The sequence below is a fragment of the Xiphophorus hellerii genome, chromosome 7 (assembly GCF_003331165.1).
Source record: "Xiphophorus hellerii strain 12219 chromosome 7, Xiphophorus_hellerii-4.1, whole genome shotgun sequence".
Classification (NCBI taxonomy): Eukaryota; Metazoa; Chordata; class Actinopteri; order Cyprinodontiformes; family Poeciliidae; genus Xiphophorus; species Xiphophorus hellerii.
In genome coordinates this window covers 27,760,357-28,255,259 of record NC_045678.1, presented here as the reverse complement: position 1 = coordinate 28,255,259, position 494,903 = coordinate 27,760,357, and the positions used below count along the sequence as shown (strand labels likewise).

General features: G+C 39.3%; 15 protein-coding genes and 4 long non-coding RNA genes across 28 annotated transcripts in view; 13 read left to right on the top strand and 6 right to left on the bottom strand.

Annotated features, from left to right (window-relative positions):
* Positions 1-2,874, top strand: part of LOC116723326 (uncharacterized protein C21orf62 homolog) — a 10,892-nt gene extending 8,018 nt beyond the window's left edge. For both annotated transcript variants that reach the window (XM_032568137.1, XM_032568138.1), the window contains one exon: positions 1-2,874. In XM_032568137.1, coding sequence (XP_032424028.1) covers positions 1-152 — 152 coding nt within the window. In that variant the 3' untranslated portion in view covers positions 153-2,874.
* Positions 2,875-10,814: 7,940 nt separating this feature from the next.
* On the top strand, positions 10,815-28,225 carry LOC116723313 (interferon alpha/beta receptor 2-like). The gene is made up of 7 exons (XM_032568115.1): positions 10,815-11,301; positions 11,381-11,501; positions 21,180-21,349; positions 22,324-22,484; positions 24,865-25,018; positions 25,432-25,559; positions 26,314-28,225. The coding sequence occupies exons 1-7, from the start codon at positions 11,256-11,258 to the stop codon at positions 27,007-27,009; spliced, it is 1,476 nt and encodes a 491-aa protein (XP_032424006.1). The 5' UTR covers positions 10,815-11,255; the 3' UTR covers positions 27,010-28,225.
* Positions 28,226-30,825: 2,600 nt separating this feature from the next.
* Positions 30,826-43,931, top strand: LOC116723566 (interferon alpha/beta receptor 2-like). Its single transcript, XM_032568593.1, has 7 exons — positions 30,826-31,255; positions 34,055-34,178; positions 36,266-36,444; positions 37,373-37,521; positions 39,153-39,312; positions 40,374-40,489; positions 42,904-43,931. The coding sequence occupies exons 1-7, from the start codon at positions 31,207-31,209 to the stop codon at positions 43,516-43,518; spliced, it is 1,392 nt and encodes a 463-aa protein (XP_032424484.1). The 5' UTR covers positions 30,826-31,206; the 3' UTR covers positions 43,519-43,931.
* Positions 43,932-44,655: 724 nt separating this feature from the next.
* LOC116723567 (uncharacterized) lies at positions 44,656-44,884 on the top strand. Its single transcript, XR_004340008.1, has 2 exons — positions 44,656-44,747; positions 44,781-44,884. It is a non-coding gene; the product is annotated as an uncharacterized LOC116723567 (long non-coding RNA).
* A 3,300-nt stretch (positions 44,885-48,184) lies between these two features.
* On the top strand, positions 48,185-61,700 carry LOC116722555 (interferon alpha/beta receptor 2-like). 3 transcript variants are annotated; one of them, XM_032566711.1, is made up of 7 exons: positions 48,185-48,322; positions 49,815-49,944; positions 54,347-54,522; positions 55,811-55,968; positions 59,795-59,954; positions 60,071-60,150; positions 60,894-61,700. In XM_032566711.1, exons 1-7 carry the CDS (start codon positions 48,283-48,285, stop codon positions 60,987-60,989), a joined length of 840 nt encoding a protein of 279 aa, XP_032422602.1. In that variant the 5' UTR covers positions 48,185-48,282; the 3' UTR covers positions 60,990-61,700. The 3 variants fall into 3 exon arrangements, with proteins under 3 accessions (XP_032422602.1, XP_032422604.1, XP_032422601.1); XM_032566713.1 differs by having other exon boundaries at positions 48,193-48,322; positions 49,812-49,944; positions 60,071-60,185; XM_032566710.1 differs by having other exon boundaries at positions 48,194-48,322; positions 49,812-49,944.
* A 701-nt stretch (positions 61,701-62,401) lies between these two features.
* Positions 62,402-70,766, top strand: LOC116723516 (interleukin-10 receptor subunit beta-like). The gene is made up of 7 exons (XM_032568525.1): positions 62,402-62,678; positions 63,969-64,092; positions 66,010-66,182; positions 66,309-66,466; positions 67,047-67,200; positions 69,362-69,504; positions 69,583-70,766. Exons 1-7 carry the CDS (start codon positions 62,519-62,521, stop codon positions 69,754-69,756), a joined length of 1,086 nt encoding a protein of 361 aa, XP_032424416.1. The 5' UTR covers positions 62,402-62,518; the 3' UTR covers positions 69,757-70,766.
* An 8,962-nt stretch (positions 70,767-79,728) lies between these two features.
* Positions 79,729-91,454, top strand: LOC116723382 (interferon alpha/beta receptor 1b-like). 2 transcript variants are annotated; one of them, XM_032568229.1, is made up of 8 exons: positions 79,729-79,913; positions 85,530-85,659; positions 86,753-86,937; positions 87,319-87,479; positions 88,499-88,652; positions 89,480-89,637; positions 89,734-89,882; positions 90,843-91,454. In XM_032568229.1, the coding sequence occupies exons 1-8, from the start codon at positions 79,859-79,861 to the stop codon at positions 91,054-91,056; spliced, it is 1,206 nt and encodes a 401-aa protein (XP_032424120.1). In that variant the 5' UTR covers positions 79,729-79,858; the 3' UTR covers positions 91,057-91,454. The 2 variants fall into 2 exon arrangements, with proteins under 2 accessions (XP_032424120.1, XP_032424119.1); XM_032568228.1 differs by having other exon boundaries at positions 90,840-91,454.
* Positions 91,455-99,360: 7,906 nt separating this feature from the next.
* Positions 99,361-106,542, top strand: LOC116723389 (tissue factor-like). The gene is made up of 7 exons (XM_032568236.1): positions 99,361-99,546; positions 100,809-100,911; positions 101,672-101,829; positions 103,300-103,445; positions 103,540-103,681; positions 103,853-103,992; positions 104,783-106,542. Exons 1-7 carry the CDS (start codon positions 99,435-99,437, stop codon positions 104,894-104,896), a joined length of 915 nt encoding a protein of 304 aa, XP_032424127.1. The 5' UTR covers positions 99,361-99,434; the 3' UTR covers positions 104,897-106,542.
* A 619-nt stretch (positions 106,543-107,161) lies between these two features.
* On the top strand, positions 107,162-110,524 carry LOC116723719 (transmembrane protein 50B). The gene is made up of 7 exons (XM_032568815.1): positions 107,162-107,399; positions 107,781-107,968; positions 108,060-108,172; positions 108,527-108,594; positions 108,711-108,803; positions 109,101-109,158; positions 109,707-110,524. Exons 2-7 carry the CDS (start codon positions 107,867-107,869, stop codon positions 109,750-109,752), a joined length of 480 nt encoding a protein of 159 aa, XP_032424706.1. The 5' UTR covers positions 107,162-107,399; positions 107,781-107,866; the 3' UTR covers positions 109,753-110,524.
* A 982-nt stretch (positions 110,525-111,506) lies between these two features.
* Positions 111,507-156,207, top strand: LOC116723212 (protein mono-ADP-ribosyltransferase PARP4-like). The gene is made up of 72 exons (XM_032567957.1): positions 111,507-111,598; positions 112,127-112,253; positions 113,075-113,294; positions 113,537-113,588; positions 114,373-114,451; positions 114,523-114,627; positions 115,541-115,699; positions 116,515-116,652; positions 116,729-116,899; positions 117,645-117,796; positions 118,301-118,432; positions 118,706-118,804; positions 118,926-119,109; positions 119,208-119,349; positions 119,745-119,893; positions 119,976-120,107; positions 120,800-120,886; positions 120,955-121,119; positions 122,379-122,419; positions 122,564-122,645; positions 122,839-122,976; positions 123,083-123,272; positions 123,940-124,010; positions 124,972-125,159; positions 125,244-125,343; positions 125,647-125,814; positions 125,965-126,045; positions 126,126-126,206; positions 126,280-126,375; positions 126,445-126,555; positions 127,064-127,084; positions 127,267-127,290; positions 128,290-128,322; positions 128,572-128,589; positions 129,278-129,301; positions 129,994-130,026; positions 130,276-130,293; positions 131,538-131,561; positions 132,322-132,363; positions 134,494-134,514; positions 135,465-135,488; positions 135,805-135,822; positions 136,564-136,602; positions 137,169-137,192; positions 137,563-137,586; positions 137,898-137,921; positions 138,296-138,319; positions 139,052-139,090; positions 139,658-139,681; positions 140,714-140,737; positions 141,054-141,071; positions 141,813-141,851; positions 142,419-142,442; positions 143,475-143,498; positions 144,032-144,049; positions 144,999-145,022; positions 145,397-145,444; positions 146,149-146,172; positions 146,702-146,719; positions 147,225-147,242; positions 147,561-147,584; positions 147,968-148,015; positions 148,618-148,641; positions 149,017-149,040; positions 149,776-149,793; positions 150,061-150,078; positions 150,492-150,566; positions 151,763-151,920; positions 152,028-152,088; positions 153,187-153,289; positions 153,805-153,937; positions 155,167-156,207. The coding sequence occupies exons 2-72, from the start codon at positions 112,128-112,130 to the stop codon at positions 155,372-155,374; spliced, it is 5,310 nt and encodes a 1,769-aa protein (XP_032423848.1). The 5' UTR covers positions 111,507-111,598; position 112,127; the 3' UTR covers positions 155,375-156,207.
* A 4,946-nt stretch (positions 156,208-161,153) lies between these two features.
* On the top strand, positions 161,154-184,690 carry parp4 (poly (ADP-ribose) polymerase family, member 4). 3 transcript variants are annotated; one of them, XM_032567958.1, is made up of 38 exons: positions 161,154-161,254; positions 164,887-165,013; positions 165,837-166,056; positions 166,299-166,350; positions 167,152-167,230; positions 167,302-167,406; positions 168,219-168,377; positions 169,192-169,329; positions 169,406-169,576; positions 170,326-170,477; positions 170,968-171,099; positions 171,374-171,472; positions 171,594-171,777; positions 171,876-172,017; positions 172,414-172,562; positions 172,645-172,776; positions 173,470-173,556; positions 173,625-173,789; positions 174,718-174,758; positions 174,903-174,984; positions 175,178-175,315; positions 175,422-175,611; positions 176,279-176,349; positions 177,255-177,442; positions 177,527-177,626; positions 178,272-178,439; positions 178,590-178,670; positions 178,751-178,831; positions 178,905-179,000; positions 179,070-179,180; positions 179,687-179,707; positions 179,890-179,913; positions 180,914-180,946; positions 181,341-181,358; positions 181,925-181,945; positions 182,909-182,947; positions 183,509-183,532; positions 183,903-184,690. In XM_032567958.1, exons 2-38 carry the CDS (start codon positions 164,888-164,890, stop codon positions 183,951-183,953), a joined length of 3,870 nt encoding a protein of 1,289 aa, XP_032423849.1. In that variant the 5' UTR covers positions 161,154-161,254; position 164,887; the 3' UTR covers positions 183,954-184,690. The 3 variants fall into 3 exon arrangements, with proteins under 3 accessions (XP_032423849.1, XP_032423850.1, XP_032423851.1); XM_032567959.1 differs by lacking the exon at positions 181,341-181,358; XM_032567960.1 differs by lacking the exons at positions 181,341-181,358; positions 181,925-181,945; positions 182,909-182,947; positions 183,509-183,532; positions 183,903-184,690 and adding an exon at positions 181,138-181,167.
* On the top strand, positions 184,621-200,996 carry LOC116723214 (protein mono-ADP-ribosyltransferase PARP4-like). Of its 3 annotated transcripts, none has more exons than XM_032567963.1 (10): positions 184,669-184,694; positions 185,049-185,072; positions 185,643-185,660; positions 186,297-186,320; positions 186,695-186,718; positions 187,397-187,429; positions 190,880-190,940; positions 193,547-193,649; positions 199,406-199,538; positions 200,840-200,996. In XM_032567963.1, the coding sequence occupies exons 6-10, from the start codon at positions 187,404-187,406 to the stop codon at positions 200,979-200,981; spliced, it is 465 nt and encodes a 154-aa protein (XP_032423854.1). In that variant the 5' UTR covers positions 184,669-184,694; positions 185,049-185,072; positions 185,643-185,660; positions 186,297-186,320; positions 186,695-186,718; positions 187,397-187,403; the 3' UTR covers positions 200,982-200,996. The 3 variants fall into 3 exon arrangements, with proteins under 3 accessions (XP_032423852.1, XP_032423854.1, XP_032423853.1); XM_032567962.1 differs by lacking the exons at positions 199,406-199,538; positions 200,840-200,996 and adding exons at positions 194,164-194,296; positions 197,284-198,562; XM_032567961.1 differs by lacking the exons at positions 187,397-187,429; positions 190,880-190,940; positions 193,547-193,649; positions 199,406-199,538; positions 200,840-200,996 and adding exons at positions 188,249-188,266; positions 188,986-189,960 and having other exon boundaries at positions 184,621-184,694.
* LOC116723217 (uncharacterized) lies at positions 185,703-188,453 on the bottom strand. The gene is made up of 2 exons (XR_004339929.1): positions 188,410-188,453; positions 185,703-185,798 (listed from the first exon to the last, which is right to left on the bottom strand). It is a non-coding gene; the product is annotated as an uncharacterized LOC116723217 (long non-coding RNA).
* On the bottom strand, positions 190,412-190,690 carry LOC116723215 (uncharacterized). Its single transcript, XR_004339928.1, has 2 exons — positions 190,577-190,690; positions 190,412-190,540 (listed from the first exon to the last, which is right to left on the bottom strand). It is a non-coding gene; the product is annotated as an uncharacterized LOC116723215 (long non-coding RNA).
* A 1,975-nt stretch (positions 200,997-202,971) lies between the features above and the next one.
* ttn.2 (titin, tandem duplicate 2) lies at positions 202,972-422,561 on the bottom strand. Its single transcript, XM_032568351.1, has 250 exons — positions 422,321-422,561; positions 418,334-418,437; positions 417,463-417,666; positions 415,836-416,123; positions 415,676-415,758; positions 414,926-415,143; positions 414,774-414,849; positions 414,191-414,352; positions 412,231-412,467; positions 412,041-412,154; positions 409,846-410,082; positions 409,549-409,608; positions 408,868-409,126; positions 407,567-407,636; positions 407,299-407,490; positions 406,386-406,528; positions 405,860-406,008; positions 405,510-405,737; positions 404,458-404,699; positions 404,013-404,245; positions 403,763-403,927; positions 403,508-403,676; positions 401,731-403,427; positions 401,056-401,337; positions 400,706-400,972; positions 400,111-400,383; positions 399,257-399,520; positions 398,920-399,180; positions 397,323-397,583; positions 396,959-397,222; positions 395,607-395,867; positions 393,215-393,475; positions 392,102-392,362; positions 391,869-392,013; positions 391,179-391,347; positions 390,012-390,243; positions 389,277-389,561; positions 389,074-389,199; positions 388,649-388,837; positions 386,022-386,072; positions 370,495-370,773; positions 369,665-370,228; positions 369,201-369,482; positions 368,831-369,109; positions 368,472-368,753; positions 368,107-368,385; positions 366,418-366,705; positions 366,035-366,313; positions 365,655-365,936; positions 365,210-365,488; positions 364,811-365,089; positions 363,956-364,234; positions 363,569-363,856; positions 363,180-363,458; positions 362,406-362,687; positions 361,877-362,155; positions 361,516-361,794; positions 360,298-360,576; positions 359,923-360,210; positions 359,554-359,832; positions 359,041-359,322; positions 355,994-356,272; positions 355,612-355,893; positions 354,486-354,764; positions 353,234-353,521; positions 350,043-350,321; positions 348,604-348,885; positions 348,241-348,519; positions 347,392-347,679; positions 346,815-347,102; positions 346,420-346,710; positions 345,209-345,496; positions 344,425-344,529; positions 344,062-344,347; positions 343,803-343,986; positions 343,241-343,324; positions 342,855-343,122; positions 341,657-341,917; positions 340,554-340,763; positions 340,378-340,455; positions 340,243-340,269; positions 339,175-339,231; positions 339,044-339,088; positions 338,855-338,902; positions 338,282-338,338; positions 337,643-337,714; positions 337,125-337,178; positions 336,959-337,039; positions 336,757-336,819; positions 335,909-336,550; positions 335,305-335,457; positions 335,011-335,115; positions 334,733-334,831; positions 324,664-324,729; positions 324,391-324,474; positions 324,237-324,308; positions 323,908-323,952; positions 321,095-322,738; positions 320,576-320,626; positions 320,092-320,490; positions 319,503-319,781; positions 318,802-319,071; positions 318,568-318,707; positions 318,359-318,485; positions 317,310-317,576; positions 316,924-317,190; positions 316,443-316,706; positions 315,738-315,877; positions 315,445-315,571; positions 314,949-315,215; positions 313,374-313,640; positions 312,980-313,246; positions 312,459-312,598; positions 312,174-312,300; positions 310,567-310,709; positions 308,410-308,533; positions 307,407-307,673; positions 306,873-306,970; positions 306,611-306,779; positions 305,478-305,747; positions 302,106-302,372; positions 301,746-302,024; positions 300,610-301,018; positions 299,596-299,720; positions 298,919-299,185; positions 298,459-298,728; positions 298,001-298,300; positions 297,470-297,772; positions 297,190-297,377; positions 296,420-296,534; positions 296,010-296,297; positions 295,775-295,926; positions 295,518-295,665; positions 294,899-295,198; positions 293,938-294,225; positions 293,559-293,855; positions 292,536-292,722; positions 292,346-292,461; positions 291,958-292,257; positions 290,812-291,111; positions 290,502-290,607; positions 290,215-290,411; positions 289,551-289,856; positions 289,313-289,466; positions 288,273-288,397; positions 288,058-288,176; positions 287,786-287,966; positions 286,794-287,096; positions 286,124-286,681; positions 285,729-286,031; positions 285,489-285,645; positions 285,252-285,394; positions 285,057-285,175; positions 284,777-284,954; positions 284,409-284,693; positions 284,029-284,322; positions 283,642-283,941; positions 283,193-283,501; positions 282,874-283,100; positions 282,484-282,798; positions 282,264-282,378; positions 281,873-282,181; positions 281,603-281,784; positions 281,372-281,501; positions 281,092-281,243; positions 280,854-281,001; positions 280,538-280,758; positions 279,683-279,779; positions 279,263-279,559; positions 277,950-278,249; positions 277,549-277,863; positions 277,036-277,259; positions 276,645-276,795; positions 275,682-275,963; positions 275,290-275,592; positions 274,898-275,203; positions 274,081-274,362; positions 273,295-273,482; positions 272,202-272,313; positions 271,975-272,113; positions 271,623-271,786; positions 271,388-271,539; positions 270,593-270,749; positions 270,204-270,485; positions 269,819-270,118; positions 269,432-269,725; positions 267,286-269,290; positions 266,020-266,707; positions 264,808-265,072; positions 264,395-264,721; positions 263,225-263,509; positions 262,000-262,299; positions 261,615-261,917; positions 260,847-261,122; positions 260,456-260,755; positions 259,696-259,998; positions 258,617-258,916; positions 258,242-258,529; positions 257,556-257,858; positions 256,566-256,868; positions 256,176-256,481; positions 255,388-255,675; positions 254,315-254,605; positions 253,222-253,509; positions 251,858-252,445; positions 251,180-251,284; positions 250,898-251,095; positions 250,479-250,775; positions 249,792-250,379; positions 249,414-249,716; positions 232,176-249,269; positions 231,772-232,068; positions 231,028-231,615; positions 230,625-230,927; positions 230,237-230,533; positions 229,748-230,035; positions 229,358-229,657; positions 229,117-229,268; positions 228,846-228,996; positions 228,443-228,742; positions 226,529-228,295; positions 226,097-226,390; positions 225,716-226,003; positions 225,296-225,595; positions 224,849-225,183; positions 222,894-224,625; positions 222,509-222,811; positions 222,113-222,424; positions 220,602-220,892; positions 220,214-220,513; positions 219,310-219,451; positions 219,064-219,227; positions 218,673-218,975; positions 217,617-217,898; positions 216,912-217,505; positions 215,875-216,165; positions 215,449-215,748; positions 214,970-215,272; positions 214,583-214,885; positions 214,229-214,497; positions 213,827-214,142; positions 213,420-213,725; positions 212,994-213,293; positions 212,339-212,914; positions 211,862-212,167; positions 211,395-211,777; positions 211,088-211,298; positions 205,232-210,991; positions 204,843-205,130; positions 202,972-204,289 (listed from the first exon to the last, which is right to left on the bottom strand). The coding sequence occupies exons 2-250, from the start codon at positions 418,422-418,424 to the stop codon at positions 203,997-203,999; spliced, it is 89,898 nt and encodes a 29,965-aa protein (XP_032424242.1). The 5' UTR covers positions 418,425-418,437; positions 422,321-422,561; the 3' UTR covers positions 202,972-203,996.
* A 2,869-nt stretch (positions 422,562-425,430) lies between these two features.
* LOC116723484 (uncharacterized) lies at positions 425,431-430,709 on the top strand. The gene is made up of 5 exons (XR_004339991.1): positions 425,431-425,494; positions 425,602-428,139; positions 428,268-428,417; positions 428,568-428,713; positions 428,884-430,709. It is a non-coding gene; the product is annotated as an uncharacterized LOC116723484 (long non-coding RNA).
* Positions 430,710-431,379: 670 nt separating this feature from the next.
* Positions 431,380-453,622, bottom strand: ccdc141 (coiled-coil domain containing 141). Of its 2 annotated transcripts, none has more exons than XM_032568353.1 (23): positions 453,179-453,622; positions 451,646-452,001; positions 449,028-449,150; positions 447,930-448,145; positions 446,625-446,718; positions 446,294-446,427; positions 446,007-446,156; positions 444,136-445,449; positions 443,913-444,032; positions 443,714-443,836; positions 443,350-443,544; positions 442,660-442,833; positions 442,432-442,581; positions 438,697-438,837; positions 437,839-438,027; positions 437,571-437,754; positions 436,428-436,540; positions 436,175-436,336; positions 435,969-436,096; positions 435,351-435,600; positions 434,732-435,048; positions 433,269-434,639; positions 431,380-431,942 (listed from the first exon to the last, which is right to left on the bottom strand). In XM_032568353.1, exons 2-23 carry the CDS (start codon positions 451,787-451,789, stop codon positions 431,756-431,758), a joined length of 5,979 nt encoding a protein of 1,992 aa, XP_032424244.1. In that variant the 5' UTR covers positions 451,790-452,001; positions 453,179-453,622; the 3' UTR covers positions 431,380-431,755. The 2 variants fall into 2 exon arrangements, with proteins under 2 accessions (XP_032424244.1, XP_032424245.1); XM_032568354.1 differs by having other exon boundaries at positions 443,350-443,541.
* Positions 453,623-454,846: 1,224 nt separating this feature from the next.
* On the bottom strand, positions 454,847-473,552 carry LOC116723449 (trichohyalin). The gene is made up of 26 exons (XM_032568352.1): positions 473,479-473,552; positions 471,840-471,981; positions 471,633-471,761; positions 470,630-470,707; positions 470,492-470,562; positions 470,241-470,406; positions 470,028-470,134; positions 468,682-469,011; positions 468,462-468,588; positions 468,254-468,391; positions 467,969-468,117; positions 467,617-467,766; positions 466,203-466,281; positions 466,044-466,121; positions 465,792-465,938; positions 465,598-465,707; positions 465,387-465,528; positions 464,340-464,533; positions 464,133-464,260; positions 460,521-463,750; positions 457,427-457,558; positions 456,427-457,029; positions 456,178-456,321; positions 455,513-455,578; positions 455,375-455,428; positions 454,847-455,291 (listed from the first exon to the last, which is right to left on the bottom strand). Exons 2-26 carry the CDS (start codon positions 471,978-471,980, stop codon positions 455,064-455,066), a joined length of 6,921 nt encoding a protein of 2,306 aa, XP_032424243.1. The 5' UTR covers position 471,981; positions 473,479-473,552; the 3' UTR covers positions 454,847-455,063.
* Positions 473,553-473,992: 440 nt separating this feature from the next.
* Positions 473,993-493,426, bottom strand: LOC116723479 (thrombospondin-type laminin G domain and EAR repeat-containing protein-like). The gene is made up of 17 exons (XM_032568462.1): positions 493,297-493,426; positions 493,066-493,196; positions 490,849-491,036; positions 486,739-486,803; positions 486,508-486,669; positions 486,189-486,421; positions 486,012-486,102; positions 485,788-485,941; positions 482,632-482,763; positions 482,168-482,285; positions 481,960-482,074; positions 480,692-480,872; positions 478,733-478,791; positions 478,462-478,638; positions 476,283-476,461; positions 475,681-475,782; positions 473,993-475,573 (listed from the first exon to the last, which is right to left on the bottom strand). The coding sequence occupies exons 3-17, from the start codon at positions 490,928-490,930 to the stop codon at positions 475,420-475,422; spliced, it is 2,004 nt and encodes a 667-aa protein (XP_032424353.1). The 5' UTR covers positions 490,931-491,036; positions 493,066-493,196; positions 493,297-493,426; the 3' UTR covers positions 473,993-475,419.
* Between the last annotated feature and the right edge of the window lie 1,477 nt (positions 493,427-494,903).

The window sequence follows — 494,903 nt, the reverse complement described above, 5'->3', positions numbered from 1 at the left end:
TGAACGGACTGTCGGCTCTGAAGGCGTACAGCGTCATCGGACCGCCGCTTCACACCTTCTCCCAGTTTTTCCCACACCTGGTTTTCCCACTGGAGTCCAAGGAAAACTCCTCAGAACCGTCACAGCAGACGCTCGTCACGTTCGTGTACTGAAGGAGCAGAATAGTACCGAGAAAATGTTTCACATGTGGATACGAGCACAAACATTAGCATGCTCAGGTTGCATGTTTCTCATATTTCCCATTAGCATCACTGCCATTTTTCAAGATGGCCGTCGTTTTTGAGGGTTTTTTCTACGAAAGTATTAGGGCCACAACACCAAGACATGAAATCCATAATGTGAGAATAAAGTCATAATGTTTTGACTCTATTCTAGAAATTTCATCAGTTTATTCTCAAAATATTTCAGCTTTATTCTCATAATGTTACGTCCTTTTTTTCTTGAAATATTCTGACTCTTTTCTGGTACTATTGTAACTTTATTTTCTTTTAAGTTTATTCTTGTAATATTATGACTATCCTCTTAATATTTTTCTTAGTGTGGCCCTAATGCTACATCGTACCTTTAGACCAGTTATTGCCATAAAATGTTACCCACTTTCATTATTTGGATGAACTTTATGTCACTTCATGTTTTGGACTTTTTTCTTCCTGTTTATGCAACTTTAACGCAATAATATGTAGCAAAATCAGAACTTGCTGTTTGTAAATCTCAATCAACTAGAAAAAGATGTAGATTTGCAACACAGACTTATAGTCGTCTTAATGGTTAGCATTAGCCTCCGCTACTGTATGTGTTTCACAGCTTAGCGTTAGCTTCCCATGATTTGTTTTTAGCAGTTTAGTGTGTTAGCTTCTGGGATTTGTTTTTATGTTAGAGTTAGCTTCAGCTATTTATTTTATCTTTAGCAGTGTAGTGTTAGCTTCCAGTCATTTTTATGTTCAGCTTTAGCTTCTGAAAATGTTTAATGTCTTTAGCGGTTTAGCATTAGCATAGCTAAGCATCTTTTTAGCGAATTAGAGGCTTGTGAACCTAACTTTGTAGATAGCTGTGCCTGCTACTGGCAAAAACTACTGCCGATTTTAGTGCAAAGATTTTCTCCATTACAATCATGGCGGCCATTTTGAAAAATGTCCACCAGAAAAACAAAGCACAAGATCAAGAAAATACAAATGATTTCAAATGTTTAAATTTGACGCCAAATATATTTATTTAATTGGCAATTTTATTGCAACCATTAATTTTCCATGACAACCTTGGTAGCCATTTTGTAAAATAAAAAAAATATCAGGAAATGTGATTTCTATAGGTCCAATTATACATGATTTCACACCAAAATTATTTATCTGTGATAAATATCGGCAAATTAAGTGCAAAAGTACATTTTCATTGACGACAATGATGGCGGCCATTTTGAATTTTGTGCCCAGTTTGGTTCTTGTATCCACATGTGAACCAAAGTATTCAGTTATCTGCTACACTATAAAAAGTTCACTGAAAAAAAGGAAAGTTACCCTGCAGCTGCTGAAAGATGTAGATAAGTGGTTGGAAAATTTTATATTTTCTGTCAGCTAGTAGAAATCTCTCACCAATCATTGGACTTATTGTTTTATTGTCATTTTCTACATTAATTCATCATTTTTTTTAGATTTACTGAGAAACATAACTTCTGTTAATTCCAGCTTGACCATATATTCAATAGTTTTCAGCTTTTTATTTACCTTTCATAATGTATTAACCTTAAAGCTCAATTCAAATCCTTATCCGGTGCTTTGCATACATGATCTCTAAGGTACGACGTCAATATGAAGCTAATTTTACTGCAGAAAATGTTGCCAAACCTGCTCACTAACACTGTTTTTTATTGATCGCATGCATCCCATCCTGCACAAATCCACTCCGATGACGTCTGAAAGACAATTTAGCAGAAACATAAATCATGTTGTGACGTAGAGGAGCGCATTCATCGGGTTTAGCTGCTCTGCTTGTGAAGCTTTAGTAGATTTTTTGCTCTATATTTTGACATATTTGCACATGTTTTTTTTGCTGCTGTGGCTTGGTGTGATAACGTTACTAGAGGTGTGTAATATTTTATATTTTGGTTGAATACTAATTAAATACAGAAACAGCTTCAGGAATACTGATACCGCTACTTTAGGCATTTCTGTGGATTTCTTCTTTGAATTATTTAGTTCAAACTGTACAAAATACTCTAAGATATTAACATGACAAATAGAACAAATTTGTAAAAAAGTGCCATCATCGATAAATACCAAAATGATGGCCAATTTTCCATTAATTTATTTTAAAAGCAACTCTGTTAACAGTCTTAAGTTTTAACCTTGATTTGAAGGACCTCAGTGTTTTGGCTGTTTTGTTTGTTCCAGTGATTTATAATCTAACAAACCTGATACTTTACTAAAGATAAACACCTGGATGAGTTTCTCTAGAACTTATCCGTCCTTTAAATCTTGAAATGTTCTTCAGGTAATAGAAGGCCGACTTTGTAACCGTCTTTATGTGTCTCAGAAGGTTCAGGTTCATTCTAGCATAACTTTACCAGCTTTGTTTTTATTTGCTCCATTTTTAAATCTAATTCTGTGCTTATTCACAACTCACCCATTCACCGCTGCATCTGGTGGATGAATGGATAATTTATTAGTTCCCTGATTTCTCAGTTTGTTTGTTTTCCTGAAACTAACTCAGTCCAGTTAATCTGTTCAAGTCAAATCCGTTCCAGATGTTTCGTTTTTTGTTTATTTTTGTCACATTGTGTTTCGAGATTCTAATTTAGGATCTTTGTTTCTAAATTTTCCGTTTTTTCCAGCATCTTATCTTTTCCTTACAGTGTAATAAAGTCGGTTTGCTCATCTATTCGCCTTTGGATCCTTTCTGCTATAAAATGTCGCCAATTTTTCTCACCAGAGTTTCAGTGAATGCAGCATTATTTAAAATCAAAGTTGAAGATGAAGAATAAATATTTTCCAAAAAATATAAACGTAAAATTTTGATTTTGTTTTTTTTCTTAACAGTAAATACTGAAAGTATTTTATTTCGAGACTAAAAAGTAGTCCATACTATTTAGAAAAAAGTAAAATAAAAACAAATACCAAAATAAAACGAGTCATAAAAAGTTGTGCTAATTTCAAAGCAAAGGGAGAAAATAAAGTTTGGAGTTTTATTTTTCCATGTTTCAGTGAATGCAGCATTATTTAAAATCAAAGCTAAAGGACTATAAATTCTTTCATTTATTTTTATTTTCCAAAGACTGATAAGGTAAAATTTAGATTTGGTATTTTCTGAGTAGTAAATAAAAAAAAAGTCATGAAAAGTTTGTAATTTCTCAGCCTAATGATTATTTTTCTTTGGAAACATCAAAGCAAACTGAGAAAATTAAGTTTAAAGACTCATTTTTCAGTGTTTCAGTGAACGCAGCATTATTTCTGCTACTGTTTTTAACTCAAGATATTGTTTGTTTTTTTACAGTATATAAATAAAAAGTTGTGCTAATTTCAAACAGGCAGGACAATTTCCTAAAAAAAATGAACTGGAGAAATTGATTTTAAACTTAAACGTCTCACATAATTAACTTTTATTTTGTTTTGTACAGTTTTTAATGCTATGTAGTTTTTGTCTTCCATATCATTCGTCCATGCCAGTCGAAGGAAATGACCAAAAGTCTGGTGATGTCGTGCTAATGAAGAATTAAGGGTTGTTGTTACATAACGTTTCTGCGGCCTGCGCTGCACCTGCTGATAAAAACACGACGTGCAGCTGAATGCTGCTGGAAAACGTCCAGCCTGCTGCGAGCGCTTCGCTCTGTCTGGGGGGAAAAAATTTATTTATAAAGTGATTTACAGAGAACTCCTGCTGTGACATCCAGAGAAAGTCCTTCAGCAGAAAGATAAAGGAGGGATGGGACGGAGTGGAGTGACCCGGCTCAGTGGGATCACCGCTGCGTTTTTCCAGCTGGACGGACCGACTGCAGATGGCCTAATAAAACAAGTTGTTTTGAAACAGGTTGAACAAGAGTTGCAGTTTCAGGAGCCAGCAAATCCTCGTCTCTCTGGATCAAAACAAGAACTGGGCAAAGAGCCGGATTGGTTTGGATTAGTGCGACTGGAGTTCAGTGGTGGAGGAGTGGGAAGAGAAAGAAATGTGACTTTGTTTGTGGGTCTGAAAAGTGACTCTGGATCAGGTTTTCTCTGTCTGGCTCGCAGCTCGTTTCCTGTGAGAGGCTGCTGACAAACAGGAGCCGGAGCTGATGACCGGAGCTCTGAGTCAGCCTGGAGGAGCAGTGAACGACACAAACCTCTGCAGAAACTCAAAGCAGCTTTCTATGAAAGGCCTGTAGGCAGGAGCACAAACATCTGGCTTTATGCATGTAGTCGCCTCTTCTTAAAGGGCCAGTGCAGCTATTTTCATGTGAAAGTGTTGAGTTTCAGACGCACCGAAGGGCAGTAATGAGGATGTTCAAAGTCAGGAATCAGAGAAGGTTGGTTGGATGGAAAACACTTCGGACGAGTAATGAGGACGTTGTTCAAGGCTGCCACAGTCAAGGACAAAAAGTTGGTTGGTTGGTTGGTTGGTTGGTTGGTTGGTTGGTTGGTTGGTTGGTTGGTTGGTTGGTTGGTTGGTTGGTTGGTTGGTTGGTTGGTTGGTTAGTTGGTTAGTTAGTGTTTTTGGTTTGTTGAAAAGCAAAATAATGTTTGTTTAAGGCTGCCATAGTCAGGAAGGATAGAAGGTTGGTTGGTTGCTGTTTGGTCAGTTGATTAGTTGTTTATTTGGTTGGTCGGTTGCTTGGCTGCTTTGTTGTTTGGTTTATTTAATTAAATTTCCCTTTGAGAGCAACAAAGTGTTTTGGAATTGAATTAGGCCAGTTAGTTATTTGTTTGTTTGGTGGGTTGGTCAGTTGGTTGGTTTAATTTAATTTACCTTTTGGAGTAATAAAGTATTTTTGAACTGAATTTTGTTGGTTGTTTGGTCGGTCGGTCGGTCAGTTGCTAGGTTGGTTCAACCTTGGTTGGTACGCTTCCAAGCAAACCATGGTCTAAACCAGGGGTCTCAAACTCCAGTCCTCGAGGGCCGCAGTCCTGCAACTTTTAGATGTGCCTCTGCTGCACCACCTGAACAGAATAATTAGGTCATTAAGGCTCTGGAGAACTGATCTACACAAGCAGGAGGTAATGAAGCCATTTCATTCCAGTGTTTTGTACCTGTGGCACATCTAAAAACTGCAGGACTGCGGCCCTCGAGGTCTGGAGTTTGACACCCCTGGTCTAAACCGTCAGACCTGTTGTCTGTTCTGCTATGATTCCATGTCCTTTTCATTTGAAACACAGACGGTCTGATCATCCGCCAGACTGCCAGACGATCTTCCTTCTACTTGGTCCAAGGAGCCATTACCTCACCTCTTGTTCTCTGGTTTCCTTTTTTGGACCGCCTTTGGCAGGCCATGGCCGCCTGCAGACCGGGCCCATCACGGGATGCTTTGATTATGCCATGTTGATGTTTTAAACGTCCCACCCACTGACAGGAGACAATTTACCTGCTTGTAGTCAGAACTTTACTATCTAATAAAAGTTTATTTTGTCGGGAAGTGAATTATCTACACTGAAAAATGTTTATGTTGCAACATGCTGTTTAATGGCCGGTAACAATGGAGCTGCTGTGAGTTTTCCTTCAGCTTTCAGTCGTCTCTGTTTGTTGGACGTTAAAATTCCCTCATCGCTTCTTCTCCATCTGATTCACATGGCATTGTCTAAAAATAGATCCTCGCAGAGCTGCTGGACTTTCTTTATATAATCTCTGGATTTCTCAGCGCTGCGACTGTCTGCACTTTAACACACAAATGTTCAGTTTCACTTTGAGTCAACACAACATCTGTTCAGATCTTCACAAGATGCTTTTTTTCTACTTAAATGGAAACATGTTTGCTTGTGTAACAGAAAGTCCTACAAACTGATCTGGTGCAACTCATGTCGACTTTGTTTTGTTTGTGAAATGGGGCTGAAAGTTTGCAGAACAGGAACCAGATATATTAATGTGTGATTAAATTAATGACTCTTTTTCTTTCTCTACTACAAAACTCTGAAAGCAGATTTAAAATCAAACTCGGCTAAAAATGGCGGGAAATGGTTAAAATTAACATCACAGAGGCAAAATGTTCCAATGAAACTCCACACTGATGAAAAGTTGCTATAAATTCACGAAGAAAAGTAATAATAATTTGCATTTTAAGGACCTACAGTTTAACAGAGGAGGTAATGATTTGTGCTGTTTTGTAGCGCCACCCAGAGGCAGAAGTGTGAACTGGTGGCATTAAATGGAAAAACTGATTTTTACCAAATGTTAGTTTAGTTTATTCCTTGTTCTTCATTTAAATTATTAACTAAAATTAACTTTAATAAAAAAAAATCTTTGAATATTTTAATTTCTTTTGTTTTTGTAATTTAACTTTGTCTTACATTGTTATGTGTTTTAATTGTTTTGGTGTCTATTTTGTGATTCTTGTGTCATTTATGATGTTTTAATTTAAATGTTCTAATATAAAGAATTTTGTAACATTTGTTTAAAAATGCCAAAGGCAATTGTTCTTAAATGTGCTACGCAAGTAAATTTGATTTGAAAAAGTTTCTGTCAATAAATTATTATTATTATTATTATTATTATTATTATTATTATTATTATTGTTGTTGTTGTTGTTGTTGTTGTTGTTGTTTTTAATTTATTTATTTATAAAAAGAAACTATTTACTTTTTAGAAGGTTTTATTGTTTCCAAAACATGTTCATTACTTTTCTTCTTTTTTTAACAGAATCATTCTTAGATTATTAAATTTCAATCTGATAATTTTTTGCCTATTTGTTTTGAGGCCTCTTGTCACTTTGAATCCAAATTTACCTGCTGCCACTGGCCACGCCCCCAACTCAGCTCGCACCTGAAAATGGCTGCAAACAAGAATACATCAAGTAGCTTCTTGATGGTAAGTCAAAAACTAAACACTTCGCCTTTCCAGCAGCCATTTTGAGCGCATAAAGCGATGAAACCAGTTGACTAAATGGTTCGCTTTGGTTGCTAGGTGACGTTAGAACTCTTCCTGGGTTGCTAGGTAACGGCGCGGCGCTCCTTAATTTGAAACGCCTCATTTTCAGTCACCAAAAATCATTAAGTTATTGCCTTCCAAAAAACGGGTTGGTCGGTTTTTAGACGCAGGAACTTAAATTTAAGTACAAAAATGTGCAAGATGTGAATTTTGAATAGAAGGTCCCGTTTAAAACTTCCTGTTTTCTTCTGGGTTTTTACCTTCTCCCTTCAGAAAGATTTACTTCCCGTTTCACGTTAAACGAATCCATCTGCAGCTCACAGCTGTCATTATTCCCCTCCGTCTGCATAAAGGCTGTACGTCAGCCAACTTCCTGTCCGCCGCAGTGGAGGAAATCCAGAACACTTAACACAACAAGACGGAGATTTCTAGGTTGTTTTTAAACAAAGTCAAGTTTCTGAGCTGTTGTTAACGGAGTCAGTTTGGAACAAAGAGGTGGGTGGAAAAAAGCTACTATTTATTGGTCTCCATCATAAAAAAAAGGACGAGAACGTGGAGGAATTATCATAAATAAACTATAAATGGTCAGTTTTAACATGTTGGGTACATGTTTGATTTAGTGACGTTTACATAAAACAAACGGTAGAGCTTCGTTATAGTTAAAGTAAAAAGGAACAATGTCACTTTGCTGGTAAGAAATGTTTTATTTATTTATTTAGCAAATAAAACAGATTGTCTTCCTTTTATAACTGATTATTATGCCTGCACGTGTTGCCATGGAAACGGCGTAGGTCAAGGAAATGGAAAGACACTTATAAATTTCTGCCAAAAAACTAAAATATTCTGAGATTAATATAAGAAATTTTCTAGAAAAATTCAGGAAAGTTCTGAGCTCTAAAAGTCAAAAATTGGAAGGAAATAAGTCAGAAATTTTGATTTTTTTATTATTATTTTTTTTTTACTTATGAAATTCAGAAAATTTCCAAAATCTTTTACATTTTCTGAAATTAATCTCAACATTTCTGAATTTTTTCTCGCAAAGTTTTGATTTTTGGAGCTCAGAAACGTCTTTGTTTTTGTTTTGTTTGTTTTTTTGCAGATATTTACTCATCTTTTTTCTTCGTAACATGCTTTAGCTATGAATTAATCATACATTCTTCTTGTAAATGAAACATTTGCTAATCATGTCTTTATTTAAATGTCAACCTAAAATATTTTACTTTTTAGATTTGATCAAGTAAAACATGAATCTATTAAAAAAAGATTTAACTTCTAAATAAGTCAATTTATTTCTGTGTTAGTAAGTTGTGGCCTCTGTACAGAGGAGGCTTCATGATTCTCAACATCAGGAAGTTGCAAAATACTAAAAAACAAAAAACTCTGGAAAGCAGTACTGTTAATTAAAACCAAAATAAACTGAAAAGATGTTTTGATTCTAGATTTTTTAATAAAGTTCAAACATTACTCTTTTTCTAAGAATTAAAAAAACTTTCAATCTTGGGAAACAAACGCTTTACTCCCGTCATTGAACAGCAGGGGGCGCACCAGCATTAAAAAAAGGAAATCCTTATTATTCCAGGCTGCAGTGGACGGCTGGCGCCACCAGGGGGCAGCAAACAGGTTACAATGAAGAAACATAATCTTAATCTCTGGTTTCCTCAAAAGGAAAGAACAAAAATAAAATCGTTCAATCACATGTTAAAATAACAAAAAATAAATAAATATTCACTTTCATTTTGTGTTTGTTGTTTTCTGAACTTTTATTACATGTTACAAATATTTGCATGTATTTAATTTTTTTTTCTTATTTAAATAATTTCATAATATGAAAAATTATTACAGACAAATTAAAATCTCCTTTTAATAAAAAATGTTTTTTTTTGTAACCAATATTTTACATTTAAATATGTCCATAGAAAAAACACTAAAAACATCATCCCAGTAATTATATTTTTTTTAAATGAATTTAATTGACTTTTAATAAACAAAGCAAGTTTTTTCAACGAGAGTCACACATATGTTGTTATTGTTGATGAAAAATCATAACAATTTGCAATCAGTTTGCATTTCATTTCAAAAAGCAAACATGGAAAACCATTTCTAAGTTTTGGGTCTAAAATAATTTTCACATTTCTTTCCTGCAAAGCATCTGGCTACGTAAAGTTTTGCATTCTTAGTTTATTGTTGAACAGGTAAGTAAAATGTACAGAGCAAACTTTAATGATTACAGTTTATTTTTTAAAGTTATATGTTGACATTTTTGCCCACATGACAAAAGACTTTGGACGCTCACAAGGTGGATTAATATAAAACCTGCAGAAATAAAACTGAATTTAAACCAAAACAGATTCTTAAGGAGCAGTTATAACGATAAAATGATCATCACGGCATTTCTATTTTCCGTTTTAATTATTCCTGTTTTGTGTTTGGATTTTATGCTTTGCGTTTTCAGTTCATATCTTATGTAGGATTATTTGAATTATTCGCTGTGAATGATAAAGTTTATGGCGTTGGTTAATATTTAACACTTTATGTGACGAGTCATTAAACTTTATGAGCCAAAGAGTCAAACCTGTTATACCAAACCTGCTTATGGCCATAAATCTGCAAAACCTTTGGAATAAAGTATCTAAAAATTACCTGTGAGATAAAATACATTAATCATAAAGCTAAATTAAAGAATCAAAGTTGTATTTTAGTCATTATTTTCTGCTTTAGCTGAATCAAGATTATAGATAATACTGCAGATTGAATGCAGTGTTAAAAAAAACATTCAACCTTTTAATAACTAAATATTATTATTTATCTTGGAATTTAGCACTATCCAAATAAAAACAGATTTGATTTGACTGATAAAATAATATTTAAGCAAATAACCATCATCTTGAAGTTATATTTCTGTGGCCCTGAAATAGCTTTGGCGGACCGGATTTGGCCCGCGGGCCTTAAGTTTGTACACATATGATGTAGTGTGATAAAATTAGGGGAACAAAGTCATAAAATTACCAGCATAAGGTTGTATACTAACAGAAAGAAGAATTTTAATTTTTTTAAATTAAAATAGTAAAATGAGAAACGTTGAGCAGCTTGTAGAGTTATGCTTCATATTCGGTTTTTAAAGTAAAGAAATAATGAATATTTTTAACACGTCAGCATCAAATTATGGTCAACTGGAGGTAATAACGTTGAATCGTTTCAAACTTTTAAATGATTGTGAGCGACAGTGTCTATTTTGAAGACAAAATATCAGCTCTGGCTAATTTTATCAAAGCTAAACTTGTATTAAAAAAACTTTTTACTTGTAATTTTACGACTTTAACCTGCTGATATGACTTTGTCATGACTTTAGTCTCCTAATTTAAAAAAAATCTTTATTCGGCCCTTATATTGCCTTTAGAAGCAAAAACATCACATTTATATGACAGTGTATTAGGGCTGCTTTAGATATTTTCTTTCTTTTTTTTTGTAAAGTACATTTCCACAAAAAAACACAAATGTTTAGATTAATCTCAGAAATTTTCTAGAAAATTAAAGGAAATTTCTGAGTTTGAAAAGTCGAAGATTTGCTCGAAAAAAAATCTCAGAAATTTTGAGATCAGTCTCAGAATTTTCTAGTAAAATCTCTAAAACTTTAAAACTAATCTAAAAAAAATCCAGTAAAAACTTTGAAAGTTGCAAAAGTAAAACAAAATCAAGTTTTCAAACATAATTTTGTCAAAAGGTTGTGAGATAGATCAATATATTTTTGAATATTTTTGTATGTTTGTAAATTTTCAACTTCTCAAACTCAGAATAATCAGACTTTTATTCTGAAGGCTGATGTAACCTTTCACATCTGAAACAAGCTTTTATTTTGAAGGCGTGGCCGGAAGCAGGCGTGTAAATGGCATTGGACAGCTCATGTTGTCGTCAGTCAGGAGCGGCTCCTGTTGTTATTGAACCAAGATTTCGTTTTTCTTTCTGAGCTTTAATGACTCGACCCGTGGGAACACGTGACCTCCCGTGGGTAGTTCCCACTTTAAGCGGATATTTGGATCTTGGTTCTGTTTTTAACTGGGAAGTGGTTCTCCAATAAACATGAGGACGTGTTAAGGTCTCTGCGAACTTTCGGACCGTTTTAATCCTCAGGATGTGGTTGTGAATCAGCTGTCGGCTTCAGTTGCGAACTTTTTTCTGTTGACCGGATCTCGTCGGAGTCGGATCCCTGAAGAATGAACGCATTTCCTTTCATCTTCCTGATTCTTCTGCTCCATTCAGGTGAGGAAAGCGCGTCATCCAGGTGGAATTGCTGCTCTTGTTACCTTTACTCAGGTGCGTTTCCGCCGGTTCTCTGCAGCTGTTGCGTCCCTTCCGGAACCAGTCAACCTCAGGATGGAGTCTCTGAACTTCCAGCATATCCTGCACTGGGATCCGGGACCCGGCAGCCCTCCAGGGACGCAGTTCTGGATCTATCGGAGGTAATTCACCCCAATTTCCTCATCACCAGATTTTCCTGTAATTCCTGGAAGTGTCTTTTTGAAGTGTCATTTCCTCCCCAACATCTAAAACTGGTTTGCTCCCATTTACTTTAGCAGCAACAAATGTATCCAAAACATACCGGAGTACCGTTCCGTTTTGAAAACAAGAATGCAGAAAATATGGAAGACAATTCGAGCCGCTGACAAAAAGGAATTCAGATTTTTGATCTCAGAAGATTAAAGTCAAAATTCTGAGGAAAAAAGTCAGAATACTGAAAAAAAAAAAACAGAATTCTGAAAAAAAAGTCATAATTCTGTGAACAACAGTTCAAATTCTGCAAAAGAAGTCAGAATTTTATTTAAAACAAAGTCAAAATTATGAAGAACAAAAGTCAGAATTCTGTGGAAAAAAGTCAAATTCTATGAAAATTCAGAATATTGAGGAAAAAAGTCCGAATTTTGTGAAAAAAAAATCTGAAAAAGTTAGAAATCTACAAAAAAAAATTCAGAATTCTGAGGAACAAAAGTCAAAATTCTGCAATAAAAGGTCATATTCTACCAAACGTCAGAATACTGAGGGGGAAAAGGTTTGAATTCTGCAAAAAGTCAGAATTTTACTTAAAAAGTTACGATTCTGAGGGAAAAACGTCAGAATTCTTAGAATAAGGTAATAATTCAGTTTTTTTTTTCCAGTAGCCCGAATCCTCTCCGCAGGAGAAAGAAATTTCAGAATTAAAAAACAAAAATTCTGTTTTATGACTGAAACGATAAATCGGGATTAATCATATATTGAAATAATCGTCAACTAATTTAGTAATCGATTAATCATTAACTGAAATATTCCGATTAAAAACAAGATATTTACTGAAAAATCCCAACATGTTCAGAGTTTAATTAAGCAAAAACTGCACAAAGATACATACATTTTCCATTTAATATATAAAGAAAAGTCTTCCTGTATAAATATGTTTTAGCTTCACCCAGTTCAAATTTTTAAAAAGGAATGCTGTGTTACTGCATTTTAGGCAATAAAATGTTTATTTTCTTAATTGAAAAAGGAATTGAATTGTTTGTTTATTTTTAATGCATCTCTAATATTGTATGAAAACTTTTAAGAATTTGCCATTTCTTTATCCGATTAATCATCAGACTAATCGATTAATCAGTTACTAAAATACTCATTAGTTGCAACCCAGTTCTGTTTATGTAACTTGAACACGGTAGAGGTTCTGTCATGGTTTGTTGCTGCATCTGTTCTTAGATATTGATCCGTTCTTAGGGAAAACTTGGAGGTAATGTGAATAAATTGGATCCGTCTAACAGATGGTTAAAACTGTTGGTCTTTGAGGAAATAATAATAAGTGTTTTCCAGCTGGAAAACACTGGACTTTGTTTAAAAATAAGATTTAATAATAAGAGTCCACTTTTTAAATTACTATGAATTCAGAATATTATAAAATATTTTAAAATTCACACCGGCTGCATGTCGTAAAGTGATCTCACGTTGAAGGAAAGGAGAAAATGTGTCATTAAAATCCGTTTTTGCAAAGTTCAGACCAACGTTTTTCATTTTTATGGCTGTTAATTGAAATATTCCTCGGTCAGGTTTTGCAAAGTTGCATGGTCTGCCTTGGGGAGTTTATTTTGCTAAACTGCAGGAAATTACAGGATTTGTGTGTTTAATTATATTTTCCGTCTCGTTAAAATAAAACTGACCGCCACAGATGGAAGTTTGTTTCTTCCCCAGCATTTCTTCTCTGCTACAGGAAACGTCTCAGTGCTGACATATTTCCTCTCAGAGCATCAACTAAAAAGCTGAGTGACATTTCACCAACCTCGAAGTTAAACGCATCGTAGTTCCACAGAAACAGAACCGAGCGTCAAGTTAAAGCTTGTTTTTTTGCTGTTTTTCTTCATTGTTCTAAACTCCCCTGGTGTTTCTGAGGGAGTTTCCACTGCTGTCTGCTGCTTTTTCACAAAAGCAACAGATTTCCTCTTTCTGTGAGAAACCTCGCAGACGTCTGAGCTCCTGTGAAATGAAGAAGAACCAGCTCAGACACTTCGAGTCGCACCTTGTGCCAGAGTTGCCCACAAAATTAATCCCCTGCCTCTTCGGCTTTACTGACGCTGTTGTGGTTAAAATAAAAACAATAATAATAATGTTGCAGGTTATTCCTGTAAGGAAACATTGAGCACTTCATTTAAGGAAGTGGTTTGGGACTTTATATCCCTTCTTAACCGTAAAACCAACTTCGCATTCCTTCATTATTCCCAGCTGTGCCCAGCCCGTTGCCTAGCAACCCAAGAAGGAGCACCAACACGTTTGGTCAGCTGGTTTTACCTCCCATATTTGCACTAATTCAATCTGGTCGTAATCTTTTGTAAGAAATGCTGTACATTCAAATATTTTTACGAAAATAGAAAAATGTTATCCCATGAATTTTTAGATATTTATCTTAAAAACATCTGTACATTGAGAGAAAGTGGCACTGAAGTCAAATTCCTTGTTAGTTTGCACAAACGTGGCCAATAATGTTGATTCTGATACTTTATGCAGCAGCTCTTAAAGCTTAAAGTCCTTCATGATCCATTAACTGTTCTTTTAGCCGCAATATTAGCATCAAGCAGTTTGCTGCATGTGAAGGAAACCGTTGATTCTGGGAACATCTGCTTCTCTTTTAGAGATTTAAAGGGAATATATAATTCAACATTTATATTCTGCATACTTTCATACTTCCATTTATACTGTTTCTAAAAACAGCCCAAGCATTAAAAAAAAAAAAACACTAAGACTTTTTGTTGTCAATAAGTTCATGTTCTTTGGTGTCTGGAAAGTGAGCCGTTTCAAAACTCTCTGGAATGTAACATCACAAATCAGCAGGCACTGGCCGTTACCTAGTAACCACAGTGAAGCCTAGCCCGTTACCCAGCAACCACAGTGAAGCCTAGCCCGTTACCCAGCAACCACAGTGAAACCTAGCTCGTTACCTAGTAACCCAAGAGAAGCTCCAGCACGTTTGGTTAGCTGGTTTTATTACCGCTGTACAATGGCTTCTGGAAAAGAAAAGTGTTTTGTTGTTGACTCACCAACCAGAAACCACTTGCTGCATTCTTGTTGGCTGTGTGGGAGGCTCTACTTCTGCTTTTCAAAGATGCGTGGCAGTATAATTGTGGATCTGCTTGCAGATATTTTCTAGTCCAAATGTAAACGCTGACTTGGGGGTCGTGGCCAACAGCGGCTTATTTGGTTTTAAAGTGACAAGATTCCCTAAAACAGCTAAAATCTTATTATCTAAGAACGATTTTGTGCAAAAAATTGTAATCAACATGTTTTGTATAGACCATAGACCTATCCTAACCTTCTGAAAGGTTTTTAAAATGATAAAACTGTTAAATATGTGTAAGTTTATTCTTATTTTGATAAAGTTTTCCTAATATTTTCACATTTTTAATATATTTATAGCTATAAACGGCAGCACTTTGGGAGCTGTTTATGTGCTGTTGAAAGTTGCTGATTCGTGCTTTTTCTGCCTTCAGTCCTTCTATGGCACACTTTAAATAAAAAACAAAGATGTACATTCATCTCTCATTATTTACATGTTGTGTTTGCATGTCCTTCCGTCTCTGTTCATTGCATCCTTACCGGATTTCCTTAAAGAAGCTGAAGGCTCTCTGGGTTTGTGTCCTTTTATTTTGTCCTTCATGGTCTAAAAGTGCAGAAAATTTAGCCGAACAAACATTTTCATTTCTTTTTTCTTTTTTTTTAACCCTTCCAGGGGGTCTTTTTGTGGGCTCTAGTGTCCCTTTTTACAAAAGTAGGCTGACAGGAATGGGGAAGGAGAGGGGGGAAGACATGCTGCAAATGTCGCCGGGTCCGGGAGTCGAACCCGCGACGGCCGCGTCGAGGACTCAAGGCCTCCAAATATGGGTCGCGCTAACCGCTACGCCACCACGGCACGCCCAAACATTTTCATGTCTACACTGAACCCGGTATTGGTGGGGATTAAGGACGACAACCACAGAAAAACACAAACAGCTGAAATTTGTTGCCTATTTTAAAAGTTCAAATGAAGCTGAAGCTAAATATTAGGTGTTGATTAATCTGTCAATTTATTCTGACAACTAATCGGTTAAAAAATTGGCACAATCTGCAGATTTTTTTATTTTATTTTATTGCTAATCTACAGCTCATGCACCACAACCACTACAAATCCCAGAATGCTCTGCTGCATGTTTTCTCGTCCATTTGGACCCAGAAGCCCGTCTTCTACTGGCATTCAGTCGTGGTCCTCCTCTATGCTTGTTGCTTTGTGTGCAGCCTTTAAACACATGCAACAGCTGGGAATATGTTCCTATATTATTATGATTAGTGTAACATAACTTCAGCTGTCCCTTTAATTGGTTTACCTTTTAATTTCCTTTAAAAACTCTAATTTTCACTGGTACAAGCTGCAGTGAGTCAGTTTTCTGTCACTTGGCTGTTAGATCTGGTTTTAACCTCTGTTGCTTTATCTGATACGATCAGCACCACAAATCTGTTTACACCGCGTTTGAACACCGATCTTTATCAGGCAAAGTAACGTTGAGACATGCAGTTTCCACACGTTGTTTTAAATTAAACCTTCAGGACATTTTGTTCCTCTATTTTGAAGGGAATGAAGAAGTGAGACGTGAGCAGATGTTTTCTGCTTAATTTAAAGCTGCCGTATTTGAGATTGTGGTTAACAGTAAAATTCTCAGGTTTCCAGGATGACCACATCTGACACATTTCCCAATATTTGGGTCATTTGTTTTAGAGCATAAACAATATTCTGCAGTATTCTGCAGAATAAAATGGATGTTTTTGTGTGTATTTCTCTGTAGGAGTGCCGTGATAGGGGGCGCCATAACAATGGTAGAAAAATTAATTCCAGTAGTTGGCATTTTCTGTGTTTAACAGCTATTTGTTTGCACCAAGGTTATTATAGTTGCATAAAACTAACAAAATAACAGAAATTGAAATAAAAGCATCATCTGATAATTAAGGGGGGAAAAACTCTAAGTAACTGGTATTGTGCGTTTATGCGACTAAAATATACTGAAATTATAGATGTAATGTCTTTTGTTTATGTGTTATGAATTTATTTGTTAGTCTTTCAAACTGAGATTTGTTTTTTCCCACACAAGCAGTTTACGCCAGCTGTCGGTAAATTACGGTTCTGCATTCTCCACCTGCTAGCCTACAAAATGGCGGTGGCAAAAGTTGGGATAAACGCCAGTTTCAACAATAATTGAATACATTTTTTTGAAAATGGTATCTTCTTTTGAGTATTCATTACCCAATACATTATCACAATAAAATACTTCGACCTTTTTGAATTCCGTATCTAAAAATTAACCAAAGTACAGAGAAAACTGAAGCTATTACTTGTTGCAATGTGACGTCGCGCCCTCCAGCTAAGCTAATATTTTAAAGTTCAAGATATTAAATGTATGATATAAAAGAAAAAGGGACACACTGCTTTGCTACAACTTATCAACTGTAGAGAACGAGATATTTTTGTACTCGTTGCTCGTTGTTATCTCGTCTCCCCAGGTCTGTTAATGTCGTGCGTAAAAGTGAAACCACAAAAACACTGTTCAACTTCACAATCAACCAGAGTTTATTCAAACAATCAAATGGATAAAATCACACCAACAGCCCAACATGGTCATCAGACACCAAAGCCAGAAAGGAAACAACATCAATTACCTGAGAAAAAGATGTAATATAGATGCGTCTTCGGAAAGTGCTGCTGTGGACAGGAAAAACATTTCCACCCAGCGATCTGACCAGCTGTTTTAGCTCAATTACTTTTATATCAAGGTGTGTTTTTACTTTCTGAGGCTTTCTAATGTACCGTTTAGAGGTGGACTCAAACAGCCTGTAATGACGTGATGCTGTTGCACACCAGAGACCATGCAGGTGGTACCAAGGCCAAAGGATGAATCTGTCCACTGTCCAAGCTATCTTCATGCGTACTTTCCAAGGCTATGTACAATAGATGTGTTCATTTCATAGAGAAACATTTTGTTCAAAGATAGTAGGACCGAAGTTTATCAGCTATCCGTGTTTTTCATCCTTTCAAACTGCCTCAAACTGGTTCCTGAACCGCACAGAGCTCTCCTGACCTCTCTGACCCCAGGCATCAAACAGCAGATTTTGATTGCAAAAATTAGCACACGTTTCATATAACATCTTCAAACTCGTATAAAACAGACATGAGCAGCTTCATTACTAAAACGTCTGTTACACTCAATATTTTCTGATTAGTTTTCTACTTCTTTGGTTGTAATGAACTAAGAAATTTTTTCAAAGGAATATATGACTTATTCTTCTTAAGAATGTGATCTAATATAAAAAAAACTCTGCAGCATAGACTAATTTTAGTCAAACTGTGATCATTATATCTAAAACTGTTCGACTGATTAAATTTTATATTGATTAAATCATGAGTCTGAATCTAACCTAAATTGAAGCCTACTCAAAACAATCATGATCAATTTAATATTTTAACAATGCGCTAAATTTAAACATCATTAAAACTAGCATAATTAAACTAATATTTCCAATGCAATGCAACAGGATAATAAGGCCCAAAGGCAGCACATTTCATAGGTCAGAGAAAAGTTTTAATAAAAACAATAGTGAGGGACACTCAATACTTTAGCTAGGTGTCCCTAGCTAGCTAGCTGCTAGCATAACTGCTAGCTGACCTAGCATAACTAGGTCAGCTAGTTATGGAGAAAAATATTAATATGAGTGGTTTTAAGTTGTTCGTGAGAGATTTTCCCCCCATTGCTGTTGCACTAAATTAATAATACGAAATCTCCGGGTTTCATTTTAACGGAATTATTCTACCGCAGCAAACTGCGTCATTGTGCGCATGCGCGAAATTTCCGAACGTAAACAATAACATGCCACGTAGGCGTCTATAACTAATAAAAGCTAGAAAACACTCTCTTAAAACGTAGACAATCAAAACGTTACAACAAATTAAACTGAGCTATAATGACGTGACCACTTTCTGCCTTCACGTCAGAAAAGTAACCGATCGCGCCTGTTCCTGTGAGTTTTTCTGCCTCGGTGCCCTCCACGCCGGCCGCGACCTTTTAATCCGGTCACGTTTTCACTCAGAGCGCAGCGCGTCTGTAAACTCGCGGTTGACTGGAGCCTCTTTGATGGAACATGTGACACATGGCGGTTGGTTTCTGACTCCCTCCGAGGCGTCCCTCCCGCAGTGAGCGCTGTTTCCATCCCCTCTGCGCCTCTCCGGGCTGCTGCCACCGCAGAGAGCCCCGCTGCTCTGGATGGGGTTTCGGTTTCAGGTCGCCTCGCCCTCTCAGGCTTCGCGTCTAGCTGTACAAAGTGATTCATTTTTACATGGAAATCGTGATGAATGTGGCATTTTTAACGGTTTTTTTTTTTTGTTCTTCTTCATCTCTAACTGATCACTAAAACTATGAATTTCTGCATTATTTTACTGATTACAGATGTATTTAACACTGTCGTGCCCTGCAAGGAAATAAATGGAGCTGGGAGTTGGCCATATTTTAATTCAATATCTGTGTGGCCATGGCGCCAAAAATATGTGTGCTCTATATGCAACGGAAAGGGGCGCTGCGCTAGAGGGGGCGCCATAACAATGGCATTTTCTGTATTTAACAGTTTGTGTCATAGTTACCTAGAAATAACAAAAACTGAAATTGAGAAGGCATTTTTGTTAACTGAAATAAGTAAAAACTGTAATTATTATTATTGTGATAAGGATAAAAAGTGATAAGAATTATGTAATGTTTCCTTTTTTAGGTAACTTTATGGTTGCAGGTGTGTGTCATTAGCCTGTCACCATTTGCTAGGATAAATTACTAATAAAATAAATACGACATAAATACTAATATTGTCATTCTGAGACAATTATCAACTATAATAATAATAGTAGTAGTAAAGGGATATTAATGCAAGTACACACTCAAAGATGAAAAATCTTTAATTTCTAGAGAATATTTAAAACTGGAAAACAGTTTTAACATCCAAAACTGCACTTCAAAAATATTAATCACTCAGCTTAGGCAAGGAATTGGCAGCTAGTGCAAACTAACTACTTCATACATGGTGTCAAACATTTGCAGTGTTTTTCAAAATGTGAAGAAAAATCTTCACATATTGTTGTACAACTGGAAATTATGAAAATCATTTTAACTCATCATGCAGTTATTTGATTTATTGTTTAATCTAGTAGGCCTATGCTTCACAGCAATTATACCCTCACAAATACAAATACTGCTCTTAAAAACATTGATTTGTAATACACTTATTTCTGGCATCAGCCACATAAAGAACAGAGATTAAAACATAACAATCTGAACATTAGTGATAGTTTTGGGTTTTTCTTAACATTGGAAGTTATTGAAATAACAATAAATCATTATTTTTTTATCATAATAAAAAATGTATCTAGCTATAACTGGAATTTGAAATAAAAATCTAATATGATTTGATCTGGATGTTTTGCTGGTTTAGACTTTAGAGTAGAATCAGTTCCCTAAACTTCACCCTGTTTCCAAATCAAACTGTAAATCATCACATGAGGATCTTATTTTAAACATGTGACCCAAATTCTCTCCCTCAGATAAAAACATTTATTAAAGTGATCGAAAACAACACAGGAACCACAAAGATTCAAATATTGCATAAAACTACTGAAATCCATATTTTAAAATAAAGTCTAAACAAAATGCAAATTTATGATCACCATAAACTGTGATTATACAAAGCAAAGGTTTAAAAGTCTCAAAGAAGAAAAACTGGTTGGTGCTCTTACTGGAGTGTGGATGTTAATGTCACAGGGATGTAAAGCCTTAAAATCAGCAATAAAATGTTAAAGTCAATCCTAAACCAAGAGGAAGCCAGAACCAGGTTCTTTTAGTACCTTGGTTGGTGTGTAGGCGACGCAGAGATGATTTATCTAACCCAACATACGATGGATTACAGGAATCCAACCGAGAGTTAACGGCATGAATCAATTTCTCAAGATCTTTGGTTGGAAGATATGACGTCATCCTGCTAATTTCTCTTAACTGGAAAAAAACTGGATTTCACATCAGTCTGTATAATTTAAAATAAATCATATTCCTGACAGCAAAGGGTCAAGATTGTCATTTCCTTTTCTTCCTAGTTTTAATATAATTCAGACAGTTCAAGAGTGATTATCTTTCTCAATTGGCAAGTAGATCAGGATATTATCAGCAAAAAAGTGGATCAGAATATCCACTACTTTTAGTGCTACATACTAAAAGTAGTAAGGTTTATGAAGCAGTGGACCAAGAATAGAGCCTTGAGGGACGCCACAAGTGAGAAAAGCCATAGAAGAACCCAAAATAAAAAGCTGTTCCTTGGATACCTGGCCAAATCGGGACAGTAAAGTCCTGCGGTCCAAGGTACCACAGGTAGCTGAAACGCCTAAAAGCACTAAAACATGTGCAACCAAGTCCTGGTTTTAAATTAATTCACGTTGTTAAATAATCGCACCAGGCTGAAAGAAATGCAGGTCAAAAGCTAAACTCCCTCGACTGGTGTGAGAGAATCTGTTGAGCTGTTTCTTTTGCTGCGCAGACATGAAATTAACAGTTTCTGTTTTCTTTGTGATGAACCCCAAGGGTTGGAGTTCGTATCGTAGTGCTGAAGACGCTTTCTCAAAAACCAGTAAATTCAACATCCTTCAAGCTGAAACTGGAACCCCACAAAAGGCACGAACTGGTTGTCGAGGCGTCATACAACAACACAAAGTCTCCTCACTCTACAATCACCTTTCAGCCCATCAAGGAAAGTAAGTCAACATGAACTCTGAGCCTCATAAAGGTCCTAATGTTCCTCTATGCTAAAATATGTAAAAGATGTAAGGATTGCTCAGGTTGTTGGTCGCCCAAATTTGTTTCACTACTGATCAGTGACGGCTGAACGACAGGGAACGGTTTCCGTTTGACTTTTATGTTTTAATATATGAGAAAAGTCTTCGTACATAAATGTTTAATGAAGCAGAGCTGATGGAAAAAAGGAGTAAATCTCTGTCAATTTTAGTTGAAAGTTGAATTTGTTTTACCTTACAAGGTCAAAAGATTTCCAAATTCAAAAGCTGGGGATTTTTGAAACTCAGACATTTCCAAGTTTAAAAAAGAAGAAATCTGTCATTAATCTCTGAGTTTCATTTAGCCAATATTAAACTTTACAGTTTTTTTTCTAGAAAATGTGAGTTTTTTCCAGCAAAGTTTCAACTTTTCAATCTCATTAATTTCAGTTTTTTTCTGAAAAATCTTTGACGTTACAAACTCAGACATTTCAAAGTTTTTTCTAGAAAAGTTTGGCGAGTTTGGTTGGGGCAGAGCAGTTCTCAGAACATTTCTGAGATTAATCTCTGTTTCTGAGTTTTGTCTAGCCAATTTTCAACTTCACAAAACCAGAAGTTTCCAAGTTTTTACTCTAGAAAATTTGAGTTTTTTCCAGCAATGTCTCAATTTTTTAGACTCATAAACTTCAGTTTTAAATAATCTCAAAATTTCTGAATCTATTCTAGCAAATTTTCAACCTTAGAATCTCAGAAATTTCAGTGTTTTTTGTTTTCTAGAAATGTTTCGGCTTTTTAACTCAGAACTTTCTGAATTTCTTTTAAAGAAAATTCCCGAAATTAATCTAAAAATTTCAGATTTTTTTTTTTGGCGGAAATTTTCTCCTCCTGTTCTGTCTACAGTGGCCCTCATAGAGTGTTGTACAAAACTAACTTTTATTTCGTTCTTGTGTGAAAAGCTGTGATTGGTCCTCCGCTGCTCTCGGTGGCCAGATGTGGGACGTGCATCCAGGGGAACATTTCGATGCCTGACTTAGATCCATACACAAAGGATCACTCTATATACTATGATTTCAGCTACAAAGTGCGGTGGAGGAAAGGAAATGGTGGAGAAATCCAGGTAAAATACATATCTTATATCAAATTTCTCTTATACACAGCAAAGATTTCCTCTGATTTCCTCCTGTGAGCAATTTCTGTTCTACTTTCTCTTTTGCTCAGGATTTTCTGTTGTTCTGAAGCTTTACTTTACAGCTAAAACTCCATTCAAAGATTAGTTAAAATACTTTCCAACATTTTAAACTACATATTTTATCTTTGTAGGAAAGGAGGATGCTGTTCATATGTTGTTTACCTGATTCACCTAAAATCTGCATCAGAATCTAGTCTCTGTCATTCATAAACAGTAGCGATACCTAGAAAAAGAAACTCTATTTCAGTTTCTGATGGCTGTTGTCTCATCCTGTTGTTTTCCAAACTGAAACTGAAAGATGCTTCAGATGATCCAGAAAACATTTCTACTAGCTACAATATTATCATCTAGCAGTTTGCTGTATGTGAAGCCATTTTGATATAAAGTGGAGGAAGCCATTGCTAACACAGTGACCTTTAGAGATTTAATGGAGATGTATAATTCAAACGCATCACAATTTTTACAGTTTTTGAACTTCCATTTGGGTTTCTACTGCTTCTAAAAACAGCCCAAGTGCTTCATTAAAAAAAAAAAAAACACCCAACTGGCTTTTGGCAACAAGTTGATGTTTTTTGGTGACCCGTTTTAAAAATCTTTGGAATGTAACTAACAAATCAGCAGGCACTGCCCGTCACCTAGCAACCCCAGCAGAGATCCGCCCATCACCTAGCAACCCCAGCAGAGATCCGCCCATCACCTAGCAACCCCAGCAGAGATCCGCCCGTCACCTAGCAACCCCAGCAGAGTTCCGCCCGTCACCTAGCAACCCCAGCAGAGATCCGCCCGTCACCTAGCAACCCCAGCAGAGTTCCGCCCGTCACCTAGCAACCCCAGCAGAGATCCGCCCGTCACCTAGCAACCCCAGCAGAGTTCCGCCCGTCACCTAGCAACCCCAGCAGAGATCCGCCCGTCACCTAGCAACCCCAGCAGAGATCCGCCCGTCACCTAGCAACCCCAGCAGAGATCCGCCCGTCACCAAGCAACCCCAGCTGAGCTCCAGCACATTTGGTCAGCTGGTTTTACTGTGGTAATAGCTGTATGATGGCTGCTGGGATCATTAAATTACTGCTGGATTTGAATTGAAGTGAATCTGTTTGTTGCCATTTTTTCATGCGAGTGTAAACGTTGAGTTGGGGGGTGTGGCCAGCAGCAGCTTATTTAGATGTAAAGTGACAGGAAGCCCGAAAACAGCTCATTCTGACAGAAGCTCAAACTAGGCAGAACCAACCAGAATAAAATCTCACTTCATAGAAGAATTTTGTGTAAAAAAAAAACTAATGAAAATGTTTGGTGTTGTGCATAGCCCCATCCTAACCTGTTCAAGGAAGCATGCAGGTCATCTTTTAAATGGTTGATGTACTGTGCTGATGATTTGACTCCACAGAGATGAACACTATTCAGCTTGACCAAAGTACGGTGAAGATGTGGTTTGTAGTCCAGCAGACTTTTAAAGATCATGCAGTATTTTCTTTTTACCTAGTTCTCATATTACGTCACACTCCAATGAACTTTGCAGCTGACAGCCATCTTGGTAGGCAGTTGCTATGGAGTTGCTATGACAACAATAAACAAGCTACAAGCTTAAAACTAGCTCTCAACTTGTTTCTAAAAATATAAGTACATTGCAACTTTTTTACCACTCTACTCACCTCTGTGTAATACTACAATAAATATCAGTGACATTTACTGTACCAGCAAAGTTAGCTTAGCTAATGTAGCTTTTATCTGCTAGCTAAGACGGACATGTTGCTTATGGGTTTGTTGCCAGTCATCAGAACCTTATTATTCACCTAAAGAGTTTGTACGTCCTTTACAAATCCATTTAAACACTGATTATATGCATCCATGGATTTCAAGCCGTGAAGCTCCTCCATGTTGTACGCACTCTTTGTGATCATTAAATAGTGAACTATTTTATAGTGGGAGATCGGAGGCAGCTCGTTCACGTCGCCTCACATGTTTCAGTCTTTATCAGCTATTTTGCAGATATGTATTCCTCTCGACAGCATCCACATATTTTCTTCTTGGTGGCCATGAGTCCACTATCCTTTGCACCACACTTGCCTACCAAGTTGGCGCCGTTCAGATTTCTGGGAACTATGTATCAAATTAATTGGAATCCAATTGCTCTGTCTGGGCTAAAAATGAGGCTTGCAAAACAGGAAACATGAGTCACTCCCAAACCTTTCGGTGAAGTCTGGACGGATCTCTTCAGCTGCTCCGATTCATAATCATGTTTGAAGAAAACATGACTCGGCTGCGATGGACACAGAAAAAACATGTGGATTTATGTCTCAATTATTTTCAGAAGCTGGAAACTCAAAGTAGGAACTTTAACCTCAGCAACCTGGAGAAAGATGTGGAGTACTGCATACAGGTGCTTCCCAACTGCCGAACGAACAAAAACACGCGTCCGACCGGGTGGACATGCACCTTCACCAGCATTCCAGAACCAGATTATGGTGAGCTGGACCGCCACAACAGATTCTGTTCAATAAAGTACAATACACTGCAAAAACACTAAATCTTAACAAGTAATTTTGGTTTAGTTTCTTCTGCAAATATCTTAGTACACCTTCAATAAAATAAATCTGCCAAAGGAACTTGTAAATTTTCATCAATATAAAGCAATTATTGATTATCTTGCTGAAAATTTACGTATAATTTAGTTTTGTTTTATTTGAAGAATTTGAAGATATTTGAACTAGAAACTAGAAGAATGCGTGATAAGATTTAGTATTTTTGCTGTGTAAGTTCCAGCCCTCTGAGTTTAAAAGTAAACATTTAAACAAAGTAAATCCCAGTGTGATGTCAGAAGGTACATCCAGCATTTCCAGTCTGACTGAATTCCTCGTCATTCCATGATTGTTTTCAGGACTGTTGGTTTTAGTCGTTGTCACGGCCGTTTTGATTGTTTCCTTGACTGGCCTGATGACGGGAATCTTCTGCCTCTACTACACCGGATTCCTGTGCAAACTAAAGGAAATGCCGGCAGCCCTCATGGTGAGATAATGATTACTGTCAGTATTCTGGGTCACCCTTATTCCTACACTGCAAAAACACAAAACCATAACTTTTCTCATTACCTAGTTTCATACCTCCCTTGGGAGCTACTGCATGACATTTACATATTAGGGCCACTGTAGACAGAAAAAAGTTTCCACCCATAAACTCTTACATTACATTTCTGGGTCTCAGAAGTTGAACATTTTTTGACTTTTGAAAAAATGTTCTGGTTTTCAAATGTCACACATTGTCAACTTTTGAAACACAGAAATTAAAAAAAAAATTCAAGAAGACTTCTGAGATTAATGTGAATTTTTTTCTCTAGCAAATTTTCAACTTTTCACACTTGGAAATTTCCATGTTTTCTCTAATTGTTTTAGCAAATTTTTGACTTTTCAGACTCTGAAGTCTCTTTTGTTTCTATAATACTTGTGAGATTAATCTTAACATTTCTGGGATATTTCTAGCAAATTTTGCACTTTTCAAACTCAGAATTTTCCAAGTTTTCTATATAAATTTCTGAGCTTGTTCTCAAAATTTTAGCAATTTTGTTTTTTTACTTTTTAGCCTTTTTTTCTAGAAAAATTCTGAGTTTTCTCAAACTTTCCGAGTTTTTTGGTGGAATTTTTTTTCTTTTTCCATCTATTTTGGCCCTAATTTGCCACCATACTCCTGACCCCTGCAGCTCTCTAACCACAGTTTGTTTTCAGTTACAGTTCCTGTTTCTGCCTTCTCATTTCCTCTTTCTCAGGTCGTCTTGAGGCAAAGCTACGTCCTAACCCTGAGCACCACGGACATCAACCGGGTCGCCATCATCCCCCAAACGGTAAAAACCAGAAACCGCCCGGCGACGTCTCCGTCTCCGTCTGCCGCCGGGGACGCCAGCTCTGAGGACGAAGACAGCGATGAGGAGGCTGCAGTGAAGCTGTACATGGACAGAAACGCAGAACTTTCTACCGGCAGCGGTTCTGCTGACAGCAGTGGGAACAATGACGTGATGAAGGGAGACTTCATGAAGGTGGAGTCCAACCAGTATGAGGCCAAAGCAGAAACTATTTTTATACATGAAAAAGATCAATCTGGACAGGAGGACTCCACAACTCAGCTGGAGGAAATCAAAATAGAGACTCTGGAGTTCTCTGGAGACGTCAACCTGTTCTCCGTCACCCTCGCCTCGATGGATGCTTGTGAGGAAGACGAGGTAGAGGAGGATCAGGACTCTGGAAGCTCTTCCATGGACTTCCTGAGGACTTACACCCTGAAACCTCTGAGGCAGATGGACTCTGAAAGGGAACGGGACGACGGGATGCGTCCGTCAGAGTCGGGACAAGATGGCAGCAGCACAGAGTGCTGGATGGACGAGGAGAAGGAGGAGGAGGAGGAGGAGGAAGAAGAAGAGGAGGAGGAGGAGGAAGAAGAGTTCTCTGGATATCTGACAAATAAATGAAATGTTTTCTCAAACTGGAGGACTGTACGTTAAAACAACAGGTCCATTTCTGATTCTACAACTCGGTGTGAACCGGCAGATGGACTAATCACCCACACTGCAAAAACACAAAATATTAACAAGTATTTTTATTTAGTTTCTAATGCAAATATCTTAATACACTTAAAATAAGACAACATTCACTTAGAAGTAACTCTTCAGCAATAGGAGCTTGATTTAGGTCAATAATTCATTAATAATGATGAAAAAGTACTTGTTCCACTGGCGGAATATTTCACAATCAACCGGCGCTGCATTGTTACCTAGCAACCCCCGCCAAGTCCAGCTTGTCGCCTAGCAACCCAGTTCTATTTCTGCTGGCAGATTATTTCACTTATAACAAGATGTTTTATAACTTATAACAATGGAACTAGTACTTTTTATCAATATTAAGGAATCATTATTATAAAACATGCTCCTATATTTTGCTGAAAAGTTACAAAGTTAGTTTTGTCTTATTTTAAGTATACTAAGATGTTTCCACTATAAACTAAACATAAATACTTGGTAAGATTTTGTGTTTTTGCAGTGTGGATGATTATTCCATTTGTCAGTTCTCAAACAGAATTGTAGAATCAGAAACGGACCTGTTGTTCTTCTTCAGCAGATCCATGCGGGTTGCTTTGGAGTCACACAGAAGTCTGACTTTTGTCGCATTCGCATTTAATTAGTAGTTCGAATGGCAAAAAAAATTATTTTCATTAATTTGAGCATCAAAACCTGCTGTGTGAATGTAGTCTTAAAATTTCTCAATTTTTCTCCAAAACTACTTCAGTAAGAACACATTTACTACAGGGAACACACTGACTACTGTTAATTACTCCGCATAACCCTGTACCAATAATGTCGATGTGACATCGTCTCCAGTTTTTAAATTCAGACCTACTGTAATCACCTCTAATCGTAAAGCTCTCTTCACATTCACACTGTCTGCAGTCAGTTTGTCAGATTTGTTCAGTTATCTGATCCAACCCTAACGGTATCGGTGCTCATAGTTTTTACCGTCTATATTTTTGGTTTTCCTTCAGCAGCATTTCATTGTTCATATTTCATTTCCAGTTGGTTTATGCTGGGTCAAAATGAAACCAGACCAGTGCCACAGAACAAAGGCAAATGTTTACCTACTTCACCTGTTTTAAAGGTGAAAACAACAAAATAAAAATGTTAAAAGTTTTCACTGTGCCTCCTGTGTGATCTTTTTGTTTTCTGATATTTTTTGATTAAAAAAAGCAATCTTTCTCAATCTGGACGTAGGTTTTATGTTTCAGAATGAGGTAGACTTTCCCTCTTGGATGACAACAACACAGTGGACTGTTATCCATTCACCAGAAACTAAACCAAAAGGAAAAGTGTTCTGGGATTAGATCATTTTCTGACAAGTGTTACTAATGGCCTACCATGTAAAATCTAAACCTTTTAACTCTGCAAAAACAAAATATTACTTAGTATTTTTGGTGTAATTTCTAGAACTTTTGAAATGAGACAATTGATTTTTAAGTGACTTTTCCACAAGATATAGGAGCTTGTTTTAAATCAATAATCCCTTAATACTGATGACAAAGTATTAGTTCCACTGGGGGATAATTTCTTATAACATGGAAAAAATATCTTATTATATGAAGCCATCTGCCAGTGGAACTTGAACTTATTCATTAATATTAAGAATTGATTGACTTAAAAGCTCCTATATGTTGCTGAAAAGTTTTTTGTAAGTTAGTTTTGTCTAATTTTAAGTGTATTAAGATATTTGCAATAGAAACTACACCAACAATACATAGTAACATGGTGTTTTTGTAGTGAAACCACAAAACCATGTTAATTTGAGATTTGTTTTAATGCACATCTTTTTTACTGTATCATAAAAAGTTGACATTCCTCTTTCCTGCGATGTTTTCCAGCTCTTCTTGGGAGATAATATCTATCTATTCAGCTAGATAGCTACATATTGAGCTAGCGAGCTAGCTAGCTAGCTACGTAACTAGCTAGCAGAAAGCTAATAGCCACATATCGAGCTAGCTACGTTAGCTACACATCTGTCGAAAAAACATGGTATATTAATACGTTAGTTATAATTTTTTGCAACAAGGAAGCAGAACATGTCTTGTATCAACTCTTCTCCTTCCTGATTATTTCCAGATAAATTACTGTATCTTGAAGGGTTTTTGTATTATTCCAGATGACTCACATGACATATCAGCATTTATTTCAATTCAACAGAAATTAAACCAAAAGTGAGGTGGAGTCTCTAAGTGGGGGCAGTTCAGTGAAACATAATCACAAGTCAGATGTTCTGGTTTTTAAAAACAGTTGGTCTTTTTCATAACTATGACCTGAAATCACGTCATAAAATCTGCTGGGTGGAAAGTTTGAAAAGGATTTAATAATAAAAATAATAAAACTGATTGCAATATATGGATTACCCGACAGTGTATTAGGCCCACTGTAGATGGAAAAGAAGTTAAGAGGAGTAGAGTTCCTCCAAAAAACTCAGAAATGTTTAGATTAATCTTAGAAATTTTCAAGAAAAAGCTTGGACATTTCTGAGTATGAACATTTGCAAGAAAATATCAGAAATTTTTAGATTAATCTCAGGAATTTTTCTGAAAAAAAAAACAAAGACATTTCTGAGATTCAAAAGTCAAAAGTTTTCTTTTTTTTCTTTCTAGATAAATCTCAGAAATTTTCTGGAAAAAAATTGAAGTTTCTAAGCTTCAAAAGTTGAACATTTTGACAACTTTTGACTTTTCAACTTATTGACAATTTTCAAAAATGTTCAACTTTTCAAAAGTCGGTTCTATCAGATATGTTCTAGAAAAACCTGTAATTTTCTGAGTTCAAAAGTTGAACATTTTTTACTTTTGAAACTTAGAAATTTATTTTAAAATAAAATAACACCCAAATCTGATTTTATTTTATCTGACGTTTTCTTTCAGTTAATTTTGTACATTTTGACAGATTTATCTTATTTCATTATTTATTTATTTTTTGCTTGTGTTCTTATTTGTTATTGCTTAATTTTCTCTTGTATTTTATTATACATTTGATCTTATTTTCCTTTGATTACAGTGTTAAATATTTATTTCATTTTATTTTTGATATCATTTAGAGTTTTGCTTGATTTTTTTCACAGATTTATTCCATTTTTATTTATTCAATTTGTTATTTAATCATATTAGTAGTAGTTTTTATCTTAATAATACTTTTAAAAACCTCATAGAGCTATGTTAGTTTATTATAGCTATTTTGCTCTTACAGTATTTTGTATTTGCTTATTTAAAAAATAATTATTTTGTGAAATGAGGACTTGTATACTGATGAATAAAAAACAAGTCTGAAGTCATCATATTTTCCATGTTTGTATGTTGATCAAGAAAGAGTCTTTACGCTCAGTCAAAGTTAAAGTTTTTTGTTTACTGATAATTTTTTAAGCTTTTAGCCAGAGTTAAAGTTTGATAATACTGTAAATTAAACGATTTAAACTGTAAATTGCGAAGCTCTTCGCGTAAAAGGCTGGGTAGGTCACATGACTTCCTATCACCCATTTCGTATTATGTCGCATTTACTGTCAGTCGGACGTTTGATGTTAAATCTACATCCGGAAAAAGAAAGGCAATCGAAAATAAGTAAATGCTTGAATTACCATCAGTAGCATATGTAATTATAACTGTAGAATCATACCGATATAGTTTATCAAGTTTCTATTCATAAACTATCTAGGTATGATAGTTTATGAACGCTTCCTAAAGAGGTTTCAAAAGTAACCGCATGTCAGTGAACGTACCAGCAGCCGGAGTACATATTACCGTTCCCAGGATGGGTTGTCTTCTGTCCGTGGTGGGAATATTTCCCTGAAGTCCTAATGGTCGCCGCTGGGAAACCTCGTTTTTTCATTCCGAACCAGTTTCCGAGTAAAATCCCGTTCGGTTTCTGGAGTTTTACTGGTTCCGAGCGATGCTAGTCCGTGTTTAAGCTAGCGACACGTTTCCGGGGAGTGGACGTCTGTGTAGTGGGGTATCGTCCAAATATTTGGCGTTTAGTGGACTCGTTGGGGGAAATTGTGTTTATTTTGTTAACTTTTTAAGAGAAGCGTTAAGTAAAGAGTTCAGGAACATGAAAGCAGCTGAGTCCAGGAGAAAACGGTTCTGAGATGGTCCCGTTATGACTGAACTGCTGTGGATTTTCACCTGGCTGCCGCTGGCTCTGACAGGTGAGTTCAAAGTTTACCAACCAGAAACCCCAAAACCACCTGGATTATTATGATTCTCTGAGCTTTTTATGTTTTATTTATTTATTATGGGGTTCGGAGCTGATTGTGGACCCATGAACTGCAACACATGCTCAAATCGCAGAGACGCCACGAACAAATCCTGGCAGTGGCGGCTAGACTGGCACTTCCGGTGGCAGGTGCCACAGCTTAGTTTTGGCAGCTGACACAGCTTCTGTGGCATATTGAATATCAATACAAATACGTTTATTTAGAACAAATCGACTAAATAAATGAATACAAATACATAAGTACATACACACAAACAGTCACTAATTTGGTGGCATTTGTCACCGAATCTGTGGCAGCTGTATGGACATATTTAGGTGTATTCTTATTGTTTTTATTGATTTGTTTGAAGTAACCTTATTTATATCCATATTTAATATTCAATCTGCCGCTGAATCTGTGTCAGCTTCCAGCAGCAGTGGCAGCTGACACGATTTGAGCTCAAGTGCGTTTTACTTTTTCATGATTTCTTACATTTCAGCCACAAAGTTCAAGGTTTTTATTGGGTTTTTATGTGACAGATTACTATAAACAGAGCAGGGAAACTTGCAAATAATTAGAAACTGTGACATGTATTTGTTTTCAAGCTAACAGTGGATATTTATCGTATCATTTATCGTGATCAGTTTCTCATCATGATTATAATTTTGATTTATTGTCGTCATGATAAATTCCAGTTAATGAACTGATTAGTTTTACTCATCATAATCATCATCAGCTTTATTAAAGACACAAATAGGTCCATAGAAAGATAATTTAAGAAACTTAAAAAAAGAAACAATCACATAAATAGATAATAATCACATACACTGCCAGTGATTGCACATTCTGGACTTTAACCGGACTGAGCTTTGTGAAATATCTGTTAGTATCTGGATGATGATGTTTGTAGAAACATGTAACCGCCATATAAACCTGTACATAAGTTTTCGTAAGACAGCATGAAAAGTGGAGACACCAACAAATACCTGACTAGCACTCGTCCATCTCGGCATCCTCAAGCCGTCATTATATGCCACTTTCAGTTTCTGTAAACTGCTTTGTTTATACTGTCTTCATAAGTGAGCAGTATACGGAGGAGTGCAGAATGCTTTAAAGAGAGCTACGTTCACTGAGACAGAACACATCCCGAACTTGTGTAGCAGCATGTTAGCTTGTGCATACCTTAAACAACATTGTTTGTAAATGACAGTCAGTCAGATCCTGTGTTATATAATGTCCCAGGTATTTGACACCAACACACACTATAAGAACAACACCAGATAAGGAGAAGTCAGGAAGTACCAACTTCTGATGCTCCTTGGTTCTTAGAATCATAATGTTACTTTTCAATGCTTTGTACATAATGTCGTCCTCCTGACCATATTGTGAGCAGATCCTCAGTAATTGCTGAAGACCAGCAGTACAAGAACTAAAAATAACTAAATCATCAGCATACATGAGATGGTTAATTATGGTCCCACCAACAACACATCCTGCCCCACAGTGTTGCAGCCACTTTGATAAATCATCCATATAAACTAAAAAGAAGAGGAGACAAAATACTTCCCCGTCTAACCCCATTTCTTTATTTTAACACAGTTATCCCGTCTTATGTACATTAACTGATGCATGTACCAAACGGACAAAATTCTAACAATAGATCTGGGAACCTCTCTGTTGTGTAGCTTATAAAATAACTTTTTATGATTAACCGGATCAAAAAACCTTCGATGCATCAATAAAACACATAAAAATTGTAGAGTTGTTCCTATTATGCAAATCTAAAATCTCTTTCAACGCGAAGACGCATATCTGTGCCATGCTGTGATTTAAAACCAAACTGGCTATCCGAAGTAAGGAGAAAATGTTCTGTCTTACTTAATATAATTCTCTCCAGAACCTTGGATAGGACACTGGCTAAAGCTGTGAGCCGGTAATTATCCCTGTTGTTTGCTTTATCCTTTATATTAGTCATTAATATAACAGATAAAAATGAGTCAGGCAAAATGCCATGATTCATTAACACAGAGCAAAAGAAAGAGTTTTCTGCTTACTATTATTTTTCCACTGAGCAGCATTTGTTTATGTGGGGCTTTTAATGCTGTGACACGTAGTCATGTAGCCATGCAGTTTCCTAAAAAAAAAAAAAAAAAGCAATAAATAGTTCTTCTTGCATTATCACGATTACGGTTGCTACAAATGATTAATTTAGTTATTTTTGACAATTAATTGGATACAATTATTTCTATTTATATTATTTCTTTATTTAAAATTTTTATCTTTCTATTTTTATTATTTTTAATAATTTTTAAGTTTTATACTTATTTATTTTTAGTCATTTTTGGTTTTAGTTTTATTTTTTAAAATCATTTTAAATTTTTTGGTTCTGTGTATATAGGTTGAGTGAGAGATACTTTTCAAAACATAAAATTTTGTTTTAGTTTATCTTGTCTCTGCTATAAAGTAAAATACTAGAAACAAGACATTATTAGTAACAGTAATAAATTATATATTAGTGAATTGAAAGTCTTTTTTTAGTTATTTTTGGATTGTTTTTAGCTGGAAAAGTATGAAAGCTTGGAAAAGTTCTTGAAGTTTACTGTTTGAAAAGTGTACAAACCAAAACTGAACTATAGCAGATGACCTGTAAAGAATTCACCTTATTTTTCCCCCATAATTGAAATAAATTTGCCATTAAAACTTGCATCTTGTCCCCTTCTGCTCACCGTTCTGGTTGTTTTTCTGTTGCAGCTGTGAGTACGCTCCCAGAACCACTAAACGTCAAAGTGACCTTGGATCAGGCGGGTTACATGCTGAGATGGGAACCCGGAGCAGGAACCCCCAATGGGACGTCTTTCAGCGTTTATACCTTCAGGTGGGTCTCACCTGGTGGCGTGTTTGAATGGAAAACGCTGCAGGCTGTTGTGGTTTCAACGGGAGAAACGGTGCAGATGAGTCAGTGCTTGTGTTGAGAGACTCACACCCAGAGAGAAAACCGGAGATTCATGAGGAGTTTCACTTCAGGAAATGTTTCCTAAACAAACCTGCCGCTAGCAGACGCGACTCAGGAATCAGGACAACATCAGATGTCAATTAAAGCTACTGGGACCAGATCACTTTATCAGCTGTTTCATCTACAGTCACAGTTTATTTATGTAGTAATTAATCACCTACTTTACTGGACTTAAAGATATAATCAATACCAGTTTGTTGAAATCCTGGCTGAATGTTGAATTTAATTGAACTTTCCATTAACAATTGTTATGACAAATCTAAATGAGGAAATGTGTGTGTAGTTACTAAAATTTCACTTTATGGTTATATTTGGGGAAACAACACCACTACAAACTTATTAATACAGCTGAGTAAGCTTGTTGCAATAAATCAATTAATTGCATGATTAATTAAAATGAGCTGGATCATTTCCATTTGCATGGTTATATATTTCTCTATTTCTACCAAAACTGGATGACAAAAGTCTTCAGTCTGAACAAGCCCATTTTTTTAAAGGATCATTTTGTTTACAGAGACTACAGGTTCCATTTTATTTGTTGTTTTGTTTATTTATTTTATATATTTAAAAAGTCTTCCAGTTCCAGACTTAAATGTTTGTTATAAATTAAAATCTATCAATCTTTGAGAGGGTGAACTTACTTGTCTTATGCCATTATCGTTATATTACTTGAAAATTGTCTCAAAACATCAGTATTATTGTTTATCTCAATAACTTCTGGGACAATTTATCATCCAGCTAAATTTTATTATTGAGTTGGGCTAAAATCATTTTTGGATAATAAGATTTCAGTTTGCTAAGTTCTGTTTTCAGAATGAGCTGGTTCAGGGCGTCCTGTCACTTTAAATCCAAATAAAGTGACAGGACTTTATTTGACAAGACTCACTTTCGTGAGTGTGTGCCGGCCACACACTCACGAAAATGGCTACAATCAGATTCAATTAAAATTCAAAAATACTCTATTGATCCCAGAGGGTAACTAAATTAGATGTGCAATTATACAATTGTACATATTTGAAAAGCAGAAGTGGAACCTCCTGCACAACCAACAAGAATGCTGCAAGTGGTTTCTGGATGATAAGTTGACAACAAAACACTTGTCTTTTTCAGCAGCCATTGTACAGCAGTAAAATCTGCTGACCAAACATGCTGGAGCTCTGCTGGGGTTTCTAGGTAACCGATGGAACTCTGCTGGGGTTGCTAGGTAACCGATGAACTCTCCTGGGGTTGCTAGCTGACGGATGGAACTCTGCTGGGGTTGCTAGTTGATGGATGGAACTCTGCTGGGGTTGCTAGGTAACCGATGAACTCTCCTGGGGTTGCTAGTTGACGGATGGAACTCTGCTGGGGTTGCTAGTTGACGGATGGAACTCTGCTGGGGTTGCTAGTTGACGGATGGAACTCTGCTGGGGTTGCTAGTTGACGGATGGAACTCTGCTGGGGTTGCTAGTTGACGGATGGAACTCTGCTGGGGTTGCTAGTTGACGGATGGAACTCTGCTGGGGTTGCTAGTTGACGGATGGAACTCTGCTGGGGTTGCTAGTTGACGGATGGAACTCTGCTGGGGTTACTAGGTGACGGCGCAGTTCCAGTCAGTTCTGACTTTTTCAAACGGATTATTTTCCACACACCAAAAAATAGTAAATTATTTCCAAAAAAACACCTGGGTGATGTTTTTAAGGGTTTTGGTTGTTTTTAGAAGTAGTTGAGACCCAAATGGAAGTATGGTACAAAAAACATCCAAAATTTGAATTTTCCACTATAGGCTTTGCTTTAAAAAACTGCTCCTTTAGTTAAAGGGGAGCAGGGAAAGCTCAGGTGGGGAAAGCTCAGTTTATATACCCCTAGATTGGTTTTTGTTTGTTTGTTTTTGAATTTGAGACTCATGGTTAAATGTAGACATTAAAAATTATTTCAACCTCTGGTTTTCTGCTTGGTTTTCTCTCCAGAGGTAAACCAATATATGAGTGGTTCCCGGTATCCAGCTGCCAACGCGTTCAGAGTCCACTGACCTGCAACCTGACTGAAACATTTGGGGACCTAGTGGGTAGCTTTAACATCAAGGTGATGGCTAACCTGGGGAACCGCACATCCAACCCAGCCGAACTTGAAGAATATAAACCACTGGGTGAGTCATCTCCATGTTTGGACCAGGGCTAGCATAGCTTTGGTATTGAAGAGGCTTCTTTGTCTGAATCACTTTGTTTTTTATTATTTTTATTAAACTGGTTATTTCATGTTGTTTTATTTCAAAAGGGGAAATGTGCATTGCATAATATGACAGAGTTAGCCATAGGGGCTAGTTTTCATCTGTAGTCCCTTAAGGTACAATAATGTAAACAAGTTTCAGTAATACTTTATTTGAAGTGGTACTCTGTCATAAACTCGACATGGCACCTGTCATGAACATGAAGAAGTCTTCATGAATCTCTGACACTTTTAATGCAAAGTTACATTAAAAGAGCATTATTTAGCATTATTTGGTAAATAATTGCATTTTTATGCAAAGTTACATTAAAACCTACATTAAAACTCAAGTAAAAGAGTCAACTGTGCATTAAAAGTGTCATTATTTACCAAATGACACTTGATGACTACAGTCGTAAATGTTCATGAAGACTCCTTCATGGTGTCATGTCAGTCTTATGCTCAACCCTTCAAAAAAAGTCTTACCCAGCTTCTTCCAAAAATAAGTAATAATAATGATGAACAAAGCCCATTTTTTATCAAAATGAACATATTAAGTTACAAATTTAAGAAGAATAAGAAAAAACAGTACATAAAAACAGAATCACATGGAGTTTTTCCTTTAGATTTTGTTTCCTCATATTTGGTTGGTTAGTTTGCTTTTAAATTCTGATCTCAGGTTTGTTGTTTTGCATATCAAATGAAAAGAATCTGAGGAGCGATGCCACTCCTTTAAATGGTTCACGTTCACTTATTTTAACGATTGCCTCAGGGAAACGTTTATAATTTACGACATGTTTGCACTCGTCTGATGACTGAGCTTTGCGTTATGGTTCGTAAATCATGTGATTGTGTCTCTGCCCTGCCAGCCCACCTGCCGCTGCCCAGGCTGAACGTCACATCCTGCAACACCAAACTCTGCCTGCGCTTCCTGCCTCCATACTCGCGCTTCCAGGAGATCTACGACAGCATCGAATACCAGCTTCAGATCAAGAGCAGCAACACCGACGAACCCAAGGTACCGATTTATAAATGGAGCCGATTTCAGCAGCCTGGGTGCTTTGTGTTAGCTTCCTGTTAGCATCATCAGAACCTAAAGGAGTTAAACTTTTATACGACTTGCTGAGCAGGAATCACAAATATCTTCATGTGATGTGGTTTAAAAAGCCTGCAGCAGCAAGAGGTTACCACGGGATTTATTCAGGATGTCAGAAGATGAGATGTTTCTCTTCCTATAAATAATATAAATACAGGAATTGTTTTCAAGTTTAGAGATAAAATCATTCGAACCTCCACTGCAAATGAAGATTATTGGTAAGATATCGAAACCTCAACTTGTATTAAAAGTATTGAATTTTAACAATGACTTTAGTCTCATCATGCTATTATAACCTGCTGCAAAACGATTAATCGTGATTAATCGATGGTTGAAATAATCACCAACTAAATTAGTAATCGATTAATCGTTAACTGGAGCAAATGGATTCAAAAATATGCCATTTGCTAAAAGCAGAGCAGTAATTAAGCCAAAACTCTACAAAATGTAGATAAACTTTATATTTAAGATTAAAAAACTTTCTGTAAACATGTTCTACCTTGATGTAAGTATGTTGTGGTTTTATCTTCAGGAAGACCTTGGAGGTTAGCGTCTGTTGATGCCATGATGGTTTCCACGACAGTATGTGTAATAACTGTATTTGACGTTTGAAGCAGGGCTGAAGTGATTAATCGATTATTGGAATAATCGGTAACTAATTTAGTAATCAATTAATTGCTAACTGGAGTAAATTGATTGGAAAATAGGCAATTCACCTAAAACATCCTCAAAGGTGTAAATTAAGCCAAAACTGTACAAAAATGCAAAAAGTTTGCATTTAAGATTTAACTTTTTTTTTTCTGTAAATATGTTTTACCAAAAACTTTCAAGTGGCCTAGTTTTGTTTTGTTTTTTTGGTTACCTGGCTTAAATTAAATTATTTTTAAAAAGTGTGTTTGTGAATAGACATTTTGATGTGCCTTGGTTGTCAGCAACACCAAGACCACCATCTTGTTTTACAGCTTTTATTTATTTGGACTTTTATAAAAACTTTAAATGACGAATCTTGAGAATCTTGTGAAGTTATACTTTGGCATCAGTTTTACAAATTTCATCTTTCAACACATCAGCATCAAATGGTGATCAGTAGCGAGACTCTGGAACTATTAAGCACACCGCTGAGTTTTTTCAAAGAAAGAACCACCTGGTTGTCACGACACTATTAAAGCTTTTTTCTCATCAAAACTTCTTTATTTAGTAATTTAAGACATTCTTCTGATAAAACTGCATCTTTATTCTGCTAACATAATATTTCTTGTTAAACAAAAATTCTCGTACTTTGGCCCTGATAATTTACAAGTCACAGAAGAGATGATTGAAACAACAAAAAAAGCCACTTTCTGGGAAATACTTTTTGTAATTTTTTTTTTTTTAAAGAATTGCATTAAAATTGGAAATAGGATCTGTTATGAACAGAATCTGAGATTTCATGTTTACGCTGTAAACACAAAAAGGCATCGAAACTGATGTTTTTGTTGTCGTTTTTAACTAAAAAATCACAGTTTTGTCTGTTTGGCTGTGTAACATCCCCGTTCTTCTCCTCTTCATGTCAGATCCTGGGCATTCGTTCTCTGGCAAGCAGGGAAAATGTGACGGATCTGGTTCCGGGCAAATCATACTGCGTCTCGATCCGGTTCAGCTACGACCTGTATAAACTGTTGTCCAACTTCAGCCAGCCTGAATGCATTTCCGTCCCCGGACTCTTTTCTTCAGGTGGAAACATTTTTTTTCTGTTGTTTTCTAAATGCTTCAGTCTGTGTTTAGCCAGTTCACCTGTTTTTATTGGACAGACAAGTTATTTAATGTTTTTATTGAGCTGCTAAAATCCCTGAGGAACAAAATCAATATGAGGCTTGTGTGGAAAAACTAAATATTTTTTATCAATTTTATTGAATTTTTCTTAAATTTTTCTTCTGAAGTCCAAAGAAATTAAGTGTTGCTCTTTTTACTAATATTGAGATCCTAATCTACAGACCCCATTAGTGTTTAAACAAGAAAAAAAAGAGGAAAAAGTGTGAAATTTAAATAAAAATAGAAAAATTACACAAAATAAACCATTATTTACAGTTGAAACCAGAAGCTTAGATCTGTGTTCAGATGTATAAAAACACTTTTATTTTTCCTCACTGTGAAGTGAAATCAAAGTGTATCTTTTTTTTTTTTAGGTTAGTTAGAATTAGTAAAATTATTTGTATTTGCTAAATGCCAGAAAACTAAGCAGGAGCGTTTTTTTTTTAGAGATTTTACTGTCTTTGCATATTGTATTTTAAGTATTTAATTTGAGGCACAGAGGCTCATTTGTTGGATTGTTTCAACATTATGAATGTTCAACATTATGAAGGTAGTTTTATATGTTTTATATGTTTATATTTTTGTTAAATTAGTGGTGTATTTTCAGACCAGTCAGGTGGTTAGGTCATGTGTGAGACATTTCAAAACATAAAATCTTTCTTTCCTTGTCCCTGCTGTAGATTGTATAAGATATTATTAATAATAGTAATAAATTATACCATATAATGGTAAATCGACATTGCCTTTTTATTTTGGTGATGGATTGTTTTTAATGTCAAGTGTGGTTCTAGAAAAATTTAAAAAATGTTTGATTTTACTGTGAGAAAAGTGTACAAGCCCTGATGGAAAACTTAAAAAAAAAATAAAAAAGTGTATTGAGGAAATAAATCCTGTTTGAAAGTAAAAAAGGTCCAGTCAGTTTCTGCCATGATGAAGGTGTTTTCTCTGGATTAATCCGTTGAAATAATGTGTCCTCATTGCAGACGCAGTCATTTCTGCAGTGCTGATTATATTGGTGATGGTCGGCTTCGCTGTCCTTGCTCTGCTGTTCTGGACCGGTTTCATCTGTCTGAAACTGAGTCCGATGCCTTCGGTTCTGGTGAGTGAAACGCAGCCGGCCGGTAAAACGGAAAACGACTTTAGGACGTGGAAATATGGTGAACAAAATTAGAATATTGTGGATTTTCTGTCCCTTATTTCAGAAAGTAAAACTCTTATGTTCATGTACAAAAATCAATACTTTAAAATGTCTTCAATTCATGCATCTACAAAAATCAAAGTCTTAAAGAGTCTTAAATTCACGTATCTAAAATTAAAGCAATAAAATGTCATAGATTCGTAGAAGAAAAAGTTGGCCTTAAATACATCACAGGTCTTAAGTTTTGTTGTGGTAGGATTATTTAATCTGGTATATTCTGGGGTTGTTTTGTTTTTTTTGTGCAAACTTTTGACTTGCACGCAGACTCAAGGCGGCTCCTGCTGCGGCTACTGCTAACTAGCTCCTAATATACCTTTGCTAGCTAGTTAGCTTTTTTATGTCCATCATGCCTAAGTTTAAATTTATTGTCTGTTGACTGGATAACGTTCATCTTGGCCAGTTGCCAACACATATGATTAATTTGTGATTTTCCTGTGAACATTTCTGTCTTGATAAAAGTCTTAAATTCTGTTCATAATGGTCTTAAAAAATCTTAAATTTGAGTTGGTGAGGCTAAAAGTCAACTTTTCAGGTGAAGGAAAAGTTTGAATTTTATTTTAAAATAGAGGCCCCAGACTCTGGATAGTTTGGGTCAGCATGTCTGGTTCTGCTGGTTCCGGTCCACTGGGTTCCACAGCCAACAAACATACTTTTCAGAAAACCTAGCACTTATTTTTTTTGCGATCTAATGTAATATTCAGACTTTGCGATGAATGAATTTGTCCGTTGAAGATGAAGCCTCAGTTTGGATTAACGGCATGAGGCTGGTACATCGAGAAATTTCTGAGAAAACTGCTTCAAACGTTTCTGAGAAGAAATAAAAACAGCGGCGTGGTTTCTGACAGGAAGCTGACTTCGAGGAAGAACACTCAAAGCAAACCTCTCGCTTTGTCCTTACATGAAGGTAACAGAAATGGGTTTCAGGGCGCCTCACCTCTCCAATATGCCGAATGTTTTTAATGTTGCGCTTTACAGTTTAAACGCCACAGGTTGTTGTCTATAACCATTGCGGGCTCCTTTCTATCTCAACATCCAAACCCACATAAAAGTCTGCTGTGCAAAGATGTATAATTTAAAACCTGAGGATCAGATAATGCAGCCATTAAATTGTAAAGAGCAGTAACCAGTCAAACACTCCCTGCTACATTAGAAACTTTTCAATTTCAAACTGTTTGAAAGACTGAACATTTATGGTAACAGGAAGGAACCTCAGCTACCATGTCAGCACTCTCAGATTGGAGACTTGGCCTTGGTTGTTTGTTTTTTCTTTTTTGGTTTGTTTTTTTATCTGTGGTCTGCAACACCGAGACAGAAAAAAAACACCCATCTGCAGAGACCATATGGTTTCCGGTGAATGTTTCATGGTAGTTTTGCATGTGTTATTTCCCCCCTGCGAAACTTACATGCAACTGGCATAACTTTGCATAAATAATCTTATGGAAAAAAAATTTAAATTAGAAATAATGCTGTTATTCTAATCCCCTACATTTAACACAGAAAAGCAACATTTATTAATTTTCCTTCTAAAATAATAGAACATCCTGACATGGATAATTGTATTTGTGGCATTTTTGCAAACAGCCACTTCATACAGTATAAGTTTCCTATCTATCTGTATCTAATATTCTGTATCTTTTTCTATGTCTTTCTAAGTAATCTTCTGTTTCTTTGTCTCTCTAGCTCATCTTCTCTATCCTCAGCTGGATAAGTAATCAGTGTTATCTAGTGGCTAGCCTGCAGTCTGCTGCTTTACAGACATGCTGCTTGTGGCTAGCTATGCTAGCATTAACCAACACACTAACATGCTGTTGTGCATTTATTGGCTTAAGGAAGCTGAACAGTCTAACTTAATGAGCTGCAGACCAGGCTGAGCAGTTTTACTCTCAAGCTCAAAATTATTCATAGCCCTGACAGAAATCAGTGGAATATTTGCTGATGATTTTCGTCAGCAGAGAGATCCTTTCTCTTTCCCATATGGCTTGAAACCTGTGGCCTGCTTAATAATCGGGAACATCCTTCTTAAGTAGATTTCCTTTAATTGAGCTCACCAGACAAACTAATCAACCAGCTCTGAAATTAATTGTAGTGATTCAAAGAGCCCTGACACACAATAGCACAACAAAAATTTAATCTTTATGACACTTAAATCCAATTTGCATAATAATTTGGAACATGGTGTACAATGAAGGATTTCACTATCTTTACTACATTATATTCCTGATGCGTTCAGGAAAATATTTTAAAGTTTTCTGAAAAAGTGTTTTTAATCTCCAGATGTAGTAAATCTAAACCCACTTTTCCTGTCTCTCCACCAGACCTCCATTTCTCACTTAGAAGAAGTGAAAGTTTCGTCCTGTGGAGACGCCCAGTCGTCTCTGCTGAACGTCAGGTCGATGGCGCCCCCTGCAGGCAAGAGGACATCCAGCAGTTCAGAGGAATCAGACGAGGAGGGCTGCACAGAAAACTCCGGTATGAGCTCCTCTGGAGCAAATTACGCTCTGCATCGGGGCGCCAACCCGCTCTCCTCCACCTCATCATCTTCATCATCCTTATCTTCAGTTTGCAAACCGAACCCTCCACCCAACCGGACCCCAGACTCGCAGCACAAGGTTCTAGTTGTTATAGAACATCGGCCTGGAGGTGAACAGAAACCTAATAGTTTAGAAAAAAGGAGAACTGAGGAAAAGGAGCCGGCGGTGAACGTTGGGCAGGAAGTGAACCTCCTCACTTTGACGTTCGGCTGGCCGGAGAAGCAGGAGGAAGAGGAGGAGGAGGAGGAAGGCTGCCCAGATGTTCCAGATGAGTTGAGCGCTCTGGCAGCTCCTCTGGTTCATCCTCCTCAGCCTGCTGATGATGCCGCGGCGTCATGCTGTACTGATGAAGATGAAGCTTACGATGACTGCGACTACATGTGCAGACAGGCGACGTGACGCGTCTCCGATCCTGTCTGGATCAGCTGGACTGACCCGGTTCTGGTCAGGAATACCTTTCCACTCCGCCTTCTTTAAAACAAATCTACAGACAGATTTGTTATCAAATTGGATCTTCTTGTGTCAGTTGCTGCATGTTGGCACTTCAGATCATTTAGTGTAAGACCTTCAACCTCCTCAAATTTTTTATTTTTTTTAGATTAACGAAGCTAAACGAATAGAAACATAAACGCACCATGCGGTGGGCGCCTAACGAGCCACTCCTTGATGAACCCGAACGCAGCCGATGTTTTCCCTCAGGGCGACAAGTCGCTTGGAGCATGTACATGTGTGCTGCTCCGAGTCTCCATGGTAACGGTTCAAACCGCTTTCTAGCCCCGGTTAGCGGCTGGAGTCTGTTCAGCCCACAAACTTCAGAACCAGGGGTGGGCTTAAGATGCTATTTTCATAACGATAAAGTAATAAAGCAAGTAGACAATAAGGACTACTTGCTTCTTTTCTAGGTAACTGAATGGCTGAGTATCACGATACATTTTGCTGGACAATAAATTGTCCCTGAAATTATTACGTTAAACGATATTATCATTTTGACACCATTAACTAATAATAATAAAGGCAAATTTATGCAAGCATACCGACTCAAAGATTGAAAAAACTTTGATTCCTACAGAATATTTAACTGGAAAACAAAACAACAGTGATTAAAATGGATTATGAAGTCTCTATTACTAAAACAGGCAAAAGGGGCAGTGAGTGCAAACTCAAATGTTTATCAAAATAATGGCGGTTTTTCAATGATGTTACTGGGGAGGATCTCTGTAACGATTGTTGTCCAGATGGAAATGATCAAACCTGTTTTAACTTGTCATGCGATTAATTGATTTATTGCTTATTGTGATGGGCAATAATAGCCCCACAAACACAAGTACTACTCTTGGAAAACACTCGTTTTTGTAAAAGCTTCCTTAGGCCAGTTACATAAAAAAAATATCCATCCATCCATCCATCCATCCATCTTCTTCCGCTTATCCGGGGTCGGGTCGCGGGGTTAGCAGCTTCAGAAGGGAGGCCCAGACTTCCCTCTCCCCGGCCACTTCTTCTAGCTCTTCCAGGGGGGAATCCCGAGGCGTTCCCAGGCCAGCCGAGAGAAATAGAAAAAAAATATTATTTATATAATTAGGCTGCAAATCATAAATGCTTTTAATCATATTTTCACATTTATTGATTCTGTCGTTGAACAAATAGTGGGAAAATTAGTAAAGGTAGCAATCCTGATAGTTTTTAACATTAATTGGAATTTATCATGACAACAATATATCAAGATTCTTGACATAAGAAATTTATCATGATAAATGATAAACGATACGATAAACGCCGATGGATGTACTGGTTTCCATTCCAGTTGCGAACCGCTCCTGTAGAATTTGGAGATCACGGTCTCGCTGCTTCGCGGATTTGCATCGTGCTTTGTGTTCTGCATTCTGATTGGCTAAACAGTCTCTCCGCTTCTTCTCTACCTGTGTGTCAACAACGTTGCGGTTTAATATGTACACGTACGTAAAACAGCTTGCCATATTTAACATAATCGATGGTGGCATGTCGGTTTATAAGAATCTTTTTGCCCAGAAGAAAAAAGAGCGACAACAGCTACCGATAACTATGTTCTTCTCTGGAAAAAACACACCTGCACCGCGGGCTTTAGAAGAGAAAAAAAAACGCTACAGAGCGGAGTCAGGATGCAGCGGCTCAGTCAGAAGAGCAGTGAAATACACGGGAGTCACTATTTGTCCTACTGTACTTTGTTTTTTTCATAATCATTTTTTATTTTCTCCCGTTCTAATCCAATAACTCAGGTCGCGGTGGGGCGGCGCTGATCTACGCAATTCGGGCACGGGAATCCGCTTTCAGTTCATATTAAAATTATTATTTTACAGTACAGTAGTTATTAATATTATTATTAATTATTATTATTATTATTAATATTTTTGCACATTTTTATACTTGGATTTATTTTCTGCTGCTTCTAAAAACAGCCAAATAACTTAACAAAAAACATTCATAAGTGTTTTTGGCAATAAGTGATCCATTTCAAAAACCTCCCAAATGTTGTTACAAATCAGCAGGCACTGCCCGTTACCTAGCAACGCCAGCCCATTACCTAGCAACGCCAGCCCGTTGCCTAGCAACCCAAGTGGAACTCCAGAACGTTTGGTTAGTTTTCCGTTCATCCGGCGGCTCATTATCGCCTCATTTCTAACTTTAACCTCCCGGTTTCTCGTTCACACCTGGCAGGTGAATCTGTTTCAGATTCGATTCTGGCATTTCTTTTAACATTTACATGATGCAAAAGGACCAATTATTAGTTTTCTGGGTATTATTTTAAAGTTCAGCTGTGAAATGAAAACATTTTGTTATGTTTTGTTCCTGCACTGCAAAAACACAAAAGTATTTTTGGTCTAGTGTACTTGAAATAAGACAAAGCGTATAAGTAACCTTACAGCAAAATATAGGAGTTTAAGTGAATAATTCCTTAATATTGATGAAAAATTACTAGTTTCGCTGGTAAATTATTTCAATTACATAACATTTTTCCCAGGTTTACGTGGGAATGTTAATATTAAGGAATTATTTGCCTAAAACAAGTTCTTATATCTTGCTGAAACGTTACTTTTGTTAGTTTTCTTATTTTCAAGTGTGCTAAAATGTTTCCACTAAACTAGACCAAAAAGATTTTGTTTTTGCAGTGGTTACAGTATTTTATCGTTGCATCCGTTTGTCTTTTTTTCCAATTGGACTTTTAAAGGTGAATCATGAACCAACAGCTGTGCAGGTGCTGGTCACTGAGAGCAGTCAGCTGATTTAGATGAAGATGCACTGATCTTTTCTCTCATTTTGTTCTTTAAAGCCATTTTTGGTCTGTAAACGCCTCAGTTAGATTGACCTATTTTTAGTTCATTAACAGTAATTAGACACAGTTTAGGAAGGTTTTGATACTTAACTTGGGGAAAATTCTTGTAATTTGTACTGTATAATTTGATTTTATGTTTTAAGTTGGTTAAAAAAGCACAATCAGGAACTCCTAAGTCTTGTTTTTGCTCTGATATATTTGTTGATATTAACCCGGGTCGTTAACTCTTTCCAAATGTGTATCAGATTCCTGCAGATACTGCAGTCTGGATGTTTTGATGGAATGTTGCCATATTTCTTAGTTGTTTTGTTTAAATGTTCAATAATGTTTATGTTATTATCCTGACTGTTCGATCAAATTCTCCTCATCACCTCACCTTGTTCGGCCATAATCGATTTTCCTGTGAAATGGGACCGCTCCGTCTGGACCGCTCCGTATGGAACGCTCCGTCTGTTGCATCTTTTATATTTTTTGTATTTTGCACTGATGATGTAAAAATTGAAAATAAATTGTACAAAAAAACTGTTTTTTAAACTTAAGTCTTATTTTTCATTTTAAATTCAGCATGTTGTGTAATTTTGTCTATTTTTGGAGGTATTCGAGTATTTGAGGTATTTTCCAAAAAAACATGAAAAATCAGAGATGAAATTCAGAAAGTCTGATTTGGGGATTTAATGTGACAAATTTCAAAAGTTTAAAGGATTGTTAATCCTTTTGTTTTCCTGGATTTATTTATCCAAACGGTGCGTTTATATTGTGTTTTTGGGTGCTTACACTGCAAAAACACAAAATCTTACAAAGTATTTTTGGTTTAGTTTCTAGTGCAAATATCTTAATACACCTAATCTTAAGAACTTTCTATAATTCCTTAATATTGGTGAAAAAGTTCCACTTATAATCTGTCGCTGGAACTAGATGTGCTTCTAATGCGGCACAAGTAAAAATATCTTATTCCATTGGTGGATTATTTAAGGTATAGGGAAAATGTTTTGTTAAAGTGAAAAGAAACTATTTATCTGGTACTTTTAAAAAAATCTATATTCAAGAATTACTTTTAAAAAGCTCCTATAACTTTTGAAAAGTTAGTTTTCTCTTATTTCAACTGCACTAAGATAATTGCAATAGAAACTAAACCAAAAATCCTTAGGTTTTGTTTTTGCAGTGTCTGATAACAGATGTTCCTGCACTGCAAAAACACAAAATCTTACTGGCATTTCTGTCTAGTTTTTAGTGCAAACATCTTGGTGCACTTGAAATAAGACAACACTAACTTACAAGTAAGTTTTTAAAAAGATGTTTAAAAAGCTTGTTTTGTCAATTCCTTTATATTGATTTTCAGATTTTTTTCACCTATCAGACATTTTTTCCTTGTTAAAGGTGAAATAATTTACCAGTGTAACTTGTACTTTTTAAAAAAAACAATATTAGGCAATTGTTGACTTAAAAGAAGCTCCTACAAGACATTTTATTTCAAATGCACTAGGTAAAGTAGAGACTAGACAAAAACCGTGGTAGGATTTTGTGTTTTTGCAGTGCAGGGTCACCTGGATTACAGGAGTTGAACTAGAGATTAAAAAAATTATCTGATCAGTTTATCTCATGACTTTCTTTGTGCTGTTTGGATCCTCCGGCTGTAGAACGGTGTGCTCTCTCTCTCTCTGTGGGTTTCGCCGGCCGTTCAGGCTGCAGACACACAGGGAGGGACTTCTCAGGAAACAGAAACTTTGAGTGACGGATCTGGTTTCCCAGCCCCCACACCTCCGCCCCCCTCCATCACCTCTCTCTGCTCGTCTTCTACCTCTGACACAACAACACGCTTCCCAGGCTGCTGCCAGCTTCAACCCTATGGGGGGACGATGGGGCTGTGGACGCTGCTTCTCCTGCTCCTACTCCTGGGTAAACTCACCTGCCTTCACTTCAAAACATCTCTGAACCTCTGTTGGACTTACTCGTTAAATTAACTCTGATTTGTTGATGCTCTTTAGCGTTTCTTATTTCCAGTAAATAGTTACATTTACTCACTTGAGTAACTTTAGAAAGATTTAGAAAATTATCATTTATAAGCAAATTCTAATATGTTAAGAAGCAAAATGAAAAAAATCATGTAAAATACGATGCAAAGTAACGGGTTCAGTAAAAATACACTTTTCCAATCAAACTTATACTAATGCTACAGAATATTAGGGCAGATTACAGGTTATTAAAAAACAGATTTTGTTCAAAACTAATTTCTTTATTGTCTGAAAAGTTGCTAAATATAGTATTACATACTAGTACTTCCTGTAATATTGTATATTACAGGAAGAATGCACCATAAACACCATAGGGTGTTAGGGTGTTCACTTGATCTTCAAATGGCAAAATGGGCTCAGCACACAGAAAAAAAAAACTAAAAACAAAGTTTATGCAACAGCAATTAGTCTCACTGCAACATAAACATACACAGCAGAGTGGCAAAGAGATTTACTTTTAAGAGTATTTTTACTGCGCTGTACTTTGAGTAAGTATTTCTACTCTTACTTGAGTAAAATTTCTGGATTTTCTACCCACTGAATAAAAAATAAACATGTTTTAACCAGAACTCCACCAGACACAGACACACACCTGCAGTTTTTAATGAAGTTTCATCAGTTTTTTTGCTGAAAAAACTGATTTGGAGACATTTTCTTTTGCCTTTTTGTTATTTATATGAATTATTGTCATTTTCATCTTTAAAATACCAAAATTTCCACTTTACTTTATATTCTTGGCCATCTGATAATGTAATTTTTAAATATTAAATGATTAATTTGATCAGTTAGTCAGCACTTGAGTAGACTTTCTACCAAATATGTTTTTACTCTTACTTGAGTAATTTCATGGGTGGCCACCTTTTACTTTCATTTCAGTAAAAATATGTTGAAGTAGTTCTACCTTTACTTGAGTACTGAATGAAAACCATGTTTTAACCAAACATTCACCAGACACAGAAACTCAGCTGGTGTTTTTGTCAGAGTTTCATAAACTTTACATTGAAATAAAATGATTTGGGATTTTGTTATTTTGTAATTATGTTATTTATATAAATTATCTTCACTTTTGTTCATAAAATACTCCAAATTTACACAAAACTTTACATTTTGGTCCATCTGATTATGCATTTTTAGATATTAAATGATAGATTTTTTGGTCAGACTTTCCACCAAATACTTTTCCACTCTTGAGTAACTTTTTGGGTGGATACTCTTTACTTTTATTTGAGCAAAAATATGTTGAAGTAGTCTACTTTTACTATTACTACAGTTTTTGGCTACTCTACTACCTCTGCTTATTGTTTTTTGATCAGAAGAAGTCTGTATTTTTGTTTTTGCGTGTTTTTTAAATGTTTCTCTGCATGTTTCTGCAGCAGTCTGCGTTTCCCTCCCAGCGCCGGCCAACGTTTCCATCACCTCCTACAACATGGAGCACATCCTGAGGTTCTGGCCGGACCTGCGGACCCCCCCAGACGCCCGCTTCACGGTCCAGATCCACAGAACCAGGTACGGCCCACAAACAAATTCACTGACCTTCTTCAGAAGTACAGCACAGAGTGACTCATTCTAATTTTAAAAGTAGGTTTAACGCCTAATTAGTGGATGTGTGAAGGTGTGACCATATTTGGAGTTTAACTTTCCTCCTTTGTTGTTGTTGCACCAACGGTTGCCAGGTAAAATAACCAGAGAAGGTTTTTTCCTGAGCGAATTTTCTGTTTCTTTTGGTTGAATTTCCAACACTTGGAGTATTTATGTCTAGTTTGTACCTTAAATATATTTTAGTTCAATTGAAATAAAGCAAAACTAACTTACAAGTAACTTTTTAGCAATACATGAGTTTGTTTTAAGTCAATAATTGCTTAATATTGAATAAAAAGTGCTGGTTATAAGTAACAAAATCTGCCAGTGGAGCAAAATATTATAATTTCTATTATGGGAAAAATGTCTAGTTCCTCTGGAAGATTATTTCACTTACAACCAGTATTTTTTAAATCAATAGTAGGGAATCAATTACTTAAAACAAGCTCCCAACTCTTGTTGAAAAGTTACCTGTAAGTTGTTTTTTTTTTTATTTAAAGTATACTAAAGTATTTCCTCAGGAAACTAGACCAACATACTTTTGTTCACTGGATTCAGATACGTCATGAAAAACCTTTGTGACGTATTTTTCACCACAAATTACAGCAGGAAGTGTAAATGTCAGTGTCGTTTTTCTGCTCCTTCCTGAAGAGTTTGAAAAAAAAAGTATACTTTTGCTGCTGATGGTACAAAGAATTACTAAAGGAATTTTGTCGAAAAAGAGGGAAAGCCCGGTCTTACTTCACAGCAGAAACTACATTCAGAGTTTGCATTTTGAAGGTTAGTTAAGAGTCTCTTTAGCTGATTTTGTCTCCTAGAGACATATAAAAATACCATTTTGCCACCAGAAGGTTCAATAATTACTTTAATGTGTTTGTTTGGGGTTCACATTTTCATCTGTTTTTGTTTGCATGTCTGATAAAAAGAGTGATGCTGTGGGCTCTCCATTAAATGGAGCCACAACTAGAAAGAATGTAATATACTTTATTGAGCAGGGGAAATTACGCATTTGTTCACAAGCTATTCAATCCAAAGTGTTGGATATTAGTCAATACAACATAACCAGAAGCAATATAAAATTTATATAAAAACAATAACAAGAAGTCATTTAAATATGACCAAAATATAAAATAAATAATCAGTAACATGGAAATATGTTACTCTATAAATGAGTCCAGGGATTGTGAAACATGTTGGCCTAAATATGTTTTCTGTTTATCTAAAAGTTGGTGTTTGTGATAAGTAAACTCTAAATTACTTACGAAATTGCATATTTTTACTAGATTTTTCGCCTACAGAGGTCGCCATTTTTTCACCGGCGAAATCCCTGGCCGATCACTGTAACCATTAGCAGGAGCTAAAGTAACTAGCTAGAGCTAGCGCGAAATCAAAACAAATTGAAAGATAACAAATAGATGTCTAAAAGTAAAGTTTTATAGCAAACCTAATATATCTGAGAAAATGTTTTGATCCTGATGCCTACCGTAAACAGCTTGAATTTCCTTTCCGGTTAGCATTTTCAACCTAGCAGCAGCACAAACATGACGGACTTTCGGCTCTCCCTCCGTCTGGTCCTCCTCATCTTCAATTCCCTTCTTCACATTTCTACATTTTCATCTGTTTCAACTCGCTTCGGTTGAAATTAAATGAGCTGAACGGAGTAAAAATGACTTTTCATGCTGGGCGGAGCTAGCGGTTTAGCGCCTAGAAGGCGTTCAGGATGCAAGGAGTTTCCATAGGAACCAGTCACTGAGCAGTTTTGTCTGGTTGTTATATTAATTAATGATCAGATTCTTCTTTTTAATATTAATCTACCAGGAAGTTGGTGAATGTTTGCGCTGAGACTTCATATGAGCTGTTTATGAATACTTCAGGTGCCTCAGAGTTTGTCAGGACACAGATCAAGACTTGCCTGTTAGGTGTGATTCTTTCACACAAACCAGATGATATCTTTCTGGATTTTTAAAATAATTTCCTCTATGTTTGTTTCCCTAAAATGAAACCAGTAAGCGGTAAACAATCCTATAATGTTTTTGACAAGGTTTAACTGGTTCCTGTTCAGAAAATGAGCTGAAACAATGTTATGACATCATTATTTAGGTCAAAGGTGAACATTTGAGTTGGGAATTTTTCCGTTGTGGGAATATTAATGTAAAATATCCATTATTTGAAAAATTAAATCTTATCATCTGATTAATACTGTTCACTTTAAGGCATTTTCTAGAGGAAGAAATTGTTGTAATCTGTTGTTTTCCCCAAATGAAGCCTTTATTTTTATAAATCTTAGACATTTTTGTAGGAATTTCTCACATAATTTCCAGGGATTTTTTCTTTTTAAAGTCCCAAACTGGTGAAATTCTGCACATGAACAGTCAAAAATAAGCATTACAAAGTGGGAATGATTTGTCTACACTGATGTGGAAGACTGAAATACTCCAGAAATGTGTATAACTGGTGCTTCTTTTCCAGATTTCTTTTTCATTTGAAATAATTATAGAAATGAACCTTTACCTAAATTGAGACAGCGTTTTTTAGAAGCTGACACTGAAAACTACACATGTAAGCAGGTGTTATGTTTGAGGTTTCTGAGCTTTGGTTTGGTTTTCGTTTCAACCAATCACCTTTCAGCAACATTTCAGGTGGTTTCGTCTCTCTGAGCCACCCAGTTTATCTAGATGGCAGTTTAATGAAAACAAATAATTTCAAGGAAATTTAGAATGTTTTCATTACAATCTGGCCCTATTTATACTAAATATAATGTTTAGAATAAGAAATGTTCTCCTAAATTTAGCTGAAGTCCTCATTCGAATTAACTTCTAATCACTAAGTCTGTTTTCTTTTTTAGGGCAGTTCAGGTCAATCCAACGTCAAAATGCGGATATTCCACAGTTAAGGAAAAAATTTCAAGCTTTAATTGAATCAATACATTATTTAGATCAACTTTTTTTGTAATTCTACAGCTAAAAATGTGATTTAAATAAAAAACGTTTTTTGTTTTAGACAAAATAAGAACCAGATTTGGATTCACAAACAGTTCTGTTGACCTGAAAAGCAACATAAAAGCAATCTGGTGATATCATTTTTACAAATTAAATTGTGTTTTGATCAGTTACTCGGTGCTTAATTCACCTTTATACCAAATATGTTTTTACTCTTACAGGAGTGATTTCTTGGATGGCTACTTTTGACTTTTAATTGAGCAAGAATATGTTTGTAGGTTTGTGTTTCTGTCTGGTGTATTTTTGTTTAAAATTTGTCAATTTTACTCAAGTCAGTGTAGCTATACTTCCAAATATTTTTAATCAAGTAGAAGTAAAAGTACATTTTTGCCAAAAAGTTACTTGAGGGGATGTAAATGAGTAAATGTAACTAGTTACTACCCACTGCTGAGAAACATACAGTATGCTTTTGTGTCAAAATTTTATTATTTTTTTTGTCTAAATATTTTTGTACATTTGAAATACGACAAATCTGACTTAAAAATAACTTTTCAGCAACATATACGAGCTTGTTTTACGTCAATAATTCCTTATTATTGATGAAAAAGTACATGTTCACTTTGAGTTTATTATATTCAGCTGGCACTGTGTTGTTACCTAGCAACCCAGGCCAAGCCCAGCCCGTTGCCTAGCGACTCAATCCTAGTTTCACAGGCAGATTATTTCACTTACATGTAAAAAAAAATGTCTCATTATGACTGAAATAATCTGCCAGTAGAACTAGTACTTTTTCATTATTATTAACATAAAACTTTTATGTCTTGCTGAAAAGCCACTTGTAAGTTAGTTTTGTTTTAATTCAGGTGTACAAAGATATTTACAATAGAAACTAGACAAAAATAAAACTTTAAGATTTTGTGATTTTGCAGGGGCGTGATCCAGAGAACAAATATGTAAATATGTCTCTTCCCAGAAAATAAAACTATATGATGCAACAAGTAGCTAAAACACATTTTCTATTTGTGAATGTGTTGTGGGATAATTCATACTCTGCTGCAGCCAATAAAACAATATGAAACAGTGAATGTGGAAATGAGTGGAGACACTCCATGTGAATTGGTAAAAGCTCAAGAGGTTTTTAAACATCCGCAGAAACATCAACATCCCTCGTTGCACTTTGATGTTTCCATTATTTCTCCACAGAGCCGCTCTTAAGTTTCATTTCTGTTTCTTGGAGCTCCTCTGACCGAGCGCTTTTCTTTCTGAGTGATTGTGAAAGTTTCATAAAAGCTGTGAGTTTCCTGCCTCGGCATTTAGGAAACATTAATATCTGTAGTGAGACACAGCAGCCCTCGCTCCGTTCTAACTGCCTGGTTGCTTTCTCTGTGTAGGAAGCAGCAATGGAAAACGGTGGCTGAGTGCGCCGAGCTGACGGCCGGACAGACTTGCAATCTAACCAGCAAACTAAAGGACACGTTTGGCTACTACGTGGCCCGAGTCCAAGCCTTCAGGACCAACCAGACCTCCAGCTGGACCACATCGAATCTGTTCCACCCTCTGGCAGACAGTGAGAGAACCGAACATCATCATACAGACCTGACATGTTTCAACAAAACACGTGATTATAGAAAACATCTGATTTATTGTTAGGATCATTTGTTTACCAATCATTTCGTAACATGATGGTACGATTTATCTGTTATTCCAACATAAATGACCATAAATTAATGCGTGATAGCAATTGCGAATATTATATACTGCAAAAACACAAAATCTTACCAAATAATTTGGCTTAGTTTCCAGTGCAAATATCTTAATGCAACCAAAATAAGACAAAACTAACTTATAACTGACTTTTCAGCAAGATATACTAGCTTGTTTTAAGTCAGCAATTCTTGAATCTTAATGAAAAGTATTACTTCCACTGGCAGATTAATTCACTTATAAAATGTGAAAATGTCTCGTTATAATTGAAAGAATCTGCCAATAGAACTAGTACTTTTTCATCATTAAGGAATTATTAAAACAATCTCCTGTGTTTTGATGGAAAGTTACTCATAAGTTAGTTTTGTCTTGTTTCACGTGTACAAAGATATTTACACTAGAAACTTGTCAAAAAAAAATACTTTATAAGATTTTGTGATTTTGCAGTGTAAACAGTAGAGTAGTTGGAAGTATAGGACTGTTACACCTTCATGACTTTACAGACTATAAAGCTAAAATTATAAGAAAACATCAACAACAGAGATATATTATTGAAAATATATGTTGGAACACATTCAGTTTCACAGATAGCGCTAATTAAATCTAACTATGTTTACATATTTGTTTACATATTTGTTTACCATCTGCTTTTGGTGTTTTTCCCATTACACATTAACATTTGTCCTTACTTTTAGTTTTTATTATGATTTCATCCCCGGTTTCTTTAATTTCTTCATCTACACATTTTGTATTTTAATCATATTATTTTGCATAATTTTTTTGTATCAAACCATTTTTTCAAACTTAACTCCCTTTTTTTACTGTAATCTGAACCCGGTTCAACCTTTATCATAGTAATATAGTATGGTGTCATCTGCATATAAAGTGACATTTAGAATGTTTGTAGCATTATGTATGTGATTTAACCACAATTTAAAAAGTTTTGAGCCAAGCAAAGAGCCTTGTGGTTCCTCTGACCTTAACAGTTTATTCTAAAATAAGGTGATAAAAATCTGCCAGTAAACGATTTAACTGTCCCTAATTTGACAATGTCAGCAGTTACACTATTAGTATTTCTCACATTTAAAGTGTAACTTGAGCTTTTCCTGAGTTTAAAGCCTTAAAGCAGATTTATGTCTTCTTCTCCGCAGCCGTTCTGGGACCTCCTGAGTTTTCCGTATCCGGCTGTGGGAACTGTTTGGTCCTGCAGGTCCGAGACGCCCCTGGGTCTCTGCTCTACCGTGAGGAGCTGAAGGACCTGCACACGGAAATGGAGCTGAACGTGAGGAGAACCAGAGACGGCGCCGAGGTGAGAGTTCCTGACAGAAATCCAGTTTATTTCCTCACTTTGGATGTGAATTTTCTTCAGGCGTCCCTCATTTGTGTTTCATCATCTTTGCTTTGAAAACTAATTTTTCTGGACAATCAAGTTAGTGCAATAAGTGATCATTTTGTTGTTTTGAACCCATTTTCAAGTTAAAAATGCAGGTAAGTTCACCCTCTCAACGATAAATACACTTTGATTTCTAATGAATATTTGATATTGGAACTGGACGACATTTTAAATGTCCAATATAAAGAACAAAACAACATATAAAATGAATACTGAAGTTTGTTTTATAAATCAGTCTGAATCCACTGTTTTTGCCTTTTTTTACATTTTAATCTCTAAAATTAATGAAAAAGGTTCAGCTAAAATAAACTGATACACCATGACTTAAGACAGACATTGTAATCTGTTGTTTGGTACGGAGGTACAGATTGGTGAATTTAACCGATGCTTTGGTGCATCTTTAGTTCTCTTCCTCTTTATTGTGATTGATTCAGGAATTGATCATTTTGCAACTTTACCTTTAATATTTTGTGTTTTTTTTATAATTTCACACCTTTTTCCTACCATTGTATTCAGTGTATTTCTCTATCAAAATAAAACATTTTGCATCATCCAAATGTTAATTGGTATTTGCTTTGATTAGAAGTAATTTAGATTCTCTCTAACTTGTTATCTGTGTTTACAGTGACGTCATGATAATCCACCAACGTTTGGGTTTTTATTATTGTTTTTTCTGTCTTACCAGACTGAATTGTGTCAAGTTTCTTTTCTTTCTATACATTCTGGTTTGGACTCTTGTGTTTTCCTCCTTGGTTTAGTTACTTTAGATTTGTGGTTCGGTTCCCTGTGTTTAGTTTTCTCCTTCTCTTTGCTTCCTGCTTCCTCTGTTTGGTCTCACTTGGTGTTGATGTTGCTCTCCTCTCCTCTTCAGTATTTCAGCTGCTTGGTTTTATTGTTTCTTGCTGTTTTGACACCATCTGAATTTGAACCACTTTTTCTGACAATGAGTTTTCTGGGCCATGTCTCTACCAGCTGAGTTTTCCTGCTTCGTTTTCTCCAGGATTGCCAAGAATGTATCTCTATCATGACTACAAATGCATGTGACTTTTTTCCTATTTTTTTTTTTCTTCCATTTAACAAATCCTGAAGGAAACAGAATGAAACCGGGTCGGATCAAATTGGCAACGCATAGTTACTTCTTGTTGATCTGTCACGTCTAATCCAGCTGAATATTTTATAATTTGGTGTCAAAATGTGAAAAAATGTGAAAATACTCCAAAGGTAAGAATATTCTTGCAATGTAGGAGATGTGACTCGATTCATAATCTGTCATATTTCTTATCAACTGCCCCAAACAAAACCCAATCAGTGGAAACCAGGTGTAATGTAAAACCTTTATGTAAAGTGGATGATATTTGAAATTCAGCATTTTTAAGCTATTTTGATAGAGAAATACACTGAAAGCAATGGTAGGAAACAGTTTGTTCATAGTTTCACAAGGAAAGCTGATGGGATCAAAATGGCAAAGCGTAGCTACTTCATGTAGCTAACATCTAATCCAGTTGAATACTTTGTAAGTTGTGGTTGTAATGATACAAAATGTGAAAATATTCAATTGGTGTGAATATTTCTTACAATTTACTGGCTGCGACTACAATCAGAAGTCATATCTCGTCATATTTCTTATCACCGGCCGAAAACAAACCCCAACCAGGTACAATGTAGAGCTAATATGTAGTTAAAACACACATAAAATTCAGCATTTTAAGCTATTTTAAAAGAGGGATACGCTGAACGCAGTGGTTAAATTGGTAAAAAAAAAAAAAATACAAAAAGAGGCTTTGTTTGTGGTTTCAGAGCAGGTTGGGATGAAATGGCAAAGTGTGGGTGTGAATACTTTAAACTGACTTTAAAGTGGAACCAGAGCCATTAATTTCTGCGTCTTTGCGGTTCTCTGACCTGTTTGTGATGAGCTGGGTTTGGTTTCTGGTTGTTTTCGTCCTCTCAGGGTATTTTACAGCCTTCATGTCATCATTCTGACGTTTCCCCTGTGGTTGTTTTCTCTCTTTATCATGTGATGTTTTTCAACTCATCTTAAGACCAGCTGATGATGTGTTGCTTTTTTTATTTTAGCAGAGCTCAAAGTTTGGTGATTTCACCAGCTTAAGAAATGTAAATAATAATAAAAATAATTTAAAACGGGCATGTTGATGATTTTGTTTAAATATTTTTGAGCTGATCAAACTGTGCTCTCAAACCAAACTGCAGTTTCTTTACTGAATAAACTGAAACTGAACTTCCAGTTTCAGTCTAACACCTCAGCAGTTGACTCCAGGTTATGCTTGACATTTCTGTGCACCAGGAAGTGATGCACTCCACCATTTCACAGAAGTTACAGGGAAAAAACTGGTTGCAAAAGACAATTAATTAATTAATTTTGGCGATGTCACCATATTTGAGACTTGCTGTGTACGTTTGAAGACGTCTTAACGTTTTTATTAAGGAATATGCATAATAAATTAATTGTTTTTTACCAAAATATTTGTGAAAATAATGTGTCAAAATGTGATTTTAGAGAAAGGAGGGAAAGAATTGCTTGCAGAAAGTTGGATTTTACCAAACTGAATTGTCATTTTCATACTTTTATTTTTACAGTTTAAATTTTATGATTATTTTGCAACTTTACCGAAATCGTGTTCTGCTTAGAGCAAAGTATTCCTCCAATAGTAACATTCGGTTGTTGTTCATGTGATTGGTGTGATGAGAAAAAAGTTTCCATTACAATTTTGTGAAAGAAACCAATTTCAATATGGCCAAAACTTTTTATTGAAAAATGTGTTTTTATTTTTAATTGGCACATTTCCCTTAAGCTAATTTATTTTTGAAATGTTAAATTGTGCAATTACATTGTTAATGGAAACATTTAATATTCTGATAAGGTAAAAAAAAAAAAACATCAAACACAATTTTGAAATGTTTCCATTACATAAGAAACCCAATTAAAATCACATGTGAATAAATTTGTTCATGCAATAAGTCGTCAAAATCATGCTGCGCCATCGTCTTCCAACTACTTCCTGTTCTCATTTTCATTGTTTCTGCCAGTAGTAACATCCTGTTGTGGATCATGTGATGCAAAAAATGTGTTTCCACTGTATTTTTGTGAAATAAACCAATTTTGATAAACCCTCGTCTTACCGGCAAAACTTTTTATTGAAAAACAAGGTTTTTTTTTTCAAAATTGCTGTTTTTCCATTAAGCTAATTTATTTTTGAAATGTCAAATTGCGCAATTACATGGTGAATGGAAACCCATTTAATATTCACAATAACTACAATTTTGCAATTGTGATGTTTTTGTTAAATAAGAAACCCAATACAAAATACGTTTGTTCAAGCGGTAAGTCATTAAAATCATGCTGTGTCATCATCCTCCAACTACTTCCTGTCGTCTTCCTCTTTGTAGTTTGCGTTAGTAGCAACATCCGGTTGTTGGTCACATGACTTCTGTGATGTGAATAAATTGTTTCCATTTTAATATTACAAAATAAACCAATTTCAATAAAGCAGTCAAAGCACCAAAACCTCCTATTGAAAAATGAGTTTTTCTAAATTATTGTGTTTCCATTAAGCAAATTTATTTTGAAAATGTCAAGCTGCGCAACTAATACAACTTTTGATCCTATTTCACTCCTCCTTTATGTTCTTCATCACAGTTTAGTTTTCTTTTCCAACCAGTCTTCCACATGACCATCTTCATCCTCTCTTTGGTGACATTTTGTCGTTTCCGTTCTGTGTTTCAGTTCAAACTGAAATCCCACCAGCAGGAGATCGTGATCTCGTACCTGCAGCCAGGTGTGGAGTACTGCGTCTCCATCACCTTCATGTCCTTCATAAACCGGAACAGCGTCCCCAGCGAATACCGCTGCGCCTTCACCAGTCCTCCTCCACCCCAACACACATGTACGCCTCTTCAAATGACGTTATTCCTGCATCTGAGTGTGAAACGTCTGATTAATTTGGCTGTTTTGATGTGAATATTTTGGGGTTCTGACTTGTCTCGTCCTGCCGTCCCTCAGTGTTCCTGGTCCTTGGCCTGTTGGGGGGGGTTACTCTTTTGTTGGTCATCGTCGTGGGCCGGTTCATCTTCAGCAGAAAGGTGAGCTTGGAATTACTGAGACGACACCTTAACAGGTCAGTTCACACGAAGAACACCCTGTTGGAATCAAAATGGCCGCTTTGGTTACTAAAGTAAGAATAACTCAGGAGGAGCTCAGAGGATCAGTCTCTGTTCGGCTGATTAAGATATTAGATCGCTTTATTTTTGTTTTAGTTCAGTAATGTAATGCTCAGAAATGCAGAACACAACATTTAGCATCTATTAGAAGTTGATGGAAATGTTTACATCAAAATTTCATTTAGTTTGTCTTGATTCAGTTTGTTGACTATCTGTAAACAAACTGATGTAAATTTATGTTCATTTTACCTGAATAAATATAAAAAATAGATAAAAAGTTGTTTTTGAATGATTACTCTATTTATTAAGGAAAAATAGCTTTCCAAGCCAACCGACTACTGACTGAATTTAATCAGATAACCTACAGTATATTTAATTGTATTTTATTTTGGAGAATTTAATTGGAAAGTGTTTTAATTTTACTGCTTTCTGCTGTAGTAAAATCCTGGATCATTTTTGACGTTAGTGATTTTTTTTTAAGTTTAGCATTGATAGAGAAGTGCAGTTAAACATCAATTTAGCCTTTTTTGTGCACCAGTTGGGAAAAATATGACTTTTAATCTGATCTCTTTGAGTTTAATGACGGATGTTGTGGTTAAACTTCGTTAAGTCAGCAACACAAACATCATTAAATGTGATATTTTTCTGTTTTTGTTGTTCTTTAGGTTAAAAATCTGCATCTGCCCTACATGAAGTTCAGTTCTCAGTCTTACACCTGCCTGAAGTCTTCTCTGACAGAGGAGGACGGCGTTACGACCTAAAGCATCCTGAGGAAACAGGAGTTCAGTTGCTTTGAGTTCCTCTACTGGAGGAAACCTTTTTTTTAACATTTACTTTTACAAGCGAGTTTTACTCAGGACTTCTAACCTCCTCACCTGCCAGAGGAGATTTTTATACAGTCACTGTAAAATAATCACTGTTAATCAGCTCAGAGGGTTTAATTTATCTTTTCTCACTGAGGTTTATTTTAATTTTCTTTGGTTAAAATATGTTTTTTTCCTTCTTCTTGAAGAAATTTCTGCCAGTGTGTTTTAACCCTTCAGTAACAGAATGTATGTTTAATGTGTAAAAATCTATATCTTATTATTTTGTTGGAAAAAAGTAAATGATTTATGGTTTTGCAAAAGGTACCTACACTTTTTTAAACCTGTGTTTTGGATTTCTGATACTAATGATGCACACCTGTAAAAGAATCTGCACAGATACAAACTGCTTTTGGGGATTATTAACAGGAAATGAGGTAAGAAGTCAATCATTTGGATCAATAATCCAATGATATTTAGACTCTGGTGAAAAATCTGAGCAGATTCTGATGAAAATGTGATTTGAGAAGATCCAAACTTTATATTCAGAAATATATTTTATTTGTTTATTAAGGCAATTCTTCTCGATGTCTGTACAGGAACACATTTCTGAGCCTTTTAATTGATTGTAAATGAAATAAAAATGTAATAAATTGTGAATTTTCCAAGTCTTTGTTTCATATATTTGTTTTTAAAATCATAACTTACTGTAAATAATTGGGGACACTTTATAATGTTGCAATAATGTATTAATTCATGTTACAGAACCCAAATGTTATTAGTAAGAACTTAGATATCTACTGAAGGAAGTTTACCTTGTAGCTAAACATTTAGCTTCAGACTAAATATTTATCTTGTTAACTAAATATTGAAGCTCAATATTTAGCTTGATAAGTAAATAAATATTGAGCTTCAAAATAAAGACTTGGCTTTCTAAAAATATATTTAATTCATAGCTAAATATCTTTAGAGGGTTAAATATTTAGTTTGAAAGTAAATATTCAGCATTTAATATTTAAATGGCAGCTAAATATTTGGCTACAAACTAATTGTTTTAGCAAACTAAATGTTTAATTTCATAATAAATAATAAATATTTAGCTTGATAACTAACTTATTTTAAAACTGGCATTAATAAATTAATACATAAATACTTTTAAAAACAAACCCACTTTTTAATATTTTTACAGGCTAAATAATCCAAATTATTGCTGTTAATTTTTGACTTTGCGACTTTATAGACACCTCTGTGTTTGACCTGAAATAAATTACGGTAACTTTTTGACGATATTCTACTAGGAAGCTTTTATTTCGAAAGGTTACCGTAAGGGTCCGTATAAGCGCGCAGCAGAAAGGAATCCGAGCTGCGAGCTGCCGTAACGTCGTGTTTCCTTGAAGTGAAAAGTGGCTGAGTTGACGTGAAACGTGACGTGTCCACGCTGAAATTATTAAACATTTGTTTCCGCGTACTTCCCCTCGCCTTTGTTGATGAATGCAAACGGGAACTTAATGAAACGGCGAGTTTTAAACGACCAACCCTGGGACGCTGCGCTGAAATCGGGACGCGCAGCGGCCGAACCGAACCTTCGGATCAACATGTCAGCCGCTGTTTTTGTTTTCATCCTGACACTTTCAACACTAAACGGAGGTAAAGTTCGGTTGTTTCTGTGGGTCAGTGAACGTATTACCGTAACTATAGACGAACAGTCGGATAATGGAGGACTTACTGTATGTTCTTCTGATTAACCTGTATGTGTTATTTTAGGGTTTTAATCGGTTTATTATTGATAGTTTTAAGGTGGACTGAGATATTGCAGTTTAATTCAGGTTTTTGTCCAAACGGATATAACACGTTCGGCCCGGACGGCCAGAAAAGTTCTTTATACATTTTTCTACTTAAGTCTGTTCTGGCTGCTAAGTCAACAGATTTGTTTATTTATTTTAAAAAACTATGAAAAATTACATCTATGTCACAAAAATTACACTAAAACCTATATAGATGGTCCAAAGTCCAAAGTGCGGCCCGGGGCCATATGTGAGTCATGGACTGATTTTTGTGGCCACTAACTTCAGTTCAAGAATAATATAAATTTGCTTCCTCAGCACAATGAAGATGAATCATTTTTATTTCTTATTTGGGGAAAATTATTACCAACAATTTTAGATTTTGCAATGGAAAATATTAGGTACAACTAAAAGTTTTCATGATGATTTTATAACCAAACTTGTAGCAACAACATATACCCAGTAACCTTTACTAAAAAGTTGACTTTAGTGCACCCAAATATTAATTATTATTTCAAATTGTTGCCACATTCCTTCTCTTTCTTTCTTTCTTTTTTTTTTGCCAGGGCAAATGTTTATCACCAAAGAAATATTCCTTTTATTTATTTTTTCATTTATTTTAATTTTTCTGTAACATGTAAAATGTTAGACAAAAACATCCAGAGTAAATATAAAGCTCTGGTTTTAAAAATCATTACATTAAAAGAAAAAGAAAAAGTCAGCCAACTTAGGCCCAATATTGGTTGTTCCACTTTTGGCAACATCAAGTGTTTTGTTGTTGACTTACCACCCAGAAACCACTTGCTGCAGCATTCTAGTTGATTGTGCAGCAGGTTCCACTTCTGCTTTTCAAAGATGTGTTGTTTCACAGTAGCACATTCCTTTTGCAGCCATTTTCATGTGTGAGTGTAAACGTTGAGTTATTTGTATTTAAAGTGACAAGACTCCCTAAAACAGCTCAAATAGGCAGAACTCTGCAGACTAAGATCTCATTATCTAACAATGATTTAATGCATAAAATATAATGAACATGCTTTGTATCTCATAGAAGTGTCCTAGCCTGTTCAAGGAAGCATAATAGAAAGTGGTAAATAATCAGATGTGAGCAGGAGAATCTGATGCCGTTCCTAACTTTGTTCTCGGGTCTGTGCAGTTGTATCAGGGGTCCTTAGGAGTCCCACCAATGTCCAGGTGACCTCCAGGGACCTGAACCTGATCCTGAGCTGGGATCCACCTGCAGAAGCACCCAGCGGATTGATCTACACCACCGAGTTAATGTACGTTTAACTACTATTCTCCTCTGAACGGAGCTTCCTCTGCAGGTGGCTGTTCTGGCTCAGCTCTCCTTGAAGGTTTTTCCAACTTGGAAGACTTGGCTTGACTTGGCTTTTTATCAAAAGCAAGGTTTTTCTCGAAACTGGCGTGGTTCCATTCAGTTAATTTATTTTCAAAATGTCAAATTACGCAATTATGTGGTCAATGAAAATGCAGCTACTGACTTGAACAGTCATCAAATGTCTGAGATGTAAAGTGGCTGGAATATTATTTTAAAAATCACATTTACCGTCATGGTGGAACTAAACAGGAAGAAAACGAAGAAAGCCTCTGTGCATGCAGATGTTTGTGTTGTTCTGCTTCTCTGCAGTGCTGCATCCTCTATTCTGATGTGCTGGTGTCAGTTTCCAGAAAAACTGCCTGCAGGGAGTTTCTGAATGTTTCTCTGCATCTTCCTTAAACAGAAAATGTGACAACTGAAAGTTGGAGTCGACTAGAAAATAAGTTTTTTGTCATGAATCAGGATTTTCTTCTGGGAAAGGAAGACGGCAGTCTCGTGTTATCGAGCAAACATGTTTACGACAATCAGCCAGAATAATACTTCCTTGTTTACAGCTAACGGTTCGCACGAGTCGGTGCGGATCACTTTGTGCATTTCCATTGTGAAATACAACTAACATGTTTCACACCATTGATTGAGTTGTATGTCCATGGGACATTGGTACAGTTTGGGTTGAACCTTGCCTGCCCCGTGAAAGTCCAACCTGTGAGAGTCCTGAATACGCCAGACCATAAAATGTTTTACCGCTCAGTGGAGAACGAGGCATGAGACCAACTGATATCAGGAAATCCCCCTTACTTTTCTCCTAATGATCTTCTCTGGATCACTGAAGTTTTCTGTGGGATCTGACTCCGATATATCAGGAGCGGATCTTGTCCAGTCCTGTAAGTTGGGAGGCGGAGTCTCCATGGATCTGACGCTTCTATCTAGAACATCGATTCGACTGAGATCTGAAGAATTTGGAAGCCAAGAGAATACCTCAAACTGGCTGTTGTCTTCTTCAGACCATTCAGGAAGCCTTAGCCCTCCACTTCTGACTTTATCAATTTCTTTAATCATTGAGGAAAACTTTTACCTACTCATCTCTCCAGTATCACTTCACCTCATTGAAGTTTTCGCAGCTCTCTAGAGGTTCCACCACAGCGTTTCAATCAGGCTGAGGTCTTGATGTTCACCAGGTCATTGCAGAACCTTTATTTATTTCTTGTTCAGCCATTCTGTTGTAGATCTGCTGTTGTCTGATCTACTGAGGAGATCAGAGTTGACTTAGTGAATGCAGACTGCCCTGGTTGTAAAACAGACCTAAATCTTCTTCAAACATGGTGATGTGTATTGTAGCCAAACATCTACTTTGGTTCCAGCTGTCCCAATAACATTGTTCATTCAGGTGCAGCTTTGCACAGAGTCGTATGACCGTAACCCTTAAATACAAACCGTCTATTTAAGATTCATCATTCTACAAGAAAGGCAGTCTTTTCAAGACTATTATCTCAGACTCTACTGGTCTTAGTTAGCAGAGGAGCAGCACTAGTTGCTCCTCTGAAGTCATTGTTAATGTCTTCTCTTATTGCCGTTGAATTTGCAGAACAGCAAAGTTCACCTTCTGCAGAGGCGATCAGTTAATCATCTGATCGGCCGCACATGGTTGCTACCTCAAATCTTAAATCCACTGAGAGTTGTGAGGATGGATTTAGCTTCTCCCAGAACTGTATTGGCAGCCGCTGTTGTCAAATTGGTTATTAAACCGGCTCCTTAGCTTTGACTAGTTGTCCATTATAAATGCTTGTTTTATGATTTGTTTGCTTTTTTCCTGTCATTATCAAACTGTGTGTCCTTTTTATCCCTTGTTTTGTCTCAGGAGTTCTATTGGAAAACACAATCCAGGCTGCGTGAACATCACAACCTTTCAATGTGAGCTCAGCAATTTTGGCATCAGTCCGTATGGGACATACATTGGGAAAGTCCGGGCTCTGCTGGGAGAAGAGGCCTCAGCCTGGGCAGAGAGTAAAACCATCACTTTGGATATAGATAGTAAGTCTTTAACACACATACCCCAAAAGTTCACCTAAGCATCGGTTTTAGATCTGGCAACAAAAGCGATTGGTGGTGCATGTTTCCAAGCAATCCAGAAATGAATTCTGATCTTTTTCTCTGCAGCCCTGATCAGTCCTCCCAGCGTGTCGCTCTTACCCATCGGTCAAACTCTGGAGATCAGCATTAAGGAACCAGAGTTTTATACATCTTCTCTGAGGAGTGTGTACAGCAAAGTCAGCTACAACATCACCTACTGGAAGGACGACCAGGAGATGATGCAGGTTAAATCGGTTCATGGAAAACCCGAATGTTGATCAGGTTACTGAGTGCATGTGAATTCAACACCAACAGGCTGAAGGTGCAGCTGTTTGTCTGGCTGATTAGACTGATAGAAATGGCCCTCTGGTGCCACCTGCTGGATTTTTAGAGAAACAACAGCAGTTGATCATCAGCATGTCCATCAATCCGTCTCATCATTGATTGATTGATTGAGCGATCAATCTGCCTTCATTGATCCATCCATTCATCTGCCTGTCTATCATCCATCCATCTCATTATCATTTCATTCAATTGTATCTTTATTAATGCATTTGTTCTTTCATTGATTGATCAATCAATCTGCCTAACTACTCGTCCATCCACCAATCCATCTATTCATTCATTCATTCATTCATTCATTCATTCATTCATCCATCTATCCACCATCTATCCAATTATATCTCCATTCATCATTTGGTCTGTTCATCCATCCATCTCTTTATCCATCCACCCATGGAAGATTGGTTTTATTGATCATTACCTGGTCTCCTCTACCAGTCTGAGGATGCTTCAAACTGACTGCCTCTCTGTCACCCCCTGCAGGAGAAAACCCTCAGCAACATCCGCCAGGACCGGGTCATTTTAGATGAACTGGATCCCTTGACCAAGTACTGCGTACAGGTCCGCATCATCACCCTCAGAAACAAGAACCCCAGCGAGCCCAGCGGCGTCCTGTGTGAGAGGACCGGCGACACTGGTACCCTCTTTGTGTTTGACAGTAATCAGTGAGGAAGTCCATAAGGACAGAACAGGGACGCAAGTTATCAATTAATGAGTTGATCTACAGTTGATTGATCTTATCAATTGATTGACTAATTGATAAGCAGCTATTTTCTTAACAACATGAGTTTTTTCTTATAAGAGGTATTCAACCCTCCTTCATAAGGGCTTAATTTTTCACTATATGCTGCATTTAAAACTAGGTGAAAGTGAAACTTAAGAAGCTTGTCGAGTGTTTATATTTCAAAACAGAAACGCATAAAGTACATTTTGCATCCCACACCACAGCGTTTCTCTTTCCAGTGCCAGCACTTCTATCTTTGTATATCAACTTAGTGGCGCCCTCTTCTGGGTGGAGGCCAAGCTACAACATTGAAAGAAGGTCTAAGAAGCAGACCTTGTTATTGATAGATTATTTGGTCTGATCCCCCAACAGGAAACAGATGGACATATCCAGTCAGCTTGGCGTACCTCAAGCACCACGCCTGATTGGATGAAACTAACATCTGTCATTCGATGTTTTCTTTTTGAAAGTATTGTTAGCTTACTTCTCTGACATCGAACTTTCCTGTATTATTATTTTTATTTAGTTTCAACAGCTTGCTGTTGTAATCCAGAGTATTAGAAGACTTGGGGTTGGTTACACTTTAGAAAACTGAATGACTGTGACTGTGTGTCACACCAAATATAGCCAAACAAACACACATAATGCTGTTGAGAAACATTCCTATTTGTAATATGCTTATTTAGGACACCAATCACAAAGATTGTGTGTGTACCGTGTGTGACTTGTATCAATAAACTTCACACTAACTTTATTTTATGACTGGTATTTATTGATGTTTTCACTGAACAAACAGTGGAGCAAATAGTAAAATTATGAATCCTGACAGTTATGACTCTATGGGCTCTTTGCACCTCAACTTCCGCGTTCGGGGAAAAGCGGCTCAATCTTTTCCGATCTATTGAAAAAGGCTCTTTACACTGAGTGTTTGCAGGGCTTGTCCAAGGTAACAATTAATGATGTACATCGATCCGAAGCCCCTACAATAAGCTGGAGAAAGGTTTTAACATGTTCGCCTCGTTATACACAGATACGAAGGTGACTTTTACTTTCTTTAAACTTTGTGGCTAACATTAGCTTTAGCTTATGCTAGTAGCCAATATTCTAGGACATTTTTCTTGTAAAAATGTGCTATTTTTTCATCATTCTAATGGACAATGTTTTTACCTTGTTTTCAAGTATATTACCTGCGTTTATTGTCGTTAGTGTCAGAGACCAAGTAACGGGGATTTTACGGTTCAGGCTTTTTGCTTTTGAAGCTTGAGGAACAACGAGCCCATAGCTTAACAGTAGAGCAGCTCTGGTGTCGGAGTTCTAGTTCAGCTGATGGTTCAGGTTCAGAGTTGTTGCTTTTAGAAAAATATGGCCGTGTTCCTTAAGGTCTCTGTGTTATTTCACTTTATTAGTTTTGCATGTTTCTTGTGAAGCAGGACGGTGTTTACAGCAGTGTGTACAGGCGGATCAGTAGCTCGGCTGTCTGGCTCTGGTCTGCTCTCTCGTTCCCGTACACTCGCTCTTTCAGGCTGAATAGAGAAGTGATTCCATGGAAATAACACAGGAGGCTCCTTTACCTTCTTCTTTAGGCTGAAGAAGTTGATCCGGAGTGAAGTGACGGCTGTAAACTTTGCTGTGCGGCGTTAGCTTTAACTGGTAGCCACGAATATTCACAAGCCACCGTCTTCTTAATTCAGGGTCGTTTGGAAATCCATGAAAACTTAAAAGCCCATTATATTAGGAAGACAGCAATGTTCATAGTATTGTTTTATTTGCGTGTGAAATACGACTTTGTCTTTTGTAGCTGTCATGGTAACTCAAAGCGGAAAAAAGAGCCGCATTTGCGCATGCGGTTGTGACGTCAGCGCGGCAGGTGCAAAGAGCCCATTGGGGGGAGGTTAAACGTTAGAATGATTAATGACAACAAAAAATCTAAGCTTTCATCATAAGAAATTTATCACAATGCATGATAAACCATATGATGAATCCCTACCCCTAAACCTGAGTAAAGTGGAGTTTGTTCTAATTTCATGTTCAGAGGTGGAAAAGTTCTCCAGACCAATCACAGTCTCTGTTTCAGACAACTCTCCGATGGTTGCAGCTGTGATCGTATGTGTCGTCATCGCAGTGGCTGTGGTTATGACAGTGTTGGCCGTAGTGAAATGGAAAAGTATTTCCCATTTCTTATGGCCAAAGGTTTCTCTTCCACGGCACTTTGAAAAGGTGCGACTGCTTTCAGAATTTCTGCCTTGGATTTAAGATTGATGTAATCTAACATCGCGCTTCTTTCTGCTTCCCTAGTCTCTGCTGGACACACCAGAGTCCTCTGTTTATTTAATCACGCAGCCCACGGAGGAGATCGCCCTGGTGAGCGTCGTTACAGTCGAGGAAGGCAGCCCTGAAAGGACAAAAGAGAGCAGCTACAACAAACAACTAAATGGCACAGTAGGGGATAGCTGTCTACCCGGAGATTAGGTCTACATCAGCGGTTGATGTGACCGCAGACGACCACAAAGACTCCATAAAACGGAAGATTTTGATTTTCACAAAGACCCCTAAACAATGTGATTGTAGACGGATATATGCCGTCATCCTACAAACTGTTTGTTTACTGTACCTATATTATAACTAGCTGTGTTATGGTGACATAAAATGTCACATGCTGCATGGTGTTTTTGGAAGACGTGAAAGTAGTTTTCTGGGAAAATTATTTATAAACATGTAAAACTGAAGAAGTTTTCACAACCAAACATTACTAATTTAACTTTTGGTACTTTTACCAGCCCAGAGATGTTCAAAACCAAAGCTGAACTGGTTGGTTGATCTGGTTTTATGGTGTACTACTGAACTACAGAGTCTGTTTACTACGGTGGCCCTGAGGTACAAACCACTTAAACAAATTCAAAAACACAACAACATTAATGGAGCACAAATACAACTTACAAAAATACTACATTAACAAAACGGAACAGGTATGTCTCAGCGTGAGACCTGAGAAGTCGCTGATTGGACAATAGGCATGAATACGAGTCCTCCTTCCGTCGTCGCCATCTTGAAAGTGGCGGTGGAGTTTCAACCGTTTTACAGTACAAAGTGGACCCACTGCCTTTACCTTTCACGGGTAAGAATTAAAGATAATAATGTAAATTTACGAGCAGAATTTCCTGACTTTGTGGCCAGTACTGTGCATTTCCGTGGTGAAACAAACTTCTAAACAACAGAGAAATATTTCCTTTGTAACTAAATTGCCCCAGTTAACTACTCTGATTATTGTATTAGCTTAGCAAGCTTTTTTTTTTATACTGTGTTGTTTTTCTCTGAGAAAACCTGTAACTGGCGCTTTTGCCGTTTGTTTATTGTTGCCATGGTTACCTAGAAGCGCGCAAGACAAGTCGCTGTTTGTGGTCAAACATGGTTACTTTAAGGTAGTTGTCTGCAAGATGTTTGTTATAATTTATGTCGATTAAAATAATTTGTTTGATATACCCAGGGGCGCAACTACATATTTTTGAGGTGGATGCGAACATCATCATTGTAGGCTAGCTTAAGCTAACCTGAATATTTACAACTCTCTTGTTGATACACTGACATTTCTTACCTTCTGTCTTTCAACCACTTTGAAAAGCTTTTCTTCGTCTCTCCAACATCTTTATCCTTCCCCCTCTTCCGTTCACCTGCAAGTTGCCGGGAGGTTCGGCGTGCAAGCCAGCATGTGGAGGGGTTTAAATAAATTAGAAGATTGTCTAAAAGTTTTATTTGAATACTTGAGTTAGAAAAAGTAAACTCATTTATATATTTGATTTATGTAATACGTTATTTTTATTATCTTGACAAAATGTTGAAGGGTACGCCACAAAGCTCTATATGCAAGCGTGTTAATGGAAAGTTGAGTGGAAGAAAGAAAGTGTGGTAGGACAATGTGCACAACTGTCTAGGACAATTTTGTCAGGATTGTGAAACGAAGCCCAGTAAAGAATTTGGGAGAGATTCAGAAGGTGTTGACAACCACTGGAGTCTCAAGAGACATACAAAGTTAAATTCAATTTGAATTCAAGAATACATTATTGATCCTAAAATTAAGTAAAATATGGTTAAATATCATGTTATTCAAGGTTCTTCAAGTGGTTGTTAGGAAGGATCTCTTGTAGCAGTCTGCATTACAGCAAACTTGATGAAGCCTCTGACTGAAGACTCTTAGTCGTAAAGTAATCTGACAACATCATGAGCGTCACACTTGGGATATAAAGTTGCCCAGTTGTCTTTATAGATGAAAATACATTTTGACTTTAATTTGGGAATTAAGGTCCCAGAACCTAAAGGAAAAGTGTGGAGGCACAGAATCGACCGTGCTTGAAGTCCAGTGTGAAGTTTATTCCACAGTCAGAGAGGATTTGGACAGCAACGCCATCCGCTGTTCATGTCCACTTTGTTTTTATCAAATATAAAGTCAGAAAAGCCATCTACCAGGGAATTTACTGCACTGCTGTCAGCTTAGTCCACTTTATAATTCAACCAGGTCAAATTCATCCAAACCAGTTTTTGTCTGGTTTGGTCTAAATTCAGTTTAAATCAATTCAATTCATTTGAACAAAAAAATACTTAGATTAAGATCCAGTCACAATTTTAGTTCATCACTGTTATAAACTGATTAGTGGATATAAATGAAGCCCATCTGATTGTTGATTTACCAACAATTTCTACATCTAAAGCACGGGGCGACTGTGGTGGAGAACAACTCCCTTTCAACAGGAAGGAACAGCAGTATGAGCGTTGTGACTGTACTGTGATCGGCTGAGGGTTGAGAGGACAGAGCAGACAGAAGCACAGGTCCAGGATTACAGTCAGAGCCGTAGGCGTAGGAACCGGGGAGAACTGGAGGGGACATTATAGTACCCTAGACCGTTACTTGGTCTCTGACACTAACGACAATAAACGCAGGTAATATACTTGAAAACAAGGTAAAAACATTGTCCGTTAGAATGGATGAAAAATGTTTAGATACTTAAATAGCACATTTTTACAAGACAAATGTCTAGCATAAGCTAAAGCTAATGTTAGCCACAAAGTTTAAAGAAAGTAAAACTCACCTTCGTATCTGTGTATAACGAGGCGAACATCTTGAAACCTTTCTCCAGCTTATTGTTGGGGCTTCAGATCGATGTTCATCATTAATTGTTACCTTGGACAAGCCCTGCAGACGCCCAGTGTAAAGAGCCTTTTTCAATAGATCGGAAAAGATTGAGCCGCTTTGCCCCGAACGCGGAAGCTGAGGTGCAAAGAGCCCAACAGTTCAGAGTTTCTCATAAATCCTTTATTGTCACTATTTAAATATCATATTCATTGTTCCAGGTAGGGGAAGTCATGCTTTGCTGCATTTTACAATGAACTTAAGTTTTATATCCAGACTATCAAAGACAGAAAATAGCTATTAAAACAATTGAACTCTGTACTGCTTTGAATGAACAGTTGGGAACCGAAGCCCCGTAGCTTTTTCTTCATCTTGAATATATTTATCTGTATTTGTTTTTTTCTGGAGGCAGAACAAATGTTTCACTCTGTCGTTGTACAGTGTGTCTGTGAATAAAGTTTTAAAAAAAAACACCCCCCCCCCCGCCTCCCCCACACCCAACAGACTTCTTGTGGCTTTGATGTCACAGTGATGTCACTCATCCTGTCTATGACATCACTGGCGGCTGCCTTTGTATTGCCAGATTCCACAGAGAAATTCATTTGCAGTTTGAACCAGAGAGCAAAGATGGAAGAAGATAATTTTTTGTTGACAAAAATAAACAATTTACAGAAGAACCGCAGCAAGCTGCAGGAGGAGAACCAAGAGCTTCAGAAAACTGTGGAAAGTCTGAAGATTAAAATAGAGAGACTAAACAGAACGGACAAGACACACAACTGGCATGAGGAAAATAGCTTACTTCTAAAATCAAATGCATTTTACAAAAAACAAATCAGAAAAATTAATCTGGACCTGGAGGAAGAAAATGCAACTATATGCCAACTAAGATGTGATAATGAAGCCAAATTAAGAATAACACTTAAACTGGAAGAGGACCGGAAAAAACAGAGAAACACTGCAGCGGACAAATTAAGAGAAACAACAGAAAAACTCGAGTGGCTAGAGAGAGAAAATGAAGAGTTAAATAAAGAGATTGTATCTCTGAAGATCAAAAATGACAGGATCAAATCCAGGCTGGTGGAAAAAAGCAAAGATGTCCAGCAAAGGGAAGAACCAGTTAGGGTAAATATACAGGAAGAGGAACTATCAGTATGTCAAAAAGTAGGGAGAATTTTGATGCATATGTACGATTCAAGAACGTTGGCGTATTGGGTGCCACCTTGGGGGTTTTTTTAACAGTAAAGGATATTTTGGGTTGCTGGAAACAGGATGTTTGTGGGATAGTGATGCGTTTAAATTAATTACAAATATAAATACTCTTGTTTGCTTTTGGAATTTGTGCCTAGTGAGAGATGCTTGCAGGAAGACATCTAAACGGGTCAAACTGGAAGCTGACACCAGATGGTCTGCAGCAAGAGTGATGACTGACGGATAATTAAGGGTCGAAGTTTATGAACCAGAAACAGAGGAACTGTACATGAGACAGGGATGCACAAGACAACTCCTTGTTCTGTGGGTTCATCAGTTCCTGCATCGTTTCTACAGAAGGAAATAAACAAGAACTCTGAATTTTGCATTCTACATTACGGCAGCTTGCAGGTGCAACACACCTGTGACTCAAGAGAACAGAAGAAGCAGCTGCTATGTGATTAACTCAAGATAACCAAATCCAGGGGTCTCAAACTCCAGGCCTCGAGGGCCGCAGTCCTGCAGTTTTTAGATGTGCCACAGGTACAAAACACTGGATTGAAATGACTTAATGGCCTCCTCCTTGTGTAGATCAGTTTTCCAGAGCCTTAATGACCTAATTATTCTGTTCAGGTGTGGTGCAGCAGAGGCACATCTAAAAGTTGCAGGACTGCGGCCCTCGAGAACTGGAGTTTGAGACCCCTGAATAGGCTCTGTAACTAGGACCGCCCTAAGGAAATAAACAGAAAGTCTCTGGGAGGAGCTGTTTTAGAGCGGGTAGATTGTAACTAAAGCACGCTGCTGTCCGTTCTCCTTGCAAGTAAATCTAAAACTCACTTGTCTCTCTCTTCTTTTTCAGTTTGAGAATGCTTAGGTAGATGAACCTGACATTAATTTGGTCCTTCCAAGCCGGATCCCAAGATACTGAAGGAATCCAGCGGGTGAGACCGAATCCAGAAGGACCGTGCGCACGGCTAAACTCTTCAGAATGAGTTTAGATCCTTTTCCGGGACTGGTATTTGGTTTACCAGCTGGAATCTGACGCTTGACGGGACTCCGTGGAAGGGGAGAGACAACTGAGAGTAAATTCTCTTTTAAAAGAAAAGCGTGAATGAGTTGATGGCGTTCGCGTTAAAAGAAATCCTGTGTAAGAAACGCTGTGAATCCTGGGCTCTAACAGCGGAAACTAAACGGCTTTAACTTTATGCTGTTGTGGTGATAATTGGATGGCGGAGTCCAGCGAGCAGCCGCTTAAATCCGTCTTAAAAGTTTCATTCCGTAAAAAAACAGGGCGGCGGAGTCCTGCGTGAAGACGCTTCAGCTCCGGAACTGAAGTGTGATTGGAGGTATAAACACCTTTAGGTATTTTATCTCATTTAAAGTAGCGGGTTTGGAAGGAGCAAACCAATTGTGGATGCAGAAGCAAGAATCCTCCACTCGTAAGAGTCCAAGAAAGGATTACCACAATTGGTATTTTTAATTGTTACCCACTATAAAAAAAGAAACCAGTTTTTAGAACAGCCTAGGTGTTGACAAACTGGTCTAAATTGTTTAAAATGGGTAGAAATAGCAGGAAGTGGAGAGAAGTGTTTCAATATGTGTTCGTTTAATTTCTTTTATAAATGAATTCATTTAAATTGTCCGGAATGGTAGAAAAATAACTGCAGTACTGGAGAATACACAGCAGATGGCGGCATAGCAACCATTGAACGAATTACTGCTTTATATTTCAACAGTAAATGTAAATCAAAAGATTAACAGCAGTGAAAATATTGGGAGTGTGTTGAAGGGCAGGTCCCTGATAAAATAGAAAATATCTGAATAAATGGATAGTAAAGTACAAGTTAAAAGGTTAATTAAATACTAAAATAGAACTAGAACTATAGGATAAAATAAAAAACTAAAGAAAGAGCCAAGAAATTAAGGAAACAGAAGATTGTGATAACAGTGTGTTGGCAAATAAATAGATGACTAAATGAAACACTAACTAAATAAATAAATACAGGAATAAGTAGATGAATATAATTAATAAAAAAATATCTGAAAACTGGAACAAAAGTCATAAAGGAAAACAAGTAACAGACAGGAATGTGAAACACAAGAAAGGGGAATATGAAAGTTTTTTTAAGAAGGAAAAGGATGAGGAAACTTTAAACAGTTAAAGTTTCGTAGAAAGAAAAATAATGATGAAAACTACTAGCTCATGGTTTGCAGGAATTAACAAACTGAGTAGTTTGGTAAGTAGGCATATGTGGTAATTTAGAAATAAGGAGAAAGGCAAGGTGCAAGTGAGTCAAAGTAAGAGAATGGAAAGATGATTTAACAAATATCAAATTAAAATGATCGTTGTGTTCAAAGTTGCTCCCATAGCAGTTTGGAAGAACTTAATAACTGGAAATAGAAAATAGATCTTATAGAGAAACAGCTAAAATGCTTTGCATGGTCCAAAGGATGTTTATAAAAATCTGAGTAATAATTATGTAGAATTATAAGAATTAAAATATTAGATAAGAATGTTAATTATTCTTTGCGCAGATTAAAAAAAAACAAGCTGCAGCTGATTCTGGACATCTTAACATTCTTTTAATAATGAACAAAACTTTATTAAGATAGAGAAATATTAAATCTACAGGACTTACTTTTAATTGATTCAGTGAAACTAAAACTAACTTTCTTATTAAATAGTAATTGATCAAACAGAGGAACACATAGCCTTCATAGATTTCAAATGCACCATTAGCTCTGCTCCTAAAACCTTTATTTTTATTGCCAATATAAAACAAAAACAAATGTTTGCAGTCCAGTTTAAAGAATCCAAAACAGATTACAGTTTCTCTGGCTACAAGATCAATGTACCAATGGGCTCTTTGCACCTGCTGCGCTGACGTCACGTGCTCATTCATCCGACACATTATGAGAGTCAAACTGTGTTTGCTGCAGCCAGGGCCGCAACTACATATTTTTGAGGTGGATGCGAACATCATCATTGTAGGCTAGCTTAAGCTAACCTGAATATTTACAACTCTCTTGTTGATACACGGACATTTCTTACCTTCTGTCTTTCAACCACCTTGAAAAGCTTTTCTTCGTCTCTCCAACATCTTTATCCTTCCCCCTCTTCCGTTTTCTGTTTTGGGCCCCGGAGTTTTTTCTGCGCCCCATCTTTAGCTCCCTGTTGTTGAGGCATTACTACAAATTTAAAAGAAAACAAAACGCGCCTCAGCCGCTGCCCAAGCTGCCTGTATGGGAGGGGGGCGCCTAATCAGTGCTGTTCCTCTGTTATTGATCATTTCATACACAAACAGCTGTTAAGTACATAAAATGCTGACTATATAAAAAAAATTCCCCACATCGTTTTTGCGCCCCCTCTACTGCAGCGCCCCTATGCGTTGCATACACTGCATAGCCACCTTTTGCGCCACTGGATATACCAGCGAACCTGAAGTGGACTGAAAGTACATTAACCCAGAGAGCAGCGCGGAGACCCGGGGATTTCATCAGGACGGGTCCATAAAGATCAGAGCTGGAGATGTTTTTCTTCAGACTCCTGTTTCACAGCTCATCTCCACAATGTCTGTGTTTAGATGCTAAGTCAATGCCCCCATATGGTATATTGTATATTCCTTTATTTAATCAGGTAAACCCCGTTGAGATCTAGATCTCATTTTCAAGAGGGACCTGAGCAAAAATTTGCAATACATAGCAATCATGGTGATGATATATTTCTTTTTCCTGAATGTGAGTGAATCGGGGATGTATTTTCTATTACACTGTTACCTAATTTTTATCATTCGCTTTAATCTGTGGCTAGCCACAGGGCCGGCCCAAGGCATGAGCAAACTAAGCAGCCACTTAGGGCCACTAAGGGGCCCCCTCAGTGGAGCTGATTTATTTATTTTTTGTAATAATTTCTGTGTCATTATAATATCAAAAACACACAATTTACTATGAACTGATTTGTTTTTACAATAACATATATTTGATAATGTATGTAGAAATTGGTGGCCGCGGTAGGTACCGCACGCTTCGCCAGTAACATGAGCTGCCGCGCAATGTGCAGAGCACATGTCCAAAGCTCTGGTCAGAAATTAAGTAAGCAAAACAATGTCTCAAAAAGGACTTATCCTACAGGGAGGGAGAAAAGAAAGAGGAAGAATAGAAAATAGCCAAGATAAAGGTTTGTTTTCATGTGCCTTGGTAATGTAAAAGATTTGTAAAGCTGCTAGCTTGAAAGCGACCTGGGTAAATGTTATAATTTAGTTTGGTTAAGAATAATTATTACACTTTTAATAAATGACTTCTAATTGATGTTCTATATAGTTTCCAGAGAAACACAATAACCATTTTCATAACCATAAAATTTTTATAACCATAACCATTTTCATGAGCTCAGAAGTTCAACTTGATAAAAAAGGAGGGTGGATGGTATCTACTAAAATATTCTTTGCCATCTTCCAGCTCATGTGACTAAACCAGCTGAGGAGATGAAAAGTTAGAACACTCAACATTGTCTTGTACACAAGCTCTAGTTGGATAACCCCAAGATCGCAAGGTCTTTTAAAAGATAGAGTCTCTGAAAACATTTCTTAAAAATATAGTCAGTGCTTTCAGCAAAGTTGAGCTGACTGTCCAGGAATGACCCAAGGTATTTAATATTTGCCTCCGTTTCAACAGGTCTGAAACCATTTTCAGGTCTTCTTTATGTCATTTAATCATTTCTACTTCCTTAAGAAAATAAAAAATTAATAAATAATAAAGACTTTGTGCTATTCTGATGTAGTAATGTAATTATATTAGTTGTGCTACCACCCTCACGCCACTAGACGCAGTAGCAGGCCCGAAAAGATGCGACTAAGGAGCAGATTTAGAAGTACACAGAAAGCTACAGAATTTGTAAAAACTGTGAACTGCGCTGAAGTAAATAAAAGAGAGAAGTTCAAATACATGCCGAGAGTACAACTCCTCCCTAAAGGTGAAGATATATCACATATTTCAAAAGAAAATAAAAACTGGGAGATCGCGGATAATATAGGAAATGGCGCCCCCTTCACTTCCGGAGTGCAATGGTACCATTTCCAAATAAGGTATGAGACTGACAGTGGTCCGTCCCCGATCTTTCTGTTTGCTGCAACGAAGTCCTTTTCAACTTCTCCGTCACTCCTCTTCTTCTTTTTCCTTTTCTTCTTCTTTTATCAAAGTTAGCAAGTGGTGTTTTGGTGTACCTTACTGCCACTTACTGGAATGGAGTTTGAATCGGGATGCTAAAGTATTACACAGAATTGTAAACTACATAAAAATAAAAGAAAGAAAAGTAAAAGAAATGTAGATATGCTTCAAAACATCCGTCAGCTCCGGTGTGTGTCGGTTCCTACTTCTATAGCTTGAACAGGCAGCCATGTTGATTAATTTGAAAACTGCTGCCCCCTAGTGACTGGAGGCTTGATTATCAGTCAAGAATGAATAACTGAAGTTCAGCTTAACAACACAGTGTCTTCAGTAGGAGGCTTTTTTCAGAGCCACTGAATTGCAGATTGCTACAAGAGATCCTTTCTGCCCATTAGCATCTATAACAACTTATAATATGAGTTGCAACATCAATTTCCCTGTGGCATCAATAAAGCATTAATAATTGGAATTTTAATTTAAATAATTATCAAAAAATTTATGAAATACGTGTAGTTACAAATTTATTTCATCATTATATAAATAATTAATTAAAAACTGATTTATTTGTTTTTTGTAGTACTTTTCTCTAAGTGATATAGATCAATGCATTAGCCTTTTCTTGTGGCTGAGATGTGCTGTCTGGAAGGTTGTATCTACAATTTCATAAGAGGTAGCTGCAGCAATTTCAAGTTGCATCACATTAATATTTCAAAAACAACATTCTGTTTCAATCCCAATTGATGAACAAGGTGTCTATGAAAAATGTAATAATTATTGATAGTTTTTTACATCCCAAATGGGACTGGATCAGCTTTGTTCAATGTCTTTGCGTCGTGATTAGAGTTTTATTCTTTATAAAATTAAACAGGGTGAATGCTCTCTTGGTGGTAATGCAAGTAACAACCAGTAGGGGGCGAAAGATGCAACCAAACACCAGAGCATCTACTGCGAAACTTAAAACAGGAAACGCGGCTAGAGTCAGGAAGCTCGGCGTCACTTCGAGCAGGACTGATCAGAGTCGACAACATCCGAGCCAGCACAATGAAGACCTGATCGGAATTAAAAATAAAAGGTTTATATGGTCAAATATCAACCATGTTGGCCTTGGTTCGCCTCTGCCTTCTGTTTGTGTGCCTTAAGGGCAGCGCAGGTGAGTCTGTTTTTATGCTAACATTTGTCTGCTAACCTCATTCGGACCGATTGCAAGTTTCTTAATAACTATTTTTAATCATCTGTATATGTTTATCGTGATCATTTTAGCAAGCCGAATGATTGGTAGCTGCTTTATTTTGAATTTGCTTTATTAAATTCTGCTATTGTTTGCACGCAGGTGATTTGATTGTTTGCTAAAGGTTAAAATTGATCTGGTTAAAACGGAGTCTGGCATGTAAAGTTAAAGGAAAGAGAAAGTGTTTTTGTTCAATGACGCTGCTGAATTCCTTCAATGTAATTACATTAAATGGAGCTGTTTTGCTTTGTATGTTCATACTCTAACATCACACACATATCCAAGTATTATTAGCAAAAAACGAATTATTTGGGCTAAACCCAAATGCAAAAGCTCGATTGTAAATGCGCATTCCTTGCGTATTATATAATTCAAATTATGTTGTAAACTTACAGTGGATACACCCATAGTCAATAATGGTCAAATTTATGGCCTGGTAAATTTGAAGTAGAAAGGAAGTTTCTGAACTGATCTGAGAGTTTTTCTCGAACCATCTCAGGTCAGATAAGGTCATGGTTCTGATTCTTCTTTCTCTGAATTTCTTTCTCAAATGAAAACAACTGGAGTTTGAACCACATGGATATTTTTGTGGTTAATAATAAGAAAACAAAGCAGCTGATGGCTGATCTTTTTTAATATATACATCTCCCCTGCTTTTAAAGAAAACATTTTCTTCTTGTGGTGCAGATCTTGAAGGTGGCTCCACGTGGCTTCACCTTTAATGTCTCCATCCCCCCTCTGGCTTCTTGATTGACTGTACTGTCACATGCCACACATATACTGTCTGCACATTAACTGGAAATGTAACAACATGAAAGTTTAATATCATAACTGGCTGATGAATACATTGAAAGGAACATTATTTACACAATTTTGGTTAAATGAAGCATAGAAACAACATTTTTAGATGGAAATAAATATTAAACGTAATTATATGTGGAATTTGGGGTATTTTCTGTGTCTGTTTTGAGACCTGGTGTGTATGTATAAGAACTGCTTATTTTGGCAGAAATTGGCATATTATTTTACTATTTTGATAGTAATCAATCAATCAGCTTTATTGTCAATTCCTCTTACATGTCCAGACATACAAGGGAATCGAAATGACGTTTCTCACTATCCCACAGTGATACAAGACAGGGCATTACTAACATTGAGTAACAATAAAAGACACAGTCTAACTAAAATTATCCTAAACAATTAATAAATAGATGTACAATAACTAGACATATAGCGTAAAAAGTTTTACAACTGAGAATGTATATGTATATATATATAAGTATATGGAGATATACAGATGAAAAAAAGTGGCAGAAGTGCAGAGTTTAAATGCCGAATTTGCCCTCTATGTTAGGAGGAAGGGCAGTTCTGCAAGGTTCTGGGTTTTCTTCTTCTTCAGAACCTTGCACAACTGCCCTTCCTCCTAACATAGAGGGCAAATTCGGCATTTAAAATTCTAGTGAAATAAGTATAAGACTCTTATTTATGCAACGCATTTAAGCATAAAATTATGTTTCAACTGTTAAGATTTTAAGAAATAGTCTAAAAACTGTGTCGCAGCATTAATTTTGTTTTTAGGGTTTTTCCAAGCAGTGATAAACAAATCTGGCTTATAATAAAACATTGTTTGCAAACTGAGGGCACATTTTTCCCAACAGCCACGCCGTTGTTTTCTAGCAAAAGAGAGGATACTGTAAGCTCTGTTAACCAACTTTTAAATAGGTCATGTAAAGTTCAGAATGCTTCATATTTTCCTGGAGGATTTTATCTTCTTCCTCAGTTTATCTGATGCATTGAAGCGTTTAATAAAGTGGCTGCTTGTTAAAGTGGTTTCAACTCTTTACTGAAATAGAAACATGAAAATCTCATAACAACAACCTGTGGGAAAGTTTTAATTTTGAACAGTTTCAAAACATGCGAAACATCACAGTTGCTCCTGTGTCTCATAGAAAGTATCGGGCTGACTGGGGCTTTCATTTGGTTTTAGAGAGAACAGAGTCAGATACGATGGCACCCACCAACCTATCTGCTGCTACACACTGCCAATCATCTGGCTGAAAAAAGACTTCTGCATCTTTTTCATGTTTGTAGAAATTATCTGGTCAATAAAACTCCTAAAAATCAATGTATTAGAACTAAAGGAGCGCTCTTATTAAGTGAATGCTCATGTCAAACTACGGTTGTTTAGTTGTTTTTGAATAAAAGCAGTTACATTATGCGATACAATTTAGTTTTAAATCTGTGTGTGAATATCCTAAGAAACAAGAGCATTTGTTAAAAACAAACCTGTTCTTTCTGTAGAATACTACTATGGACAAAAAAGTCCTCAAATAGTTCAAAACATTGCATTGAATTTGTTTTGTTGTCTTAAGGCTGCAACGTTTGCTGAAAAATCAAAATTCAGCTCCAGAATACTTTATTTATCCGAAAATTAAATGTTGTTGGCACAGATTTTTATTTCTTTATTTTTTATGCATTCATGTTTTGCAGACATTGTTCTTTATGTAAGATTTTTATGGATATAAACAATACTCAAGTATTTGAAAATGATAGAGATATAGTAATTTCTTGTTTGCGGGACTGGGGAGGAAATATTTGCTTCCTTGTCAGGTCCTCTTGGGACTCCATGTTGCCATGGTTACGCTCTTTAATAACCAAAACTGAAAGAGTAAGAGCAGAAAAAGACAAATTTCATGGTGATTCCTGTTAGAGCGATGCTGGAGTAGGGGTTACGATCCTTTAACATCATGGTCAAAGGAACAGATGGTTTTAACTTCATCTCCTCCATGTTGCCATGGTTACACACCTTAATAACTGCCTGTCAATTAAAAAGCAGCAGAAAAAGACCCAATGATTATTGTGACTATGGTTAGGGAGATGCTAGAGTAAGGGGCCTGTGATTTTTGAAAATTGTGGTCAATGAAAGAAATGGTTTTAACTTTTCCTGCTAATTCTTTCCGAATCGTTTTGAAACACTGTTGCCATCGGTTACGCACTTTAACAAACAAACAAAAAAATTAAGAGCAGAAGAAGACCCAATTATCATGATTAGGGAGACGATGGAGACGGGGATAAGGTTCTTGAACATTTGGACCAATAGAGGAGATGGTTTGAACTTGTTCTTTTCAACTCCTCTTGGAACTCCTTGTTGCTATGGTTACGCACCGAAAGTAAAACGTTATGAGCAGAAAATGCCCCAATTATCACGGTGATTATTACAATCGCTCATCACTGTTATTATCATTCCTCATTGGTTATTAGCCTAAACTGTTTAGTTGGAAGATGGTTGCTCATAATTTTTGTATCGTCCTGATTCGTTGACTGCCTGATAAACGAGCCAAGATTTCGTTGGAATGACTCTGAATGTTCCTGCGACTGAGTTGCAGCTCATTGAACGCCCTGAAAATGGAATATTTTCCCAGAAACAATGACTAAAGGAAAACCCCCAGTCGCTTCAAATCCGAGAACAACAGCAGGTTTTCCTCACAATGGTTCTCCTGGACGAGGAACTCACACCACTGAGAAACTCCTACAAGCTTAGAGAGGCGGGAGCCACCAAACTCAAATTCAACAAAAAATATAATAGAAGCATGAAACTGAATAAAGGAAGTGAGGGTTTTTTTTTCTTGTCATCCATCTTCTCTCGAATCTTTGGATGTTATTGAAGAAAGAGGAACAAGTTCATCCACAGATTAGTTGCTCGGATGGTTTTACAGCTGGTAAGAAATAAAACCACTAGACTGGGAAAACTGGTGAGCTTAAGAAAAAATCAGAACCACATGTGGGTTTTGCAAATTAGGGAAACAGATGAAATAAAGTGCGACATGGTTGTGTCAGGTCCTCGGCGAGACAGAACAAAAACAGGAAGTGCTTTTATAGTACGAATCTCTGCTTGTTGTCGTGCCGACGGACTCCTTCGGGGTTTGGTTGGTACGTGAGATTGCACAATGTCTTTCAAAATGAGTCAATTCCTCACATGACTGCTGCTGAGGTTTCGGCTTGTAAATCATAGAAAGGCGTTCATCCTTTCAGGGATGTCAGACTTCTTTTATGACTAAAAAAAAAAAAACATCCCAGAATAATTTTACACAGAACAAGAGTCCAGAACGGTTTGTCATCAACATCTGGGTGAACGCACAACGTCTCGTGCTGCTCAGCTCTACCAGTAACAACACGGTGGGGAAGCAACATGATAGAACTGAGGTTTTAATGCATCCGGTCCCGTTTTGTGACCTTTAGATCAGATTATTTGCAGAACCCAGAGAGTCTGAATCACTTTAACAAACATTTAAACAATCTTCAAGTGTTCAGATGTTTAAGTCATGACACATAACTTTCCCTGCAGGGTAATAAGTGTTTGTGGCGAGCATGGTTATTGATTTCATGATGGAGGATAATTGTGCATAAACAACATAGGGGTGGGAGATAAGTAATAAAAATTTAATTTTTATTACATATCTTATTTTTCAGATTTTAATCTCTTTTTTTCTGGCTTTTTCTTTTTTTAAAAAGTAATTACAAATGAAAGAAAACAGTTTCAAATAGTGACTTTAATTTCAATCATCCCTTTTCTGTAACTGTACAACAAAGGATGTGATAATTCTTGTTTAGTTATGAGAATGTAGTCATAATAGTAGCAGAATCAAGACGCAATTTTAACAGAAGAACGCCTTTTAAAAATCACATTTTGGACGTTTTTGTACTTCCAGTTGGTTTTCTACTGCTTCTTAAAACAGCAGAAACACTTAAAAAAAACATACAGCCGTTTTCTGACAATAAATTAATGTTTTTAAAACCTTCCAAATGTAATGTCACAAATCAGCAGGCACTGCCCGTTACCTAGAAACCCCACCCGTTACCTAGAAACCTCACCCGTTACCTAGCAACCTCAGGCAAGCCCAGCTTATCACCTAGCAACCCAAGCAGAGCTTCAGTATGTTTGATCAACTGGTTCTACCGCTTAATTCATCAAGGTGTTTATTGCTTAGCGTGACATGCTTACTTTGCACTTAAGCATAGAAGTTTCTTATTTCCACTTTTCTGGGTTCAGACAATCAGCAGAAACGAAAGTAAATGCAGCTGCTTCATTGGCTGCTTTGCTAACGTCGGCCAATAGCGTGTAAAGTAGCAATGCATCTTATTTCAGCTTCCTAAGCTGCATTTTCCCCCAGTTATTTCAAATATACTATATGGGAAAAAAAGAAAATAATTTAGAGTAACGTTCCACAAAAAATTGACAAATACTGAAGAGTAAATAGTCGGGGTTTGTAGTATTTTAGTGTTTTTGGAGTTGCTTAAGTCCAGCAAATGTTCTCATTTAATTTAATTACTTTTTTTTTCATTCACAGAATATTTCATGTAACATCTAAAAGAAATCATGAATGGAAAGGAGCAAAAAGAAGCATAAACTTACATATTAACACTTATTCCCATTGAAAACAAAATGTAAAATTAAAATTCAACTTAGAAAATTGTTTCAAACATTTCAAATACACAATAACACATCAGCTTATTCAGATTAATATGTTTCTGTTGCAGCTGAAGCAGAGCTGACCCCTCCTGATGACCTCTTCATGTTGAGCTTAAACACCAACTACACTCTGGCCTGGGACTGGGACCAGAGCGCTGCCGGATCCGACTCCGCCACCTTCACTGTGCAATACGCCGGGTAAATCATTTACATCTCCACTGAAACTATAAACCTGATATATCTGATGAAGGGAAAAACGAAACGTTGTAAACACTTCACTCCTTTAGAAGATGCTTCACCTTTGATAAATTAACTTTTTTTCCAAGTATTAATGATTCATAGAGTTCAAATCTGCTCTAAAATCTAACTTTGTCTTTCTGAGGACTTCTGCTGCTAGCTAGTGCTTTAAAATGTTCAGCAATTTAATCCAAACCCACCTGACAAGTTAAATTAACTCATCGCATTTCTTCTTCCTCAAAGTTCTGCATAAGAGACAAACAGCAGAAATTATGGAAGATCGGTGCTGCCATAATTTAGAATAAATAAATGACTCATTAAAAAATTACAGGATCGAAAAGCAGATTATGATTTTATTTCTGTGCTTTTATGCATATTTTTTTAATTTAATCTGATAGTTTTCAGTCATCCTTTTTTTTTCTCTTTTGTTTATTACAAACTTTTTTTTCTTCCATTTTTATTACCACCCAAATACGACTTTTGATTTTTTTTTTTGGCTTTAGCCATTATTTTAGGAAGGCGATGATATATTTGAAATTTGTTTACAAATGATTTTACTGCTTTTATTTTATAAACTCTGATATATTTTCTACTGTTATATTTATGTATTTATTTATTTATTTTTAACCAAACAGATTTGTCTGAGCCTGTTTTTTTCAAATTATTTCAATCTTCCACCAGCCAAAATATGGGAAAAATCACAACTTAAAGTCTGGAAAATACTTTACTAAATAAATCTCTTCGTTTTATTATTTTATTGCGTTTAAAGACACTAATTTATTTAGTCAAGCTGCTATCTGGAAATATAATTTTTAATGAGTCATTTATTTATTTCTACATTTATTTTTTACTATGACAGGATTGGTCCTCCATAAGAGGCTTTTTCTTTTTTTGGTAAATAATTTTTAAGTAAAAAGCGTGTTTTCTGAGCTGTTCATTAACATAACCTTCTGTAGGGCAAAACAAACCTACCAATAATCAATAAGTGTTTATGGTGGAAATCAGCTTTAGGATGAAGGGAGTATTTTATGGGGGTTTTTTCTAATTTTTTCAGGAATCACCAGCTGAAGAAGAGGAACCCAAAGTGGACCACGGTGTGTGCAGAGACCTCTGGGAGGTCATGTGACCTCACGAGGTCAGGACTGAACTACCTGGGCGTTTATGTGGTCCGCGTTCAGACCAACCTGAACGGACGTCACTCAGTGTGGAAATCGCTACAGTTCTCTCCCGATAAAGACGGTAAGTAAAAAAGTTCAAATCATCACTCCTCCACCAGAACTTGAACCGGGTGAAGCTAAAGTTGCCACTTTAGGAGTTCTGGGTCAACATATTTGCAGACAATGAAGGGTTTTTTTGTCTTAAATGCAAAATATTTATATTCTTTGTTTAGTTTTGGCCTAAATACTGAATGTATTGTTCTTTCAGGACATGGCCTTTTGAGTCTGTATACTGCAGTTAATGGTTCATCAATTATGAAATTTGTGAAAGTTATTCTAATAGTCGATTAATCACGATTAATTGTTTCGGTCCTTGTATTCAGACACACTCGTCTCTGCTCCAGAAAGTCAGGATTTTGTTCTCTTTTAACTCTTCATCTTGTGTTTGTCTTTCCTCCTCCAGCTGTTCTTGGACCTCCGTCTAAAGTTCGGCTTAGTGTGTCTGGAAGAACTCTGGATATTTTCATCACCGACCCCCAGAACAGCTCCAACAGCTCCATGAAGGATCTCCTTAATAAGCTGTCCTATGATATTGTTTACTGGGAACAGCCTGAAGATGGGAAGGTAGGTTAACTTAATGTTTTTCTAAACCCCCCCCCCCCCCCCCACTTTTTCTCTCTGTTCTCTGAATTTATCAGAGAACAAACCAGAAACTTCAGCCGCCGTCTAAAAACAGTCACTCAAAACCCACACAACTGAGCTTTGTTTCTGCACAATGTTGGTTTTTTTCACTCGTGCTGCGGAAACTTTGCACAGGTGCTTCCTGCATCATATGAAAGACGACAGGCACCAAGTGGGGCAATCACTTCCTGTAGGCATGTAGGTTATTTACTGAAGCTGCAGGACGATTTGCATCGTTTCCTTGTATGCAAACTTGAAACGTCTGGGTGGCACAGCACGTCGAAAAACAAGTTCAGACCCGCATATAAGTAATATTACCTGATGATACTGGCCTTTACGAGCTCTCCTGCCGCACTGCAGAGGCTAGAAACGATTAGTCGGAATAATTGTGATTAATCGATTATTGAAATAATTTAATTTAGCTAATTCAGCTAATTTAGCAACTGATTAATAGTTAACTGTCGTATTCAGACTCTGAAAGGCAATTTGTTGAAAAGAAAATAACATATCCTGTGCAGTAATTTAGTCAAACCTGTACAAAAAATACAAACATGTTGCATTTAGGATGAAAACACCTTTATCTGTAAATATGTTTTAGCCAAAACTTGTCAGGTTGTGCAGTTTTGGCTTCACCTGGTTCAGATTTACTAAAGGAATATTTCTACAAATGATCAATGTTCATTTAAAAACAACAACAACTATTAATTCAATTATTTACTTGCATTTTTAATGTATTTCTAATATTACATGAAAACGGCTTAAGTAGTTAAGTTTCCTCTTTGTAGTTGAATTCCAAAAAAATAAGCTTTTGTTAATATTCTCATTTATTGAGATATTTCTTCTCTCCTTTATGTTCATCATTGTCTTCAGAAAAAAATGTCTCCAGATTCTGTTTTAAATGTGATTGTTTTACGTTTTGCCGCGTTTTGCCGTTATTAATTAATTCTCCGTGTGATTTTCAGGGTTCGATGCCGGAGACGACATCCATCGTGGGCAACTTGGTGACCCTGTCCAGCATCAAACCCTGGACCCGGTACTGCATGCAGATCCGATCCCGTGACGACTTCTACAACAAAACCAGCACATTCACGGCGCCTCTCTGTGCCCAGACCGAAGGTAACCGAATTAAACGTGCTATTTTCTCTTTAATCTTTTATTTAATCTTTTCTCGCTTTCTGTGAAGAAATTGGAAATTAGTGAAAATATTATCAAAAAGTGGCTTCGGTGAGTTGCACGACGGCTATAAAAAGATTTTAACTGCGACAATATAGTCATAATATTAGCAGAGTAAAAACGCAACAACTTTGCCACAGAAACATCTTAAAGTTACGAGGAGAAAAGGTTTTGTTTCAAATGTTACAAATGTTGTGTGTGATTTTTCCTTTATTTTTGTCAAAAAATGGTCTTAGAAGAAAGTTGAAATTGTCTCTGTAAGACAATTTTTAAAAAATCTGATTAATCGTCAAAATAATAAATGACTAAAATAACCATCATAGAAAGATAAATGAGGTCTGGATGAATCGTAGAAGGAAGTACACAGCAAAAACACGAAATCTTGCAAATATTTTTGGTCTAGTTTTTAGTGGAAATATTTTAGTACACTCAAAATAAAAAAAACTAACTTACAAGTAACTTTTCAACAAGATAAAGGAGCTTGTTTTAAGTCAATAATTCCTTAATATTGATGAAAAAGTAATAGTTCCACTGGCAGATTATTTCACTTCTAACAAGACATTTTACCGTGTTTGTAAGCGAAATAATCTGCCAGTGAAATTAGTGTTTTTTTTATTGAGGAATTATTAAAACAAGCTCATATATGTTGCTGAAAAGCTGCTTGTAAGTTAGTTTTGTCTTATTTGAAGTTTACTAAGATATTTGAGCTAACTAGACAGGTCAGAGCATAAAGAGCGATTGCTTTAAGTTGTTTGTGTTTGTTGCATCAGGAGTTGTTCCTTGGTGGAAGATCTTCATGTACTTCCTGCTGTCGCTGGTGAGCTGCTTCCTGATGGTGCTGCTCTTCCTCTACGGAGGCCATCACTGTTTCCAGATATGCAAAGCAACTTTCCTTCCTAATGAGAAGATGCCCTCCTACATTAAACAGGTACTGCCTTCGTTTCCCACAGCAGGACATGTTTTACTGTCTTCCTAAAACGGCAGATTTATGTATTTCTCCTCTTCCTGAATCTTCTTCCTCCAGCATGAGGGTGACTACCCATGCCTCATCGTCTCTGACTACGAGTCGGACCTGTGCGATCCTGTGATCGTCTGCCCAGAGTCAGCCATCCTGGTGATTAATCCAGCTGTGGACTCTGCAGCGCCCCCAGCTGGCCTGGACCAGGACAGAAGGTCATTTGGTGTTCATTTAGCTAATTTTCTCTTGAGTTCTTCAGGGGGAATTAAAAATATCCACATTAAAATCGGGGCTGAAACGATTAATCGTGATTAATTGATTATTTAAATAAATGTCAACTATTAAGTAGTTGATTAATCGTTAATTGGAGTTCACAGATTCAAAAAAGGCAACACATTCAGAGGAGCAATTAACCCAAAACTTTACAAAAATGTGAACATTTTGCATTTAAGATAAAAAAACAACTTTTCTTTGTTTGTAAATCTGTTCTACCTAGAACTCCTCAAGTGACATTTTGGCTTCTTCAGCCTTTAAGCAACTTTTGCTGTCCAGTTATTAATCTCAAATTTAATCAACATATTAGTAGACAGTATGTTTTTTTAGCTGCAGTTTCATTCTTTGCTACAAATGATCAAATGTTTAAGGGACTAAAGGATATTTGTTATCGCATTTCAGAAACTAACATTTTATTTTCTTATTTTAAAAAAACAATTAGAATTAGATGCTTATTTGCATCATTTAACATATTTCTAATATTGTGTAAAAAAAAACAAAAAAGGCTTAAGTGGCTAATTAAAAAATCTGCAGAACGTGATGATTTTTAAACGATTAATCTATTGAATAATTGATTACTAAAATAATTGTTAGATGCAATTAAAATATCGGGGATTTTTTGTGGTGTCACATAAATAATTTCACATTTTCCACCTGCAATGTGACCTTTGACTTACTCATGAGACATAATAAAATACCTTTATGTCTATTTTACCAAAAAATTATACCAAAAAAATAAAATACCTTTATTTTCTCCCTAAAAATGTAAAGTTTTTCATGACATTAGTGAACATTATGTCACTATAAAGTTTCAAAAAGCTCTTAAATCATTTTGTTTTTCTCTGTAACTGGTTGTGTGTCGACTTTTCTGTTTTAACTGAATATGTCTCTGTGCGCAGCAGCAGGCACAGCCGCCAGAACAGCAGCAGCAGCGGAGATTCTGGAGTTTATTCTGCAGGAGGAAACTCCGGTGGCCTGCAGCCCAAGGTCGCCTCGACCTTCACAGACGTGAATCCCGGTTTCGACTCCGAGAAGCTGAACATGCTGAGCATGAACTCAGAGTTTAAAGTTTTTCCCGCCGTCCCAGACGAGGGAGTCGTAGACATGGAGGTCTGAAGAACGAGAGGCTCGTTTTCCACCTGTAGGGGGAGCTGTTCGCTCAGAAACTGAAAAAACCTGATGGTGACACATGCTGGTTCTGGTTCTGGTTCCACAGGAAGGACTGTTGATGTTGCTGTTTTAATCGTCATCTGTTGTAAATCATGTTGAACTGAAGCGATCTGCCATCTTTTTTTTTTTTACTTTGTGTCATCTTGTTGTTGTTAACTGTCATTGTTGGCGTGCTGCAGCATTTATTAATAAGCATTAATTTTGAATATTGATTGATTAATGAAACAGGATATAATGAATTTAGTGCTTCAAACTGGCTTACGGCAAACATTTTATGAAGTTGTGTTAGATTGTCCATGTGTGAGCTGCTTCTGTACTTTCTAATAAACCTATTACGGTCCATGTGTTTGACTCGGCCACCCGTTGTATGGTGGCCTTTCAGGGTCATCATAGATAGGAAAAAAAATAAATAAAATTATGGCAAAAAACAAGGAAAGTTTTAGATTAATCTCATCAATTTCCAGGAAAAAAAGCATGAAAAGTAAAAAAAATAATTTTAGAAAAAAACTCAAATTCTGTGATTAATCCAAGACATTTTCTTTAAAAAAAAACTGAATATTTCTAAGTTTGAACAATCTTAAAATTTGCTTAAAAAAAACAAAACAGCAACTTAGAAATTTGAGTTTGAAAAGTCAAACATTTGTGACAAAAATTTCCAATTTCTTTTAGGAAAATTTCTAAGATGTCAAAATTAAGCAAATGTTTGACTTTTCAAACTGAGAAATTTCTTTTTCTGTAGAAAGTTTCTGAAATTAATCTCATAATCAGATTTTTTTTCTTGCAAATTTTTGACTTTTCAAGCTTTTTTATATATATAAAATCTAATGAATTTTGCCAGAATTTTAAAATGATCTACAATGGACGTATTACATCCTGGTACTGGTGGGTTTCATGGTTTAGTTTCCAGTTTTATTCAAAATAAAGACTTTATATTGTGACATAGCAGAGTGATTGGTTACATTAAAATATAAAATGCATCAGGAGGCCAAGAGGAAAACCAAACAGGAGAATTATTGAAGTTCTGAAAGAGGACAGGAAGCAAGAGGTTGCAGAGAATTGGACTAAATGGAGACGTGGTTCGCCATGGCGATACCTTGAGGAGAAGGAAAAAAAATCTGTTTTTAAATAAATTTAAAATTGTACAGGTGAAACATGGTATTTTATTAAATTTAAGATAATTTTAGAACACTCTAGTCCAGGTATTAGTTGTCCAAGCAGTGTTGTGGAAGAAATGGACCCAAACATCAATCAATTTTAGACATAAAACTTTGGGTCTTCATTGCAGAACGATTCAGTCCAGCTTTGATCTTTTAAATTTATTCATGTTTTAAACATAAATAAACGATCAAAGGAGGCTGTACTCAAGTAAGAGTAGCTCTACTTCAACATATTAATGCTAAAATAAAAGTAAAAAAATAGTAATAAAAAATATTTGGTATTGATCAAAACATCAATCATATAATATTTAAAAATTATATCATAACAGAGACTAAAATATAAAGTTATGTGAACATTTTTGTACTTTAGATTTATATAAATAACATAATTGCAAAATAAAAAAAAATAAGGCAAAATAAACTTTTGATTAAAACTAGCTTGTTCATTCTTGATAAAGTCAAAGTAAGAAGTACAGCGTCGTAAAAAGAAAATACTCCTAAAAGCTCCTAAAAGGAAATGTAACTTAATACTAGAAAATTTCTGAAGAAATTTAGCCAGGGCCTGCCAAGGCGTGCTCGTCGGTTTGGGCCCGGCGTTGTCATGCTACAAATTAGCATCGATGCTAAAGAACGCTGCAACGTAATCAATAGCATGTGGAGAATCACAAGAACGTTAAGTAAGGTGGACGTGCACCATTCAGTATGATTTAAAATTTTGTCAAGGCTTTTATTTTGGAAGTTTGGTTAAACTTCATTTCAAAGGGCCAAACTAATCCCATGCGTAATAGTCCTTGGGTTAAAATAGTTATATAATGCTCAAAACACAAGTAGTTGATGTAAAAATATTAAAGGCTTTCATTTTGAAATGTTTGTTAAGCTTCATTTTAAAGCGCCAAACTAATCCTATGTTTATCAGTGCTTTGGATAAAAAAATCACATAATGCCCAAAAGAGCAAATACCTGATGTAAAATTGTCAAGGCTTTTAATTTGAAATTTTCAGTATGCTTCATTTCAAAGGGCCAAACTAATTCCATGTGTAACAGTCATTGGGTTAAATCAGTTATATAATGCTGAAAACGCAAGTAGTTGATGTAAAAATATTAAAGGCTTTTATTTTGGAATTTTTGTTAAGCTTCATTTCAAAGGGCCAAACTAATACCATGTGTAACAGTGCTTTGGATGAAAAAGTCAAATAAAGCCAAAAAGAGCAATTACGTCATGTAAAAATATTCAAGGCTTTTATTTTGAAATTTTCAGTATGCTTCATTTTAAAGTTCCGAACTAATACCATGTGTAACAGTGCTTTGGATGAAAAAGTCAAAGAAAGCCAAAAAGAGCAATTACGTCATGTAAAAATATTCAAGGCTTTTATTTTGGAATTTTTGTTAAACTTCATTTCAAAGGTCCAAACTAATCCCATGTATAACAGTCATTGGGTTAAATCAGTTATATAATGCTCAACAGAGCAAATATCTGATTTAAAAATATTCAAGGCTTTTATTTTGAAATTATTATTATGCTTCATTTTAAAGTTCAAAACTAATCCCATGTGTAACAGTTACTGAGTTAAATCAGTTATATACAGCCCATAGCAGCAAGTAGTTCTAAAGGCCAGTTCAGTCCTGATCTGTTTCAACTGAGGGTTACACTATAGATAGAACTACAATGATGCGTATTTGTAGTCCAAATCAGCAGCCAATAGCCTCTTGAGTTCCGTTGCTATGGTAAATAAGTTTCTCACCAAGGTGTGAACTGTTAGTGACAGAGCCTGAGAGCCTCAGAAAATCCTGTCGCATGACTTTGCTCTGAAGCACCGTGACAGAAAACCGTACGGTCTAGATAAATTTCGAAAACATTTTACCGGAGCAGACATGCGTATCAATGTCAGGACCGATTTTGATACCAATCGTGCGATATTTGTGGGCGTGATGGCGATTTGAAAATTATCTTGGGCTCAAAAAATCTCTTCATTTCTCACTCTAGCAGAGGGGCACTCAGACAGAGAGACACTCTAATTTTAGGAAAAATGAGAAACTTTGGGTCGCTTAGAGACAAATTGTGGACAAACCGTAATTGGTATCGACGAGCCGTCTTCACTTTCGAAGAGATCACAGACGTATCTACAAAATGAAATTTGAATGGCATTTCTACGTGAATTTGTGACGACACAGAAAATCCTCAAAAATAGGGTGTTTGAAGGATTTTTCCCATTGACTTATAATGGGGTTTTTTCGTAGTTTTTTGCGAATTATGTCGCCATGTTAACCCCGAATCCCACCAAAAGTAATAGCTCCAATGGCGTGAATTTTCTGCACGTTTTGATACCTCATTTGTAGGTGTGCACGCAGCGGTATGAGCCGCATTAACGGTTACGGATGAAAAATAAAGAATTGGGAGAATAGCAATAGGTTCCTGCCATTGCTTTGCATGGCAGGCCCCAACTAGAAAATTTCGGAAGAAATTTAGCCGGGGCCTGCCAAGGCGTGCCCGTCGGTTTGGGCCCGGCGTTGTCATGCTAGAAATTAGCATCGATGCTAAAGAACAATGCAACGTAATCAATAGCATGTGGAGAATCACAAGAACGTTAAGTAAGGTGGACGTGCACCATTCAGTATGATTTAAAATTTTGTCAAGGCTTTTATTTTGGAAGTTTTGTTAAACTTCATTTCAAAGGGCCAAACTAATCCCATGCGTAATAGTCATTGGGTTAAAATAGTTATATAATGCTCAAAACACAAGTAGTTGATGTAAAAATATTAAAGGCTTTTATTTTGAAATGTTTGTTAAGCTTCATTTCAAAGCGCCAAACTAATCCTATGTTTATCAGTGCTTTGGATAAAAAAATCACATAATGCCCAAAAGAGCAAATACCTGATGTAAAATTGTCAAGGCTTTTAATTTGAAATTTTCAGTATGCTTCATTTCAAAGGGCCAAACTAATACCATGTGTAACAGTGCTTTGGATGAAAAAGTCAAATAAAGCCAAAAAGAGCAATTACATGATGTAAAAATATTCAAGGCTTTTATTTTGGAATTTTTGTTAAACTTCATTTCAAAGGGCCAACGTAATCCCATGAATAACAGTCATTGGATAAAATCAGTTATATAATGCTCAAAACAGAAGTAGTTGATGTAAAAATATTAAAGGCTTTTATTTAGGAATTTTTGTTAAACTTCATTTCAAAGGGCCAAACTAATCCCATGTGTAATAGTCATTGGGTTAAATCAGTTATATAATGCTGAAAACGCAAGTAGTTGATGTAAAAATATTAAAGGCTTTTATTTTGGAATTTTTGTTATATTCAAGGCTTTTATTTTGAAATTATTATTATGCTTAATTTTAAAGTTCCAAACTAATCCCATGTGTAACAGTTACTGAGTTAAATCAGTTATATACAGCCCATAGCAGCAAGTCGTTCTAAAGGCCAGTTCAGTCCTGATCTGTTTCAACTGAGGATAGATAGAACTACAGCGATGCGTATTTGTAGTCCTGACCACCAGCCAATAGCCTCTTGAGTTCCGTTGCTATGTTAAATAAGTTTCACACCAAGGTGTGAAGTGTTAGTGACAGAGCCTGAGACAGCCTAGAAAATCCTGTCGCATGACTTTGCTCTGAAGCACCGTGACAGAAAACCGTACGGTCTAGATAAATTTCGAAAACATTTTACCGGAGCAGACAGGCGTATCAATGTCAGGACCGATTTTGATACCAATCGTGCGATATTTGTGGGCGTGATGGCGATTTCAAAATTATTTTGGGGTGAAAAAGTTCTCTTGATTTCTCACTCTAATCAGTGAGAGACGCACTCTAATTTTAGGAAAAATGAGAAACTTTGGGTCGCTTAGAGACAAATTGTGGACAAACCGTAATTGGTATCGACGAGCCGTCTTCACTTTCGAAGAGATCACAGACGTATCTACAAAATGAAATTTGAATGGCATTTCGTGACGACACAGAAAATCCTCAAAAATAGGGTATTTCTAGGATTTTTCCCATTGACTTATAATGGGGTTTTTTTCGTAGTTTTTTGCGAATTATGTCGCCACGTTAACCCCAAATCCCACCAAAAGTAATAGCTCCAATGGCGTGAATTTTCTGCACGTTTTGATACCTCATTTGTAGGTGTGCACACAGCGGTACGAGCCGCATTAACGGTTACGGATGAAAAATAAAGAATTGGGAGAATAGCAATAGGTTCCTGCCATTGCTTTGCATGGCAGGCCCCAATTACCGAACTCTGGTCACGATTCTTTAGAAAAACTGTGAAATATAATATCGTAACGTTTTGGAAGCGGAAGTTACGCAAGTGAGAAGAGGTCTTCTTGATATTTTTTTTTCTTTATTGAAATACCTTAAGAAGGCGAAATTTATAGAAAGATATATAGATATATATTTTTTTTATTTTTTTTATTTTTGTTTGTTCGTTTTGGGTGTGTGTGGTACACTGTACATTTAGCATCCCGGTCCACACTGCGCTCCAGTAGATGGCGGTAATGCGCATCATTAAAAGAGGCAGAAGAAGAAACTCGCCGACGATTCTTATATTATGGTTAATAAGCTTAGCAATTCATCTAAGAAGGTTTTATTGGAATTCTATAATAAGATATGGGAAGTGGGTATTTTACCTCTGGCATGGAAAGAAGCAATCATAGTTCCAATCTTAAAGCCAGGGAAATATCAGTCAAATCCAGCAAGTTACAGACCCATTGCTTTAACTTCTCATATTTGTAAAATAATGGAGAGAATGGTAAATGAAAGATTGAGCTACTTTGTTGAAAAGAGGGGATATTTATCAAAATGTCAAAGTGGATTTAGAAAAGGGAGAAGCACTATGGATCCTTTATTATGTTTAGAATATGAAATCAGAAAAGGGCAAGTTAACGAGGAGAGTGTAGTGGCTGTTTTCTTTGATATAGAGAAAGCTTATGATATGATGTGGAAAGATGGATTTTTAATTAAATTGAAAAAAATGGGAATTAATGGATCAATGTTTTATTGGATAAAAGATTTTTTACAAGATAGATCTATACAAGTAAGAATAGGACAACAATTGTCAGAAAAGTTTTTTGTTGAGAATGGTACACCTCAGGGTAGTATAGTGAGTCCTTTGTTTTTTTCTATTATGATTAATGATATGTTTGACAATTTGGAAAGTGGAATGGGGTGTTCTTTATTTGCTGATGATGGAGCAATATGGAAGAGAGGGAAAAATTTAAAGTTTATTGTTAAAAAGATACAAGAAGCAATTAGTATTATAGAAGACTGGTCATTTAAATGGGGATTTAAGATTTCTATAGACAAAACAAAGACTTTATTTTTTACAAGGAAGAAAGCATCTGAAAATTTAAAACTGCAAATATATAATCGTGAATTAGAAAGGGTAAGGGAATTTAAGTTTTTGGGTTTATGGTTGGATGAAAAACTTACTTGGAAAAATCATATTCAAAAAGTAGTGAATAAATGTAAGAGAGTTTTAAATGTAATGAGGTGTTTGGTGGGAAGTGAATGGGGTGCTGAGAGGAAGGCATTGAAATCAATATATACTGGGTTAATAAGGTCTGTATTTGATTATGGAAGTATTGTATTTGGGTCAGCATCAGAAACACTATTAAAAAAATTAGATAGTATTCAGTATCAAGCCTTGAGGTTATGTACAGGAGCAGTTAGAACAACTCCAACATCAGCTTTGCTAATAGAAATGGGAGAGATGCCACTTAATCTCAGAAGATTACAGTTAAAGTCCAATTATTGGTGTAATTTAAAGGGCCATGATGGACATCATCCATGTCAAGACATTTTAAAATCTAGTTGGGAAAAAGAAAAGAAGAAATTAAATTCTTTTGGATGGGAGATAGAAAATGTTGTAAAAGATTTTGGTTTATCTGATATAAACATTAGTCAAACAGTTCCTCTTTCACCAGTTTATCCGTCTCTATTTCATAATAATGTTGTTGATTTAACTTTGTTGGAGAAAAGGAAAGGAGAAAACGTTTCAGATCCATATTTGGTTCAATCATATTTAGATAGTAAGTACTATGGATATGTCCAAGTTTTTACAGATGCGTCTAAAAACTCAAATAGCAGTAATGGGGTATCTTTCATTGTTCCAGAATTCAAAGTTAAAAAATGTAAAAGAATTACTGATGGAGTATCAGTTTATACTGGAGAGATGATGGGAATTATTTTAGCTTTAGGATGGATTGAGGAAGTCCGTCCATTAAGAAGCATAGTATGCTCTGATTCAAGTTCTTCATTATATTCATTAAAAAATAATCATGCTATTAGTAGACCGGATCTTTTATTAGAAATTCAGTTAATAACATATAGAATTCAAGCAATGGGGTTATTAGTTATATTTACATGGATACCTTCACATATAGGAATAAGAGGGAATGAGTTGGCTGATAAATATGCGAAACTAGCTTCAAAATATAGTGATATTGATATATTAGTTCCATTTAGTAGAGAAGAAATCAAATCTATTATTAAACAAAAGGTTAAGGAAAGATGGCAGAGACAGTGGGAGGAAGATAGAACTGGTAGATGGCTGTACAGTATTCAAAGAAAAGTTGGTGCAATGAGGAGAACGGGACGAAATAGAAAAGAGGAAACAGTTATATCTAGGTTGCGTTTTGGACATACAAGGTTAAATAGTAATTTATTTAAAATAGGAAAACATCAAACTGGAAGTTGTGATTTTTGTGGTCAAGAAGAGACAGTAAAACATGTTTTGTTGTTCTGTACCAAATATTCTGTTGAGAGAAGGAAATTAGTTTGCCGGTTACAAGAAAATAAATTACAGTTAAATTTACAAGATATTTTGGGAAAAATGTCTACTTCTAAAGATATAAGTTATTTAATTAATTATCTTAAGAAAACAAAATTGATAGAAAAGATTTAAGTGTTGTTATTTTATTATTATTATTATTATTATTATTATTATTATTTTTTGTTTTGTTTGTTTTTTTTTTGTTTTGAGGGGGGTGTATATAGTTAGCGTCCCGATCCACACTCCATTCCAGTAGATGGCGGTAATGCACATCTAAAAGTTGCTTGCCAACCGCCATAAAAAAGGAAAAGAAGAAGAAGAAGAAGAAACTCGCCGACGAGGTCATGTGACTGCATTTCCCGTATTGCCGTGTAAACCGTGGTGGAGAAATGTTTCATGGAAATGTTGGTAAATATGGACCATTGGAGACGGTTATGTCCTTCGACTGATCTTTTTCATCCGAACTTCTTTATCCTGGTTCTGTTCTGCGTAGTTCGGCCCGCAGCAGGTGAGTTTAACGGAAAGCCCCGAATGTTTCGTTTTCTCGGACCTCCTTCTATCCTGGGTCAACACTTTGGTTCGGCCTGATTCTGTCGGTTCGGGTTCAGTTAATTAACTCAGACTTGAAACATTTCCTCTACATGGTCCGGATATTCGTGTTGAGTCAGTAGAACTGTTCGGATTCGGGAGGGAAGTTTCTCAACGAGGCCGCTGAAAAAAAGGGAAGAGGCCTCCGAGTATTTCTACTGGTTTACCTTTTATTAAAGCTTTTCTGGGTCCGAACCTGCTGTCAGAACTTTAGCTGTGGTGTTGACTTTTATCTAAAACACGAAACAAACTCTACTTTTGTTGTTGATTCCGGAATAAATTGGAGAAGTGAAACAAAAGACGAAGTCCAGTTTTCATCTTAAAAAGGTTTTCCTTTCGGCGTATCAAACAGTTTGGAAGTGTTTTAAAGTAAAAGTAATAATAAAACCAAAGACGGCATAAAATCCAGAAAAAATATAAATTAAGAATAAATATCAGGAAAGAATAAAATATACGTTATTGGTGCCCAAAGGGAAATACCAGGATTAAGGTATAATCCAGGTAAATCCAGGATTAAATAACAACAAAAAGTCCACGTGAAGCAAAGATTAAGTCAGAATTACGTTCCAGGATACATTTAAAGTAAAAATCCAGATATAAGAAAAGATAAAATCATAAAAATTTCTGTAAAAGGCAGAATTAAAATCAAGATACTGTCAGAATAAAATAGAAATAAAATCCAGGTAAAATCATGATGTAATTAGAAAAAAAGACAAGATTAAAATCTGGATAACAGTCATGATATAAACAGGAGACATTTAAGAAATAATTCAGGTAAAGAAAGGATAAAAATCCTGAACCAAACCAGGAACAGAAGAATTAAATCAAAGTAAAAGCAGAACAAAACAGAGATAATTTCAGGATTAAGTCGTTGCCAGATCAAAGCTGGACAAAATCTGAATGAAGCTGCGATAATTTCTGAATATAATCAGGATGCATAAAAGATATATTCCAGGTAAAGCCAAGATGAAATGACAACAAATCCAGAATGAGGTAAGGCAATAAACAGCATTAAAATCCAGGTTAAATCAGGATAAAATCTTAATATGATAGAGTAAAATGAAGGATTAAGAAAAGCCAGAATAAGATCCATAAAAGTCAGGAGAAACATGGGCTAAAATCTGGATATTTTATTCATGGTTTTGATTCAAGTTTTGACAATTAGATGTTTATTTTCTTCAGATGCGTTCAAGACGCCATCGCCGATCGACGTTGTGATCGACCAATCAAGGCTGAACTGGAACTCAACAGCGAGTGACGTGACGTTTACTGCCGAGTTTCACGAGTGAGTTCTGCTAATGTCGGGTGACGCCAATTAAAATCAGGAACAAAGTCTGGATAAGAATCCAGAAAACATTTTCTGTAAAATCAGGACAAAATGGAGCTGAAATCTGGATAAAATCCAGATTTGTTTTTCCATTTTGACAATGGAAAGATTTATTTCAATTAAAGTTGTCAGTTTATGGAATAATTTTGACAGTGAGATTAAAAAAGGTAAATCTCTTTTTGTTTTTAAAAGAAAATTATTATGATGAAGCAAAATGGCATTGAATAAGCTGATGTTTTGATGTGTATTTTTTATTTCTTGTGTATTAGAAATAGGTTTTTAGCTGTCTTCTGAGTTGAATAACTAGTTTTATTTTATGTGAACATTATACATTTATACTTTCGGCTCCTTTTCATTCATGATTTCTTTTAGTTGTTACATGAACTGTTCATATTATTGAATGAATTAAATAAATTAATTAATTATTTAATTAATTCTATGAATTAAATAAAACTCAGAGAAACAGGAATAGATCAATTATGAAATCAATTGACTAATTGAGACAAAATCAGAGGGAAAATAAAGATTACCTTTCAGGAAAAATAAGGATAAAATAAAGTACAAGTTTTAAATCAATAGAGAACTAAAGGAAATGAGAAGTAGTTGTATATTTTAGAATCTCAATTATTAGATTTAGATTAAAAAAAAAGTATTTCATAGATGCATCCCAGGTGTATTTCATAACATTTTAGATAATTTGGTCTTTTTTTGTCCTCAGCTTTGAGTCTGATTGGACGCCCATAAAGACGTGCATAGAGACGCGCTTCACTTCCTGTGATTTGAGTTCGGAGGAAAGTGACAGATGCATTCGGCGTCGTGTTGCAGCTTGGAGAAACGGGGTTGAGTCTGAGCCTGTGGAGGCCTGCAGCAGAGACGGTAATAACCCAGATGTTTGCATCTGTTCGCTTAAACGTTGATCACCTGGAATTTTCCAGTCATTCTTTAAAACTATTCTTTCTGCATGGAGTAAATATGCAACATAAATCTACTGTAGTTTTTTCCTTCTTGTCATACTTAAATGTTTCAGATCATTAAACATAACCTAAGTAGATAAAAAATTGTTTTCAAGGGATGTTTTTATTTGACAGTGAAGAAATGTATCCACACCAACATGGCTGCGAGCATTTAGTATAACTGGTAATAGCATGAGTCTTTCTCATCACCGATGAGGAATTTTCTTTGCAGATTTGTTTTAATTCTGCCAAATCAGAGGGTTTTTCAAGCATAACCAGCATTTAAAAAAAATCAAATTTAAAGCTACAATATGTAACTTTTATTAAACTGTTTTTTTTTTACATATTTATTAAAATGACCGCAGAATATGAGACAGATAATCTGTGAAAAGATTGATCCAGTTCCCCTTTTAGCTACTACTGCCATCTGAATGATGCACCCTGACCAAAAACAACCAATCAGAGCCAAGAGGAGAGTCCTAACGCTGTCAATAAACCTCATGTGCTTGCTTCTAAATATGCTAATGGTGGAGAAACGACTTACCATTAAGGAAAAACCGTTTATCCACGTAATCGGTGGCTATGCTAACCAGCCATAGAGTTTACAACAAGCTCTCAGGAAGAAACTTTAGGGATGAGCAACACCACATGGCGGGTGATTGACAGCACTCAGACCCTCCTCCTGGCTCTGATTGGTTGTTTTTAGTTAGCCCTGGGAAAGTCAGATGAGCTCAATTCTTTTCACAGATTGTCTCTCATTCCACTGTCATGACATAGTGACCGTTTCAATATATATAAAAAATATTGTTTGTAAAAGTTACAATCTGCAGCTTTAAGCCACAACTTTAAGGAGTAGATGATGGATGGTAGATTTTGGCCTTATTTTATTAGGATCAAATGCACAAAATGGCAAAGAAAAAAAAGTCTGAAGACTCAACCCTGAGGTACACCACAACTCAGCCGAAGAAATAATGTGAAATAGTACATAAACACTGGTTGGAGAGATACGAGTAATAAACTCTTTTATTACTGTTCAGAACTGGAAGAAATTCAGAAGGATACCAAGAGGGTCAACGACCTGACGCACATCTAAAAAAAAGAAAAACTAGTTTCTCTGCTTTAAGCTGTGGTTAACCTCCCGACCAGCTTGGTTCGCACTTTGTGAGAGGTGTGAAAATCTTCAAAACACTCAAAGTGATGGATCTATTTCGTAACTGAGCTGTTATAACTGAGTTAAGGTTCAGTGTGGGGCCAAACCAGCTAGAAGATCCATGAGTCTAGAGAATGTCACGATAACTTTATAACTTCTGTTGAACATTTAATCTGAAGTTTAGCCCTGAAGATTGATTGACCTTAACGGACTGAATCCAACCATTATTCCCGTCTCTTCCAGGCCATGCGTGCTCTCCGAACTTCACTCTGACCGCAGCGCCCGAATCCCTCACAGTCAATCTGAAGAGAAACCACAATCTGCATGAGGAGCATGCAGACAACCTGAAATATTGGATCTACTTTTGGAAAAAAGGAGCGCAACTGGAGGTGAAGAGTGAAATGTTTATTTGTTTAATTTGCCAGATGTTCTCATTAACTCAACTATTAACTCTGCTTTTCTTTTCTTTCTTTTTTTTCCCAGAATCACAGAGTCACCTTGTCCTCAGAGTTAATCGATGGTTTGGAAGTGGGTGAGACGTACTGTGTGATGGTGCAGTTTGCTCTTCATTGGAAGGCATACGGTCCACCCAGCTGTATGCAGTGTGAAACCATCCCTAGCTCCAGTAAGCCTCCAGATGTTTTCTGCCCCATTTTAACTTCTCACTAAGTGAAATTAACTGGATAAAGTTATGTATTTCCTGTAGGATGCAACCCAGGGTAATTGAAGATGATTATGGAGGACCACAAGGGTCGGTGTTGTCCTATTTATTAAAAAGGGCCTGTTTTCTCCTCAGGTGGATCAAAACGGGCACAGATCATCGTCATCTGCTCCATCGTTTTGACGATCGTTTTTGTAGTTGTGTTCGCCTACGTCCGCCTCTTCAAATCCAAGAAAATCAAAGAGATCCTCCGACCTCCGTACACGATCCCAACGGTGAGAACCCGCTTCGTTTTTCCAACATTAAGTTAGACATCAGTTTGTTTTCTTCATATGATCCAGATTTGTGGTCTTTATATCTATTTTTCTTTTTCACTCGTAATAACAGGACAGAAACAGTAAATTAGAAGCATTTTAATGTCGGACTGAACTGCCGAGTCACTGGTTGCTATGGTGATTCCCTCCTTTTCTGAGGAGGTTAAGCCTCGAACAAACGGTCACTTTGTGAAAACTTTTGGTTTCCTTGGGTTCTTGAACCAGAAATGGTAGAACCCTCTCATGGCCTGACATGTGAATTTTTATGTGTCTGCACAGTGTGTGACGTTGTAGGTATGAGAGGTCGAAAAGACACTTTACCCAACAGGAAGTTGGGTAAAGTGTCTGTTGGGTAACTTCCTTTACCCAACAGGAAGTTGGGTAAAGTGTCTGTTGGGTAACTTCCTTTACCCAACAGGAAGTTGGGTAAAGTGTCTGTTGGGTAACTTCCTTTACCCAACAGGAAGTTGGGTAAAGTGTCGTTGTTTTTTACCTTTGTATGATCCAGATTTGTGGTCTCGCTTTTTTTTTCTTTTTCACTCATAAAAATGTATGTAATTTTTTGTCCCGCAGAAAACAGATCCATTGTCTTTTTGCAAAATTTCATATTTATCTTTATTTTACTATTTTAGAGTAGAAATAAAATGACAATTCTTTAAAAATGACGAAAAATGTTTTATTGTTGGTATTTATATAAAATTATAAGTTGTCTTTTTCCACTCTGACTGATCCATCATCTTCTGTCCTCCAGACTTTCAGAGAGCCGCTTCCGGGGCGCAACTGCCCGTTCGTGGCCGTGAGTCTCTCTGAGGAACATTACGACGTTGTTTCCGGTTTAACTCCAAATCAGCCCAGAGGAGTCTGACCTTCACTTCCTGCCGAGACTGAAAACTTTACAAATCTTCTTCTTTCATGGAGGAGCGCTCCTAACTAGGTCCTGGCAGGTGAAACTGTTCTGGTCCGGAAAATGGAGGAGGTTCTGTTAAAAACAGGCCTCAACCAGCAGCTGTTTTCACTTTTTAATGTTCATATTTCTGTTAAATACTGAAGATTAGCTGGACTGCAGCTTCCCCAGGTTCATCAGCAGATGGATCAAAGGTGGGTACAGGAGCCAGAAACTGTACCAAAGTAAGAGTAGCACTGCTTAAAAATATTTTTACTCAAGTAAAAGTAAAAAGTAGCCATCAAAGAAATGACTCAAGTAAGAGTAAATCAGTATTTAATAAAAAGGCTACTAAGTAACTGATCAGAATATCTGATTTAATATTTGGAAATGGAGGAATCAGTTAAAACGTATAAAAACTACATTCTAATTCTGAAATTTTAAGGACTTAGATAAAAAGATTAAGTAAAAAATAAATTTAAGCAGATGAAACATTTTACAAAATATATTTTTCTGTTTAAAACTACTTCTAAAAGTACATTTTTTCTAGTTACTACCCACCTGTGATCCCGACAGAAATCCTCACCAGTTAAAGTCCAGTCAACCCAGTAAGAATCTAATCAACTCCCTGATTTTTATATTTATAAAATTAAGTAGCTTTTTCCCTCTGAATGTGAGTCGGACCGGACCGTTAACGGTTCTTTGTTTTTACTCTGTGGTTTTAATGTTTTTGGATAATAGCTGTGCATGCTAACAGTTTTATTAGCCACAGAGAAATCACTGATCAAAAGGATCCACGAATCTCGCCACTTTCACCCATTTTCCTGCTCATTTTCCTGTTACGGAGTTAATAGCTGCATGCTTTTAGTTTGAAAGGCAGCGACCCGGAAGTAGGGCGCTCTCGGGACGTTTGACCTTCTTTTGTGTCTTTATTTTACCAGAACAGTTCCTACAATCAAAACAAAAAGGAAATAATCTTTGTCCCAGTAATATCTGTGGGGGGTCGCTTATTTTTTGTTTTTCGGAGTCCTGGCTGCCTGATGACTTCCTCTTCCAGTGGACTAAGATGGAGGTTACTGGGATGAGGAGGATTAGATCCTCACGTGCCATCAAATCCGCCAAAGTTGGATTCAACAATGGAAAACCTGGATTTATATTCAGCAGCCAGAATGGGTTGAACTGTCTTCTCCACTGGATCAATAACGTTTGTACAAATCTGTGTTTATCTTTGTGATTTTATTTTATTTTTTGCACAGGACTTTATTCTTCTGCTCATCGTGGTGCCTAACAAACTGAAAGGAGACAATTAATTCTGTATTCTTGTCTGCAACTGGACCCAGGATCATTATGGTTCACTTGCAGATTTCTTTTTGTTTATATTTTTCATTAAAAAAAAATGAAATGTGGTGAAAAAAATCAACAGTTTTCTGATGTTTTTGTTGTAGTTGGAAAGATAAGTCAAATGTTTTTTATTGAAAACAATCAAAATCTGAACTGGAAATATTCCAGTGTAAGAATTGATTTTTATTTACATTAAGTCCCATTTTATATACATCCACCAAACTATTCAGCAAAAGGGAGTTTTATCTAAACTGGATGAAAACATTAAAATTAATCCTGAAGTTTAATCTCCTTAAGTGGTTCTTTTTTATTTTGAACATATTCATGCCTATGCAAATTTGAGGGTTTCCATCCAGCTGCATTCCATTGTCAAAAGTTAGCAGACATGAATCCTAAAAAGCTCATTCACCAGATGAAACTTTCTAATTTTCAGTTTTAAAAATTACTTGGAGAAAAAGTTTAAATCCTAAAAGTTTACAGTTTAAAAAAATCGACAGAGATTAAGGAGCCGCTTCAGTCTGACAGCTCAAGTCGGCAGCAGTAAAGGACTGGTTGGGATTGATTTACAGTTTTTGCTTATTAATTTGTTTTGTAAGTATGTTTACATGTAATATTTTTTTATCAACAATATCCATATGATTTTCTTCTAACTTTTTATTAATTTATTTTTAAGATTGAAATGTCATTTATTTGAATTGTTTATCTTTTTAAATTCTTTCACTTCTATTTATTACAACTTTTTCATTTATTTTATATGTGTTTAGTTATTACATATTTAAGTTGCTTTTTCTTAGATTTGTATAATGTGTTTTAATTGCGGTATATTTTATTTTATCTTTTAGCAGTATATTTCTTAATAGTAGTACTTAGCTTTTTGTTTTAACGTAATTTATTAGATTTTATTTTTGTCTAGATTAAACGATAGTTATTTTTATTTCATAGGCAGGACAGTTTAGATCAATCTCATTTTCCTGTTTAAAGCCCTTGTAGTTACACTATCGACCAGCAGGGGGCGGAAGCGCCGCTTGCGGCTGTTTCACCAACCATAAACAAACCGAAAGGAAGATGACTCGGAGAAGCAGGAACACCCGTATTTGATTTGAAGTAATCAGAGTATATTTCAGGGTAATCGGGGTAAATAAAGGTGAGTAGTAGTTTATTAAGCTGCATGTTGACATTATGAAGCAGATTGTCTCTCCGACATACCAAACGTTTGATTTTAAAACCAATTAAAAAGCTCTAATAATGGATTTAAGTGTGTCAATATTCTTTTTTTTTTTAAATGAGTAGCGCTTTCTATTGCTGAAATGTAAAGAAGGATTTTTGTAAACTGAAACTAAACCCTGACTGAGAGCCGCTTCATTTAGGCTGAAATCTGATTTTAGTCATTTACTGTAAAATAATAAATTCATTATTTTATTATTACTTTTATTATTTATTGTAGCTCCTCTTCAATTTCAGAGACAGAATAATAGAAATTAAGAAGGTAAATTAAACCGCTCAGTGTCTTCATGCATATGTTCAGAGCCTCGGTTTCCTGGAGGAGCTGCAGGAAGAAAACTCGGACCGAGCCAAAGAGACGGATCGATCGGTGGGAGGAAAACCCTGCGGATGATGGCGGGCTTCCTGGATAACTTCCGCTGGCCGGAGTGTGACCGGTTTGACTGGGCAGAGCGGAGGAACGCTGTGGCCTCGGTGGTGGCTGGATTCCTGGTTAGTGGCACCCGGATGGGTTTTAAACTGGACAACAGTTTATTGGTTTCATGGCTTCCTGCTTCTGAGCGGAGTTTCTGTTTTTCTGCAGTTCTTCACCGGCTGGTGGATCATGATCGATGCTGCAGTCATGTACCCATCTCAGGAAATGATGAACCATTCATTCCACACATGTGGAGTCTTTTCCACCATCGCTTTCTTCATGTGAGGAACAAAATAACTGTTGGATGGATGGATGGATGGATGGATGAAACCATGAGTGGATGGATGGGTGGATGAGTGGATGGATGGATTCTTTTAAAAAACATTAATTAGTAATTACACAGAAATCTGTTTCTTTATTAGTTTTCTGTCTGAATAAGAAGAATAAAAACAAACAGACATGGTTTGTTCATCCATGATTGGATGAAACCATGATTGGATGGATGAGTGAATGGATGGATGGTTGGATGACCTCACTAGTAGCATAAACCCATTGCCACTGTTGTCCCAGTAAAACCAGTATCAGAGCGTTCTGTCGTGTTTAGTAATGGCCGCCGCTGTTCCTGTCTGTTCCAGGATCAACGCCGTTTCCAACGGCCAGGTGAGAGGAGACGCGTACGGTGAGGGCTGCTTTGGGCGGACAGGTGAGCTGTTTGAGCCTTAGTTCTGGTCGGTTCTGGTTCTGATCACTGGGCAAGGTAAAGCTGCCAACAGTTTTTGGTCGCGTCCCTCTAAACCTGATGTGTTTCTGGAACTCCAGGCGCTCGTCTCTGGCTCTTCATCGGCTTCATGATGATGTTTGGGTCGTTCATCGGCTCCATCTGGATCCTGTTCGGAGCGTACGTCATGCCAAGTAAGTTTCCTTCCATCTCTTCCATGTTTGTTTGTTTGTTGTTATTTTTCTTATTCAGACAGAAAACTAATAAAGAAACGGGTTTCTGTGTAAATTACCAATTAATGTTTAAAAAAAAAACGGTTCAAACCATGTTTAAGAGTTGAAGAGAAAAAAACATCACAACATAAATTTAACTCACTGTGTGAGAGCAGTTTTTTCTAAACCTTAACATTAGGGTATCCAGTATACAAGAATCTTTCAACAATAATATGTCTGAAAATAATAAAAAACTTTGTAACGTTCCCTTTTTCTCAGAGAAAGATGTTGCTCCGGGTCTGGCCGTGTTCTTTCAGAACACCTTCATCTTCTTCAGGTGAGTAAAACCTGGAACTAAAATGTAAAGTCAAGCGGCTCCTGGTTTTTGTTGCATCATTAAGCAGCTTAATGACCTGAAGCTAGAAATAGTTACTGTTTGAACTGTTGCGGATGAGAAAACACAGAGATAGAAATAAGGTGCAGGAAGTTGAGGTGGCCTAGAGAGGTCAACAAAATTAAAAGCTGCAACACAGCAAAAAGTTTAAACTACAGCAAAAGCCACAGCAGAAGTTAAGCATAACTTGCTATGTTATGCTAACAAGTTTGTAAGCTTTCCTTTTAGCATGACTTTAATTTAGAATAACTTCAGTTTAAGCAGAACTTTGGTTTTAACATAATTTCTGCTTTAGCATAGAATTCTGATTTAGCATAAATTCCATTTTAGGATAAACTCCATTTTAAAAAACTGGAATAATGTTTTAGCATTATTCCAGTTTTTGCATAACTTTTTGTTTTAGCATAAATTCAGTATTTTTGCCTATTGTTGACCCTTCTGGGCCACCGTACTGAGATGCCTGAATAACCAATAACAGTGTTTCTCTGCAGCTCTCTGATCTACAAGTTCGGCCGCACAGAAAACCTTTGGGGTTAACCGGCGAGCCGTCCGGCTGTCTTCACCTTTTACTTTTTTCATCTGACTTTGTCACCGCTGCGTCTTTATATATGTCCCCGCTCCTGAAATACAAGCATGTTTTTAATAGTTTTTTAAAATGAGAATTAGATTTTAATGCCTCACATGTTGACATTAGATATCAAAAGGGATAATTTTAGTGTTTTACAAAGTTTTAAGGAGCGACTTTCAGGCTGATTTTTCTATATTTTAAAGGGAAACAGAAGGAGAACAGAGGAGTTCAGAATTATTTCTGTGGTTCTCCTGAGGAAATCTGGAAGCTGCTCTTTATCGTCACTTTGGGGGTAATTTATTAACTTTGAAGCCACTGGAACATTTTAAATTGTAGCTGTAATTAAAGTATTACATTTATTTTTTCAGTTTCTGTTGTTTTATTTATGTTAATTTTATTTAACATGTAAATATTTAGATTTTTGTACTCATAAAGCATCTGCCTGCTGCTGTAGAGACTTTAGTTTTTATTTTTATTTAAATGAATGGGTTCAGTGAATGCTAAGGTAACAGCATTTATCTCTGTTCTCTTCCGATATTACAATAGAAATGTGTTTTTGTTGTTTTTAATGATCTTGTATCTTCCTGTATTGTTTTTTTAAGCTGGATATGCTTGTTTTTATTAATCCTGTTGCTTAAAGAAGCAGATGAGTCAGTGTTCATAAGAAGAGGTTGGTCATTAAAGGGTTATTCTGGAAAATTAACAGCTTGTTCTGTCTTTTTCAAATAAATATGGAACATTTTTTATTTATCTTTGTTTAAATGTTTTACCAAATACATCCCACTGATTTACAATCCAAAGATGCAGACGTGAACACAAAGTAAAAATAAAAACAGATTAATGTAAAAAAAGGTAAAAGGATGAAATAAAGACTAATTTCCATCTGATTGCCGTGATTAGAAAACATCAGCTGTGTGTTCTTGCGCTTCTCTTCCACTGGGGGCAGCATGGAGCTCCAGCTCCACGACAATAACTGGAAGTCCTGCACCAAAGCAGGAAATCAGCTGATTACCTGTAAAGCTACAGTAAGCGAAGGTGAGGTCACTTCCTGTCAGGAAAGTCAGGTTTTCATTTACACGTTTTTAATTTAACTACTTTTATTTTACGCAGTAAAAACCATATGAAAAACAAAGCAGCAAATGTTTGTTTCAACAACCAGCCAAGTGCTTTTTGTTGTGATTTTCTGATGACGATTTACTTGAAATAATAAAAAAATGTACATGTTGATAAATAAATCTAATACTTTTACCTTGAAATAAACAGTTTCTTTGCCTTTTTTAAAGAAAATGTTGGAAGCTAGACCATTACAGATAAAAACAATGTTTTGGAAGTAAATCTGAATTAATTTAAAGCTAATTCAATTATGTGGGTCCATTATGCAACTTTCTGACGGTTCTGAACAAAATTAGTAGCCGGGGTGTTTACAGTGCGTTGCAGGGGCCATTTACAGCCAATCAGAATACATTTATACAGCCCTCAACCATGATTCATGAGTGGCATAAAATATGAATTGTTCAGTTTAAAAACGAAAATAAGTTAAAGTAGTTTTTTCAATTTGAATAAAAATAATAAAAAATTTGTGTTTAAATGTAATTCTGATTTTTGATGGTACGGTTTGGCCCCAACGTTTGTTGTTTTTCAGTTGAACTGAGATTTCGGTTATTAAATCGTCCTTTTCTTCGGGGCTTTTATTTTGAAGTCTTTTCAACCGGATGTAGCCGTCTGTGTCGCTGCCTTTACCTTGTTGTCTTTCCGAACATCTGGAGCAGAAATTTCTCCGGAAATAAAATTGTCTGAACTCTTTCGTCAAGTCAGGTAAATAACTCAACCCAAAGACTCATTCTCTGAGCTTTAATGTTAGCTAAGATTAAATAAATGTGTTTTAATTGTTTATGTCGCAGTGGGAAACTTTAGATCGTCCTACTTTAAGATTAAAAACTATCTGGCATTTTATCAATAAGCTGCAGAAATAGCGAAGAAAATCGGTTTTTATTTCCGTGATTTCACCTCATTCTTGTTTTCAGATTCAGGTGTTTTGCAGGAGAGATTCCGTTCGGTGTTGCAGCTTCACTCCCGTGTTTGTTAACAACACGAGGAGTTGATAAATAATTAGTTTATTAAAGATTAGATTTTATCTGCTGTTTATTTATTATGACCCTTAAATGTTTAGTTTAACGCTAGTTAAGCTGTTTTGTTTCTCTAAAAGGTTGAACTGTCTTCTGGTGTTCATCATGCACCAATAAAAACACAATTATTTTTGAATCAATTGCTTTTCAAGAGTTTAGTGAAGGGGTGTCCAAAGTGAGTTTAACTATTGTTTGTTTTTTTCTTCTCTTTGGGCAGTATGGGTGTGTTTGACAACTGTTCAGTTCTTCTGGAGCTCAAAAACTTGCCTTTCAAGGAGAAGAAGAAGCTGAAATCAATAGTGACATTGAATGGAGGCAGCATTTCTTTCATAGTCAACAAACAGGTGGGAAAATCCATTTTTACCTGAGCGTTTTGGTAAACCTTTGTTGACAATCTTTAACAGTGTTAATAAACCAGATAATACAAGATTTATAGGTAATAAACCAGACTCTGAAAAGTGGTTAGCTTCAGTTGCTCAAATATCTAAAGCTTTAGTAACTGCTAGCTTATGTTATCTTGACTTTAAATTGCACACTCTGCTTAGCTATTAGCTTTAAATTTAGTAGCTAATAGGATAACAATGTCTGGATTGATGGCTGTTACTAGTAGCTATTATCTTTACATTTAGTAGCTTTTAGCTTTACTCTTGGTAAACCAACAATATCTGGTTATTTATTATAGCTGTCAGCTTTACATTTTGTGCTTAGCTTCACCTTTAACAGGTTTACACTTAATGGCTGTTAGCTTTATGCTTAGTATCTGTTAGCTTTGCTCTTAGTATTTGTGAGTTTTACTCTTAATGCATCTCTTAAACATCTAGTAGCTTTAAGGTTTACACTTACTAGCTGTTAGCTTCACATTTAGAAGCTGTAGCTGTACACTTGGTAGCGTTTGACTGTACACTTAGTAGCTGGTTTCTTGACCCGTTTCACAGCCTTTACTTTGGCTTAGTTGTGATTTGCAAAAATATGGAGTAAAATTAGAATATTAACTTATTTATTATTTAAAATTTACACTGCAGCTTGGCATGCTGAGATAAAAATGTTCTGTATTTATGATATCCATTTCAATACTTATTGAGAGCTTTGTACCAAAATGGATTTATTAACCAATTACTTTAAATTTAGAAATTCAGTGTCACATTTTTGCCTACATTTCCCACAGTGCTCTCTGGTGGTGACCTCCGACTTGTCCAACCTGAGCTCCAACAGGCTGCGCAGCATCCAGAAGAACCAGACGCCGGTGGTCGGCTTTGATTATCTGTATAAATGTGTGGAGAGAGGCGTTCTTCTGTCTTTGGACGAGTACAAGATGGACACTTCATCATCTCTAGATCCTCCTCCTCCCTGGAAGTCACCGCAGAGAGCTCCACTAACTTATAAAGGTCTCAAAACATGTACAAAGATATTGTAGAAGGGCTACAAGTAGTACAATCATTTGTGAAGGTTTAGAGACTGACAGGAATTTAATTTTCTGATATTTTTCCTTCCTCAGTCTAAGAGAAAGATGTTGTGTTTTGGACCTGACCATAGCATTTTTATTGAACAATCTTTGTCTAAAAACCTGCAGATTGTAGTTAAGACTTGGAATAATAATGTGTTTCTGTGTCTATTGTTGTTTCTGAAGGTCCGACCTCATCAGAGGGACCAGCTGTTGAAAAAAACAATCAGAAGTTCAGGTGGGATCATCATCATCATCCAAACTTCTGACTTAATCTGAATTTAAGTCTTTTTATCTGACTTTCACAGGGGAGATTTAGGTTGAAAGCTACAATAAAGGCTATAGACGTCCTGGGTTAAAGGAGATTTGGAGAGTGAAACTATGATAATTAAATAACTAATAAAATTATTATTTTAATGCATCGTTATTTTTTTAAACTGGAAATAAATGATTAAATATAGAATTAATTATATGTCCCTTAAATAAGTGTTTTAATAGTTGTTTTATTATTTAATAATTTTTTAATGTTTAAATTAAACTGTCAACCTGCGCCATCTTACTCACTTAGCGGAAGTGAAGCGATTTAAATAGAAACCCTGAAGTCTGATTGGCTGCTTGAAACAGCAAGAAAATAGAAATTATTCAGAGTTAGCTATGATTCTAAAGTCAACATTTTCGCCGGAAAGTGCAAAAAATAACTTCAATAGTATAATTAAATTGTTTCAGTTTATTTACCACAAACTCTAGGTGAGGAAAATGACTTCTATATCTCTAGTTTGGTCTGAAATATCTAATTTAACGAGCGTTAGCCGTCGTTAGCTAGTGGGCGGAGCTAACGTTGATCCTGTCTTCTGCGGTAGTTTCCTCCACACAGGGCGACGGTGAGCTCTCTTGTTAACTTATTAGATACTGCAGATCAAACTACCGATATTGAGGCTGGAACTGGTCACCCAGAGTTTCTAGTAAATAATTAGCAAGAAATTAAAACTGTCATTTAACCCTCAACTCATTATTTTACCTAGAATCTACAAAGAGTCGGATTCTGCTCTCCCAGCATTCCCCGATGATTTCCAGGTGGCGAAGTACTCCGTTTTCGGACAGGTGAAGGAGAAGTTTTATCCTCCATTTCTGTTTTGAAGCTGGGATTCGTACTGATGGAGGTTTGTCTGCAGGAGAACGGCAGCAGGTTTTGCGTGTTGGAGCTGCAGAGCGCCAAAGGTGAGCAGGGACGGCGCTATCGTGTGGCCAGATACCTGAAGGACGACGTGGTGTCGAAGGTATGAAACCATTAAGACATATTTAAAGATTATACATTATATTATGTTTATGTATGAAACCATTAAGACATATTTAAAGATTATACATTATATTATGTTTATGTATGAAACCATTAAGACATATTTAAAGATTATACATTATATTATGTTTATGTATGAAACCATTAAGACATATTTAAAGATTATACATTATATTATGTTTATGTATGAAACAATTAAGACATATTTAAAGATTATACATTATATTATGTTTATGTATGAAACCATTAAGTCGTCAGATGAGCTCTGCTCAGTCAGTACGACGGAGGATTTGGGCTGTGCTAAGAAAGTAAAGAATAAATAAAATAAAAGAATAAAGTCATAAAATTACCACCACACAGTGATAATACTATGACTTTATTCTTGGAATACTACAACTTTATTCTAAAAATATAACTTTATTCTGGTATTACTATGAATTATTCTTGAACTATTTTGACTTTCTTCTTGTATTACTCTATTTTCTTATTATTTTGACTTTATTCTTGTTATTCTATGGCTTTATTCTCAATATCGTATTGTTTTATTTGTTCTCATGATCCTAATTCTCCATCATACTGTCAGGGCTCATGTGTGCAAAATTAATATTTTCAATAGGATTTTAAAACAAAGAAATTTGACATTTGGATAAGGTAATGGCTGTTTTAATCCTGCATATGTAGTAAAATGATCAATTTTTCTCCTCATTTCAGTGTTCCAGTACAACAGATGCATAATGATCCAAATATTTGGTGTCTTTGAAACAGTTTTTTAGCAAAAGCTGAATCAGATCAGAAGTTCCTGACTTATTTCTTAAATGTTTCTGCTTTTTGTCTCCTGGATTTTCCTTAAAATCATTTTGGAACAAAACAGTCTTAAATGGTTTTTCCAACAGAAGACAGCTGTGATGGATCGGCTGGTGTTCCTGTCCACTTCAGAAGAAGCTCTGGACGTTTACAAGGTGCTGAGTGAAGAACTGGATCGCTCTGAGCTGCAGAGGATGAGCAGCTTACCTGCTGAGGCGCCACACCTGGGCTCTGCTCCCCTGCAGCAGGTCTGATACACGCTGCACCACATGTGGCATTGTGCAGGGGCAGTCCTAGCCTGTTAGGTGCCCTGGGTGAACAACATTCAGTTCCTCCTCTCCCTGCTTTTTCAAACAACCATGACACATAATTTAAATCAGTTACCAGCCATATCGGCAGTATTAGCCTAAATGTACAACATTGTGCAAATCACATTTTGCAAATTTTTGCTCTTGCACTTGGGTCTAAACTGCTTCTAAGTGTTACAAAAATCAGTTTTTTGGCAATGAGTTAATGTTTTTTGGTGTCTTGAAAATGAGGCATTTCAAAAAGCTTCTGACTATATAGTCACAAATCAGCAGGTGCTGCTCATTACCTAGCAACCCCATCAGAGTTCCTCCTGTCACCTAGCCACCCAAGAGAACCTCCAGCACATTTGGTCAGCTGGTTTCATTGCTGTGTGCTCTGTACAATGGCTGATGAAAAAGACAAGAATTTTGTTGTTGACCAAAAACTATTGCTGCATTCCTGTTGGTTGTGTAGGAGGCTCCACTTTTGCTTTTCAAAGATGTATGGTTGAATAATTGTGCATCTGTTTGCAGCCAATTTCCTGTTTGAGTGTAAATGTTGAGTTGGGGGATGTGGTCAGCAGCAGATTTTTTGGATTTAAAGTGACAGGAGGCCCTAAGACAACTAAAATCTCATTTTCACAGAACGATTTTGCGCATTAAAGTGTAATGCACATGTTTTGTATGATCCTAACCTGTTCCAGGAAGCATAATAGGTCACCTTTAATCACCTGCTGACCTTGATGTTTCTGATCTTCTCTCTGAATGACCTTCAGCTGCTGCTGGAGGAGAAACTGAACTCCGATGAGTTGTCCCCAGACGTGGCGGCGTTTGTGGAGCTGCTGTGGACTGAAGCTCTCGGTTGCCTTGGAAACATCCTCAGAGTCCCCATCTCCAGACTCAGCCTGAACGATGTGGGTTTGCACTGATCTGCAGGCAAATCAGGGTCAGATTCGAGGCTCCGTCCTGATGAAGCTGTTGCTATTTCAGGTGAGCAGAGCTGAAGGCCTTCTGCTTCAGGCGCAGAGGAAACTGAAGGAGGGAAACAAGGAAGAGGCGTCATCCCTCCTGGACGAGGTTTTCACCCTGCTGCCTCACCGGGAACCCAGACCTCAGTCACCTACAGCCAGGTTTCTGTCTCAGAAGCTGGATCTCTGTCAGGTACCGCTAACGCACAGCTTTATGGTGGGATTTTTACACCAGAGATTCCCAAACACTTTGATTAGCATTAGCTTCTGCCTGAATATGCTACAAAATACGTAAAGACACATCAACATTAGAAAGTATTTTTCTTTCTGTTTAATAACTTTTACATTTGTTTAATCTAAATGCTGCCTCATGTCCTTTGATTTCAGTTGGCCATGAGTTGTGTAGTGGACAGTTTTATTATCAGATAATATTCTATGACATTATTAATATGATGTCTGTGTCATACATTACCTGATAAAAAGCCATTTATAAAGCACTTTGCAAGGCACTCAAAGATGCTGAATCAGTGGCAAAGAGCAACTATGGTGGAGTAAAAAATAAAATTGTTTACCACAATCCCCTCTTTTTATTATAAGAAAATAATTAATATTTAATATCAAGCCTGTCATGATAACAAATCTTGTTGGACGATAAACTGTCCAACAGATTTTGCAGTGACTGGAGGCCCTAAGACAACTAAAATCTCATTTTTGTAACCCAGATTTTGGTTGAATGAGAGAAAAATAATAAATTATGCAAATATAAATTATTGGGCTTATTTTAATTTGTCAGTCAATTAATTTATTTATTTATTACTGTGACTTATTTAATATTTATCGTAGCAAATTGTTTTTCTCCTTTTCCCTCCATCTTTCTAGCTAGCGCCCCCTGCAGGCCCCCAATGCTTGGCTAACTTGATTGATTGATTTTCCTGCAGTTAATCCGGGATGTTCTGAATGTGAGCGAGATGACCTTGAACGACCCGAAGCCGTCCTCCGTGGGGAAGTACCGCGCTCTTCGCTGCCACATCGAAGCCATTCCCCGCAGCAGCTCAGTGTTTCAGAACGTCGCCGCCCTGCTGGCTGACGGGTAATTTATTTCAGACAAATATTCCACCAACAAAACACAATAATAATAATAAAAACTTTCATGTTTCTAAGTGTAAATACAATACCTTACTATCAAATTTACATACTCAAATACATGTAAATACTCCACTTATTCAGTGACTGAGTCTGAAAAGGAGTATGATAAAGTTTAACTTATGTAATGATACCCCTTTTCCATTCATTAATTCATAGCATACATAGTCTTCCTCTTTCCAGTGTCCTTTCAAAAAAACAACAATAATAATAATAGTTATAATAATATTTCCTGAACCAGATGAAAGTAATACATACACACACATATATACATACGCATCTACCTGCATATATACATAAATAATATATACCTATTTACACACCTACATATATTTACACACACATACATAAACCTGCAGCCAAGTTATCAAATTAATAATAAATAAAGGTACAGATCCTCAACATAAACCTTTTTGGAAACAAGACAACAAACATCTCTGTGTGTCTTCAGGTCGGTGCAGATCCAGCAGATCATGCGGGTCAACAGAGCGGTGGAGCTTCAAACGTTTCAGAGCGAGATCGGGAACGTTAAACCCCTCCTCCATTCATCCAGCCCCAGCAACTTTGTAGGAATCATGTCCAGGTGAGCAGTGGGCAGAGCTAAAAAAATATTAAACTATATTATTTTATTTATTTATTTAAAATAAATAAACATACGTTTATGTTTTGACATTAGTTTCCACCAAATATGAGATTGGTGTAGCGCTTTAACATTAGCTTCCACTAAATGCACTGTTGGTTTAGGGCTTTAACAGAACTTATGCTTAGTTAGTTAACGATGCTACAGTTAACTTTGGCATCGTTTGTTTCATGTATGTGTGAAAACACGAGTTTGACCCTCTATCTGGTTCCTCAGAGGTCTGCTGCTTCCCCATGTGGGAGTGGAGCATCATGGGATTACGAGAACGGACGTCGGGAACCTTGGCAGCGGGATTTACTTCGGTGATGCTTTGAGGTTGGTTTGTAAACAAACTTCATCCATCTTGCATGTTTATTGGTGTGAAAACAACGACGTTAGAACAGTTTCAGATGTTCTGGTTAGTCCTCTGTGCTCTAGGCTCTCTCTGTTTTCTCAGCACCAGTCTGAAGTACGCCAAACCCAGTGAAACAGACGGATCGCGCCTCCTGCTGGTCTGCGATGTGGCTCTGGGGGTTAGTAAGGATCTCTATAAGAGAGACCAGACTCTGACCGAGGCTCCTGAAGGCTACCACAGCGTTCACGGAGTCAGACGAACCAACAAAACTACATCTGATTTTGAGGTGGGAACAGAAGAGCTGCATATCCATCACATGTTCAGCATGTTAAAGTTCTGCTGCACCTTGAGGAAACTGATTGCTGTTTTCTGACTGCGCTGCAGGATGACGAGTATGTGGTTTACTCTATTGACCAAGTGAAGATAAAATATGTAGTTCAGTTCAGAAAGGAAGGAGACAAGCAGAAGACTTTCAGTCCGGACATCAACCTGACTGCAGAACCCATTGAGTCTGCCAAGAACCCAGGTGAGCTGCAGATACTGGCAATATGTCGCCATGATAGCATATTTTTGTTGCTACTCTACAAGAATTTTGATAGAGGAGCCACTCAAAACCATTCAGAGAGCCACAAAAGGCACCTGCGCCGCACTTTGGACACCCCTGATTTAAATGAATGTTGCAGTAACCATGTATCTATAAAGAATTTAGTAATTAAGACGCCTTAGTGTATTTCTGCTGTGGGTTAATAGCAAGCATTGACCTGAGATAATTAGTAATCCATCCAGCTTCTGGAAAAAAATGTAATTAAAAATTAAATCTAGTGATTTCATCAACTACGTTTTAATAAAAATAAAATTAAAAGCTTCTGTGTGGTTTCTGCTTTCAAACACATTCCCATCTGACAAGCCACTCTGTCTCAGGTCTCACTTCAGAACATGTAGAAGAAGATCTAGAAAATGTGAAGAACCCTCTGGAGGACGTTAAAGCTGGACTGTTGGACAGTTCAGGCCAGCAGCTCCCCCTGCAGGCCGTCCATGTAAAGTGCAAACTGATGGATCTGCTCTCCCAGGTCGGAAAGAGAAGCACCTGGATCAGCTTGGTGACGCGTTAATCCTGGTTCTGGATCTGATTCAGATTTTTTCCTCTGTCAGGTCATCATCTTCCAGAAATACACCAATCAGAGCTCAGTGCCCATTGAGGCGAAGTACGTCTTCCCGCTGGACGACTCAGCTGCCGTGTGCGGATTTGAAGCTTTCATCAATGGGAAGCACGTGGTGGGAGAGGTAATCTGAAGCGAAATATTTAGATAAATATTTCACAAAACAAAATGCAACCTAATTTAGAAAGCAACTGGACAGCGCTGACAATGGATCAATTTGGTCTTATGTTAATCAATTGATTCATTTCAGACTGAAAAACATTTTATTACAAGTTATTTCATAAGTTTTTTTGACATGCATAGCTAATCCATCTCATTTGCTTTTGCTGCTCCTCTTTAAATCTTTTTCTGGCCATATTGTTAAAAAGATGTTGGAGTAGGAGATATGATAACAAGATGCATTATTTGCTACAAATGATCAAATCTTCACTAAAATAATGCTGTTACTGCATTTTGGGACAGAAAGTAAAAGAATTTAATTATTTTGTATTTTTAATGTATTTCATATTTTGTACAATTTGTAGAATTTATGTAATGATCATCAGAATGCAAAAATATTTGTTAGTAGAAGTCCTAATTGAAACTCCTTCTCAAAAAAAGTTTTTTTTAAAGAAAATAATATTATGAAACCAATCACCAATGTCTGCCTACAAAAAATAATGTGCAACTTTTAGAGGATGTGAACTCAGCATTTGGTTCTTGCTCACTTTGGTTTGGCCTCTTTTGTATCACTTACTGCATCCATGTGGTGTAGAATGGAGGTCCAATGGCAGCCCATGTTGCTTTTTAATTTGACCGTTCTGCTGCTGTTTTCAGGTGAAGGAGAAGGAGACGGCTCGTAAGGAGTACAAACAGGCGATAGCCAAAGGCCACGGAGCGTACCTCATGGACCAGGACGCTCCTGTATGTCCAGGAACATGTGATGTTTTCAGGAACGTATCCCAGTCTTTCTGATTGGTTCTTCTCTGCAGGATGTGTTCACCATCAGCGTGGGCAACCTGCCGCCCGGTGCCACTGTCCTCATTAAGGTGACCTTTGTGTCAGAGCTGGTGGTCAGAGACGGGAGCATCCTGTTCTCCCTGCCGGGTAGCGTGGCTCCATGGCAGGAAAGCGCCGCGCTCAACCAGACCACACAAGTAAGGGGCGGAGCCTGTACTCAGAGGCGGGGCTAATATTTGATGGGCTTTTAGAAAAGTTTGAGGAAAATTCTTTCAAAATAGTTGCCATTGTGTGGCAGCAAAGCACAAAACTTAATAGAATGATGTGTTGTTGCACTTATCTAGAATACATCGTTCCCACAAGTCTGAACTGGAAGTGATCCTGCCCCTAAACCGCCATCTTGGTAGGCAAGAGTAGCGCGAAGCATAGCGAACCCGTGGCTTTGAGATCAACAAAAAGAAAATATATTGACACTCTTGACCAAAGTGCAAGAGAAACTTATATCTACAAAATGGCTGCTGTCATAGATCACTGAACACGATCAATGTTTAAACAGCTTTGTAAAGGACGTATAGGAACATTTTCTCTTCATGTGAATAACAAGGTTCTGGTGACTGGCAGAGTAAGTACATGTAGGAACATACATGTAGGCCACATGTTCGTCTTAGCTAGCAGATAAAAGCTACATTAGCTAAGTTAATTTTTCTAGTTCAGCAGTAAGTACTACAGTAAATACTGCTGAAATTTATCTTAGTATCACACAGAGGTGGGTAGAGTACTCACAAATAGAGTAATAGTTGCAATGTACTTATATTGTTTATAAGTTAGATAGGAACGAGTCAAGAGCTAATTCTTAGCTTGTGGCTTTTTTGTTGTTGTCATAGCAACTTTATAACAACCATCATGACAGTTAGTTACGGATACCTACCAAGATGGCTGCCAGTTACAAAGTTCCGGAAGTGTGACGTCACACGAGACCTATATCCGTCGAACGTGAAGTTGTCAATGATTAGTCAAGTCTCACTATGTAGTACGCTGTAAAACAGAAATCCCAGGGCAGCAACATGATTTATGCATCATTGTGTTACAAAAAGTCTAATCACCTCCTGTTTTCTTTTTTTGAGTAATTTCCAGTGGGGCGGTTTGAACTAACCTACATTGTTTTGACTAGATTTGATCTCTTCTCAGAAACTCAACTCTTTTTCCTTGAAGTTTTGAGAAACTTGAGGACATAAATTCAGTTACACAACAGTAAAGAATAAGCAAATGACATGAAAATGCCTTGTAATTTGTTTTTTATTCTCCTGGGTCGTAAAAATTTTAAGTGTAAATGTGATTTATTTATAAAAGGAATGGATATTACTATCATTTTATTTAGTCAATTTAGGAATAATTTTACATTAAAACCTTGATATTGTTAATCGGAGTTCGTTTTATGTGCTCTCTGACCCACCAGGTCTCTGTGGAAAAGGTTTGTGTGGCCAACGAATCAGCGAGGTGAGAATAATTGAATTTAGTTTTTTTTAAACTCATGATGTCGCTGATCTGTTTTCTTATTGGATTTGGATTATTTAACCTTCAACCTTTTTGTTTGGTTAAGTAAATGTGAAGAAATGGACTGTTGCTCTGTTTGGTCTTCAGAGAGTTTACGTTGGACATGTCGGTGGAGATGCCCTTTGAGATCTCTAGCCTGACCTGCATCACCCATCAAGTCAAAATTAAGGTGCCGTTTTTAATAAAAACAATCATATCATCTGCATATTGTTACATAATTTGCAAGTTAATCTGTTTTTATGGGTTCATGCTTAGTATTTTTATAGTTTAGGATCTAAAACTTGTTATTTGGAGGTGAATCTTTACTGTTTATCTGTTTCTTATTTTTAGGTAATTCATTTTGTTTGTATTTTGTTTTCCAGAGGACTGACTGTAAGGCAGTGATCAGTGTTCTGCCGGGTCAGGTCATGGGGTCAGATGGTTTCCAGATGTCTGTCACTCTCTCTGAGGTTCATCTTCCCAGAATGTGGGTGGAGAAACACCCAGACAAGGACAGCCAGGTCTGTTTGTCGTTCCCTCTTCCACACCAATCTGTTTTCAGAGAGTCCCGGTACTGAACCCTGTGACACTCCACACTAAGTGAATTAACCCTCTACTTTGCTGCAGGCCTGCATGCTGGTTTTCTACCCAAACTTTGAGTTTGACTCCAGCTCTGAAGGCAGTGAAGTTGTTCTCTTGCTGGACACGTCTGAGTCCATGAAGGGGGAATCGTTCCAGCTGGCCCAGAAAATTGCCCTGCAGGTTTTAAAGAACCTGAAGAACGACATCAAAATCAACATCGTTTTGTTTGGAACAGGTTGGTATAAGAGCAGAGAACTGATTAGAATACAATAACTCATTGTTTTATTTTGGATATTATTTAAAACAACCAAATCAAATCCTCAAACTGCTGTACGTTTCACAGATTTTTCCCAAACTTGCACTCTGATTTCCAGAAACACACCAGTTACTTTCCATCATACAAGTTACTTTTCTTGAACTTGCAGGGCACTTTCCAAGAAATTACATGTTACTCTCTTTCACCTGAGACTTCTTTCCTAAGACTTCTAGATTTCTATTCTCGAACTTGCAGGTTACTTTCCATGAACTTGGAGGTTACTTTCCGTGAAGTTAAGGGTCACTTTTTTCAAGAATTTCTGGGAGAATTTCATGTAAACTTTAACATACAAAGTGCACTTTCTAAAAGTCTCCTGTAAATAATTTAAAAGTTGCAAAAAGGACCCTGTTGGGTCCTTGAAATTGTCCTCTAAGCTGCTAAAATGACTCGGTAGGAAAGTACAGACTATATTTGATAATAGTACTGAAATATCTTAATTCCCTCCAGTTAATTTCTGCGTCTGACTTTTCACCTCCTGATTTAAAACTTGTGTTGCTTTATTTGGTTACTATATTCAGGAGCATCCACCATCTTCTCTCCGTCAGCCTGGCTTTGTTCTTTGATTTGTCTTGTTTTTGGTTTTCAGATCACACAGAAGCTTTCCTGACGACCCAGAAACTCAACGAGGTTCAAGCTGAAGCCAAGAAGTTCATCAAGGTGAGTTCAGACTCATTAGCAATGTTTTTATTTGGAGAAAATGCTAAAAATGTTACAAATTCATGCCTTATATTTAAAGGTGTTTTATTTTTAGCATCTTTATTTTTTTAAAAAAATGCACTGGTTTTATTTGCAATGATTAGCTATATTTCAAACTAACGTTGAAACCAGATATTTATATCAATTGCATAAAAATCAAAATTTTTATAGCCCGTCATTAAATCAGACACAAATATTTATATTTTAGGTTACTTTGTATTATTATTTTCAGATTGTTTGGATTGTAAATTATTTTAAAAATCTAAAACTTGAGCATTTAGATGATGATGTCATGGCTTTGCAAGGTTCTGACAGTTCAAAATATTTGAGTTAAATGGAGGGATATTCATAAATATTAATAATTTTGGTAAACCTAACTGAACTAAAACAAGAAATATTCAGTCTGAATATGGGAATGTGTTTTTATTTTATTATTTTTTTCCTTTTACTTATAATTTCTGGTTTTGGAATTGAAGCTGAACGACTAATTGTATTGATTGTGATTAATCGATTATTGAAATAATTGTTAACTAATTTCAGTCATTGTTTAATCATAAACTAGAGTACACAAACTGTAAAAAAGACAATTTGCTGAAAGAGAAACATATTAATGGTAGAAATTAAACAAAAATATATTCTTTGCTATAAATAACCAAGCGTACACTAAAGGAATGCTGTATTATCGCATTTTAGGCAATAAAATGTTTGTTTTTTTATTTAAAAAAAGAATTTAATTATTTCTTTATTTCCAACTTTTATTGTATTTCCAATATTGTATAAAGAAACTAAAGTGGTTAAATGAAATAAATGATTAATGTAAAAGAATAAAAAATGATTACTAAAATAATAATTAGTTGTAGTTCTACTTGGAATTAAAATATATTTCCAAACTTTACCAGTAATCTTTTCTGTCTGCTGTTAGAGCTGCTCCTCAGTAGGGGGCAGCACTGAGCTGTGGCTGCCTCTCCGGGCTCTTAGCCTGCTGCCGCCGTCCGACGGCGTGCGAAACCTGCTGCTGCTGTCGGACGGCCACATCCAGAACGCGGCGGCCACGCTGCAGCTGCTCAGAGATAACGTCCAGCACAGTCGCCTCTTCACCTGCGGCTTCAGGTGAGGAAGGTCTTCATCCCTCGCTTCTTTTTCATGTTTAGTTTCTGTTCAAACTAGATGAAGTGGCTGTGTTTGTCATTTCAGCTCCACAGCCAATCGCCACATGTTGAGAGCCCTGGCTCAGGCAGGGGGCGGAGCTTATGAGTTTTTTGACTCTAAAGCGAAGTACACTTGGGCTGAGAAGGTGAGACTTTCTAATTCACATGACAAACTCACATCCAACTTTTCTGTTGGGCAAAAGTTTGAGTCGTAATCACAGTGTGACTGTGGGCAGTTGAGGCCCCACTTAAGATACCGCCCTGGGTGGTTGCCCATGTTGCATTCAACATTCATGATCTTTATATGACCCAAAATAAAAGTGAGTTTAATTCATCCATAGAGTTCTCCACATGTTGCATTTTGCATGGAAAACATTCATCATGAAGATTAATTTGAGTGTTTATCAGTTGAACTGGAGACGTTCTGATACCTGAACATGTGGCTGCAGGTGGAGCGCCAGGTGAAGCGCATGTCGTCTCCCGGCTGCAGCTCCGTCTCTGTGAAATGGCAGCAGTTCAACCCCAGAGCTCCTCCGGTTCAAGCCCCGAAACAGCTGAACGCTCTGTTCAACGACTGCCACACGCTGGTTTACGGCTTTGTGCCCCACTGCACTCAGGTATTCAACCGGTTCTTCTTCTCTGCTTTACCTGCTGGGCCAGGTTGATCAATGATCAGAGAAATTACAAAGGAGAGTTGAGTTGATCATGAACTGACTGCAACGAACGATTAAAGAAAAAATGAATCAGATTTGTGATTTTTCATGCAGGCGACTCTTCTTGGAGATTTGCGTGGTCAGGAGCTTCAAACCATGGTGTCAACAACAGAGCTGCAGAAGACCAGAGGAACGGTAAGGCTCTGTTTATTATCTGTATAAACACATTGAAATATGAAAAACATTCAACCTCAGCTACTGATTTGTTGTTTTAGTTTCTTCATAAGCTCACAGCAAGAGCCCTGATCAGAGACTACGAGGATGGAAACCTTGATATCACCGAAGCTGAGCACGAGGTCAGCATGCGTGTCACCTTTGACCTCAAATCAGAGCTAAACTATATTGAAACTCCTGTTTTTGTGTTTTCAGGGTAAAAAAGCAGAGCTGAAGTCCTTCATCATCGATCTGAGCAAAGAGTTCTCCATACTGTCTCAGTTCACTAGCTTCGTGGCCATCGAAGAGAGGGTCTGTTTGTTTTCATGCCATGTTCAGAGTTGTTTATGAATCAAACCAAAGTAATTTTTCCTGTTTTAGGATTCTGAGAAGGCAGATGATGGCGTCACAGACATCCCAAAGCTGGTCGCAGAGGAGGATGTGGACTTCTTGCCATACATCAACTGGAGTCTTCCTGAGGACAAAGAAAAAGTGAAAATATTTCTGTTAAAATTATCAAAAATGTATGAGTACATTGCGCTGAGGTTTAATCTGTGTGCTTATTTTTAAAATACTTGTTTTACAGCTGCACCAGCCTCCATTTTAACTTAACTCAGTGTACATTTGATCTGCGGGTGGGAATAGAAAACAAAGGGTCCAAGAGTTGATCCGTGAGACGCCCCATGTTTTCAGTGCAGCTATAGCCAAACTGGAGAAATGTTTCTGGACACTTGGCAATTTATTGCTAAAGGAAACATGATCAGATTTAGGTCAGCTCTTTAAGATTTTTGATTGTCTTTGCTACAGTAAAATGCAAATTTAAAAGCTTTGAAATCTGAAGAGATTATTGGAAGGTTCAAGGATTTTAAAGTAATGGTTAATTCTTCTTTTCATAATACCCTAACCTCAGGTTTGTGGCAGGAACCGGATAATATTTGTGAGAAATAGTTAATTATTGTCCTTGTAACTGATTTTCTTCTATCTGCTCTCTTCTTTTCAGGTTGTGGTTTGTGATGCAGAGGTAATGATTATTTTTTAACTTAAATGTTAAGTAAGAGTTACAGCTGGAATAAATATATCTTACTGTTTGGTATTTTAGATGAAGAGTGATTTCTTCCAATAAATTTGAAGCAACTGAAGTGATCAGATGCAGATCATACCTTTCTAATGAACTTTCTGTTCCTGCTTCTGTTTCTTTTACAGTTATCTGAAGAAAGCGATCGCGACGTACGAACCTTTACACGTAAATCTAGTATTCTAGAGGGTAGCCTCCCTCCGCCTACGGGTGGGGGGACGGGTCCTGACTGTCGTTTGTGCTTACGGGCCGAACAACAGTTCAGATTACCCACCCTTCTTGGAGTCCTTAGAGGGGGTACTGGAGAGTGCTCCTCCTGGGGACTCCCTTGTTCTGCTGGGGGACTTCAACGCTCAAGTGGGCAATGACAGTGAGACGTGGAGGGGTGTTGTTGGGAGGAACGGCCCCCTGATCTGAACTTGAGCGGTGTTCTGTTGTTGGACTTCTGTGCTCATCACGGATTGTCCATAACGAACACCATGTTCATATGTCCATATGTGCACTTGGCACCAGGACACCCTAGGCCGCGGTTCGATGATCGACTTTGTCATCGTTTCATCGGATCTGCGGCCGCATGTCTTGGACACTCGGGTGAAGAGAGGTGCGGAGCTGTCCACTGACCACTACCTGGTGGCGAGTTGACTCCGGCTTTGGGGGAGGAAGCCGGTCAGACCTGGCAGGCCCAAACGTGTTGTGAGGGTCTGCTGGGAACGTCTGGCGGAATCCCCTGTGAGACGGAGCTTTAACTCTCATCTCCGGCAGAACTTCGATCAAAACTGTATTTAGAGGAGCTCCAATCCCAGAAATGAAAATTAATAAAATGATAACCAATAACCCCCGAACGTCATAGCAGTTACTCTTTGAAACCTATGTAGAGTCACTCCAAACCTTAGGAAGAGGCGTGACTTAAAATTCAGTTCACTGATGCAGATTTCTGTTTTTACTCACTGTTGAGATGAAAGGACTGGTTCTGATTTATTGGTTTATCACCAATAAAGTCCTATGATCCACTCATTCCAACATGGAGCTCTTAATCTTTTTGCAACATTATCAGCACCTTTGCCTTTTTCTGGTTTACCTCATATTTTATTTAATTCAATGAAATGATGGATAAAAATGACTGGAACTTGAATGTTATGTTTCTGTTACAGATGATGCCCGCAGAACTTTGCTCCACTGAAGAGGTAACAGAGTTTCCACCACCAATGTTTTTTTTAGCTACTCTTTTGCAATTTGTTACTTTAGGCCCTTATTTATGACACATTTTCCCAAAAAAATGTTAAGAGTTACAGCTAGAAGAAATGTATCTTAATGTTATTCATTTTACATAACAGTAATTTTAGCTAATAAACTTTAAAAGATAACATAAGTGATCAAGTGCAGATCATGCCATTCTAATTCACTTTTCTGCTTTCACTTTGTTTCTTTTACAGATATATGACGACCTCTATGTAAGACCCTTTACACACAAAAATAGTATTTGTATCATATGGCTAAGATGTTTTTAATTGATATGAGTTTCACTTTACAATTTGATCAATGTTTTAATACCTAACAAGAACCAGTAGTTATCGGGTACCTACAGCTCTGGAAAAAATGAGACCATTTCACTGAACCCCATTGAAAACCTCCCAGTTATTCCACCAAATATTGATTTCTGAACTTTTCCTGAGTTAAAACATCAGTATTGTTGTTTCTAAATGAATATGAACATGTTTTCTTTGCGTCTGATCATTTTGCAGTGATCTCTTAATGTTTTCCAGAGATGTATAAGAATCGCTAATTGGCAGGTTTTGCCCATGTGACCCTTACGGCTTTTTCTGGAATATTTCACTTCCAAAGAATACAAATCTATGAAAAATGTCAAAAAATGTAAACAAATACCCACCCCTGAACTTTATTTTATTTTTAAATCTAAATGAAAAATAAAATTCTCATTTCACCAAACTATTATGTAATTTGGTCTTTTGTGGAAATGACAGGTAATGACAGATTTACACCTGGCAGAAAGGGATTGTAATGTTTGGTATTTTACTTGAACAGTGATTTCAATTAATAAAACTTTAAGCAACATAAGTGATCAAGTGTAGATCATTCCTTTCTAATTCACTTTCCTGCTTTCTGCTTGTTTCTTTACAGGCACCTGATATGAGCTTGTGCGATGTAAGAACCTTCACACACAGATCTAGTATCTGACTCTGATGTTTTTTTATCGATGTTTTCACTACAGGATATTTATCAATCAATCAAATTTTATTTGTATAGCACATTTCAGCAGCAAGGCATTTCAAAGTGCTTTACATCATTACAAACACAGAAACACAATGCAACATAGAATCAATAATCAAAACAAAGCATTAAGTCAAGTTCCATCAATAAATTTGTAATTGATTACATTTCAAATACAATTCTAAACAGGTGGGTTTTTAGTTGAGATTTAAAAGAAGTCAGTGTTTCAGCTGTTTTACAGTTTTCTGGAAGTTTGTTCCAAATTTGTGGTGCATAGATGCTGAAAGCTGCTTCTCCTCGTTTGGTTCTGGTTCTGGGGATGCAGAACAGACCAGAACCGGAAGACCTGAGAGGTCTGGAAGTTTGATACAATAAAAGCAGATTTTTAATGTGTTGTGGTGCTAAGCCGTTCAGTGATTTATAAACTAACAACAGCATTTTAAAGTCTATTATTTGAGCTACAAGGAGCCAGTGGAGGGACTTTAAAACTGGTGTTATGGAGCTCTTAATCTCTTTGCAACATTATCAGCACCTTTGACTTTTTCTGGTTTACCTCATATTTTATTTAAATCAACGAAATGATGGATAAAAATGACTGGAACTTGATTGTTATGTTTCTGTTACAGATGCTGTCCGCAGAACTTTGCTCCACTGTTGAGGTAACAAAGAATTTCCACCACCAACGTTTTTTTAGCTACTCCTTTGCAATTTGTTACTTTAGGCCCTTATTTATGACACATTTTCCCAAAAAATGTTGAGAGTTACAGCTAGAAGAAATGTATCTTAATGTTTTTCATTTTACATTACAGTAATTTTAGCTAATAAACTTTAAAAAATAACATAAGTGATCAAGTGCAGATCATGCCATTCTAATTCACTTTTCTGCTTTCACTTTGTTTCTTTTACAGATATATGACGACCTCTATGTAAGACCCTTTACACACAAAAATAGTATTTGTATCATATGGCTAAGATGTTTTTAAATGATATGAGTTTCACTTTACAATTTGATCAATGTTTTAATACCTAACAAGAACCAGTAGTTATCGGGTACCTACAGCTCTGGAAAAAATGAGACCATTTCACTGAACCCCATTGAAAACCTCCTGGTTATTCCACCAAATATTGATTTCTGAACTTTTCCTGAGTAAAAACATCAGTATTGTTGTTTCTAAATGAATATGAACATGTTTTCTTTGCATTTTTTTCTTATTTTGACCATTTTCTGCAAATAAATACTAAACTTTTGCTTTGAATTTCGGAGACATGTTGTCAGTAGTTCATAGAATAAAAGAACAATGTTCATTTTACTTAAACATATACCTATAAAAAGTGAAATCAAGCTAACTGATCATTTTGCAGTGATCTCTTAATGTTTTCCAGAGATGCATAAGAATCGCTAAGTGGCAGATTTTGCCTATGTGACCCTTACGGTTTTTTCTGGAATATTTCACTTAACTTTTCTCGTTAGTTGACTGCATTTTCTCTGTGGGATCCAAAATCAGGTCTGTTAACATAAATAGGTTTGGTGCTTTAGAATTAGCGATCCAAGGAAAACAAAACTAAGAAAAATGTCAAAAAGTGTAAACAGTTACTCACGCCTAAACTTTGTTTTATTTATTTTTTTATTTTTTTACCCCTCCAGGGGGTCTTTTGTGGGCTCTAGTGTACCTTATATGACAGTGGGCTGACAGGAAACGGGGAAGGAGAGAGGGGAAGACATGCGGCAAATGTCGTCGGGTCCGGGAGTCGAACCCGCGTCGGCCGCGTCGAGGACTCAAGGCCTCCAAATACGGGTCGCGCTAACTGCTACGCCACCACGGCACGCCCCAACTTTGTTTTATTTTTAAATCTAAATGAAAAATGAGATTCACATTACACCAAACTATTGTTATGTAATTTGGTCCTTTATGGATATGACAGACAGGTAATTGTAGGCTGACTACAGGATATTTACAGATGATTCAGAGATTTTATGGAGAAGCACAAAAGGGCATTTTTTTAAAACAAATTTTAAGACAGATTTACACCTGGGAGAAATGGATTGTAATGTTTGGTATTTTACTTGAACAGTGATTTCAATTGATAAAACTTTAAGCAACATAAGTGAACAAGTATAAATCATTCCTTTCTAATTCACTTTCCTGCTTTCTGCTTGTTTCTCTTACAGGCACCTGATATGGGCTTGTGCGATGTAAGAACCTTCACACACAGATCTAGTTTCTGGCTCTGATGTTTCTATTTATATGACTTTCACTTTACATCTGGGTTTTATTTAATGGTGATACTTAACAAGAACCAGTACTCATGGAGTATCTATGACCCCTTACAATTTTTTCTGGGACTTTTACTTCACCTTTCCAACTAGTTGGTTGCATTTCCTCTGTGGGGTCCAAAACCAGGCCTGCTTAGATAACTGTAACATCGGCAATCCAGTTAATGCAGGTCTAAGGACAGTCAAACCAATGGAGCCTTGACATCAGATGGGATTGATGGATGTTAAATGAACTGTGACAATCATGGCTCCTTTCCTCTCTCCTCCACAGAGAAGGGAGCTCCAATCCCAGAAATGAAAATGAATAAAATTATAACTTATAACCTCCAAAAAAGATTTCATGGAGAAGCACAAAAGGGTACCAGTACAGTTATACTGGTACTATGACTCCCAAAAGTCACAGCAGTTACTCTCCAAAACTTACATTAACAATCTAATTTCAGCTGATTGGACTTTAATTATAAAGACGTTTGTCTATTTAATGTCAAAAACCAACCATGAAATCCAGGGAACCGTCTGCTGACCTCAGAGACAGGATTGTCTTGAGGCACAACTCTGGAAAAGATACAGAAACATTTCTGCCTGCAACATTTCTCAATATCTTTGGATCTTTCTGGTTTATCTGTTTTTCACATTGATGGAAAAAATACTGCAACTTGATTATGTTTCTCTTTTACAGAGGGTCTATGGTGAAGATTTGTGCAACAGATTACCTCCTAAGGTAACATGGAGTTTTCACCGCTTGTTTTTTTTAGCTGCGTCTTTACAGTTTGCTACTTTAGATCCGTATTTCTCAACCCCTTTCAGGGCACATGCAGCAAACCAACAGTTTGTTGTTTACACACTATCTGTGGTTCACTTGTGACGTACTCTCAGGGTACCGATGTGAAAATATTGGAAACTAGACAAGTACATACATATTACTTGCATCTAGAAGCACCTTTGTGTAAATGACAAGTAATTGTAGGCTGGCTGCTGGATATTTACAGATGATTCAAAGATTTTATGGAGAAGCACTAAAGGGTACCAGTACAGTAATACTGGTACCTATAACTGTCCTTACAGGGTTTTTATGGTGACATTATTATGTATTTTCTCTAAGTGGCAGCTAGGTATTGATTATTTATTTATTTTTGACATTTTATATATATATATTTTTTAGTTTTTCAGAATATAACATACATAAATTATACATGAGAGTATGAAGCATATATATATACATATACACATATTCATGGAGACTTACATACACACGCATGTATGCAATAAAATGCTGTATGAAAGCAATACACTCTTATCAGTCCAGTAATAAAAATAAAGACGTACAATAACCCCCCAAAAAAAGAAAGAAATAAAAATTTATAATAACAAGTCAGGAAAATTATCCAAAGAGTTGATTACACTGCATTGAGTACAATTTCTGCTTAAGGATGGTATTATCTGTCCGTAAGGGCATAGGTGGCATACTATGAAACTGAGCGAGTGTCAGGGTCGACCTTGGATCGAGAAAAATAGTCCAAAACCGGCTGCCAGATACTACAGAACTTATTAGAGAAACCCACAACATCATATCGTAGCTTCTCCAAATGGAGAATCTCAGTAAAGTCGCTCAACCACATTTTAAACTGAGGATCCTTTTCATTTTTCCAAAGTCTCAATATTACTTTTTTGGCTATTACCATTCCATATACCACCATCATTTGCATAGAAATGCTGCAGTTCCTCAAAGAAGGAGAGTGTCCAAACAATGCAATCTGGGGGTCAGGAACCAACGCGCATCCATAAGCCTTAGAAAACAAGTTGAAAATCTCACACCAATAATGAAAGAGCTTGGGGCATGTCCAGAACAAATGAGATAGGGAGCCATCCGCAGACTTACATTTATCACATTTTGAAGATGTCGAAGGAAATATTCTGTGCAGTTCAATTTTAGAATAGTGAAGTCTATGAAACACCTTGAACTGAATTAACTGGTGTCTTACATTGATAGAGCACGTCCGAATCCTCCCAAGACCCTCCTCCCAGACCTCACTCCCAATCCGCAAACCCAGCTCCTCCTCCCATGCAGCTCTCAAGGAGTCTGTGGTGAAGTTAATTTGCTCTGCAAAGACGTCAACAAAACTCATGATTAACTTTTTCGATCCTGGAGAGCCCAGCAGAATTTTGCATAGTTTATTTTCTTCCGGGAGAGATATGAAATTCGGAATATTAGTTCGAACATAGTTTCTAACTTGCAAATATCTGAAGAAATCCATATCCGGAAGAGAAAAATAGCTCTTCAGCATAGCAAATGAAGCAAACTTTTTGTCAATGTACAAGTTTTTCAAAGTATTAAGGCCTTTCAATCTCCAATTTTTAAAGGACGTATCCGATAGTGATGGGGGAAAAGCATGGTTACAGCAAACTGGGGCATGAACTGAGGTCTCCGGTAACTTATAGTGCAACTTAATTTGTTTCCATATTTTCAAAGAATTTAAAATGATCAAATTATTTACCCCACTAATTGCGGGAGATATCGGTGCTGCGAAGAGTAGAGCCGGAAGAGAGCTGTCAGTAACACCACTTCTTTCAATGGCCACCCATGTGGGGGGAATTTGCAGACAATTCTTGAGCATCACCTTCCTACCAGTATACCAGGGCTCTTGCATTCACTGCCCAATAATAATGCTGAAAACAGGGTAATCCCGATCCTCCCATCTCTGTATTTTTGACATTTTAGATAAATAAAGACTTCAACTAATAAAACCTGATCAGGTTTTATTAATCAATATAAGTGATCAGGTGCTGATCATACTATTTACTATTTTAACTCACTTTCTGTCCCTGCTTTTTTCTTGTGTTTCTTTTCTAGAAAAAGAAACTTCTGCTCCAGGTAGAAGTACAAACCTTCACACACATTTATATGATATGACATTTTATTTAATATGGCTTTCACTTTACAGCATGGTCAGAGTTTCATCTGGGTCATTTTTGGTGGTAATACTTGACAAGAACCAGTACCTATTGGGAAACATTAAGCTAGCCATAGGCAGGTTTCCAGTATGTGACCCTTGTAGTTTTTTCTGGTCAGCTGAGTCTAATTTACTTGGGTCTTGAAGTAACTCTAGGTGTTTTCCACTGGGAAGTCGTGCTCTAACCTGTTAATGTGCGGTTTGGCTCTGCTCCTCGTTATTGTGGACGAGTCGTGAGCGCAGCAGCTGTGATCAACTCTCCACTGATGTTCAACTCGAGGTTCTGGTTCTGATGGACTCACATAGTCCCAGATATTTCATTTGGTTTCATAGAAATTCCTTTCTGAAACAAACATAATGATAAACACTCAGATCAGCTGATTATTTTGGCATATATATGAATATAATTACATTGTGGCACTTTATTTTTTTTAATCTGCAACATTCTGGATTCAGATAATGGAGTCAAAAAATGTAAACAAATTCCCACACCTGAACTTTTTTATTTTTAAATCTAAATGAAAAATGTATTTCACATTACACCAAACTAATGTTATGTAATTTGGTCTTTCACTTTTGCACAAACTGCAGCTCGGACAGAAGCTGATCACAGCTTCACCGTTTCTCTCTTCTTTATTGCTGCCCGTTTTTCAGAGACAAGCTGCTAAATCAAGATCATACAGCAAATGTTACCGCATTTTTTTAAAACAAATTTTAAGACAGATTTACATCTGGCAGAAAGGGATTGTAATGTTTGGTATTTTACTTGAACAGTGATTTCAATTAATAAAACTTTAAGCAACATAAGTGATCAAGTGTAGATCATTCCTTTCTAATTCATTTTCTTGCTTTCTGCTTGTTTCTTTTAAAGGCACCTGAAGAGAGCGAGCGCGAAGTAAGAACCTTCACACACAGATCTAGTATCTGGTTCTGATGTTTTTATTGATGTTATCACTACAGGATATTTACAGATGATTCAAAGATTTTATGGAGAAGCACAAAAGGGTACCAGTACAGTTATACTGGTACCTATAACTGTCCTTACAGGGTTTTTATGGTGTCATTATTATGTATTTTCTCTAAGTGGCAGCTAGGTATTGATTATTTATTTATTTTTGGCATTTTAGATAAAGAATAACTTCAACTAATAAAACCTGATCAGCACTGATCAGGTGAAATTAACTCACTTTCTGCTTGTGTTTCTTTTACAGAGACGTGAGATCCCCCAGGTAGAAGTACAAACCTTCACACACATTTATTGATATGACTTTTTATTTAATATGGCTTTCACTTTACAGCATGGTCAGAGTTTCATCTGGGTCTTATTTAGTGATAATGCTCAACAAGAACCAGTACTCATGGAGTATCTATAAAGGCTTCAACTTTGACCCCTTGCAGTTTTTTCTGGGACTTTTACTTCAACTTTCCCATTAGTTGGATGCATTTCCTCTGTGGGATAACTAGGTTATCTAAACAGGTTTGATGCTTTATCTTCAACAATCCAGTTAATGCAGGTCTAAGGACAGTCAAACCAATGGAGCCTTGACATCAGATGGGATTGATGAATGTTAAATGAACTGTGGTAATCATGGCTCCTTTCCTCTCTCCTCCACAGAGAAGGGAGCTCCAATCCCAGAAATGAAAATGAATATATTATAACTCATAACTGCCAAACGTCACAGCAGTTACTCTCCAAAACTTACATAAACAATCTAATTTCAGCTGATTGGACTTTAATTATAAAGACGTTTGTCTATTTAATGTCAAAAACCAACCATGAAATCCAGGGAACCGTCTGCTGACCTCAGAGACAGGATTGTCTTGGGTCACAACTCTGGAAAAGATACAGAAACATTTCTGCTTGCAACATTTCTCAATATCTTTGGATCTTTCTGGTTTATCTGTTTTTCACATTGAAGGAATGATGGATAAAAATACTGCAACTTGATTGTTATGTTTCTCTGTTACAGAGGAACCTTCGTGTATGTTCCATTGCATCATATCTTGAGGTAACATGGAGTTTTCACCTCTTGTTTTTTTTAGCTGCGTCTTTACAGTTTGTTACTTTAGATCCGTATTTCTCAACTCCTTTCAGGGCACATGCAGCAAACCAACAGTTTGTTGTTTACACACTATCTGTGGTTCACTTGTGACGTACTCTCAGGGTACCGATGTGAAAATATTGGAAACTAGACAAGTACATACATATTACTTACATCTAGAAGCACCTTTGTGTAAATGACAAGTAATTGTAGGCTGGCTGCTGGATATTTACAGATGATTCAAAGATTTTATGGAGAGGCACAAAAGCATACCAGTACAGTTATACTGGTACCTATAACTGTCCTTACAGGGTTTTTATGGCGTCATTATTATGTATTTTCTCTAAGTAGCAGCTAGGTATTGATTATTTATTCTATTAAAGTTAAGGAAGAGTTACAGCCAGAAGGAATGAATCCTTAGTATTTTACTTGAACAGTGATTTCAATTAATAAAACTTTAAAAACATAAGTGATCAAGTGTAGATCCTTACTTTCTAATTCACTTTCTTGCTTTCTGCTTGTTTCTTTTAAAGGCACCTGAAGAGAGCGAGGACGAAGTAAGAACCTTCACACACAGATCTAGTATCTGGCTCTGATGTTTTTATTGATGTTTTCACTACAAGATATTTACAGATGATTCAAAGATTTTATGGAGAAGCACTAAAGCGTACCAGTACAGTTATACTGGTACCTATAACTGTCCTTACAGGGTTTTTATGGTGTCATTATTACGTATTTTCTCTAAATAGCAGTTAGGTATTGATTATTTATTTTTGACATTTTAGATAAACAATGACTTCAACTAATAATACCTGATCAGCATTGATCAGATTTTATCAATCAATATAAGTGATCAGGTGCTGATCATACCATTTATTATTCTAACTCACTTTCTGTCCCTGCTTTCTGTTTGTGTTTCTTTTACAGAGATCTAGGGAACTCCAGGAAGAAGTACAAACCTTCACACACATTTATGATATGACTTTTTATTTAATATGGCTTTCACTGTACAGCATGGTCAGAGTTTCATCTGGGTCTTATTTAGTTATAATGCTAAATCAAGATCATTCTGCAGCAAATGTTACCGCATTTTTTTAAAACAAATTTTAAGACAGATTTACACCTGGCAGAAAGGGATTGTAATGTTTGTTTTTTACTTGAACAGTGATTTCAATTAATACAACTTTAAGCAACATAAGTGATCAAGTATAGATCATTCCTTTCTAATTCACTTTCTTGCTTTCTGCTTGTTTCTTTTAAAGGCACCTGAAGAGAGCTTGCGCGAAGTAAGAACCTTCACACACAGATCTAGTATCTGGCTCTGATGTTTTTATTGATGTTTTCACTACAGGATATTTACAGATGATTCAAAGATTTTATGGAGAAGCACAAAAGGGTACCAGTACAGTTATACTGGTACCTATAACTGTCCTTACAGGGTTTTTATGGTGTCATTATTATGTATTTTCTCTAAGTAGCAGTTAGGTATTGATTATTTATTCATTTTTGGCATTTTAGATAAAGAATGACATCAACTAATAAAACCTGATCAGCACTGATCAGGTTTTATTAATCAATATAAGTGATCAGGTGCTGATCATACCATTTATTATTCTAACTCACTTTCTGTCCCTGCCTTCTGTTTGTGTTTCTTTTACAGAGATGTAGGAAACTCCGGGAAGAAGTACAAACCTTCACACACATTTATTGATATGACTTTTTATTGAATATGGCTTTCACTGTACAGCATGGTCAGAGTTTCATCTGGGTCTTATTTAGTGATAATGCTTAACAAGAACCAGTACTCATGGAGTATCTATAAAGGCTTCAACTTTGACCCCTTACAGTTTTTTCTGGGACTTTTACTTCACCTTTCCAACTAGTTGGTTGCATTTCCTCTGTGGGGTCCAAAACCAGGCCTGCTTAGATAACTGTAACATCGGCAATCCAGTTAACGCAGGTCTAAGGACAGTCAAACCAATGGAGCCTTGACATCAGATGGGATTGATGGATGTTAAATGAACTGTGGTAATCATGGCTCCTTTCCTCTCTCCTCCACAGAGAAGGGAGCTCCAATCCCAGAAATGAAAATGAATATATTATAACTCAAACCTGCCAATAGTCACAGCAGTTACTCTCCAAAACTTACATAAACAATCTAATTTCAGCTGATTGGACTTTAATTATAAAGACGTTTGTCTATTTAATGTCAAAAACCAACCATGAAATCCAGGGAACCGTCTGCTGACCTCAGAGACAGGATTGTCTTGAGACACAACTCTGGAAAAGATACAGAAACATTTCTGCCTGCAACATTTCTCAATATCTTTGGATCTTTCTGGTTTATCTGTTTTTGACATTGAAGGAATGATGGATAAAAATAGTGCAACTTGATTGTTATGTTTCTCTGTTACAGAGGAACCTTGGTTTATGTTCCATTGCATCATATCTTGAGGTAACAAGTAGTTTTCACCTCTTGTTTTTTTTAGCTGCGTCTTTACAGTTTGTTACTTTAGATCCGTATTTCTCAACCCCTTTCAGGGCACATGCAGCAAACCAACAGTTTGTTGTTTACACACTATCTGTGGTTCACTTGTGACGTACTCTCAGGGTACCGATGTGAAAATATTGGAAACTAGACAAGTACATACATATTACTTACATCTAGAATCACCTTTGTGTAAATGACAAGTAATTGTAGGCTGGCTGCTGGATATTTACAGATGATTCAAAGATTTTATGGAGAGGCACAAAAGCATACCAGTACAGTTATACTGGTACCTATAACTGTCCTTACAGGGTTTTTATGGTGTCATTATTATGTATTTTCTCTAAGTAGCAGCTAGGTATTGATTATTTATTCTATTAAAGTTAAGGAAGAGTTACAGCCAGAAGGAATGAATCCTTAGTATTTTACTTGAACAGTGATTTCAATTAATAAAACTTTAAACAACATAAGTGATCAAGTGTAGATCCTTACTTTCTAATTCACTTTCTTGCTTTCTGCTTGTTTCTTTTACAGAAATCTGAAGAGTTAAATGACGAAGTAAGAACCTTCACACACAGATCTAGTTTCTGGCTCTGATGTTTTTATTGATATGACTTTCACTTTACATCTGGGTCTTATTTAATTTTGATACTTAACAAAAACCAGTACTCATGGAGTATCTGTAAAGGCTTCAACTATGACCCCTTACAGTTTTTCTGGGACTTTTACTTCACCTTTCCCATTAGTTGGATGCATTTCCTCTGTGGGATAACTAGGTTATCTAAACAGGTTTGATGCTTTAGCTTCGGCGATCCAGTTAATGCAGGTCTAAGGACAGTCAAACCAATGGAGCCTTGACATCAGATGGGATTGATGGATGTTAAATGAACTGTTGCTATCATGACTCCTTTCCTCTCTCCTCCACAGAGAAGGGAGCTCCAATCCCAGAAATGAAAATGAATAAAATTATAACTTATAACCTTCAAAAAAGATTTCATGGAGAAGCACTAAAGCGTACCAGTACAGTTATACTGGTTCCTATAACTGTCCTTACAGGGTTTTTATGGTGTCATTATTATGTATTTTCTCTAAGTAGCAGCTAGGTATTACATACATATGAATATAATTACATTGTGGCACTTTATTTTTTTTAATCTGCAACATTCTGGATTCAGATAATGGAGTCAAAAAATGTAAACAAATTCCCACACCTGAACTTTTTTATTTTTAAATCTAAATGAAAAATGTATTTCACATTACACCAAACTAATGTTATGTAATTTGGTCTTTCACTTTTGCACAGACTGCAGCTCAGACAGAAGCTGATCACAGCTTCACCGTTTCTCTCTTCTTTATTGCTGCCCGTTTTTCAGAGACAAGCTGCTAAATCAAGATCATACAGCAAATGTTACCGCATTTTTTTAAAACAAATTTTAAGACAGATTTACATCTGGCAGAAAGGGATTGTAATGTTTGGTATTTTACATGAACAGTGATTTCAATTAATAAAACTTTAAACAACATAAGTGATCAAGTGTAGATCATTCCTTTCTAATTCATTTTCTTGCTTTCTGCTTGTTTCTTTTAAAGGCACCTGAAGAGAGCTTGCGCCGTGTAAGAACCTTCACACACAGATCTAGTTTCTGGTTCTGATGTTTTTATTGATGTTTTCTCTACAGGATATTTACAGATGATTCAAAGATTTTATGGAGAAGCACAGAAGGGCACCAGTACAGTTATACTGGTACCTATAACTGTCCTTACAGGGTTTTTATGGTGTCATTATTATGTATTTTCTCTAAGTGGCAGCTAGGTATTGATTATTTATTTATTTTTGGCATTTTAGATAAACAAACACTTCAACTAATAAAACCTGATCAGCACTGATCAGGTGAAATTAACTCACTTTCTGCTTGTGTTTCTTTTACAGAGACGTGAGATCCCCCAGGTAGAAGTACAAACCTTCACACACATTTATTGATATGACTTTTTATTTAATATGGCTTTCACTGTAGAGCATGATCAAAGTTTCATCTGGGTCTTATTTAGTGATAATGCTCAACAAAAACCAGTACTCGTGGAGTATCTATAAAGGCTTCAACTTTGACCCCTTGCAGTTTTTTCTGGGACTTTTACTTCACCTTTCCCATTAGTTGGATGCATTTCCTCTGTGGGATAACTAGGTTATCTAAACAGGTTTGATGCTTTAGCTTCAACAATCCAGTTAATGCAGGTCTAAGGACAGTCAAACCAATGGAGCCTTGACATCAGATGGGATTGATGGATGTTAAATGAACTGTTGCTATCATGACTCCTTTCCTCTCTCCTCCACAGAGAAGGGAGCTCCAATCCCAGAAAAGAAAATGAATATATTATATCTCATAACTGCCAAACGTCACAGCAGTTACTCTTCAAAAGTTACATTAACAATCTAATTTCAGCTGATTGGACTTTAATTATAAAGACGTTTGTCTATTTAATGTCAAAAACCAACCATGAAATCCAGGGAACCGTCTGCTGACCTCAGAGACAGGATTGTCTTGGGTCACAACTCTGGAAAAGATACAGAAACATTTCTGCCTGCAACATTTCTCAATGTCTTTGGATCTTTCTGGTTTATCTGTTTTTCACATTGAAGGAATGATGGATAAAAATACTGCAACTTGATTGTTATGTTTCTCTGTTACAGAGGAACCTTGGTGTATGTTACATTGAACCACATTGTGAGGTAACAAGTAGTTTTTACCGCTAGTTTTTTTTAGCTGCGTCTTTACAGTTTGTTACTTTAGATCCGTATTTCTCAACTCCTTTCAGGGCACATGCAGCAAACCAACAGTTTGTTGTTTACACACTATCTGTGGTTCACTTGTGACGTATTCTCAGGGTACCGATGTGAAAATATTGGAAACTAGACAAGTACATACATATTACTTGCATCTAGAAGCACCTTTGTGTAAATGACAAGTAATTGTAGGCTGGCTGCTGGATATTTACAGATGATTCAAAGATTTTATGGAGAAGCACAGAAGGATACCAGTACAGTTATACTGGTACCTATAACTGTCCTTACAGGGTTTTTATGGTGTCATTATTATGTATTTTCTCTAAGTGGCAGCTAGGTATTGATTATTTATTCTATTAAAGTTAAGGAAGAGTTACAGCCAGAAGGAATGAATCCTTAGTATTTTACTTGAACAGTGATTTCAATTAATAAAACTTTAAACAACATAAGTGATCAAGTGTAGATCATTCCTTTCTAATTCACTTTCCTGCTTTCTGCTTGTTTCTTTTACAGAAATCTGAAGAGTTAAATGACGAAGTAAGAACCTTCACACACAGATCTAGTTTCTGGCTCTAATGTTTTTATTGATATGACTTTCACTTTACATCTGGGTCTTATTTAATTTTGATACTTAACAAAAACCAGTACTCATGGAGTATCTGTAAAGGCTTCAACTATGACCCCTTACAGTTTTTCTGGGACTTTTACTTCACCTTTCCCATTAGTTGGATGCATTTCCTCTGTGGGATAACTAGGTTATCTAAACAGGTTTGATGCTTTAGCTTCGGCGATCCAGTTAATGCAGGTCTAAGGACAGTCAAACCAATGGAGCCTTGACATCAGATGGGATTGATGGATGTTAAATGAACTGTTGCTATCATGACTCCTTTCCTCTCTCCTCCACAGAGAAGGGAGCTCCAATCCCAGAAATGAAAATGAATAAAATTATAACTTATAACCTTCAAAAAAGATTTCATGGAGAAGCACTAAAGCGTACCAGTACAGTTATACTGGTTCCTATAACTGTCCTTACAGGGTTTTTATGGTGTCATTATTATGTATTTTCTCTAAGTAGCAGCTAGGTATTACATACATATGAATATAATTACATTGTGGCACTTTATTTTTTTTAATCTGCAACATTCTGGATTCAGATAATGGAGTCAAAAAATGTAAACAAATTCCCACACCTGAACTTTTTTATTTTTAAATCTAAATGAAAAATGTATTTCACATTACACCAAACTAATGTTATGTAATTTGGTCTTTCACTTTTGCACAGACTGCAGCTCAGACAGAAGCTGATCACAGCTTCACCGTTTCTCTCTTCTTTATTGCTGCCCGTTTTTCAGAGACAAGCTGCTAAATCAAGATCATACAGCAAATGTTACCGCATTTTTTTAAAACAAATTTTAAGACAGATTTACATCTGGCAGAAAGGGATTGTAATGTTTGGTATTTTACATGAACAGTGATTTCAATTAATAAAACTTTAAACAACATAAGTGATCAAGTGCAGATCATTCCTTTCTAATTCATTTTCTTGCTTTCTGCTTGTTTCTTTTAAAGGCACCTGAAGAGAGCTTGCGCCGTGTAAGAACCTTCACACACAGATCTAGTATCTGGTTCTGATGTTTTTATTGATATGACTTTCACTTTACATCTGGGTCTTATTTAGTGATAATGCTTAACAAGAACCAGTACTCATGGAGTATCTAAAAGGCTTCAATTATGACCCCTTACAGTTTTTTCTGGGACTTTTACTTCACCTTTCCAACTAGTTGGTTGCATTTCCTCTGTGGGGTCCAAAACCAGGCCTGCTTAGATAACTGTAACATCGGCGATCCAGTTAATGCAGGTCTAAGGACAGTCAAACCAATGGAGCCTTGACATCAGATGGGATTGATGGATGTTAAATGAACTGTTGCTATCATGACTCCTTTTCCTTTCTCTCCTGATTATTTATTTATTTTTGGCATTTTAGATAAACAATGACTTCAACTAATAAAATCTGATCAGCACTGATCAGGTTTTATTAATCAATATAAGTGATCAGGTGCTGATCATACTATTTACTCTTTTAACTCACTTTCTGTCCCTGCTTTCTGTTTGTGTTTCTTTTACAGAGATCTAGGGAACTCAAGGTAGAAGTACAAACCTTCACACACATTTATTGATATGACATTTTATTTAATATGGCTTTCACTTTACAGAATGGTCAGAGTTTCATCTGGGTCATTTTTGGTGGTAATGCTTGACAAGAACCAGTACCTATTGGGAAACGTTAAGCTAGCCATAGGCAGGTTTCCAGTATGTGACCCTTGTAGTTTTTTCTGGTCAGCTGAGTCTAATTTATTTGGGTCTTGAAGTAACTCTAGGTGTTTTCCACTGGGAAGTCGCGCTCTAACCTGTTAATGTGCGGTTTGGCTCTGCTCCTCGTTATTGTGGACGAGTCGTGAGCGCAGCAGCTGTGATCAACTCTCCACTGATGTTCACCTCGAGGTTCTGGTTCTGATGGGCTCAAATAGTCCCAGATATTTCATTTGGTTTCATAGAAATTACTTTCTGACCCAAACATAATGATAAACACTCAGATCAGCTGATTATTTTGGCATACATATGAATATAATTACATTGTGGCACTTTATTTTTTTTAATCTGCAACATTCTGGATTCAGATAATGGAGTCAAAAAATGTAAACAAATTCCCACACCTGAACTTTTTTATTTTTAAATCTAAATGAAAAATGTATTTCACATTACACCAAACTAATGTTATGTAATTTGGTCTTTCACTTTTGCACAGACTGCAGCTCAGACAGAAGCTGATCACAGCTTGACCGTTTCTCTCTTCTTTATTGCTGCCCGTTTTTCAGAGACAAGCTGCTAAATCAAGATCATGCAGCAAATGTTACCGCATTTTTTTAAAACAAATTTTAAGACAGATTTACATCTGGCAGAAAGGGATTGTAATGTTTGGTATTTTACATGAACAGTGATTTCAATTAATAAAACTTTAAACAACATAAGTGATCAAGTGTAGATCATTCCTTTCTAATTCATTTTCTTGCTTTCTGCTTGTTAATTTTACAGAAATCTGATTTTAGCTTGCGCCGTGTAAGAACCTTCACACACAGATCTAGTATCTGGTTCTGATGTTTTTATTGATGTTTTCACTACAGGATATTTACAGATGATTCAAAGATTTTATGGAGAAGCACAGAAGGGTACCAGTACAGTTATACTGGTACCTATAACTGTCCTTACAGGGTTTTTATGGTGTCATTATTATGTATTTTCTCTAAGTGGCAGCTAGGTATTGATTATTTATTTATTTTTGGCATTTTAGATAAACAAACACTTCAACTAATAAAACCTGATCAGCACTGATCAGGTTTTATTAATCAATATAAGTGATCAGGTGCTGATCATACCATTTACTCTTTTAACTCACTTTCTGTCCCTGCTTTCTGTTTGTGTTTCTTTTACAGAGATCTAGGAAACTCAAGGTCAAAGTACAAGGCATCACAAATTTTTTGGTATGACTTTTTATTTAATATGGCTTTCACTTTACAGCATGGTCAGAGTTTCATCTGGGTCTTATTTAGTGATAATGCTTAATAAACACCAGTACTCATGGCGTATCTATAAAGGCTTCAATTATGACCCCTTACAATTTTTTTCAGGGACTTTTACTTCATCTTTCCAGCTAGTTGGTTGCATTTCCTCTGTGGGGTCCAAAACCAGGCCTGCTTAGATAACTGTAACATCGGCAATCCAGTTAATGCTGGTCTAAGGACAGTCAAACCAATGGAGCCTTGACATCAGATGGGATTGATGGATGTTAAATGAACTGTTGCTATCATGACTCCTTTCCTCTCTCCTCCACAGAGAAGGGAGCTCCAATCCCAGAAATGAAAATTAATAAAATTATAACTTATAACCTTCAAAAAAGATTTCATGGAGAAGCACAAAAGCGTACCAGTACAGTTATACTGGTACCTATAACTGTCCTTACAGGGTTTTTATGGTGTCATTATTATGTATTTTCTCTAAGTGGCAGCTAGGTATTGATTATTTATTCTATTAAAGTTAAGGAAGAGTTACAGCCAGAAGGAATGAATCCTTAGTATTTTACTTGAACAGTGATTTCAATTAATAAAACTTTAAACAACATAAGTGATCAAGTGTAGATCATTCCTTTCTAATTCACTTTCCTGCTTTCTGCTTGTTTCTTTTACAGTCATCTGAAGAGATGGATGTTGATGTAAGAACTTTCAGACACAGATCTAGTTTCTGGCTCTGATGTTTTTATTGATATGACTTTCACTTTACATCTGGGTCTTATTTAGTGATAATGCTTAACAAGAACCAGCACTCATGGAGTATCTAAAAGGCTTCACTTATGACCCTTTACAGTTTTTCTGGGACTTTTACTTCACCTTTCCAACTAGTTGGTTGCATTTCCTCTGTGGGGTCCAAAACCAGGCCTGCTTAGATAACTGTAACATCGGCAATCCAGTTAATGCAGGTCTAAGGACAGTCAAACCAATGGAGCCTTGACATAAGATGGGATTGATGGATGTTAAATGAACTGTTGCTATCATGACTCCTTTCCTCTCTCCTGATTATATATTTATTTTTGGCATTGTAGATAAATAAAGACTTCAACTAATTTAACCTGATCAGCATTAATCAGGTTTTATTAATCAATATAAGTGATAAGGTGCTGATCATACTATTTGCTATTTTAACTCACTTTCTGTCCCTGCTTTCTGTTTGTGTTTCTTTTACAGAGATCTAGGAAACTCCAGGTAGAAGTACAAACCTTCACACACATTTATTGATATGACTTTTTATTTAATATGGCTTTCACTTTACAGCATGGTCAGAGTTTCATCTGGGTCTTATTTAGTGATAATGCTTAACAAAAACCAGTACTCATGGAGTATCTATAAAGGCTTCAACTTTGACCCCTTGCAGTTTTTTCTGGGACTTTTACTTCATCTTTCCCATTAGTTGGATGCATTTCCTCTGTGGGATAACTAGGTTATCTAAACAGGTTTGATGCTTTAGCTTCAGCGATTAAGTTAATGCAGGTCTAAGGACAGTCAAACCAATGGAGCCTTGACATCAGATGGGATTGATGGATGTTAAATGAACTGTTGCTATCATGACTCCTTTCCTCTCTCCTGATTATTTATTTATTTTTGGCATTTTCGATAAATAAAGACTTGAAGTAATTTAACCTGATCAGCACTGATCAGGTTAAATTATCTCACTTTCTGTCCCTGCTTTCTGCTTGTGTTTCTTTTACAGAGACGTGCGATCCCCCAGGTAGAAGTACAAACCTTCACACACATTTATTGATATGACTTTTTATTTAATATGGCTTTCACTGTACAGCATGGTCAGAGTTTCATCTGGGTCATTTTTGGTGGTAATGCTAAATCAAGATCATTCTGCAGCAAATGTTACCGCATTTTTTTAAAACAAATTTTAAGACAGATTTACATCTGGCAGAAAGGGATTGTAATGTTTGTTTTTTACTTGAACAGTGATTTCAATTAATACAACTTTAAACAACATAAGTGATCAAGTGTAGATCATTCCTTTCTAATTCACTTTCTTGCTTTCTGCTTGTTTCTTTTACAGAAATTTGAAGAGATAAATGACGAAGTAAGAACCTTCACACACAGATCTAGTTTCTGGCTCTGATGTTTTTATTGATGTTTTCACAACAGGATATTTACAGATGATTCAAAGATTTTATGGAGAAGCTCAAAAGGGCACCAGTACAGTTATACTGGTACCTATAACTGTCCTTACAGGGTTTTTATGGTGTCATTATTATGTATTTTCTCTAAGTGGCAGCTAGGTATTGATTATTTATTCATTTATTTATTTATTTGCTTTTTAGATAAACAATGACTTCAACTAATAAAACCTGATCAGCACTGATCAGGTTTTATTAATCAATATAAGTGATAAGGTGCTGATCATACCATTTAGTATTCTAACTCACTTTCTGTCCCTGCTTTCTGTTTGTGTTTCTTTTACAGAGATCTAGGGAACTCCTGGAAGAAGTACAAACCTTCACACATTTATCGGTATGACTTTTTATTGAATATGGCTTTCACTTTACAGCATGGTCAGAGTTTCATCTGGGTCTTATTTAGTGATAATGCTTAACAAGAACCAGTACTCATGGAGTATCTATAAAGGCTTCACTTATGACCCCTTACAGTTTTTTCTGGGACTTTTACTTCATCTTTCCCACTAGTTGGTTGCATTTCCTCTGTGGGATCCAAAACCAGGCCTGCTTAGATAACTGTAACATCGGCAATCCAGTTAACGCAGGTCTAAGGACAGTCAAACCAATGGAGCCTTGACATCAGATGGGATTGATGGATGTTAAATGAACTGTGGTAATCATGGCTCCTTTCCTCTCTCCTCCACAGAGAAGGGAGCTCCAATGCCAGAAATGAAAATTAATAAAATTATATAACCGCCAAAAAAGATTTTATGGAGAAGCACAAAAGTGTACCAGTACAGTTATACTGGTTCCTATAACTGTCCTTGCAGGGTTTTTATGGTGTCATTATTATGTATTTTGTCTAGATGACTTCAACTAAATAAGCCAGGTGCTGATCATACCATTTAGTATTTTAACTCACTTTCTGTCTCTGATTTCTGCTTGTTTTTTTTACAGACATCTGAAGAGAGCGAGGACGATGTAAGAACCTTCACACACAGATCTAGTATCTGGCTCTGATGTTTTTATTGATGTTTTCACTACAGGATATTTACAGATGATTCAAAGATTTTATGGAGAAGCACAGAAGGGTACCAGTACAGTTATACTGGTACCTATAACTGTCCTTACAGGGTTTTTATGGTGTCATTATTATGTATTTTCTCTAAGTGGCAGCTAGGTATTGATTATTTATTCTATTAAAGTTAAGGAAGAGTTACAGCCAGAAGGAATGAATCCTTAGTATTTTACTTGAACAGTGATTTCAATTAATAAAACTTTAAACAACATAAGTGATCAAGTGTAGATCATTCCTTTCTAATTCACTTTCCTGCTTTCTGCTTGTTTCTTTTACAGTCATCTGAAGAGATGGATGACGAAGTAAGAACTTTCAGACACAGATCTAGTTTCTGGCTCTGATGTTTTTATTGATATGACTTTCACTTTACATCTGGGTCTTATTTAGTGATAATGCTTAACAAGAACCAGTACTCATGGAGTATCTAAAAGGCTTCAATTATGACCCTTTACAGTTTTTCTGGGACTTTTACTTCATCTTTCCCACTAGTTGGTTGCATTTCCTCTGTGGGATCCAAAACCAGGCCTGCTTAGATAACTGTAACATCGGCAATCCAGTTAATGCAGGTCTAAGGACAGTCAAACCAATGGAGCCTTGACATCAGATGGGATTGATGGATGTTAAATGAACTGTTGCTATCATGGCTCCTTTCCTCTCTCCTCCACAGAGAAGGGAGCTCCAATCCCAGAAATAAAAATTAATAAAATTATAACTCATAACCGCCAAAAAAGATTTCATGGAGAAGCACAAAAGGTTACCAGTACAGTTATTCTGATACTATGACTCCCAAAAGTTACAGCAGTTACTCTTTAAAACTTACATAATCAACTTAAATTCAGTCAATTGGACTTGATTTGGAAAGACACATGAAATCAAGGAAACTGACATTAAGCAATTTTTTTATTGTTTTTTATTGTAGTCCTGAAATTAAAATTAATTTTAATTTCTGGCATTTTAATATGAAGTACAACTAATAAACTTTAAGCAATAAGTGATCAGGTGCAGATTATACCTTTCTGCTTGTGTTTCTTTTACAGAGATCTGAAGAGACTGAGGTAGAAGTACATAGTTATACTGGTACCTATAACTGTCCTTACAGGGATTTTATGGTGTCATTATTATGTATTTTCTCTAAGTGGCAGCTAGGTATTGATTATTTATTTATTTTTTGGCATTTTAGATAAACAAACACTTCAACTAATAAAACCTGATCAGCACTGATCAGGTTTTATTAATCAATTTAAGTGATCAGGTGCTGATCATACTATTTATTATTTTAACTCACTTTCTGTCCCCTCTGTCTGTTTATGTTTCGTTTACAGAGATCTTGGAAACTCCAGGTAGAAGTACAAACCTTCACACATTTATTGACATGACTTTTTATTTAATATGGCTTTCACTTTACAGCATGGTCAGAGTTTCATCTGGGTCTTATTTAGTGATAATGCTTAACAAAAAACAGTACTTATAGAGTACCTATATTGAAACTTTAAGCTGCTTATAGGCAGTGGTGTCAACTTGCAATTTTTTCTGGAGCATTTTAATTCACCTTTCTCATTAGTTGAATGTATTATTAACGTCAGAACCAAAACCAGGCCTGTTTACATAAATAGGTTCGGTGCTTTAGCATTAGCGATCCAGTGAACATAGATCTAAAGACAGTGAAAAGAATGGAGCCTTGATATGAGATGGGATTGATGGACATTAAATGAACTGTGGTAATAAGGACTCATTTCCTCTTTCTTGCACATAGGAGAAACCTCTAGAGTTAATAAAGAAAGCTTGTAAGTACCACAGGAGCACAGAGACACAGGCCCCGATCCCACTGGTGAGGCTGCAATCACAGGTTTCAGTCCCCATCTGTTGTCTTCTTCTTCTCTCACAACTTACTTTTATGTCATTCACTGTCAAATAAAGGCCAGGGGCTCTACTGGCAAAAAAAATGTAAAAAAAAAAAAAAATAACCCAAAGAGAAAATAAATAAAATGAAACCAGTATCCTCCAAAGTTACAGCAATTACTCTCCACCTATGCAGAGTCAGTTAAAACTTTAAGGAGAGGTGTGTCTTACAGTTATTTTCACTGATGTAGATATCTGTATTTACTGAGGTGAAAATCTCACTGACATTTGGATTTTCTGATTTATTACCAAATGAAGTCCAATGATGACCTTCTGTGCTATTGACTGGTTACTGTCAAGTACAGACCACATGCTTGCAGAGGATACAAAGTACACACACTGTTCTGAGAAGACATGTTGAATGTCAGGATACCAATGGAAACTAGACGAGTACTTACAGATTACAGAGTATTTGCTTTCATAACTACCTTTAGGGATTTGGTACAGACAAGATATTCTGATAGGGTGACCACATGTAACAGGTCACATAAAGCAGGAGTACTTACCGGATACGTGGATTGTACTTCCAGACTTCCTACATAGCGCCTATGGGACCAAAAAGTCCCAGAAGTTTCTAAAAGGGTAAATGTGAGATTTTACTGGGTACGTATCTAAAGGGGGTTTACAGGATACTGAATGGATAAGATTGCTATTAGTAGTAACATAAGGCATCAGTTTAGTCTTGTTTACCTCAGATTTCCTAATGTTTAGATCAGTCTGACTCGTGTAAAGGTAGATACTATTAAGAAAGAAAAAAAAGTCTATAGTTGTGTTATTATGAAGTGGGGATAATGACAGCTCATTCTGAAAGGAGCTCAGAACTGACCAGATTCATATCTCATTATCTAAGAATGATTTTGTGCAAAAAATGTAATGAAGATGATTTGTATCACCCATAGTCCTGTCTTAACCTGTTCAGGAGAGCATAAAAGGTCGCCTTTAAGCAAAATAAGCACCAAGTAATGAATAAAATTGTCCATCCAGGCAATGTCCTGCACAGATTTTTAGTTTCTGTTTATGGTCCACATAAATATTTAACTTAAACTGAAGAAATGGCATCCAGCAATCAGAGTTATTTAAGATATTTATGTTTAAGGTTCTTGTGTCTGAATTTCTCTGCTGCAGATGGGTATGTCTGTTGCTCCCGGGTCCTCCATACTTTGGCCTCCATCTGCAAGGGTCAGTGAAGCTCCACTACGTCGTCGTCGTGCATTACTTTCAAATCTAATGGATGGTCTGGTTTGTCAAGCATATGATATACAGCCACATCATCCATCCTTTGAGTGAGTTCTTGAACACACAAACCATTCTATCTTTATAAGCACTGAGCTGATATTTTCCATCTTATTACCTGGAATTGAGTCTTTTGTGTTGTGTGTTGTTGGTGCAGAGCTCCAGACCCAGAAGAGCAGAAGCTGAAGTGGATTAAGATCTTCCAACTGCAGCAGGCGGTAAGATGTTTTACTCTGTTGTTTAAATTGGTCCAACGCTCAGAGAAGAAACTTGTATCATGAATCATACATATAAAAAGATCTCCATTTATATTTTATTTTATTAAGTAATAAAAACTTCTGCTCAATTCCAGTATGTTTGTCTAGAAAGTCCTGTTTGTTTTTGTAAGTGTGAATAATCAAACTCTGATGCGAACCAAAAACCTGAACTCTGGTCCATCTACAAACTTCTGTCTCAGTTCGGTTGAAGTGACTTCTGGTGTGGTTTGAATGCGAACGCCACGCGAACCAGAGACCGCTCCAAAAGCAGGAAGCGGACGATAGTGCAGGGCATTCGGGGTAAATACGACTAAAACAAATGCGTGTCTGGAGCTAGTAGGAGAAATGACTCGTGGTCTTTTATCAACGACAGAAGAGAAATCCTACAACCGCTAAAATCTGACTCTACTCCATTTTTATTTACATTTTCTGAAGAAGGAAGATGCACTCAGCTTCTTTTTCAGAAGTTTTTGTGTCATTTCCTTCAGCGGTTCTTGGTGCAGCACCACCACAGACGAAGAGGGGAACAGGTTTTTCTATTAGTTTCGATCGTATGATAGTGCAGAGCGAAAGCAAACTGCACCGTAAGAAAATGTAACAAGCGTTACAATTTGCTACTGTTTGGACTAATATTTAGCTGTTGGACAGATGGACTCGTATCTAACTCTACATTACTGGAGTCAGGTAGTTGTTGCTATGAGGTCCAAACAATGTTATTATTATAGAGGTCTTTGTTATTTTAAAGAATATCAGTTTCTTCAAATGTTCCAGGCAAACGTAAAACATGCTGTAAGATCTGCAGTGAATTGATCTGAATTGATCAGTCTCAATATGCTTCAACATTACCTGTGGTGTCCCATAAGCCTCAATACTTTGTATAAGATTGTTTATTATGTATGTTAATGAGATATGTCCTGCTTTTGTCACAACTGCACTTTTCTCTCTAAATGTCATGGATGCAGAAACAAATGATTAAGTTTTTGTTGATTTTATTGAGCAAAAATATTTAGCTTCAACCTTTCTGAGTTGTAACTTGTGTTAATCTTCTGTGTGCTGCAGGACGGATACTGGGAGTTAACTGTTGAGCTGGGAAAACTGGTCAATGTCAACGTGGATGCGTTTGCTAACGTGTTCCTGAAGAACAAAGGCATTCATTCTCTGGGTGAGCGTTCATATTAAGCTCTGTGTGGAAGAGCTGTTAGCGTTAAGATGTTCATTGATCTAATTTTTTTTACTATTAATCTTCTAGAGCAGTGGTTCTCAAAGTGTGGGGCGCGCCCCCTAGGGGGGCACTGTGCCATTGCAGGGGGGGCGCGAGAAGCGGTATAGATGAATGAAAAGAAAAAACAGTTACGCAAAAGTGTTTCACTGTAAAGATGGTTTGTAGTTTGTTTTGTTGCAACCTGAAGTGTGAAATAAACTTCAGTGGAGTTTGAAAACAAAATATGCTTAGAGGTTTATGTCTGGTTGAACAATGTTTGTGTCCAGTTGATTCTTTTTTTTTCTTTTTGGGGGGGTGAGGGGACTTTATTGTAATCCATAAGGGGGCCCAGAAGAAAATCTTTGGGAACCACTGTTCTAGAGAAAGATTAAAATAAACTTGGTGGTTTTAAATCTCAGTCTACTTTTGTTTTACTCCAGTGTTGTAACTGAACCGTGTGGATGTTTATGTTAAAGGTGCGAAGGCCAATGCAGGCATCCGGAGGCTGGTGGCGACTCTGTTGGTTCTGCAGCTGATGAGGGAGGAGGAGCTGGAGGAAGGAAAACTCCTGCAGAGTTTGTTTAACCTGAAGGAGCCGACTGGGTCCAGGTCAGAACCGCAACAGAATACAAAGACACATGAGGAGAACCCGGTCACACAGACATGAACATGGAAATTTAATTCAGTTGGTCATAAAAGTGATTTTTAAAATGACTAATCTGAGTAGTGGAGTGCTCTTAGCTTAGCAGAACATTGAATGAAAACAGACCAAAACAGAACCAGACCTGGTCCAGGTGGAAAGTAAATAGCTTCTACAGACCCAGAGGTCCATCTGTAAGGAGCATCAGGAACATTGATCCAAACACTCAAGTTCTGGAACATGTTAGCTAAACTTCATATTTCTACCATCCAGGAAACGATTAATCAGATTAATCGTGACGAATCAATTATTGAAATAATCGTCAATCTGATAATCAATTAATCATAAAATGAAGTACACCGACTCTAAACTGTCCAACAACTATTTGTATTGAAATAATCAATACAAATAGTAAACTATTTGTATTGATTATTTCAGTAATTTATTATTTTAATAATTAATCAGATAAGAATTATGTACAAAATGACATGTTAATCAAAATAAATAATCACAAACTTAACATACAATACTAAAGCAAATATATATTAATTTTTTAGATGTACAATGGACCAGTACTTGACTAAATGTATAACGGAGGACATGACCCACCTGTGAAAATAGAAATCAGGTTTTAAGTAGTTTATCAGGTATATGTTGCAACATATATTGTTATTGGTTTACATATTATATTATATTATATTATATTATATTATATTATATTATATTATATTATATTATATTATATTATATTATATAATATTATATTATATTATATATTGTGGTCATTTTAACCTTTCCTCACAAAAATTAAAACAGAAAAAAAACATACAATACTGAAAAAAAAAAAGAGACAAAATAAGTACAGAAATAGATAAACAATATTTAAATTTCTATCAATGGCAGGAACATAAAGTGTAGACTGGAGAAAGTCCAGATAAAACCCTTTATTACACCTTCTCTTTGTTATATGTAAAGCTGAAATTTTCCTCTATATTTTCTAAAACATATCTCCAAGTAATTCCTGCTAAGTCTGTATACAAAATGATTTAAGAAAACATAATCAGCCCTTATGTACTAAACTTTGTTTAGTAAATTATGTATGTATATTTTTTGTACATTTTTGGCTTAATTACTTGCATGAGCAGAGATGTGAGTGTTTGCTTCCAGGTCAGTGTTTCTGAATGTTTTCCCCCTGCAGGTCTGAGCGCTGGCAGCAGGTGAAGAAGGCAGTGGACTGGGTGCGTTGGGCCGACCGGGAGTATCCGTGCGCCTGCAGCCGGCTGGAGTTCGGCTGGAGCTGGGAGTCTTCCACCCGCCAGCTGCTGGGCTTCGAACGCTTCCCCCCGTTCTCACCGCTCATCAGCCTGGAGCTGCAGAAGACCGCAGCGCCGCTGGCCATCCACTGAGGAAATGATGCAACATTTTCTGAAAGTCATATATCAATTTGTATTTTGTTTTGCTTTTTTATCTGCTTTGGTTTGTGTTTATGTGCAAAGAGGTAAAGATCTTCAAAAATTACATGACAAAATATTAAAATATTTTATAATTTTAAAACATGAGAGGAAGGAAGAGAAAGATTTATGTTTCATCCACTTAAATGATACAAATGGATAAATAGAATTAGAAACAAAACTGTTATTAATCACAAACTGGAGAACATAATTGATGCCACAATGTAAACATCTTCCTCCCTAATAAATTCAGAAATGGTGGATTGCTTTTATCTTAAAAACTAACAAGAATAGATTAAAATGTGTTTGATACTTTTGGAATTTAATTCTTGTTGTGTTTTAAAACTAATTTTTTGGGAGAAATTAGCAAATTTTTGAACTCACTTTCAGATTTTACTTTTATCTAAAGATGGCTTAGATCTCAAATATATATATATTTTCTTTATCTTTTGTTGTTTTTTAAGGCGGTTTAAGGCGCCTTTGGTTTTACAAACTGCTTTACATATAAAATCAGTATTCACATGGAAATGGTTGCATGCATTAGAAAAACAAACAGCAAAAATAATCTGAACCTATTTTCAGTATCAGTTAATCTAAAGCCACATTATTTTTCACTATCTATGACAGTAACCTGTTAAAATAAAATTTCAACGGCTCTTTAAGTACTTTATTCAGTTATTATGTCAACAAAATCATCCAAAGAATGCTAAGGTGGCTTGTTTTTATACCCGTGTTTATTGAATCTGTAATCATTTTTATTCGACAGATTAAAGTAATCTGAAAATGTTTTTTTAAATCTAATTCTTTTATGGCATTTGGGTAATGGTCAGAAAATTAAATGAACAAAGCCAAAGTTCTGACCATGAATTTGTTTCAATCATCTCATCTTGTGATTCTCTTATTGAAACTTTGACATTTCCGATGAATGAATTTATACAAATCAACTGTTTGAATGTATTTTTAATCAACATACTGTCTTTGTTGACCTATTCATAGCAAAATTCGAATAAATTACTAATGTAGCAATTGTAACTTTCAATTTATCTAGACCTAAAATATAATTAGTTTCTGGGCAGTAGTTGGTGCAATGTGTTTATGAATGAAGTGAGCCTCTGGGGATGTTGGTGCACGGATATGTTTCTAAATAAATTAAAGATGCCAACCTATGATTGTTTTGTATAGGCAATGTTTGCTTTTATATCTTGTTTTTGAGTTTTTGTCAAACCAGGTAAATTGCTAAACTCAGACTAATTCTCTCCGCTTTAGCATTTTCCAGATTTAAAGAAATGCTTCATAAAATAATTTTTTAAATCCCATGTTATTTCAAAAGAAATCTCGCGATATCTTTTCTGACCCCACCTCCACTCTCGAAGGTTCTATTTCGCGCTGTTGGACAGTTGAGGGGGGGAATGGACAGTTGAGAGCTTTCGACTTTTGGAAAAAGTTGAGTTTTTCCTGAAAAGGTATTAACATTTGGACTTGATTTGAATCTCGAGGTATACCGAAAATGTTTACACAGTTATATAATGGGGCAAAGCATCGTGTATTGATAGCGAAGTCCCAGTGGCCTTTTCCTTAGTATCGAAGTTATGCTAAGCTAGTAGAAATGTTGGACAGAAGGGTGTTTTTGTTTTTTTCCAAAACTTACTTAAGCAAATGTAACAGACGGAGGGCACAGATGCAGTGCGGTAGCCCCTGTTTTATCAAGTCGAGATAAGAATAAAAGAAAGTTGGCCACTCTGAGGTATAAAAAATAAACCAAAAAACATTCTGGGAAAATGCAACCAAAGCAAAGACGCAAGTCTGCACTACAGGGAGAAATGTCAAATGGTCTTTTACTAACGATAAAAGAGAAATCCTACCACCACTAAAATCTGACCCTACTCCATCTTCTTCAGAGTTTATTGTGTCGTTTCCTTCAGTAGTTCTTGGTGCAGCGCCACCACAGGAGAGGAGGTGAACAGGGTTTTCAACTAGTTTGGTTTTTTGACTCAGTGCAGTGCAAAAGTGAACCACACCAGCTGAAAGTGTAATAAATGAAATTTTGTTCATTTGGACTGTCAAATGAACCAAAACCTTTGAGCAACCTCTTATCCAACCTTTTCTCTGGCGTCAAATTTTAACGGTTGTATGATTTCTCTTTTGTCTCTGGTAAAAGACCACAAACCATTTCTCCCTGTTACCATTGTCCCTTGCTCATTTGTTCTGATTTTATTTACCCAGAATGCCCTGCACTATAGTTCAGTTCCTGCTTTGGGGTGGTCTCTGGTCCGCTTGGCATTCACATATGCATTCAAATAGTGCAAGAGTTCACTTCAACCGAATCAAGACCGAGAGTTTTTGGGCAGACCAGAGTTTGCTCTTTTGGTTTGCTTCAGAGTTTAATTATGCATTCACACCTCCCCAAACCAACTGGACTTTCTAGGCAAATGTGCTAGAGTTTGTTTAAAGTGGACTAAACAGGACTGGTGTGAATGCCTTTTTACAGTTTATTCCACTATTTGTAGTTTCTTTGATTTGTTTTGTTGCAGCCATTTACTTTACTAATGTGTTTTTATTTTTGGTTTGATTTCTAACCTGCTTGATAATTGCATGTTTTGTGGAATAACTGAAACGTTTGTCTTTACTTCACACATCCCTGAAGTTATATCCCTGAAGCCCAGTTTTAATTAGGATTTTCTGTTTAAGCTAAATTATTAACATGTATTTTTGCAAAACTCAGTCTGCTGTGCAAGAGCACTTTTGAACTTGGGCTCCTGCACTGCATCTGTGCCCTTTTGAACTTTTAAACTTTTGAGCTTGTTGGGTTATAACATCTCCCAACTGACACCATTGAGTTTGAACAAAGCTTATAAAATTTCTCCTCCTTCTGGCCATACAATTATAATTAATTCTGTATTTAGTACTTTATTTCTGTATTTATTTAGAGTTTTAAGAAATTAATAACACTTTCAAATATTTTGAGTTATTTGGATATAAAATATTCTGAAAGTAGCAAGAAATTAAAACTGTCATTTAACCCTCAACTCATTAATTTACCCAGAATCTACAAAGAATCGGATTTTGCTCTCCCAGCATTCCCCGACGATTTCCAGGTGGCGAAGTACTCCGTTTTCGGACAGATGAAGTTTTATCCTCCATTTCTGTCTTGATGCTATGAATCATTCTGACGCAAGTTTTCTGCAGGAGAACGGCAGCAAGTTTTGCGTGCTGGAGCTGCAGAGCGCCAAAGGCGAGCAGGGACGGCGCCATCGTGTGGCCAGATACTGGAAGGAGGACGTGGTGTCGAAGGTATGAAACCATTGAGACGTCAGACAGACAGGACAACATGAGCTTCTGCTCCGTCTGTACGACGGAGGATTAGGGCCGTAAAGAAATGTTGCAATAATAAAGTCCTAAATTACAACTAATCTTGTATTATTACAACTTTGTTGTATTATTACAAGAATAATATGTAATATAATGACTTAATTCTCGTAATGCTATGAATTTGTTCTTGTTTGACTTTATTCTTGTTCAAGTTTATTCTTGTAATTTAATTTTTTATTAGTATTGTCCTAATTGTCCATCATACTGTCAGGGTTTATGTCTGAAAATTGATACATAGACCTGTTATGATAACAAATTTTGCTGGGTGCTTAATTGTCCCAGAAATTATTGCGATAAACGATAATATTGTTTATCGCGACAATCCTATGGATACGGTAACATTTTCAGAAGGATTTAAAAACAGGTAAAGGAATTGGAGAAGATAATAGCTATTTTAATCCAGCATATATAATAAAACTGCATTTTTCTCCTCATTTCAACATTGTTATGTAACATGTAACATATGTACATGTTCCAGTACAACAGTTGCACAACAATCAAAATATTTGGTATCATTAAAAGTGTTTAACAAAAATTTAATCAGATCAGAAGTCCCTGACTTATTCCTTTAATCCATCCATCCATCCATTATCTTACACACTTACCCTAGTGAAGTCTCTGTCCAGTGGTCAACAGGTGAGAGGCGGGGTACAACCTGGACAGGTCGCCAGGCCTTATTCCTTTAATGTTTCTGCTTTTTGTCTCCCAAATTCTTCTTAAAATCATGTTGGAACAAAACAAATCTACAACAAAACAAATCTGTAGGTTTTTCCTACAGAAGACAGCTGTGATGGATCAGCTGGTGTTCCTGTCCACTTCAGAAGAAGCTCTGGACGTTTACAAGGCGCCGAGTGAAGAACTGGAGCGCTCTGAGCTGCAGAAGATGAGCAGCTTACCTGCTGAGGCCCCACACCTGGGCTCTGCCCCTCTGGAGCAGGTCTGATACACGCTGCACCACATGTGGCATTGTGTGACTGTTTGTGTGTGGAAAATTAATCATGCATCAGTCAAAGGTCTCGACATTTCTGGAGGATTAATTGTTTACGTTTAAGTAAACGTTTTAAGTATTCATACCCTTTGAAATCATTTCTTCTGGTGTTTTTATGACTGATTAATACAAAGTGGTGCACAGTTGTAAACAAGAAAGAATATAAAACGTGGTGTTAATTCTTTTTACAAATAAAAATATAAGAAAACGTAGACTGCATTTGTGTTTGACTGGAAACTATCTAAAATCTGGTTCTTTAATGTCATAAGTTTTCATATTGCATATTGGTACAAGTTTATGAGGCAATGTTTGTAATTGGTCAAATGAATTTTCCAGCAAATTGAGGGGAAATGGTAACGGCTAAATAAGTTCCTTACATGTAGAAGAGATTAACAGCTTGTTCTGTCTTTTTCAAATAAATATGGAACATTTTTAATTTATCTTTGTTTAAATGTTTTACCAAATACATCCCACTGATTTACAATCCAAAGATGCAGACGTGAACACAACAGATCAATGTTAAAAAAAGTAAAAGGATGAAATAAAGACTAATTTCCATCTGATTGCCGTGATTAGAAAACAGCTGTGTGTTCTTGCGCTTCTCTTCCACTGGGGGCAGCATGGAGCTCCAGCTCCACGCCAATAACTGGAAGTCCTGCACCAAAGCAGGAAATCAGCTGATTACCTGTAACGCTACAGTAAGCGAAGGTGAGGTCACTTCCTGTCAGGAAAGTCAGGTTTTCATTTACACGTTTTTAAGTTAACTACTTTTATTTTACGCAGTAAAAACAAAACCATATGAAAAACAAAGCAGCAAATGTTTGTTTCAACAACCAGCCAAGTGCTTTTTGTTGTGATTTTCTGATGACGATTTACTTGAAATAATAAAAAAATTTACATGTTGATAAATAAATCTAATACTTTTACCTTGAAATAAACAGTTTCTTTGCCTTTTTTAAAGAAAATGTTGGAAGCTAGACCATTACAGATAAAAACAATGTTTTGTAAGTAAATCTGAATTAATTTAAAGCTAATTCAATTATGTGGGTCCATTATGCAACTTTCTGACGGTTCTGAACAAAATTAGTAGCCGGGGTGTTTACAGTGCGTTGCAGGGGCCATTTACAGCCCTCAACCATGATTCATGAGTGGCATAAAATATGAATTGTTCAATTTAAAAACGAAAATAAGTTAAAGTAGTTTTTTTCAATTTGAATAAAAATAATAAAAATTTTGTGTTTAAATGTACTTCTGATTTTTGATGGTACGGTTTGGCCCCAACTTTTGTTTATTAATGTTTTTCAGTTGAACTGAGATTTCGGTTATTAAATCGTCCCTTTCTTCGGGGCTTTTATTTTGAAGTCTTTTCAACCGGATGTAGCCGTCTGTGTCGCTGCCTTTACCTTGTTGTCTTTCCGAACAACCGGAGCAGAAATTTCTCCGGAAATAAAATTGTCTGAACTCTTTCGTCAAGTCAGGTAAATAACTCAACCCAAAGACTCATTCTCTGAGCTTTAATGTTAGCTAAAATTAAATAAATGTGTTTTAATTGTTTATGTCGCAGTGGGAAACTTTAGATCGTCCTACTTTAAGATTAAAAACTATCTGGCATTTTATCAATAAGCTGCAGAAATAGCGAAGAAAATCGTTTTTTATTTCCGTGATTTCACCTGATTCTTGTTTTCAGATTCAGGTGTTTTGCAGGAGAGATTCCGTTCGGTGTTGCAGCTTCACTCCCGTGTTTGTTAACAACACGAGGAGTTAATAAAGAATTAGTTTATTAAAGATTAGATTTTATCTGCTGTTTATTTATTATGACCCTTAAATGTTTAGTTTAACGCTAGTTAAGTTGTTTTGTTTCTCTAAAAGGTTAAACTGTCTTCTGGTGTTCATCATGCACCAATAAAAACACAATTATTTTTGAATCAATTGCTTTTCAAGAGTTTAGTGAAGGGGTTTCCAAAGTGCGGCCCGCGGGTCATTGGTGGCTTTTGGACTGTTTTTTTGCGGCCCCCAACTGCAATTCAAAGACAATACAAATTTATCTCATACAGCACAGTTGCTTCATGCAGATATAGCATATAAATGGGCAATTTGGCATTTAAAAAATAGATTAACTTAATGAAAACTTGTCAATTTTGGACAAAAAAAAAGTTTTTTGATAGGTTTTGGCACGAGGATGAGGTCGTTTTTTAGCCTTATCAAAATTGGTTTATTTCTCATTCACACTTTTTTGCATCACATAAGTGACATTATCAACAATCAGATGTTGCTACTGGGAGAAATCACAAAGAAGACAATGACAGAAAGTGGTAGGAGGATTATGGAGCGCCATGTTTTTTAATTACTTTTAGCGTGAATAAATTTATTCAGATGGGATTTTAGTTGCGTTTATTTAATGGAGACACCGCAATTACAAAATTGCAAAATTGTGTTGTTGGTTTTTTTTTCAACATTAGCAGAACAGCAACAAAGTTTTGCGCACATTTGTAAAGAAAACGCAGGTACTCCAGAAATAAACGGAAACAAGGTGGAAATAAATTTTGGTTGTTCATATCAGCCCAGTTTTATTTATCTGACCGATACTGATATGTTAACAAGTTACTAATATCGGCAGTTACCAATGTTAGTGCTGATATGTCCCTAATTAATTTATTACAATTTGTAATAATTCTGTAGCATAAAATGTGGATAAAGTGAAGCGCTGTGAAAACTTTTCAGATGCATAGTTTGTTTCTAAAAGATGCTGTGGGATATTGATTATAGTTTTATTATTTTTCCTGTTTGGGATTTATTGTATCTTTTATCTTTATGAATTTCTTATCCTGACAAGAATTTTGGTCATGTTAACATCATTCTTGTTTTAATGATGTTTTATAAAAAAGCAGTCCACATTTTTGGGATTTAGTTTAATTAATTAATAGATCTTATTGTTACTTTTGTCGTTTTCACAATACCACAAAATATAATAAACTTTCAGTCCATATTGCCCACTCTTATTTTGATGTTCTTATTTCTATATCAAGTTTTCTATTGAGGATTTACAGGCCTTGTCTTCTAGTTTTACTATTTAGAAAGTTCTTTGTGATTTTTACTGGCGGGTGACATCTAACGTTAAGATGTATTATTGCCATCTACTATGCTGGAGTGTGGACCAGAGTATCTCCCTTTAATCTAAATTCTTATATATAATCCTGTTTTCTTCAAAAAATTAACAACTGCTTTATTTATTTTATGTTTAATTTATATCTTATTAAGTTTTAATGTCTCTATATCATATTTTCTAATTTCTTGTTTTATCTTCTCTCTACTTACTGTATATTTTTCACAATGAATTATTACATGTTCTACTGTTTCCATATCCATACCACACTCACAACTACCTGTTGGATGTTTACCTATTAAATGCAAAGTTTTATTTAATCCAGTATGTCGAAGCCGCAATCTTGTCATTACTACTTGTTCTTTTCGATTTTCTCCTATTATTTCCGTATTCCCTACTTTCTTTTGTATATGAAATAAATGACGACCTTTAGTTCCTTCCTCCCACAATTGTTGCCATTCGGATTTAATTTTGAGCTCAATAATTGATTTTATTTCAGATTTACAATAGGCTATTTCCATAATTCTACTTTGTTTTAAAGACACCTTAGCTAAATGATCTGCCATTTCATTCCCTTCTATATCTTTATGAGCTGGTATCCACATAAACCTAATCTTTATTTGAGTTTGTGTCATTCTAAATATAACTTCATAAATTTTGTATACCAACTCCATACCACTTTCAGATGAGACATTTAAAATAGACATTAGTGATGATAATGAATATGAACATATAAGAATTTTTCAATTTTATTTTGCTCTACCCACTGTAAGGCCATCAGTATCGCTAAATGGTCAAATGTTCTTTGTTTCATAAATATACCTAGTTCAGGAATAGCATAAGCAAATCCTGTTTTATTTGAAACTAAATCTTTTGAACCATCTGTATATATAATTATAAAAGATTTATACATATTCTTAATTCTGTCATTTACAAAACTTACCCAGTTACTATCTTTATTAACCTGCATTTCTTTATAAACTTCTAGATCAACATTTGCATATGGAAATAACCAGAAAGGTGTACTTGGATAAGGCACAGTAGCACCGTATCTCTTTCCCTGTATACCTTTTTCCCTAATACTTTTATCTGCTGCCCATGCAAAACAGTCTATTTTAGCTTTTCCGCTCTCCCAGCAAGGTCTCAGGTTTCTTACTGCTGGATTATTCTCCTCTTTATGTCCCTGCAAACTCACCCAATAATTCAGCATAATTTGCTTTTGTCTTAAATATAAAGGAATCTCCCGCATTTCAACTTGCACTGCCAAAGATGGAGATGTCTTCAAAGCTCCACAGCATAATCTCAAAGCTTGATTCTGAATTACTTCTAATTTACTAATCACTGTTTTTGCAGCCTGCCTATAAACTACACATCCGTAATCCAACACTGATGTGATCAAGGCAACATAAATCTTTTTTAATTTTATTTTATTTGCGCCCCAATCTAATCCTGTTAAACACCTCATTATATTTATAACTTTTTTACATTTCCCTTCAATATACTTTACATGATCACCCCATAAAAGCTTGGAGTCAAACATGATTCCTAAAAAACCAAGTTTACTCACTTTTTCTATTTTTTCTCCATACATTTTTAAATCAATTTCCTGAATTTTCTTCCTACTGAATACGACAGTCTTTGTTTTACCTACTGAGAATTTAACTCCCCAGTTATAAGCCCAATTTTCAACAGACTTAATAGCATTCTGTATTTTCTCATACACTAATCTTACATTTTTCACCTTTCTCCACAAAGCTCTGTCATCAGCAAATAACTGCATGACATCCTGATCTACTTTTGTAAAAACATCATTAATCATTATTGAAAATAATAAAGGACTAATAATACTTACCTGTAGAGTTCATTTGGAAAGTTGACACCTGATATAGTTTGTGAAGGGCAGGTGAGTCTGGATTCCTGACTGTATGATTAGAGGACTGGAAAAGTTGGAGATCTGTTTCTTGTTTGAGTTTAACTATTGTTTGTTTTTTTCTTCTCTTTGGGCAGTATGGGTGTGTTTGACAACTGTTCAGTTCTTCTGGAGCTCAAAAACTTGCCTTTCAAGGAGAAGAAGAAGCTGAAATCAATAGTGACATTGAATGGAGGCAGCATTTCTTTCATAGTCAACAAACAGGTGGGAAAATCCATTTTTACCTGAGCGTTTTGGTAAACCTTTGTTGACAATCTTTAACAGTGTTAATAAACCAGATAATACAAGATTTATAGGTAATAAACCAGACTCTGAAAAGTGGTTAGCTTCAGTTGTTCAAATATCTAAAGCTTTAGTAACTGCTAGCTTATGTTATCTTGACTTTAAATTGCACACTCTGCTTAGCTATTAGCTTTAAATTTAGTAGCTAATAGGATAACAATGTCTGGATTGATGGCTGTTACTAGTAGCTATTATCTTTACATTTAGTAGCTTTTAGCTTTACTCTTGGTAAACCTACAATATCTGGTTATTTATTATAGCTGTCAGCTTTACATTTTGTGCTTAGCTTCACCTTTAACGGGTTTACACTTAATGACTGTTAGCTTTATGCTTAGTAACTGTTAGCTTTGCTCTTAGTATTTGTGAGTCTTACTCTTAATGCATCTCTTAAACATCTAGTAGCTTTAAGGTTTACACTTACTAGCTGTTAGCTTCACATTTAGAAGCTGTAGCTGTACACTTGGTAGCGTTTGACTGTACGCTTAGTAGCTGGTTTCTTGACCCGTTTCACAGCCTTTAGTTTGGCTCTTAGTTGTGGTTTGCAAAAATATGAAGTAAAATTAGAATATTAACTTATTTATTATTTAAAATTTACACTGCAGCTTAGCATGCTGAGATAAAAATGTTCTGTATTTATGATATCCATTTCAATACTTATTGAGAGCTTTGTACCAAAATGGATTTATTAACCAATTACTTTAAATTTAGAAATTCAGTGTCACATTTTTGCCTACATTTCCCACAGTGCTCTCTGGTGGTGACCTCCGACTTGTCCAACCTGAGCTCCAACAGGCTGCGCAGCATCCAGAAGAACCAGACGCCGGTGGTCGGCTTTGATTATCTGTATAAATGTGTGGAGAGAGGCGTTCTTCTGTCTTTGGACGAGTACAAGATGGACACTTCATCATCTCTAGATCCTCCTCCTCCCTGGAAGTCACCGCAGAGAGCTCCACTAACTTATAAAGGTCTCAAAACATGTACAAAGATATTGTAGAAGGGCTACAAGTAGTACAATCATTTGTGAAGGTTTAGAGACGGACAGGAATTTAATTTTCTGATATTTTTCCTTCCTCAGTCTAAGAGAAAGATGTTGTGTTTTGGACCTGACCATAGCATTTTTATTGAACAATCTTTGTCTAAAAACCTGCAGATTGTAGTTAAGACTTGGAATAATAATGTGTTTCTGTGTCTATTGTTGTTTCTGAAGGTCCGACCTCATCAGAGGGACCAGCTGTTGAAAAAAACAATCAGAAGTTCAGGTGGGATCATCATCATCATCATCATCATCATCATCCAAACTTCTGACTTAATCTGAATTTAAGTCTTTTTATCTGACTTTCACAGGGGAGATTTAGGTTGAAAGCTACAATAAAGGCTATAGACGTCCTGGGTTAAAGGAGATTTGGAGAGTGAAATAATAATAATTAAATAACTAATAAAATTATTATTTTAATGCATCGTTATTTTTTTAAACTGGAAATAAATGATTAAATATAGAATTAATTATATGTCCCTTAAATAAGTGTTTTAATAGTTGTTTTATTATTTAATAATTTTTTAATGTTTAAATTAAACTGTCAACCTGCGCCATCTTACTCACTTAGCGGAAGTGAAGCGATTTAAATAGAAACCCTGAAGTCTGATTGGCTGCTTGAAACAGCAAGAAAATAGAAATTATTCAGAGTTAGCTATGATTCTAAAGTCAACATTTTCGCCGGAAAGTGCAAAAAATAACTTCAATAGTATAATTAAATTGTTTCAGTTTATTTACCACAAACTCTAGGTGAGGAAAATGACTTCTATATCTCTAGTTTGGTCTGAAATCTCTCTAATTTAACGAGCGTTAGCCGTCGTTAGCTAGTGGGCGGAGCTAACGTTGATCCTGTCTTCTGCGGTAGTTTCCTCCACACAGGGCGACGGTGAGCTCTCTTGTTAACTTATTAGACACTGCAGATCAAACTACCGATATTGAGGCTGGAATTGGTCACCCAGAGTTTCTAGTAAATAATTAGCAAGAAATGAAAACTGTCATTTAACCCTCAACTCATTATTTTACCCAGAATCTACAAAGAGTCGGATTCTGCTCTCCCAGCATTCCCCGATGATTTCCAGGTGGCGAAGTACTCCGTTTTCGGACAGGTGAGGGAGACGTTTTATCCTCCATTTCTGTTTTGAAGCTGGGATTCGTACTGATGGAGGTTTGTCTGCAGGAGAACGGCAGCAGGTTTTGCGTGTTGGAGCTGCAGAGCGCCAAAGGTGAGCAGGGACGGCGCTATCGTGTGGCCAGATACCTGAAGGACGACGTGGTGTCGAAGGTATGAAACCATTAAGACATATTTAAAGATTATACATTATATTATGTTTATGTATGAAACCATTAAGACATATTTAAAGATTATACATTATATTATGTTTATGTATGAAACCATTAAGACATATTTAAAGATTATACATTATATTATGTTTATATATGAAACCATTAAGTCGTCAGATGAGCTCTGCTCAGTCAGTACGACGGAGGATTTGGGCCGTGCTAAGAAAGTAAAGAATAAATAAAAATAAAAGAATAAAGTCATAAAATTACCACCACACAGTGATAATACTATGACTTTATTCTTGTAATACTACAACTTTATTCTAAAAATATGACTTTATTCTGGTATTACTATGAATTATTCTTGAACTATTTTGACTTTCTTCTTGTATTACTCTATTTTCTTATTATTTTGACTTTATTCTTGTTATTCTATGGCTTTATTCTCAATATCGTATTGTTTTATTTGTTCTCATGATCCTAATTCTCCATCATACTGTCAGGGCTCATGTGTGCAAAATTAATATTTGCAATAGGATTTTAAAACAAAGAAATTTGACATTTGGATAAGGTAATGGCTGTTTTAATCCTGCATATGTAATAAAATGATACATTTTTCTCCTCATTTCAGTGTTCCAGTACAACAGATGCATAATGATCCAAATATTTGGTGTCTTTGAAACAGTTTTTTAGTAAAAGCTGACTCAGATCAGAAGTTCCTGACTTATTTCTTAAATGTTTCTGCTTTTTGTCTCCTGGATTTTCCTTAAAATCATTTTGGAACAAAACAGTCTTAAATGGTTTTTCCAACAGAAGACAGCTGTGATGGATCGGCTGGTGTTCCTGTCCACTTCAGAAGAAGCTCTGGACGTTTACAAGGCGCTGAGTGAAGAACTGGATCGCTCTGAGCTGCAGAGGATGAGCAGCTTACCTGCTGAGGCGCCACACCTGGGCTCTGCTCCCCTGCAGCAGGTCTGATACACGCTGCATCACATGTGGCATTGTGCAGGGGGAGTCCTAGCCTGTTAGGTGCCCTGGGTGAACAACATTCAGTTCCTCCTCTCCCTGCTTTTTCAAACAACCATGACACATAATTTAAATCGGTTATCAGCCATATCGGCAGTATTAGCCTAAATGTACAACATTGTGCAAATCACATTTTGCACATTTTTGCTCTTGCACTTGGGTCTAAACTGCTTCTAAGTGTTACAAAAATCAGTTTTTTGGCAATGAGTTAATGTTTTTTGGTGTCTTGAAAATGAGGCATTTCAAAAAGCTTCTGACTATATAGTCACAAATCAGCAGGTGCTGCTCATTACCTAGCAACCCCATCAGAGTTCCTCCTGTCACCTAGCAACCCAAGAGAACCTCCAGCACATTTGGTCAGCTGGTTTCATTGCTGTGTGTTCTGTACAATGGCTGATGAAAAAGACAAGAATTTGCTGTTGACCAGAAACTATTGCCGCATTCCTGTTGGTTGTGTAGGAGGCTCCACTTCTGCTTTTCAAAGATGTATGGTTGAATAATTGTGCATCTGTTTGCAGCCAATTTCCTGTTTGAGTGTAAATGTTGAGTTGGGGGATGTGGTCAGCAGCAGATTCTTTGGATTTAAAGTGACAGGAGGCCCTAAGACAACTAAAATCTCATTTTCACAGAACGATTTTGCGCATTAAAGTGTAATGAACATGTTTTGTATGATCCTAACCTGTTCCAGGAAGCATAATAGGTCACCTTTAATCACCTGCTGACCTTGATGTTTCTGATCTTCTCTCTGAATGACCTTCAGCTGCTGCTGGAGGAGAAACTGAACTCCGATGAGTTGTCCCCAGACGTGGCGGCGTTTGTGGAGCTGCTGTGGACTGAAGCTCTCGGTTGCCTTGGAAACATCCTCAGAGTCCCCATCTCCAGACTCAGCCTGAACGATGTGGGTTTGCACTGATCTGCAGGCAAATCAGGGTCAGATTCGAGGCTCCGTCCTGATGAAGCTGTTGCTATTTCAGGTGAGCAGAGCTGAAGGCCTTCTGCTTCAGGCTCAGAGGAAACTGAAGGAGGGAAACGAGGAAGAGGCGTCGTCCCTCCTGGACGAGGTTTTCACCCTGCTGCCTCACCGGGAGCCCAGACCTCAGTCACCTACAGCCAGGTTTCTGTCTCAGAAGCTGGATCTCTGTCAGGTACCGCTAACGCACAGCTTTATGGGGGGATTTTTACACCAGAGATTCCCAAACACTTTGATTAGCATTAGCTTCTGGCTGAATATGCTACAAAATACGTAAAGACACATCAACATTAGAAAGTATTTTTCTTTCTATTTAATAACTTTTACATTTGTTTAATCTAAATGCTGCCTCATGTCCTTGGATTTTAGTTGGCCACGAGTTGTGTAGTGGACAGTTTTATTATCAGATAATATTCTATAACATTATTAATATGATGTCTGTGTCATACATTACCTGATAAAAAGCCATTTATAAAGCACTTTGCAAGGCATTCAAAGATGCTGAATCAGTGACAAAGGGCAACTATGGTGGAGTAAAAAATAAAATTGTTTACCACAATCCCCTCTTTTTATTATAAGAAAATAATTAATATTTAATATCAAGCCTGTCATGATAACAAATCTTGTTGGACGATAAACTGTCCAACAGATTTTGCAGTGACTGGAGGCCCTAAGACAACTAAAATCTCATTTTTGTCACCCAGATTTTGGTTGAATGAGAGAAAAATAATAATTTATGCAAATAGAAATTATTGGGCTTATTTCAATTTGTCAGTCAATTAATTAATTAATTTATTTATTACTGTGACTTATTTAATATTTATCGCAGCAAATTGTTTTTCTCCTCTTCCCTCCATCTTTCTAGCTAGCGCCCCCTGCAGGCCCCCAATGCTTGGCTAACTTGATTGATTGATTTTCCTGCAGTTAATCCGGGATGTTCTGAATGTGAGCGAGATGACCTTGAACGACCCGAAGCCGTCCTCCGTGGGGAAGTACCGCGCTCTTCGCTGCCACATCGAAGCCATTCCCCGCAGCAGCTCAGTGTTTCAGAACGTCGCCGCCCTGCTGGCTGACAGGTAATTTATTTCAGACAAATATTCCACCAAGAAAACATAATAATAATAATAAAAACTTTCATATTTCTAAGTGTAAATACAATACCTTACTATCAAATTTACATACTCAAGTACATGTAAATACTCCACTTATTCAGTGACTGAGTCTGAAAAGGAGTATGATAAAGTTTAACTTATCTAATGATACCCCTTTTCCATTCATTAATTCATAGCATACATAGTCTTCCTCTTTCCAGTGTCCTTTCCAAAAAAAAACCCAATAATAATAATAGTTGTAATAATATTTCCTGAACCAGATGAAAGTAATACATACACACACACACATATATACATACGCATCTACCTGCATATATACATAAATAATATATACCTATTTACACACATACACAAACCTGCAGCCAAGTTATCAAATTAATAATAAATAAAGGTACAGATCCTCAACATAAACCTTTTTGGAAACAAGACAACAAACATCTCTGTGTGTCTTCAGGTCGGTGCAGATCCAGCAGATCATGCGGGTCAACAGAGCGGTGGAGCTTCAAACGTTTCAGAGCGAGATCGGGAACGTTAAACCCCTCCTCCATTCATCCAGCCCCAGCAACTTTGTAGGAATCATGTCCAGGTGAGCAGTGGGCAGAGCTAAAAAAATATTAAACTATATCATTTTATTTATTTATTTATAAGGTTTTACGTTTATGTTTTGACATTAGTTTCCACCAAATATGAGATTGGTGTAGCGCTTTAACATTAGCTTCCACTAAATGCAGTGTTGGTTTAGAGCTTTAACAGAACTAACGCTTATGCTTAGTTAGTTAACGATGCTACAGTTAATTTTGGCATCGTTTGTTTCATGTATGTGTGAAAACACGAGTTTGACCCTCTATCTGGTTCCTCAGAGGTCTGCTGCTTCCCCATGTGGGAGTGGAGCATCATGGGATTACGAGAACGGACGTCGGGAACCTTGGCAGCGGGATTTACTTTGGTGATGCTTTGAGGTTGGTTTGTAAACAAACTTCATCCATCTTGCATGTTTATTGGTGTGAAAACAACGACGTTAGAACAGTTTCAGATGTTCTGGTTTGCCTGCTGTGCTCTAGGCTCTCTCTGTTTTCTCAGCACCAGTCTGAAGTACGCCAAACCCAGTGAAACAGACGGATCGCGCCTCCTGCTGGTCTGCGATGTGGCTCTGGGAGTTAGTAAGGATCTCTATAAGAGAGACCAGACTCTTACCAAGGCTCCTGAAGGCTACCACAGCGTTCATGGAGTCAGACGAACCAAGAAAACTACATCTGATTTTGAGGTGGGAACAGAAGAGCTGCATATCCATCGCATGTTCAGCATGTTAAAGTTCTGCTGCACCTTGAGGAAACTGATTGCTGTTTTCTGACTGCGCTGCAGGATGACGAGTATGTGGTTTACTCTATTGACCAAGTGAAGATAAAATATGTAGTTCAGTTCAGAAAGGAAGGAGACGAGCAGAAGACTTTCAGTCCGGACATCAACCTGACTGCAGAACCCATTGAGTCTGCCAAGAACCCAGGTGAGCTGCAGATACTGGCAATATGTCGCCATGATAGCATATTTTTGTTGCTACTCTACAAGAATTTTGATAGAGGAGCCACTCAAAACCATTCAGAGAGCCACAAAAGGCACCTGCGCCGCACTTTGGACACCCCTGATTTAAGTGAATGTTGCAGTAACCATGTATCTATAAAGAATTTAGTAATTAAGACGCCTTAGTGTATTTCTGCTGTGGGTTAATAGCAAGCATTGACCTGAGATAATTAGTAATCCATCCAGCTTCTGGAAAAATAATGTAATTAAAAATTAAATCTAGTGATTTCATAAACTAAGTTTTAATAAAAATAAAATAAAAAGCTTCTGTGTGGTTTCTGCTTTCAAACACATTCCCATCTGACAAGCCACTCTGTCTCAGGTCTCACTTCAGAACATGTAGAAGAAGATCTAGAAAATGTGAAGAACCCTCTGGAGGACGTTAAAGCTGGACTGTTGGACAGTTCAGGCCAGCAGCTCCCCCTGCAGGCCGTCCATGTAAAGTGCAAACTGATGGATCTGCTCTCCCAGGTCGGAAAGAGAAGCACCTGGATCAGCTTGGTGACGCGTTAATCCTGGTTCTGGATCTGATTCAGATTTTTTCCTCTGTCAGGTCATCATCTTCCAGAAATACACCAATCAGAGCTCAGTGCCCATTGAGGCGAAGTACGTCTTCCCGCTGGACGACTCAGCTGCCGTGTGCGGATTTGAAGCTTTCATCAATGGGAAGCACGTGGTGGGAGAGGTAATCTGAAGCGAAATATTTAGATAAATATTTCACAAAACAAAATGCAACCTAATTTAGAAAGCAACTGGACAGCACTGACAATGGATCAATTTGGTCTTATGTCAATCAATTGATTCATTTCAGACTGAAAAACATTTTATTACAAGTTATTTCATAAGTTTTTTTGACATGCATAGCTAATCCATCTCATTTGGTTTTGCTGCTCCTCTTTAAATCTTTTTCTGGCCATATTGTTAAAAAGATGTTGGTGTAGGAGATATGATAACAAGATGCATTATTTGCTACAAATGATCAAATCTTCACTAAAATAATGCTGTTACTGCATTTTGGGACAGAAAGTAAAATAATTTAATTATTTGTATTTTTAATGTATTTCAGATTTTGTACAATTTGCAGAATTTATGTAATGATCATCAGAATGCAAAAATATTTGTTAGTAGAAGTCCTAATTGAAACTCCTTCTCAAAAAAAGTTTTTTTTTAAAAGAAAATAATATTATGAAACCAATCACCAATGTCTGCCTACAAAAAATAATGTGCAACTTTTAGAGTATATGAACTCAGCATTTGGTTCTTGCTCACTTTGGTTTGGCCTCTTTTGTATCACTTACTGCATCCATGTGGTGTAGAATGGAGGTCCAATGGCAGCCCAGGTTGCTTTTTAATTTGACTGTTCTGCTACTGTTTTCAGGTGAAGGAGAAGGAGACGGCTCGTAAGGAGTACAAACAGGCGATAGCCAAAGGCCACGGAGCGTACCTCATGGACCAGGACGCTCCTGTATGTCCAAGAACATCTGATGTTTTCAGGAACGTATCCCAGTCTTTCTGATTGGTTCTTCTCTGCAGGATGTGTTCACCATCAGCGTGGGCAACCTGCCGCCTGGTGCCACTGTCCTCATTAAGGTGACCTTTGTGTCAGAGCTGGTGGTCAGAGACGGGAGCATCCTGTTCTCCCTGCCGGGTAGCGTGGCTCCATGGCAGGAAAGCGCTGCGCTCAACCAGACCACACAAGTAAGGGGCGGAGCCTGTACTCAGAGACGGGGCTAATATTTGATGGGCTTTTAGAAAAGTTTGAGGAAAATTCTTTCAAAATAGTTGCCATTGTGTGGCAGCAAAGCACAAAACTTAATAGAATGATGTGTTGTTGCACTTATCTAGAATACATCGTTCCCACAAGTCTGAACTGGAAGTGATCCTGCCCCTCAACCGCCATCTTGGTAGGCAAGCGTAGTGCGAAAAATAGAGTACATTGCAACTATTACTCAAAAATAGAGTAATAGTTGCAATGTACTTATATTGTTTATAAGTTAGATAGGAACGAGTCAAGAGCTAATTCTTAGCTTGTGGCTTTTTTGTTGTTGTCATAGCAACTTTATAACAACTATCATGACAGTTAGTTACGGATACCTACCAAGATGGCTGCCAGTTACAAAGTTCCGGAAGTGTGACGTCACACGAGACCTATATCCGTCGAACGTGAAGTTGTCAATGATTAGTCAAGTCTCACTATGTAGTACGCTGTAAAACAGAAATCCCAGGGCAGCAACATGATTTATGCATCATTGTGTTACAAAGAGTCTAATCACCTCCTGTTTTCTTTTTTGAGCAATTTCCAGTGGGGCGGTTTGAACTAACCTACATTGTTTTGACTAGATTTGATCTCTTCTCAGAAACTCAACTCTTTTTCCTTGAAGTTTTGAGAAACTTGAGGACATAAATTCAGTTACACAACAGTAAAGAATAAGCAAAGGACATGAAAATGCCTTGTAATTTGTTTTTTATTCTCCTGGGTCTTAAAAATTTTAAGTGTAAATGTGATTTATTTCTAAAAAGGAATGGATATTACTATCATTTTATTTAGTCAATTTAGGAATAATTTTACATTAAAACCTTGATATTGTTAATCGGAGATCGTTTTATGTGCTCTCTGACCCACCAGGTCTCTGTGGAGAAGGTTTGTGTGGCCAACGAATCAGCGAGGTGAGAATAATTGAATTTAGTTTTTTTTAAACTCATGATGTTGCTGATCTGTTTTCTTATTGGATTTGGATTATTTAACCTTCAACCTTTTTGTTTGGTTAAGTAAATGTGAAGAAATGGACTGTTGCTCTTTTTGGTCTTCAGAGAGTTTACGTTGGACATGTCGGTGGAGATGCCCTTTGAGATCTCTAGCCTGACCTGCATCACCCATCAAGTCAAAATTAAGGTGCCGTTTTTAATAAAAACAATCATATCGTCTGCATATTGTTACATAATTTGCAAGTTAATCTGTTTTTCTGGGTTCATGTTTAGTATTTTTATAGTTTAGGATCTAAAACTTGTTATTTGGAGGTGAAACTTTACTGTTTACCTGTTTCTTATTTTTAGGTAATTCATTTTGTTTGTATTTTGTTTTCCAGAGGACTGACTGTAAGGCAGTGATCAGTGTTCTGCCGGGTCAGGTCATGGGGTCAGATGGTTTCCAGATGTCTGTCACTCTCTCTGAGGTTCATCTTCCCAGAATGTGGGTGGAGAAACACCCAGACAAGAACAGCCAGGTCTGTTTGTCGTTCCCTCTTCCACACCAATCTGTTTTCAGAGAGTCCCGGTACTGAACCCTGTGGCACTCCACACTAAGTGAATTAACCCTCTACTTTGCTGCAGGCCTGCATGCTGGTTTTCTACCCAAACTTTGAGTTTGACTCCAGCTCTGAAGGCAGTGAAGTTGTTCTTTTGCTGGACACGTCTGAGTCCATGAAGGGGGAATCGTTCCAGCTGGCCCAGAAAATCGCCTTGCAGGTTTTAAAGAACCTGAAGAACGACGTCAAAATCAACATCGTTTTGTTTGGAACAGGTTGGTATAAGAGCAGAGAACTGATTAGAATACAATAACTCATTGTTTTATTTTGGATATTATTTAAAACAACCAAATCAAATCCTCAAACAGCTGTACGTTTCACAGATTTTTCCCAAACTTGCACTCTGATTTCCAGAAACACACCAGTTACTTTCCATCATACAAGTTACTTTTCTTGAACTTGCAGGGCACTTTCCAAGAAATTACATGTTACTCTCTTTCACCTGAGACTTCTTTCCTAAGACTTCTAGATTTCTATTCTCGAACTTGCAGGTTACTTTCCATGAACTTGGAGGTTACTTTCCGTGAAGTTAAGGGTCACTTTTTTCAAGAATCTCTGGGAGAATTTCATGTAAACTTTAACATACAAAGTGCACTTTCTAAAAGTCTCCTGTAAATAATTTAAAAGTTGCAAAAAGGACCCTGTTGGGTCCTTGAAATTGTCCTGTAAGCTGCTAAAATGACTCGGTAGGAAAGTACAGACTATATTTGATAATAGTACTGAAATATCTTAATTCCCTCCAGTTAATTTCTGCGTCTTACTTTTCACCTCTTGATTTAAAACTTGTGTTGCTTTATTTGGTTACTATATTCAGGAGCATCCACCATCTTCTCTCCATCAGCCTGGCTTTGTTCTTTGATTTGTCTTGTTTTTGGTTTTCAGATCACACAGAAGCTTTCCTGACGACCCAGAAACTCAACAAGGTTCAAGCTGAAGCCAAGAAGTTCATCAAGGTGAGTTCAGACTCATTAGCAATGTTTTTATTTGGAGAAAATGCTAAAAGTTTTACAAATTCATGCCTTATTTTTAAAGGTTTTTATTTTTAGCATCTTTATTTCTTTTTTAAAAAATGCACTGGTTTTATTTGCAATGATTAGCTATATTTCAAACTAACGTTGAAACCAAATATTTATATGAATTGCATAAAAATCAAAATTTTATAGCCCGTCATTAAATCAGACACAAATATTTATATTTTAGGTTACTTTGTATTATTATTTTCAGATTATTTGGTTTGTAAATTATTTTAAAAATCTAAAACTTGAGCATTTAGATGATGATGTCATGGCTTTGCAAGTTCAAAGTTCAAAATATTTGAGTTAAATGGAGGGATATTCATAAATATTAATAATTTTGGTAAACCTAACTGACCTAAAACAAGAAATATTCAGTCTGAATATGGGAATGTGTTTTTATTTTATTATTTTTTTCCTTTTACTTATAATTTCTGGTTTTGGAATTGAAGCTGAACGACTAATTGTATTGATCGTGATTAATCGATTATTGAAATAATTGTTAACTAATTTCAGTCATTGTTTAATCATAAACTAGAGTACACAAACTGTAAAAAAGACAATTTGCTGAAAGAGAAACATATTAATGGTAGTAATTAAACAAAAATATATTCTTTGCTATAAATAACCAAGCGTACACTAAAAAAAGAATTGAATTATTTCTTTATTTCCAACTTTTATTGTATTTCCAATATTGTATATCGAAACTAAAGTGGTTAAATGAAATAAATGATTAATGTAAAAGAATAAAAAATGATTACTAAAATAATAATTAGTTGTAGTTCTACTTGGAATTAAAATATATTTCCAAACTTTACCAGTAATTCTCTTCTGTCTGCTGTTAGAGCTGCTCCTCAGTAGGGGGCAGCACTGAGCTGTGGCGGCCTCTCCGGGCTCTCAGTCTGCTGCTGCCGTCCGACGGCGTGCGAAACTTGCTGCTGCTGTCGGACGGCCACATCCAGAACGCTGCGGCCACGCTGCAGCTGCTCAGAGATAACGTCCAGCACAGTCGCCTTTTCACCTGCGGCTTCAGGTGAGGAAGGTCTTCATCCCTCGCTTCTTTTTCATGTTTAGTTTCTGTTCAAACTAGATGAAGTGGCTGTGTTTGTCATTTCAGCTCCACAGCCAATCGCCACATGTTGAGAGCCCTGGCTCAGGCAGGGGGCGGAGCTTATGAGTTTTTTGACTCTAAAGCGAAGTACACCTGGGCTGAGAAGGTGAGACTTTCTAATTCACATGACAAACTCGCATCCAACTTTTCTGTTGGGCAAAAGTTTGAGTTGTAATCACAGTGTGACTGTGGGCAGTTGAGGCCCCCCTTAAGATACTGCCCTGGGTGGTTGCCCATGTTGCCACTGATTATAAGTTTATTAAAAATTCTCTGCAGGACTGGTGAAAAATGTTGGGTGATGTAAACTCTCACCTGCAGGTGGCAGTATTTCTTAATTTGACCACACTTCTGCCTCACTGAAATTATAGACCATGGTCAATACGGCGAGTCACAAAATGTCACTTTTAATGTCCTACATTATAAATCAACACAAAATCAATGATTTTGATTGCAAAAAATCACAGAAACAATCACGAGATTCTGGATGAACTGATCAATAAAATGAAGTACCTGTGGAATTTACAGACGGCTATTTATCAATATTTTAACAACTGAATGGGTTTTATCAATACACAACTGGCCCTTGACAACATTCATGATCTTTATATGACCCAAAATGAAAGTGAGTTTAATTCATCCGTAGAGTTCTCCACATGTTGCATTTTGCATGGAAAACATTCATCATGAAGATTAATTTGAGTGTTTATCAGTTGAACTGGAGACGTTCTGATACCTGAACATGTGGCTGCAGGTGGAGCGCCAGGTGAAGCGCATGTCGTCTCCCGGCTGCAGCTCCGTCTCTGTGAAGTGGCAGCAGTTCAACCCCAGAGCTCCTCCGGTTCAAGCCCCGAAGCAGCTGAACGCTCTGTTCAACGACTGCCACACGCTGGTTTACGGCTTTGTGCCCCACTGCACTCAGGTATTCAACCGGTTCTTCTTCTCTGCTTTACCTGCTGGGCCAGGCTGATCAATGATCAGAGAAATTACAAAGGAGAGTTGAGTTGATCATGAACTGATTGCAACTAACGATTAAAGAAAAAATTGATCAGATTTGTGATTTTTCATGCAGGCGACTCTTCTTGGAGATTTGCGTGGTCAGGAGCTTCAAACCATGGTGTCAACAACAGAGCTGCAGAAGACCAGAGGAACGGTAAGGCTCTGTTTATTATCTGTATAAACACATTGAAATATGAAAAACATTCAACCTCAGCTACTGATTTGTTGTTTTAGTTTCTTCATAAGCTCACAGCAAGAGCCCTGATCAGAGACTACGAGGATGGAAACCTTGATATCACCGAAGCTGAACACGAGGTCAGCATGCGTGTCACCTTTGACCTCAAATCAGAGCTAAACTATATTGAAACTCCTGTTTTTGTGTTTTCAGGGTAAAAAAGCAGAGCTGAAGTCCTTCATCATCGATCTGAGCAAAGAGTTCTCCATACTGTCTCAGTTCACTAGCTTCGTGGCCATCGAAGAGAGGGTCTGTTTGCTTTCATGCCATGTTCAGAGTTGTTTATGAATCAAACCAAAGTAATTTTTCCTGTTTTAGGATTCTGAGAAGGCAGATGATGGCGTCACAGACATCCCAAAGCTGGTCGCAGAGGAGGATGTGGACTTCTTGCCATACATCAACTGGAGTCTTCCTGAGGACAAAGAAAAAGTGAAAATATTTCTGTTAAAATTATCAAAACTATGAGTACATTGCGCTGAGGTTTAATCTGTGTGCTTATTTTTAAAATACTTGTTTTACAGCTGCAGCAGCCTCCATTTTAACTTAACTAAGTGTACATTTGTTCTGCCGGTGGGAATAGAAAACAAAGGGTCCAAGAGTTGATCCGTGAGACGCCCCATGTTTTCAGTGCAGCTATAGCCAAACTGGAGAAATGTTTCTGGACACTTGGCAATTTATTGCTAAAGGAAACATGATCAGATTTAGGTCAGCTCTTTAAGATTTTTGATTGTCTTTGCTACAGTAAAATACAAATTTAAAAGCTTTGAAATCTGAGGAGATTATTGGAAGGTTCAAGGACTTTAAAGTAATGGTTAATTCTTCTTTTCATAATACCCTAACCTCAGGTTTGTGGCAGGAACCGGATAATATTTGTGAGAAATAGTTAATTATTGTCCTTGTAACTGATTTTCTTCTATCTGCTCTCTTCTTTTCAGGTTGTGGTTTGTGATGCAGAGGTATTGATTATTTTTTAACTTAAATGTTAAGTAAGAGTTACAGCTGGAATAAATATATCTTACTGTTTGGTATTTTAGATGAAGAGTGATTTCTACCAATAAATTTGAAGCAACTGAAGTGATCAGATGCAGATCATACCTTTCTAATGAACTTTCTGTTCCTGCTTCTGTTTCTTTTACAGTTATCTGAAGAATTGGATCGCGACGTACGAACCTTTACACGTAAATCTAGTATTCTAGAGGGTAGCCTCCCTCCGCCTACGGGTGGGGGGACAGGTCCTGACTGTCGTTTGTGCTTACGGGCCGAACAACAGTTCAGATTACCCACCCTTCTTGGAGTCCTTAGAGGGGGTACTGGAGAGTGCTCCTCCTGGGGACTCCCTTGTTCTGCTGGGGGACTTCAACGCTCAAGTGGGCAATGACAGTGAGACGTGGAGGGGTGTGGTTGGGAGGAACGGCCCCTCCGATCTGAACTTGAGCGGTGTTCTGTTGTTGGACTTCTGTGCTCGTCACGGATTGTCCATAACGAACACCATGTTCATATGTCCATATGTGCACTTGGCACCAGGACACCCTAGGCCGCGGTTCGATGATCGACTTTGTCATCGTTTCATCGGATCTGCGGCCATATGTCTTGGACACTCGGGTGAAGAGAGGTGCGGAGCTGTCCACTGACCACTACCTGGTGGCGAGTTGACTCCGGCTTTGGGGGAGGAAGCCGGTCAGACCTGGCAGGCCCAAACGTGTTGTGAGGGTCTGCTGGGAACGTCTGGCGGAATCCCCTGTGAGACGGAGCTTTAACTCTCATCTCCGGCAGAACTTCGATCAAAACTGTATTTAGAGGAGCTCCAATCCCAGAAATGAAAATTAATAAAATGATAACCAATAACTCCCGAACGTCATAGCAGTTACTCTTCGAAACCTATGTAGAGTCACTCCAAACTTTAGGAAGAGGTGTGACTTAAAATTCATTTCACTGATGCAGATTTCTGTTTTTACTCACCGTTGAGATGAAAGGACTGGTTTCTGATTTATTAGTTTATCACCAATAAAGTCCTATGATCCACTCATTCCAACATGGAGCTCTTAATCTTTTTGCAACATTATCAGCACCTTTGACTTTTCTGGTTTACCTCATATTTTATTTAATTCAATGAAATGATGGATAAAAATGACTGGAACTTGAATGTTATGTTTCTGTTACAGATGATGCCCGCAGAACTTTGCTCCACTGAAGAGGTAACAGAGTTTCCACCACCAATGGGTCTGGGTCTTATTTAGTGATAATACTTAACAAAATCCAGTACTTATGGAGTACCTATATTGAAACTTCAAGCTGCTTATAGGCAGTGGTATCAACTTGCAATTTTTTCTGGAGCATTTTAATTCACCTTTCTCATTAGTTCAATGTATTGATGTTTTCACTACAGGATATTTACAGATGATTCAAAGATTTTATGGAGAAGCACAGAAAGGTACCAGTACAGTTATACTGGTTCCTATAACTGTCCTTACAGGGTTTTTATGGTGTCATTATTATGTATTTTCTCTAGATGACTTCAGCTAAATAAGCCAGGTGCTGATCATACCATTTATTATTCTAACTCACTTTCTGTTTGTGTTTCTTTTACAGAGATCTAGGGAACTCAAGGTAGAAGTACAAACCTTCACACATTTATTGATATGATTTTTTATTTAATATGGCTTTCACTGTACAGCATGGTCAGAGTTTCATCTGGGTCTTATTTAGTGATAATACTTAACAAAATCCAGTACTTATAGAGTACCTATATTGAAACTTCAAGCTGCTTATAGGCAGTGGTGTCAACTTGCAATTTTTTCTGGAGCATTTTAATTCACCTTTCTCATTAGTTGAATGTATTGATGTTTTCACTACAGGATATTTACAGATGATTCAAAGATTTTATGGAGAAGCACAAAAGTGTACCAGTACAGTTATACTGGTACCTATAACTTTCCTTACAGGGTTTTTATGGTGTCATTATTATGTATTTTCTCTAAGTGGCAGCTAGGTATTGATTATTTATTCATTTATTTATTTATTTGCTTTTTAGATAAACAATGACTTAAACTAATAAAACCTGATCAGCACTGATCAGGTTTTATAAATCAATATAAGTGAACAGGTGCTGATCATACCATTTATTATTTTAACTCACTTTCTGTCCCTGCTTTCTGTCTGTGTTTCTTTTACAGGCATCTGCAGATATCGACGATGTAAGAACCTTCACACACAGATCTAGTTTCTGGCTCTGATGTTTTTATTTATATGACTTTCACTTTACATCTGGGTCTTATTTAGTGATAATGCTTAACAAGAACCAGTACTCATGGAGCATCTATAAAGGCTTCAATTATGACCCTTTACAGTTTTTCTGGGACTTTTACTTCACCTTTCCAACTAGTTGGTTGCATTTCCTCTGTGGGATCCAAAACCAGGCTTTCTTAGATAACTGTAACATCGGCAATCCAGTTAATGCAGGTCTAAGGACAGTCAAACCAATGGAGCCTTGACATCAGATGGGATTGATGGATGTTATTTTATTTTATTTTATTGTTATTATTTTTTTTACCCCTCCCTGGGATCTTTTGTGGGCTCTAGTGTCCCTTATATGAAAGTAGGCTGACAGGAAAGGGGGATGGAGAGAGGGGAAGACATGCAGCAAATATCGTCGGGTCCGGGAGTCGAACCCACGACTGCTGCGTTAAGGACTCAAGGTCTCCAAAAATGGGCCACCCTATCCCCTACGCCACCCGGCTTCCCGGGATTGATGGATGTTAAATGAACTGTGGTAATCATGGCTCCTTTCCTCTCCCCTCCACAGAGAAGGGAGCTCCAATCCCAGAAATGAAAATGAATATATTATAACTCATAACTGCCAAACGTCACAGCAGTTACTCTCCAAAACTTACATAAACAATCTAATTTCAGCTGATTGGACTTTAATTATAAAGACGTTTGTCTATTTAATGTCAAAAACCAACCATGAAATCCAGGGAACCGTCTGCTGACCTCAGAGACAGGATTGTCTTGAGGCACAACTCTGGAAAAGATACAGAAACATTTCTGCCTGCAACATTTCTCAATATCTTTGGATCTTTCTGGTTTATCTGTTTTTCACATTGAAGGAATGATGGATAAAAATACTGCAACTTGATTGTTATGTTTCTCTGTTACAGATGACCTCTTTATCTCTTCAGAGGATATTATCTCTTGTGGTAACATGGAGTTTTCATGTTTTTTTAGCTGCGTCTTTACAGTTTGCTACTTTAGATCCGTATTTCTCAACTCCTTTCAGGGCACATGCAGCAAACCAACAGTTTGTTGTTTACACACTATCTGTGGTTCACTTGTGACGTACTCTCAGGGTACCGATGTGAAAATATTGGAAACTAGACAAGTACATACATATTACTTACATCTAGAATCACCTTTGTATAAATGACAAGTAATTGTAGGCTGGCTGCTGGATATTTACAGATGATTCAAAGATTTTATGGAGAAGCATAAAAGTGTACCAGTACAGTTATACTGGTACCTATAACTGTCCTTACAGGGTTTTTATGGTGACATTATTATGTATTTTCTCTAAGTAGCAGCTAGGTATTGATTATTTATTCTATTAAAGTTAAGGAAGAGTTACAGCCAGAAGGAATGAATCCTTAGTATTTTACTTGAACAGTGATTTCAATTAATAAAACTTTAAACAACATAAGTGATCAAGTGTAGATCCTTACTTTCTAATTCACTTTCCTGCTTTCTGCTTGTTTCTTTTACAGAAATCTACAGAGAGAGATGACGATGTAAGAACCTTCACACACAGATCTAGTTTCTTGCTCTGATGTTTTTACTGATGTTTTCACTACAGAATATTTACAGATGATTCAAAGATTTTATGGAGAAGCACTAAAGGGTACCAGTACAGTTATACTGGTACCTATAACTGTCCTTACAGGGTTTTTATGGTGACATTATTATGTATTTTCTCTAAGTGGCAGCTAGGTATTGATTATTTATTTTTGACATTTTAGATAAACAATGACTTCAACTAATAATACCTGATCAGCATTGAGCAGATTTTATCAATCAATATAAGTGATCAGGTGCTGATCATACCATTTATTATTCTAACTCACTTTCTGTCCCCTCTGTCTGTTTGTGTTTCTTTTACAGAGATTTAGGGAACTCCTGGAAGAAGTACAAACCTTCACACACATTTATTGATATGACTTTTTATTGAATATGGCTTTCACTTTACAGCATGGCCAGAGTTTCATCTGGGTCTTATTTAGTGATAATGCTCAACAAAAACCAGTACTCATGGAGTATCTATAAAGGCTTCAACTTTGACCCGTTGCAGTTTTTTCTGGGACTTTTACTTCACCTTTCCCATTAGTTGGATGCATTTCCTCTGTGGGATAACTAGGTTACCTAAACAGGTTTGATGCTTTAGCTTCAGCGATTAAGTTAATGCAGGTCTAAGGACAGTCAAACCAATGGAGCCTTGACATCAGATGGGATTGATGGATGTTAAATGAACTGTTGCTATCATGACTCCTTTCCTCTCTCCTCCACAGAGAAGGGAGCTTCAATCCCAGAAATAAAAATGAATATATTATAACTCCTAACTGCCAAAAGTCACAGCAGTTACTCTCCAAAACTTACATAAACAATCTAATTTCAGCTGATTGGACTTTAATTATAAAGACGTTTGTCTATTTAATGTCAAAAACCAACCATGAAATCCAGGGAACCGTCTGCTGACCTCAGAGACAGGATTGTCTTGAGGCACAACTCTGGAAAAGATACAGAAATATTTCTGCCTGCAACATTTCTCAATATCTTTGGATCTTTCTGGTTTATCTGTTTTTCACATTGAAGGAATGATGGATAAAAATACTGCAACTTGATTGTTATGTTTCTCTGTTACAGGGGTGCCGTCTAAGGCAGATATCATGTCATGAGGTAACATGGAGTTTTCACCACACGTTATATGGTGTCAACTACAGGATATTTACAGATGATTCAAAGATTTTATGGAGAAGCACAAAAGGGTACCAGTACAGTTATACTGGTACCTATAACTGTCCTTACAGGGTTTTTATGGTGTCATTATTATGTATTTTCTCTAAGTGGCAGCTAGGTATTGATTATTTGTTCTATTAAAGTTAAGGAAGAGTTACAGCCAGAAGGAATGAATCCTTAGTATTTTACTTGAACAGTGATTTCAATTAATAAAACTTTAAACAACATAAGTGATCAAGTGTAGATCATTCCTTTCTAATTCACTTTCCTGCTTTCTGCTTGTTTCTTTTACAGAAATCTGAAGAGTTAAATGACGAAGTAAGAACCTTCACACACAGATCTATTTTCTGGCTCTGATGTTTTTATTGATATGACTTTCACTTTACATCTGGATCTTATTTAGTGATAATGCTCAACAAAAACCAGTACTCATGGAGTATCTATAAAGTCTTCAACTATGACCCCTTACAGTTTTTCTGGGACTTTTACTTCACCTTTCCCATTAGTTGTATGCATTTCCTCTGTGGGATAACTAGGTTATCTAAACAGGTTTGATGCTTTAGCTTCAACGATCCAGTTAATGCTGGTCTAAGGACAGTCAAACCAATGGAGCCTTGACATCAGATGGGATTGATGGATGTTAAATGAACTGTGGCAATCATGACTCCTTTCCTCTCTCCTGATTATTTATTTATTTTTGGCATTTTAGATAAATAAAGACTTCAACTAATTTAACCTGATCAGCATTAATCAGGTTTTATTAGTCAATATAAGTGATCAGGTGCTGATCACTTATATTGACTAATAAAACCTGATTAATGCTGATCATACCATTTATTATTCTAACTCACTTTCTGTCCCTGCTTTCTGTTTGTGTTTCTTTTACAGAGATCTAGGGAACTCAAGGTAGAAATACAAACCTTCACACACATTTATTGATATGACTTCTTATTTAATATGGCTTTCACTTTACAGCATGGTCAGAGTTTCATCTGGGTCTTATTTAGTGATAATGCTTAACAAAAACCAGTACTCATGGAGTATCTATAAAGGCTTCAACTTTGACCCCTTACAGTTTTTCTGGGACTTTTACTTCATCTTTCCCATTTGTCGTATGCATTTTATCTGTAGGATAACTAGGTTATCTAAACAGGTTTGATGCTTTAGCTTCAACGATCCAGTTAATGCAGGTCTAAGGACAGTCAAACCAATGGAGCCTTGACATCAGATGGGATTGATGAATGTTAAATGAACTGTGGCAATCATGGCTCCTTTCCTCTCCCCTCCACAGAGAAGGGAGCTCCAATCCCAGAAATGAAAATTAATAAAATTATATAACCACCAAAAAAGATTTTATGGAGAAGCACAAAAGTGTACCAGTACAGTTATACTGGTTCCTATAACTGTCCTTGCAGGGTTTTTATGGTGTCATTATTATGTATTTTCTCTAGATGACTTCAACTAAATAAGCCAGGTGCTGATCATACCATTTAGTATTTTAACTCACTTTCTGTCTCTGATTTCTGCTTGTTTTTTTTACAGACATCTGAAGAGAGCGAGGACGAAGTAAGAACCTTCACACACAGATCTAGTATCTGGCTCTGATGTTTTTATTGATGTTTTCACTACAGGATATTTACAGATGATTCAAAGATTTTATGGAGAAGCACAGAAGGGCACCAGTACAGTTATACTGGTACCTATAACTGTCCTTACAGGGTTTTTATGGTGTCATTATTATGTATTTTCTCTAAGTGGCAGCTAGGTATTGATTATTTATTCTATTAAAGTTAAGGAAGAGTTACAGCCAGAAGGAATGAATCCTTAGTATTTTACTTGAACAGTGATTTCAATTAATAAAACTTTAAAAACATAAGTGATCAAGTGTAGATCATGCCTTTCTAATTCACTTTCCTGCTTTCTGCTTGTTTCTTTTACAGTCATCTGAAGAGATGGATGTTGAAGTAAGAACTTTCAGACACAGATCTAGTTTCTGGCTCTGATGTTTTTATTGATATGAGTTTCACTTTACATCTGGGTCTTATTTAGTGATAATGCTTAACAAAAACCAGTACTCATGGAGTATCTAAAAGGCTTCAATTATGACCCTTTACAGTTTTTCTGGGACTTTTACTTCACCTTTCCAACTAGTTGGTTGCATTTCCTCTGTGGGGTCCAAAACCAGGCCTGCTTAGATAACTGTAACATCGGCAATCCAGTTAATGCAGGTCTAAGGACAGTCAAACCAATGGAGCCTTGACATCAGATGGGATTGATGGATGTTAAATGATCTGTGGTAATCATGGCTCCTTTCCTCTTTCCTCCACAGAGAAGGGAGCTGCAATCCCAGAAATAAAAATTAATAAAATTATAACTCATAACCGCCAAAAAAGATTTCATGGAGAAGCACAAAAGGTTACCAGTACAGTTATTCTGATACTATGACTCCCAAAAGTTACAGCAGTTACTCTTTAAAACTTACACAATCAACTTAAATTCAGTCAATTGGACTTGATTTGGAAAGACACATGAAATCAAGGAAACTGACATTAAGGAATTTTTTTATTGTAATTCCAACCTGCGTAGTTTTATGGAAAATGGAAATGCAGCTCCTGACCCTGAATGTTATGTTTCTGTTACAGATGATGTATGATGCCCTGCCTGTTCATCATGAGGTAACAAGGAGCTTCCATCACCGTTGTTATTTTAGCTACTTCTTTACAGTTTGTTACTTTAGGCCGTTATTTCTCAGTCTCTTGAAGGGCACATAGAGCAAACCAACAGATGTTTACACTTTATCTGGAGTTCATTTGTGACATACTCTCAGAATACCTCTGTGAAAGATATTTAAACTAGAAGCATACACATGCCGTGCTTGCGTTCTTAACTACCTACAGACAGGGCACTTACAGGCTAACTATAGGTTAGCTTTCACTTTACAATATTGTCAATGTTACAGCTGGGTCTGAGTGGGAGGTTATACTGAAGAACCAGTACTTGTGGGGAAACTTTAAACTACCTCTAACCAGGTTTTTAAGCTCCTTAGAATATTTTTATGGGATCTTTTATTTCATCTTTCCCGTTAGTTAAATGCATCTTCACAATGAGGTTCAAAACCAGGCCTGTTTGCATAAACTAGGTGTGGTGCTTTAGCGATCCAGAGAAGCTAGCTTCTAGCTTCACTGTCCTTAGTGAATAATAGAGATAATAGAGATTGACGTCAGATGGGATTGGTGTTTGTTAAATACTGTAACCATTGTGAATCCTTATTCCCACTGTTGTATTTAGCTTCTTCTTGACAGTTTGTTGGCTGTTAAATGAACTTTGGCAATCATGACTCCTTTCCTCTCTCCTCCACAGAGAAGGGAGCTCCCTTCTCTGTGGAGGAGAGAGGGGAGGAGTCCTGGCATTTTAATATGAAGTACAACTAATAAACTTTAAGCAATAAGTGATCAGGTGCAGATTATACCTTTCTGCTTGTGTTTCTTTTACAGAGATCTGAAGAGACTGAGGTAGAATCACAAACCTTCACACACGAATCTAGTATTTGTATCAAATGGCTCAGATGTTTTTAACTGATATAACTTTCACTTTGGAGAACAATCAATGTTTCAGATGGGTCTTATTTAATGGTAATACTTAAAAATAACAGTACCTATATTGAAACTTCAAGCTGCTTATAGGCAGTGGTATCAACTTACTTGCCATTTTTTCTGGAGCATTTTAATTCACCTTTCTCATTAGTTGAATGTATTATTAATGTCAGAACCAAAACCAGGCCTGTTTACATAAATATTTCCTAATGTTTAGATCAGTCTGACTCGTGTAAAGGTAGATACTATTAGGATAAAAAAAAGTCTATAGTTGTGTTATTATGAAGTAGGGATAATGACAGCTCATTCTGAAAGGAGCTCAAAACGGACAGAACTGACCAGATTCATATCTCATTATCTAAGAATGATTTTGTGCAAAAAATGTAATGAAGATGATTTGTATCACCCATAGTCCTGTCTTAACCTGTTCAGGAGAGCATAAAAGGTCGCCTTTAAGCAAAATAAGCACCAAGTAATGAATAAAATTGTCCATCCAGGCAATGTCCTGCACAGATTTTTAGTTTCTGTTTATGGTCCACATAAATATTTAACTTAAACTGAAGAAATGGCATCCAACAATCAGAGTTATTTAAGATATTTATGTTTAAGGTTCTTGTGTCTGAATTTCTCTGCTGCAGATGGGTATGTCTGTTGCTCCCGGGTCCTCCAGGAGAGGATATGCCCTTTTTTCTGCCACACCACTACCGCAAGGACAGTTATTCGCTGGTTCTGCAACCACAACTGCTTTTTTTGGAGCCTCACCTGCTGGTTCTGCCCCCTCATCTACTGGTTTTGGACCCCCACTTGCTGGTACCGGAGGCTTATTTGGTTGTTCTGGAGCCCCACCTGCTGGTTCTGCACCCCGAACTGCTTTTTTTGGAACCTCAACTGCTTGTTTTGGAACCTCACCTGCTGGTTCTGCCCCCTCATCTACTGGTTTTGGACCCCCACTTGCTGGTACCGGAGGCTTATTTGGTTGTTCTGGAGCCTCACCTGCTGGTTCTGCACCCCCAACTGCTTTTTTTGGAGCCTCACCTGCTGGTTCTGCCCCCTCATCTACTGGTTTTGGACCCCCACTTGCTGGTACCGGAGGCTTATTTGGTTGTTCTGGAGCCCCACCTGCTGGTTCTGCACCCCGAACTGCTTTTTTTGGAACCTCAACTGCTTGTTTTGGAACCTCACCTGCTGGTTCTGCCCCCTCATCTACTGGTTTTGGACCCCCACTTGCTGGTACCGGAGGCTTATTTGGTTGTTCTGGAGCCTCACCTGCTGGTTCTGCACCCCCAACTGCTTTTTTTGGAGCCTCACCTGCTGGTTCTGCCCCCTCATCTACTGGTTTTGGACCCCCACTTGCTGGTACCGGAGGCTTATTTGGTTGTTCTGGAGCCCCACCTGCTGGTTCTGCACCCCCAACTGCTTTTTTTGGAACCTCACCTGCTTGTTTTGGAACCTCACCTGCTGGTTCTGCCCCCTCATCTACTGGTTTAGGAACCACATATGGTGGTTTTGGACTCCCACTTGCTGGTACTGGAGGCTCATCATTTGCGTTTGGCTCTACATCAACAGCTTCTTTGAAATCATCTTCGCTATTTTCATCATCAGTTCAGCCATTATCAGGGGATTGGTCCAAAACAAGCTCTCTTGCCAAAATAAGTCCAGGATTATTTGGGAAACCTCTCTCATTATCTGAATCTCCAAGTACAGGCTCCATTTTTTCCAGGGTGTCACTTACAGAACGTAGTGCTGTACAGCAGAAAGCCACACCTGATTCTGCAGGCGAAGCTCCTTTGACACGTTTAGAATCTGAATGTTTTGCAAACCAAGAAGAGGAACTCTCAGCATTCCAATGCAATGGAGGACGCACAATGTTGTATCAGGTTCCAGAATCTGATCCAAAACCTCCCCATCGTCTTAGTTTTCTTAGAGATTTAAGTCGAGTGCGCAATGGCGCTCCAACACCTCTCTCTGAAGTGGGCTCCATCCAACTGGACCGCAGAGTAGCTTCACCACTATCTCTTCAAGTATTTAGTGAAGCTTCACTACCTCCCCTTCAAGTAACTAGAGGAGGTCGTCCACCTCCACCTCCAATGCGCAAAGGGGCTCCTCTAGCTCCAGGACCCAGTGGAGCTCCTCCTCCTCCAGTTGCAGTGCAAAATGGAACTCCACCTCCACCTCCAGGACCCAGTGGAGCTCCTCCTCCTCCAGTTGCAGTGCAAAATGGAACTCCACCTCCACCTCCAGGACCCAGTGGAGCTCCTCCACCTCCAGGGCCCAGTGGAGCTCCTCCTCCACCTCCAGTGGCCAGTGAAGCTCCACTACCTCCCCCTAGTCTTCTTCACAGGCCCTTCTGTGCATTAAGTTCAAATCTAACGGATGGTCTGGTTTGTCAAGCATATGATGTACAGCCACATCATCCATCCTTTGAGTGAGTTCTTGAACACACAAACCATTCTATCTTTATAAGCACTGAGCTGATATTTTCCATCTTATTACCTGTAATTGAGTCTTTTGTGCTGTGTGTTGTTGGTGCAGAGCTCCAGACCCAGAAGAGCAGAAGCTGAAGTGGATTAAGATCTTCCAACTGCAGCAGGCGGTAGGGGTTGAACGACTACATATTTTTTAAGGTCGACTACATCATGATAATAGTCGAGTCGATGTCGACTAGTCGCGGTGACGTCGTAGTGACGTAAGCGCAAAAACCCTTCACAACTACTTGGAGGCTTTATTAGCTATTTTCACGGCAAATATTGACCCCCCCCCCCCCCACACACACACACACACACACACACACACACTCTCTCTCTCTCCCCTTCTCCTGCTTTTACTAAGTCTAGAGATTCTTCGTGAGCAGCGGGGAAAAGTTTGTTGCACAAAGTCGGGTCTGACTTTTTTTTTCTAAACACCGGCTGATGCTGATGATCTCTGGATAGTTACTATAGGAGTCAAATTATCACACTGACTACATGGTGCTTTTGGAACATCACAAGCCGAACTTGTTATGAACGGATCCCGTTTGGTTACAGCTGAATTCAACGAAACCACCTGCTTCTCCTCCGCCCGATGCGCGGCAGGAAGCTCTGCTGACTCAGCAGATTGAACGATTTAAGATATTTTCTAGTCAACGTCAACATGATAAAAGTTGAGTCGATGTCGAGTTGACTAGTCGTTGTGACGTCATAGCAACGCAAGACGCAAAGCTTTGGAGTAACGTACAGGCTTTATTACCCGTTTTCACGGAAAAATACGGCATTTACACAGAACAGCAACAAGTGAAACAACAAAACATCGGGATAGTTTATGATAAATAATAAGTTTCTGGGAAACCAACATTCAAAAGGAAACGCACATCTTTTAGATGGCATGTAAAAACAATAAAAAGAGGTGGCACGGGGGCAGGGGGGGACGGGGGGTAAATAAAGTTCACTCGCTGTCAGTATTCTCTTCGCTAAGAGTTCGCTAAGAGCACATTGTCATACAAGGACCCAGTAATTTCTACCTGTTTGACAAGATGTGGGCTTGTCCTCGATCTGTTTTGAAGACGCCATTTTGTAGCCAGTGTTCTGTCAGATCTGCTGTCAGAGTGTCATACACTTCTGACACTTCTAAGCACGAAGTGTCATTCTTAGCACGAACTCACGGCTATATATATGTCAAACAAGTATACACTGTCATTACCAACTACAGGCTTTTATTTAATCAGCAGCTGTCATTACCACAGATCTTTATTTAATCAGCAACATAACATCATAATGTATTAGTTAAATCGTTGCGACAAAGACACTCGCGAGCCGGCTAAGTGACATCCTTAGCGGGAAGGGGGCGAGTTTTAGACGGCTCGTGTTTTGTAGTGGACTGCAGCTGCAACTCCATCTCCTTTTAAAAACACTGTAAAACCACAAATATGCATCCATCTACATATCATTTAAACTAATGTATTAACTTATTTTTCTTGTGTCTTGTGACGTATACTGTGCTGTCAGATCAGCACAGGCTGTCACCACCGGCAATCACATGACTGCGACTAGTTGACATGAAATGTAAAAACTCGCGAGACGTCCTTGAGTCGACTAGTCGACTAATTGGTTCAACCCCTAGCAGGCGGTAAGATGTTTTACTCCGTTGTTTAAATTGGTCCAAAGCTCAGAGAAGAAACTTGTATCATGAATCAAACATAAAAAAAGATCTCCATCTATATTTTATTTTATTAAGTAATAAAAACTTCTGCTCAATTCCAGTATGTTTGTCTAGAAAGTCCTGTTTGTTTGTGTAAGTGTGAATAATCAAACTCTGATGTGAACCAAAAACCTGAACTCTGGTCCATCTACAAACTTCTGTCTCAGTTCGGTTGAAGTGACTTCTGGTGTGGTTTGAATGCGAACGCCACGCGAACCAGAGACCGCTCCAAAAGCAGGAAGCGGACGATAGTGCAGGGCATTCGGGGTAAATACAACTAAAACAAATGCGTGTCTGGAGGTAGTAGGAGAAATGACTCGTGGTCTTTTATCAACGACAGAAGAGAAATCCTACAACCGCTAAAATCTGATTCTACTCCATTTTTATTTACATTTTCTGAAGAAGGAAGATGCACTCAGCTTCTTTTTCAGAAGTTTTTGTGTCATTTCCTTCAGCGGTTCTTGGTGCAGCACCACCACAGACGAAGAGGGGAACAGGTTTTTCTATTAGTTTCGATCGTATGATGGTGCAGAGCGAAAGCAAACTGCACCGTAAGAAAATGTAACAAGCGTTACAATTTGCTACTGTTTGGACTAATATTTAGCTGTTGGACAGATGGACTCGTATCTAACTCTACATTACTGGAGTCAGGTAGTTGTTGCTATGAGGTCCAAACAATGTTATTATTATAGAGGTCTTTGTTATTTTAAAGAATATCAGTTTCTTCAAATGTTCCAAGCAAACGTAAAACATGCTGTAAGATCTGCAGTGAATTGATCTGAATTGATCAGTCTCAATATGCTTCAACATTACCTGTAGTGTCCCATAAGCCTCAATACTTTGTATAAGATTGTTTATTATGTATGTTAATGAGATATTTCCTGCTTTTGTCACAACTGCACTTTTCTCTCTAAATGTCATGGATGCAGAAACAAATGATTAAGTTTTTGTTGATTTTATTGAGCAAAAATATTTAGTTTCAACCTTTCTGAGTTGTAACTTGTGTTAATCTTCTGTGTGCTGCAGGACGGATACTGGGAGTTAACTGTTGAGCTGGGAAAACTGGTCAATGTCAACGTGGATGCGTTTGCTAACGTGTTCCTGAAGAACAAAGGCATTCATTCTCTGGGTGAGCGTTCACATTAAGCTCTGTGTGGAAGAGCTGTTAGCGTTAAGATGTTCATTGATCTAATTTTTTTTACTATTTATCTTCTAGAGCAGTGGTTCTCAAAGTGTGGGGCGCGCCCCCTAGGGGGGCACTGTGCCATTGCAGGGGGGGCGCGAGAAGCGGTATAGATGAATGAAAAGAAAAAACAGTTACGCAAAAGTGTTTCACTGTAAAGATGTTTGTAGTTTGTTTTGTTGCATCCTGAAGTGTGAAATAAACTTCAGTGGAGTTTGAAAACAAAATATGCTTAGAGGTTTATGTCTGGTTGAACGATGTGTGTGTCCAGTTGATTCTTTTTTTTTCTTTTTTGGGGGGTGAGGGGATTTTATTGTAATCCATAAGGGGGCCCAGAAGAAAATCTTTGGGAACCACTGTTCTAGAGAAAGATTAAAATAAACTTGGTGGTTTTAAATCTCAGTCTACTTTTGTTTTACTCCAGTGTTGTAACTGAACCGTGTGGATGTTTATGTTAAAGGTGCGAAGGCCAACACAGGCATCCGGAGGCTGGTGGCGACTCTGTTGGTTCTGCAGCTGATGAGGGAGGAGGAGCTGGAGGAAGGAAAACTGCTGCAGAGTTTGTTTAACCTGAAGGAGCCGACTGGGTCCAGGTCAGAACCGCAACAGAATACATAGACACATGAGGAGAACCCGGTCACACAGACATGAACTCTCACATGGAAATTTAATTGAGTTGGTCATAAAAGTGATTTTTAAAATGACTAATCTGAGTAGTGGATTGCTCTTAGCTTAGCAGAACATTGAATGAAAACGGACCAAAACAGAACCAGACCTGGTCCAGGTGGAAAGTAAATAGCTTCTACAGACCCAGAGGTCCATCTGTAAGGAGCATCAGGAACATTGATCCAAACACTCAAGTTCTGGAACATGTTAGCTAAACTTCATATTTCTACCATCCAGGAAACGATTAATCAGATTAATCGTGACGAATCAATTATTGAAATAATCGTTAACTAATCTGATAATCAATTAATCATAAAATGAGGTACACCGACTCAAAAAAGGAGCTTTGCTGAAGAAACAACACACTCAACAATAAGTAAGCCACAATTTAACCAAAACAATCCTTTGCTACAAATGATCAAGCGAACATTAAAGAAATGCTGTTATTACATTTTACACAATAAAATGTTTATTTTCTTATTTTAAAAAGGAATTACATTTTTGTTTATTTGCATCATTTAATGTATTTCTAATATTGTATAAAAACAGTCTTATTAGACAAAAATCAGCAGAATGTGCCAATTTTTCTTATCCAATTAATTAAAATCAAAATAATAATTGATGGAATAATAAATTACTGACATAATCGTTAGCTGCAGTCCTAATACCATCACAGCTGCGTACAGTTTTCAATGAGTTCTCAGGGCTTTCCACCTGCTGTAATAGGAGTAAACTATTTTTATTGATTATTTCAGTAATTTATTATTTTAATGATTAATCAGATAAGAATTATGTACAAAATGACACATTAATCAAAATAAATAATCACAAACTTAACATACAGTACTAAAGCAAATGTATATTAATTTTTTATATGTACAATGGACCAGTACTTGACTAAATGTATAATGTAAGATAAAGTGTAGCTGCCCGCTGGCCTGAAATAAGGGGAAAATAACCTTAAAACTGCACAACGTCTTCAGCCAACATGCTAACGGTTTCTAACAATTAGCCTAATGGCAGCCAGCATTTTATATTTACGCATTAATATCTCAAAATAGAATATCAACAAAATAATGTTTTAAACTTAGAAAAAAATCCCTAAAAATTACTTAAGGACATGACCCACCTGTGACAATAGAAATCAGGTTTTTAGTAGTTTATCAGGTATATATCGCAACATACATATTGTTATTGGTTTACATATTATATTATACAATGCCTGGCCAAAAAAAAGTCGCCTCCTGGATTTAACTAAGCAAATAGGTACAAGCCTCCTATTGGATAAGTACTGCATAGGCGATTATCTTTCAGCTGGCAACAAGTTATTTAACCCCAGCTGATGCAATGAGTAACTCCTCATTTCTTAAACAACCATGGCAAAAGATACATCCTGTGGTCGTGGAAAAGACGTTAGTCTGTTTAAGAAGGGTCAAATCATTGGCATGCATCAAGCAGAGAAAACATCTAAGGAGATTGCAGAAACTACTAGAATTGGGTTAAGAACTGTCCAACGCATCATTAAAAACTGGAAGGATGGTGGGGAACCATCGTCTTCCAGGAAGAAATGTGGTCGGAGAAAAATCCTGAATGATCGCGATCGGCGATTACTTAAACGTTTGGTCAAATCAAATCGAAGAAAAACAACAGCAGAACTCAGGAGTATGTTTAATTGTGAACGCAAAAGCATTTCCACACGCACAATGCGAAGGGAACTCAAGGGGTTGGGATTGAACAGCTGTGTAGCCGTAAGAAAACCTCTAATCAGTAAGGCTAACCAGAAAAAAAGGCTTCAGTTTGCTAGGGAGCATAAAGATTGGACTCTGGAGGAATGGAAGAGGGTCATGTGGTCTGATGAGTCCAGATTTACCCTGTTCCAGAGTGATGGGCGCATCAGGGTAAGAAGAGAGGCAAGTGAAGTGATGCACCCATCATGCCTAGTGCCTACTGTACAAGCCTGTGGGGGCAGTGCTATGATCTGGGGTTGCTGCAGTTGGTCAGGTCTAGGTTCAGCAACATTGTGTGTCCAAAGAATGAGGTCAGCTGACTACCTGAATATACTGAATGACCAGGTTATTCCATCAAGGGATTTTGTCTTCCCAAATGGAACGGGCATATTCCAAGATGACAATGCCAGGATTCATGGGGCTCACATTGTGAAAGAGTGGTTCAGGGAGCATGAGACATCTTTTTCACACATGGATTGGCCACCACAGAGTCCAGACCTTAACCCCATTGAGAATCTTTGGGATGTGCTGGAGAAGGCTTTGTGCAGTGGTCAGATTCTCCCATCATCAATACAAGATCTTGGTGAAAGATTAATGCAACACTGGATGGAAATAAATCTTGTGACACTGCAGAAGCTTATTGAAACAATGCCACAGCGAATGCGGGCTGTGATCAAAGCTAAAGGCAGTCCAACAAAATATTAGAGAGTGTGACCATTTTTTGGTGGCAACTTTTTTTTTGGCCAGGCAGTTTATTATATTATATATTGTGGTCATTTTAACCTTTCCTCACAAAAATTAAAACAGAAAAAAAGCATACAATACTAAAAAAAAACGAGACAAAATAAGTACAGAAATAGATAAACAATATTTAAATTTCTATCAATGGCAGGAGCATAAAGTGTAGACTGGAGAAAGTCCAGATAAAACCCTTTATTACACCTTCTCTTTGTTATATGTAAAGCTGAAATTTTCCTCTATATTTTCTAAAACATATCTCCAAGTAATTCCTGCTAAGTCTGTAGACAAAATGATTTAAGAAAACATAATCAGCCCTTATGTACTAAACTTTGTTTAGTAAATTATGTATGTATATTTTTTGTACATTTTTGGCTTAATTACTTGCATGAGCAGAGATGTGAGTGTTTGCTTCCAGGTCAGTGTTTCTGAATGTTTTCCCCCTGCAGGTCTGAGCGCTGGCAGCAGGTGAAGAAGGCAGTGGACTGGGTGCGTTGGGCCGACCGGGAGTATCCGTGCGCCTGCAGCCGGCTGGAGTTCGGCTGGAGCTGGGAGTCTTCCACCCGCCAGCTGCTGGGCTTCGAACGCTTCCCCCCGTTCTCACCGCTCATCAGCCTGGAGCTGCAGAAGACCGCAGCGCCGCTGGCCATCCACTGAGGAAATGATGCAACATTTTCTGAATGTCATATATCAATTTGTATTTTGTTTTGCTTTTTTATCTGCTTTGGTTTGTGTTTATGTGCAAAGAGGTGAAGATAATCAAAAATTACATGACAAAATATTTAAATATTTTATCATTTTAAAACATGAGAGGAAGGAAGAGAAAGATTTATGTTTCATCCACTTAAATGATACAAATGGATAAATAGAATTAGAAACAAAACCGTTATTAATCACAAACTGGAGAACATAATTGATGCCACAATGTGAACATCTTCCTCCCTAATAAATTCAGAAATGGTGGATTGCTTTTATCTTAAAAACTAACAAGAATAGATTAAAATGTGTTTGATACTTTTGGAGTTTAATTCTTGTTGTGTTTTAAAACTAATTTTTTGGGAGAAATTAGCTAATTTTTGAACTCACTTTCAGATTTTACTTTTATCTGAAGATGGCTTAGATCTCAAATATATATATATTTTCTTTATCTTTTGTTGTTTTTTAAGGCGGTTTAAGGCGCCTTTGGTTTTACAAACTGCTTTACATATAAAATCAGTATTCACATGGAAATGGTTGCATGCATTGGAAAAACAAACAGCAAAAATAATCTGAACCTATTTTCAGTATCAGTTAATCTAAAGCAACATTATTTTTCACTATCTATGACAGTAACCTGTTAAAATAAAATTTCAACGGCTCTTTAAGTACTTTATTCAGTTATTATGTCCACAAAATCATCCAAAGAATTCTACGGTGGCTTGTTTTTATACCCGTGTTTATTGAATCTGTAATCATTTTTATTTGACTGATTAAAGTAATCTGAAAATGTTTTTTTTATTTAATTCTTTTATGGCATTTGGGTAATGGTCAGAAAATTAAATGAACAAAGCCAAAGTTCTGACCATGAATTTGTTTCAATCATCTCATCTTGTGATTCTCTTATTGAAACTTTGACATTTTTGATGAATGAATTTATACAAATTAACTGTTTTGAATGTATTTTTAATCAACTTACTGTCTTTGTTGACCTATTCATAGCAAAATTCGAATAAATTACTAATATAGCAATTGTAACTTTCAAATTATTTCATTTCCTGGGTATCGGTGTCTGTTTTGTTCAATGTGAAATTTAGATCTAAAATACAATTATTTTCTGGGCAGTAGTTGGTGCAATGTAAATAAAAAATAAAGTTGCCTTGCCAATGTGTTCATGAGTGAAGTGAGCCTCTAGGGATGTTGGTGCACGGATATGTTGGTAAGTAAATTAAAGATGCCAACCATTGTTTTGTATAGGCAATGTTTGCTTTTATATCTTGTTTCTGAGTTTGACCCGCTTTTGCGTCAACCCAGGTAAATACCTCAACGACTAATTCTCTGAGCTTTAGCATTTTCCCGACTTAAAGAAATGCTTCATAAAATGAATATAAAATAATGGGGATAAAGCTGATTTAGAGATATCGCTAAATTTTTAATCCCATGTTATTTCAAAAGAAATCTCGCGATATCTTTTCTAATCTCTTCCCACTCTAGAAGGTTCGCGCTGTTGGACAGTTGACAGTTGAAGGGGGTAAAAAGACGGTTGAGAGCTTTCGATTTTTGGAGAAAGTTGACAGAGTTGTTCCTGAAAAGGTATTAACATTTGGACGTGATTTGAGTCTCCAGGTATACCGAAAATGTTTACACAGTTATATAATGGGGCAAAGCATCGTGTATTGATAGCGAAGCCCCAGAGGCCTTTTCCTTAGTATCGAAGTTATGCTAAGCTAGTAGAAATGTTGGGCAGAATGTTGGCCAATGTTACAGTTTGAAGGAATTATCTTGAGTACAAATAAACATGGTGGTTTTAAATCTCAGTCTACTTTTGTTTTACTCCAGTGTTGTAACTGAACCGTGTGGATGTTTATGTTAAAGGTGCGAAGGCCAACGCAGGCATCCGGAGGCTGGTGGCGACTCTGTTGGTTCTGCAGCTGATGAGGGAGGAGGAGCTGGAGGAAGGAAAACTGCTGCAGAGTTTGTTTGACCTGAAGGAGCCGACTGGGTCCAGGTCAGAACCGCAACAGAATACAAAGACACATGAGGAGAACCCGGTCACACAGACATGAACATGGAAATTTAATTCAGTTGGTCATAAAAGTGATTTTTAAAATGACTAATATAATCTGAACCGTCCCAGTAGTGGAGTGCTGTCAGCTTAGCAGAACATGAATCAAAATGGACCAAAACAGAACCAGACCTGGTCCAGGTGGAAAGTAAATCTTCTCTGCAGACCCAGAGGTCCATTTATTAGCAGCATCAGGAACATTGGTGTTATAAATGTTAATATTTTAACACAGACCACAGATATAGAAATTTAAGACTTGTTTATTCATAATGACAATGCTGTTAATTTGATTTAATGGTTTTAGGAAAGATAAATAAAAAAATTAAGATTTTAAGGAGATGGCAAGTTTAATTTGTAAAAGTTTAAAAAAAAATCTTCATAGTTAGATTGTTTTGTAATCATAGCAACAGTCTGATGCTATGAGATTAATTCTTTGAGTTGGAGCTCTGTTTGTTCATAAATATATTTCAGTAATTTATAGTTTTCATTGATTGCTTTTAAAGTTGGCCAATTAAACTACCCCCCCCCCCCCCCATTTTTTCCCCTAAATCTGTGTTGAAATGCTGTTAGTGGTGCTGATGTTCTTAGAAGGAAGAGGGCCCCATAAATCTAATTCTCCTTAAGGCCACATACAGTTTTGGACCGGCCCTGCATGATGAGCTTAATCCACTGCTCTGCACATCTCTGTTGGACACAGAGGAACAAAATGGAGATTTAATTTATGTGGCTGTAGTAGCTCTTCCATTTCATGTCTATCAAGTTTTTAATAAGGGCCACAGAGACTGTTTTGGTTTGCTGAGCTTTATGGGACCAGTATTTGATATAGCACAGTTTGAAGCATCATGTCGCCATAAAAATAAATAAAATCCGTATTTTTTTGTACTCTGTACTTTTCAAAATTTGTCCCTATGCCAATTTTTAGTGTGAAAGCCGTGTACTCTTTTATACCTGAGGTCCCTGGTGAATGAGTCAGTGCCACACAGCAAAACACAAGCAATTAAAGAAAGAAATTTTGAGGGGATGTTTTCTCATATTTAAATAGTTTTTGGTGGCACACCAACTGTTAGAGGTTGATCGCCTGCATATGGATAGAGCATATTTACAGACGGTATTATTTTAACTTAAATGCAAAATGGATATACTTTTGTACATTTTTGGCTTAATTACTAATTTGAGCAGAGATGAGAATGTTTCTTCCAGGTCAGTATTCCTGACTGATTAACCCGAATGTTTTCTCCTTAAAGGTCTGAGCGTTGGCATCAGGTGAAGAAGGCAGTGGACTGGGTGCGCTGGGCCGACCGGCGGTATCCGTACGCCTGCCGCCTGCTGGAGATCAGTCAAAGCTGGGAGCCTGCAATTTGCCAGCTGTTGTATTCAGCGCGCTGACCGCACCAATCTTCTGCACTGACCGGTTGATGCAACACTTTCTGAGAAAAGTATCTGTCATCATGTTTTTTGTTTTGCTCTTTATCTGCTTCGGTTTGTGTGCAAAAAGCTAAAGATCCTCCACTGAATATTTTTTTTAAATGACATGAAAACCATTAAAACAGGAGAGAAAGGAAGAGAAATCTTCACATTTCACCCACTTAAATGATACAAAATTAATAAAATTACAAACAAAACTTTTAACAACCAGATCCTTTATTTGCACTTTTTTGTTAAAAACTAACAAGAATAGATAAAAATTTGTTTGGGATACTTTTGGAGTTCAATTCTTGTGTTTTAAAGCTAATCAGTTTTTTGGGAGAAATTAGCTGATATTTGAACTCACTTTCAGGTTGTACATTCATTTTAAGATGGTTTAAAACTAAGATATTAGGTTTTTTTTAGCAGTTTAAGAGCTTTGGGTTAAACCCGCTTTAATACTTTGCTTTACATATAAAATCTGCTTTCACCTGATAATGGTAACAGGGATAAAAATATAAAATGGTAAAAATAGTCCTTATATATTTGCAGTAACATTTAATCTAAAGCAACATTTTTCACTATCTTTGGCAATAACCTTTATCCATATATTATGTCAAAAAAATCGTTCAAAGAATCTTACTAAGATGGTTTGTCTTTGTATCTGTGTTTCTCATGCTGGTGATGGGTTTTTCAGTTTTTCTTTTAAATTTGGGTGATGACGTCAATGACAATTGGAGAATTAAATGAACAAACCCAACGTTCTGATCCTGTATTTGTTTTAATCACCTCACCTTGTGAGTCTTTGTTGAAACTTGTCATTTTTGATAAACTTTTGCAAACTGTTTAGATTAAAGAAAACAGATATTAAAGCAACCAGTGCTGAAATAAAACAGACATCTTTAATTAACTTACCAACATATTTGCGCACCAACGTCCCTACAGGTTCACTTCATCTAAACAAGCTCAAATTTCCCAAGAAGTGAGCGGCTGGATCCAAATACTGCCCTGAAATTATTTTTATTTTAGATTTAGATCAATTTCAGTTTCAACAGAAACAGAAAACAGAAATGATAAAAATCTTGAGCATTGATGCTCAAGATTTGCTACTTCAGGCAATTATTCACAATTTGCCACTATTTATTCACTTTTTAAACGTTGAATCATGGTGAAAAAAGCAGAGGAAACAAAGCAGGAAGTTGATTAAAACTAAATTGAATTTTGTATGTTGTAAACAGCCTAAGTAAAAATATCAGGCAACATAGCTTATTATTCACAAATAGTCTTTTACCATAGTTCATTGTATAGTTTGTATTTTTACTAAGAAAAACTTGTAAAGTATCTGACTATTATTGGTGAACTTACATGTACCAAAAAACATGTAAGTGCATAAGCATGCTAAGGAACACGTTAATGATACTATGGCCTTGTTTTTACCTTCCAGCATTGTGAGACTGTAAACTGTCATGGTTAAAAAAGTCGTAATATTATGGTTCATGGTAGAAAGACAGAAAGTACAGTATGTCTTATGTTACATATTAAAAAACGGTCTATACTATGAATGGTGGTGAAAAATATCATACTATGCTATGTCATGGTAAAAAGAATCCAGCCTATCAGACTATACTAGGAATTATGGTGAAAAGGCATCATTCTACATTGAATCATGGTAAAAACAAAAAGTAAAAAAATCATACTACATACTATGGGTCATGGTAAATAAAGTTTATAATCTGTTCACTCTGCTGCCTTCGTGTCCCTAAAAAGTCCTGGAGGAAAACCAAACAAATGCTTTCAAATTATGTAGTTTTACTTGTTAGCTCTTATTTATCACATACGTCTAACATAGTAATTAATTAATTGTATTTTTATGTCTTTTATTTACTTTCCCCTCACATTTTATTGCCTTTTATGTTATTAATGCTGCAGCAGAGAACAATGCAGGACCAAAGAATCAGACAGAGACATCCTGTAGTGCTGATGATCATGCTTTATTAAATCAATAATTGCAGAAAAACTCAAGGAGGCTGCAAAAACACTGAAAGCTACAACTAACTTCAATCCAACAAAGTGCAGGATGACACCAAAGGACACGGCGTGCATTAGCTGTTGTTTGTGGCTGCTGGTCGTCTCATTGGCGCCACCCTGTGGACCGACGGGTGAACCTCTGCAAACTAACACACAAGCACACTGCAGACCTCCGAGAGGCAGCTCTGCTTCTGAAAACGAGCGCCGGCAGGACTCTGGCCAGGTTGATGGAACGACGGAAGAGTCTGAGTCGACAGTCGTTTTCCAGAAGCAGAGCACAAAACAAAACAAAAAAGAAACACTTTGGGCTCAAGCAGTGCAGGCCGCTCGCACTGTGAGCCTGTCATAGAAATGGCAGTATGACATAATCAGTCGGCGCACGAGGTCCAGTCATCCTGCTTGCATGAGGGTAGATGCAAACAGCACTCAGGATCTCGTGCTCCTGTTACAAACTAAAGCGCCACTCCCTTCGCAGCGGCGCGCTCAAAAGTTTTGTCTCCGGTTCATAACATCAACAGGGAGCCTCTCTACCTGTTGAGGCAAACTTAAAGACTTCAACTTATCGTTGAGGCACAGAGTTTAGTTTCCCAGTTTAGCAGGGTATTCGTTCCAACGGAAACTTTCTCCTGTTAAACTATATTTAGTTTCTTTAAGTTTCAGTTAATATTATTGTCATAAATAACAATGCATACATTTCCCATAACCGGTAAACTCGGCTATATACATTATGTACATGTCAAAGAAAAATGGATCAAACATCCTAAGTCATAGTTATCCAATATGGCACATTTTACAACTTTAGACTTTAGTCTAGTTTGGCATAAATTAACGTCAGGTTTGGTACAAAAATAGTTCCTATTTACAAGAATATTCCAGATCCTTATCAAGTAGACTACTGTTTCTCATAAATAAATAAAAAGTCATGAAAGAAGGGAAAAGGGGACATTTGAAATATCAGATTATTTGTTTTTACACCGATCGAATCCTGATGTGAACGGTTGCTGAGTCCGATCCGAGCTCATTGGACAGTCTGAGGGTGTAGGCACCGGCGTCCTCCTCCTTCACCCCTGTGATGATGAGGGTGGTCAGGTCCTCCGTGGTCTCGATGTGGAATCGTCCACCCGTGGACAAGTCGATCGTCTTGCCTGAGCGGGACCACTCTATGTGCTTGGTGTCGCCGGAGAACGCACAAGCGACCGTCAGGACTTTGCCAGGTTCGATGCTGATGTCCTCTGGCAAAGCTTCGATTCTCGGAGCAGAACCTGAAAGTAGCAGAGTAATTTAAACTTAATAAGAGAGTTACATGAAGGTGAAATAAATAATAATAAAAATAAAACATATTCAGATATTTGCATACTTTTAAATGAGACATATACTTTATTGAACAAGTTAGGAACAAGTTAAGATGTTCATTACATCTTTTGCATAAAAATCATTCTTAGATCATGAGATTTTTTAAGGCGACTTGTTATTGTAAATCCAAATAAACTGCAGCTGGTCACGACCCCCAAACTCAACGTTTACACTTGCATGTATGGCTGCAAACAGATGTTAAATTATTCAACCCTGCATCTTTGAAAAGCAGAAGGGGAGCCTCCTGCACAACCAACAAGAATCCAGCAAGTGGTTTCTGGATGGTAAGTCAACAACAAAAGTCTTCTCTTTTCCAGCAGCCATTGTACAGCACATTAGAACAGCCAAATAATATGCTGGAGCCCGGCAGAGATTGCTAGTTGTAACTGTTTGGGCTTGGCTGTGGCTGCTGATTACCTAGCAATGGTCAACAAAAATTCAACAAAGGTTGAAGTCTCATACCGATTGCTCTCATTGAGGTTCCCTCCATGTGGGATGTCATTTCTGTGAGACTGCTGGAGCTCATGGCGTACGTCTCAGATGTCATGGAGGACATGCTGGACATTGACATGGTCTCAAACTTCATCTCAGCTGCCATGCTGCTGAAGGAGCTGGACTCCATCATGGATGACATCATTGTCTGGTGGGCAGAGGAGGAAAAGGCCGAAGACTCCTCCATCGTGTGAATTTCTTTCTTTGTCATCATGGACGAGGCCTTTGATGACTCCTGGTGACTCACCATCATTGACCCTGTTGAAAATTAGTTGGAAAATGAAATATAGAAACTTCATCAATCATCTCTAAATTAACATTCTAAACAAAAAAAATCTTTCGCTGGAGGAAGATCTCACCTTTAAGCGCCACTTGCTGCTCTTGGTAAGCTGTGACTTTCTTGTATATGGACTGAAACACCTGACCACTGAAGGAGAAGGAGGATTTGGACACTCCTCCATCTGAAATCATCTCACAGGTGTACTCTCCCTGGTCACTCTCTGCCAGCTCATGAATCAGAAGATTGCAGGATCCTTCAGAGTAGTGCATCTCAAAGCGGCTGCTCTGTGAAAGCCTCCTGCCACTAACGTACCACACCACCTCCTTGACGCTGCTTTCACAGACGCAGGACATCTTGACTGAACCCTCGCAGGCCTCAGCTGTTAGCTGGCTGAGGACTTTGGGAGGTTTAGGGGTCGGGGATTTCACAGTGGGAGGAGACACGACCCTCTTGGGGGACATAATTGGAGGAGGTGATTTTACTCTTGGAGGTGATTTGATTCCCTCAGGCTCAGGTGACTTCAATCCCCTTGGTGATTTGATACCTGGAGGTTCTGGAGACTTGATGCCTCTTGGTGTTTTGATTCCTGCGGGTTCTGGTGACTTGAGACCTCTTGGTGTTTTGATACCTGCAGGTTCTGGTGATTTAACACCACGGGGAGATTTTGCCTCTTCAGGTTCTGGTGACTTCACACCTCCAGGAGTTTTGACTGGTGGTGGTGACTTTAGTCTGGGTTCTGGAGATTTTAGCCCACGTGGTGACTTGATTCCTTCCGGTTCAGGAGATTTTACACCAGGAGTTGGTGATTTTAAGCTGCGTGCTGGAGAGGGTGCTGATGGCTCCGGAGATTTGATGCTCTTAACAGATTTTGCTTCCTCTGGTTCAGGAGACTTTACACTTGGTGTGGGTGACTTAACTTCGGGTGCAGGAGATGCTACAGCTGGTGACTTTACACTTGGTTCTGGTGACTTTATACTAGGTGCTGAGGAAGGAGCAGGGGATGCAGCTGAGGGCTCAGGTGACTTAACACTGGGTGCTGGTGACTTCACAGGTGGCTCAGTAGTTTTGACAGCTTTGGTTTCCTCCTTTGGAGGTGGCCTGCGGATTGTCAGAGTGAAATGAGCCTCCTGTCTACCTGCTGAGTTCTCGACGACCACAGTGTAACTGCCCTCATCAGATATGGTCACAGATGAAATCTCTAGGCTGGACTTGTACTGAGTTGTGGTGACATGGATACGAAGAGATGATACAATTGTTTTGTTGTCGTGTATCCATGTCACAGTTGGTGCAGGTTCCCCATCGATGTCACAAGAGAACCGGGCTGTCTCTCCCTCTGCAACAGTCACAGACTGTGGCTTGGTGAGGATTTTGGCAGGAAGAGAAGATTTCTCCTTGGGCAATGAAAGTTGCTCAAGAGCAGAAGCAGTAGAGGATGTTTTCAGTTTATCTTCAGATGTTGCATGCTTTCCAGTTAAAGAAAACTTCTCTGAAGAATATGAGGAACTAGAAGAAAGATATTCAGTGGAGGCATACTTGATAGATGAGTCATACCTCTCAGCAGAAGAGAATCGCTCACCAGAAGAGAATCTCTCGGCCGAGGCACCAATTCTTTCCCGTGTGACAACCTCACGTGTTTCTGTTAGCTTTGACTTGCTCTCTTCCACCTCCAGGTAGGTTTGAGAGGTATAGCCAGATTTAAAGTGCGTAGTGTGATAGTGATCAATGCGTGTGACTTCAGGGACAAATGCTTTAGGAGCTTCCTCATCCTTGCGGCGGGAGGAGAATGTAGTGTATCCGCCTCCTGACACCTCCAGGGTGGCGTAGTCAGATGCCTCACCCTTTGAATTGGAGCACACACAGCGGTATGTTCCGCTGTCTTCTTCTTGGCAGTCCAGGATAGTGATGGTCAGAACGCCACTCATGTTTGTAAAGATGTATTTCTCACCATGTTCAGAGATTTCCGCTCCATTGTGGAACCATGCAACTTCAGCGTCTGGTTTTGCTTGGATGTTCAGGGTGAATTTTGTGTCCTGACCAGTTGGGATGCGATGAGAGCGCATCCTGACAGTTACACGAGGAGCATGATCAAGGCTGAAAGGTGCTTGACTCACAACCTGGTATTTCCTCTCAGACTTCAGAGCAGCTTTCCTGGCTTCATAACGGGACATGATGTCAAAGCGTGCCGACCGCTCAAACCTAGAGGAGGAGCGGGAAGACCTCTCCACTGACCTAATAGGACTGGGAGAACGAGGACGGGTCCTCTCTGGAGTAGGGGATCTCCTCCCCACAATCTCTCCCTCTGTTTCCACAGGTCTAGCATGTGGTGGTCGGATTAGCTCTGAGACTGGTCGCATCAGCTCAATGTAGGTAGGAGACAGTGACCTTCTCCTTCTTGTGTACTGAGAAATAGTACGTTTCTTCTTTGTCTCTACAACCTCAGCGGCCTCATGTCTGACTCCCTGCCTCCTTTCCTCATGTTCAACGACACGTCGTTGAACTCGAATGGGGCTACCAGGAGGAGAGGCAGAAAAACCGAGCTCAAGTTCATCTTCCAGCATCATTGTTTCCTCCTCAACTCTCTTCCTTGTCAGGTAGTCATCCACAGGCATCAGCAGCTCTTCATCACTGAGATCTCCCAGAGACCTCCTTCTGGATCTAAAGGAGACTTCAGACTCAGGAGATGGTGAACGTCGGGCAGGTCTAACAGTCTCCAAATCATCCATTGTCAATTTGGGAATGCGCCATCTTGGTCTGTATTGGTCAGTGATTCTGGGGAGAGGCATCACGTAGAACTGCTCCCACCTGGACAGACGAATACGTCTCTGCCTCTTTTGCACAATCCTTTCTGTTCTCTCTGATACCTCATACTGATCTCGTATCTTGCGATACCACTTCATGTCAGACAGAGGTACAAACTGCTTAATGGCTTTGTCTTCATCCAGAGCTTTAGGATCATGAACCACAGGCTCAGGAATTTCATAGGGCATGAAAATCCTTCTCTCTTCCTCTAGCTTCTTGGTCTCTGTCTTCTCCTCTGTGATGTCAAATTCACCTTCAATGTTCTTGGTGCTTACTGCGGGTTTGTAGACCTCTGCAGCAAATTTGAGGGCCTCCTGTGCTGTTGGGTTTAGAGGTACAAGTTCCTCTGTAGCTGCAATGTGCTGAGCCATTTTGTTGGTCTTCTCTATTTGTTTCTGTACATGTCTGAGTTTCTCCTCTTCGCTCTTGTACTCTCTTCTAGTGTAAGTGAGACGGTCCACTTTCAGAGTGGCCTGGCAGCTTGCAGAGCCAGCAGAGTTGGTTGCTGTGACTTTGTACACTCCATCATCCTCAAGCAGAGTCTCCCTGATGTGAAGGACATGATAATCAATGTCCTGCTCTATGACAACAACTTTGGGACCAAACTGTAGAGGAAGGCCATCTTTTTCCCATTTAAGAGAAGGAGTGGGAACTCCTGACACCCTGAGTTCAAAGCGGACACTGTCTCCCTCTGTGCACTCAACATTAGCCAGTAGACGTTTGAACATGGGCTTCATTGTATCCTCAAGCACAGGATGAGGTATCACAGTGAGACGAGCCTTGCAGCTGTCTTCTCCAAACCTGTTGTGGGCCATGACTGTGTATTCAGCATCATCACCAATGTCAAGGTTGTGAATCATGAGTTGATACAGGCCCTTGTCACTTGTGAAGGTGTACTTGCTGTCATCCTCTTTGATTTGTTCTCCATTTTTAAGCCAGGTTACATGAGGCTCTGGGTGCACAGTGATAGTGACACCAAAGCGCACATCCTCACCAATATATGCTGTGCGGTTGTAGAGTGGCAAAGTGAACTCAGGTGGTCTCTGGAGAAGTTTAGTTTTGTCAACCCTCCTCCTCAGCTTCCTGATGGTGCGGCTCATGTAGTGCTCTCTGATGCTCCTCACAGTTTCTACAAAGAGTTCTCCATAGGCACTGTCCTCTCCATCATCACTCACCACCTTGCATCTGTAGACACCATCATCAGATTCTTCAATGTCCTTCACGTAAATACTGGCAAAGCCATTACTGTAGGAAATCTCATACTTGGGGCTTGGATGTAACTGACGGTTACCTAAGTACCATGATACCTGAGTACTCTTGTCAAAGTTCACAATACTACAGGTAAATCTGACATGGCCACCTTCCTCAGCTGAGGCATGCATGACAGGCCCAGCACGCAACCCATGGTACTCAGTTCCAATCTTAACTTTACCAACTTCCAGACCTCGCTGGTTTCTGAAGGCACCTCCGAACGCCACACGAGCTGCTGAAACTATGGTATCAGTCTTCTTTACTAGTGACTGATAGTATCTTCTGTGTCTCAGTGTCCTGATGACCTTGTTGCTGACATGCTCAATCTTCATCTTGAGCCATGGATGTTCTAGAGCTTCATGAGAAGTCATACGGAGCTTCCTGTCCTTGACTAGAAGTCTATCTATAAAGTCCATTGCCTCTAAGCTGATGTCTTTGAATGCTTCCCTGTCAAAAACGTACTCACAGTTTGAGATGTTCTCAATCATCTTTGTCATAGACTCTGCGGCAAATGGATTAAGGCCGCTGAGTAGAACATATGCCAAAACACCAATAGACCACATATCAGTGGCTGTGGTGACCAGATCATGGCGGTGAACCTCTGGGGCATAATACTCTGGAGCTGAAAACAGCATTCTGATGTTTTCTCCAGGAACCAACAGTCGAGACTGTCCCATTTCAATCATTTTTATGTTGAGACTTCTCCTTGTGGCGTAAACAATGTTATCTGGGCGGATATCAAAATGGCCAAAGTTTTGGCTGTGTAAGAACTTGACAGCAGAGCAAACCTGTCTCAGGTAGCGGACAATCTCCTGTTCCGAGAGCTCAAAGTTGCTGGTACCAAGCCGCTCAAAGATATCAACTCCAGAGATGAATTCAAAGATCAGGATAATCTCCTCCATGCTTTCAAAGTATTCATGGAGGTAGATGATATTCTTATGTCTTGCAACATTAAGAGCCTCTATTTCCCTGAGGACTAACTCACGATCAGTTCCTTTCACTTTGATGAACTTGGCCATGAAAGTCTTCTTAGTGGCAATCTCCACACAGCGGTGGACCACTCCAAACTGGGAGCGAGCAAGCTCCTCTGAGATGATGTATTTGGAAGACAGTTCCTTCACCTTGTAGAACACAGCTTCCTCTTTGGTGATTTCTCTGTCTTCATCCACTTCCTCGTCATAGTTCCTGATCACAGATTTGTCTTCCTTGGTAGTAATGGGCTCAGTTGGAGGAGATGGAAGGCTGAGACCAAACTGGTTCTCTGCAATAACGCGGAACTGATATTTGGTCTTTCCAAATATGTTGATGATAGTGATACTGCAGTCTGTTGTATGGCCAGCACGAATCCACCTATCAGCAGTGGTTGGGCACTTCTCTACAATGTAATTAATAATCTCACTGCCACCATCACTGGCAGGGGGCTCCCAGGTCAGCGTGATAGAATCCCGTGCAATGTCACTGACCACAAGTCCCTTTGGAGCATCGGGGATGTCAGCCACATTCACCTCAATAGTTTGCTTGTCTGATCCGAATCTGTTCTTTGCAGTAATGGCATAATAGCCAGTATCCTTCCTCTGTACTCCCTTCAGGAACACCAGGGAGGTGAAGGATCTTGTAGTGATAACTTGATGATAAGCAGAGCTTGAGAGGACCTCCGGACCCTTCTGCCAAGTGACTGCTGGCTCAGGTTTTCCTGTGATGGGGATCTTGATGGTGACGTGATCACCACGCACAGCTTGTACAGCTCCCATTCCCTGGAGTTCTTTAGGCAGGTGTATTTTTGCAGGAACTGAAATTAAAGAATCAGAAAATTTAATTTCACTAGAATGTAAAAAAAATAAGACAACGTAGAATCTAACCTAATACAGATGTTTGGCATAAGTACCTTCCACCTCCAGGTTGGCTGTTGTAGAGATAGATCCTGACGGGTTAGTTGCTCTAACTTGGTACACTGAGGCATCGTTCTCATCAGCGGCAGTGATGACCAGCTGATAGTAGCCACCCTTGAACTCAAGGACTTTTATTTTTGTTCCATCTGCCAGGATCTCCTTGCCACTGCGATACCATTTGACAACAGGCTTTGGATGGCCCACAACCTTGTTATAGGAAAAGATAATCAGAGTAAATTAACCTGCTGAAGAAAAATCAAAGATAAGAAATGACATAAAAAAGTTTTTCTAATTTCTAAATACCTTGGTGACAAAGGTGGCATTGCTATGGTATTTGACCGTCATGTCTCTGATCTCCTCTCTGAATGCAGGAGCACGAGGAGCCTGTTCAGACTTGGGAATGACTGGCAGAGAGATCTCAGACCAGTCGCTCTCACCGCCAATGTTCTGGCATTTCACACGGAACTCGTACTCAAAGCTCTCAATCAAGCCCGTGACTTCATAGCTGGTCTCTGTAAATGTCTTTGTTGTTACAGACATCCATTTGTTCTGCTTCTTCTCGCGTTTCTCAAGGAAGTAGCTGGTGATTTTCGCTCCTCCATCGCTAGTTGGAGGCTTCCAGCAAACGACACAAGAGTCTTTGGTAGAACTGATAATGAATGGCTGCTGTGGGATTCCAGGTTTATCTGTGAGAAAAACAACAGAGGGCTGTTATTCTGTCTTTCTGCTAACTAGAACTCAAGGCAGAAAATTAAATGTAAGGCTGTTACCATATGGAGTCTTGATGATGACTACTGATGGAATCTCCAGAGGCTCACTGACACCATACTGGTTCTGTGCTGAGACTCTGAAGTAGTATCCAGAGCCCTCAGTCAGGTTGGGGACACGGCAGGTGGTGCCAGGGACAGAGGAAGACACCAGGTGCCACTGTTCACCCTCTTTGGCTTCATGTTTCTCTACAATGTAGTTGGTGATTACAGACCCTCCATCATCCTTAGGAACCTTCCAGCTGATCACAACTGAGTTCCTGAGCAGGGATTCAACAACAACGGGACCCTCAGGGATGCAAGGTTTGTCTGGGGAAAAAATAGTAAAGTGACATCAGGAACAGCGCATGGTATTAATGGATAAAAAGGCTGTCAGGGAATAATAAAAGCATGCAAATATTCCATGTTCATTTGAATTTTACTTTTAAAAATATTTCTAAGTTGTTTTAAAAAAGAACTTTCAGTGATGTACGCCAATACCTTGGATTTCAACACGCAGAGATGTGTCAACAGTTCCAAACACATTGCTGAGCTGAACCTTGTAGCGACCAGCGTTGGTTTTTCGCTGGGCATTCCTCACAACAAGGTGGGTATAGCTTTCTGTGTTTTCAATGATCACGTTCTCAGATGAATTTAGAGGTTTCTTGCCGTAGAACCACATTATCTGGGGGATTGGACGACCAATGTAGACGACATGGAGCCGGAGGCTGGTACCAGCCCCAGCATAGTACTTTTCTTTCAGAGGGAAGCCAGGGTGGAATTGGGGAGCTGCCTGCAAGCGTAGTTTGCCACTGGTCTCTATCTCTCCAGCCTCGTTGACAGCCCTGCAGGTGTACACGCCTTCGTCTTCTTGCTCCTCTGTCAGAATTGTGAGGGAGTGGTTACGACCATCTGAGCTCATCTTGTACTTGCGGCTCTGGATCAGTTCTTTGCCGTAGCGATACCACTTGATCTCAGGCAAAGGTCTGCCAATGATTCCACAAGTTAGAGTGCCAGACTCGCCAAGCTTGGTGGTTACATCTTGGGCCTCTTCCTTCAAAGCTGGAGCTTCACCAACTGCAGAAAAAATATGGTTATTTACTCCAACCTTAAACGTTACATCAAAATTTCATTAGGTCCAGTACAACCAGCTCACCGCTCAATTTGGTCTTGATGCCCATGGGTGTGCGACGAGGTCGGCTGAGTCCGGCCTCATTTTCAGCAAAGATTCTGAATTCATACTCTGTGGCCTCCATCAAGCCACCCATGGTGAACTGCCGATCCTTGGAACGCTCCTTGTTGCATTTCTTCCAAGCGCTCTCTCCAGCCTCCCTGAACTCAATCCAATAACCCAGGATCTCCTTTCCGCCATCATGTTCTGGCCTGAGCCAATGAATGGTGATACTGTCTTTAGTAATAGAGATGATGTCAATATCTCCTGGTTGGGTGGGCTTGTCTACAGGAAGAGACAACAAGAAGTTAACAATAATATAAAAAAAAATATCAATACAGTGTTTAAAAATTCTAACAAGATTTCATCACTTCAGTCATGGGAATGAAAGCATTAAATAATACAACACACCAAATGGATCTTTGCAGACCACCGATTCTGAAGCAGGACCAGGTTCACTCTGCCCAATGTCATTTTGAGCCACCACTCTAAACATGTACTCTGCGTTGGGTATAAGTCCGGTGACATTGAACATGGTGGTAGTGATGTGGGTCTTGTTGTGACGGACCCACTTCTCTGTGGAAACCTCCCTTCTTTCAACATAGTATCCTGTGACACGAGAGCCACCATCGTCCCGGGGCCGGGCCCAAGAAAGAGACACTGCGGTCTTGGTGACGTCCATGATCTCTGGTGGATTACTGGGAGGTTCAGGTGGACCTGCAGGTATAGGTATTGTCAGTAAAACGTGAACATATTTTGAATCACAACACAGCAGCTTAGATATGAAAGTTGAGGACAATTTCAAAAATAGTACTCACAAAGAGGTGTCTTTGGCAGAACAGTTCCATCTGACTTAAGGGATCTGCTAACACCAAACTGGTTCTCAGCAAACACCCTGAAGTGGTACTCTACATTCTCCTTCAAGCCCTTGACCACCAGGGAGGTCTCAGTTACCCGGGCATCCACTGTGTACCAGGCAGCCTTTGGTACTTCCCGCCTTTCTACTATGTAGCCCAGGATGTCAGATCCACCGTCATCTGAAGGTGGTCTCCAGCTGACGCGAACTGATCTAGCCTGGATGTCATCAAATTCTAGAGGACCTTCTGGGGCATCAGGTCGACCAATCACCTTCACCTGATGGTGAAAAGCATAAACATTATTAAATTTTTTTAGTTAATCTCTTTTTCTTCCTAATATTTCCTTGAACTGTTGTATCTCACCTTGATGTACACAGCTTTCCTACCACATTTGTTCTCCAGCACCAAATCATAGGTACCGGTGTCGTCTCTGTGTGCCTCTTTGATGACCAGCTCAGTGATGTCATCGTGGGTGGCAATCATGGCACGATGTGAGATGTCACGACCATCCTTTGTCCATTTAGCTGTGGGTATAGGTTTGCCTTTGATGGGTACAGACAAATGGACGACTCCACCTTGCCGCACCACGTATCCTTCCTCGTATACACGATCAAGCTCAAAGTCAGGATAATCTGAGAAAGACAAAAAAGCAGCTTTGCTTATCAAATTGATCATTCAACATATAAATGCATGTACTGTGTAAAATTCTTCTCTTACCAATCATTTCTTGGACTTTAACCACTCCAGAAATCTCTGCAGGCTCTCCGGCACCACCTGCATTGCAGGCAATGACTCTGAACCTGTACTCTGCACCCTGGGGCATGTGTGTTAGGGTGTACTCGCACATCTTGGTGGGTGTAGTATTACACAGAGTCCATTCAACCTGGTCCACCTTTTGCATCTCAATGAGATAGCCAGTAACAATAGAACCACCCTCTTCTTCAGGCGGCAGCCAGGCCAGAGAGACTGATGTCCGTGTGCTGTCTGTGACTCTGGGTTTAACTGGAGGACCTGGAGGTTCTATTTAGCAGCATAGAAAGATTTACTAAATAAACTGATCTCCTTTATTGTAAAACTAAATGAACTAAGTGTTGCATCACTTACCAATGGGATCCATGGCAACAGCTACTGCAGAACTTTCACTGGGTTTGCCAGTTCCTCTGGAGTTGATAGCAGTGATTCTGAACTCATATTCCAGGCCCTCAATCAGCCCGGAAGAACGATATCTGGTCATAGTGACCGGATTCTTATTGATTCTCAACCATCTGTCAGATCGGGCCTCTTTACGTTCTATTATGTAGCCAGCAATGGTGGAGCCACCGTTGTCCACAGGTGGTTGCCAGGTCACGGTCATGCCTTCATGGGTGACATCAATCACCTCTGGCCTGCTTGGAGGTCCGGGGATGGCTACACGGGGAGAAAAGGTGGAAATTTTACTGAACTGTGGGGCAAAAAATATCTTTTTGACCAAATAATCAAAGAAATTCATCTGGCCAAACATGATTGTAGATCTTGATGTCTTAAATTATCAAACTGGTAAGATAATAAGAACAGCAAATATGAAGATGACTCTGAGAACTCACTCTTGGCGCTCTTGCACTCCACCACTTCAGACTGCAGGAAGCCGCCAAAACCAAAGCGATTCATGGCAGCAACACGGAACACATATTCAGTTCCTTCGTTAAGCCTGGTGAACTTGAAGCAAGGTCTGGTCACAGATTCAGAGACGGTGGACCAGCCTGGGTGGTGGGCTTCACGCTGCTCCACCACGTAGCCACTGACATTGGCACCACCGTCTTTCTCTGGAGGTTCCCAGCTAACTGTTACCGAGACTCCATCAACCTCCTCGATTTTTATGGGACCAACTGGGATACCAGGTTTGTCTGCACAGAAATGACAAAATACAGTCAATTTATGTTCAAGAATTATTTCCAGAATCTCTGTTATAACTACAGTGTTACTTCAATGCTGACATCAATCAGACATTTATTTGTATGATGTGTTCTTACCCAGGATGATGACCTTGATAACCTCAGTTGCCATGCCAATAGCATTCTTCACCTCCAAAGTGTAATCTCCAGTGTCATCGATGGTGGAGTCACGGATGACGAGGTGTGTGTATTTCCCGTTGCTGTCGATCTTGATGCGGTCCAAGCTGTCCTTCAGCTTGGCACCACCGAAGTACCAGGAGCAAACCGGCAGTGGTTTGGCTTTAATCGGGATGTTCAGGTCAATGGATTTGCCACGGTGCACATGAACGATCTTCTGAGGGATGCTGGTCAAGTCAATCTTTGGCATCACTAAAAAAATAACAAAATAATATTTATTTGATTAAATTCTGACTTTCTGAAAGGAAGTATAATGTGTGTTAAATGTTCTAGGTCAGGGCTTCCAAAACAGCATTAGTTTCTGGCACGGCAGCCCCTTTGCAAACCAATAGACAATGCCACAAAATACGTAAAGGAACATTGAATTTTTTTATCTTTTAATAAGAAAATATGTAATATTTTTATTAATTCCATGAAACCCTATTTAACCTCCATAGTTTAGGTTTTTGCATCGGTGTCCTCTGGCTGCTGGACAGTTCCTTTGGTCTTTTTCTAGTCAGAAACCCAGGTTTTCCCCAGTGTATCATACTATTTATTACATCCCTACCAGGCTGTTTATTTATTTTAGGTCTATTTAAGTTTGCCTTTTTTAATACTTTAGGCATTGTTAATAATGTCTTACAATAGCACTAAGTTACCTAGTGATATTTTCCAATTTACTGTTAACTTTTTATAACTCAAAAACACGGCGGGTCACTGGATGACTGCCCTAGCCTCCCTACTACAGGCCTTAGCATGTTTTCTGTGGGAAACCCAGAGAAACTTTTCCATGTCTAGTTTAAAGATAAAAGTGACTGGGAAATTGTGACTGGCAGCCAATCAGAAAGATGAGTATGGCAAAAAATGTTTCTCATCTTTTTCTAATGCTCTCTGAAGCCCCCTAGTTCCTTCTGGGGTAAACAGATTTGTTCCAGGTTGTTGACGCTGTGAAGACTCACCCTTGATATCCTGGATTATGACTGGTGTCACAATGTCCATGGGTTCACTGACCCCCCTGCTGTTGGTGGCACGGATCCTGAACAGGTACTGGTCGTTCTCTGTAAGCGACTGGATTGTGTGCTGGGACTGAGAGGCCTTAACTGTCGCCACGGCACTCCACCTGTCTGACCCCACCTTGCAAGCCTCTATGATGTAACCTGTCAGCCTGCTGCCGCCATCATGATGTGGTCTTTCCCAATGGAGGGTCACAGTGGACTTGGTGACATCCACAATGCTGAGGTCCATGGGCACTGATGGTACTTCACACACCAGCACAGACTCAGCTGTCTCACAAGGCTCGCCAACACCATAAATGTTCTCAGGTAGGACTCTGAAGAAGTAGTGCATCCCTTCCTCCAAGCCTGTGATCCTGTACAGAGTCTTCCTGCACTCAGTGGTCACAGTCTTGTATGACTTCATGTTGGCTTCTCTCTTCTCTACGATGTAGTTGCTGACATGAGCTCCACCGTCCAGGCTTGGGACGTCCCAGGTGATCACAACCGACTCTTTGGTGTAGTCTTTCACCCTGACAGAACCAGGAGGACCAGGAGTGTCTGAAGAAAAGACACATCAAGAAAATTAAAATTTATGTCTCAGCAAATCTCTTTCAAGAAGTGTAAACACTGGAGAATTACTTGAGTAAAAACCAACTTGACAGAACTTACCGTAGACCTTGACCAGGATAATGCACGTCTTCTTTCCAGATGGATTCTCTGCCTCCACAACATATTTTCCAGAATCATAGCGAGTAACTTTCTCCACCAGGAGAGAGGTGTGACTGTCAGTGGTCTCAATGAAGCCTCGGCTCTGCAGCTCCACACCGGTCTTTCTCCAGGCAACAACAGGTGCCGGTCGGCCGGTGATGGACACGAACAGGCGGAGGGTACCGCCAGCACGCAGACAAACCGTCTTCTTCAAATCTTCGGCCAGTTCCAGGTCAGGCATTTCTGAAGATGGAAACAATAGGAGGTCATTAAAAAATCCTGCTCAGATGCATATATTTTTGATGACTGCACAGTATTTTATGTTGCAATTTTGCCTTTATTTTAAATGTATTTTTAATTTTTTTTTACAAATTTTAATACTTTTTGTTAACCTTCATGCCTGAATGTCTTTGCTGATGTTTCACCTCATGTTACTAAACAAAAACAGACATTTACTTGACATCCAAATAGTTTCACATTTTAAATGCAACTTTTACATTTGAAATGTTTGTTTTGACATTTTCATTAGTGCGCCAAAGTAATAAATAATTAAAATTTTCTTTAATTATTTTTTATGGTTATGTAGGTGTTATTTAAAAGAAAACATTTTTTTATCTTTCTGAGGACATTTTTCTTAGAAAAATATCTTAACTCAAGAGATGAACTAATATCTCTACTCAGAAAATAACCAATTTCCACGATTTCCTTGAAATTTCAGTTTCAAATCATGACCCAAGATATATTTTTAAATAAACAGTTTGTTAAATAGTTTTCCAGCAGCTTAATGTACTGTTTTAGACCAGCTTCTTATCTATATTTTATTCGAGAATAACAATCAGACAAATAATGAGTTTATATTTCAGGGGATGTCCAAAGAAAAACAATTTAAAAATCTCAAAAGAGCTAAAGAATTGCTAAGACTACTTTAGAGCTGCAGTATGAAACTTTTTAAAAACTTTGTTAAAAATGTCACAATGTCGTGACAGTATGGTATGAGGGTAATACTAATGAACTCACCAATTTTCTCCAGTGGCTCGATCTCTCCACTCGGGTCACTGAACTCCCCGGTGCCGTTGCCGTTAATGGCCGCCACCCTGAACCTGTACTTCTTATTGGCTGCCAGGCCACCGGCCACGTACTCATTGGTCTTTATAGGCTTAGCAGTGGCGCGGTACCACTGCTCCGAGTCCTCCTCTAAGATCTCTATGACGTAGCCTGTGACATCGGAGCCGCCGTCGTACATGGGCCTGGTCCAGGTCAAGCTAATGCTGTGCTTGGTTGTGTCCACTATGCGAGGTGTTGATGGAGCAGCCGGTGTGTCTGAAGGGGAAGAAAATAAATAGGTTATTAACGTACTTTCATGTTTTAATATCTGGAAACTCTGTAGTTAATAAGTAAAAAGACTCACATGTGGGATCTTTACAGATAATGTATGGCGAGGCATCGCTTGGCTGGCTCTCTCCAGCATTGTTGACAGCCGTGACTCTGAACTGGTACTCGCCTCCCTCTATCAGGCCAGTGATTTTCAGACGGATGTCATAAATTGTGTAAGTTCTGTTCACCCGAGTCCATCTGATTCAACAGAGCAAATAAATTGATGGATGTTTTTCTGAGACAGTTAAAGCAGATATCTGTTTACAGAACATGTTTTAACCTTGTGCTGCTTTTCTCTCGTTTTTCCACGATGTAGTTCTTGATCTCACTGCCTCCGTCGCTCTCAGGCTTCAGCCACTCGATGATGATGTGCTCCTTACCCACCGCTGTGGCCTCTGGGGCGCCCGGCGGGGATGGGACAGCTGGGAAAGAGGTGTCAGATTAGAGAATAATTCTGTCCTGCTCTTTCCCAGGAGGAAAACATACCACAGGCAGCACCAAATAACTTAGCCAATGTTATTAAAATGAACTGAAACTGAAATTGTTTTCATTCAGGAGAAAACTGTAACTAACTGTAACTATATTGCACATATATAAAAACAAAACATACTGAAATTATAGATATAATATCCTTCATTTCCATGTTTATGAAACTATTTATTAGCCTTTCGGTTTGATGTGAAATAGGTTTTTTCCTCAGCTATGAGCAAATTACAGCACTTCATATTTCTTCTAGCAGTTCTTAAGTTAGTCAGTGAAATTGTGACAGCAAAAGTTGGGAAAAAAACAGCAGAGTCAGTTGGTTGTTCAACAATAATTCAATACATATTTTGAAAATAGTATCTTCTGTATTCATTACCCCAAAAAATTAATGCGTAAATACAATACTTTGACCTTTTTAAATTCTGCACCTAAAAATTAACCAAAGTATGAAAAAACTAAAACTGTAACTATAACTAAAAAAACTAAACTAGAAATAATATTTGCATAATAATAATAATAAATAAAAGCAAACGCATCAATTAAATTAACAAAATTTGACTAAAAGTCACAAAAATAAAATTAAACTATAATGAAAAACTCAAAACTATTATAACCTCTGAAACCTAGATTGAGAAATATTTAATAAAATTAAACCTGAAGTCTGAATGTGAAATATTTGACAAAGAGAAGTGGTTTCGTACTGTAGGCGTTTCTGGCGATGACCGGCTCGGACTCCAGAGGAACTCCAGGTCCAAACTTGTTGACTCCTCTGACTCTGAAGACGTATTCATTGTTCTTGATCAACCTGGAGCTGACACATGACAGCGACTTGCACTCTGCCTCCATGATGACCCAGTTTAGCCGGCTGGTTTCACGTCGCTCTACAATGTAATGGGTGACGATGTCTCCGCCATCCTCCAGAGGAATCTTCCAGGAAACCGTACACTTCTCCTCAGTGACTCTGCTGATCACGATCTTGTCAGCAGGTTGTCCAGGAGTGTCTGAGAGGAAAACAAATCAAGAGTTAGACATTTTTGTGACATGTTCATGTTGTGGCCCAAGCCTAAATGTTGAAACATGGCTACTCACCCAGAACCTTCACACTGACTGAAGCGGTCTTAATACCATTGGCGTTTTTGACGGTGAGGATGTATCTACCCGTATCGTATCTGTCGCAGTTTTTGATGACAGCCATGGCTCTTGTTGATGTGTATGTCAGAGAGTATTTCTCTCCCAAATCCAAAATCTTGTCTCCCTTGGACCAGTACACTGTGGGTTCTGGTTTGCCTCCCACAGCACCATCCAGGACAAGGTCGGAGCCAGCCATAATGGTGATGACCTCACGCGTTAATTTGCTGTCAAGTTCAGCTCTAGGAGGAGCTGCAGTAAGTAAAACATAAAATTTTAAGTTGTGATAAATATTTGACTACAAAATGGATTTCAGTTAAATTGTTCTGTGTGGGTGTTGTAGCAATACACCCACCTAGAAATACAACATTTTAGCAATACTTCCAGGAAAATCATGACACAATTGTCTTGCTTTCACAAATAGAGTAAGAGTTTTACAAATTATAAACTGTTATTCATATTTTATCAAGCAGTATTGCTGTGGCATAGTCCTGTAAGACAGTGGAAATTGCAAAAAAGCGGTTTGTTTTGATGACTAACAAGCTTTTTTCAGCAGAAGAAAATGCATTTTACCTTAATTTCAACTTTTTGATAATTATGTATGTTCTGATATCACCATATAAATGGAAAAATCTTATCCTGGGCTCTTAGAAGTGTGCTTCTGATAGTTTCAAGTGGTTAACAACAGAGGAGTAATCAAGATGAATGCTAAACTGGAAAGAATTTTGGAAAAACGTTGCAGGTTTGATACTTCAGGTTTGTCAACAGAAACACCTAGAATAAATACTTCATTTATTCTAAATTTTAAATAATCTCTACTAATTTTATTATTATTCATCTGGGGTTAATGAGAGTGTTTTTGATTTGAAATTTATTCTATTCATTAAAGAACTGTGAAATTGCCCTTTCATTTAGTAGTAATAGAAAGCTGAGAAATCAGACACTAATTTGATAGCATTGTTAGCAAGTTGCTGTAATCTCACAGTTCTTACAAATCTCATCTTCTCTGATCAGCGTCTTTTTTTCTTTAAAGTTCTCAACATGCTGCGATTCAGACAATTTAAAAGAGTTGAGGGTTTCTTTAAAGTTTCTGTAATCAAATAATGTTGACCAACCTAACAACACTTTTATTAGCTGACTCATTCAGTTAACATTATTGGGCAACAACCAAAGAATTGCTTCGTTTTATACTTCAAAATGAGTCTCAAAAATCGATAAATATATAAAACACTCCGCTCCACATCTGACTCATAATAATAATAATAACTTGCATTTAATTTTCAACCATTATAAATAGTGATTCTAAACAGCAGCTTCAGTTTGATGAGAAATATCGCAAGATCTTCACTGCTGTGATAACATTTTTAAAGTTATTAAAGTACAGTAAATGTTATGGTAAACAGAAATTTAGAAATAAAAACTATCTAGAAATTTAAATATAAAGGAAAATAAGGAGAAACATCTGTACGTACAGTATTCATCCTTGCATGTGATTGGACCAGTGGTCACAGAAGGCATGCTGTGGACTCCAGCTGCATTCTTGGCGATGACACGATACTCAAAGGTTTCTCCCTCTCCCAAGTTTGTGACTGTGAAGTAGTTCTCTGTGATTGTGGTGTAGTTGCACTTGAGCCAGCGGTTGTCGTCCCACTCATCTGTGCTGTAGACCTTCCTCTCCACAATGTAGCCGACGATCTTATTGCCACCATCGTTGAAGGGTACAGTCCAGCACAGCGAAACAGAGGAGCGGCTGATGTCGGTAATCTCAGGTTTACCAGGTGGATCTACAACAAGCAAGTTAAGACTTTATAAAATACTGCAGCAGGATTTTATTCAATTACACATTGGAATTACCAGTGGTTCCTTACCAACAGGATTGAGGGCCACCACTGGTCTGGAGGCTTCACTGGCCTTGCTCAGTCCAGCGAGGTTCATGGCATACACTCTGAACTGATACTCCAGGCCCTCGATCAGGTTGGACACCTTGTAATGGCACTCAAGGCAGGGCAGCTTGTTTTCCCTCACCCACAAGATTGTGTTCCTCTCTTTCTTCTCAATCCAGTATCCTGTCACCTGGCTGCCACCATCAGAATATGGCACATCCCACTTAATGCCAATGGCATTTGCTGACACAAATACCACATCAGGGCGAGTTGGAGGACTTGGAGGAACTGCAAATGTAAAGAGGTGGAGATTATTAAGAACCAAAAAGTGCCAGGATGTGTAATATTGTCTTACTCAAGCAGAACTTACTGAATGGATGCTCGATCACGACAGCTGCAGACTCAATGGACTTGCTGACTCCAAACTTGTTCTCGGCACACACTCTGAATGTGTATTCCATGTATTTGGTAAGATGAGTCACTTTGATTGTCGTTCTCTGCACACTGGAGTTTACTACCTGCCATGAAGCATGGCCAGACTCGCGTTTCTCAACAATGTAGTTGGTTACTTCAGTGCCGCCATCATCAGCTGGCTCTGACCATGACAGTGTGCAAGACTCTGATGAGATTCCAGAAATCTTCACAGGGCCAGTTGGTGGGCTAGGTCTGCCGACGACGACCACAGTCACTGTGAAAGTCATCACACCGGCAGCATTCTCCAGGATCAGGTAATACTTGCCGCTGTCACTTCTCTTGCTGTCTCTCACTATTAGTGTGGTTCTCTCATTTGTGGTCCTGATTAAGACTCTGTCAGTCTCCTTCAGCTTCATTTCCTCCAGTTTCCATGTGACCTTGGGCGCAGGTCTGCCGCTTATTGGGATATCAATTGTGATAGTATTGGAAAGCTTACAGGTGATGAGCTGGTTAGTGATACTGCTGAGATCAGCAGTTGGCTCAATGAGAGGCTCCTTTATGATCACAGAGGTGAAAGTACCTTGAGGCTCACTGATTCCAGCATCATTTTTGGCCTTGACCCTAAAGTCATACTCAGTGTTTTCAATCAAACCTTCTACCAGCATCTTCGGCAATTTAGTCTCTCCATAAACAATCCAACGGTCACTACCCTTGGCTCTGAATTCAACAATGTACCCTCGGATGCGGCTGCCTCCATCATGGTCAGGTTTAAGCCACACTAGGGAGGCTGTGGAACTAGTGGTATCGACAACATCTAATCTTTTGGGTGGTGCAGGCTCTTCTGTGGCAACGACAGGCTCAGTCATTTCCTTTGGTTCACCTTGACCATACTGGTTAACAGCAGACACTCTGAATAAGTATGGCACACCAATGTCTAGACCAGTTATCCTTATCATTTGGCGTGAGCTCTTGCTGCTGACCTCCTGCCAAGCAAGGCGGCTTGCCTCACGTTTATCTACTATGTAGTGATGGATGCGGGCTCCACCATCATTGGATGGAGCATCCCACATCATTGTCAAAGCACCACGTGTAACATCTTTGAAGGAGATTGCTCCTGGAGGTCCTGGAGTGTCTAAAACTTTGATAGTGAATGTGATAGACTTTCGTCCACTGTTGTTTTCCAGGGACAGGGTGTATTTTCCTGCCTCATATCTTGTGCAGCCTTCTATAGTCAGAGTGGATGAGCTGTCTGTGGTGTTGACATCCGCCATGACAGGAACTTCACCATCTACTCTAGACCAGGTGGCCAGTGGAGTAGGCTTTCCTCTGAAAGCGACGCTGAGAGTGACTATTCCTCCGTTCTTGACAGTGTGAGTTTGTTTGAAGTTTGCATCAATGTCAAATTCTGGAGATGTAAGTCTATCCAGAGCCTGAACAGGGTGTGGCATAACTGAAGCTTCACCCTCTCCTGACCCATTCACAGCACTGACTCTGAACTTGTAAAGCTCTCCAGCTACCAGGCCCTTTGCAGTGTATCTATTGTGGATACAAATCTGACTATTGACTCTGTGCCACTCCTCTAGACTGGCCTTACACATGTCAATGTTATAGCCAATAATTTCCAAGCCACCATCAAATACTGGTTTTGTCCATTCCAGGGTGACAGTGGACTTAGTGGAGTCAATGACCTGTTAGAGAAAGAAAGTTTATTTATTCCTTTGCTCATTTTGCTTAGGTAACTTTTGTTTTACAAATCAGTTTCCTTAAAGTAAAATTAATTCACTCAAACTGCTTTATGATCCTTCACAGAATAGCTTTGTAATTTTTGTTAAAGATCAGCATTAAAACTGAAACTGTATACCATTACAAGTAGAAGGTTTGGATGATGATACAGTTCTCAAACAGTCCTACCTTGATTACACTTGGGGCACTAGGAGCACTTGTTGGCTCTCTGCATTTGAAGAGCCTGGAGGTACTGCTGGCTGGTCCAATACCAGCTCCATTTTCAGCCATGACGCGGAACTCGTACTCATTGCCCTCGGTCAGGTGGGTGATACGGTGCCGTAGTTCTGTTATGGGTCTCTTGGAAGACACCCTTACCCAACGAAGGCTCTTCTTCTCTCTTCTTTCCAGAATGTAATGCTTGATCTCATTACCTCCATCTGATCTCGGCCTGGTCCAGCACATAGTGATGCTATCTCCAGTTATGTGAGTTGCATCTGGCGTACCAGGAGCATCTGGCACAGCTAAGGGGAAAGCACAGCAAAACTGTAAGTTGAAAAAATGCTTCTTTGGATCAGGTGGGAAATTTGGGGTTTTAGTTCTGGAAGTAGAAATAATCTTTCAAGGTTTACTTACTGTATTGCATGCGTGCAATAACTGCATCAGAATCCAGTGGTTTGCCGACCCCAAATTTGTTGACTGCAGAGATTCTGAACTGGTACTCATTTCCCTTGATGAGGTTGGTGACATTATATGAGCAAGCTTCACATTTGGATGTAACCAAAGCCCAGGAAATTCTGGATGTTTCCCGTTTTTCCACTACATATTGGGTGATCGCAGCACAGCCATCATTTTCTGGTGGGTTCCACCATACAGTGCACTTTTCAGCAGTTATGCCGGTAAAGCGGATGGGACCCTCAACAGGTCCAGGAGTATCTGTGTGGACACAGGGGTTCAGAGGCCTTAGTGTGAAAAATTATGTAATTTATTTTTAATTAACTCATTGGCCACTTTTAGAGATATGATAGTGAAACAAAAATGTATTGGTTTACCAACCTTGCACTCTGACATTAACATCTGCTTTCCTAGAGCCAGAGCTATTTTTTGCTTCCACAGTATAAATTCCACGGTGGTTCCTGTCTGCATCACGGATAAACAGACTGCTGGTGCCAATGCCAGTGGTAATCTCAATGTCAATCATTGTTCGCTTATCAATTTCTTTGCCATCCTTGTACCACAAAACCTGAGGAACTGGGCGCCCAGTGATGGTACAATTGAGCTTAACATTTTCTCCAGCCTTCAGAGTGAGCACCTGGTCAGGGGACCACTCGATTTCAGGAGTAACTGATGACAAAAACATTAAAACCAAAATTAATGTCAGCTTATTTGTGATAAACAGGTAATTAAATGATCAATTTCTTAAGAAAAAACACATACTGCTCTCATCCTTGGTCATGATATATCCAGAAGAGTTAGATGGGGGGCTGACTGTACCGATAGCATTTCTTGCAATCACTCTGAACTCAAATCTGTCTCCAGGGGACAGACCAGTCACAGTGAACTGGGTATCACTTATATCAATAAAGTTGCATCGTAGCCATTTTCCTCTGCCTTGGCGCCTTTCTACATTGTAAGCCACAATTTTGCTTCCACCATCTCTCTTTGGAACTTCCCATTGCAGGGTGACTGAATCCCTTGTTGTATCAATGCAGACAGGAGTGCCAGGTGGGTCTGGGGAAAGTGAGAACAACCTCGTTAATGTGTAATATTTGGGTTTAATTTAATGGATATTGTTAATCCTTCTAAAAAACATTTTTCCAGTTAAATTGTCACATTCACAGTTTTTAAATGCAATTAGATTAAACTTACCAACAGGGGATATGGCAAGAGCATGTTTGCTCTGCTCGCTGACAGGGCTTAGTCCAGCATTGTTTTCAGCATAAACTCTGAAAGAGTACTCCAGACCTTCCATGAGACCAATGATCCTGTACTCTTTGTTGGAAATGATTGTGGAATTGACCTTCTGCCATAAGAGGCTGTTCCTGTCCTTCTTCTCAACATGATAACCCACGATAGGAGAACCTCCATCAAAGCCTGGAGCATCCCACTTAATGGTCATACCATCACTGGTGATGTTGAAGGCAACTGGCTTTCCTGGTGGACCTGGAGGTTTATACTGGTGCTGAGCAATAACATCTGAGGAGCAGAGTGGTTCGCTGACTCCATACTTGTTCTCGGCACGGACTCTGAATTGGTATTGAGCTCCCTTGACTAGGTTAGGGATCTTGAAGCTGGTCCTTACAACACTTGAGCAGACCATTTTCCAGTTGGCCTGGGAGGTTTCACGTTTCTCCACGCTGTAGCATGTAATCTCACCACCGCCATCCTCCTTTGGCACATCCCAGGAAATGATGATACTCTGAGCCTTTATCTCATCAAAGCGAATAGGACCAACAGGAGCCGTAGGTGGTCCAAGAGTGATCACATTGATGTCAAAGTAGTTTTTGACCACTCTGTTGTCCAGAACTAAAGTGTACTGGCCAGCATTCTCCTTCTTGGCTCCTCTAACTGTGACTGCAGTCTTGTTGTCAGTGGTCCTAAATCGAATCTTCTCGCTCTCCTTTAGTGGAAGGTTATCCTTTAGCCAGCTGATTGCAGGTCTTGGTTTTCCCTTAAATGGTAGCTCAATGTGGATGTTTTGCCCAATACGAACAGCCAGCTCTCCATTTGGATAATCACTGAGACTGGCTTCTGGAGGAATAATAAAATCTATCACTGGGATTGAACCAATCAGAGAGAAATCACTTCTTCCTTTCTCGTTCTTGGCAAACACTTTGAAATCCATGATGGCATTTTCCCTGAGTCCAGTCACCTCACATGTACAACGTTTGCATGTTGCACCTAAACTCCAGTTGACTTCATCCTGGCTTCTCTTTTCAACAATGTACTCTGTGATGTGGCTGCCTCCATCATGGTCTGGTCGGGTCCACTGCAGTGTAACAGAGGTCTTTGTAGAGTCCAACATCACCAGGTTTTTAACAGCTCCAGGAGTCTCTGTTGCTCTGACAGCTTCAGTGGACTCACAGAAGTCACCCACACCAAACTCATTTTCAGCTGACACACGAAAGAAGTAAGCAATATCCTCTTCCAGGTCGGTCACCTTGTAAGATGTGTTGGGACATTCTGCACTGATCACCTGGTAGGCCTTCATGGTTGAGGCTTTCTTCTCAACAATGTAATTTGTGACAGGCGAGCCACCATCAACAAGAGGAGCCTCCCAGCTTAGGGTCAGCTTCCCTCTTGTCACGTTCTTGATTATTAGCTTCTGGCAGGATGATGGACTATCTAGAACCCTGAGGGAAACGGTGATTATCTTGGGTTCACCTACACCATTCTCTATTTCCAGCATGTACTTTCCACAGTCATCACGAGTGACCTTTGGAATAAGGAGTGTGGTGGATCTCTCAGTGCTCTTGATGGTGAAGCGGTTATCACCAGCCATGTTACGATCACCACGTCGCCAGGTGACATTGGGAGCTGGTCGTCCCTTCAATGGGATAAACACTTCAACATCGCGGCCGGCTTTAGCTGTGTATTGAGTTGTCATAGGAACATCTAAGTCCAAATCAGCCTCCTCTGTTAAACAGACAAAAAAAAAAAATAGTACTAATAAATAAAAGAAATTATAAATCATCAGGAAAAAAAGATGTCCACATTTCATGATTTTTTAAAAGCCAAAATCATTTTCAATATTTTTTTCTCAATTATAAATAAAATCCAAACCTAATATGTCTTTGGCTTGCACAGGCTGGTACATCTTGATGTCCTCTCCTTTGCCCTTGCTGTTCACAGCAGATACTCTGAAAAAGTAGTAAGTGGCAGGTTTCAAGTGGGACACCACATACTCGCAACCCTTAACCTGTGGGTTGGTGATAACCCATTCTTTCTCTCCTGCATTCATCTGTTCCAGCAAATAGTGTGTGATTTCACTGCCACCATCATAGACAGGCTTCTCCCAGCCAAGAGTGATGGAAGTCTTTGTGGAGTCGACCACACGGAGCTTTGTGGGTTCACCAGGCAGATCTAGGGAGGCCAAATAAGGTGAATATTTTTAGTAGCTGCATATAAACCCACTTTAGGTTATAAAGGTCAACATTCAGAAACAACATAAAATCTTCTGACATACCAATGGGGTCATAGGCCCTGTAAAGATCAGAGGCTTCAGAGTAGTTTCCTGCTCCAGCCTTGTTTACAGCACAAACTCTGAACTGGTACTCATTGTTTTCAGTTAAGTTGCTGACTTTCTGTCTGGTGTCTCTGATTGTTCCTTTCACCACCTGGAAAAAACAGTGAATAGTGTTATGTATAATAATAAAAATATCCATTGTAATTAATAGTTTATCTTCTTAAAGCATGAAATTAGTAAATATTAATCTACTAATTAGATTAGTACCAACCTTGAACCACTGAAGACTCTTCTTCTCTCTTTTCTCAAGGTAATAACCATCAATATCACTGCCTCCATCCAGTGCAGGTCTTTCCCAGATCACAGTCATTGTGGACTTGGTGATCATAGTAACCTTAGGCTTAGATGGTTCACTGGGAGGAACTGTATAAAATGAAAAAGCACAGCTCACATAAGTCTGTTTAGACTATTGTATTGTTTTAAATGAGTAAAAATGTGCTGTGTTCTGTTACCAAACGGGTTCTTTGCAATAATGGGCTGAGACTCCAGGGGGTCTCCAATGCCATATTTGTTGACTCCACGGACTCTGAAGATGTACTCATTACCCTGGATGAGTCTGGGCACATTCACGATGCAGTCTACAAGTTTCTCAGACACAATAGACCACATGACTCTGCTGGTCTCTCTCTTCTCTACGATGTAATGAGTTACCATGGCACCGCCCTCATCGGCAGGTGGAGACCACATGATGGTAATGTTGTCAGCCATCACTTTCTTAAACTGAATTTCGCCAGCAGGAGGTCCTGGCTTGTCTGATAAAGGAACAAATATATACAAAAAAATTAGGTATACATTATGTCTTTCAATGCAAATATGTTGCAATAACATTATCATGTGAATACCTTGAATGAGCAGCCTGACAATGGCACATGAAGATCCCAGGGAGTTCTTCACTTTGACCTCATACGTCCCCGAGTTCAGACGAGTAGTGTCCCTCAGGAATATACCAGTGGACTCAAACGTGTGTTTGAAAGTGAGCTGAGCAGTAGGTTTGAGCTCTCGTCCATCCTTAAACCACTCAATTGTGGGGGTAGGTTTGGCTGTGATATTGAATTTAAGTTCCACGTCTGAGCCTGCGCTGTATTTGACCTCATTAAGGTACTCCTGGGGAATTTCAATTTCTGGGGCACCTGATAAAAACAAAGATGTTTTTGTTGAATTTCTGATGTAGCTAGGTATCATGCATAACAAGAGCACAGTGGCAATTTGTACAGATAATCATAAACTTTCTAGGGGAAAAAACACAAAAATACAGTAAAAATGGCCAATAGCTTATATTGTATTTAACTGAAACAACTATAAGTAAATTCAGGATCAAAAATAATTCCTACCATAGGTGTCCACACAAGTGGCTGGTCCAACTGTCATAGATGGGTTGCTTACTGAACCAACTGCATTCTTGGCCATGACCCTGAATTCATATGTTTCATTCTGGGTAAGTCCAGCCACAGTGAAATGTGTGTCCGTGATATTGGTGAGGTTAGCTTTGGACCACTTAGGACTAACACCTTTCCTCTTCTCAACAATGTAACCAGTAATAGGGGATCCACCATCATAGTTGGGTTTCTCCCAGGCAAGGCTGATAGAGTTTTTGGTGATGTCACTGATTCTTAGGTTGATGGGTGGCTCTGCAGATATGACCAGAAAAGATTAATTAACAGACTTTTTCACCATAATTTGATCATGTTTATCTTTAAAAATGTTTCACTTGGTACTCACCACAGGCATCTATAGCCAACACAGCATCTGAAGCCTTACTGAAAACACTGAGGCCAGCAGCATTCTCCGCTGCCACCTTAAATTCATAAATAAGTCCAGCATTAACGGTGGTGACCTTATAGTGTGTAGATCGGATCACCGTTTTGTTAACTAGCTGCCACATGATGCTGTTCCTATCTTTCATCTGGAGATGGTAGCCAAACACATGGCTGCCTCCATCTGACTTGGGCTCCTTCCAGGCTAATGTGATGCTCTCCCTGGTTACAGCAGTAACCTCTGGAGTTGATGGAGCATCTGGAATAGCTGGTAGATAAAAATCAAAGTTACAAGGTTTGTGCATGCTCATTATTAAACTTGAGTATTAAATGTTACATTTGGAATGAAAGCTAAATAAACCCCTTACTGTATGGAAGGCTGACTGTGACTGCTGGAGAGTCGATATGTTCACTAATTCCATATTTGTTCTCAGCCCTGATTCTGAACTGATACTCCAGCCCAGTGGTAAGTTTCATAACCTTTATGGTGCAACGAGCCACAGCAGATGAGACGTCAATCCAGTTTGCTGTAGTTGTTTCTCTCTTCTGGATGATATAGTTAGTGATGGGGCTGCCACCATCATATGCAGGTGGGAGCCACCTGAGACTTGCACTCTCTTCTGTGACATCAAACAGCTCTACAGGTCCAAGTGGAACACTTGGGCGATCCAGAACCACAATATTGACAAAGGACTTGGTGGTTCCACTGGAGTTGGAGGCAGTTATATCATACCGTCCCGAGTCTCCAGCAATGCTTTCACGCAAGATGATTTTGATGCTGTCAGGAGTGACTTCAGAATTGAACCTCATTGTTGACTTAAGTACTACATTATCCTTGGAAAGAGTGACTTTGGGCAGGGGTCTGCCAGTCAGAGGAATCTCACACTTCAGAGTTGAACCAGCTCTAACGTACACAGTGTTGTGGGGGAAGTCCTTCATGTTGATTTCGGGAGATTCTGGGGAAACATGAAGATCACAGGTTTCACAATGTCTTTTGATTTTTGACTAGATTGTATCAGAACAAGTACAAGTATAGAAAACAAATTAGACCCGAAATATTTTCTTCTGGGTTACAATAGTGAATTTGAATATGTATATATTTTGTAACTTACCCAGCTGGTCTTTGACCATAACAGGGGTGAACATTTCCTTAACATCACTATATCCAGCAAGGTTCTCAGCTTTGACCCTGAAGTAGTATTCAGCTTTCTCCCTTAGGCCAGACACAGTAAAGTGGATAAACTTGGTGACACCACATTTAACCCACTTCTCCTGACCCTTCTCCAGTGCTTCAACCAGATATCCAGTAATTCTGCTGCCTCCATCATGTTCAGGTTTAGCCCATGCCAATGACACACTCTCCCTGGTGACATCAGTTACTCCAAGCTTTGGTGGTGGGCTTGGTTTTTCTGGAAAAAAGATCACATAATTTGTTTCACTGAAAAAGCTCTTATATTTTCTTGTGTGTAAATTTATTTTGTGTAAACTACAGATAACATAACATGAATGTTTATACCTGTGATCTTGGTTCCCTCTTTGGTCTCAGCTGGAACACCAACACCGTAGTCATTCTCGCCTGTCACTCTGAAATAGTAAACTTCTCCTTCCTTTAGGTTTGACACCTTATAAGTCAGTCTGTGGCATGTATCAGTCAACCTAGTCCAACCTTTTTTGCTTGCCTCTCGGAAATCAACAAGATAATTCTTTACTGGTCCTCCTCCTTCATTCTCTGGAGTGTCCCAAGTTACAGTAGCAGATGCCTTAGTCACTTCCTTGACTTCCACATATGCAGGAGGTCCAGGTGAGTCAAGAACTCTAACATTGAGTGTCAGTGAGGAGGTTCCAGCAATGCTGGACAAAGTGACAGTGTATTTTCCAGAGTCATTGCGTGTTGCTTTCTCTAAGGTGATTGAGGTGAAGGTGTCTGTGGTGTCAATGACAGCACGTACTCTAAGATCAATATCAGGCTTTGTCCAACTAACAGTGGGAATAGGCTTGCCTCTGAAGGGTACTGTCATTGTAAATGAGCTGCCGTCTTTCACAATAAGAGTCTTCCTCATTTCATTGCTTATTTCAAAGACTGGCTCTTCTTCTTTTTCTTTAGCAGTCTGTTTGTCTGATTCAGAACTAGGCTCACTTGCTCCAATTTTATTAATGGATCTGACAACAAATACATATTCAGCTCCAGGAGTCAGTCCCACCACTGTAAACTCTGTATTCTTGGTGTTCTGGACTCCAACGAACCATTCATCATCTAATGACTTTCTGTATTCTACTCTGTAACCAGTTACAGGTGCTCCACCATCAAACAGTGGTTTATTCCATGCTAGTGTTACTGTGGTCTTTGTTGAGTCAATGATCCTGGGCTTAGCAGGAGGTGAGGGGAGGAACTGTGGGTCTTCAGCCTTGGTGAGTGGGCAAGGGGTGCTAGGTGCACTAAGTCCAGCAGCATTCTCTGCAAACACTCTGTACTCATATTCACTTCCCTCACGAAGATTGGAAGCTTTGACTCTGAGGTCATAGACAGGCTTCTTATTGACACGGCACCAGCGGAGGCCAGTCTTCTCTCGCTTTTCAATTACATAGCCATAGATACTGCTGCCACCATCAGAAACTGGTCTTTCCCAACAGACTGTCATGGCCTCACTAGTGACTGAGGTGACCTGAACATTAGTGGGGGCTGCAGCTACAGTGAACGGATCCAACGCTTTTGCTGCCTCACTCTCCAGAGCCTCACCATCTCCATATTTGTTAACGCCTCTGACCCTGAAGATGTACTCATTTCCTTTGAGCAGCTTAGTAACTTTGCAGGTAGTTGCCTTCATGTCACCATAAACAAGAGTCCAAGCAAGGCGGCTTGTCTCACGTTTCTCCACTATATAGTGCATGATTTCAGCTCCACCATTCTCTTGAGGTGGACCCCATGTTATAGTGCACTTCTCTGCAGTAAGACCAGACACTGCTAAAGGTCCTGAAGCTGGTCCAGGCCTGTCCAGAACCTTACAGTTGATAGCTACAGACCTGGTTCCAGCTACATTGTGCAAAGTCAAGACATACTGTCCAGAATCCCTCCTGATAGCATCTCTGACAATCAGAGTAGTGGTAAAGTTTGTGGAAGTGATTTCACACCTGGCCTTGGCCTCAATATCTTTTCCATCTTTAGACCATGAAACCACAGGGATTGGACGACCTGTAATTTCAGCATCAATTCTAATTATCTCTCCAGCCTTAATGACAACTAATTGCCTAAATTTATCCTCTAAGATGATGGTTGGAGGGTCTACATCATCTTTGATGGTGACAGGACCAGTGCATTCTGAAGGGGCACTCAACATCTCTGCAGAATTCTTTGCAATAACATGGAAGTCATATTGTGCATCTTCTGTAAGACCTGTGACATCAAAGTAAGTCTCCTGTAGATTGGCGAAGTTACACTTTAGCCAGCGACCATTAGGGAGCTCTTTGCACTCCACTATGTATCCAACAATTTTCACTCCACCATCATATTCAGGTGGATCCCAGAAAAGAGAAACGGAGTTTCTGGTGATATTTGTGACTTTAAGGTTATGTGGAGATTCACATGGGTCCCTGGCTGCAACTGGTTCACAAGATTTAGTGCATGGACCAATGCCAGCAATATTCTCAGCATAGACTCTAAACTGGTATGACAGGCCTTCTTCGATGCCTGTCATCTTAAATTGGTTTTCAGTCAGCAGACCTCTACTGACTTTGGTCCACAAAATGCTGCTTTGGTCTTTGGATTCAACATGATAACCAATGACAGGGCTTCCACCATCATTGGCAGGTCTGCCCCAGACTACAAGCATGCCTGTCTTGGTGGCATGGGCAACATGAAGATTGGTTGGAGGGCCAGGAGGCTCAAATGGATATTGTGCAACAACAGGAGCAGAATCAATTGCTGGACTCTTGCCATAACGGTTCTCAGCTGCAATGCGGAATTGGTACTCTGTGCCCTGAGTGAGACGGGAAACCTTTATGGATGTCCTGGCTACTGTAGCTGAGACAATTTGCCATGTGGTAGAGGTAGTGTCTCTCTTCTCCACAACATAGTTGTTAATCTGGCACCCACCATCATAGGTTGGAGCATCCCAGGACAGAGAGATAAAGTCGGCACTCACCTCGTCCACCCTAATGTTGCTGGGTGAACCTGGTTTATCCAGAATTATTACTGAAATTTCAGCTGTCTTTGTGCCAATTGAATTAGTCAAAGTGATCTCATATTTTCCAACATCATCTTTGGTGGTATCTTTGATTGTGATCTTTGATGAGGTCTTTGAATTCAGAACATTTACCCTAGTAGTTTGCTTTAGTGCACTGCCATCCTTCTTCCAGGATACCTCAGGTTGAGGTCTGCCTTTGAAAGGAACATCAATTTTCAAATCATCTCCTGCTTTTACACTGTATGTATGGAAAAGCAAGTTGATGGTAGGTTCCATTGTGATGTCTTTTACTAACACAGGCATAGCCAGAGGTTTGGTATCACTCCTACCCTTATCATTCACAGCAGTTACTCTGAAGGAGTATTCCTCACCAGTAATAAGTCCTTCAATAGTAGCTTCTAGTGCTTTAGCGTCACTGCACACTGTCCATTTTTCATCTCCCTTAGGCTGCATCTCCACTATGTAGCTTGTAATTTTGCTGCCACCATCATGATCTGGTTTTTCCCATGAAAGGGTGACAGTGTGACGAGTCACATCAACCACAGTTATTTTACCAGGGGGCAAAGGTGCCTCTGAAACTTTGACTTGATCTGTTGTAGCTGACAGACCAACTCCTAGCTCATTTACAGCCAACACACGGAAAAAGTATCTAACTCCCTCTTGCAGGTCAGAAATAATGTATGAGTTCCTTACACAATTGGTGCTAACACTGGTGAAAGCCATTCGCTTCTGCTCTCTCTTCTCCACAATATAGTGTGATATCTTTGCTCCACCATCAATCAGAGGAGGCTCCCAGGAAAGAGAGACAGAATGTCTCTTTACATCCTTAACTTGTAGGTTTGTTGGAGCACTGGGTGAATCCAAAACTCTAACATTGATAAAAGCTGATTTAGAGCCACTAAGGTTCTCAAGGGTTAGTACATATTTGCCGGTGTCAAATCTGTCAACATTTTCAATCACAAGCATTGTGTATGAGCTTGTGACTTCAATCTGAGCACGCTCATTTAGAGTGCCATCAGCCTTTGACCACTTGACTTCAGGCTCAGGTTTTCCTCTGATAGTCACAAAAAGACGTAGTGTTGCAGTGGCACGAACATTGACCATCTTTCTCAGGTCAGCATCTAGTTCAATTTCAGGAGCCTGCAACTTCTCTGCCGCAATCACAGACCCTGGGAGGTCCACATGATCCCCTACTCCCTCACAGTTCATGGCACATATGCGGAAATTGTATTCTGCATTCTCCTTTAACTTCTTTACAGTGTAGTGAGTGTCTTGGACACCAGTATGAGGTGTGCAAACAATCCATTCATCATCTAATGCCTCCTTCATTTCAACAACATATCCAGTAATATGTGCTCCACCATCATAGATAGGTCTTGACCAGGAAAGGGAAACTGTCGTGCTGGAATGGTCAGTGACTTTGGGGTTATTTGGAGGTCCTGGTGGATAAGTGGCATCACATGCTTTGATGTACTGTGTCGGTGTGCTAGGCTTTCCAACACCTGCGGCATTTTCAGCTGAGACCCGGAATTCATAGGAATGGCCCTCTGTGAGACCAGCACACCTAAATCTCAAGTCAGTCAGTCTCTTCTTGTTGCACTTGGTCCACCTGACGCCATCCTTATCACGTTTTTCAAGTACATATCCTTCAATCTCAGCTCCTCCATTATTCTCTGGCCTCTCCCAAGTAAGCACAATGGAATCCCTAGTAATAGCACTTTCTTCAGGAGTGGAGGGTGCACTGGGAGTGGTGAATGGATTACGGGCAACAACAGGCTCAGATTCTAAAGGTTCACCAACTCCATATTTATTCACAGCAGTAACTCTAAAGATGTATTCATTTCCAGGAAGCAGCTTTGTAATTTTGTAGCTGATTGCCTGGATATTTGGCTCAACCATGGTCCATGACAAACGACTGGTTTCCCTCTTTTCAATGATATAGTGAGAGATGCTAGCTCCACCATCATGTGAAGGATGGCTCCAGTGCAGATAACATTTTTCAGCTGTCACTCCTTTCACTTCTAATGGTCCATCTGGAGGACCAGGTCTGTCCAGAACCTTTACATTAACTGGGATCATTTTGACTCCACCCACATTAACAAGCTTGAGAACAAAGTGGCCACCATCAACTCGTATACAGTCTTTAACTGTCAGGATGGTGCGGGTAAGTGTGGTCTTGATTTCCATTCTTGCTGTAGCTTTGTCAATTTCCTTTCCATCCTTTAACCATGTGACCTCAGGCAGAGGCTTACCAGTGTAATCAGCATCAATGATAAATGTCTCATCAGCATGAACAACTGTGAGATCTTTGAACTTAGAATCCATGGTGGCATCTGGAGCCTCAATTTCATCTTTAGCTGTTATTTCTCCTGTGCTTTCAGATGGGCAACTAGAAATACCAGCAGCATTCCTAGCAATGATTCTAAACTCATAAACACGATCCTCAGTGAGTCCAGTGAGAGTGTATTGGGTATCAATGATGTTGGTGAAGCTTGCTTTCATCCAGCGTTTATCTGGGTGCTTCCTCCTCTCAATCAAATACCCAGTGATTGCACTGCCTCCATCGTACTGGGGTCTGGTCCATTGAAGTGTGATATGGTTTCTGGTGATTTCAATAGCCTCAGGAGTGCCTGGTGGGTCACATGGATCCCTGGCTACTGTGCTCTCTGAGACCTTGCTAGCTGGGCTGAGGCCAGCAATGTTCTCAGCATAAACTCTAAATTCATACTCTATGCCCTCTTCCAATTCTGTGGTTTTAAATCGTGCATCTGGAATAAGAAGCTTGTTTAGTTTGGCCCATAAAAGGCTGTTCTTCTCCTTTCTCTCCAGGTGATAGCCTAGAATTGGACTACCCCCATTGTTGGTGGGGGGTTTCCATTCAACAACCATGTTCTCTTTGGTTGCAGATGTAATAACTGGTATTCCAGGGGCAGCAGGCTCACTGAATGGATACTTGGCAACCACAGCAGAAGAGACAATAGCTGAACTCTTTCCATATCTATTCTCAGCTGAGACTCTAAATTGATATTCAGTGCCAGTCTTCAAATTGCTGACTTTTATGGTTGTCCTGGCTATTGTAGCAGAAACAATTTGCCACACAGTAGTAGTGGTGTCTCTCTTCTCTACAATGTAGTTGTTGATCTGACAACCTCCAGTATACTCTGGTGGTTCCCAGGAGAGGGTAACAAAATTAGAACTCACTTCATCAATCTTCACAGGACCTGTAGGAGGTCCAGGTTTGTCAAGAATGATAACAGTAATCTCCTCTGTAGCTGTTCCAATGCTGCTGGTTGCTGTAATAGTGTACTTGCCAGCATCTTCTTTACTGGCATCTTTGATTACCAACTTTGTAGATGATGGTGTGCTTGATACATTTATTCTAGTTGTCTCTTTAAGAAGTTGTCCTTCCTTTTTCCATTCAACCTTTGGAACAGGACGTCCAAGAACTGGAATCTCAATTTTCAGATCCTCGCCTTGTTGTAAGCTGTAGGTATTGAATCTCATCTTGAATCCAGGTTCAACAGTAACATCTTTAGCAGTAACTGCTGCAGCCAGAGGCCTTGGGTCACTCTTTCCTTTTTCATTGAAGGCTGATACTCTAAAAAGGTACTCATGTCCTGCACTTAGACCAGTAACAGTACCCTCACAGGTCTTAGTTGTGGCAGCCACAACCCATTCTTCTGACCCCACAGGCTGCATCTCAATGTAGTATCCAATGATCCTGCTGCCTCCATCATGGACTGGTTTCTCCCAGGAGAGTGAGGCTGTGGTTTTTGTGACTTCAGTCAAATTAACTTTACCCACAGATAAAGGTGGCTCAGATGTTTTAACAGATTCTTTTGTTTCAACTGATTGTCCAACACCAAATTCATTTTCTGCTAAGACTCTAAAGTAATAAATCGTTCCCTCAGTAAGACCTGTGATACGGTAACTTGTCTTTGTACATTTATTGTCTACATTAGAGTACACCTTCCTGGTTGACTCACGCTTCTCAACCAAGTAATTCTTTATTCTTGAGCCACCATCAATTACAGGGGGTTCCCAAGTCAAAGTGACACTCTCCCTTTTTATGTCTTTAACTTTAAGATTTAATGGAGCCCCTGGAGTGTCCAGAACTTTAACAGAGACAAAAGCTGATTTGCTACCAGCACTGTTTGCTACGTTGAGGATGTATTTTCCAGCATCATATTTATCACAAATGTCAATAGAGAGCTGTGTGAAATGTTCAGCAGTCTCAATCTGTGCTTTACTGGGCAGTTCACCATCCTCTTTAGCCCAGCTTACGTCAGGAGTGGGACGGCCCTTAAAAGGCACACAGATTCTCATTGAGCCTCCTGCACGAACAACTATTCCCTTCCTGAGCTCTGAATCCAAAATCATCTCTGGGGGGTCAATTTTATCCACAGGGATTACAACTCCCAGAATTTCGGTGGGCTCACCAACACCAATTTTATTCATAGCACAGACACGCACCTTGTATTCTTGATGTTCTATCAGGTTTTTGATGGTAAACTTGGTAAGATTCACTCCAGTGGGTGGTGTGCAAATAGTCCATTCCTCTTCTTCTGCCTTGGTTATTTCAACAGCATATCCTTGAATTTCACAACCCCCATCATATATAGGCCTGTGCCAAGCTAAGCTGATGGAATCTTTTGTTGTGTCAACTACGTGGGCATTAGTGGGAATACCTGGTTCAAAAGTAGGGTCACAGGCTTTGAGATAAGGTGTAGGTGGGCTTGGCTGGCCCAATCCAGCTGCATTTTCAGCAGATACCCTGAACTCATAATCATGGTCCTCAGTGAGACCTGTTACTCTAAAACGCAAATCAGTCACTCTACGTTTATTGCACTTGGTCCATCTCACTCCAGCTCTGTCTCTCTTTTCAATAATGTAACCAGCAATGTCACTTCCTCCTGTAGACTGTGGGCGGTTCCAGCAAACAGTCATTGAATCCCTAGTAATGTTAGTGATTTCTAGTTCACGAGGTGAACCAGGAGGAACAAATGGATTTCTCATGATAACTGGCTCAGATTCCAGAGGTTCCCCTACTCCATACTTGTTGACAGCCAAAACTCTGAAGATGTACTCATTGCCTTTCAATAGTTTGGTAACCTTGAACATTGTAGCTCCACAATCACTGGAGACCACAGTCCAAGCCAAGCGGCTAGTTTCTCTCTTTTGAATAATGTAGTGAGAAATGCTTGCTCCTCCGTCATGCCTGGGTGGCAGCCATGACAGTGAGCATTTCTCCTCAGCAACATTACTGACTGTGAGGGGTCCCTCGGATGGGCCTGGTCTATCAAGAACCTTCACAGTGAACGGGACCGTCTTAGTTCCTGCAACATTTGTCAGAACCAAAGTGTACTGTCCGCCATCCACTCTGATGGAGTCCTTTACTACAAGTAATGCTTTAAAATCAGTGTTTTTAATTTCAGCTCTTGCTGAGTTTTCAACTTCAACACTTCCTTTGAACCACTGGGCTGTTGGGATGGGCTTTCCTTCTACACTAGCCTCCAGACTGAAAGTCTCTCCAGCATTAAGGACAATTGTCTGATTGTATATAGGATCAGTTTCACACTTGGGTGGCTCAACTTCATCCTTAGCTGTTATGGATCCTGTGCTCTCAGAGGGCTTGCTGACAGCACCAGCGGCATTCCTTGCAATCACTCTGAAGTCATATTTACTGTCTTCTGTAAGGCCAGTAACTGTAAATTCATTTTCAATAATGTTTGTGAAACTAGCTTTCATCCATTTTCCCTCTGGAAGGTCACGTTTCTCCATTAAATAGCCAGTTACAATGCTTCCACCATCATATTGAGGGGGTGTCCATCTCAGCATCACCGAGTGTCTGGTTACAATTACAGCCTCTGGACGGCCAGGAGGATCACATGGGTCACGGGCTACATAAACTTCTGAGACTTTGCTGCATTTTCCAATGGCAACTATATTCTCAGCATATACTCTATACTCATACTCAATGCCTTCCTCAAGAGGAGTAGACTTGAATTTACAATCTTGAATGAGCATTTTGTTGATCTTTGTCCACAGGATACTATTTTTCTCTTTCCTCTCCAAATGATAACCCAAAATGGCACTGCCTCCATCAGATGGAGGTTTATGCCACTCGACCACCATGTAGTCTTTAGTGTATGAGGAAACAAATGGTGTTCCTGGTGGTCCAGGTTCTTGGAATGGATATTGTGCTACAACAGGCACTGAATCAATTGCGTAACTCTTTCCATATCTGTTTTCAGCAAAGATTCTAAACTGGTATTCACCACCAGTCTTGAGATTGGCAACCTTTAAAGTTGTTCTAGCCACAGTGGCAGACACAACAACCCAATTGGTTGTAGTTGTGTCTCTCTTTTCCACTACATAGTTGGAGATTGGACAGCCACCTGTGTATGAGGGAGGTTCCCAATTAAGAGTGACACTCTCAGCACTAACATCATCAATTTTGATTGGACCTGTTGGTGGTCCTGGTTTATCCAGGGTGATAACTTCAATAGTGGCATCCTTGGAACCCAAGGCATTAGCAATAGTGACAGTGTACATACCACCATCCTCTCTGGTGGCATCCTTTATGGTTAGAGTGGTGTGATGTGCTGAGTCACTGACATTTACTCTGGTGGTCTGCTTAAGTGCCACTCCATCCTTAGTCCAGCTTATGGTTGGTTTTGGATGACCAGCAACTGGAACCTCTATCTTGAGGTCATTTCCCACCTGAACACTGTAGGAACTTGATTTGGGTCTCACAGAAGGCTCAATGATTAGGTCCTTGGCTACAACTGATTGAGCCAGTTGTCTTGGGTCACTTTTACCTTTCTCATTTACAGCAACAACTCTGAACTGATATTCCTCTCCCTTGAGAAGGTTGCTCACTACTGTCTCAAGCCCTTTTACACTAGCACACACAGTCCATGCCTCACTGTCCTTAGGAGCCATTTCAATTTCATAATAACTGATCCTACTACCACCATCATGTTCAGATTTCTCCCACCTTAGAGTAACAGTACTGTGAGTGACGTCAAGAACACTAACCTTACCGGGTGGCTGAGGCTTCTCAGATATTTTAATTGGCTCCATAGTTTTAGCTTGGAGACCCACACCATATTCATTCTCAGCCAAGACCCTAAAGAAGAAGATTCCACCCTCTGGAAGAGGTTCAACTTTCCATGACATCTTGTTACATGTTGTAATGGTAGTATAAACCTTTCTTGTGCTTTCACGCTTCTCAACAATATAATGCTTAATCTTTGAACCACCATCCAGAAGTGGAGGTTCCCATGAAAGAGTGACAGAGTTCTTAGTAATCTCTTTAACTGTTAAGTTAGTTGGTGGACTAGGAGAATCCAGGACTCTGACACTGATGAACACTGATTTAACTCCACTGGCATTCTCTGCAGTCAGTGTGTACTTGCCACTGTCAAATCGGTCAACATTCTCAATGGTAAGTGAAGCATAGCTTCCTGTGTTGTCAATTTGGGCAGTCTCTTTAATCTCACCTTCAACCTTTCCCCATTTCAGCTCAGGAGCTGGCCGCCCTTTCACAGGTACAAACAACCTGAGTGTGCAAGCTGATCTGATGTTGATCATTTTTCTCATATCAGCATCTAATTCAAGGTCAGGAGCCTCAAGCTTCTCTTCAAGAAGTATTTTACCAGGCACATCAGCATGTTCACCAACACCAATTTTGTTGATTCCACAAACTCTAAACTGGTACTCATGCTTTTCCAGAAGCTTTTTCACTGTGAATTTAGTGTCTGTTATTCCAGTGGGTGGAGTGCACATAAACCACTCATCAGCTGCTACATCATTTGCTTCAACAATGTAAGCCTTGATCTCACTTCCACCATCATATATGGGCTTACCCCATGTAAGAGATACAGTAGACCTAGAGGTGTCTACTACCTTGGGGTTGTTGGGTGGGCCTGGTTTGAAAACAGGATCCAATGCTTTGTAGTACACTGTTGGTGTGCTAGGTGTACCAATTCCAGCAGCATTCTCAGCAGCTACTCTGAATTCATAGCTATGGTTTTCTATGAGTCCTGTCACTCTGAAACGCAACTCTGTCACACTGCGCTTGTTGCACCTTGTCCATCTCACACCATCCTTATCACGTTTCTCAATGACATACCCCTGAATGGAATTGCCACCATCATTATTTGGTCTCTCCCAGGTTACCACCATAGAGTCCTTAGTAATTGAAGAAACATCTACGTCAGTTGGTGGACTTGGTGCGACAAATGGATTTTTGGCAATCATCGACTCAGATTCCAAAGGCTCACCAATACCATATTTGTTGACAGGGATCACTCTGAAGATGTATTCATTACCAGGAAGAAGTTTGGTGATTTTTAGATTTAGGGTCTGAACCTTTTGCTCAACTACAGTCCATACCAGCCTGCTGGTTTCCCTTCTCTCAACAATATAATGGGAGATATCACTACCTCCATCTTGCAAGGGAGGTTTCCAGGAAATTGAACATTTCTCACTGGTGACACCATAAATAGAGATAGGGCCCTCAGGTGGACCTGGTCTGTCCAATACCTTGACATTAATGTTAATAACTTTTTCTCCACCAACATTCTTTACCAGCAATGTGTACTGTCCTCCATCAACACGAATAACTTCCTTAACAATTAGACAAGCTGAAAAATCGGTATTATGGATTTCTAAACGAGCTGCTTCTGTAATCTCAGTACCTTCTTTCAGCCAGTGTACAGTGGGCACTGGCTTACCATAAATAGCAGCCTCAAGTTTAAATGTCTCTCCGGCATTTACAACCACAACCTGGGAGTATTTAGTTTCCAGGTCAATTTTTGGTGGATCAATCTCATCCTTGGCAGTGATGGATCCAGAAGAATCAGATGGTTGGCTAAAGACACCGGCTGCATTTTTGGCAATGACACGGAAATCATAGATTTGATCCTCAGTAAGTCCTGTGACAACAAATTCAGTTTCAATAATGTTGGCAAAACTGGCCTTCATCCAACGCCCACTTGCCTCTTTTTTCTCAACAACATAACCAGTGATTTTGATGCCACCATCAAATTCAGGCTTGGTCCATCTCAGTGTCACTTGGCTTCTTGTTACAATGACAGCCTCTGGTTTTCCGGGTCTGTCACAAGGATCCCTGGCTACTTGGATTTCACTCACCTTGCTAGGTTTGCTGAGGCCAACGATATTCTCAGCATACACTCTAAACTCGTATTCAATGCCCTCTTCAAGTCCAACCACTTTAAATCTGGTTTCTGGGATTATCTGCTTGTTTTGTTTCACCCAGAGAATGCTGTTTCTCTCTTTAAGTTCTAAGTGGTAGCCCAGAATTTTGCTTCCACCGTCATTGCTGGGATTCTCCCACACAACAGTCATGGTCTCTTTGGTGGCTGACTTTACCACAACAGATCGTGGTGAACTGGGCACCTCAAATGGATACTGCGCAACAATACTATCAGAAATTAGAAAAGATGACTTGCCATATCTATTTTCTGCAGCAATTCGAAATTGATACTCTGAACCAGTCTTCAGACGAGCCGCTTTGATGGTTGTTCTAGCTACAGTAGCAGACACAATCTGCCAGTTTGTAGTTGAGGTATCTCTCTTCTCTACAATGTAATTGTTGATTGAGCAACCTCCATCATATTGTGGTGGATCCCAAGACAAGACAACACTGTCTGCTGTGACGTCATCCAGCTTGATTGGGCCAGTTGGAGGACCAGGTTTGTCCAAGACAACAACACTGATATCTGTTGTAGCCTCCCCAGCAGTATTGTTTAGTTTTATAGTATATTTGCCCACATCGTCTCTGCAAGCCTCCTTAATGATAAGAAGGAGGTTTTTGTCTGTGGCCTCAGCATTAACTCTTGTTGTTTCTTTGAGAATGACATCATCCTTCAGCCAAGTTGCAGTAGCCTTAGGACAGGCAACATATGGTACATCAATCTTAAGATCATCTCCTGCCAGTACACTGAATGTGCTGAAAATCAGTTTGAAAGCTGGTGGTATTACTAAATCTTTAGCCACCACAGGTACATTGAGAGGCCGGGCGTCACTAACACCCTTTTCATTGAATGCAGAGATTCGGAACGTATACTCCTCTCCATATGTGAGTCCAGTTACTTGGGCCTCGTTTGTCTTTACCACCATCACTTGTGTCCATTTTTCACTTCCTTTACATTGCATCTCAACATTATAGCCTGTAATTCTGCTTCCTCCATCATGGTCTGGTTTTTCCCAAGTTAGTGTGACACTTCTTCCGGTAACTTCAAGGAGAGATACTTTGCCAGGTGGCAGAGGCTTTTCTGATGCCTTAATTGGTTCAATGGTTTCAACTGGGAGACCAATACCGAATTCGTTTTCAGCGACTATTCTAAAAAAGTACAATTTTCCTTCTTCCAGGTCTCCCACTTTCCAACTAGACTTATGGCAGCTGGCACATACGGTTGAGTAGGCTTTCCTGGTTGACTCGCGCTTCTCCACAATGTAGCTGCGGACTCTGGAGCCCCCATCTATGAGAGGTGCATCCCAAACCAGGGAAACTGAATCTCTTGTGACCTCCTTAACAATGAGATTCTGAGGTGGTCCAGGAGTATCTAGTACTCTAACATTAACAAAAGCTGTTTTACTTCCTGAGGCATTCTCTACTGTCACCAAGTATTTACCTCCATCAAACCTGTCAACATTGTCTATCTGAAGAGTTGTGAATGATGGGGTAATGTCAATGTTAGCCTTGTCCAGGGATTCTCCATGCTCTCTTGACCATTTTACTTCTGGTGCTGGCCTTCCCTTGATGGGGACAAAAAGTCTGAGTGTGCTACAGGCTCTGATGGAAACAACTTTACGTAGCTCTGCTCCAAGTTCAATTTCAGGCGAAATTAATCTGTCTTCGGCCTTAGGGGTTCCAGGTACAGCAGCAGGTTCTCCCACCCCTTCAGAATTTGTTGCACAGATGTTGATTTTATACTCCTGGTTTTCTTTCAGACTAGTAATGGTAAAAGATGTGGCTGTCCATCCTTTCTTAGGAGTATGAATTGTCCACTCATCCTCCTCAGGCAGGCAAGTCTCCACAATGTAACCAGTGATTTCAGAACCACCATCATAAACAGGTTTATTCCAGGCGATAGTAATGGATGATTTAGAGGTGTCAAGCACTCTTGGGTTTCCTGGAGGTCCAGGCTGAAAGATTGTGTCAACAGCCTTGTAGAATGGACTAGAAGAGCTGGGCTTACTGAGACCAGCATTATTTTCAGCAAAAACTCTAAATTCATACTCGTGACCTTGTGTGAGACCAGAGACCTTGAATCGCAAATCTGTCACAGTCCTCTTGTTACATTTCACCCAACGTAGACCTGTCTTATCCCTTCTTTCAATTATGTATGTATTAATTCTACTGCCTCCATCATGTTCAGGACGCTCCCAGCAGACAACCATTGAGTCTTTGGTGATAGTTGTGACCTCAGGCTGTGTTGGTGGGTCACTGGGACCATATGGGTTGACACAAGTCACAGGCTCTGATTCAAGGGGTTCACCTATGCCATACTTATTGACAGCCATTACTCTGAAAATATACTCATTTCCTTTAAGAAGCTTTGTGACCTTAAACCTGTTTGCTTGAAGGTCTGTGGCTACATTTGTCCATGCCAACCTGCTGGTCTCACGCCTCTGTATGATGAAGTATTCAATTTTGGCACCACCATCATGTGTTGGATGCAGCCAGTTAAGCACACATTTTTCTGCAGCAACGTCCGTAACTGAAAGGGAATCTGGTGGTCCAGGTCTGTCGAGTACTTTAACATTAAAAGTGAACTTTGCAAATCCACCAGGATTGCTTGCAGTCAGGGTAAAAGCACCACCATCTCTCCTTAGAGAATCTTTGCTGATTAAGGTTGTGTGGAAGTCAGATGTCTTAATTTCTATTTTAGCTGTGTCCTCCAGCTCCTTTCCTTCCTTGGTCCATACTAGAGAAGGAATTGGCCTGCCGGTTACACTGGCTTCCAACTTGAATGGTTCTCCTGCCATTACTACAACATTACTGCTATATGATGCATCAATATCAAGCCTGGGTTCTTCAATGTCATCTCTGCATGTGATGGCTTCTGATGGCTGTGATGGAGCACTAACAGCACCAGCTGAGTTTCGAGCAAGCACACGGAACTCATAGGTTGCCTCTTCAGTCAGACCACTGACTGTGAACATGGTTTCTAGAATGTTGTTGAAATTTGCTTTAAGCCAGCGTCCATTAGGCATCTCCTTCCTCTCCACTGTGTATCCCGTAATAGAAAATCCTCCGTCACCTTCTGGTTTGGTCCATGACAATGTCACCTCATGTCTGGTGATATTCAATGCCACAGGCCTACCTGGTGAGTCAACTGGGTCCAAAGCATATGTAGCCTCACAGGGTTTGCTAGGTTTGCTGAGACCAGCCATGTTTTCAGCAATGACACGGTGTTCATATGCAATGCCATCAACAAGGCCTGATGATTTAAAGATGTTTCCAATAACAAGAGCTTTGCTGATCCTCTGCCACAGGATACTGTTTTTCTCTTTTCTGTCCACATGATACCCAAGAATAGGACTGCCTCCATCAGAAGATGGCTCATTCCAACTAAGAGTCATTGAATCTTTGTTGAAAGCTGTAACTACAGGAATGCCAGGCTGGCCTGGCACATCAAATGGATAGGCAGCAAACACTGATTCAGACAGAACACATGGTCCAACACCATATCTGTTCTGAGCCTTGATACGGAACTGATACTGGGTTCCAGTATTAAGTCGTGCTGCTTTGAATGTGGTGCGAATAACTGTAGCTGCCAACTCCACCCATGAAGTACCTGTAGTCTCACGCATCTCAACAATATAATTGTTTATAGGAACACCTCCATCATTCTCTGGTGGTTCCCAGGACATAATAACATAATCACAAGACACCTCATCCAGCTTGACAGGACCAGTAGGAGGACCTGGAATGTCATGGACCAGGACTGTGATGGTTTCTGTCAGTGTGCCCAGGATATTCTTTCCAGTTATGGAATACTGGCCTTCATCAGTTCTTTTGATCTCACTGATGTTTAGGATTGTTGATGTTGCTGTGGTTTCAGTGTTGATTCTTTGTGTTTCCTTAAGAGCCATGTCTCCTTTCTTCCATGACACAACAGGCCTGGGTTTTCCCAGCACTGGAATCTCCACCTTAACACGGTCCCCTGCTTTGGCAATTACAGTTTTCTGGTAGACTCCTCTCAGGTCAAAAGATGGAGCAGAAGTTTGCTCTTTAATCACAGCTGGCCGGCTCTCACGAGGATCACTCCTGCCTGATGCATTGACAGCCATTATACGGAAGATGTATTCAGCACCCTCAATCAGATCTGTCACAGTATAATCTAGAGCCTTAATGGTGGTTATGTGGACCCATTGATCAGTGTCTTTCTTTTGAGCCTCAATGACATATCCTGTAATCAAGCTACCGCCATCATGAAGAGGCTTGGTCCATGCAAGACTTGCGCTGTCATTGGTCAAATCAGTAACGTACAAGTTATCTGGTGCAGAGGGGGCCTGAGATACTCTTATGGGCTCAGGGGTTTCAGCAGGTTCACCTACACCAAGGTCATTTTCAGCAGAAACACGGAAGTAGTAGTAAGCTCCCTCCTCAAGGTCTTGAAATTTAAAAGAGCACTTTTGCCATGTGGTGCTAAGCACTGTATAAGCCTTCTTTGTAGCATCTCTCTTTTCAATGATGTAGTTATGAATCTTGGACCCTCCATCAATAATAGGGATTTCCCACTGGAGAGTTATGCTGTTTTTAGTGATCTCTCTTGGTTTAAGGTTGACTGGAGGTCCAGGTGTGTCCAGAACTTTCACGTTGACAAAGCCTGACTTCTTACCAGCAACATTCTCCAAAGAGAGATGGTATTTTCCTGCGTCGTACCTAGTGCAGTCAGGAATAACCAGTAGAGTGTAGGACTCTGTTGTATCAATGTGTGCACGTGCTTTCAGGTTGGTATTTTCTTTGCTCCAAGTGACTTCAGGAACAGGACGGCCCTTGATAGGAACAAATAGACGAATTGAAGCACGGCATCTGACAACCAGAGTTTTCCTGAGCTCTGCATCCAACTCAAAGTCTGGTATTGTTTCCTGGTAAACTAGTTCAGTCACTTTCTCAACCTCTGCAGGCTCACCGACTCCCTCAGAGTTTACAGCACTAACTCTGAAGTGGTATTTGCCTCCTTTTTGAAGTTTACCAATGACATATTCAGTAACTTTAACTGGATATTGTGTCTCTGTCTCCCAGTCATCATGACCCTCCTTTTTATACTCAACAATGTAACCTTCTACTTCAAGACCACCATCATAATGAGGACGGCCCCAAGCAAAGGCTGCTGTAGTTTTTGTGGTTTCTGTAATTCTAGGGTTGGATGGAGGACCAGGTGGATCTGAAAAAAAAAGTAAAAAAAGAGGTTAGTAAAATTAATGAAAGCATTTTCAGAAGGAAGTTATATAAATTCCTATATAAATTCTTTGGTAATGCTATATTTCTGCTTGCTTTAAAGGTTGGTTGCAAAGTCTTCTTTACTTACATACAATATCCTTGGTCATTACAGGGCGCGATGGCTCACTTGGCGGCCCAAATCCAGCTTTATTCTCAGCAGTGACTCTAAACTCATACTCTACTCCCTCACTCAGGCCTTGCACCTTGAAGCGAAGGTCAGGAACTGTCCTCTTGCAGGCTCTCACCCATCTCATTCCTCTCCTTTCTTTCCTTTCTACACAATATCCTCTAATGTCACTTCCTCCATCCTGTACAGGTCTCTTCCATGAAATGGTAACAGCATTCCGACTGACATTATCTACCTCTGGAGCTGAGGGTGGACCTGGTGGACCTAAGGAAAAAAAAATATTTCCAACATTTCAATGTCAGTATTTTTTAACTTTATTCTTCCACAAGGTAAACTTACCAAAGCTGTCAGCCATTTTGACGGGACCAGACAGGCTAGAGTCTCCTGTGCCATACTGGTTTATAGCACACGCTCTAAAGATGTACTCATTGCCCTTGATCAGTTTACTGGCTACATGTCTGCAGTCCACAATATTTTCTGCAACTTTGGTCCACTGCAAGCGGCTAGTCTCTCTCTTCTCAAGGATGTAGGACTTGATAGAGGAGCCTCCGTCCTCTTCAGGTGGAAGCCAGGTCAGGGTACACTTCTCAGCTGAAATGTTACTGACTTCAATAGGGCCTGGTGGTCCAGGAACATCTAGGACCTTTACTTTAATGTGTTCTTCCTTAATACCAAATGGGTTACTAGCATTAATTGTGTACTCTCCAGTATTCTTCCGGCTTGCATACTTGATAGAAAGGGTTGAAGAGGTTGGAGTGCTAGTTACAGTGACAATGTCAGAGTTCTTGAATTCACGACCTCCCTTGGACCAGAAAGCAGTTGGGGGAGGTTTGCCCACAATCTTTGCAGCTGAGATAACAATTGTGTCTCCTGCCTTGACAGACACAACCTCCTTCATCTCTTGGTCAAGAGTGATAGATGGAGGCTCTGTTAAGAAACAGGAAGTTGTTGAACAATAATTGTACATTTAAAACATTGATTTTTAAAACCTGAAGTTGCATAAGTCTTAAATTTTAAGCTACATACCATACTCATCCTTGCAGGTCAGTGATTCAGTGGTCTCTGAGGGAACACTGACAGCACCAGCAGCATTCTTGGCCCTGATTCTAAACTGATACTGAGCTCCTTCTGTCAGGTCTGTAACGGTGAAAGCACAGCTCTGGATGTTCACGTGATTGGCCTTCATCCATGCCTTTCCACCAGCCTCAAGTTTCTCCACCATATAGCCAGTCAGCTTATAGCCACCATCATATTTAGGAGTAGTCCAAATTAGAGTGACTGTGTTCCTGGTAACATTAATCACATCTGGTTTACCAGGTGGATCTGAAAAAAAAAAAAGACATGAAATAAAACAAAGCCACTGCAATTTAATTCAGGCATTTACAATAAAAACAGAAAGCTTCCTATGTGTAATTTATAACTTTAAGAAAATGGTTTGGACTCACCTATAGGATCAAGGGCGACAACAGCCTCAGTGACTTTGCTTGCCTTTCCAAGGCCGGCCACATTCATAGCCATCACCCTGAACTCATACTCTAGTCCTTCAACGAGACCCGTAACTCTACACTCCTTTACTCTCAAAGGAGTCTTACTAGCTCGCTTCCACATCAGGCTGTTTCTCTCCTTAAACTCAAGGTGATACCCTGAAAACCCCCCCAAAAAATATAATTAATGATGATTGATGACACTCGATTACCTACTTACAGAGATGAATAACAGTATTTTACCAGTGATTGGGGAGCCACCAGAGTCTTTTGGATCAGCCCAAGTCAGAATGGCTGACTCATGTCGAATGCTCAGAATCTCAGGAGGAGCTGGCGCCTCAGGTACATCTTGAGGAAAGATAAAAGATCAGTTAATTCACTCAAATTTTACACATAAAAACACAAGACCTGCTTACTGTAACAAAAACATTTAAGATTACTTCATAATACCAATTACTTTTACCATCAAAAAAATTTAAACACTAAATTTTCAGGCTGTACCTTTCAACATTAATCAAATTAATTAGTCTTTTATTCAAATGCTGCCTGTCAGACTACACTGATGTTTGAATATTGCCCTGAGGTCACTGATCCAAATGTAAGTGTACTGTATATCATATAACATGGAAAGAGCATTACCACAAGCTGAGGCTTATTGTAATTATTAATCTCATGGTTGGATCATGTCTGTATCTGCAGATATTTAAATAATTGAATTGGATTGGAACTCAATAATCCTCGGTCTAATCAGAATCAAACAATTCTGGATCAGAGAATATCCATTTTAACTATATGAAAGTCATTTGAATATCTTATTATCTGTCAAACCATTTACAAAAACTAGACTGACATTTGCAGTAATTAAAAAGAGAAATCAAAGGATTTTTCAAGTAAAGTTTTTAAGACCAGAGTTGTACTCACTGAAAGGATGCTGGGCAATGACTGGGTCAGACCTCAGGAACTCTCCGATGCCGTACTTATTCTCAGCACACACTCTGAAGATGTACTCTATTCCATCGTGGAGTCTGATCACCCTCATGGTGGTCTTCTGGATGGCTGAAGCCACCGTGGCCCATTTGTTGTCTGTTGTCCTCCTCTTCTCAACGATGTAATTGGACACCTCTGCACCTCCATCGTCTTTAGGCGGTGCCCACTCCAGGGTGATGCCATCAGCAGTTATCTCATCAAACTTGATGGGTCCAGTGCATAATCCGGGCTTTCCAACGACCTTCAACTGGAACTTGCAGTCCTTTGAGCCTGCGCTATTCCTGACATTGATGGTGTAGGTATCCGCATCTCCTCTCTGGCAGTCTCTGACCAGTAGAGTGGTAATGCCCTGGGAGGCCTCAACACATATACGGCCAGTGTCACCAAGTCCCATGTCGCCCTTCTTCCAGGTGGCGGTAGGGTGAGGCACTCCAATGACAGGGATGTTGATGCGCATGGTGGTGCCCTCCTTCACCACGCAGCAACCATCATGAAGACTGCTCAAGTTGCAGTCAGGCAGCACTGAAATGTTACCAATTGATGTTAAAAACTTTTCTATAAGAAATTATTTTTTGGCATAGAAAATCATGTAAGTGCATTTAAAGGGGCAGTATGATGTATTTTTCAGTCACTTAGTGCCACTTTATAGTACAATCAAGAATCCATGATTGTGCTATAAAAATGGTATATATATCACATGACCTTGAAGAAATTTGACTTTGTGATTCTATAAGGCGACGATAGGAGTTCGCTCTGCAATTGGTGGGTTGCCTGCTTGATTCAAACTCCGTCCGTCTGTGTCATGTCATATCAGGTCATTTCATTTAACGCCTTGAAATTGGGCTTCTGTCTCTTTAAGAAACTCCTTCTTTTTCTGACTCTGCCTTCAGGAATTCATCACAACATTGCTCCTCTATTAAACCTTTAACAATGTTTTTACCAGCATTTCACTGAGAAGCAGCTCCTACAATGAGCTCAATTAGGTGTTTGGTAATTGCTGCTGCTGCTAATCTGAAGGAGCTGAGTGGAGGAGCTCAGAAACTGCAACACCAAAGAGGAGCTGCATCTCAAAGGAGAGGCTATGTCCACCCAGGTGTTTTACACAGCCGATTGGTTACCACAGTGATTAAAGAATTTCTCAAACACGAATGAAAGAAGCAAGGCAACACTCCAGGTATGTTTTTGAAAAGGGAATAACATTATAACATGATGTAAAGCTTTAAAAAGTTGACTTTACATAATACTACCCCTTTAAAAAAATGTGTATGTCATGAAGGCTAACCAGATGGGTTCCTTACCAAACTGGTCCTTGGCAACAGCAGTGAGCTCAGTTGGTGGCCCTTCTCCAGACTCGTTGAGGGCCTTGACCCGGAATAAATACTCCTTGCCGTCTGCCAGCTCACTGACGGTGTGACTGGTGTTCTTGCCCTTCATAATCTCCTTCCATTTCTCCTCTCCTTCGCTCTGCTCCAGGATGTAAGAGGTAATGTAGCTTCCGCCATCACTAATGGGTTTCTTCCAGCTCAATGTAATAGAGTCTTTGGTGGTCTTTTGGGCTCTGAAGTCTGTCACTGGACCAGGTTGTTCTGCAAAAGTGGATTTAGAAAAGGTTAAAGCGTATTTTCTGATAAGAACAGAATTATATTAGTTCCAGTGCATAGCTCTTAAGAAACTTGAATACAAAGAAACCTCCAAATGTGAAGACATATGAATGTATTTTCTTTTAGATCTGAATGGAACATGAAACTCTTTGGGTGTTTTCTACCTGATAGACCGGTAGATGCCACTCGATTTGGGACCAAAATTGCAACATTTATTATTAAGCTGGTGTGGTTCGCTTTCACACTGCACTGTGTCAAACGAACCAAACTAATTGAAAAACCTGTTCACCCACTCGCCTGTGGTGGCGGTGCACCAAGAACTGCTAAAAGAAATCACACAGAAACCTCCGAAAAAGGTACAACCATACATACATTTTTGAAAAGCAGAAGTGGAACCTCCTGCACAGCCAACAAGAATGCAACAGGTGGTTTTTGAATGGTAAGTCAACAACAAAACACTCGTCTTGTACAGCACATACAGCGGTAAAACCAGCTGACCAATCATGATGGAGCTCAGCTTGGGTTACTAGGTGACAGACCTAGTAACCCCGCTGGGGTTGGTAGATAACGGGTTCAAAATGGAAGTGTAAAAATGTCAAAATGTGAATTTTGTATATGTCAAAATGTGAATTTTGTATAATACGTCCCCTCTTTAATGGCTTAATTGTCCTTTAAATTACTAAAGTTAATTCCACATCCAAATTTTTAATGTACGTTTCTGATTGAATGAATAATTTTGGATTCAGATGGTCGACTAAAATCGCTTATCTGAAGTATAATAAATCGTTACCGGAGGCCCGGACGCTGCCTGCCGTCTCGCAGCCCTCTCCGATGCCATAAGCGTTTTCAGCCAGAACTCTGAAGCAGTATGCTTGACCCGGCTCCAGATTGGTGATCCTGAAGGAAGTCTTGTGGCACTCAGCGGAGACGCAGGTCCACGCCTTCCTCTCAGCCAAACGTTTCTCCACAACGTAGCTTTTTACTGGACTTCCACCATCGATCAGCGGTGGCTCCCAGCTTATCCAGGCGTGGGTCCTGGAGGTCTCCTTCACAGTCAGGTTGGCAGGTGGTCCAGGTGAGTCTGAGTGGGGAGGAGCAGCAGAAAACTTTAGTCAGCTGATCAGGGTATCAAAGTAATAAAAATAGAAACCTAAATGGTAATTTTAATTTACATTAGGTTACATGCATTAAATGAGCACAACATTATGACCACTGACAGGCGATTTGATTTCATAGATTTGATTTCATGAAGGCTACACCTTATAACTTGCCGTAATTAAAGGATCTGTTGTGGACGTCTTGGTGTCAGATAAAAATAAACACACCTTCAGGGATCTAGTACAAAAGCACAAAATCTTTCCAAGTACTTTAGTTTCTAGTGGACTTGAAATAAAACAAAACTAACTTGCAAGTAACTTTTCAATTACTTATAGGAGGTTGTTTTTAGTCAATAATTCTTCAACATTGTTGAAAAAGAAAATTCTAGTTTCACTTGCAGATTATTTCACTTTTAACAAGGTATTTTGTTGATCTTGTGAAATAATCTGCCTGTAGAACTGGTACTTTCTTTTTAGCAATATAATATTCCTATACCTTGCTGAAAAGATATTTGTAAGTTAGTTTGTTTTATGCTAAGTATAGTGAGATATTTGCACTACAAACTAGACAAAAATACTTGGGAAGATTTTGTGTTTTTGTAGTGTAATCATATTTGTTGAAGCTTAACATAAATGTGTTTCTGTAACTGCTCTTTTTTTTAACAACAGTTCAAAACAAATCCAGGTTTACATTTATTCACTGTAGTGCAACGCCTCTGATTAAACCCTAACTGTTTGCAGTGTGTGTACTCAGACAAACCCTTACCGAGGACTTTAACAATGATGGTGTAGCTCTTAGATCCACTGCTATTCTCCAGAGACAGGACATATTTGCCTGCATCATATCTGTTAATGTCCTCAATCATTAGCAGGGTGTCCCAGTCGGACGTCTTGATCAGCAGGCCCTGCCTCTCCTTCAGGTTGGCGTCCACCTTTGTCCATGTCACCTTGGGCGCCGGGCGTCCCCTCAGTGGGACGTACAGCCTCATGGTGATGCCGGCTCGCAGAACCAAAGCCTTCCTCAGATCAGCATCCAGCTCACCTTCAGGGGCAACTGCAGAGAGACAGATTATTAAAATATGTTGGCTACCCCACCTTTAAGTCATTTTACAGACAATAAATTGTCCCAGAAATTATTGCAATAAACTATAATATTGTCATTTTGAGACTCTTTTCAACTAATATAATAATAATAATGGCTTGTAAATGCAAATATACTCACTCAAAGATTTAAAAAAAATTGTAATTTCTAAAGAATATTTAACACTGGGACTGGAAAACATTTTAAATATACAAAAGAAAAAACAAAACAAGAATCCAAATGGATTATAAAGTCTCAGTATCAAAACTGCATTTCAAATTCAGCTTAGGCAGGGAAAACAGGCAAAGTGACGGATAGTGCAAACTAACTACTTCATACTGGGTGTCAAATGCTTCCAGTGTTTTTCAAAATAGCGGCTTTTCAATGACAGAGCTCATTTTAATTTATCGTGATTAATTGACTTATTACTTATTGTGACAGGCCTACACACAACAAACATCTGATGAACGTACTCAGGATATCCTTGGCCATGTGGTTCCCAGGAACCTCGCTGGGGTCGCTGTAGCCAATCTTGTTGACGGCAATGACTCTGAACTGGTACTCTGTGTTTTCCATCAGGCTGGTCACCACAAATTTGGTGGCCTGGAGTTTCTTCGGGACGTTGCACTTGGTCCACTCCTCGGCGTCGGCTCGCTTGCACTCCACCAGATATCCAATAATCTCACAGCCACCATCGTAAGCTGGTTTGGTCCAGCTGAGGCTGATCGAATGCTTGGTAGAGTCCACCACCTTGGGGAACGCAGGTGGGCCAGGCGGATCTTAAGAATAACACACAAAGCTTATAAGTCTGACAAACATCAGGGATATTTTCAGTTACGGTTTTCTGCCAATCAGACACTCACAGACGGGGTCAACAGCCAGAGCGGCGTTGGACGGATCGCTGGGTTTGCCCAGGCCGGCCTTGTTCAAGGCGATGACTCTGAATTCGTACTCTGAGCCTTCAGTCAGCTGAACTGCCTTGATGGTTCTGTCGATAACGGGTCGGCGGTTAACCTTAGCCCAGGCCAACTCTGTGGCCTCACGCTTCTCCACCAGGTAACCCAGGATGGGAGCTTTGCCGTCATTGGCGGGGGCTTTCCAGCTGACTGTCATGGAGTCCTTGGTGATGTTGGTAATGACCGGTGGCTCACATGGCCCAGGAACATCTGATGGAAGAGAAAAAGGCATGAGAGTCTCTTCCATCAGATGTGGACATACTGATCCATACTGGTCATACTGAAGACCAGATTGACAAGCAACTCTGAACTGACACCTATTATGCTTCCTTGAACAGGAAAGGACAGTTTTGTAGGCAATACAAAACCTATAAAGTGTCTTGTCACTTTAAATACAAAAAAGCTGCTGCGGGTCACGTCCCTTCAATTCAACTAAAAATAAAAATACCTACAAACCCATTCAATTCAAATTCAATTAAAAAATACTAGGTTGATCCCAAAGGGAATTTAAATTAGATGTGCAATTATACAGTAATACATATTTGAAAAGCAGAAATGGAGCCTCCTGCACAACCAAAAAGAATGGAGCAAGTGGTTTCAAATTGTTCAAATGTCATATTTGAAATTTAAAAAGGTATTCACACTGTAAGAAAAAACAACATAGAGCTATTAAGAGAGCATTTCAAACTTAAAATAAAGTTTAAAAAGCATCAAAAGACAAGTATCAGTCAGGAGGAGGGTACAGAAAATTGCATTATATTTTATATATATTCCCCAATGATGGTCTTTCTGGGTTCAACTAAAACTTACATTAAGACATTCACATATTCTGTCTGCAAAGTTTTTCAGATAAACAGTTTTACTCATACAAACAAAAATAGAAAAATGTATTCTTACCGTATGGGTTCTTCACGGTTACGGCGTCAGTCATGGTGGCGTCTCCCACACCGTACTGGTTCTCAGCACTCACTCTGAACTGGTACTCATGACCCTCGATGAGCTTTTCCACTGAGCAGTCGGTGATGTGGCCGTGGATGTTAGCGGTTACCAGCGCCCAGTTGGCCCTGCTGGTTTCACGCTTCTCAATAATGTAGTTGGTGATTTCAGATCCTCCATCTGCGAGTGGAGGCTCCCAGCGAATCTTCACACGGTCAGCGAACACTTTGGCGATTTTTATTGAGGCTGGAGGGCCGGGTTTGTCTGCAGAGCAGGAAGAAGAAAGGTTGAATTTCAAATATGAATGCATTTAAGGCTTGTTGAGCTTTTCAGTAGGGCTGAAACTAAGGATTATTTTGGTTATTGATTATTCTGATGATTAATTGGATACAAAAATGGAACATTTTGCAAATATTTGTACTTGCTTCTTCTATAATCCTAAACATGGATTTTATTTAATTAACTTCAGGCAAAATGATACAAAGTTATTTTTAAAGCTAAGGGACCCCACAAACAGTTAGGGAGCCCACAATAAAATCTTTATGAAGAACAAATAATTGGAATTACACAACCCTAAGGGAGCAATCAATAATCGATTAATAACGATTAATCACGCCATTAACATCACTGTTTTTACTGCAGCTTACCCAGCACCTTGACCTTAATGGTGGCATACTTGCTACCACTCAGGTTTTCAGCGAGGACGGTGTAGTCTCCAGTCTCCTTCCTGGTGACTGAGTAGAGCTCCAGCAGATGAACGTGTTTCTTCTGCGTTGCCTTCATTCCCTCTGCGATCACCAGTGGCGCACCGTCTTTCTTCCAGCTCACCTTAGGCAGGGGTTTGCCATGAACCTCAGCGTCCAGGAAGACGTTGTCGCCTGCCTTTACCACAATGAGGCTCTTCATGTTGACGCCCAGTTCAACGCGGGGAGGAACTGTACAGCAGACAGAGGGAGGAAGTTCAAGACCCGCCATTGGATCTGATTTGTTCTTTACGGGTTTAATGTTGAGCAGAACCGTACCATTCTCAGCAATGACAGCAATGGGATCCGACACCTCAGACGGGAGGCTGACGTTGATGGCAGTCTTGGCAATGACTCTGAACTGGTACCTCTGACCCTCCTCCAGGCCCTGAACCACGTAGCTCTCAGTCCGGATGTTCATGCAGTTGGCGTTGCAGCAAGTCCATTTGTCCTCTGGCACCTTAGTGTATTCCACATGGTAGCCAATCAGCTTGCTGCCACCGTCATGTTTGGGACGGCTCCAGACCAATGAGACAGAGTTCTTGGTCACATCCATTGCTTCGGGTTTACCTGGTGGGTCTGGAAGGAAAATAGAAGGGTTTCACATGAGCAATGTTGTCTGGTTTTGATCCTCTTTAACATGAATTTTAAATGATGAATCTAAAGCGAAACCAGACTTGTTTGGGTTATCCTTGCCACAATCCTAGAGCACTTACTTCAACCCAGTTGGTAAAGTATGCAGGATTGTGCACATATTAACACTAGAAGGAGAATAAGGCCATAATATTAAGATTTCCTTTTCATACAACTTTATTTTATAATGTTGACTTTATTCTGGTAAGTTTATGACTTTATTCTCAGGATTTTAGTTTTCTATTTTCTTAGCGTGGCCCTAACACTCCGTCGTACAAGACAGCATTTGGTTATTGATTTTAAACAATATGATGATCAAGCTTTTCTATTTTAAAGAAATCTCTTTACTAAGGTTCCCATTTTACCTCATGAGCACCTGACCCCCAAAATGTCTGAGCACGCCACTGAAAATATCCCAACAGATCATACATCATCATCAGTTATGTTTACTAAAAATAAGCATAAAAGTAATCAACAATAATGAAGTAACTTAATGATTAATCTGGAAGAATAATTCATGTTACAATGCATTATGCTACCAAAGAAGACATTTAAGTTGTTATAGTGAGAAAATATTTGCACAAATTTATATTGTATGAACATGATAGTCATATTCTCTATATAGTTTTGTTTGATTTTGCGCTGACGTTCTATTGAAATAAAAAAAAAATTGCTGGCCTTTTCTTTTTCTAATTAGAAACTGAGGTAAGAACAGATTTATTTACCAATTGCAGTTCTGGCGGTGATGAAGTCGGTCTGTTTGCAGGGTTTTCCCTGTCCAGCCATGTTGTAGGCCGACACCCTGAAGGTGTACTCCAGGCCCTCGATGAGGCCGGTGCAGGTGTACTGCGTGGCTTTGACCACAGACTCGTTAGCCTTCACCCACAGCAGGCTGTTCCTCTCCTTCTTCTCTATGCAGAAACCAGTGATGGGGCTTCCACCGTCGCTGCTGGGACGCTCCCAAGACAGAATGACAAAGTCCTTGTTGATCTTGTTGATCTGCAGGTTTCTGGGTTCACTTGGAGGATCTAGGAGAAAAAAACCCCCAAAACGTTAAAACATAACATCACATCTGAAAAGGTAGGAAAGTTGAGTCACCCCTTATTGCTAGAAAACAATAAAAAAACATTTGATTATGTGACCAAACCTCCTGGGTAAAGTGTTTAGTAGATTTTTATTTCTTAAAAAAAATTTTTTTCACTCTTGAAAAGGATTTTAGTCTAGCATAAATTTCATAGTAACTGACTTTAGACCTTAGTAAATATTTTAAATTTGCTTTATATATAGAGCTACAATATGAGGTCATAAATCAAAGACATAAAGTCAAAATTGTAGCTTTGAGGTAAATTGAGCCATTTGGCCATAAACTTACTACGAAGGCTATAACTAACAATTACACAAGTAATTGATTTATCAAATATTCCAATGGTTGGATATAAAATGGTTCATCTTACCCCTATTCACCTTACAATGAAAGGAACTCACCAAACGGATGTCTGGCAATCATCTTCTCAGAGTAGAGGGGCTCAGAGATGCCGGACTTGTTCTCAGCCCGGACCCTGAACCAGTACTCCTTTCCAGTTGTAAGTTTGGTCATTCGGAAGCTGGTCTTGGTGCAGGAAACTGAAACGGTGATCCAGTCACCCTGGCTGATGTCACACTTCTCCACAATGTAGTTGGTGATGTTGCTGCCCCCATCTTCCTCCGGGGAGTTCCAGAGCAGCGTGCAAGCATCAATATCCAATTCTGAGATCTCCAGAGGGCCACCTGGAGGTCCAGGGATGTCTGAGAAATGGAGAGGATGTTGTTATTGATTAAATAATTTAAATATGTCAATGCTATGTTGTCAGAAGCAGTGACGGTGACAGAAGCTGACCCTGGACGATGCATCTGAGGATCTGGTTGACTTTGCCTGTGCTGTTCTCGGCAGACAGGCTGTAGTAGCCGCTGTCCTTTCTGTTCACGTTCTTGATGATGAGGGTACAGGTTGTCAGAGTCTTTACGACCGACAGGCGATCTGAGGTCAGTACGTCCTCGTTGCCCTGCTTCCACTTGCAGAAAGGAGCCGGTTTACCAGCCACAATGCCCTCAATCACCATTTTCGATCCGGCCCTCACCGTAACAATCTCGGGCATGATGATCTTTGGAGCCACTGAAAGCAAAGAAAATATTAAAGGTGACCTATTATGCTTCCTCTGACAGGTTTGGATAGGTCTACTTTTTACTTTTACTTTTGTTACTTTATTATGAAATATTGTTACTCTTATTTGAGTAAAGTTTCTGGAAATTTTACGCCAATAATCTGCTGCTTACCATGCCCCAACGTTTACACACATACATGAAAATGGCTGCAAACAGATGCAATGATGCATCAAAGAAAAACAGAAGTGGAGCCTCCTGCACAATCAACAAGATTGCAGTAAGTGGCTTCTGGATAGCAAGTCAACAACAAAACACTTGTGTTTTCCAGCAGCCATTGTATAGAACATACAGCAGTAAAACCAGCTGATCAAACGTGTTGGAGCTCAGTTTGGGTTGCTAGGTAATGGGTTGGGGTTCGCTGAGGTTGCTACATGAGGAGCAGCGACAACTAAACCAGTGTTCACAAGAATCTGTTATTTTGCAGATAAGCTGATCTACTTACTGAGCTGCTCCTTGACCTCAAACACTCCCTCCGCCTCGCGAGCCAAGCTTACTCCGACCGAGTTCCTTGCTGCCACTCTGAACTTGTACTTCGTTCCTTCTTTCAGACCAACCACCACAATGGTCAGATCTTTGACGACAGAGTAAGGTGTCCACTTGTCCTCGGGAGCTCCCTCTTCCTGATAATCAACGACATAACCGTTGATCTTAGCTCCTCCGTCTCTGAGGGGCTTCAGCCAGCCCAACGTGGCACTGTTCTTTGAGATCTCCAACACATCCATCTTCTTAGGTGGGTCCGGCTCACCTTGATTTAAATGTAGGCAATCATTAGACAAAAATTAAATAAATAAAATCAATCCACATCATTTTTTGTAGGCCATACTCACTTATAGGATCCACAGCCAGATAGGACCTGGGAGAATCCTGAGGAACTCCAATTCCGTATTTGTTGCACGCCATGACTCTGAAGTAATACTCGATGCCTGGCGTCATGCTGGTCACCTTGAAGCTGGTTTTCTTCAGGTCCTCTATGCATTTGGTCCAAGTCTTTCTATCCACTTCCCGTTTCTCCACAATGTAATTAATAATGGGGCTGCCACCATCATTTTCCGGAGGCAACCAGGAGAGTTGAGCGGTTGTCTTAGTTATGTTGGTAGCGTCCAAGCCGCCAACCGGACCAGGAGTGTCTAGATAGAGTTAGAAATCAATTTAGTTGATAAAGATCAGGTATATTTTATAGACAAGTTGCAATGTGTCATCCCGTGTCCAAGATCCTTCCGCCTGGCTACCTGCTAGAGGGCAAGAAGCTATTTGCTGACGATGACAATCATTGGTTTTAGCTGTCAGGTTGTCATCATACCATGTTAAAACTTAAACCTATGCATGACATATAAAAGAAAAAAGGACGCCATGGTTTCTGTGGATCAAACTGTCAATAATACAATTAGGAAAAAGTTTTAATTGAAAAAAGGGAAGTAGGTCAGTTATGCTAGCTTGACTTTGAAAACCTTAACATGTAGATGTTAAGGTTTGGTGAATTTGGTGAGTTTTGGTTCCATTAAAAACAAGAAAAAGAATCCGACCCACAGACTGAACTCTGTGACAGATCAACATGTTTAAATTAGCTAATCTAGCACAGCTGTGTTCAGACGATCACTTATTAATAATTACAAAATAAACATAAAGCTTAAAAACATAGAACTGTAACAGAATGAATGTTTTATTCTTTGTGTTGGAAATGTTTTTGTTTTTCGTATTGAATCTTGATACATTAGTGGAGTTGTTGTCATACTAACAGGTCTGTGTGCAGCGTAACCGACACAGAGAGCAAGAAAAAAGTGTCTTTGAGTTGTTCTTCAATGGTTTTCTGTGTTATTTTACCTTTGTTGTGATGCACTGAGCTGAATTATTAATACCTACATCTCCAGGTTTCATTTTGTTAACAAAATTGTTCTATCGCGACAACACGACCATGTAAGGAAAGTAAAAGAATCGTCTTTTTGCCCTTTTGTGTTATGAGCATGTGTGAAATTTCCAGATGTGAACAATAACATGCAACGAGTCTATAAGACAAGCAACAGTTTGAGCCTTTCAATGGTTTCCTGTTCTTACCAAGAACTTTGACTCGGACATACACTGCTTTCTCTCCAGCCGTGTTAGACAGAGTCAGTGCATATCTCCCAGAATCCTCTCTGGTGCTCTCAGGGATCACCAGGAAGCACATGGTGTCGACCTGGTCCACGTGACCTCGGCGTATGACGTTGTCCACACCCAGGCGCTTCCAGGTCACCTTGGGTGCCGGCCTTCCTCTGATCACAGCAAACAACCGGATGGGACACCCAGCCCTGACGGCGAGGCCTTTCCTCAAACTGGCATCCAGCTCGATTTCAGGGGCCTCTGTTGTCATGAAAGCACAAATAACTCTGTGACTTCATGCACCTTTTGGTGTACATATTTTACTACACTTACAAGTTAATAATTCCTTAATATTGACGAAAAAAAAACTTTTTCCACTGGGAGATTATTTCACTTATAGCAAGATATTTTTTCATGTTACAAATTAAATAATCTGTCAGTGTAACTAGTATGTTTTTTTTCAATATTGAGACACTACATCTTGCTGAAAATTACTTGTAAGAATTTTATTTTACCTCAAGTGTACTAAGATATTTGTACTAAAAAGTGCAACAAAAATACTTATGTTTTTGCACTGTATGTGCAAAACAATGAATCTTGTTTTTAACATAAAAGAAAATTTGCCCTTTAAAAATGCTTTAGAGTTGAACTCTGAAATATTTGTCAAATTAAAATAAAAGTTAAGAAGTAAAAAAATGTGCACAGTTCCATAATGACCTGGACATTTGTTGTTGTTCTTTTTTTGTCACAGGAGTCTCCATTGAAGTAATGATTGTTAAGTTTTTTTATTTTGAGCTGTTTGCGTTGCTTTACCAAAAATGAGCAGTTTGTTTCATTCTTTTCCAAAAGGAATATATGTTTGAATAATTACCTTCAACCGCCGCTTCCACTTATTTATTTAAATGTTAAAGATTTAGGAGACATGACTAACTGTAGCTAGCTAACTAGCTTCTTTATGAATAGTCATCTAATTCTTGCACTTCCACTGTTTGTGCTGACAAAAAGAAAAGTTTTCTGTCATTTTCATAAAACTTGCTATTATCCCCCAATTCTGTTTTTTTTTGTGGATTACATTTTGTTTGTTAAATTCCGCATTTTTGTCCGAGGTTTCCACAATTATACAGCCTTTTAAGTGCATAGACTCACCAAGGATCTCCTTGGGAGACACTGCCTCCTTCAGGTAGGCGTGGCGACCCCAGCCCACCTGGTTTTGGGCGGAGACTTTGAACTCATACTCCTGTTTCTCATCCAACTGGCCGATAGTGAACTCTGTGATCACCAGCGGGCCACGGGTATCGATTCTCTTCCAGCCCTCTGAGGGTTTCTCTGGGTCGGCGTCGCTCTTCAGCCTCAAGTCCAGGCTGTAGCCAATAATGGGGGCGCCGCCGTCGTACACGGGTTTAGACCAGGACAGGGTAATGGAGGTCTTTGTGCTGTCAGAAACCTTCAGGCCTCCTGGTGGTCCAGGTGGTTCTGAAGGTAGAGGAGAAAACATAAGACAGTGATGAATGGAAAAGCAAAGAGGAGACATTGCAGACTGTAGGGTGAGCTGAACGAACCAATAGGATCTTTGGCTGCAACAGGTCTGCAGGGTTTGCTTGGTTCTCCAAGGCCGACCTCGTTCTCTGCTTTCACTCTGAACTGGTATTCATGGTTTGGAATCAGGTTTGTCACTTTCATGCGTCTTTCAGAGATGGGGCTCTTCGTGCAAGCCACCCAGCGCACCGCCCGCTTCTCCTTCCTCTCCAGAATGTAGCCGGTGATGGACTTTCCTCCATCGTTCTCAGGTGGAGCCCAGACCACAGTCATCTCCTCCTTACTGACCTGCATCACAAAAACAGCAAATGGTTCAGCGACCAAGGAACTGGCTTCTAGTAGGGATGCAAACAATGAATCAACTTACTGTTTATTACATTACAATGAGTTCCAATTGATTAACTAACGTATCTGCTTAGACATTCTTTCAGTGTTGTAATTTGGGCTCCATCCAGCAGAGGGCATCACTGGTCATACTTAAGCGGAGCCAATTGTAAGAGAAACAAACATGGCGGAGGGATACAAAAATGGGAAAGCTAAGCGGTCCAAACAGAGTGCGGTGTGGGATGCAAAATGCACTTTATGTGGTTTCGTTTTGAAATATAAAAACTCGACAAGCCCCTCAAGTCATTGCCTTAAGATTTTCAGCCACGTTGCATGGCGGAGCAGTGTCAACATCTCGTTTAAAGATTATTGATGTACCACAAAAGCCAGGATGTGTTGTTAACAGAAAAGTGAAGGGGATAACGGAGAAAAATTATAACATGATGAAAAAAAACATGATGCCAATAAGCAAGGTTGATTTTGAGGGCTTTTTCTGAGTTAATGCATTTTATGGAGCAAAGTTTTAACATTCATTCAAGAGCAACAGACGGTTCTTCTGCATAAACATCTCTGTTCATAAGGAATTAAGTGTACATTATATTCATTTCATCTTCAATTTTTTTTATTCAGCAACTTAAAATTTTTCTGTTTTGTTATATCTTATAAATATACCTAAGTTTAATAATATACAAAAACCATAATTTTCTGTTTATTCGGTAAGTATTTAACATGGCTTTCACAAAATAATGTTAAAAGTCAATCAGCTCTTTTAAAATTCAGCATATTGTGAAAAATTTTGTCCTCTTGGTGCAGGAGAAAACTCAGAGTTTTTAAGATTAACCTATTAATCGATAACTTGCATCCCTAGTTTCTACAGCTACAACCTTTTCAAACAGAGACCTTTACTTTACCTTAGTAACTTCAGGGGTGTCGGGGGGTCCAGGTCTGTTGAACTGAGTCTTGACAGTTACAGGTCTGCTTTCCATGGCAGGGCCAGTTCCCATCTTGTTCTCTGCTCTCACTCTGAAGATGTACTCATTACCTTCCACCAGTCGGGTGACGTTACAGTAAGGAGTGACTACAGAGGCGGAGTATGTGGACCAGACCATTCTCCTGGTCTCACATTTCTCCAAAATGTAACTGTCCACTTCGCAGCCTCCGTCGTCCTCTGGACCGTCCCACACCACTCTGCATTTGTCAGCTCCGATGCCGGTGATCCTCAGGTTCCTCACTGGTCCAGGCACATCCAAGACGTTGACGTTTGCGTAAGCTGTGAAGGTGCCAGCTGTATTAGTCGCAGTGATGACGTACTTGCCGGTGTCTGAGCGTCTGGACTTGGTCAGAAGAAATTTGGAATAATCTGAACCAGTTTCATAGCTCATTCTGGGATTGTCTCCCACAGCTTTGTCTTTTGTCCATTTGACTTCAGGCTGCGGTTTTCCTCTCAGGGCAGCCTCCATCCTGACTGACTCTCCAGCCTTCACTGTCACAATTCCAGCTACCTTCAGGTCAATGACTGGCTTCTGGATCTCCTCCCTCACCACAATGTCAGGGATCTTCACCCATGCACTTTCTCCGCCTTCATTCACAGTCTGTACCCTGAATAAAAAATACAAAACTTTTATTTTCAAAAACACTTGTTAAAGTACTAGGGAAGAAATCACAAGAAAAAAAGTTACATCTCTCAGTAAAAGCTAGGGCTGGAGAATAAATTAATAATTTATATTGTGATCAAGACGCGATCTACACCAACAGAAAATACGTCTGATAAAATGTTCAATGATTTCACTGAACTCCAATCCAGAACCACACAGCATTCTGGGGAATGTAGGCAGAGGAAAACCTCTAACCATTGATTCTCTCACTAAGCAAGGCTGGTGGCATCAACTAACTCACTCGATGTTGGCTTACCTAGCAACAAGTTGTTGAGTAACTTGTGCAGCAATAGTTTCATGTTTTGCTATTGTGCCTTACAACTGCTTAAAATTAAAAAACAGCAGCGTAAAGTGTAAACTGTGGGTAAAACAGAAGGTCACGCCACTATTTTAGTTGTATCTTAGATAGCTAAAACAAAAACAAAATTATTGTGATATGTTTTTCAGTCATATCATCCAGTCCTAGTAAAAATGTACTAAACAAAGAATATTTCTTAGAAATATAATCAAGTTTTAATTTACCTGAATGTGTAGGTTTGGTTTTCAACCAACTTGGCAGCCAAGAAAAAGGTATCCGTTAGTGTGCTAGTGTTGAGTTTCTCCCACTGTTCAGCATCTTTGTGTTTGCACTCCAGATTGTACGAGAGGTTGGGGCTGCCACCGTCATAGTCGGGCTTCCTCCATCTCAGATAGACAAAGTTTTTACCAATGTCGGTGGCTCTAAAGTTCTCCGGCTCACCAGGCTTCTCAATGGGGTCGATGGCCAGCAGAGGGGTCTTGATCTCCACACTGGGGCCAGGTCCCAGCTTGTTGACGGCGCAGACGCGGAACAGGTACTCATGGCCCTCCATCAGTTTGGCTTTGATCTTGCGATTGGTGCAGTTGGAAGAGATCATGGACCACATGCTAATGCTGGGCTCACGGCACTCCACAATGTAATTGGTGATCTCAGACCCACCATTGTCAATGGGTGCCTCCCAGTTGACCATACATGAGTCCTTGGTGGCATAGGTTATGTGCAGATTCTGGCAGTGACTTGGTCTGTCCAGCACATTAACTGTGATGGTGCAGGAAGCCTCACCACCCTCATTTGAAGCCTTCAGTGTGTATTTTCCATGATCATTCCTCGTAGCTTCTTTTACCCTGAGGTGAACCACCGGGAGGTTCTGGATGATGGTCACTCGTTTGCTGTTCTCCATAACTGTCTCCTCCTTTGACCAAATGACCTCAGGATCAGGACGGGCCTTGATGTAGCCAATGATGTTGATGTTGTGGCCGACACGCACGGTTAATCTATCGCGACAGGTAGCCTCCATTTCAATCTCAGGAGGGATGAGGATATCCTGAGCAGTGATTGACTGTGGCATTTCTTTTGGCTCTCCGTCTCCAATCATGTTTGAAGCATAGACTCTGAAACTGTAGCTCACACCTTCTTCCAGACCCTTCACCCTGTAAGCACACAGCTTGATGAGGTCATCCAGGTTTACTGTCTTCCAGTCCTCGGTATCGGCTTTCTTCATTTCTACTGTGTAGCCAAGGATGGGGCTGCCTCCATCTCTGGAGGGTTTGGTCCAGACCAGGTCAGCAGTGTTCTTACTGTAATCCTTAACTTTGGGATTTATAGGAGAGCTTGGGACGGAGATGGGTCTGCAAGGCTTGCAAGGGTCAGAGGTAGGAGAAGGACCACTATAGCCAGCAATATTCTCTGCAAACACCCTGAATTCATATTCACTTCCTTCAAACAGACCCTGGACTCTGTATCGGAGGTCCTTGCATGGGGTCCTATTAACACGGATCCATTTTCCTCCCTTGTGTCTGCGCTCTATGAGGTAGCCAGTGATCTGGCTGCCACCATCAGCTAGAGGCATGGTCCATCCGATTGTAACAGCATCCTCAGACAGCTCATAATGCTGTGGTTTACCAGGTGGACTGGGTGGCATGAAAGTGTGTTCAGCCACTGTTGGCTTGCTCTCCAGTGGAGCACCCACTCCCATCTTGTTTGCGGCACGAATGCGAACCACATACTCTGTTCCTTTCTGCAGGCGAGTAATCCTGAGCTGAGTTTCAAGGCTGCCAGAGCTAACGCCTCCCCAAGTCTCCTTGTTGGACTCTCGTTTTTCCACAATGTAGTTGGTGACAGGGCTTCCGCCATCATCCTTGGGAGGGCGCCATTCGATCGTCATGGAGTCTGGAGTGACTTCCATGATGTTGACGGGTCCAATAGGTGCAGCTGGAACATCCAAAACAGTTACACTCAGGGCCACGGTTTTCGTCCCTGCCGCATTGGACACAGTGAGCAGGTAGGTGCCTGTGTGGTTCCTGGTACACTCGTTGATGTTGAGCACAGTTGAGAAATTGTCAGTATCGATTTTGATGTTGCCCTGGCTCGTGATTTCCTCCCCGTCAATGGACCACTTGGCAGAGGGAACAGGGATTCCTCTCATTATAGCTGGTAACCTGATGGTGGTGCCGGCCTTCACAATGATGCCTTCAATCAGCTTAACATCTACCTCGACAATTGGAGGGACTATGAGAACACAGAAAACCACAAATTACTCTACATTTTCACGTTAATTTGATGTATCACAAACAAAGACATATGGATAATAATAGAATAACTAAAGTTGTACACTGGGGTATCGATTGGTGTCTATTTTCTGCTGCCTACCTAGTTTCTCCTGGCAGAGGATGGGCAGTGTGGTGTCAGGTCTACTGAGGCCAATGGCATTTTCAGTCCTCACTCTAAAGCGGTAAGTCTTTCCTTCCTCCAAGCCGGTAACATGACTCTCTGGGATGCTCACAGTCTTCCATTCTTCCCACTCTTTGGCTCCTTCTTCCTGATACTCCACAAAGAAGCCAGTGATCTCACTTCCTCCATCGCGATCAGGCCAGTTCCAGGCCAACCAGACCTCTGTTTTGTCCACATCAGCATGATGCAGGTCTTTAGGAGGACCAGGAGGGACTGAAGCACAAAATGACAAGATTGTAAAGTAAGTAAGGTAAAGTAGTTATAAAAAGTATGTATTGAATAAGTATTTACTTTTCTGATACTTACAGAGAGGGTTCATTGCCTTTATAGCTTTTGGTGTCTCAACAAATTCGCTTCGGCCATAGTGGTTTTCAGCAGCAACTCTGAATGAGTAGGATGTGCCCTCCATCAGGTGCTTTAGCATCATGCTGCGCTTCTTGGAGGTGGAGCAGACAGGAACCCACTGAGTGGATGCAGTGTCTTTCTTCTCTACCACAAAGTTAGTGATGCGTGAGCCGCCATTGTCTTCCGGATCCTTCCATGACAGGTAGGCGGAGTCACTTCTGACGTCAGACACCCGGAGGTGCTGAATAGGACCAGGTTTATCTTAAGATAATAGAAAGAAAATGAGGAATGATTTATAGGTGACACTTCTATTATTGTTCCTTGTCTACCTTAATGCCATACTTACTAAGAACCAGCACAGTGCAGGTAGCAGTCTTGGAACCGGCCGAGTTTTCCACCGTCAGAGTGTAGTCTCCGCAGTCTCCACGGTTGCAGAATCTCATCTCCAGCTTTGTACCAGCCTGGTTTGTCTCAATGTCAGCTCTGGTAGGAACCTCTGCATCGTTCTTCTTCCAGGTGACTGTGGGGAATGGCACGCCTTTGATGGTGGCCATCAGGGTGATGTGAGTACCAGCCATGGCCTTCACCTCTCGGGTCATTCCAGCATCCAGAATCAACTCTGGAGGCTCTGCAATAAGAAATATCAAATTATGCCAATTTATTTCCAATATGATAAATATCACCTACAATTTAGTTTGTTGTGGAGTTAGATAGTTTTAGAAGCTGTTCACTCACCAAGTCTCTCCTGTACTCTGATTGGCTCCTTCAGGTTGGTTGGGTCAGACTCTCCAGCTGCATTCACAGCCATGACTCTAAAGCGGTACAGAGCACCATCTTCCAGGTCTATCACCTTAAACCTGGTCTCCTGGCAGGAATCTGGAGTCTGGTTCACCTGTTGGCCAAAGAAGGGTGAAGGCTGACCATCTTATTTTTCTCAAAGACCAAGGAGAAGCACATAAGGTCCTTCAGATAAAAAACAAATGGTGCATTTACACCAGCCTTGTTTAGGCCACTTCAATAAACATCTTATTTGTTTGGGTGGAAAGTCCGTTTCGTTTGGGGTGGTGTGAATGTAAATTCAAACTCTGATGTTTATTAAAAAAATTAAAAGCCTAAAAACCTGTCTTGGTTCAGCTAAAATGAACTCTTGGGCAGTTTGAATGCATGTGTGAATGCCAAGCAAACCTAAGATTGCTCCAAAAGCAGTAAGTGGACTACAGCACTGGGCATTCTGGGTAAATATAACCAAAAAAATGCCTGAGTCTAGCACTAGCAGAAGAAATGCCTTGTAGTCTTTTACCAACAACAAAAAAGAAATACTACAATCACTAAAATCTGATGCCACTTTTTTTGTTTCTAAGTTAAGCTTCCTTCAGAGGTTCTTGATGCAGCGCCCCCACAGGTGAAGAGGGGAACAATTTTTTTAAAGAGTTTAGTGCAGTTTAAAAGTGAACCGCAAATGCTGCACTTTTGTTCCCAGATCAAACCGAGTCTACCGGCCTATAAGGTGTAAAACACCCTTAATCTCACCTTGCTCCATTCCTCTTGCCCAGCCTTCTGGAACTCCAGCAGGTATCCGAAGATCTTGCCTCGTCCGGTGTCGGTGGGCGGCTCCCAGGACAGAGTCACTGACTCTTTGGTGAAGTCGATGGCGCAAAGGTTGACAGGTGGACTAGATTTCACTGAGGCAGAAGAGTTATTCAGTCATTATTACTGCTAACTGTATAAGGCTTATAAAATTGAAAGTTTTAAAACGTGAGCCTACCGATGGGATCCTTTGCAAAAACTGGTTTGGATGGTGGACTCGGGTCGCCAGCTCCCACTACGTTCTCAGCGCTGACTCTAAACTCGTATTCACAGCCTTGCAGCAGCTCCATCACACAGTACTCCACTTTGGGGTAGATTCTTTCTGTGTTGCAGCGAACCCATCTGCAAAAATAACCATTTCACCCATTTTTTTTAATAATCTGAAACATGGAAGTTTTACATGTGGAGGATAATGTGCCTGGAAAATGAAATCTTCCCATCTCCCTGGAAATGTTTTGGTCATCTAAGTAGCTGTACCTTGTATTTTCTCTGTTACAATTGTTGCTTATCAGCGCTGTGGGATAATGTACCTGCTGGCCTTGGTCTCCTTCCTTTCCACAATGTAACCTGTGATTGGTTTTCCTCCATCAGCAGGTGGCTCCCAGCTGATCAGGGCGCAGTCATGGTAAACTTCCTTCACTGTGGGTTGCTTTGGCGCATCAGGTACCTCTGCAATGCATACATACATAATGGTCAGACACCATTTTAACTTTTATCCTACCTGGAGAATGGATTTGTTCATTCAGCATCAGCTTACTGAAGACATCTCGAGCTTTGGTCTCCGCTGACAGGAGTGGGTCACTGATGCCGTACATGTTCTGAGCCATGATCCGGATGATGTACTCACGACCTTCGATCAGCTTTGGCACCTGTATTAGGACACAGCAACAAACAGGCATGTGGTCAATCTCTCCAATTGTCTACTGTCCAATTTTCAGCATTTAAGCTTCCAGAGTTTTCTGGTAACTTTTCTGAAAATGGGTTTTCTCTCTATTCTAGCTGAAACTATTAGAAGGACCTAGACACTAAGATCCACAGAAAGTATTCTGAGCTTGCAATCTATTTAGTGGACAGCAGGGGGTTCGGCTCCTATTGGAAGGACTTACTACTATTGCTCAGTTTCAGACACGTGACCCGGATGACAAGCAAAATTCAGATGAAGGCCAGGAAGGGGATTTCTCCAGTTCAAAACAAAGCAAAGTTGATCACAACGAGTATACTAACGCCCTAAATAGGCTGGAACACACAAGGCATCTTGAAAAAATAACGTTTATCGTTCTCTCTATTAGAACGGTTGGAACAACTGTACAGGACACAGACTTTAGGCATTTTGATGCTGGAGCAACAGAAATAAATGGGCTGCATTTACTTCCGGCCCTCCATCTGCATTGGGAGACATTGGTGCTACGTCATCTGAAACCCAGCAATTAACCTTTTCCAAACACTTTTATTTATTCAATAAAATGTGAAAATTTGTGATTGATTTGAAGTAAAACAGATTATGTTTGAAACTGCTTAGGGCTGGGCTAATTTGAGAAAACCAACTGTATAAAAAGTTTGTACTTATTTACGACTAAAACTAACCAATGCTGCCTTATACAGATGTTCTTCTTCTTTGGTAATGAGCACAAGGCTTCAATACTGAATCGGCTTAAAAAAAAGGTAACAAGTTATAAAAGGATATAGTCTTGATAAAATAATCTTGCATAACAGTAAATCATTTATCCACGCCGTTGTTTTTTCACATTCATCCAAACCAGAAAATACAGAAAAAACCCTATTGTATCTCTGGGTTGTGTATATTTATTTAAGTATTTTTTCTGCTCAAGAGTTTGGAGAATAAAACTGACCTTGCAGGAGGTTCTGGTGGAGGAAGAGGTGACGGGCATCCACAGGTCTCTGTTGGTGTCTCTCTTCTCGATGATGTAGTTGGAGATGGCGCAGCCGCCGTCATCTAGAGGAGGGTTCCAGGAGATGACCATGTAGTTTCTGTAGACTTCATTGAACACTACGGGGCCCTCTGGTGGCTGAGGACGGTCTGACAGGAGGAAAAAGTCGCACAAATTAAAGCTAAAGTTTATCTTCAGATCATACAAGTTTAAACTGTGGCAATAAATGATTGATTTTTAGGGTTGTCCAAGTTAGATAGTGTGAGAAAACCACAGTTTTGTGTTTATTCAGTCAATATGTAACAGCTGACAAAAAAATGTATAATGTGATTCTTTGCTAAAATTCAGCATTTGAAAAATTCAACCCTTTATATTATGGGAAGACATTTGGCCCTCTTGATACAAAATAAAACTTTTGAAGAAAATGACCACTTATCAATTAACCGTTAGTCGTTTGTTAAGAGCAATCAACTTCAGATTAACCCAATAATCAATAACTCCTACTTCTGCTCAATTTTCCAGGATGAAATGCATCCTGGGAAATTGAGTTCAATTGGAGAAATCCCTGAAGGGAGATTAGAATCTAGCAGAATTGCATAGGAAGGCAATAGCCAGACTAATTAAATTAGCACCTTTCAGGTTTTCAGTTTTTACACATCTTATTATTTTTTGGGCATTTGGATATCTGACGACTGAAGATTGTGATTCAAACCTGAAGATGGACACAAGTGTCTCGTTGTGACTCACCAACTACAGTGATGGTGCAGATTCCGGTGCGAGGCCCGGCGGCGTTCTCGACGCTGACGCAGTAGCGGCCACTGTGTTCTCTCTTGGCCTTGCTGATGTTCAGGCTGAGGTGGCGTGCGGTGCTGTGAAGGTTGATCTCTTCGTCTGATTTAAGCTCTTCGTCGTTCTTCGTCCAGGTGATTGTCGGGGCTGGCTTGCCGCTGTAACGTCCTGATAGCATGCATGGATCTCCCACCTTGACCATCATCGTGTCTCTGAAGTCCAGGTCCAAAGTAGGTGGCTCTGAATTGGGACAAAAGCAGTTTGAAATCTTTCAGAAATTACATGGTTTTATTAGAAGAATAACATTTGCCTCCATTAATGCAGATTAATAAATTGGTACAAATGAATCTATAAAACTATCTTTGGTCAAACCCCTCCATATCTTCCCTCACTTATCAACATTTCCAAAAATATTCATACTTTGTGTTCTAATAAATTCATCATTATGATCGTATTAACAGTTTGTACATTATTTTATTTATCTGCATCCAATGATTGGAACAACTTACAAAAAGCACAAAATCTCAGTACGCCAACTTCAATATTTAAGTAACTCAGTAAAAGCAACAGCACATGTTCAATGTATATGCTTTTAAAAACTGTTGACTTGTCATGTGTATTATAGTACTTTTAGTGGTTGTATTTTTTTTCCTCTTTTTTATGATATTCTTCTGTTTTCTGTTGTATTATCTTTAATGTTTTCTGAAAATGAGAATTTGTTATCAATCTCCTCACCTGGTTAAATAAATAAAAGATAAGTTTGTGTGTGACTCACCGAGCTCGTCCTTGCACTGCACAGGTTTGGTGGGGAAGGAGTGCTTGCCCTGCCCAACCTGGTTGACGGCTGAAACTCTGAACTCGTGACTCGAGCCTTCCTTCAGTCCAGTTAGCGTGAACTTCCTGTCCATCAGCTTGTCCTCGCCTCCGATCCGAGTGAAAGTGTCACGGCCCACCATTCGGGACTCAAGGACGTAGGAGGTCACCTCTGCACCACCGTCGTATTTGGGTGGTCTCCAGGCAACAGAGATGGAGTCCTTGGTAACACCTGTGACAATCAGGTCCTCCGGACGCTCCGGGACGGCTGCATGAGACAGAAATTAGTTTAAGAGCTGCAGTTTTTCTGTATTTATAACTCCGAAGAATAAAATTTCCCTGTTTTGGACTTACAGATTGGGTCTTTAATGAGGACCATCTTGTCGGTCTCGATGAAAGGTCCCATTCCGATGATGTTCTCAGCTGCGATCCTGAAGAAGTAGCCCTTGCCTTCGATCAGTCCCTGCACCACAGCGTTGTTCCTCGTCACCGTGTAGGACACCGAGGTCCAGCCCATTCGGTCGGACTCTCGTTTCTCAATGATGTAGTTGGTGATGGCCGAGCCGCCGTCGTCTTCAGGGAAGTACCAGGTCAGTTTGCAGGAGTCGGTGGTCAGATTCTCACCAGCGAAGGGAAGACCGACAGGTCCAGGAACATCTTAGGGAAAAAGAGGGACAAAATCCAACATTCAGGAACTGTCTTTAGAAAGATAAATAATACAATTTCTTCCAGAACTTTTCACTCACCAAGAACCTCAACGATGACGGCCTTCTTCCTCTCGCCTCCCTCGTTCTTGGCGCTGAGTGTGTACATGCCCTGATGTTGCCGTCTGCAGTTCTTGATGACCAGAGAGTTAGAGATGCCCGTCGTCTCCACCACGGCCTCTTTGGGCACCTCGGCGTCGTCACGGCACCAGGTGATCTGCGGGGCGGGTTTGCCTGACACATAGGCGATGATGCGGATGGTGGCTCCAGCGTGGACCACAATCTTCTCCTTCACTGAGGCATCAAGGTCCATCTCAGGAGGAACTGGGGATGGAGATAGTTTTTAATTAAAGGTGACCTATTATGCTTCCTTGAACAGGTTAGGATAGGGCTTTAGGTCATACAAAACATGTTTATTATACTTCATGGACAAGATATTTCTTAGATAATGACATTTTAGCTGTTTTAGGGCCTCATATCACTTTAAATCCAAATGAGCTGCTGCTGGAAACGCCTCCCTCACCTCAACATTTTCACTTGCTTGTGAAAATGGCTCCTAACAGACGGAACCATATGAACATCTTTGAAAAGCAGAAGTGGGGCCTCCTGCACAACCAACAAGTCAACAATAAAACCTTTGTCTTTTCCAGCAGCCATTGTACAGAGCATACAGCGGTGAAACCAGCTGACCAAATGTGCTGGAACTTAGCTTAGGTTGCTAGGTGACAGGCAGAACTCTGCTGGGGTTGCTAGGTAACGGTGCAGTGCCTGACGAATGAGACTTAAGTTTCGATAGGTTTTTGAAACAGCTCAGTTTCTAGACACCAAACAACATTAACTTGTCACCAAAAAATTTCTGTTTCTTTTAAAATTGCTTGCATAATTTTTAGGAGCAGTTGAGCCTCAAATGGAAATACAAAAATGTGAAAAATTTGAATTTTACATGATATTTCCTATTTAAAGTTTATATGTCCACACTTTAATGGTTGTTGATCGGATCCTTACTTGTTCTGTCTTTGGCTTCGATCAGCTCAGACACGAGACCTGGGTCTCCCACGCCAGCAGAGTTCACGGCCCGGACTCTGAACTGGTACAGCCCTCCTTCTTTCAGGTCGGTCACAACAAACTTAGTTCCTCTGATCTCTGTGTCCTTTGCCTGCAGAGACACACAAACACATCAGTACTGAGAAAACACAACACCTTACCAAGTATTTTTGGTGCAATTTTCTTATTACTTGAAAAAAGGCTAAACTAACTTACAGGTAACTTTTTACAGAGATACAGGCGCTTGTTTAGAGTCAATAATTCCTTAAAATTTATGAAAACTAGAAACTAAACCAAAAATACTTGGAAAGATTTGGTGTTTTTGCAGTTTGGGCTTCAGAAGAGAGTCTACCTTCTTCCAGCTCTCGTCGCTTTCAGGCTCCTTCTCTTCCTCAGCTTCGCTCAACAGCAGCCTCCTCTTGGCTTTCTTCTCCTCTTCCTCCTTGTTTATCTCCTTCAACTCAACAATATAACCTGTCACCTTGGACCCTCCGTCTGTAGAGGGAGGGAGCCACTCCAGCTCCACCGTTGATTTAGTCCAGTCCATCACCTTCGGGTAAGGTGGCCCTGGAGGCTCTACATAAAGAAAATGTAAAACTTCAGTTTGGATGCAACATTATAAGGATTAAAAACACTCAACTCATTGGCGGAAGTGAGAGCATTGAACAAACAAATAATCATCCGTCCACAACACACGGCGCTAAATAGTAAAACATCATTTAACCAAGTCTTGAAGCAGATAATTTGCCTTTTGGAATTTGAATAATGGAGGTACAGCCTAATTTATTTTAAAATAACCTAACAAAGTTTTTCTAAAGTGCAGGGAGACCAGGATTATGGAGATCAGAGCAATACAATGACTTACTGATGGGGTCTCTGCAGAGTACAGGGTCAGAGGGCAAGCTAGGCAGACCACAGCCGGCGGCGTTGATGGCGATCACCCTGAACTGGTACAGGGCGCCCTCCAGCAGGCCTGTAACGTCCCAGTTGTTGCCCAGTGGGAGCGCACGGATTGGTTCCCGGGTAACACGGGTCCAGCGTTTGGAAGTGGTCTCCTTCTTCTCGACGAAGTAGCCGGTGATGGGGGATCCGCCGTCATATTTGGGCTCATCCCAGTTGACGGTCATGGACTCCAGACAGACTTCAGTAACTGTTGGTTTCTCACACTGACCGGGAACGGCTACAGTAGGACAGGTTGGTCATCAGTTATCAAGAATATTCACAGGAGCATCAAATATATTATGTTTAAAACCTCTCTAAACTTACTGAAGAGGTTTCTGGCCTTCTCAGGCTCACTGATCACTGCCGGTCCGACTCCAAACTTGTTCTGGGCCATGACTCTGAACTCGTACTCGTGGTTCTCTGTAAGACGTGTCACCACATAGGCGCACTCTTTCGGGTCGTTGGAGACGTGGACCCATGTCTTTCTGTTGTCCTCACGCTTCTCAACCACATAGTTGGTGATCTTGGATCCACCATCATCTGTGGGAGGGTTCCAGGCCAGGCCGATCCTCTCCGCAAACACCTCTGTGAACTTGATCGGACCCACTGGTGGGCCAGGAGGTCCTGGAAGTCAGAAATAAAAAAATATAATTTTTCCATTCAGTTAAATCATCTTAGTTAATGTTTAGCTAAAATGATTCATGTTTCTCACCATTATGCCCAATGAAAAACATTAATAATAGTTAATAGTTTTGTCATAAAAATGTCATTAAGAGATTATTTTGTGAATATTTTGGTATCAGGAATTAGCCTTGTTTTGCTTTATGCACAGAAATGATGCTAAAGATCTAATTCGCATATAAAAAGATTTCTAAAATGACTGTTTAACATTAGTGTTCTGCCCAACACAAAAGATTAAAAACAGTTTATAATATTTTAGTGATAAAAATGTCAGTTTATCTTAAAAAGGTGGTAATTTAGTTAAAAATGTCTACACAGCCAGTGTTGATTTATCTGTATTTTATTTTGAAGGTGAATTCTGAGGTCGCAGTGCATTATGGGTAGCAGCAGCAGTTGGGAGAATCGTTTTGGGAGAAAACCTTCCTATCTATATTTAAACTTCACCTCCTATGCTTTAAGTATTTATTTACACATTCAGCAGCAATGGCTGCAAGTTTAATTTATGTTCTGTTTAATACTATATGTTTGATAAGAGCAGATTTACAGAGCGTTTTGCGAAAATGCTGATACCGGGAATTAGCCTTATCCGAACAACTTGTTTTGCGTTAGCATCGTTAGCAATGGCTAACGGTTTAATTAGCATATGACTTTTTATCATTAGTAACAGCTAAGGATAACGCTTATGCATGCTTTATGGCACTAGCGATTTTATTTGGTGGATTTATTTTACATGAAAAACAGCTGATGCATATTTTATTTTCTGTTTATATTTTAGTTTCACTTAACTCTTTTCATTGAGCTTTCCAAGCCATAATAGTAAAGAATTGAAAGCTGTCAAAAAGACCTTAATAAAGAAGTTTCAGTTTCCTGGCTTGTGAAAACTTGATTTTGGCTTGCTGTTTAATAGTGATAGCATACAGAGTGTATCCAACACCTAGTGATAACAGTAAACTCACCCAGCACTGCCAGCTTGATGTCCTTGGAGACAGTACCCAGGCTATTACTGGCCGTCAGGCTGTAGAGGGCGCTGTCGTTCCGGCTGGCCTGCTGGATCAACAGTGTGCACTTGTCTGGGGTCACCAGTTTGTTGATATGCTGGTCATACTGGACAGCAGCCTTTTCCTCGGGTTTGGCCAAGCTGGCCTTGTGCCAGGTCAGCGTTGGGAAGGGGCAGCCGCTGATCCTCGCCACGATGCTGACGTCGCAGCCCTCCTCGCCCTCCATGGCTTCACGCAGCTCAATGGTGGGAGGACCTGCAGAAAAACAACAAACATCAGAAATTAACTAATGGCTTAGAGTCAAATCTAAAATCCAGATAGTTTTAGACATGTTTCCAAGGGAAACATTAAGAAATGACTGAGGTAGTTGTCACTCACATGTCTGATCCTTGATGACCAGAGGTCCAACAGTGGCAGAAGGTCGGCTGGGTCCAGCTGCATTCACAGCTTTTGCTCTGAATTCATATTCTCCTCCCTGCAGGTCAAGTTTGATTTAATTTATTCGATTAGGACAATTCATGGCAGTGTAAGGAAAGTAAGCACAACAATATATTTCTATACAAATCACATAACAGAACATAGTACATATAGTTCTATTAAAAGAAGCAAAGACGAAGAAACAAAACAAACAGAAACATAAATATAAAAACAAAATACAAGACACTCAATATTAAGCAGTGGAAAACATCAAATAGTACATGACTTTTTTGCATTCAACCAATTTTTAGAAATTGCACTTTTCACACCGATATAAGCTTGTAGCCCATCCCATGAACATGCACCTCTGATAGACGCCACCTTCTGGCTAAACTGTGTTTTGCACCTCAGTATGTTTGTATCTCACTATCCCTTTCTTGAATAACATGACCTAATGGTGGTGGGGAAAGCCCTTTAAAAACCTTAAGAATAAGACAGATGAAATGATATATTTGATAAGAATCAAGGTTTGAAATATCATGGGATGGTTTCTTGTCAAAGAGAGACATGATGGGTTTTACTACACTTGAAATGTATGTGACCAGGTTGTATAACAGTACGTTATATGAGGGAAATAAATTACTGCATGCATATAAATTCTAGCTGACTGTGTGGTGAGAAAAAATTATATATAACAGAAGTTTGCTAAATTGAACTTTATGATATTTGAAGAAAATCAGTTTAAGGTCTCCACTGTATTTTGACAAAGTACCACTGCTGAGTGCTGTATCTAAAGGCAAGAGGTAGTAAACTGACCTCCTTCAGGTCCTCCACAATGAAGGTGAGCTCCTCCACGTCTCTCTTGTTGCACTGCTTCCAGGCCTCCTTCTCCTTGCTGCTGGTGTCCCAACTCAGACGCTCGATGATGTAATGTTTTACAGGTGAGCCGCCGTTGTTCTTTGGAGGCTCCCAGCTCAGAGTGACCGTGTTCTTTGTGACTAGGTTTACCTTCAGCTTGGTTGGGGGGTCAGGTGGGTCTGAGGAGGTGGCAAAAGAACAATAAACTTTATAGACACGATTATGGAAATATAGTGTTGTATGTGTGCAGCTGGAAAAGATGGATTGTCCTTACAGATGGGATCTCTGGCTCTGATGGGTTCGGTTGTCTCGGTAAAAGGACCAAATCCGAGTCTGTTTTCTGCTCGAACCCTGAACAGGTAATCCTGACCCTCAAGCAGGCCTGGAACCACAAAGGCCTGGCTAGCACAAGCGGCATTCACCTGGGAGTAAAGTAAATTGGGCAAATTTATCATTCAAGCACAGGAAACATGAAGATTGCAAGGCAGAAAATCAACACACTGCCTTTTTACCTTGGTCCAGGCCTTGTCAATCACAGACTTTTTCTCAATGAAGTAGCTCTTGATCCTCTCTCCTCCGTCAGTGTCAGGGAGCTTCCAGATCAGCCTCATGGTGGAACGGGTTACATCAGTGACCTTCAGGTCCTTTGGAGGTCCAGGAACATCTTCAAACAAAATCAAAAGCAAAGTCAGACATCCATAAATATAAAATGAACAATTTCTACAAGCCAACAATCCCAAACCATAAACTCAGGTTAGTTCAGACAACGTTTCTGCTGATTAAAGTCCATACCGACGACAATGACTCTGACGTTGACATGTTTCTGTCCAGACTTGTTCTTGGCTGTGATGGTGTAACGTCCAGAATGACTCCTCAAGCTCACAGGAATGTTCACGACTGAGGTGGTGTCTGTGGACTCAACCTGGAAACAGCCATAAGCCTTTTAATACGAACTCTTATAGGTCTGGATTTGATATGCTTACTTAATGAGCCTCACATACCAAAGAACAATCAACTCCTTACCTGAGCCTCAACAGGGATTGTGTGCAGTTTGTTCTTTTTCTCGCTCTTGGCTTTGCCTTCGTAGTCCCATGTAACCTTGGGAGCAGGCCGGCCCTTAATGGTTGCGGGAATCCTGATTGGATCTCCAGCACGAATGTTGACTAGTTCCTCAGCCATGACATCAATTGTAATGACAGGAGGAACTGTCATAAAGAGAATACATCAACAGAAGGTCAATGACAAGTAAATTGGTATCTGTTTGCTGTTTTGACAGTTCAAGGTTCGACATACGTTGGACATCCTCTATCAGAACTTCGCTGGTGCGTGGGCTGGGGTCGGACTCGCCGATGTCGTTGACAGCAATGATCCTGAAGCGGTAGCGTTTCAACTCACGGAGACTGGGCACAGTGAACTCTGTGGTGGGGTGCAGGCTATCAATGTCATTGATTTTGTGCCACTCTGATGAGCCTTCATCCTGAATCTGGATAATGTAGCCCTTAATGGGGCTTCCTCCGTCACTCTCCGGTGGCTTCCAGGACAGCGTGACGCTATGCTTCGTTTTATCAGCAACCTCAGGAGCAGCAGGCATGCTTGGAGGAGCTGGGAGGTGAGAAGAAGTTTGCATTTTTGTAAACCATGTATTTATTAGCTTCAGAAAATATTCCTGCTGTGATGAACTCACTGATCGGATCAACTGCAAAGGCAGAGTCAGACGGCCCACTGAATGGTCCAGTTCCAGCTGAATTGGAGGCAGCAACCCTGAATTCGTACTCAGTTCCTTCAAACAGTCGAGTCACCTGATTGAAATAGTGATGAATGTGTTTAGTGTTTTTGATGTTTCATCTATTAAAGTGACCACAATAAAATCCCTTTAAGCAACAAACCAATCTGAAGAAGCTCACCTGATACTCCCAACCTTTCGTGCCTCTTTTAGTGACTGGCGTCTTGTTAACTTTGGCCCAATAGTCTGTTCCTTTCTCTCTCTTCTCCAGCCAGTACCCAGTGATCATTGAGCCTCCAGTCTCTCTAGGAGGCTCCCATGTTAGTGTCATGGAGGTCTTGGAGTATTCTGCAATAGTTGGTTTCTGTGGTGGGCCAGGAAGACCAAATGGATCTGTGATAAGGACTTCCTCCGTTGTACACGGGTCAGATATGCCGTACTTGTTTTCGGCTCTGACTTGGAACAGATAGGTCTTGCTGGTGTCCAACTCCCACACCTATAAAAGGAAGAGCGTTAGCCCTCCACTTACAGTCACTACGCGCTTATCATTAATGCTTTTGTTGTGACATACCCCTAATTTCCTTTCAATTACGGCATTGTTGACCACTTCCCACTGCGGCTCTGGTGGAGCCTCTTCTCCCTCTTCTGGCTCAGGCTGGTCTTTACGCACTTCCTTCCTCTGAATAATGTAGTTGGTCAGCTCGCTTCCACCATTATCAACTGGTGGGTCCCAGTTTAAGTAGCAAGACTCGGCCCTGATGTTTGACACAGCCAGATTCCTGGGTGGGGTTGGTCGGTCTGAGGGGAAAACAAACAGAAAGTCAAAACACTAATCTTCATTAACTTTTTAATTTATTTAGCAGCATGTTCCCCGCATGTTGCCCACTCACCAAGCACCATGACATAGACGGTGTGTTTGGCTGAGCCCATGTTGTTGGATGCTGACACAGTGTAGCTGCCGCGGTCCCTCCTGTTGGCAGCTGGGATTGATAGTGTGGTCTTGGCATTCAACCTTCCAGTCACCTCTGTTTCCATCAGCAGTGTCTCTGTCGGCTTGTCAATTAGGACGTCGTCCTTGGACCACTCGATCTTTGGGATGGGGAGTCCAATGATATCAGCGGGAATTTCAATAGGCTCACCCTTCTTCACAGTAATGCAGTCAGCAGTAAAGTGCTTCAGCATGTGGACCTCAGGACCAACTGACAGATTGGGAGAGACACCAAAATTCAGGACATGAGGAAAGACATTACCAGCATACCTACTGGTTTGACTTTGCTTATATAAATGTTTCTCTGAATACAAATGATACATTGGAAGTTTTAACAAAATGTGGTCTCACCTTCATCATCTTGAATTACTACAGTCAGTGGAATGGATGGCTCACTCTCTCCAATAAGATTGGCACACTTGATTCTGAACTCATACATCCAAGCCTCCTCCAGGCCTTCAACAGTGAGAGTCATGTTGGGGCAGATCTCTGTATTGCAGGGTTCAAAGGCCTGTTGGTCTTGCCTCTTCTTCTCTACAAAGTACCCAATAACTGGGCTGCCACCATCACTGCGCGGTGGCTTCCATGCCAGAGTGATGGAGTTTTTGGTCCTCTCTGTGTAGTGGAACTTTTCAGGGTATGATGGTGGACCTGCAGTCATCAAACCCAGTTATGTTTCAGTTAAAAATCCAGCTCTGAATTATTTGAAACCTGGCGATAAAAAGGCTCTGAACTCACCCTGAGGATCCACAGCTTTGATGGGTCCCAGCTCAACGGGAACACCCAAACCGTACTTGTTCTTGGCGATGACACGGAAGAAGTACTCCTGTCCCTCCATGATTCCTACACACTCGCACTTGGACGAAGCGGTTTCAACAGGCTGCCTCCATGTGTGCATCTTGGCATCCCTTCGTTCCACAAGAAAGCCTGTCAGATCGCTGCCTCCGTCATCTTCTGGGTCATCCCAGTTCAGGAAAATCATCTTACGAGTAACAACGACTGGCTTCAAGTCCTTGACAGGACCAGGGACATCTAAAACATTAAATAAAACAAGGCATTAGCATAAAAGTACTGGTAATAACAATAGGTTTTTGCAGGTTTGCTGGACTTTTAATTACCCATCACTTCCACTCTGGTTGATGCAGACTTGGAGCCACTGGGGTTGCAGGCAGAGATCTGATACTTTCCACAATCCTGCCTCTGGACATTCTTGATTGAGACAACACTGTCATTGCCCTCACTGAGGAGCTCCACACGGTCTTTATCTGGTTTGCCATCATCCTTTGTCCAGGTGATGGATGGATAGGGTTTACCAGTGACTGTAGCAGGAACACGTAGCGTTTCTCCAGCTCTGATGATTATGCCATTCTTGATGGCAAGGTCCATGTCAATTACTGGAATCTCTGTGGAGTTCAACAAGGAAAGGTTAGAATACAGAAAATACAAATGGTCCAAAAGTAACTACAAGTTCTCATTTTAGGCAGACCTGCTGGGTTCCGGACAAAAACAGCGTCTGTGAAACCAGGTGTTCCTTCTCCTGCAGCATTGCAGGCGATGACTCTGACTGTGTACTTCGCTCCCTCACGAACTCCGTAGACGGTGAAGTTACGCTGCTTCCAGGGACGTTCTGTTGATCTAGACCAGTCCTTGGTACCAGCCATTGCCTGAGGAACAAACAACCAGTCTTGTCTCAGTTGGGGTTTTCAGATGATTTACAAGAAAACAAGGTATATTCCGCAGCAAAAACATAAACTAAATCCTCTGACCTTATCCACATGGTATCCCTGAATCTCTCCTCCACCATTGTCGGCAGGAGGATCCCACTCTACTTCGATGGAGTGGTCAGTGGTTACCACCACTCTGGCAATGGGAGGTCCAGGTGGCACTATAAGGTTAGAAGTTGATTAAAATATCATCTGACTAGCATCTTCTGCGGTGAAGATTTAAATTAGTTTACATACAGATAGGAGCCTGTGCTGTCTTAGGCTCAGAGGGAGGACTGAACTTTCCAGGGCCGGCCTGGTTTTCAGCCGCCACCCTGAAGATGTAAGTGAGTCCCTCCAGGAGACCTTCGACGTTCAGCTCCGTGTCTGGGACGATGTTCCTGGAGATCAGCACAGCAGGAAGGATTATTTTCATGAGTTTGAAGACATGCCTTTGTTTGAATGGGAAGAAATGAGAATCTTAGATTTCCTCACCTGTTGACACGTGCCCAGTGTGAGCTGTTGATCTCCCTGCGCTCCACCCAGTATCCCAGAATAGGGCTGCCATTGTCCTTTGGTATGTCCCAAGTGACCAGCATGCTGTTGGCTGTGATGTCGTCAATCTGTGGCTTATCTGGAGCCTCGGGAGGTTCTGAGGAAAATGAAAAATGTTTTATTTTTTTCTACTACTTGCACAGACAAAGCTACTGATAATATTCCCTTATATGTGCATACCGAAAGGATTCTTGGCGATGAGAGGTTTGGAAACGCATGGTGTACCAGGGCCAAACTTGTTTTCAGCTACGACCCTGAAGATATACTCTTTCTTCTCAATGAGTTTGGGCACCAGGTAGCGGCAGCCTCTCAGTGTGCTGGTAACACAACTCCAGCCGAACTCCAGCTTGGAGTTGTCCTTCTTCTCCAGGGTGTAGTTGAGGATCTCACTGCCACCGTCATCCAGAGGAGGATCCCACTTGCAAATGACTGAGTTCTTCCTCACTTCCTCAAACCTAAAGTTCACGGGAGGACCAGGAGTATCTGCAAACACAATAGATAAGCTCTTATAGTGCGACAACTCAACTGAAGTATTTAGACTGTCCAAATGTGCGATAACATCAGTGTTCCCTTACCGAGCACGTTGACCTCGCAGGTTGCTGAGGCAATGCCGTGGTCATTCTCCACCTTCACCATGTAGACCCCATGATCTGGGCGGACTGACTCATTAATGACGATGGAGGACACGCCCCTGTGGCTGTTATCGATGGTCAGACGTTCATTTATGGTGGGATAGTCAGGCTCCTCCACCTCTGGCTCAGCAGCTTCCTCCTCTGGCTTTTTCTCCTCCTCCTTCTTCTCCTCTCCTTCTTTCTTTTCCTCTCCCTCCTTCTTCTCCTCTTTAGTCTCCGCTTCTCCCTCTGGCTTTTTCTCCTCCTCTCCTTCTTTCTTCTCCTCTCCTTCCTTTTTCTCCTCTCCTTCTTTCTTCTCCTCCTCCTTCTTCTCTGGCTTCTTCTTCAGGGGTTTCTCAGGTCTCTTGCGGAGTGGTTCAGGTTGGATCACCTGGTTGTTCCAGTACCAGGTGATCTGAGGGTACGGTGAGCCAGAAATATTGGCATTCAGGCAGATCTCGCAGCCTCGCTTCACACTGAGACCGGACTGCAGGCTACCACTGAGGAAAACCTTTGGAGGATCTGAAACACAAAGTCCAATTAACTTAAACTTGACTCTAAAACCTAACAGTGGAACGACAGAAGACGAAAGTGGTACTTAGGAGAACATTGTTGAATTTTTTCTTCTCCTTACCAACAGCATCAGAGGCCTTAACGAACAATGTGTTGCGTGACGGATCACTGATGCCAGCAGCGTTTTCAGCTTTGACTCTGAACATGTAGTTCTTGCCCTCTGTTAGTCCTCTGACTGTGTAGGACAGGACAGGAACCAGGAAGTCATTGCACCTCTCCCACTTGTCCTCGCCCTTCTGCTGCCTCTCCAGAATGTAGCCCATGATTTTGGCGCCGCCATCGTACATAGGAGGCTTCCAGGTCAGGGTTATAGTGCTGGAAGTGGGGTTGTGGGTTTCCACGTCCACTGGCGCATCAGGAGCATCTGGGTCAACAAATGCACAATCCAATTATCTTAAATGGTACAGTCAAGTTAAATTATCAACAGGACATTATTCTGACGACTAAATGGGGAACAAAGTTGTAATATTACAAGAATAAAGTCATAGTTACAAAAATAAAGTGGTAGCACTATCAAAATAGTCAAAATAATAGAACAACAAAGTTCTAAAAATATGAGAACAATGTCGTACTGTAGTATTACCAGAACAAAATCGTAATAATACAAGAATAAAGTTCTAATATTAAGAGAACAAAGTCATAGAAATACAAGAATTAATTTCTAATATTACCAAAATGGAGCCATAGTGTAACAAGAATAAAGTCATAATATAACAAGAATAAAGTGGTAAAAATATGAGAATAGACATGAAATAAGATTAAAGCTGTAATATTAGAATAAAGTCACAAAATTAAGACAATGAAGCTGTAATTTTATTAGAACAGTCTACTTTTTCTTGTAATATGGCTTCTTTATTCTGCTAAAGTTTTAATTCTATTTTCATAAAACTATGACTTTATTAATTATTTTTTTCCTAGCTTGGCAGTAATTCTCCGTTGCTAGCATCAGCTAGCATTATTTCAATACACAAAAACTATGAGCAGATTGAGGCAAATAGCGTAAAACGAGTTAATTTTCATAAATATTTTCACAAAGTAAAATATTTTTCATACGTTTTTGGTCCTCTGCAATGATGGGGTTGCGCAGTTCGATGAACTCTCCTCCTCCAATCTTGTTGACGGCTTGGACTCTGAAGTAGTACTCTCCGTTGGGGATGAGGTCTTTCACCATCCAGCTCACCTTGTTCTCTCCAGACATCATGTTGACGTAGGTCCTCCTACCAGCCTCACGCCGCTGCACCCACATGTACCAACAGAGCACCATCAGTTTGTGGTATTCAAACTATCAGAGACTCTTATGGTTTAAAACTGAAAATGAAACCGACCTGAAGGACATAGTGAAGAATCGGGCTGCCACCGTCGTAGTCTGGAGGATCCCAGGAAACTTTACATGAGCTCTTTGTGATTTCTGATGCAACAATCTCTTTGCAGGGACCAGGAAGACCTGAAGACACAGAGATAAATACATGTTGAAGAACTGTTTGTAAGCATAAGAGATTAATGTGTTTTTATGGCGAATAAATGGAACGCATGTGATTACCGATGACTTTCACGTTAATGGTTGCACTGGCACTTCCCAGTTTGTTCTCCAGAGTCACTTTATAAACTCCAGCATCGGGGTGAAGGCTGCTGTCAATCTCCAGGTGACAGGAAGTGTACTCCTTCCTGCTCCGAACAAACAAATCAGCCAGAAACAATCAGAATGAGAAGTTATATACATTTTCTTTGTGTTTAATCTTTAAGCCAAGGGTCTCAAACTCCAGTCCTCGAGGACCGGTGTCCTGCAGTTTTTAGATGTGCCACAGGTACAAAACGCTGGAATGAAATGGCTTAATTACCTCCTCCTTGTGTAGATCAGTTCTCCAGAGCCTTAATGACCTAATTATTCTGTTCAGGTGTGGTGCAGCAGAGGCACATCTAAAAGTTGCAGGACAGCGCCCCTCGAGGACTGGAGTTTGAGACCCCTCCTTTAAGCTGTCAGTCAGGGGTCACACACTTTTCCCACGGTAAAATTCAAACACTATTCAAGCATTTTCTAAGTAATTTTTCAAACTTTTCCAGCACCACACTTTGCAGATAACAACAATACATATGAACTAGAAAAATACCGTTTTAATTGACTATTATATGATACTTATTACTGTTATTAATACTATCTAGTGATAGTATTTTACTTTCCACAGCACGGTTAAGGTAAACTAAAGTGTAACAAAATATTATGTTTTGAAAATCTTCTCACAAAGTTTTCTGGAATTTAGCAAATGGAAATAATTTAGGTAATTCTACCTAACTTAAAACACGAAAAGTTTAGTCAGATTTAACTTCAAACAGTGAGAAAAAAATTCATTACGTGTTTGAAAATATCTGGTTTCAACTCTAAATAATAGTTTCAAGAGCTAGATTGCACTTTATTATAAAACTGTGCAGTTTGAATATCAAGCACTTTCAAGGACTTTATACAGAAAGCCTTGAAAACACCACACTGAAACTCACGCATTTTCAAGGATTTCAAGCACCAGTACGGACCTTGCTGGTCTGTTGGTTGTGTCTGAACCTTAAACTGTTAGTCATTGTTCTGACCTGAACATGAGACGCTCATCAGCCTTCAGCTCCTTGCCGTCTTTGTGCCAGGTGATTTTGGGAGACGGGACGGCTCTGAAGGGAACCGGGATGTGAAGCTTCTCTGTTTCCACCACAACGAGGTCCAGAGTCTGGAACTCCAGTGTTGGGTTACCTGGGACCACAAAGAAGAAGAGGATGTTTAGTCATGCTTTGGCAGTTTCTATGTTTGTTTAGGAAACAGATGTGGTGCGCTTACAGTCAGAGTCTTTGGCAAAGACGTTTTCTGAGATGTCGGAGGGCTCACTCTCTCCTACAGAATTGATGGCCCTCACTCTCAGAATATACTCCTTCTCAGGGACGATGCCCTCCTCCACTCGGTACTTCAGCTCCTTCACCGGACGGGAGTTGACTCTCATCCACTTCTCAGTTCCGGCCTCGCACATCTCGATGTGATAGCCGCGGATCGGGGAACCGCCGTCCTGCTGCGGAGGCTTCCAGGCGATGGATAGGAAGTCCCTGCTGGCTCCGGTTACATGGAGCTCGATGGGAGGAGATGGGATTCCTGAAGATAACACGAAACAGATTCAGAGCTCAGACCTGAACATTCAGAGGCACATAAAGACATTTACAAAGTCATCCTTCTATCACCTGAAGAATATTTCCAGGATTAATGTCCCAGCAAAATCATCATGCGTTTATCTTCAGTCGCATTGATATATGAAACATTGATCAACATATTTGTATATCGATGACTTTGATGATGGCCTGTGTTGAAATGTAATGCTTTTTACTGGTTTCTCAATTGGTGATGTTTTTATGATATAAAGCACTCTGAGCTGCCTTATTGCTGAAATGTGCTATAGAAATAAACTTGATTGATAGATTGATTGTGGAGTCCAACACATTGGATTCAGGCTGACCTGTTGGATCTTCAATGGTCAAGATCTCTGTAGGTTCACACGGGTGTCCGGCTCCAGCCTCATTCTCAGCCCGGATCTGGAACTGGACTTCTGTTCCCTCAATAACATCCGTTACCCGGTATTTACAGTCTGGACCAGAAGTCTTTCCACATTTCACCCAGCGCGTTCCAAGCTTCTCCTTCTTCTCAATAGAGTACCTGGATGGAGTTAACGCCAGAAGATGAACATTATGGGAACAACATTGAACAGTACTACAGCCTGAATGAGGGCGAGTAAAGAAACATCACCTGAGTATGGGTCTACCGCCGTCATTTTTAGGTGCCTCCCATTCCAGGTCCACATACTTTTTGGTCACAGAGTAGACGGTGAGTGCGTAGGGCGGCCCAGGAGTAGCTGCAATAGAAACGTTTTATTTTCAGTGATGCAAGAGATTTTATGTAGCTATGTTTCCATTATAAAAGTGTGCAAAATTTGTTAATATTCCGCTAATGTAAAAAAACAAAAAAAAAACACAATTTTGAAATTGCGGCATTTCCAAAAAATAAGAAATATCTAAAAAATATTTGCAATGGAAATGTTTACTGATTCACCACTTACTGAAAGTATCCTTGGCCAACACGGAGTCCTCCAGCTCGCAGAACGGTCCGACACCCACGGCGTTCTCTGCGGCGACTCTGAACACGTACAGAGCTCCGTCGTTGAGCGGCGTCACGGTGGTTTTCAGCTCCTTCACCGTGGTGTCCACGGCCTGCCAGCCTTTACGCCTGGCGTCGCGCTTCTCCACAATGTAGTTGGTGATGCGAGATCCTCCGTCACGCTCCGGAGCCGTCCACTTCAAGTCAGCGCTGCTCCGGCTGATACTCACGACCTCCAACCATCGAGGAGCTGATGGAGGATCTGAGGAGGATCAAACAGAAATGTCTTCAGTTTCATTTACTCAGATGATTGTCTACGTTATTTCTATAGATCCATCTTCAAGTTGGGGTTATGAGGCTATCCTTACCTATTCTTACTTAATACTGTAGGAAGTACAAATTAACAACACAAAGCCACAAATTGAAATTGTAAAATGAGGTCTTCCCTTAAGGATTAGTCCTAGAACCTAAATTATTTATACTTTATTTAAATGATATTTTTACAGCCTCCAGGTTTTTGAAATGTATAACATTTGCAAACAATGGAAACTTTTTTATGAATATGAATGGACTAATACAAACAGTAGACAAGAGCTGAGTTAAAAAAAAGTGGTTTGATTATTATAATTTTAGTAAATTTATAGTATTTTCTGATAAACGAATATACAATAATGTAAAGGTACATATAATGAAGTTGAAATCGATTTTATTTATGAGACATTTTTCGGGATCATTCTTGAAAACAAACTTAGTTGAAAGGCTCATATTTAATATATTAGAAACAAAATTGGAAAAAATATTGGAATATGGTTGAAAATAAAAGATTTAATAAATGTAAAAGGCTTACATGTTATATACTCTGAGTCTATGAATAGGGTAGCTAAGAATTAGCCTCGGCTTCAGTTTGTTCTTTTTTTGGTAAATTATTGGTTTGTAAAGTAATATTTTGTTTTGTGTTTTTGTAAATCTGTTAATTTAAAGTGAATTTGAATCTACCATGTTTGAAAATGTCCTTGTATCATCTGGGATTATCTGGAATCTCCTGAACATTTTGTTCTTTACATTAACTTAGACAAAAGTATTTGCTCTTTCTGAGTGTTTTTCTTACTCAGCCTCTCCTTGCACAGAACCGGGTCGCTGGGCTCGCTGGGTTCACTCTCCCCGGCCACGTTGATGGCTCTCACTCTGAACGAATACTCCTGCTTCTCCATCAGGCCCTTCAGGAAAAACTCCAGGATGCTGATGTTCTCTGCCACACGGATCCAGTCTGTGGTTCCGCTCTTCAACATCTCGATGACATAGCTGTCGATCTTGGCCCCGCCATCATGCTCGGGTTTGGTCCAAGTAAGGAAGCAGGAAGTCTTGGCTACATCCTTCACTGTGGGTTTACCAGGAGGCCAAGGAGGATCTGGAAAAAGAGCGAACATGAAGGATTTAATTTACTTTATAACTTTAAATGATAAAATAACCTGTTTAAGATAAGAAACATGTGGTACCAATAGGGTCTTTGATAAGGATTTGATCTGTCTCTTTGCTGGGTTTTCCAGTTCCAGCCAGATTTTCAGCCAGGACTCTGAACTTGTACTTCTTCCTCGTGGGAAGACCTTTCACTCTGCAGGAAAACAGGACAAAGTCAGTAAAATCCCCACCCAAGACACTCCTGACCAGACACTGAGCTGGCCTCACCTGTAGTTGGTGTCTTTGATGGGCAGCTTGTTGCATCTTATCCACTTGTCATGGTCCGGTTCGTATCGCTCCACCCAGTAGCCTGTGATGGGGCTGCCTCCATCCTCATCCGGCTCGTACCAGTTCAGGGTCACGGCGTCTTTGGCGATGTCTGAAGGCTCCAGTTTGTAGGGAGCCCCAGGGGTGTCTGGACCAAACAAAAGAATCACATTAGACCTCGCAGAGTTTAGCAGAGCTTTCAATTAACTTAAAGGTAACCTATTATGCTTCCATGAACAGATCTATGGGCTAAACAAAACATGTTAATTGCATTTTTTGGACAAAATCATTCTTAGATAAAGAGATTTTAGTTCGGTCAGTTCTGCTTATTTTGAGCTCTTTTCAGAATGAGCTGCATTTGGGCTTCAGTCACTTTTAATCCAAATGAGCTGCTGCTGGCCATGCCTCCCAGCTCAACGTTTACACTCACATGTGAAAATGGCTGCAAACAGATGCACTACTATACAACCGCACATCTTTGAAAAACAGAACTGGAGCCTCCTGCACAACCACCAAGAATGCATAAGTGGTTTCTGGATTGTAAGTCAACAATAAAGCACTAGTCTTTTCCAGCAGAACAACACATACAGCAGTAAAATCAGCTGACCAAAAGGTCTGGATATCATGTTTGGTTGCTAGGTGACAGGCAGAGCTCTGCTAGGGTTGCTAGGTAACGAGCTGGGTTAGAAAAGAAGGGGTTACACTGTTACTATCCTGCTGATTTGTAACCTACATTAAGAAGGTTTATGAAACGGTTCATTTTCTAAACAAAAAACATTAACTTATTGCTAAAAAACTTATTTTTTAAGTTAATGTTAGCTGCTTTTAGAAGTATAGACCCGAATGAAAGTACAAAAATGTGCAAAATGTGAATTTTTAAGAGTGTTTTCAGGATCTAACTTAGCTGAAAAAACCTAGTGAAAGTTTACTGTTTTTATTTATAAAGTCTAACTGACTGCTTGATGTCAGAGTCGGATCACCTACCAAATGGATATCTGGCGATGATGGGCGGGTGTTCAGCTGGTGGACCAACACCAAACTGGTTCTCAGCGAACGCTCTGAAGATGTACTCCTTGAACTTGACCAGGCCGACTGCCTTGTACGTGGTCTGTTTGATGGTGGAGGACAGCCGGTGCCAGATCTCGCTGTCGACAGCTCGGCGTTCCACGATGTAGTTGGTAACTCTGGAACCGCCGTCGTCGCGTGGCGGGTTCCAGGCCAGGAGGCAGGTTTCATTGGTGATCTCAGAAATGTCGAAGGCAGCAGGAGGACCAGGTTTGTCTGTTTTACATCAGAAATACTGATTTAATTATAACTTAAACTGAGATAGACATTACATTTCTGGACTGCAAACTCTTCTCACCAAGGATGTTGACATCCACAGTGGCGGTGGCACGGCCGCTGCTGTTGGTCGCCTCAATGATGTAGGTGGAGCTGTCGTCTCTCTTGGTCTTAGCAACGGTGACGGTGGAATGTCCCGGCTTGGTGTCGATGGACACCCTGTCGTCTGGCTTCAGAACCAGGTCAGCCTTGGTCCACTTCACTCGGGGTTCAGGCTTACCCTTAACTTCAGCTGGGAGTTCGATTTTGCTGCCAGCCTTGGCCGTCAGACCGGCCAGAAGCTTGGCATCAAGCTGGATCTCTGGAGCCTCTGAGGACGGAATAACGATAAAAACTCATCAGAAACTACTCGTCTTGATTATATCTTTAGCGTTTTGAATTTTTCTTAGACTATGTGTCACTGGGCCTGTCACCATGAATTTTCTTGGTTGATAAATTTGTCCAAGAAATTATTGTAATAAATGATAATATTGTCATTTTTGAGACCATTTCCCGCTGATCCTTTATTGTTTTTAGAAAACTAATCTTTCTAAATAGTGGCTTTTCAACAATAAGTGGAGCATCTATTTAACTATTGTTGTCCAACTGGAAATTATTGAGCTTATTTTAATTTATCATGCAATTTACAGCTCATTGTGACAGGCCTTGTGTCACAGAAATAATGGATGCATAAACACAAATAATGCTCCTGAAAAACATTCCTTTTTGTATTAGCTTCTCTAGGACACCAGTCACAAAAAGAAGTGTGATTCATATAATTAAACTGCAAATTAAAACTGCATTTTAATCATATTTGCTAGATATTTATTATTGCTTTTATTGAACAAACAGTGAAAAAAAATTGCTAAATATTTATTGGAATTTATCACGACAAAGTTAAATCAAAATTCTTACCATGATAAGAAGTTTATCACGATAAATGGTAATACAGTAACTGCCCACCCTAGACTGATCTCTATTAAGGAGGAAGTCCATGTTATTACCTATAGGATCAACAGCCTGGATCTCGTCTGTGGGCTTGCAGGGCCGGCTGGCTCCGAGTCGGTTCAGAGCTCGGACTCTGTAGGCGTACCACTCGCCCTCGATCAGACCGGTCACCTGGCACTTCAGCTCTGGTACTGTGTCTCCACAGGGCTCCCACTTATCTGTGCCTCTCTGGCAGCGCTCCACGTTGTAGCCTCGGATGCCGGTGCCACCGTCATATTTTGGCGGCTCCCAGGTGAGGAAGATGCCACTGGCTGACTTGTCTCTCCACTTCAGGTTCTCTGGTGGGTCTGGCACAGCTGGAGAGAGGGCAAAGTGTACAGGTTAGAAATTCAGAAGAAGATATAAAGGCTTGGAGATTTCTTATGTGGATCAATATAGTCGATGTATATTTGTGTAATGATTTTGATAATAGTATTTGACAAAATGCAATGCTTATTGCTTGTTTTATTTTTGGTGACTGTGATGTTTTTATGATGTAAAGTACTTACTGATATGTGCTATGCAAATGACTTGTTCTTTATAAGATGTAGATATTAGCCAAAATACCATCTAAAACCTAAGATTATTCATGTCTTTAAAGGTTTAAATGTTAACTGTGCAGTTAGTCTGACTTACTGGCTGGAGAAGAGACGTTGACGGGCTCATCGATGTATGCTGGCTCTCCTGGGCCGCACTTGTTGCAGGCGGTGACTCTGAACAGATACTCTTTCCCTTCAACCACATCGATGACGGTGAACTCCAGATCCTGGATCCCTGATACAACCTGAAACAGTTTGATTCTGTTACCAGCAAGGCCACAGATGATCTCACTTCTGATTTATTCCGTATCCCGGTTAAATGATGATGATTGAATCCAGACACTGTTGTCGTACCTTCACCCAGGTCTTGCGGGACACGTCCCGTTTTTCCACCTGATAGCCGGTTAGAGGACTTCCTCCATCGTGTTCTGGAGCCTCCCAGCTAAGATGGACGTGCTGCCGGGTCACCTCTAGAACCTTGAAGTCCTTGGGAGCGCTGGGTGCAGCTGGAAACAAAAACACAAACAATGAGTTAAAAACAATGATCAAAATCCATTTCCCCCCCCAGATTTGCAGTATTTTTCCGTACCGATGACGTTGACTTCGATATCTCCAGACACAGAGGTGACATCGTTCTCCAGGTGGAGTGTGTAGATGCCTTTGTCTGGCCGGACGCTCGGCGTGATCATAAGTTCTGTGAAAGTGGACTTGGTCATCAAGGAGACGCGTTCGTCTGCGGTCGTCACCTCCTTCTCTCCGAAGGTCCACTTGGCAACGGGGGTCGGGTATCCGGTGATAGGAACTCTGATGGTGAGAGGCTGAGGGACGATCACTTCCAGGCCGTCTTTGAAAGCACTCAGGTCAAAGGATGGAGCAACTGGAGAGGCACGATGAGAACAAAGGCCTTATTTTAACACCTCATTTTCTCTTACATTAGTGAAAAACTAATTTTTCATTTTTTGGAGTCACAGTCAATTCAACAAATGTCACGTCTCTCACAATGTGGGTCGTCTGCCAGCAGAGGTCCGATGACGTTTGACGGTTCAGAAACTCCAGCAGCATTTTCAGCAAACACTCTATAGTTGTACTTGGTTCCATATTTCAGACCAGACACCTGAAAAACAGGCAAAGATGTTAGAAAGAGAAGTTGAACACAAATCTGTGATCCTCAGTAAGATGATTATAGATTTCAAGCAGCATGCTGTCTTAAGTAATTCAGGAGTTGTAAAAGTAAGGCAACTTTAACTGCTTTCAAGTTGTATGCGCTGCCATACGATGGCGTATTAGGGACATTGTAGACAGAGAAAAAAAGAGTAAATTTTAATTATGAAATTTTGGGATTAATCTCCAAAATTTTCTTGAAAAAGTAAAAAATTTGCTTAAAAAACGCAAAAATTCAAATGTGAACCTGCAACCTATGGAAATCTTTTGAGTTTGAAAGGTCAAACATTTTTCATGTCATTTTCTTTGATGTTGAAACCTATAAAGAATGTGATACATAATACAAAATATGAATTTGATGAAATAAGGTTTTTGGTATGTTCCTACCAAGATGCAAATTAAAAACTTTAAAAAGGGCTATAATTGGAGGAAGGTGTTACTTTTGATTCATTCAAAAAATCGGACAAGTAATTATTTGACCTACCAATCACCGATTAGATCCAGTCAACTGAAAACTGGTTGACAACAATCTGACTGACTGACTTATAGTTAGAACATCGTGTTACAGACAGAAAACGGGCCATCTGGGTGAGGCCGTCATCCTGCACCTTGTAGAAGAGATCTGGGCAGAGGCGTGCGTTGCAGCGGAGCCACTTGTTGGTTCCCTCCTCACAGCGTTCGATGATGTAGCCTGTGATGATGCTGCCGCCGTTTTTCAGAGGCGTCTCCCAGGTGAGCTGCACTGAGCTCTTGTTCTGGTCCTGCCAGGTCAGGTTCTGTGGTGGACTGGGACGTTCTGCAGAGAGAAAAAAAAAACAAATTAGGAACTTCAGACTGAGACTGGAATGCTAATTTTGTAGTAAACATAATTTACTGTCCAGTCCTCACCAATTGGATCCATGATCTTAACAGGTCGTGAAGCGGCGCTGGGTTTGCCCTCGCCAGCTTTGTTCTCAGCTTTGACTCTGAAGATGTACTCCTTGTTCTCGATGACATCATTGATGATGGCACTGAGCTCGCCGGCTTTCGTCACCTGGACGGGCGACCACTTCACCGACGTCCTGTCGCGCAGCTCCACGATGTAGGAGGTGATGGGAGAGCCTCCGTCTGACACTGGAGGGTCCCAGGAGACGGTGCAGCCAAACTTGGTTACGTTTCCAACGTCAACGTTCAGAGGAGCTTCAGGAACGTCTGGAACCAAGAAAAGGAATATGGAATGTTTCATATTCCAGCTACCAAACACAATAAGTTATTGCCAAAAAAAGAAACAGCTATGCTGATTTTAAAAGCAGTAGAAACCCAAATGGAAGTATAAAAACATGTAAAATGTGTAATAGGTGCCTTTTAATGCCTAATTTAAATTGTTAATTTTATTTATCATCAATAGGAGCAGAAGAGTATATTCAAAGTTAACCCTACCAAACTTGTTCTTTGCTTGGACAGCTTCGTCCGTCTCAACAAAGGGTCCGTTGCCGACCCTGTTTCTGGCGCTGACTCTGAAGAAGTAGAAGGAGTCCTTCTGCAGCCCCGTCACTGTGTACTCGGGGCTCTCTGAGTGATCGGTGGCCAGAGTCCAGGTCTTACGCTTCACATCGCGCCTCTCAACCACATAGCTGATCACTTTGCTGCCGCCGTCATTCTCAGGCTCCTCCCACGCCAGGCTGACCTCGCCGTCCGCGGTGTCGACCACCTGAAGGTTCTTCACAGGTCCGGGAACATCTGGAATGAAGATTTGCAACCTTTTAAGATGTTTCAAACATTACAAACAGCTTGTGCTAACCATATTTTTGGAAAATTGTAAATTGGAACTGCCACTCTAACATGTAACCATCTCCAGTTGACTTTAGTCGACATATTTTTCTCCACAGAAAACTCACCGATGACGTCCAGGTTGATGAAAGCTTCTCCCTGTCCGTGTTTGTTCTTGATGACGATCTTGTAGCGTCCTTGGTCCGACTTCTTCGGGTCCTTCAGCCGGTACTCGGTGCGCTCGGCGGAGGTGTAGATGTTGTCTTTGGACACACTCTGGTTGTCGTACAGCCAGTCAGCCTCGGCCTGAGGGTAGGCGCTGTACGGGACGGCCAAGACGATGGGCTTCCCGGCGTCTGTGACGTAGCTCTGATCGGTGGTCTTTATCTGAGGAACAGCTGGAAGAGGACAAAGGTTCAAAAACTGAACATCTTTTTCTCCTTTCAATGAAGCCACTAACAACTGCTGCAAGACCTGCTCATGCACACTGTGGAAAGACTTATAAGTGTAGAAATATTTAAAATTCAGCAGACCGGTGCTAACGAAAGGGTTGTTTATTAATCTTTCTCCAATGACGCGGACGCTCACCTGCCAGCTCCAGCTTGGCCTTGGCGTCCTTGTCTTTGACGATGACTCTGTACAGTCCCTGGTCTCTGGGTCGGATCTCGCAGACCTGCAGCCGGTGCAGCTTCCCCTCGCTCATCATCTGGAACTTGTCTCCCTGGACGACGGTCATGTTGTTGCGCAGCCATTTCACCTCCACCCGGTCCTTGTTGAGCTCCACCTCAAACACGATGTCCGAGCCCGGAGGCTCAAACACGTCCTGTGGAGGTCTGATGATCTCCACTGGAATCTCTGTGGGAAACACAAACGGTCATGAAACTTATATTACCAAGTAGTTTTTGTCTAGTTTCTAGTGCAAACATCTAAGTACACTAAAAATAAAACAAAACTAGCTTACAAGTACTTTTCAGCCAGACATAGGAGCTTGTATTTGTTTCACATGTAGATTATTTCACTTATAACATGGTAAAATATTTTGTTACAAGTGCAATAACCTGCCAGTGAAACTAGTATTTTTTAATCAATATTAAGGAAGTATTGACTTAAAACAAGCTCCTTTATCTTCATGAAAATATACTTGTAAGTAGGTTTTGTTTTATTTCAAGTGTACTAAGACATTTGCACCAGAAATGTCTTAGTAATAGTAAGATTTTGTGTTTTTGCAGTGCAGGTTCCTCTGAGGTCTTTCTGAGAAAACAAACCTTCAACAAAGAGCCTGGCTCTGGATCTCTTATCGTCGACTCCGCAGGCGTATTCACACTCGTCATCCGGCCTGCACTCCTTGATCCGCAGCGTGCAGAACTTTCCGTCTTTCACAAATGTGTATCTGAGAAAGCAATAAGAAGGATTATTTACAGGACTATTATTCACTCCCTAAAACATTGAAACTCAACAAGAAAACACCCAAATGCTATACAGAAAATGTTTTATCATCTAAATTAAATGCAACATGGCACTAGAAAGATGTGCAATCGAGATATTATAGCTGAATATTGAAATGATATCAGATGGATTTATGCAACATTTTCCACCATCATTGGAGACACTGAAATTTATAAAGATGACTGACATCATTTTGCACATGTTGGTATTTTCAGTGTATTAAATAAAAAAAGTTATTTTTAACTTTTAATTTTTAACTGCTGACAGCCAGGCTAAGCACATGCCTATAACAGCGTATAGTAGATAGAAAAAAAGGAGCAAACTTCAGCCAAAAAAATAAGTGGTAAAAGATTTACTAGAAAAAACAAAAAAAAATTGAATTAATCTCAGAAATTTTCTATAAAAAAAACTTGGAAATTTCAGTTTGAAAAGTCAAAAACTTTTGACTTTTTGAAATTTTCTGATTTCTTTTCTAGAACATTTCTGAGATTAATCTCAGATTTATTTATTTTTTTAGCAAACTTTTGACTTTTCAAATTTGGAAATTTCTATTTTCCAGGGTGGAATTAAGGGGTTTTATTATCATCCATTGTAATGGAGGTGAACTGATCAATATATCATAGGATTGATTCTAGACCATATTGCCAATCCCTGTTGTTCATCTTATTGATGTTAGCTTTAGCATTTCCATAAAATGTGGAGTGAGAGGTGTGTGCATCAGGAACAGGTAGAGAACATCTTCATCTATTACAGTTTACCAAACATTCCTTTAATAATGTAATATTCCACTGTTATTGCAGTGAATTGTTGCGTGTGTTTTCCAATAAACCAACCTTGGTCCTTCTCTGATCTCCCGTCCGTTCCTGTACCACTTGACCTCGGCCTTCTCCTTGGTCAGCTCGCATGTGAACTCTGCATCATCGAACTCGGTGATGGTCTGGTCTTTGAGCTGCGCGCTGAAGTCGGTTGGCGCCTCGCTGATGATCAGCTCGGCGGTGGCCTTGTTGTCCCCGGCGACCACCGTGTACTCGCCCTCGTCGGCCAGCGTGCAGTCCTTGATGGTGAGCGTGTGCTTTTCTTTGTCGACCCTGTAGACGATGCGTTTGCTGAAGGTGATCTCCTGGCCGGCCTTCATCCACTTCACAGTGGCGTTGGGTCTGTTGGTCTTGCAGGAGAAACTGATGGTCTTCTTCTCCTGAGTGTCGATGTCCTCCGGAGGAACCATGATTTTCAGACTCTCCTCTGGAAAACACACAGTTTACAGTTACTGATCCCAGTTTGACATCAATCTCGTGATAAATCAGTCCAATAAATGCAATTCTGAGAATTTAGAGTATTTTTTTCTAGTCTCGATTATCAGTTTTCCTGTTTTGTTTGGTTTTAGTTATATTGAATCAAAAGTTGTATAACAGAGCTTCACTGACACCTAGTGGACATTGTTCAACATGTTAATAAGACAGTGTATTAAAGCCACGCTAAGAAAAAAATAAAGATCCAAGAATAAAGCCATAATATTACGAGAATAAACTCAAAGTAACACAAGAAAAAAGCTGTACTAAATTGAGAATGGAGTAATATTTATATGAGAATAAAATCGTTTAATTATGAGAATAGTCAACATAATACAAGAATAAAGTCGTACAACTATAAAGTCAAAATATTACGAGAATAGTCATAATATTAACATAATAAAATTGTAAAATTACAAGAATAAAGTTGTACAACAATAAAGTTGAAATAATACAAGAATAACATTGTAATAAGATGAGACAAAAGTCATAATATTTTGAAAGTATAGTCAGTACTATATATAAGAATAAAGAATAAATTACAAGTATAGTATAGAATAAAGTCAAAATAATATAAGAATAAAGTCATACTATGAGAACTAAGTTGTTTTTAAGATGAGATGAGAATAAAGTTGTAATATTACTAATCAAACTCGTGTCGGTGGAGGTAAAGCACCAACCTCTGACGGAGAGTTTGCCGGAGCTCTTGGCCTGTTCTCCTCTCTGATTGGTCAGTGTGATGCTGTAGTCGGCTTCGTCTCCCTTCCGAGCGTCTTTGATCCTCAGCGAGAAGACGTTGTCTCTCTGAACCATCACGTACTTGCCGCTCTCGAACAGAGTCTCGTCGTTCTTCAGCCACTTGGCCTTGGCTCCCTCGATGTTCACCTCACAGTTCAGGACGACCTCCTGGCCTTCTTTGACCTCCGTGTCTCTCAGAGGGGTGATGACCTTCAGTTTCGCTGCAGGGAAGAGCGAACGTTGATGACATGGACCGAGGTTCCTGCAGTGGCTCGTTGGGTCAGTGGGCAGAGTTTACTTACCGCTCACAGTCAGATCAGCGCTGGCTCTCGTCTCTCCAATCACCACAACGTATCCGCCCTCGTCTTTGAGCTCGGACGCCTTGATGACCAGACTTCGCTTCTTGCCGTCACTCACCAACTCGTACTTGTCTCCTGACTCCAGCTCATTGCCGTCCTTCATCCATTTGACACTGAAGGTTTCCTTGGAGACGGTGCAGGTGAACTCTGCCCTATGACCCTCCACCACCTCCTGGTTCTGAGGTCTGGACAGGAATTCAGCAGCCAGTTCTGCAGGACAGAAACATCAGATTGATTTTATTATGTAACATTTTGTTTCTTGCTCAATTACTGCTGTTTCTTGGAGCAAAAACATCAGGAATCACTTCACCAAAGAACAAAGACTTCTTTGTGTTCTTGTGTATAAGTAACTTCTCATGTGGGGTTCCCCAAGGCTCTATCATGGCTCCCCTCCTATTCAATATCTACATGGTCCCACCAGCTCAGGTTATAACAAGAAATGATATACAGCTCTTATGATGCCGCCAGATGACTCTGAACTCATCCAAACACTAAACCAGTGTTGTATAAAGTACTGAAATCTCAGAGTCAAGTAAAAGTACAAGTACCTCTCCAAAATATGACTTTGGTAAAAGTCGAAGTCACTGACTGAAATGTTACTTGAGTAAAAGTCTTAAAGTATCTGAAACTTCTTGTACTTAAGTATGGAAATTACTGTAAAAATGGATGTACTCAAGTAATGTAATGAAAAGTACAAGTAAAAAGTAAAACAAAGCAAATGCAGTTTGAATGACATTTTTTATATTTTGGTAAACTTGTCAAATACACTTAAAATAATGTACACAACCAAGTGCAGGCAAAATTAAACCTGCTAATAGATATACCTGCAGGCATCATTTAGTTAAGAAAATTAGGTGCTTTACCTATAGCACAAGGTTAACTTAACCTGCTTTACAACTGAACCAGCTTCTTAGTATACCCTCCAGGACAGAAAATACAAAGTTTTTGTAAGCCTTAAGTTTTCCCTTCAAGTAAGGTCAGTGCTGAAAATGAGAAAAATAAATAGTACAGAAAATGCGGCCAACATGAAGAAAAAGAGCTGTTACGATTACTCTACTTCACAAATCAGTGAATCAGTCAATCCTACAGTCAGTAGGTGGTGCACACAACTGGTCATTATGCAAAAGAAAAAAAGAACTGGGAGGAAAATGCAGCTTATTGGCATCTGTAAACCTGGTTTTGAACTTGCTTGCCTTTCCTATATTCGTTAAATTTAGTCTAAATTGCTATCGCTATGGCTTCTGTCCCCCCTTGAACAGAGGAGTCTAGGTAGCCTGCTACAGTCAACATTAGGCCTAAGCTAAATACACCACGTGTGGAACTGAAACAATGCCAAACAAAGTTCATTTATGGTCAAGATTTCACAATACAGTAGTGCCTAGTGACCAAGCTATAGTTACTGAAACACGAGGATTATAACCATTTCATAAGAAGTTACCTCGATGTGTTTCTTCAAGTTGGACGGGGAGTTTTTGTAAGATAGAATTTCCATGTGACTGCTACTGATTGCGAGACTTGCTTTGTGTTTAATGGGAGAAGCGAAACAGGTGTATCCTAATTAAAAGTAAAGAAATCAAGAAATGGCAAAAAATGTGGAATGAAGATAAGAAAGGAAGAAGATTATATGAAGTACAAAAGTCAGTTTGAATTCGAAGCATTAATGAACGAAACAGAAGAGAAGAAATAATAATTAGTAGATTAAGAGTAGGTCATACCTACTTAAATGACATGCTTTATAAAATAGGGAGGAAAAATAATGATAAATGTGAGAGATGTGGAGAGAAAGAAAATGTAGAACACATATTGATGAACTGTAAGTCAAATGAACTCAAAAGGGAAGAATTAAAGAGAATAGTTAGAAATATGGGGCATGAATGGAATCTTAAAGGTATATTAGGAAATGAAGGAAACATAACAGATATTCACAAATTAAGGAAAGCATTGTTTATTTATCTTAAGAATACAAAATTAAAAAGTAGAATTTAATAGATATGAAGTAATGCTTCTACACACTCATGTACAGTAGGTGGCGGTATGCACCTTAAAGTTGCTTGTGATCCCTCCGCCATAATAGAAAAGAAGAAGAAGAAGAAGTATCCTATTGGTGGTGATGAACAAGCCCAGGCACTTTGTTCGGTAGCCTACTTGCTACTTGCTAATCAGTAGGTGGGGTCAAAACACTTGCGTTTCTCTCTCTCGCTTTTTTGTAACGAGTAACTAAACCACACATTGAAAATGTATCGGAGTAAAAGTACGCAATTAAGTTCGGAAATATAGTGAAGTAAAAGTGAAAGTCATCAAAAATTTTCATACTCCAGGAAAGTATGAAGTACTCCAAAATATACTTAAGTAAAGTAGTGAAGTATTTTTACTTCGTTACTATACAACACTGCACTAAACAGATAAATGTGTGGATGTGCCACAACTTCCTCCAGCTGAACAGAAAAAAAAAATCAAGTTTTTATCTTTTGATCTAAAAAGGAACAATCTAGAGTCAATGCACAGCTTTTGCTTTTAGAAAGTAGAGAACAGGCCCAAAATCTGGGTATAGTGATGGACCCTGATCTGAACTTTCAGAGCCACATTAAGACAGTTACAAAGTCGGCCTTCTGTCACCTGAAGAACATTTCCAGGATTAGAGGACTAATGTCCCAGCGAGATCTAGAGAAACTCATCCATGCGTTTATCTTCAGTCATATTGATTACTGCATCTTCACAGGTTTACCTAAAAAAATCAATCCTCCAGCTGCATCTGATCCAAAACGCTGCTACTGGCGTTCTGACTAAAACCAGGAAGATAGAACACATCACCAGAGTTCTAAAGTCCCTACACTGGCTCCCTGTAGCTCAAAGAATAGACTTTAAAATACTGTTGTTAGTTTACAAATCACTGAACGGTTTAGCACCACAATACATTAAAGATCTGCTGTTATTGTATCAACCTTCCAGACCTCACAGGTCTTCCGGTTCTGGTCTGCTCTGCATCCCCAGAACCAGAACCAAACATGGAGAAACACCATTCAGCATCTATGCACCATAAATCTGGAACAAACTTCCAGAAAACTGCAAAACAGCTGAAACACTGAGTTCCTTTAAAGCTAAACTAAAAACCCACCTGTTTGGAGTTGTTTTGAATTAATAACTGAAACATTTATCAATAATTTGATTTATATTTGCTTGACGATTATGATGATGGCACTTGACAAAATCTAATGTTTATTGCTGTTTGCTAATTGGTTACTGTGTTTATATTTTACTGCCTTGTTGCTGAAATGTCCTAAACTAAACTAAATTTGACTTTTTAAAAGTCTTTACCGTTGATCTTGAGGTTTCCGGAGGTTTTGGTGCCGGTGCTCAGCCTGCAGTTGTATTCTCCGGCGTCGTCTGTCTTCAGGTCCTTGATGAGGAGAATCCTCTTCTTGCCATCGACGATGTGTTCATAGCGGCCGCCGTCTGGCAGCTCCTTGTCGCCTTTGTACCAGGTGACGTCAGCGTTGGGCTTGGAGACCTCACAGATCAGCCTCACGCTGTCTGTCTCTGTTCCCTCGACGTTTGGCAGGTTTTTAGTGAAAGTAGTTTCCTCCTCTGGAGCGACAGAAAGAGATTCAGCAGAGAAACGTTCAGTTATCAATGAACTGAGAATGTTTTGATTTGTGGTTTGTCAAAATTAAGAAAATCTTTCAGTCTACAAATTTAAATTATAGCAAAAGAATGAAACCCAACCTTAAAAAACCCTAGTAGCATCTGCTGGCGCCAACTAACATCAGAAGTTTAGCATTTCTTGAAAACACACACATTTTTAAACTAGGAAATAAAAAGGAAGAGTAGCTCAATGCTACTGAGCTGGATAGATTAGTAATACTAAGCAGCGCTCTGTTAAAACTGTTTTTATTATTTCTATTTGTTTATTTTATTAATTTGCAGTTTAAAATAGATACATCTTTAAACATAAAACAGGCAATGTGTAATAATAATAATAATAATAATAATAATAACAATTGCATAGATATCTCTATTAAGTCAATATATATCATTATACCTTGATAGGGTGTTTTCGACTTTTGGAAATTTTCTGAGTTCCAAAAGTAAAAAAATTTCAAGTTTTTCAAGAAACTTTCTGATTAATCTAAAAATTTCTGTGTTTATTGGCAGAAATTTACTCCTTTTTTATATCTACAATAGCTGTAATATGCCATTATAGAAATGTGCTATACAACATGATTTCAGTATATTTACATTTAAAACTTTAAACAGCCACTAGGTGTTAGAAATAAACACAGTAGTTGAACAGTAGTTCAACAGAAAATGCGGGTAAAGCTGACCACAACTGAACATTTTTTAAATCAGGAACATCAGAACCATCTCTACTCTGATGTCAGTCGACTTTTTGTGATCTCCTATTTTTTTTCCAACTGGAGAAAATCTGATCTTTGTTTTTCTTTTCTTACCAACGACGGTGAGCATGCCGGAGGATTTGGAGGTCTGAGCATCACATTCGTATTCAGCTTCGTCATCAAATGTGGCCTTGTGGATGAGAAGGATGTGTTGGCGGCCTTGTGCAATAATTTCATATTTCTTTCCTTTTCTGATTTCAGTTCCGTCCTTCAACCAGGTGATCTGCGGAGAAGGCAGGAAGAAGATGATTAATTCAGACAGGAGGACTGGGTTTAGATTCTCATGAACAAATAAAAAGAAAAGTGCTTTTCTTACTTTAGCATCCTCTCTGGAGACTTCACACTCAAACCTGGCACTTTCTTTCTCCCGAACCTCAACATCATGGAGAGGCTTGGAGAACTCGACACGGGCAGCTGTCCACACAAAACGAGATTCACACAGTTACTTTAACAGATCATTTTAATTTTTGGTTCTTTAACAAAGTGGAGCTCAAACAGGGCTGGTGTGAATTCACCCCTGGGGTTTCGTAACTCCAATTATTTGTTTTGATTAAGGAAGATACATTTCATAACTAATGTAGGCAATAAAATGTTTATTTTCTTATCTAAAAAGGGAATTTAGTTACTTATTTGCATATTCTAATGTTTTTATAGTATTTTATAATAAGCTTCAATGAGAAATTTGCATAATGTGCCAGTTTTTTTATCTGATTGTCAGAATAATCAATAACTAAAATAATAATAATATCATCATTGCTTTAGTTTTCCAAGGAGTTGAAGTTTCTCTTATTGTGTTAAAAATTATCTTTTTCATGTCTACCAATAATTTTACCCTTTTAGCTTTACTCACTTTCGACTGTGAGGAAGCAGGACGTTTTGAAGTCTTTGGCGTCGCAGGTGTAGGTCTTGGAGTCGTCCAGGGTGCAATCCTGGATGACCAGCGTTCTCTTGCAGCCCTCGGCCAGGATTTCGTACTTCTTCGTCTTGCGGATCTCCTGGTCGTCCCTGAGCCATTGGACCTCTCCGTTTGCTCTGGAAACTTCACACTCGAGCGTGGCGGTGGTTTTCTCCTCCACTGTTTGGTCCTGCAGAGGTTTGGTGAACTCTACAGGCGGCTCTGGATGCGCAAACACAAAGAGCAGCAGTTCAGTTTCCATTTACCTACTTCAGGCATTTTACATGCAGGGCTTGTGCTTTTTCCCACAGTAAAATTCAAGAACTTTTCAAGCTTTTTAACGGTAAGTTTTGGGGTTTTTTTCCCAGCAACTCAATACAAATTAATAAAAAATAAAGTTTCAATTAACTATTATTATTGTTATCAGTAATGTTCTGACAGTATTAGACATTCCACCAAGGGACAAATTAAACTAAAATATAACAAAATTGTATGCTTTGAAATGTCGGGTTCAAGAACAAAACACGATTTTAACAAGAAAAAATTTAAATTTTGTTGTTTAAAATAAAAAAATATATATATAAGCCAACCTTTACTTCAATTACACAGATCAAATCATTGAGAAATTAGGAATAATAAGCACTCATTCCATTGAAACAATCAAAACAATTAGTGTTAAAATAACTGACCTTCCTGCTCAAATTAAACGCACAAAATACGTGCATATTAAAAAAATATCTCAAAATATCTCAATAAAGGCTTTCTGGTATTTAGAAAATAGAAATAATTTTAATAATCCTGACTGATCTAAAACAAGAAAAAATTTTAATTGAGAGAGTGATAAAGAAATGTGTATGTGTCTTTTTATTAGGTGAACATAACGTTCTAACGTTTCAAGTGAGTAAATCTGGTCTTTAAACCAGGTGTCTCCAGTCGAGTCATTGAGTTGGAGCCTTACCTTTGACAGACAGGGTGGCCTCTGTCTCGAAGTCTTTGGCGATGAGTTTGACTTGTCCAGCTTCACTCAGTTGGACGTCTCTCACCGTGACGCTGTAGGTTTTCCCTTCATCCTTGAATACAACCTGAAGGTTCAACAAAGTCGGTTACCACAAGGTTTACTTTGCAATAGGTATTTATATCTCTCTATGTGCAATTTCTTAGCTTATTTTTTTTATTGTTGCTTAAGGGAACTTCTGGGTTATTGAGGCCCTGAGCTGTGCCTGTCAGGTTAGCTAGAGAAGGAAACTTGCCATGGTCATAATCTGAATTGTTGGGAACATCAGGAAAGATCGTCTCATTTTGAATATTATTGCCTATCTAGGTATTGTCAAATTGGAATTAAGAAAATAAATTTGCTTAATGGAAACATACCAATTTCAGAACAAACTCACATTTTTCTATTAAAAAATCTGTGCTAGGATGAGGTGGTTTTGTGGCTATATCAAAATTAGTGTATTTTGAACAAAACTTCTTTTTGTTTAATTGCCGGTTGACAAACAACAAAAGGAAGCATTACCGCCACCAACTGGTAAGGAGTGTGGGCTGTATTCACACAAAGCTTCAATGAAAACATTTTTCTTCTCATCACACGAGTCATGTGATCAACAACCGGATGTTACTACTGGTGGAAAAGACGAAGAAAACAACAGGAAGTGATAGGAGGATAATGGACCTCATATTTTTTAATGACTTATTGCGTGAACAAACTTATTCACATGTGATTGTGGTTCTTATTTAAAGGAAACACCGCAAATGCAAAATTGTGTTTTGACAGATGAATCTCGACATGGTGTTGTGAACCTTTGTAATGGAAATGCAGGATAACAAGATTGGGTGTTGTTTGGCTAAACAGCTTCTCCCACAGTTTAACATATTTCTTTCTTACATCTTTTCACAGATTTTGCTGGCTACATGATATCAGAACCTCCTACTTCATTAAATTGATGATTTACTCTGGCCTGAACGTTATCTCTATGAGATCCTCATACATGGCCTGACAGCAGAGTCCTTACAGCTAAAACTGAAAAGCACAGCTGCTTTCCTTCCCCAAATTTAAACTGCAGGACCTCTAACCCCTGATGGTTGATTTTACCACACAACTCCTGCTTGTATGTGATGCAGAACCTGTCAGAGCACATAGCTGTATAACTCATAGAGGGGGAATATACAAGTCGTAGATGAGGGAAGATCAGGACAGAGAAGCTCACTTGATCATTTAATGGAGGCTATAGCTTTTCGTACACCTTGAAGAGTCATTTAAAATCCTAACAATGCATTTAAATGGAATATAAAAGGAAGGGAAGCTTCATAAATTCTGAATACTGGTCAAGCTCAACCCATATATATGCTGTTGCTACAAAAGAGGATCAGGGCCACTGGGGGGAAAAAAATCTGACTTTAATCTCAGAATTCAAATTTTTCTCAAAATTAGGATTTAAATCTTAGAGTTCTGAATTTTATTTCCTCTCAGAACTTTAAACTTTCTTTTCAGAATTTTTACACGCAGAATTCAGACTTTTTCTATAAATTGCAACTTTAAACTCAGAATTCTGACCTTTTTTTCCTCATAATTCAGACTTTTTTCCACAAGACAGATTTTTTTACCTCAGAATTCCAACTTTAATCTCAGAATTCTGACTTTTCCCAGATTTTTTTTCCAGTGTCCCTACTCCTCCTCCATATGTTGCACAACACACAGAGGGATTGGGTTTCCTTTCTCAAGTTGCCCTACATTATCAAATTAATACGTCTTTATGACAGGAAATCCTTTCTGGGACCAGCAGAACCAACGAGAGATTTGCCCAGAGATTTAAACCTGAAGCTAGCAAATATCTGCAGTTCCCACCTGCCCTGTGCTGCGGCCTCTGGCGGCTGTTAAAAATAAACCCACAGAAGCGCTTGCGGGGCAGAAAACTCCCCCTGCTTGCGTTATCTCAAAACCAGGATCGAATGCTCAGCTGGAATCTTGAACCTCCACCTGCAGGACCTTATATGAACAGGCAGTCACAGCACAGGAAGCTGAAGGAAAACTCAGGGGCCTGATTCTGAACCAGAGTCAGCACCTGGGCTGGGAAGGAAGTGGACAAACAGGTGTGTCAGGTGTGACGGGACTCACTCTGTCGCTTGACTCCAGCTTCGTGTCCCCCAGGTACCAATCAACAGGGATGTCTTCGTAGGACAGCTCGCACTGGAAGGTGGCGGTCTCTCCAGCAGTCACTGTGATGTTCCTCAGGGGCCTCACCAGGGAGATCACCCGGCCTTTGGGTTGGGAAGAAGACATGGTTAGTCCCTCCCCGCAAACCGGTCAATAAACTCCAAGAAATCCCCACAGACACGCAGCAGATCCTCAGTGGCCAATCCCCATGGTGTGTCTGAGGTAACGGCAGGGTGCTGGGCGCGCGGAGGACGACTAAAGCCAGCCGCCCTGCAACTTGGCACTGAGGCCAGGCTCATTAGCATACGACCTGGCGTCAGAGTAGCAGCGTCTAAGGAAACCAGTGAGACGCAGGGTCATGACCTCCCCCCCTTCCAACCGCTGAGGACCTGCGCTTGATAAGGCATCCAGGTTCTAAAATAACTGAGGGGCCCGATTGGTTAAAGGCCCACCATGGTCTGCCAAAACCATGAGGGGAAGTCAATCTGTTCCTGTCAATCACCTGCCTGCATTTTCCTTGGAAAAGGAGAATGTGACGCTCCTGGCAGGAGTTACCCAACACTTCATTGAAGAACTATGGTTTAAGTAATTTTTTCAGGAAGTTTAAGTAACACAGGCCAAGTAGAGCTTCAGGATGTCCGTTTGGATAAACAAGCATTTGTAATATTTACAACAGACTTCTTCGCATGCCTGAATTAAAGCCACTAACAGCCAGTTAAAGAGAGGTTGACGGTGTTGTTGACAGCCAGCGGATGTGTTTATAGTCACTCTAGTCATCTGAAGCAACATAACTACCTGTCAAAAACATCAGGTATCAGTTTAAGTATAAGATGTATCTCACATCATCGGTTTAGGTGGAGAGTTTTGTGTTGAACAAAGTCAAAACCATCTGGACAATATGAAAACAACAGGTTTAAAAAACACTCAGATTCCTTTGATTTAAATTTCCCTTGGCTCAGAGTGAAGCCAGGATATTTCCTGTTTGTCTCAAACAGGACCCATATTGATATTTGTAATGGAAACGCACATATGAACTCAGATTTTCAAGGATCTTCATTACAATCACATCTAACTTCTTCTGGAACTAACTTTTTGTGGAAAGCAGGAATTCAAAAGAATGCATAAAGTCCATGAAATTAAATTTGAAATATCTTGGCTTCATGGTGAAATAAAAGTCATGGTTTGTTTTATTGCAGATGTTCATCGCCAACCTCTAAACCTTATCGGTTGTATCTCTACAAGCTGCACAACATACCTGAGGAAATATTCCACCTGTGAAGTAACATAAATATTGATATCCACCAAATATCAACATTAAAAGAAGCAACTAAATGTTGGTTTTATTTCACGGGAGGTATGTGATTTGAGGAGTCTTCACCAACGTCGATTCGACTGGGATAAAATTGCAGAGATAAAATCTGGCGACTCAACAAACAACATAAAGACATAAGATACGATACGAACATAAGGCATCCCGATCCGGAATGAGAAGAAGCTGCTTCTCAGAACCGTCGATCAAGAAAAGCGACGGCCGTTTTTAACCAGGCGTCTGTGATTTTTTTTGTCACCTTTGACTCTGAGATGCGCTGAAGACTTTGCATTCGCTGCAGAGAAGTCAACGCTTCCGGCCATATCCATTCTGCAGCAGAAGAGTGTCAAAGTGTGTCGTGCTCCCTCCTCCTTTATCTCCACATCCTGACAACAAACACCCACAGGTCAGCGTTCATTCAAATGGGAGTGCTGACCGTGCACAACAAAACTGAAAGATGAGGTTTCATCAAAATAAGACATCAACTCTTGTTGGGGAAATGTGGATTTATTTCCCGTTAGAGGATTGGTCAGTGTTGTCTTACAGCAGACGGGTGGAGAGTCTCTCCCTTCAGTTTCCAGGTGGCGTGGATGTCGTCTTCAGAAATCTGCGTTTCAAACGAGGCCGTCTCGGTCTCTGTGACCTCTACGCTGTACAGCGGGCGGACAATCTTAATGTTGCGCTCTGTGGAAGTTCAGAGACGCGTTTAGAGCAAAACCAGAGCGAGGCTCAGTCCGCGTGAGAAAACGGATGCCATGGAGATGATGGGGACAGACAGAGACATGAAGGCATGCAATAGGTTGGGGTGTTGCACCTTACTGATGGTGCAAAGAAAGAGAGTCAGAAATGAAAACATGGAGCTAAAAGTGAATTATTGTGAAGAATGTTGTGAATCCTAAAGGTTATGTTTGGATCATGAGGTGTTAAAACACTCAGAGTGAAAGTTGAAGACATGAAGATGAAGAATGGAGACCGAGGTGAGCATCAGTCCAGGTACAGGTGAGGTTTCAGTGACGTTGACTCTGCAGTAATGTAGGGGTCTGGAGGGCGGCAGGCATTCATTACCTTCGATGTTCAGCTCTGCTGTGGTTTTGTCAGTGCCACAGTTGCAGGTGTAAGCCCCCCTGTCTTTCTTCGCCGATTTCTTAATGACCAACATGCGCTTCCTGCCATCGGATTGGAAGAGAACGTTCCTGGACGCAAAGATTTCGTTACCATCTTTGAACCACTTGACCTCGGCGGCGGCCTTGCTCAGCTCGCAGGACAAGATCGCCTCGTCCTTCTCGACCGCGGTGTAGTTCTGGAGTTTTACTGTAAAGTAGAGGTCCCCCTCTGCAAGCAGACACCCGTAATAAGCGGTTCAAAACAAAACTAAAACCACAGAGATGAGTTACTAATCTTGTTTACAGCTGATCAACAGCTAGAATTCACATCCTGCTGAAGGAAGACTGACACTAACCAAGAACAGTTAGCATTGCCTCTGACGTCTTTCCCATTGCCTCCACCTTAATCATGGAGGTATCATCGATTGTGACCTCCTTGAAGGCCAGTGTGTGAGATCTTCCTTCCTCCGACATGTGCACCAGCTTGCTGGGGTGCAGGCGCACTTCATTTCTGTACCAAACTACTGGAATCTTGTCATGAGACAGTTCAACGCTGAACTCTGCGGTTTCTCGTTCCTTCACGGTTACGTCTTTAATTGGCTTGATAAACTCAAGGCGAATACCTGATAAAAAATTACATTTACAGGGAAGTAAATACAATGTTGTTCCAGTTGGGAAGATTGTGATTGTGGGGTTGTGTGGATGTTTGCAAATGTTTGCCCAAAGCCTTTAACAAACATAACCACAGCTGTATAGTTTATAGTTTCTCTATACGGTGCAGGGCATTCTGGGTAAATGCAACCAAAACAAACACTTGTGTCTAGCGTTAGTCAAAGACAGTAAAACTGACACTACTCTTTCTTTGTTTACATTTTATGAAGAGGGAAAAAGTTGCACTCAGTGTCGTCTTCAGAGGTTTTCATGTCATTTCCTTCTGTAGTTCTTGGTGCAGGCGAGGATACAGGTTTGTTAATTAGTTTTAATGGCTTGACTCAGTGCAGTGTAAAAACAAACTGCAGCAGTTGAAAATGTAACAAATGTTGCAATTTTGGTTCCAAATTGCAATGAGTCTACCAGATTATCAGGTGTGAAAACACCCTCAGATTTTGTGGCTTTCCACTTTTCTTCCAGGCACTTTGATTTTAATAAACTTCTTAAGTTGCCTCTGGTTCTGAGGTGCCTTAATACAAGAAAATCAATAGTTCAAGTCTATGTCCTGGATACATCTTTGTGTGGTGGTTCTTTAGCTCTGACTCCAGCTGCGGTCCATCTCCACTAAACTCCTGAACTGGGATTCCTTCACCGTCCCTCTAAGGCCACATTTGCCCCTGTTGCTTGATGTAACATCGTCCTTTTACTAAATTTTCCGCTAAAATGCTTGAATATCACAATCTGTGAGCAGCCAGCTTCTTCAGGAATGACATTTGTGGTTTAGTCCTTATTGTGGAGGGGATCCGGTGACTATCTACCATGTACCTCTAAAAAAAAAGACATTCTTCCCTATGATTTTATAGGCCATGGTCAGATAGTATAGTATGGTCAGAACATTCCTCTATAAAAACTATTTCTATTTGTCTTATAATTAAATTCTTCTTTTGGATCATTAGCTGTAACCTGGCATCAAACTTAACAGCAATAAACACTTTAATTGTGTCTGTATGTAACAAAATCTACTATACTTAATATATAAATTAGTTTATGAATTGAATTACTAAAAGAAGGGAAATTTTTTATGTAAGTTTTCTGGATCTGCTATTTGAAATATTCTCTGTTGGAGTTTTTCTCAATGCAACAAAGTTTTCAGCTGTTGATTTTTCCTGATAATTTTTATAATTTAAAGGCTTTTAGCAAACATTCACATTCTTCAGTGACTGGTGTCCAACTAATAATATTCCTGTGTGATAAAATGCAGAGGCACCAACTCATTTTACCTTTAATAATCAGTTTTCCAGACGTCCTCTTATCCTCAGCCTCAAACATGTATTTGGCTTCGTCTTCATATCTGGCAGCTTTTACAACTAGAGTGTGTTGTTTTCCATCTGCTTGGATTTCAAACTTATCGTCGTTTGACAATTCCTGGGTTCCTTTGAGCCAACGGAAGCTCTTGGGCTCTCGTGAAATTTCCAACTCAAACTTAGCTTCATCTTTCTCGTATACATGCACATCGGCCAACGGTGTAATGAAAGAGATGGGAAGCTCTGTTGGTTCAGAAGGAAAGAGTTAATACAATGTTGGGAAGAGGGTTTGGATCAGGCCAGTTTGCCTGAAGATACCACAATGACATATGGTTGGTCCTTTATACAGTGTAATAGCATTTACCCCAAACTGTAAATCACTATTACATCTGTGCTATCTTATAGTTGCTGAAAAAGCAGGAAGACAAGATTCAGCTTTTACTTTTTGACAGTTTTGGAAGAGGAAGCTCACCCTTCACTTTCAGGTTAGCAGAACACTTGGCGTTGGCGGCGGTGAACACAAGCTCCCCTGTTTGGGGCAGTTTGCAGTTGTACAAAACCAGAGTGTGTTTGGCGCCATCTTCCACAATCTCAATGTCCTGCAAGCGGCCAACAAACTTCAGTATTTTACCAAAAACATGAGCAATCGATGAAGAGTGATTAGGATGGGGGGAAGCTGATGGAGGAGCTAGCAATCCCTCAATTAAACATGTCAACTAAAATAGAATCACATGAAGATCAGAGATGTAGTTTAATATAACGTACAGCAGACGGACTGAGGACTTCTCCGTTTAGCCTCCACTGGCCGTGAACGTCGTCCTCACTGAGTTCGACTTCGAATCGAACTGTCTCTCCTTCAGAGACCTCGGCACCATACATGGGCCGAACCACCTTGATGTGCCGAGCTGGCGTTCAAGAAAGGGGACAAATTTCTCTCATTGGAGATATTCAAAATTTCAACACAAAGACAACATTAACTGACACAGATATGGAGACGGTAGATGAAAGTAGACAGACAGTGGTGTTATTTGTCGGAAGTGTAAAAGGGATTCGGGGTTAAGGCCAAACTCTTCGGACCATAAAGAACCAAATGGGGCTTTGGACAAACCCACCCACTTGGTTTTCTATGGAACTGTCCAACAGGCAATGAAGATCAATAAAAGAGTTTTTTTAATAAAGAATTGATGGTTTGTTAGAGTAGTTGTGTGAAAAAGAATCTAGAAAGAATACAAGAGTGCTTCTGCTTCAAAAGAGACAATATCCAGGTTCTCAAAAGGCCAGAACCACTTGGTGAAGCTAGAAGCTTTACTCTTGGAGAGCACAAAGATGACAGAGAGTAGTAACTCAAAAATATGACAAAAAAGATGCTTTAAATAGAAAAATACATGAGGTGGGGTTAGAAGATGGTGAAAGTGAAGGTGATGAGGATCCATGGAGATGAAGGTGGCTCAACACAGGTGAGTCAATTACCTTCGATGTGAAGTTCGGCTGTCGTTTTGTCTGTCCCACAGTCACATACATACTGTCCCTTATCTTTGTCACCAACTTTCTTGATGATTAGTGTTCTCCGCTTGCCCTCAGCCTTGATGGCCACCATCTTTGAGGCCTTGATCTCAGCCTCGTTGTGGTACCACATGACATCGACATCTTTGCTGAGCTCGCAATCTAGAACCACTTCGTCTTTCTCGACTGCAGTATAGTCCTGCAGCTTAATCGTGAAGTAGGGATCTCCCTCTGGAACGGGGAGATTTATGATGACTCTTCGAACCGAATGTACGACAAATAATGCATGCAGCAGAAGATAACTCAACAAAGACGGGTGGGAGGAACAGACAGAAAACATAGTCCAACAATTTCTTACAACAGACAGACAGAATGAGGCATTTTTGGGACCTCGACAGACATAAACATGGAGAAACTTTGCAAAGAATTGAAGAGTAAATGTGGATACCTATAACTGTCAAGTTGGCCATGGAAGGAATTCCTTTGGCCTCTGCCTTAATTTGGCAGATATCGTCTAGAGTCACGTCCTTAATTTCTAGTATGTGTTTCTTTCCGTCCATGTGAGTGATGACGGTTCTGCTTGGATGGATTTTCACGTCGTTCTTGTACCAGGTGACAGGGATGTTCTCATGAGAGAGCTCCAGCTCAAAGCGAGCTGTACTGCCCTCCTTTACGGTTTGATCCTTTAGTGGTGAGACAAATCTGAGCCTGATACCTACAATCATATTAATAAAACATGTTCATACAAGAGGAGGGAACCCGCTCAGTGAATTAAGTCAAAATGGCTAATCTCTGTGCCATTTTGACACTCGGTGATGGAAAGCTGGCACTTACCCTCAACGGTGAGTCTAGCTGTGGAAGTTTTGCCCAAAACCTCAATCGTATATTCATCCTCGTCATCAAACTCACAGCAGTTGATGACCAGCATGTGTTTCTTCCCATCATCGATGATGTCGTACTTTTGGTCTGGGGTGATGATGTCAGCCCCTTTATACCACATGACCTTGGCGACATCCTTGGTGATGGTGCATTCAAACTTAGCCTGTTTCTTTTCTGGTACGGAAACGTCCTTCAGCGGGACAACAAAGTCCATCTCGATTTCTGGTTGGGGTGGGGTTGACACAGGGCACAACACATCAACAACACAACAGAACAAAAAATAAACACAACAGTCAACAGGCAGAGCCCTGTTTACACTGTCATCTACATTCTGAGTGATCCTGGTTGAATCTGTTGAAAGCTTGAGATTTCTTCTGGTGTTCTTGAGATGGACTCTACTCCTCTTCAAGCTCTTTGGTAAGTGTAAAAAATCAATTGGTGGTCTTCAGGGACTGCAGATGTTGAGTATAAACGGTGTCATCAGGGCACTTCTTAGTCATTGGATTCAAGTATCCAAACTCTTATTCGGTTGGCATGAAATGTTGTTGATGATGGCACATCTTTGTTTTCTTCCAGAAAGCTTCAGTTTACTTCTGCTCTGCAAACTCCAACTCAAAGATCTTCTAAATATTGTTATATTAGCTAAATATAAGGAAACTACTAACTATAAACAGGGCACTGCTGAAAAGAATACATACAAAGCACACGACTGAAAGACATTGACACAATAATGAACAGATCTACATACAGCTTTACATTTTCTATTGATAGGACAGACAAATCAACAAGACAGAATAAACTATTCACCCCACAAAACGAGCATTGGAGTTCCTTCTCATCTTACCTGGCTCATCCGGCCTTTTTAAATAAAGATCTAAGGTCTGCTCTGGTATGCCTTTTGGCTTTATTTGATTCCTCTCAGACCTTACACCTTTATTTTCACAGCTAAATTCCAAGAATCAGGGTCCATTGGGGTTTTGTGGGGGACCAGGAACGCCTCTTACCTTTGACATTTAGCATTGCAGTTGTGATGGCGTTCAGGGCCTGGTACGACACTTCCCCGGCCTGATCCAACTGGCAGTTTTTCAGTGTGAGCCTACGAACCGTACCCTCCATTTGGATGTCACACGTCTGATGATTACATTGCACTACTATTAAAAGAATAGTCAACACTGACATATATTATGTACAACTTTATGAGAAAAAGTCATACCGGAGATCTGGTCAAAACCTCTCCTTTGAGTTTCCATTCTCCTGGAACATCATCCTCAGATATTTCTGTTTCAAATGCAGCATCTTCCTTCTCTACCACCTCTATACTGGCCAAAGGCCTCAGGATCTCAGCTTCACGCTCTGGAAACAAGTATTTACTGCTTGTAAATATGTAACATCGTCAATACTAACCTGTAGAAACTATTTTGGGGATAGCAGTTGAAAGAAATCCAACCTCCTAGCGTTAGCTTGGCGGTATAGACGCGTCCTTCCACCTCCATGGCATATTCTGCTACATCGTCCGGCTGGCAGTTCTTAATGGTCAGTGTCAGCTCCTTTCCGTCCTTCGTGATCTCAACCTTGTCTGATGGAGTGAGCTCATTCTCTCCTTTGACCCACTTCCAGTTGGGAGTGTCTCTGAAGAGCTCACACTTAAACGTGGCATTGGCCTTTGGTTTCACATGCTGGTCTCTAAGTGGTTTTACTATCCAGTCTTTAATAATCTCTGTTGGAGTTAAATATCTCTTAGTCAGAGATTGGCATACTATTCACAATGTGATTAATTTGGTGAGAGTTGGCAGAGACCGAAAATAAACCTAGTCTGAAGTTAATTTATCAAGGTTAGATTTTAGCTGACTCCTGATTTGTCCTTGCCCTGGCCCAACCCTCACATTTTTCATTCATGCTAGTAAGGTATGCACCCTTTTTTCCTTTGGGGATCAAGGAATAATGGTCATGTAGCCATCCAAAAGACCCCTTACAGCCCAGCTGAAGGGAAAGACGATGGCTACTCCTTGTTCCCCCTATAAAAGGATTCCATACCTTCGTAAAATGGAGGGTAAGGGCCACGGAGGAATAGGAATCAGTCCTAGCATGGTCACCTAATTTCCAGTTCTGTTTTAATATACGCGTATTTGACACCTCCCTTTGTCTTACCGAGCACTTTGACGTTTGTGGTGGTCACGACGTCCTCCTGTCCTGACACTTCACAGGTGTAGGTACCAGCGTCTTCTAGTGTGGAGCCTTGGATGGTCACGGCGTGTTGCAATCCAATGATGTTGATTTGAATTTTGCCCTCCTTTTTCTTGAGGACTTCACCATTCTTCTTCCAGACCACGTCCCTCTCTTTGCTCAGCTCGCAGGATATGTAGATGGGCTGGCCCAGGATGGCCGAGTTCTCCGGTTCCAATTCCTTGATCCATTTTACAGGAAGCTCTGTGAGCATACAGAAATGCGGTCATATTAAAATCATGAATGTTCTCAGAGGGCTGGTTATGAGTGAATGTATGAAGCACACAAGTGTTATACTGAAGTAGGGCTTTAAGATATGACTGAAAAACGTATCACAATATAAGAGCTTGATATTGATCAATATTACTACTTACGGATCTGTTTTTGTTTTAAATATACATATTGTTTTTGATTTATTGTCCAGTCCTATCTTAAAGGTTCTAGTTACGTTTCCCTCAGAAGTCCAGAGGGCCACATAAAATTGATTATGATTAATCAAAGGCAGCTGGGTTACCTTCAACTATGAGCTTAGCAGTGCAGGAAATCTCCTTTCCAGCATTCTTGGCGACGCAGGTATATTCTCCAGTGTCGGACAGCTGGACATCAATGATGTGCAGCTTCCGATCTTTGCCGTCAGAGGTGAACTTGTGCTTGGGACTCTCACGCAGGTTGCCGCCATCTTTCATCCAGGAGGTGATGGCTGTAGAGGGTGAAACCTCACACTCAAACACGGCCGATGAGCCAATGGACTCGGCCTCCTTGAGGACAATATTTTCCAGCTTCTTGATGAACTTCAGGGGAACGGCTTTGAGTTTGAAGCCTGCAAAAGGTTCCTCTGGTGGTGTGGGGCCACCTCTCCCACCAGGTTTCATGCCCCGACCTCTGCCCTCTCCGGGCGATGGTGTCTGCTTGGCTGAAAGAGGATTTTAACATATAGTCATGAGTCTAAACAATGATATTTTTGAGTTCTGGTGTGAACATAAGGAAAGCACACTTACGTTTTAGCCCTCTGCCTCTGCCTCTTCCTGCTTCCTCTGCCGGCTGCCCCTCTGTTTAGAAACAATTACCATTAATCCGCTGCTAAACAATGAAACTGTTTATTGTTTTTTATGAACAAGCAAATGGGCGGCCATATGCAATGTTGTTTTCGTCAGGAATTGAAGACATGAAGTAATTAAATGAAGGCAGACAAACAGAATAATGAATTATGTATTACATTTTCACAATGACACAATTTTCACACCATTAGGAGATGACATGAACGTAAAGATGGTGTTATAGTGGGATGAACACATGTTGGGCAAATGAGAATGGAATGGCAGACAAACGCAGATGACTTAACAAGAACGTCTGGAAGAGATGGATGTGATGGACACAAACATGTAAAAACACAACAAAATGATCCGCAGGAAGGATTTAGATGGAAAGCATGGTGGGAATGGATGGAGATTATGGATGGCATGAGTGGAGGATTTTTCTTGGTCGCACCCAACATGTTGGGGTTGCCACCTTCTCACCTCTCTGGGTTACCCCAGGAACCTCCAAGGCACCTTCTTCTCCTTCACCTTCCCAGTCCTCTGAGCCATAGCTGTCCCGTGGAACCAGTTCCCAGCCCCAGGCTTCCTCTTCCTCCAGCTCTGCCTCTTCCTCTGCCTCCTCTTCAAACACCTCCTCCTCTGGCTGAGTGGCAACTTTCTTTATTTGCACAGCCCCAGGAGAGATCTCCTTCACTGCGGGAACTTTCTTTTTGCCAGGCTCTGCTGGTGTGACAGCCTTCGCCTCTTCTGGTGATGGTTTCTTTGGAACCTTTTTAAGAGTTGCAGCTTCAACAGAGTCTTTGGGTGACACGCTTTTTGGCTCTTTTTTAAGTTTGTCAATGCTTGGCCTCCTCTCAGCTGGAGCTGCTTCTGCCTCCTTGAGTTTGTCAACTTTAGGAGAAGGAGTCTTTTTCAGCTCTGCCTTTTTGAGCTGCTCCACTGGCTTCAGTGCTACGTCTTCCTTCTCCTCTTTAGCCTTGGGTATAACTCCTTTTTTTGTCTCCAAAGGCTTAGGTTTGACCTCCTCTGGAGTCTTCTCAGACTTCTTTTCAGGCTTCTTGTCAGGTGTCTTCTCTGTTGGAGCAGTGTCTACTTCCTTTGGCTTCTCTGGCTTTTTCTCAGGAGCTTCAGGGACGTCAGGTTTCTTGGGCTTAGCCTCTGACTCTTTTGCCTTTGGTTTGTCATCAGGACTGGTGCGACGGCGCTGCAGGTCATCAGATGGTTTCCTGTCTTTCTCCTCTAATGGTTTCTTCTCAGGCTCCTCAGCTTCTTTGGAAGGTTTGGAAAAGGGCTTCAGTTTGACGCTTTCCACTTCCTGTTCTGCTGTTGGGATTTTCTTTCCTTTAGTTGGTGCTTTGACCTCCTCTGGCTCTTTCTCTGGAGTTTTCTTTTTATCTGCTGGCTTTGGTACCTTAGTTGGAGGCTCCTTTACCTCAGGGAGTGCCTCCGCAGGTTTCTTTGCTGGCTCTTTGGGTTCCACCTCTCGGGGGATCCTTTCTCCCTTCTGGAAAGGCACACTATCTCTATCTGGCCTCTCCTTCTTATCTTTCTCTGGCTCTTCTAAAGGTTTGTCAGGCTTGTCAAAAGGTTTGAGCTTGACTACTTCTGGTTCAGCTTCAGATATGGGTAACTTTTTCACTTTTTTTGGTGCTGTACTTGGAGGAGCAGGTTCCTCTTCTTTTGGTGCTTTTGGGGTTTTCTTAAGAGAGATCTTGTCTTCTGGTTTCTCATCTTTAGGGGCAGGTTTCTGGCGGGTCCAAGCGTCTTTTGGAGTTTCTTTTTCTTCCTCCACTTTAGGCTTGATAACGTCTGGCTTTTTCACCCCCTCAGGTTTCTCTCTGGGTTTTCTTTCTTCAACAGTCCGTCTGGTGACAACAGACATCTCAAAAGACTCTTCTTCATGCACCATTTCCTCGGCATGGAAAACGGTGGTCTTGGTGACTTTCTGAGGTTTTTCTTCCTCTTCAGATTCTGTCATGGGAACTGATGGGACCTTCTTCAATGTGACAACCTCTTGCTCCTCTTCCACTTCCCTCATGACTCTGGTTGCTTTCTTCAAGGTGGGAATCTCAAACGTCCCGTCCTCTGTGACTTGAATTTTACCCTTTTTTTGCTGAACAGTTTCTGAGGCAGTAAAGGTCTGACATTACTGAATGACACAGGACTGACATCACAGTTCTTGCAACACAGAACACACATATGACGTTATAGAAAATGCTCAACAAATATACTAAACACAGAGATATAAGAAGAGAAACTATATTTCACATTTTGTCACATTACAACCACAAATCCCAAAGTATTTTAACAAAGATCCAACATCATATTAAACACCGGTGGATTCATTGGCCATGTTCAGGATTTTATTTTAGAGTATCAGAGTAAAGGGGACTGAAAGCAACAGCACACTACTTGCTTTTGGAAAAACCTTAAAAAGCCAATGAAAACACTAAAGTTGGTGGTTGTGAAGTGATAAATTGTGAAAAAAGTCAGGTAGTATCAATAATCTTTGAAAGGCACTACAGGGTAACTTAAACTAATTAACACAATGAGAAAATTTAAAGTAAAACTGCATAGATCTCACTTTCTTATATATTTATGAAAACATTCTTGGCAGTATTCATTATAGTGCATATTTAGTGTTTGCTGACACTCGTAAACCAAAGTTTGCACATCCGTCTAACTCACAATGCCCTCATCAAAACAGATTTTCACTTCAAATTGGACTGGCCAGCTAATAATGTCTCCCATATTTAAACTTCATATTATAAATTTAGAGGAAAAACTTCCCATGATTACATAAACCATGATTTAACTTTTATCTTCTCCTGTTAGCTGAAAATGATTATAGTGCAAAAGAAAGATGTAAGGTAGCTTTACATTAAAACTATCACGCTCTGATATAGACCTGAATTTGAACTTGTTTTCTCCCTGATTGAGAAGCACGAAAAATGCAATCTGATGCAAAAAGAGAGCAAATTGCTCGCTTGTACTGTACTTTAAGGGCCTGAGTGTGCTAGCATGTCACACGTGCTATTTGTCTTGTAAGTAATAAGCTGTAACATAACAGAAAATGGAGCTGAGAGTGCAAAGAATCAGGGTCCATTTTCTTAAAAGTCAAATATCTGATTAGTTGAGATGCTTATTTCTCAAGTTAATACCAAGTAATTTCTGTACTGAGCATAACAAAGCAGTAATTAGTGATGGTTTGCTTTGGCGCCCAACATTGTGTTCAGGTGTAGATTTGCTGCCATCTACTGGCTGTTTAGAGGCAAAGTGAGAAGTGGTCTTACCTTTCTGGACTCCTCCCGGTGTCTGGACAGGTCCTTTGGTTTCATCTAATACAAAAGGATAATGAAGAAACTCATTAGGTTTTGGTTATTACTAACAATGTGACTCGTTTTCCTTGAAGACTGTAAGAAACATTTAATTATCTCACAGTAGAGGTGAAGAATTAAGGTGAGATATAAGAAGATGTTTAAAAAATTGCATGCTTTTGTTGCACGGAAGAGGAAAAGGTCAACATGACCCGTATTAGTAAAGACATCTGGTGAAATAAGAGGTTTTAAAAGATGGATTTAACTGAAAAGATAAAGAGGACGGTTCTCTGAAGGTCCTCTACCTTTCAGAGCTGGCTTTTCTTCTTCTGGAACCACCTTAGTCGGTTCTTCAGCCTTCACAACAGGCTTCACCACTTTCAAGAGCAACATTAGATTAATCAGATGTTTGGCAAACTAGCATCCAAACACTTCTTCAACCGTTTTCTGTCTGAATACCTGGTTTTGTTTCCTCTGGTGGAGGGATTTTCTTTTGAGTAACTTCAGGTCTTTTCGGGGCTTCTCCAACTTTTGGTTTGATTTCTTCAGGTACAAAGAAAAGATGAAAATTTACACAAACATCTTAAGAACATGCTTATCTGAACTCAGAGAAGTTTAAATCCAAGAGATCATTTTCTGACCTCTGTGTTCAGGATAAAGTTTCAAAGATTTGCTTTTTTCCAAGAGCGCATTCTGTCACGAATGCCTTTAAAACCAAACAATGTTGAGTACCTTCTGGAGGAGGAGCTGGCTTCACTTCTTTGGGTTCTGGAGGCAACTCCTTCTCCTTCACAACAACTTTAAAGATAAACAAGACAACAATCAGACAAACATTCAGACTGAGGTAAGAACTGAAGCACGGCAAAGAAAAAACAGCCTTTAGGCAGCTGGAAGACCAAACAACCTCACCGCTCTGGTTCACACACACATTGTATAGAAGAGTTAGAGAAACGGCCAGGGGGAAAATCCAACACAATCTAACTGCGTTTCCATTACAAATGTGTGCAAAACTTTGTTGATATTCTGCTGATGGGGGGGAAAAAAAACATATTTCACAATTGTGGTGCTTCCATTAAATAAGATACAATTAAAATCACACATGAATAAGTTTGTCCACACAATATTTCATTAAAAAACTTACAGTGCCATCATCCTCCTACCTGTCATTTTCTTTGTCTTTTCCCTAAGTAGTAACATCCGGTTGTTCATCACATGACCGGTATGATGCGAAAAAAATGTTTCCATTGGAGTTTTGCAAAATACACTAATCTCTTTAAAGGCTAAAAACCTTTAAAGAGATTAGTGGCTAAAAGGTTTTTAGCCTTTAAAGCCTTTAGCCTCATCTTAGCACGAAAGCTTTATCAAAATACATGAGTTTTTTCAAAAGTCTCATGTTTCCATTAAGCAAATTTATTTTTGTAATTCCAATTTGCACAATTAAATGGTAAGTAGCAAATTTCCATTAATTTTACAATTACGCAAAGTGGAAATACAATAATAAATGTTCATAACGGAAAGACAATTTACAAAAAAAGAACTCACATTTTTTTAATCAAAAGTTTCTGTGCTAGAATCAGTCGGTTTTTTGGCTTTATTGAAATTAGTATATTTCACAAAACTGCAATGGAAACTTTATTTTTATTTTGCATCACACAAGTCATGTGATTACCGAATGGATGATAATATACTGGCGGAAAAGACAACATAATGATAATGTCACTGTTATTTTTTTAAAGATTTATGTGAACAAACTTATTTATGTGATTTTAACTGTGTTCCTCATTTAATGGAATTACCACAATTGTGAAACTGCGTTTTTTCAACGTTAGCAGAATATCAAGAAAGTTTCGGACACATTTGTAATGGAAACGCAGAAGACAAGTAAAGACAGATTGTGCTTGAACAGAATGGGTGACATGACATGGAGGTCGTTCTGGACGGTGATATGAATGTGGAGAATCCAAACAGGAAGTGATGTCGGGTGCTCAGATCAGAAACTTGTGCTCAGTGATAGTTTTCCTCCTCTGTACCTCTGGACGTTTCTTGAAGAAAGAGATTTTCTTTCTCTTCTGGTTCCGCAGTCAGACCCTTCGTTTCTGTCATGGACTGCATTCCTTGGCGTTCTGTCTCGGTTCTGGTTTCGTGTGTTTTTAGAAGCATTGAGTGGATGTGTGGTGTGGTTCTGGTGTGTTCTGATGGGTGACCAGTGGTGCTAACTTTGGGTTTATCTGTTACTGAGGGCTCAAAGTTAGGCCGACCTTCGGTTAGTTCTCTCTCTGCTTGTTTGTCTTTACGTTGAACACCAGCAGACATGTTGGGTTCAATTGGTTGCTCTGACGTCTTTGAATCTCTTGAATATTCTCTTCTTCCTTCAGTTGTGTCCGATTCTTTAAACATCACATCGAGTGTAGATGTCAGAGAGACTTTTTTTCCTCCACCAATAGTTGCTGCCTTTTCTTTTGCTGGAACCGTCTTTGCCTGAACTGTAGCATCAGATTTATCTCCTCTATATGCAGTAATTTGTGAAGAAAGGTCTTCTGGACTGATTGGTTTGTCTGATTCATCTTGACTTTGCAAAGTTTCTGCTTCAACAAATGATTTTCTTCCTGTTTCGAGCTTTAGTTCCCTAATATTCACTTCAATCTCTTCAGGTTGATTTAATGCATGTATTTGATCTTTTGTGGATCTTTCTATCAGAACAGAAACATCACCTGATGTGTAAACAATTTCTCCTGGTCTAACATCCTTTACTTGAGAATCAGGGGATATATATGTCTGTATGTCTAGCATCTCCTGTGTGCGTGCATGCATTGATTTTTCATACGCCACATCCATAACCGGCGTCTTTGAAACTTTTTGCTCTGTTTCCTGCTGCTCCATCATTGCAGTCTGGGAAACGTCATGAAAATAATCTCTAACTGTTTCTGTTTTAGACATTAAGCTTTCGATTGGTGACTTTTCTCTACGTTTCACCCTCTGTTGTGTTTTATCTTCACTAGCTTTGTCTGTTGTGAGGTTATTCACCTTCTTCTCTACAGCCTCTGGACTGACAAGGTCAAACATTTTCTCTGTTACCGTTTCAACATTTGTCTCCAGGTTATCAGGAGCTGTAGATCTTTGTAAACGGTCTGATTTAAAGTCGCCAACATCAGTGATGAGATGTTTTTCAGATGGTATCTCCATCAAAGTTGCAGCTGCGACTGCTTTCTGCTGTTGTTTTGTTTCTGGAAAAAGCTGGCTAATTTCTCCATGTTTTTGTTTTACTCTTGCCATCATGGAAAGTTCTCCATCTTGTGTTTCGGTTTGCTTCACGCGTTTGGGAGGAAATGAAGCTGGTTTGTCAAGGATGTTAACTTTTTCAAGAGGAACCTCCTTGGCTTCTGGTTCTGATCTAACTTGAGACTTTAATTTGTCTTGCTCTACTCTTGTAGGCAGCTTGTCTGCTCCATCTTCTACCTTTATTTGTTTAGACTTCTTCAAAGACGAGGGTTCATTGTCATCTATGGCTATACCAGATGTTTCGAAGGCCACCTCCATCACAGGAGCCACAGAAAGTTTCATTAATATTTTTGGTGTTTCAGCTTCTTCAGCTGGAGTAAAATGTCCATATTCCTGTTTGAAAACAGCTGCCTTCCACTCTTTGTCTTGAAATTTTGTATCTTTTTCTTTCAGAGATTTGGATTTCTTTCTTGCAACATCTTGTGTAATTTCTGTCTGGTCCAACTTCTCCTCTTCAGTTGCTTCTTGTGAAATTTGTCTGGATTTTTCTGTTTTCTGTCCTTTTCTTGCAGCTTCAGTTTCTGCGTTTGAGTTTTTCATCTCCTCAGCTGGACGAGTTGTGGTGGTTTTGTCCATTTCAGTAACTTCTTCTGCATTTTCTGCATCTCTTAGCTGTTTCTCTATTGAAATATTTCCCAGAACTTCAGTTTTCTCTGGTTTATTAAAGATCTTTAAGTCTCTGACCCTATCGTCAGTATCTTCTGGTCTCTGTTGTATTTCAGCTTCTTCCTGTCCAACAGGAACCTCTGTTATCTTTCTCTGCACTTTTTCCTGTTCTTCTTGTGTTGGTTTAAAACCCTCTAACTCATCAACTATCTCCTCTGTGGTGTGACCGCCTTTAACTGCGAATGTTTTGTGCTTTTCTAACTGAGATGAAACTGGTTTAGGTTCCTTTGAAGGTTCCTGTTTGGATACATTCTCTTCAATCTGAGATGCCTGATCTTCTGTGTCTTGAACCTTAAGAGATGACTGAAACTCATCCGTCTTTTGTAACTTCTTGGTCGTCAGGGCTTCCTCTGTTAATGTGCTCCCTTCAGTTACCTTTTGGTCTACCTGAACCTCTTTCCTAACTGAAGTTTCTTCTATATTAGCTGGAACATCAGCTTCATCTAAGACTTTTACTTTAAATTGCTGTTTTGTAGATTTTCCTCTTCTGTCAGTTTTAGTTTTGTCTTTATCTCTGACTAACTTTGGTTGAATGTTTTGGTCTGTTGCCTCTACAGTTTGGTCCATTTCCTTTATTTCCTTTGGAAAACCCTCAGCTTCACCTGTTGCAAACCCACCTTCTTGGATTTCTGACAGATTTTCTGCAGGTTTTTCTTGCTTCGTGGCTCTAGGTAATGGTTTGTCAGTTCTGTCATTGACAGAGGTAAGGTTAGCTTTATCTAAATAGCAGATGGTCTTTGACAGGATTTGCTTGTCTTCAGTTATGATCTCAGATGTCGATTGTTCTGGAGAACCTTTCAAAGTTCTCTCTTTAACTACACTGCTTTTTATCTGGTCTTGTTCAATGATCGAACCCTGAAACTTGCTAATTCTCACTTTGGGTAACATATCATCATCTGTTGGTTGATATACTTGTTCTTTATCTTTGTCAAGTAGATCATCTTTAATAATTTTTCTGTTTTTATCCATTACAAGTGAAAATTCTTCATCTGAAATATCAATTGTTTGGGGAAACTTTTGTTTTTTATTCTCTGAGGAAATAAAAACCTTTGGAGAACCTAAATCTTTGGTTTCACCAGATGCTGACTCAGTTTCTTTGATGTTTGGTGGCTTAGGCGTTTCTTCATCACCAACTGTCGTTTTGTCTTCACTGACTGTTAGTTTTATGGTTTTATCCACAGCTACTGCTGGTTTAAATGGGATATGTCGGTCCAAAACATCTGTTGATTTTGCAGACTTGGATAAAACTGACTCCTCTGGGGAAATATCTGCCTCTTTCACTTCCTCAATGACTGAAAACTCAGATTGTCTCATTTCTGGTAGTTTCTCTGTTTCCTTAACCTTAACATTTTCTTCTGTGTTTATTTTTGAAAAATTTCTTTCCATTTGTTCCTGTGTTGCTTGTTTCTCTTTAATGGCAGAAACTTTCAACATTTTATCAGTAACTGTACTGATGTTTATCTGGTCTTGTCTAACTATTAACCCTTGAGGTTTGCTCATTTTCTCTCTAGTTAACGTTTCTTCAGCTGTCTGTTGTTCATCACTTTTTCTCATTTTCTTAGTTTTAACTGGTTTTGATGGGATTTCTTTCTGTACAATATCTGTAGAGCTCTCAAGCTTTGAGAAAACTGATTTTTCTGGAGAGACGCCAGATAAATCTTTCACCTCTTTAATGAGTAAAAACTCAGATTGTCTCCTTTCTTGCATTTTTTCAGTTTTTTTAATGGTTTCGTCTGTGCTTATTTGTGAAACTTTTCTTTCTGCTTGTTCCTGTGTTGCTTGTTTCTCTTTAAGGGGAGAAACTTTCAACATCTTATCTGTAACTTTACTGATGTTTATCTGGTCTAGTCCAAGGATCGACCCCTGATGATCTTCAGATGCTGGTTGTTCTTTTTCCTCTTTATCTTTTGTTGTTTTCTTAGTTTTAACTTTTTTTGATGGAATTTCTTTCTGTAAAACATCTGTAGCGTCCTCAAACTTTATTAAATTTTCTTCCTTTGGAGGAAAATCCCCTTCATTGATTTCTTGATCATCAGTTAACTCTATAGGTTGTTTTGAGGTCACTTTACTTTGTTCACCTATGTCAGCTATTTTGTCTTTGATTGGCAGCCCTTCCTTTGTTAAAACTGTTTTTATTGGTAGTTGATTATCCACCGCATCTTTAGTCTTCATTAGTTTTTGTCTTTTCTCTTTAGATGATCTTGAATCCTTCAGATCACCGTCTACTTGACTAGTTTGCTCATCAACTGCCAGTAATTCAACTTCTTCTAAACTTTCCTCTTTTACTTTTTCTTCTTCCTGCACACTTTTAGTCTCTTTAAGAGGAGAAACTTTAAGAGTTTTATCTTTAACTGTACTAATTGTCACCTGATGTAGTTCAGTAACAGTTTGAGTTTTTGTACATTCCTCAGCTGGATGTAGTGATTTCTTGTCGATAAACCTCTTAACTGTTTCAGGTTTTCCATCTTTTCTAAGCGTCTCTGCTTCAGTTTCATCCTCCACTGCGATGCTTTGTGAAGGTGCCTTTTTGTCTGAAGCTTCTTTAGTTTTAGCAAACCTCTGTCTTCTGATCTTGGTGGATAATGATGTTTTCTGAGGAACTTCCTCAGGAACTGGGAACTCCCTGTCTGGGACTATGTACTGCTTTTCAGAAACTTTGACTTCACTAAAAGTTTCTTTGTCTTGAAGTGAAGTGTCATCTTCACCTAATGTCTGCAGTTTTGGTTTCTCTGCAGCTTCTTTCTTTAAACACCTGGTACTAATGTCAGCGAGTTTTGATGAAACGTTTGTTTCAATGACCTCACGTGAATCAGTTTCATGAATTTTTGAGTCTAGCTCTTTCTGAGGAGCTCGTTCTGACGCATACTGTTCTGTCATGACAGATATTTTTGGTTTGTCTTTAAATTTCTGGTTTGTAATTAATCCATTTGCTGCAGAAACATTAAGAATTTCATGTTTTCCAGTTTCAGCATCTTCTTTCGGCTGTTCTATGTCTTTGGGGACCAATCTCTGTCGTCTATGTTCATTAGGTTTATCCTGAACTGTCACATTAATCTTTTCATCAGTTGAAGGAAAAAAGCCCATTTCCTTTAATCCCTCAGTAACAGATATTTCTTCAGTTTTTTTGTTGGTTTCTTGTGTCTCAGATTCAATATTCTTGCGTTCTTTAACTGGACCTTCATGTTCTGCACATGATGCTCTTTTCTCGTCCTCTACAAGAGCTGTGAATGATGCTGAAGGTTGGAAAAATTGAACAGTTGTGAAGAGAAAGCACCAGGAGGCGGTGCCAAGAGATTAGAAACAAACAGACACAAACAGCTGGGGTTAAATGATCAATAATAAAGAGGTTAAATAAAAGACGATGGTTGTGGTTTTCTACCTTTCTCCACTTTCTTTCCTTTTGTCTCAGCAGGTTTGGAAGGAAGCTTCTTGAGTTTGTCTTCAGTTTCTTTAAAGAATAATCAAATTAAGATTTAGGTTTGGACATTTAAGAAAAACAAAAGAGAAACAAAAAACGACAAAAACATCAACAGGCGGCGGATAGAAGGTGACAAAGCAAACTCAGAAACAGAATAAAAAGACGGAAAATGATGTTAAACAGAAGAATGGACGTGAAATGGTGACCCCTGGTGGTTGCTCAGGATATTACACAGAGAATAAACAACCTGCAACCAACCAGAGTCTGATGAAACGGTTAAATATGACATAATGAATGATGGTACCTCCAGCGGCTGTTTCTGAGGGAATCTTTATCTCTTGTTCTGGTTTTAAAGAGACTGAAGGTTTCATCTGATCCTGGATTAAGAGTTCCCGTTTCTGAGGAGGAACGTCTTCGGACTTCAGCTGCTCTGCTTCTGGTACAAACTTCGTAATAAACTCCAGCTCTGTGACTGAGGTCTCTAGTTCTGCTTTTACAGAGTGGTAGTCCGGTTTTACATCAAACACCGGTTCAGATTTCACCTTTTTCTCTTCGGTTAGCTCAAACAATGCAACCGATTCAATTAACTCTGATTTAATTTCTGTCTTTTTCACTTCTCTGTGAGTTTCTTCTCCTGTTCTGCTGAGTTTTTCTGAGATTTTCTCAGATTTCACACCGATAACTTTTAATTTTTCACTTGTTTTTCTTGCCAACTCTTCTTTAACTGAACGTTTTTCTTCAGTTTTGCCTTTGCTCCTCGTTTCGTCTGCTGGTGATTCGATCTCTTCAGACTCATCTTCCGTCACTTTTGCTTTAACTTTCTGTTTTATCTCAGAGATTTTAGCAGATTTTCTCTCCTCTTCCTGTTTCCTCTGAGTTTCTTCTGGTTTCTCAGTTAGAACTGGTTTTGTAGAAGAAGAGGCGTCATGCAGCGACGCCAAGAGGTGAGAATAAAACACAGAGACAAACATCAAACGTTAGAGGGATTAATAGAAAGACTGATGATAATCCAACCGGCTGGATTTTATCATCAGGACTTAAAAACGAGGATGCGGTTACAGTAATCCATCTCGTTTTCAGACGGTCGGTACCTTTTTCAACAGGAACAAAGACTTTCTTCTCCTGACGAATCTTCTCCGTCTTCTCAACTACAGGTTCTTTTATTCAAGGTTTTTTTTAGTCCAAGATGGTGAGTTCGAAGAAGATTGTTATAAAGAAATAAAGTTAAGACCGTTAGAAACAAACACACAGAAAGATCCAGAAAACACAAAGATTTGAGAGTTTAAAGAGACGTGGAAGATATTCTGAAACCAGCAGCAGCATCTGGAATTTTTCTGATTATTACACGAAATGCAGGGTGATTTCTTTTGTAAAGATGTAGAGGAGACAACAATTCTGAGTATACGGTGTAAATACCGAGGTTTAAAAGTGAAAGGCAAATAGATGTCAAATGATGCCTAAATGTGGATAAAAAGTTCAAAGAAATTCAGCTATATTTGATCTTCTGAAGTCAGTTTTGCTGTCAAGTTTAAAAATTAACACATTTCAAGGTTCTCTGTTTTAAATAATTAGGAGAGTATGATATTTTATAGTTCTTTGATTCAACTTTTTATTGTTGTGAAAGATTGATTTGCTAATATTTAACATCTGAAGTTCACTTTCTCTTTCTTTTTTGTCCGTACTCTACTTTTTGAACCTTTTTCTAATTAATTTCACGGTTTTTATCACTTTCTTTTCCCTACTTTACTATCTGTCCAGGACGCTACGTCATTTATTTACATGAAAATTACGGCTGTCAACATTTACACAAGCGACTCCTCAGAATTAAACACATTAAATTCCTTAAATTTAACGCGTTAAAATAACATTACACAGAATAATTGGACTACATGGTTTTTCTCATCTTCCCTCTAAGTTTCTGATCCTCTCTAGCGCCCCCTGGTGGCACTCACTTGGAAAAACTGTTATAGATATTTGTCATACATGCAGCTAAAAGAAAAAAAACTTTAAAAATACAAAAAAATAAATAAATAGAATGAATTCATAATTACGAGGATAAAGTCAAAATAATACGAGAATAGAGAAACAATACTACAACTTTATTCTGGTAATACTATGACTTTATTCTTGTATTAGTTTCACATTATTCTCATAATATGACATATGTTTATAAGTTACTCTTGTAATTTTATTGTTTTTTTGTTTTCTTAACGTGGGCCTAATACTCCGTAGACGACACCAATTTATTTTATGTCCATTTTACACAAAACGAGTTAACGTGCAAAACATTATTGATTTTTAATAATTCAAGGCAAAACTGAACTCAGAAAAAACTTATAGCTGAATTTGTCTGGAAATTTTAAAATTTCATTTTTTCTTCTGTGGAGATGTTCTGTAATATTTAACCGGTTCTGTGTTGAAGCTGATAAATGCTGAACTCAAAGAGACGTTTCATGAAGAAGACAAAGGAAGAAAAAGAGTCGATGTTTTTGTCATCTGTACCTTTCTGAAGAGATTCTTGTGCTTCTCGTTTTGGTCCGACCTTCTCACGTGTTTTAACAGAAACGGTTTCACCTTCAAAAGTTTTCTCTGCTTGTTTCTGTGGTTTCACTTTGTCAACTTTCTCAGGAGGTTTTTTCTGACTGATCACCTCTTCTTCAGCCTTTTTCTGAGGAGGTTTAATCTCAGGCTTTGTCTCAGGAATTTTCTCTGGACGTTTTTCAGGAATTTTCTCTGGGAGTTTTTCAGGAATTTTCTCTGGGAGTTTCTCAGAGACCTTTTCTGGACGTTTCTCTGAGATTTTTTCTTGAATTTTTTCTGGGATTTTCTCTGGAAGTTTCTCTGAGATTTTTTCAGGACGCTTCTCTACAATTATTTCTGGACGTTTCTCAGAAATTTTCTCTGGGTGTTTCTCAGAGATTTTTTCTGGAAGTTTCTCTGGGATTTTCTCTGGAAGTTTCTCAGAGATTTTTTCTGGAAATTTCTCTGGGATTTTCTGTGGAAGTTTCTCAGAGATTTTTTCCGGTATTTTCTCTGGAAGTTTTTCTGGAATTCTTTCCTGTATTTTCTCTGGGATTCTTTCAGCCACCACCTTCTGTACAATTTCCGGTTTACTTTCCGGCATTTTCTCCGGAGTTTTTTCCTTCACCTCAGCTTTCCTTGCTGCCGTTTCAGATATTTTTCCAGGTTTTTTGCCCAACACCGCCTCTTCATCAGGCATTTTCTGGGCGACCTTGTCAGATTTCTGTTGGGGCTTGAGAGCTTTAAGAGGGTTTGACAGAAAAACATGCAGAAGACATGACCATAAAGAAGAAGAGAATGTGCTAACGCACAAAAAAATGTTTTAGATCACTCAAATGGTCTTTTTTGTCAAGCAAAGCAAAAAAGAGAGGTTAATTTCCTAAAATATAACAAATTTTAAGACCAGTTTAAGAGTACCTTTGTCCTTCTGAGCTGGCTCTTCTTTGGGAGGAGCCGCTTTAGGTTCTGGTTTCTTTGCTGCTTTCGGGAGATCAGGAACTTTTTCTTCCACGGGAACTTTAAAGAGTACCGTTCACAAACATTACAAGACTTTTAAACGTCAGGGAATGTAAAAACACTCCACTGAGCGTCACAAACAGAAAGACACAACTGAAACAAACACGGCATGCACCCTCATCACCACAAAAAGAACTTCAAGTTTTAATGTCAGGAGCTGCAGAATGAGCTTCGGATACCTTTAACTGGCTTCTTCTGAGGTTCTTCTGCCTCTTTCTGAACTTTCTGTGGGACTGAAGGAGGTGGAGGAGCAGCCACCTCCTTCTTTACTGGTTCTTCTGGCACTTTAAAAAGAACAAATTACCCTCTGTCACTATGGTAAATGAACCTAAAGGCAGTCAGTTCTCTCAAAGAAGGAGGTAAAAAAGGTTAATAAGACACAATCGGACTCAGACGAAGATTATTTTCTGGGTTAAATAATCCAGAAGTTTGAGCAAACGAAGGAGGGGTTTGTGTTAGAAGGTGTTGTGTACCTTTCTTCTGAGGTTCCTTCGGTTCTGGTGTTGGTTTTGCAGGTTCTGGTTTAGGAGGTTCAGGTTTAAGGACTTCTGGTTTTGTTTTCTTCGGTTCTGGCTTTGGTTTTGGAGCTTCTGGTTCAGGTTTGATCTTTGCAGCCTCTTCAGGGGCTTAAAGTGACATTCAGACGGTTTCAGGCCAAAGACAGTGAAAGAATCGCTTCCACATTCGAAGCTAAACAGTTTGTTTTCATACAACCGTGAGAACTCAACACACAGATACAAACAGAGCAGAACAGACAAGAGCTGGAACAATTAACTGGATTAATCAATTATTGAAATAATCGTTAACTACTTTAGTAATCGATTAATTGTTAACGTGAGTACACAGACTCTTAAAAACTGTACAAAAAATAAATATACATCTTGTATTTAAGATAAAAAAAACTTTTGTCTGTAAACATATTCTACCCCACCTTCTCAATTGACAGTTTTAAGTAAAAATGTAAATGAAAAATCTGCAGAATGTATAAATTTTTTTTTAATATGGTTAATTGATTAATCGATTAATCGTCAGAATAATTGAAAACAAATAATCGTTAGTTGCAGCCCTAGAGCATACCTTTGGATGGAGGAATCACTGGCTTCCCTTCTGGTTCCGCTTTAGGAGCTGGAGCAGGCTTAACCTTTGGTTCTGGTTCTACTTTTGGAGCTGGAGCAGGTTTAGCCTTTGGTTCTGGTTCTTCTTTAGGAGCTGGAGCAGGCTTAACCTTTGGTTCTGGTTCTACTTTTGGAGCTGGAGCAGGTTTAGCCTTTGGTTCTGGTTCTTCTTTTGGAGCTGGAGCAGGTTTAGCCTTTAGTTCTGGTTCTACTTTTGGAGCTGGAGCAGGTTTAGCCTTTGGTTCTGGTTCTACTTTTGGAGCTGGAGCAGGTTTAGCCTTTGGTTCTGGTTCTTCTTTAGGAGCTGGAGCAGGTTTAGCCTTTGGTTCTGGTTCTTCTTTAGGAACTGGAGCAGGTTTAGCCTTTGGTTCTGGTTCTACTTTAGGAGCTGGAGCAGGTTTAGCCTTTGGTTCTGGTTCTTCTTTAGGAGCTGGAGCAGGTTTAGCCTTTGGTTCTGGTTCTTCTTTAGGAGCTGGAGCAGGTTTAGCCTTTGGTTCTGGCTCTGCCTTTGGAGTTGGGGCGGGTTTGGCTTCTGGTTCAGCTTTGGGCTTTGCTTCAGGAACCGGTTTCTTGGGCTCAGCTGGAACCTGAGGTTTGGCTTCATCTTCATTTATGCAACATAAACATTAACTGATGTTAGAGTCTGAAGAAGAGTTTTAAAGAGGGTGAAGACTAAGAAGAAAGAGGAAGATTAACAGAAAAGCAGACACCAGCGAAGTCCAAACAGAACAGAACAAACCCAGATCAAACATCATGAAGAAGTTAAGAGGTTGAAACTACAGATGGGAGCCACAGAGAAGAAATACAGACCTTTGGTTGGAAGTCCGGGCTTCTCTTTTGGAGCAGCGACTGGCTTCTTCACCTCCTCTGGTTCTGTTAGACACATTAAAACAACAACTAAAGGAGCAGAATCAAAACATAAGAGCATGAACCCGCATTGCAAGGAAAGTTAATGTAAAGATAAACAACAATGAAGAAAAACATTGAAAATATTCAGGCAGTAGTAGAATACCTTTGGGAGCAGAAACTTCCTTCTTCTCTGGGACTGAAACTGCAGGAACCTTTTCCTCTACTGGCTTCCTGGCCTCTGGTTCTGCAAAGTTTTAGTTAAATAGGATGAGCATTTTCAAGAATACTTAACAGCCCACACAGAAATCCATCCCTGAACACATTCATACTTTTCTTGGGTTCCTCCACAGCTGCAGTCGGCTTCTCTTCGGGCTTCTTCTCAACTTCGGAATAAAAATAAAACACAAACCATGTTAGGAATAAATGAGAACTAATCACAGGTGAAGTTACTTTAAAACAGGTCAGAAATAACATCCCCAAAAATATAAATATAAATATGCAATTCTCTTTTGTACATTTCTGTCATGATACAGGTCTTAGATTTAATTGACAATGGTCTCAAGAATGTCTTAAATAGTCTTAAGTTTGAGTTGGTGAAACCTGCAGAAACCCTGAAATCTGTAAATTTTGTGTCAACTGTCCAAACTTTGAATGATGCTTTAACATGTGGCTGAGCTATGGAAATCCAAAGAGGGAGGAGTTTTCAGTCTTCTCATCAGAACTGTATCATTACCTGAACACACGTTGATTATTGTGTCGTTGGAAAAAGATTTTGCAGAAATAATACAAAAAATAATAATCTTAAACTTAATTAGAGGACATAAATCTTGACGGAGCTCTGTGTTACCTTTAGCTGGGATTTCCTCCCTCACTTCAACTTTCATGGTCTCCACTTTTTCTTCAACAGCAACTCTGGCAGCTGAAAGAAGACGCAGCAACACAAAGACTTATAATCAGTGTCTGAAAACATTTATAGCTACGACAGAGTATTAGGCCACGCTCAGAAAGGAACCAAAAGAAAAATAAAATTATGAGAACAAAGTAATAAAATTGTGAGAATCATAGTATTAGGAGAGTGAACTCGTATCAGAATAGTCATCATTTCACATGAATAAAGTTGTATGAGAATAAAGTCGCAATAATATGAGATATTATCATAGTTTATCATATGATATGAGTCATATCATATGAGTCACAGTATTACTAGAATAAAGTCATAATATTACGACTTTATTCGAGGAAGACTTTATTCTTGTAATATTATGACTGTATTTTCATATGATTTCAACTTTATTCACATAATACTTTGACTTTATTCTTGTAATTAGATTTTTTATTTTTCTTTGTGTGGCCCTAATACTCTGTAACACATAACATCAAGAAAATCCTAAGAAAAATCAGCTTGGTAGAAAATATTCTTCGATTTTGTGTTAAAAAGAGGTTATTACAAGAGAAAAAAAGAGCAAGGTAAACACAACGGTGATACCTTTAGTCTCTGAAATCTGTTGTGTTACAGTCTCTTCTGTCCAGCTCTGATACTCGACTGAAGACGATCAAAATCACAGAAGTAACAAAAGACAAACATGAGACATTTTGGAAACAGTTTGACATAAAATAACGAAGCTTTCTGACGTCTCAGAGGAAAAGAACAAACCAGTTTACACCAGTAGAAGAAATCTGAAGTTAGCATAAGTGGATACGATCATTCCACACATATACCGGGTTAAATTTAAAGGTGTGACAACACCAAAAACACCAAAGATAAGGAGTGTTAGAGGAAGAAGTGAGGCACAAAATGAAAAAAGAAAATCAGGACAATAGCAAAGTTTATCCAAGACGGTGATATTAAAATGGTGATGAAGGAGAAAGGAAGAGGGTGGAAAAAAAGAAAAAGGGTCAAATCTACCTGATAACTCCAGAGACTTCACTAAATAAGAACAGATTTTACTAGCTACATTTAAACGTTATTATTTTTAGTCCTGACAGGATGAAAATATAAACGGTGCTGGTTAGATGGTTAGAAGCTGATGAAGAGGATGAGGAGGGAGAAACATGGTACCTTTCTGCTGCACCTCCTCTTCGTACTGATACGAATATTCAGCTGATTCTTGAAGAAAAACAAAACATTTAAGACCCCATTATTAAATAAAAATATGCTTAGTTTTGTTGTTAATAAGGTTTGAGTTAATCTGATTAGTCAAATTTGAACATATTATCCTCATGTTAAGGAAGATTTCTGGATAAGTACCTCTCTGTTCGATCTTTTCTTCATACTGATAGAACTCAGCAGATTCTTGAAGAAAAACATTTTGGGTCTGTTAGCCACGAAGAACCGTTTCAGGTTTTATTTTAGTCCCTGCAGCAGTCTGTGAATCTTACCTTGAATTTCTTCTGATGAAGGCACTTCAGGCCTCTGAACTGAAGAGTCTGGGAAATCTACACAATACGGAGAATGGTTCAAACCAAACAGCTTTCCTGCTTTAAATCTCAACTATTGTGAACTGTCTTTTTTTACCTTCTGAAACATTTTATACCAAATTTAATAATACATTTTGGAATAATTAAATTTGAAAACAGGAATTTAACGAACACAGAAATTTATGACAATGATCGATATCATTTTGGCCATATCTGTGTTTTTGGTAAGTTGTTTTTGGTTGTGTTATTGTTTCATCCGGATATTTCGCACATGCTCACAAAGCTGGAGGGCATAAATACTATTGTACTACTTGCCATCCATAGCAGCGCTGCCACGGTAGAACAATTCTGCTAACAAAATGAAACCTGGAGACGTATGTATTATTAATTTAGCACAGTGCACCAAAGCAAGAGAAAACATAATGCAGAAAAACCATAGAAGAATCTTGTGAGCACTTTGCTCATGTCCCTTTATGATGCTAAGCTACGTGTGTTCAGGCTGTATAGTCACGTAATTTTATTATGAATTATTGCTATTCTCACTTGAGTAAAATTTCTGGATGCTTCACTGAATGAAGTGTTTTAACCAAAAATTTACCAGACGTACACCTGCAGTTTCAAAAGTTTCATATTAAAATAAATTGATTTGGACAATTTTTTATTTATGCTTAATTTTGTTAATTATATGAATTATTTTCATTTTGTTCTATAAAATACCAGAAATTCCACAAAACTTTAATTTGGTCCATCTGTTTGTCATTTTAAATATTAAATGTACTTATATTACAATCAGTTACTCAGTACTTGAGTTGCCTTTTTACAAAATACTTTTTTACTCTTGTGCAATTTCTTGGGTCTTTCTTTTTACTTTTACTTGAGTAAAAATTTGTTGAAACAGTGCTACTCTTACTTAAATACAGTTTTTCTGCAAATGTGACGTCACATCTGAGTGGACAACAAGAGTTTCCAAAAGTGTCCCTTCTGAATAAAATTTACCAGACGTAATTTTCTGAATAATAACTCACTCACCTGTCGGTACCATCGCTAATTCGATTTCTGTGAAAAAAAAAGAAGAAAAAAAAAAGAGTGCGGTTTGTGTTAAAGTCTGAGATCGTCCAAAGCTGATCAGAAGCAGAAAAGTTGGTGCCTGACTAATAACTGTACCTTTGCCAGACAAATAAAGCTCAGCTGTGCTCTTAGCCTCTCCTCTGGGCTCCAATCTCACAATCACTGAGTACACGCCTACATGGGATTAGTGATGAAGACACTCAGGTCACAAAGAACAGCAAGAGGAGAAAAATCTGCAGGCGGCCTCTGGAGCCCGGTTGGGCTCTACACACCTTCGTCTTCAATGGTCACATTTCGAATGACCATGAAATGTCTCCTGCCCTCGCTTCTGAAGTTGTACTTAGTGCATTCTTTCAGTTCCCACGTATCTTTGTACCAAGAAACGATTGCGTTGTCGAAGGACACCTCGCACTCAAAGGTGGCCGACTGGCGCTCGTTGACTTCCACGTTGTGGATGCGCTTGGTGAAATGAATTTGTTCGGCTAAAACAGATAAAGACGTGAATGGGTGAACGTGACAGTAACTGGGTGGCAGTTTTTCACCAACACAACAGCCACACGGTTAGAGACGACCACCAGACAGATGTTGATGGAACATTATGATGACTGGTTGTTGTTGAGGATGACGGTGCAAGACGATCATGGAGGATATTAAGACAGAATAAATCCAAAAAGAAAAGGAAAAAAGAAGGCAAAAGCCAAATAGCCAACATTAGTTTTAGGGTGTTTTCACACCTGATAGTCCAGTAAACTCGGTTGGATTGGGGACCAAAAGTGCAACATTTGTTACATTTTCAGCTGGAACTGAGATCATCCAAAGCCTAATACTCTGTCGTTAGATCTTCCTTCTTCAAGCTGACCTATTTTGTGTCATTTACTTTTATTCCTCTTTTATGTTGTAACAAAACCTTTAATATATGTATCTGAATGTATTTTTACACATTTAAAACTAAAATATACAAATTATTTTATTTTGCTTATGTATACATTTATTAAACTTTTTTTTTACTTTACTTTGCAGTTTACAACACCTAGTTATTTTATATTATTTTGATTGTAATCTGATGTTACTTATAGTGTTGAAGATCTTTCTATGTCCTGTTATTTGCTAAAAATAAAGTACATTTAATTTAAAACTATTATTAAAAAAACTGAGACCGAGGTTTGTAAGCGGACCAGTTTGATTTTTTGGTCTGCATTAAAGTTCGATTATGCGCTGACATCTCCCCAAACCAACCAGACTTTCAGGCAAACGGACTGGAGTTTGATTAAATCTGGACTGGTGTGAATTCACCCTTTGAGTCGGATGAAATGAAAGAGGTTAGTAATCGGGCAGAGCATCCATCACGTCTACAGGAAGGTTTCCAGGTACAAACCTTCCACCTTGAGGTCCGCCGAGGACTCCAGGTGCTGGTATCTGCAGGAGTATCTGCCCCGGTCTTCAGACTTCAGGTCTTTGATCAGAAGCTTCTGAACTTTGTGTTTCACCTCAGACGAATACCTTCCCTTCATCTCTAACTGCTTTCCGTTTTTAAACCACTGAGCCTCGACGTTAGGAACAGACAACTGACAAGACAGAGTGCACGCCTGGCCTTCCTTACCCGACGTGTCCTGCAGGTGCTTCTCCACCTCCACCTCTGAAACACAGAGAGAAGAAAATTCAGCTTCTGCTCAGACTGGAAACTCAGTTTGAGATGCAGGGGTATGTCCAGGCAGGGAGCGGTTTCAAGGTAGACCGAAATATGAAAAAGTCATGGTTTCAAAACCACTAAAATATTCTGTCATACTGTTCCTGCAGTATAAGTACAACGGAGTATTAGGACCATATATACAGTATATATATAAACATTACGGGAATAAAGCCAGGATATAAGAATAAACTCATAATATTTCAAGAATAAATTCATATTGCAAGAATAATGTTGTACGTGAATTAAGTCAAAATAATACGAGTATAATCAGTTTAAAGTAACAATATTTCAAGAATGAAGTTGATATTTTGAGAATAGTCATAGGAGAATAAGGTCATAATATTATGAGAAAAAAGGTATTATTTTGAGAGTGGCATTAAAAAAATAAACTCCTACATGAATAAAATTTAAATAATAAAAGAATAAAGTCATAAATAATAATATGAGTATAAAGTTGTATAAGAATATTTTTGAAATATTTTGAGAATAGCCAGATTATGAGAGTAGTTGCATTATTATGACTACATTCTTCTTCATTTTAAAAATTTTTTATTTTAGCACGGCCCTAATACTCTGTCCTTAGATCTTCCAAGGAGAATTAAAGTTGACAATGACAATAGAGATTATGGCTAATTTTAATTTCTAGTCAAAGTAACATGTCTGCCCTAATTGTTCTTTTCAAACAGCTTTAGTTCTGGCAGCAACATGGTGAATATCAATCCACAATTCATTAAACATTTAAAAGCAAATCACCTATTCACATTAAAGCATGATAAAGAAAATGCAAAATAACACATTTTAGAGCTGTAATCATAACGCCGTGATATGTTATCATACTGCTATAGTTTCATACCAGCCTATGCCTTGTTGTGTCGGTACTGACCCGTGACGGTGAGCTTGGCGCTGGAGATGTGCGGCCCACACACCACCCGGTAGTTGCCCTGGTCAGACGGCTGGCACCTTTTGATCTTGAGCAGGTGGCGGTCGCCGCTGATGCTGATGTCGTATTTGTCGTCTGTGTCAAGCTTCTGCGTGCCCTTGTACCAGGACAGCGTGATCTCTGGGTAGTTGATCTTGATCTCGCATTCAAACACCGCCTCTTCGTTGGTGAAGACGGACTGGTTGGAGATGTCCTTCACTACGGTGACAGGCTGCAGACGCAACAGGACAATTATCGCTCATGACAGAAACTGCAACAATTTCAAAGCAACACTTTATTATTTCCTCAATATTTTTTTAACGTTGAAGTGTATAACGGTGTGTCCTGACCTCTGTCCTCTCCATCCTCTTCTGCAGGTCGGCCACCAACCGAGCCATGTCCTCATCTGACTCTCTGTCTCCACGTTCCACTTCCTGTCAACAACAACGGCATTACTCAGCAACGTCCTCAAATAAGAAACCCTGGACTGCAAAAACACTTCTTCTTACCAAGTATTTTAGGTCTGGTTTCTCTTGCAAATATCTTAGTACACTTGAAATAAAACTAAAAAAAACCTAACTTACAAGTGACTTTTCAGTAATATATAAGTGCTTGTTTTAAGTAAATAATTCCTTAATATTTATTAAAAAGTACCAGTTTCACTGGCAGCAAGACAGTTTTCTGATATTAATAAGTGAAATATTCTGCCAGTGTAATTAATACTTTTTAATAAATATTAAGGAATTATTGACTTTAAACAAGGTCCTTTATCTGGCTGAAAAGTTACTTATGAGTTAGTTTAGTTTTATTTTAAGTGTAATAAGGCATTTGCTCTAGAAAGAAAACTAAAATACTTGGTAAGAGTTTGTGTGTTTGCAGTGAGAGACGAGCAGCAGACTGTGGGAGCCTCACCGGTCTTCCACTTTCTTCGCCTCTCTCTTTCTTGAGCTGCTCGATGGCCTGCAGCAGACCTCTGTAGTCAGTGATGCCATACATACGGGCGTATTTCTCGTACTCTTTGGGGTCGACGTTTCTCAGCAGCTCGACAATGTCGATGTCCTTCTCCTCCTGAGGACTCTTCTGCTTCGATGGCGTCCTGAAGGGACACAGATCAGATGTTAGGAGTTCGTTCTCACAGATTTCAGCTGAGAAAGTTCTTGAATGAACTCACTTCTTCAGCTTGGCTCGGAGGTCTCCCTCTAGTTGCGGCGCCTCTTTCTTTCCGTCAACGTGCATGTCAGCGTTGCACTCGATCTCGCCGTGCTTGTTAGAGGCAACGCACCGGTACTGACCCGAGTCCGACTTGGTCACCTCTCGGATCTCCAACTTGGACTCCTGGCCCTTCTGCACGATTGAGATGCGGCCGCCGTGGGTGAGTTGCCTCCATTTTCCCTTCATCCACTTCACACTTGGGATGGGTTCTCCTCCAACTTTAGCGATGAAGGTGGCAGTTCCCTCTGTAGAGAGAGGTGGAGATTAGGACAGGAAATAAACACTTTCTAAATATTTCTGCTCTCCACTTTGATGGTCTTACTCTCTGTAACGTGCATGGATTTGGGTTCCTCAATGAAAAATAGATTATCCAGTTTTTTGGTTGGAGCTGCTGCTGGAGTCTCAGGTTTAGCTGCTCCTGGTTTCTCTGTAAGACAACAACACAAGGAAACATGTTGTTTTTACTTTTACCTGCTAAATAAGTAGTAAACTAAATACACAACATTCATAGTCAGATTTCTGCAGACAAATAAATGAGTAAATTATTGTAAATGTAAAAAAAGTATCCTGCAGGTCTGCCAGATTAAAAAAAACAGCAAACTATATGCTAAATTTTTTATCTTTTTCTGGATTTTTTTTGTCTTTTTAGCAACAAGATCAGGATGTGGCTCACTCTTAATTTACTTTACTTTACTTTTGCTCAAGACTATGTTTTGGTTCCTATTACTAATAAATAAAATTAATTAATTAATTAATTACCCTGGATGAATACTTTGTGTTGCACCTTACCCAGTATCAATGAAAAAAATCCGCCACAAGAAATTTATAAGTAAAATATGCGCAAATGAAATGTATGTTATGTGAAATGCACTTAGACACTTTTGGTTCTAAGTGAAATGCCAACAGAACAAACACTTTTTCATCAGGATTAAGGAATTATTGACAAGCTCCTAAATCTTGCTTAAAAGTTACTTGTCAGTTAGATTTCTCTTATTTGAGGTGTAATACGACTAGAAACTAGACAAAAATACTTGGTAAAATTTTGTGTTTTTGCAGTGAAGGTTTAGATACTGGCTGAGATGATCAGGAGGTCATTCGGGTTTTACCTTTCACTGTGACTTTGGCCTTGCAGAACTCGGCGCCGGCTTCATTTGTAGCCTTGCAGAGGTAATCGCCAGAATCGTGTCTGGAGGCTGAGCTGATCTCCAGACTGGCTGTACCATCAGAGAAGCCGAGCCTGATGCTGCCGGCTGATGAAAGCTCCTTCCTGTCCTTCATCCACTGGACCTTCAGAGGAGCGGACCCACAGACGTGGCACCTGAGGCTCAGCTTGTCGCCTTCATCCACAGTCACTGGTTTGAGTGGAACATCAAACACTGGAGGCTTCTTGGCTTCTGCAGATGAGATAAAATGGTTTGAACTCAACTGCAGACACAGGGATCGGTTTAATCTAGAAGCGAAACTTCTGCACCATGGTACCAATGGGCGATCCATTTCATTCTGTACAGCATATTTTTACAAAAGACAAGTTTCTGAAAAGGTATTAAAAAGTCAGAGTGGGCCTGTGGACAGAGGCTGTCAGTTTGTCACACTGAAAAAAGAATGAATACCAAAAGATTTGTGATTTTGGTGATCCTTTAGCTGCTTGAAATAACAGACTGGAAGACATCAACAGAGACTATAACAGGCAACAACAGAGACAGGAACAAACCAAATAACCAATAGGAACAAATTAAAAAAAAGAATAATTTTAACCTAGTAAAAGTGAAGGAAATTGGAGGGACCTATTATGCTTCCATCAACATGTTATGATATGGGGAAAGTTATTCCTAGATAATGAGAATTTAGCTGTTTTAGGGCCTCCTGTCACTTTAAGTCAAAATAACACTTGTCTTTTCCAGTGCATGTACAGCACATACAGCAGTAAAACCAGCTGACCAAACATGCTGGAGCTTCACTTGGATTGCTAGGTGACTGGATTAACTCTGCTGGGGTTGCTAGGTAAAATAAAGTTTTTGAAACAGCTCATTTTTAAGACAAACATTAGCTTATTGCCATAAAATGGCCGTGTAGATTTTTTGAAGCAATTGAGCTGTTTGTAGAAGCAGTGGAGAGCCAAATGGAAGTACAAAGAGATGCAAACTGTACATTTCGCATAATAGGTTCCCCTTAAAGTGTATCTGAACTATTACTTCTAAGAGGAATCTAACTTCTTTTACAGCCACAGGTTGTTTTTCTTTGTAATATATAAACTTTTTTTTCCTCTTAAAATGTTTGACACATCAGCCGATGAGTGAACTTTGAACACCAAACCCACCCAGGATGCCCACAGTGACGTCGCAGGAAGCTCTTCCAGCTTCATTGGAGGCCTGGCAGGAGTACCTGCCGCTGTCGGTCACCTGGCTGCTCTTGATGCACAGCACCGCCACATTGCTCTTAAAGCTGATATCGTATTTGTCAGAGCTGTGGATTTCCTTGCCGTCTTTGAACCAGCTGACTGAAACGGGCTGAGAGCCGGAGACTCGGCCCTCAATTTTTACCAGTTTGCCCTCCATGTCTTCGATGTGCTCCGAGGGCTTTTTGGTGAACATCGGTGGATTTTTACGCTCTGAAACCAAGAGGGGAAAGAAACGATGAAGAGAAGAAGTGGTTACTCACCTAAGACTTCTCTTCAGATGGGTTTGAGGGTTTTGGATGAGAAGACCAAAATACCTTTGACAGAGATGTCAGTGGAACAAGAGTCCTTCCCCATGTCATTGGAGGCATGGCAGAAGTATTTGCCTGTGTCACCTTTATCCGCCTTCAGTATGGTCAGGTGGGCGGTGTTTTCCACACAGCTGATCTTATAGTTCCCACCAGAGCGGATATCTTTATGGTCTTTGGACCATGTGACTTTGATGGGAGCAGACCCGGTCATGTGACACTCCATTTCGATGCTGTCACCCACCGTCACCTCCCGCGGTGACAACTTTCTGTCAAAGACCGGAGCGTATCTGGGTTCTGCAGACCCACGAAGGAGCAGCAAGAAGATAAAACAAGAAATCTTTAGGTGGACTCCAACTCTTTCGACACACTGCTACAGCACAGAAAGTTTTCTAAACCCCTTACTCTCCACTGCACACATAGTCTTAACATCAGTAGTGTCCAAATACTCCTGCTTGATCCAAGTTCATAAACTCAACTGTATCTAATGACACTTCTAACCATTTGTCATCAAAAGCAGAGTTAAACTAAGACCCAGAATCCTCTGCTTCCTTTGCAAACATCCTACAGTGGGACTATAACAGACCTTGCATGGTGAGTTTGGCTCTGCAGGAAGTTGAGCCAACACTGTTGGTCGCCACGCATGTGTACTCCCCAGAGTGCCTCATTTCGCCACGGCTGATCTGCAGCACAGCCGTGTTGTCGTCATATAGCATAGAGAACTCGCCTCCCTGCATCAGCGGCTCGCCGTCTTTCAGCCATGACACCTCAATGGGTGATGAGCCGGCGACACGGCACTCAAAACGCACCGCTTGACCTTCTGTCTCCTGCAGGCTGGTGATCTTTTTGGGGAAGGAAGGAGGTGTTTTGGCCTCTGGAGAAAACAGAGGAACAGTAGATGTCAGGATTTCTCTAAATTCAATTCTGTGTTGTCTTAGGGTGAATTCACACCAGGCTGTTTAGTCCACTTTATTCAAACTCCAGTTTGTTTGCCTAGATAGTCCGGTCCGTTTGGGGAGGTGTGAAAGCTTAGTCGCACTCTGATCTGGACCAAAAAAGTGAACTCTGGTCCATTTAAAAGACTACAAAAGCAGGAAGCAAACTATAGCACAGAGCATTCTGAGTAAATAAAACCAAAAGAAATGCAAGTTTAGTGCTAACAGGAGAAATGATGACAAAAGAGAAATCCTACAACCGCAAAAATCTGATGCTACTTTTTCACATTTTATGAAGAAGGAAGTTGCGCTCAGTGTCTTCAGAGGCTCTTGTGTAATTTCCTTCTGTAGTTCTTGGTGCAGTGCCACCACAGGCAGGTTTTTCAGTTAGTTTGGTTCATTTGACGCAGTGCAGTGTGAAAAAGAACCAAGAAAACAACTGAAAATATAAGAAATGTTCCAATAGTCTATGGGACTATCAGGTGTGAAAACCTCCTTACCGAGAACATTGAGTCTGCAGGTGGAGGAGGCAGAGCCGATCTTGTTCTCCGCCTTGCAGGTGTACTCCCCAATGTCAGCTTTGGTGGCTTTGCTGAGCTTCAGATTGGCGACGCCCTTTGAGTACTCCAACTTACAGCTGGAGCTAGACCGCACTTTGCCGTCAGCCTTGAACCAGGACACCTTGATCTCTGGTGTCCCTGCCACCTGGCACTTCAGACACACAGCATCACCAGCTGTCACCTCCATGGGCTCCAGAGATTCAACAAAGTATGGAGGCTCTGTTGACACAATGAAACATGGTAGTGAGAACTTCTGGGATTCTTTGGCAGAAGAAAGTCAGTTGGATTTGAAGTAAGACTAACCCAAAATGGACACAACAGCTTCACTTGTGTCCTTTCCTGCGTCATTGGACACCTGGCAGCTGTACGTCCCTGCGGCCTCCTTGTCGTCTGTGCTGAGACACTCCAGGATGCAGGAGCTTTCCGTCGTGGTGATGTTGTATTTGTAGGAAGCAAAGATCTGCTGGCCGTCTTTGAACCAGCTCACTGTGATCTTTGGAGTTCCGATGTACAAACACTCGAGCGTTAAAGGTTTGCCCTTCTCGACTGACACGTCCTTCAGCTTCTTAGAGAAGGCTGCCGGTTCTGACAAACACAAACAAAACATCCTATTAAAGAGGAAACCAAATAATCTCTGCTCATTTTAAACACCTTCTCTATAAACTTGTAGACTAATAAGATAAACTAAACTAAAAAGCTGGCTCCACTAATGCTAAAGCGCATATTTCAATCATGTTGACATCTAAACTGTTACATCGCCCTCTGCAGAGCCAAATTTGTTACTACACAACGATCACTTTAGGAAGTGATTCTTTGGAAAGGGACTCGTGGATTACTCATGGATAACTAATTTACTCATGGATTCAGTTTTATAATTGTACACTTTGTTAACTATGTTGTTAAATTTGCCTTGTTGAGCTCAGTAAAGCTTCGGTCCAAAAACACATCAGCAGATTTTAAACTGTTTACGCTCTACCGTGATGCATTCTGGGTACAGAAAATGTAATTTGCTATGCTGCATGATGGAGAACATGATGGAGAACATCATGCAGCATCATCCAACAAAAAGGCTCTCAGAACAATTCATATATGTAATTTTTTAAACATATTTGTTTAAATAACAACTCTGCTTGTTTTTTCTAAGTGTTGTACTTTTCTTTATATTCATTCATTTGTTGTGTTTTTGCCACTTGTCTAAAAAGTTTATTTTAAAAATAAAATAAGAGAATGTGAGGAAAGGAAACAGAACTGCTGCCTAAGGAAACTTCAAAATAAGAGCATGAATATAAATGTCTAACTACTTGGAGAATTCTTGACATCTGATAACCAAAACTTTAACACAGATGTTGCACTTTATTCAACTGAAAGTTTACAAAACAGCCAAGTAAAGTATCACTTTATAACTTATCTGTAAGAGTTAATATAGGGGAAGCTAAATGCACAAAACATTTTCAAAGTTAGCTAAAGCACTAAGTTAAAAGTTAGTTTATCTAATGGTGGCCACAAATGCTGATTAGCATGCAAAAGAAACATTATCTAGACAATTCCTCATTTTTATCAGGTGAGATACAAACTTACTGGGACCTAATCCTTGCTGGGTTAGCTTCATATCTCCTTTCAAAGCACTTACTGACCTTAAGTTATCTAAAAACTATTATCACTCCAGAAGAACCGTTTGCTCTCATCCTGGTTCTAACTGGGGCTTCTAGGACTGTAACTGGAGGTAGAGATGTGAAACTGACCTTTGATTGTGAGATTCACAGCACAGCTTTCTTTTCCTGCATCGTTGATGATCTGACAGGTGTACTCTCCAGCATGGGATCGGTTCACGTTGTGAAGCTCCAGAGTCACTTGGTTGTCCTTCAGGGTGAAGCTGCAGTCCTTCCCTGGCAGCATCTCCTTGGTTCCTCTGAACCACTTCAGGGTGAGGGGCGCGCTGCCCTTCACCATGCCTGAGAAGGTCACGTTGGAGCCAGGCATGGCCTCCATCGGCTGCAGTGGCACCACGAAAGATGGAGGTTCTGGGCGAGAAGGAAACATCCAACAAGGTGGAATCAGAATGTGATAGGGAAAGAAGTCATCAATTAATGTGTTAATTAATGATTGGTCGACTAAGGAATAATCAATAAGAGACCATTTGTAGGTGTAAACTTGTAGAGGATCAAGAGTTGACAGTATGGTGAACTAAAAAACAAAAAAAGTAAATTTGAATATTGTTTTGTGCTAACTGTATTAATAAACAGAAAATTGTGGTTTTCTCATATTATTAAAAAACATATTGACAAAATATAAAAACAAAAACCTCTGAGGTTGCTCAGTAGAAAAATAAAATATGGAAAGAATAAAATATGTGAAACACTTAATTCCCCCAAAACAGAGAGATGTTCATACAGAAATATGTGTTGCTCTTAAAGGAATGTCTATCAGAAGGCTGTCAAATTAGCAAAATCGAAATATTTTATTACTTTTGTAGCTTCAAATAGGCATAGGCCGCAGGTCCTTTTTAATGTCCTGGATAGGATTGTCAATCCCTCGATTATATCAAGTCCTTTAGACTCTGTTGAACGTTGTGAGGCTTTCTCTATGTTCTTTATAGGAAAGATTGAAGCTCTTAGAGGCTTGAATAAGCTGGTAGACTTAGATTCCCTTGGAATGCCACAATGCCCAGCAACTCTAGAGCACTTTCAGCCAGTTTCCATGGATGAACTGAAGTTGGTTATAAACCATCTGCGGCCTTCAAATTATCCACTGGACTGTCTTCCTACTCGTCTGATAAAAGACATTTTTCTGATTTTTGGCAGCTACATTCTTAAGGTGATAAATACCTCATTGCAGTCAGGTTGTGTACCATCTACTCTCAAACATGCTGTGGTCAAACCTCTTCTTAAAAAATCCAATCTAGACCCCAGTGACCTAGCAAACTTCAGGCCCATTTCTAAATTGCCTTTCTTATCTAAAATTCTTGAGAAATTAGTTTTTATTCAGCTTGAAATGTTTTTAAAAGACAATAATATAACTGAGAAGTTCCAGTCTGGGTTTAAAGTTGCTCATAGCACTGAATCTGCCTTGCTCCGAGTGTATAATGATCTCCTCTTAACAGTTGATTCAGGCAACATTGCAGTTTTATTACTTCTAGATTTGAGCTCTGCATTTGATACTGTAGATCATCAAATTCTCTTACATAGATTAAAACACTGTGTTGGCCTGCGAGGCTCAGTATTCCAATGGTTCAAGTCTTATTTAGAAAACAGAACCTTTTCTGTTCATCTTGACCAATCCTGTTCTGGGGCCAGACCATTAAAGTATGGTGTTCCCCAAGGGTCAATTTTAGGGCCCATTTTGTTTATCTTGTATTTACTGCCTCTTGGTAAAATTTTCCAAAAATTTAATATTTCCTTTCATTGTTTTGCAGATGATATCCAGATTTATTTGCCCCTTAAATTGCAAAATGGTACAACTGATTCTCTTCAGCTGTTGCTAAACTGTTTAGCTGAAGTTAAATTATGGATGGAAAAAAACTTTCTTCACCTCAATGAAAGCAAAACTCAAGTTCTATTATTTGGTCAGAAACTTCAGACTACAAATCCAGATCAGATTCTTGGTTCTTTAGCTCGCTCTTATCAGACCTCTGCTAGGAATCTTGGTTTCACTTTTGACAGCTCTCTAAAGCTACATAAACAAGTTAGTTCTGTCGTTAAATCGAGTTTTTACCACCTTCGGCTTTTAGCAAAAGTTAAATCTTATTTCGGTTTTAAGGACTTTGAAAGACTTATCCATGCCTTCATAACAACTCGACTGGATTACTGCAACTCTTTATATAGAGGGATGGAAAAATCACAGATTCAGCGACTTCAAATGATCCATAACGCAGCAGCACGGCTTCTCACAGGAACCAGGAAGCATGACCACATAAGGCCAACTCTGGCATCTTTACACTGGCTCCCTGTTTTTTATCGAATAGATTTTAAGATTCTTTTGTTAACTTTTAAAGTTTTAAATGGGTTAGCCCCCCCTTATCTTCGGGACCTTTTAAATTTCCAGTCTGTGTCCAGAACGCTACGATCAAATAATCAGTTATTACTTACAGTTCCTCGAACTCGACTTAAGAGGAAAGGAGATCGAGCTTTTTCTGTTGCTGCTCCTGTTTTATGGAATAACTTACCTTTCCAGATTAGATCTGCCCACAGCCTGGACCATTTTAAATCGCTTCTTAAAACTCATTTTTACTCTTTGGCATTTAAATGATGTGTGTTCTGTTTTGTCATTGTGTTGTTGTTTTGTGTTGTTGTTTTTGTGCAGCACTTTGGTGCAGTCTTGTCTGCTGTAAGGTGCTATATAAATAAATTTGACATTGACATTGACATTGAATGTTAAAACTTTGCTACATGAAAATAATTAATTGCCTTCAAAATCAATTCTGCTTATTCTCATCACGTTTTTTTACCAACATGGTACAATTTTTTCTCGGTTATGCCCTCCACTTTTCTGTTGACACATCCTCGCCTTATTAGCAGATTAATCATTTTTAAATGAGAACTTGATGCTGCTCCGTCATGCAGCTCAGCTGAATAAAGCTATTAAGATGAAACTTTGTCCAGTTTTCATATTTCAAAACAGAACTGCACAAAGTTCATTTTGTATCTCTCAAAGGACTCAGTTTGACCCTTTCTATTTTGCATTCTTATATCAACTCGCTCTGCTTAAGGATGACCAGTGGCGCCCTCTGCTGGATGGCAGCTAAACTACAACACTAAAAGAAGGTCTAAGCAGCAGTTGGAGCTAATTTTAATCTTTCTTAATCTTAATCTTTCTTTAATCTTTAATAAACAACAAATCATAGGCAGATTAATTATTTGCATCTCCAGAATGTGAGTTTATATGTTTCACTGAACAGAACCAAAACAGAAGTGCTCAACATGAAGCAAGAACTGACCTTTGACAGCCAAAGTTGCTGAAGTTTCGCTGAAACCAGCCTTGTTGATGGCTTTGCACTTGTAAACTCCAGAGTCAGTCATCTTCAGGGTCGGCACTCTGAGGGTGCAGCTGTTGTCGCTGAAGGAAACCTCACAGTTCGGCCCGCTTTGTATCTCCTCACCATCGTGGTACCATGAAATAGTAAAAGGTGGGGAGCCAGACACTTTGCACTCCATCTCTGCAGCTTCTCCTACAGTCATCTTACAGTCCTTCAGTTTCCTGGTGAACGATGGAGGAACGGTCTTATCTGTTGACAACGGAGGCAACAGTTTGTAAGAATATCATAACAATATTTTTATTTCAGTCAGTCTGAGTCTGCCCTTTTAGGTTTTTAAGGTTTATACAATTTACAACTTTATAAAATACAAAGAATGTTAAATATATGTTTAAAAAAGCTAAGAAAAGAAGCAAAGATAAAATAAAACCACATACACTACAACACGTGTCAAACTCAAGACCCGTGGGCCAAACCTGGTCCACTAGAAGTTTTTATGTGGCCCTCCAAACTCTTTAAATATAACCATTGACATTACAGTTGTGTGCTTAAATGTTACTTTATCAATCAAATCACACCTGTTTTGTATTGTGCCAAATAACATCAAGGTAAAAAGATGTTTCATATTTAGCTTTATATGATTGCATCGAGAACTTTATGAGAATCTCAATGCAGAAACGGCTTTTTATTAATCTACTTTCTAGTGCAAATGTCTTAGGACCCTTGAAATAAGATAAAACTAACTTAGAAGTAATTTTCCAGCGACACAGAGGAGCTTGTTTTAAGTAAATAATTTATTAGTATTAATGAAATACTTCTAGCTCCACTGGCAGATTTTCTCACTTATAAAATGGGAAAATGAAAGTGAAAAACGTCTGCCAGTGGAGCTAGAACCATATACCAATATTAAAAACAAACTCCTAAATCTTGCTGAAAAGTCACATTTTAGTTTTGTCTTATTTCTAATGTACAAGATATTAGCAACTAGAAACTAGACCAAAAATACTTGGTAATATTTTGTTTTTTCATTATGTGTTTAATGAATTTATATAATGAGTTTCTCCTTTTGACTTGAACTGCTGAAATAAATAATAAATATTAATAAATGTGGATTTTTCTTAACCTCTTACAGTATAAAATACATTTATCACAAACTAAAAGAAATCACACAATGTTACTTATTTTCAAACCAAATTAATACAGATTCAACACCCACCCAAAACGGTGAGATTAATTTTACTCAGGTCTTTTCCGACTTGGTTCATGACCTGGAACGTGTATTCGCCAGAGTCCAGTTTCTCCGTAGAAAGCACGTTGAGACTGGAGATCATCTGCGAGAAGGAGATCTTGTACTTCCCGGATGTGGCCAGCTCCATGCCGTCTTTGAACCACTTGGGGACGAGCTCCGGCGTCCCGCACACTTTGACCTCCAGGGCGGCCATGTCGCCTGCCGTCACGCTCAAAGTTTCGGGTTTATCCACAATCTTAGCAGGCTCTGGAAGTGGGAAGGATCAGGAGTAGAACATGCTTTTCATCAAATATGGACAAGACACCGACTGACAGACAAGACTATGACGGCGTATTGGGGCCATTATAGATAGAAACGGAGAAGGACTAAATTTCTGCCAAAATATCAGAAATTTTGAGAATAATCTCAGATATTTTCTAGAAAAAAACATGAACATTTCTGAGTTAGAAAAGTCAAATGTGCTAGAATAAACCTCTATATTTATCTCAGAAATGTTACTATGAAAAATTTAACATTTGAGAAAAAAACTCAAATTTTCTAGAATAAATATGGAAATTTCAAAGGTTCAAAAGTCAAATAATTTAAAATTGAGTTGTAGTTCTGTGTTTCAAAATTTTTGACTTTTGAAACTCAGAAATGTCCATGTTTTTGCTAGAAAATTTATAAGATTAATCTCTTTTTTTGTGGCAAATTCCAACTTTTTAAGCTCAGAAATTTTCTTGTTTTTCTAGCAAATATCAGAGATTAATTTTAAAAATTCAGAATTTTTTTTCTAGCAGATTTTAAACTTTTGGAGCTTAGAAACCTTTTAGTTTTTTCTGGAAATCTTCTGAGATTAAACTAAAGAATAAAAAAAAATCTAATAAATGTTCAACCTTTGGAGCTCACAAATTTTGAAGTTTCTTCTAGATTAACCTAAAATTTCAGATTTTTTTCTTTGGAGCTCAGAAACCTGCTTATTTTTTCTAGAAAACCTCTGAGATTAATCTCAAAATATTTGAGTTTTTGGTGGAAATTTACTCCTTTCTTTTCTATTTACAATACACCGTCCAACAACACTGACAGAGAAAGAGAGAATTATACGATTACAAACCTAGGACAGTCAAGTTAGCGAAACAATCCACACTCCCAGCATCATTTCTGAGTTGGCAGGTGTATCTGCCTGCAACGGTTGCATCGGCCTTAAACACAGTAAGTGCCACCTGGTTGTTCTCAAAGGTGATTTTCCTGTTGTCACTGTCCCTGAGAATGTGATCCTTGTCCTGAACCCAGGACACAGTAATGGGTTCAGAGCCTCTAACAGTGGCCATAAGGGTCACCTCCTCTCCCAGCATCACTGTCATGTTGGACAGTTTCTCCACAAATGATGGCGGCTCTGAGGACAAAAACAGCGCAGAAGGTAGAGTGAGAAATGGTGGCAGGAGTGGAGGGAGGGGGGTAAGGTAACCTGAACGCCCACTACTTTCAATACTGACCTCTGAGTTTAACCAAAGTGTGGCAGGAGTCACTTCCTACACTGTTTGAAACTTTGCACTCATACTCGCCGGCGTCCGAAGGCTCTATCCCAATGACATGCAGAGTGGCTGAGCTCCCCTCGCCCACCATCTTATACTTCCTGCTCTCCATCAGAGGTTTCCTGTCTTTGAACCAGGCGACCTGGAACGGAGCGGAACCGCTCATCTCGCAGTACAAGCTCACGTCCCTACCCATCAGCCCCTCAACGGGCTGGGGTACTTTCACAAATGCAGGGGGGTCTACGAAGAGATCAGGAAACCGTTACAGAGGCATGAGCGGGGAAAATGAATCACAACTAAAAGCTCAAAGCTGACAGCTGTAACTGGAGTTTTAGGTGTTTTTGTAAAAATATGAAATCTCTGCGGTCTCAGTGCATTTTTTTGAATGAAGATATGATTCAACTGTCTCTAAATGTCTGGGTTATTAAATATGGACTAAAAGTGGAAGCTTTGTTAATTTCTAAATTGAGTTTTGGACATCTACTAAATATTTACATTTTGCTGAAATTAGCAAGAATAATGAGGTAACCAGATAAGTACGGCAATTTGGCTGTGTGAGTTTAATCTGTGGTTAGAGGCTTAAAGCTACGTTCACTCAGCAGGTCTTAATCCTCAAATCCGTTTTTTGCCTGGTTGTTCATATATTAAATGCGACTGAAATGACATTTCAATGGTTTATGTCCCAGAAGAACGTATACTGGAACTAATAATGGACGGTGCCATTTATGTATCAGTTTTAAAGTTACTCGGCAATTATTAAACGTATCGTCACAAAATCATATGATGAAGGAAGCTAATAAAAAGAAAGCACAACTAACAGCAATGACATTTTGTAACTTTTGTATAGGAGTCTGTTTGGATGTGTAGTCAGAGCTAAGAGCGGTTGGATTATGAAATGATGTGCTTCGAAGACATAGACTTCTTTCAATACTTCATGATTAAAATTTTCAGTCATTGCTTTCGTCCAGATTTACCACATCTGTCTTTTTCTGATGCAGGACTATGAAGCCTATTTCACGTCAATGATGTAAAACTTTAATAAAATGCAACATGACCATATCCGATTTAGTTCCATATAAAGCAGTGGCACAAATCAGATTTTGGGAGGGGGATGTGAAAAGATCAGAATTTAGCCCTTTAGACTTCCATGTAAAAGTCAGATATGGTTTGGATTTGGGCAAAAAGAATCGGATTTGGATCACATTTGCCTGGAGTGTGAACATAGTGAGACAAATACTTAATAATTATGATTCTTTCACTGAACCTCTGAATGCAAATTTCCTTATACAGATTTATAAGGTACAAATTGCCTGTTTGAAGTAATTAAGTTTGTATTTAGAGGCTCAAGTGGACAAAATTATTTGTTTCTCAGAAATTAAAATAATACATTTCCCAGGTTTTTGTTTTGCTTCTTAGAACATTTCAGGGTTTATTTCTGACACAGGGGTGCATAGTTAATATGTTTGAGTAATTTTAAACAGGGTGAAATTTCTCAGTTGCTTAGCTTTGTTAATTGTGATCATTTTGACTTCCAGTAACTGAAAACCAAAAGTCAGTTTTCAGAAACTCAAAATGATACATAAGACCAAATTAAATGGCAATTTTGACAGATAAGTAGCCTTGTACTGCACAGTATTTGAATTCAATAATTGGTTGGAGCTTCATTTGTTTTAATTGGTCTTATATAATATAATTAAAAAATAAATAATTTTTGGGGTTTAATTGGCTGTAAGCCATAATAATCAGAATTTTTTTTTAAAAAAGCAAAATATTTCACTGTGTGTGTTTAATGAATCTATAAATGAGTTATTTCTAAATTACTGAGATGCACCTGAGGACCAAACTACTTGGTCTAAATGTGGTCTTTATTTGGTGGAAATCAGGGCTAAATAAGGTTTACATATTGGAACTACATCAGAAGCTTTTAAGACAACAGCTCCTAAAAAATAAAAACAAGTTGAAAATTAGAGATAGTTAACTTTAAGTGTAGTTTTAGTGAAGGTCAAAGTGTGGAGTTAGTGGAGGGAAAAACTGCTGACAGATCAGTAGGAACTTATCTGGAAATTAAAAGAAAGTTGTGCTGTAAAAATGGAAAAGAATAAAAAATTCGACCCACAGGTAGTTGTTAATTGTAAATCTGCGGAAACAACACTTTACGTGTTTAAAGATAAAATGTTGGGTCCACGCATAAACTCAAGAGTTTAGATGGATTGAAGATGTTAGGAAAATTTCTTGTGTTATTATTTAGTAAAAAATGGAATAAAGGACTTGTACGCTAAGCACTAAACTTAAGAACAACAAAAACTTACCAAATATTTTTGTTTAGTTTATAGTGACAATATCCTAGTCTATTTGAAATAAGACTAAAACTAATTCTAAAACTAAGTAGCTTTTTAGTAAGATGTGAGTTTGTTTTAAGTAAATAATTATTGAATATTAATAAAAAGTACTAGCTACACTGGCAGATTTTTTTCACGCCTAATTTGGGAAAGATGTTGTGTTACAAGTGAAAAAAATTTGCCAATGGAACTGTTTTTTAAAAATCAATATTCAAGAATTATTGACTTAAAACAAACACCTGTATCTTGCTGAAAAATTACTAATAAGTTAGTTTTGTCATATTTTAATTGTAGTAAGATATTTACCCTAGAAACTAGACAAAAATACTTCGTAACTTCTTGTGGTTTTGCAGTGGGGATGTAGAATGAGTTTGAATCAGATGTTTAGGAAGTAGTGTTTGGTGAGTTTGTAGTTAAGTATGGCTAGGATATGAAAGTTAGAGGAAATATGTTAGAATTTATTATAGCATGTTTGTTAATAGATTGTGTTTCATTTCAGAAAAAGGCACAAGTGAAGTCAATCTGATTAATGATTAAGGTGAAGAAGAGTACTTCTGATGGTGGTTGCTCAGATTCAAGATGGAGATAAGGAGGAGTTGTTACAGATGTCAGCTTTGAACGTGAGCACACAAGTATTAGAAGCTTGTTAGACGTCCGTGGGAGGCTGACCTTTAACAGTAAGTGTGGTGCTGCAGCTCACACTGCCAGCATCATTCTGAGCTTCACAGGTGTAAACTCCATCATCAGCAAAGCTGCTGGACACCAGCTCCAGGACAGCTACCGAGTCAACAAACGAGGTCCTGTAGTTGCCCCCATCCGAGACCTTGGTGTCGTGTTTGTACCAGGTCGTTTTCAGAGGGGCCGTGCCACGAACTTTGCACTCCAGGCGGAGTGATTCATCCCGCTTTACAAACTTAGTGGCGGGAAGTTTCAGCACAAACTCAGGTGGTTCTGGAAGGCCGAAACACAGACAGACAATCAGCAGCTGGAAGCAAACAGAACAGACAGTAACAGAACATACAAGCTGACAATTATGAGCTAGCAGTGAATACAATGCAAAAACTGGACACATTTTGATGAACTACATCTGAGTGAACAGAATCACTGCACTATAAAGTAGGAAGGATGGGTTTAGCTGGAGCATGAGATGAAGAAACGATTCAAAAAATTGTGAGTCCCAACCTTTGACAGTCAAATCTGCACTACAGCGTACAGAACCAGCATCATTGCTGACTTGGCAAGAGTAAATTCCACTCTGAGCAACGGCCACTGAGTAGAGCTCTAAGAAGCAGGACGTTTCATCCACGCCTGTGAAACATGTTGGCCCGGTCATGAGCTCCATGTCGTCCTTGAACCATTTGACCATAAAGGGCGGTGTACCCGTAAACGTGCTTTTGTAGCGAACTGTGGCATTGGGCAGAGCCGCCTGTGACTCGGGCAGCAACACAAAACTGGGAGGCTCTGAAGGCAAGACAATAAACCGGGTTAAAGAGGTACTCACCTTTGTTTTCAGTACATTACGACCAGTCAAACTGAAGAGCAGTGTCTGACCTTTGACCCTGAGGGATCCACTACATTCACAGCTCCCAGCTGCATTGGTCAGTTTGCAAGAATACGACCCAGCATCAGGTCTCTCAAGCTGTTCAATTTCCACAGACACAGAGTTGTCCTGCTGGATCAGTTTGTGTTTGATACCACTGGAGATTTTACTCCCATCTTTCTGCCACTCCACAGAGATTGGGAGGGAACCGGATATTTTACAGCAAATCTGAACAAATGAGCCCAGAATCTCCTGCATTTCTACAAGTGGTTTGATGAAGCTTGGAGGAATTACTTGCTCTGTCACCAAAAGAGGAGTAAGAAGGTCAATATAATTTAATCAGTGTGTAGTTGATGTTGCTCATTCGTCGGGATGGTCACACCAACCTAATACGACCACTTTAACTTTGCAGGAGCAGCTGCTGATGTGGTTTGACACCTCAAACACATACTCTCCTTCATCTGCTTTCTGCGCTCCCTGAATCTTTAGGCTGCTGACGTTGTTCTCAAAGATAAGCTTGTGCTGCCTTATGGACTGAAGTTCCTTGCCATCTTTCATCCATCTCACCTTGAGCTCAGGTGAGCCTTTCACCTTACAGTCCAGACTGACTGGATCTCCGACTGTTACCTTGATTTCCTCAGGTTTCTCTAAGATCTGAGGGGGTTCTACAACGCAGAGCAAAGTCAGGATTAAATCGATTCCTTGCTTTAATATTCACTCACCAACCATTTTATAGGTACATCCTTTCTATTGCATTTGAATTTGATGCATATAGGCATTTAGAGATGGCGAAGTCTCCTTGCATGGCCTAGCTTGTTGATACTAGACCGGCCTATCTTAGTATTTTTGGAAACTGGTGAATTAAAGAAAATGGTCCAAAAAAAGACAACAGCTGATGTTATTATAGAAGACTGAGAATACTAGAAATGCAACATTAGCCCAAACCTACTTGATCCAACTAAGACAGTGGTTCTCAATCCTTGTCTTCAGGACTCATCACTGCAAATTTCAAAACTACACAATAAAAGATGGAAGGAATGTTCCGCTGTCTCACAAAGCTCTGTTAGAGATGTGATATTTAAATGGTAGAGAATTTGACCAAAAAAAAAATTAAAGATTTGTATGCATTGTATGAATGAGTCAGGCTGGTGGTGGAATTGTATAGGTATGGCAGGTATTTTCGTGGCACACTTTGGCCCTTTAAGTCCCTGTTCGGTATGGTTTAAATGCCAAAGCCGGAGAATGCCTTGACTCCTTTCTGATTGGAGCATCATAAAGCACTAACAATCTTAAACTGGATTCTTAAACATGCCAGAGAGTTACTGTACTCCAATGATCTATAAAGGACACATAGGATGTGGTGACCTAGAAAATTTGCATCACGAATGTGCTGCCAACCAACCTTAAGCAACACCATTATGACATGTCAATATGGACCAAAATCTCTGAGGAATATTTCAGGCACCTTGTTGAATAAATGGGATGAAAAATTAGGATATTTCTGAGAATAAAGGGTCCAATCTGGTGCTAGCAAGGTATACATAATGAAATGGCTTTGTAAGTGTTAAACGTATGGAGTAAGGATTGTTGGTTCAGCAAATTACCTTGAACTGTGAGAGTGGCGAAGCATTTATCCTGCCCAGCCTCGTTTATCACCTGGCAGCTGTATCTACCTGCATGAGATGCTTCACAGGCAGAAATCCTGAGAGTCGCCATATTGTTTTCAAAAGTTCTCTCAATCCTTGGATCCTCCAAAATCCAGCTCTCATCTTTTTGCCATTGAACAGAAAGGGTTGGAGAACCTACAACCACACACTGAAACTGTGCCAGTTTACCGAGGACAATAACACTGTCCTCAATCCTCCTGGTAAAGGCTGGAGGTTCTATTGAAAAAAATAATGTGAAGTTAGCGGTTTTCACTTCAAAAACTAAAAATAGGGGACTTTTAAATCTAAAGAAACCAACCTTTGAGGCTTAGAGTTGTCTTACAAGTGCAGCTTCCAACCTCATTAGCTACAGTACACTGATATTCACCCACATCTACACCATCACATCTGTGGATCTCTAGGGTCAAAGTGTCATTGATCTGGGAAAAGCCATGTTTTGCACTGGGCTTGATCTCTTTTCCATCTTTGTGCCAGGTTATCTCAAATGGACCTGTTCCGGCAATCTGGCACTCAAAAGATGTTGTTGAGCCCTTCACAACATCAGCTGGAGACAGTTCTTTAATAAAAATTGGCGGTTCTGAGACGAAAGAAGAAAAACTGTCATAACTTTACCTCAAGAGGTAATTCTCTAGTAAATATTTGATGCTATACGTGTTTAACCACAGAATTATAGTGAGTTAGGTCCATTAGGTCATTTAGCTTCAAAACGATATCCACTAAATATGCTTAGTTCTCATTAAGGAACAGAGCATGAAAAACTTTCTGCCAATTTAACTTTAAGGATAATTTCCTAGTGTTTGGATTTTCAAAGCTCCAGCCCAACAAACCTTTCACTTTGAGCTCCATGCTGCAGCTCTCACTGCCAGCCTCATTACGAGCCTCACAGTAATAAAGGCCACCATCTTTAGTTTCAGCCCCGCAAACCTCCAGAGTAGCCACAGAGTTTACAAAGGCCATCTTGAAGTGATCACTTGCGCTGATCTCAGAGCCCTCCTTGAACCAATAGATGTCTATTTCAGGTGTGCCGGTCACCTGGCACTCAAACACTTTGCTTTGCCCGGGACGCACTACGGACACACGATCCGGTGTCCGAGTGAACTTAGGAGGCTCTGAGAAGTAAAATAAAAAGCCAAATGAGCTGTGGTATAAATAATCTGTAGAAACTATCATGATGAGTACAGCTGGGGCTTAAAATGTGAGATATTATGAGAATTTTCTCTTGCACTACTTTCAAATGGTTTAGACCCATGATTCTCAAACTGTGGTATGTGCATGATTTGTGGGATTTGGACTGGATTAAAAACATTCAGAAGAAATGTTGGTTTTAATCAATTGTGAGGTAAACATGAATGTAGTAACTGTTATTTAAATAGACATCAGCAATCAAATTGATGTGCTTAGTGACCATAACTACTAACAACAAGTTTGTCAATATTTACTTAGTTGATACTTGTTATAAAAATATTGAGAACCATTGGTCTAAACTTAGTGAGTAAAGCATGACTATTCGGAACAAGCAACTACAATTAAAAAAAATTACAATCTGTAAACAAATTAAAATGTGCATCTGCATTAGATTCATATATAGTTATAGTTAGAACCTTTGACGAAAAGTGTTGCTTGGCAGGAAGTGGATCCCACATCATTCTGAATTTCACACACATAGTCTCCAGAATCTGAGCTCTTGGCAAAGAAAAGCTCCAGCGAGCTGGATGTGTTGTCTTTAACCACAGAGCAATCAGCACTTGATAAAATCTCTTTCTTGTTTTTAAACCATTTGATGTTCAGTGGTGGTGTGCCAGAGAGCAGTACGTTAAACTGGACCTTTGATCCAGGTAAAACATTCATGGATTCAGGCTTTTCAAGAATGAATGGTGGTTCTGAAAGAGAGAAGCAAACCACTGCTTGTGAAGAGAAGCCAAAAATCCTTTCAGTTAACATTTTTTTCTTTTCTGCTGGAATAAAACTAGACAAATCAACCATTTCAGACCTTTTACAAACAAGATGCCTGAGCACTGGACTGTTCCTGCTTTGTTTTTGGCGATGCATGTATAACTTCCACCATCTTTAAGGTGAAGATCAGAGATTTCCAGGCAAGCAACATTCTCAAAGAATGTACATTTATGTCTATCATCAGCCTGAATCTCCTTCTCATCTTTATACCACTGGACAGTAATCGGCAGAGAGCCTGACACAAGGCATTCCAGATGAGCAAATGATCCTTTAATACCTTCTGTTTGCTTCAGTTTTCTCGTAAAGGATGGAGGAATTACTTGATCTGACATGAATAACATAAAAACAAGTGTTACAAGTTACAAATTTGGATGAAAACAAGCAAAGTTTACTTTAACGTTACCCATGCACATTAAGCACTGACCAAGGACGGTGAGCGTGGCCTCGCAAGAACTTTGTCCGACATCATTAGAAATCTCAAAGGTGAATTCACCACTGTCAGTTTTCTCAGTTTTGAGAATCTTGAGCACAGAGCTGGTGTCTGTGGTCTGTACTTTAAATCTCTGGCCTGAGGTCAGCTCCTTGCCAGCCCTAAGCCATTTGGCCTTCAGTGGTTTTGTCCCAGAGAACCTGACCTCGAGTGTGGCCGGATCCCCTTGAGTCACACTGATGGACTTAGCCTCTTCTGTGATCTTAGCTGGTTCTGATACATGAAGAAGAATGTATTTTAAAGAGAAAATTAACATTTCAAGAAAAGCATCTGGTTCTTGTTTACTTGCAGAGTCATTCATATCGGTCCAATCCCAATCTGTTCCCTTCTACCAAACACTTGGACTTATCTAATCTAGCAGGTTGTGTCTATTTTTTCCAATAAGCAGTGGTTGATGGTTGAAACCAATGCTATATGCTAACATGTTGTATGTTGAGATGGTTTTTAGAGATCTGATCTATAGCTGTTAGGGCAATTACCTAAAGGAGAACTGTGTAACAAATACTGACATCTAGTGACCAAGTTAAAAAGAATATGAATTATATAGATCTGGATATAAATTGGACAGTTTGTCTTGCAAATTGCCTTGACATGAAGTTTGAAATGGATTATTGCTCTATAAAAACATCTGAAATGAGTTATTGCTACACATTGCAACTTTAGGTTAAATGTGAAGACATTGGCTGTTTCAGGGAAACCTCTTGCTTGTTATTGTATTCAAATATGAATGACTTTAAGATTATAACTGCAAAATGAGAGCACAAATCAAAATTAAAAGGTTTAACCAACCTTTGACTGTCAGAACAGCAGAGCATGTCTGGCTACCAGCCTGATTCTGTGCCTGGCAGGAGTATTTTCCTCCATGTTTATTGTGCAATCCATTTATGTGCAGCAGGGCAGTCTTGTTCTCATATGAAATATTAACATTTTCAGCTTCCTTGAGCTCATGGTTGTCCTTTAGCCAGGTCACAGTAATGGGCTCAGAGCCCTTCAGTGTGCATTGGAGAGAAATATCACTGCCCACCAATGAACTGACATTTTCAAGCTTTTTTACAAAAGACGGTGGTTCTACAAGTCAAAGATGGTATATGAACATTATGAGCATCTCAAGATGTCACACATATCAAGCTTGAAAGTCTCTGACTAAAGATTAAAGTTTTGGACAAAATATAGATGCACCTAACCAACCTTTGAGTGTAACTTGACATTCACAGGTTGACATCCCCACTTCATTCTCAACAGTGCACTGGTACAAGCCAACATCTCCAGCCTCGACCACCTGCACTTGCAGAGCCACTAGATCGTCTTTCACTGTGATTTTATGTCTTTTGTCATTTCTGACTGCCTTGGAGTTTTTGTAAAATGACACAGTGAATGGAGCAGAGCCAGAGACTTGGCCCTCCAACATCATCTCAGAACCTTTCACAACATCTTTGGCCTCCAAGCTACGTACAAACACCGGTGGTTCTAGAAGACAGTAATGATGTTGGTCAGTGAGCAGAAGACTGGACTGAATAAGTATAATACAAAGTTTACAGTAATCTTTGACTGAAAGTTAAATAAATCAAACTATCTTTACTAAAACTGCAATTAACCAAAGGAATTCAGGAGACCTTCCTGTAGATGAACCAACCTTTGACAGTAACTGTACTGCTGCACCGATCACTGCCTGCTTCACTTGACGCAACACAGACATAATCGCCACTGTCCCCAGTTGCGCAGTTCAATATTTCAAGAGTTGCTTCTACATCAGAAACACTGATTGTATATTTAGGACTGGCGCTGATCTCCATCTCATCCTTAAACCATTTAAAACTGATGACCGGACTGCCTGACACTTTGCACTCCAACCTGGTAGAGATGCCACTTGTGACGAGCTTGGTCGCATCAAGCTTTCGTACAAACACAGGAGGTTCTGGGAGAAGAGGTTAACATTCATTAGAAGATACAAGGCTTGTTAGTGTCACTTCAATGTCAGGGTTTTAAGGACACAGTTATAATGAGGACAAGAACCTTTCACAAAAAGGACTGTGGCGCAATCCACTTTTCCAGCATCGTTGGACACTTGGCAGGTGTATTTAGAGGAATCACTGGGCTTCACAGAGTGAAGGTCCAGGGTGCTGGAAGAAGCATCTTTTTTTATAAAATAAATGCCTCCAGTTACAATCTCTTTTTCCTCTTTGAACCATTTAACAGTCAAAGGAGCAGTTCCAGTGAAGGCTGCCCTGAAAGAGACTTTGGCTCCTGGTATAACATCCTGGTTTTCTGGTTTCTCTGTGAACACTGGGGGCTCTGAAGGCCATCAACAAAAAACAAATAGTCTTGTCATGTTAACATAAAATTCTTCAAACGTCACACAAGAGAAAGAAAGGGAAAATAAGACAAAGACTCATAACCTTTGACGTAGAGCGTGCCACTGGTTTCTTTAAAGCCAGCCGAGTTGGTGGCTTTGCATTTGTAAACTCCAGAGTCTGCCTTTTCCAGCTGACTGACTCTCAGTGTGGCAGAGCTATCTTTGAACTCCGATTGAAATTTGGCTCCCAACTCTATTTCCTGGTCATCTTTGAACCAAACAATGGTCATGGGTTGGGACCCAGACACCCTGCAGTCCATGGACACATCATTACCAATGTTGCCGTCGACTCTTTTCAGGGACTTGGTGAAAGTTGGAGGCATTATCCGATCTGGTAGTTGAAAAAAAAGCACCTCATTTATAAACGCTCTTGTGTTGCTTCTGTAAAGAGTTGTTCAACTAAACCCAAGAGAAAATTATATGCTGGACACTGTCTCTTAAGTTTAAAGTATTCATATTGACTTACTTTCAGATCACACAGTCATCAAAACCAACTTCCTTGTACATCTGCCATGGGAAACCAATCCAAGGCAAATGGACAAAGAGTTTAATTTATATTGACTAATGTTGGCCTGATAAAGAACAAGTCATCAAAATGTTGCAGTAATCTCAGCACTTTGCAATTTACATCTCAAAAGCAATAACTTTTGAGAGGTAAAAATTGTTGCTTTCTAATACCCAGGTACACAGAGTCCTTCATAATGTTTGGTATTTATTTTTCTAAGCTTCCCCACTCTTATTTGCTGTATGAAATTCTTAATCTAACATTTCAGACATGCTTAGAGTGCAAATTCCAGGTCCCCCAAGTAGAAAGTATAACTTTTTAATCACAGTCAGGCTGTTTTGGACAATTGGCTTTCCAGATACTTGTAATTGCTCGGCTATGTGTCATTGCTTTTTAGTCAAGCAATTATCAAACTCAAAAGCAAAATCAAACGTGCAGAATCTCATTAAGAAGACCTGACATGGTGGCCTCATGAATCGCAAAGGAAAATCTTCACTGCTGTCGTAAGAATCATCACTATGGTAATGTAAGTGAACATTTGAGGATCAGTCTGCAAAAGGCAGCTGTCAGAGACTACTGTCCACAGACAGTTGCCATTAATGCATTTATCTAAAATTGAGTCATGGGACTTGGGACCAGGAAGAAAATCCTAAAAGCCCTCCCTTTCTTCAGAGAAGCTCTCCAGCCCATTTTGGGGGATCCCAAGATGTTCTCAGGGCAGAAGGGATACATAGTCTCTCCAGCGTTTTGTGTCTCCTCACAAAGGAAAGTGCAAGGGTAGAGAGCTAACCGACTGGAGAGGTGCCTGCATTACTGATCTTCTGCAAGTCTCATCTTGCAGAAGAGACTTTTATCTGTCTATTCCTCTCCTGATCTGTCATACAGTTTCTCATCAACAAGACACAAAGATACATGAACGCCAAGACAACCCAGGAGGAGCAACTTCTTCAGATCACAGCTGAAGTTCAATGGAAAAAGATTCAGGAGAAAATGAGAATATGTGTAAAAAAAATCCAATTGTTTATGTGGCATCTTGTTCCAAGAGTGAGACTGTTTGGAAAATATCCAAGTTGCTGTGGAGAAAGCCTCAGAAACAATATTGAATGCTCATGTCTGAATTGTTTCACACTGACAATCAGAGTGTAAATTTACAGAAAAATGGATCAATGCCCCAAACATTATGGAGGACCCCTATATTGTACTTAATTTGTAGAACAGCGAGCTAACCTAAGACAGTGACTGAGCATGTGCACTGGTCTTTCCCGACTTTATTGGACACTTCCATCTTGTACTCCGAAGTGTCTCCTTTCTCCGCTGTCAAAATTTTCATGGTGGCTACGTTGTCCTTCAACGTCATCTTGTATTTCCGCCCACTTATCATCTCCTTCCCATCTTTGAACCACTTTACTTTCAGCTCTGGGCTTCCAGAGATTGTACACTCCAACGTGGCCGAGTCTCCTGCAGTCACACTAATGGACTCCGCAGGTTCTACAATTCTAGCAGGTTCTGGTGTAAGACAGATGAGGTGGTTATTAAGAGAAAGAGCTTTGGACCTGTGTACAATGACATCTGCATCAAAGATTTTCCCTGACCTTGCACAGTCAGAGTGGCTTCACATTTTTGCTGCCCAGCCTCGTTTTCTGCTTGGCATGAGTACTTGCCACCATGGTTGATGGCCACTGCTGTTATACAAAGGCTTACAACATTGTTCTCAAAAACCATCTTGATATTTGGATCATCATCTCTGAGTATTTCAGAGTCTTTCATCCATTTAACAGTGATGGGAGCTGAGCCCTTTATGGTTCCTTGTAGTTTCACTGCATTTCCCAACACGGCTGTAACACTTTCAACTCTCTTTGAGAAAGATGGTGGCTCTACAAAAACACGTAACACATTAAAATCTGACTTTCAGGTGCAGCAATAATCCTCAGCCTTTAACGGGTTTACCAACCTTTCAGTTTAGCTGAGGCCTTGGTGGTTACCTTCCCCACATCGTTGGAAACGACACACTGATAATCTCCAATGTCTGCGCTTTCAAAGGTCTGGATCTCTAGCCTTGACAGAGAGTCTTGGGAGATGATTTTATATTTCTGATCAGCTGTGATGGGCTTCTTATTTTTTAACCAGCTGATTTCAAAAGGAGCCGTTCCTGAAATCTCACACTCCAGCTGAGCTGCTGCACCTTTCACAGCTTCTACGGTCTGTAGATCTTTTCTAATGGATGGAGGCTCTGAATGTCAAAAGATTAAAGTGTGTGGGGTTAAAACTAATATTTTCTGAACGGAACACTGAGAATCATGTAAGTCTTTCTCAAAACAAACCTTTAACAGCAACCACAGTACTGCAGCTCTCACTACCAGCATTATTCGACACCTCACATATGTAACTTCCACTGTCTGTCACCAGGAGATTTAATATTTCCACAGATGCAACTCCGTTCTTAAAGGTGATTTTATATTTCTCTCCATCACTAAGCTCTCTTTCATTCCAGAACCAGTGGATGTGAAGTTCAGATGATCCTTTAACGCTACATTGTAAACGTGCAGCTGCACCCTGCTTCCAGGTAAACTTAGGCTCCATTTTCCTGACAAAAGCAGGGGGTTCTGAAAGAGTGTTTGGAGACACAGACTTAAAGACATTGTCAAAACAGACACAGAAGAACATCAGCAAAAAACAAAAACAAAAGCCAAAACAAGGGACAACATTGCAACACATTAGCCGCAGCTTGCAGTTCGGATAGACCACCAAATGTTTTTACCAGCAGTGATCACCTGCAGGTTCTTACCTTGAACTGTTACCACAGCCTCACAGGATGAGCTCCCAGCCTCATTTGTGGCTGTGCAAACATATTTCCCAGAGTCCTTGAGCTTGGACTTGGGAATCTCAAGAACTGCCACCTTATCCTCAAAGGATATCTTACAGTCCATGCTCAGGTGGACTTTTTTGCCATCCCTGGTCCAGGTGACGGTCACCCCAGTGTCCTCATCCACCTGGCACTCCAGTTTTAGTGGGTCATTGACAGCAGCTGACGTTGGTTCAAAGGTCCTAACAAAGCTGGGCTTTCTTATAACTGTAAGCTCTGTGGTAAAAGTAGCAGTGCCAACACTGTTGGAGGCCTTGCACAGGTATACTCCCTGATCAGTCAACTCAAGACTTTTAATGTGAAGAGAATACTTGTTCTTTTCACTTTTTATGACATAATTCCCTTCAGATGTGATGGCTATGTTGTCCTTGTGCCAGACAACCTCCATTGGTGAAGATCCAGTGAGTGAGCACTGGAGAACAGCTTGTTTGCCCACAAATAAGGTCATTGGCTCTGGTTTTGAAACAAACACTGGTGGATACATCTCTATGGAAAGCAGGTAGGACATATACAGCATTTAATGAGTAGCAAAAAAACATCAGAAACAAACCAAACTTTCCAACTTAGTGAGGGATGTGGATTCAACATTGAGGACATTTTAAACCTCTGTATAAACATGCTGGGTCAGAATCAAACAGCGCCTTCCAAACCATAATGAGTCACATTAACACATAACATGAATATAATTCTCTCTCTCTGTCTCCAACACATACATGCATAGAAAATTTAAAAAGTTCCCACTGGGATCTTACCAGTCACGATGAGCGAGGCAGTGCAGCTATCAAAGCCGTGCTGGTTTGAAGCCTTGCAGGTGTATTCACCGCTGTCAGTCTTCACAGGATTCAGGAGCTCCAGTGAAGACCCTGTGTGGCGGCTGATGATCCGGTACTTCTCACTCTGTTTGATTTCAATGTTAGATTTGTACCATTTGAAGGTCACGTTCGGCGCATCCTCAGTCTCGCAGTCGAACTTTGCATGGCCTCCAACGTTGATCTCTACAGGGTTGATTTTCTGCCTGAAAACAGGTGGCACTGAGGCACACACAGATACAATGAAGCATAGATGTTAGCTATGACATCCACAGCTTTTGATGTAAGTAAAAAAACTGACAGGAGCATCAGGAGCATGAAAGGTGGAATGTACAGCAATGGTGGAAGACAATTCAGCAGTGACTGTGGAGGAGAAAAAGAGCAGGAACATTAGCCCCATGTTTTCATTGAAGGTTCTCATGGGGCTAGGGTTCCAGCTGAAAAGAGGAAAATCTTTGTGAAAATGATGCAATGCCAAGTTTAAGCCCTCAAACATGCAGAAAGACTGGCAATGTAGCAAGAATGGACCTAAAAGGACAGTGACAGACCAACCTGTTGATTCTTGCATGCCACGGTGATCCTAAAAAGGCTGTGAAGTGTCCCAAAGACCAGTGACCATGAGAATCAATACTGAAAGATGGTAATAAACCACAGGACCACAAGGTGGTCTTTGCATGGCTGTGATGGCCTTGGTCTTTAGGACATAAAGATCAAGAAATGATGTAGAACAAATAAAACACAGCGAGTTAGTACCCATGCGGAACCCTAACAGTGCTCATGCTGAGCTATGAAATGGATATAAAACCAAAGTGATAAATACAAAGTACTTAAATGAGAGACGCTTGGAATGAAGAAATTCATGTGAATTATTAGTTGCTCATAGAAAATGGATGGGTGAATGAATGTTACATATATTTATCCTGTTAGCAAACCTCTTGGGACCACAGTGAGTCTTGAAGATGTTGTTGTCCTGCCGGCTTCATTCTCAGCCTCACAAACATATTCTCCTTGATGTCTCTCCTTGACAACTTTGTTGATAACCAGTGAGTATGTGTCATGGTCTTTGAAACACTTGAACTCTTTGCCAGATTTCACCAATTGGCCATTGAAAAACCAGCTTACTTTTGTTGCAAATTTAATGGTTGTAATAAAAGTGACTTCACCATCTTCTTCAGTAGCTAAGTCCAGTAGGGAGGTAACTATTTCAGGGTATTCTCTCTGCTCTGGTCTGGATAATGTGACTTCCTCTTTGAAGATCTCTTCCCTGTGCTTCTGCTGGATGCTTACATCTAGTGTTTGCTCAGTGGGGATGGTGGCAAGAGGCAGAGCAGTAGTGACAAAAGCTGTTCCCACTTCTTTTTCTTCACTTTCTACCATTACAGACCTCATTTCTTTTCTTGATACCTGAACCGACTGTTCAAAGGCCACCTGAGTCTCTGTGGTTATCTTGGTCTTAGATGAAATGGACTTTTCCACCTTCTCTGTCTTGGATTCTTGAATTACAACCTGCCCCCCTTCTGCAGCGCATTCAACTGTGACATCAGACTCGATCTTAAGTGCAGCAGCCTGAGATTTTGCAGCTGTGAAATCTACTGTACTCTCTGCCACACGCACAGACTCTACCACTGTAGAAAGCATTTGCTCTGACCTGGCTGAGGAAACATGAGCCCTCTGGGGTTTGTCTAGCTGCATGGTGCCTGGTTGCTCTGAGGTAAGAACATGAGCCTCCTGGTACACAATAGAGTGGAACGCTGCCTGTAGTTCAGTCCTGAGATCAGCCTTTTGCGGGTATTCACCTTCAAAAGCTAGTGTGATCTCAATGGGGGCACCTGTTGTTGTGATCAGATATGTAAACATAGAGCGCTTGGGTTCTCGCTGAACTTTGACCTCCTGCACTTCCAAAGCCTGTAACTTTCCAACAACATCAGCCAGTAGGACTGGCTGGTCACTGGCAACAGCAGACTGCAGTGCCTCTCTGAGCTGATGCCGTATATTTAGACTGGAAGGTTTAGGGATTTGAATCACAAACATCATCTCTTTGGGGAGAGCAGTGCTGTCTTTAGATTCTGATGCCATAAGGGACAGTTTTGGTTGTGTGCTGACTATAACTTTAGTCGATTCAGACTTGGAGATCTCTTGAGAAAGCTCCCCTGTTAACACTCGCTTCTCATCCATCACTATCGACTGCCTAACGGACTGACCCTCCTGGATCTGAACAGCAAAGTCCTGTTCTGCTGCCTCCAGAGAGATGCTGCTCTCAGTGGAGATCTCCTTCTCTTCAATCTGGACTGGTTCAGTGGGCATTTTAGGCTCTATGGTTGTTAGACACTTAAACTTGTCCACACCTGACAGAGTTTCTGTGTGACCCTCTTCTAAGACCTGACTGTCTGCTACACTGGTGACATGCATCACATTCCAGCGATCTTCTTTCTGAACTAAAGCTTTCTGGTGCTTGAGATCAACAGCAATGGGGGTTTCCTTTGGCAGCTGCATGGGCTGGTAGGAAACCTGGAGGATTTTCTGAGGCTTGGGCTCAGTTCGAATGTTAGACTGAACCCCGGTCACTGACAAATCTAGCTCTGAATGGTAATCTGCTGTGAGTTCTCGTCTTTCTTCTGAGACAGCTGCATGGCTCCTTGATTTTTCGTGCTTCTGTGTTGCTACCTGTTCATCAGGCTTTTCATCTGTGAAAACACCCTCTTTAGGCAGCACCTCTACAGGCATTATTGACTGGAGATGCAGCACAGTCTGAGCCTCATTTTTGGGTTGAATGGCTATCGAGCTGGCTTTAGCTTCAAACTCTGATATGTCTTCACAAAAAACAGTTTTTTGCTGAGCCTGACTTACAGTGTGCAACAGAATGGGACTCTTCCTGGTATCTGCCTGCTCAGGTGCTGGTTTTTCAGAACTGAAACTCTTTTCAGATGAAAGGAGGTCTTGGTCTGTGATGACCTGCAGGTGCAGTACCTTCCCACTTTCTACATGTGACTGAATAGTCACTGCCCTATCCAGACATGGCAGTTCTTTAGCCGACTCAGCCTGTAGTATTTGCCTTTCTTCAGCATTTAAAGCTGCCTTCATTATTCTGTCTTTAGAAAGCTGAGCTGCTGCTTCAGCAGGCATCTGGATCGAGAACCCTGTCTCCTTAGAAAGAGTTTGTTTGGACTCACTGATTGAGGCTAAAATGGGCTGACGCTGTTCTTTCTTAATGGTGGATTTGACAGCAGATTCTGCTGTTGATAGTTCAGTTGTGTGGCCTTCTTCCATTACTTGTTTCTCTGTAGACTGAGCTGAATATAAAATTTTAATACCTTCCTTCACCCTGTAGCTCTTCTCTTGCTGTTGTCCAGGGATATCCTCAGATTGCTCTCTTACAATAGAAAGTTGAGACTCCACCTGATGCCCGCTGACCAAGTGTTTGGGTTCAGAGGTGGGTTTGATGTTAGCAGGCTGCTTGTCATGCAGAAGCTCTGTGCTGACAGTTGAAAGTGGGATGAGCTCCTCTGCCATGGCAGACATTAATTTTGATTGTTTTTCTCTTGCCAGCTGCAGTTCAATGACCTCAGGACTCTGAATGCGGTCACAGTGCTGCTCTGTGAGACCCTGACTCTCTTCTACAGAGGATGTAAATGCTGCCATGTGAAGCTGCTTCCCAGGAACAGCTGATGCCTGAGGTGGGTGAGTGGGAACCACAGAAACCCTCTCCTCTATCTCATGAGTCTGAAGCACAGCTGCCTGTTGGGTCAGTGTCTCACGATGGATGGTTGCAGCAGAGATGTCAGCCTCCCCAAGCGAGGCCACCTGCTCACTAGGAATGATCTTCCTGTCTTCAGTACCAATGGTATAAACCATTTGATCTGACCGGGTCTTGTCCTGGCCTGGAAGGCTGACCTGATACAGACGAGACTCTGTCGCCTGTTCTGATACTGACACCTTATAGGATTTTTTCTGAACCACGGTTAGCTGCTCCTTTTTGTGTGAAACAGAGACCGACTCCCTAAACACAACAAGCTCAGCACTACAGGTAGCCTCACCAAACTGGTTGGAGGCTTTACATGTGTATAGGCCACTGTCTTCCTGTTTGACGCTCTTGATATTGATTAGGCCAGATCCATCTGGGTTGGTTACTATGATGCAGTTTCTGCTGGGCTGGATTTGGAAAGCCCCTTTCAACCATTTCACATCAGGAACTGGATCTCCTGTGGTTTTATAATTAAAATAAACCTCCCCTCCTTCTGAACATCTAACAGGTTGGATCTGAACAGTAAATGTAGGTGGTTGACCTGTGACCTTAAACATTTTCTCCACCCACCTCTCTGCTTGGCTGATGTCAGGCTTTTTCACTTCTAGGTATGTGGTGCATGTTGTCTGCCCAAACCTGTTGGTGGCAGTGCAGGAATATTCGCCCTCATACTCAGATGTAACTTTGGTGATCACCAATGTGTACTCCTCCTTTTCTTCTACCAGCCTGTACGCAGAAGAGCTTTTTATCACCCTACCATTGCGAGACCACTGAACAATCGGCTTTGGAAAGCCGGACACCCTGACCGTAAATCTGGCTGTTTCCCCTGAGGTTACGGCTGCTGGGGATAGCTGGCTGAGGAAAACTGGCTTCTCTTTTTTCTTCTCTAAAGTGGAAGAGTAACGTTTGGGTTCTGGCTTGAGTTCAAGTGTTTTAGATTTCTGTGGTAACTGGACACCAGTGTAGAAGGTTTCCTCTCGTTCTTCCACAGTGGTGATGGTGGTGCTAGAACGCTCTGTCGGGAAATATTGAGCAACACTGAAAACAATGTCCACAAATAAAACCTTATCATTTTACTAATTAACTCACAAAAACATATCAAGGCAGTCAATAGCTACAAAAATTGCTCAATATGTATGTGTACAGTTTATTAGCACCAAGTTTTGAAGGTTGGAAAAACTCAAGTGGTGTGAAAAGGACAACCATGTGACAGCTGGTACAGCAGCGTTAACCTCCTTAGTTGTATTTTGCAAACAGCTTTTGCACATTTACAAGTGATTAGAATGTTCTAAAGTTAAAATTTCTCAAACATTTTTATGCTGCCTGTGAAACTCAGAGGATCCTGACTCCTTTTCACAATTCAACATCCAGAGTAATATTAATCTAAACTAACATTTACTTATTTATTTATCAGTTACACAGCTAAGATCATAATTTTTGCTTCACTAATGATATTAGTGAAACAATATTATGTGACAGATACTATGTTTCACTAATGTTAGTGAGGCTCATCAACGCAACTAGTACGAAAGCAGTCAGGATTATTCCTACTCTGTTTAATGGTTTAATGCCGTTATTTATATGCTTGCACAAATACAAATGACTAATTAGGAGACTCATTTTAGTTATTGTCTTGAATTCATAAACCCTAACTGGTGAATCATTATTGAGTTTTTGTTTGAGAAAAATGACACTTCATGACAACAGTGGTAATCATTCATGAAAACATAAACCATGACCAGACTTAAACTTTACATCAAACCTTTTATTATATAAACTCTGAGACAAACTGACATATCTGTACAAATAAACCACACATGTTCATCACAACACCACAGTTTTCTGTTTTTTTCTCTCGTAATTTGAACACTCATACACTCCTAACATTACACTTATTTACAAAACATCCACATCGTCGTTTTCTAAAAAAAAATGTTTCACAGTGTCCATTTTTAAAATAACTTATCTTTCACTTCCCTTTTTATTTTGATTTATAATTCCACAAAAAAATCATACACAGGCAGTGAAAGCACTCAACCTCCCGACCCCCCAAAAAATCCACATTAAAGGCCACTCAAACTTAACCAACAAAATAATTTCAAGTCAGCAGTACAGAACATTTGTTTTTAAATTTACTTTAGATGATTGTTTCTTAAGCTTTAATTTTAATATTATTGAATAATAGACCTACTAAAAGATTGATAACAGTAAAGCTTATGAGTAATAAATTATAATTTAACAAATACAGTGCATTTATAATTTAAGTCCTTTCAAATGAAATCCTGTCAGTATTTTCTGAATTGCGTCTTTAATTTCAAAAACATATATATATATCTCGGTAAATACTGTAAGAACAAGGAACTTAAAGTAAACAAATTATCAAATAGATGTATTTCTTTTATGTTTACTGCATTGTTATTGCAGACATGCTACATTCTACCACTAAAACTAAACTTTAGTTAACACGTGACTTTGAGTGAAATTTCCTTCATATGTAGTTTGAAAAATAATTTAAACAGCATAACTTCAACATTCAATCAGTCTAGCTCAAAGAGTTACCAAAGAAAACATGAACCAAAACTTTTCGATCAAAGACTTAAACTAATATTGCCTTGTGTTTTACATAAAGAATAAAAGATAAACTTTTTGACTTACAATGACAAACACTAAAACACTGTTTTCATCATCAATACAACACTCTGCTACATGTCTCAGCTTTTGCTTTTAAATCAGACCACATATAAGGCAGTGAAGCAAAGAAGTTCTCAGTTTATTCCATAACCAAAAGTTATCGTCACACAAATTCATGACTTCAAAAGAAAAATAAGAAATGAATTTGTAGCTAATTGATTTTAGTGCCAGTTATGGTAAACCAGTAGTTAGCAGTGTAACCAAGAAAGTTCTAGTTTGAAATCCTGACCAAGGTTTTGTGTGGAATTTGGTTACTTCTGTTTCCTCTTGGTTACTTTTGCTTGGTGAATTTTTGGTTTTAAGGTGACCAAACCTTACAACCTTAATATCTAGAAAATCTTCAGCAGTGCTGTTGTTTCTATGCAGCCAGCAGAGTTTTGGATTAAACACTTATACTCTCCAGCATCACTCTGAGTCACGTTGGTTATGAGCAGATTGAAATGACCAGCACTTTTCTCCTGGATTATACATCTACTGTCAGTGACCAGCTCTCCATCTTTGTACCACTGAGCTGTGGGGTTTGGTTTGCCGCTGACCAAACACTGGAGAATGACAGGGGTCCCTACAGCTGCAGTTACGTTAGTCAGTGGGATAACACATTTAGGGGGGATTTCGGTCACCTGGAAATGAAAGCTGCACATATCCGATGACTTCCCCTTAAATTCAATTTTTTCATCCTTGGCTGGCTCAGCAAACACATCAAAATTAACACTAACATACTTTTGTCCTTGTTCACTGGTTTGGTGGTCAGTGTTGGCCACCAACCTCACTGCCCGCTGTGACTCATCAGGCTCTTGCTCAAACTCAAACTCAAGCTCGATTTCAGACACCTGTTCACCATCAAACGACGTGTTTCCAACCATCAGGTCAAACTTCTGGGGCTGGACCTTAGCACTTCCTAAGGACACAGCGGTCAGCTCCCTACCTCTGGTCTTCCCTGAAAAAGCCTTTGCACTTATCACCACCAGGGAGGCTCGACAAAGAGTCTCCCCAACGAGGTTTATCGCCCTACAAGTATAAACTCCACTATCCTGAGTAGTAACTTTACAGATCTTCAGGAAGTGGTTATCTCCATCAGAGGAGTGCAAGTATTTCTTTGTATTATGTGGAATTTTCTTATCTCCTTTAAACCAGGACACAATTGGAGACGGGATTCCCATCAGAGAGCACTCAAACATAACAGTAGTACCCTCTGGGGTTTCCATGTCACAGATTGGGTTGATAAACCTTGGAGGCATCTCTGTGACCTCAAATGCTATTTTCAAGTCATCATGCTCTTGAGTGACAAAATCCACAGCACCCTCCTCATAAATACTGGGTAACACATCCAAAGATATGACCATGCTCTTGTTGTCTGCTGTGTACTCAGGAATGGTGATGATCTTAACCTGCTTCTCAAACTCCTTTACCTCATTTTCATCCAGTTCTACCTCTAGCAGAATCTCCTGAGGGGATGGAGAACGAGAAGAGTCGTTCTCCTCCACATCAAACTCCATCACATGCTGATGGGTGACAGCAGGTGGTGCTGGCATGAACCTCACCTCCTGTGATACAACCACCACCAGAGCAACACTTCTGGCTTCCCCAACATAATTCACAGCCTCACAGATATATTCTCCCTGGTCAGCCTTAGTGACGTTATGAATCACTAGCGTGATGTTATCAGCATCTCTGTCCATTCTAACTCTATCGTCTGCCACCAGCTGGGTTTTGTTGAAAAACCACCTTACATCAGGGGAAGGTAGGCCAAAAACTTCAGCATAAAATGTCAGTGAGTCGTTTTCAAACACTCTTTTCTTAATGAGAGGCTTAAGGAAAGCTGGAGGGATTCCCTGCACTTTCTCTTGAAGGGTGGCCGGTCCTAATGTCCCTTTGCCCTGTGAGAGAAATCTGCTTTCATCCAAGCTTACGCCATTTGGATCGGTTTTACCACCCTCATCAGCAGGAGAGTTGAGGAAATGTACCGGTGAGAAAAACTTCTCAGTGGAGTCTCCCGTTGAGGGTCTCTTGTGATATACCGGAGAGAACGGAAACTCATCCGGTGTCATAAACCCACTAGGTATGTCAGAGTTTGGAGTGTGAAAGGATGGTGGTGACTTGAGAGTGTGAAGGGACTCTGCGATTGGTTGAGACACCTCGGTAGAAGAGCCTGGGGTGAAAAACCTTTCAGGTACCTCTGCTATCTCTTCACTCATAGTGCTACCAATTTCTATGGACATCTCAGACTCGGGGGTGAGTGGCCTACCCCAGTCTGTTGGAGGGTTGTAATACTCGTACACAGCCCCGAAAGTTACTTCCTCCTCCTGTATGGAACCTGCCGCTGCTGCTCCTCCCTCAGCTGCCAAGGATTCTTCAAGAGTATCTCCTTCCTGTTCCGGGTGAGCAGCTAGTACATCAGGTGGTTTAACTTGGGTGTTTATGTTTGGGTTTCTGATCAATTTTGGGGGTTCAGGATTCACATGAACACCAGTTCTACCAATTTTAGCTGCTATTTCAGGTCCATCTTTTTCTCCAGTGAGAGCTTTCTCCGATATTTCTGTTGCATCAGTCTTGTCTGGCATACTGACAAAAATGCCACTGTCTATAGATGGTTCCGTGATAGATATCAACTCCTCACCACCAACTACAGCCTCCTCACTTATTTCCTCTAAAACTGATCCCTCTTCTAACCTTTTGACCTCCTCATCCATGTGAGTTCCACCTTCAACCAATGCTTCAACAACTTCAGCTGTATCAAGACAAAAAGATGATTCCAAACCCACATCTGGAGATAGAAACTGGCCCTCAGTGTCTAAATGTCCAGAAATTGTTTTAGCTGCTACACCTTCCTCAACAGGCGCCTTAACAGAACGTTTAATTACCGGGACCTTCTCAGGCTTGAAAGGAATGAAACTACTCGTTCTGTCAAATGGCTGCTGTGTCTGATCCCCAATCATTTCGACATCACCAGTCTGTATAGGATCTTGGACACAAACTGGTTTCTGTGGCCTTGGTCTCACAAGCTGTGGAGACTCCTGCAGTTTTTCCACAAACTGTTTCACATCTGCTCCTTGTTCAACACCAGTGACCTCAGAGGTATCTGACACTACAGGTTCAGTTGCTTCAGGAACATATGGATTTACTGATATACCAGGTTCCTCAGACACCCTGTCAAGTCTGAGTGCTTCCTCCTCCTCTTGTTGGTCTAGGGAAATGGCTACAGCAGGAATAAACTCTTCAGGAAACTGTGTGTCTTTTCTTTGCTCCTCAGGTGAAGGGGGTGTTATTAGAGAAACTGGTGAGTCAGACTCAAAAGCCTGTTTGATCTGAGAAACTTTAATTATAGCAGCAGAACCCTGAAGACCACAGCCTGACAGTATTGGGGGTTCTTTGGAAGGAGAAAATCTGGATTTTGGGGCTTTGACACCCATATCTGATGGAGGAGGTGAAATTAGAGGTTTATCCTCTGTACGAGAGAGGGCAGGCATATGCACAGTGGCAGGTTTCTTAAAATCCTCAGTTAGTCTTACAGGAATCTTGCTTACTCTTTCAGAGGAAGAGATATCGTCTCCCTCCACAGCTTCTCCTTGCTCTGAAAACTGCACAGGATCACGGATTTGACCTGACACTTGACAGATGCTCATGACCTCCCCAAGCTTATTTTTAGCTAGACATCTGTACATTCCAGCATCTGTGCATCTAAAACTGTAAATATAAAGTCTGTACATTTTATTATCTACCTCTGCTTGGTATTTATTGGCCGCAGCATCAAGGCAAGTATTATTAAAATACCACGTGGCCTCAGGTACAGGATCACCAGTGATAAGGCACTCCAACACTGCAGTGCTGCCCTCAGGACAGGTCACATTCTCCAATTCAGTCACTACACAAGGGGCTTCTCCAACCACATCAAAGGAGAAGGTAAATTTGTGCTTCAAAGTCTGAGATGTTCCATCATCACTGGCAACCTCTGGAGTTTTCTCTGGCAAAGCTTGAGGTCTGTCCTCACTGCTGTCCTCAGACATTTCAGGGAGAGGAGTAGCAGCTGTAATTCGAATCTCTACAGGTGAGGATTTGAACGATTCATCTGACAAGCGACGTTTGTGGACCACAGTTTGGGGAACTTGCAGCGTTGCCTTTCCTGAATCTATGTAGGTCTGAATCTCCTGCTCTATGAGATTCCCCTGACCCCCCAGCTCCTCAGTAACTACCACTTCCTGTGTGACACCTGCCTTTTTTGAAGCTTTCTTATCCGAAATCTCAAGAGTACCACTGCAGATTGATTTACCATGCTTGTTGGTTATGATACACTCATAAGTCCCCTCATGATCTGTCGTTGGATAGAATACAGTGAGCTTAGAGTTGTTTGATTTGATCATGATGTCATAATCTGGGTTGTGGTCCACTGGCTGGCCATCTTTGAGCCAGCTAACAACAGGTGGAGGATCACCCTGAAACTGGCAAGTGAACTCTGTCATCTCACCAGTTTTAACTTTAAGTGAAGATATTTCTTTTAAAAATATAGAGGGTGAGCCTGAAGAATCTATATCCCTTTGTTTTACCCTCTGAGACTCTGGAGGTTTAATCTCCTTCTTTATAGCAGCTTGTGCAGAACTTCCCGCTCCAGTTACTCTTAGTCTAACTGAATCTTCACTTTCTTCATCTTTCTCTGTACCTGCTAAACCTTTCTGTTGTCGCCATCCACTACTCTCTCCAGCAGTTTCTACCTCCTCTTTTATCCCTCGCTTATCTCTTACACCTGTCTGGAAACGCTGGTGGCTGGATTTATCGGCGGTCATACCATACTCCTCCCTGCTCCTCATTCTCTCTGATGCTCCACCCACATCACCTGATGGAAGAGCTTTTTCTTTAGCAAAAGGTGCAGCCACCTTAAGAGGTGAAGTAGTACCTTGGAGAGGAATCTGGGTTTCAGAAGACTGTTTACTTTGTGCAGCTTGTCGTTCAGCTGAAAGTCTTGCATTTGGTGATAAACCATGGAGTTCACGATCCATCAGAGGAAGATGGGACTCTAACACAGGTCCAGGCTGTTTGCACTGACTGTCTAAAGCCCACTCTGACTCCAGCTCAGACACTTCCTCTTGCTCAACAACATCTTGTTGCCATTTCAGGATGCGTTTAGCCATTGCTTCTTCCTCGCTTACAAAGTACTCACTGTCTGTCTGCAGTCTGGTCTCGCGGCCCTCTGTTGGCACTTCCTCAGCTAGCGGCCACTGAGGAATATCTGATTTCTGATCTTGGAAACCAGCTGGAGCCGAGGTAGTTGGCAACTGCTCCTGAGCTGTTTGACCAGGAGCAATCCTCCTGCTGTGGGCCAAAGTGGGCTGCTGAAATGTTGGCACAGCAGAAGTTTCTGGGAAGATTCTTCCAACCTCAGGAGTAATCTCAGCCTGGAATGGAGGATAACGCTCTGCCCAGTCAGACTCTAGCTCCACTGGCTGCTGTTGTTCCATCAGAACATCTTGTTGCCATCTCATGATTCTCTGAGTGAGGGCCTCCTCTTCGCTGACAAACTTCTCACTCTCCAGTTCTGAGATGTTCTCTCGTGAAAGCTGGAGCTCTCGTTCTTCTTTTGTCTTCTCAAACAACTTCTTCTCTGTTCTGCCTTTTGTTCTAGGTGACTGAACATCCTCCTTTTTTGCTTCACCTTTATTTCTAGGTGATTTTTGTGCCAGGACTGGAACCTCTTTTTCCTGTTGTTCTATTGGGGTTTTAATTCTGGCTTTAGGAGAGGGTGCAGATGTTACTTCACGTTCTGCTTTACCTCCCACTGTTACAGGTTTTGGGTTTGGATTTGATAAATTAACTACATCTAATGGTGCTCCTTTCTCCATCCCCTTCTGTGAAGAAATTACCTCCTCAGACATCATGTACTGATTATCTGCTGGTAGAGGCAGATCAGTTTCAGGGTGAAAGGCCTCTTCTTCTGACATTCTGACACCTTGCTGCCACTTACTGATCCGCAGAGCCAGAAGTTTCTCCTCGCACTCCATCCTCTCAGCCTCCAGACTTTTCTCATACTGATCCCTCAGAGTCTCCTCTGGTTTATCTGCTGGTTTAACTGGATCAAAAGAAGCAGATTTATCTACTTCCAATCCTCTGACTTCTTTTTTAGGTGATTTTGGTGGTGCCACTTCAAGTTCTAGAGGCCTTGCCTTCAACATGGGAGATTTGTGTTGAAGGGAGATTTGTGAGGTGGTTGTGGCTTCAGTTCTTTCAGTTGATATTTTCTCAACCACCTCCTTCTTAGTGTAAGGGTGCCCTGTCGGTTCCATGTATTGCATTTCAGCTGGCAGAGGAACATCAGTTTCTTCATGAAATGTTTCTTGCTCTGACATCAAACTTCCTTGCTGCCACTTCCTGATCCGCAAAGCAAGAAGCTTGTCCTCACACTCTTTTCTGTCGGCCTCTAAGCTCTTCCCATACTGAGCCCTTAAGGATTCCTCCTCATAGGACTCATCTCCTTCGGATGGTACTGGGGCTTCAGATATTACCTCCTCACTAAAGACAGATGCTTCTTCTTGAACAGAAGTCCTGGTTTCTTCAATTTTGTGGAGCAGCTCAAACTCTGCCTTTGCAGTCTCCACCTTGTGCTCTTCATTTTCATCTGCCTGAGACTCACTGGCTTTTTTACCCTCCAGTGTCTCTGTGAATTTGACACTAGACTTTCTTTCTCTCTGATGCACCGTTGTGTCAACCAGCTCACCTTTCATGATCTGAATGGCTCTTGTTCTGGATTGAGGCTCAAACAAATGTCTCTTTCGAGGGTGAGAAGGTTCCCTAGTTAACTTTTTCTCACCCTGATCCAATGTTCGGTGCTGGACGTCAGGCAGAGAGGAGGGCTTGACCCTCAACTTCTCCACATACTCTGCATAGCTCGACTCACTGGCGACTGACTCGACCTCAAACTCAGAGGAGGACATGGTGGAAATAGAAAGCCTTTTCTTTTGTTTTACTGCTTTCTGCAGGGTTGTAAGCTTTGCTCTGACCTCGTTGTGGAGGCTTTCTGTGTCACTGAATCTGTCACTGTACCTGTCGCTGCACCTGTCGCTGAACTTATCACTGAATCTTGCCCCAGTGCGCCGGTCACAGTAGATATCACTGAACCTGTCGTTAAAACGCTCAGACCTGTCAAACATGGGGGGAGGAGACGGGGCGCGCTCAGAGGCAGTCTCTAAACGTTTGGATTCCTTCTCTGATGGTTTGTCTAAAGAACCCGTACTAGATCTGAAGTATACAGTTCTCACTAAAGCACTTTTGGATCGGGATCTACCCTGGTGGACTTTGGACATTTTATCAAATGGAGATCCTACACACCTGAGATCAACTCTAAACTTCCTCTCCTTCCTCTGCTCTGCCAAGTTGTCTACACTCTCATGGGCTTGGGCAGAGCGCCGAACAAAGCCAAGGTAGTTAGCAGACTGCTCTTCCCTTAGCGAAACCAAAAGTGATGCTGTGGACTCAGCAGAACCTTCTGAGTTTAATGCCATTACCTTGTAACTGCCGGAGTCTTTCTCCCTGATACTGTCAATGAAAAGACATGTGGTGTGCATGTGCATCCTGCTGTCAGTACAGATCCTACGTCTGCGTTCCTTGGGGATAGATCTATTGTTATGAAACCAAAGAATAGTCGGCACAGGACAAGCGATGAGTTTACACTTTAACTCCACTGGTTCTCCCTCCAAAACTGACTGAAACTTGAGTTTCTTTGTGAAGGATGGCTTAATGTTTTCTGTCCAGGAGCTGATTGACGAAGTTCTGCTCGAGCAGCGGTTAGCTGATACCAAGCCGTGATCGAGGAACTCCTCTGTGTCAGAGAAAGCTCCGCGGAGATGTCGGGTGCCGCTGAGCTCAGTGACGCTGTGTGCTTCTGCAAACAGAAACAGACGACAGTCAGAACGACATGAGGTCTGGAGGTAAAGGGATAGAAAAGATTATCTTTAATGGAAATATTAAAATGCATGCTGGGAGTCACAATGCCATAAAAAATAATTTCACTCACCATATTTGTTCGAATAAACGCAAGACTTGATTCTTTTTAATAGAAACCTGCAGGAAGTTTTGATCCTTCGTCTGTGGAAATTTCTTCAAAACAAATTATTTTATTATTGTTAAAACATGACGGCCAACATCCGCTTGTTTTCTCTCTGATGGTTGCGCTTTTACTTGAATATTCCTTACCTGACTTGCAGACAGGAGAATAAACGCCCTTTCTAATCCTTAACAGGAAATGAATGAAGCACAAGCTCTCCAATACATATTTTTGATTTCAGAACTTTAAGAATTGAAGCCGTAAAATTGGGCGAGAAGGCGTTTATTCGAACTAATATAGTTTGACTGGTGTTATTTTGGAAGCAAACCACAGGAATCACATCCCACTATCTGCAAGCCAGGCTAGAACATATTCTGCAGGAGGAAGGTATCAGTCCCAAATGCAGAAGGCCTCTATGTCTTTTAAAAGGCCTTTCAAGTATTTCAAAGAGATTTAAAAGATACACATCCTGCACCTTTTTCTTGGAAATACCCGAGGAACCTTCATGCCAAAATGACTTTCTGGATGCAAAGTCTTTAGAAACTGGAACAAGCAAGTTCTATCAGTGCTTTCCTGGAGGAAACCGTGGGATACCATAAAAATAAAAGAACAGATGATACAAACAACAAGTATTTTTCCATCAAAACACATAAATATGACATGCAACTGCAGAAAAAAAATTTTTTTTTAAAGGGACAGTTCAACATTGACTTGTTTCCAAGCTGTAAGCGCAATCTGCTCCTGCAGGACAACTCTGACCCAACCAACCCATACAGCATGCATTTGCACATCAGTTTCTCTCATCAGGACCTTCAAGGTGTCTCCACAAAAAGAACATCTCAGAACCATAGCTTATGTCAGAGTTGACTGCTGACAGACTACTTTTACAGTGAAAAGTCAGAGGATGTAACTGGAAACTAGGTCAAACTATCCCTTTTTCACTGAATCATCTTCTCAGGTGTGATCGCAGTAATTGTGTGTGATATGCCTAGAGAGGCAAGGCCTTACCTTTAACTTCTTCTTCAACTGTGGCTTCGATCTGCTCCCTCACAAGAGTCACTGTGGAAGAAAGAGACACCAGTTTATTGCTTATCCGTTAGCTTCTACATGCCTTTGTCACATTTCTCACTGTTTAGGTTAAGACTGATGGAATTTATCCCCGATCCGGGATAAAACCAAAATACCATAACCCAGACTTGTTGTTATTATAACTGTTCCACTTGTCAGACTTGCAAAAGCACAACATTTTACCAAGTATTTCTGTCTAGTTTCAAGCGCAAATATCTTAGTACACTTGAAATATGACAAAACTAACTTACAAGTAACTTTTCAGCAAGGTACAGGAGCTTATTTTAAGACAATAATTCTTGAACATTAAATTTAAAAAGTACTAGGTCCATTGCCACAACATTTTGCAATTTTTGTGGAATAAATTGTCTTGTCACTGCTCCATTTTTAAACTATGCAGTCTATTGTAGTTGTACTGGATACTACACAGCAAATAAATATTTTGTCCTCAGGGTTTATGTTTTAGAAGAAGAAAAAATTGTGAATTTTAAGAAACTGAGCACACATCAAAAACAAAATTTTAACTCAAATATCAGTTCCTAAAAAACCAAAACGAGGTTTTCCAAAATCCAACAAAAGACGCTGAAATCCCTGCTCACTTAAATGAGTAATGAAGAAGAGCAAACTGGTGTCCAGCAAGGAGGAATGCAAGAAAGGAAAGTTTTTCAAAGGTAATCAGGTTGGTAGAAAAAAGAGAAATGAAGATCCGTTTCTACAGGAGTAACAGTGAGAATAAATGTGAGTTTTACTGTGGAGAGACAAAGGAGGAGCATGAGTGAAGGGATTGTTCCTGAGAGGAAAAGTGAGGAAGGAGGAAGTGAAAACTCCAGTATTCAAACAAACATGTGAATTTGTGAAAGAAGAGGTTCGACTTCGTGATGTTAGTCAGAGATGAAGAACGACTGAGGGATGTCCCGATTATCACATTTTAGAGCTGCACCAATCAGTCTGACAAAGATCAAATCAAAGTTTTCTCTTAATTGGCTCTGATTGGTTGGTCAGATAATTCTACCAGTTTTCCTAATTAAATACATAGAAACTAAGAATTCCCACCATTTTGAAAACCTGTCCATCCATATAAGTTAAAAGGGGACCTATTATGCAAAATTCACATTTAACCTCTTCTTGTGCTTCCATTTGTGTCTCAACTGCTTCTAAAAACAGACCAAGTGATTAAAAAATAAAAATGAAAAAATCACCCAACAAGTTAATGTTTTTTTGGTGTCTGGAAAATGATCCGTTTCAAAATCAGCATTAGGTAACTGCACTGCCCGTTACCTAATAACCCCTACGGAGCTCCACCTGTTATCCAGCAACCCAAGCTGACTCGTCACATTCTTGTTGGTTGTGCAGGAGGCTCTACTAATGCTTTTCAAAGATGTATGGTTGTATAATTGCACATCTGTTTGCAGCCATGTTAACATGCGAGTGCAAACACTGAGTTGGAGGTCGTGGCCAGCAGCAGCTTACTTAGATTTAAAGTGACAAGACGTCCTAAAACTTCTCATTCTGAAAATAGAGTTGAAAATAGTCAAAACTGACCAGACTAAAATCCCATTTTCTAAGAATGATTTTGTGCAACAAAATATAATAAATATGTTTTGTGTAGCCCAAAGACCTATCCTAACCTGTTCAAGGCAACATAATAGGTCATCTTTAATAAATAAAAAAAATCCATGTCCTTACTATTGACCCTGTTTTCAGATTTTCAGGGAATTTGCATTGTAATATAAAAAAAAGGAAAATCTATAACTAATCCGGTCCATCTTGGAAGCTTTCATCTGGTTCGGGACATCCTCTCAGACTTTGATTTTTAGAAAGAGGGGCTCAATCTTGAAGAAAGAAAAACGTGATGTTTTAGGGGGGAGTCTGGCTACAAATGAACACATCCAGGTGTTACCTTCTTCCTCTCTGATAACGGTGAGGCTGGCCGAGCATGCAGCCTCCCCGGCGTTATTCACCGCCTTGCAGGTGTACTGCCCTGCATGCTCAGAGAAGGCGTCCACTATGATGAGTGTGGCGATGTTTGTCACCTCATCGAAGTGGAACACCACATTCTTGGAAGGTTGGACCGGCTGCCGGTTGTGGAACCAGCTGATTTCCGGCTTTGGCAGGCCGGATACACACGCATGAAAACGGGCCACCTCCCCATGTGTCACTGTGCAGCTTGTGATTGGTTGGATGAAAACCGGCTTTTGGCCAACTGACGGTTTCTTTAGGCTGGAGATGTGCCACTGAGGCTCGGTAGAACTGCTCACTGTTTGAATTTGCCCTGAAATGAAGCAGGTTCAGGGATCGTTCTTTATTTAGTGAAATTCCATCCCACTGATTGCTTTGCATCAAACCAAAGAAATGAAAGTCTTTTTAAAAACAAACATAGACTCTGGATCAGAATCCAAATCAGGATTCATGAAAAAGCTCTTTTAAACTGGACTCAATACAACCTCAGATTAATAACTTCTGACATTTTACACAGACATCAATACAAAAAAAAAAAAAAAAAAGTTCTGTCGTAGATATAAATCAAGCATTTGTAGCTTTCATCATTATTTTGATGAAAAACTCACCATCCAGGGTGAGAGTGGCAGAGCAGGACACTTTCCCGGCGTTGTTTGTGGCCACGCAGGTGTATTCCCCCTCATCCTCTGGGTAAACTCTGGAGATTTCCAGCTGGCAGCTGTCGTCGAACTGAGACATCCTGAAGAAGTCTGACTGCTTGATTTCCTTCTCCTTGTGGAACCAGCTGATCTTCACATCTAAATCAGGAGAATTTGTTTAGCTACAAACTAAATATTTTGTTTAGCAAGCTAAATATTTAGCTTAGAGCTAATATGCAAAGTCACTTGCGGATAACCGAAAGCTAACTATCAAAGTAAACCTTGTGAACCTTTAAAGAAAGGGTAAGACTTATGAAAATAAACCCCCATTCTTTCTGTTATAACAGTTTAAATAACCCAAATTATTGATGTTAAATTTTGAAAGGACTTCTTACCGTCTCCACGGACTCTGCACTGGAAGTAAGCGGATTCTCCCTCTCTGGCTGAGGTGTTGGAGATGGGTGAGATGATGACGGGTGGAGCGATGGGGGCAGCAGAGTCTGGAGAGACCACCTCTGACACTACAGCAAACAAACCTGCATCAGACTCCATCCGCCATGTCTCCATCCTGCTCTTCAACCAGGACGTTCGGTCTTACCTTCCACATTGAGCGTGGCGGTGCTGGTGGCCGTGCCGTAGTTGTTCTTCGCCTCGCAGTTGTAGACAGCGGCGTCCTCGGGGAATACTTCGATCAGAAGCAGCGTGTGCTCATTGCCGTCGTGAAGGAACTTGCACTTGAAGCCCGGCGACAGAGCCTGGGAGTTTTTGTACCAGGAGACCTGCGGTGGAGGAACGCCGCTCACCTGAACGGAGAAGCGAGCCGGCTTTCCTGCCTCGACTGACTGGGGCTCCATGTGACGGAGGATCTGAGGAGGCTCCGGGACTGGAAAGTAATATGTTTGGTCCAGGGTTACTATTGTTTAGGGTTTTTCATTGCAGGTTTCTTTTATTTAGTTGTGACTTTCTGTTCTAATTCAGTTAGTTTTGATTGGTTTTAAAGTGTGTTTGCTAGTTTTATTTTGTTAGATATTTAATTTTTTATTAGTTTATGGTAGTAGTATTAGTTTTATCATACTTTGGTTACCTTTAAGGTACAAAATTAACAAAAACGCAGTATTGTATTACTAAATGTATTGTATTAATAAATGCGGAACAGCTAACAAAAATGTTTTCTTTATTTCAATTTTTGTTATTTTGTTAGTTTTAGTTAACTATAATATACTTGGTTTAGTGAACAAAGACAAATTTGGAGCAGATTTTGGAGGAATATCTTTCCATATTTCCAAGATACAGTTCTCATCTACATCAGTTTTGAACCTTTTTCTCGACTTACTGTTGACTCTTAGGTGCATGGTGCTCCTGTTCTTTCCGGCGATGAAAGTATATTCTCCAGCATCACTCCTGTAGGTCTCAGAGATGGTGAGGCGGTGCAGCTTCCTGATGGCAACATAGCTGAACCTTTCCTCCACAGAGAACTGGATCTCCACGCCGTTCCTGAGCCAACGTCCTTCAATGTCGTCCTCATTGACCTCAAACTCGAAGGTTGCTCTGTGTTTCTCAAGAACCTGAAGGAGGGACGGGGAGGGTTAGATTACTCCAGAAATATTGTTGTTTCTGGTGTAAAGCTATAAAACTGTCTTACTGCAATGGTGGAGAAGTAAAAGTACAAATTAACAGACAAAAATGTACACTAGTAAAAGTATTACACTAATATTTTTACTTCAGTAAAAATACTTACTGTATTGAAAGTAAAAGTACTTGTTGAATGTATTCCCCATAATATCACTAAGTGTGCCCATTGTATGTATATTCTCTTTAATGTATCAATGTAGCTGTGCCATTTTAATAAACAATGTTCATTAAAATGAGAATTTTTACTGTATTAACTTTCAGCGGCACAGTTTACACTTGTAGTTGTGATTCTGTGCATCAGAATTTCAGGGATGACCTGCACTGCAGAGTTAAATGCTAAATAAGAGAGGAATGATTACACGTGTGAAAGTTTTTATTTAACACAAAGCAAAACCAATGTGTTATTTTGAATGAAGTTAACACATTCAAGTCAAAGTTGTCTGAATGAAAAAAGGGCATTAGACACTTAATAAAGGAATTGATACTGATCATTTCCACTGATGTTTTAACTCCAGTTTGTCATCAACTCAGAAGTTAAAAGATAATGTATATTTAACCTTGCAATAGTTGAATAATGAACAAAATATTACAATTTCAAAATCTGTACTTGTCATTAACTTGATTGAGTCATTGATTACTTTCAAACTAATAAACAAATAAAAAAAATGCAGTGTGATGTGAATGTAATGTATAACGCAACACATTATTGGAATGTAGAAGAATGCAAAGTATAGATACTTAATGCAAAATGTAGTGGAGTAAAAGTTGAAAGCACAAACCAGGATTAAATCTACTTAAGTGAAATACAGATACAAGAAGGAAGTACTGAAATAGAATAAAAAAGTACTTGTACTTCACTACAGCCTACCATGATTTCACGCTCTGCAGGTTCAGCGATCCGTACGTCACGTCCCTCTACGATCAGTTGGGCCTTGGAGACGCTGGATCCGGCCACGACTGAATACTCTCCAGCATCTGACATACGAACCGTCTGGATCATCAGACGATGGACAAACTTCTCGGCTGTCACTACATACCTGTGAACAAAGCAAGTAAAATGATTTCCAGCTGATTTTGTAACTTAGAACATTTCTGTTTGAGATGAATTCAGAGGTTTCATCTAGGGCTGAACAATAAATCAATATCAATAGACAATAAGTCTTATAGAGTGTTCAATATATAGAATATTCACTGAACCGTACAGAATTCTGGGGGGTCTAGGCAGAAGAAAGACTTCAGCCTCTGACAGCCAGCTAAGCTAGGTTGGTGGACTCAACTAACTGACTCACTCTTTGGTTACCTAGCAACAACCTGCTTAGTAACTTGCTTAACAGCAGTTTAAGATTTTGTCACCATTCCTCACAGCTTCTTAAAAATAAAAAACAACAGTGTGGAGTGAAAACTGTGGCTAAAACAGAAAATGTCACACCACAGTATTGGCAGTATTTCAGATATTTAAGACAAAAAACAAATTAATAATAATCAACATCGGCTGATATGAAACACTTAATGTGTTTTTCAGCTGTGTTGCCCAGTCCTAGCTTCATCGTAGACAGACCTTTCCTCAGTTAAGTCCAACTCCTGGCCGTCCTTCATCCACATCACCTGGATGTTAGGCTCAGAAACTTCACACTCAAACATTGCCTTTTTCTTCTCGGTTATCTTTATGTCTTTAATCTTCTTGGTGAACTCAATCACACGAGCTGAGAACAAGAAATGCAAGAAAGAACAAGAAATTTAAGGAACATCCCAAACTGGGGAAAAAAAACTGTCCAATGAATGCTTTGTTACCTTCAACAAAGAGGTTAGCGGCACTAGCAGCAGAGCCTGCTACAAACTGGTATTCTCCTCCGTCTCCAAAGTGAACATTTCGGATAGTGAGTGAATGTGTGAGCTGCCGGCTGCGGACTTGACATCTTTCTGATGATTTGACCTCTACGCCGTTCTTCAGCCATTTGTAGGTGATGCCCTCATAGTTTACTGTGACTTCAAAGGTGATGGTGTCTCTCTCCTGAGCGTTCAGGTCATTTAGCATGGAGGTGATCAGGACAGCTGGATGGACGAAACATACATTTTAAGATTGGACCAAAATGTTGAGCTGAAAGAACTCTGGTTTCCACAAGTTTTTTTTTCTTCTTAATTATAATAGCAAAGACTATTAACATATGTTTTTATTTTTTTAAAACAATAAACTAAACACAATATTTTAATGAAATAAGCAAAAGCAGTCAGATTTCTGCACATAAGTGATGCATAAATAATTGCAGATTTAAAACAAAAGAGGGTTTTGCAGATTAAAGAAAAACAGCAAACCAAGTCCTAAGTTTTTCATCTTTCTGAATTTTTTGTGTCTTATTAGCAACAAGAACAGGAATTTGCCTACTCTTACTTTATTTTTCTAAGTTTATTAAATGGGCATGCAAATGTCTGTGTTTTAAGAAAAGTCACTCGATGTTTTTGATCCCTATTACTAATAAATTAATTAAAAGTAAAAATCAGGATGAATATTTTGTGTTGCCATACTTTTGACACCCCTGATCTAGTGAGAAAAAAACCAACAATGGCTGTAGCTAGACCTGTCACAATAAACATTCTCAAAGAACAATGAACTTGAAATTCTGATGAACATTTAACACTGGGACTAGATGACATTTTAAATAACGAAAATAAGTAAACAAAGCAATCATGAAGTCTCTGTAAACAAAGTTTTTCTTTAAAAAAGGGCTAGACCAAGGCACCAGACTTTAATCATCCAGTTTTTGGTAGTAAGAAAAAGAGAAAAGAGAAAAACAATACATCATGCAAAGGAAATTATTGAGCTTGTTTGAATTTATCATTTATCAATTGATTTATTCCTTATTGCAATAGGTCTAGCAGTGGCTAAATCATGCTTTGTGGTCTTACGGTTGACGGTAAGCGTCGCTGACACTCTGTCGTTCCCGCAGATGAAGGTGTACTCCGCAGAGTCTTCCCTGCTGGTGTTCATGATCTTCAGTTGGTGAAGTTTCCCCTGAACCACGATCCTGAACTTCTCACTCATCTCAATCTCCACGCCGTCTTTGAGCCAGGTGGACGGCACGTTGAAGTGAGAAACTTCACACTCAAACGTGGCCACCTGGGTCTCAGGGACCTCCACACTCTTCATTGGTTTGGTGACACAAAGAGCTGCAGGTGAGAAATTGTAACACAATGAAAAAAACAGAGACAAATAATTTAACATTAACAGCTTTTCTGAGAGTTTTAGCTCTCAGAGGAGCTGTTTATTCCGGTAGCTCTGTTGCTCTGCAGCCATAAACAAGAAAAAACTGTTAATGAAAGAATACTTCTCTGGCTGTTTGGAAAAGTACTCTTTCATAATGTCCCACTTAGTTGCGGGGTACCACAAGGCTCCTCCTTTGGTCCCATTCTCTTCTTGTTAAACATGCTCCCTTTCTGATGCATTTTAAAACACAAAGTACTACTTTTCACCATTTTCTGATCTGCTTATTCCAACAAACAGCAACATGTTTATATTAAAGTCTTGTAAGTCATCTTAGAGATGTGTAATCACAGAGACTCTAATAAAAGATTTTAAGAGCTGTATGAACCTACTAAGTTGAGGTCACAGATATATATGGAAACACTAAATTTTCACACTGCTCTTAAAATTGAAATAAGATTAGATTCGTTTATGACATGACTTTGTGACAGTAACACAAACCTACATCACATTTATATGTACTATAATTGGTCAATCGTGACTTGTCACTTTGACATCTACTGGTTGTTCAAAACCCAGCGGCCCGCCTTCTGAGGGCGGGGAAAAAGTAGTGTGATTGTACCACACCTGTGCCGGCTTTTTTTTTTAAGTTCTACAGTCTATTTTAAGTGTAACTTTTATTTCTCGGGTCTTAGAGGGCTCTTATCACCTTACTCGTGTGAAATTTCACACCTTCACACTTCAGCCAGAGCACCAAGGTTCACAGATCAACTGGGCTTCCGGATATTTTTGGACCCAGGCTCAAAAACAGATGTGGCAAAACCATTTTAGGTGTAGTTTAGAATTAGCATGCCTTTTGATCTAGGATTATCAGGATTATTTTGGACTTCTAGCTAAATAGTTTTGTAACATTTAATGTAACAATAACAATAATTTTTTTATTGTTTTCAATAGCTTAGGTTGCTGAGTTTCTAATTATTGACAATTTTAGTCAGCTGAGACTTTTGATGGAGTTTTAAAAACACTTTAAATCAGATTGAGTTTAATATTTCTTAAATAAACACTTGCTAACAAAAAACAGTTAGGCACCCAGAGGGAATGGTGTGATTTGGATGTAAAATGGTCCACATGCAGACCAATGTGAATGCTTCAATGATCAAGAATCTAGAACGTGGCATTTTGAGTTTTATCAGGCAGCTACCAAAGCATGCGTCAGTCAGTCAAAGCAGTGAGTGAAAGTCAGCCGACACAAAGGATGCCTTGTAGATATTTTAGACAACATTACCAGTGGCCCAATATTGGAGCCAATGAGTATATGAGGGTACCCACACATGTTGTAAAGCTTTGGAAAGACCGCACCAAGAGGGGATTCTTGATTTGTCCACCAAGTACTACAGAACCCAAAGACATCTACACCAAAGTCAGGTACTGAACTCTCTACAAACACCCGAAGTGGTTTCAAAGACGGATGTCAGCCAAAATACCCATTTCCCATCCCATATGTAGCTGACATTAACACCAACGCAGAGAGGACTGTGTTTGGAGTGGTGCCGTAACTGGGAGGTATGGTATCGTAATCTCAGTTCTGCATCACCAAGGATGATCATTGTGTGGTGGCAGCAAGAGTGGAGGACCAATCCTGCCAATGAGACGCACTAGCGGTACTTCAGGCATCATGGTGTTATGGTGTGGAGAGTCACAGGAATCCGGCTTCAGGTTAAATCAAGTGGTAAATGGAAGGACTTGAGGGACATCCTGTATTTGAAAGGCCGTCTTGAAGAGGAGATAAAAGTTTCTGAAAATGTTCTGTATCAAATCATTGTCTGTTTTCAGATAATTTCATTTGCACCACTCCATCTGGGGGCGTAACTTTTTTTTGCACGAGTGTATTTACTTTTATAAATCATTGAATAATAAAAAATTTTAAAAAACAATGTAATGCCTAATTTGTATTTTTACAAAACACAAACAAAAACAGACGTAATTTTAAAGGAGAAAAGAAAAAAAACTTGTAGAGTAAATGTAGTTTATATCACTTTCTTTATTGAAAGTTTTTCCTTCTTAATAATTCATGACAGGGTGTTCAGTGTTGCGTACCCTCTACAGTAAGCATGGCGCTGCAGTGCAGGTGTCCGATCACGGCCATGTACTCTCCTGCGTTGCTGCTGTCGACGTTCTGCAGGATCAGTTTGTGAGCTTTCCTCTCCGACAGAATCTTGCATTTCTCGCTTGCCTTCAGCTCAACGCCTTTGAACATCCACCTGACGGGGACATTGTCGTGCGACAGGCTCAACTCAAAGGAGGCGGTGCCGTCCAGCAGGGATTTCACGTCTTTAATCTTCTTAACAATCTTGATTGCTGCAAAGATCAATGACAGAAACAGTCATTAAGCAGAAAAAGAAACGTGTTAGGTTCTTGCTGTGTGTAGTAGGGATGCAAACAATTAATCGATGTATGATTAATTCTCGATTAATGGTTTATTAGATTAAAATTAGTTCCAACTGATAAACTAATAACGTCCGATTAGATCTTATTTTAGTGTTGTACTTTGGCCTGCATCCCGAGGAGGACACCCCTGGTCATCCTTAAGCAGAGCTAGTTGATATAGAAATAAAGATGGCAGGGCCATACCTATGACGAAGTATTAGGTCATTTAAAAAATTAAATCACGAGAATAAACTCAGTATTATGAGAATAAAATCGTAGGACAATAAAGTAAAAATAATACGAAACATTGACATATTATAAGAATAAACTCACAATATTACAACTTTATCCTCGTAATACTGTGACTTTAATCATGTAATACTGCAACTTTATTCTCAAAATATTACGACTTTATTTGTATATTATGACTTTGTTCTTGATTTATTTTGAATTTATTCTCTTACAACTTTATTCTCATAATATTATTATTATTATTATTAGTTTTCATTGTATGGCCCTAATACTCCGCCATACATACCAGAACGAAAAAGAGAAATGGTCCAAACAAAGTCCGTTATGAGATGCAAAATGAACTTTATATTTCAAAACAGAACCGCGTAAACACTTGACAAGCTCCGTAAGTTTCATCTTTTATTTTTCTGAAGGGCAACTTAAGAGGTCCCTGTTTTGTGATATTTATATTTATGTTATGTTTAATAATTTGAAAGTGGCTACAACACAATTTTCTATTTATTCAGTCTGTATTTAATATAACTGAGAAAATAATGCTAAAATTAAATTGTGCTTTCTTTTTTTTTTTTATTCAGCATACGAAGAATTTTGCACTATGTTATGGAAAAAAGGTCAGCCATTTTCATACAAGAGAAAATTATGGCTTTTAAGAAAATATCCGCTTACCAATTAATCGTTAGTCAATCAATAAAATATATCAACTTTAGATTAACTCATTAATCGATAACTTGCATCCCTAGTGTGCAGTGATATGTAATGCTGATACTCACTCTCTACATTGAGTCTGGCTGTGGCGGACAGTTTCCCCAGCTTGAAGGAATAAACCGTCTCATCTTGTGTGTTGCAGTCCTTCACCTTCAGAGTCTGGATTGTTCCTTCTGAGATAATCTCGAACTTGTCGCTGTTCTGCAGTTCGACTCCGTTCCTGATCCACTGGGCTCCTTTCACGTCCGGGTGGGTGAGCTCCAGTGAGAACATGGCCTCCTGGGTCTCTGTTACTGTCTGGTTTCTCAAAGTCTTCTTGATCTTCACAGCTGCAGACAAAAACAAGACAACAGCACCACATTTAATCATTACGCACCCTTTACTGTTGGGTTAGTTGGTTTCTGAATCATTTACAAAAAAGGTACTCACCTTCCACCTTGAGGTTTGCGCTGGTTTTGGAGTTGGCCACCTGGTAGGTGTACTCTCCAACATCCTGTGGCCTGGTGATGATGATGACGAGACGTCTGACAGACCCGTTCACCTCACTCACAACGTTCTCGTTGAAGTTGACGAGCTGACCGTCCTTAAGCCACTTGCCTTCAGCTTCAGCGTTGGCAACTTCGCACTCGAACTCAGAGGTCTGAGACTCGGCCACTGTCACATCCTGCAGAGGCCGTGTGATGGCGCCACCTGGTGGTTGCATAAGTGAACATTTGTGACTGTGGAGCATAACCTCAATTCCAACATCTGTGAAGAGTTTTAGTCTTTGTGTTCAGTTACAGTGGAAAGCAGATATTTACATTGAGGGTGGGCGATATGTACGGAACAGAATTAGATCCACTAGAAAGAAAAAAAAAAGAATTCTGACTTTGTATCTCAGAAAATTAAAGTGAGAATTCTGAGAAATAAAGTCAGAAATCTGAGAAAAAAGTCTGAATTCGTTTTTTTTGCAGTGGCCCTAACCTTTCTCTATATGACACAACTTGACTAAACTTGCCCAGTTTTAAGTCAGCTTAGCATACCAAAATTATTTTTGTTTGTTCAATGTCAGAACAAAGATGTTGATGATGCCATGGCTTTGTAGGCTTCTGAAAAGATGTCAAACAGGTGCAACGTTCATCTGCTCAAACTATTATTTACAACACCACGGTAATGTTAGGTCAACTTGTCAGGGAGGAAACTGATTTGCTGTGAAATGTGTGAAATATGAACTTCACACCAAAAGCAAAATGTTTTGAAGAGGCTGGTTAAACAAAGCTGAAAAAAGGCACTATCTGAAAAGTCACTCAGAGAGGAAGAAGCCATTACTCACAATGGAACATAAAAAGCTGGAAATACATAAATGTTTGAATACATCTTCTGTGATTTAAATAAACTAACAAGTGTTTGATCATGGCGTTACATTTGGTGAAAAAAGGGGAAAGTATGCAAGCCTTAATCTATCCCAACTTTAGTATGGGGCTGGCAATATCTTGCTGTGGCGGTGTTTTGCTGTGGGAGGGACTGGTGCACACCATAAAATAGATGGCGGCATGATAAAAGAGAACCATGTGGAAATATTGAAGCAACATCTCAAAACATCAGGCTGGAAGCTGAGGTGCAAATTGAACCAAACATACAGCTGAATTAGCTACAAAGTGGCTACAAAGTCAATTATTGTGAAATGGCCATCATGTTAGTACCAATCAAAATTTGTTCCAGCGCTAATAAACATGTAAACAAGCCTACAAACCTGACTCAGTTATACCAGTTCTAGTAGAAAGAATTGGCTGAAATTCCAACAAAATATGGTGAGAATCTTGCGGACCAAATAGGTTTGACCCAAAGTTAAAAAGATAATTTTATCAAATAATAAGGAATTGTAGGGAATTCTTTAGCTAGTAGAGGTAGTTTTGGTAGTCCTCGCTGACCTAAATAAGGAAAGGATAAGTCGGAGATTTTACACAGTGGATGTAAATATCTGGTTCCAGCTGTAATTAAGTTATGCTCTTTGATTTAACCCTTTAGTATCTGAGTTTTGACCTACCAGAGACAGTGAGCTGAGCACTGGATGTCTTCTCCCCAGCGTGGAACATGTACTGGCCCTCTTCATCTTTCATGGTGTCTAACACAATCAGGGAGTGAGCCGTTCCCTTGGACTCCATCTTGTATTTGGGTCCAGCCTTGAGCTGCTGGTTCCTGAAGGTCCAGAGTGGGTCGATTCCAGGATGTGAAACCTCAACATTGAAGGTAACGTTCTGGGACTCTGAGCACACTTTGTCCTCCATGTGCTTCACAATATGGACCTCTGTGAGGACAACATTGGTAAGACATGGGACTGGAACTTGAAAACATGAATGATGAGAAAATCTAATCTCGCTCACGTTCAACAGTCAGGTTGCAGCTGGTTTCGACCTTGCCGACCACCAGTTTGTAACGTCCTTCGTCTGAAGCAAAGGTCCTGGTGAAGGCAAGCCGCTGCTTGGTGCCCTTTGCCACAGCCTGGACTCGGTCACCTGGGATCAGCAGCTTGTCGTTGTGGTACCATTTGATAGAGCTGATGTCCTGAGCTGAGATCTTGGACTCAAGGACTGCCTTTGTGCCTTCGGTGGACGACACGTCCTTCAGTGGCACCACAATGTCGATAGCTTTAAAGATAGAAGAACATTTTAAAGTAAGGATTAACGAGACCGAGGTGGAGTGATACTAAGGATGCAAGTTATCAATTAATGAGTTAATCTAAAGTTGACTGTACTTATCAATTGACCAATGATTAATTGATAAGCTGATATTTTTCATCATGCTGCAATTTTTCTGCATTATCACATCATCCTCGCCTTCGTAGCACATCACTAATTTTTGAAGTCGACTTTTCTCCACAGTGCAGTACGGCTAAATAAGTACTAATAAGATAGAACTTAAGGAGCTTGTCGAGTAATATTTCAAAATAGAACCTCATAAAATTGGTTCCATCCAAGACCAAGATGGAACCAATCTGTTTCTCTTTAATGTTTTGATATGGCGCCGATACAAGCAGCGACTCTTGTATCAACTGGCTCCACTTACGGATGACCAGTGACGCCCTCTGCTGGATGGTAGCCAAACAATACCTAATGAAGCTCTAGGCAGAATTATTAGTTGATCAATTGGAACTAATTTAAATCTAATAAACCATTAATCGACAACTAATTGTTTGCATCCCTAAGTGATATGTTTATTTTCATATGGAAACACTTACTTTGCACATTGAGTTTCCCTGAGGTGGAGATTTCATGAGTTGGAACTACAAATGAGTAGGACGCAGCGTCTTCTCTGCTGACATTCTCCACTAGCAGTTTGTGAACCTGTTTGTCGATGACGATGTGGACGCGGTCTGAGGCAGAGATTGCCTGGCCGTTTTTCAGCCAGGCACCTTCAACATTCTCCTGGGAGAACCTGACCTCCAGCTGAGCAATGTCACCCTCACAGATAGTAAGGTCAGTCAGCGGCTGCATTAGAGTCACGGGTCGCACTGGAGAGAAACAAAACGCACATATGTTCATTAATGACTAGTCAAGTCAAATTAAGTTTGTTTGTATTGCATACTTCAGCAACAAAGCAGTTCAAAGTGTTTTATATCATAAAAACATCATACAGTCACCAATTATGAAACAAGAAATAAAAATTATGTTATTTTTGGAGAAAATGTCACTTAATATTAATCAAAGGGAAGTCTAAACAGTGTTTTGCAGCTTTCTGGATGTTTTCTAAAGCGACTAATCAAACATTCTACATATTTTAAGCTAGCAGGGAAACTTTGTGGCAACACAAACATCTAAAAAAAAAAAGCTTACATTTCATTTTCAGTGAGGCGCTGGTACTCAGATCTCCACAAACAAATGTGTACTTCCCCTGGTCGTCCTTCCTGACGTCCTTGACAGCCAGGGTGTGCCGACCTCGGCGGGAGGATATGACGTATTTACTGCTGGGAGAGAGCTCCTTCTCGCCAAAGAACCATTTTCCCTCAGCATCTTCGCGAGAAACCTCAACCTCAAACTCTCCAGCGTAGCTCTCTGGTACTTCAATGTTTTCCAAATGTTTGTTGAGCTCCAGGGCGGCACCTGAGGTACACAGGAACGTCAAGAACCTTGAGCTGCTTTCCATACAAACAAGACTATATAAAACAGGAATTCAGAGTACAAACCTTCTACATGGAGCCTTGCATTAGTCCTGATATTCTCGTCATCTATGACCATACATGAGTATTCTGCATCATCACTCATTTCAATGACCAGCACAGACAGGAAGTGGACCTTTCTGTCAGAGTGCATCCTGTATTTGTCTCCTGAGAAAATCTCAACATTATTCTTCAGCCATTTGACTTTAACGAATGGTTCGTTGGTTTCACATTCAAAGGTCACCATGGTGTCCTTCTCATTTGCACTGGCATCAGCCAGGTTCTGGATAAAGCTAATGGCTGCCTTGGCTGCATGAGAAATACAAAATTAGAATTTGGCATCAGGAAGTACATACAAAAGAGAATTAGGGCCACTGAAAAAAAAAAATTCTGACTTTTGATCTCGGAAGATTAGTCAAAATTCTGACAAAAAAAATAAAGAATTCTTAGACTAAAGTCAGCATTCTGGGACAAAAGGTCAGTATTCTGAGATTCAAGTAAAATTTTTCACAAAAAAAAAAGAATTCTGAAATTAGTCAGAATTCTGACAAAAAATGAAGAATTCTGAGATCAATCAGAATTCTGAGGTTAAATTCTGAATTCAGAGAAAAAAGTCATAATTATTATTTTTCAGTGGCCCTAATCCTCTTCCATAGAAAAAGTACAAGGAAATTACAGATTAGATTTTGTTTTCGACTTTACCTTGTACAAGAAGGAAGGCATGGCTTGACGACTCTCCAGCGACATTGATGGCCTTAACCATGATGCTGGCAGAGTCCTCTACTGTGACATCTCTAATCACCAGTTCACACACATGGTCCTCAGGCCAGTACCAGTAAATACGGTCAGATTTTTCCAGAAGAATGCCATTCTTGAACCACTGGCACTCAGGTTCTGGCCTACCGACAACTCTGACACTGAAACGAACCTCGTCCTTTGGAGAAACAGTCTTGCTTCCAATTCGTTCGAGGATATGTGGGGCTTCCATGCTGGGTGACAGCTGGATCCTGTCTGGTTTGATTGTGGGGATGGTGATTTTGCCTTGCTCTTCCATCCTCCTCCTTTCAGCTTCTTCCATCTCCTTCATGTGATGAAGTAGCTCATCTTTAGTCTTTTTTAGTAAGTCTTCATAGGAGTCATCCCTCTTGCGAGATTTGAATTCTACTGCAGAGATAGACTCATAAAAGCCCTCCTCTGTTCTGCGCTTGAACTTGCTCTTCAGCTCCTCAGACTCCTCAGAGGTTTTCTCATGAACGATTCTCTGTGCCTTACGCAGCTTAACTACTTCCCTGTCCTGTGGGACCTCACCAGGTCTGTCCACCTTGACAATGTCAAATCCAATTTTGCCAGATTCATGTGGGACCTCAGCAGCTTTGGGCTCTGGAGCCCGACGCAGCACTGCTCTAAAGTCCTCTCTCTGTTGGATCTCCAGCTTCACAGTGTGTTCAGTTGTGCCTAAAGGATTGTCTGCTACCACTCTGACTTCACCAGAGTCATATGACTTGATGTCAACAATCTCCAGGTAGTAAATACCATCGTAATGGAGTCTGTATCTCTTGCTCTTGCGGATGAGTTGTCCGTTGAGGTACCAATTAACCTTTGGAGCAGGGTAGCCGGTCACTCTGCAGCGGAACCGAGCAATGTCTCCTTCCAGCACCCTGGCTGGTTCTGGAAGCAGAACAATTTCAGGTTTTGTCTTTTCGGATTCGTCATCAAGGCTGACTCCTGTAGGTCCTCCCTCATGAGCAATACGCTCAATCTCATCCATTCGATATGCTCCCTTCCTGCCTTCAGGAAGCTGAGATTCCTCAACAAGGCCTTTCTCATCCTTGACGATCAGGGTAGCCGAGGTCTGGTCGACTCCAAACTTGTTGGTTGCTCTGCAGGTGATCACACCACTGTCTCTTGCATAAGCAACCTCATAGTCCAGGCTGCAGTAGCCAAATTCATTGACCATACGCAGCCTGTTGGCAGCAGCCAGAGGCTTGCCATCATGCAGCCAATCCACCACCATGGTGGGGTCTCCAATCGGAGTCAGCCTACACTCAAAGTGGGCTGGACCAAAACGCTTCATCCTGATGGAGGTGAGCTTCTTCTTAAACAATGGTTTCTGCTGCTTCTCCTTGTCATAAAGGTCGCCTTCCTCCCACTGCTCTTGGCCATAACGCATGTGGAGAGGCTCCAGCTCTGGAGCAGCAATCTCTTTGGCTTTGTAGGTTCCTTTGGGAATAATGAGCTTCCTTTCAGCTTGCGGGGCAGAGTGATCTACCTCCACATTGACTCTGCAGCGGGTGGTGTCTCTGCCAGCCTTGTTGATGGCTGTGGCGGTGTACCAGGCGCTGTCTGAGCCAGCAGATGAAGGAATCTGGAATTTGGCCTCTCCTTTGGTTCCTTCAATCCTGGAAAAAGCAAGCAACCAAGTGAATCAAAGTACAAATAAACAGCTTTACAGAGACAGAAAACAAAACAGTAGAGATACCTTATGTGTGGGTGCTTTGATGGAGTAATGATGTCGCTGTTTTTCAGCCAAACAATATCTGGCAGGGGGTTTCCGATGGCTTTGACAGCCAGTTCCACTAATGTGCCCTGCTTCACGGTGATGTTCTTCAGTTTTTCAACAAATTGAGGTCTGGATACGCTTTCTCTGGCTGCAGATCCCAGAACAAGGCAGAAGTTAATAATGAAACACTTATAAGGTTTCTGTAGATGTAGCACTTCGTAATCCAAGTTCTACCTTCAACAGAGAGATTAACGACAACAGATGTTCGTCCAGCTCGGTTCTGAGCAACGACGGTCCATTCTCCAGAGTCTTTTGGCACAGCTGGGACAATAATCAGGGACTGAGTGCCGTCCTCCTTAATCACTATCTTGTGTGTGAAGTCGTTGACAATTTGTTGTCCTGAAAAGGAGGATAAGAATATATTTTTAAAGGCTGAAGAACCAAATAAAGAGTTATTGAAAATATTTAACACTATTTTTCTTACCATTATGGAACCAGTAGGTTTCAGGCATTGGCCTTCCTACAACCTTTAAGTCAAATCTGGCAGTTTGGCCCTCTGCGCATTTGATAGAGGAGGGCTTCATGACAAACACGGGTTTGTAAAGTCTTTCCAGGTGAATTTCATCAGTCTCTTCGAGGCGGCGAGCTGGGGAACGTCCAGGTGAACGGCTGGATGAACGGCCGGGAGAGCGGCTCAGAGAGCGAGGAGATGTGGATCTAAAAGGGGGAAGAAGTGTGTCACCAGTTAGCAGGCGAGACTTCAGATGCAGCATTCACAGCAGCAGAGATATTGCATTCTCAGTTTTTGGTGTTTCTTTGCAGCCTCTGAAGAGGCAAAACTTCCAACCTGGTTTGTAGGTCATTGTTCATTTTGTCAATTCATCTCCATTTTCATAATGTATCAGTATTAACATTTGTTCAGCACTGACCTGATTCTCTGCATTGATGGCTGTGGTGTGTAACTGGGAGGGGTTACACCTCCAGAAGGCTCCACGTAGAGCTTCCCTGAGCTGACGGCATTTCCCTTCATGTTGGAGGCGAAGGCAGTGTACACTCCTTCATCCTCTGGTTGAACCACAGACAGACGGAGGCTGGCTCGTCCATCCTGAAGGACCTCCATCTGGTACCGGCCACCGGGCCTGATGCGCTGACCGTCTTTGTACCAAACAATCTGCAGGAGGTTTTATGAATCACTATAAGTGACATGTGTCATACTCAAGGCTTTTTAGCTTTTTATGTGGCCCTCAAGACTCCAGACAGCGACATAAAAAGAACCTTCAAAGTACAGTAACAGTTGTGTGCTTATGTATTATTTTATCAATATGTTCAAAGCAGTTATCTCTGTATACTGCCAAATTACATCAATAAGTCTCAAGTTTTTTGGGATTCTGAAATAATGGAGTGAATAATTGTGAATTTATTGCAAATTTTCTGAAAAAAAAATGTCAAAAACATTGTGTTTAAGTGACTAACTTCCACCTGCAGGGAGAAGTATTTCTTACTTCTACTACACTGCTGCCTTAATCTTACATGGTGTCAAGTTAATAGTCCGTGATTGTTGTTGTGAGTAACTAAAAGTCACAATTACCATGATGCATAAGTGAAAATATTGCAAAAATATTTCTAAATTAGAACAAAATTGTTAATATTCATTTGAAAAAAATCACAAAAACAATCATGAAATCCTGGAGGGACTGATCAAAGTGAAAAGAGTTTCAATATTTAAATTTAAGAAGAACTCAACTCCATCAGGATAGCAGAGACTGCTATGTCTTAATATTTTAACAGTTCAGTAATGAGTTTTCTTAATACGTATATAATACATGGGTTTCTAGCAGATTATTGAAGGTCATAATACAAAACTGACAAATAGTACCACATAATCTTCATCATTCTTCACAGATATGTACAGATTTGATTGGATTAATTTCCATATTGCAGAGATGAATTTGACTATGAAGGTAAATATCTTTTTCTGCACCTTAGGCAGCGGCGTGCCAGACATCCTGCAGTGGAAAGTGACGCCCATTCCTTCCATGATCCGGTAGTTTTTCACTGGCGTCTCAAAGGCCGGTTGCAGCGCCTCTTCTTCTGCGACAGTCACCATCAGCTCTCCGTCCTCAGTCACCAACTCTCTGTAGGTGATCCTCAAGATACGGATCTCAATCTCCTGGATGATTCTCTCCTCAAAGGCTGAAATCATGAACTCCTGAAAGAAAAAGAGCCGAACATTAAACCTGAGGTAAATTTGCTGAAAGAACTATTACTCCAAGAACTGCACAAAAAACATATAAACTACTGCAAAGTCTCTGATCTGCAGAAGAAGATTACCGTTTCTGAGACGAAGCTCATGGGGGTCGTTACCCTCCTTTGTTCAAACTCATACTGAGCTACGACCGGCTGGGGCTCCTGGACCACAGTCGTTGTCACTTCGGTTTTATATGTCACATCTTGCTGCTTCATGTAGGCTTCATATTGTTCTGCAAGTGGAAAGAATGTAAGAGACTGAACTGCAAAATCACAAAATCTCACCAAACATTTCTGTCTAGTTTCTTCTGCAAATATCTAGATATACTTGAAATAAAACAAAATTAACTCAAAATAACTTTTCAGCAGGATTTAGGAGATTGTTTTAAATCAATAATTTTTTGAATATTGATTAAGAAATTCATAGATTATTTCAGTTATAACACGGGAAAAAAATTCTTTCTATAAGAGAAATAATCTGACCGGGGAACTACTTTTTCCAACTGTAATGAGATATTTGCAATAAGAAAGTAGTCAAAAACGTAATATTTGGAGTTGTGCAGTGTGGTCCAATACAGAAATAAAAACAAAAAACAGAAAATGCGGATACCTTCATCCAGCAGGATGGCAGTGGCTGACGCTTCTCCGAGAGGATTCTTAGCAAAGACGGAGTATTCTCCTGCATCATCAGCGAAGGTCATTGAGATCTCCAGTCGGCATTCTCCGGTTTCCTTTTTGTAGGCAACTTTGTATCTGAAAGGAAGAATAAAGTCCGTTATCTTCTCTGATCCAAAGGGGTCGAGGATAGGAGTGGGTGACGTGAAATTATAATTTTATTGTTATATGTTGTGGTGCTGCTGTAATAATGGTAAAAATGATGATAAACTAGATATTACTTCTTTTGTATAGTTAAGTGTTTGTAAGTGCTTTAGCACCACAAACAAATTCTGCTCTTGAAAAAAACATTCCCATTTGAAACAGGCTTCTTCAGGACATCAATAACTTAAAAGGAAAAGCATTACGCAATATTCACATTTTGCACTTCTATTGGGTCTCTACTGCTTCTAAAAACAGTCCAGGCGATTTAAAAAAAACATCCAGCAGGTTTTTGGCAAGAAGTTAATGTTTCTTAGTGTTTGGCAAATGAACCGTTTAAAAAAAAGGCTGAATGTAATGTCATGTAATCAGCCAGCACTGCCCCTCAACTAGCAACCCCAGCAAAGCTCACTCCGTTACCTAGCAACCCCAGCAGAGTTCCACCTGTCACCTAGCAACGCAAGCCGAGTTCCAGCACATTTGGTTAGCTGGTTGTACCTACAGTACAGACCAAAAGTTTGGAAACAACTGTGTGTCCAAACTTTTGGTCTGTACTGTATGTATTTTACAATTTTAATAGTATTGTAAGAAATATTCATAATAAATAATAAGCGATACAATAAATGACCGCCCCTAGTTGAGGATTGTAACAGAAACTCATATTTAGACTGGTGTAAGCTCTGTGGACGAAGGACCGTGGGTTGTACCTGTATCCAGTGGTGAGCGGAACGCCGCTCTTCTTCCAAATGATGTGAGGTCTTGGGTTTCCTGTAATCTGACACTCAAACACAACACTTCCTCCCTCCACTAGCTTCTGGGGAGTGGGTTTCTTAATAAAGAAGGGGGCAGCAGATTCTCCTGCGCTGATCTCTGCCTGCTCCCTCATCTCGACAGCAACGCTGCGGAGAAGCAATATCTGGATTTAGATTCAGCTCAGAAACTGCAGCATAATAGGGTTGGGTGTTTAAAACTCACGTTTTGGCTTGTGTGAGCCCAGTTTCTGTGACAGTCACCATCTCCTCTCTGCTCTCTATTTCCTCTGAAACTGCAACATAATCAGAGGACACCAAATTAGGTGGGTTTTTTGTACAGTTTAATCTTATTTTCTCTATGGTGTATTACAAAGTCATGAACAGAGTTTGCTTTCTAGACAGCCATTTGTCTCTTTCACAACTTTAACGTATTTTACCCCAAATCTGACCCTTTTTTGTTGCTAGTTTGCATGTTTTTGTAAGTAATCAGCCTGTAGAAATGACAATTAAAGCAAAGAAAAAATTTTTGGTGAAGCAAAGTCTCTCTCGTTGCCAAAGGCATAAATAAATTAAAATATAATTTGAATCTAATATGTCTCAATGTTATGCAAAGCTCATAGACAAACACCAAAGACTTTTATAAGGGCTGGACAATAATTCAATAACTATATGTATCACGATATACATGTGATCAATATCAATAGATAATACGTCTGATAGAATATTTGAGAATTTCACTGAACTCACTTTCAGAACCGCACAGCATTCTGGGGGATGTAGGCAGAAAGACTTTACCCACTCAAACTCTCATGGCTAAGCTAGGTTGGTGGAATCATCTAATGGTGCGTTCACACCAAACGAGTTTTGAGCATCAGGCGTATCTGATTTACATTCAAAGTCTATATGGAAGAACGCCATGGCGCATATTGCGTGTTAAGAACGTCCGATGCGGAGTTGAAAAATTTGAACTTTTGCCACTTGGCGCAAAGCATTAACCAGCACAAAGTGGTGCACTTTTAGATGTGATCTGAGGAAAAAAACTATGGAGGATAAACTAATTGTCGCTGTTTGATTGGTCATAATCTATGACCAATCAAGTTATGACTACAGAGACAGGAACAGAAAGGACCTTTCTTGGAAGACGATCAGCGAGGAAGTTGAAATGTTGGGTAAGGTATAACTTTTATAATTTGAAAATACTTCCCGCATTTGATCTATCCAAATACATCTAGAAAAAACATTGAGTCTTGTTAAATAGACATAAATAAACGTGTTTATTTAGACTAAATATGCAGGAGATGGTGAAAGAGTTTGAAGGACACGAATGCCAAGGAGTCTCCTCTCAACGCCCGCCTAGAAGCATTTAAATACCACAATCCTTTCTACTTCCCAGTCGGGCACTACTTTCTGTTGGTCTATCACATAAAATCCTTATAAAATACATTGTCTTTTGTGGCTGAAATGTGATTCAATGTCAGAGTTTTGCATGAACAAGTTGTTGATTTTCGACTGTCCATCTGTTACCTTTAACGAGCAGGTAGCAGGAGGTGCTGATGGTTCCGGCCTCGTTAGTGGCAGTGCAAGTGAAGCGACCGCTGTCTTCGGCAAACGCCTCGCGGATCATCATCCGGGCGACGCCATTCTCATAGCTGATCTGGAAGTCGATCGAACTCTCGATTTTGTAGTCCTCTCTGAACCACATGATGATGGGGGCGGGCTGACCGCTGATCTGACACTCCAGGGTCACCGACTCGCCCTCTGTCACTGTCAGGTTCTTCAGGCCCTGAAACAAACCAGAGAAATGGTCAGACACCTGAACAAAAGATTCAGTTCTTACTTAATTTCATGAAGCTGAGCAAAGATTTTTTTGGTCCTAATGAATTGTTTTCAAGGCTTTCTGAAGATCTTTCAAGATTTGCAGAATTTAAACAGGTGCAGTCAAAACTGTCACTAGAGGAGTTTTGGGTAGAACATATTTACAGTTAGGTTTTTTGTACAGTTTTTGCTTAATTACTGCCTTGATTGTGTTGTTCTTTAAGCATCTGGTCTTTTTTGAGTCTTTTTACTCCAGTTAATAATTTATCGGTTGCTAAATTAATTGAGGATTTTTTTCAATAATTGCTTAATCACAATGAATCACGATTAATCGTTTTAGTCCTATTTAAAAATGATTGTAACAGAACGTTGTAGGGAAAAGTTACTTACTGCCATGATAGTGGGAGGGACTGCAGGTTCTTGGGCTCTCATTGGCACAGCGACCGCCTCCTATAAAGACAAAACAAGAGTTAGAAAGATAAACAAGATGCGTTTTATGATCTGCAGGGTTCTGAGAGGATGGAACAGAAAGTTGGTTAGCACAGATAAAAATAGATGAGGGTCTGCAGATGAAGACAGAAGGAGACAAGAGGAGGAGCCTTCAAGAAGGGTGATGTGTGATTGGCTGCAGGGAAGGACTGAGGTAAGAGTTAAAAAAAAGAAGAGGACAGTGGGTAAAGAACCAACCTGAGGCTCCCAGTCCTCAAACTCCTCCTCACTCACTGCATAAGCCCCGCCCTCAAACTGCCTCTGATATCTGATGTCCTTAAACGGCGGTGGGAGGGGCTCCAGCGTCACTCTGGCCTCCACCACCGACCTGCGAGACGGACTAGGAGACTTGACCGGTTTGATGATCTTCCTGGTGGCGGAGGGAGAGGCCAGCTCTTTGTGCAGAGCAGCGATGGCTGAGCCGGTGATGGACACCTGAACCGGCCAATCAGAGCAGGTTAAACACCACGATCAGGAACAAACAGGAAGTCCACGATTAGTGAGGGAAGACGGTGATGGAGACTTTGAGTGAAGGTCAGAAATCACTGAGAGGAGGCGGCAGGCAGCCGGGAAGAAATGAAACCAACTACTGTGCCGTGCAAAAGTTTTTAAACCCCTTAAGTATTTTTATCTCATTACCAGTGTTTCTTGGAATTATATGTTTTAAACTAATATAAAAAAAAGTGTAGAACTGTGTCAAAAAATAATGAAAAGTGTTGATTTAATTTCTACTCTGGAATCTCTAAAGAAAACAGTGATTGTTGATCTGCTGAGATAAATCCAGATATCTGAAGGAAAAACTGAAAAAACAATTTCTCACAACATTGCTATTTTAAAGCATGGTGGTGGCAGCATTGCACTGTGGGGATGTTTTCCTTCAGCATTTACAAAGAAGCTGGTTTTGATGGGAAGACGGATGGAGCTAACTACAAGACAATCCTGGAAGAAAACCTGTTGGAGGCTGCAAAAAAACCCCTCAACATCCAGCTAGCTGGTTCAGATCAAAGCATATCTATGATTTACAATGTCCTAGTCAAAGTCCAAATTTAAACTTAGTTGAGAATCTATGGCAAGACTTGAAAATTAACTGAAATAAATGCTCTCTTTCCAATCTAGTTTGCAGTTGTACCAGCAGTAACAAGGCAGTTCTGGCATCAATTCTCCATTCAATTCACAATTATATTATTATTATTATTATTATTATTATTATTATTATTATTATTATTATATCATAAAATCCCAATAAAATACACTGAAGATTCAGATTTTTGAAAGTTCAGGGTTAAAGATACTCCTACAAGGCACAGAAATACCCTGGACCAGAAAACGATGAAACTGCATGGAAAACACTATAAAATACAAACCATCCAGTGATTATTGAATTTTCTTAGAAAAGTCAAGATGTTTCATGTTTATGTTATTTAGATTTCATTTGTTCACTTCTAAACATTTTTGCATTTCCAGCTGCAACACATTTCCAAATCCTTTGGGGAGAAGTAATTCAGCATTGAAGACAAAAAAAAAGGTCTTCCAAGAGACGACATAAATTCTTGTTTGGTCATCAGATCCAGGAACGATGGCATGTATGAGGAAAAAAAGATTGTGAGGATCTCCAGTTTGACAAGAAAAGTGTACGAAAAAGAACTGAACAGGTTCCAAGCAATGTATTTTTCTGCCTCTGTAGCTCCGATCCTACATCAACAGCTGACAGAACAACATGGACAAGGTATTACTTTGAAACCCTTTGTCAGCAAAAATGTAGCAGCCAGAACATAGAAAGTCACATAACGCAAACATTCCAAAGGCGTGATTCAGGAATTATTGTGCAAAATTTACTTTTTACAAGTTTTTAGACTTCCATTTGGATCCCAACAGCTTCTAAAAACAGCTTAAAAACTGGAAACTTTTTGTTTTGTGATCTCAATCACAAAACAGTTTTGTAGGTGTTTGTAGAAGAAATGCTAGTAATATTAAAATGGAAAACTAGACAGAATTTTTCTGTAATGTGTTGCAGCCTAAAATGCAGGACTGGATGGAAAACAACCAAAATGAAGCCCGACCTTGACATCAGATCTTCAAGAATTGGACAATCTTTTAGCCTTTTCCATATTGTTCCAACATCTTCTGATTTAGATTTGGTGAAACCTAAAAACTAAAGGGTTGACTTTAGGTGAAATAACTAGATGAGTGAAAAGTGAACATCAGGAAGGAGGAGGATCAGTTCGGAGCCGACGGACTGTGACATTGAAGGATCGGAGAGCTGTGCAGGTTTAGGATGGGTGACAGTGAGGAGGGAACCAAAGTGAACCACAGCTGTTACAAATGTGTGTTTGTTAAAGATGGCATGGAGGTTCTGGGGCGGCAACGGCGGGTCTTGCAGCCGAACCTCTTACCTCCCGGCTCGTTTCGTGTTTAGGAACGGAAACTTTAGAAACCATGAAATGTGGGACTGTGGACGGAGCGACGCCGGTGTCCACGTGGGAGGAGACTTCGGCTGTTTTCTGAATCTGGAGTGACCAACACATGAGCTGTTAGGGAGAGTCTGGACCGATCCGGTTTGATCTAACAGCCGAGTTCTCAGACCTGATGGATCTGCTGGACCTCCTGGATCTGGACTTGTCGTTGCTCTTTGGTTTTTGCAGCAACAACCTGTTTGTCTGTTATCACTGCTGCCTTCTGCTTCACCTCGAGAACCTCCTCTTCTTCTTCCTCCTCCTCTCCAGCCCAGACGCCTTCCTCATGAATGGGCTGGCGAACACGAGCAAGGTCAACGGCGGCCAACACGGTGGCGACCGCCTCGGCTTTTTTCTCCCCTTCAGTCTAAAGGTACAACGAACAGCACACAGATCTCAGGAAGGTTGACAGTCGAGTTGAAATGCTTTAAAATATTCAACCAGGAGGAGAAGAAGAGCAGCAGCATGTGGAACATTAGAGGGAAACAAGGAGATGGAGCCACATTGATACGGGGTTCTTTATATGAGTACTATCGTTTCTAATTTCAACTAAGAATGGTCTAAAACCTTCAACTTTTCTAAAAGTGAACTCAAGTTTGGAAAGAAGATGTTAGGGAGCACCAGCCCTATTTGTCCACTTTGATCCAACTCTGGTTTGTTTGTCTAGAAAGACTGGTTCATTTGGGGAGGTGTGAATGTATAATCAAACTCCGATGTGGACCAAAAATGTGAACTCTGGTCTAGGTCAAGGTTCAACTGAAGTGAACACTGGTGCGGTTCGAATGCATATGTGAACGCCAAGTGGCCCGGGAACCTCTCCAAAAGAAGGTGAAGGGCATTCTGGGTAAATACAACCAAAACAAACACAAGAGTCTAGCGCTAGCCAGAGAAATGGTTTGTGGTTTTCACCAAAGACAAAAGAGAAATCCTACAACCGCTAAAATCTGATGCCACTCCATTTTTGTTAACATTTGGTAAAGCAGGAATTTGTGCTCAGTGTCTTCTTCAGAGGTTTTCGTGTTGCTTCCTTGGTGCAGCGCCCCCACAGGTGAGGAGGGGGAACATGTCGCTCAAAGAATTTGGATTGTTTGACACAGTGAAAATGAATCACACCAGCTGAAAATGTAACAAATGTTGCAATTTTGGTCCTCAATCGAACCCAGTCTACTTGACTGTCAGCTGTGAAAACATCCTTAATGGTCTGATGGGTTGACAGGAAGTTAAAGGGCATCCTCTGGAGAGAAGTCAAGTCAAGTTTATTTGTATAGAACATTTCAACAACAAGCCAGTTCAAAGCACTTTATATCATAAAAACAAAATGCAGTAACCAATTATTAAACAAGCAATAAACGTTATATTCTGTCAAATACCATCATCAAAATCATCAAGCAAATATACATCAAATATGGTGATCAATGTTCCATTTGCTACTAATTAGAAACAGCTCTAAACAAGCCTTGCTTTAAAGAAACTCAGTGTTTCAGTTGTTTGCAGCTATCTAGAATTTTGTTCCAGATTTTTGGTGCATAGAGGCTGAATGCTGCTTCTCCATGTTTAGTTCTAGATCTGGGGATGCAGAGCAGAACCAGAAGACCTGAGAGGTCTGGAAGGTTGATACAACAACAGCAGATCTTTAATGTATTGTTTTGCTAAACCATTCTGTGATTTAATAAGATTTAAAAGTATATCCTCTGAGCTACAGGGAGAAAGTTTGTGGACTTTAAAACTGGTGTGATGTGCTCTATCTTCCTGGTTTTAGTCAGAATGCCAGCACTAGCATTTTGTGTCAGCTGCAGCATTCTGGTTGATTTCTTTAGACAGACCTGTGGGGACACTGTTGCAGTAACTGATGCGACTAAAGATAAACGCATGGATGAGTTTCTCTAGATCTTGCTGGAATATCAGTCCTTTAATCTGGGAAATGTACTTCAGGTCATAGAAGGCTGACTTTGTAACTGTCTTTATGTGACTCTGAAGGTTTATTTCTGAGTTCATCACTACTCGCATCTGATCCAGAGGATCCCAAGATACAAACACATCCACCAGTAAACACCAGGTCGGATCAGAACTGAGAAGGACCCTCCACTCACCTCTCTGGTGCCAGCCACCTGATGCTCCCACTGTTTTTCCATGTGCAGCTGTGTGGAGCTGCTAATGCTGCTCATACTGGTCATGCTGGTCATACTGGTGTAGCCTTCAGCCATGTAATCTCCCTGCTTCCAGGGCGGCAGAACCTCAGCGGAGCCAGATACCTAAAGCAGACAGGAGGAAGGTTTTGGATGACGCAGCAAGAGAACTCCCTTTGGTTCTGATGCAAACTGGATTTACTGTAAAAGTTTGTTAGTTTTATGCATAAATGATGAGATTCATCATTTTCAGAATATATACAATAAATGAAATCAAATGTTTGTTTAGTCTAAGTCTGATTGTGTACAAAACAGAAAACTTTACTTGAGTAGAAAAATCAAAAATAAACAGCAGAATTAGGTTGAATGTTTAGTTTTTGTGCCAGAAAGTTGTGGAGAAAATCAAGAAAAGTAAACAGAAAGCTGTTTCTGAAATAAATGTAGACTTTATGTTTGAATCAAAACCCAAAATGTTTCTCAAACATCTCTCAGGATGTTTTTAATAGTTAAAGGTTTAGATGAAACAGCTGGACTTGGTCTCTCTCACCTGTTTTCTGGTCATCACAGGAGACCGGACAGGTCTGATGGGAGAGATGGACATCCTGCTGGAGGGAGAGACGGGTCTGCAGAGGACAACACTTCATTAAATCTCACAGCTCAGCCGTTTAAACCACAGCGCACCTGCGAGCGGACGCTTACCTGACAGGTGCGGGTGTTGGCCCCTTCACGTGTCTGACAGGAGAAGGTGACTGCTGGCGACCTCCCGTTACCTTGGAGACGAAGGACGGCGGAGACCTGGATGTGGGTTTCGGTGGGACCCTCGGTGGGGTTTTGTGAGCAATGTGTTGAGTCATGATTCCTCCTTCAACGTGCATCTCCATCATGGTGGTGGCCTGGAAACTGGCCTCCATGGATTTCTGGAGAACACAGAAAAACATTTCAGGTTTTAAAGGTTCCAAAAGCAAATTCTGATTCAATTTACTTATTTTAATTATTAAGGTGGATGTTTTCCGCATTCACTTTTCCAAATGGTTTTCTCAAAATAACGACTTAGTTTCCAGTGGTTTTCTCAAGATAAGTTAATTTAACTCATTAGCTAATTATTTTGAGAATATTTGGGGAAATTTACTCATTATCTTGAGAAAACTGTCATAAAATGAACTCATTATCTCAAGAAAACATCATTTCAAAAAAGCACTACGACTTTAAGAAAGGCCTCTTAAAATAGGTTTTCCCGATCACATATAAATGTTATTTTAACAGTATTTCTTATTTTTATTTATGAAATTGTATTAATATAATTTTTTATCTTGTGTTGTTTGTCTTATGATACTGCTGATGGAAATTAGCACAATATTGTACATTCATTAATATTTAAATTAAATAAAATCAATTCAATTTAATTTAACACCACTGATGGCCACTAGGTGTCGCTCTGACACCACTCACCCTCTCCACTGTAGTTCCAGACATCTCCATCTGGGATGTGGACATGATCGTCTTTGTTTTCTTAATGGGAACTGCTTCTTCACCTGTATCAGACACACAGCAGAAAGTTTAGCTCCAATCCAAACAGTCAGAACCAGAATCTGAACCGGACTGAACTCACCTTGAACCAGCAGCTCGCAGGTGGATGTGGCCCGCCCGCTGCTGTTGGTGGTTGTTACAGAATACGCCCCAGAATCCTCTGGGAAGGCCTCAGCGATCAGCAGACTGTACAGGTCTCCGTCCTGCAGGATCTGGAAGTCGGCGGAGCTCTGGATCTCGGCTCCCTCCCTGTAGAACTTCACCACAGGTGTGGGGATACCCGAGACTCTGACGCTCAGCCTCACCTGGCTGCCCTGCCTCACCGTGGAGCTCTGGAGTCTCTGAATAAAGGTAGGTGGCGCCGTCTCGGCTGCAGGAACCCAAAGTAAAAGCAGGACATTTTCACCAACTTTAAACTTTAAACCAGAAATAAAGGATCATCCCTGAACTTTGACCCCATCAAGCATTCCCTGCTGACCTCTATCGTTCTGTAAATGATGATTCAGAAGCCATCATCGCGTAATAAAAGTCCAGATTCCAGTTAAGGAAAGCTATGCTGCAGCAGCTGCATCTATATCGGTTTTATCACTGGATTAAATAACAAGCTCTGCCCACACAGCTGATGGCGGGATAAATTTAGACTCGGACCGGAGAGAACTGCTTCACTTTTAAACTTTAATTTATCCAACGGCACGGTTCAGTTAGCTGCCGACACTGAACACCAACGGTCAGTAAACTGATGGATGAAATACCAGCTGCTGCTGCGAAGGTGTCAATGTGTGAATGTAGGAGCAAAATATAACTTAATGTTGTGAAATTAGTTTCACAATCTGAATTTAACCTTGTTGTCATAACATGTAATCCATAATCCAGGATCTGACTCTGAAGCAGCAAAAAGTCTTTCTGATATTAAGTTTTTTCTTTGCCTTGTCATTGTTCCTTTGTCTCTTGATCTTTGTCTTTGCTGCACTCTGTAAACTTTTTTGCCTCCCAAAACACCTTAAATTTAATCAAGTCAATTATGCAACAGTGGAAAAATGCCATTTCCTCTAGACTGAGGTCCAAATCTGACCCAACTCCATAAGACAAATAGACCCACTAGACCGTATTAACTGGAGTCACATTATTTAAACTAGCATCTAAACGTTTCACCTTTTTTAAAAATATTTCTCAATTTCTTCCTCAATTATTTCTAATCTATTTTTTTAAACAATTATCCATTTTCTTCATTTCAGTTCTTAAAAAGAACTACTATTTTTAAAAATAAGTATTTTGTTAGTTTTTTCTTCAAATTAATCAATAATTTTTTTAAAGTATGTACAGTTCAAAGGTATTTTATGGTCAATAATCAGTAATTGGTAGATAATAAAAACTGATTACATTACTGAAGATGAAAGAAATCCAGTTGTTTGATTCGAAGTAGAGATATCACCTAACTGGAGTTGGAAATCCAACTCCAGTTAATGATCAATCAATTACTAAATTAGATGACAATTATTTCAATAATCAATTAATCACAATTAATACAATTAATCAGGCATAAATGACTGTTAGTCTGAGGTTTTGGTTTTCAGGAAAAAAAACATAATGATCAAACTCGGAAGAAAATCAACTAGAGAGATTATTGCCCTGCTTTAATAAGCAAATGTCTCAGAATCACTCAGTCTATTCAAGGTGCAGACGGTCTAGTCCAATCATCTCAGTCTCACCTGTAACCAGGAGCTCGGCAGTGCTCGTGGCTTGTCCAGCGCCGTTGGTGGCTCTGACAGAAAAGCGTCCGCTGTGTGCGGCGGTCACAGCGGGGATGCTCAGAACAGCGCGGCCGTCGCTGAACGAGATCTGGACGCCGGGCAGAGCTGCGGCGGAAAGAACCTGGCCATCACGGAACCAGCTCACCTCAGGAACTGGAAAACCTGGAGAGGAGAAGGTCAGGGGTCAGGGAAGCAAGAACTAAATGCTGCAGAACTTCATCTACAAAACACAGAAAATTTACTGTAAGTCAACAGAGAGTGCACCAAAAGATAATCCACCTTAAAATCAAGCCAACAAAGTAGACCTATCACCAAATAACTCAGAAATTTTCTACAAAGAACTTGGAAATTTCTGAGTTGAAAAAGTTGAAAATTTGCACAAAAAAAAGAAATGAGAAATTGTGAGTAACCTCAGAAATTTTCAAGAAACATTTTTTAAATTTGATTACTTTTGTAACTCAAAAATTTCCAAGTTTTTTTGCAGAAAAAATTTGGAAAGTAAATTTTTGATGGTAATTTACTATTCCTTTTTTCTACCTACAATTGCCCTTATGCACCATTGTAAATTTTGCATGTTTGGTGTAAGAAAAGAATCTAATTTACATTTTTTTTGGCCTCAATTGAACGAATTTATTTTCAGTAATAAGAATATAAGTGTATTTAAATGTGCTGGACTAGTACAAAGTTATCAAATAAATGTGTAATTCCGTACATTTATATCTGTGTTTAAAGAAAAAACCCCAGAAATGTTGCAGAGTTATATCCAGTAGGAACTGGACCTCCATGCCTGAGAACCAAACCACGATGCTGCCATCAGATGATTTCTTACCACTAACTTGAGCCTCGAACGAAGCGGCACTACCCTCCAGTGCCACGACGCTCTGCAGCGGCTGAGTAAACGTCGGCGCTTGTGTTGACATGGTGGTCGGCACCCTGAGGAAGACAACACAGAACCATCAAAGACAAGATGCTCCCATTCAACCTGAAATTATTGTCTGCAAGTCATCATTGCCTACATATGGAACTGGAGAAGCTAAACTGGTATCATCAGATTTAATATTTACATTCTGACAGCAGCAGACACTTTTCTTTTAGTGCCGCAACTCACAATTATTTTAGTAATCCATTAATCTATCAATTATTCTAACGATTAATCGATTAATTAGATTTAAAAATGGCACACTCTACAAATTATCATTTAAGTTTCCATCTTTCTATATACTGGAAATACATTAAAAATATATTAGAAATACATTAAAAAATGCAAATAAATAATTAAATTCCTTTTTCAAATAAGAACTGTAAAACAGCTGAAACACTGACTTCTTTTAAATCTCAACTGAAAACCCACCTGTTTAGAATTGTATTTGAAATGTAATCAATTACAAATTTATTGATGGAACTTGACTTAATGCTCAACTAAAAACCCGACCTGTTTAGGATTGTATTTGAAACGTAATCAATTACAAATTTAACCTGACTTAATGCTGTGTTTTGATTATTGATTCTATGTTGCATTGTGTTTCTGTGTTTGTAATGATGTAAAGCACTTTGAAATGCCTTGCTGCTGAAATGTGCTATACAAATAAAATTTGATTGATTGATTGATTGAAGAAAATGAACATTTTATTGCCTACAGTGCAATAATATAAGACATACTAACAGACAAAGATGTTTTTATCTTAAACGGCTTAATTACTGCTCTAAATATGTTGTTTTTTTCACTAAACTGCCTTTCTTGGAGCCTGTATACTCCAGTTAATGATTAATCGATTACTAAATTTGTTGACAATTATTTTTAGTAATCGATTAATCATTTCAGCCCAACTTTCTTTCTAAGCTGAAATGCCTGAATATCCTAAGTTTTGGGAACATCAAGACACTAGTTTATAGTCCAAGCAAAAGGAGGGAAATGTTGAGTTGTAATGGTTTGAGATATATATTTAATAAATGTAGGTCTGACCTAAAAGCTCATTAAAATTAAACTTTGATTTTATGAAAACATTACAAAGCAACAATATTCTGGTTTTTGTGAGTTTCTGGTTGGATCGAGGTGAAACTGATATCCAGAGTTTGATGGAACCAGATTAAAACTCTTCTAAAGAAAGGATTTATTGTTATTCATTGGAAAGTTAAGCTGTTTGAAACTGAAGGAGAAAAAAAATCTGAATCACTTTATTGCCATTACCAGTAAACAAGTTCCCAGGTTAGGAAATGGCATTAATTTATTTAATTTAAAATAAAGAGTAATATATGTAAAATAAAATATGATTAGAATAGCAGAGCAGCTAGTGAGTTGTTCATAGTCATTAAACTCCTGAATGCTACTCAGAGTGGGAGTTCAACTCAGAAGCTAACAGGTAAGACGTACATAGTAGCCAGTGAACATAAAACCTGCTACAGGAAACAGGAGTGCCCAGAGAAAACCAACACATCCACGAGGAGAACAAAGTGGAACATGCAAGCACCAAACAGAAAGATCCCAACCAGGATTCAAACTGTCAACCATCAGCTGTGAGGTGACAGGGTACCATCTAACTGAAATCTGACTGTGGGCTGGAAATAGGAAACAATCCTGATTTAACAGGAACACTGAAAACCGCCACATGGCTGGAAAATAACGGATGGACGGATGGTTATGTATATGGAGAATGGATGGATGGGTGGGTGGGTGGATGGATGGATGTTCAGCACACTGACATCTCTGCCAATCTGGACATCTTTGGTGCAGATTGGCTTGTTTTTCAAATTCTTGGTTCCGATTCATCCAGTTCTAAAGGTTTCCATTCTACACACTTCCATTAATTTCTGAATGAGTGTTAAATTGTTCTGTTTGGACCTGGATGGTTCTGCTCATCCCTGAATGTTCCTGTTTGGACCTCAGCAGCTTCCGTCAGATTCTAATTACCATTTTTTGGTCAATTCTGGGTAAATTAACCCAGTCTAAATCTGATTGGACCAGTGCTTTTCTGTCTGGTTTTGTTATATAGACATCAGTTAATTTGTTCTTTTAAACCAATTTGACCCAATTAATCTTCAATTGGATATCAATACCTTCCCAAATTTTCATTTTGATGCATCCTGATATGAGTTTAGTCTGATAATTTCAAGAATTCTTTCTTTTTCTGCTAATTTTGCTTTAATGTTTTATAATCAAAACCAAGTATTTTAATTCTTATGTGAGCTGCTTGTTTCCGTCTTATTCTGTTACTTTAGAGGAACTGGTTCCTGCTGGGCTGAACGCAGGAAAAAGGTCTTGTTATAAGTAAAAGAATCTGCCAATATTCTCAAAAATATTGACTTAAAATCAGCGTGTTTATCATGCTTACTTTTAAGTTACTTTTGTTCTATTTCAAGTGTATTAATTATCTGAACTAGAAACTAGATAAAAATTTTGGTTTTGCCTTTTAATATAGCCATTTTACATGTTTAAACATCAAAAATCCATTTTTATTTGTTTTATACTATTTTATTTATGTTTTACGTAAACACTCTGCCCCCTACAGGTCATAACCAGCAAGTGGATCAGGAGTTTGCCACGATCAGATTTTAAAACATTATAAACAAGTAAACATTTGGTTCTGAATGTTCTGCTCGATCTGAGTTTCGACTGTCTATAATTAAACCTGAGTAATTATGAAGCCTTTCTCTTTTTAACTGTGACATTTGAAGCTGTTATTGTTGTGATATGAGTGTATTCCCCTTAGTAAATCAGAACATCAAAAACAAGCCCTGAGTTTCAGCAGAAACAAAACACTTCTCATCACAAAGCAGCAAATTTCAGTTTGTTATTGAACCCCGCAGTGATCATTCCGACCACATAATCATCAGATTTTCATTTGAAAATAGAAAACTGAACATATTTGTTGAGTTTTGGAGTGAAATAAGCCTTTTTCTTTAAAATAAACCACATTGAGCAGATGAACACAGCCTAAAACCCAGAATCATCCACTTTACAGGATGAAGCTTCAGGGATCTACAAACATTATGTGGACCAAAATTGTCAATTCAAAAGTTCTTCCAGGCACTTAAAATCTTAAGATATTTGCACTGGTCTAATTACCAGTGCAAATATCTTATTAGACAAACTAACTTACAAGTAACCATTTAGCAAGATAGAGGAGCTTGTTTTAAGTCAATAATCCTTGAATTATTGCAGATCCACTGGCAGATTATTTCACCTATAGCATGGAAAAATATCTTGTTATATGTGAAATATTCTGCCAGTGGAACTAGAACTTTTTCATCAATATTAAGGAATTATTGACTTAAAACAAACTCCTATTTTGCAGAAACGTAACTTTTAAGTTAGTCTTGTCTTATTTCTAGTGTACTAAAATGTTTCCACTAGGAACTACACTAAAAGTAGTTTTAGTGTAAACTAAAATTTTGCACAAATTCAGCTCAAGGGCCACAATTGGCCCCCCGGCCATACTTTGTGAACACCCCAGAGGAAAACCTCTCAGACAGAAACTTTGTGATTGGATCATCAGAAGGACTCCTGCAGCTGCTGCTTTCCAAAATAAGAGCCTCAGTGAGGTGTTGCTTCTGTCAATCAGCCCAGTGTGAACTGAGGGGGGGTCCAGGTGCTATAAATACCCCTTCCAGCCCCCGGGGTTGACTGACAGCCACCATGTGGGGCACATATCTGAGAGCTGATAGCCCTGTTGCTGATTCCCTTAAAAAGCCATCAGCCTCTGGGACGCTCAGCAGCTATTCTGAGCGGTCTGCATCACCTCCAGGAGCAAGTGGTAGAAACCTTCATGGCTTCCAAAAACCCAAAATCCGTCCCAACAACTAAAACTCTGCCGCTCACCTGTCAGAGCAAGGATGCCTGGGGGGCCCACGGCAGGGCGCGGTGCAGGAAATCTAAAATCTTTATCCAGAAACGGGTCAGAAAGTCCAGAAGAGCAGCTGAGCGGCGCAGGAAGCCCTCAGAAAAAAACAAAACTACAGGCCAGCGCCGTGTAGTTCTGTTTTTCCTCCTGACAGCAGTCCCTCCAGCCGAGGCGTCCGGGCCGGGAACGCTGACTCTGCTCAGGGCTGCCCACCGACCGCCGGGGGCTTTATACGCCACTGACATCATGCGGGGAGAGGCCTCTGATTGGTCGGGGCCGCAGGGGATCCTGGGAGAGATGGACACTTTATACTAGTCATTGCAGCAGCTGCTGCTTGGAAATCAAGAGATCAGTTCAAGAGAAATCTGCTTCATTCAGATGAATTAGGGATCTATGGAGGAGGACTTATTTTGAATTCAGAAGATTCTCAGAATTCTGACTTTAATTTCAGAAGATCAGTCAGAATCTTGAGATTAAAGTCAGAATTCTGAAGAATTGCTGTCTTTGAAGTATGTGGATGAAACATTGACTAGAATGTGCAAATAATGTTCTAATAACTTAACCTCCTGTTTGAGTTGTGATGCTTTTGTTTTAGAAGGAACAATTTCTTGTCAGCACAAAGGCAAGTTAACAACAATCAAAAGACAAAACATAAGTTGTAAAGGAGCTTATAAAATGTATCTTATTTATAGCTTTCTTGATAGAGACAAAATATATGTTTATGATGTAAATAAGTACTTGCTTGTGATTTAAAGAATGCATTTGTTTAATTATATCCCAAAAATAAAGCTAATTTACATTGTGAACCTTATTGCGGTTCACAATGTGTAGTATTAGTTGTACTACTACAACTAATACTACATTTTAGTTGCAGTATGCTACAACTGATATGGCTTTACTTGATTATAATAATACCTTTGTTTCTTTATCAACTATTTGCCTAACCGTCTCCACTGCAATAGTCTATTAAAGGCCTTTCTGACAAACTAGAACAGCGATCTTCAGAAACACAATCAAACACTAACAAAGGTCGTATGTGTCATTTTAAAATTGAATTTGTGGTATTTTAATGAAGGGTGATATAAAAAATGACAAAACAGACAAATAAGAAAATGGAATCACGGACAAAACTCACTGGTTTTTGATCTACGTGACCGCTTACTGAACGCACCAGGTTGCAGGCTTAACTAAACTTGGCTGTTAGCAGTTAGCTTGATCTGGAGCAGGCTAGCGTAACTGAATAAATCGCCATGGTAACGTTTGAGTTGTCTCTTTTGTGAAACCAGTTTGAGGCTTAATTAAACCAGGACATCCGGAAATTGCTTTGTCCGCTTTGATACTTTGTCTTCTGAGGCACCTTTGAAACACTGAGGCACGAAAATACCGACTATTATGAAGAAAAAAATATATAATAATACCTTATGAAGTTTGTTTGTGTTGGTGCGTGAGGGAGTGGCTGCTGGCGTACGTGCAGTGTGGATGTCGTATTCCGGTTCGTGAAGGTTGGGACCGCGAAGTGCTCCCCCTGCTGGTTAACAGGAGGATAGCCAAACAGGAGTCATAGTGCGTCACCAGAAAAAGCAGATTAAGTCAGATATCCGAATAACAGAGGTGTCAAAAGTAATCACATTCTTTATTTAGTTACAGGTACAGATACTTCAATCAATCAATCAATCAAATTTTATTTGTATAGCACATTTCAGCAGCAAGACATTTCAAAGTGCTTTACATCATTACAAACACAGAATCACAATGCAATATAGAATCAATCATTAAGTCAAGTTACATCAATAAATTTGGAATTGATTACATTTCAAATACAATTCTAAACAGGTGGGTTTTTAGTTGAGATTTAAAAGAAGTCAGTGTTTCAGCTGTTTTACAGTTTTCTGGAAGTTTGTTCCAGCTGGTTTACTTGTATAAAAAAATATTCTAGTAAAAGGGAAAGTGTAGGTTGAAGAGTTTCACTCAAGTAAAAGTGAAATAGTACAAGTTTTGAAATGTACTCAAGAAGTAAAAACTAATTTTCACCTTCAAGTCTAAAATACTTTAAAAGTTCTAGCTGTGCGAGCTGTGGATTTTTTCCGTCATTATCTATTTTCGTCATGGAAATAATAAGGCATATATGAAAATATAAGGAGTAGAAACATCAGAACGAAATCACGAATGAAATTCATAATTTGAATTGAAATTAAATCCAAGCCAGACATTTAATTAAGATCTGTTGATTTATATTTGCATGAATTAATCAAAAATAAAGAACATGTACATTTTTAAATAAGCAATTTGTGAATAGACTGATATTTAAAGATGGTTCAAAAGACCTAGAATCTATAGAGTGTGAAGAGTTTTAATAAATCAATGTCATATTTAAACAATTATTATATAAGTTAATGACATTTGGCACTCTTCACTCTCTATAAAAGTCAAAAATATAGGAGCAGCAGTTTAGCTTTAAGCTTTAAAATTGTGCATTTTTCTAAAAACAAGCCGCTTTATCCCTAATATAGTTTTAGGGATATATATATATATATATATATATATTTCACAGTTTCTCTGAATTCTAAAACTTAGAACATAAACTGATTTGCTCCTTAAAAAGTTTACATTTTCAAAACTTAAAAGTATTTTCTTCAGTCCCACATATAAAATATAAATATAACATTTTACAGTTTCTCAAAATTATTTTAAAAGTATATTACGGATAGACTATGAATAAAACATAGTGCTACTAACCTCAGTTTTATTAAAGGTTGAGATTTGGACTGTTTTTTGTAGTTGAGCAGGTTTTACGGGTTTTACATTCTACTTAGCATAAACATTAGCCTGGAATCTGTCAAATTTGGCAACCATGGCGAACGGTGCCATGTTTGTTTTGGGTTTTTTTTAATGAGCGTCAGGCGCATGCGCCATCCTGGACAGAAATATGACGCATTTCGACGTGAGCATTTAAAATACAACGCCGCTGGCAAGTGGCCGCATGGAGACATGAAACCAGCTTTCTGATATTCATCCATTCTGGAACCCGGATTGTCTTTCCTGTTCTCCTAAAACGCCCAGCCTGAATGACTCAAACCTTTTATGGATCTGGGCGAGAGTGAATGAGCAGGCCACCTGAGCGCCATGTTTGAAATCGCTGAGTTTGTGATTCGGTGAGTTATTTTTCATAAATCTTATTCGAAGTTGTTTGTTTTGTCTCTAATGAAGTTATTAAAGCAATTGTATGTGTTTATTGAAGCATTTTTGTGCGTTTAAACAGAGCAGCAGAGGAGGACTCACCCAATCATGGCGTCTCAGCGTTGGTTTGTTTGGCTGCTGGCGTCCTTTAACTAAGGAGGAAAAAATGGCGTCTGGAACTAGTAGCAGATCGATTATGGATATACTAAGACTAAGATCTACAATGAAGCTGAGGATCGCTTCAAGCTGCCTGGGGGGTCCGCCCGACCCAACAAAGGTAGGTTTGATCAAGCACCTGTTCGATGGCGGGCCCAGAAGACTTCTCAGGGTAGGAGCTGATGCTAGTTTGATGCTACCGCGTTTGACTTTTGCTGTGCTGGTTTAGTTTGATTCTCTGCTGAGAGTCTACAAACTGAGAAGGATTCAGCTGTTGAAAATCCTTCAGCTGCTGTGGTCATGTGACCTGTGATGTAACTAACATGTTTGAATCTGAAGTTCATGGTTGACATGCAAGAAAGATGGCTGCCAAGGATTTGGTAAATACAGGTTAAGAGGTTGCAGGCAGGGATTCAGTTTAGGCTTAGTAAATATTACTAAAATAAACCTTCATATTATACCTACATAGTGATAAACATACATACTTTTTTATTTTTTGTATCTATTTACGCAAACTATTTCAAAAACAGGGTCCATACTTTCATAATAAAATAACTCAAACAAATTTTATTTGCGTTGAACAATTTAAATTTACGTGAAAACCGATTATATTTTTGCGCCAAAACACTGCGCGGCCTTGCGATTTCATTTCTTCTGGACGAAGACTCAAGCAATTTCATTTCTTCTTGACGAAGACTCAAGCGATTTCATTTCTTCTGGACGAAAACTCAAGCGATTTCATTTCTTCTGGACAAAGACTCAAACAATTTCATTTCTTCTGGATGACAACTTGCTGCCTCCGGCAATTTCATTTCTTCCGGACGATGACGGTCAACAGAGATCTGCTGGAGCTGCAAGTTGGATGTCACAGAGGCAATGTTCACACTGTCTAATTCACCACCTCTTATTTGCAGGTTTAAGCTGAAATTCACTTAATTTTCCTTCCAGAGATGATCCACTGGGACCTGTCTTTAAGTGTTTTTAACCCAGTTTTTCTCCTAGACTCAGCTACCTGCTGACCCATTTGTTGCACCTAACATTTTCTTTCTCCCTTCAGCCTTTAAAATCCTAATCATCCACCAAAGGAGCTTGTACTTCAACTAACTCTATTTTTTCCTATAGAAACACTCCTGGAGCAGCTCTTTTTCTTTCTCTGCTCTGTCCTTTCAAATTCCCCCGGGGGTAGTGACAGGTGACCTTTCATAATGAACCAACCTATGGTTCTGCTGGAGGTTTCTTCCTGTTAAAGGGAAGTTTACCTCTCCACTGTCACTGCATGGATCCTTAGTATGATGCATTGTAACGCTTTCTTTTTTGGAAGTTCTTCCTGTTAAAGGGAAGTTTTTCCTCTCTACTGTCAACACATGCATCCTCTATATGAGGCATTGCTTTAGTTTTTATCTAACTCTTAACCACTATTTGATAAATGCAGTTTTTTTTTTTTCTTGGCAAGTCTTCCTGTTAAAGGGAAGTTTTTTTCTCTCTACTGTCCACACATGCATCCTCTATATGAGGCATTGCTTTAGTTTTTATCTAACTCTTAACCACTATTTGATAAATGCAGTTTTTTTTTTCTTGGGAAGTTTTTCATCTCCACCATCACCACATACATCCTTAGTATCGTGGTGGAGAATGGTTTTGAGCTCACAGTTGAGAATTTAAGGTCTTATCAACACCACATGGCGTACGGATGAAGAAGATGTAGAAGACTATCAACGGTTTTTGTTGATATGGAGACTGAAGACACCAGATTGCTTCAGACTGGTAGGTGGTATGGATATCAAGATGGTCGCTTTGGCGCAGGGCTCTAAACTCACCAGCAGGAAATGTGGTATGCTACTTGCTGCAGCCACTGCTCAAGGCTCTGAAGTCATCGGATGAGTTCAAGGAAATTGGTAACGATGGAGTACCACGAAGCGGTGAATCCATTCCAGGTAAAATCCTTGTTTCAGGAAAAACACCCTAGGCTATGTGAAAGGTAGGAGTTTGGCTCTTTGGTACAGCAGCCAGAACTGATCTTGTATTCCGAACAGCAGGCAAAAGGTGTGTGGAAAATGGGCCCGAGCGGTGGGCAAAGGTGTGTTGGGGAAAATGGGCCCGAGCGGCGGGCAAAGGTGTGTTTGTGTGGGAAATGGGCCCGAATGGTGGGCAAAGGTGTGTGGGGGAAAATGGGCCCGAGCAGCGGGCAAAGGTGTTTACGGGATCCAATTTAAAGGTCACTAAGAATTTAGCGATGACAAAAAACAAGACCAATGATCCATAGGGAAAAAGCCATTCAGACACCCTGACCAAACTCCCCCCGACTGCACCCGACCAGAGACAGAAAAGGGTTAGACCTGGTACCTGCACTTGTCATGTTGTCCTTCAGGAATCCTCCAGGATCATCTGGTTTTCGTGTCTGATTTCACTCCATCGCCCTCCCTGGCTCAACGGAATCAGCAGTCTTCCTCAAGAAATTCTGCAGGTATTTTGCTGTTTAAGTGATATTTACTTGTGGGTTTTTGGAAAGCGTCGATTCATTCTCAGTTGTTCATTGGTTTGACCTGAAACCTGCACCTGTTCTGTTGTCTTCCTGTCCTGTTGTCCTTCAAGAATCCTCCTGGATCATCTTGTTTTTGTCCCCGATATCGCCCTTCATCGCCGGCCCCCCATTGACCAATGGAAAAAGGCCTTCATCGCCCACCCCTGCTGATGGATGACCCTACCATCGGAATCAGCAGTCTTCCTCAAGAAATGCTGCAGGTATTTTGCTGTTATTTAAATATTTACAAGTGTGTTTTTGAAAAGTGTCAATCCATTCTGAGTTGTTAAAGGGTTTGACCTAAACCCTGCACCTGTCCTGTTGTTCAATAATCCTCCTCTATATCTTGTTTTTGTCCCTGATATTACCAGTCATTGTCCAACCATGGACCAGCGAAAAAGACCTTTATGGCCCCCCGCACCAACGGACGGAAAAGACCTTCATCGGCCCCGCCCACTGATGGATGACCTTGGTGACCCTACCACCGGACTTAGCAGGTTTTCTTCCAGGTGAGCAGGTAAGGCAGACTCTTCCTGATCTTGAAACTTTCTCAGCAGTCGTCCTCAAGAAATGCTGCAGGTATTTTGCTGCCATTTAAATATTTACATGTGAGATTTTGAAAAATGTTTATTCAGAGTTGTTTAAAGGGTTTGACCTTAAACCTACACCCGTCCTGTTGTCCTTCAGGAATCCTCCTGGATCATCTCATTTTCTTCTCTGATTTCGCCCTTCATCGCCACCGCTGCCACTAATGGAACAGGCCTTCATCTCATCGCATCTGCATCAGTCTTTTTTCTTTTTTTTTTGGACAATTTTGTTTAGAGACTTTTTGATTAATTTTTTATGTTGGCTGTTAACTTTTTGTCTTCTCAGTTATTCTCTGTATAGAAGCTTCACTTGATTCTGACTGGCTTTGGTTCCTTCCTGGAGGAGGGCATTGGCTGACATGATGCTGCTATCACCTAACCGTTCTCCATCTCCTGCTGTTAACTTTTCACTTCCATGAACATCGAAAGTTCTCCCGATCAGTTGACCTATTGCTGTGTCTCTGCTCTGTCTCGTCTCAGCTCCAGTCGGTTGTCGGCTGCTAGTACTGAGCCCGGTTCTAGTTCTGCTGGAGGTTTCTTCCTGTTGGAGGGGAGTTCTTCCTCGCCACTGTCGCCACATGCATTCTTGGTATGAGTGATTGCTGTAGAGTCAACGACCCAACTCAAGTGATTTACTGTCGCCTCCTACTGGTCCAGGAGGAGTGAATGCTGCGAGTAATGACTCCATGCAATCTGTTGAGTTTCCTTGTGGTACAAACCTTTTAAACTACTTTAATAATTAGCTGAGCTTATTGTACTGGTAACTAATACCAATTGGAATATGTGATTGGACTAAAATTATTCTGAAGTGTATTGAGATGACATCTGTTGTGAATTGGCGCTATATAAAGTTGAACACTTAAACCAACAAATGTGCCCCACCAACAACCAATATAAAAAAACACAAAAACCAATATAAAAAAACACAAAAACCACTATAAAAACTGTTCAAAAACCAATACAAAACCCTAATTAACTATACAAAAACTGTTCAAAACCCTCAAAAAAATACAAAAATCCCCAAATAAAAACAGTTGAAAACCCCAAACCAACAACTAAACCTCCAATTAAACAGTAAAATGTTAATTCACAACAGTGTTGTCAAGGCATTTTACAAAGCCATTTCAATTCAGTCATAGATCACAGTTGATCCTACTTATTAATGTATTAGGTTCAGTTAATCATTAAAGTAGTTTAAAAAGTTTGTACCACAAGGAAATTCAACAGATTGCATGGAGTCATTACTCGCAGCATTCACTCCTCCTGGACCAGTAGGAGGCGACAGCAAATCACTTGAGTTGAGTCGTTGACTCTACAGCAATCACTCATACCAAGAATGCATGTGGCGACAGTGGCGAGGAAGAACTCCCCTCCAACAGGAAGAAACCTCCAGCAGAACTAGAACCGGGCTCAGTACTAGCAGCCGACAACCGACTGGAGCTGAGACGAGACAGAGCAGAGACACAGCAATAGGTCAACTGATCGGGAGAACTTTCGATGTTCATGGAAGTGAAAAGTTAACAGCAGGAGAGTGGGAACGGTTCGGTGATGGCAGCATCATGTCAACAACCCATGCAAGGGCAGGAACCACAGCCAAGGGGATTTGTGTAAACTAAAAGGTATATACTGTTTTATCTATTTATGCATTTAACTTTTGTTTTTTGGTTAGTTGTTGTAGATATAAAGGCCTTAATGCCAGTATTGTCTGTTTTTCTTTCCATTGTAGTATTGTGATATTTGTCCTTGTTAAAAATCCTTTGTGATGTTTGTTTAAAATAAAGTAGAAAAAAGCCTGTAAGGAAACAGAACCAAGCTGATTGAAGGGATCCATTTTAATACCGTCAGAACAGTGATGAACAAACACCAAAGTGCCACCTTCAGGCCTCTCTCCAGATCGACTAAATAAATCTTTCTGGTTTTATTTTTCCCCTCCGTGGGCTGTCACCTTATCGTGGTGGAGGGGTTTGAGTGTCCCAGAGATCCTAGGAGCTGTCAGACTTCATGGCTCTGATTGGGTCGGGTCTGCAGGGCAAACAGCTCCTAGGTGAGGGATTGGACCAAGAGCAGCCCAAAGACAGCTTAGAACTATAGACAGAAGTCGGGGTTTCCCCCCCACCTGGCTATGGGTTGTTGGTTATTTTAAATGGTGATTCTTCCACACTGGTGACAGTGAAGACAGGCTTGGCTAAAGGTTTATATTTGAGGCATTGAACTGGCTGTGAGGGTTATGAACTAATTGTGCTGTCCTTCAGTTGCCCTTTAGTTTCACATGCTGTAATTTCTGAATTATGATGCCTGCTTGTGCATCTCCGACTTTATGCAACATAATTTTTAACCCCAAAACACAGCAAGCTGCTGATGGACGACCCAGCATCCATTTTGACTTGAACTTAACAGTCTTCCTTAAGGAATGCTACAGGTATTTTGCTAGTAAGTGACATTTCCATGATTTTGTTTGTTTAAACTAGCCTGTTTAAACCAATAAAAAGCCGTGTTTGAGCCAAAAACGTGTCATTTTATTTCTTTCAAGAGCACATTGAAATTTTTTCACAGCTTTTCTTTCTTTTTTCTTTTTTTTAACGTCCCATTTAAACAGTAAAGAATCACCATAGATGTTGGAGATCAGAAGTTTAACTAGAGCTGCTACTTTCTAAAGTTCCTGTGAGAATAAATTGAGTTTGTTTAATTCCATTCCAAGCATATCTAATAACTATAAAATCAAGAGACTGGTCTTTTTTTTTCTCCAAAGTTTGTCGTCATACTCAGTTTAATATTTTAAAGTACTACAAACATTTCAAACCAAATTACAACACACGAAAGCTTGGGTTTACAGTCAGTTTAAAATTATGAAAATGACATGTTTATAGAGGTCAGTTAAGCTAAAATCAGATTGACATACAGCTCAGATTAAACGGATTCAAATATCTGATCCATCCAGCAGAAATAAAAAGGTCAGAGCATAACTGCTTGAGTCAGAGTAAAACCAGGTAGAGCAGCCACAGCAGGACACAGAGAGTCCCAAACCAGGTGTTCCAGTCCTCCATGATGACGTCCAACGCCTCCAGCATCAGCCATTTATTATCAGCACCACTGCTGCTTCCAGTCAACAGCTGTAAGTCCTGATCCTGGTTCTGGTTCTGGTCCTCTTCAAGTTTAAACCTGCAGTGACCATGACAAGAGGTCAGACAGCACAACAAGCAGCTGCTGCCCCGATCACATGTGAGGGAGCGGAGGGTTATCTTCTGTCTGTTACTGTGCGCAAAACAGGCTCACTCTGTGAAAAAGCAAACTGGTGTTTATATTGTTAAGTCTGTGAAAGATAAAGTCATAAACATTAAAAAGATGCAAAATCAGACAATGATTGGCTGCAGCAGTTTCACTAAATTCTATATATGGTGGATTAGGGCCAGTGTGGATAGAAAAAAGTAAATTTATGTCAAAAAAATTTAGAGAAAAAAACAAAACATTTGAGTGTCAGAAGTTGAATATTTTCTAGAAAAAAAACAAGCAAATTTTGAGATTAATCTCAGAAATGTCCTGAACAAGAACTTGTTTTATAAGCTTCATACTTCTATATGTTATCAGGGTTAAGATTGTTTATGCCAATGAACCATTATAATATGCAGATGTTTGTTCTTTAACTAATTAAAAAAGCAGAAAATTAGCAAAAAATGCTCTCGTTTTTATTCACTAAAACTGGTTAAGAAGGAACATATTTAAATTTCTTTTTTGGGGGGGGCGTGGGGGGAGAGGGGTATTTTGATTATTGTACTCAATAACACGACATGAACATCCCATTAAGTCGAACAATAAATCAGACATGGTTGTAATCTGTGGTAAGCACACTTTTGCTAATGCACTAATTGCGGAGTTCATTTTTTGCCTAGCACTCTAGCTAACTTTGAAAATGTTTAGTGCACTTGGCTTCCTCTGAACAAATTTTTCTGAATAAATTAAATACACTTCTGAATAAAGTGCTAAATTGTTTGGCTGTTTTTCAAACCTTAAGTAATTTAGTTTTGGTCGTCGACTGTTATTTTCTGATGTCCTGTGTACTTTGTAACCGAAACCCTACTCTGGTCAAATAGGCAAAATCAGCAACAGAGTTAGCAATAACAACTATAAAACTGAAACCAAATAATTACTTCCTGAAGCTACAGGTAGGTGTACAAAGTTAGTTTATCATGCTAAGGGCAATTTACTATGTTTGACTTTGTGTCAACATGACTGAATTTAGCACTTTAGCATTAGCTTCCGTTCAATATCTAACATTTTAGTATTAGCAGTACTAATGTTTATGATTACTGCTTTATGGTTGGTACAACAAACATTTTAATTAGCGGTGCCTACCACTGGACGTAATAAAAATGGTGATTATGATGTAATTTGTTACCACAGATGAAATTGCTGCTTGTTTTTGAGTGGTGTTATTAATAATCTGATGAAGCTTGAGTGTTACCATGGAGGTGGTTGTAAGCTACCCACCGAGTGAGCCTGGGCTCTGGGTTTCCCATCACCTCCACCTCTAACATCACTGGACAGCCCTCCATGACGGTGGCTTGAGACCAGGGCCTGGTGAACAAGGTAAGGCCAGGTGCAGAGACTTTTCCCAATGGAATAGACTCTGATGAGGGATGAGGAAGACGAGCAGAAGGAAGAGGAGGCCCCTGGATCTGGGGAGTAAGTCTGATCTCCTCCCGGATAGCCATGGGTTGACAAATATCAGGATCCTGGGATGGTGTTAGTACATGAGGTGTAGAATATGGAGATGTGCCATGCAGGTTAGCTTGATCAGGTGAAGGGTGTGTCTGAGGTTCTAGGTGGGGAGGAGCCAGCTGTGCTGAACTGGGACTCATGCTGGAACCATGCACACACTGCTGGGTGTCCTGGAGAGGGAAGACTGTCTGAAGACCCTGCTTGCTGCAGTAGATACTGGTGTTGCTGATGGTTTTAGGCTGTGAAAGGTTTTGGATGAGGTCTTCAGGTGGATCTCTGGGATCTTGGTTTGAAGTTTTGTTGGTCTGTGACCTGCCAAAATGCAATGACCGGTTGAAGATGCTCTGGGTGACTGTTGTGGCTGTACTAATTGCTGTGCTGTCTTTAAGTGTTAAAAGTACATCCTGATCTGGTTCACTTCTGGTATGTGGAAAGGTTGGATCTTGAGATGTTGAACTTTGGGAGTTTGTTGTAGAAGGTTCTAGAAGGTCATTGTCTTGTGGTTGGGTTATGTTTTTATGGAGGATAGGGTCTGTGACACTGAACATGAGAGAGACTGGATCAGAGGAGGGATTGAATGTGCTTTCCTGTGCAGAGTTGCTACAGACCATTGAGTTGGTACAATAATTGCCTGAAAAAGATGACCTGATGTAAATGTTTTGCTGGGAGACTAAACTAGTTCTGCTCTTAGCAAGACTGTCTTGTTGAGGTATGATTCTTGAATTTTCGGCAGACGTAATGTCCTGTTGGGTCTGACTTGTACAATGATGGGATTCAAGTAATTCCCTCTTTTCAGGAAGGGTACTGTTTGTTTTGATGTAACTAGGATGGATGTTTAGAACCTCAGTCTCTCCTTTAGGAATGTTATGATTGTGGAGACTTTTGTCTGAACCATTGAAGGACTGCGGATGAAGGCTCTGACTCAAATCCTGTGTAAGGGTTGTGGATGGACATCTCTGCTTTGGAGAGTTTTTAACTTCAAAGCAGTCTTTGTTGTTGTACCCATGGACTGGGTTGTCCAGAGAGACGTCAGAGGTAGACTCTTTGGTTTTCAGGATGGTGCATGGAGTACTGGTAAAAAGTGTTGTAACAGGAACTGTGGATGGACTTGGGTTAAAGGATCTGGACTCTGACCTGAACCTGTGGTACAACAGAAACATTATCTTTCATCTGGAAGCATTAGTGAAGTAGACCTTTGATCAAAGACCAGAGTGAATGTGGATCAAACAAACCTGGTCCTGCTCTGTAGTCTGACTGTAGGAGCTGGACAACTCTCCATCTGACTTGACTCTTTTTGTTGTGGGACAGAATCAGTTCTAGTTGGTTCTGACTGGGCATAGCAATGGTGGCTGACCTGGCTGATGTGAACGCTATGAGAACTAAGACAGAAACCCTCTTCAACATCTGAATGGAACATGTTGGACTCTGGAGTCTCAGCCAGCGGTGGCAGGGAAATGTCGTCAGGGGACGCACAATCGTACTCATCGTTGGAAAAACAATCCTCGGTCGTCACCTCAGCTTGATGGAGCTCCACATGTGGAGAAGTTTCCTGGGTTAAGAAGAAAACAATTTAATGTTTTATAATATATTTGTCTAGACTGTTTTAAAAATTGGTTAAATGCTCTGGATAAGTAATGCAGAGGTATCGCAATAGAACCACTGTAACGTAACATGACTGTAAATACTGTTGAAGTCTACCTTCAAGCCACAATTACCTTTCTGTCTGAACAAAACTCCGTTATGTGATGCTTTATATTAAATACTTCAAGTTTACCTGCGCGATCAGGAATTTTTGGTGATATATAGCAGAGTATCATCAGCATAGAGGTGAATATTATTGCTGATTCTAACCTGTAGTGAATTTGAGCCACAGAAGCTGGAACCAATGTGTTGTTCCACTCCTTCCATTTCCCTAAGAAACTCTTCCTGGTTATCAGGAAATGATGGACCAATGACGGACTGAGAGGGTGGGGCTTGAGGCTCAGAAGCAGCAGTCTGTGATTGGTTGAGGGCGGCTTGAACCTGCCGCTTGGCATCCACAGGTGAGCAGATGGTGAGGGTAGAAGTGAAGGAGGAGGTGAACTTCTCACTGTGTAACTCTCTGAGGTTAAAGACAATAATGTGAGGCAACAATTTAATAATAATGGTTTTAATCGTTTCAAAGTGATGTTTCAATGATTTCTTTAAATTTCCAGTTTTTATTGATAAGCTGAATATTAGAGATGTGAAACATTTTTATTTTTTATTCCAAAACGTCTTTTTTCAACCAGCCTACCAACACTGACGCAATAAAGCCAATAGAAATTATATTATTATAATATGCAGTTAAATCAGAGGAAACTAATATAATTGGGGTTGGGAACATTCACAAAAAAATGAAATGTTTCATAATAATAATTTGGATTCAAGCCAAAAAGAAGAAAAATTGAGAAAATTATATAATCTACAGCATTATGTGTTCCTACTAACCTGTTTGCTGTTGGTCCGTTTACATCGTCACTCTTCTCTGACGGAGGCTTCCTATTGGCTGCAGCAGCCTCCTTTCTATCGTTCTCTGTGATCAGTTCAGGGGTGTGGCCTGTCTCTTTAAGTTCATGCTGGAAATTAAATCTTTTTTGTCAATAACATCATAAATCACACATTAATTGCCTTATATTTGAGTTATTTATCTTTACCATATCAGCAGCCTCCTGTGTGTGGCGATTATCCTTCTGCTTCATCCTGCTCTTTTCCTTTATCTTCTCCTGCTCTTCTGTCTCTCTCCCTTGTTCGCTCTCTCCTTCCTCCTCTACCTTCTCCTCTTCATCCTTCTGCTGCTGCTGTTTCAGATTCTCCAACTGAATTCAACGTCCATCATGAAGAACAAAAGAAGAAGAAACATTATCGATCGTCAGATCTAAGTGGGATCTTTGAATGGAGTTTGCTCACCTTCAGTTTGGCCTCCAGCTCCATCAGTCCCTCACTCAGCTCTCTGATGGACTCCACCATCTCTGAGTGTTTACTGACCGTCTTCTCTATGTAACGCTGACCCTCCTCCACCCCTGAAACACCAAAAAATATTTAATTTAATTAATTGTATGTTTTTTTAAATTATACATTTTTTAACACAACTATTATGAACAGTGAGTCTGAAATCAATTTCACTGCGGATCTCAAAAAAAGTGTCCAAAAAACTGAAAAACAACCAGTGTTGATGATTATACAGCTTTAACTTTTTAAGAATAAAAACTTCTGTAGAGTTGTAACAAGACAACTATCCTTTCAGTGTAAGTGCAACCTGATAATTAGCTAGCTATCATTTCAAAAATAAAAGTGTATCATATGTACTAATTACATAGCTGCCAGAATAAAATCACCTGTAAGATAATGCGACAAAGTTCAGGTAAACTCAGCTGAATTTTCACAATGAAAGCTGCTTATGAGACAATAGTACTTTCAAAATAAAAGCTTCTGTTTTCTGATTATCAGACTATTATCACTTCTGAATAAAAGCTTCCAAGATAATATGCATAAAAGCTCAATTAGATTCTCACACAGCTATCATTTCAGAGTAAGTGCAGATAATTAAGCAGCTGTTTTATTAAGTAAGATCTTGTGGTATCTGGTAATTAAATAGCTGTCAGAATAAACGGTTCTGTAAGATGAAGATGAGGCAAAAACCTTTCAGTTTTAAAGCTGATTACAAACTACTGTCCTTTCAAAATAAATGCTCTTGCTAGCAGAATATTAGATTAGCTGTTGTTTGTCAGTAGAATAGCAGAGATTAAGTCCTTTCAGAATAAAGGTTCTTTTTAGTTATCAGGCAACTGTCCTTTAACAATAAAAGCTCCAATAAACTCATAACCAGATCAAAAGCTACAGAGACAATATGATTTTTACTTTCGGTATAAAGGCAGGAGTGGGTTTCATAAGAAAAATCCATATAAGCTGTCCTTTCAGAATAAAAGCTGGTTATTATACCACTGTACTTTCTAAATGAAAGTTCTTGCAGAATAGTTATCATTTCTGAGTAAAACATCCAAAGAGATTTTCAGAATAAAAGCCTCTGCCTCAGTAGAGTTTTCCACCCACCGTGCAGCCTGACAGCCAGCTCTGTGATTTGACTGATCCTCTCTTCCTGCTGAGGAACCGTCGGCCAAACAAACTTCTCAAATTGCCGGTACAGAACAGAGACGGCTTCGGTGCTGCGGCACTCCAAGGAAAACTTCCCAACGCGAGCGATGGTGGCGCTCGCCTCCTCGCACCAGAAATGGTACTGTGGACACAGAGCGACATGCAGCTATACACCCACTGATCGATCAGCTCATCAATGAACCCGATTGATTGCGGGCAGTGATACCTCCTCCATGGCCTGCTGCAGCTTGCATGTCATGTCCAGGGTTTTCTGGTGCTCACAGATGTTTCTCTCTAACTGTCCCATCTGCCTCTGCAGCTCGTTGATGGCGTCCTCCAACTGCCGGGCCATGCCTGTGTTTTTGGCCTCCGATCCCAGCCGGGCCGTCACACCGTGAACGCGCTTCCTGAGCCCCTGCAGGACCAGATGGACCACATTTGGTCAACCCAATATAACATCGACCACCAAGACGAAACGCTAAAGGAATAAAAACCAGTACAGACAGAGTTTCTGAAAGTTTCACTTTAATTTCAGGCTCAAATTTCAGGCCAAACCATCAGAGAGGATCCTGAAATGCTTGAATTTAAAGCAGACTATACATATACTCTTTGATACTTGTTTACTAACAATAAGAAAACTTCCTAATTTGATTTTACTCAAGGGCGGCCAGTTTTTCTGTAATCTGCTAATAGCTAAGCTAATTTTTGTATACTGTAGTGTTTTGGTTTTTTTGCTAGCTTTGGAAACATTTAGCATACTTAGCTTCCACTAAATACATTTTTCCAGATAAATTTTAAAGCATTCATTTACTTGGCTGTTTTGTGAGCTTTTAGTTGAATAAAGTTCAATATCTGTGCTGTTATGGTGATCGACTGTTAAGCATTGTTCAAGAAGTTGGATTTTACAGAAATAAAGTTCCTAACGGGTGGAGGGGTCACAGGTCTACAGTTCTGCTGTTTCAATTGTTTGGCTCCTCTGGTAATACATCTTGAAAATCAGTAATTCATTGAGCTTTGTTTAGAAGCGATGATTGGACCAGGTGGGTTATATCAGGGTTAATTATCAGGTAAAACTCTGATGTACCTGCAGCTTCTCCAGGTAAACCTCCATCTGCTGCAGCTGGTTCCAGACTGCCTTCAAGTTCCTCGTTCGGTCGTTTCTCTTCAAGTAGTTGAACTTTGTGTTGCTGAAACGTTTCTTCAGCTCCTTGAAGGACTCACGAAGCTAAAAGTTAAAACAACAGAATGTCAGAACAGAAGGTTGTGCTGAAATCTCACCGTAAAAGACGTGACGATTCTCAACAGTAACCTGACAACATGGATTAAGATATTAAGAAGGGACTTAATTTAGCACATTTTTTGTACCTCCATTTGAGGCTCAACTGCTTCTAAAAACAGCCAACTAACTTAAAAAAACACCCAGAAGTTTTAGTTTTTTAGTCTCTGGAAAATGAGTTGTTTCAAAAACGTCAGGAATGCGACATTACAAATCAGCAAGCACCGCCCCTCACCCAGCAACCCCAGCTGAGCTCCTGCACATTTGGTTAGCTGGTTTTACCGCTGCTTGCGCTGCACAATGACTGCTGGAAAAGACAAGTGCTTTGCTGTTGACTTACCATTCAGAAATGGATTTATCTGGAAAGCAGTTTTGTTGGTTGTGCAGGAAGCTCCACTTCTACTATTCAAAGATATACAAACTGAACAGTCTAAAATCTCATTGTCTAAGAATAATTTTGTGTATAAATGTAATGAAGATGATTTGTATAAACCATAGACCTAATCTAACCTGTTCAAAGAAGCATAATAAGTCACCTTTAATATTCAGATTCATAATGATGTTGTGTTTGTATGTGTTTTATAAAAGATAAAGGTCATCTTCTGTGCTGCTTAAGTCAAGGTTTCAGTTACAGGAGGTGATTTGTCCATAAAGGCGACAGCTGCTTTGAGCTCACAGGAGTAAAGTTACACCAAACAACAGTTCCTCTAAGGCACTATCTGCTCTATAAATAGATGATAAACACTGTTGTTAGTGCTGAAGCTCAAAGAAGAACAGTCGCTTTCACTTAGAACGAAAATGTCCAACAGGGTTGATGAATGCCAGTTAAGAAGTTAACTGTTCGGTTGGGAAATCCACTGCATCCAATAGGGATGGGTGATATTTTATCATAGTATTTTGTGGTATTAGGGTTATAATGAAAAGTGACAATAAAATGCATTTAATACTTCTTTAAAGTCTTTTTTCAAAACTTCCCGTCTGTTAAGTCACAACTGACATGCACCTCTACCTAGTAACCAAAGCTGAGATCCAGCAAGTTTGGTCAGTTGGTTTACCGCTGTATTTGCTGTATAATGGCTGCTTGAAAAGACAAGTTTTTTACTTTTCAAAGATGTACGGTTCTATAATTGCACATGTGTTTGCAACCATATGAGTGTCAATGCTGAGTTGGGGGGCATTGACCCCCAACTCAGCCATCTGCTCACCTGTGGATGCCAATAAGCAGCAACTTATTTGGATTTAAAGTGACAGATTATATTTTATCTGTTTTATGGCGTCTAAGAATGATTTTGTGCAAAAGAAATGTAATGAACATGATTTGTGTAGACCTGACCTGTTCGGAAACCTCTTATCGCTTTTCAAGACTTTGATACTAAGTGAAATAAAACCCGTTTCTGCTAAGTGTTAAGTTTTGGTGTTGTAGACCGTTCCCCTTGACAACTCAGAAATGATCAATATACCTAATGGAGAAACTGTTGGTGATTGTAGGTTATACAGAGTTCTCCTCTTCATTCAGTAGAATCAGGGAGTTATGTGGTTTGTTTCTGCAGCTCCAGCCACTTTGGTCTTTGATGGGATTATTTTTGGAGCAGAGAAACATTTCTGTCTCGGCTGGGAGGAGCGGAGGTGTCCAGTGTCTGATCTGTCAGCTGACGACAGCTGAGAGAGACGGAGCCGACCGTCAGCGGAACTGAACCAGCGGCTGGACGGGTCACAGCGACAGAAGGGGGAGAAGGGAGGCTGGGGAAACCCAGGATGAGACAGAGGAAGGAGCTCCAATGGAACAAGAAACAGGAGAATGTAGCTAGGCGATTAGCAAATTTCTGAAGATTTAATTTTGGGTTTACATGGTTCACTGTGATGCCAAATTAAAACTGGAAAAATAAATATGAGTTTATTTCATGGCATACTTTTCAGATTTTATCTATGAAATAATTTGAAAACTGTGTTACAGAGATAGTCATCACAACATGTTCATACTGGTCAGGATTAGCGACCATTTAATTCCCAAACACAGATTTAATATGTGTGTTTGTGATAGCCAACATGTTGCACCAAGTGCATGATGGGAAATGCCTGTCATCTGGCTGACTGTATTTAGGGAGTCTCTCCTGTTACTGCACTGACCCAGTATCACCAGTAAACCATCAAACTGAGTGGGATCCATCTACTGGTGAACATGTGTAAAAACCTTTGAACTTTTTATTTGCAGTTGAATAATAAAACTAAAAAGAAAAAACAACAAACAACTTGGTTGATAATTCTAATTTTTGTAGCTTCATTTCTATGTCTAGGAACCATGAACTGGTTTGCCACCTAAAAGTTTCCATGGGGTATAAATAGGATGAGACACTGAGGCACCAGTTCTCTGGGCCACTGAACTGGATGGTGACCCAAGTTTATTGTTTCACTTTGTTCAGTGAGGAGGACTGTTCAGAAGACTGGCTCTAGGTCACTATGACAACCACTGATCAATATTGGGAAAACATGGGATTTTAATTGTTTAGACAGATAAGAGTAAGACTGAGATTTAAGGTAATAATATTTCAGGTGGGTTTAAATTTGGTAGAGTATCTGTGATGCTGTGGGCCTGTTTGTCTTGCAAAAGCATGAGCTCTCTAAAATATCAGGACATTTATAATACAAAAAACAACAACAAAAAAACGGAATATGATCAATTAAATATTCATTTATTTTGAGGGTTTTTAATGTGCACCCAACACTGTATAATTTCTTTCCTATCATACAGATATTTCCTATAATCTTTAAACAATGGTTGTTTTGTGCACCAGATTTGCTTCACAGAAATGTGTTTAACTCTGATTTATGATTCAGACAGGACAAGGCTCCCAAACTCAACTAAACACAGCAATAAACCAACACGTATCAGGAAACTTAGCAAAAAATATTCACATAGATGCAAAATGTTGTAATTTTTTTGTTGAAAGGCTAATAAATTCACAAGAAATCCCAAAGATTACACAGTTTGACAGAGATTATTTAAATCTGCAGGAAAATCCTGAAGTCTGCCACCTTAATTTCAAGTGAACCTATAGCAGCTGAAGAATTAATATTATAGTTTAAGATAGTTTAAAGCTTCACCACTTTATAGAAACAACTGATGAAAAAATTCATTGGGAAAATAAATTATGATACAGTGAAAACAGTTCTTATGGACGTAATAAATTCCTGAACTGAAATGTTTTTGAGTAATTATAAGATGATAATAAATATTAACACAGCAAAGTTTATGATCAGTAGAAGTCAGATTTGAAATGTGAGAGCATGAAGGCCGACAGCAGCGCCCTCTGCTGGTCTCTTTGCTGATTGACAACTTGTTAAAAGCTCTCATAAGTTCACAATTTGGATCTCAAGAGTTGAAGCTCCAAAAATAACCAAAGAATAAATTTCTTCTGACCAGATTTAGAAAATAGGTGGATGGTTAGAAACATTCTGACTGATCTCAGATTAAAATGTTTGATTTCTGTAGTATAGTTTTGTTTTATGTACTGTTGCTCGGCCTGCTCTGACTTGAAACCTCACCTGGGTGATGTCTTCATGCAGGAGGTGAGTCAGCTGCCCCCTTCGGAGCTCCTCCTCACATTGAGCTGCTTTGTTCAGCCAGGACACACAAAGAGAGTCCAGAGACCCCAAACGGATCTCCAGCTGGTCCACCTGGAAACCAGCCCAGTTCTGAAACACCAAAAGAGCATCACTGATTAAAGTTTTCATCATGTGATTCAGTAAAAACAGCAAACTATTCATTCATACGCTTTGTGAAACTGCAGTACAGATGTCCGTCTTCATAGTCGAGGTGGTTCTAAGGAGGTTCTGGATCTGCTGCTGGGCCTCCTGTAAGTGACTCAGCTCTTCTTCTTTGGGCCCATGTACACCAGTGCAATCAGTTAAAGGACTGGGAGGTTCTGACTGAAGCAGCAGCTCCAGCTGGACACAGAAAAATCAACATTAAAATTAGGCACAGCTCTCTGGAGTTTGTTAAACAGAGCTGAGTTTTAAGTTTTGGAGTTCATCACATTTCACTGAGCAGTAGCTCCTACAATGAGCTCAGGAGATGTGCAGTTCCACCAGGTTTTGGCTAATTCTTGTTGGCTAATCTGAAGGCGGAAGCTTGGAAACTGCAGCTCAGAGGAGGACCAACACCTCAGCTCCTTCAGACTGGCCAACAAAAATGAGCAAATACCTGGTCCACGCAAGTTCACATCTGAATGGTTGCCATGGTAATCACGGGATTTCTCAAACATGCATGAAAGAATCAGGGCAACACTCAGGTATGTTTTTAATGAAGAAATAACATGCTGTAAAGATAGAAAAATCAATTTTATATAATATTGCCCCTTTAAATAAACATTTCTGACTCCATGTTATTATTTTTTATTCAATCTTTGTTAAGAAGGGACTTTTTAAGATCCCGCAGGATGACGACACTACTTCTCTTCTCACCTGTTTGGCTATGAGATGGAAGCTGCTGCTCTGGTTCAGGATTGACTCGCCTTGCTGTATTTTGTCCTTCACTGCTTGCTGTAGCTTCAGCAGCTCTGAGAGATCCTCCTCCATCACTGCTCCTCCCTGGCGGGCCTGGACTCCGCTCAGGTTCTCCCAGCTCCTCACTGTATTTTCCACCTCAACATCCAGCTGCTGGGGAGAAAACGCCTCACAGCATCAGTCAGTCTCTAAATGTCCCAAAGATCTTTGGGTTCATCTGGTTCCAGTTTTAAGAAACAACTCACAGATGTTTAGATTCTGGTGTCAGATACACTCTCATTTGGGCTGCAGTTACCATTAAATATATGTACTGTGTTCTTACCCTGAAATGTGGTTCTGCCTGTCTGAATTGCTCCAGCAGCCTGTTGGTCTGCAGCTCTGAACCCAGATCCATGCTGGTACAGGAGTCCAGCAGTTCTGAGACACAGTTCAGGTCCTGCCGGGTCTGAAACAGAAGGTTCTGATTTCAGAACCAGGGAGAACGTTCTCTGATCCACCCTCTAACAGACAGAGCTCCATACCTTCACCAGTCTCTCCTGGTATCCACTCCTGAACTCCTCCTGTTGCTGCCGTGCCTCCATCTGTTGTTGCTCACCGAGTCGGTTCTTTACTGAGGCCGGGTCCGACCCAGATCCAGAGATCTGGAAAGTGCAGAAATGTATTTTTCAGTGTATTTCCAGTTTCAGGGCTGGAATAATTAAACCGAATCTGGTTCTGATGGATCTACCTGAACCAGGGACTCACCTCTGGTGTTTTGGTCACTTCTGATTCTGATCCGGGTTTAGCATCCGATCCGAATCTTAGCAACTTGTCTGACCTGGATTTGAATTTAGTTTCCACCATTTTGGATTCCTGGCTCTGTTTCCCAGTCTTCTCAGATCCAGATAGATGATTTAGATCCTCCCCCTGCTGTGATCTGGTCTGATTCTTCAGGTCCAACTTGGATCCAATTTGGAGGTCGGTGATCTCAGCTGAACTGGATTCAGGTTTCTCTGATCCAGATCCACGTTGCTGTATTGATGCAGACTTCAGAGGCGCCTTCTCTGATCCGGTTTCAGGGATGCTTTCTGAATTACATCTGAGCCCAAAGGTTCTGATCCCCTTTGGACCGGATCCAGTGGATCTGGGTTTTCCATCACACCCAGATGTGTGCTGTTGTTCTTCTGATCTAGATCTGGTTTTGAGAACAGATCTGGGACCAGATATAAGTAACTCTGATTTAAGTTGGTTCTTTGGTTCTGATCTGAACCCAATTTGAGAGTCTCTAGAGTTTTGTGACTCCGGTTCTGTTTTTAGGTCAGGTTGTTGGTCTGAACTCTCAGCAGAACTGGATTCAAACGGCAGGTTTCTGGTCTGTTCTGATCTATTTTCGGTGTACGCCGTTCTATTTTCAGTGATTTCTCCACATCTGGATCCTGGCTTCACATCAGGTTCACATATGTACAACTCATCTAATCTAAACTTGGTTTTGAGAACGGTTGTAAAACTGAACTGTGGGTTTCTGGTCTCCTTTGTTTTGGACTCCAGCTGCTGTTTGTTGGTCTTTTCTGTTCCAGATTGAAGCTTTAGATCATTGTCCTGCTGTGATCCAGGTCCTAGTTCTTCTGATCTGGGCTTTAGGTCTGATCTGGAATCAGATTGTGACCCAGATTCTGTCTTCAGTTTTGTGCTCTCAGATGAACTGGATTCAGACTGCAGGGTTCTGGTCGTCTCTGATCTGGTTTCAGTGGTTCCTCCTGATCTGAACTCTGATCTGGATCCACGCATGTGTTTGATTTTATCTAATCCGGACCCAGATTTCAGATCTCTGAAATGATTTAATCTAGACTTGGAGTTCGGGTTGAACCAGGAATCTGGTTTTACATCTGGTTCTTGTCCAGACTCTTGTAATCTGGATTCCAGCTTTACATCTTCTGGTTCTTCTGTCTGCTCTACAAGGTTTTGTTCTGAGGAAGATTTAATCTGGAAATCTGACCTGGATCCTGATTTCAACCCCAGATCTTTGGTTTGGTCTGATGTCGATCCGAACTGCAGGTTCTGGTTCAGTAGACTCTGGTTCTGTGGTAAAATAATAATAAAATAATAATAAAAACTGATCAGAACGGTTGTGGGGAGCATAAGGAAGAGTTGCTGATTCACTGGGAAAGATGCAACAAACGGTGGATTGTTGGGTCATTTATCCGTGAAAGCAGATCTGCATCAGTGAAATCAAAGATTTAGGCTGTTTTCACACCTGATAATCTGGTAAATTCAGTTCTAAAGAAGAACCTTTAGTGGAACAGAATGCCCTGTGCTATAGTCTGCTTCCTGCTTTTGGAGCGGTGTGCCTGGTGTTCATATACGCATTCAAACTGCACCAGAGTTCACTTCAACCAAACCGAGACAGAGGTTTTTAGGTGGACCAGAGTTTGCTTTTTTGGTCTGAATCAGAGTTTGATTAAAGCAGACTAAACAGGGCTGGTGTGAAATTATTGAACATTTCTTCTTTTTCTTGCAGTTTTTCACAGGTTGAAATTTGAATTCTGCATAAATCAGCTGGCAGAACATCAAAAGGAAGTGAACTGATTTATAATGGTCAATAAAAACAAAAGTGATGATCTAATATCAAGACTTGCTTTTGTTTTGGACTCTTCCCTCATGTTGAGAACCACTTCTGCCTGCTGCAGCTGTAGTCTGAAAGCCTGGTCAGCCCTCCGCCTTCGGTCCTGCAGGTCCTCCACCAGCTGCTCCAGCCTCAGCACCGGGCCTCTGCTGTACTGGGAACTCTGGGAAGAAGCATCAACATCAGTGATCTCAAACAGCAAACTGAGAAAACAGCTGATTCATTCTGTTTCTAGTTGGCTGATAAATGACAACAAGGTGCTCAAAAGACGTCCTGGAAACAGCACTGTTGAACTCTGACCTCCTCAACATCGTCTTCATCACCCTGCAGTACCATTCCTCTCCTCTGGAGGGCCTCAGTCCTCTGCAGCTGTCTGAGTGTTTGCAGGAGGATGCTGCTGCTTGTTAAAACCTGCAGCGACTTTCCCAGAAGATCTACAGGTCAACATAGAAAATTATTATCATCTCTGTCAAAAATAAACCAGATTAATCTGTTAAAACACCTAAATTTGCTTTGCTAGACATTTATCAACACTTGTAGCTACAAAAACATCAAATTAGATGTCAGAAATAATACTTAATTGAGTTATGTTTTCAGATTATAGAAGTAAAACTAACATGAGCTCTGATACCTTTCCTCATGAAGTCATAGGAAACCCGAACCTCATTCAGTTTGTCTTCATTTTTAACCTGGAGATTCTCTAATCTGTCAATGCCAATGGCAAACTGCAGGCAGAGAGAAGCACACGAGTCAGACAGACATAAACCTTGTTATTCATATTTTGGTTTATTTTCTGAATGAATATCAAATCAATCTTCAATTAGATGGAGAGAAAGGGGACTGAGAATTGAGACTTAAAAGAAAAGGGTGTAAAAATAATGCACCGACAGAATAGAAACTGTCAGCAGAAAGATAATTAGCTTTTCTGTGAATTAATCCAACAAAAAAACAGTGGAAATAAAGAAAAATATTTGTTTTTGTAATGTTATTAAACATTTTAAATCTGTTAGCTTCTCTGGTTTTTCTTAATGCACAGAGAGATATTAGTGATGAATCATTTTCCCCATAATTGCCGTAATTATCTGGAAAATAATTACATCAACGATGCTTATTCTCATCCATGTCAGCGATGTCTGTCCTGGAAGAAGTGATCAGAACATTGAGTTTGGATGTGATAATAAAATCCTAAAAAATAATATTACTTTCAAATGCCTCAATTTTCATGTTTCATTTAATCTCTCAAACAATGCTCATGGAAAATAAATCACTATATAATGTGACATATAAGCAATAAAAAGAAAAAATGCTTTCATTAGCTTTAGCTTTTTAAATTCAGCTGCATGTTTTTACAGTTTAAACCAGTTTAAATGCAACACATGTTGACCTTAGTGAGCAGCAGAACAGTAAAACGATCTAATCTCCAGGATTATTCCAGCTGTCCAGGCTTTCCTGATTATCTGTGGCTGCAAAATGTTTCAGACAGCAACAGGTGTTTCTGGTGAAAAGGTGTGCAGCCAGCCAATGAATGCTGTCCAGAACCAAAACCGGTTCAGGACGGAGGAATGTGTGACTGAACCAAACAACCTTCAGCCCTGCTGAGGAAGGTGACGGTATTCTGATCAGCTGGAAAAGTTTCCACCCCCTCAAAGACTTCTTCTGTTTCTGTGAGGAATTCTCTCTCACTAAACTGAAAGATACGAGTAAAAATAAAATGCAATTTTCATATAATTATTTCATTAAGCGAAAAAGAAAAGAAGATACGTAAACTAAATTAAAGAAAAAGCTGCAGTTGAAAACATTAAAGATAACTCTCTGTTCTTATTTTCTAACATTATTCCTGAGGTCTAAGGGAGCATATCTTAATGTTTGCAGCACATTGTGAGCCCTGTTTTGTTTTTTTTAGCTCCTGTCTCTTTAAGACCCTCCTCGTCCTCACCTCCATCACTCGGCAGAAGAAATCTGAAGCCTGCTTCAGGACGTCCAGACGTCTCTCCAGCAGTTGGAGGAGCAGCGACCATCCCTCCCTCAGAGACGCCTTCATCGCCTCGGTCAACTCCTCCTCTTCCTCCTGTTTCCTCCTTCCATCCCTCCTCATCCTCAGTTTCTCCTGGTGTTTCTTTTCTATCACAACCAACACTTCAGGCTCATGTTTCTGCAATAACATATTTACATATTAATATATAGTAGGGGATGCTAACAAATAATTGTTGATTAATGGTCTACTATATTAAAATGTGTCCTAATCTTTTAATAACATCCGTTTTTAGATTTTAATGCTGTAGTTTGGCCGCCATCCAGCAGAGGGCGTCATCCTGGTCATCCTTAAGCGGAACCGTTCTTACAAAGAAATAAAGATGGCGGCCACACTAGAACGGCAGAGACAGGTGTGCGTTTAAAATGCACTTAATACGGTTGATTCAAAACTTACTGATGTGATCAAAAGGTGAGGATGGTGTGATGAAAAATAAGCAGAGAGAATAATAGATAGAAATTGTAACAACATGATGCTGAAGCACGGTTGATGTTAAGGCCTGTCGTGAGTTAATGCACTTCATGGAGCGAAGTTTTAACATTCATTTAAGAGCAATAGATGGTACTTCTGTATTAATATCTCTCTGTTTATGGAAATTAAAGTCTTTCTCGTATTTAATTCTTTTTATGTTTCATTTTTCTACTTTCTACGTTCCTATTTTAATTTACTTTATATATATTTTTAAGATTAATAAGGAGAGAAAACTACTACTTTCTGTTTATTCAGTCAGTATCTAGGACAACTGATAAAAAATATTAACATTAACTATGTGCTTTTTTAAAATTCAGTATATTATGAGAAAATTTTGCCCTTTGTGTAAAATGGTCAGCACCCTCTTGAACCAAGAGAAAATTCAGGTTTTTAAGAAATGGCCATTTATCAATTGATCGTTAGTCGAAGGATAAGATCAATCAACTTTAGATTAACTTATTAATCCATAACTTTTATCCCCAATAGATTGGCAGAGTGCCTTGATCAGAGTGTGCTTGAGTCCTTGTGGACCTGGAGTTTCTCCAGCAGCTGCTGCTGCTCCTGGATCAGGATGTGGTTTTCGTCCCGGTCCGATCCGATCTCACAGAGTCCTGGCTGGAACTGGACCAGCTGGAGGTGGATCAGAGAGCCGCTCTGCAAACACAAACCAGAGACATTTTATTCATGACTAGTGTCAACTTCTTCTTTAGCTTAATAGTGACTGGCCTAATAAAATCCCAAAAAATAAAGAACAACCAAACAAAAGACATGATGTCATCCGATCCAAATGAGAAACAAAAAAAATGTTTTCAATGTTTTTTCTTCATGTCAAATTAAAAGTTAAGAATTTATTAATTAATCTACAAGTTTCATTTTATCTTGAAAATGCTTAGTAAGTTATTCCATGTTGACATACTGTTTATCTGTGGTTTGACTGTAAAGTTTTTGATTTAAAAAAAAGAAAATCAGGAAAAACTCTATCCTGCTTCTCTTTAAATCTCTGTCTGACCTTACGGTTAGAAACCCAGGCAGAGAGAAGTTGGAGTAGGGGATATGATCCTCGAGAATGATGGGATAGAGTTGGTTTTAACTTCCTTTTTCTGTCTCTGCACCCATGAACCCTTCTTTTCAACTCTTCTGGGATTTGGGGTCATAGTTCAAATATATTTGAACTTACGAGATGATAATTGGCTGCTTGTTGTGCTACAAATCATAACAGCTGTCCGAAAGTTTAAAAGTAAGAGCAAAAAAACCTTCCAGCTAAACAGAACCAGTGGGAATCCAAACATGCATCCACTCAACTAACCAGTGGTGATCCCAAGGGGGGGCCAAGGGAGCCAAGGCCCCCTCTTGAAAAGTGCTTGTGCCCCCCAAAGAATCATGTTCATTTTATAGAAAGACATACAGAGTTATCTTATTAACTGAAGAAATAAATGTAAAACACAATAAATAAACAAATAATACAATTACATAATTTTAAAAAATGTGTAGCTGTGGGCCCTTAAATTTTTTTTAGAAATGAATAAAAGTCTAGATATAGGACAAATCAGAACCGAGAGCTACTCCAACATGCTTCCATTGTGAACAGAGAACAAGAAATTGGATCTTCTTGCTGCGAGGCAACAGAAATATTTAATGTATGGATCAGAAATTAGTATCAATTTGAAGCTTTATCTGCTGTGAATCAGACATGCTGCGGTCTGACTCTGAATCTCTCCACGAGTGTTTGTGTTGGAGCATTCCTCCCTTGATACGGTATCTCTGGCATGTTGTCCAAAAAAAGACATGGAGATGGTGATAACACACACACACACGCACACACACCCACACACACACAGCTGACCTGGAGCTAAAACAGGAAGTGGCACGTGGAGCAACAGTTTTGGTCTACATGACCTCCACAGGGACCCAGAGAAAACAACCTTTCAGCTAATGGCTTTAATGTCAGAAACTCATTTTTAATTGTTTAAAATGTTATAACCTAAAACATCTAATCAGTTAACAGATTTTAAAGTTTAAACTCCCCACTAAAAGAAGTTTCAGTTCTCAGTAAATTAATATATTCTGTCAGCTAAAGACTTTATTTAATGCTTTGTCAGATAAAATGTCTTAATGTTTAAACAAACCATCAGAAACGGTTTTATAACATTTCATTTAAAGCAAAACTGAAGGCGTTTTGCTTTAATTTTCTGAACTCTGTTCTAAAATTGTCTATTGGCAAATATATTTTTAATGATCTAAATTCACAGCCTGACAGCCAACAGATTTTAACATTTAAAACTGTGTGTCAGCCAGATGCTTTATTTAACTCGGATCTAAAAACACATTACAAGCTGACAGATTTAAGGTAGACTGGTTTGTCAGCTAATAGTTTAATTTTATAAAAATAACCAAACTAAATGAGGCTTTCAGGAAACGTGCTTATAGTTTGTACCAAGAGGCTTATGGTCATTCAGTTAATGAGTTTTACATTTTAAAGCTTGAGTGACTTTTCGGACAACACTTTTAATATTTAGAAATCAAAATGAAAACTGTGTTTAATTTCATGGCTTTTACATTACACACCAAGAATCTTCAAGTTTTTCTTCTTCCCTTTTTTATATTTTAATGCTAGAGTTATAGTCAGTCAGTTTATAACCGAATTCACAAAGAGAAACATGTAATATTGATCAATTACACACAGATTGTTTTCAAGCCTGTCAACTAATTATGATTATTTTCCACTTAAAGCTACTGAAAATAATAAAATAACTTTTTAAAACAGAAATGTGGCCTTAATGAAATGTAAGAACTGTTGAAGGTTATTTTAATCTGACAAACAACAAATATTATTTATTGAGTATGACTCAATACTGTGGAGTTTATAATCATAGTTTATGAATTTGTGTTTTAAAAGCTGATTTTTTAAAATTTAAAGTATGTTACTTTACAGTCTGTTTATATGTTTAAAACTTTAAACTCATATTAAACCTAAACTAAGAAAGTAAATGATAAGTAACACACCCTCAGATGTAATTTGTCCAAATATTTAGATTTTGGAAACATTATATGAAGGTTTTTCTCCCTGATTTGTTGTATTTTTACTCATCCGTCTCTACATATAAATTAAAGGACAGCAATTGGACCGTGAATGTCTGTATTTCTGTTACCTGGAGGACAGAAGCAACAATCTGGGTCCGGCCGGCCTGGATGGCGATGGAGCTCAGAGTCGTGAAGGACACTTTGCTGCTGCTGTCCTCTTGTCTCTGACATCCACATGTCTCTTCAGTTTCTTCTGTCTCCCCAGTCCTCATGAGGAAACACTGAAAAAAGTCTGTTACTGGTTGACGAGTATAAAAATATTCTTCTTTTTCTCCTTGGATTCCTGTTAGTTTGTACTTCGAATGTCCATCCTGCGTTTCTTGTTTTTGCTCCAATATTTACAGTTTGCAGTTGAAGTCAGACTAAACCAGAACCAGTATCCCAGTATCTCCAGTTCTTGGTGGTTGTTGTTTATTTTGAACTCCTACAGAAAAAAACACACAAGAAGAATTTTAAAGAGTAAAAGTTGCTCTGATTTTGTGGAAAATTGTAGTGACTTTCTCTTTTAATAATAATAATAACACATTTTATTTATGTAATGCTTTTTCTAAGAATTCAAACACTTTACAGGAATCAAGCAAAATCACAAATAGATCATTTAAATATATCAAACAAAATCATAAAAGGGAAAAAAACATGTAAATGTGATGACATAAGTTCCCTTTTTTGTTTTATCTTCAGATTTAATAACCTGACAAACCAAAACGTCAGAATAAGCTCCAAATTTCACAAGCATCACATCATATCACAAACCTGTGGGAACACCAACTAAAATAAAAGTAAATCTTACATCAGAAAGAATATGGAACTTTCTAACAGACCAAAATCAACCCAGCTGATACAGAAAAAAGAAATAATGATTTCCAATATTTTCAAACATAGCAAAATCTGATGAAAGCATACAGCTAACGAGAGACACTATACACTTACCAACAGAAGAAGCAATGAAATATGTGGAAAATTTAGAGCAGAAAAACAGTGTCAGGTCGAGAGGTTTTAAGCTATTTAACCTGTTTTGGTTCCATTAGCATTCCTATCTGCACAGATATTCCTCTGGTAAAAGTCAAACAGAACGAGATCAGTCACAGGATTTCTGCAAGATCTCAAAAAGTTATAAAATCTTCAGTTTTAGTCTTAAATACAATCAGACGTTCATCTTCAGACAAGCTTTTTCTAGTTTGTTGACATGCTAGCTGGACTGAGCTACTCTGGCCAGGTGTCCAGCATCAGTTACCATGGCGACAGAGCTCAGAGGAAGTAAAGCAGCATCCTGTTGGATCTGAAGTCGCCGCTCTAATAACAATAACGCAATAAAATCAGGTTTTCTGAGAAAATATTAACGACATAAAATAAAAACTGATTATTATTTAGCAACATTTATCCTAATCTCACTTTAACCTATGTTTGTTTAGCAATAGTAACCCCACAGATCTTCTTTATAGGCCTGCAGCTGGTGTCATTTATTACGTGTAAACCGAGATTCCAGTTAATTATCACTAAGATCCGCTTACAGCTGGTGGAGCCGCTACTGAACGCAACAAACCCCAAACTTTAAACAGTCCAAGGCCTGAAACCTACGCAGAACACATGGAACACGGTACCTGAGGCTCGGTGCTGACGGTCCAAATGCTTTCTGGCTGAAAGTGGAACCGGAGCGGTGCGAGGGGAAGCATGGCTGGAACAGCGAGGAGGGGCGGCGGAGGTAAAAATAGACGAGGATTATCAGCGAGCTGAGTGACAGAGAGACATCTGCCTTCCATAAACAAACACTGCGCTGTCTGACACACACACACACCCACACACAGAAAACACACTGTAAACACATCAACGCACAATGAAGACATGAGGAAGCAGAACCGAACTCTACGGACCTGTAATAGGGTCACGAAGAGAAATATAATAGCAATACTGACTTTTTAAAATAAGAATTCCACGGCTGCATATCAGGACCATTTTGGATAGAAAAAAAATAGGACTGAATTTCCGTTAAAAAAACTCTGAAATTTTCCAGAAAAAACAAGGACATTTCTGAGCTCCAAGGGGTGAAAATTTGCAAGAAAAAAACTCAGAGATTTTATTATTAATCCAAGAAATTTTCTAGAGAAAACACAGACATTTATGAATTTGAAATATCAACAATTTGCTAGGAAAAACTAAAAGTTTGAAATTAATCTGTTATTTTCTATCACAAAAACTTGGAAATTTCTGAGTTACTAAAGTAAAAAAAATTCTGAGTTCCAACTCAAAACATTTGACTTTTGAAACTCAGAAATCTTTTTTGGCAGAAATATACCTTTAAAAAATCTGTAATAGGCATATTGCAATGATGTAAAATTCTGATCCATTCTGATTTTAATCTCAGACTCAAATTTGTTTAAATTGTTTACGCACCAAATCTAGTAAATCTACCAAAACAAATTTGAGCCTGGATTTCAGAGGAGTTAAAGTGCAGGTTCACAAATTATATAAAACAGAAATAAACTGTCAGCTGATGATTTTCATGTGGTAACAACATAATTGTGATAAACCTAAGAACGGCTTTTTAAAATCAGAATTCTGAGATAAAAAGTCAGAATTCTTTTTGTTTTTTGGCCCCAGCGCTCTTCCGTAGGACTTTGTGTCTAAACCAGCAGACATGAACCAGCTGCAGCTGCGAGCAGAGAGAAGCAGGAGGTCAGGCTCTGCTCTCAGGTGGTGCTTCTCTTTTCACTAGGATGATTCATGAAGCAGGAAACTGGAAACAAAACAGAAATGTTCCATGTTGTTGGGACGGGGACAGATGTTTGCAGCTGCAGACAAAAAACAGGTTTGTATCAAATGTTTGGGTCTGTGCTGCAGAGGAAGCTGCAGTTTGAGATTATTCAGTCATCCATGGTCACAGTCAGCTGATAAAACAGATTGTAAAGCAATAAAAAAAAAAACACAAATAAGAAACCCACTATTAGGTCAGAATATTATAAATTATCACATGTAAATTAAAGATGTGCACAAAACTGTTGATATAATTTAGGAAAAGCAAAATATTGGTTTTGGGTTTTAGGACAACAGAATAATATTTAATTAAAGCTGGACAAACATGATGATGGGATCCTGAACTTAGCTTTTTTTGTTGAGTATGAGTAACTGAATCAGAACATTGAGCCGGTCCGGACCCGTCAGTGGTCACCAAGAATGGACTGCAGACTTCCTGAATGAGCTGAAAGTTTGAGTTCAAACCTGAATTTGATGCATTCACTTACTAACACAAAAAAATTAAAACCCCAAACATCCTCAGTTATAAAACCTTTGGTTTATTAGCTGCTTACAAAAAAATAAATAACATTTAAAATAAAATTTAAAAAAACAACAAGTATTCAGGTGACAGTTCGTTAGCTATAATGTTTTGGTCTCATCTGATTGGTCAACGTTAAATAAAGACTCACTGTAGGCAGAGTCTGTCCAATCAGAAATCTAAGCTGCTCGGATATGAAGTCTTTTGGTCGTGTGCTATGATTGACTCAGAGACAACCTAAGGTCCTCCTCCCTCAAGCTGCGGTCCAATCGCTGCGTCTCAGACTCCAGGACTGCTGGGATTGGACGGCGTGAGACGGCGGCCAGCGAATCGTTCAGGCCCTGCCTCATCGAGAGCAGCCATTCGCTATTTCTGGACGACTGCTCGATAAACTCCGCCTTCTGCTCCTGCTCCACAGCCAGCGAGACGCGGAGACGTTTCACCTTGAATGCGCAGACATGATGACATCATCAGCATCCACCTGACCAATCAAGACACTAAAACTCTTCTTCTGTGGTGATCTCACCTGGTCCTCCAGCTCCTTCACGGTGCGCTCTACGTCAGCGGTGTTCTCAGATGACTAAACACACACCACCACACACACACCTGTTAATTACGCGGAGTCACAGCTGCTTACCTGAGAAGCCTGGTCACACAGACTCACCTGTCTCGCCTGAGACCTGGAGCTGAGTGAAAGCTGCTGCTGGAGCCTCGATCGTTCCTCCTCCACCTGACAGACAAAAGGCCCACAAATTTACAAAAACCACAAAACACATTAAAGCAGGACTTTTAGTATCTGTGTTTGTGAAACTGTGGTTGGAAGTTTCCATCCACTCATCGCAGACATGAACCGCCGCCCTCAAACGACAGGAAACTGGTCAGGAGCTACAGGAACAATCCAGGAATCAACATTCAAATCTGCTGTGAGCTGCTCACCAGTCAGTCCCTTCAGGAAGTTGCGATCACAACTATTAATGCAAATTCACTCATCATTGACTGCAACTTTAAAGGTCCTGTAAAATCTGTCATTTTAGGCCTGGAGGGGCCAAATATTTCAACACCAGTAATTAATGTCTCCAAAAAATACACAAAAAAGAAAATATTGTGATGTCAAAATTAAACATGCTAAAAGACATTCAAAAATTATTAGGGGGGTTTATATATGAACTGAAGCCTGTTGTATTAAATTAACTCCAGAATAAATGCAACCTTGTGCCTCAATTTCAGTATACACTCCTAGGATGGAAAACCAAGAGCTCCAGTGCGACATTAAAAGCCCAGAGTTAATGTGCTAGTGATGGAGATGAGAGGGTGGACGACAGTGGACACCTGTTTCAACGTGTCTTTGAGAACACTTCTGTCTTTCTTCAGCTTGTCCTTCTTGCTTTCCAGATGGGAATTCTTCTTGTCCATCCGTTTTTGGTTCAGCTCCAGTTCAGCCACCTGGCGCTGCAGGATCAACAGTCTGTCACCCTGAGGACACACATTTCTCTCAAGGTCAATCAGGACAGCCAGGTGTAAGCATGTAACCACAGAGGTCATCTGCCCTTAACCCAATCAATCAGACGCTGCACCGACCTCCTCTGAACGAGGTTCTGCCCCTGGGTTCTGCTCCTGTTGGTGCGCTCTGTCCCTGTAGCCAATCATGGCTGACTCTGTCCGCTCCAGGGCCATTCGGACCCGGTCCCTGTCTGCCTCCAGCTGCTTGTTGCTCTGAGTCAGTATGTAGAGCTGATTCTTCTGCTCCTCTGTTAAGGTTTTGCACTTGTTCAGCTCGGTTTGACTCTCTTGCACCTCCATTCTCGCTTTCTCTACCTCCACCTCCTTCCCTTCTACCCTGGACCTCCACTCTGTTTCCACCTCCTGCTGTTTCCTCCGCAGTAACTGGATTTCTGTACTGAGAGTGTTCAGCTTCACCACCTGCTCTTTCTCCATCTGCTCCACTTGACTCTTCCACTTCCTCTCAGCCTCCTTCCTCCTCTTCTCTGCGTTGTCCAGCTCCTCTAACATCTCACTTTTTCTCCTCTTCAGGCTCTGAACTCTGGCTCGCAGCTCCTCCAGCTCTCCTTGCTTATCCAGCTCCTCATTGGCCAACTTTTGACTCTCCTCTTTGATTCTGTCCATCTCCTTCTTCTTCTCCACCAAGGCGGTCTTCAGAAGCTCCCCCTCAGCGTGGCTCTCCTAAGCGAGGAGTCAAAGAGATAAGCAGGGTTTCACAAACACAGATTTAAGATTTTTTTAAGACCACTGTGAATGAAATTTAAGACCTGTACTTCTATAAAATGTACGAACTTCATCAATAAATTTGCACTTACCCATGATAGATGGAAAAAGCTAGCAGTTAGCTAAGTAAAAAAAATACATAGAATATATACGGTAATTAAATACTCGTGTTGAGGCATAATTTAAGACGTGATTAAAATATTAAGGCTAACTTACTTTTTAAAAATGAATTTAATCCATTTAAAGGCCTTCATTTTAGGTAAATAAATGTAAGAATTTTTAAGGATTCACAGACAGGTCAAACATGATGACCTTAGACTGTAATCCTGTGTGTGTCCAGCAGGAGACACTGTACCTTCAGGAGAACCTCCAGCTGTGACATCTCCTTCATGGCCACCCTAAGGCCGTCCTTCAACTCCTGGTTCTGCTCCTCCTTCTCCTTCAACTCATTTTGAGCTTGTTCCTGGCTCAGGCTCAGATTCCACACCTGAAACAGAAACCAGAGTATCATAAGCCTGGCGGGCCGCCTGGCTTTGCTTGCCCCCAACCAGGCTTCGTGTCGCTTGTTTAATCATTTTAAATATTTTTTTTAATACACCAGTAACAGTGGTGACAAAGATGGGTTTATAGTTGATGCATTGAAAATGGCAGAGGCCGGGGACGCGCACCTGTCTCACCATTGGCATCTAGCGAGTTGGTCGCCTTTGTGACTTGAAAAATGATCTTGCAGAGAAGGTTCACCTCTACCATCAAGGTAGATATCAATTATAAAAGCTCAACACAAATTGGAAATATAGTTGTGTTTTTGAAGGTTCGCAGTAAGTGTGTAGTGAGAATATGAGCGCATATATCTTTGTCAACGAAGAATGACGTGTGGCATGTGTATTTATGTCTCATATGCTCACTCAATAAGTGCTTGAGTCTGTGTCTGCGCTGCAACTTCATAAAGGTAATGTAAATGAACCACATCCCCAATCAATCACAGACAGGCCTTTTTCATTCAGAGTATTTCTTGGAAATACTGCATTGGCTTGGATAAATAACAACCAATCTCAGCCAGCAAATTGAAGTACTGCATCCAGCAGTATATATTACTTAACAAAAAAAACTTGATACAAGAAATACATGAATGTTTTACCCTAAGAAAATTTTGTTAAGGATATAAATACTTATCATTTTCCATTTTTTCTTATTACTTGTTTAAATGTGACCAAAGCTGGTCCCATGTTGTATGATGCCTTGAGCAGAATATGATTTAGAGCCCTTCTTCCTGTTAAGAAAATCACCACCTCTTTCACTTGGCATGTTTGACTTGCCGAGCTCAAAATCAATCAGTGATTATTGGTTATTGTTTACAACAAACCAAACTAAAACACAAAGATTAAACTCATGGTTTGTATCTATAGTAACGCAACAATCAAACTATCTAGATTATTTACACGTTTACAAAGAAAACTTGCCAACCCCTTTAAGTCCTAAATTTAAACATTAAGCAATTTGAAATCTTTTAATTTATCTGTTCTGAAATCATTAAATCAGATTTATAATTTTCAACAAATAAATAGATCTATGTTCTGTGTTAAAATGTAAGTATTTTGCGGACCACTGAGTATAACCAGCAATACACAGCCTGTTTAACCCTTGGGGCACCTTGCTTGCCCAAAATGGGACATCCTAAAAGTTTTTGCTTTTATTCTCAATATCTCAGTCACATTAAAGGTTAACTATATGAAACTTGGCCAGGACTGTTTTATTTTTAAAATGTCTTTGTTCTTTTAATTGCAAAGCTTGAAGAACAAGAGATGATATGCGCTCCGTGTCCACTCTTTATCCTCTCCCATTATAACTACATGTTTTCAATGGACGGTAACCCTGGCATTTTGAAATAACTTTCCCATGAACACCAAAGTAATCTAGGCTTCTATCTTCTAAATACAGGGAAAACTGGTCATAAGTGTGATGGGTCTCCTGAAATGACCACGCTTCATCACGTTTTAATGGTGACATGGTTCTATTACTAATCAAAATGCATGGCAATAAAAATAGTGAACACCACAACAACTTTTTGGTGTATGGCAATAATGTAAAGGAGTTTTGAAAAAACATTTTGTCTGTGTGTGTGTGTGTACTTTGAAGAATCAAAGCCAAGTTGGCTTTGATTACGTTTTCTTTTTCTAGGGAGAGACTAATGTTTAGCGTAGCATGTTTATGTAGGTGCATTTTCTGTTAGGCTAGTTTGCAGCCTTGTCTAGCTGGTAATTTCTCCAGATGAAAGCCATGAGTAGAAGACTAACTCTGGAGAAACTGTTGCAGCAATCTTGAAGTCTGGGGAGAGTAAGGAGGGGGTTTCTGAGGAGAAAATAAGCAGAAGTGGGAATTCATATGAGGGGCAGGAAGGATTGGCAGAGGAATGGCTACCTGGCAAGGAGCAATCTTGCAGCCAAGAGGAGGAGGAGGAAAAAGAGGAGGCAATGGGTGATGGGAAATCTCCATGTAGATCATGAAATGAGGAAATCCTGTGGTTTTCCACACATGAAGAGGCTCTGCCATACTTTTCTCCTCCTATCTTGACTCCAAGATCCAAACTACTTCTCAATTGCCAGAACCAGCAGTCCTTTGACTGTATTCGGCCTTTCTTTCCACGAAGACATCTTGCAGCTAATCCTGGACTTCTCAGGTTTATAGGGGAGGCTGTCAGTAAATACATGGAATACTCTGAGTGAGGAGGCGCAGCTTTGGTGTCTCTTTGTAGAAAATATTTCAGATTTTGTATTTTTGCCTTCAAAGAATATGTTGTTTGGACAAAAAGTGAAGTTTATCTGTATAGCTGGAACAAGGCAGTTCTATATATATATATATATATATATATATATATATATATATATATATATATATATATATATAAACTATATCTGTGGATAGGTTCTAAGCTGTTGAAAAGATTAAATTATATATTAATGTGGGTTTTGTACCTTAAAAAAATGAAAACTTTTTACCTCTGGATAGTTTTGAAGCTGAAATTTAATGCATTTAAATGAATATCTTTATTGTAAAAATTTGCGATGTCTTCAATAGTTTTTTGACCCGTCGTAGTTTTGGGACCTAAAGGTAAATACTGTGGAGTCGATTTAAAGGCGCCTCAAGGGTAAAAGATCCACTTGCTGATTACATAATTGTGATTTAACTTTAGGGCCTAAAAATTATGTATTTTAATTGAATTTTTTGTGTTTGCCTTTTTTAAGACTAAGTTGTATGTTGAGTATTACAATGTTTTTCAGTAATTCTGCTGTAGTTATCTAGTCATTATCTACTTTTATCATTTTTTAACTTAAAAACATGGCGGACCGCCCAGCGCCCCGACCACCAGACTTAGCTAGTTTTCTGGAGGAAACCCTGAATGGATGTCACCTCCTCAGCATCTCCTGCTCCTCCCTGGGTTGTTTGTGTACCTGACTCCGCAGGGAGCTCAGGCTCTTCTCCAACACCTCCACGTTCTGCTGAACACCTCTCAATTCCTCCTGCACCTCCTCCCTCCTCTGGCGCTCCTTCTTTGCTTCCTCTTCAAGATCCAAGACATCTTCTCTACTTTCCTTCAGCTTCTCTTGAGTCTCAAGCTTCACCTTCTGCTGCTTCTGGAGTTCCTCTTTGAGCAGCAACACCTCCTTTTCACGCCTCCTGTGGGCCTCCTTTACAGTCACCACCTCCATCTCTGTCCTTGTTAATTTCTCTTTCATCTGCTCCTTCTCTTTTTTCACCTCCTCAGTGATGACTTTTAATGCATCCTTGGTCCTCCTGACCTCTTCCTCCACCTCCTCCTTCCTCTTCATCAGTTCATCTCGGATTTTCTCCCCCTCCTGGAGTTCCTTCAGAAGCTCCACTTTGAGTTCAGACACCTCCTTCTCATATTTTCGGAGCTTCTCCTGCTTCTCCTCCTTCTCCTTCCTTTCTTTAATCACTTTCTCTCTGAGAACTGTCACCTCCTCCTCAAACGTCCTCAATTTCTCCTGATTTGCTCGTTGCTCCTTATTCATCTCGTCTCTCAGTGCAGACACCTCCCTTTTGCTACTTATTAGCTCCTCCTCTCTTAATCTCAGCTCCTCCTCCTTCTCTATTTGCTCCTCTCTGAGCTCAGATAGCTCCTCTGTCTTCCTCTGCAACTCCTCTGTAAGACCTGTCACCTCCATCTCCTTACTCTGTAGCTCCACCAGCAGTCCTGCCTTCTCCTCCTCCAGCTCTCTCAGTCTGGATCTTCTCCTCTCCTTCTCCAGATGAAGCTCTTCCTCAACTTCCTGTTGTGCCTTTTGCTCCTCTTTCACCTCCCTCAGTTCCTCTTCCAGTCTTTTCAGTTTCTCCTCTTTCATTCTCAGAACATTGCTCTGTTCCTCCATTTCTTTTAGCTTCCCTTCTTGCTCCTTTGCCTCCTTCTCCTTTGCTTCCAGTTCCTGCTCCACCTCCCTCACCTTCTCCTCAGTCCTCCTCCTCTTCTCCTCCTCAATCCTTCTGCACCTCTCCCCCTCTCTCACCTCCTTTTCCTTCTCCTCCAGTGTTGCCCTCAGCTGCTTCACCTCCTCTACTCTATCTTTAACAACTTTGTTGATTTTTTTCTCCTCCTTTACACTCATATCTGCCTTCTCCTTCCACTCCCTCACCTCCTCATCCTTCTCCTCCAGCGCTGCCTTCATCTGCTGCACCTCCTCTTGTTGCTCCTTGATGACCCTGTGGAGCATTCTCTCATCCATGGCGCTCACCTCTGCCTTCTCCTTCCACTCCTCCTCTCTCTCCTCTAGCGTGACTGTCAGCTTCTGCACCACCTCTTGTAGCTCCTTAATGGTCTTCTGGAGCTTTTTCACCTCTTTATCACTTTGCTCTGCTGTCTGCTGCCACCTCCTCAGCTCCTCCTGCAGCCTCTCGCAGGCCTTCTCCTTCTCTCTGACCTTCTCATTCGCTCCCTCTTTCTCGGCCTGAGCCTCCTTCAGCTCCTTGCTGTGGGAGGAGATCATTTTCTCTTTTTCTCCTTTCTCGTTCTCCAGGAGCGCCTGAGTTTCTTTCAGCAGAGCCCCCAGCTGCTCCTCCTGCACCTCCTTCTGTTTCAGTTTGTGACAGACCGCCTGCCGCTCCCTTTCTTCTTCCTCCTTCTGCTTCTCAGTCTGCCTCAGGCTCTCCTTCAGCTCCTTCACCTCCTCCAGTGTGGCCCTTAGCTGCTTCACCTCCTCTGCTCTCTCCTTAACTATCTTGGTGAGTTTTTTCTCCTCCTTCCCACTCAGGTCTGCCTTCTCCTTCCACTCCCTAACCTCCTCCTCCTTCTCCTCCAGAGCAGCCTTTAGCTGTTGCACCTCCTCTTGTCGCTCTTTCATGACCTTGTTGAGCTTTTTCTCCTCTTTCACCCTCATATTTCCCTTCTCCTTCAACTCCTCCTCTCTCTCCTCTAGCATGACCGTTAGTTTCTGCACTGTCTTTTGTAGCTCCTTATTGATTTTATGGAGCTTTTTCACCTCCTTATCACTGTGCTCTCCTGTCTGCTCCCACATCCTGACCTCCTCCTGAAGCTGCTCACAGACCTCCTCCTTCTCTCTGACCCTCTTATTTGCTCCCTCTCTCTCAGCCTGAGCCTCCTGCAGCTCCTTGCCCAAGGAGGTTATTGTTTTCTCTTTTTCTCCTCTTTCTTGTTTCTCCTTCTCGAGGAGCGCTTGAGTGTCTGTCAGCAGAGCCTCCAGCTGCTCCTCCCGCGCCTCCTTCTGCTTTAGTTTGTGACAGACTGCCTGCCGTTCCCGTTCTACTTCTTCCTTCTGCTCCTCAGTCAGCCTCAGGCTCTCCTTCAGCTCCTCCACCTCCTCCTCTCGGTCCCTGACAGCACTGATCTGTCGCTCCAGGCCGCGCTCCCTCCTCTCCACCTCCTCCTTCATTTCTTCATACTCCTCCTGAGCCACGTTCAGCCTCACCTTCAGGAGCTCCACCTCCCCTACTTTCTCTTTCAGCTGCTCCTCCAGCTCCTTCTGCTGTTTCTCCCTCTGTCTCCTCTCATCCTCCTGTAAAAAGGAGATTTCTTTTCTCAGCTTGCTGATTTCCTCATCCGCTACAACTCTCTCTCTCTGCCTCTCCTCCTCCTCACTCCTCAGCTGACAGAGCTCTTCCTCCATTGTTTTCTTTTCCGTTTCCAGCTTCTCGATCCGTTCGCACAGTGCCTCTGTCTCTAAATCCCTCTGGTTCTCCTCCTCTCTTCTCTTCACCTCCTTTTCTTCTAGATTGACCTCTTTCCTCTTCGCTTGCTCCTCCAGGTTCTCCTTCTCTACCTCTACTCTCTGCAGTCTCTCCATCGTAAAGCTGATCTCAGTCTCTCCCTTTGCCACCTCCACCCTCAGTTTCTCCACCTCTCTCTGCCTTTCCTCCACCTCCTCCATCAGTCCCTCGGTACGCCTCCTCAGCGCCTCCACCTCTCCATCTCTCATGCCGAGCTCTTTGTTCAGAACTTCTCTTTCTCTCTGCCACGACTCCTTTTCCTTCTTCCACTTGGCGTCTTCCTCCGTCCTTCTGGTCTGCAGCTCCTTCACCTCCTCCGTCAGCCTCTCCATTTCTACCTTCAACTCCTTCTTTTCCTCCAGCATTCTTTCCCTTTTCTCCCTCTCATCTTCTCTTCTTGCCGTCTCTCGCTGAAGTTCTCCTCTCAGACACTCGATCTCACCTTCAGACAGACAGAAACAATAAGTCACAACCAGACTTCTTTCTGTTTTCCTCTCTGAAACTTTCTAAATAAATCTCCAGGAGGAGTTTGAACTTTTTTCTCTCTCACTTGAACAGATTCCTTATTTTTGATTTTCAGCAAATTGATTCGAAACAGATTCTTTATTCCAGAAGTCTTCAACGTTGGGGTCGTGACCTGAGTCAGCAAAATGCCATGAAGGCCTAACCACCTGCACAGGAGGCCCCAATGTTGAAGACCCTTAACAGTTTTTTTTATCCAGTTTCAGTTTTTGTTCCTGATCACTGTTTAGACCTTTGACCTGTGACTTGTGACCTGTGACCCATGTGATGAACCAGCGACAGCAGTGCTCTCTCTGACTGACCCTGCAAGATGACTTTGGCCTGCTGCAGCGTACAGATGTGTGTGTTCTGCTGACATCTGTCCACCTCAGACTGGGAGTGCTGCTGCTGTTGCAGACGGAGCTGCAGGTGGAGGTTCACCGACACGGACCTGCAGGAGGAGCAGAGGAGCTGTGGTGAGACACACCTGTTAGGAGGACCAGGAGGCTGACGTTAGGTGTGTTCACTACCTCAGCTCCTGTAACTCCTCTTCCAGCTGCTCCTTGTATCTCCTCTGAACTTCCTGTTCCTCCTGCAGCTTCTTGCTTTCTCTCTGCAGCTCCTCCTTCTGTCTCTCCGTCTGATTCAGCTGCTCCTCCGTCTTCCACAGCTGTTCCTGTACCTCCTTTAGCACCTCGCATACCAGGGTGTGCTGGGAGGATAACTGAGGAGCACAGAGAAGCCGTCAAACACGATGCAGGTCAACATGAGTTACATCAGCATGGGGCTTTGAGACTTGGCTTAAAAACAGAATCTGATTCAATGTTCTCATTTTTATCGATATGTGTATTTTTCTTGCTTTCTCTTCTGGAAAAAAAATATACAAATAACCAAAAAATATTTGTGGGTGTTGTTTTAATTTTTTTTGAGTTGCCCGACGGCATATTAGGGCCAGGATGTGAGGATTTTAGTTTAATTACGAGAATGTAGTCATTTTATTAGCAAATAAAGACACAGTTTTATCTGAATAAACGTCTTAAAATTACCAGAAAAAAGTTGTTTTAATAAGAAAAAAGTTATCAGCATCTATTGCGACCACCTCAATCTGTGTGGTTCTGTCTTATAAAAACATACAGGATTGTTTCAAAGTCTTCCTAATGATAATAATTTATTATAAAGTGTTAATTGATTAAGTATTTCTATTAAGTATTAAATATCTGTAAAACTTATATCAAAGTATAACGTCACAAGATGCTCAACATTCTTCCTTTATTTTTTTTTCTATTGAAATTCTCATAAGATTACTACTTTTTCCTCCAAATATTACAATTTTATTCTTGTAATTAAAACAATCTTAGCCTGACCCTAATATTCTGTTGCAGAGTTGACCTGAGTTCAAACTCCAAATAAACAGAAGTGTAAAATATGCATGTCAAACAAGATGACATCACTCTATGGAAAAACAAGGAATTGGTGAAAAAAAAATCCCAATATTCCAAAAGTTAAATCTACCAAACCAAGAATAGAGTAAAATGGATTTTATCAATGACTCTACATCAGCGTGGTTTCCTGTTTACCTCATCCAGCTGCTGATCTGTGGTCTTCTTCTCCTCCTCCAGGGAGGCCAGCTCCTTCTCCTTCTCCTCCACGTTTCTCTCCAGGTGTGAGCGTCGCTCCTTCAGCTGATGGATGACATCAGCGTGCGTCTCCGACTGAACTCTGAAGAGATTTGATTGGTTGGACCAAAACGCTAAGGGTGGAGGTTCTTCTCCAGCACTAAAGACTCACCTCAGGAGGCTGCACTCACTCCTCAGACTTTTAATGTCTCTCTGCAGAACGCTGACCTCTGACCTCAGAGTCTGCAGCTGTGACTGGCTGTCTGACAGCTCTGTCTCCAGCTGAAACAAACATGACCGGAGAGATGTGATGAAGCTACGGGAAGCTTCCCTGGAGCCTCTGAGCCAGGCAGCAGAAAGTTTTACCTTCAGCAGCTGCATGTTCAGATCTCGCTTGTCTGTGGCCAGAGATGAGTTCAGAGCCGACACTTTCTCCAGGGCGTCCCGCGCCTCCTGCACCTCCCGTTTCAGCAACGTCTCTGAGGAGGAGAGGTGCAGCAAGGACTCCCTGCACTGAGCAGAGAGCGCCAGCAGGGGGCGACAGAGAGCGGCACCACCAGTAAACACAGGGTTAAAATGAACAGCTAACTTCCACTTAACACTCAGGAACATTCAAACCTTCTGCAAGGCTTCTCTGGCATCAGCACCTTCTTCTTCTGCTCTCTGCCTGTCCAGCTGCTCCCTATCCAGCATCACCTGCAGGTAGACCAGCAGCTATTGTTCCTATCCTGCAGATGTGAGTTCTCTAGGTAATAAAACTGGAAACAGAGTTTCTACCTTCAGGCTGTGGATCTCAATCCGCTGCTGAGTTTCTCTCTCTGACAGCTGGACATTCTCCAGAAGCTCCGCCTCCACCCTGCAGCAAAGAGAGCAGCTGTAAAACCCGAAAGGACAGCAGAACGGAGGCTGAGTTATAAACCGATTTTATCAAATAAATTTTTGAAGATTGGAACTTTTTTCACAGATGCTCTCCTTGGGTCTCCGTAGTTCAGAGTGATGTCAGCAAACCCAGGGTGGCCATCTTGTTTGACAAGTGTGTCTTAGAGTGTCTATTTATTAACTCTACAACGAAGTATAAGGGTCAGGCTAATTCTCTTAATTATGAGAATAAAGTCATAATATTACAAGAATACAATTGAAATATTAGGAGAATGAAGCAGTCATTTCATGAAGAAGAAAATAAATAGTTAACTATTCAGACTTTTTCATTACAGTTTTTATTTTGCTAATATTCTGACTTAAACAAGAGAGGAGATTTTGCTATACAACTCACAGAAGAAATTATTTAAATAAAAGCCACTTTTTGAAAATGTTTCCCGTCACTTGTAATTTCATTTTTACCAAAGAAAGCAATGAGAGAAAGTTTTTTTTTTTTTTCTTTTTCTCCGAAGAGTTTTTGCGGCGCTAGTGGCTCGTATTTTTTCCACAGTAGGCAGACAGGAAGGAGGGCGAGGAGAGGGGGAAAGACATGCGGTAAAGGTCGTCGGGACCGGGAGTCGAACCCGCGACGTCCGCGTCGAGGACTAAGGCCTCCAAACGTGGGGCGTGCTAACCCCCTGCGCCACCACAGCACGCCCCGAGAGAGAACGTTTTTTTAATTAAAATCAGATTTGGCTATAAAAAAAACTGAAGACTTTATCTTTATTCCATATCGCCAAGCCCAAAGTAGAACCCGACAGTGGAAGCACTAAGCCTGCTGTGTTCAAACCTTTTCTGTGGACCAAAATTATGAAGTTAAAAGCATGTGGAGCCACAAAAATATATATGTATAACAACTTTTTTAAAATTTATTTGCTCAATAATTAACTACAACATAACAATTTCATTGAAATAAACTACATATTGTTATTCTTGTAGAAAAATGATCAGTAAGTCATTGTAGATACAAAAACAAAAAAAGGTCTTGGAATATTACATTAGTAGACAGTATCACAGTTTCTACCTTTTTTGGATTATTATTTTTTTTCTTATATGCTTCTGAGTAAAAGCAAGTCAATAATTGTGCTCCTACTTCCTCCAACAGTAAGAACAACAGAAAAACTTAATTAATAAATGGGAATCTATTTTATACATGTAATATTTTAAAAAAAATATCTTTAAAAAGTTAAACATCATAACAGAACCAGTTAAAAGCAGAATAATTAACAGAATATCATAATATCATACATGTTTCAGTAGAACCTGTTGGTACCGTTTGTATCTTTCTGTCTCCAGCTGTCGGGTTCTTTCCTCCATTCTGTCTCTCTCTCTCTTCAGTCTGTCGATCTCCCTCTTCACCTCCTCCTCTCTCATCCGCACCTCCGCCACCTGCAGACGCAGGGAGGTGGAAGCGTCTTTCTCCCTGTCACAGAAACACAAATTTGATCAAACGGCTCCCTAAACAAAAAAGCGAGTTCGTCCTGGAGAACTGACGATCTGATCCAGAATCTCAGAAAACATAAAATCCTTCACTGAGGGACGTGAAAGTGAAGTGATGACTAATGAGATTGGTCAAAGTTAAATAAAAAACAGAAACAACCAGCAGGGGGCAGCAGCTGGGTCACCTGCTCAGAGAGTCCAGTGTGTGTATCAGTTCTTGATGCATGTTCCCAGTTTTCACGTCCAGCTGCTCTTTTTCTTCCTCCAGCTGTTTCAGGCGGAGCTGCAGAGACGTTTGCTCTTCGCTGAACCGCCGCAGATTTAGCTCTGCCCCCTAACACACAGACACATACAGTCCTTGTCCACACTTAGCTGGGTCTTTATTTTGGTCTACTGGTCATAGTGTGAATTGTGGTATTCAAATGGTGTGTTTTGGGCCTAACAGGTTTGATCCTGTTTTAGTCACCAACCTGCAGCTCCTCGTGTTTACACTGCAGCATACTCTCAGTCTGAGACAGAACCGACAGCAGGGAGGACATATCCAGACTGAGAACGCTGTCCGTAGAGACGCTCGGCGTCTGGTTGCTGATCCTGCTCAGGGACTGGAACTGATGACAAAAGGTCAAAATGAACTGACGGGCCAGGAAGAAACAGAATCTGATTGCAGGAGAGGCTCACCATCCTGATGACAGCCTGACCGACCGACTGCAGCGTCCTGTCCGATTCCCTCAGCCGCTCCACGTCTGCCTCCGACGCCTCCCTCGCTCTGTCTGCCGTCTGCAGGGAGCGACTGAGTTCCTCGATCCTAACACACACACACAGACAAAGGGAGGTAAAGACCTGAGCCTCCAGGACAACCTCGATACCCAACATGTTGTTTACCTTTGCTTTAGTTTACCTTTGCTCCAGCTGGAACACCTCCACTTCATGCTGGAGCTTCAACTCCAGTGGCTTCTCCTCCTCCTCCTCCTCCTCCTCTTCCTCTCCTAAGGTGAATATCCCCAGAGGGGAAGGGGAGTGGGGACAAAGTGCAGAGCCTGAGATGTCTGGAGGAGGGTGGATGAGAGTGGAGGACAGAGGAGGAGATGAGTATGATGGAGGAGGAAGGTCAGAGGAGGCAGGTTTGATCTGAGGGGAGCTGAGCCTCAGTGAGGAGCAGACAGAGTCGCAGCTGCAGAGGAGAGACGAGGAGAGTCTGGAAAACTCTGCCCTGAGCTGCCACAGATCCCTGCAGGAAAACACCCACAAGAAGATTCTTAAACACCAAACTGACCTCTGACCTTTGGGTTCACACACTTTTCCCACAGTGAAATTCAAGCAGTTTCTTGGTTAGTTTTCAAACTTTTCCGAAACCACATTCGGTTTCAATTCACTATTATATGACATAACTTATAGATGTGCAGGAAAAAAAAAAGATTCTACAGAGAATTGTAATTCCTCGTCCTGACAATTCTGAATCAATTCAAAATGATCAAAATTTGATTTTAGTCAGCTTGATTTTTTGTGAAATTATTTTGAAGAATTCTTTGACATTTTTTTATTTAAAAAGACGCCAGGCAGCTAAGCTAACCTAATACTGGTAATTTAAGTTACAAAACTTTTTGAACAAACCTGTTTTTATTTAAACATGAGACTGATGGAATTTGATGCAGTATGGAACCTTATAAAATTGTTTTAAATAAATGTTTCATTTGTTTACAGTGTCTGCTCTTCTTGTTAGTCACATAACTAAAACAGAATCTCTAGACTGTTTGAATAAAACAATTGACTTCTGAATTAAAAATTGTTTCTGAATCAAATCATGACCTAACAAATCAAAATGGAAGTGAAAGATTTTTATTTCTAATTGTTTATTGTGATGGTATACTACATCCTATAGCAGGGACAGGTTAAACTAAATAGAACATGTTAAATCTCACATAAAATAATTTTGGTAATTCTAACTGACCTAAAACAAGAAAGTCTGATTTACCTTCAAGTAGTGAGAAAACAAATGTGTCTTTTTTTGGTGCATGAAAATATGTGGATTCAACTGTAAATTATGTTTTCCAAATTTAGGCTTTTAATCAAAGGGTAAATTGGGACTTTATTACAAAACTGAGCAGATTGAATATCAGGAACTTTCCAAGCCTTGAAAACACTTAATTGAAATTCAAGCATTTTCAAGTATTTAAAGTAGCCATGTTGCTTTAACAGTAGGAAGTGAAACCACGATGATGTCAGAGGTCACATGACTGAACTGACCTGTCAGCAGCTGTTCTCAGCGTGTGACAGTGTCGCCTCAGATCAAGCACCGACTTCCAGAGTGACAGCAGCAGGGCCTGCTGCTGACCCATGTGACCCAATCGACACTAAACACACAGAAACACACACATATACACACAACCACAAACACAACCTGTTGGTTCGGTTTGTTCTGGTTTGAACATCAGAGTTTATATCCAACGATCCTCAAACCTCTTTTTCTTTCTGGCAATCGGCCTCGTTTTGCTGCGCCTCCTGCACTGCTCTCGTCCAATCAGCAGTCAGCTTCTTGAGGTCTTCTGCCAGCTCCTGGTTGGTCTGCTCTGATTGGCTAAGCTGGTGGCGAAGGAGAGCGTTGGTGTCAGCCAGACTGGTGGACCTGAGGAGGAAGAGATCGTGAGCTTTGTGATCGACTCCGACCGCCTGAAACGCACACACCCCCCCACACACACACAAATATCTACCTCTGCTGTTCCTCCTCCAGACTGATGAGGGCGTTCTCCAGAGATTGGCTGTGCTCATCTCTGATTCTCTGCTGTAAAACAGAAACACATCTGAGCAGATGCGGTTCTCCTGCTGTATCCAGGAGGTTCTGGACTGACCTCAGAGAGCAGAACCCTGGAGTGATTTTCCTGCAACTGCTGATCCACACGGTGACACCGTTCCCTGTACTCGATCACCTACAGAAAAATAGTCAAATCTTGAACATTATCTCCATTTTCATTCAGTGTGGGCGAAGTCAATGTCCACTGTTCAGTCCCTCCAGGGTTTTGTGATGTTTTTTTGTGATTGCTTTGGCCTAAAATTACAGATTTCATAGCACTTTTTGAAATAGTTGCACATTTTTAAGCTTTATTTTTCCCTCAACATGTTGAAATTGCAACACATAATCTTCCCTTTCCTTCTCTTTTCTAATTAAGCTATTATCCCTTTTTACCTGAGAAGAGCCAACAGCTGGCCTCTGGTCTATTGTCTCCTGACTCTTTGCTCTTTCTATTGAGACAATAAAAGATTATTTCTAAACATAAGTACAGCAAAAGTGAGCACAACTTCTGTAAAATTAAAGGGGATTTGGTTTATTCTTGGCATTACCTAACTAGCAAGCAAGGTAACCAAAGTTAGAACATTAATATTCTTCTTAACAAGCTGAATATAATATATCAGTATGGATTAACCACCGTTACTCATTTTACATGGTTTGTTTGAAGGAAAACTCTGTATAAACACAGACATACAGAACATCTCAAAAATGCTTTGCAAAAAATAAGAAAAATAAAAAAAGGTAAATGTTGCAGTTTAGCATCACACGTTTTCATCTTGCAGGTTTGGCTTTCTAGAGTTGTTGTGGAATAGGGAGTTAAATTAAAAAGAGGTTAAGGGGACTGGTCAGAAAAGAATGAAATACAGAAAACGTTTGGGTGATTGGTCAGATTTGCTGTAAATTTGCGATGATTGGTGAAAATTGCAAGTCAGCTCAAAAGGATGACTTTGAATTTGCATGAATAGTTGCGATCGTAACATCATGACTTTCTGGAGGGACTGAATGTTTGACTTGAGATGCAGAATGAACTGTTTCTGCTCTGCAGCGCCCCCCTCTGGCCTCACCTTGTTCTGCAGACGGTGGATCAGCAGCGCTTGTCTGGCCTCCCTCTCCCTTCCCTCCTTCAGCTTCGTTTTCCACCTCCTCTGCTCCTCATCAAGCAGGGACATCGAAGGATTCAGAGTCTGGCAAAGCTGGAGAGAGAAACATTTTGAAAACATTGATCTCCCTTGCTGATCACCTGAGCCCCACCGGGAGATCAGCCCCCTCACCCTGTCCGTCAGAGCTTTGCTCCTGGACTCCAGCTCCTCCTTCTCAGCTCGGCTCTCCGCCAGATCCTCCTGCAGTCGACACACCTCCACCTCCAGCTCCACCTTCTGCTGCTGCCAGCCATTCAGCAGCTTTGACTCCATGCTTGGAAAGAGAATAGGGTTTATCTTCTGTGTTCAGTTGTAACTTTATTTCCACGATAACTTCAGTATTAACTTTAACAGAGCCACACAACATATTAATGTCTATCAGTCTGACTGATAGACATAGGACTAGGACTAGGGCTGAAACAATTAATTGGATTAATCACAGTATTCAAATAATGGTAAACACATTTAGTTAACTGTAGAATACAAACTCAGAAATAGACCATTTACTGAACAAACTGCACACTCAGAGCAGTAATTAAACCAAAACTGTACAAAAATATGCAACCCGCCACCCCCGCCCCCACACTTATCGCCTATATAAGTATAAGCTATAGTTTTAGTTTCACCTGGTTCAAATTCTGTAAAAGAATATCCTAATAAGCACTTTTTTCTATCCAATTATTAACTGGTTAATCCATAAAATAATCCTCAAATAAGCTCTACACTGTACTGATGCAAAAAGGCTGAGCTTTTCACATGTTGATGTTAGAAGTTTTTATCTGCATATGCATTCTTTGCTACAAATTATCAAGCATACACTAAAGGAATGCTATGTTGTTGAATTTTAGGCAATACAATTTTTACTTAAAAAGGTATTGAATTATCTGTTTCTTTGCATCGTTTGATGTATTTCTAATATTGCATAAAAATACTTAAATGCAACTCTGCCGAACATGCTAATTTTGTTAATCATCAGAATAACTGATACATTAACCAAAACTAAAACAATCATTAGTTCCAGCCCTACAGGGAACTAAAATAGTAAAGGGATGTTTAACTTATAAGCTCTAAAATAATTTTGTCTTTACACCGACTGCTCCGTTAAAGCATCATCGAGTCATCTCAGTTTCTAATACCTCAACCCTTTAGCGTACTAATACAGTGATTTATGCAAAACGAGCCCTGACCAAGTACAGTAGAGTATATATGCTGTAAAGTTCACGGACAATAGCTTTTAAGTGGATGTGCAATATTCTAATTTTCTGAGTGCATTTCAGGCTTTCCATCAGCTGTAAGCTAAAACCATAAAAACTCACAAATATGTAACACTTTACATGAATGAATCTCTATAAAATACGAGTTTGTTGTTTACTTGCTGTCCTGCTAGTGCTGACTCTCGGCTCTGTTCGGCTCTATTCGGCTGTAATCGTTTTGAGTTTTAATCTGTAGTTAAACTGCTGACGCTCCAACAGTTATGTCCGAATCAGAACCGGGTTAAGAATGGTCTTAACTGCTTAACCACCCAAACATCAGTGCCGGAACGGAGCCAGACCCCAACAGACAAGCGGGACAGTAGAAGCCAAACCCGAACCAAACAGATCCGTTAGCCGCCTAGCATGCAAACACCGGAACCACCGACTGACCACAGTTTCTACCTGAACTAACGCCGTGAAGTTCTGGTACAATCCGTCACCGGGACAATCGCTTGCGGTTAATTTAGTTTTTTCGGTTTAACGGGAAGAAATTTTCACTTTCAAACCGGGAGCCTTACCTTTTTACCCGGACACCGAAGCTAAACAACCGCCCGTAGTTTCCATAGCGACGCCTCCTGACCGGAGGAGTAACGGTAACAACATAACGGTTTACTGCTAAAAACATAAACACTGAAATATTTTAGAAAAGGTAAATATAATATCAACCACCCATTGTGGGTTTAAATGTAACTTATTGAAGAAATAGAGTCATAAATACAATATAAAGAGGCACAAATCTCGATCAAAAATAAACGTATTACTGCCTCAATCGAAACTTCTAAGTTTAGCTCATAAATGACTTGATTTGTGACAAATTATTCAAACAAAAAACATTAACTTTAAAACCTTTATTTAATTGAAATCTTTTCAAAATGCATCTTCAGTTGACACCAATCAGTAACTACAGAAAAGAACATAACAAATATTAACATTGGTTTTAAAAACATTTGATAAATTATAGAATTTCAAAATAAAATAAAAACAGTTCAATTAAAAAGTTGATTTATCTTATCAAAATATTATATTCACTTTAAATATAGCACAGAAAACGTATCACAGAAAAAGTTACTTGAAAATAAACTCAGAATTTATTTATTTATTTACAGTAGCTCGTTTATAACCTGAGGAGAAAATTATGTTCACAATATTACAAAATGACAACGAATAGTAGTGAGTTTACTGTCCTGCAGCAAAAACACAAATCAATAAATAAATGCAATAAAAAACAACAGGACAGACTGAAACAGGGCCAAAGAAAGGCTCTATGATGGAACAGAAATTAATTTTTTAAGTATCATTCATTCTAATATTTAACATCATTTATATAAACAATTTTCATTAAGTTGTTAATTTTATACCTAAGAGGACATTTCAGTGTAGATTTGTATATGATTGAACAGAGAAACCTATAGAGGGCAGCAGAGGCCGGTAATGCTGATGAACGACCACACCCAAAGAAATTTCACTTAGTAAAAAAGTAGCACATCACAAGTACTATTTTTACAAAATACTTCAAATGCTTCAAGAATGAGGAACAATTTTTGAAATTATTGACCTATTGGTGACACTTAGGAGGTTAAATATACTAACATGTCAAGAAAGTCAAGGAAATGTCAGAAAGCAACAGTCTTCAGTCAGAGGTGTCTCCAGATTCGTTGTAAGACCGACTGCTACCAGAGATCCTTCTTCTCCATAGCATCACTATCCACAGCAACTCTTTGAAGATACTTGGATGATGTGAGTTATGACAACATTTAATTTTCCTTCAGGGTAAATAATGTAATTTTAGTTACATTGAATATTAGAGTTGGCCTAGTTCAAGTTTCAATCATTCAAATGAAGAAAATGGCTGGAAACGGACCACAACCTGGTACTGTTCCAGAATCAATCCCCCAATGTGGATGGAGTCCATTGATTGGGATGTATAAGGGAAATGTTTTTCAAATTATGCTTACTTACCATTTTATTCATCCTGATTTATTTGTGAACATAATGTTTTCACTTTTTACTATGCACCACATTTCAGTAGGAGATCCACAAACGTGCTTATAAATGGGTTTGACTCAAAGAGAAAAACAGATAAACTTCATGTGAGCCTAAACAACCTCATATCTCAAAAATAATGTGCTGCTTTTTCAGAATGGATTTTTTTTTAATAGATCTATTAGTTTATATCTGGTTTTCTGTCAAATAAAACTATTGTTAACCTACCAATAACTGCTGGATATATATTAGAAGCATAAAAAATGCTGTGTGAAAAACATTAAGAATAAATCTGCAATCTGGATCAGTTCTGTCTGCAGAGCTTATCATAATTTAGTTTGTTTAACAAAGTGCTTCTTTAACAAATAAAGTATTTTTTCTTCAGAGTTTGAGGTTGTAGCTGAAAGAGAGGAAACTCCTCCTGAAGCCCCGCCCTCAGTGAGGTGATGTCATCAGTCGGATCCAATCAGAACCTCTCAGTACGTTCTGAGTCTGAAAACCTTGCTGAGCCTGGAGGTGGCGCTGGAGTAGATGAGGAAGGAGCCCTGCTCAGTGGTGAAGTGTTCCCAGTCTCTGCAGCCAAAGGTGGGCAGACTGTGGACCGGGACGAAGCCCTCGTAGCCCTGCCACCTGGAAAACACACACACACACACACACACACACACACACACACACACACTGCTGGTCACATGAAGTCAGAGACAAACCCTGCGCAGGTATGGATGAAGTTCACTCACCTGTAGACGACGCTGTTCACGGAGTACGAACTGCCATCATAAGAGTTCGCCACAACCAGGAACTTCTCGTCTCCGATGGTGAAGAACTCCCAGTCAAGAGCGCTGAACACAAAAACAACAAAAACAGTCATAATCAGTCAGAGTTTAAAGGGTTAATCATCTTCTTTCATTTTAGACGTTAATAGACAGATACTAGTTCCACCATTGGCAGATTATTATAACATAACATTTTCCCATGTTATAAGTGAAAAACTCTGCCAGTGGAAATAATACTTTTTAAAAATCAATGTTAAGGAATTATTTACTTAAAACACGTCCTCATATTTTGCTGAAAAAGTACTTATAAAATAGTTTTGTCATATTTAAAGTGTACTAAAACAATTGTACTAGAAACAAGACAGAAATACTTGGTAAGATTTTGTGTAATGAGCAGGTAAAAAACAGCCAAAGAGCAAATAGTGAAGAAATAATGAACACTAACAAATAAGAAAGAGAACAGGTAAAAAAAAAATAGTAATAAAGAGCAATGTGCAAAGCTTGAATTTGTAATAAACAGACAAAGATTAGGTAATGACAAGAGGAAGCAGATTTGGTGGGCTGACCTGTGAGTCGGGATGTCCTGGAAGCGGAGGAAGGTCTGGGTGAACATGTTCAGCTCGTACACGGTGGAGTTGATGTTGTAGGTACTCTGGGATTTCCTGGAGAACCGCTGACTGTTGGCAACGGCGAGGAAGAACCTGCCGTCGATCTGGAACGTCTCCCAATCCGTCGCTCCAACCGTCTGCAAAGGGATGAAGGGAATATTTTATAGGGAAGTTTTCTGATTTGAGGCGAAACGTCACTGATGAGATGTAGGGTTGGGTGATTAATTGCTAAAATTGATTGATTGAATTTTTGGTTTTTGAAGATTAAATTTTTGGAATATCTGGATTTTTGATTTTAAATACATGAGTCACGTCATCTTTGATAAGCGTGTTTTTCTACTTCTATTTATTTGGACTTTGAATCAGGGACAGGCTATGAAATTTTAGAATTTTATGAGAACTCCAACACAGTAGTAACAAAAAATTAAATTGAGGAATGTTGAGAATCTAGTGAAGTTATACTTTGTTATTCGTTTTACATTTAATATTTAATGCCTAATAGAAATACTTAATCTTTTAACATATTTTGATTGAATTATTATCAGTAGCTGGAGTTTGAATTGATTACACAAGAACTGTGTCTATTTAGAAAAAGAACTACTGGAACTGAAGTCGTCACAGCAGATTCTGTTAACTTTTTTAAAATTTAAAGCAACTCTTTTCTTGGAATTTAAAGTAGTTTTTTCTGGTAAAATAACTTTTTTGTTATTTAAATCACTGAAAATATTTTTGTTCATTTGTAAAAATTTTTTTTAAAAAGAAGAGAGAATAGAAAATGAATCAAAATCAGAAAATTGGGACTTGTACGGGGGAAAATAAAAAAAATCTGATTTTATTTCTAATTAGTATTTCCTTCCTGAAATCAAATGTTAGACAAGCTGATGCAGGTTCCTTAAGCAAACAGGAGAGGGAAGCTGATTGTAGGTGTTTGTAAGGAAAAAGTGACTGATTAAAACAACTACAGCTCATCATATCATTATGGGAAAATAACACATTTATTTAATCTGAGAGAAAAGCTGGAAAAAGTCCCTGGGAACACAAGAAACTGGAATTTTGTTATAAATTATATAGATAAGATCCATCCAGTTTTATTAAAATCACATCTGAGAAGCTTTATAAGCTTTAAACATTTGACTTTTTGCATATATGTCATTCATGTTTGATTGCAAAACTGATGTAGAATCTTTTTCTCAGGTAGTTTGGATATTTTAATTAGAAAAAACAATATTTTCTTTACTTTTTCAGAAGTGCTGTGATGCTTGAATTTCTTGTGTAAATCAATGAAATGAAAACTAATCTGTATATGGCTGTTCAGAAATATGAGTATCAGAGTGAGATGTTGTGTTTTTGGTAATAATGTGTCACCTGTGTGCTACTGGAAGAGGTTAAATTACACAGCAGGAGGATTTAATGTGTTTTTGCGGTTTTAAAAATGCAGTAAAAGTCTCTCTTTAGTCTTCAGCTGGAAAATCCCCTCTCCCCTCTCATTAATTACTCACTGCTGGTTTCCTGAACTTTCCTTTTCATCATCACCAGCAGCCACAGATTAAAATGTATTTCTATAAATCTGCTGCTGATTTTTATGTTTTTGTTTTATGTTCTGACTTCTGTCATTGCATTAAAACGTTTTACTGCAGCTTGAGGAGGTTTATTATAGACGGACTGAAGGAAAAACAGCCAGCTGCTGCTGGAGTGGAGGCCCAAATACCAGCAAGTGGTTCTTCAAGGTGCTCCAGAACAAAACAGGTTCTTAATGGAACCTGATTTTTTATTTTTATCTGTTTACTGAAGTTCAGATCTGGACTTAAACCTCTCCGTTGTAACTGGATTCATGTATAAACTGGATCAGAATCAGATTTCTGGAGAGTTGAAGAACAGGCCGTGCCTGACAGTCTAAACACAGGGATTAGGTTAAACTCTTACTTGCTCCAATCAGAAGCAGCCTGTGTGTGATGTCACTCAGTATTGTTGTGTTTTTGTGTAATCACATTATCTGTCACAAGAAACTCATTAAATTAAACAGTTCCTGTCTGAACTTCACCACTAGAGGGTGCTAAAGGTAAAAAGTTGTGGTGGATTTCATTCCACGTCAGATGCTGACTGCAGCCCTGATCCAAGGCCACGTCTCAACACTGACCGTGATGTTCTGGTAGCTCCGGAAACACCCGTCCAACCAGACGTAAATGGTGGAGCTGATGGTGGTGTTCTGACCGTTGAAGGTGTTCGCCACCACCAGGAAATGATACGGGCCGATGGTGAAGAACTCCCAGTCATAGGCTCCAGACGTGGACAGAGTCTGGTTCACCTCAAACAGCTGGAGGACAGCAGGACAAAAGGACAAAGATCCCAAACATGAATACAGAGTGTTGGACATCTTCTCCTGTTGACATCAGGCCACTGAATCTCACCTTTGTGTCAGGGTTCCACCTGTAGATCACACTGTGGATGTTATGGTTGGAGTCTTTGGCTGAGGACACAGATAAGCATAGATCCTGAAGACAAACATTTCGCCCTCTGGTGGTTAATAATGGTAAAAGTCTGTCCTTAAAACTTTAAACCATTTTTTTTTCTGTTATGATCTATTGCTGTACAAGTGTATGTTATAAAAAGTTGTTAAAAATAACTTTCCTTGTTAAAAACAACTTTCAAATTAACTTTCCATCTCATAGCATAGAAAACAGAAATGTTCACAAATCATTGTTTCCAAGTCCAAATCAGGTTCCAAGTCTTTAAGGGGAAAGTGTAAGTGAAGTCTCACTACTTTAAAAGGGAAATCTAAGTCAAGTCTCAAGTCTTTAAGGAGCAAATTCAAATTCCTAAGACTTTTATGGGTTTATGGTACAAGGTATTCAAATCTTTCAGGTCCAAGTCCAAGTCAAGTCTCAGTTCTTTTCTGGAACAAGTCCATGACATGTCTCAGTTTTTGGGGGGCAAGTTCAAGTCAAGTCCCAAGTCTTTAAGGCAGACGCTTTCGTTTGACTTCTCCTGCGGCTACTATCCAGTGGCTTGCCACCATCAGCGTGTGAATATGTGCGTGAATGGGTGAATGACTGAATGTAGTGAGAAGCACTTTGGCATTCACTGGACTTGGTAAAGTGCTATGCAAGTTTATCACAGCTGCTTCATTTCACTCTTCATTTCATGAGATAAAAACTATAAAAGAAAAACTAGGCCTCGAGTCTCAGACCAGGAGTCCAAGTCAAGTCTCAAATCTTAAGGAAAAATTTTAAGTGAAGTCTGAAGTCTTATTTTTGTGATCCGAGTGCAACTCGAGTTGCCATCTCTGATAGGGCGTGCCCCAAGGCCGAGTGCTCGGTCCTCTTATCTTTGGAGGGTCATGGTCTGGTCTGGTTTCATCATATCTCACATATGCAGATGATATTCAGCTGTATTGATGATTAAAATCTGTATTTTATCTTGCCTCTTTAACATCCACACACATGAGGGGATCAGATAAAAAAAACAACTAAGATTATCCTATCGATTGTCACAGTTTATCAGTCCATCATCAAAAATCAACATGAAACCTTCACTGCTAAGAGGAACAAATAGCAGGAGTTGTGTCTTCCCTGTAATTCTCATGAACCTTCTGGATGGAACATTGACCAGTTTGTGGTTCTGTGTTAACAAAACTATCTTACAATGACGGTTGGTATCTTAACTGGTAGTACTGGGACTCTTTCTGGAGTTCAAATTGAACTGAAGCTTTCTCAGACTGTGTGCGGATGAGTCTCAGACGGTGTTCTACAGTTTATGATCTGATCCCAGTTCACCTGCATTCTTTCCTCTCAGATCACAAACAATCTCTTTGGGCCAGTGAGTTTGTTTTTATCTCTACAGGAAACATTTGAGATGGAGGTGTGTTTGAAGTGGCTGCAGGTCCATAAGCCAGGAGATAGCAGCGCTCTCTGAACTCTAAAGTGTTTTACCAGCTGAAAAACCACGACTTTCCTCACATCAAATAGTTGTGTTTTAAAGCTCTTAACAAACGAACTTGCCGCAGAACGATCAGCATCTCTGATCCTGTTACAGTTCACCAGAGACACAGGAACCTGACCACACTGCAGCTTGTTATTTAACACGTCTGATTACAGAGGGCTCAGGGATATAACATGTTTCAGAAAATGCTCTGATGAAGAAATAAAATGTGCTTCATGTCAGTACAGTCATAACAGCAATAAAGATGCAGAAATTCTTCTATTAACAGACTGATTCCTATAACAGACTGACTAATGTCCCTAAAATCATTGTCTTCTTGTGTTAGAAGTGGGTAGTTACCTCCAAAGATAAGACTAAAGCCATTATTGCTTCATCAAACTGCCTCACATGAGGGAAACTTTACTTTTGGATGTTTTGCTCCAGCTCACCTCGCATGTGATTGGCCACCACCAGGAAGCTGTTGTTGTGGATCTGAAAGGCCTCCCAGTCCCGAGCAGAGTGGGTCTCCAGAGTCTGATAGCGAAGGAAACGTTTCTGCCGACGATTCCACCGGTAGATGGTCGACAGCTCAGGTTCTGCCTTCTGCATGTCCGCCACCACCAGGAAAACCTGAAGGGTGCAGAAAGCAAAACATGATCTGTTGCACAACTATTATTTGTCTGCATTAAAGATTATTTAATACAATGCCTGATTATCTAGAGTCTTCTCTAACCAGTTCCTTCCAACGTTTTGGTGAGTTATATCATTCACTTTTGGCGAATTTGTCTCTGCCCAATAAACCAGTAAGGATGATGGTTTCAACTCCAAGCTTGGTCTTTTGTCATGAAGCACAAACCAGTTTAAGCTTGGGCTCTGAATATATTTGGAGAATTACCACTTCGTCTTTAATGTCAGGTGAAATAAAAAATTTTTGACCCAATTTTTGACCCACAAATATACACAAACCCATTGTTTGTGTACATTTGACAATGGATAATAAAAAAAATGCCTATAGGCGTTTTATAGTTTGGTCACCACGTCCACAGCTAAGAAAACAGTCTAGGAACTCAACTTAATCTTGGGAAAACATTAAACCTTTGGTGGGAGGTAATTAAAAAACCCCAGGTGAACAAGATTCACCCTGAGACATGAAAAATGTAGGTAAAACCCCAGCAAAGGAGTAAAAAGAAAAACAAAACCATCAGAGCCACTCAGGGATTATATAAACAAAAAATCAGATTCACGCAAAGAGACGTGGATCAATCCAATGGATTTGAATTGACTAAAGAACCGGATGGAACCAGAACTCCAGCACAAACACGGATCTGTGGTTCTTTGAATTAAAGATCCTTCCTCTCTCCGATCCTTACGTTCAGTCGAGGTCTGCTGGTGCACAGCTGCTGTGAATACCTGCAGAGCTTTGTGTTAACACCTGTGCTCCTCTAAGAGCAAACACGCCAACACAATGAGAACACAGGAGGCCTGAACACACCTTCACAGGTCACATGATCACAGGTCACATGATCACAGGTCACCCAAAGAAGCATCAAACTCTTTCTGGGACCAGGTGAGGCAGCAGGACCTTTACAATCTTGACTTCTGGAGACTATTTTGCACATTAGGTTTATTTTCATGACCTTAGATTAGGTTTCTACCACAGCACTCTTCTCGAACTTGACGTTACCACGGACAACTGTTGTGTTTAAGTGACTCCCACCTTGTCATCGATGGTGAAATATTTCCAGGCTTGAGCTTCCTGAGTGCTGGCGTTCTGATATAGCTGGAATGACCCATTAATCCATTTGTAAATACCAGAACCGGGTCGGGAATCCCTGTAAGAACAGACAAAACTGTTACCATGAAGATTAAAGGCATTCAGTTTCTTGAGACCTGATGTGAAGGGGTTCTGGTTCTGGTTCTGGTACCTATTGGCTGCAGCCATGAACAGGCCTTCAGACGGGATGGAGAAGAGCTCCACATCCAAGGTTTCTGAGCGGGTGTAGAGGTCCTGGTAGTCCTCCACATAGTCCAGACGCTCTTTATCTGCAAAGAAGACAGATTTACTTGTTTTAGATGTTATTATTAAATTAGAGGACCTCAAAGAGCAAATAATGAGCAAATAATAATTCATGACGTGTTAAATAAGGGTCGAGACTTAATTGTGCTAATTTTAATTTAAAAAAAAAAAGATAAATAGGTTTTGGCCAGAACCTTTGTATTCACGCGTTTCTGGTAGGCCCGTAAATCTGACGCACAGCTGAGGTACTCCAACAGCAGCAATGGATGACAAAGCAAATTGGAATCATTTTCATAATTCCAATTTGTGCAAATTTAAGGTAAATGGAAACAACGGTAGTGTGAGGCTCTGTGAAGTGTCATCCAGTCTCACCCTGCATGAGCGTCCTCCACATCATCCCGTCACAGATGAACAGACCTTTCTTCCGAACGTTGAACCACAGCTGACCTTTCTCTGGGCCTGAACATGGAGGACGATCGCCTGCAGTCACTCTGGCCTCGGCCTCTGAATGAGAAACAAAACAAGAGGTAAAATCTGGTGCAGAACTAAACCCAAGGAACATAAATCTTTAATAACTTTCCATTGAAACTATGATGCCGTGCAGTTTTTCCATTTTTCAAGGTTCCCATATTTTCTCTGAACATCTAAAAACTGTTCTATCATTGAGGATGTGAAGTGTCCCATTCTTCTTCTTCACACCTTAATGAGTTCAACAATTCAAAGAAGTTATTGTCTCATCTTTCATTTTCTATATTCTCCAGCGTCCTCTGCTAGGAACAGATTAGGACAATAACCAGGTCAGACCTTTGTAAAGGGCCGGAAAATGTCGTTTTCTATCATCTTAGTGAAAAATACAATGACGTCTCTGGTCTGGCCTTAATGTCTTAATGTGGTATATGCTTCTCCTAAAACTCTGGCTGAAATTTCTGCCATCACAGAGGATGAATTGAGCTTTTGAAAGCTCAACAACAACAACAACAACAACAACAACAACACACACCGACACAGAACCTGAAGGGAGGAAGTTGTTGCTGCTGACAACAACTTGAACGATACTTTTCGTCTTTGCTTTATTTCAACAAGATGACCTGTTTCACCACAATCTGTGCTCCCATGGCGTATCATGCCATAGTATTTTTAAATTAAAATAAATAAATGTCAAACAAACCATACAATATGGCCTAATTGCAGCTTTATTGCCATGCAAGAAGGTCCTGGGTTCCTGGGTTCTGGGGTCTTTCTGCATGTTTTACAATGGGAACCTTCTGGTGAAAGTTGTTTTTCTTATACTGGTAACCAGCCCATTTCTGTTTCAGACTCAATGATGGATCATTGGAAGTACATCCCTGTAAGTTAAGAGAAATGCACACCGCTTCTGGACAAGGTTAATATCAGACTTATTTTCTGCACAGTAAGGTTTCTACAGTCCTCTTAAAATTTCCTTTATATTCCTTGAATGCTTTGTTGATATTCTGCTGTGTAGAATAAGAAAAATGCAACCCACCTCCAGTCTTTCTTTCAGTTACTTGATTTATTAGCTGGAGGACCTCTGAACATCTCTGTGACACAAGAAATTGTGAGTCACAGTAACATTTTTAGACTGTATTATTTGCCCTAATTTTTCCCAATCCAACTGTTTTCCAAAACATTTCCAAGCCTGAAATGCGGGACTCTATTGTCGTGCTGCCTCTCATAAAATAAACCCTTATTGCGCTGCGTTCCAACTCTCTGTGGGCTGAGGTTTTTCTAGGATTGGGTGTGTTTTTAGTTGTAAAGCTGAGGGTGGATTAAACTCTTTCACGGATCATAAAAACGTGATCTCTGGTAGCGTTCCCTTTAGAAATCTGAGGTCAAGTTCAGGCGACGGCAGCTTGCACGGCTCACTCAGCTGCAGGCAGGTACATAAATTAAGACGCACGTCGGGCGGCTTTATATAAACCATGAGTCATGATGAGTCTGACAGGATCGGTGCTGAACTTCAATCAGCTGAACTTTATTAACTCTGTCATCATGAACCTGGAAGAAAAACCCGTGAAGATGTCTGAAATATGTCTGTGATCGTTATTGACTAATCAATCAAGGAGATTCATCAACTGAGACACAACCGAGCTGAGATCAGACAGATTAAAAAAAAAAAAAGAAAGGAAAGGAAAAGGTGAGGCTGCTCCTCAGCAGACGTCCTGACCGCGGCACCTGTACTTGTCCTCACCCGCCTGTCGCCACGGAAACACACATCAAACAGAGGGACAAACCTTCAATTCGTATTCAGCTCTACTAAACCAAAATATCTGCCCTAAAATATCCCTGAACCAGAAGTACATCTAGGAATCCTTAGCAGACACCCAGCTTCAGCAGAACTACAAATCCCAGCAGGGTCGGTGTTTCCCACAGATGTGATAGAAGAACCTGAAACTGATAAACAAACCGTTCTTCGTGCTGTCAGTGTGGAGCTCAGGTTACTGAATCACTGATGCCATCACAACTCCAGGTTTACACTGCAAACACGCCACAGTGAAAGTATGGAAACACTGAGGACAAATATTCAGCTTCTCAGTCTAAACAGGTGAGACAGGTGAGTTCGGTTCCTCCTGGATCTACACTAAACATCTGCAGGCATCAGTGTTTCCAGCATTGAATCAAAATAAAAATGTGATGGAAGAGTTTTTAAAGATGCCGTCACAGTTTCCTGTCTTGCTCTTTATGCTGGCTTATTGCTACTTGTGTTTGGTGGATGGAAATGCAAAGAAATTAAGGATTTTTTGTAGAACATCAAGTCCTGTGATTATTTGAATTAGTTGATTGTGTGTGCTCTTAGATGAATAGTGCATGTTTATTAGGATCAATTATGTGAACAATTATTATTCGGAGTCTGGATATTACTTTTGTTTTGTTATTTTTAACTGACTGGAAGTTTAACTGACTGTAAAAGTAATTAATCCCCAAATCAAGTTTCTCCTTCAGATAAATGTCGAAATTGGTTCTCTAGAATGCCACTTTTATGTTTTTTTGTGATATTTTTGTGTAAATTTGTTTAACTCTGCAACATTCTGCCTAAAACTGTTTCAGTTCGCCTCACTAAGGACAGAAGATACAGAGCAATTGGTGCTTCACATGTTCCAACAACAACAGTCTCCAACAACACAGACAAAGGTTGCTGGATTTGTCACTAGTCACTATTTTAGTCACTAGAGGGTCTGAAAAGTCACCAAATATAGTGAAAAAGTTGTTAATTTAGCAAGAGTACATCTTTAGCTACACTTCAATCTCAATCAGTGCTCTTTAATGGACTGATTGTTATTAGGATAATTAATCAGAACCTGTCAGTTTCAAGCATTCAGCATGCTGAAATGAGAGAATCTTCATCAGCGTAGACAAAGCATTAGATGAAGTAATGTTGGATCATGGCCACCGTATTTGGTGCTATAATTGAGGGTCAAAACTTTAAACTGCATCAAGGTTTCTTCTGTTGTGATATGAACTGTGCTGATTTTATAAAGATCTGTATGAGCTGCTGGTTTTTCTTCTTACCGTATGGATAAACTGAGCCCTTCTGGTCCGGTTGGAGCGGGGAGGTCTTGAGGACCTGCGGGACAGAGAGCTCTGCCAGACTGGGTTCAGAGTTGGGACAAAGTCTGGGTGTTGCGTCTGAGCCTGGAAGAAGAACCAGCTGACGAAGTAGACCCTAAACACAAAAGAACCAGTGTGATTCTAGACGAAAAACTATCTGGTTCTGATTCTGATCATAGACTCACAGAGAAGCGGCCCCTCCAGTGGCCCCTGCTGCCAATGATGAACATGGACCCTCTGGTGTTCAGAGTACTGGGGAAGGTCCGGACCTGCTTACTGAAAGACAGGAAACCAGTTAATAAGGCTGGCAGAGTTTTAATCCAGTATACTAATGGCAAGTTCTCTAAAATGAGTTGACTCACATTTCCACAGGTGGTCCACAGTCAACGGTCAATGTGGCGTAAGGACCGGTCACAGCCAGAACCACAGTGTGCCATCTGTTGTCGTCCAATCTGACATTTTTAAAACTGATCCTTCTCCGCCCTCCACCACCAGGGGGCGACGTCAGAAGGTGAAGACGGTTCTCAGAGACACGCAGCCCCAGCAGCAATGACTCAGATCCCTCCTTCATCACAGAGAAGATGTACTGATTCGTCTAAAAACGGAGAGAAAGAAAGCAGGTTAGACGGTTCTGAGATGGACTAGAGAGGACCGGATCAGTTCAGATTTTGTTATGTTTACCTTCTTCCTCAGTCTCTGTATCTTCATGGTGGCAACCAACGAGAACTCAGAAGGAAAATAGTCACAGTTGGTGAATATCTGTGAAGCGGTAAAACTCAGAGCAGTCGGTACGGTGCCGGTTAGCCTGATACCTCTGGACCCTCTGGACTGAACCATCTGCACCTGTTAGCACAGAACATTGGTCATATAAATGTGTTTAAGCTCCTTCATCTGTTTCTTCTGGCTTCCTACCTGAGTGGGCGTGGCTTGTCCTGGGCGTGGCAGGGCTTTGGACAGGAGGTCAATAGGTTGCAGGTCTGAGGGGAAAACATGGTGTTAGTCGGATCTGGAGCTGAGATTCACTCAGAAAAACAGAAAATCTTTCAGAGGATTGCTGCTGATTAAAACAAAACATTTCTCATTACACAATCAAAAAGTACCAGCAATAATTTGAGTTGCTAAACCCGTCATATTTTCACAATGTTATTCATTCATTTATAAATGTCATAGTTTCAAATAAATATTTAATTAGAACACTAAATATTTATCTTGATAACTAAATATTTTTTGGAAGCTAAATATTTAGCTTGCTTGCTAAATATTTAGTTTGAAGCTAAATATTTACATTCCCTTTGGTTAGCAAATTAAATATTTAGCTTCAAGCTAAATAAGTAGCTTGCTAAATACTTACAAAGCTAAATATTCAGTTAAAATCTTTACTCAGGTGTGCAGCTAAATATTTAACTTGATAAATGAACTTTTAGATTAAAATAAATATTCAGTTTTAGATTGAAGCTAAATATTTAGAAGGCTAACTAAACATGGACATTCAAGTTAAATATTTTTGTTGTTTGTAATTAGCACACTAAATATGTAGCTTCCAAATAAATATGTAGCTTGCTAACTAAGTATTTAACTTGCTAATTACTCTTATGACAGGTTAAATAACTCAAATTATTATTATAGCCTTTGATTGTGTAACTTTTCAAATGGTGAATCATAATTTCCACATTCAAGACACAGCCAGACAAACTCAAGTTTGTCTGGCTAATAATGAAATGAACTAATAGACTTTAGAAGGGTAAGACGTTTTTCCTAGAAAGGATCCTTCAAGCTTTATACACTATTGGTTAACCTTTAGGTGTTAAACTTTCAGATTAGTTTGTCATTCCTGCATAATCTCTGGTCAACAGGTGTTTGACATCCCAATGAAACTGGAATATCTATTCCTGCTTTTCAAAATCCAACACATTTCAAAGACAAATGTTTCAGTTAAGTTTTCCCACTTGGTATCGAACCTCCTCACTAAAAAAGTATCGAACCCTGGGAGGCAGCAGCTTCCTGGTTTTCAGGTTGTTGTTGATTAGAATCATTGGCGTCTTGGAAACTGTTAGAGCCAAAAATAAACCCTGATTAGATGTGGACAGATTATCTGCTGCTGGTCATTTCAGATCCCTGAAAGCTGATTTTCATAGAGGTGAAATGAAACCAGCAGCTGGAGGAAACTAAAACCAGATCCAGATCAGTTTCCTCCAACAGAGGCTGATAAACGATAAACGAGACGGCCTTCTCTCAGATCGATCCGTATCATTGACTGTAAATCATCAGATTTAATTTTTTATCAGCTCAGAGGTAGATGGGTTCCTCTGTTTGATGCTGCAGGATCTAAAAACAGAAACAGAGTTTCAGCTTCCTGTTCCCACAGATAAACATCACAATGATAAATCACTGCAATGTTTGCTGCTACAGCATTTATTCATGGCTCTATGTGCTGAGAGAAAATCAGGACAAACAGAGAAAAGGTAACAATTTATGTACAATAAAGAGGAAATGTTTAGAGAAATGTACAGAAAAATGGCAAAAGGCATTTTTGATCCAGAACATTCAATCTACGTCAAATTGGTCCAGTAAAAGCTAAAAATGTCCTCAAAATGCAAATTCAGGCCAACCTGAACAGTTCATACAAATCATGATAGCTCCAGTTTTTCACGTTATAAAAGCTTAAATCTGACTCTATCTGAATGGTGCAGATGAAATCAAGATTCATTGAAGCAGACAACATTTTTCCAATCAGTCACCATCTAAATTTGGTCATTTTGTTTGAACTGTGGCTTCAGTTTCCAAAACCTTAAATTTTAGAGGTTTGATGATGAAGTCTGCTTTTGTAGGACAAAGTTTCTCCAGAGTTGGACGATCAATGATTGTATTCTGAATATCTTGGTTGAAAGAAGTAGGAATTTAAACATTTGATGAACAGAGTTGCTGCCATGTGAGTGACTGAGTCATAAAGTAGCAGAGCAGGTGTACCTGATAAAGAAAATGGAGAGTGCATTTGTAAGATGAAGCATGAAATCCTGTCCTACAATGTAACATTCAAGGCTTTTTAGAAGAATTTATATGGTGGAAAACTGATACGTCAACCTAAACAAGTTTTCTAGTTCTGAACTATAAAAATGTCAAAGTGTTAACTAGAAGGCAACTTGACATTCTGTATTATCTTGTTTTGAAGACACTTCATCTCAATTCTAAAAGAATTTTCAAGCTACTTTCCAACTATTTACCGACTGAAAATCTACACCTAATTTAAACGTAAAAAAGAAGGATTGTAAATAAAACAGAAAACATTACAGATAACCCTGAGCATCCTCTTCATCAGAGCGCCATTTAACAACAAAGTGTCTTCAGTCAGAAGCTTCATCAGAATCGCTGTAACACTGACTGCTACAGGAAATCCTTCCTTCTTAATGTCATCAACATCTTTGAAGAATATTGGATATTTTCAGAGATATAAACATCAAATCTCTCTTAAGGGATTAATAAAGTATTTTTGAATCAAATCAAACTAAACAAGATAATTTAGATTCCAGCCTGAACTGAACATTTAATGTCTTCAAGTGACCAGAGGACCAATCTCCAGAATAATTGATCAGTCTTCAAAACCTCAAATTTCAGATGAAAAGAATGACTCTTGACCATAAAAAGTCAGTAAATTCACTGAAAGTTGACATTTTAAAGCTAGTTAAAGATACCATGAGTACATAAATATCGATTCTTGACAATAAGTCAGTAAATTCACTGCAGGTTGAAATTTTAATTAAAGACTCTATGATTACATAACCATTGAAGAAACCCATCAGTGAGTGTTTGAATCACTGAGGCGTCGCAGGTTTATCTCCGTCTTAAACACCAGCAGATGTAAAGGAGGCCGAGGGAGGATAAATCTCGTTTTATCCGACATCAGTTTCAGCTGGAATTCCCCTTTAAGCTCCTCTGAGGCCGTCTGTGTGTTTTGGTGCAGCAGCAGATCAATGCAGGATGAATGGAGGGAGGGGAAGACAAGTTCAGAAACACGGCTCACATTTCAAAGAGGCAAAGCACCAGAAACGTCTGAGCTACATACAAAAAACACAGAGGACGATCCACTGGAGAGAACATTTGGTTCTGGACTCAGAGTGTCATGATTTTTAGTCTTCAATAGTTTGAATTATAGATTTGAGGTTCTAATTAGCCCGATAAAAACCAGTATCTTGTTCTACGATATTTGCTTCGTACAGAGGCTCTGGATTGATTACTCAAAGCTCAAGTATTAAACTTTATCCAATCAATAATGTTTTCACCAGTTTCACCAGAAATTGCCTACGCTGTAAAGAACTATCCAGTGTAAAGAGAGAGGGGCCGAGCTGAACAAGATGGCTGTCCCTGGTGTATAAGGGCCATTGTAGATAGAAAAAGGTAGAAAATTTCAACCAAAAAACTCAGAAATGTTGAGATTAATCTAAATTTTTTTAAATGAAAAAACAGAAACTCCTGAGCTCCAAAAGTTGAAAATATGAGTGAAACCCCCCCAGGCATTTTTACATTATATTTTCTAGAAAAACATGCAGACATTTTTGAGTTTTGAAAGTCAAAAGTCTAAAATCTTTGACTTCTCAAACTCAGAAATTTCCAAGTTCTTTCTCTAGAACATGCCTGAGATTAAACTAAACATTTCTGAGTTTTTTCTAGAAAATTTTCAACTTTTGAAGTTCAGAAATTTCCACTTTTTTCTAAAAAATTAAAGGGGTATAGAAATAAATGGGTTTATTTATTTATAATTGTATATTTTGGTCTGTCTAATTTCTAGATATTTTTAAACATCAAATGATTGATGTTTTGATAACTCAGGACTTAAGTCGCCTTTTTTCCAAATACCTTTTTACTTTTACTTGAGTCTTGGACGTCTATAACTTTTACTTGAGTAAAAATATGTTGAAGTAGTTATACTCTTACTTGAGTACAATATTTGATAAAACTCTGTGGCCCATCTGTGGTCCTCAGTGGATTTAATATCCCCTTTTTCCTGAGGCTGTCTTGGGAAACTACCTGTGCACGGCCTCCAGCTCTGGCTTCGGACCGAGGAGGTGAGCAGAGCCCAGGTGACCAGCAGGGGGCGACACGCCAACATCGCGCCTTCTTTAGCGGTTCTGGTTAACTCAGCGCAGCGTCATGCAGCGTCATGTTGCTGATGAGGATCAGAGATGAATGAGGATGAGGAGAGGATCTTCAGAGGTCTGAGTGGAAAAACATCAGAAAGAAAAATGCCACGTTGATGTATAAAAAAAATCAGGTTTGCAACTAATGATTATCTTAATAATCGATTTTTTAATTGATTATTCTGTAATCGGATTTTTAAAAAAGTCACATTCTACAGATTTTTCATTTAGCCTCTTAGGCTATATTTATATAATTTTAGAAAAAACAAGTAATTAAATTCTTAAACAACAAAATAACCATTTTACCCTCTAAAATACAATAACATAATAGCACAACAGCAAACCTTTAGTAATTTATTTTGTACAGTTGTGCCTTAATTGCAGCTCTGAATATGTTGCTTTTTTCAGCAAATGATTTGTTTGAGTCTGTATATTCTATTTAGTGATTAATTGATTACTAAATTAGTTAACAATTATTTCAATAATTTATTCATCACGATTAATCAAGTTAATCATTTTAGCATTAATAAAAATCTGAATTTATCCTGTGTTCCTTTTTATTTCATAAAAAAGTGGAGGTAGTTAAAATGATATTACATTATTTACCAGGATAAATCAAAGTTGCTGGAGGTTTTCCACCTAAATATTAATTAGTCTAATTTGCAGTTTTCAGGAACAAAATGGACCAATCAGAGACTCCTCTGTGTTGTCTCCAGGCAGATTTTGAGGAGGTGCTTACTAAATACTGGATAAAGTTTCTAAAATAAGTGAAGATTTAGCTGCATCTTTTTAGATCTTTGTATCAATTCTGCTCAGATGTTCTGGTTTCAGATGAATAAATCTTCTTCTCTTGCCATTAAATAAACTGTAGAGTATTTAATAAATAAAAGAGCCAAATTAGAAGCAGCGGCAAGAAGTTTCCTTTCAATAATCTGAGAGAAACTTTCACCTATTAACCTATAAAAACGTCATCAGCGTCTTTGTAACTTTTTGACAACAAGCCAGAGCCTGAATTCACTCAACATGCAAACAGGAAAAACTACATCTGAAGCTAATTATACATCTTTATTTCATGCATGTAATAAAAATTATTATTTAAGTGTTTATAGAGGCGATCCTGAATAAATTAAGCACCTGATCTGCCCACTTAACCAAACTTCCAGTTTCCCAACAACAAAACAAATTTAATAATAATAGTAATAAGATAGACAATCAGTTATAATTTAAGAGCTACAAAAATTGATTAAATATTACATGGTCTAGATTGATGGATGGCTGCTCATTTATTGCGCTTTATAAAGTACAATAAAAGTCTCATAAACGCCAAACTCTACTGTAAAAAATATTGATTTAGCAATTAATAATCCAGTTAATGTCTGATTACTCAAAATATTCCATATTTTTATTATAATCAGTAAACTTTTTAATACATCATCAATCTGCAGCAGTGGCTTACATTCTCCACACAGAGGGTCTCCACTATTAAACATGCAGAAAAACAGAAAACTGGTTTAATTTGTCATCTTATTTGTCTCCTGGCGCCCTGCTAAGTTTGCCCTCCTGGGCAGAGAGCCATATCATCAATATTAATAACCATGACTGTATGTATAAATGCCTTTGTTGGACGCTAGACATTCATACATGCAACAAAAACATTTCTGAGTTTGTTTTTTTTTTGTTGTTACATGAATGACAGTTTAACAAAGGTGGTCATGAAAGTAAAAAACTCACAATTTTTCAAAAAAAGTAATGTATCTTATATCATATTTTCTTTAAATCCAGACCAGACACCTGATAAAACACATCTTAAGAGTTTTACCGCCACTCTTTGTGGTTGGGTCCAGATTGTATTGAGCAAATTCTTTTAATTTGATGTGTTTTAGGTAATAATTTAGAAGCTTTCAGTTTTGTAAAAGTGAAACAAACAGAAACAAATCTGTAATTTCTTGATAAAACTAAGATAACTCTGGAAATATTTGAAATGTAAAACTTTTTAATCTGTTTAAAGAGTTCAGAAGAACTATAAATCGACTCTAAAACAGGTTTTTATCTCCTTGTTTCTTTAGATCAGCAGATTCTGGAGCTTTTTAGTAACATAAAGTCAAACCTGGCTGAAAAATGATCATTGAAGTCCAGTTCTGGTTCTGGTTCTGGATCTTCTGATGTTTAAGAGCAAATCCTTGTCATAACCAGTCCAGATGGAATAATCTGGTGTCAACTCGTCAGATTTAAGAGCATCTAAAAACAATCACAGAAATAAAGATGACTTTTTTTCATTTTGGTCTTTAAAATGTTTCTGATCCGTTAAAATTCAAAAACAAAGCAGCCGAGTTCCAACCTTAAATCCTAAAATCCGAACAATGATGATCCATTTTTAAAATTCCTGTGCAGAGTTGAGCAGATCCACCTGTCCAGGTGACGGCTGCTGTCTGCAGCTGATCTTCAGGTGGAGTCCCACTGAGGAGAGAGAGAGGCTTCACCTGCAGCGGGACGAGCTCGCACGACCCACATTTAAATATAAAAGAGAGGGAGGAGCTGGGGGGCTGAACACCTGAACACACCTGGGGAACAAACATGTCAGATCAGTGATCCACCTGCCTGGACACACCTGAGGAGGAAGATTCAGATGATGATGATTGTGATGCATCCAAATGGTTTGAAGCAGATTGATCTGAGGATGAAAACAGGTTAAAGTTTTAAATGTTTTAAATTAAACGGAAGAAAGTTTGATTCTTTTCAGCATTTCTGCATTCAAACACAAAAGCAACATGTTCAGTAACTGATGTAAAAAAAAAAAAATTTCCTTAGTGAAATAATTGGACAGCTTTCAGAATATCATCTGTATATCTGATCATCACTAAATGGAAGAGGATTAGGGTCACTGAAAAAAAAAAGTTCTGAGTTCTGATATTTTCCATCAGAATTTTGAGGAAAAAAAAGTCAGATGTTACAATTTTCAAAAAAGTAAGAATTTTGTGACCAAAGTCAGAATTTTAAGATCAAAGTCTGAATTATTAAAATCAGGATTCAGTTTTTTTTCTTCATATAGGCCCTGATCCTATTATTTATTCATTATGAACTGAATAGCAGTGGTTCTAGTAGGCATCTTTGTGGCACTCCAGCAGACAGATGCATCCACTGTAATACACCAAAGAAGAAAACTGAACTAAAAAATGGTTTGAAGTACTGCCCTCTGCTGGCTGTCGGACATACTGCTGGTTTGTCATCATTTTGCAAATATGAGAGCCGATACCTGTTCATACATGTTGGTCGGAGGCCCTGAGGCCTTGTTTTCAGCTCGCTTCATGTCACTCCAGTGAGAGCTGTAACACATCCACACCTTCTGGGATGATAAATGAACCTCTGAGATGAAGCGGCAGCGGCGGCAGCATCCGGGACTCTGTGGAAAACAGCAAAGCTGCAGCTGATCTGAGGTCCGTCCAACAGACGATTTCCCTATGTAGCTCCGCCCCCTCACCTGTCTCACACTCCTACAGGTGTGTGATGTCTTAAAGTGTGACAGCGTGTGTTCTCAGATGTGGAGCTGTGAAGTTCCAACTGGGTAACAGGACGGAGCGGCTGGGATCTGAGAGCTTTCAATCCCAGTAATCCCAGTTTAAACATGGAGGTGGATCCAGTCCGGCAGGCTGAGACAGGACTGGACTCAGGAGACTTTCGGAGTCACGTGACCGCACCGCACTGTGGTCATGTGTACCATTACGTTAGTAATCGATTATTCTGATGATTAATCGGGTAAAACCTGGCCCATTCTGCATTTTTAAGTTAACCACAAAAGCTATTTTTATACATTAGAATTACTACATTAAAATGCAAATAAACTAATTAAATTAATTGTTTTAATGATTTTTAGTTTATTAAATTCATGAATTAACTAATTAATAAATTAGTTCATTAATTAGTTCTTTAATTTAATTATTTTTTCTT

What these genes read in the sequence shown, in the direction of transcription:
- LOC116723382 (XM_032568228.1), top strand. Translation starts at nt 79,859, where the DNA reads ATGTTGGCCTTGGTTCGCCTCTGCCTTCTGTTTGTGTGCCTTAAGGGC. An exon ending in GTTCTCTCCCGATAAAGACG is followed by an intron (nt 86,938 to 87,318) that starts GTAAGTAAAAAA and finishes TTCCTCCTCCAG; the next exon opens with CTGTTCTTGGACCTCCGTCT. An exon ending in TGCCCTCCTACATTAAACAG is followed by an intron (nt 89,638 to 89,733) that starts GTACTGCCTTCG and finishes TTCTTCCTCCAG; the next exon opens with CATGAGGGTGACTACCCATG.
- LOC116723516 (XM_032568525.1), top strand. Translation starts at nt 62,519, where the DNA reads ATGAATGCAAACGGGAACTTAATGAAACGGCGAGTTTTAAACGACCAA. An exon ending in CATCACTTTGGATATAGATA is followed by an intron (nt 66,183 to 66,308) that starts GTAAGTCTTTAA and finishes TTTTCTCTGCAG; the next exon opens with CCCTGATCAGTCCTCCCAGC. An exon ending in TTCCACGGCACTTTGAAAAG is followed by an intron (nt 69,505 to 69,582) that starts GTGCGACTGCTT and finishes CTGCTTCCCTAG; the next exon opens with TCTCTGCTGGACACACCAGA.
- parp4 (XM_032567958.1), top strand. Translation starts at nt 164,888, where the DNA reads ATGGGTGTGTTTGACAACTGTTCAGTTCTTCTGGAGCTCAAAAACTTG. An exon ending in AAAAACAATCAGAAGTTCAG is followed by an intron (nt 166,351 to 167,151) that starts GTGGGATCATCA and finishes TATTTTACCCAG; the next exon opens with AATCTACAAAGAGTCGGATT. An exon ending in AGTACTCCGTTTTCGGACAG is followed by an intron (nt 167,231 to 167,301) that starts GTGAGGGAGACG and finishes GTTTGTCTGCAG; the next exon opens with GAGAACGGCAGCAGGTTTTG.
- ccdc141 (XM_032568353.1), bottom strand. Translation starts at nt 451,789, where the DNA reads ATGAGGACTGGGGAGACAGAAGAAACTGAAGAGACATGTGGATGTCAG. An exon ending in AGCTGGAGGCCAAACTGAAG is followed by an intron (nt 436,337 to 436,427) that starts GTGAGCAAACTC and finishes CGTTGAATTCAG; the next exon opens with TTGGAGAATCTGAAACAGCA. An exon ending in AGACTACAGAGCAGGACCAG is followed by an intron (nt 434,640 to 434,731) that starts GTTTGTTTGATC and finishes GTTGTACCACAG; the next exon opens with GTTCAGGTCAGAGTCCAGAT.
- LOC116723566 (XM_032568593.1), top strand. Translation starts at nt 31,207, where the DNA reads ATGACTGAACTGCTGTGGATTTTCACCTGGCTGCCGCTGGCTCTGACA. An exon ending in TGAAGAATATAAACCACTGG is followed by an intron (nt 36,445 to 37,372) that starts GTGAGTCATCTC and finishes CTGCCCTGCCAG; the next exon opens with CCCACCTGCCGCTGCCCAGG. An exon ending in GTCCGATGCCTTCGGTTCTG is followed by an intron (nt 40,490 to 42,903) that starts GTGAGTGAAACG and finishes TCTCTCCACCAG; the next exon opens with ACCTCCATTTCTCACTTAGA.
- LOC116723449 (XM_032568352.1), bottom strand. Translation starts at nt 471,980, where the DNA reads ATGGAGTCAAAGCTGCTGAATGGCTGGCAGCAGCAGAAGGTGGAGCTG. An exon ending in TCCACCGTCTGCAGAACAAG is followed by an intron (nt 470,708 to 471,632) that starts GTGAGGCCAGAG and finishes ATTTTTCTGTAG; the next exon opens with GTGATCGAGTACAGGGAACG. An exon ending in ATTGCCAGAAAGAAAAAGAG is followed by an intron (nt 470,135 to 470,240) that starts GTTTGAGGATCG and finishes CTGTGTGTTTAG; the next exon opens with TGTCGATTGGGTCACATGGG.
- LOC116723389 (XM_032568236.1), top strand. Translation starts at nt 99,435, where the DNA reads ATGGAAATGTTGGTAAATATGGACCATTGGAGACGGTTATGTCCTTCG. An exon ending in TTTACTGCCGAGTTTCACGA is followed by an intron (nt 100,912 to 101,671) that starts GTGAGTTCTGCT and finishes TTTTGTCCTCAG; the next exon opens with CTTTGAGTCTGATTGGACGC. An exon ending in AAAAAGGAGCGCAACTGGAG is followed by an intron (nt 103,446 to 103,539) that starts GTGAAGAGTGAA and finishes TTTTTTTCCCAG; the next exon opens with AATCACAGAGTCACCTTGTC.
- LOC116723313 (XM_032568115.1), top strand. Translation starts at nt 11,256, where the DNA reads ATGAACGCATTTCCTTTCATCTTCCTGATTCTTCTGCTCCATTCAG. An exon ending in CTTTCAGCCCATCAAGGAAA is followed by an intron (nt 21,350 to 22,323) that starts GTAAGTCAACAT and finishes TTGTGTGAAAAG; the next exon opens with CTGTGATTGGTCCTCCGCTG. An exon ending in GAAATGGTGGAGAAATCCAG is followed by an intron (nt 22,485 to 24,864) that starts GTAAAATACATA and finishes AATTATTTTCAG; the next exon opens with AAGCTGGAAACTCAAAGTAG.
- LOC116723719 (XM_032568815.1), top strand. Translation starts at nt 107,867, where the DNA reads ATGATGGCGGGCTTCCTGGATAACTTCCGCTGGCCGGAGTGTGACCGG. An exon ending in TCCACCATCGCTTTCTTCAT is followed by an intron (nt 108,173 to 108,526) that starts GTGAGGAACAAA and finishes TGTCTGTTCCAG; the next exon opens with GATCAACGCCGTTTCCAACG. An exon ending in CGGAGCGTACGTCATGCCAA is followed by an intron (nt 108,804 to 109,100) that starts GTAAGTTTCCTT and finishes CCTTTTTCTCAG; the next exon opens with AGAAAGATGTTGCTCCGGGT.
- LOC116723479 (XM_032568462.1), bottom strand. Translation starts at nt 490,930, where the DNA reads ATGTTGGCGTGTCGCCCCCTGCTGGTCACCTGGGCTCTGCTCACCTCC. An exon ending in GGTGGAACCCTGACACAAAG is followed by an intron (nt 478,639 to 478,732) that starts GTGAGATTCAGT and finishes GCTGTCCTCCAG; the next exon opens with CTGTTTGAGGTGAACCAGAC. An exon ending in GTGAACAGCGTCGTCTACAG is followed by an intron (nt 475,574 to 475,680) that starts GTGAGTGAACTT and finishes TGTGTTTTCCAG; the next exon opens with GTGGCAGGGCTACGAGGGCT.
- LOC116722555 (XM_032566710.1), top strand. Translation starts at nt 48,283, where the DNA reads ATGGGGCTGTGGACGCTGCTTCTCCTGCTCCTACTCCTGG. An exon ending in GTCCAGATCCACAGAACCAG is followed by an intron (nt 49,945 to 54,346) that starts GTACGGCCCACA and finishes TTCTCTGTGTAG; the next exon opens with GAAGCAGCAATGGAAAACGG. An exon ending in GGTTCATCTTCAGCAGAAAG is followed by an intron (nt 60,151 to 60,893) that starts GTGAGCTTGGAA and finishes GTTGTTCTTTAG; the next exon opens with GTTAAAAATCTGCATCTGCC.
- ttn.2 (XM_032568351.1), bottom strand. Translation starts at nt 418,424, where the DNA reads ATGTCAACACAAGCGCCGACGTTTACTCAGCCGCTGCAGAGCGTCGTG. An exon ending in CTGCACTGTGCTGGTTCTTA is followed by an intron (nt 270,119 to 270,203) that starts GTAAGTATGGCA and finishes TATTATCTTAAG; the next exon opens with ATAAACCTGGTCCTATTCAG. An exon ending in CAGGGCCTATGACCCCATTG is followed by an intron (nt 228,743 to 228,845) that starts GTATGTCAGAAG and finishes TGGCCTCCCTAG; the next exon opens with ATCTGCCTGGTGAACCCACA.
- LOC116723214 (XM_032567961.1), top strand. An exon ending in CTGAAGAGAGCGAGGACGAA is followed by an intron (nt 186,321 to 186,694) that starts GTAAGAACCTTC and finishes TTTCTTTTACAG; the next exon opens with TCATCTGAAGAGATGGATGT.
- LOC116723212 (XM_032567957.1), top strand. Translation starts at nt 112,128, where the DNA reads ATGGGTGTGTTTGACAACTGTTCAGTTCTTCTGGAGCTCAAAAACTTG. An exon ending in TGCAGAAGACCAGAGGAACG is followed by an intron (nt 126,046 to 126,125) that starts GTAAGGCTCTGT and finishes TTGTTGTTTTAG; the next exon opens with TTTCTTCATAAGCTCACAGC. An exon ending in TCTTCCAACTGCAGCAGGCG is followed by an intron (nt 152,089 to 153,186) that starts GTAAGATGTTTT and finishes TGTGTGCTGCAG; the next exon opens with GACGGATACTGGGAGTTAAC.